The 470,295-nt window shown below is 59.9% G+C and overlaps 167 protein-coding genes and 7 non-coding genes across 174 annotated transcripts; 103 read left to right on the forward strand and 71 right to left on the reverse strand.

Moving 5' to 3' along the window:
• Positions 1-191: 191 nt before the first annotated feature.
• On the forward strand, positions 192-737 carry EHS24_003971 (uncharacterized protein; the record flags this gene model as incomplete). Its single annotated transcript, XM_028619604.1, has 1 exon — positions 192-737. One exon carries the CDS (start codon positions 192-194, stop codon positions 735-737), a length of 546 nt encoding a protein of 181 aa, XP_028478576.1.
• Positions 738-886: 149 nt separating this feature from the next.
• Positions 887-2,218, reverse strand: EHS24_003972 (uncharacterized protein; the record flags this gene model as incomplete). Its single annotated transcript, XM_028619605.1, has 3 exons — positions 887-1,871; positions 1,950-2,045; positions 2,097-2,218. 3 exons carry the CDS (start codon positions 2,216-2,218, stop codon positions 887-889), a joined length of 1,203 nt encoding a protein of 400 aa, XP_028478577.1.
• A 341-nt stretch (positions 2,219-2,559) lies between these two features.
• Positions 2,560-3,429, forward strand: EHS24_003973 (uncharacterized protein; the record flags this gene model as incomplete). Its single annotated transcript, XM_028619606.1, has 7 exons — positions 2,560-2,601; positions 2,727-2,756; positions 2,836-2,883; positions 2,930-3,007; positions 3,052-3,096; positions 3,138-3,260; positions 3,301-3,429. The coding sequence occupies 7 exons, from the start codon at positions 2,560-2,562 to the stop codon at positions 3,427-3,429; spliced, it is 495 nt and encodes a 164-aa protein (XP_028478578.1).
• A 151-nt stretch (positions 3,430-3,580) lies between these two features.
• EHS24_003974 (uncharacterized protein) lies at positions 3,581-4,454 on the reverse strand (the record flags this gene model as incomplete). Its single annotated transcript, XM_028619607.1, has 4 exons — positions 3,581-3,757; positions 3,832-4,113; positions 4,168-4,276; positions 4,330-4,454. 4 exons carry the CDS (start codon positions 4,452-4,454, stop codon positions 3,581-3,583), a joined length of 693 nt encoding a protein of 230 aa, XP_028478579.1.
• Positions 4,455-4,675: 221 nt separating this feature from the next.
• LSM4 (RNA processing protein) lies at positions 4,676-5,873 on the forward strand (the record flags this gene model as incomplete). The annotated part of the gene is made up of 5 exons (XM_028619608.1): positions 4,676-4,678; positions 4,729-4,770; positions 5,006-5,155; positions 5,573-5,699; positions 5,752-5,873. 5 exons carry the CDS (start codon positions 4,676-4,678, stop codon positions 5,871-5,873), a joined length of 444 nt encoding a protein of 147 aa, XP_028478580.1.
• Positions 5,874-9,666: 3,793 nt separating this feature from the next.
• EHS24_003976 (uncharacterized protein) lies at positions 9,667-11,234 on the forward strand (the record flags this gene model as incomplete). The annotated part of the gene is made up of 6 exons (XM_028619609.1): positions 9,667-9,815; positions 9,891-10,038; positions 10,102-10,272; positions 10,444-10,719; positions 10,792-10,940; positions 10,994-11,234. 6 exons carry the CDS (start codon positions 9,667-9,669, stop codon positions 11,232-11,234), a joined length of 1,134 nt encoding a protein of 377 aa, XP_028478581.1.
• Positions 11,235-12,641: 1,407 nt separating this feature from the next.
• EHS24_003977 (uncharacterized protein) lies at positions 12,642-13,845 on the forward strand (the record flags this gene model as incomplete). Its single annotated transcript, XM_028619610.1, has 5 exons — positions 12,642-12,823; positions 13,069-13,154; positions 13,249-13,473; positions 13,558-13,619; positions 13,675-13,845. 5 exons carry the CDS (start codon positions 12,642-12,644, stop codon positions 13,843-13,845), a joined length of 726 nt encoding a protein of 241 aa, XP_028478582.1.
• A 711-nt stretch (positions 13,846-14,556) lies between these two features.
• EHS24_003978 (uncharacterized protein) lies at positions 14,557-14,994 on the forward strand (the record flags this gene model as incomplete). Its single annotated transcript, XM_028619611.1, has 4 exons — positions 14,557-14,598; positions 14,636-14,644; positions 14,695-14,769; positions 14,839-14,994. The coding sequence occupies 4 exons, from the start codon at positions 14,557-14,559 to the stop codon at positions 14,992-14,994; spliced, it is 282 nt and encodes a 93-aa protein (XP_028478583.1).
• A 223-nt stretch (positions 14,995-15,217) lies between these two features.
• On the reverse strand, positions 15,218-19,298 carry SIN3 (Transcriptional regulatory protein sin3; the record flags this gene model as incomplete). Its single annotated transcript, XM_028619612.1, has 5 exons — positions 15,218-17,929; positions 17,986-18,210; positions 18,267-18,945; positions 19,005-19,075; positions 19,185-19,298. 5 exons carry the CDS (start codon positions 19,296-19,298, stop codon positions 15,218-15,220), a joined length of 3,801 nt encoding a protein of 1,266 aa, XP_028478584.1.
• A 732-nt stretch (positions 19,299-20,030) lies between these two features.
• EHS24_003980 (uncharacterized protein) lies at positions 20,031-21,742 on the reverse strand (the record flags this gene model as incomplete). Its single annotated transcript, XM_028619613.1, has 10 exons — positions 20,031-20,352; positions 20,398-20,496; positions 20,538-20,675; positions 20,714-20,806; positions 20,845-20,965; positions 21,008-21,172; positions 21,210-21,274; positions 21,314-21,375; positions 21,417-21,510; positions 21,561-21,742. The coding sequence occupies 10 exons, from the start codon at positions 21,740-21,742 to the stop codon at positions 20,031-20,033; spliced, it is 1,341 nt and encodes a 446-aa protein (XP_028478585.1).
• A 339-nt stretch (positions 21,743-22,081) lies between these two features.
• Positions 22,082-23,514, forward strand: REX4 (3'-5' exonuclease; the record flags this gene model as incomplete). Its single annotated transcript, XM_028619614.1, has 7 exons — positions 22,082-22,090; positions 22,159-22,197; positions 22,247-22,365; positions 22,418-22,576; positions 22,628-22,910; positions 22,954-23,103; positions 23,149-23,514. 7 exons carry the CDS (start codon positions 22,082-22,084, stop codon positions 23,512-23,514), a joined length of 1,125 nt encoding a protein of 374 aa, XP_028478586.1.
• A 404-nt stretch (positions 23,515-23,918) lies between these two features.
• Positions 23,919-25,918, forward strand: EHS24_003982 (uncharacterized protein; the record flags this gene model as incomplete). Its single annotated transcript, XM_028619615.1, has 7 exons — positions 23,919-24,255; positions 24,291-24,537; positions 24,577-24,698; positions 24,737-24,877; positions 24,918-25,435; positions 25,475-25,585; positions 25,631-25,918. 7 exons carry the CDS (start codon positions 23,919-23,921, stop codon positions 25,916-25,918), a joined length of 1,764 nt encoding a protein of 587 aa, XP_028478587.1.
• A 918-nt stretch (positions 25,919-26,836) lies between these two features.
• On the forward strand, positions 26,837-28,044 carry ADH7 (NADP-dependent alcohol dehydrogenase; the record flags this gene model as incomplete). The annotated part of the gene is made up of 2 exons (XM_028619616.1): positions 26,837-27,185; positions 27,320-28,044. 2 exons carry the CDS (start codon positions 26,837-26,839, stop codon positions 28,042-28,044), a joined length of 1,074 nt encoding a protein of 357 aa, XP_028478588.1.
• Positions 28,045-28,456: 412 nt separating this feature from the next.
• EHS24_003984 (uncharacterized protein) lies at positions 28,457-29,584 on the forward strand (the record flags this gene model as incomplete). The annotated part of the gene is made up of 3 exons (XM_028619617.1): positions 28,457-28,480; positions 28,572-28,784; positions 28,856-29,584. 3 exons carry the CDS (start codon positions 28,457-28,459, stop codon positions 29,582-29,584), a joined length of 966 nt encoding a protein of 321 aa, XP_028478589.1.
• A 748-nt stretch (positions 29,585-30,332) lies between these two features.
• EHS24_003985 (uncharacterized protein) lies at positions 30,333-37,163 on the reverse strand (the record flags this gene model as incomplete). The annotated part of the gene is made up of 2 exons (XM_028619618.1): positions 30,333-36,839; positions 36,930-37,163. The coding sequence occupies 2 exons, from the start codon at positions 37,161-37,163 to the stop codon at positions 30,333-30,335; spliced, it is 6,741 nt and encodes a 2,246-aa protein (XP_028478590.1).
• Positions 37,164-37,791: 628 nt separating this feature from the next.
• GRX4 (monothiol glutaredoxin grx4) lies at positions 37,792-38,987 on the reverse strand (the record flags this gene model as incomplete). The annotated part of the gene is made up of 3 exons (XM_028619619.1): positions 37,792-38,256; positions 38,685-38,759; positions 38,811-38,987. The coding sequence occupies 3 exons, from the start codon at positions 38,985-38,987 to the stop codon at positions 37,792-37,794; spliced, it is 717 nt and encodes a 238-aa protein (XP_028478591.1).
• Positions 38,988-39,452: 465 nt separating this feature from the next.
• EHS24_003987 (uncharacterized protein) lies at positions 39,453-40,301 on the forward strand (the record flags this gene model as incomplete). Its single annotated transcript, XM_028619620.1, has 6 exons — positions 39,453-39,480; positions 39,567-39,578; positions 39,683-39,724; positions 39,794-39,930; positions 40,072-40,166; positions 40,208-40,301. The coding sequence occupies 6 exons, from the start codon at positions 39,453-39,455 to the stop codon at positions 40,299-40,301; spliced, it is 408 nt and encodes a 135-aa protein (XP_028478592.1).
• Positions 40,302-41,496: 1,195 nt separating this feature from the next.
• Positions 41,497-44,109, forward strand: EHS24_003988 (uncharacterized protein; the record flags this gene model as incomplete). The annotated part of the gene is made up of 1 exon (XM_028619621.1): positions 41,497-44,109. One exon carries the CDS (start codon positions 41,497-41,499, stop codon positions 44,107-44,109), a length of 2,613 nt encoding a protein of 870 aa, XP_028478593.1.
• Positions 44,110-44,361: 252 nt separating this feature from the next.
• EHS24_003989 (uncharacterized protein) lies at positions 44,362-51,357 on the reverse strand (the record flags this gene model as incomplete). Its single annotated transcript, XM_028619622.1, has 4 exons — positions 44,362-49,871; positions 49,926-50,640; positions 50,692-51,038; positions 51,297-51,357. The coding sequence occupies 4 exons, from the start codon at positions 51,355-51,357 to the stop codon at positions 44,362-44,364; spliced, it is 6,633 nt and encodes a 2,210-aa protein (XP_028478594.1).
• A 936-nt stretch (positions 51,358-52,293) lies between these two features.
• EHS24_003990 (uncharacterized protein) lies at positions 52,294-53,318 on the forward strand (the record flags this gene model as incomplete). Its single annotated transcript, XM_028619623.1, has 4 exons — positions 52,294-52,664; positions 52,750-52,875; positions 52,948-53,236; positions 53,298-53,318. 4 exons carry the CDS (start codon positions 52,294-52,296, stop codon positions 53,316-53,318), a joined length of 807 nt encoding a protein of 268 aa, XP_028478595.1.
• Positions 53,319-53,732: 414 nt separating this feature from the next.
• EHS24_003991 (uncharacterized protein) lies at positions 53,733-54,684 on the reverse strand (the record flags this gene model as incomplete). Its single annotated transcript, XM_028619624.1, has 6 exons — positions 53,733-53,803; positions 53,846-53,988; positions 54,028-54,163; positions 54,201-54,293; positions 54,352-54,403; positions 54,448-54,684. 6 exons carry the CDS (start codon positions 54,682-54,684, stop codon positions 53,733-53,735), a joined length of 732 nt encoding a protein of 243 aa, XP_028478596.1.
• Positions 54,685-55,168: 484 nt separating this feature from the next.
• Positions 55,169-55,969, forward strand: EHS24_003992 (uncharacterized protein; the record flags this gene model as incomplete). Its single annotated transcript, XM_028619625.1, has 1 exon — positions 55,169-55,969. One exon carries the CDS (start codon positions 55,169-55,171, stop codon positions 55,967-55,969), a length of 801 nt encoding a protein of 266 aa, XP_028478597.1.
• A 483-nt stretch (positions 55,970-56,452) lies between these two features.
• Positions 56,453-58,290, reverse strand: EHS24_003993 (uncharacterized protein; the record flags this gene model as incomplete). The annotated part of the gene is made up of 4 exons (XM_028619626.1): positions 56,453-57,076; positions 57,130-57,707; positions 57,751-58,039; positions 58,120-58,290. The coding sequence occupies 4 exons, from the start codon at positions 58,288-58,290 to the stop codon at positions 56,453-56,455; spliced, it is 1,662 nt and encodes a 553-aa protein (XP_028478598.1).
• A 906-nt stretch (positions 58,291-59,196) lies between these two features.
• Positions 59,197-60,484, forward strand: EHS24_003994 (uncharacterized protein; the record flags this gene model as incomplete). Its single annotated transcript, XM_028619627.1, has 2 exons — positions 59,197-59,395; positions 59,442-60,484. The coding sequence occupies 2 exons, from the start codon at positions 59,197-59,199 to the stop codon at positions 60,482-60,484; spliced, it is 1,242 nt and encodes a 413-aa protein (XP_028478599.1).
• A 644-nt stretch (positions 60,485-61,128) lies between these two features.
• EHS24_003995 (uncharacterized protein) lies at positions 61,129-62,578 on the forward strand (the record flags this gene model as incomplete). Its single annotated transcript, XM_028619628.1, has 5 exons — positions 61,129-61,326; positions 61,483-61,986; positions 62,039-62,157; positions 62,194-62,281; positions 62,462-62,578. The coding sequence occupies 5 exons, from the start codon at positions 61,129-61,131 to the stop codon at positions 62,576-62,578; spliced, it is 1,026 nt and encodes a 341-aa protein (XP_028478600.1).
• Positions 62,579-64,057: 1,479 nt separating this feature from the next.
• EHS24_003996 (uncharacterized protein) lies at positions 64,058-65,681 on the forward strand (the record flags this gene model as incomplete). The annotated part of the gene is made up of 9 exons (XM_028619629.1): positions 64,058-64,367; positions 64,546-64,614; positions 64,653-64,723; positions 64,950-65,036; positions 65,114-65,150; positions 65,211-65,289; positions 65,337-65,406; positions 65,461-65,545; positions 65,596-65,681. The coding sequence occupies 9 exons, from the start codon at positions 64,058-64,060 to the stop codon at positions 65,679-65,681; spliced, it is 894 nt and encodes a 297-aa protein (XP_028478601.1).
• A 1,320-nt stretch (positions 65,682-67,001) lies between these two features.
• On the forward strand, positions 67,002-68,564 carry SUP45 (eRF1; the record flags this gene model as incomplete). The annotated part of the gene is made up of 5 exons (XM_028619630.1): positions 67,002-67,019; positions 67,069-67,086; positions 67,136-67,220; positions 67,274-67,352; positions 67,445-68,564. The coding sequence occupies 5 exons, from the start codon at positions 67,002-67,004 to the stop codon at positions 68,562-68,564; spliced, it is 1,320 nt and encodes a 439-aa protein (XP_028478602.1).
• Positions 68,565-68,964: 400 nt separating this feature from the next.
• EHS24_003998 (uncharacterized protein) lies at positions 68,965-69,925 on the reverse strand (the record flags this gene model as incomplete). The annotated part of the gene is made up of 5 exons (XM_028619631.1): positions 68,965-69,124; positions 69,295-69,382; positions 69,452-69,523; positions 69,635-69,751; positions 69,814-69,925. 5 exons carry the CDS (start codon positions 69,923-69,925, stop codon positions 68,965-68,967), a joined length of 549 nt encoding a protein of 182 aa, XP_028478603.1.
• Positions 69,926-70,439: 514 nt separating this feature from the next.
• On the forward strand, positions 70,440-76,541 carry TSC2 (Tuberous sclerosis 2-like protein; the record flags this gene model as incomplete). Its single annotated transcript, XM_028619632.1, has 4 exons — positions 70,440-72,376; positions 72,426-76,331; positions 76,389-76,451; positions 76,508-76,541. The coding sequence occupies 4 exons, from the start codon at positions 70,440-70,442 to the stop codon at positions 76,539-76,541; spliced, it is 5,940 nt and encodes a 1,979-aa protein (XP_028478604.1).
• Positions 76,542-77,225: 684 nt separating this feature from the next.
• CDC23 (Anaphase-promoting complex subunit 23) lies at positions 77,226-79,289 on the reverse strand (the record flags this gene model as incomplete). Its single annotated transcript, XM_028619633.1, has 7 exons — positions 77,226-77,652; positions 77,694-77,967; positions 78,004-78,183; positions 78,226-78,409; positions 78,451-78,717; positions 78,764-79,139; positions 79,189-79,289. The coding sequence occupies 7 exons, from the start codon at positions 79,287-79,289 to the stop codon at positions 77,226-77,228; spliced, it is 1,809 nt and encodes a 602-aa protein (XP_028478605.1).
• Positions 79,290-79,625: 336 nt separating this feature from the next.
• On the forward strand, positions 79,626-82,022 carry PRP4 (U4/U6 small nuclear ribonucleoprotein prp4; the record flags this gene model as incomplete). The annotated part of the gene is made up of 4 exons (XM_028619634.1): positions 79,626-79,969; positions 80,012-80,406; positions 80,443-81,525; positions 81,571-82,022. 4 exons carry the CDS (start codon positions 79,626-79,628, stop codon positions 82,020-82,022), a joined length of 2,274 nt encoding a protein of 757 aa, XP_028478606.1.
• Positions 82,023-82,341: 319 nt separating this feature from the next.
• On the reverse strand, positions 82,342-83,543 carry EHS24_004002 (uncharacterized protein; the record flags this gene model as incomplete). Its single annotated transcript, XM_028619635.1, has 4 exons — positions 82,342-82,475; positions 82,538-82,583; positions 82,782-82,885; positions 82,991-83,543. The coding sequence occupies 4 exons, from the start codon at positions 83,541-83,543 to the stop codon at positions 82,342-82,344; spliced, it is 837 nt and encodes a 278-aa protein (XP_028478607.1).
• A 302-nt stretch (positions 83,544-83,845) lies between these two features.
• Positions 83,846-84,359, forward strand: EHS24_004003 (uncharacterized protein; the record flags this gene model as incomplete). The annotated part of the gene is made up of 2 exons (XM_028619636.1): positions 83,846-84,091; positions 84,264-84,359. The coding sequence occupies 2 exons, from the start codon at positions 83,846-83,848 to the stop codon at positions 84,357-84,359; spliced, it is 342 nt and encodes a 113-aa protein (XP_028478608.1).
• A 212-nt stretch (positions 84,360-84,571) lies between these two features.
• Positions 84,572-85,665, reverse strand: EHS24_004004 (uncharacterized protein; the record flags this gene model as incomplete). Its single annotated transcript, XM_028619637.1, has 8 exons — positions 84,572-84,595; positions 84,637-84,887; positions 84,948-85,181; positions 85,225-85,235; positions 85,273-85,364; positions 85,404-85,450; positions 85,543-85,581; positions 85,623-85,665. The coding sequence occupies 8 exons, from the start codon at positions 85,663-85,665 to the stop codon at positions 84,572-84,574; spliced, it is 741 nt and encodes a 246-aa protein (XP_028478609.1).
• Positions 85,666-86,036: 371 nt separating this feature from the next.
• Positions 86,037-87,381, forward strand: TRM10 (tRNA (guanine(9)-N(1))-methyltransferase; the record flags this gene model as incomplete). The annotated part of the gene is made up of 4 exons (XM_028619638.1): positions 86,037-86,171; positions 86,213-86,932; positions 86,985-87,080; positions 87,127-87,381. 4 exons carry the CDS (start codon positions 86,037-86,039, stop codon positions 87,379-87,381), a joined length of 1,206 nt encoding a protein of 401 aa, XP_028478610.1.
• Positions 87,382-87,579: 198 nt separating this feature from the next.
• On the reverse strand, positions 87,580-88,222 carry EHS24_004006 (uncharacterized protein; the record flags this gene model as incomplete). The annotated part of the gene is made up of 3 exons (XM_028619639.1): positions 87,580-87,763; positions 87,893-87,983; positions 88,135-88,222. The coding sequence occupies 3 exons, from the start codon at positions 88,220-88,222 to the stop codon at positions 87,580-87,582; spliced, it is 363 nt and encodes a 120-aa protein (XP_028478611.1).
• Positions 88,223-88,478: 256 nt separating this feature from the next.
• EHS24_004007 (uncharacterized protein) lies at positions 88,479-90,309 on the forward strand (the record flags this gene model as incomplete). The annotated part of the gene is made up of 3 exons (XM_028619640.1): positions 88,479-89,216; positions 89,300-89,986; positions 90,043-90,309. The coding sequence occupies 3 exons, from the start codon at positions 88,479-88,481 to the stop codon at positions 90,307-90,309; spliced, it is 1,692 nt and encodes a 563-aa protein (XP_028478612.1).
• Positions 90,310-90,472: 163 nt separating this feature from the next.
• Positions 90,473-93,598, reverse strand: EHS24_004008 (uncharacterized protein; the record flags this gene model as incomplete). The annotated part of the gene is made up of 10 exons (XM_028619641.1): positions 90,473-91,180; positions 91,217-91,632; positions 91,671-91,806; positions 91,848-91,984; positions 92,023-92,082; positions 92,121-92,501; positions 92,542-92,751; positions 92,792-92,924; positions 92,965-93,258; positions 93,296-93,598. 10 exons carry the CDS (start codon positions 93,596-93,598, stop codon positions 90,473-90,475), a joined length of 2,778 nt encoding a protein of 925 aa, XP_028478613.1.
• A 384-nt stretch (positions 93,599-93,982) lies between these two features.
• UTP13 (U3 small nucleolar RNA-associated protein 13) lies at positions 93,983-96,873 on the forward strand (the record flags this gene model as incomplete). Its single annotated transcript, XM_028619642.1, has 4 exons — positions 93,983-94,020; positions 94,063-94,213; positions 94,257-95,116; positions 95,166-96,873. 4 exons carry the CDS (start codon positions 93,983-93,985, stop codon positions 96,871-96,873), a joined length of 2,757 nt encoding a protein of 918 aa, XP_028478614.1.
• A 644-nt stretch (positions 96,874-97,517) lies between these two features.
• Positions 97,518-100,143, reverse strand: EHS24_004010 (uncharacterized protein; the record flags this gene model as incomplete). The annotated part of the gene is made up of 3 exons (XM_028619643.1): positions 97,518-98,083; positions 98,123-99,910; positions 99,963-100,143. The coding sequence occupies 3 exons, from the start codon at positions 100,141-100,143 to the stop codon at positions 97,518-97,520; spliced, it is 2,535 nt and encodes an 844-aa protein (XP_028478615.1).
• A 1,268-nt stretch (positions 100,144-101,411) lies between these two features.
• EHS24_004011 (uncharacterized protein) lies at positions 101,412-106,577 on the forward strand (the record flags this gene model as incomplete). Its single annotated transcript, XM_028619644.1, has 4 exons — positions 101,412-102,308; positions 102,381-103,829; positions 103,896-105,817; positions 105,866-106,577. 4 exons carry the CDS (start codon positions 101,412-101,414, stop codon positions 106,575-106,577), a joined length of 4,980 nt encoding a protein of 1,659 aa, XP_028478616.1.
• A 1,382-nt stretch (positions 106,578-107,959) lies between these two features.
• Positions 107,960-108,919, reverse strand: EHS24_004012 (uncharacterized protein; the record flags this gene model as incomplete). Its single annotated transcript, XM_028619645.1, has 2 exons — positions 107,960-108,118; positions 108,662-108,919. The coding sequence occupies 2 exons, from the start codon at positions 108,917-108,919 to the stop codon at positions 107,960-107,962; spliced, it is 417 nt and encodes a 138-aa protein (XP_028478617.1).
• A 444-nt stretch (positions 108,920-109,363) lies between these two features.
• On the reverse strand, positions 109,364-111,349 carry ERG10 (erg10, acetyl-CoA C-acetyltransferase; the record flags this gene model as incomplete). Its single annotated transcript, XM_028619646.1, has 3 exons — positions 109,364-110,312; positions 110,880-111,103; positions 111,287-111,349. 3 exons carry the CDS (start codon positions 111,347-111,349, stop codon positions 109,364-109,366), a joined length of 1,236 nt encoding a protein of 411 aa, XP_028478618.1.
• An 819-nt stretch (positions 111,350-112,168) lies between these two features.
• On the reverse strand, positions 112,169-113,840 carry EHS24_004014 (uncharacterized protein; the record flags this gene model as incomplete). Its single annotated transcript, XM_028619647.1, has 7 exons — positions 112,169-112,249; positions 112,498-112,676; positions 112,715-112,790; positions 112,840-113,020; positions 113,127-113,290; positions 113,337-113,488; positions 113,774-113,840. 7 exons carry the CDS (start codon positions 113,838-113,840, stop codon positions 112,169-112,171), a joined length of 900 nt encoding a protein of 299 aa, XP_028478619.1.
• Positions 113,841-114,480: 640 nt separating this feature from the next.
• On the forward strand, positions 114,481-115,629 carry ATP17 (ATP synthase f chain, mitochondrial precursor; the record flags this gene model as incomplete). Its single annotated transcript, XM_028619648.1, has 5 exons — positions 114,481-114,552; positions 114,646-114,779; positions 115,238-115,272; positions 115,425-115,451; positions 115,595-115,629. 5 exons carry the CDS (start codon positions 114,481-114,483, stop codon positions 115,627-115,629), a joined length of 303 nt encoding a protein of 100 aa, XP_028478620.1.
• Positions 115,630-115,933: 304 nt separating this feature from the next.
• On the reverse strand, positions 115,934-117,816 carry EHS24_004016 (uncharacterized protein; the record flags this gene model as incomplete). The annotated part of the gene is made up of 6 exons (XM_028619649.1): positions 115,934-115,940; positions 116,603-116,676; positions 116,716-116,966; positions 117,005-117,179; positions 117,219-117,472; positions 117,735-117,816. The coding sequence occupies 6 exons, from the start codon at positions 117,814-117,816 to the stop codon at positions 115,934-115,936; spliced, it is 843 nt and encodes a 280-aa protein (XP_028478621.1).
• A 67-nt stretch (positions 117,817-117,883) lies between these two features.
• EHS24_004017 (uncharacterized protein) lies at positions 117,884-120,024 on the reverse strand (the record flags this gene model as incomplete). Its single annotated transcript, XM_028619650.1, has 2 exons — positions 117,884-118,935; positions 118,974-120,024. 2 exons carry the CDS (start codon positions 120,022-120,024, stop codon positions 117,884-117,886), a joined length of 2,103 nt encoding a protein of 700 aa, XP_028478622.1.
• Positions 120,025-120,552: 528 nt separating this feature from the next.
• Positions 120,553-122,609, reverse strand: EHS24_004018 (uncharacterized protein; the record flags this gene model as incomplete). Its single annotated transcript, XM_028619651.1, has 4 exons — positions 120,553-120,560; positions 120,609-120,778; positions 120,822-121,738; positions 121,779-122,609. 4 exons carry the CDS (start codon positions 122,607-122,609, stop codon positions 120,553-120,555), a joined length of 1,926 nt encoding a protein of 641 aa, XP_028478623.1.
• A 625-nt stretch (positions 122,610-123,234) lies between these two features.
• On the forward strand, positions 123,235-125,981 carry EHS24_004019 (uncharacterized protein; the record flags this gene model as incomplete). The annotated part of the gene is made up of 11 exons (XM_028619652.1): positions 123,235-123,280; positions 123,348-123,412; positions 123,466-123,478; positions 123,669-123,699; positions 124,174-124,381; positions 124,426-124,790; positions 124,832-125,207; positions 125,252-125,290; positions 125,329-125,422; positions 125,553-125,676; positions 125,939-125,981. The coding sequence occupies 11 exons, from the start codon at positions 123,235-123,237 to the stop codon at positions 125,979-125,981; spliced, it is 1,404 nt and encodes a 467-aa protein (XP_028478624.1).
• Positions 125,982-126,758: 777 nt separating this feature from the next.
• On the forward strand, positions 126,759-128,594 carry EHS24_004020 (uncharacterized protein; the record flags this gene model as incomplete). Its single annotated transcript, XM_028619653.1, has 1 exon — positions 126,759-128,594. One exon carries the CDS (start codon positions 126,759-126,761, stop codon positions 128,592-128,594), a length of 1,836 nt encoding a protein of 611 aa, XP_028478625.1.
• Positions 128,595-130,594: 2,000 nt separating this feature from the next.
• On the reverse strand, positions 130,595-131,754 carry EHS24_004021 (uncharacterized protein; the record flags this gene model as incomplete). Its single annotated transcript, XM_028619654.1, has 5 exons — positions 130,595-130,603; positions 130,655-131,042; positions 131,116-131,278; positions 131,567-131,657; positions 131,728-131,754. 5 exons carry the CDS (start codon positions 131,752-131,754, stop codon positions 130,595-130,597), a joined length of 678 nt encoding a protein of 225 aa, XP_028478626.1.
• A 312-nt stretch (positions 131,755-132,066) lies between these two features.
• On the forward strand, positions 132,067-134,365 carry EHS24_004022 (uncharacterized protein; the record flags this gene model as incomplete). The annotated part of the gene is made up of 6 exons (XM_028619655.1): positions 132,067-132,194; positions 132,332-132,408; positions 132,449-132,549; positions 132,607-132,684; positions 132,737-133,507; positions 133,547-134,365. The coding sequence occupies 6 exons, from the start codon at positions 132,067-132,069 to the stop codon at positions 134,363-134,365; spliced, it is 1,974 nt and encodes a 657-aa protein (XP_028478627.1).
• A 647-nt stretch (positions 134,366-135,012) lies between these two features.
• On the forward strand, positions 135,013-137,353 carry EHS24_004023 (uncharacterized protein; the record flags this gene model as incomplete). Its single annotated transcript, XM_028619656.1, has 3 exons — positions 135,013-135,467; positions 135,505-135,648; positions 135,700-137,353. The coding sequence occupies 3 exons, from the start codon at positions 135,013-135,015 to the stop codon at positions 137,351-137,353; spliced, it is 2,253 nt and encodes a 750-aa protein (XP_028478628.1).
• Positions 137,354-137,829: 476 nt separating this feature from the next.
• EHS24_004024 (uncharacterized protein) lies at positions 137,830-138,384 on the reverse strand (the record flags this gene model as incomplete). The annotated part of the gene is made up of 1 exon (XM_028619657.1): positions 137,830-138,384. One exon carries the CDS (start codon positions 138,382-138,384, stop codon positions 137,830-137,832), a length of 555 nt encoding a protein of 184 aa, XP_028478629.1.
• A 650-nt stretch (positions 138,385-139,034) lies between these two features.
• Positions 139,035-139,829, forward strand: EHS24_004025 (uncharacterized protein; the record flags this gene model as incomplete). Its single annotated transcript, XM_028619658.1, has 4 exons — positions 139,035-139,115; positions 139,256-139,320; positions 139,462-139,578; positions 139,628-139,829. The coding sequence occupies 4 exons, from the start codon at positions 139,035-139,037 to the stop codon at positions 139,827-139,829; spliced, it is 465 nt and encodes a 154-aa protein (XP_028478630.1).
• A 233-nt stretch (positions 139,830-140,062) lies between these two features.
• Positions 140,063-141,925, reverse strand: EHS24_004026 (uncharacterized protein; the record flags this gene model as incomplete). Its single annotated transcript, XM_028619659.1, has 9 exons — positions 140,063-140,372; positions 140,421-140,494; positions 140,539-140,715; positions 140,771-140,924; positions 140,986-141,005; positions 141,237-141,344; positions 141,387-141,721; positions 141,781-141,870; positions 141,910-141,925. The coding sequence occupies 9 exons, from the start codon at positions 141,923-141,925 to the stop codon at positions 140,063-140,065; spliced, it is 1,284 nt and encodes a 427-aa protein (XP_028478631.1).
• Positions 141,926-142,197: 272 nt separating this feature from the next.
• On the forward strand, positions 142,198-144,136 carry EHS24_004027 (uncharacterized protein; the record flags this gene model as incomplete). Its single annotated transcript, XM_028619660.1, has 6 exons — positions 142,198-142,479; positions 142,536-142,959; positions 143,130-143,333; positions 143,398-143,666; positions 143,757-143,924; positions 143,945-144,136. 6 exons carry the CDS (start codon positions 142,198-142,200, stop codon positions 144,134-144,136), a joined length of 1,539 nt encoding a protein of 512 aa, XP_028478632.1.
• Positions 144,137-144,601: 465 nt separating this feature from the next.
• Positions 144,602-146,045, reverse strand: EHS24_004028 (uncharacterized protein; the record flags this gene model as incomplete). Its single annotated transcript, XM_028619661.1, has 5 exons — positions 144,602-144,814; positions 145,132-145,272; positions 145,416-145,472; positions 145,672-145,781; positions 145,997-146,045. The coding sequence occupies 5 exons, from the start codon at positions 146,043-146,045 to the stop codon at positions 144,602-144,604; spliced, it is 570 nt and encodes a 189-aa protein (XP_028478633.1).
• A 462-nt stretch (positions 146,046-146,507) lies between these two features.
• Positions 146,508-147,840, forward strand: EHS24_004029 (uncharacterized protein; the record flags this gene model as incomplete). Its single annotated transcript, XM_028619662.1, has 3 exons — positions 146,508-146,694; positions 147,358-147,557; positions 147,748-147,840. The coding sequence occupies 3 exons, from the start codon at positions 146,508-146,510 to the stop codon at positions 147,838-147,840; spliced, it is 480 nt and encodes a 159-aa protein (XP_028478634.1).
• Positions 147,841-148,361: 521 nt separating this feature from the next.
• EHS24_004030 (uncharacterized protein) lies at positions 148,362-149,581 on the reverse strand (the record flags this gene model as incomplete). The annotated part of the gene is made up of 7 exons (XM_028619663.1): positions 148,362-148,499; positions 148,541-148,741; positions 148,786-149,009; positions 149,048-149,094; positions 149,142-149,220; positions 149,342-149,485; positions 149,569-149,581. The coding sequence occupies 7 exons, from the start codon at positions 149,579-149,581 to the stop codon at positions 148,362-148,364; spliced, it is 846 nt and encodes a 281-aa protein (XP_028478635.1).
• A 1,046-nt stretch (positions 149,582-150,627) lies between these two features.
• EHS24_004031 (uncharacterized protein) lies at positions 150,628-154,842 on the forward strand (the record flags this gene model as incomplete). The annotated part of the gene is made up of 4 exons (XM_028619664.1): positions 150,628-150,813; positions 150,894-154,336; positions 154,385-154,615; positions 154,674-154,842. 4 exons carry the CDS (start codon positions 150,628-150,630, stop codon positions 154,840-154,842), a joined length of 4,029 nt encoding a protein of 1,342 aa, XP_028478636.1.
• Positions 154,843-155,359: 517 nt separating this feature from the next.
• On the reverse strand, positions 155,360-155,911 carry EHS24_004032 (uncharacterized protein; the record flags this gene model as incomplete). Its single annotated transcript, XM_028619665.1, has 1 exon — positions 155,360-155,911. The coding sequence occupies one exon, from the start codon at positions 155,909-155,911 to the stop codon at positions 155,360-155,362; it is 552 nt and encodes a 183-aa protein (XP_028478637.1).
• Positions 155,912-160,173: 4,262 nt separating this feature from the next.
• EHS24_004033 (uncharacterized protein) lies at positions 160,174-161,834 on the forward strand (the record flags this gene model as incomplete). Its single annotated transcript, XM_028619666.1, has 3 exons — positions 160,174-160,787; positions 160,845-161,723; positions 161,777-161,834. The coding sequence occupies 3 exons, from the start codon at positions 160,174-160,176 to the stop codon at positions 161,832-161,834; spliced, it is 1,551 nt and encodes a 516-aa protein (XP_028478638.1).
• Positions 161,835-163,872: 2,038 nt separating this feature from the next.
• Positions 163,873-165,426, forward strand: EHS24_004034 (uncharacterized protein; the record flags this gene model as incomplete). The annotated part of the gene is made up of 1 exon (XM_028619667.1): positions 163,873-165,426. The coding sequence occupies one exon, from the start codon at positions 163,873-163,875 to the stop codon at positions 165,424-165,426; it is 1,554 nt and encodes a 517-aa protein (XP_028478639.1).
• Positions 165,427-166,353: 927 nt separating this feature from the next.
• On the forward strand, positions 166,354-168,405 carry EHS24_004035 (uncharacterized protein; the record flags this gene model as incomplete). The annotated part of the gene is made up of 4 exons (XM_028619668.1): positions 166,354-166,425; positions 166,500-166,593; positions 166,653-167,992; positions 168,031-168,405. 4 exons carry the CDS (start codon positions 166,354-166,356, stop codon positions 168,403-168,405), a joined length of 1,881 nt encoding a protein of 626 aa, XP_028478640.1.
• A 1,166-nt stretch (positions 168,406-169,571) lies between these two features.
• On the forward strand, positions 169,572-172,649 carry EHS24_004036 (uncharacterized protein; the record flags this gene model as incomplete). Its single annotated transcript, XM_028619669.1, has 3 exons — positions 169,572-169,597; positions 169,640-170,514; positions 170,566-172,649. 3 exons carry the CDS (start codon positions 169,572-169,574, stop codon positions 172,647-172,649), a joined length of 2,985 nt encoding a protein of 994 aa, XP_028478641.1.
• A 471-nt stretch (positions 172,650-173,120) lies between these two features.
• On the reverse strand, positions 173,121-174,255 carry EHS24_004037 (uncharacterized protein; the record flags this gene model as incomplete). The annotated part of the gene is made up of 3 exons (XM_028619670.1): positions 173,121-173,623; positions 173,673-173,924; positions 173,973-174,255. 3 exons carry the CDS (start codon positions 174,253-174,255, stop codon positions 173,121-173,123), a joined length of 1,038 nt encoding a protein of 345 aa, XP_028478642.1.
• Positions 174,256-177,263: 3,008 nt separating this feature from the next.
• On the forward strand, positions 177,264-177,973 carry EHS24_004038 (uncharacterized protein; the record flags this gene model as incomplete). Its single annotated transcript, XM_028619671.1, has 3 exons — positions 177,264-177,603; positions 177,653-177,695; positions 177,772-177,973. The coding sequence occupies 3 exons, from the start codon at positions 177,264-177,266 to the stop codon at positions 177,971-177,973; spliced, it is 585 nt and encodes a 194-aa protein (XP_028478643.1).
• Positions 177,974-178,251: 278 nt separating this feature from the next.
• On the reverse strand, positions 178,252-180,348 carry EHS24_004039 (uncharacterized protein; the record flags this gene model as incomplete). The annotated part of the gene is made up of 5 exons (XM_028619672.1): positions 178,252-178,420; positions 178,530-178,951; positions 179,014-179,457; positions 179,505-180,093; positions 180,146-180,348. 5 exons carry the CDS (start codon positions 180,346-180,348, stop codon positions 178,252-178,254), a joined length of 1,827 nt encoding a protein of 608 aa, XP_028478644.1.
• Positions 180,349-182,591: 2,243 nt separating this feature from the next.
• EHS24_004040 lies at positions 182,592-182,676 on the forward strand. Its single transcript has one exon. It is a non-coding gene; the product is annotated as a tRNA-Arg (tRNA).
• A 961-nt stretch (positions 182,677-183,637) lies between these two features.
• Positions 183,638-184,166, reverse strand: EHS24_004041 (uncharacterized protein; the record flags this gene model as incomplete). Its single annotated transcript, XM_028619673.1, has 2 exons — positions 183,638-183,739; positions 183,798-184,166. 2 exons carry the CDS (start codon positions 184,164-184,166, stop codon positions 183,638-183,640), a joined length of 471 nt encoding a protein of 156 aa, XP_028478645.1.
• A 439-nt stretch (positions 184,167-184,605) lies between these two features.
• On the forward strand, positions 184,606-186,259 carry EHS24_004042 (uncharacterized protein; the record flags this gene model as incomplete). The annotated part of the gene is made up of 3 exons (XM_028619674.1): positions 184,606-185,130; positions 185,183-185,323; positions 185,381-186,259. The coding sequence occupies 3 exons, from the start codon at positions 184,606-184,608 to the stop codon at positions 186,257-186,259; spliced, it is 1,545 nt and encodes a 514-aa protein (XP_028478646.1).
• A 208-nt stretch (positions 186,260-186,467) lies between these two features.
• On the reverse strand, positions 186,468-187,335 carry EHS24_004043 (uncharacterized protein; the record flags this gene model as incomplete). The annotated part of the gene is made up of 4 exons (XM_028619675.1): positions 186,468-186,645; positions 186,714-186,815; positions 186,891-187,140; positions 187,233-187,335. 4 exons carry the CDS (start codon positions 187,333-187,335, stop codon positions 186,468-186,470), a joined length of 633 nt encoding a protein of 210 aa, XP_028478647.1.
• Positions 187,336-187,694: 359 nt separating this feature from the next.
• Positions 187,695-189,671, reverse strand: EHS24_004044 (uncharacterized protein; the record flags this gene model as incomplete). The annotated part of the gene is made up of 3 exons (XM_028619676.1): positions 187,695-188,903; positions 189,004-189,154; positions 189,412-189,671. The coding sequence occupies 3 exons, from the start codon at positions 189,669-189,671 to the stop codon at positions 187,695-187,697; spliced, it is 1,620 nt and encodes a 539-aa protein (XP_028478648.1).
• Positions 189,672-190,948: 1,277 nt separating this feature from the next.
• FRS1 (phenylalanine--tRNA ligase subunit beta) lies at positions 190,949-193,114 on the reverse strand (the record flags this gene model as incomplete). The annotated part of the gene is made up of 6 exons (XM_028619677.1): positions 190,949-192,317; positions 192,361-192,663; positions 192,717-192,799; positions 192,851-192,906; positions 192,954-193,008; positions 193,112-193,114. 6 exons carry the CDS (start codon positions 193,112-193,114, stop codon positions 190,949-190,951), a joined length of 1,869 nt encoding a protein of 622 aa, XP_028478649.1.
• Positions 193,115-193,437: 323 nt separating this feature from the next.
• On the reverse strand, positions 193,438-194,894 carry EHS24_004046 (uncharacterized protein; the record flags this gene model as incomplete). Its single annotated transcript, XM_028619678.1, has 5 exons — positions 193,438-193,934; positions 193,976-194,213; positions 194,257-194,566; positions 194,626-194,648; positions 194,754-194,894. The coding sequence occupies 5 exons, from the start codon at positions 194,892-194,894 to the stop codon at positions 193,438-193,440; spliced, it is 1,209 nt and encodes a 402-aa protein (XP_028478650.1).
• Positions 194,895-197,260: 2,366 nt separating this feature from the next.
• Positions 197,261-197,521, forward strand: EHS24_004047 (uncharacterized protein; the record flags this gene model as incomplete). The annotated part of the gene is made up of 2 exons (XM_028619679.1): positions 197,261-197,373; positions 197,425-197,521. The coding sequence occupies 2 exons, from the start codon at positions 197,261-197,263 to the stop codon at positions 197,519-197,521; spliced, it is 210 nt and encodes a 69-aa protein (XP_028478651.1).
• Positions 197,522-198,728: 1,207 nt separating this feature from the next.
• EHS24_004048 (uncharacterized protein) lies at positions 198,729-200,946 on the forward strand (the record flags this gene model as incomplete). The annotated part of the gene is made up of 4 exons (XM_028619680.1): positions 198,729-199,865; positions 199,917-200,003; positions 200,042-200,643; positions 200,694-200,946. The coding sequence occupies 4 exons, from the start codon at positions 198,729-198,731 to the stop codon at positions 200,944-200,946; spliced, it is 2,079 nt and encodes a 692-aa protein (XP_028478652.1).
• Positions 200,947-200,975: 29 nt separating this feature from the next.
• Positions 200,976-202,543, forward strand: EHS24_004049 (uncharacterized protein; the record flags this gene model as incomplete). The annotated part of the gene is made up of 3 exons (XM_028619681.1): positions 200,976-201,389; positions 201,436-201,586; positions 201,627-202,543. 3 exons carry the CDS (start codon positions 200,976-200,978, stop codon positions 202,541-202,543), a joined length of 1,482 nt encoding a protein of 493 aa, XP_028478653.1.
• A 557-nt stretch (positions 202,544-203,100) lies between these two features.
• SEN2 (tRNA splicing endonuclease subunit sen2) lies at positions 203,101-204,733 on the reverse strand (the record flags this gene model as incomplete). Its single annotated transcript, XM_028619682.1, has 4 exons — positions 203,101-203,184; positions 203,249-203,390; positions 203,443-204,292; positions 204,343-204,733. 4 exons carry the CDS (start codon positions 204,731-204,733, stop codon positions 203,101-203,103), a joined length of 1,467 nt encoding a protein of 488 aa, XP_028478654.1.
• A 1,193-nt stretch (positions 204,734-205,926) lies between these two features.
• On the forward strand, positions 205,927-206,010 carry EHS24_004051. The gene has a single exon. It is a non-coding gene; the product is annotated as a tRNA-Asn (tRNA).
• Positions 206,011-206,863: 853 nt separating this feature from the next.
• Positions 206,864-206,974, forward strand: EHS24_004052. The gene has a single exon. It is a non-coding gene; the product is annotated as a tRNA-Leu (tRNA).
• A 660-nt stretch (positions 206,975-207,634) lies between these two features.
• Positions 207,635-207,733, forward strand: EHS24_004053. The gene has a single exon. It is a non-coding gene; the product is annotated as a tRNA-Leu (tRNA).
• Positions 207,734-208,906: 1,173 nt separating this feature from the next.
• EHS24_004054 (uncharacterized protein) lies at positions 208,907-209,240 on the forward strand (the record flags this gene model as incomplete). Its single annotated transcript, XM_028619683.1, has 2 exons — positions 208,907-209,102; positions 209,155-209,240. 2 exons carry the CDS (start codon positions 208,907-208,909, stop codon positions 209,238-209,240), a joined length of 282 nt encoding a protein of 93 aa, XP_028478655.1.
• A 636-nt stretch (positions 209,241-209,876) lies between these two features.
• EHS24_004055 (uncharacterized protein) lies at positions 209,877-210,333 on the forward strand (the record flags this gene model as incomplete). Its single annotated transcript, XM_028619684.1, has 3 exons — positions 209,877-210,066; positions 210,123-210,239; positions 210,287-210,333. 3 exons carry the CDS (start codon positions 209,877-209,879, stop codon positions 210,331-210,333), a joined length of 354 nt encoding a protein of 117 aa, XP_028478656.1.
• A 442-nt stretch (positions 210,334-210,775) lies between these two features.
• EHS24_004056 (uncharacterized protein) lies at positions 210,776-213,680 on the reverse strand (the record flags this gene model as incomplete). Its single annotated transcript, XM_028619685.1, has 5 exons — positions 210,776-211,338; positions 211,384-211,647; positions 211,695-212,789; positions 212,832-213,246; positions 213,309-213,680. The coding sequence occupies 5 exons, from the start codon at positions 213,678-213,680 to the stop codon at positions 210,776-210,778; spliced, it is 2,709 nt and encodes a 902-aa protein (XP_028478657.1).
• A 4,821-nt stretch (positions 213,681-218,501) lies between these two features.
• Positions 218,502-219,654, reverse strand: VMA10 (H(+)-transporting V1 sector ATPase subunit G; the record flags this gene model as incomplete). The annotated part of the gene is made up of 4 exons (XM_028619686.1): positions 218,502-218,666; positions 219,020-219,120; positions 219,510-219,588; positions 219,652-219,654. 4 exons carry the CDS (start codon positions 219,652-219,654, stop codon positions 218,502-218,504), a joined length of 348 nt encoding a protein of 115 aa, XP_028478658.1.
• Positions 219,655-219,900: 246 nt separating this feature from the next.
• Positions 219,901-223,426, forward strand: EHS24_004058 (uncharacterized protein; the record flags this gene model as incomplete). Its single annotated transcript, XM_028619687.1, has 7 exons — positions 219,901-220,216; positions 220,255-220,369; positions 220,408-220,911; positions 220,956-221,421; positions 221,460-222,734; positions 222,774-222,939; positions 222,978-223,426. 7 exons carry the CDS (start codon positions 219,901-219,903, stop codon positions 223,424-223,426), a joined length of 3,291 nt encoding a protein of 1,096 aa, XP_028478659.1.
• Positions 223,427-223,748: 322 nt separating this feature from the next.
• On the reverse strand, positions 223,749-224,906 carry EHS24_004059 (uncharacterized protein; the record flags this gene model as incomplete). The annotated part of the gene is made up of 2 exons (XM_028619688.1): positions 223,749-224,498; positions 224,547-224,906. 2 exons carry the CDS (start codon positions 224,904-224,906, stop codon positions 223,749-223,751), a joined length of 1,110 nt encoding a protein of 369 aa, XP_028478660.1.
• A 1,100-nt stretch (positions 224,907-226,006) lies between these two features.
• On the forward strand, positions 226,007-227,891 carry EHS24_004060 (uncharacterized protein; the record flags this gene model as incomplete). Its single annotated transcript, XM_028619689.1, has 4 exons — positions 226,007-226,398; positions 226,492-226,625; positions 226,751-226,949; positions 227,750-227,891. The coding sequence occupies 4 exons, from the start codon at positions 226,007-226,009 to the stop codon at positions 227,889-227,891; spliced, it is 867 nt and encodes a 288-aa protein (XP_028478661.1).
• A 2,245-nt stretch (positions 227,892-230,136) lies between these two features.
• Positions 230,137-232,792, forward strand: EHS24_004061 (uncharacterized protein; the record flags this gene model as incomplete). Its single annotated transcript, XM_028619690.1, has 4 exons — positions 230,137-230,160; positions 230,321-230,565; positions 230,765-232,292; positions 232,373-232,792. The coding sequence occupies 4 exons, from the start codon at positions 230,137-230,139 to the stop codon at positions 232,790-232,792; spliced, it is 2,217 nt and encodes a 738-aa protein (XP_028478662.1).
• Positions 232,793-236,948: 4,156 nt separating this feature from the next.
• On the forward strand, positions 236,949-238,333 carry EHS24_004062 (uncharacterized protein; the record flags this gene model as incomplete). The annotated part of the gene is made up of 3 exons (XM_028619691.1): positions 236,949-237,556; positions 237,809-237,839; positions 237,890-238,333. 3 exons carry the CDS (start codon positions 236,949-236,951, stop codon positions 238,331-238,333), a joined length of 1,083 nt encoding a protein of 360 aa, XP_028478663.1.
• Positions 238,334-239,413: 1,080 nt separating this feature from the next.
• EHS24_004063 (uncharacterized protein) lies at positions 239,414-239,764 on the forward strand (the record flags this gene model as incomplete). The annotated part of the gene is made up of 3 exons (XM_028619692.1): positions 239,414-239,496; positions 239,556-239,622; positions 239,681-239,764. 3 exons carry the CDS (start codon positions 239,414-239,416, stop codon positions 239,762-239,764), a joined length of 234 nt encoding a protein of 77 aa, XP_028478664.1.
• A 930-nt stretch (positions 239,765-240,694) lies between these two features.
• EHS24_004064 lies at positions 240,695-240,794 on the reverse strand. Its single transcript has one exon. It is a non-coding gene; the product is annotated as a tRNA-Lys (tRNA).
• A 3,859-nt stretch (positions 240,795-244,653) lies between these two features.
• EHS24_004065 (uncharacterized protein) lies at positions 244,654-247,042 on the forward strand (the record flags this gene model as incomplete). Its single annotated transcript, XM_028619693.1, has 6 exons — positions 244,654-244,767; positions 244,834-244,874; positions 245,143-245,184; positions 245,313-245,401; positions 245,469-246,567; positions 246,751-247,042. 6 exons carry the CDS (start codon positions 244,654-244,656, stop codon positions 247,040-247,042), a joined length of 1,677 nt encoding a protein of 558 aa, XP_028478665.1.
• A 1,498-nt stretch (positions 247,043-248,540) lies between these two features.
• On the forward strand, positions 248,541-248,903 carry EHS24_004066 (uncharacterized protein; the record flags this gene model as incomplete). Its single annotated transcript, XM_028619694.1, has 1 exon — positions 248,541-248,903. One exon carries the CDS (start codon positions 248,541-248,543, stop codon positions 248,901-248,903), a length of 363 nt encoding a protein of 120 aa, XP_028478666.1.
• Positions 248,904-248,990: 87 nt separating this feature from the next.
• EHS24_004067 (uncharacterized protein) lies at positions 248,991-249,802 on the forward strand (the record flags this gene model as incomplete). Its single annotated transcript, XM_028619695.1, has 2 exons — positions 248,991-249,537; positions 249,789-249,802. 2 exons carry the CDS (start codon positions 248,991-248,993, stop codon positions 249,800-249,802), a joined length of 561 nt encoding a protein of 186 aa, XP_028478667.1.
• Positions 249,803-251,092: 1,290 nt separating this feature from the next.
• On the reverse strand, positions 251,093-253,783 carry EHS24_004068 (uncharacterized protein; the record flags this gene model as incomplete). The annotated part of the gene is made up of 6 exons (XM_028619696.1): positions 251,093-251,311; positions 251,349-251,742; positions 251,781-251,963; positions 252,001-252,924; positions 252,964-253,076; positions 253,400-253,783. The coding sequence occupies 6 exons, from the start codon at positions 253,781-253,783 to the stop codon at positions 251,093-251,095; spliced, it is 2,217 nt and encodes a 738-aa protein (XP_028478668.1).
• A 1,021-nt stretch (positions 253,784-254,804) lies between these two features.
• On the forward strand, positions 254,805-255,413 carry EHS24_004069 (uncharacterized protein; the record flags this gene model as incomplete). The annotated part of the gene is made up of 3 exons (XM_028619697.1): positions 254,805-255,002; positions 255,066-255,260; positions 255,303-255,413. 3 exons carry the CDS (start codon positions 254,805-254,807, stop codon positions 255,411-255,413), a joined length of 504 nt encoding a protein of 167 aa, XP_028478669.1.
• A 1,207-nt stretch (positions 255,414-256,620) lies between these two features.
• EHS24_004070 (uncharacterized protein) lies at positions 256,621-258,381 on the forward strand (the record flags this gene model as incomplete). Its single annotated transcript, XM_028619698.1, has 2 exons — positions 256,621-257,986; positions 258,038-258,381. 2 exons carry the CDS (start codon positions 256,621-256,623, stop codon positions 258,379-258,381), a joined length of 1,710 nt encoding a protein of 569 aa, XP_028478670.1.
• Positions 258,382-258,546: 165 nt separating this feature from the next.
• EHS24_004071 (uncharacterized protein) lies at positions 258,547-260,006 on the reverse strand (the record flags this gene model as incomplete). Its single annotated transcript, XM_028619699.1, has 4 exons — positions 258,547-259,332; positions 259,372-259,539; positions 259,579-259,739; positions 259,793-260,006. 4 exons carry the CDS (start codon positions 260,004-260,006, stop codon positions 258,547-258,549), a joined length of 1,329 nt encoding a protein of 442 aa, XP_028478671.1.
• Positions 260,007-260,760: 754 nt separating this feature from the next.
• On the forward strand, positions 260,761-262,321 carry EHS24_004072 (uncharacterized protein; the record flags this gene model as incomplete). Its single annotated transcript, XM_028619700.1, has 2 exons — positions 260,761-261,039; positions 261,098-262,321. The coding sequence occupies 2 exons, from the start codon at positions 260,761-260,763 to the stop codon at positions 262,319-262,321; spliced, it is 1,503 nt and encodes a 500-aa protein (XP_028478672.1).
• Positions 262,322-262,532: 211 nt separating this feature from the next.
• Positions 262,533-263,750, reverse strand: EHS24_004073 (uncharacterized protein; the record flags this gene model as incomplete). The annotated part of the gene is made up of 8 exons (XM_028619701.1): positions 262,533-262,717; positions 262,763-263,181; positions 263,222-263,325; positions 263,377-263,462; positions 263,525-263,539; positions 263,596-263,622; positions 263,679-263,694; positions 263,748-263,750. The coding sequence occupies 8 exons, from the start codon at positions 263,748-263,750 to the stop codon at positions 262,533-262,535; spliced, it is 855 nt and encodes a 284-aa protein (XP_028478673.1).
• Positions 263,751-264,144: 394 nt separating this feature from the next.
• Positions 264,145-267,302, forward strand: EHS24_004074 (uncharacterized protein; the record flags this gene model as incomplete). Its single annotated transcript, XM_028619702.1, has 17 exons — positions 264,145-264,456; positions 264,496-264,767; positions 264,806-264,948; positions 264,986-265,392; positions 265,447-265,628; positions 265,675-265,760; positions 265,799-265,835; positions 265,874-265,950; positions 265,989-266,059; positions 266,099-266,112; positions 266,149-266,191; positions 266,233-266,249; positions 266,289-266,350; positions 266,396-266,521; positions 266,575-266,828; positions 266,877-266,923; positions 267,059-267,302. The coding sequence occupies 17 exons, from the start codon at positions 264,145-264,147 to the stop codon at positions 267,300-267,302; spliced, it is 2,394 nt and encodes a 797-aa protein (XP_028478674.1).
• A 1,371-nt stretch (positions 267,303-268,673) lies between these two features.
• Positions 268,674-272,115, forward strand: EHS24_004075 (uncharacterized protein; the record flags this gene model as incomplete). The annotated part of the gene is made up of 3 exons (XM_028619703.1): positions 268,674-268,726; positions 268,873-269,453; positions 269,510-272,115. 3 exons carry the CDS (start codon positions 268,674-268,676, stop codon positions 272,113-272,115), a joined length of 3,240 nt encoding a protein of 1,079 aa, XP_028478675.1.
• Positions 272,116-279,080: 6,965 nt separating this feature from the next.
• Positions 279,081-281,449, forward strand: EHS24_004076 (uncharacterized protein; the record flags this gene model as incomplete). The annotated part of the gene is made up of 4 exons (XM_028619704.1): positions 279,081-279,227; positions 279,278-279,399; positions 279,464-281,346; positions 281,400-281,449. The coding sequence occupies 4 exons, from the start codon at positions 279,081-279,083 to the stop codon at positions 281,447-281,449; spliced, it is 2,202 nt and encodes a 733-aa protein (XP_028478676.1).
• Positions 281,450-281,925: 476 nt separating this feature from the next.
• CKS1 (Cyclin-dependent kinases regulatory subunit (Cell division control protein cks1)) lies at positions 281,926-283,613 on the forward strand (the record flags this gene model as incomplete). The annotated part of the gene is made up of 7 exons (XM_028619705.1): positions 281,926-281,981; positions 282,267-282,286; positions 282,755-282,824; positions 282,952-283,058; positions 283,111-283,128; positions 283,186-283,205; positions 283,602-283,613. 7 exons carry the CDS (start codon positions 281,926-281,928, stop codon positions 283,611-283,613), a joined length of 303 nt encoding a protein of 100 aa, XP_028478677.1.
• A 658-nt stretch (positions 283,614-284,271) lies between these two features.
• On the reverse strand, positions 284,272-284,767 carry RPP2B (60S acidic ribosomal protein P2; the record flags this gene model as incomplete). The annotated part of the gene is made up of 2 exons (XM_028619706.1): positions 284,272-284,448; positions 284,609-284,767. The coding sequence occupies 2 exons, from the start codon at positions 284,765-284,767 to the stop codon at positions 284,272-284,274; spliced, it is 336 nt and encodes a 111-aa protein (XP_028478678.1).
• Positions 284,768-286,297: 1,530 nt separating this feature from the next.
• On the forward strand, positions 286,298-287,179 carry EHS24_004079 (uncharacterized protein; the record flags this gene model as incomplete). Its single annotated transcript, XM_028619707.1, has 2 exons — positions 286,298-286,687; positions 286,838-287,179. 2 exons carry the CDS (start codon positions 286,298-286,300, stop codon positions 287,177-287,179), a joined length of 732 nt encoding a protein of 243 aa, XP_028478679.1.
• Positions 287,180-287,431: 252 nt separating this feature from the next.
• On the forward strand, positions 287,432-288,639 carry MRPS5 (28S ribosomal protein S5, mitochondrial; the record flags this gene model as incomplete). Its single annotated transcript, XM_028619708.1, has 3 exons — positions 287,432-287,865; positions 288,035-288,401; positions 288,505-288,639. The coding sequence occupies 3 exons, from the start codon at positions 287,432-287,434 to the stop codon at positions 288,637-288,639; spliced, it is 936 nt and encodes a 311-aa protein (XP_028478680.1).
• Positions 288,640-288,980: 341 nt separating this feature from the next.
• On the reverse strand, positions 288,981-290,506 carry UBC6 (Ubiquitin-conjugating enzyme E2 6; the record flags this gene model as incomplete). Its single annotated transcript, XM_028619709.1, has 12 exons — positions 288,981-289,310; positions 289,362-289,436; positions 289,472-289,565; positions 289,608-289,658; positions 289,706-289,720; positions 289,770-289,781; positions 289,829-289,913; positions 290,052-290,121; positions 290,178-290,191; positions 290,236-290,308; positions 290,359-290,367; positions 290,480-290,506. The coding sequence occupies 12 exons, from the start codon at positions 290,504-290,506 to the stop codon at positions 288,981-288,983; spliced, it is 855 nt and encodes a 284-aa protein (XP_028478681.1).
• A 4,769-nt stretch (positions 290,507-295,275) lies between these two features.
• Positions 295,276-297,871, forward strand: EHS24_004082 (uncharacterized protein; the record flags this gene model as incomplete). The annotated part of the gene is made up of 3 exons (XM_028619710.1): positions 295,276-295,309; positions 295,509-296,059; positions 296,102-297,871. The coding sequence occupies 3 exons, from the start codon at positions 295,276-295,278 to the stop codon at positions 297,869-297,871; spliced, it is 2,355 nt and encodes a 784-aa protein (XP_028478682.1).
• A 600-nt stretch (positions 297,872-298,471) lies between these two features.
• GPI17 (GPI transamidase component) lies at positions 298,472-300,773 on the reverse strand (the record flags this gene model as incomplete). The annotated part of the gene is made up of 6 exons (XM_028619711.1): positions 298,472-298,813; positions 298,944-299,620; positions 299,679-299,858; positions 299,902-300,066; positions 300,159-300,423; positions 300,495-300,773. 6 exons carry the CDS (start codon positions 300,771-300,773, stop codon positions 298,472-298,474), a joined length of 1,908 nt encoding a protein of 635 aa, XP_028478683.1.
• Positions 300,774-303,385: 2,612 nt separating this feature from the next.
• Positions 303,386-306,484, forward strand: EHS24_004084 (uncharacterized protein; the record flags this gene model as incomplete). Its single annotated transcript, XM_028619712.1, has 3 exons — positions 303,386-304,612; positions 304,797-306,320; positions 306,407-306,484. The coding sequence occupies 3 exons, from the start codon at positions 303,386-303,388 to the stop codon at positions 306,482-306,484; spliced, it is 2,829 nt and encodes a 942-aa protein (XP_028478684.1).
• A 385-nt stretch (positions 306,485-306,869) lies between these two features.
• On the reverse strand, positions 306,870-312,494 carry EHS24_004085 (uncharacterized protein; the record flags this gene model as incomplete). The annotated part of the gene is made up of 4 exons (XM_028619713.1): positions 306,870-307,259; positions 307,306-311,767; positions 311,810-312,394; positions 312,442-312,494. The coding sequence occupies 4 exons, from the start codon at positions 312,492-312,494 to the stop codon at positions 306,870-306,872; spliced, it is 5,490 nt and encodes a 1,829-aa protein (XP_028478685.1).
• Positions 312,495-313,083: 589 nt separating this feature from the next.
• On the forward strand, positions 313,084-314,244 carry HEM15 (ferrochelatase hem15; the record flags this gene model as incomplete). Its single annotated transcript, XM_028619714.1, has 3 exons — positions 313,084-313,101; positions 313,157-313,731; positions 313,770-314,244. 3 exons carry the CDS (start codon positions 313,084-313,086, stop codon positions 314,242-314,244), a joined length of 1,068 nt encoding a protein of 355 aa, XP_028478686.1.
• A 55-nt stretch (positions 314,245-314,299) lies between these two features.
• EHS24_004087 (uncharacterized protein) lies at positions 314,300-315,711 on the reverse strand (the record flags this gene model as incomplete). The annotated part of the gene is made up of 5 exons (XM_028619715.1): positions 314,300-314,813; positions 314,854-315,178; positions 315,219-315,435; positions 315,476-315,554; positions 315,614-315,711. 5 exons carry the CDS (start codon positions 315,709-315,711, stop codon positions 314,300-314,302), a joined length of 1,233 nt encoding a protein of 410 aa, XP_028478687.1.
• Positions 315,712-315,842: 131 nt separating this feature from the next.
• EHS24_004088 (uncharacterized protein) lies at positions 315,843-317,380 on the forward strand (the record flags this gene model as incomplete). The annotated part of the gene is made up of 4 exons (XM_028619716.1): positions 315,843-316,140; positions 316,183-316,291; positions 316,329-316,886; positions 316,948-317,380. The coding sequence occupies 4 exons, from the start codon at positions 315,843-315,845 to the stop codon at positions 317,378-317,380; spliced, it is 1,398 nt and encodes a 465-aa protein (XP_028478688.1).
• A 410-nt stretch (positions 317,381-317,790) lies between these two features.
• ACC1 (acetyl-coenzyme-A carboxylase) lies at positions 317,791-324,987 on the reverse strand (the record flags this gene model as incomplete). Its single annotated transcript, XM_028619717.1, has 5 exons — positions 317,791-324,067; positions 324,213-324,396; positions 324,470-324,551; positions 324,611-324,693; positions 324,906-324,987. The coding sequence occupies 5 exons, from the start codon at positions 324,985-324,987 to the stop codon at positions 317,791-317,793; spliced, it is 6,708 nt and encodes a 2,235-aa protein (XP_028478689.1).
• Positions 324,988-326,010: 1,023 nt separating this feature from the next.
• On the reverse strand, positions 326,011-327,341 carry EHS24_004090 (uncharacterized protein; the record flags this gene model as incomplete). The annotated part of the gene is made up of 4 exons (XM_028619718.1): positions 326,011-326,579; positions 326,675-326,832; positions 326,873-327,025; positions 327,199-327,341. The coding sequence occupies 4 exons, from the start codon at positions 327,339-327,341 to the stop codon at positions 326,011-326,013; spliced, it is 1,023 nt and encodes a 340-aa protein (XP_028478690.1).
• Positions 327,342-327,802: 461 nt separating this feature from the next.
• On the forward strand, positions 327,803-328,752 carry SFT2 (protein transport protein sft2; the record flags this gene model as incomplete). The annotated part of the gene is made up of 6 exons (XM_028619719.1): positions 327,803-328,015; positions 328,146-328,156; positions 328,198-328,271; positions 328,340-328,432; positions 328,474-328,604; positions 328,642-328,752. 6 exons carry the CDS (start codon positions 327,803-327,805, stop codon positions 328,750-328,752), a joined length of 633 nt encoding a protein of 210 aa, XP_028478691.1.
• Positions 328,753-329,089: 337 nt separating this feature from the next.
• On the forward strand, positions 329,090-330,248 carry EHS24_004092 (uncharacterized protein; the record flags this gene model as incomplete). The annotated part of the gene is made up of 7 exons (XM_028619720.1): positions 329,090-329,139; positions 329,176-329,340; positions 329,379-329,533; positions 329,571-329,771; positions 329,809-329,912; positions 329,961-330,183; positions 330,220-330,248. 7 exons carry the CDS (start codon positions 329,090-329,092, stop codon positions 330,246-330,248), a joined length of 927 nt encoding a protein of 308 aa, XP_028478692.1.
• A 427-nt stretch (positions 330,249-330,675) lies between these two features.
• EHS24_004093 (uncharacterized protein) lies at positions 330,676-333,036 on the forward strand (the record flags this gene model as incomplete). Its single annotated transcript, XM_028619721.1, has 6 exons — positions 330,676-330,703; positions 330,750-330,963; positions 331,031-331,082; positions 331,183-331,378; positions 331,423-331,662; positions 331,700-333,036. The coding sequence occupies 6 exons, from the start codon at positions 330,676-330,678 to the stop codon at positions 333,034-333,036; spliced, it is 2,067 nt and encodes a 688-aa protein (XP_028478693.1).
• Positions 333,037-334,193: 1,157 nt separating this feature from the next.
• Positions 334,194-335,213, reverse strand: EHS24_004094 (uncharacterized protein; the record flags this gene model as incomplete). Its single annotated transcript, XM_028619722.1, has 2 exons — positions 334,194-334,682; positions 334,830-335,213. The coding sequence occupies 2 exons, from the start codon at positions 335,211-335,213 to the stop codon at positions 334,194-334,196; spliced, it is 873 nt and encodes a 290-aa protein (XP_028478694.1).
• A 313-nt stretch (positions 335,214-335,526) lies between these two features.
• On the forward strand, positions 335,527-336,911 carry EHS24_004095 (uncharacterized protein; the record flags this gene model as incomplete). The annotated part of the gene is made up of 7 exons (XM_028619723.1): positions 335,527-335,532; positions 335,582-335,616; positions 335,688-335,708; positions 335,775-335,884; positions 335,959-336,175; positions 336,231-336,796; positions 336,841-336,911. The coding sequence occupies 7 exons, from the start codon at positions 335,527-335,529 to the stop codon at positions 336,909-336,911; spliced, it is 1,026 nt and encodes a 341-aa protein (XP_028478695.1).
• A 221-nt stretch (positions 336,912-337,132) lies between these two features.
• Positions 337,133-337,921, reverse strand: EHS24_004096 (uncharacterized protein; the record flags this gene model as incomplete). Its single annotated transcript, XM_028619724.1, has 3 exons — positions 337,133-337,254; positions 337,314-337,514; positions 337,570-337,921. 3 exons carry the CDS (start codon positions 337,919-337,921, stop codon positions 337,133-337,135), a joined length of 675 nt encoding a protein of 224 aa, XP_028478696.1.
• A 231-nt stretch (positions 337,922-338,152) lies between these two features.
• EHS24_004097 (uncharacterized protein) lies at positions 338,153-339,241 on the forward strand (the record flags this gene model as incomplete). Its single annotated transcript, XM_028619725.1, has 2 exons — positions 338,153-338,635; positions 338,693-339,241. 2 exons carry the CDS (start codon positions 338,153-338,155, stop codon positions 339,239-339,241), a joined length of 1,032 nt encoding a protein of 343 aa, XP_028478697.1.
• Positions 339,242-339,859: 618 nt separating this feature from the next.
• On the reverse strand, positions 339,860-340,737 carry EHS24_004098 (uncharacterized protein; the record flags this gene model as incomplete). Its single annotated transcript, XM_028619726.1, has 3 exons — positions 339,860-340,042; positions 340,388-340,511; positions 340,724-340,737. 3 exons carry the CDS (start codon positions 340,735-340,737, stop codon positions 339,860-339,862), a joined length of 321 nt encoding a protein of 106 aa, XP_028478698.1.
• Positions 340,738-342,651: 1,914 nt separating this feature from the next.
• CDA2 (chitin deacetylase) lies at positions 342,652-344,342 on the forward strand (the record flags this gene model as incomplete). The annotated part of the gene is made up of 2 exons (XM_028619727.1): positions 342,652-342,869; positions 343,121-344,342. The coding sequence occupies 2 exons, from the start codon at positions 342,652-342,654 to the stop codon at positions 344,340-344,342; spliced, it is 1,440 nt and encodes a 479-aa protein (XP_028478699.1).
• A 1,380-nt stretch (positions 344,343-345,722) lies between these two features.
• EHS24_004100 (uncharacterized protein) lies at positions 345,723-348,407 on the reverse strand (the record flags this gene model as incomplete). Its single annotated transcript, XM_028619728.1, has 3 exons — positions 345,723-347,905; positions 348,128-348,258; positions 348,388-348,407. The coding sequence occupies 3 exons, from the start codon at positions 348,405-348,407 to the stop codon at positions 345,723-345,725; spliced, it is 2,334 nt and encodes a 777-aa protein (XP_028478700.1).
• Positions 348,408-351,967: 3,560 nt separating this feature from the next.
• On the forward strand, positions 351,968-354,074 carry EHS24_004101 (uncharacterized protein; the record flags this gene model as incomplete). The annotated part of the gene is made up of 7 exons (XM_028619729.1): positions 351,968-352,120; positions 352,162-352,218; positions 352,315-352,350; positions 352,403-352,415; positions 352,525-352,754; positions 352,813-352,905; positions 352,953-354,074. 7 exons carry the CDS (start codon positions 351,968-351,970, stop codon positions 354,072-354,074), a joined length of 1,704 nt encoding a protein of 567 aa, XP_028478701.1.
• Positions 354,075-355,064: 990 nt separating this feature from the next.
• Positions 355,065-356,318, reverse strand: MOB2 (Maintenance of ploidy protein mob2; the record flags this gene model as incomplete). The annotated part of the gene is made up of 5 exons (XM_028619730.1): positions 355,065-355,336; positions 355,429-355,556; positions 355,682-355,775; positions 355,915-356,150; positions 356,293-356,318. The coding sequence occupies 5 exons, from the start codon at positions 356,316-356,318 to the stop codon at positions 355,065-355,067; spliced, it is 756 nt and encodes a 251-aa protein (XP_028478702.1).
• A 340-nt stretch (positions 356,319-356,658) lies between these two features.
• Positions 356,659-357,338, forward strand: EHS24_004103 (uncharacterized protein; the record flags this gene model as incomplete). The annotated part of the gene is made up of 4 exons (XM_028619731.1): positions 356,659-356,694; positions 356,738-356,773; positions 356,945-357,013; positions 357,063-357,338. The coding sequence occupies 4 exons, from the start codon at positions 356,659-356,661 to the stop codon at positions 357,336-357,338; spliced, it is 417 nt and encodes a 138-aa protein (XP_028478703.1).
• Positions 357,339-357,646: 308 nt separating this feature from the next.
• Positions 357,647-358,000, reverse strand: EHS24_004104 (uncharacterized protein; the record flags this gene model as incomplete). Its single annotated transcript, XM_028619732.1, has 1 exon — positions 357,647-358,000. The coding sequence occupies one exon, from the start codon at positions 357,998-358,000 to the stop codon at positions 357,647-357,649; it is 354 nt and encodes a 117-aa protein (XP_028478704.1).
• A 246-nt stretch (positions 358,001-358,246) lies between these two features.
• EHS24_004105 (uncharacterized protein) lies at positions 358,247-359,506 on the reverse strand (the record flags this gene model as incomplete). The annotated part of the gene is made up of 5 exons (XM_028619733.1): positions 358,247-358,993; positions 359,038-359,186; positions 359,225-359,288; positions 359,336-359,397; positions 359,437-359,506. The coding sequence occupies 5 exons, from the start codon at positions 359,504-359,506 to the stop codon at positions 358,247-358,249; spliced, it is 1,092 nt and encodes a 363-aa protein (XP_028478705.1).
• A 304-nt stretch (positions 359,507-359,810) lies between these two features.
• TEL1 (Serine/threonine-protein kinase tel1) lies at positions 359,811-369,293 on the forward strand (the record flags this gene model as incomplete). Its single annotated transcript, XM_028619734.1, has 10 exons — positions 359,811-360,045; positions 360,093-361,045; positions 361,085-361,159; positions 361,198-362,568; positions 362,612-365,974; positions 366,014-366,645; positions 366,685-368,146; positions 368,193-368,398; positions 368,478-368,996; positions 369,065-369,293. The coding sequence occupies 10 exons, from the start codon at positions 359,811-359,813 to the stop codon at positions 369,291-369,293; spliced, it is 9,045 nt and encodes a 3,014-aa protein (XP_028478706.1).
• Positions 369,294-369,991: 698 nt separating this feature from the next.
• On the reverse strand, positions 369,992-378,320 carry IRA2 (Ras GTPase activating protein ira2; the record flags this gene model as incomplete). Its single annotated transcript, XM_028619735.1, has 4 exons — positions 369,992-374,731; positions 374,794-377,742; positions 377,813-377,959; positions 378,120-378,320. The coding sequence occupies 4 exons, from the start codon at positions 378,318-378,320 to the stop codon at positions 369,992-369,994; spliced, it is 8,037 nt and encodes a 2,678-aa protein (XP_028478707.1).
• Positions 378,321-379,869: 1,549 nt separating this feature from the next.
• On the forward strand, positions 379,870-381,348 carry EHS24_004108 (uncharacterized protein; the record flags this gene model as incomplete). The annotated part of the gene is made up of 3 exons (XM_028619736.1): positions 379,870-380,311; positions 380,410-381,045; positions 381,101-381,348. 3 exons carry the CDS (start codon positions 379,870-379,872, stop codon positions 381,346-381,348), a joined length of 1,326 nt encoding a protein of 441 aa, XP_028478708.1.
• Positions 381,349-382,381: 1,033 nt separating this feature from the next.
• On the forward strand, positions 382,382-383,225 carry EHS24_004109 (uncharacterized protein; the record flags this gene model as incomplete). Its single annotated transcript, XM_028619737.1, has 3 exons — positions 382,382-382,408; positions 382,457-382,522; positions 382,623-383,225. The coding sequence occupies 3 exons, from the start codon at positions 382,382-382,384 to the stop codon at positions 383,223-383,225; spliced, it is 696 nt and encodes a 231-aa protein (XP_028478709.1).
• Positions 383,226-383,385: 160 nt separating this feature from the next.
• Positions 383,386-384,613, forward strand: EHS24_004110 (uncharacterized protein; the record flags this gene model as incomplete). Its single annotated transcript, XM_028619738.1, has 3 exons — positions 383,386-383,565; positions 383,620-383,869; positions 383,916-384,613. The coding sequence occupies 3 exons, from the start codon at positions 383,386-383,388 to the stop codon at positions 384,611-384,613; spliced, it is 1,128 nt and encodes a 375-aa protein (XP_028478710.1).
• Positions 384,614-384,715: 102 nt separating this feature from the next.
• On the reverse strand, positions 384,716-385,989 carry TVP38_2 (Tlg2-vesicle protein; the record flags this gene model as incomplete). The annotated part of the gene is made up of 7 exons (XM_028619739.1): positions 384,716-385,052; positions 385,094-385,137; positions 385,174-385,326; positions 385,381-385,520; positions 385,583-385,725; positions 385,800-385,810; positions 385,912-385,989. The coding sequence occupies 7 exons, from the start codon at positions 385,987-385,989 to the stop codon at positions 384,716-384,718; spliced, it is 906 nt and encodes a 301-aa protein (XP_028478711.1).
• Positions 385,990-386,634: 645 nt separating this feature from the next.
• Positions 386,635-390,096, forward strand: RAT1 (5'-3' exoribonuclease 2; the record flags this gene model as incomplete). The annotated part of the gene is made up of 3 exons (XM_028619740.1): positions 386,635-386,637; positions 386,691-386,859; positions 386,915-390,096. 3 exons carry the CDS (start codon positions 386,635-386,637, stop codon positions 390,094-390,096), a joined length of 3,354 nt encoding a protein of 1,117 aa, XP_028478712.1.
• Positions 390,097-390,436: 340 nt separating this feature from the next.
• EHS24_004113 (uncharacterized protein) lies at positions 390,437-391,983 on the forward strand (the record flags this gene model as incomplete). Its single annotated transcript, XM_028619741.1, has 5 exons — positions 390,437-390,536; positions 390,610-390,761; positions 390,842-391,098; positions 391,238-391,416; positions 391,517-391,983. The coding sequence occupies 5 exons, from the start codon at positions 390,437-390,439 to the stop codon at positions 391,981-391,983; spliced, it is 1,155 nt and encodes a 384-aa protein (XP_028478713.1).
• Positions 391,984-392,156: 173 nt separating this feature from the next.
• EHS24_004114 (uncharacterized protein) lies at positions 392,157-392,714 on the reverse strand (the record flags this gene model as incomplete). The annotated part of the gene is made up of 4 exons (XM_028619742.1): positions 392,157-392,318; positions 392,409-392,498; positions 392,586-392,616; positions 392,668-392,714. The coding sequence occupies 4 exons, from the start codon at positions 392,712-392,714 to the stop codon at positions 392,157-392,159; spliced, it is 330 nt and encodes a 109-aa protein (XP_028478714.1).
• Positions 392,715-393,026: 312 nt separating this feature from the next.
• PRE2 (Proteasome subunit beta type-5) lies at positions 393,027-394,466 on the forward strand (the record flags this gene model as incomplete). Its single annotated transcript, XM_028619743.1, has 8 exons — positions 393,027-393,170; positions 393,338-393,491; positions 393,584-393,668; positions 393,714-393,840; positions 393,893-393,922; positions 393,966-394,067; positions 394,115-394,253; positions 394,357-394,466. 8 exons carry the CDS (start codon positions 393,027-393,029, stop codon positions 394,464-394,466), a joined length of 891 nt encoding a protein of 296 aa, XP_028478715.1.
• Positions 394,467-394,672: 206 nt separating this feature from the next.
• EHS24_004116 (uncharacterized protein) lies at positions 394,673-395,900 on the forward strand (the record flags this gene model as incomplete). The annotated part of the gene is made up of 4 exons (XM_028619744.1): positions 394,673-394,706; positions 394,753-395,046; positions 395,091-395,238; positions 395,288-395,900. The coding sequence occupies 4 exons, from the start codon at positions 394,673-394,675 to the stop codon at positions 395,898-395,900; spliced, it is 1,089 nt and encodes a 362-aa protein (XP_028478716.1).
• A 2,898-nt stretch (positions 395,901-398,798) lies between these two features.
• Positions 398,799-399,413, forward strand: EHS24_004117 (uncharacterized protein; the record flags this gene model as incomplete). The annotated part of the gene is made up of 2 exons (XM_028619745.1): positions 398,799-398,828; positions 398,976-399,413. 2 exons carry the CDS (start codon positions 398,799-398,801, stop codon positions 399,411-399,413), a joined length of 468 nt encoding a protein of 155 aa, XP_028478717.1.
• Positions 399,414-401,622: 2,209 nt separating this feature from the next.
• VRG4 (GDP-mannose transporter into the lumen of the Golgi) lies at positions 401,623-403,988 on the reverse strand (the record flags this gene model as incomplete). The annotated part of the gene is made up of 6 exons (XM_028619746.1): positions 401,623-402,246; positions 402,456-402,555; positions 402,859-402,884; positions 402,943-403,031; positions 403,349-403,457; positions 403,710-403,988. 6 exons carry the CDS (start codon positions 403,986-403,988, stop codon positions 401,623-401,625), a joined length of 1,227 nt encoding a protein of 408 aa, XP_028478718.1.
• An 805-nt stretch (positions 403,989-404,793) lies between these two features.
• Positions 404,794-407,242, reverse strand: EHS24_004119 (uncharacterized protein; the record flags this gene model as incomplete). Its single annotated transcript, XM_028619747.1, has 6 exons — positions 404,794-405,145; positions 405,322-405,444; positions 405,504-406,351; positions 406,391-406,473; positions 406,509-406,666; positions 406,797-407,242. 6 exons carry the CDS (start codon positions 407,240-407,242, stop codon positions 404,794-404,796), a joined length of 2,010 nt encoding a protein of 669 aa, XP_028478719.1.
• Positions 407,243-407,792: 550 nt separating this feature from the next.
• EHS24_004120 (uncharacterized protein) lies at positions 407,793-408,772 on the forward strand (the record flags this gene model as incomplete). The annotated part of the gene is made up of 3 exons (XM_028619748.1): positions 407,793-407,889; positions 407,953-408,475; positions 408,733-408,772. The coding sequence occupies 3 exons, from the start codon at positions 407,793-407,795 to the stop codon at positions 408,770-408,772; spliced, it is 660 nt and encodes a 219-aa protein (XP_028478720.1).
• Positions 408,773-408,889: 117 nt separating this feature from the next.
• EHS24_004121 (uncharacterized protein) lies at positions 408,890-409,237 on the reverse strand (the record flags this gene model as incomplete). The annotated part of the gene is made up of 1 exon (XM_028619749.1): positions 408,890-409,237. One exon carries the CDS (start codon positions 409,235-409,237, stop codon positions 408,890-408,892), a length of 348 nt encoding a protein of 115 aa, XP_028478721.1.
• An 811-nt stretch (positions 409,238-410,048) lies between these two features.
• EHS24_004122 (uncharacterized protein) lies at positions 410,049-412,270 on the forward strand (the record flags this gene model as incomplete). The annotated part of the gene is made up of 6 exons (XM_028619750.1): positions 410,049-410,265; positions 410,439-410,744; positions 410,787-410,809; positions 410,860-411,647; positions 411,691-412,091; positions 412,239-412,270. 6 exons carry the CDS (start codon positions 410,049-410,051, stop codon positions 412,268-412,270), a joined length of 1,767 nt encoding a protein of 588 aa, XP_028478722.1.
• A 1,949-nt stretch (positions 412,271-414,219) lies between these two features.
• Positions 414,220-416,040, reverse strand: EHS24_004123 (uncharacterized protein; the record flags this gene model as incomplete). The annotated part of the gene is made up of 2 exons (XM_028619751.1): positions 414,220-415,139; positions 415,251-416,040. 2 exons carry the CDS (start codon positions 416,038-416,040, stop codon positions 414,220-414,222), a joined length of 1,710 nt encoding a protein of 569 aa, XP_028478723.1.
• A 1,270-nt stretch (positions 416,041-417,310) lies between these two features.
• On the reverse strand, positions 417,311-418,192 carry EHS24_004124 (uncharacterized protein; the record flags this gene model as incomplete). The annotated part of the gene is made up of 1 exon (XM_028619752.1): positions 417,311-418,192. The coding sequence occupies one exon, from the start codon at positions 418,190-418,192 to the stop codon at positions 417,311-417,313; it is 882 nt and encodes a 293-aa protein (XP_028478724.1).
• Positions 418,193-425,214: 7,022 nt separating this feature from the next.
• RAD10 (ssDNA endonuclease and repair protein rad10) lies at positions 425,215-426,740 on the reverse strand (the record flags this gene model as incomplete). The annotated part of the gene is made up of 7 exons (XM_028619753.1): positions 425,215-425,448; positions 425,506-425,754; positions 425,799-425,970; positions 426,043-426,119; positions 426,170-426,269; positions 426,311-426,414; positions 426,468-426,740. 7 exons carry the CDS (start codon positions 426,738-426,740, stop codon positions 425,215-425,217), a joined length of 1,209 nt encoding a protein of 402 aa, XP_028478725.1.
• Positions 426,741-427,047: 307 nt separating this feature from the next.
• EHS24_004126 (uncharacterized protein) lies at positions 427,048-428,377 on the forward strand (the record flags this gene model as incomplete). Its single annotated transcript, XM_028619754.1, has 6 exons — positions 427,048-427,144; positions 427,187-427,359; positions 427,402-427,540; positions 427,578-427,814; positions 427,852-428,100; positions 428,139-428,377. The coding sequence occupies 6 exons, from the start codon at positions 427,048-427,050 to the stop codon at positions 428,375-428,377; spliced, it is 1,134 nt and encodes a 377-aa protein (XP_028478726.1).
• A 241-nt stretch (positions 428,378-428,618) lies between these two features.
• On the forward strand, positions 428,619-428,689 carry EHS24_004127. Its single transcript has one exon. It is a non-coding gene; the product is annotated as a tRNA-Gly (tRNA).
• A 236-nt stretch (positions 428,690-428,925) lies between these two features.
• On the forward strand, positions 428,926-429,334 carry EHS24_004128 (uncharacterized protein; the record flags this gene model as incomplete). Its single annotated transcript, XM_028619755.1, has 2 exons — positions 428,926-429,195; positions 429,236-429,334. The coding sequence occupies 2 exons, from the start codon at positions 428,926-428,928 to the stop codon at positions 429,332-429,334; spliced, it is 369 nt and encodes a 122-aa protein (XP_028478727.1).
• A 330-nt stretch (positions 429,335-429,664) lies between these two features.
• On the forward strand, positions 429,665-430,019 carry EHS24_004129 (uncharacterized protein; the record flags this gene model as incomplete). The annotated part of the gene is made up of 2 exons (XM_028619756.1): positions 429,665-429,871; positions 429,915-430,019. 2 exons carry the CDS (start codon positions 429,665-429,667, stop codon positions 430,017-430,019), a joined length of 312 nt encoding a protein of 103 aa, XP_028478728.1.
• Positions 430,020-430,272: 253 nt separating this feature from the next.
• Positions 430,273-430,728, forward strand: EHS24_004130 (uncharacterized protein; the record flags this gene model as incomplete). The annotated part of the gene is made up of 2 exons (XM_028619757.1): positions 430,273-430,572; positions 430,615-430,728. The coding sequence occupies 2 exons, from the start codon at positions 430,273-430,275 to the stop codon at positions 430,726-430,728; spliced, it is 414 nt and encodes a 137-aa protein (XP_028478729.1).
• An 85-nt stretch (positions 430,729-430,813) lies between these two features.
• On the reverse strand, positions 430,814-431,311 carry EHS24_004131 (uncharacterized protein; the record flags this gene model as incomplete). The annotated part of the gene is made up of 1 exon (XM_028619758.1): positions 430,814-431,311. One exon carries the CDS (start codon positions 431,309-431,311, stop codon positions 430,814-430,816), a length of 498 nt encoding a protein of 165 aa, XP_028478730.1.
• A 1,087-nt stretch (positions 431,312-432,398) lies between these two features.
• EHS24_004132 (uncharacterized protein) lies at positions 432,399-434,789 on the forward strand (the record flags this gene model as incomplete). Its single annotated transcript, XM_028619759.1, has 1 exon — positions 432,399-434,789. The coding sequence occupies one exon, from the start codon at positions 432,399-432,401 to the stop codon at positions 434,787-434,789; it is 2,391 nt and encodes a 796-aa protein (XP_028478731.1).
• Positions 434,790-435,153: 364 nt separating this feature from the next.
• Positions 435,154-435,620, forward strand: EHS24_004133 (uncharacterized protein; the record flags this gene model as incomplete). The annotated part of the gene is made up of 2 exons (XM_028619760.1): positions 435,154-435,480; positions 435,537-435,620. The coding sequence occupies 2 exons, from the start codon at positions 435,154-435,156 to the stop codon at positions 435,618-435,620; spliced, it is 411 nt and encodes a 136-aa protein (XP_028478732.1).
• A 1,099-nt stretch (positions 435,621-436,719) lies between these two features.
• Positions 436,720-437,312, forward strand: EHS24_004134 (uncharacterized protein; the record flags this gene model as incomplete). The annotated part of the gene is made up of 2 exons (XM_028619761.1): positions 436,720-437,163; positions 437,217-437,312. 2 exons carry the CDS (start codon positions 436,720-436,722, stop codon positions 437,310-437,312), a joined length of 540 nt encoding a protein of 179 aa, XP_028478733.1.
• A 552-nt stretch (positions 437,313-437,864) lies between these two features.
• On the forward strand, positions 437,865-437,945 carry EHS24_004135. The gene has a single exon. It is a non-coding gene; the product is annotated as a tRNA-Ser (tRNA).
• A 1,198-nt stretch (positions 437,946-439,143) lies between these two features.
• Positions 439,144-440,208, reverse strand: EHS24_004136 (uncharacterized protein; the record flags this gene model as incomplete). The annotated part of the gene is made up of 2 exons (XM_028619762.1): positions 439,144-439,987; positions 440,030-440,208. 2 exons carry the CDS (start codon positions 440,206-440,208, stop codon positions 439,144-439,146), a joined length of 1,023 nt encoding a protein of 340 aa, XP_028478734.1.
• A 2,342-nt stretch (positions 440,209-442,550) lies between these two features.
• EHS24_004137 (uncharacterized protein) lies at positions 442,551-443,381 on the forward strand (the record flags this gene model as incomplete). The annotated part of the gene is made up of 1 exon (XM_028619763.1): positions 442,551-443,381. The coding sequence occupies one exon, from the start codon at positions 442,551-442,553 to the stop codon at positions 443,379-443,381; it is 831 nt and encodes a 276-aa protein (XP_028478735.1).
• Positions 443,382-444,197: 816 nt separating this feature from the next.
• On the forward strand, positions 444,198-445,081 carry EHS24_004138 (uncharacterized protein; the record flags this gene model as incomplete). The annotated part of the gene is made up of 2 exons (XM_028619764.1): positions 444,198-444,896; positions 444,989-445,081. 2 exons carry the CDS (start codon positions 444,198-444,200, stop codon positions 445,079-445,081), a joined length of 792 nt encoding a protein of 263 aa, XP_028478736.1.
• Positions 445,082-445,382: 301 nt separating this feature from the next.
• Positions 445,383-446,734, reverse strand: EHS24_004139 (uncharacterized protein; the record flags this gene model as incomplete). The annotated part of the gene is made up of 3 exons (XM_028619765.1): positions 445,383-446,446; positions 446,499-446,630; positions 446,701-446,734. The coding sequence occupies 3 exons, from the start codon at positions 446,732-446,734 to the stop codon at positions 445,383-445,385; spliced, it is 1,230 nt and encodes a 409-aa protein (XP_028478737.1).
• A 5,635-nt stretch (positions 446,735-452,369) lies between these two features.
• On the forward strand, positions 452,370-456,869 carry EHS24_004140 (uncharacterized protein; the record flags this gene model as incomplete). The annotated part of the gene is made up of 1 exon (XM_028619766.1): positions 452,370-456,869. One exon carries the CDS (start codon positions 452,370-452,372, stop codon positions 456,867-456,869), a length of 4,500 nt encoding a protein of 1,499 aa, XP_028478738.1.
• Positions 456,870-457,999: 1,130 nt separating this feature from the next.
• EHS24_004141 (uncharacterized protein) lies at positions 458,000-461,275 on the reverse strand (the record flags this gene model as incomplete). The annotated part of the gene is made up of 4 exons (XM_028619767.1): positions 458,000-459,554; positions 459,604-460,407; positions 460,446-460,719; positions 460,765-461,275. 4 exons carry the CDS (start codon positions 461,273-461,275, stop codon positions 458,000-458,002), a joined length of 3,144 nt encoding a protein of 1,047 aa, XP_028478739.1.
• A 592-nt stretch (positions 461,276-461,867) lies between these two features.
• On the forward strand, positions 461,868-463,462 carry EHS24_004142 (uncharacterized protein; the record flags this gene model as incomplete). The annotated part of the gene is made up of 4 exons (XM_028619768.1): positions 461,868-462,063; positions 462,147-462,586; positions 462,730-462,877; positions 462,933-463,462. 4 exons carry the CDS (start codon positions 461,868-461,870, stop codon positions 463,460-463,462), a joined length of 1,314 nt encoding a protein of 437 aa, XP_028478740.1.
• Positions 463,463-464,125: 663 nt separating this feature from the next.
• Positions 464,126-465,038, reverse strand: EHS24_004143 (uncharacterized protein; the record flags this gene model as incomplete). The annotated part of the gene is made up of 3 exons (XM_028619769.1): positions 464,126-464,614; positions 464,661-464,766; positions 464,806-465,038. The coding sequence occupies 3 exons, from the start codon at positions 465,036-465,038 to the stop codon at positions 464,126-464,128; spliced, it is 828 nt and encodes a 275-aa protein (XP_028478741.1).
• A 567-nt stretch (positions 465,039-465,605) lies between these two features.
• MGM1 (dynamin-like GTPase mgm1) lies at positions 465,606-468,955 on the forward strand (the record flags this gene model as incomplete). Its single annotated transcript, XM_028619770.1, has 5 exons — positions 465,606-465,687; positions 465,737-468,007; positions 468,067-468,266; positions 468,353-468,481; positions 468,851-468,955. 5 exons carry the CDS (start codon positions 465,606-465,608, stop codon positions 468,953-468,955), a joined length of 2,787 nt encoding a protein of 928 aa, XP_028478742.1.
• Between the last annotated feature and the right edge of the window lie 1,340 nt (positions 468,956-470,295).

Here is a 470,295-nt window from a genome sequence, read left to right on the forward strand (position 1 = left end):
CCGAGACTCGCGTGGATCCCTCTCGCCGCGCCGCCGTTCGCCTGAACCCCGGCCAAACGCCCTTCCACCACCGCCCTCCCACTGCGCGCCGCGCCGCCATCGGCACCGCGCGCTGAACGCGGTATCCGACCGGTCCGCGCGCATATGGCCCCAACGCCATCTCCAGTGTGGCCAGCACCAGCGCCGCCGGCATGAGCCAGAGCCCCGCCGCCCCGCTCGCCGTGCCTGCCCTCTACGGCGGTGCGCCGATGCCCGGCGGCGAGCCTCCACGCATGGGGTGGGCCGACCGCCGCCGCATCACCACCTCTCCCTCGGCATCGACCGCCAGCCTCCCCGCCACAGGCGCCGTGGGCACACCCTCGTCCGCATCGCCCGCGACCAACCCGTACGCGTCTCCGATCCACTCGGTCGCCACACCATTGCACGTGCCCAACCCGCCCGCAGCCCCCGAGCCGCTCGACCCCGAGACCGCCGCGCGGCTCCGCGAAGCGCGCATCCTCGCCGAGGCCCCGCCCCCAAAAGTCCCCTTCACGGGCGCGTGGGAGGCCGAGCTGGCGGCCAACCAGGCGCGTCTCGGCCCCCTCCAGCACGCGACGGCGCGCGCCCAGGCCGCCATGCGTGTCGCGGCGGCTGTCCTGGCCGATGCAGAGGCCGAGCACGCCGCCGCGAGCGAGCGCCGGCGTATCACAGAGGCACAGCTCGCGGCCAGCTCGATGGACGGGATTATCGGTGTGTGAGGGCAGGCCAGAGAGAGAGAGTGTGTGTAGCGAAACGCGTCTGTACAAGTATGTGATGATTGTGGTACAACATGCATTTGTGAAATGAGGTTCTCCTGTCGAGTTGGTTTTCTTTTTGCTGTTGGTGTGCTGGTCTACTGTCTACTCTACTACTGCTGGGAGGCGGAGATGGCCTCAAAGTACGCCTCGTACTCCTCCTCTGTCATGACGCCCTCGTCCGCGTCCGTCACCTCTGCCAACGCCTTGGCCACACCGGCGACCATGACCATGACGGCCGGGACGGGCGTGTCCTCTGCAGTCTGGACAGGGGTGGGCGTCGCCGCGGCGCCACCATCGCCCATGTCGGCCTCCTCGAGCTCTTCCTCGTCGTCGTCGTCCATGTTGGCATAGTGCGCCGCGAGCGCGTCGTCCTCGTCCTGGCCCTCCTTGGCGCCTGCGACGCGCCCGCCGGCCGCGAGGAGCTTGGCCTTGTCCGCCGCGTCCTTGTTGCCCAGCGCCGTCGTGTCGCCCGTAATAGTCGAGTGCGTGTACCATACCGGCAGGGCGTTCTGGGCGCGCTGCTCCTCTGCGAGCTTTTCGCGCGCCGCCGTGTCGTCCTCGGCGCCCATGACGACGTCAAACTTGCGTCCGTCAGCCGACGCCGCCGCGGCGTCGGGGATGGCCTCGGTGGTGACGTTTTGCGCAATCCACGCGACAATGTTGATGGTGGGCAGGCGCGCACCCTCGATGGATTTCAGCGCGTCTCGGATCGGCGCAGTCGCGACGTTGAACCGCTGCATACGGTCCTGCCCGCCCGTGTCGTCGCCGTGCAGCGCTGGGTCGTCCTCGACCAGCTCGGTCGAGCACACCTCGCACAAGAACGCGTTGCTCGACGGGTCAAACGTGTGCGCAATCTCCAACGGGTCGTACTGCCGCTGGCAGTTGGGGCAGAGGTAGCCGCGCTTGCCAACCTCGTTCTTGATCTTGTCGTCGATCGCACGGCGCATCATCGCAATGCGGTATTTCACCACATCGGCAAACTCGCGGTAGTCGAGGAACCAGTAGATGACGTCGCGCGTCTTGTTGGCCTGTGGGCCGGCAGCGCCGCCGCGCGGCTGCCACGCGGTGCCGGTGCCCTTTTCCTTGTTGACATAGCTGCAGCAGAGTAAGCATGGGGGGTGGTTGAGAGGTAGTAGCTGCGACGTGGTTGACAGTCACGCAGCTGCGACTCACCGCTTGACGAGACGGTGCACATGCAGCATACCGAGGTACTTGCGCACGTCGTTTGGTCCCACATTCAGAATCTCGCCCAGCCGCTTCTCTGTGATGCTAAAGGGCTGTCAGCTTGAGTCCCCAGCAGGTCAGGCATCCAAAACTGACACATTGTGGATCACGAGGACGCGCAGGAGGATGATGTACGGCGAGTCGTAGAACGAGTAGGCGACCTTGTAGACGAGTTCCTGGCAGCGGCGGGCCACTTCGTCTCGTGTGAGCTCGGCCATGGTCGGGCAAGGAAGGGGACGGGGGTTGTGGTGCACGAAGAGAGTTGGAGGTTGTCAACTGAAAGTCGCTGGTGCGATCTGTGATCTCCTCGTTGATCAAGAGGGAGGGAGACGGCCGGCGGAACTAAATCGAGGTCGGCCACGTGAAATGGATCCGGGGACCCCGGGGATTTCTCCACACCCGGCCTCGTGCGGGGTATTATTTCCAGGCGAGTACGTCGGATCGGCCATGTTCCATCGCTGCGAGGTGGGCCCGGTGTGTGTCGTCGTCTGGTCTGGGTCATTTTGCTCTCTCTCTCTCTCTCTCTCTCTTTACCACCGTTTAGACCACCACATAGACAATGTCCGAGTACTCCATCAAGCCCGCCACCGAGGCCGACGTCGTACGTTAGCCGGTCTCTGGCCGTGGCACCTCGCATCCGGTCTGGTAAACATTGCCTTTGGCTGAATACCAGACCAAAGCCGTGCAATGACCCTCCATACACGTCCACTGACGACCTCCTCCCAGCCTGACATGCTCAAGCTCGTCCACGAGCTTGTGAGTAGACACTACCCACCGCGCACGCCATGCCGCGTGCTGTGAAGCCTCTGATATTGCAGCAGCACTGACCCCCCAGGCCATCTACGAGAAGGAGCCCGACGCGGTCATCGCTACCACCGAGACTGTGGGTTGCGCCGCCTCTTTCGACGCTAACCTGCCAGATGACCAAGTCCATGTTCGGCGAGAACAAGTACGCCGAGGCGTTTGTCGCGCGTACACCCGCCGGCGAGGCCGTTGGCATGGCCCTTGTAAGCTCGGCTTCATCGTTTCGTTCATGAGCTTACCCCAACAGTACTTCTTCACCTACTCGACCTGGCTCGGCGCCCCGGGCCTCTACGTGGGTCAGGTACCTCACGAAGCAAGACTAACCCTCTCCAGCTCGAGGACCTGTACGTCACGCCCGACCACCGCGGCAGCGGTCTCGGCAAGCGCCTGTTCGGCTACCTCGGCCAGGTGGCCAAGGACCGCGGCTGCATGCGTGTCGAGTGGCGTGTGCTCAAGGTGAGCTGCAGAGGCTTCAATACAACTGACACGATTACAGTGGAACACCCCCTCGATCGACTTTTACGAGAAGCGCCTCGGCTCGGTCCCACAGAGCGAGTGGGAGGGCGAGCGTATCGAGGGTGTCGAGGGCATTGAGCGTCTCATTGCCCTCAAGAACGCCCAGTAGGGTCCATACTCTTGTACCCCTGCACACAGCCAAAAGCTCTACTGAGAAAGAGAGAGCAGAATAAATGTATACAACACGTCTTCTACAATGCTAGAAAGAAAGAGGGAGGGGGAAGAAAACAAAGTACACGCGGCGACCGGTTACTGTCTGTCTATCGGATGGTGGTGTATCCCGAGCTCTGCTTCTCCTTTACGCCATCGACGGGCTTGTCCGCTGCATTCTGGGCAGGCACCTGGCCGAGCTTGGACATGTCCATGCTCAGCTGCTTGGCGTCGCCCTTGAAGCCGACGAAGAAGACCTTGGACCGGGCACTTGTCTCGGCGTCGCTCTGGAGAAGAGAAGCAGAGCGGTCAGCTAACGCTCGCGACCTAGAGGAGTGTTTAGCTGCGCTTCTGCACTCACAAACAACAGCGTGACGCTAAACACGCTCGCCATCTTTTGTACCTTGAGCCCCCACTCGTCCACCTCGCGCCTACCGCCGATGTCGCGCCGCTGCACGGCCGGCGCACTGACGTCAATGTCCATGACGGGGTTCATGGCGTCGACGTCGGTGAAGTCTGGCGGGTTGGGGAGGTTGACAAACACCCTCAGGCGTCCAGGACGGTGCGGGTGGGACGGGGACGGGAGGTACAGGAGCAGCGTGCGGAGGCGTACCGACGTGATGAAGGGGATGTGCAGGATGAGCTGCGGGGAACGTCAGCTGTGAAAGTCGGAAGCGTTAGACCCAGCGCAGCTGACCTCGTCGTCGACGCCGCTCTCGATGAATGTGTCCTCGTCCAGCCGCTCGTCCCAGACCTTGATCACTTTCGGCCCGCTCTCGGCCTCGACGAGGTTGACGCCCACGACACTGCCGCATTGTCAGTCACAGGTGGCGTTGGTCAGCAGTGTGTTTGGACGTACTTGTCCCGGTCTATCCAGCCCCAGAGGTTGGCGTTGCTGCCCTCGCCGGCCGACACGCGCTCGAGGACTTCTGTAGTGACGTTGTTATTGAGGTCGTCTACTGTGAGGTCGTCTGCGCAGCTCATGGTAGATGTAGTGGTTTACAACAACAATCCGACATGGAAACGCGCGTTCTGGCCGTTCCGTCATCGTCGAGGGTTGTTATCAAAGTCGCCGGCAGTATATTAACACGTCATTTATTTCCCCCTCCCGGCGACCAACGCCATGTTCGACCATCCAAGTCAATACATCCCAATACATCCCTCATCCCTTATCCTCCTCTAGACAGCGACAGAGCACACGTCAAATGGTGGGTGGTGCTGTAATGTACCTTGGGAATCAGCACTGACGTCCCTCCAGCTTCCGCTCGCGCTCCTTTCGGCTGCCCAGGGCAAGCCCATGGTATGTTGTTCACGCTTCTTGCGTCAATGTTCGTCCAACTGACCTCGTGCTTTCTTATCCCCTGTGTCCCATCGACGCTGTACGCTTCTGCAACTGTCCTCAACCACCTATACCGTAATCGATGCGCAACCGTCACGATGTTCGCCCCTCTCGCTCGCTCCCACGGTCATCTCCATCCCCCGCGTCACTTGTATCAACAATCAACAAACCCCTCACGCGCTCATCCTCAATCCAGCTCGTCGAGCTCAAGAACGGCGTCACGTTCAACGGCCACCTCGTCGACTGCGACAACTTTATGAACGTCACCCTGCGAGAGGTGTATCAGACCAGTGCGGACGGCGAGCGGTTCTGGAAGATGAAGGAGATGTTCATCAAGGGTAACGTGGTGAGTTTGGGCGCATGTGTCTTGGGCTTGTGGTTTTGTGCGGGCAGGAGAGGGGAGAAGTTACGGCGGGATCGTTTTGTGGTTGAGCAGCGCTGCCAGCCTCTCCTCCTCCAGCGGCCGGCCGACTGCCAAACGACTTGCCGTGGCGTGCGTGCGCTCGAGGGGCGCGAGCTGCGGCAATCGCTTTCCACTTGCAGCTCGTCCCGTCTCCTTGCCTACGCGCACAGCCGAGCTTCCCTCTGTAACGTCTACCACCCATTACAGCTGGTCATCCACGTAAATCCAGCTGTCCGGGTCACGAGACTGGAAGCGCGGCAACGATCCAGCTGTGCCGTCCACAGTCCATTCCCGTCTACATCCTTTGACCTCCCCTCGTCGCCCCTCACTCCGTTCCATTCCCCCGCTGACACCCTTCAGATCAAGTACTTCCGCATAGCCGACGCAATCCTCGACCAGGCCGCCGAGGAGCAGGAGAAGAACCGCGCGCTCGGCAGGCAGCGTGGCGGCGGTCGCGGTGGCCGCGGCGGCGGCATGCCCGGTCGTGGTGAGCTACCATCCCGTGACCTAACACTGGGACCCAGCTGACAACCACACAGGAGGACGTGGCGGCCCACCCCGTGGTGGCCAGGCGGGCCGAGGTCGCGGCGGACCCGGCATGCGGGGCGCGCGCGGAGGTGCAGGTGCCGGCGGCCCAGGCGCCGGTCCCAGGCAAGCCTGAGCGACAGCGACGAGCTAGCCCGAGAGGTGGGCGCCGACAGCAGGCGCCCCGAGACCGATACGCACAGAGAGACCAGAGATATATATGCATATGTGGCAGTAGGAGGGAGACGTCAGGGCTAACAACGTCGATGATGCTGACGATGACAATGACGGGGAGAACTGACCCGCGGCGGTGGAGTATGGGGACATCTGTCACTCGCCCAGACGTCATAAGGGCTACACATGATCGACATGCGCCCACCGACTTGTCCGACGCCGCAACCCCGACGTCCCGACGCCGAGTCCGAAGCTGGCGCCGAACCCGACGTCGAGATGGCCATGCCGAAGCCGATGAAGCGGCGCCGCGCTGCGCTGTGTCGCCCAGATCGATGGCGAGTGTGTGTTGGGACGCAAACGAGGACACGACCGGGAGGCGGTGTGGACTGCACACAGGCTGGGCGATGGGACCGCAGTGGTCGAGTGCATATTGACCCCCGGCTGTCCGCCGGCTGTCTTGTCGACGCCTCTCGGTGGGGTCCGTACTCGACGCCGGCGAGCGCAGCAGCCACCTATCCAGCAAACGTCACCTGCGCGCGCCTACCGATGGGATGGTATGTGCGCAGCACCCACCCCCAGTGCCAAGAACACCTAGCTCATTCCAGGCCACCAGCCTGCCTATTTGTTCGTGTTGTCATTTCAAAAACAGAGGGACGTTTTGGCAGATCTCGTGGCGGTTCACCAGGCCACGGCCTCATCCTGAGCGGATTGACGACCACCGCCGGATCTCAGGAACGGCCACAACCACACACACACACACATCCACACACGCAGTGTCTCACAATTTCCGGCTCGCTCGACCACTACTCACAACCCATTCCTCTGCAACAAGCACATACCAGCACACACGAGGGGGTTGTACACGCTGGCATGGTGTGAAATGGGCCGGGCAGACAAGACATAGGTCTTGGTCCCGCATCCGCAGCACGGTGGTGGCGCCGACCACCCCGACACCACCCCCACCATCCCCACCACCCCCCCCCCCCACTCCGAGAGACATTGCCGTGGGCCACCTGAAATGCAGGAGCAGCAGTGCTGTGACGCGGACGACTGTGCGCCTGGGCGTTTGGTATGTGCGGGCTGGCAGGGGTGGCGCGGTACGCGGACGCAGGCGGCGGTGGCACGTTTGGGTGGTGGGGCGTTGGGCGGGCCGGAGGGGTATGGGGTTGGGGTATGGGGAATGGAGATGTCAGAATGGACATGGGGATGGGGATTGGCATGACGACGTGCGCACACACGAGTCGAAACGGCGCGGCGCGGGCCGCCTCATTGATCACTACTCGATTGGACACGGTGGGTAGAAGACAAAGATGACAGAATGGGACGGGACGGGGGACGAGGAGACAATGGGTGGTGCTCCGCCTCTTGTGACGGTTACGATGGTGCCTCTTGAGCAGACAATAAGGTGGTCCTGGTCTGCACGGCTATACAGAGCCCACACCTGTCCACTGCAAACCGTGTTGATTACAACATTCCATCTTCTGACGGTATTCCAGTACGGCAAGAAACCGTTGACTGGCTGGTTGGACGATTCCGGGCGCCAAAGTAAGCGGGTTGTGGGAATCCCAGGCCCACGGCCCTGCGGTGCACGCCGCCGCCGCCGCCGCCGCCACGCGCCATTTAATCAGCTTGTGCTCGATCTCGCTGTACACATGTTGAGAGGAGTGCCGAATGGCCAATGGCCAGTGGCCAATGGGTGCGGTCGGTGGTGGACAATGCTGCACTGCTGCCACGCACGCGAGCATGCCAATCGACACGCCAGCACCGGCGCTCTCTGGGTGTTCCACGTTCCTCGACGTTCCTATCCTCGACTGGCCACAACCGGGGACTGCTGGCCGCTGGATCCTGGACCTGAGCATGTTGGACCTGAGCGACCCGGAAACGCAAGACCCCTGTGCTGGCTGCTGGCTGCTGGCCTGCTGGCCTGCTGGCCTGCTGATGGCGACGAGAAATGGGCCGAGACTGGGGCCAGTACCGGCGCTTTTGCGTGGGAGGGTGACTCTGTTGACTTTTTTGCCTCCTTCTGCTGACCCTTGTTCCCCATCCTTCTTTTTTGGGCTAGGTGGATTAGATCTGGTTTGCAGGAGTACAGATGGAAGCATTTGGCGAGAGTAGGGCGGGAGACAATACGCTGTCAGGTTGCAGGTGGGGTCAGGGCGGGGACACGGTGGGAGATCGAGGGGGTGGCCTGGTGAGTGGTGGTGGTGGCGTCTGCTCGCCGCCACTTTCTCTCTGGGTGTCTCGCTCGTCCTCCTGCCCACACCCGAGTACCGGGTGTGTTCCACGCCGGTCACCAATTCAATCATTTTCTGCCTCCTCCCTTCCCGGCATGCTCGGATGTTCGGATACGAATAGACTTTCGGGTAGACAGTGTTGCGCAGCGTTGTGGTTTGTTGCTGGGAGTGGCCTCCCGCTGTTGTCCCCAGGTGTCCGGGAACGATCGGCGCCACAATCCTCGTCTTTCCTGTGTCTCTCGATCTGAGAGATGGGCGTGCACTATTCTCTCGAGGGGGAGGATGCTGGCCCTGCTCTATGCTGCACTACCGTGCACTATGCTGCACCATGGTGGTCTCCATTGCCAAGCCAGTGCGCACAGGCCCCGCCGTTGTCCAACCCCCTCGTTGTTCGCAGCATACCTGGCGCCGTGCGGATCGACCAGACGCGCCCGCAGTCGACAGAAAAAAAGAGAGAAAGAAAAAAAAAGCCATCCACTGGTTGTTTTTCCCTGTACACAAGGGATGCCCCACCTTATATGGCTGTATGGCTGTTCCGGCCCCCCCCAAGAGTACCGCGACACTCGTGTACATACCACAAGAGTCCCTTCTGTGGGTGCCATTCAATGTAAACGCCAAAGGGCATCCGTGGGGGCAATCCGACAGCGGGATCTCTCACATCTTGCCTCTCGCAGATGGGCAGCACACGCCGGTATCCGGGCATGAGACGTCGTTTTCCTTTGGAATCCTTGGCCGGCGAGTGATACGCGAGTGGTGTCTCAACTCGCCATATGTATCCCACAGCTTTTGAATGAGCAGTCTCTCGTCTCTCTTGTCTCTCTCTTTCATCACATAAGACGCATCCCCGACTCTCGCCCTCGACGTCCGTGAACAACAACAACAGCCCAGCCCCCTCTTACCCGGAAGCTCCAACCTTTTACGCCACTGCCGGGCCGTCCGTTGGTGTCTCTCGAGATCCCTCCTGCCCACACGCACACACCCTCGCGCCACCACACCCACCAGCACCACCACACCTTCTGGCACGTCCTCGTCCTCTTGGCACAAGCGCCCACGACGAGATCCCGACAGAACAGTCTCACCAGCCCGAAGCCACACTCCCGCCCAGCGCCCAGCAGTCGTGTGTGTCTAGCTAGACACGACAGGAAGAACAGGAAGAAACGACTTGGAGCCAAAAAGTCGGCGCACCACTAAACGCCACCCACCGACACCCAGGTCCCACCGGCCGCGCCTTGCAGTCACCATCAGAGCGTCTCTTGTCTCTCTCTTGTCTCTCTCTTTCTCTGTGCTTCCTCGTCGTCGCTCGAGCACAAAAGCCACCACCACCACACACATACTCGTGCGCGTGTCTGTTCCTGTGCACAACCCCCAGGAACCCCCGCAGCGCTCGTTGCTTCCTCTTCAAAAACAGCCACACGTCTCTCTCCACACGACCACACTTCCCCACCCCCCCCGTCGCCGCCATCAACAAATCGACACACCATGTCGTCCTCTCTCCAAAGCCAACACCTGCCCCAGCACAACATGTCCATCCCGCTCCACCGTGATGGCCGCATGGTCACGCTCAACGCTCGCCTGTGTACGCCCGCCGGCACCGAGAACCCCACCGCCATCGACCCGGCGTACCCGACCATCCTGTTCTGCCACCCCATCTGGCTCGACAGCTTCTTCTTGTGAGTCGACGCAAGGGGGTGGAAGTGATGGGAAGGAGAGAGTGAGGAACGGCTTTGCTGATGGCAAACACCCAGCTACCCGCAGATGGAGGACCCGCTGTTCGCAGACCACTACAACCTCGTCGCCTTTGACATGCGCGGGCACGGCCTGACCACCGTCGACGGCAGCCCGGACGACCAGTACGACGCGTGGACTGCCGCCCAGGACCTCGCCGCTGGCCTGGTGAGTACATCCGGGAAAACACATGTTCATCCACATGAGCCTCTCGGCTGACCACTTGCATAGGAATTCCTGGGCGTCACAAGGACACACGTCTTGGGAACGGCGTTTGGCGCGTCGGTCGCTGCCCGCCTCGCCAGTCTCCACCCGGCGCTCGTCGAGACGCTCATCCTCATTTCACTGCCGCCACCCCAGGACAGCCCCGAGATGGCTGCCGGGTATGCCGAGTGCCAGGAGGTGAGTTGGGGAGAGTGTCCAGTGCAGACGTCATACTGTGCATGTGGAGCGTGGAGCTGCTGGGGACACGGACGATTGCACGGCGCTGTGTGGTGGTGCCCACGCCCGTCGATCAGTCTCAGGACGAGTTGGCCGCACAGAAAGGTTTTGTACTGACACACACACCACCAGGCGCTCATCGCTGCGACCAAGACGGGCGATGTCGACTGCCTCGACGCGATCACGACCGCCACGTTCCAGTACGACGCCAGCACCCCGCTGTCCCAGGCCGTCCGCGAGATCCGCGACGAGTACATGACCCTCGCGCGCCAGCGCTTCCCGCCCAACGGCACCGAGGCAGCGACGGTCGAGCAGGCAGCGTACTACATCTGGAACCCGGTCACCACCCGCGAGGCCCTCGGCGCACAAGAGATGGGGCGTATCACCAGCCCCACACTCATTCTCCAGGTGAGCCCCAGCGCACGCCCGCGAGGGCGATGGGACAGTGTATTTTCGTGTGTCGCTGACGCTTCTCTGCAGGGGTGTGGACAGGAGAACGACCACGCCGACGACGCCATCCACTTTGCGGCCGTGTTCAACGGCGCACACCACGACACGGCCAGTGTCCGCGCGTCGCTCCGCCTCATTGCCGACGGCGGCCACTACATGACGCTGACGAGTCCCAACGTGTAGGTAGTCGTAACACAATGCGTCGCGTACCTATACTGACCAATCCCTCCAGTGTCAACCCGCTCATTGCAAAGTACATTGGGACGCCGTCCAGCGCCGCCTTGCCACCGCTGCCGGCCGACGGGTCGCGTATCGTCGGCCCGGCCATTGCCCGGCGGCCGAGCACCCCGCGTGAAGTCCTCTTTGACATTCCCCCCATCCCGCGCGTCATCCCGGGCATGCGTACAGTGGGCGACGAGCTCGACCGGCTGCGCGTGGACGTCGTGGTGGCCACAGAGGTGTCGGCGACATGAACGACTGGCTGTTCCGGAATGTCCGACCGGATGAGTGTGCCACTTTGCACGGCATGTCCGACGAAAAACGCTATCTTGGTCTTGTAAACCGGCCTTGCGCACCGCTCCCATCGCCGCCGCCCCCCGTCACGTCTGGCCCAGGCCTCTTGAGGTGGACGAGGCGGTACAGGGTGGCGCGGGTTTTTCCCATTCTAGCACCACCCTAGGTGCCCATTTTTGACCCAACATCTTCCCGCCACTTCCAATCATAACAACAACAACAACAATAAACCTGGCACCTCTCATTTACGCATTACATTGCGTCATCGCATACACTGCGACCTCCTTGCATCGCATCCTTCCGTTTTCTTTTGTATATTGTTCCCCCCCATATCCAAGTATATATGCAGGTTGTAAATAACGCACCAGGGAGCGGCCCGTGTGCACCGTGGACCGTGGACTGCGGCCCGGTTCTGTAGTGGTGTTCAAGCGGTGCGGGGCTGGTGGCTGCGGGCTGCGGGCTGCTGGCTGGCATATGGCGGCCGCCAAGACCTTGACCACGGGGGCGAGCCGAGCCGCGTGTACCCGGCAGCCTGACCCCCCCCCCGGGATGAGCTGGCGCTGGGTGCATTTGCTGCGACGACGATGAGCAGATGGATGATGGCAGAGAGCGTGCACAGAGATAGGGCAGGCTGCGTTTGGCGGGCCGTGATATGCGTGACGCGTGGGGGGCGCGGCCTGCTGCGGCAGGAGAGCGGCGGCGGACGGCCATATCAGTCAGCCCGGGCGCGCGTGCAGAGCGAGGGAGATAGTCGCGAGTCGAGTGGGATCCCGCGCTTTTGACAACGAACACTTGTTCTTCTCGCTCTCTCCCCATCGCAGCGCTGGCCGCTTTTCTCCTCGTCGTCGGCTGCTCACTCACTGCTCCTCCCTCCCGCTCCCCCTCACTCCCCCACCATGCCTCTCGGCCCCCTCAAGATCGGCAGCCACCGGCGCACAAAGTCGCACGTCGATTCGCCGTCGACAATGTCCCCGGTCATTGTCGTCAACGATACCGCCGCCCACCAGCCCACGTCCATTCTCAAGACATCGTCCCACTCCAACAGCACCACGCCCACAGGGCACTCGCAGCAGGCGCCGTCGGTCATGAGCGACATGACGGGGTCGACGAGCTCGGCGTCGGGCTTCTTCCGCCCGTCGCGCGCGCTGTCGGCGACGTTTTCGCGCAGCGACACGGTCGACTCGCGCTGGTCCATTGGCGACGACGACTCGACGCGCTCGCCACTCAGCACACCCGCGACATCCCAGTCGTCGCTCGGCGCACACTGCCCCCTGCCCGAGTCGGACGGGACGGGCACCAAGTTTCCCTTTTTCGTCCTCACGCTGTCGTCCACCTCGACACTCCAGTTTATCGCCCTGCCGACGGCGATGCGCGCGGGCATCACGGCCGCCGTCACCCGCGCGTGGAAGAAGGGCATCAAGTCGTCGGGCGGCGTCGAGTACGCGCCCGAACTCATGTCCTGGCACCAGCGCAAAGGGTGCGACGGTGGCGTCTGGGAACTGGTCCTCAAGGATTCGTGTTGGAACCCAAAGTCAGAGGACAAGGTCTCGTGAGTCATCGCCGCCCGAATGACGAGAGAGTTTGCGGAACAACTGGGGTTGCCGTGGAACCGGCCCCACGCGGTGGACAATGGCCAGTGCTACCCGCAACGCGCTACCTGTCGCCGCTGCAGGTGTTCGGCACCGGCAAAGCTTGGCTCGCCGACGGCCTGAGACGCCTGCCCAGCGACGCGGACGCTTGGCCACACACGTCCACCCTTGCGCCCCGGGACATGCCGCTGACACACACTCACAGCTCCAAGCGTATCATCCTCAACATTATGACTGAAGTGGCACACCACGGCTACAGTCTCGAGTCCTCCTACCGCGCAAGTGCAAAGGGTGAGTGACCGCTGCTGGGCTACAGTCTACGCATGTGCAGACCTATCCCCCCACCCAGCCTCCACCTTTGTTCCCCGCTGACCCGTCCGTCTAGATTCCGGCAAGGACACCCTTATTTTCAGCAAGGGCACGCCAGACCCACAGGCCGTGTTCTTCTCGGTGTGCTTTTATTCCAGCGACAGGATCTGGATCATTGACGCGAGCGCCGACGTCGGCCAGGCGCTCGAGGAGGGCATCAAGGCGACCTGGGTCGACGGTGTCCGAGACGCGCGCGTGCGCGAGCGACACTGTCGCGAACTCCGTCTGCGCGGTAACCCATGTACGTCACCAGTCACCGCACGCCCGCTAAGGCTGCGGTGTTGGTTTGTGCCACCCGAAATACAAGACTGACAGTGCAAAACAGGGACGTCTCATTCCGCGCAAGCCCTTATCTCCAGCCGTGTCATCAACGTCGTTATCATGAAGGTACGCAAAGACACCGCACCCGCAACCCGCATCCGCCCGCTGACAGACCCCCCAGCTCGTCCGTATGGCCGGCTACGACTATGTCGGCTCGGTCCAAGTGGCCGACAACGACGAGTCGGCGATTCCCATGTTGATCTTCCGCCTCAACCCGGACAAGGAGTTCAACTCGCACCACATCGAGCCCATCAGCGAGGCCGCGGCAAAGTCGATGACGATCGGTCGTTGATGGCGGGGTGCTCGCCGTGCCCGTGGGCTAGAGTTCTGTGGGACGCTGGAAGTTCTGTAATATACACACCTTACTATATGCTCGGATGACATACCATTGTTGTTTCAAGGATGCTCCGGGGGCACAGTCTGGTCCGCGACGACGACCACGTCGTTACAGGTGTCTTGCGTCCTCGCACCGGTGGCTCTTGAGACGGTACATATGTACAGCTACACGCATTTTCCCCAGAAGCACTAGTGGGAGAAATAGGTTGCCAAGTGAGATTTCAAACACCTCGTATCGATCGTATCTCGCACCGACTTTACCTATGTACTGTACCTCGTCTCGTCGCGCTCCGTCCGTCCACTGTGGCGTTTCTCGTCGCCCAATTGATCACACTCGGGAAATGGCAATGGACACGCCATACGCCTCATGAAACACGCTGCTGCCATGCGTGACATGCCTGGACTGCTTGGGTGGGGGCAGCGGGGCAGTGGGGCAGTGATCAGTGAGGCATCTCGGCGTGCGTGTGCACGAGCATGGTCAAGTGAATCAAGTGAATCTAGTGGTCAAGTGATCAAGTGGGTCTAGTGGCTGCGTGCTCCCAGCTCGCGACGACGACGACGACGACGACGTGACGGGTGTGTATGTGTGTGTGTGTGCTCTGCTCTTAATCCCAACTAACTGCTCACGTCGACGAACCCAACCACACCACCACGACCACCACCAGCCATGTCCCAGCCCAGCACGCAGGCAACGTCTGAACTCTTCCAAGTACGTCCCACCTCCCCAGTGTCGCTGCTCACGACAGATGAAGCAGGTACGCCCCCCCCCCCCCTCCCACACACTCCCTCGTCACTCACTGTCCAGAGCGTGATCGACCTCGCGGTCGAGATCCGGCAGTATCACCTGCGCGCCGAGTCGCCGCCCACCGAACTTGTCGAGGTACGTCCGTCCCCACGGGCCCACGGGCCCGCGGGCAGCCGAGTGTCCCACCCGCTGACATTCACGAAGCGCGCCGAATCGCGGTTGCTGGAGATCCATCTCCTCGCGCAGCGGCTCGAGGGGCAGCGCGAGAGTGTATCAAGTGTATCAAGTGTATGGACGGGAGCGGCGGGAGGCTGGCGTGTGCTCGCGCCCACACCAACTCGTCAGACTCACACAATGTAATATAGCCAACCTGCCAGCCAGCCAGCCAGCCAGCCAGCAGTGCCGCCACCAGGATTCAGATACCAGATAACAGGATGCCATTGCCAACTACAGAAAGCTAGCTCGTTCAAGACGATGGGGGGAGAGAGGGGGGTATGGAGCGCCCGAGGCGACATTAATACAACAACTACGTGCGGGGGAGGAGGAGGGAGGAGCAAGAAGGAGGGTGTGTGCCCCGCCCCGTCTATTCGGTCGCCTCGACGGCAACGGCAGGTGCCTCGGCAGGGGCAGCGGCAGCAGCAGCGTCGACGGCGGCGGCGGCGGCGGCGGGCTCCTCGGCCTCGTCCTCCTGCTCGACCTCGGCCTTGCTGACCCACTCGTCGAGGCGCTTGGCGGCGGCCTCGATGAAGCGCTTCTCCTGCGCGTCCTGCGCGGCCAGCTCGGTCGCGGGCCTCCTCCGGTGGAAAAAGTCCTCGGTGCCCGGGGTGTAGAATAGCCGGTAGTTGCCCAGCGCGACGCGGAACTGGAGGCCGCTGTTGGTCTGGAACGCGCCCTCGCTAATGTCCTCGGACATGTCGCCCAGTGTCCTGTTGAGCAGGGGCTGCTCGACGCGGTGCGGCAGGCCTTCGGTCGCGTGCGTCAAGACGTAGCTGTCAATGTACTGGCGCCAGCTCTGCTCGGCAGTCTCGGCGTCGTCGACGGTCAGGTCCTCGCGAGCAAGCAGCTGCACAGCGGCCATTTCCGAACGAGGAATGTACTCGATGCGGTAGAGGTTCTCGTCGGGGCCGAGGACGTTTTCAGCGTTCATGCGGTAGGCAATCTGCTGGCGAGTGGTCGTGCGCTCCGAGATGCGGTCACGGTGCAGCAGGCTCAAGAGCTCCTGGCTCTTCATGTCGCCAAGGATGGTCTGGGCCTGCTTGACAATGGCGCCAATCACACGGTCAACGGTGAACATGGTGTACGCCTTGTTGCCAAACATGAGACGCAGAGTCTCCTCGTAGGTGGGGGCGTCAATGTCGTTGTCGAACAGGCGCTCGGCAAGGGCGAGCAGGTGGTCATAGTAGTGACGGCTGGGGTTTTCGCCATTCTCCACGCCAAAGTTTTGCGTCGCGGGCTCGGCAAGCCCAAGCTTGATGGCGACCGGGTTGATGGGCTGCTTCTTCTGCTCCGAAAGCCTCAACGCGACAGTCTTGCACAAAAGGAGACGCGAGTAGAGGATCTGAACAAGACGGATAAACACGTAAAAGTGGTTGTTAGCAAAGAAGTTGCCCGTGCGGGTAGGCTTGGGCCTGGGCTCGGCGTCGGCGTCCGAAGCAGAGTCACGCTCCTTGTCCAAGGTGTCGATCTGGACCCAGGTCTGCTCCGAAGCCTCGGCGCCGACCTTGTCCTTTTCGACAGCCTCGGCAACAGCCTCGGGGTCGGCAGGCGGAGGGATGGGGGTCTCGCCGCGGTCGGTACCGTCAACAGAATCGGCAGCGTCATCCATGCCCGGGGTGCCAGTGCCCTCGCGCTTGTTGCGGCCCTCCTTTTCGCCGGCGGCCTTGAGAAGCTGCTTGCGCAGCGAAGGCTGCGAGGCCTTCTTCTTCTTGGCGGTAGACGACTCGTCCTCGTCGGCCATGCTGGCGTCACCGTCAGAGTCGACACCGTTCGACTCGTCCTCGCTGCCGTGCTCGGCGTCTCCAAAGTCGGCGTCAAACTCATCCTTGTCGTACATGAAGAAGGTGGGGATAAAGTCGCGGATCTGCATCTCGATGCGCTCCTTGTCCGTGGCGTTGACGTTGGGGACACGGTCAAGGTAACCAAAGATGAGCTTGAGGGCGTCCTTGAGGACCTCAATGTCCTTGAACTCGAACGTGAACTGGTGGCGGGCACGGGGCGAAGCACGCGGGTGCAGAAGAGCGTTGCGCTGGTTGGTCTGCTCACGGCGGCGAGCCTCAATCTCGGCAATAAGACTCTTGGCAGCAAGAGTCTTCTTGTCGGCAGACTTGAACACGACACCCTGGTGGTCCAGAGCCTTGTAAAAGTTCTTGGCATCCTGCTCGCGCCAGACACGGTTCCACTCGCGCTGGGCCTTCTTCCACTCCTCGTCCTTGGCCTTCAGGCGCTCGAGAACAATGGGCAGGGCGACAACGGGGTTCTCGTGGAGGGCACGGATAATGTCGGGACCAAGCTCCTTGCCGTACACCTTTTTGATGATACGCTGGTAGATCGAGCGGCTGTGACCGCCGAGACCGGCCTTGAGGTTGAAGTGTGCGCGCTCCTCGGGGTCCATGGTCTGGATCTTGTTGTTGAGGGGCTCGAGGAGGGCAATGGTACGGAGGTTGGCCTCGATGTGGAAGTCGTACTCGTGGCGCTCTTCCTCCGACTTGTGGAGGGCCTCCTCGTAGGCGTTCTTGCGGTGGGCAAGGAAGGGCGCGGCATCCTCGGCGGCCCAGGTGGGGTGCGAGACCCACTCGTCGTTGAGCACCTCCCAGCACATGGCGTCGCGACCAGTGCAGTTGAGGTTGATCTCGGTCGAGGGGAGCTTGCGGTAGCTGGGGCCGTAGGCCTTGACACGCGGGTTCGAAAGCTCGGGCCTGACACGCTCCAGCATGGGCGTGTTCTCGGACATTGTGTTGTCAATGTTGATCATGCCACCAAAGCCAAAGCCGCTCTGGGCCTGCGTAGCGTGGCCTATGTGGCCGAGGTCGTCGGCGCCGACCATGCGCTTAAAGGTCTGCCAGACCTCGCCCGAGTCGCCAATAAACTGCGAGGCACGGTCAAGGAGAACCTTGGCGTCAATAATGTCCTGGGTGAACAGGTTGATGAGCTTGAGGAACTCGTGGTAGGTGACCTTGTCGTCGATATACTTCTTGACCTTGTCAAAGAACGCAACCTCCTCGGGCGACGCAAGGGTCTGGGGCGCAGATGTCGAGACGACGGGCTCGTCCTCGACGGGGCTGTCCGCCTTCTTCTTCTGTGGACACCTGTCAGCTTTCCTGTCCGCACACACACACAGAAGAGTCCACTCACCCTTGCGGCGGCCGTCTTCTCAGCGGGACGGCTGCGCTTCTTGGGCGGCGCATCCTTGGCATCCTTGCGCTTCTGGCCAGCGACTGGAGGAGCAGGCTGGGTTCCACCGGCAGCCGCCTGGACAAACGAGCCAAAGCCGAAACCACCGCTCTCGGGCAGGAACTGCTTAAACTCAGCAAGGAGGTCCGGGGCGTGCTTGAAGAGGTCGATGACCTGCTCATAAACCTGAGGGTTTGGGTGTCAGCATGCTACGTTAAAACCAGAGGCTCTAGCCAACTCACCTCCTCAATCTTCTGGTCGCGCTGGTACGTCTGGAGGATCTCCAGGAAGTTCTTGTACGTCTCAGGCTCCGAGTTGAAGCGGTTCTTGATCTTGTTCACAAACGAAATGGCGTGGTTGAACTCGAGGATGGGCGCGCGGCCACCCGAGTTGGCAGCAGGAGCCGACGACTGGGTCTGGTTGTGGAGACCAGACGCGAGGAACTGGGCGGCGCCGGGGGTGGATGGGCCCGAGGCAGGCAACGGGTGCTGGGGGGGCATGCTGACGGGAGGGGGAGCGGCCGCTGTGCGCGACGGAGGCTGGGCAGCCGGGGGTTGGGTCGGGGCGCGCTGGCTGGGGTAGGCAGTCGAGTGCTGCGAGGCCGGGGCAGCGGGGGGCTGCTGGTAGGGCGAGTTTGCGGCCGGAGGTTCAGCGGCAGCGGCGGCGGCAGCTGCTGATGCAGCGGCAGCAGCCTCACGCTGCTCGCGGTCGCGCTGGTCCATGGCCGCTGCCAGGCCGCCGGGAACCTGGCTCACAGTACCGGTGGGAGTCGTGACGGTGATCAGGCCACCGACGTCACCCTCGTTGCCGTAGCACTCGATGCGGTATCCGGGAGGAAGGAAGGTGTTGAAGCCTTGGATGAGCGACGGGTGGCCGCGGAAGAGGGTCGACACGCGGTCAATGACGCCCGGAGTGTCAATCCTGCGAAACAGTCAGTGTGGGCCCCCCCTCTCGAGTCATCAACACAGCAGTGTACATACACCTGGCCCTTGAACTCCTTCATGACATCGAGGAAGCGGTTGTACACCTCTGGCTGGTCGGCGAATTGAATCTACGGGCAAGTCAGCATCGGCAGTCGCCGCGGGTAGCCGGGTGGGGGAACACCACCACCACCACCACCATCGAGGGCGGTGGATGGGTGCCGTGACCCATCTACTCACCTTGACCTGGTCGAGGTAGCTCAACGCGTCGCGCACGTTGAGTGGCCTGTAACCAGCCTGGTCACGGTTGGTCCATGACCCGCCTGGTTGGCCCGATTGCGGGGGGTTGGACATGGCTGGCTGCCCCAGAGGGAAGGGGTTGCGGGGGTGATGGAGGGAAGACGCGCTCGTTGAGCTTCAAAAGGCAAGGCAGGGGAGCTTGTAAAATGTGGTGAACGGGTGCTCTGGATGGCAGGGAGCAAGGGAGGGGGGGATGTGTAGCTTGTTGGGTAGGATGGATGGTGGATGAAGTGGGGGTGGAGACTGGTGGGTGTGGTGGAGAGAAGGACCCAACGGTGCTGTTCCCCCCCTCTCTCCCTCCATTCCCCCGGGCTGACGCTCAAATCGCGCAACACCGTGGGAAGGCTGGTCACGTGATGGCGATAAAATGGGAGAAAATCAACCACCCTAGAGAAAAATCCTTTTGCGGCCCTCCCCCCACGCCCCGCGCGCACAGATTAGGGGACACACAACGGCCGTGCATTAGGGGGAGGACAGTTGGGACGGTGACGAGCATGGTGGCACACACAGCACAGCGACGTGTGCAGTACCATTCTCAGCTGCCTGCACTGCTCAGCAGCCGGCAAAGCAGGTCATGCAGTGGAAGGTGGAGGTCGTCCATTGCTTTTTCCACCGCCACCTCGCCAAACTCCGACGGCGTCCGACGTTCGCCGGCTAGTTCGCGGGGTCGAGATAACGCGTGTGTTTTGTGGCGCTTACGTCATGGATCAGATCACGGTTGTTGACAGAATGGGGACCAAGATGGTGCAAAAAAATGTATGACTCTACTGAAAACAAAACAAAAGTCTACGCCTCTTCAGTGGCCTCGATGGTGAACGGAAGGCCACGGCCAACGTCGCGGCGCTTCGAGTAGATGGTCATGTTGGGGCCCTGCTTCTTCTTAAGCTTGGCAGCCACCTCCTCGGCGCCGTGCAGGACGCGGAGAATGTTGCCGCCAGCAAGGCCGCCAATCTCATGCTTGGTCCAACCGCGGCGGATGAGCTCGGCAAAGAGGTAAGGGTACTTGGACACATCCTCAAGGCCCTTGGGAGTCTGGTGGGTGAGTTCCAACACTCTGAAGCGCGCACCTACCTTCTCGATGCCGTCAAAGTCGGAACCAATACCGACGCTGCAATGGGTAAGATATCGTCCACAAGCAGACTGGAGCACCCACTATTGGCGGCCCATGTAGTTGCCCATGTACTCGATCTCGTCAGCAATGTACTTGACGTCGACCTCATCGGGGTTGCTGGAACCGAAGCGGGGGTAGAAGCTGGTGGGTCAGAATATGTGTGTCACTTGTGGAGACCCTACTTGACCATGACGACGCCGTCAATCTGGTGGTTGCGGGTACCAATGCGGTCGAGAATCTCGTCGGGAACGTTGCGCGAGATGCTGTTAAAGTGGCGAGGGACCGAGTGAGAGAACATGACAGGAGCCTTGGAGTGCTTGCTGATGGGTTAGCGAAGGTGTATACATTATTCACTCACATTGCCTGAAGAGCAGTGCTGTCCGAAACGTGGCTCAGGTCGATGAGCATACCGAGACGGTTCATCTCCTTGATGAGCTCCTTGCCAAGAGGCCTGGCCATTAGCTTTATGACTCTTGGTTTAGACCTCACGAGAGACCATGCCACGTCGCGTTGGGCGCGTGCTCAAAGCCGCCCGAGTCGGCAAACGCGTTGTTGCAGCTGTGGGTGAGGGTAGCATATCTCACACCCAGGTTGTAGTATTGGCGGAGCACTGGGGATGTCAGCTGCTTGCACTTCAGGTGAGCTGACTCACCGCCAAGAGAGTTGCCGAGTTGGTGGGCGCCCTCAATGCCCATAAAGCTGGCGACCTTGCCCGCGCGCATCGCAGCCTCGGCCTCGGCAGCAGTGCGGACAAAGGTGAAGGTGTCACTGTACTTGTCCATCAGGTTAAGGGCCACATCGATCTGCTCGAGCGTGTCTGCCGGGTTAGACGGTATAAACAACATAACACCCACCGCGGACATGGTGGCTAGGGTTGAGGAAGTCGGGGCCGTCGATATCGGCATGGCAATCCGTGTAGCTTTGGTGTCAGAGATTACGGTCAACCCGTGGCACTTACACAGACCAGAAGAAGCCACCGAGGTGGCCCTCCTTGATGCGGGGAATGTCAAGGTGACCGGGCTAATGTCAGCTGGGATGCTGTGAATCACGAGGCCACCCACAATCGCCTTGCGGAGGTCAAACTTGTTGATGTCGTTGCCATACAGCTCGCGCACGTAGATTGGGAGGTCGATATGGCCGTCGATTACCGGTGTGCTACGTCATGAGCCATGGCTCGCGCGCGTGGGGGCGGTGTCAGTGCTCACCTCTTGAGGTAGTAGTTGGCGAGCGCCAGAGGATCCTTTGGCCGTTTCTCGCCAAAGATGAGGACAAACACGGTGGCCGCGATGAGGACCAAGGGGACAATGATGGTGATGACACGGCGTTTCCGGGGTGTGGGAGCTGCGCCACCTGCTGTGGGAGGAGGGAGGAGTGGCTGGCTAGACATGCTGGCAGCCTCCTGTATGTGTGTGTGGCCGGGGAGTGTGTGAAGGCAACAACGACGGAGGGGAGGTCGGCACTGATACACGATGGAAGGACGACGACGACGAGAGATAGAGAGAATGACTCGGACATGGCCGCCCCGTGCAGCGCGTGGGTGGGTGAGACACAGATGGCGTGTGCGCGCACAGGGCCGTTGGTGGGCCCGTGCCTGGGGACCCATCGACACGGAGATGCATCTCCGTAAAATCCGCCCTGGGTGAGGTGGATTTTATGAGCGCAAAGGATTTGTTGTTGCCGCGCCGGCTTCTGTCTTCTGCATCATCCTCATCGTCTTCGCGTCACAATGGGCAAAGTAAGTCCACACAGCAGTCATTACAGAGCGAGGTGGGTATTGGGAAGGGTGCTGACATTAAACAACAGGCGTCTACACCGGGCAGCAACTGGGAGCAGCTCAAGAAGGTACGTCAACACCATCTGCATATGAAGCTTCCTGCTCACACCCTTGCAGAAGCTCCCCGCTTCCGAGCCCAAGAGCAAGACCCAGTACCACCCCGCACACTCCAAGAAGAGCAAATACCGTTCTTCTGGCATTGCATCCTTCTCGAAAGAGCTGGTAGCGGAACCAAGGTGAGCTCGCTCAGTTCAATGCTTCTCCACGACCAGAGCTGACAAGCCCCAGCACGCCCAGCACCGAGGCCGGCCCCTCTCGCCCCGTGAAGGAGTCGTTTACCCAGGTCGAGGGTGTGGTCTTTCTCACCCCTCCGTCTGATAAGCCGCTCCTGACCGAGCTCCGCACCATGGTGTCTGGCCGCATGGTCTTGAACGAGGCCAAGAGGGCGTGAGTCGCAACGGTCCGGAGCCTGCGTGAGAACATGTCTGACGTCTCCAGCCCCGGCAACTATGTCGCTATCGATTGCGAAATGGTGGGAATGGGACACATGGGTTCCGAGTCGGCACTTGCGCGTGTGTCCCTCGTCAACTACCACGGCCACGTCCTCCTCGACACCTTTGTGCAGCCCCGTGAGAAGGTGACAGACTGGAGGACGTGGGTTTCCGGTGTCCGCGAATCGGATATCATTGATGCTCCCTCGTTTGAAGAGGTGCAGAAGCAAGTCGCCGCGCTTGTCAAGGAGCGTATCCTTATCGGCCATGCCGTGGAGAACGATATGAAGGTGGGTTTCAATCGCCTGACTGGGCAGAAGCTAACCCATTCAGGCGCTGCTCCTCAGCCACCCCAACCCCCTTCTCCGCGATACCCAAAAGTGCAAGCAGCTTCGCGAACGTGCCAAGACCAAGCGTCCTGGTCTCAAGAAGCTCACCGAGTCCGAGCTGGGTCTCAAGATTCAAGCGGGAGCGCATAGTTCGGTAAGTGCTGGGGCTCGTCACGTGCGTTTCAGCACTAACCTTCAGGTCACCGACGCTCGCGCAACGATGGCTCTTTACCGTCTTGTCAAGCCCGAGTGGGAAGCGTCCCTCCGCAGTGTCATGGAGACATACCGCGAGAAGGCCGGCCTGGCACCCATGGCCAAGGGTGGCAAGAGGAAGCGCCAGGAGGACGCCGAGGACGACGACGACGAGGACGCGGCCGAGAATGGGAAGAAGGGGAAGCGTCACCCCAAGGAGTTTCCCGGAGGAGGCCGCAAGGGAATCAGTAGTGGCCTCAGTGTGGTGGTCAAGAGGTTTGGCAAAAAGGTCGAGGACGACCAGCCAAAGCGCCGTGGACCGGCACCTGTGGCGGCGACTGGTGGCAGCTGGTGGGAGGAGGGGGCCAGCTAAGCGAGGGGTGGTGTAAGGTATCTGTTCATAACTGGGACTGTCGGCGCATCGCATGCATATGTACTACAATGTACCAAAGAGAGAGAGAGAGAGAGAGACTGGAGGGACCCAAACGTTGCGTCTCGATAGTCATTCGATCGCGATCGAGGATATCACGCCGCGTGCACAAAAGATCAACACGCGGGAGCAATCTTCGCGCCGCCACCCACCAACATGAACAGGTAGGTCACTTTGGAACATTGACCTTCTGTGCTTCCTCTCCACTACAACCACCTCCGGCAGCACTCTCGCATCTCCATCCTCCTCACACACCTGCCTCTTGCTGGTCGGAACAACCCCAGTCTCTTGTGTCGCATCCGCATTTGTAGTGCGGTGCGACCACCGCGAGCGCGTCGCGTCGTCTCATGGCCGTCCTCCCAGACGCGCCGGGGCCATCGCCGTCCAAGCGGAACCCGTTTGCACGACCTCACGCGACCGAGTCGACGTCATTCTCCAGGACCTCTCTGCTACCTACAAGAGTGTCTGTGAGGAGAATCCCCGTGAACTGTGACTCTCAGCCTGAAAGCTCTTCAACGGCAGCGAGCACCAGCGCCACCGCTACCGCTGCTGCTGCTGGCCCCTCGTCAACACCGTTGGCGAACCCCTTTGCGACACCCAGCGAACGCGCTCGTCCACGGAACGCATGGCGTCTGCTCTGGCGCGGCGGTCTGGAAGTTGGCCCAGACGGCTGGCGTCTTGATGGTGAGCTGCGACATGTACCAATGAGTTGACTCCAGGCATCACCTTCTTCGCCCAGCTCGCCTTCCCTGCTGGCGGTACGCCGAGCACCAACCCGTTCGCGCCTCCCACGCCGTCAGCAGCGTCCAAGATATCACCAGCTGCAAACACCGTGTCACTGCCGGGCATGGACACGGACCTGTGTCTTTCGTTCGAATCCATGCGTGGAAGAAAGTATTTCCAGGTCCGTGGGGTCGTCCCGCTCACCGACGAGGACATTGACACCGATGACAGTCCTGTCCAAATGTAAGTGGTAAGAGTAACGGGCCTCGCTGACCACGACAGGTCCATCACTTCGCCTCTCCTCTCTGCCTTCTTCACTGGCATTCTCTGTCGGGCTCCCAAACTCTCGCCACAGGGCAGGACAACCAGTGGCGTCGTCATTGGCCTCGGGGACGAGGGTATCGGTGAGTGTACTGTTTCTAATGCTCGGTGCTGACTGTAGACTCTAATGGCTCGTCTGTTATTGTCTATGGACAGAGGCAGACCAACGACTCGGCCGAGCCAACATTGCGTTTGTGTGTGGGTCGTCGGCGTATCATTGCACCGCCCAAGAAAGTTCGACCAGGAGAACCCCTGCCTCGAGGTGAGCTGCAGACGTACTTTCCACCACTGACAGCTCCCAGCCCCGGTCTACATTCCTGCCAAGCCTGTCCCTGGACGTGGCCTCTCCCGTGCTCCCTCTGCCGTCGAGATCTACGGCCGGGCGTCATCTATCGCTCCCGAGTCGCTCCCCGTGGCAGCCCTCACAGGCCGTACCGGTGGTCGCCACGGCGAGAAGCGTCCACGAAAGGACGCCGAGACCGTCGACGACGCAGATAAGCGTAGGAAAGCAGGCCGGATCGTGCCAGAGCGCCTACATGTGACAGCGAGAGGACGCGACTCTGGCCCAAGGTCGGCACCCCTGCAGAGGTCCGACGACGAGGACATCTTTGGCCGTCGATCGACGTCTCTGGCTCCCCGTGCGTCTTCTGTGGCACCACGAGCATCTTCGGTTGCATCTCGACACGGCTCGGTGCGAGCACCATCAGCTGCGCCATATGCCGATGCGGCTCATTCCGACGATGACGCGGGTGCCGCAGGCTCGTCGACGATGCGACCGAAACGTCCTCGTGTTCCTCAGCAGGTGCTGGACAACAAAGCTGTGAGTGGAGTATTGGTTGAACATCACTCATTAGATCAGACTATCCGCAAGCAGACCCACTTGCTCCTCGACGCACGAGGCTGTCCCCGCGAACATGAAATGTTCAAGGACGTGTTCGGCATGACCACCAAGGGCACTTACTTTGCTCTCGTAAGTCAGCTGGCCAGTTCTTGTAGGTTAAGCTGACATCTTCAGCGGGCTGTGATGGAGGCAGGGCCTGTAGACAAGACTGCCACCCAGGACATCATCGAGCGCCACCTCGACATGTACCTCCCTGCAGCCCGGTCTCACGAGAACTCGCCTGCCCATGTCCCGGATGAGCCGACCGACGTGGATGAGGCGCCGAATCCTAGACCCCAGCTGGAGGCTGCCATTGACCTCACGTCTGAAGCCAACCTGCACCTGATGCGCACTCCGCCGCCGAAGATACTCAAGGCCGAGCACATTCCAGCAGCTCACGGCTTTGAAAGCAGCCCCTCATGACCTCCCCACTGGCTCATACCGACACCAGGGATGCCTCAGACTCTTCACAACACCAAACCATGCCAACTGCTACATTCGCGTGTGGCGTCATTTGCACACTTTTCCCCTCATGCATTGTTATTCAGGCTATCAAGTGCAACGAGGAGCCGGGTGGGGGAGACTGGGCACCTCAGACACACGCAGCAGGGCAGTGGCCACGTTGCCGAGGTACCGCAGAAGGAGGGAAGCAGCAGAGGGTGCACATGTGACCGACGCGCATCTTCTACGCCGTGCACGAGGTGGCAGGACACCGTCGACGTCAGCAAGCAAAGCTAGTTCGATGGGTAACTGCAATACGCGCGACGTGTACGGCCCAGCGACACGGCTGGCAGCTGGCGGTAACCGCCGGCACACACGGGCTCCAGGGGTCCGGCCCGGCCTCCGCCGCGTGCAACCCCCTCATCCCCACGGTACATCCGTGTGCACACTGGCTGGGCAAAAGAGACTTAAGAGGAGGTATCGTGAGCGACCGTTCTCTGGCAAAACAGCTGCAGAAAGCTGCTGAACGTCCCCCCTGCCCTGTGTTGCTGCAGTGGTATTCAACCCACCCCCTGCAGGCCAGGCGACAGAAACTACCAACATCTGTTGGGCGGACTCGGGATGGCCGTTCCCGAGCCGAATGGTGGCTCGGTAGTTTAGCAGATTTCCCCGCGCATCAAAGTTACGGCACCGGCCCGTTCGGCCCGCAACGGCCAGGGAGAGACAGCGTTGCGGTCGATGCGTCCATGGTGGGGGGGGGGGGGCAGGCATGTGGCGACGGAGAGGGGGGTGGGGCTCGGTATAAAGCTCTCCCGCGGGTGCATGCCATGCCCCTTCCGCTCTCTTTTCTCTGCTCATCGCGCATCTGTGTCTCTCTCTCTATCTCCCTCTAAAACGAAAATGTCGCCCAACTTTGTCGCTCCCCCCAACGGCGTCGCCACTGGCTACGCCATCACCGACCCCAAGGACTACCTCAACTTCCAGAAGACCGAGTACAAGCTCGAGCCCCTCGAGGACGACCGCGTGACTGTCGCTGTTGAGTGCTGTGGTGTCTGCGGCTCGGACCACCACACCATCACCGGTGGCTGGGGTTCGTGGGAGACCAAGTTTGTCGTCACTGGCCACGAGGTCGTCGGCCGCGTGGTCGAGCTTGGCAAGAACGTCACCCAGTTCCAGATCGGCCAGCGTGTCGGTGTCGGTGCCCAGGTCGGCTCGTGCGGTACTTGCAAGTGGTGCAAGAACGACAACGGTGAGTGAACGGTTTGCACAAATGTCGTCCCAAGCACGCTGCCATGGGTACATCTCCATGGGGCTCGCCGGTCGACTTTGTGTCGCTGTGGAGCGCCTTTTTTCAATCCCATTTGCTGACGCTCCACCCTCCAGAGAACTACTGCCCCGAGCCCGTCCACGGCTACAACACCCTCTGGCCCGACAAGTCGGAGCACCAGGGCGGTTACTCGACCCACATCCGTGCCCAGGAGCTCTTCGTCTTCCCCCTCCCTGAGGAGATCCCCTCGGTCGAGGCTGCCTCGATGCTCTGCGGTGGCTTGACGACCTACTCGCCCCTTGTCCGCAACAACATTGGCCCCGGCTCCAAGGTCGGTGTTGTCGGCCTCGGTGGTCTCGGCCACTATGCCGTCCTCTTCGGTGTCGCCCTCGGCGCCGAGGTCACCGTCTTCTCGCGTTCCGACGCCAAGAAGGCCGACGCCCTCAAGATGGGTGCCACCCGCTTCGTCGCCACCACCCCCGGCTTTGAGAAGGACCTCTTCCGCGAGTTTGACCTCATCATCTGCGCCGCGTCCGGCACCAACCTCCCCATCGACGAGTACCTCACCACCCTCGACGTCGGCAAGAAGTTTGTCTTTGTCGGTCTCCCCGACGAGGGCCTCAAGGAGGTCAAGTCCCAGGCCCTCATCTGGGGTGTTGGCCTCTCGGGCTCGCACATTGGCTGCCGCACCGAGGCCCTCTCGATGCTCAAGCTCGCCGCCGAGAAGAAGATTAAGCCTTGGATCAACGTTATCCCCATGGCCCAGGCTGCCGACGCCATCAAGTCCATCGAGGACGGCAGCGTCCGCTACCGCACCATCTTGACGACCGACCTGCTTTAAGAAGCTGCAGATGGTCTAGAGCGGGCGATGTGTGGAAATGAGAGATGTTGGGGTGGACGAGGACAGGACTCGTCTCGGAGGTAAAACTCGGTGTAGCTAGCAGAAATGCACATATTAGATGATTACAAGTACTGTGGAAGTGTTGTGTTGTGTAGAGATGGGGCATCTGAGTACAGCAGAGTGGACAAGTGGACCGGACAAGACAGAGACGTGTGGGTGCCACTTGGGGCGTCGATCGCCACGAGGGCTCTGTGACGGAATCAAATTGCCACCCACCCGCCATAGATCAGCTGCCCACACCCCACTCACTCTCCCTCTCATTCCATTCCACTCATCTAAAGAGGTCCTACGGCACCTCTCGCGCCTGCAAAGCGCAACCCCTCAACCTCCTCGCCAGCAAAGATCTCGCACCATGTCGGAGCGTAAGGTCCTGAACGTAAGTCGCCCGTAAATCCTGTGGCAGTCCCGTCGCTGACATTGCTCTTTCTCCCTTCTTCTCCTCGTCTTTCTTTGCCACCCACAAACAGAAATACTTCCCGCCGGACTTTGACCCGTCCAAGCTCAAGCGCCGCAAGGGCGGTGTCAAGGAGACGCAGATGACTGTGCGTCTCATGGCACCGTTCTCGATGCGCTGCTCGCGGTGCGGCGAGTACATCTACAAGGGCAAGAAGTTCAACGCGCGTAAAGAGACGGCCGTCGGCCACGAGTACATGGGCATCAAGGTGTTCCGTTTCTACATTGTAAGTTGCGATGGCTGTCATTTATCGTAAACATAAAGCAGCGTTCCTGACACTTGCCCGCCCACGCGCAGAAATGCCCCGTGTGCTCGTCCGAGATCACGTTCAAGACCGACCCGAAGCAGGGCGACTTTACAGTGGAGCACGGCGCGACGCGCAACTTTGAAAACTGGAAGGAAAACGACCCGACAGGCAAGGCGGGCTACCTGCCCGGCGCTGAGGAGGACGAGGAGTTTGACGACGAGGGAAACGACAAGGCGTCACGGGACGCCATGGCCGACCTGGAGCGCACGCAGGAGCAGTCGCGGCGCGAAATGGAGGTCATGGACGAGCTCGCCGACCTGCGCCAGCGCAACGCCCGTCTCGAGACGACGCGCACCGCCGACGACCCCGAGGCGCTCCTTGCCGCGCTCCATGCCGAGAAGGAGAGTAAAGAGCAAGAAGAGAGGCGCAAGGCCGAAGAGGCAGAGGACGACCAGCTCGTGGCCAAATACTTTACAAAGCTTGCACCCCCCAAACCTCCCGTCGGCGCCAAGGTTGCCTCCGCGGCCGCCAACGACAACGACAACGGCGAAGACGACGCCGAGGCCTCGGCGCACGCAGAGTCATCGTCAGCGCCGGCACTCACGATCAAGCGCCGTGCCGCCGAGGGCGCTGGCGCACCCTCCGTCTCGTCCATTCTTGCCGCCAAGGGCAAGACGGCCGGCCCCGCCCCGACCCCGGCCGCTGCGACTCAGCAAGTGAAGCGTAAACGCGAGGGCATGCAGAAGCTGCTCGGCATCAAGAAGAAGACCAAGGCGTAGAGTAGATGTTCTTTGTGTATTAGTAGTGCGATGTGACAGGTATAACCAGTGCCGGATGCAGGTCAAGTTGGCAAGCTAAAGTCGTTGCCGTTGCTTTCGCTGCCCAGCTCAGTTCAGTGTTGGTTTCACTCCGCGCTCCGCTCCCAGTTGACAGATGTGGACGTGCCATGCATTGCAGTGACTAGTATACAAGGGCCTCGCTCACCACTCGCAGGCCCCGGCCGCGGGCTGCCGGGCGGGGGGAGAACGAAGGTGGTGACAGCGACCGCATGGGTCGCGGCTTGGCAGGCAGTTACAGACGCTGACGCCCCGCACATAGAAATAGTCATGTGGCGGGCGACGACAGCAGGGGGGGTATTCTCACGGCAGGCCCGATCTCTCTCTCTATATGCCGTGTAAGAACTCTTGCGCGACGGAGGTTGGTTTGGTGTCATGACTCTTGGCGAGTCGTGCTTCTTGGGGGGGTTGGGATTGCGAGGTGGGGGCAGCCGCTCCGCGACCTCTGGAAAACCAGTCGAAGTTGAGCCGTGGTGGGGGGGTGGGGGGAGGGTTTGGGGGGGATTCTACTGTCACAAACATGAGAAAAGAAATAGCCGGATGCTGCAAAGACCCAGAGACGGGGCGAGAAGCGGTATGTGGTGTAACAGGTTGAGCGCAGATGATGAGCCCGGGATGATTCGATGCTGGGGTGGGTTGTCAGTGGCGAGTTGAAAACGGCATGCAGTTGAGTCAACTCACCAGTTGCAGCCTAGTGCATCTGCGTGCCGAAGTTCTCGCGCGCGCGACGGAACATCATGAAGATCTCGTCGTCGGCCCGGACGAACGTCTGATCCCAGAAGCCGTACGCGGGGTTTTCGAGAAGCTCGACAAAGGTGACGATGAGGCCCCACGGGTGCGGGCGAGCGACAATGACGCGCTCGAGCAGAACGCGGGCGATACGCTCGGGAATCGACGAGTCGGATGTCACCTTGAACAGGTAGAGCATGAGCGACGCGAAGAAGAGGGTGTGTGCCGACGGGTAGCGGAGCTGGTCGGCGATGACCGAGAGCATGAGGTACTGGCCCTCGGCATCGAACGAGTAGGCGAGGCTGACCAGAAGGGGCACAGCGGGGTCCTTGGGGTCAAACTCGGCGACACCCGACGACATGTAGTGACGGTGGATGGCCGAGGTGCCGAGGTAGAAGACGGTAGCGTGGAGCAACGTGGTGTTCCACACGGTGGTCGACGTGCCGTCGGGGAGGACCTTTTGAACTGCGATGCGGTTCTTGAGCTCGTTGACAATGACGTTTCCATTGGGGCTGCCAGTGTGGACGTATTGGTCAATGGCTTGCTTGACGTTGCCCGAGCTGAGCGCGCTGACGTGGTCCTGGCGGACACGCGGGAACGACTGCATGTCCGGGATGAGCTCGTCGAGACGCTTGTACCAGTCGGGCAGCGGGGCGTCGGCGGCGGGGAACGCGGCAAGGACAATGTTGCGAAGCTGGACGCACTGGGCCGGGATGGCCGTCGAGAGTGTGTGGTAGTACTCGACAAGGAAGCCCGGGAAGTCGTGCATGAGCACGAGCAAGATGCGCAGCGTGGCGCGGTAGAGGCTGCGAGACGCAGGAGTCATCTCGGGCGCGCTGGTGCCGATGAACGGCGACACGAAGCGGAGAAGCCACATGACGCAGCGGTGGTAGTCGGCCCATCCTTCCTGGCGCGGGGCGCCGAGGAGCTTGGACATGAAGAGACGGTGCGAGACAATGGAGATCCAGCCAAACGCAAAGCGCGGGGCGTAGGTCGGCTGGACGATACCAAGGACGTTGGCAATGCTCTTGAGGCAGCCAATGGCAGTCTCGGGGAGGCTGGTCTCGATGGACGAGATCTCGGCGAGCATGCTGGTGAAGAAGCGCGACCACGGGCGCTGGTCAAAGGGCTCCTCGGTGTTGAGCTGCGCACGGACAAGGCTGTACGACATGATGGTGACAATCTTGTTAAAGTAGTAGACGGTGCGGGTCACGCTGCCGGGGCCGCTCTTGTCGCCATAGTTCTTGACAATAAGGATGATGAGCTTGGCAAGCGAGTCGGTACCGAACCACTGGCCAGACTCGGACTTGGTGTCGCACTCGACGGCAGACTTGATGGCAGTCGTGTAGAACGCGGTTGAGACATCCTCGCCGCCCAGAATGTTGTCGTTCTGGAGCCAAGTGATGTAGGGCACAAACGAGACCTCGGGCGAGTTGGGGTTCTCAGTGAAGAGGCGCACCCACTCGAAGAAGTAGTGCTGGAGACGCTCGTGGGTCTTGGGGTCGATGGGCGTCTGCTTGCCGTCGCGAGCGTCGCCACGCAGGTCCTCGAGGAGCTGGTCGGCATCGGTGGTCGACTGGCCCATCTCGTGGGCCTTGAGGAGCGCAGCGATACAGAGCGTAAACGCGTTGCGGTTGATGAACGCGTTGGTAGCGTCGAGCGAGCACTCGCGGATGAGGTGAGCGACAAAGTCGACGAGGTCGCTGGCAAAGCTGCGAGGGATCTGCTTGGCGAGCTGAGCGTCGAGCTCGGCAACACGGATAAAGCCGGCACGGATGAGGACCACCGTGACGTCAACGTTGTACTTGCGCGGGTCCTCGGCGTAGACGAGCCACGACTTGACCTCGCGGTCGACCTTGGGCGCGTGAGCGCAGAGCTGCTGGAGAAGCACGACGTAAATCTCGCGGCCGAGTGGCGAGTCGGTCTTGTAGAGCAGCTGGACAATCTTCTGCGCGATGGCCAGGGTGGTGGCCTCGCGCGACAGCGACGAGTGCGCGAGCACAATGATGGTGCGGCTGAGGGCACGAAGGTCGTGCTCGGGTTCGAGCTGCGAGATCGACTTGACAGTCGTGTGGGCGAGGAGCTTCTCAATCTCGCCGACAATCTCGTGGAACTTTTCGATCGTCATCTGGGGCGGCATCATCGACGGCTCGTCCGGGTAGCGCGGCGAGGGGCCACGCTTGACCTCGGGAGGCGCGAGAGTCTCGCCGGCAAGGCCGAGCTCGCGGTAACCGGCGGCAATGTAGCTGTCGTCGCCGCCGTTCTGCTGCGCGGCCTGCTGCTGCTGCTGTTGCTGCTGCTGCTGGATCGCACGTGCCGACTCGGCAAAGTCCTCGTAGACGCGGAGCTGCTGAGGAGTAAGACCACCCGAGCGGAGGCGAAGAGGGTCGGGCAGAGCAGTGTGCGAGATGGCGACACCAAACGACGCGCCGTCCCAGAAGGGAGCCTGGCTGCGCGAGTCGCGGTGGGCCTTGCGAGCAGCAAACTGCGGCTGGAGGTTGACGTCAATGTCGCGGATAGCCTTCTCCATGGCAGCCTTGCGGATAATGTCGCAAGCGACGTCAATGTTCTCGTTGACAACGCCAGCGATGACGGCGTCGGGGACGTTCTCCTCGGTGAAGCCGTTCTGCGACACGAGAGCGCGGATGTGGGCAATGAGGCTGCTGCGGAGGGGCTCCTTGCAGGTGACAAGGGCGAGGTTGCCAGCCAGGTTCTGGACCATGAGGTGGGCAGCCTTGCGCATCTTCATCGAGTCGCCCTCGGTGCCAAAGTCCTTCTGCACGAGGTCGCGCGACGAGATGCCCGCAATGGTGACCGAGCGCTCCACAACGGGCGAGACAATCTCGCGGATCGCACGCTCGATCGAGTGCAGGACAATACGCTTGAACGTCGGAGCCTGGAGGACCCCGAGGTCCGAGTTGAAGTGCAGGTACTCGGGAAGCTGGCGAATGAGGTCGTCGACGTTCTGGAGGAACTGCTCGTGCGCAGCCTGGGCAGCCTGCTCGCTCTGCATCGCCTGCATGCGCGAGAAGGGGTCGTCCAGGGGCGCCTCGGTGAAGCCACCCTGGCGGCTGCCGTTGGTGACATCGCCGGTGACGAGCTGGCGCTGGAGCTCGAGCTCGAGGCGGTTGGCTGAGTGCTCCTGGGGCTGGGGAGGCGGCGTGTGCGTGCGGATAATGTCCGAAGGCTCCACCGACTCGAGCTGGATCTCGAGCTTGCTGAAAAGCACCTCAATCTCAAACTTCATGTTGAGCTTCAGGTCACCAAAGTGGTAAAGCTCGACGAGCACGCGAATGACAGCGAGGAACCACGGGTTGGGGATGTGGAACACGGTCGATCCCTTGCACGCGACCATGAGGTTGGCAACGAAGGGGATGGCGACGATGAGGCGCTTGTTGTCGTAACCCTGGACAAGGACGTCCTTGACCGAGAGCTCACGGTGCTTGATAGGAAGGCCACGGGCGAGCGTGATACGACCCAGCCAGAGCGCAACAGTCTTGAGCGTGGTGCGGTCCGACGCAGACGTGAGGGTCGACTCGGCGTTGAGGAGGTCACGAGCCTTGCGGTACGTCTCCCACAGGACGTGACGCTCGAGGAGCGGCAGGTTGAGGAGGTCGAGGAGCTGCATGTAAAGCTCGTGACGGTTGGCCTCGAGACTGACGCGCACGTCGATAAAGTAGTGCGCAAACCAGCGCGAGTACTGGGGCTCGAAGAGCTTGAGCAGCTCTTGCGACTTGGCCTCGTAGTTGTTGGGCGCAATGTTGTTGATGATGAACATGATCGCGTCACGCAGCTTGGGCTCGGGCTCCTTGAACTCGTCGTCGCCCGACTCGATGAGAATCGGGAGCTTGAGAGCAGGGAAGGCAAGCTTGACGCCACCCTGCTGGTCGAGCTCCTCGCGCTCAGCAAGGGCGGCGTGGATCTCGTTGATGTAACCCGGGTGCGACTCGTGCAGAGCAGGGATCTCGAGCAGCGAGCGGCAGAGACCGGGGAAGTCGACAAGAGAGCCACGGAGGACGCTCAGGGCCGAGACACCAAACTGGTACGTGGGCTCGTGAGGGGGAGACTTGCAGGCGTCGAGGACGTAGCGAGTCGCAACGAACGCGGGCGTGTCCTTGACAAGACGTGCGTCAATGATGGCACCAAAGAGGATACCAGTCATTGCCAGCTCGCGAGGCGGGTACGTCTTGATAAACTTGTACTCGTCAAAGAGCGAGTGGAGAGCAGCCGCAAAGATGTCACGCTGACGACTGTCGTCCGAGACGGCGTACTGCTTGAAGTCGTCAACAACCTTGTCGAGAGTAAGGTCATTGTCCTCGCTGTACATGCGGCGGTACATCTCGTCGACCTCGGACGAGACGCTCTTGTTGTAGGCCGCAACGGCAAAGCCCTGCTCCTTGGTGTCGCGGGGACGAAGGTTGAGGAGACGCGGGTGGAGGATGAGAATGTCGGTGCGGAGGGTCTTGAAGCGCGCGATGTCCTCGCGGTCGAGGTCCTCGGCGTTGCGAATGACACGGATGAAGATGGAGTAGGCCTCGTCCGAGAGGGTGAACATGAGAGGCGGGACAGACTCGGGCTGGTGCTGGTTGTCCATCTCGAGCTGAACCTTGTGCTCGACAAAGTCAAAGACGGCCTGGAGGAAGTCTTGGCCGCTGACGGCAACACTGTCTGCCAGCCAGTTCTCGAGGTTGAAGAACTCCTTGCTCGACGCGAGCGAAGCCACGTCGAGGGCAAAGTGCAGGTTGTCGCTCTTGAGGAGCTTGTCGAGAATCTGGAGCTCGAGGGCAATCTCCACGACCTTGCCGAGGTTGTTCTCGTCCTCCGAGTAAAACTCGGTGAGGAGTTCCAGGAGACCCGTGGGGTTGAGCTCCCACATCTGCTGGAAGACGAGCGAGGGCGAGGCCAGAGCCGCGGGCGGGTTGGCGATGTAAATCTCCGTAATCTTCGAGTGCATGGCAGCAATGGGCACGGGGAAGGGCTTGGGGAGCTTTTCGAGAGCAATGAGGACCAACTCGGGGGCGAGGTTGGCGGCACGCTCCAGGAGCTCGGTGGCACGACGCCCAATGTCGACACGCTCCTCGCGATCAACAGCGTCATCGGCATCAGCGAGAGCGCATGCCTTGATGAGGACCTGAATCAGACCAAGACAGTTCCAGAGGCCCGCAGCCTGAACGTCCTTTGCCTGCTGGCGCACAGCCTTGCTGACCTGCGCCTCGGCAGGGAAGGGCTCCACGATGCGCGCAAACGCCTCGAGAGCAGGCGAGGTGGGGAGAGTGAAGATGGGCAGCGAGTCGGGCGCCAGGGTGGCAAGGTTGCGGAGAACGTAAAGCAGCGCCGACAGGTGGTCCCAGGTGGGCTCCTCGGGCGACGCAGGGAGAAGACCGGCGATCGAGGGGACGGGAGTCTGGGGAGGGACCAGGAGGAGCGCAGCGGCCAAGTTGAGCGCCGAGGGCTGCGCCAAGACCGAGTTGGCAGTGTCAAACGACTTGACAACGTCCACCCACGACACTTGAGGGGCGGCGGCGGCAATGCCGCTGATCACACCGCTAAAGTCGACGTTGCGACCCTCGTTGAGACCCCTGGCGAGGTAATGAAGCGTGTGCTCGGCCTCGTCCTGGATAGCAGCCTGGTCGGCATCCTCGAGCAACCAGGGGCTCCACCAGCGCCTAACAACGGCCTCGACCGTTCCCTCGTCTTGCGTGAGCGAGTCGCCGAGCTCGAACAAAATGTCCTCGAGGGGGATCGCACCCGGGCTCCGCGGAGCGCCGCCAGGCGACAGAGCCGACAGAGTCTGAAGGATGATGGCTGGCGAGGAAAACTTGATGGTGAGCGACTGGAGGAACAGGCCACGGTCTGCCGAGTTGAGCGGCGAGGGGTGAGGCGGGGTAGGGTTGGTTGGCGTCGGGGGGCGCGACGCGCTGCCGCCCTGCGTAGAACCGCGAGGGTAAATGGCCAAAATCAAAGTGCGCGCCTCCTGCATGGTCAAGTCGTCCTGGGGCTGGTCGGGAATGACAGTCGTCCAGAAGGGCATGCCCGTACGAAGAAGCTCCATGGCGGTCGGGAACGTGTCGTGCAGCGTCTGGACGACATGGTCGTGTGAGGGGTGGGTCGTCGGGAAGACGTGCGGGTTGGCGAGGGTGAGCGCCGCCAACGAGAAGAGGGTCGGGGGCACGAGGTTGAAGTAACGCAGCGAGGGAAGAGGGAGCGGCGTTCCTTGCGATGGCGAGAGCATTGTGAGGACAAAGTGAGGCGCAAGTGCGACATCGCGAGCTGCACGAGCGGCCTCGGTCGCCAGCAGCTTGAACGCGAGCGCGGCAGGCCCAGTGGTGGGGACTGGGGGAGGCGGGGCGGACATGTCGTCCTTGTACTGCTGCGTGTGCTGGACGAGCACCTGAATCACTGGCGATGCGACGACGGCGGTACGGCGCACAAAGTGGTGGTACATCTCGGGACCGTGAGTTGATGCAAGCTATGATGTTCTGTCAGTTACAAGCAAACGGCGCACGCAAACCAGGCGCCCATCACCGTCCCTCTGGCACATGGCAGTCAGAGTACGTACCGTCCTGATCTCTGCAGCCGACTTGTCAAACGACTCCTCGGTGAATGTCGTGAGGAGGAAGACGATCTGGGCACGCACGATGGCAGCGGTACCGGCAGCTGTAGCACCACCGCCTGTGGTGGCACCGCCGTTGCCGCTGCCTGCAGGCCCGCCGGCATTGTTGCTCGATCCGAAGCCGGGCGGAGGGCCGGTCCTGGCGACCCCGCCTCCCAGGCCGGGAGGAGGGTGTGACATGGACGGGGGGGAGATGGAGGTGGGGAGGGGGGGGAGAGAGGAAGGAGGAGGAAGGTGGGGGGGTTGACGGGGGATTAAGTACGATCCATCCCCTTGCGGCGGGGTCGAGGAAGGAAGGAAGAAGGGGTGGGTGGTTTCGCGAGGGTGAGAGCGGGAGGGGGAGGGTGTTGGTACAGGCGAGACTGTTGGGGGGGGAGGATTGCAGTGGTGGACTGCTTTGACTAGGGATGTGGATGATGATGAGCAGAGCCGGATGGAGAGACGGAGAGGGGGCTGCAGAGAACAGGCGAGCGAGCGAGAGCCAACGGCCAGGCCCAACAGCCAGGCAGCACGCTGGGGGGGGCTCTGCTGGCGCTCTGGGTGTGCGCTGTGGGTGGGCGCTGGGCGGGCGGTGGCTCTCCTGGCAGTCATTCCCGGCGTTATCCCATATTCCCAGTGTGGCGCTCCCGTGGGCTGGGCCAGGATGGCGGTCGTATTCACCAGGGCCATGCCCATCCCACGCATGGCGCCGTCTTGCATAGGAGGTGCTGCTCACTGACATGCACATGCTCTCCTCGGTGTTGAAACAGTACAATAAATATGCATGCGGAAACTGTAATCTCTCCTCGTGCTACACCTACTCCACCCTCTACTTGTCCTCTTCGAGGTACATCTCGTCCCACTCGCCGCTCTCAATCATCTCCTTCAGGATATCCAGTCCACCGACAAGCTCGCCGTTGAGGATAATCTGCGGGAACGTGGGCCAGTCGTTGACACGCTTCATGCCCTGGCGCACGTCGTCGTCGCTCAGAATGTCAAACCACGCAAACTCGACACCCTTCTCGCGGAGGAGGCCCACAGTCTGTCGAGAAAAGCCACACTTGGGCGCAGAGGGGTTGCCCTTCATGAACAGCACAACCTTGTGCTTGTTCATAATCTCGTGGCAGCGGGCAGTGATCTCCTCCTCAGTGCGGGGACGAGATGGCTCGGCAGAGGTCAGAGTCGAGGCGGCGACGTTGGACGAAGGTGCCGAGGTGGTGGCAGAGTGCTGGGAGAGGAGGGAGTTGAGGAGGGAAGCGTCCGCGCCAGAGTGACGGGCAAGGAGGCTGTGACCCTGTTTGTGGTGAACATTCCCAGCAGAGGAGGGTGCGAGTAGCGGCCAAGTGGTCGATCCAGAGGGTCCGGTTACGTGCGCAGATAAGGGGGATCCAGTTCAGGAGACGCAAGAGTACCAAGACATGGCGTGGAAGGGAGAGCAAGCGTCAGCAACGTGCTTCAAACAGGTAGGTTGGGAATGTGGCCAGACCAGTCACAGGCGCATCGTTGCCAGTTGGCCAAGGAGGTCCGCACAGACAGTGCCCTGCGCATTCGCCACCACCATTGGCGGTGGTCAAGCACAATCAGGCAAGCTAGTGCGGGTCCTTGCCAAAGTGAAGCCTAGGCCACAAGCATTCGTGACACGTCACAAGCTCTCCAATGTGTATCATCACTGTACACATGGTGTGTGCACGCATGGCGAACGGGGAGTCACCAGTTACTCACGCGAAGGACAATGAACGAGGGCACGGCCTCAATGTCAAACGACTCGGAGATGTCGGCCTGCTCCTCGGCCTCGACCTAAACAAGAGTCAGTATATATGATACGAGGGGGGTTGTGTGTGCGCTCACGTTAAGGAAGAGGACCTGGGGGTAGCGGGCAGCAGTCTCCTCGACGACCTTGTTGAAGGCAGCGCAAGGCTCAGCCCATGGTGCCCAGAAGTTGAGGAGGGAGACGCGGTTGAGGTCCTCGGAGAGGAGCGTCTTGAAGTGCTCGGGCGAGGTAACGTTGACGACGTTGGAAGCCATCTTGGAATGAATTAGGGGGGCCGGGGATGAAGAGACAAGTGCAGAACGTGAATGTTGTGTTTCCACCACTTCTGTTAAGCCCTCGCGCTGAGCAATATCTCTGACAAGAGGAACACAGATCACGCCACGGGCGGCCCATATGAGTGCTTAGGTAAGCAAGTTATGATTACGTAACAACACGTGACTGCCACAAGCCCGTCGTGTTAATTCCCGTTGGCCGCCTTCGTTGGTGTCAATGCTCGACGTCTGGTGTTATTGACATTCACAAGATCCATAATAGAGACGTCCACCACACGCATCAAGGCCCCTCGCGACCTCCACAACACGCCCACATTACCGAAAGCAGTACATACTGCAGTCTAGACCAACACTCGGCGTGAAAATCGGGACAACAACCCCTGCCCAGAAACGACCCCCGCCCTCACACACCTTTCCACCTCCACCTCTACTTGAGAGCTATCCACCATGGCCGACGTTGACATGGGATCTGACAGTGCGTATTACTATAGAGGGGATGGGTCGCTGTAGTTGTATACGACATCCTTCGCCAGGTCGGTGGACAGAGCTGACGAGCTACAGGGCGACTGGATGGTTCGTTTTGATCCAATGTTAGGTGGCGAGGCGACATGGTGCTGACACTTGGCCTTTCTAACCTCCATCTCCTACTCTGACTTGGGACTGCCGTGAACGTACAGCTGGATCTAACGGCAAGGACGGCAACTCGTGGGCCGCTCGCTGTAAGTGGGAGGACACAGGCCACCGACTTGTTTTTGTTTGTGCGCACGTCAGTGCTGACATTTGTTCAGCCGTCGAGGGATGGATCATTATCGTGACCGGCCTGAACGAGGAGGCTACCGAGGAGGACCTCCAGGACCAGTTTGGCGAGTTCGGCGAGGTGCGCAACCTCTCGATGGCTCTCAACCGTCGAACGGGTTATGTCATGGTAAGTGGAAGACATGGAGGTGGCGGGCAATCATCAAAATGCGTCTGCCATGTTGCGAGACAGAGGCCGGGTGCTGAATAGCCTCGTGCGCGCCGATGGCTGTCATGTACTGGCTGTGAGCTCAATCACTGACGTGTCTAGGGATACGCTCTCATCGAGTATGCGCTCAAGAGCGAGGCGGAGGAGGCCATCAAGGCCACCGACGGCACCGAGTTCCTGGAGAAGAAGATCCACACGTGAGTTTGACGTACACCGTGCAAGAACTGACAGATTCCAGCGACTTTGCGTTCGCCAAGGCGCCCGCGGGACGTCGTGGTGACGGTGGCAGGCGGGGTGGCCGCGACCGCTCTGTGTCGCCTAGCCGTCGTTGACGAGGAGAGGAGTTTTACCAATTACTGTGTAGAGAGACTATATGTGGCAGACGTTTTCGCAGCCGTGTGTGGGCTGGCTGTATGCACCAGGCATGATGAATGTACCAACGGACGCTGAGAGGGTGTGTGATGTGTAAGATGGGAGGCGGCCCGCTTTGACGGGGGGTTGCGACGCGCCTGGCGAAGGGGTGTGGCGGGCCGAGAACTGGGCTGCAGCAAGCAGCAGCGAGGGATTGGTGTCTAGGAACAGAGACGACGAGACCTATTCATTGCCTGCATTGCCTGCAGGAACACTGGCATGCAAAGAGATTACCAGAGAAGAGGGTGCTCGACGCGCACGCAGCAAGCAAAACGAGTAATGTCGCCAGCGTCTCCCCGCGTTTCACTCGCGCCGCAGGATCCCGCCCTTCCCGCAGACCATCGCTCCCTTAGTTGTTGGACCTGTTGGGATGGCAACCGGGCCGTCGACCACAAAGGGGGGTGGGTGGGTTCCTGTGGACGTTTGAGAGTCTGATGATGGGTGTCATGTTCGACACGTTGCATACTTGTCCATTGCATCATCCCATCCCATCCATCCATCAACTGTAGACCCGTCGTCACCCATCGCCCCATCCACAACACCAGAGCTGTGGGCAGGGCTCCCTCCTCCTCCCCCATTTCAAGCTTCGACGTCGGATTTATTCTGTGCTCCTGGTGGTGGTCCTGACATTCCCCACCCACCCCCTGGCGCGCGTGCTCGGCTCCTCTTGTCTCGTCGCACCTAGCGCCCGCACCAGCAGCCCCAAAAACGACCCACAAGACGACCAACCGAGTACGGCAGAGTATCGTAAAAGCCGACCACAAACATCCGTCTTGCACAAACCGACACACCTATAGCCAGCAAGCAGCGCGCGTTGCTGGATGCGTTCTTACCATCGCACCGCCCTCCTTCATCGCCTCTGATCCTCTGAACCCTTTGGCAGCGAACGATCGACACGGCGCCTTCTGCCTCTCTCTGTCTGTGCGCCGCCGCCGACCGCCCTCAAACCACCCCGCCCAAGTAAGGCCCCGCAACGAAACCGCACTCTAGAATTACAGAGTGCCATTTTGCCACCCGGCGCCGCGCGAGAAGCTGCTGTGTGAGTTGAGCGCACTAATCGCCCCGTCCCCCCTTTTACACACACACAATCGTGCTGATGATAATGCTCTCAGCACCATGTCCTCGTTCGCATACGACGAACACTCGGACAGCGAGGTCCCCACCGACACTGCGCCAACGTCCATCTCTGAAAAGCACAGCAGCAGCGACATGAGCACCGCCCTCGCCGACCTCCGGACAGAGCTCACGGCCGCAAACGAGGCACGCCAGGCATCAGAGACACGCGTAAACGTCCTCGAGACCGAACTGGCACGCTTCAAGGACCAACATGCCTTTGCCACCGCTTCGAAAGAGGCCATCCAGAACCAGCTCCGCGAGGAGACGGCACGCCGTGAGGCCGCAGAGGATAAAGTGGAGCTGTTGCGCGGCCAGGTCGAGTCGGCACGGCGGACGGTCATGCAGCTCCAGAAACAAGAACAGGAGCGCGCCGCTCGCCGCCAGAGCATTGGTCGCGACGAAGAAGATAAGCTCGCCGCCAAGCGACAGAGCCTGTATGGCGGTGCCAGTCGCAACCGCCCCGTCTCCACCCAGTCTGCAACCTCGGACTCTGCCGAAGCCCCTCCCCCTCCCCCACCAGTCCCAACCCCCAGCGGGCTCCGTGAACTCCGTTTAGGAAGTGGACAGGCGCGCCCCGCGTCAATGGCCCTCCGTATTGCGCCCGACGGCACCCTCAAGTCGCCCCGTGGCGACAAGACATTGAAGTCTCCACGCTCGCCGTCGCGCCCAAAGCAGCCCACGCTCGGAAGCGACTTGTTTGACCCAACAACGACTACTACCAGCGGCGGCGACTCTCCTACAGACTCATCACCGCGCTCGCCCAGTGGCGCACCGGCAAGCCTGCTGTTGCCCATCGCCTCGGGCTCGCGTTCGGGATCCCTCGATGCGACGGCCTCGAGCGCCACGGTAGAGGCGGCGGTGGCTGCTGCGTACGCTTCCTCGGCAGCAGACGCACAGGCCTCTAGGGATGAGGCGGATCAGTTGCGTGCGCAGCTCGAGCGTCTCACAGTCCAGTTGACCGAAAGCGAGGAGGCGCGCGACGCATCCGAGTCCATGGTGCGAGCACTACGCGAGTTTATCGCGTCGGATCCCGGTGACGCTGCCGGTGGACCTGGATCGGCGTCGATAAGTCTCCCGCCACTCCCAACTGAGGATCTCGACGATGATGATGAGGACGAGGAGCAAGAACCTGCACCAAAGCCAGCTCCAGCAGCCAGCAAGTGGGGTTTTAGTATGTGGAGTGGCAGCGGCGCGGCTGCAACTCCCAGCAACGTACCCGCGCCTGCACCGGCTCGCCGCCGCTCCTCGGCAGCTGCAGCTGCAGCTGACATTTACACGACCCCCTTGTCGCCCCGTATCGCCGTTACACCGCCCGACTCGCCGCCCCAGACCAGGCAGGCGGCGCAGCCAGCCGAGCCCCCCGCCCCCGCCCCGGTCCGCAGTGGCTTCATGTCAGGATGGACAAAGCAGGCTGCTGCGGCAGCTCCTCCCCCGACCACTGTCGTGCCCCTCGAGTCGTCTGCCGACCTCGACCCCGACCAGCCCATCGGTGGTGCAGCCAACGCCGGTCTCGGCCGCAGCCTCACCTCCTTCTTTGCCCGTCGCGCCCGCTCAAGCTCGCGCTCATCGACGTCTGCCCCGGCCCCCATCGCTGAGGTTGAGCCGATTTCCGAGCTTGCGTCCATGCCCGAGGAGTTTCCCGTCATCGCACCGGTGACGCCCATGGCTGCTGACAATGTGACCATGATGACTTCACCGGAGCAGCTCGCCGACACTGCCTACTCTGGCATCACAGACGACGCGTACGGCGGCATGACGGACGCGGCATACGACGGTCTCGAGGACACTGCCTATGGTGGTCTCCAGCTCGAGTCGGTGCCTGCTCGCAGGCAGCCGCAGCTTGTGGCCCGCGCCGTGGCTGAGACCCCCGTCATTGAGCTCGCCGACCCACCCAAGAAGGTCGAGCAGGTCGAAGCCAGCCCCAGGCCCTCGGTCGAGCAGCCCATCCGCCGGTACACGTTGAGCGACGGGCCGTCGCCCTCTTCGCACAGGGACGAGATGGTCGACGAGCCCATGGAGGTTGTGGCCGACGCCAAGGACCTCGCTCCCATCGTCACCTCGTCCCTCCGTGCGTCGCGGTCTTCGTCGCTGTCGGGATCGCCCGTCCCCGGCATCTCGCCCCGCTCGCCCGCCCGCTCCGCCACGACCCCCGTCACGCCCAACCACGTCGCTGGCGCGTCGCCAACCGTGACCGTCTCGCCGCCGGACGCGATCCCCTCCCCACGCTCGCTCGTCGCCGGCTCCCCCGTGTCCATCCACTCGCCCCACTCGCCCTACTCGCCCAACCCAGCCTCGCCCGCCAGCGTGCCCCTCCCGCGCTCCCCGCTCGTCCACCCGCGCTCCCCAGCCGCAAGCGACCGCGAGCAGCCCGGATCCCCCGAAACGGCCCACTCGGACGAGCCCGAGACGCCCCGCGACTCGCCCAGCCCAGCCCTCGCCCACGCCGAGACTGCCGGTGATGGCACCGCAGACGACAAGCCCGTCTACAAGCCCCACTCGCCCGCACCGCCCAAGCCGGCGCGCGCGCCGCAGCGTAACAACGCGTCGAGGCGCGGCCGCGGAGCAAGGAGCGGCGGAGGCGGCGGCGGCGGTGGTGGCCGCAACTATGTGTAGAAGACGAGAGAGAGGGAAGAAGATTGTCAGTGATATCAGTACGGTATCTGGTCTGCCAACATGCTTGCGCACAGTATAGTTTTTTAAAAACGTAGATTACATGCACTACACGTGCCACGAGACTTCGGGGTGGGGTGGGGTTGGGAGGGGTCTGTACAGGAATAGACTTATATACGGTGGTCGTTTGGGAACAGGCAGGGAAGAGAATAATTCTTTTTGTGGGTTTTTTGGCGGCTTTTTAACATGTTCAGTTTAGACCCAGAGAGTGTCCTCGTTGGCGGTCCAGACGATCCAGCGCATCTGCTTGGCGTCGGTCGCGTGCACGGGGGGCAGGGTCTGGTCCGTGTCCAGCGTGATGCGGCGGTTGACGAGGTTGGTGTCGACGAGGTACTGGAGGACGTCGCACGCCTCGAGGCGGTCAAAGATCGGGGACAGGCGCTGGCGGAGGGTGTGCTCGGACAGACCGGGGCGCTGGAGAATGTGGCCGAGCGCAGCCTTGATGGCACGGCGCCACTCGGCGGGGATCACGTCGCCCCAAATGTCGACCCAGCGGCGGGGCTGGCAGCGGTTGAGCACGCCGGGCTGGGGGGCGACGCGGCCGGGGGCGCGGGGCGACACGCCAACAGTCCACGAGGCCAAGTGCTTGCCCGAGACGAGGCGGGCATTGTCGTAGCCGGCCCAGAAGACACGGGGCGTGTCCTCGCGCGCAAGGGCCGCGAGCACGCCGTTGATAGTGTCGTGCGAAAGGCCAGTGATGCGCTGGATCTCACCGCGGAGGGCACCGTTGACGCCGGCGAGAACGACAGAGTCCAAGACACTGTCAATCTCGCGCTTCGTGACGGTAACGTTCATGGCGGGCCAGGCGGCAGGGCGAGGGAACTCGCTGGGCACAGGGACGGCGACCTTGGGCTTGACCGTCGCGGGGTAAGGAACCAGAGCAGCGTCAAACTCGTACTCGAACGAGTCGTCGTTGAGCGCGCGCGTGTTGTAAGTAAGGCGGTTGGTACGCAGGATGGTCATTTCGTTGACGTCAATGTTAAAATCGACCTTGTGGTTTGAGACGAGCGACATGAGCACGCCAATGTCACCAGAAGTTCCGATAATGGGCCACGTGGTACCGCGGTCGTCGTTGTCAAAGCGACGGAGCGCATTGTCGACCTCTTCGTCCATGTCGACCGGAAGGGGGCCCTCGCACGCAGTCAGCCACGAAGTCGTAAAGGCGTAGTGACGGCCAGGCGAACGGTTGTTGAGCTGCGGGTGCTTGAGCAGGATGCCCTCGTTGACAAGAGCCGCAATGTGGGGCTCGTACTCGGCCTTGGGGATGACGTTGAGCAACCTCTGGGCGTCGTTGATGCTGTACGTCTCGGACGGGGTAGCAACAACCATCTTGAGGAGCGCACGGATGGCACCCTGGCGACGCCACGCGACACCAGTCTCGGGGGGCGTGTACCTCTTGTCGCCGTCATCGACAATAGAGGCGAGCGAGACATTGTGCAGACGAGTGTCCTCGGCAACCGCACCACTCTCGACAAGCTGGTCAAAGCTCGTGTTGATGGGCTTCAAGTACTCCCACTGGTATGCAGCCACAATGTCGCTGGGGTGCGTCGGGAGATCGGGGACGTCCTTGGTGGCCACAGGCGCGGCAGCCACAGGGAGCCTGAGAAGGTTCTTGTTAATCTTGGCACGGAGGAAGTTGACGTGGGTCAAGAGGTCAAAGTCGGTGTGGCTGGCCGGGTTGGGGTCCGGGAGCTCGGGGTGACCGCGGTGCTGCACCCAGAGGTGGTAGAACGCCTCTTCCAGACGGCGGTAGTATGCCTCGCGACCGGGCTGCTCAAAGAGCTTCTTGAGCTTGGAACGGAGGACCTGGTCGCCAATGTTGGGGAACACTTGGGTCATGGCCAAGCGGCCGCGGTGGCTGGTGCCACGGCAACGAGCACGAATGACGGCTTCCGAATCGATAAACAGCTCCTCGTCTTCCTTGCTCCAGTGGTGGCGGTAACGGCGCAACTTGACGTTGGGGTTACGGGCCCTGACCTGCTTGGCGCGCTTGGGGGGGCGAGCGGTGACGGCGCGCGGCGCAATCTTGACGTGGCGAACAGGAGCGTAGCCAGACTTGAAGCGGAGGTACGACTCGACGATGGCCGTAAGCTCGCCATCGCTGGCAATCTCGCCGAGGCGCTTCATGGGACGGTTGTGCGTGATGTAGTCGAGAATCTCCTGAGTAACCTCGACGCCGGCACGAGTAGCCGCAGCACGAACGCGCTCGTCGTAGACATTGCGAGCGGCACGGATACGCGACGCGAGCTCGTCGCGGATCGCCTCTTTTTCCTTTTGGCGCTTTTCGCGCTCGCGGAGGCGCGTCGCAGCGTTCTTGTCGGCGACCATACGGGGAGCAGCAATGCTCTCTCCCTGGACGGAGCGCAGGCGGCGATCAAGGTAATAATCCACATACGACGGCTGGAGGGCATTGTCGTAGGCGACCTTTGCGACCTGCTCGGGAGTGGTGACCAGACGCGTACGAGTGGCCTTGTCGACACACGCTTCGAGGTTCGCACGCTGTTGGGGGACGAGACGGACCTCGTGACGCCAACGGTTGTTACCGCGGAGCGTCTTGGGGTGGTCAATACCCACGTCCAGCACACCGCTGACGTCGGGTGCATAAGGGAAGGGTGGGACGTCTTCCATGCGAGAGACGTGAGGCGCCTGAGTCTCGAGAGCGGATACCTTGATGGTGGCCCAAATGTTGTCCACCTCGGTCGGGTTGCTGGCTGGCATGAAGCCAAGGAGCGAGAGGGATGGGTCACTGATGTGGTAGACGGGGACAACATCGTGGAGCAAAAAGTACGAGCTGGCAGCAACGTCCGAGCTGCAGTCAAAGTGCGCGAGGTGGCCGTCGCCACTCGAAATGTCTGTACAGTGGATCTTGGCACTGGCCTCGTCCGAGGGCGAAAGAGGAACGATGAGCTGGAGGAACGACAGCATGGTGAGGAGCGTGCGAACCATGCTCTTGGCACCCGAGCTGCCGCGACCGGTCAAGGCGGCCTTTTCCGCAATCTCGCGAGGCATGTCGCGCAGACGGAGGTCGAGGTTACCCGGCGTCTGAAGCCAGTCGTACAGCTCCTGGTCAAAGCCGCGAACCTGCACAAAGGCAAAATAGAAGCGCACACGAATGTCCTCGAAGACAAACGGCAAAGCGAAGATGCGAGGCGTACGTGAAATGACCGACTTGGACTCTAGGTTAGCGTTAAATGCCTCGACAAGGGCGTGGTGGAGGATCTTGGTCCGGAGGCAGCGACCACTCTGGAAACCGTAAAGGTAGGCGACCATGTTGGGCTCGGCGAGGAAGACTTCACGCTGGGAAAGTCCACTGGGGCCGCCCTGCGGGGTAGACGGCGCGGGGCTCTGTCCGGGGGTACCAGACCCCATGCGCATGCTGCTGCGTGGACCGGTGCGGCGGTATGCCGAGTATTCGAGCGCAGACTTGGACCTAGCAGTAGGAACAGGCGAGGACGCCGGTCCGGCAGAGTTGGCGAGGCCACGGACGTAAGATTGAATCTCTCCTTCCTCCATACCGGAAATGTAGAGCACGAGGACCTTGACCCAGCGACCAGTGGTGGTAGGAATGGTGGCGGTGCGCTCCTTGAACCTGCCGTCGGCGATGAGCTTGTTCACCGTGCGCTTGAACACCTTGCGGTCCATGGCTGCACCAACTTGAGGCGCGTTGGGGTGGTCTGTACCAGCGTACTTGTGCGACCAGTCCTTTTGGGCAATGTAGAGCTTCTGGTCCGAGAGGATGCTGCCGCTGTCGAGTAGGCACTGGTAAATCTCGTTGGCACGACGCAGAACGGCAATGTCTACACGGACGACACGTTGGGCGCCGCCGCCACCACGGTCGTGGTGCGCAGGCTTGATGTCCTGGGTATCCTCGATGGACTTGAGGGGCGGCTCCGCCTCCTCATCGGTAGGCACCGTGGGAAGTTCTGCAGCAGGCGGCTCCTCGATGGTAGCCTCAACTGCCGAATCGACTGTGGGCTCGGGCGCGGTAACAGCGGCCTCGGGCGCGGCCTCTTCGGTGCTCTCGACCGCGGCGGCGACGGACTCGACAACCGGCTCTGGAGGCCCATCAATGAGCGACTCCACCTCCATCTCCATCACCTCCTCCTCGAGGTCCGCCTCGGGAACCGGCGTGGCGGCAGAATCAGCGTTGATGACTTCCTGGAAGCGTCGAGGACGCTTGGACGCTGGCACAGGCGTGCCCGCGTCGTCCTCCGCCGCAGGAGCAGAGAGAGGCGTAGTTGCTGTAACGGACTGATCGACTGCCGCCAGGAGAGTGGAGCGACGAGGACGCTTGGACTGGCGCGTCGGCGTCTCCTGCACCTGTGCGGCGGCTCGGCGGGTTGAGGTGCGGGATGCACGAGCGCTGGTGGGTGGTTCGGGGGCGGTGGCGGGAGTCTCCTCCGTGACGACATCTGGGGTCTCGCCGGCAACCACTGCAAGGGTGTCTGGAAGGATGGCAGAGGCGGTAACAGGCGTGTTCTCGGCATCGGTCGCAGCGGCAGGCTCGGAGTCGTCGGCCATCTTCCTGCGCTTGCGCGAGGGACCGGCGACGGGTGATGACGGAGCTGCCTCGGCCTCATCGTCGTCACCATCCGTCTCCTGTTGCTTCTTGCCCCTTCCGCGCTTGGCCTTGGGGGTGCTTGTAGTTTTACCTCCCTTGGCAACAGAGAAGCCGCGGTAGAACGCTGGGGGTTTGCCTTCGGCGATCTGCTCGTCCGTAAGAGTAGGAGCGGGGCCAACGCCAGAGTAACCAGCAGGTGCCGCCACGAGCTTGTCCGCCGTGCGGACATAGATAAGAACCGACGGAAGCTCGGGCGAGTTGAGCAGGTTGCCGACAATGGCGCGGTTGCGCGAACCGTCGTCGTTGACAATAAAAATGTACTTGCGAGGACGACCGCGTTCCTGGGCTTGGTTGTCGTACTTGGTCTTGGACTTGAGAGGCTGCTCTTCTTCCTCTCCCTCTTCCTCGACCTCGACCTCGATATCCTCGGTGTCGCCCTCGGCCGCTTCGCCTGCGGCGGCATCAGGGGCAGCCTCGGAAGCAGTAGCAGCAGCTGCTGCCTTCTTCTTTGTTGCCTTGGACTTGGGAGTGGCCTTGGGCTTAGGAGTGGCCTTGGGTTTGGGAGTGGCCTTGGGTTTGGGGGTGGCCTTGGGCGTGCGTGGAGTGGCTGTCTTGGCAGCAGCAGCAGCTGCGCCACCTCCGCGCGCGCGCCGGCCACCGCGAGGAGGAATAGCTTTCGGTGGGCGCCCAGTAGCCATCTTGCCGACGGGGACCATGGCTGCAGCAAGGATTCCTGCCCAGCGATAGTAGTTTTCAGGCGATTCTGCAAAGATGCGGAAAGACACGTCGGCAAAACGGCCTTGCGCGTCGTTGGGGGGGTGAGACTCAATGGGCTGGCCAAGCTGCTCCATGTACCTGAGGTACGCGTCGGCAGTAAACACACGCAGTCGGCGCATGCGCTGGTGGGACTCGATGACACAGCGGATGGCGTGGTGCTGAATGTGGGGAGGAAGGTATGCCAAGTCGTGGCGGTTGACAACGTGCTCAAGGGTACGCTTGAACATGCCCGAGAGACCCTTGCAGAGGTCAGCCAGCGTACGGCCCTTGACGGCCGATTCGGTAATCGAGTTGAGAATCTGCGCCTCGATGCTCTGGACCGACAATGCGCCTCCCGAGGACTGGAAAGGCTCCGCATAGTCATCAACTGTGTGTGTATGTCAGCACACAGAAACAAACGGAAGCGAGAGTAAATACGTACGGCTCATGGGAACCTCCTTGTCGTCTCCAGGTGCTGCCTGGTCATGCTCGACCTTGGGCTTGGGTACATAGTCGGGGTTATACTTTGTGAGACGAAGGCACGCGCGAGCTGATGTACCAATGTCGACATATTCGACAACGCCATCCTCAATCAGAGTTGTAATGTGGCGCTGCAGTTGACGGCGGTGGCGAACCTGCCAGGTGTTTTCAGGCCATCCAATGACCTGGAGGAGGTGGTGGTTACCAAGAAGATGGTTCTTGAGGTTGGGGTGGTGGAGAACACGGACCAAGCGGTCCTTGGGGATACGGCCTGCGACAAGCTCGAGCTCGGTGAATGGAGAGAAGTTGAAACCGAGCTCCTGGGCTCCACCGTGAGCCTTGGCTTCCTCTGAATCGACTTCACCGTCGGCTTGCGTCGCAGGGGCCGTGGGCTGAGTCGGAGGCATCGCGGTACCGGCATCTCGAGCGATGTACGCGCGGTAGTGAGGGTTTTGTTCGAGGAACCGACGGTAAACGAGCACACTGGTCGACGAGCCGTGCATCGAGGCGGGAATCTTGGCACAAAGTCCCAGCTGAACCAGTACCTTGATGTAGTGGAAGGCACTGTTCTGCGTCGTGTCCGTCATGGGGCCGAGTTCAAGGGCGGAGACACCCTTCTCGCGCGATCGCGCAGCGAGTTGGAGGTAGGTGAAGATGGTGGGGGTGATTTTGGCAATCTGTGTTTGATCGTCAGCTTCCTGGGTCCCCATTGCACCAGTATAACCCACTCTTTTGCGCGAGCCTGTGAGGCGATAGTAGATCTCATCCTCGGTGCAGCGCAGACGAAGACGGCCGGGGTACCGCGCGAGAAGTGCAGCAAGATCTGTCGTCGGGATGGCCGGGCCGCCGCCATCGTCGTCGCCGAGAACACGGAAGAGCTCGTCATCAAAGCCCGCAGTGCCGGCCATGGGAACATCCGACTTGATGGGGAGTAAACTGGGGAGTGCATCCGTCGCAATCTCCACCTGGAGACACTTGTGGCGGGCGAGAAGGGGCCACAGGTGCGCAAAGTAGGCATCATCGACGTTGGAGTCGAGTGTCTGGAGGTACGAACGGACCGCGGGAGGATCGGCGCCTGTGGGGGGGGGGTTCATCAGCTCTGAACTTTTCGTCGCCGCCACCGCCATCCATCGCCGCCAGCGACGCGCATCCACCTCAACGCGACCACGACTCCCTCCCGGGGACACTGAGGATGCCTCATCGAGGCCTTGGATGTCCTCCACCAGGGGATTGAGGGCGCTGAGTTCGATCCCCGCATCCACCGGATGGCGCGCAGACTTTTGCCCAGGAGACAGACGTTGCTTGGGAAGGGAGGGCCTAAAGGTGCACTTACCGAGGACGCCCTCTACGGAGACGTACTCGAGACACGCCTCGAGTAGCTCGTGAATCCTCATGGCTGTGGAGTCATGCAATTGCGGGGGTGTCGGGTGTCGGAAGGAGGGGGTTGGTGGTGCGAGGGTTGAAGAAGTTGGGACTAAATGTCACAACAGAGGGACGAGTGGGTGAGTTGGCGAGCGGAATCAAATATTGCCGTGTTCCCAATGCGTCCAACGGCTCAGCCGTGTACCGTGTGTATGGTGTGTGCCGCCGCTTACAGCGCATACGCATGCAGGTGTGGCCTGGGAATGCAGCCGTGGTGAGAAGACAAAGAGTGCTGTACAGTTTACAGCTCACGAGAGCTCTGCCAATGCCTCAACGACTACGTGCTGTCTGCCCTTTCTAACCAAGTGCACGAGTGTATACTGACGAATTGCTCAAAATACAAAAATACAATATCCATCGTTAGTAACCTGCCCTGGAGATTAGAAAACACATGTGCCAGCTATTATTGACCGGTTGTTGTTGACAAGACTTTGCCTGGGAGCGTCGCCAGATGTCCTGCCAGACTCTCCGTGCTGTGGCCGTCGGGGACGTTTGACGCATGCGGTAACGGCGAGCAGGCGGCCAGCCGGTGCTGCCGGCATGTGTTGAGAGCAATCGATATATGGTAAACCGCGTGTGGGTCTCGTCTAATGGCCCCTAATAGCTTCCCCTAATGGCCCCCGGGTGTTCCCTGGGTGTGTGTCTCTGCGGCGGGACGGAATATGCACGCGGCGACGCTGAGATTCAAAAGTGTACGCTTTGACCTCCTTTGTATCCCGTCGCCCATTTCGGGCATCCCGTAGTCTCACCCTCACTCTCTCTCTGTCTCTCACTCACTCTCTCTGGCGTCTCACTATCTTTCACTCTCTCGTCACTGTCAATGGCCTTGTAGCCGCTCGGCACCGACACCATCCCCATACACACACACACGACACACAACACACACCCCGCTATCCCTTTTCGCCGCCATGACCTCCCCTCCTTCATCGCATCCATTCCTGCGTCCCGCCGTCGCCGTCGCTTCAGCAGCGTCCGGCTCACTCGACGGCCAGCAACGCAGGGCATCGTACGGCTTCACTGGCGCCTACCAGTCAATGCTCACGCCCGTGACCGGCAGTGAAGACACCTCCTTCGCCAGACCCACGTCTCCAGCATCGGCCGCAGCAACATCATCACGCGGACCATCTCCCCGCCCCCCTTCCACCACCCGCACGCCCTTTGACACCACCATGAACGGCAGCGCCGAGCCGTTTGCAGACCCCTCCGAATCGCCTCGCAAGCTGTCGCGGTGGGAGGAAAAGGTCCAGGGTGACTTGGCAGGCTGGCGTGGGGGCGAAGGGTGAGTTTTGAATGCGCGCGCCTCATAGTGGGCGGCGGCGAGAGGCGAGCGGGGTGTGCTGACGGAGCAGGACCCCGCGTTCCAGCGTGCCCCAGGCGGGCGTTCCCAACGAGACATACTATGGCCAGCCTCCCACCGGTGTCGTCGGCCGTGATCTCCCAAAGGAGATTGTTCGCATCGAGCGCGACTGGTCGCTGGGAGACATTTGCCAGTGAGTCCATGCCCGGCGTCTGTGACGCGACGACACGCCACACAACCCCCCTAACGCCACCCCCAACTGCAGGTTCGCGACCGCCTTTCCTCTCGAACTCGAGTCCCGTCTGTCCCCCGCCAGCTTCCAGCTGTTCGTCGAGGCCATCAACGACCCATTGCGAGAGGCATACTCGACCAGTGGTGCGGTGATTGACAACATCATCGCCATCGTCACGTGGTGGACAAGCCTTATTTGGCGTACGAGCCACTTTGAGAAGGAGCTGCAGCGCGCCGAAGAGGTCATCCGCATGGCAAACGAGACAACGTTCAACCGCGTGGGTCTCAACATTCTGTCGCCTCGTGAAGTCGCATTGCAATACGTGAGTTTAAAAGCGGACCTGCCGTTCTGTGCCTGTGCCTCGCTGACCTTGCGTCCCACAGCTGGAGATTGAGTACTACTGAGCTGTACGACGGAGCTTGGAGACCGAGTACTGCGCTGCTGCACGAGCGCACACGATACACACAGACACCGTAGAGACCTTTACATGAGTATAATGTACCCCCTTTTGTTGTGATCTATCCAGATTCTCGGCCGCGTGGGGCACGGCAGGACGACGCTCACTGAGCACGATCTATGGAGCGCATTTGAGTTAGGCGTCGTGTTAAAACCCTTCATGAACCGCTTGGCCAAACCCTGTACTTGCAATGGCACACGACTGCAAAAGGGCTAGCCCAGCTCTAGGACCAGACCGAATCGGAGCGAGCCGAGGTCAGCACCATGGACCGGCGCGCAGCCTCAGCTTCCCGCGCGTGTCTCTTGCCCAGTACAACTTAAGTACAACTCAGCCGGCAGATGCATGTACCCAGCCCAGACGTCTACGCAAGGGTAAGACCAACAGCAACGCTCGCGACCAGCGCGTCAATGGCAAATCCCTTGTCGGCGTATTCTGAATGTCAGCTGGTTGGTTTCACTTTGACGCCCAGCTCACCTCGAAGCACTTGGGACAGCTGAGTGAGGGGCACGAGACGCTTGACAATATGCTCTCCCTCCTCGAGCTTGGGCACTGGCTCGGGCGCGTCAGGAGGAAGACGGATGTCGACCGTCACAAGGTTCATGTTGGCGCCGGTCATGCTGTTGGGTCAGCGCAGGCCTAGGAAAACGCTCACCCACCCTGGATCCTTGACCAAGACTGGTGACACGGAGCGAACAGTCACCCCTGCACCGGTGTATCCCGTCTCCTCGTGGAGCTCGCGGAGAGCGGTGGTGGCTGCGTCCTCGCCTTCGTCAATCAAGCCGGCGGGGAACTCTGCTGGGTCAGACACGGACGCACATCTTGTACCCACCAATGACTGTCGCGCCTGCGGGCGGGCGGTACTGCTCAATGAGGACGACCGACTTGCCCGCCGAGTGATGCACAAGAGCGAGAATGTGACAGCCTGCAAGTCAATACACTCTGCTCTTGATTCATTTGGGTCTTCAATCCACCAGACTCACTGTCGACGCCGCCCTTGGACCGCGTGCTGCGGTTCGCAACCTCCCAGAAACGCTGTGCATTAGCTCATGCGGAAAACGAGGCCGAGAGCTACCAACCTCCTTGCCTTCTTGGTCTCGCCACTTGATCCGTTCCAGACGCAGCCACTTGGCCGGGGTGGAGAACTGCTCCGTCTCGATGATCTGGGGCTTGTGCGACATGGCGCGGGACAGGATGACGGTCGGGCGAAGGGAAACGGGATGGGTGCGATGCTTGAGAGCTGGCGTTGAGAATCGGTGCAGTAGAGCCGTTGTGCGTGTGAGGAGTGGACGGCTGGCCAGATGTGGACAGCCCATGGGGTGGTGGGTGTTGAGAGGTCAACGACTGTGGGACGTCGCGTAGGTGAGCGTAATGGCACGACGTCATCGGCGGTTGTTCATTTGAAAACTGAATTAGTAATCGAATAGGAAACGCTTAGGGTTTGTATTGCGATTTGTAACCTTCTAATTTCGCGCACCACGTATATGACGCTAACCCCAAGATCGTCCCAGAGATCCCAGAGATCAAGCGTTGTAACTCACTTGTCCCTTCGTGCGACAGTAACTCACGGGTCACGGAAACGTTGACAGCTCATGGATCACGGATCACGGAAACGTGAGAGCAACACCCGACAGCAAACAGAGTGGCCACAAGCCACAGACACTCGGGAGGGGATGGCGGAACAACCCGGTGGACGGTGAGCGGGTTGAGAGCAACGTGACGTCAAGCGACACATAAGAATGCTTTGACTGACCCCCGCTGTCTCCATCGTGCCCATCACCTCTTCACTGCACTCTCACCATGACCTTAAAGCCCACAATCATCCTGGTCCCAGGCTGCTGGTACCCGACAGCGACCTACGACAAGCTCGTCGCGGCCCTTTCCACGCGCGGCCTCAAGTCCGTGCCCGTCGTCCTGCCCTCGTCCTCGACAGGCTCACGCGACGCCTCGTTCCTCGACGACATCACGGCGGTACGCACCGTGATCCTTGCCGAGACGACGGCCGGGCGAGATGTCGTCGTCGTCGCGCACTCGTACGGCGGCATGCCGGCGTACAGCGCTTCCAAGGGGCTGACAGTCGGCTCTCCGTCGCCGTTGACGGCCGCTGAGGGCGGCACCGGCAAGGTCATCGGCTTCGTGCTCCTCGCTTCAGGCTTCAACCTCCCGGGCATGTCGTTCCTGGATCCGTTCGGCGGTGTTCCCCCGCCCACATGGAAGGCCAACACGGAGACGGGGTTTGCCGAGCTCCTCGCCGACCCCGTCGACATGTTCTTCCACGACCTGCCTGTGGAGGAGGCCAAGGCGTGGACCGCGCAGCTGGGGAAGCAGAGTCTCCTCGCCCTCTCCAAGGGCGGCGAGCACTCGTACGCATCCTGGACCGAGGCGCCAAACTACTACGTCCTCACGGCCGAGGACCACGCGCTACCCCCGGCTCTCCAGCGTTTCGGCATCGACTTTGGAAAGCAAAAGGGGGTGGACGTGACCGTCCACGAGCTCCAGACAAGTCACTCGCCCCAGCTCAGCAAGCCGGACGAGACAGCGGCCATCATCGCCGAAGCCGCGGACGAGTTTGTGGTAAAGAAGGCCAAGCGGACAGAGTGAGCATGGTGAATTTATGATCCCCTATGTAAAGCAGAGGTCATCCCGAGCCCTCCAATTGCCCGATGCCATCTTCTGCAGTGGCCACCAGATGTAAGGAGGACTCACGCAGCCCATTCCCAGATAACGAGACATCAGAAGTGAAAGCATGTCAGTCTTGGGCTCCCGTTCGCCCATAGCACGTCTGTGGCCACATTACGACGAGTACGACGGTCTCTGCTTCAAAAAGCTCATGGGACATGTGTCTGCATAGCGGGCGACCGTACCTTCCTCGCGCGATCTTATTCGCGCATATTCCAAACACTAACACCCCTGGCTGACCCAACAAACTCTTGGCTACTAGCCAAGCATCGGCATGCGGACGAAAGGGTTACATTGACGCCGACGTTGGCCCCAACCCAGACCGTTTCGTTGTGCCACCATTGCCAGACAACGCACAGACAGACTGCCACAACGAAACTTTCGCCGTGTGGCCATGTTGCAGACCTACTGCTTCTCAGCACCCTCGTGGGCCCTGAGAATCTCCTCGTCCGCATCATCGGAGACGGTTGTCGAGCTAAACTTGCGAGCCGGGACGCGGCGCTCAAACAGGACGTCGAGCTCACGGTATGAGCGGCCGCGAGTCTCGGGCAGGCGGAAATAGACCCACACGGTGGCGATCAATGCGATACCGCCATAGAAAAAGCCAGCCTTGCCTGCCCAGCCCCAGGCCGTGTTGTTGATCATGTACGGATTGAGGATACCAAACACGAGTGCCGCAACATTGTACATTCCGCGCGAGAGGCCGATGGTCTTGTTTCGCACGCGGGTGGAGGACATTTCGCCAATGAGTGTGAACGCGAGTGGCCCGACGGTGGATTGGTAGAAGGCCATCCAAACGAACAGCATGGCCGCAATTCCCCAGAGAGCACCGGGGTGTTTATCGGAGACGCAGGCGAGGATACCGACAACGAGAAGGGCGGTGGTCATGCCGACCATTCCGGTGAGGAAGATTGACCGGCGGCCAAAGTATGAAATGAGGACCCATGACGCGCAGGTGCCACAAAAGCCCATGGCCATCATGCCAAGCACGAGCTTGAAGGCGTCCGAAGTACCCAGACCAGCTTGCACCTAGAGCAGAGAGTGAGTGGGTAACTAGGCACATTCGTCATAAGCCGACTTACAAAGAAATAAACTCCAGATATGCCAAGCGTAATTCCACTGAACACTTGGCAGCCATATGCCATCGTGGAGATTTCAGTGCGACGGAGGTCTGTGCCCTTGAAGCAAGAAGCGAAAGAGCCCCTGTTCTCGGCAAGCTCCCTTTCGAGGTTGTTGGTACGGACCATCATGGCGACGTTGTTGTGGATGTAAGTCGCGTCGGGCTGGCTTGCCAGGCGACGGACACTCTCCGCAGCTTCCTCAAGGCGGCCTCGACGGACGAGCCACCATGGTGACTCGGGTGAGAAGAAGATGCCAACAATAATGGGAACAGGCCACATAAACTGGATACACCAAGGGACGCGGTATCCGTTCGTCTCGTCCAGGTGCACGACTGCGTATCCGTTCAAAACGCCCTGGCAGATGAGCTGGCCAATGACCCAGGACAGGTTGACGTATGTCGTTAGGAAGCCACGGAGAGAGATCGGGAGCACCTCAGAGGCAAAGGCAGTGCTGAGTGTACTGAACACGCCCCAGGGGATAGAGCAGCATGCCTGCCCGACAATAAGTACAATGCGGTTGGGTGAAAATGTCACCATGGCTGATTAATTAGAAATTAATTATTTTTAACATTTGTCACTCACCAATAAATGCGTTGAGGACTGTGAGGTGGAATATGAGGGTCCAGCGGTAGCCCCACCTCTCGACTTGCCATGCCCCAAGAAGGACGCCCACAAGGGACCCGACAGAGGTCACGACAGTGAAGGCCATTTGCCAGTTGGCCGGAACGGACCAAATACCGCCGTCGTGGGCTGGGTAATAGTCGCCATACTTTTTCTGGAAAGCCGGGAGCGTGTAGAAGCTTCCCAGGAGCATGGTGCCGTATCCTTCCATGATAAGGGTGGAAGACGCAACAAAGGACCAAAAGACGGCCTGCAAAGTCAGTGATCAGCGACGGGTGTACGACATGATCTACAAAAGAAAAGGAAAAAAACTGATTTTTTTTTACATACCTTTTTATACATCTTGAATGATGCCCACACCCCGAGGTTGCGCTGGTACGCCTCGGCAGCGATGGCCTCGTCGTGGTCGGCCCATTGAGAGTTGGGGTCAGCGACAGCCTCCACATGAGAGTATTCCGGCTGCGCCTTGTCGTCTATGACTGTCTTGTGTAGGTCGCTCATGGAGTGCAATGTAGTCAGCCAAGGTTGTTGCGATCCGGGGATGAAGTTGGAGGCCGTCTGCAGTGGTTTATGTACCTTTCGAGACACAGACTAGCATGTTGACTGCATCCTACAGACTACAACTGCGGCCCTCAAACCAACACGGGTGAACTGTGTCGATCCCCGATGCCATTCCATCCGAACTGCCGCGGTGTATGGCACCCAACCATATGCGAAAATGGCAATGGGAATGTTCATGTGTGGCATGAGAGGAGAACGGAGATACCAAGGCGGCAATGGACACACTAGATGCATTAAAGACGGCAGTCCATGTAGTAGTTTAATTGACGTATGCGGTGTGCATGCCTTCTTCTCGCCATCTGTCATTCGCGTCGTGGGCAGCTGCCCTTCGGTGATGTTGGATCCGGTTTGCCTAGTGCAGACTCGTTGTGCCGGCGGGAGACTGTCTGAGCTATCATGCCCGCCCACGGGAGGACAGTCTTCTTCCGAGACGTGTTCGTTCGGCGACCGCAGTGCCACTTGCGTTAGGCTCGACTTGGCAAGTGGTAGATGGGCTCTCCGTCGCGCCGTCGCTCGGCCGCCGCACGTTTCTCGGACGAACCCGATGGCGTCATCCGATGATTATCCGGTAACCCACGTACAAGTTGCCGGTCGGTCAACCGGCGCCGGCCCTTCAACCGCCAGAGTGTGCCCCATGGGGGCGGGGAGATGGGTTGCCAGCCGGGGATTCCGTCGAGCAGCACGTTAGACCTTTGTCAGCCTTAAAGCCTTTGTCATCGTCGTGCTGTTGTGGCGTTCCACTATCGCCCACTAATGCTCATCGTGCAGAACGTATAAGGTCACCCCACAGAAAGAGCCATCCACACAGACCAGCATCGGTTTAGCCGCACCATCTTCACGTACAACATGACTATCACACCTGCACCAAAGCTCACGTCAGCGGGCAAGGCGGCTCTCGACACCCTCCTCGAGACCAAGGTCGCGGGGCGCACTGTCCCAGCCGTGACCTTTGGAGCCACCACGGCTGAGGGACCAATCTACTTTGCCCAGAGGGGCGAGCGCGTCTTTGGCGAACCCGAGAAGGGAGACATCGGGCCAGACACTCGTGAGCTCCTGTCCGCCCACATTGACCTGCTGAGCTCATACCGCAGTCCTGCAGCTGTATTCGACAACCAAGCTCGTGACCACCACGGCGGTTCTCCAGCTCGTCGACCGCGGCCTGGTCGCCCTGGACGACCCGGCCGTGGTGGAGAAGTATGCTCCCGAGCTGCTCAAGCTTGACATTCTCAAGGAGTACAACGACTCGGGGCCCGTGTGGGCCAAGCGCCAGAACCCCATTACGCTCAAGCACCTCCTCTCGCACTCGTCTGGACTCGCGTACTCGTTCACGTCGCCCAACGTCGCGCGGTGGACGGAGGAGACCGGTGCGCCTGGCCCGTGGGGCGGTACGATTGAGGGCTTCTGCGAGCCCCTCAACTTTGAGCCCGGGACGAGCTGGGTGTACGGTATCGGTATCGACTGGGCCGGAATCATCATCGAGCGCGTCACCGGCCAGACCCTTGCAGAATACTTCCAGGAGAACATCTTTGCGCCGCTGGGCATTGAGAACTTTACATTCTACCCTAGCGACCACGTCCGCTCGCACATCCAGCAGGTGGTCGGCCGCAACGAGGACGGCAGCCTCAAGCCCGTCCCCAGCATCCGTTCCCTGGACACCACCCCCGGCCAGCTCAGTGGCGGCGGTGGGTTGATTGGCACGGCCCGTGGTTACCTCCGTTTCCTGCAAGGTGTCCTTGCCAGCAAGACCGAGGGCAACGGCGGCCTCATCTCGCCGGCTTCGTTCAAGACGCTGTTCACGAACGCTCTCCCTCCCCGTGGGCCCGACAACACCTGCTACCAAGGTATTGGCACCATGACCAAGCGTCAGGACTACCACGACCCGGCACACGTTACCAACGGTACCGCCGAGGGTCTGGAGCACTCTGTTGGTCTCCTGCTCAACATTACCGACTCGGTCTACGGCCGCAAGGCCGGAAGCGGCTGTTGGGACGGCGCGGCCAAGACGCAGTACTGGGTGGACCCCACGACGGGCGTGGCTGGTATCTGTTTCTCGCAGATTCTTGCGCCGAACCCGGACCCTTTCATGAAGGTGTACAACGCATTCGAGCGTACTCTGTACGACAACCTGGAGTAGAGGGATAGCACAAGAAGAATAAGCGGCGGAGGGTTAGATAAGGGGTTGGTGTTCCTCACACGCGTCGTGAGGGCCTAGACTCGTGTAGACTTTCCCAAGGATGCAAAGAAGTAGTGGACCCACGTATCCGGAAGCACTGTTCACTCTGCAAACGTGGGAGCATGTGCAGGACAGGCCCAACCGTGCCCGAAAGTGCCTGCTGGGCCTGTTCGGTGTCCATCGAACAGGCGTGCGGAGGAATCGACCTATTCACCGGGTCGGTCTTTACGATCCATCTCGGACATGAGGAGGCAGCAAACCGTCCAACAATGGACCTTTGCTTTATGTAGGGCGTGTACCAGGGTGCATACGGCGTGTGGCCACAAGTACAGTTTACACGGCGCGGAGAGTTGGAACGAATGAGTGAGCTTCGCAGCAGCCATTGTTGTTTTTCCGAGCGGACCGTTGGCACTTTCGGGCCGTTGCCGATGCCGCAATATGGTCCGATGGGTTTGCCCATAACGTCCGCAGGCCGCTCCGACTGCCGGCCCCAGCCCAGACATGCCAGACAATAAGTCTAGACGGCGCTTCTTGCTCCACATCATCTTGGTCCCCCCTTCTGACATTCTACTCACTCACTTTCGCTCGTGATCCCCTCACAATCAATGGCTCTTCGCACTCTCTCCTCCGTCCCCGCACGCGCTGGCGGCGCCCTCCCGGCCGTCGCGACTGCCGCGTCGTCCAGCGCGCGCTCGGTGTCGTCGTCGGCACCTCGCCAGACCGAGGCCGAGCACGACCAGCACCGCGTCAGGGTCGCTCCCAACACGGCTGCCAGCAACGGGTCGCACAAGGTCGAGCACAAGGTGTGTACAGTGTGAGGCGAGAGCAGGTGTGGGGAATAGTCCGTGGTCGGAGGGCAGACGGGGCCCTTTTGTGGGGCTTTAGTCAACACCTCTCCGGCCTCTCCCCTAGCTTCCCCTGAGCGACCTACCGAACCGCAGCTGACGCTTGACCTGTAGACCGCTGCTGCCGGTGGACACTCGAAGCGCACGCTCCCCAGCTTTTCGATGGACGGCAAGGTGTGCGTGGTGACTGGTGCTGGCCGCGGCCTGGGCAACGAGATGGCACGCACTCTTGTCCAGTCTGGCGCCAACGAGCTCGTCGTTCTCGACCTCGTCGAGGAGCAGGCCGCCGCGGCTGCCAAGGAGATTGAGGAGTCGTTTGTGAGCCAGGGCCTGGCGCCGCCTGGCGAGATTACGGCTGTGGGCATTGGGTGCGATGTCGCCAACGAGGAGAGCGTCAAGGCCGCGTTCCAGCGCATCAAGGACCTGTTTGGCCGCGTCGACGCGCTCGTCACCGCTGCTGGCATCGTCCACAACTACACCGCCGAGGAGTACCCGACCGAGAAGATCCGCCAGCTCATGGACATCAACGTCATGGGCACGTGGTTCTGCGCACTCGAGGCGTCCAAGCTCATGCCCAATGGCGGTTCCATCATTCTCATCGGCAGCATGAGTGGCAGCGTGAGTCGAGTCTCCGGTGTGCGTCTGTGTGCAGTCCTGACGACCGTCCCAGATTGTCAACATCCCCCAGCCCCAGACCCCGTACAACTTCTCCAAGTCGGCAGTTCGCCACATGGGCCGCTCCCTTGCTGTTGAGTGGGCCAAGAGGGATATCCGTGTCAACGTCATCTCGTGAGCTAGATCGAGTGTGCGTTAGCTGACGTTCAGGCCTGGCTACATGTGCACTGCCCTCACCAAGGCTGTTCTCGCCACCAACCCTATTCTCGACAGTGCATGGCACAGCGCAATTCCTGTTGTGAGTACGAGTTGGAAAGGGAAAAGGGACAGCGTAGCGGCGACCTGCTGTCTGCTGTGTCTGGCCCGTATGGCAGCCATTGCCGTTGCAGGCGTTCACAACAGAGCCGGGCAGCTGCCCGGCCACCGCTGGCGTTCCTTGGCAATATCTGGCGGATGAACAAGATCACTGACTCGACAGGGCCGCATGGGAGACCCGGCCGACCTTGGGGGGGCTGTCGTCTACCTCGCTTCGGATGCCAGCAGGTACACCACCGGATCGGAGATCGTCATCGACGGCGGCTACACTGCCGTCTAGTTTTCTCAACAAGGATAACGATAAGGGCGGCGGCAAGGAGGCAGATACATTTGGCTGTGCTCTAGCGGACTGGGACGGCAAGGCGTTGTTAATTGGGCGCGCGCCCACGGGAATGAATGTCACAAAAATAAGCAACAAAAATGACTCGTTCGAGGCGTTGCTTTCTAGTTTCTGTCGCGGGCGGAGTCACCGTGCTTGCCATGTACTGCCAGTGCCGTGTACCGTGTGCTTGAGGGCGTCCGTTTCAGCAATCCGCAACGTTTTCTTTCGTTTCGCTTCATACATGAGAGGGGGGGGGGGACGGTCCGCTTCTGTCACACGTGTGGCCAATCGCTCATAGATCTGTCAGTTGCGTACCAATGGCTAATGTACCAATGTGGTCAGCCGCGACAGCAGCCGGCTACCGGGTTAGGAGTTTAGCGGCTGGGACTGCTGTCGACCATGTTTTCAGCTATGCGTTGTCGCTGTCTGTGTTGGCAGTGGAATGCCGTTGACATGCCGGCGGTCGGTTGGAGAACGCGTTGCCACACCCCTTCACGCACGTTTTCGGATTCGGGCAGAATGGAGTCACAAGAGGACGATGAATCTCAACGTTAGATGTACAACATCATGTCGACCTGTTCAATTTTTAGACAAGGGGGCGACGGGGTACGGCGACGCGTCCAACTTGTCACACAGCCAACACGGCCACTTGTGCCACACATTGGCCTCGACACCCCCTTGGTACACGCCCCAACTGTGCCCAGCTGTTTTGGCCAACGTCGGCCCCTCGTGGCCCGTGGGCGGGTCCAAGAGAACGGAAACAGCCCGGGGCACGCTTAGAGTATCGCGCAGGATTCCTCCTCTGTGCCAGACGGCAGGTGGGAGAGAGGGGCCGTCTTACTCGGGCGCGCGGGGGCGTGGGGTGACCATGTGGCCCCCTGGTGCGGAGGGCGGCTGTGCGCGGTGTGGTGCACATACGCAGGAAATCTGCCTGTTTCCCGACGACGCACAGTTATCCGATGTGACGGGTGCGCGTCTCTCTGTTCTGCAGCAAAGCTCAGGCAGAAATCTGAGACGACAAACAGTTTGGAGCGAGAGAGAGAGAGAGAGAGAGAGCACACTTGATGGACGGCGCTGGCGCCACTGTTGCGTGACCGCTCTCAGGCACCATCGCGGACGTTGCCGACCGGCCGTCTTCCGTTGCGGGTCAGTCGCTTTGGTGGTGTGGGGTGGGGTTTTCGATTAGTACGCGTGTTTAGCAACCATCTCTCTCTCGTCGTCGTCTTCGCGTTCTCTCCGTCTTGTCATCCACCATCCCATCTGTCCCTCATCCTTTTCTCGCCGCGCACACTACAGCCACGTGTCCACTCTTGCTACGCGACAGCGATCCCCATCGTCGCCTCGCCTAAACCACACCTTTGCCTCCTGTCCTCCTCCCTTCCATCTCCCCCCCCCCCCCCCCCCCCCCCCCCACCCCCCACCCCCATCTTGCCCGCCATGGCTCTCATCTCCGCCAAGCCCTTCCGCCTCGCCCTCCTCCAGCTTGCAGGCCTCAACGCCTCCAAGGCCAACAACATTGCCGTCGCGCGCAAGGCCGTCGCCGCCGCCGCCGCTTCGGTCCCCAAGCCCGACCTTATCGTCCTCCCCGAGGTCTGGAACTCGCCGTACGCGGTCACCGCCTTCCGCGAGTACTCGGAGCGCGTCCCCGCCGTGAAGGATGGCGCCGAGGTGGCTGGTACCACCGAAGGCGAGAGCATCACCGCGCTCCGCGAGATGGCGCGCGACGCCGGCGTGTGGCTGATTGGCGGTAAGTCATCATACCTACGCCTCGGCTAGTGGCTCCTCTTCTTTGGCTGCTTCGCGCGTTATGCTTGTGTGTATAGATGGGGTCACCATACTGCCAAGCAGCGCGTAGCTGTTGGAGGGCGCACGGCTTGTCCTTTTCTTCGACACCGTACACCAGCGCGACACTGACCCGTCTATAGGTTCTATTCCCGAGATCGAGGACGGCACCGAGAACATCTATAACACTTTGACTGCGTACAACCCAGAGGGTGAGGCCACCGAGTCTGGAAACGTACTGACGTCGCAGGCAAGATTGTTGCCAAGCACCGCAAGGTGCACCTGTTTGACATCGACATCCCAGGCCGCCAGACGTTCAAGGTGCGTGTCCTTTTGCCTTTGCTCAAGCAGTGGCGAATGCTCTGGCATGGTGTTTTCGGGATAAGTGCCATGCGAAGGGCATGTTTTGGCGCTCGGGGATATGCCGATAACACGACCTTCCTTTGTGCCAAAACGCTTCTGTGACATCTCTGCGCCCCGGATCACGGTGCCGGGTATCCAGGCCCTTTCCCTCTGTGCGTCGAGCCTGGCTGACCACTTCTCACAGGAGTCTGAGACTCTCTCGGCGGGCACCTGGCTCACCTCGTTCGAGGCGCCGTTCGGCAAGATTGGTGTTGGAATCTGCTACGATGTGGTGAGTGGTGAACAATGGCACCACCCTTCCTTTCGGTGGTGCGGGATGGGCCCGAACGACACGCTGATCCCCGAAAGCGGTTCCCCGAGATGGCCATGATCGCTGCGCGCCAAGGTAAGTGTCCATGCACCGCGCAAGGACAAGGGGCCTCCTAGTCTCCAGCTCACACGTCAGGTTGCGTGGCCATGATCTACCCGGCCGCGTTCAACACTACCACCGGCCCCATGCACTGGACTCTGCTCCAGCGCTCTCGGTGAGCTTGCCAGCTGTTCCTCCGTGGCCCCCAAGCTCACTTTCCAGCGCCAACGACAACCAAATCTACGTCGCAATGTGCTCGCCCGCTCGCCACCCCGGTGCCGCGTACCAGGCTGTAAGTTCCAGAACCCATGTGCGCTCGTGCCTCATCGCTGACATTGGGTCGCAGTACGGCCACTCGTCGGTCGTCAACCCACTGGGCGATGTCGTCGCCGAGGCAGACGAGACCGAGGCGATCGTCTACGCTGACATTGGTGGGTCCACTCTTGCGGTCACGGGCCTCTTGTGCTGACAAAACATTCAGACACCGACATGCTGGCGACCACCCGCCGCAACCTGCCAGTGACTATCCAGAGGAGGTTTGACGTGTACGACGACGTCTCCAAGTAGAGAGGAGGAGGGGAGACGCGGCGGGAGCTTTTCGTGCGCTGCCTATCTGAAATCGCGTCGTATCATACGCGACCTTTTTTTGTTGTTGCTGCTTTGATTGTCGTCTTCTTGCATGCACACATGTATGTGGATCAGAGAAGAGCCCCCAGGTGCAGAGCGACAGGATGATGCAGGAGAATGATACCACGATGGGTGGATGGGTTAGGACGCGCCGATCACACAGCCGCGGCTGATCGGCCACTTTTTTTCGAGACACGGTCAACACATCTTTCCAACCACTCTCAAGGTATTTGCATATGGAGGAGACCCAAAAGAGTGTTGGGGTTTGCCTAGGGGACTTGGGCTCAGCGCTGGCTTTTCAATGCACTGAACCTAGGACGTTCACGGAAGGTCACAGCAGAGGTGATTGCAAGCCACCTCCCGCGTGCCCAGTGCCCGTAACTTTTTGAGCACTGAGCCACGTATCCGTGAACCGAACCCTGGTTATAGAGCCCCGGTTATCGAGCCATGAATTAATGGATTTGAATTAATTTACGACACAGCTGCCTGTAACCACTCAGCCAGCACAACCGCTAATCGGCTGAGGTTAGTAGAAATTTTGATACCCGTAAAACACAAAAATCAACGTTTCCTTCAGAGCTACAGACTATGCCTGCTTCGAGAATTCGAGGACTCTGGTAAAGCCTTTATGTCTACAGATACTCTGAGAAGCCATACAAGCAACCTCCAGACCCCCAAAGGCCGTTGGCCGCTGCTCGGCCTGCTCATCGTTTCCTTACTCCAGTGTGGCGGGCACATTAGAAAAAAAAACGTAAATTGGGCTGTGCCTCCGGTACTGTGTCAATGTGTGGACATGTGGGTAACTGGTGTGCACATGCTGATGACATCCAGTGCAGTGCCGCTGTACCGCTGTCCCTCTACGACCGTAGCCTGAGGACATCAACCTGTTCATGCTGGATGTCCGTGGCATATGCTGGCAGAGACGGCATGGCCCCCCCCCCCCCCCCCCCCCCTCTCCTCCTGGCTGCTCGGGTCCTGTGCCACACGTGAAAACCCGCGTTTACTTCCGCTCATGGCCCACCCCTGGGTGTCTCCGCTGGCGGCGGGGGTGGACTTTTGAGTGTGCTCATTGCCACCAGCGAGACGACGAGCAGTTCGAGACAGCACACTTGCATAGACTCATCCCAACAGTCGACAACGACAACAACAACAGACTCCGCTCCCTATCGCCACAAAAAGCCGCAGAGACAGCGCGGCATACCCACCCCCGACTCGCATACGCTACATCAACAACACACCCCTTAGACTTACATATCCACCATGTCTTCAAACGACGAGGTGAGCTGCTTCTACGCAACGTCCCTCGCGACCTTAGCTGACACTCCAGACCGACCACGCCATCGAGGTACGCTTAACAATATGCCTGACACATGGGGCTTAGCTGACGATCACAGGTCTGGCGCTACCGCAAGCTCCTCAACATGCTTGCTGCCTCGCGCGGTGCCGGTACTTCGTGTATCACCCTTATTCTCCCTCCTCGTGAGTCGCGTGATGGCTGGGACACAATGGGTGCAGCGAGCTGACATGGCCAGGCTCGCAGATCTCGCAGGCGAGCTCTATGCTTACCACCGAGTACGGTACCGCCTCCAACATCAAGTCGCGTGTTAACAGGTGGGTGGCAACGAAAGGCCTCGCGCTCTCCGATGGCTCTCTTCGGCCGATGTCCCGAAAGAGGAGCCCTTTAGCTGACATTTGCGTTCCAGGTTATCGGTGCTCTCGGCCATCACCTCGACCCAGCAGAAGCTCAAGCTGTACTCGCGTGTGCCCGACAACGGTCTCTGTGTCTTTGTCGGCACTGTGCTGAACGAGGAGGGCAAGGAGAAGAAGCTGTCGTTTGCGCTTGAGCCCTTCAAGCCCATCAACACTTCGCTCTACATGTGCGACTCGCGTTTCCACGTCGAGGCCCTCGAGGAGCTGCTCGAGAACGACTCCAAGTGGGGTTTCATCATCATGGACGGTAACGGATCGCTGTTCGGTACGCTTTCCGGAAACGCGCGCGAGGTGCTGCACAAGTTCAGCGTCGACCTTCCCAAGAAGCACGGTCGTGGTGGTCAGTCCGCGCTGCGTTTCTCGCGTCTGCGTGACGAGGCTCGTCGTAACTATGTCCGCAAGGTCGCCGAGCTTGCTGTTCAGCACTTTATCACTGCCGACAAGGTCAACGTTGCCGGTCTCGTTCTTGCCGGTTCCGCCGAGCTCAAGACCGACCTCTCGGGTTCGGACCTGTTCGACGGCCGTCTGCTCGCCAAGGTCGTCAAGATTGTTGACGTCTCGTACGGTGGCGAGAACGGTTTCAACCAGGCCATTGAGCTTGCTGCCGACGCCCTCGCCAACGTCAAGTTCATCCAGGAGAAGAAGCTCATCCAGAAGTACTTTGACGAGATTGCCCTCGACACTGGCAAGTACTGCTTTGGTATTGTGGACACCCTCAAGGCGCTCGACATGGGTGCCGTCGAGACTCTGATTGTCTGGGAGGGTCTCGAGACCATCCGTCACACTCTCCGCAACGCCGCCGGTGACGAGGTTATCGTCTTCTCGCAGCCCGACGAGAAGGACCGTGAGAAGTTTATGGACAAGGCGACCGGCCTCGAGATGGAGGCCACCGCCGAGGCCAAGCCTCTCCTCGAGTGGTTTGCCGAGAAGTACAAGGACTTTGGAGCCACCCTCGAGTTCTGTACCAACAAGTCGCAGGAGGGCTCGCAGTTCGTCCGTGGCTTTGGTGGTATCGGTGGTCTCCTCCGTTACAAGGTCGCGTTCGAGGACCTCGGTGACCTCGAGGACGAGGACGACGAGTTCTACGGCTCGGACGAGGACAGCGACATCTAAACGACCACGCCGGCCGGCAGGCCGGTCGGTGCCGCGCGCGGTGCCAATTGCACACGCACGACGCGGGTGCGCCTTCTTGGAGCTTGAAGCCTTCAGTCTGCGTCTCCTCCCAAAACACAGAGTCGATAAAAAGGGAGACGCACGGCACGGCCGTTGTTCTAAAGGAGGCCCCTCACGCCGCGCGCCGATTGTGCGTAGGCAGGGCGGCGCGCCAACGGACACACCCAACCTTTTCCGCGCATGTTGTGCCACATTTCGTTATTTCAGAATGCATAGATACCTCTGTATGCTATCCCCCCCATCATCTACTTGCACTACGGACGCATGCCTAGGAGTAATAAGAGCCTGCAGCCTGGCCACGATGATGCCTGCCCGGAAATCATGCCGCTCAAGAGGCTGCTCAGTGACCATTGTTGTCTCGAGTGACCTGCTGGTACAGCGAGTTGCCGCCGCGCATTTCGTGCGCGCGTGTATACTCTATCAAGCTGGTCGGGAGGAGGGCTGCACCCCACTCGCGCAGATCAGTCGGCTGGCCACGGTCCTCAATCGCCTTGCGGAGTCTGGAAACGAGTCAGCTTTCAGCAGCGGCAGCAACCCAGACTAGTCCCATGGTGTACGACGTGCCAGAGGTTATGGTGAGATAACGCCGGCGTCTACGGCCTCAGATACAGATGGGTCGTACTCCGTTCCCCGCTGTCGTCTTCTTCTTCTTCGGGCAAGTATCACTCACTTTGACCTGACGCCGGCGTACAAGAGCAGACCGCACACTGTCAAGACGAAAAGGGTGACGATGGCCTGGTCACGAGGGGAATCGCGTTCTGGGGTGGTTGGGTCGCGATCAGCTGACGGGGTCCTATGATGCCGACGTGCTCCAACGACCAACTTACTGAAACAGCGGGCCTCGACATCACCCTCTGTGCCCGTTCCAACGTCCGTGTCCAGCTCGGGAACTTGTGCGCCTGCATGCCCGGGTGGTGGTGGTGGTTAGCGGGACGAGGCTCGCGACCATGATGGAGGAGTGTGTAGCGCGCCGCCTACGTCACGTCCACGACCGTCCTGTTCTCACGCACCTTTGCAGATAGCGAGCTTTTGGTCCAGGCAGAACTGGCGTGTACAGGAGAGACAAGGTTTTGAGGGGTCATCGGGCATGTAGAGGGGGATGCTGGACGAATTTGTGAAGCAGATGCCTGGGGGAGGAATTAGCATGTTGGGTGGCGCGTGGAATGGGGACGATGCCGGAGGGCCGTACATTTGCAGTAGGACAAGCTGTCGCTCCAGAATTTGGCCTGTGCCAGTGGCAAGAGGGCGACGAGGGCGAGGGCGATGAGCAGGAGGAGTCTTGGTGGAGATGGTGGACGCATGGTGTGTTGTTGGAAAAGAAGAGTTGGATGGACGCCGAATGAGACAGCATGCCAAGCGGGGGGTGGAACCAAGCGACGCCGCCGCTCGCTGGCCGGCCTGGCTGGGCTGCTTGGGCTGCCCGGCGGGTCGTCGTTTCGTCATGGTGCCCGTTTTGGCCACTCCATTCATCCTATCTCTCTCTCTCACTCCCTCTCACTCTCCCTGCCGCTTTCTCTTCTCGCTCAAAACACCCACATCGAGCTCGCCCTCCTCGCGCCTGCGCCGCCCTACATTCAAGTGCAGCAACGCTTCTGGGTACGTTGCTGCAGTGTATCCCCAATTCCATCGCCCTATCAGCCCCCCCATCACGCCCCGTCCTGTCAACTCTGCTAACCTTCTGCTCAGGTCCTCTCTGTCCGGGTTCCAATCCCCCCCTTTCTCCCTCTCGCTTCTCATTTCGTCTCTTCGTCTCTTCGATCTCTTCTCGACTCTTGCTATCTATCCTCACCCCGCGGCCGCAGATAGTTCGCACGTATGGCCGACCGCGAGCGTGCTGCCGGCCAGAGGTCCGACCTCACGTCCGCGAACAGCACCAACGGCACCCAGCCTACCTCGTCATTGTCCGCCGTCGGCGGTCTTGCCTTTCTTCCCAGCCTCTTCGGAAGGCGAGCATCGTCCAAAGCGGCCGCTACCGCACACCTCGATGGTCGCAAAGCGTCGGCAAGTAGCGCCGTCACGCGCGAGAGCTTCGATGAGACTCGTGTCGGAATCACATCGCCGCTTAGCGGCACGGTGATGCTGCCCTCCACCAGCAGCACCGGCTCAGCTCCCACACTCTCGACAACCACCACCACCACCACAGCCACAGGACAGTTTGACATTGCGTCGGCGCTGTCCCTTATGCAACAAGGAGGGACAAAATCCACGGCGGAGCTCGTCGAGATTGTCAAGGCGACGTCGGTACATCTCGCCAACGGACTGTTGGACAATTCAACGTCAGCCGGTAACGCTCCACCACTCTGCGACCTCGATCTCAAACCCGCCGACGTGCGCACGCTCTATGATCGTGCCATGAACTTTGCTGCCCCGTCCTCTGACTATTCCCTACGCACAGCCGCTATCCGTTTGCTGGCAGTGCTCCTTGGTCTTGCTCCACCTCGCGAATCGGTCCGCGACGACAACCCGGCCGACCTGCCGGCGAACGTCACACCACGGACCATCTACAAGCTCATCACGGCCCCCAGTGGCGGTACCTCTGGTGCGGCGTACACGAACCAGATGTATGTCGAGGTCGGTGCGCTTAAAGCCCTTACCCGCGATGGCGCGAGTGTTGAGGGAATGGACGGCATTGTTGGGTGGCTGCTCCGGTCGCTGGGCGAGCTCACACCGGACTGGCTCTCATGGGCGTCCCTCCACGGCGACGCTTCCGCGGGTGACCTCGACGGCCGTGAGACGCCGTTTGGTCCCATCAAGAGTGCCACACCAGCAGCAACCGCCGAGGCCATCATCGACCTCGTGTCCGCCATTGTTCACCACCGTACGGCCCTGTTTGGTCCAGCGGACCTGACCCACATTGTGCGTCCGATTGTCGAGTTTCTCTGGCAAGGGATCCTCGCATCGGCCACGCCGGCACCCACCCCTACCCCCTCGTCTGCGCACAGCACTATCGGACGGAGTGGTCCACACACTAACCCCAACTCGCCGGCGTCTGTGCGTCGTACAGACTCTACATCTGTGCGCCGTGCTACCAGTTTGACTGTGGGTCGTGTCGAGGCATTCCCTACCATGACAAAGAAGGACAAGGCGCCCTCAACGACCCCACACGACCCGGAACGTCAAGTCAAGTGGGGTCGTCCGTTCATGTCACTGTGTGCCCTCGTCCACATGTTGTTTGAGACGACTACCATCAACGACGACTTGTTTGACGAGGTCTTTGAGCTGTTGTGCTTTGCGTTTGGCCAGGACGACCACGATGCCATGATGGAGGTCGCGGACGGTACAGTTGGCGCATACGAGCTCATGCGTACCATGCTCGGTGCCAAGAGCGGCCGTCGAGGAGAGCTCGCGCTACGCAAGGCACTCGAGGGCAAGCTTGTTGTCACCAAGAACGCTGCCCGCAAGACGATCAGTGCCGAGCGCAAAGTCACCCGCGGAGCCGTCATTATTGCTCGTCTTTGCATCGAGGACCACGAGTTTGTCTCACACTCCGGCAGCCTGTCGTTTTCGTTCACCAGCCTCACACCATCGTTTGTGGCGGCCGAGTCAACATCGCGGTACCCCGGATCGGCTCGCGTTGCCGACTGGTCGAAATGGGCCCCCGTCGACTCTGAAATCCTCACACTCCTCGACGTCCACCTCAGCGCGCTGGAGGCTGGTACCGCTCCGGACAGCAGCACTGACGATGCGTGGACCGAGGGTGAAGCTGCATGCGAGATTCTCGACGGCCTGTATCCTCTTATCCAGTCCATGACGTAAGCCCAGCACCCACCCAAGTCTTTCATCTTTCTGACACTAAAACAGGCCCGATACCCCTCGTACCCTCCTGAAAAGCGACGACGAACCTCTCGCAGCAACATTCGGATCCATCTTGTTACGCATCCCCCGCGCGATTGGTCGTTTGCATTCTCGTCTGCACACGAGCAGCGCCTCATCTCCCACATCTGCGTCTGCCCCGGCCCCTTCATTCTACCATCCAAAATACATCGACTTGCTGCTCGAGCTCAGCGACCACGTCGACGAGGACATTGCCAATGCGGTGATCGACTATTATCAGCGCGAATGTCTCTGTCTGCCCTTTACGTCTGGATGGATCAAAAACATCTGGCGCCTGCTCGAGGCATTTGGGTCATCGTATGACTTGCCGGCGGCCCGAGTCCGCGTCTCGACTCTTCTCTACCAGGACGTCTACGCGTACGTTGACGACCTGCCCGAGCACCGCGCCCAGCTGGTGGACCAGGTCATTGTGCCCTACCTCCAAAAGTGGCTCCCACTGGAGACTGACGAGGCTGTCCTCACGGAGGCCCTCGATGTGCTTGTCAACGCGGCCGTTTCCGAGACCATCCTTCGTGACGAAGAGGGACGCCGTTCTCGTGCACAGCACTCTCTGGACGACCAGGAAGCCGAGGATGCCCTTATCGAGCCCAGTCAGGAGCTGGTGGCCGCAGCTTCCGGAGGCAGCTTCACTGCCATCCGCGAGCTCCTCACCAAGCTCGCGTACGAGGCCCCATGCAAGTCGAACTCGCCCACTCCCGCACCGTCGATGCCGACGTCGGCAGTGGCGTCGCCGGCCTCCCAGTCGCCTGCACTCCCCGAGGAGCGTGGTGGGCGTGAGCGCACGCGTGACCCGTCTGGTATCCGCGGTCTGATCCGCACCCTCTCTCCCAACCGTGAACCGTCGTCTGGTGCGGTCGGCATGACGCAGCTGCTCTCTCCTCCGGCCGAAGACTACTTCGGCCCGGGTCCTGCAGGTCCTCACCAGCACCTGCGTAACATGCAGCACACTGCGTGCAAGTCGCTGCACGGTGTCAAGTCGCTCATTGCCATCTTCACCCGTCTGGCCTTTTCAGCACCGCACCCGCTCGTCAACGGTCTGCGGCCGATGCGCACTCCCGCGTCGTCGCGCTGCATCACCATTTACCGGGACCTGCTCGCACTTCTCTACCCCTTGTCCGAGCCTGGCCAGCCGCAGCGCCTGCCATCCAAGTGCCCTCGCGCACGACTCTCCATTCTCCAGTGGGCGATGCGCCTGCGTGCCGACCGCAAGCACCGCGTTCTGTTCCGCGACGACATTAACCGCTTTGTCGAGCCGTTTGCCAAGATTCTCTTCCGCACGCGCAAGACTGAAGAAGAAGTTCGCGCCAGCATGGAGCAAGATGAGAACCGCCGCCGCGCACGCGAGACAGCCCGTCCTCCTGGAGGTATCGCTGCGTCGAGCGCGTCGCGCGACGACGAACGTGGGCGCTCGGCGCGTGTTGGCGAGTCGTCGACCCGCAGTCGCTCTCGTTCCAAGGCTGCCGGGCCGGTGATTCGGGCGTCCGCGATAGTAGAGACAGCCCAGTACAACCCCTTGTGGTGTGTGCCCGAGACGCTCTCGTTTGAGACACCGCCCGACAACCATCCCAGCGAGGGCCTGTTGACCTACGACCCCAACCACCCGTCGCTGCAGGGACGGGGCACGCCGTTTGTCGAGGGTGTTTGGCTCCCCGTGTCCGAGTATGTGCGCATGCTCAACGGCTTGTTGCGCTGGGAGCAGGACTGGGAGCTCATCTCATACGTCCTTGTCTTCCTCCCTCAGCAGCTCGGCAACAAGCACTTCTTCCACGGTATCCGTGCCACCCGCGAGGTCAAGGGTTTGCTGCGCATGTTGTGTGATGGTATCCTCGAGCCTGATAACCGCTGGGAACGCCGGTTCCAGGTCCCGCCGTTTATCAAGCGCACACACATCAACTCGGCCGCCTACCAGTCCATATCGATCCTCATCTCGTATCGATCTGTCTTTGACCGCGGCGAGTGCGAGCGTATCCTCCAGGCACTCGTGTTTGGTCTCGAGGGTAACGCCCTCTTGGCCAGGCCGTGTCTCCAGACTCTCACCGTCTGCATCTACGAGATGGAGACGTACGTCGCCAAGGTTATTGGCTCGATTCTCCAAAAGCTTCAACAGATCCTGTCCACGCCTGCTGTGGCCGTCCACATTCTCGAACTGCTCGTGGCGCTCGGTAACAGCAGCTTGTACCGCAACTTCACCGAGGACCAGTACCGTCTCGTCTTTGCGGTCGCCATTGGATATATTGCGGAACACAACGCGCGCACCGACCAGCCCATCGACTTTAGCGGCAACCGTGACCAGTTCACCCTCTCACAGCACGTGATCGGTCTGGCTTACCATGCCATCTACCTGTGGTTTATGGCGCTCAAGGTCATGCAGCGACCCCGTCATGTCGGCGAGCTTGTGCGCGGCCTGTTGCACGCCAAGAGCCAGCGTGGTGCCATTGACGAGCGTATGGAAGTATGCTTCGACTGGCTCGCGCGGTACACGTACGGAAACGCCGACCCCAAGCCCGCGACTTCGTTCCTCTCCGAAGTTGTCATGCGCGACGGTGCTGAAGAACAGCCTGCAAAGGCCATGTCGTGGCTCCTTGGCGGCGCCATTGTCACGGTTACTTCGCACCAGCGTTCTGGCTGGGCGACAATCGCTACCACGCGTGCCACCGGCTCCACCTCGGTGGTTTGCAAGCTCGAAAACGTCCCGCTCCTTGACCTGGGCGAGCCCAACGCCGACATGGCGTCCCTCCCTGCCACCCTCATGGCGAACCGCGAGCAGATCCGCGATGTCAACGAGACGCCTGCTCAGGAGGGAGACGAGGTGAAGGAGGTCGAGTCAAAGCGCTTCGAAGACCCAGACAAGGCAAAGGACCCGGCTGGTGCCATTGTGGCTGTTCCCTCGATCGCGGCGCCCGAAAAGGACACTTCCATCTCTGGCTACGTCTGGTCCGGTGCCGCACCGTCCCAGCGTCGCAAGGACGTTATCGTTGAGCCGTCATACATTGCTCTCCAGCTGCTGTCGTCGTACCCCAACGCCATTCCCGAGATCCCCCGCGGCCGCCTCATCCCCAAGGAGCCCAGGTTTGACCGTGCCCTGCGCGTTTTCGAGACCACGGCCGTCATCAACACGTTCAAGATTGCCGTGCTGTACGTGGCTCCGGGTCAAAAGACCGAAACCGAGATCTTGGGCAACCAAGGTGGCTCGCCATTGTACCTCGACTTCCTTGCCGGGCTGGGCCGTGTCATCCGTCTCAAGGGCCAGGTGGATGTGTTCACCGGCGGCCTCGACCGCGAGAGCGACACGGACGGTCTGTACGCGTACGCGTGGTGGGACGACTTGGCGCAGATGATCTTCCACGCGCCGACGCTCATGCCCAACCACCCCAACAACCCCGAGTACACCAACAAGAAGCGTCTGGTGGGCAACGACTATGTCAAGATTGTCTACAACGAATCTGGAAATGATTTCAAGTTTGACACGATCAAGACGGCGTTCAACTTTGTCAACATTATCATCTCGCCCTATGCCACCCGCGACGTCGCCGACGCGACGAGTCTGGTCCGCGCGGCCGACGCCGCCGACAACAAGCAGCCAGGCGGCGCGACGGGCTCGTGGGGCAACGTGGACGCCTGGGGCGGCGACTCCGAAGACTTCTTCAAAGTCACCCTCCAGCGCGCAGATGGTATCCCCGAGTTCTCGCCCATTGGCGAATACAAGCTCGTCTCGAAGCGCAACCTGCCCATCTTGGTCCGCCAGATTGCGCACTACGCCAACTCGATGGCCATGCGCTTCCAGCACACCAAGGGCGCGGCGGATGTGGCCTCGGCAGAGTTCATCACCATTTGGCGCGCGCGGTACCGTGCTCTCCAGCGGTTGCGCGACATGTGAGTTGGGCTTTGGAGTTTGGCTTTCCGTACGATTTTTGCTGACAGAGTGTGCAGGCTCCCAAAGCTCGATATCCCCGACCCGAACGACACACAGGCCACCGAGGAGACACTCAGAGAGTACGTATTGGCTCAGTTACGCCTAGCCCACACAGTAACTGACAATGCCTTTCCAGCTTTACGCGCACTTTCTCGCCACCGGAACAGTAGTCATAGGGAGATCGTTTGTATTACGACTAGCAGGAGCCAATGCATCAATGTGGGGAAGTACAGGAATGTAAATGTGTGGGGGAATGGGTGGTGGGCGAGCGGGAACGCATGGCGAAGGTCTGCCTTGGCGCCACGCCAAATGGCCGGTCTCGATCGTGCCAAGGCACTGGAATCGGCGAATCTTCCAGTCCTGCGCTCGGCTCGGTCGTGAACGTCGGCCTGGTCGGTCTAGTCGGTTCTGCATGTATTTTCCCTCGTGTCGCTCGTCGAAATGTGCGGAGCGAGCACAAGAAGCGACGCGCAGTTGCGTTGCGCGGTTAGGAGGCGTGATGCCAAGTGAATGGCGAGGAACGGAAGAAGATTACAGGGCGCCCGGATGCCATCGATTGTGCAAACGAAAGACGGATAGCGCCCCGTGCCGGCGGCCGTCGCACATGATTTTTCGAGAGGCTCGTCCTCGTTGGGCTGCGCGAGTGTGTCCAGCGGGTCGTGGGTTTGGCTTGGCATGCATATGCATGCACGCGTGCGTCGCTCCGCTCGGATACACCGGGTCGGTCGTGAGTGGCAGCGCCGTGCGTAGCGAGTAGCGAGCGGCGAGCAACTACCATCACGGCGTAGCGAGCAAGCATGCTGGACGACAACCTCACTCGCTACTCGGTACGCACACGATCGGCTCGCACGCATCTAGGCTCTCGCCTCGCGCATTCGCAACTCGCGAATGAGCTCCTCGGCCTTGTCGCGCTGCAGGGCGTTGCTCTGTGCAACCTTTTCGAGGTACGTTGCTGCCAAGGCCCAATCGCCACTGGCCGAGCCGGCGCGCATCTCCCACTCTGCAACGGCGATATAGCTTGCTGCGAGCTCCTCCACTTCCCTCCCATCCTTGGCGCCCAGAGCAAGAAGCTTGCGGTGGTACCCTGTTCCCTCAGCCGACGCACGGCCACGCGATGCGTCGAGCGTCGTGTGGAGGTTGGCCAGCTTGGTGAGGATCTGGGGAGTCTGCTGCCTGTCTGCACCGAGGAGAGCGCGCGTATGGGCTGCGATTGCGTCGGAGAGGCGACCGAGACCTTCGTACACGGTGGCGAGGGCGGTCCACATACGGCAGTCATAAGGTCTGGACGTGAGCTTGGTTCACCGCGACTGAATCGAGCTTACCTCAGAGAAGTCGCCTGGTTGTAGTACTCGATGGCGTACATGGGCATGTCGAGAATCTCATACGCCTGTCCGAGACCGTACCATGCGCGGTAGTCCTTGGCATTGATGTCAATGGCCTTGCGGTACGCCTCAATGGCCGCATGTGAATTCTTGAGCTCCACAAACTCGTGGCCCATGAGCGTCCATGCCGTGAGGTACTCGCGGTTGAACATGAGCGCGCGGCGGAAGTAGGTGATCGCCTTGGTGTGGTCTGCGCGCGATGAGTAGTAGTTGCCTGACGTCAGCTCACGTTGCAAGGAGGGAAGCTCACCTATCAGGCAGCACACTTCTGGCCTGTTACGGTCAATCTCGGCGTATTCGTGCGCAAGCTTGCCGAGCTTGGCGCGCTTGTCCATGACGTAGAGCATGTTGGAGTAAATGTCCACTTCTTCCATACGGAACGGGTCGGCAGCCTGCACTTCGTCAAACTCCTTTTCGGCAGTTTGAAAGTCTGCAAGTCAGTTGGCTGTCCCCGCAGCTCGTAACAACCTACCTCTCATGTGGTAATACACCAATGCCTTCTGGGCCTTGAGGTGCACGCTGTTGGGGAAGGTCTCCTGAAGCTCTGATATCATGGTCATGACCAGGTCTGTTGCCGTATGGAGATCGAGCATGACGGCAATGGCGAAGAAGGTAAGCATGGGTGAGGACGGGAGCTGCTCCTTGAGCTCGATGAACTGTCGAGTTAGCGCATACCTGTGAGCTTTTTGTAACTCACCTTGTCTGCCGAGTCGACGAGCTGGGCGAGTTGGCTCCAGCAGCTCCAGTTGTACGGCCTGTCCCGAATACTACGCACAAAGCATGCGATCGCTTCGTCGCGCTGCTCGAGACGCATGTGCACCATGCCCCGGAGGTACATGAGGTATGGCTCCGTGTCGTCTCCGATATCGGCGAGAATTGTCGAGAGCGCGGGGAACAGTGCCAGGCGTTCCTGCTTGGTGTCCAGGAAATGGTGCAGAGACTCTTGTGCTTTGCGGTCGGCACTCTGTTTCACCGTCAGCTTGATGGTCGATATTACCCAGCTCACTCACCAAGAACGCAGCATAGTACTTGAGAAACCGCGCCCGGGATCCCCTGGCGTTCTTGAGCGTGTGCACGACTCGGTCCAGCTCGTGAATGTCAAAGTAGCTCTTAGCGAGCTGAAACTCGTCTTCGTCCAGCACGTCGTCTTCTTCCTCCAGCTCGATCCCGTGCCGTGTGCGGGCGCGGCTTGGTCCCGCTTCGGCGTTGGTTGGAAACACCTCCATGTCAAAGCGGGGAGGGGAAGGCATAAACTCGGAAGCGGCAACAGAAGGACGGGGTGCTCGAGGGGGAGTGCTCAAGCCTACCTGGTGCTGGGGTGGGGAGAAGGGGAGGTATGGTGCTGTGCGGTGCTCCTTTGGGAGGGCCAGCAGGAGCTCGTTCGCCCTGGCTGTCAGCTTCCTTGGACGATGATCACGGGGGAGCTGATACGCACCATTTAGCTGCAACGAGCAGTCCACGGTCCTTGAGTTCGCGAATGGTGGACCTGAGGTCGTGTGCCATCTGGACCTTGGCCGCTGGGGACGGGGAAGGCATGGTTTGGTGGGTGTTGTTGTCGCTGTCAACCACTGTTGATTGATCTTTGTTATTGAGACGCGTCCTGGCAGGGTGGCATGACGCGCCGGCTACCGGAAATGCCACACCGACCGGAGATTGCGGCGATATGGCCGTGGTGCAGGCGGCGGGTGGAGGTCGCCGATCTCTCTTGGATTCATGACGCTCAGAAGGAAGACGAAGTCGCCACCAACAACACAAATCACACCTCTCTCTTGTCGTCCAAAACCACACCCACCCACGAAGCTCTGCCACTCCCAAGCGAGTGCATCACACCCGTAAACACCTTCCCGCAGGGCACATTAGTTTTCTCACACCATGGCCGCCCCGCCTACAGGTACAAAACGCACACACGAGCGTGACCACGAACGCCGCGACCGTCCACGCGACTGGCGCGACGCCTTCCTCGACGACGACCGTAGCGGAAGTGGACGTGACCGCGAGCGCGAGCGTGAGCGTGGAGGAAGCTACCGTGACTCGCGCGACCGCCGTTACGATGACCGCGACCGCGACCGCCGCGCGCACGATGACAGGCGCGCAGGAGGAGGTGGGAGCTATCGTGAGCGAGAGCGTGAGCGCGAGCGTGCGGGATTCCCGCAACGTCATGGTGACCGCGACCGTAGACACGATGATTCGCGCCGTGGAACCAAAGAGGAGGGCGAGTGAGTGGCGATCCACTGTTCCACACGTAGCTGACAGGACAGGATTGAGTCACCCCCGCGTGGTGCTAGTTCCAGGTTGAGTGAACGAGACGCCCCAGCCTCACCCAGACGTCGTGACGCCCCGCCATCACCCCGTAAGGGATTCCAGCCCGTCACTGTTCCCAGCAGCTCGAGCACTTCCAAATCCGCCGCACGCCCAGCGCCGCATGTCGCGTTCCAGCAGCCTGCACCTGCCGACCTGCCCGAGCCCGAGCCAGAAGAGGACGAGGAGGAAGATCTTGAGAAGAAGCTCGAGGAAAAGCGCAAGCGTCGTGCCGCCATCATGGCTCAGTTCCGCGCTGGAGAGGGTGCCAAGCCACCCCTCCCGTCATCTCCTATGGAGCCCCTTGGATCCGGTGCAGACAGCGTCACCAGCAACGGTGTGCACACAGAAACTGGTGAGTCCAGTTGGTTGCAAGTCAGGCTGACAGCAGGCACAAATTCTTTGCTCAAGACTCTTGGCACTAGGTCGATAACCGCTGCACTCACTCCTGTCGGCCACTCGCCGACTCTTGCGAGCACGCCTCTCGGTAAGGACTTCGACCTCGAGAAGCATGGCGAGACCGGCCCTTCGAGTGAGGGCCAGGCGGAACAAGATGTCTCAGCCGCCGACTATGACTCGACTGTCGACAATGATAAGCGTACGAAGAAGGAAAACGGCGAGACCAAGCCTGAACGTGCTGTTGCCGCCGCCGCCCCTGCGGACGATGAGTGGGAGGAAGTGGAGATTGAGGTGGAGGAGGAGGCCGACGACATGGACATGTTCGCCGCGTTTGGTGACGAAGAGCCTGTCAAGAAGATGCGCAAGGTCACGGTGCGCCGTCGCAAGGGCACCAACGGCGAGGTGGGCGAGATCATCGACAAGCCCAAGTCCAACGCCGCGGCCGTGCTCGACATTGTGGACAACGTCGACGACGTCGAGGGCTACTACCGCTTTACGCCTGGTGAGCTGCTCGACGACGGGCGCTACCAGATCACTGTTACCCTCGGCAAGGGCATGTTCTCCGCCGTCGTTAAGGCCACCGTTCTCAAGGCCGTTGGGCAGGAACGCCGACAGGACGTTGTGGGCAAAGAAGTTGCCATCAAGCTCATGCGTTCTCAAGAGAGCATGTACGTTGCTGGTCGCAAGGAGGCCCAAGTTCTCAAGCTCCTCAACGACGCCGATCCCGAGGACAAGAAGCACATTGTCCGCATGGAGCGCACGTTTGAGCACAAGGGCCATCTGGCCATTGTGACGGAGAGCATGAGCATGAACCTTCGTGACGTCATCAAGAGGTTTGGCAAGGACGTCGGCCTCAACATGCGTGCCGTTCGCGCGTACTCGCACCAAATGCTACTCGCCCTCTCGCTCATGCGCAAGTGCAACATCGTCCATGCCGATATCAAGCCTGACAACATTCTCGTGTCGGAGAACAAGGCTGTCCTCAAGGTTTGTGACCTGGGTACCGCCGCGGAGGTGTCCGAGGGCGATATTACGCCGTACCTTGTGTCGCGTTTCTACCGTGCACCAGAAATCAGTGAGTCAGCTTTGGGCTTCTTAGTGTATGAAAGCTGACGGGCAGTCCTCGGTCTGCCATACGACACTGCCATTGACATGTGGGCGATCGGCTGTACCCTCTTTGAGCTGTACACGGGCAAGATCCTTTTCCCCGGCCGGTCGAACAACCACATGCTCCTGCTCATGATGGAAGTCAAGGGCAAGATCCCCGTGCGCCTGATCAAGAAGGCGTCGCTCAAGGACCACTTTGACGAGAACAACAATTTCATTTCCATCGAGACGGACCGCATCACCGGCGCAGAGGTCGTCAAGACTACGGTCATTACCAAGGCCTCACGCGACCTGCGCTCGCGCCTCATGCCGCACTCGAGCGTCATGGCCAGGATGCACCAGGACGAGCTCAAGCAGCTGCAGCATTTCGTCGACTTGCTCGACAAGTGTCTCCAGCTGGATCCTGTGCGCCGCATTTCGCCCAGGGAGGCGCTGCTCCACCCCTTCGTCACTGGTACGCAGTAGCACAGAGATGGGAGCGAGGGAGACGGGAAGGGGAGAGTGAGAGAGAAAGAGAGGGAGAGAGGGAGAATACAAAGAGAAAATAGAAGATAGCACGAGCCCCACTGAAGCTCTTCGATTTTTGTACACACCACAGCATGAGATGGCATTTCGACATTAAATAGGGTGCGCATCTAGTACAACAACGTGACAGCAAGGTCGGAGCAAGGGGTGCAGGTCAAGAACTGATGGTGATGGTTGGGAAGTGCGAGATGACACAAGACCGATAAAACTAGACACTAAAGACCCAGGATGGACAAGAGAAGAAAAGGCAAGCAGTGTGCTAGTGTTTCAACACCCAGCGAGCGAGGACGGAATCGTCTCCGCCCACACCCATTTCCGGGTGGAGCATGACTGTACGCAGAAAGCGCTGCAACCGCGGTCGTCGTTCTTCCAGAAACTTGGGGTCAAACTTGGCTGCAACAGGTCCGTGTCAGCTGCTGGGTTGCCACGAAGCCCTGTAGCTGATGTCGGCTTACCCATGTGGTTCTTGCCTGGTAAGGGGGGTATTGTCTTCTTGAGATGCTGTGGGTGTCAGCTAGATCTACCGACAATGTTTAGCAGACTCGAGACATGTGTCTGTGGCGTTGTTGCCGCCAGCGACGCCGGATGATCGACATTCGCCGAACGCGTTACAGAAATCACAGGTCGTTTGGATTGATGAGACCCGTAAACCTGTGGTCTCTGTCCACGCGTGCGGTCTCCGCACACACCGATACGTACTGGGAAAGTCTTGTTGAGGTCATCTCGCAGCCGGACAAACTCTGTATACCGCCGCAAGATCGACACGGTCGTGCCGCTGCGTAACGAAATGTCAATGTCGTAAACTGTGGAGTAGTTAGCAAGGGGGGGTGCATTTAGATAGCAGACGTAGGTTGACAGCTATCTGCCCTCGACCCTCTGTGGAAGGCCGTTCACAGCTCGGTACTCACCGACATACGCGCCGAGCTTGGCGCCATCCGTCCAGCTCTTGCCGCCGACGACCTGCCAGCCCTTGACAGCCACCTCTTTCGCGAACGGGTCTCGTGCGTGCGCGTGCATGCCCACACTGAGCGTGACTTGATGCTGGGGAGCGGGGGCGCCGCGCGGCCACCACCGCGCAGACCCGGCTGCTGTCCCTGCCACTTCTTCGGCACTCGTGCTGGCGCGCGGTGATGCACCAGCCATGGCGCCGGCGCCGGTGCCGACGCCGGCTCCTGTCGCGGTCGCAACGCTGCTACCCGTCGCATGGTGCACGTCAGCCGCAGCGTGGTAGGCCTTTACCCGCTCTGCCTCGCGCGACTTGACCGACGCGATGCCGACGCACATCCTCGCAATGTCCTTGAGGCCGCGGCGGGGCGGCGGGGCTTCGTCCGAGGCATCGGTGTCTGAGAGGGACGGGGTTGGGGAGGGCGGGAGGCGTTCGAGCACGACCGAGGAGCTGAGCGAGGGTGGCAACGGGGGTTCGTTGGGAGAAGCGGGGCGTAGGTCTGGTGGCTCGCCCATGGTGGACAAGAGCGGGAGATGTGTTGTGGAGAGGAGAGAGAGCGAGATGGCCATCAGACAGACACATGAATCGCACTTGACCGACCAGCAGAGGCGCAACGGCCGTATGACGCATGCCGCAGCGCCGTACCTAATAATCCCATTAGAAAATGCAGAGGCCTACATTAGACCTCCACCGGCCCCCATTTCCTAATCGGGCTCTAATCTCGAGCTCTCGGCCCCTCCCTGCTTCCTCCGTCGTGCGTCGAAATATCCGACATCGCCCTTCTTGCAACCACCCTCTGTCCCAACAACACCCAACCATGGTCTTCGGTTTCGGCTCCTCGTCCTCGTCCTCATCTTCGTCCAAGCCCGCAGACGGCGCGCCCCCTACCCGCCAGGAGCGCCAGCGCTGCTGGACCACCCGCGACGCCTACTATGCCTGTCTCGACAAGCACGACATCATGTCGGCCGGCGAGGGCGACGGCGCCGGCGCCGCGCTGGGCGACAAGGAGGGCGTGTGTGCCGATTTCAGAAAGGCATACGAGTCGAGCTGTGGCAAGAGCTGGGTGAGTGCTTGCTTGTGGGAGAGGGGGTGCCGACGGCGGTGACGGTCTTCCTGCTAGACTGCTGTGGTAGCAGAGAGCAGGTACACAGCGTCCGACATCCTGGGCGCGGCAGACTGTGGCCTTCTATCACCCTGCCTCTCCACTCCCCCCTTGCACACGTACTGACAACCAGATCGACTACTTCAACAAGCGCCGTATCCTCGAGTTCCGCCAGGCCAAGACCCTCGCCGAGGCCGCCCGTCAGCGCGAGGAGGCTGCCAGGCGGTAGATGACCACCGACCACACACTGTATCCACACTACACCGGGGGGGCCTCAGCCATGTCCAGCAGCACCGCTGCGCTGCCGACAGTGTGTCTGCATCAAAAACGAAAAACATGTAACTCGTATGCACCCTTCCATATAATCTCATGAGCCCGGCGCCATGTTGGTTGCGCGCGGGATGCAGGCCGCGTCCGTCTGATCCAAACAGTGTTTGTTGCTCACTTGAGGAGAGACTCGATGACCTGGTTTTGGGTCAGCCCGCTGTGGAACGCAGTTTACCCACAGTGTTCTCGTTGATATTGGACACATTGTTACCGCGGTAGTTGAGCTGTTTGAGAGCTGCGATAACCTGGGCGCGAGGGAAGCCCATGTCGGTGAACTTGACGACGCTGTCCTCTGACAGACCGGCGAGCTCGGCGTCGGTAGCAGCGCGTCCGCCCTTGACCTTTGTAGGCGGGGCCTTGGCGTACGACTCGGCCCAGTGCTTCGCGGTAGCGTTGAAGCTCTCGCGCGAGGCCAGGAAGTGCTTGGCCACTGCGTAGGTGTGTGGTTAGTGAGGAACACGCAAAGTGGAGGTCCGTGGCGCGCACTCACCCTCGGCGTCCTGCGGGTCGTTGGGCTCTGGGCTGCAGAGCAGCGACTGCAGCGAGATGAGTGTCGACTTGAGTGTGAGGACCTGGATGTTAGGGCTGTGGACTTGGCGTGTGACATCGACAGCACGCACTGGTGACCACTTGTCCTTGAGAATGTCCAGACAGATCGCGCCCTGGGGGATCAGCTCGGCGCCTGGCAGGTCGTTACTTACACTTGCCGACGAGACGTTGGGGTCTGATGGTCAGTTGGCACCCTGTTTATGACCGGCAAAACTCACGGTACACCTTGCTGCTCAGTCAGCTCACGACTCTCGTTCAGCACTCACGTAATAAACTTCATCTTGACAGGCTCGAAAGGGTACGCATCTGGGATGACAATGTCCACCTCGTAGTATCCGCCTTCATAGGGGGTTTCGGCCTGGCGTCAGAGCTTGGCTCCATGAATCGGCAAGCTCACTGGTCCGGGGAACGAGCCGATGAGGTGGAAGGGGCTGTCATCAACCACTGGTGGTGATTAGCACGTCTTGTAGTGCACGTGAACGAGGCAGTTGGAGCAGTGATTGGTACACTGTCCAGCTGCCAGCGAAGATACTCACGCTCAATGGCAATCTGCGACTCCTTGTCCTGCTGGCACGCTGTTGTCAGCATTGGAAACTGTCGGAGGGCCGTAGCTCACCCTTGATCTCCTTCTGGACTCGTCGGAGACGGGCGGCAGACATGGTAGTGTGACTGGGGGAAGTGGAGGGGGGATGGATCGGGGAGGAGCGATGCCAGCGCTGAGAATGGCGGGCGAGAGTGGGTATCTGGGAGATAGGTGTAGCTGGAGGAGACGACCACGGCGGTGCTGTTGAGCGACGGACGAGCGACGACGACGAGGGGGTTGATGAACGATGTGACGGACGGAGATGGAATGGATTGGTGCCTTCCCTCGTCGCTCCCGTGCGCTCCGCCGCTTGGGTGGCAACCCGATGACCCGGCACAATCTATCGCATCGCCCGTGGGAAAGTAAACAGGCCAACGTCCTCAAAAGTCGAGATGACCACTTCCAATCGTCCAGGTTGCATCCACAACAAACCCCATATTCCCCACAATGGAAGCAGTCCAGAACCCACTCCTCGACACAACCCCAGAGACTCCCGTCGCTGGACCATCTACGGCCCCCACGGCCCCGGCTGAGGGTGCCGCCCCGCTCTCGAAGAACGCCCAAAAGCGCGCCGCCAAGAGGGTAAGCTGAATGGTACGGTTAGGACAGCTAACAACCTGCAGGCTCACTACGAATCCGTCAAGCTCGAGAAGCGTGCCGCAGAGAAGATTCGACGACGCGAGCGCCAGGCATACCTTACCGAAGGGTATGCAGCCGGCACACTGTCGACCGAGGACGCAGCCCTTGTCGACAGGCAGCGTGCTCTGAAGCGTGCGCGCAAGGCGAGCTCTAGGGGCAGCGACGCGGCGTTTGGCGGCGCAGTGGTCGTCGACTTGGGTTTTGACGAGCTCATGACCGACCAGGAGATTTCGAGCATGAACTCGCAGCTGGGTTACGTCTACAGCATTAACCGCACGAGCAAGGTGCCCTTTGGCGCTGTCCTCCACACCGGGTTTGGGCCGACCAAGAGCCCCCGCTTGTGGGAGAAGATGGCCAAGAGTACCTGGAACCGCTGGTCCAGGATGCACTTTTGGGAGGAGGACATTGATTTGCTCGCCAAGGTGATGAAGGAAGGCGCTGAGGCCAAGGTCGATGGCGCGGCTGAGGTCGATGGCGACGCTGGAGCCGCTGTCAAGGGACCTGTCGACCTCGGACCGACCGATACCAAGAACATCAACCCCGACGAGCTCATCCCGTTTCTTTCGGGACCCAACCTGCCACCCTCTATCCCCGCGACTCACAAGCTCGTGTACCTCTCGGCCGACGCCGATGAGGAGCTCACCACGCTCGCCGACGACGAGGTGTACATTATCGGCGGCATTGTCGACCGCAACCGCCACAAGGTGAGCTAGCCGATTAACAGTGTACAAGCTGACATTGCAGATGCTGTGCCAGAACAAAGCCGACCGTATGGGCATCCGTACTGCCCGCCTGCCAATTGGCACATATCTCGCCGACCTGCCGACCCGCAAGGTCCTGACCGTCAACCAGGTAGGTCTCAGCTGTCAAATGCAGCGTGTAGCTGACAATATCCCAGGTCTTTGAGATTTTGACACAGTACCTTGCGCTCAAGGACTGGGCGGCAGCGTTCGAGGCCGTCATCCCCCAGCGCAAGTACTTCTCGGGCAAGAGCGAAAAGTCCAAGGCCAACAAGGCCAAGGGTGCCGCCGGAGACGCCGAGGGTGACGGGGATGAGGACGAGGACGAGGACGAGGCAGAGGAGGACGATGAGGAGAGCGCAGCCAATGGCCAGATGGATGTGGACGACGAGGAGGCGGCAATGAACGCCTAGATGTACGGCTTAGCCCTACCATGCACTGTTTAGCAACCCCTTACACAATCGGGCTGTGTTCCCAGCTAATGTATGCAAATGCAGTCTACGGAGTGGTGATTAAACAGCGCGCACTCTCTACCCTATGCTAAAGACTCGCCACCAGTGGTCCACGAGTCAAACTCCTTTCTTCTCACCTCCTGATCCTTACTGGCCAAGCTAGGCAGCCCTCTTCCTGGCCTCAATCTCAGCCTGAAGGACAGACGCCTCGTCCTTCTTGCCCGCAAGCTTGAGGAGCTTCAGCCTGCGCTCAGCGATGAGCGCGTCGACGGCCTGGCGACCCTTCTCGGACCGGTTGGCAATGTACTCGAGCTTGAGCTCGTCGAGGCGTTCCTCGTTGACCCTGGAGTAAATGTGTCAGCTGAAGCACGAGAAGGATCGATTCAGCAGGCCAGTGCAATGGCAATGGACGGAGATGAGGCTGAGGGACAGATGGAAACCGCCTGCCCCCTGCCACCATTGACAGACTCACTCGAGCTTCAGGCAGTCGTTCAAGGCCTTGTACTGCGACGCGCAAGCAAAGGGGACAGTGAACGTACGGCCAGTGGCGCACTCGGCGAAGGCTGAAAGTCAGTACAGTGGTCATTATAAAGGTGGAGCTTTTCCGAAGGCTGCAACACCTTGTTCATGCTGCGCAAGTGCAAGTCGACGCCTGCTTCTCGGGAAGTCGAACTCGCTATAGCAGCCTGCGACCTCCACACTGTCTGCACTCACCGCGGACCTTCTCGTCGCACTTCTTGAGCGCCTCATTCTTGGCGGCGGTCTCAATTTCCTCCTCTTCGCGACGCGAGAGGGCTTCCATGTTGGGCTACGTCGGCGGTGTTGTTGTTGAGAGGACGAAGGAGAAGGGGAGATTTCGGAACATGGAGACACTCGTCGTCGGTCGCAGCCGGGCGGCGAGAGATTAAACCGGCACAATCTGATTCCGCGTCCTGGCGAGCACACACACTTATTTCTGAAGTTCTGCGAGATTATGACGACAACAACAACCACATCCACCAGTGTTCAACCCGACACCACAGCAGCAAGCAGGCAGCAGCTTCTGCAAAACACACGCCATGAACCCTCGCCAGAACCACAGTCTGCCCCCACGGCCTAATTTCGCTGCGGCGTCCGGCGGCGCCGGTCCCAGCCGTGCCGGTGGCAACCACCATAACAACACTGGCGGCGTGAACCATGGCGGCGGCGGCGGTGGTGGTGGTAGCGGCGGGTACCCGACCCAAGGGTTTAACACTACCAACAGCGGTGGGTATCCCTTTGGCACGCCTCTGCCTGGATACAACGGCAACGTGAGCGGCGGATACCCAAGCTATGGATATCAGTCGTATGGCTACGCGTACCCACAACAAGGGTATGGAGCTGGGGGGTACAACTACGCCGCTGCTGCTCCCCAGCACAACGCATACGCCTACGGCACAGTCCCCCAGAACCAGCAACAGCAACAGCAGCATGCAGCCCCTCCTCCACCTACCGTTCCAGCCAAACGTCGAGCACCACCCCCGTCGTCGTCCGCTATGCCATCCCACAAGCCATGGCGTAACTGCTCGCACCCCGGGTGCAAGTATACAGGTTCGGGCGAGGACGTTGAGATCCACGAAGGCGACCGACACCTAATTTTCCCCAACGGGAAGCCTGTCGAGCGCAGCGAAGAGGAAGAGCGATACTTGAAGTCGCTGAATGGTGTGGCGCCCACCATCCAGGGAACGGGGATCAAGCTAGAGACCGAGGAGGAGATTGCAAAGTGGATCGAGGAGAGGAAACGCAAGTGGCCGACGAAGAAGAGGGCCGAGGAGAAGGTGCGTATGGTTTTGCCCAACTGCGCTCTCGTCCCAGCTGGAAGAGGCTGTGTCCACGCACCGTTTCGAGAGCTGACTGTCAGGCCAACGAAGACGCGGCAGCCATCGCGCGCGGCGAGAACCCGCACAAGCGCCAACGACCACTGGACCCCGCCCGTGCCGCCGAGGAATGGGGCCGTGAGCCCGCCCCCATCGTCCAGCGCGGTACCGCCGACCGTGGTCGGGGCAGGGGCCGTGGACGCGGCCGTGGTGCTGCTCCAGGTCGTGGCGAGCGCGAGCCCGCGAGGGAGGACAAGGAGACCAACGGCCCCAAGCCTGCCACCGACGCCGCACCTCCCGCTGGGTCTGCACTGGTGTCCTACGCCTCGAGCCAGGCTAGCGACTCTGGCTCATCGTCCTCTTCCTCTGACTCGGATTCGTCCGACTCGGACTCGGACTCTGATGCCGACGAGCCCACCCCGGCCAAGGCCAAGCCCGCAGCCGCAGCCGCACCAGAGGCGCCAAAGGATACCCGCCCAATCTGCAAGTTCTTTGCGCGGACCGGCCGGTGCCGCCACGGCGCCAAGTGTCGGTTCGCACACACCAGACCCGACGCTGCCGGGCAGGAGGGCAGTGCCGTGGCTGCCGCTGGGGCCGGAGGCGAAGATGGCCCGCCCAACGACACGGCCAAGACCAAACCCGCGGCGACGGGCGCGCCGCGCGTTCCTCCACCGCGCCAACCGCCTGCCAAGCGCGTCAACCCGTTCGCAAGGCCCAGTATGCTGGGAGCAGTAAGTGGAAACGCTTGGTAGGCCGTCACAGACAAAAAGCTGACCTCCACTCTTAGCTCCTGGCCAACCCGATCGAGAACACGCTGTCCCAGCTCACCCAGACGATCCGCTTTCTCGTCGCCAACGACATGTTGCGCAATGTGGAGATGAAGCCTGGCGAGGCGGAGGAGCAGGAGAGGGAGAGGCAGAAGGTGGTGGTTGTGGAGCCGGTCGAGGAGGAGGCCAAGGAGGAGGCCGAGGATCAAGCCCCAAAGGAGTTTCCCAAGGTCGTCGAGGAAGAGACCAACCTCGACGCGGACGCAGCCCCGCCCGTCCAAACTTAACCCATTCATTTATTCATTCTAGCATTCCCACACGGTTTTTCTCATACACCATGCCATGCATCATGCCACGTATTCTGATTTCTGTTCTAGAAGCGTACATATCGTCACTGCGTTCACTCTCCTCCTCCCCGAAAGACAACAACGACCGCGGCGGTTTTCCCGCTCACTTGAGCGGGTCAAAGTCGCCCCAGTCAGCAGACGCAGCCTGTGCGGCTCCCCATGCAGGCTTGGGCGCGACGGAGGGCTGCATGAGGCCCGTGCCGGTGCCGCCCCAGCCTGGAGGCGGGCGCGGGGCTGCTGCCATGGCCGGCTGGAGCGGCGCGGCAGGCTGCACGGGCTGCAGCGGTGGCGGAGCCTGGTAGGCTGGTGCGGGGATGGCGGAAGGCGTGAACGATGCAAATGACCCGGGGTTCATGGGCGGTGACGCCATGCCTGTGGGCGAGCTGGGGGAACGCGATGGTTGGAGAGGGGCAAAGGACGCGAACGTCGGGGAGGTGGCCTTTGGCGCCTGGGAGGGGAGGTTGAGGCTGTAGTTGGGGCCGTTGGAGGGTGCAGCTGGTGCTGGTGCTGTGGCAGGTGTGGGGCGGTGGGAGGGCTGCAGTGAGGCGCCCGAGAAGGATGGTTGGAGAGGTGGGGACTGCATGGGCGACTGCATAGGTGACGGCTGCATTGCGCTCATCGAGCCAAATGATGCTTGCCGGCTGGACGGGGCAGGTGGTGAGGCCATGCCGAACGCGGACGAGTTGAACGACGAGGCCGGGACAGGCTTGGCGTGCAGCTTGCCAGAGGCGGGGCGGGGCGAAACCGTCGCCGAGCTTGGGTTAGAGGGCGACGGCGTGTTGCCGAGGCTCAGTCCAGGGAAGGTCGATGACTGGGGTTAGCTTCCAACGTCTGGTGAAAAGCTCACCAAAGACGTATCCATGTTGGCACTGCTATCAGCCCATCCCTCGTCCCATGGGTCGACGGCAGCGGCCGTAGGAGCCGCAGGTGCAGCAGAGGACTGGCCCTTGACAAGAGCCTCAAAGTCAACCTCGCCAGTGGTAGCCGCGTTAAAGTCAAAGGTCGATTCGGCGCCGTTGGCAAAACTGGACGTCTGCTCCTCCATCTTGCGAACCTCACGCAGATGCTGGCTGTGCTCCTTCTCGACACGCGCACCCAGCGACTTGATGGCGGCCATGAACCGGCCAAACTGGTCCGTGTTTAGCAAGGGGCCCATCGACATGACCCAGAGCTGCGGCAGGACAAGTGTGGCGATCGCCTCGAGACTGACTTTGGCGCCCATTGCCTCGTGCACGGCGAGAGTGGCCATCATGACAGCGGGTTCTGTCGTTAGCTGTGCTCTTAAGAGGGAGCTAGCTCACCCTTGGTTTTGATCTTGGCAAGAAGAGGAACCAGCTTGGTCGTCAGGGTGGTCGCATCAAGTGTCGAGACCATGGCATGGAAACACTCGAGCGTCTGCACCTTTACGGACAAGATGCGCGTGTGAGAGAAGAGGATCTGACGATTGTCAGAGGCTGCAGACGGTATCCCAAACCCACGGCCACTTTGACGAGCAGAATGTTCTGCACCGTCCCATAGTCCAGAATGTCGCAGAGATGGGGTACTGCCTTGAGGGCACGCTCCTGCACAGGGAGGTGCTCGCTTTCAAGCGAGTTGTAGATGAGCGGCATGACATCTGGTCGTTAGGATGTTTACGGTGTGGAAACGACGTACTCTCGCGGAACACTGCGGGCGTGGTCTTCTCCTCTAACAGGGTCAAATTGTCGAGGAGAGCTGGTGGGTCAGCACAAAGGTATCAACGGGCCACCCACTAAGCATGTTCTGGGGTGGGTCCTTGAGGGCAAACAGCGGCTGGAGCTTTGGCAGGACAATTGCAAAGTCCTCCTTGCTCAGCCCCTTTGAGATCTCGAACACGTTGGGAAGGAGGAAGGGCAACAGGTACGAGTCCTTCATCTCCTCGAGCAGACTGAGTAGGATCTTGCCCTTTTTGAGACGCTCGGAGAAATTGGGCAGGACACGAACAAGACCACGGAGAAACGTAGCCTTCTCTTCACGAGGCTTGGACGCGAACGTGGTGGGGTCGAGAAAGTTGAGGGTGGAGATGGCGAGGGACGAGAAGAATGGGTGGTTTGCGAGCGAGGCGAGAGAGATACGGCCGTTGGCGTTACGAGTCAATAGCCGTGGCAGAAGGTCTGGTAGTGTCAGAGCCTTGCTCGCAAGATCGCACCTCACCTTTCAGCTCGTTGCTGCAGCGCTCCCACTGCTGTCCACGCGCATACTCTCTCCTCATCAGAGGACCCTCGGCATTCTCGCGCAGACTCTGTGCAGAGCCCCGGTTGTTGAATGGCGCACGACCGCCCATGTGCACCGCGTAAAGAACACAGCCGAGCGAGTACAGGTCGTTGGCCGGACTGAGTTGTGAATCGAGAGCATATTCTGGTGCTGAGGGTTAGAGTGGCTGCGAAATCCACGATCAACCCACCCAGGTAGTCAAACTTCCACTGGACCTGTGGCGGAACACGAGTGTCGACCTCGGGGAACTGATACTTTGTAGGGCTGCCATCGGGCTGCGTCAATGGCGTGGTGAGGTTGAGGCCAGACAATTTCCAGTCGCCCTGCTGGGTCAGTACTGTTTAGTCGTCGAAGTCCACCCACCTTGGCGTTGACGAGAATTGCATCAGGCGACAGGTTGAGATGAACGCTCTTGGCCTGCTGATGAAGGAACGCGAGACCCTTGGAGATCTGCAGGGTGCCCTTTTGGATTTCGACCTCGTCGAGATCAATCTCGGTGCCGCCTGCCCGTGACTTGCCACTCTTGGCGGAAGCGAGGACGTTTGCGAGGCTCGACGTCACGTATTCCGTCACAAAGGTGAGCTCAGAGCGAGAGTCCTCGAGGGGCTCGACCATGTGCAGGATATCAGGGTGTCGGAGACGCGAGAGAGAGGTGGCCTAGACGTGAGCTTTCAATTGCCTGACTTCATCTCACCTCCTTTTTGAGCTGGTCGAGCGCCCACTCGCGTGCCGTGCCGTTACGGATGCCGTCGAGGACACGCTTCTCAAAGACCCACACCGAGACGTCCTTCCCCGTCGTCTTGTGTGTGGCCTGCATGACCTTCCACAGGCCGACGTTGAAGGGTTTGCCATGCGTTGGGGCTGGCGAGTTGCGACCAGAGTTGGGCAGGCCATGGATATTGACAGACGACGCCGAGGGCGATGGGCCATTAGAGTGGACGGTGTAGGCCGATAGGGTGGACGTTTTGCCGAACAGGTTAGATGCCACGGCGAGCATTGCTGTGCACAATGTCCCTTGGACTGTTGATACTGTTGTGAGGAGCTAGAGACAGATGAGAGGAGCAGCAGCAACAACAACAACACCATCTATGCACGTCGCACGGTGCGTGCGCGCCGCCGTCTGTGGGCGGCTCTCGGACACGACGGCGACCGCTACCCAGGTGGAGGTTGGCCCATTTCGTATTTTTTTATTTCCACCCCCGCGTTAAGAAAGTTGTTCAGAATCGCTCATCTCCACCACAAACCTTCAATCCACAACCACAGCCCAAACCACAAAAACAGATCCCACATCTCTCTCAGCTACAGCTCCCAGCAGAGAACAGCAAGAGAGCGTGACCTGATTCCTCCAAGCGTACTGGAGGCCCCAAAACAGCGGTCCATCATGAACGGCCAGTCGTCTAGGCGTGGGCTCAAGACGAGGTAAGCTCGTGGTTACCGGCTTGAGCTGACATCCGCTCCCAGCTACCGCGCCTCACCCACTTCGATCCGTCCGATCTACACTGGCGGTCCTGTGCTCCTCACCCGTGATGGCGAGTGGCTGATCACCACAATGGCCGAGGAGGTGCTCGTCACCGAGGTCCGCACCGGCCGCGGCGTTGCTCGTGTCAAGGGCGTGAGTTGCAACATTTCTCTCGGAGCGAGCTAACTCGTCTTAGGACACCACGGCCATCACTGCTCTTGCGCTGTCATACCACACCTCCCCTCCCACCCTCGTGACCTGCCACCAGTCCAACACGGTGCGGTACTACCCCCTTCCCGAGTCTGTGGCGACCACGCCCAAGCCACCTCTCCTCACCTACACCCGCGTCCTCGCTCGCGCGTCTGGTGCCCCGATCCTCCTCGCCGCCGTCTCGCCCGACTCGACTCTGCTCGCCACGGGATCGTCCGACGGTATCGTCAAGGTCTGGGACCTGGCCGGCGGATACGTGACCCACATGTTCCGCGGCCACGGCGGTCCCGTGTCGGCGCTGCACTTTTCGTTCCCCACCTCGACGGGCGAGGACCGCCAGCGCATGGAGCTGTGGACGGGCTCGACGGACGCAAAGGTCCGCGTGTTCGACCTGCGCGATGCTGGCGCCCGTGTCGTTGTCGGTGGTGGTGGTGGCGGCGGTGCCAAGCCCAAGGCCGTGCTCGAGGGCCATGTGAGCGTCGTCCGCGGCATTGCTGTCAGCGACGACGGACGCTGGGCGGTCACTGGTGGTCGTGACAAGGTTGTGCTGGTGTGGGACCTTGGTGCGCCTGACGATGGCAAGAAGAAGGGCAAGGGTGCGGCGCCCAAGATTGTCCAGACTATCCTTGCCAACGAGCAGGTCGAAGCGTGTGGCCTGTTGCCCGTCGACCAGGCTGTGGTGGGATCGAGCGAGGGCCGGTTGTTGTGTTACACTGCCGGCGACGCCGGTACCGTGCGTGTGTGGGACGTGCTCAAGGCCACCGAGGTGGCGACCATGAAGGGCGTGGAGGGCGTTGACGAGGCCGATGACGAGGACGACGAGCAGCGTGGCGTCATTAATGTCATGTGAGTTGAGGGTTGCTTTCCCTTGGGACTACCAACTGACAACACGCAGGTACGACTCGACAACAGCTTCGCTCGTGAGCGTGCACGCCGATCAGAACATCATCTTCAACTCGCTGTCTACCCTGTCGACAACACGGCAAGTGGTCGGTTTCAACGACGACATTGTCGACGCCGTCTTCCTTGCTGCCACGGGCGGCGAGACCCCAACCCACGTCGCATTGGCATCCAACTCGTCCCTCGTGCGCGTGTACAACACCTCGGCATTCGACGCTCGTCTCCTGTCGGGCCATCGCGACATGGTCCTGTGTCTCGACCGCTCGCCTGACGGTCGCTGGCTCGTCACCGGTTCCAAGGACCGGACGGCGCGCGTGTGGGCTCCCGGAGGTCCCAGTGGATGGCGCTGTGTGGCTATTTGCGAGGGTCACGCCGAGGCCGTGGGCGCCGTTGTCTTCTCCAAGAAGATGGAGTCTGGAGCGGGCCGTTTCCTCATCACTGCCTCGCAGGACAGGACGGTCAAGATGTGGGACCTGACGAACGTGGACGAGGACGCCGAGCAGCCCATCAAGGCCCGTTCGCTTGCCACCCTCCCCATTGCCGACAAGGACATCAACTCGCTCGACCTGGCGCCCAACGACCGTTTCCTCGTCTCGGGATCGCAGGACAAGCTTGTCAAGGTGTTTGAGGTCGACTTTGTGGCCGACAATGCCGTCCAGGGCGCGATCCGTCATGTGGGCACCTGCAAGGGCCACCGCCGCGGTGTGTGGGCCGTCAAGTTTAGCCGCAACGACCGTATTGTCGCTTCTGGTGCTGCTGACCGCACCATCAAGCTGTGGAGCCTGGACGATTTCAGCTGTCTCAAGACGTTTGAGGGCCACACCAACTCGGTCCTCCGTGTCGACTTTATGTCGCAGGGCAAGCAGCTTGTCTCGTCTGCCTCGGACGGCCTGGTCAAGCTCTGGAACATCAAGGACGAGGCGTGCGTCGCCACCTTGGACAACCACGAGGACAAGGTGTGGGCGCTCGCCGTCTCGCCCGACGAGGAGACGATCGTGTCTGCCGGCGCCGACTCGGTCGCGACGTTCTGGGAGGATTCGACTGCCGCCGAGCAGGCCGAGAAGAACGAGGCTCTTGTCGCTGCCGTCCAGTCCGAGCAGGACTTTGCCAACTTTGTCGCGGTCAAGGACTACCGCCGCGCCATCCAGCTCGCGCTCGCCATGTCCCAGCCGGGCCGCCTGCTGTTCCTCTTCCGCACCGTCATCTCCGAGGTCGTCGAGGACGCCGACGCGCACGAGACGGCCACCACGGCGTCGCTGTCGCCCGAGATCGACGAGGTCATCCGCACCCTGTCCCCGCTCGACCTGGTACGTTTGCTCAAGCACGTCCGCGACTGGAACGCCAACGCGCGCACCGCGCCCGTCGCCCAGTCGGTGCTGCACGCCGTCTTCCGCCTCCGCGCCCCCGAGGACATTATGGCCGCGTTCGAGTCGGCCGCCAAGCCCCCCGTGGCCGACGACGACGAGAGCGCCAACTCGGACGACGAGGAGGATGACGAAGCCGCTGCCCAGGCGCGTAAGCGCGCCGCCAAGGCTACCGCGCCTACCATCTCCATGCGCGAGCTCCTGGACGGCCTGATCCCCTACTCGGAACGTCACATGGCGCGCGTCGACCGTCTCGTCCAGGAGAGCTACATGCTCGACTACACCATTGCCGAGATGGACGGCGGCATGTTCGGTACCGAGGTCATGGACGTTGAGTAGACAGCACACATCGCATCACTGTTGGGGAGGAGACAGGAGAGAGGGGAGACAGGGGATTTTTCTTCGGACGGAGTTTGGACATACATCACATATGCATGCATAGCCTCGTATAGACCCTCCCTAAATGGACAAAGGACAACGACGGGCAGCGAGTACAGGACAGAACGTGTGTGTGTATGTGTGTGTGGCAGGGAGAGAGGGGAGGGAGTGTGTGGCGGTTCGTTGCGGGGAACGTGTATGAAGAAAAATGAATGCGGATGTATACAGATGACGGTATGACATGATGGGCTGGGTATGGCCTGGCTCTGACGTTGGGAGCAGATAGGGCCACCGCATGGTTTGTGAAGGATAGAGGTGGGAGCTGGGAGGGGCTCGCGAAGGGGAGGCCTTGGGGCTTGGTCGAGCAGATGAACATTCCAGGTTCCTGGGCAACCCATAACAGGAGGCACCCCTCACAAGGTCAACGGCTTTGTCGTCATAAAGACATGTCGGCATGGTTCGTCGGTGCGAGTGCGACGACGCACTGTCGCCCAGACCAATCAATGATCGCAGCCCGCAGTCGCGTCGTCGTCGCTTGCAGCCTCGTGCCCGAGCTCCAACGATCGGTCTGAACCGTTGCTGCAATGTGGCCATCGATGTCCTGATCACACTGCGTTCGGGTGTTGAGGGTGATACGGAGCGGTACGACGGACGGTTTCGAAGATACGGAACAGGCTCAGTACCATGTTGCCGCAGTAGAGGAGGAGTGTGACGAGTGCGATGGAAAAGCATCCGACCTGGCGGCGACACACGTCATGGATGACTTCCGAGTTCTTGACGCTGGCAGGCACCGTCGCCTCGGTCGCAAGGCTGACGGCCGTGGTCACGGCTGCGACGGCAGAGCCATTGTCTCCAGACGAATAATAGTCGACACCCGGGGTCCACCAGGGGGTCAGCGGGGTGCAATCGAGGGGCGTGTCGATGTAGTCGTTGATGGCCAGCGTCAAGGCACTAGACCACAGTGCCACAAACAACAAGTCGAGGCACACCCAGAGCATTTTGGAACGAAGACCCCACAGGCCGACCGGTCGGCCAAAGTACTCGCGAAAGATGGCGGTCATGACGTGGACAACCGTGAATGAGGCGTACGAGATGATAAGTGTCGTGGACGAGCCGAGCACTCCGCTGTACCCAATCGACTCGAGTTTGCGCCGAATGGTGATGGCAAGAGCTGGACGTCAGTTTCGTGGCAGCAAAACGCCTAACTCACCAAGCAGGACAACCACGGTCGCGAGGTTCCACAGACGAATGTAGATAGTCACACGAGCATCCAGGAGGAGCATGCGACGGAAGCGCTGGCGCCACGTCAGATCGTCATAGGCCGTGCGCGGCCGCTTTCGCCTAAAGCGGGACAGGAGGCCCCAGTTGCCCTTGCCCTTCTCGGACCGAGTCTGCTGAGGCGACAGACTCAACTCTTCGTCAATGTGGTCAAAGTGATCGAGACGGTCAAAGGGATTGGTGTTTGGGTCGGCGGCAGGCTGAACGGTTTCGTTGTGGCCCCAGTCGTGGGCACCGAGCTCTAGGCTCCTCCCGTACCCATGAGGTCCCGGGGTGGGTGGAATCTGGACTGTGGGTCGGTAACGGCCGGGCTTGCTCTTCTTGGTCCTCCGCTTTGCGTGTTGCTTGGAAGAACGCGCACTCGGCGTGTAGTATGGGGCCTCTGAGGATGATCGAGTCGGAGGTGGAGCGCTGGTCCGGTGGTGAGCTGACGGCCGGACAGGATGACGAGGAGTGGCAGCGCCAGTGTTCGTGCCGTCCGTGTCTGTGCTACCCGCTTGACCGGCATCGATGTCCCGTGATAAACGCGAATGCGCGGCAAGCCCGTCGTCGCTTTGAGTCGTTGGCAACGGAGGAACAAGCCCTGTTGGCAAACCGTTTGTGGGAGTCTCTCTGCTGTGACGAGCAAGGTCGTCATCAAACATGCCGCCATTTCTGAGCGCATCCTGCCATGAACCTGCGTGCGGCCACCCGTTGACAAAGTGCTGAGTGATTGGTGGGGGCAGACGGATACGCAAGTTTTGTGCGTTCATGCGTTTCTTGCCCGACGGCGTCCCCGTCGTGTCGGAAAGGTCGTGTGGTGGGTGGTGGCCTTCCTCGGGGACGCGACTCATGTAGTCCCACAAGTGCTTTTGCAGTGCCCTTTTACGAGGTGAAGCAGGCAACACTTCCGAGTCGGTCAGGTTGCCATCCATACTGCTGCGACGAATGGGCATGGACATGAGGTGACGCATCGTGGGCCGCCTGGGCGAAACGTCAGGAGCGTCAGACTTGTCGGCGGATGGTCGCCGGGTCTCGGGCGACGACATATGCGCGCCGGCTGGTGGCGGCGTGTCTGTTCCAGACAAACTGATTGGGATGTGACGAGGGGGTGAACCTGTGACTGGTGATATGGGCGCCGAGTTGGAACGCGCCATCTCTGGCGCAACCTCGCCGCCAACTTGAAAGGCTGGTGGGCCCGACTGCTCAGAGGAACGTCGTCCAAACGCGGACGGCGCGACACGAAATGGCCGCGGGTGGAACAAACGCGTGGTGGCGCTGCGTGCTGTTGGTGTGGAGACGCCGCTCGCAGGTCCACCACGCGAGGGCGATCCCCCCGACGAACGCTTCTTCTCTTTGTCGGTCCTGTCGATGCGACTCCGGCGCCGGCGCCAGTCTCTGTCTTTGGGTGGGCCCTCACGTCCAGAATCTGGTTCAGTGACTGCGCCGTCTGCGGGGTCGGCCGATATGGATCCGCGACGCCCTGCGCCAGCTGCACGGTCGCCCATGGCGCGCAGTCTTGTCATGCCTCGTTGCGTAAACGTCCACCATGGCGGCACATCGTCGTCGCTCTCGTCGGCAGACGACGAGGACGAGGCGCCTGACGATGACTCGTAGCGAATCTTTTTCCTTCGTGGTGGTCGAGGCCGATCCTGTTTTGTCGGGGCGGCCGGGCGGTGGGTGTCAAATGTCGGCTGTGTGTCAACCGGCGGGGGTGTTGGAGGTTCAAACACGGCCGAGGCTGCAGCATGTCAGAGGGATGCAAGAACAAGCGCAGAAGGAGGAGCACATACGAGGAACTGTGCGGACTTTACGCGTCGAGGTTGACGGAAAGGAAGACGCGACGGGGGATAAGGATGCCAAGGAAGCAGACGCGGCGCCAACTGAGGCTCGAGCTTTGCCTGGACGGGAGCGACTGCGCACCGTGTCGAGCTGGGTGCGGCTCGAGGACGCCTCGGCGTTGGCGCCGTGCATCGCGGGTTAGGTGGCGATGGCGACGACGAAGAAGAAGATGATGGTGGGATGAACAAAGAGTGGATTTGGACCAGAGGTCGCAGTTGTCTTAGGGGCGAAAGGGATGTTTATTGAGGGAAGGGCGACGTCATGTTTCTCGTTTCGGAACCAGAGGGCGGTGTGGTCGAGGTGGGTGGGAGATAGGAAACGAAACAGAAGAAAAAAAGGTTCTTGCTGGCCCAAGAGGCGACCAGTGTGTGTGTGAGAGAGAGAAGGGAGAGCGAGCGTGGAACGAGTGCAATATGAAAGAGATGGGTGGAAACGTGAAATGCCCGTGCATCTCTGGGCGGCGGCCGCGACTATGGCTGTCCCGGCGCGCGCGGGTCTCCCGTCGTTACGCGATGGCAACAACCAGGGAACAGAAGAGGGCTTTGGGCTGGTCGCCACCACTGCTGTGGGGGGACGACAGATGCACCCAGGTGCCGCACGTCTGGTGTGCAAATGCCATCCTTGTCTTGTGCTAGAGATCTAGAGATCTAGAGACCCCCTCACGGTATCACGGTAGAGCACACTCGTTACACTTGTATGGTGGCAACGATGGAACGATTTGCCGTGGCGCGTAAACCTATTTTGAATTGACGACGATGACGACCGATGATGACGGATTAGAGATTTAGTATTAAGCCGTTTGCCCATTAGACTATTTGCCGCCAATTTGTTTTTCCTAATGGGCTCTTGCTTTGGCCTTTGGCCGTTCTAGACCCGCCCACGGTGACGCACATGGAGGCATTTCTCGTCGTCGTCTGCAGTTAGCCGTCGGTCGTCTGTCACCCCCCAGGACGGGCCCTCGCCATCGCCGCCAGCGTCCACATCGCCGCCAAACGCTCTTTCACCCCTCGCTCATCCTCGGCACACCCCACATCACCACCCCATCCACTCTCCACACACACACCTCGACCCCCTCTCCTCCAACCCAGGGCCACCCCAAGCCCCCCACTGTGCTTTCCATCGCCGCCGACGGCGCTTCGCCTTGTCTCACAAAGCCGAGACACCCTCTCTCGCCGTCACTTTGTGCCCCCCGGTCCGTCCCACACACACTCCCTCTTTCGTCTCCCTTTCACTTGTCCATTTTCTTTCTCCGCAGCCTCTCTCGACTGCCCACATCGACACAGCCTGCATGCGGCGACCAAGGAGCGTGTCGGCGGCCACACACTTTGCGTGACTGAACAAGACCACACTCCACAAACCAACCCACCACCCCCCGCCTGGCTGTTAACGCACCCCCCAGCATGACGTCGAGGGACGGCGAGGAGGTGCGCGTGGACGATGTTACGGTCGGCCACAGCCACGAGGCCACACGCCCACCACGGCCAAGCCTCGACAGCCTCGTCGACGGTAGCATACCACAACCATCATCCACCGAGGCGTCCAGGGCCGGGTCGCATTCACCAGTCGACCGACGCCGCGGCAGCCAACACCGCAAGACCGTGTCATTGACCAGCCCACCCCCGCCGCCAATCGACTTCAACCCCCCACCAGACTTTACCTCTGACACACTCCTGCATGGCATCGAGACGCCGCTCCCACCCTCGTCGACCACGACCGCCGCCAACAGCACTCGCACAAGCCCGGCCGTCTCGAGCCCAACCGTCGTGGCCAGTGTCTTGGTGGACGAGGTGCCGGTAAACATGCCGCCGCCGCCAGTCACGCTGCTCGCGGGAGAGCAGCAGGCGTTGTCGCAACAGCGGCCTCACATCCGTGCCATCCAAAGGCTGTCGAGCGAGTCGGTCCACCGATCCACCCAGTCGTCGTCGACCCGCTCGACATCGAGCCAAGGCGGCCACGGAGGCAGTAGTCCGTCGGATGGGAGTGATGTCCTCGCCGCACGACGAGACGAGCTGGTCACCCAGCTGCTGTCCGGCGACAGTGCAGAGTCGAGTCAACGAACGTCGACGGCATCGTCTAGCCCCACAGCAGAGACGACTCTGGAGGTCCATGTGATCAACCCGACGCCCCCGACCACCACGGTGCCGCTGACGGCAGATGCCCTGCGCTTTGCGGCTGTCCAGACGGCCCAGACTGCTGGAGAGGGTCGGCCTCCTACGCCACACCGTCGGTCATTGTCCTCGTCCTCGAGTAGCAACAGGCCATCTGAAGACGCGGCAGCACATGCCTGGGACAGCGTGGTGGGTTCCTCGTTCCTGATCGCTGCGCAAGGACGCCTCGACGTCATCCGTTTACATGCTGACCACGCACAGTGGCCGGCCGCCAACGCTTCGCACCGTGTAAACTACCCGCCAGAGACAAGCAGCACTCGCTTTCCTAGCGCTCCCATGTCTCCCTATGTCACGCCGTCGTTCTCCCCAGCCGTCATCCAGGCGTCGGCGTCGGCTTCTCGCCGTCTATCGTCAAACTCCCCTCCCCCATTCGAGACACCCCTGACAGAACGCCCCGGATCAGTCGGAGGGCAATCCAGTTTGTCCTCGACGTCGGTGGCTCACCGAATGCTGCCCCAGGGGGGTGGTGGTGGAGGACAAAGGTATAACACACCTTTGGACGCACAGCTGCTCAACCCTCCCCGGTCTCCTCGTCCGACATTGGGTGCGCTCAACTCGGACGGTGCAGCGCTGCCGTCTTCTCCCGGCGGGTTGGGTCGGACACGAGCCATTTCAATTACCTCGTCGCCCGGTCCTAGTCGCGCCGTGCTCGGAGCGTCACCACCAATTACCTCCATCCTCACGCCAAGTGGCCGCCCCCGAGGAGAGCGCTCGGGTTCCTTTATCAACCAGTTCCCCGAGCTCGCGCCACCGTTCATCTCGCGTCGCGAACTCTCCATACGGTCACCACCACCAATAACGCGCCGGCTATCAGAAACCGCTGTTATTCGCAGACCTGATGTCCCGTCGCCCCTCCTGTCCACCCCACCCCTCCACCATGGCGAGCTGGAGCCGCCGCGCATCGACATGAGCGGTGTCGCCAACATTATTGCTCCAACACCAACACTGCGGCCCGATGGGCCCCGCCGCGCTCGGTCCGCTCAGGAGGTCCCCCATGGCGTCGCTTGCCGCGAGCTGGCCGCCCCCGCTCTTATTTCGCTTCCTGCCCCTCCTCCGTCCACCCTACCAACCGACGTGTCCCCAGCGGCCGACGGTGAATCTGATACGCCCCGGCGTCGCCAGTCGGATGACCGGCCGAACGACTCTCGCACCGGCTTTACAGACGAGCTCGTCTTTGAGATGGACGAGTACGCCATTGCGGACGACGAGGACGACGATGAGTCCGCCACCCCAACACGGCCCACCCCCAACCACGACATACCCTCACTATCCTACAACGCTCTGTTCCCTTCTGGCTCGCCGCCGCCGCCCACCTCGGTGTGGACGGAGGCTACGGTCATGCCAGGGGGTCTCGTTGACGAAGGCGACCTCCTACCGACCAATGTTGAAGTCCTCCACGACATGGATGTCACCTTTGACGACGAGGGGCTCAACACCTTGGAAAGGATATTCCTCCTCAGCAGGAGCGAGTATGCGTTCCACCGCGCCTACGTCGCGAGGGTTCTCGGCGACCTGTTGGGCGATGTCGACCCATGCGAGTCGGTCGAGTACGTCCTCCCACTCATCTCTGCATTCTCTCTCGACGAAGACGATACTGTCAAGGAGGCCTTCGCCGCGGACCTGCATCGTATATTGTGGTACTTTTTCACAGTGAGTCGCAGCAGCAGCGACATTTTGGAAAACCCAACAGGGAGGAGACCTGACGATCATTCTCAGACGTGCCTGCTCGTCGACAACACTGATGGCTCGGAACAACCGATGCCAGACGGCGAGGTATACGACACCCATACCACGGGTCCTAGCCCATTGCCCGAGACGGTCAACCAGTTGGAACACCACCACTCGGCTCCTATCGATCTCCCCACCACACAGCGCGTTCCCGACGGCCAGGTGTTTGGCAGCAGCCCAAGTCGAGACTCGATCAATTCGTCGTCCACACATTATGGCACCAGCTCATCGGCGACCCACGGCATGGACACGCCGTTGACCAGTGTCTCCATGTCTGGGACGTCAGGAGAAGAGGCCTTTCAACAGTTTGTGGAAGAAGAAGACGACGCTCAATTCGATGAGGACTGTGCCGACGAAGCCGACAAGGTTTGGAACGAACCGGGTGGCGCTGTGGAGCATGACGACACAGACTCGTCGCATGTTGTTGGCGCCCCCGTTCTGCATGTGGGCTTTTTCCGGCCACTGTTGGGTACGATGCTTCTCAGCCACAATCCGCAGGTGGCGAATCCCACGCGAGACGGCATCATTGCTCTCGTTGCTCGCTTGCGCTGCCACGGCCCGATTACCGTCGAGACATGGGGTTCCACAGCCGAGACCTGCCAGACCCGACAAACGTTCCTGTCTCAGACTGGCCCGCACGAACACGACCCACTGTCGTTTGACGATGACGCACGGTTGCTTGTCGAACAGGAGATTCTGTACGGAATCGTCCTGGGCATGGGCATGCTGTCGACGGATGTCGCCGACCACATCATGGACGGCACTGTCGAGATCCTCCGGGAAGACGGGCAGGAATACGACCTCCAGCTGCAGCTCGAGCAGGAGGCCACCCTCGGTCGCGCGCTGTCGCTGTCGCTCATCGGCAGCATGTCGGAATTCTACTCGCCGGAAGAAGTCGTGCACTATGGCTTTGTCGACGAGGTGATTCGTGGACTGGACGGCGACGTCTCGACGCGCGCCGAGGCGGCCTTGGCGATGGGTAATGTGGCCAAGGGCGCGACCCTCGACCAGCTCGACCGGTTGTTGGGTGTCTTTGACCAGTTTGCCAACGACCCCGACCCGCAGGTCCGCCAGTCGGTGTGCGTCGCCCTTCCCGCTCTGTGCAAGCGTATCCCCGACGAGAGGCACCGCCGCGACTTTGCCGTGAGCGTCATGACGGCGTTTGTGGCCGACGTCGAAGACGTGCGGTGTGCGGCCCTCGAGGTCCTCGGCGAGGTCATCTATACCTTTGTCAAGGACTCCCGCGGACCGCCCATGAAGCTGCTGGAAATCTACCTCAACGACAAGGATTCGACAGGCGCCGACTGCGACTGGGACATTCTCGCGAGCTTCAATTTCCCCGGTGTATGCCTCACGCTCGGCCCGGATAGGTGGGACGAGATCAGGAACCTGTTCCACCGTCTCGTCGACCGCGCAGGTGACCGCGTCCTCCGCACCATTGCCGCATTCCTGCACGAGCTGGCCAACATTCTGCGTCCAGAGCAAGTGGCCGAGGACGTGCTCCCCGTCTACCGCAGGTGTCTCGAAAGCACCGACATTGTGCGCGGACGCATCTTCGAGCACGTCGACGTGGTCATTGCACACCTCCCGCTCCCTGTCGCGTGGGAGTGTTTCTGCCAGCTGCAGGAAATGTGGGACAATGACACGCTCGGCGGGTGGCGCGCCCGCGAGCAGATTGCACTGCATATCCCCAGCTTCCTCGAGACGTTCCGCTCGCAGGACGAGGTCGTTGGTGTGGTGGACATGGCCAAAAAGGCCCTGCTCGACCGCTTCGCCGCCGTCCGCGACGCCGCGACGTATGGTGTCCCGCTCTCATACGAGATTCTCGGCCGCAGCCACTGCTCCCAGAGCAAGATGTGCGAGCTGCTCCTGGACCTCAGCCTCAGCTCGGCATACCGCCAGCGTCTGACGTGAGTTGCTCCATTGCTCCATTGATGACCACAACTGACACTCGCCAGATTTGTACGATGCCTCCGCGAGTTCATCCGCCCACCGCCCAACCGCGAAGCGTTTGAAAAGTTCTTTGTGCCCGCGCTCCCGCGACTCACGCAGGACATTGTCGACGTCCGCATCGGCCTCGCGCGCGCCATCGGCGACCTGTTCATCGTCGGCGCGTTCTACGGCGACCATGCCGTCCCCGTGCCTCTGGCGATCAAGAGCGTCGCGTCCATGCTCGCAGAGGACGACAGCCCCGAGGTCCGCGAGATCATCCTGCGCATCGGCGCCGACCGGTGGACCGAGCAGTTAGCCGCGTCCGCACTCGTCGAAGCGCACCGCAACTCGGACGAGCCCCAGCTGCTCGCCGACACCGTAAGCGAGGCCCTGGACCAGACGGGTCCGGGTAAAGTGGCCGAAGACAGCACGATGGGCATGCATGACCGCGCCGACATTCCGTCACCCGTCGCGACGGCCATCCCGCCCGAACTCCAGCACCTCCGTGGCGAAGACGACGAGGACGACGTCGACACGGTCGGGCTCGTTTCGGACCCGTTCGAGCTCAGTTTCGCGGCGGCAGCGAGCGCGCTGCATGGCGTGGATGGGGACGGGGATGGGGAGGCGGATGGGGAGGCGAATGGCGACGATGCGCGGTGGGCGGAGATCAAGAAGGGCGTGGAGGACGAGGCGCGCGGACGCGCCGAGGAGGCACGAGACGGGGTGCGGGAGGGATGAAGGAGGGAGGAGGGGAGGAGGGAGAAGGAGGGGAGAGAGAAGGGGAGAGAGAAGGGGAGAGGAGAGGAGAGGAGAGGAGAGGGTCGGTGCTGCTCTAGTATAAGAGCCGCGTGCCGGTCCGGGGGAGGGTCGACGAGGGTGTACTGGTGCGCGCGCATCCACACACACCTGGTGTCGGGCCACCTCCCTGGCTGTTTTGTTTTTTGCCGGCTTTGCGCACAAATGGCGTTAAACGCCCCCACCCAACTGTATCGTTTTTATAGCATAGACCATTGTGCGTAACTGCAGCTAGAGCCTTTATGCAGTTTGCATGAGAGCTGCTTCGTTCAAAGGGGACCGGAAGAGTTGGCCGGAGACATGCGCTCCCGATGAGGGAAGATGGGGCATAGTGGGGGAGGAATAGTGTTGTTGCAGATTGTTGGCCCGAAACCAAATGTCTGGCCGCAACCACGTCTCTGGTTGGACGATCTTGCACAATGCGGCAGTGGTCATGGGCTACAGGTTCTCCCCATTCCTGTAGCCCATGTGCACGCGCAAGACCAGCATCCCATATCAGTGTGGCAAGCAAAAATAAATGTGGCACGGCGTAAAATGTCACTTGTAAGTCCGACACTGGTCATTTGTCGCATCGACTTGAGGTCAACCTGTGTGCAACGGCCCCTCTCTGGGGACTGTTTACACTGCTGTACATATACCAAGAGGTGGACTTGCATAAAACAGTTCAGGAGGTACACGCCGTTGAGTACTGTGCGCTTTCAACAGCATAGCCAATTAATATTTACCAACCATTGTGGTAACGCTTTGCCCTTCAATCGGTGTTACTTCTTCATCTAAACACGCACCATATGTCTCACTAATTCCCACACCTGTATCAAAAGGCGATATTCATGGAGAAACGCGCCTGCGTCTTGCTGGCCGACAGGGGTGCCACATGGCTGAGTACACGTTGAGCCTTTTTTGTCACCCAGGAGTAAACCCGCGGCAAGCGACACTCGATGGCCCTTCTCTCATCTTCATGGCCACGTAAGTACTGGAATGACACTACCGTATCGAGGGGGTGTTATCCCCGTGTGGCAGACACTGTAGATGGAGCGTTATTGAGAGTAAAGGCTTCGTGGCCCACCATCCAACTCGGCGTCGGGTCTCCCCCACACCACACCGATCACGTCCGCCTCGACATTGCTCCGCCAACTCTCGCCACGCAGAATCAAACCGCACCCCACACGCCGCACCGTTCACACAGCAGCCTCTAATCCTATGCCATATGCCATACATTGATACGCCAGGACCACAACAATGAGTGTCGTCGTCGTCTCCCAGCCGCCGTGTCGCCCCCCGACCTCTCCGTGTGAATATCTAATCTCCGCGAACCGCGGCGCAGCTTAGAAGCCGCGCGCCTCGAGCCACTGCTTGATCTCAAAGACGGCGCGGCCCTTGACCTCGACGTGGCCGCTGGTCGGGCGGACGGTGACGGTGGGGGGAGGGGTGAGGGGGTCGATGTGGCCGTCGGCGAGGTACTGCTGGAGGTCGGTCTTGAGGGCCTGGGGATTGGGTCAGGTTCTGTCCAGACAAGCAACTTAAAGCTGAGAGAGGAGAGGGGATTGGGCATATCGGTGAGAGGGAGGAGAGAGGACGAGGCGACGAGGAGGGCAGAGGAGGAGGAGGATAGACGAGGAGGGCCGAGGACCAAGAGGGCCAGGGAGGCAAGCCGGCCGGACTGCAGAGCCAGCTAGCTTGCGACTAACACGGCAGCTGGCATGTACTGCGCGCAGACCGGGCATCCCTTGTCGTATGACTGCAAGCGGGGCAAGTCAAAGGCCTAGTCGGGTTTGCGAACCCCAGGTGGCTTCTAGGCCATGACGCGCGCGACCAGGACGACCGAAACAATGGGTGGTACCAGGTACCAACAAAGCAAACGCCTTGCTCGTCACCCCACTTCTCTCGTTTGCAGCTCCCACTCCAGCTACCGACAGCACTCCTCCTCTTTACGTTCTCCCCGTCTTACGTCCTCCTCCTCCTCCTTCCTCCTCCCTCCTCTTCCCCATACGCTTCACTCCAACAACACACCACCCAAGCCTACTCACACCGGCGCTTCCCCTAATCTTGCGGACAATGGTCTTGACCTGCGTACGTCCATTCTTAATGTCGGTGTACACGGGGAGCTCGCCCGAGCTTGTCCTCTCGACAGTGTACGGCAGCTTGGCCGCCTTGGCCGACACCTTGTCGAACGCGGCGACCTGGGCCGCCTGCACCTCGGCAGCGGTGGAGTTGGCGCGGCGGGCGAGGGGGAGGGCCGAGCGGCTGACGGCTGTGCGCGACGACGAGGCGAGGGCGGCGAACATTGTGTGGGGGGAGGATATGGGTCGGGGAATGGAGTTGCTTGGGTTTGTTGTACTGGTCGAACTTTTCGATGCTCGTCGTTGGTGGTCGAGAGAGAGCTTGGACGATCTTGTCCGATTTCGTCCACGTGGGTTTGATCCCGTTGGGCCAGTCAAGCAACCGGTGTCTCTGTCGATCAAGCCGTGCCCATATTTCCTGCTACACACACCGCTGTTACACAAGGCACACATCGCTGCTGCTATCTCTGCATACCATTATTACGGACCGCTACGGGCTACAGCTACACTCCTAGGGTGCAGACCGGTCAACCTTTGTTTCGAGCGTAAAGATAATCCGCGACTAGACACTAAACAGAGCGTGGCCACTCGTCAACAAGCCTGCTGGTGATGTGTGATGTCTATCTACAACTTGCTACGCTCGGCATCGGCTGGCGGCTGCGCCGCATCCTAGAGACGCTCAATGACGATGGCGGAAGCGGCACCACCACCGTTGCAGATGGCGGCGACACCCTTCTGTCCGGGCTTGAGGGCGTGGATGAGGGTGACGATGATACGGGTGCCCGAGCAGCCGATGGGGTGGCCGAGCGCGACGGCACCACCGCGGGTGTTGACGATCGAGCGGTCGAGGCCGAGGACCTTCTCGGCGGCGACGGCGACGACCGAGAATGCCTCGTTGAACTCCCAGAGGGCAATGTCCTCCTTGGCGACGCCGGCGGCGGCGAGGGCCTTGGGGACGGCAAGGGTAGGGGCGGTGGGGAAGTCGATGGGGGCAGCGGCGGCGTCGGCGTAGCCAAGGATCTTGGCGACGGGCTTGAGGCCGTCCTTGGTGACAACGTCACCCGAGGCAAGGACAACGGCGGCGGCACCGTCGTTGAGGGTCGAGGCGTTGGCGGCGGTGACCGAACCCGAGCCGTCACGGACAAAGACGGGCTTGATGCCACGGAACTTGTCCTTGAGGAGCTTGGTGTAGTCCTCGTCGCGCTCGACGACAGTGTCGCCCTTGCGGCCCTTGACGGTGACGGGGGTGATCTCCTCCTTGAAGAGGCCCTCGGCCCAGGCCTGCTCGGCACGCTCGTACGACGACAGGCAGTGGTCGTCCTGCTGCTCACGGGTGATGCCGAGCTGCTTGGCAGTGTGCTCGGCGCAGTTGCCCATGGGGAACTTGTTGTAGACGTCAAAGAGACCGTCAACAACGAGCGAGTCCTTGACCTCGTAGTGGCCAAAGCCGGGGAGCTTGCGCGAGGTAAGGAAGGGGGCGTTCGACATCGACTCCATACCACCGGCAACCATGACGTCGCGCTGGCCAAGCTGGATAGCCTGCGAGGCCATCATGACGGTCTTCATACCCGAAGCGCACACCTTGTTGATGGTGGTGGCATCGCACGACTCGGGGAGACTGCGAATGGTCAGCAAAAAAAGTCGTACGTCGTCGGGTCGGCGGATGGGTTCTGTGGGCCGGCCGGTAGACTCCGAGGAGGCCGATGCTGCCAGCACCGAGGTGCACATGGACTGGGAAAAGGAGAGGGGATAGTCGTCGCCAGCGTCACCAGTTGTGCGCAAAGTCCTGCTCGTCACCGAGGACGAGGAGACCCACAGTGGAGGCCCACAGAAAAGTCGTCGGCAGAAGCGGACAACAAACCTCCACGTCCCCGGGTGAACCAAACTCGGTTTTCCGCGGTCGCCCACCCCGAAGCAATGCAGATAGCTGCTCCAGTCGCCTGGGTTTTGCTGTCATGCACAGAGACAGATGGCGAAGGAGGACGCGTAGCAGAGCTCTGCGGAAGAAGCGGAACACCGGTTCCGTTACAGCTGCCTGAGGGGGCCGCGCAAAGAGTTGCGCGGACCTCTGCTGGCGCGTCGTTCCGTTCCGACGACGAATTGGCGCGCGACTTGTACACCCTCCCCTCGCACAGGCGATCGGCCACAGAACCCAGAGAACCCACAGCGCATGCAAAGAACTCACCCAGCACCAATGCCGACCTGGCGGGCGGGGCTTTGGCCCACACCGGCCTGGACGACGTTGCCCATGTAAAGCTCCTCGACGCGCTCAGCGGGGAGGCCCGACTTTGCGACGGCGCTCTTGACGGCGACGACACCGAGCTCGGGGGCGGTGAGCGAGGCGAGCACACCGTCCTTGGCGCCGATGGGCGTACGCGTAGCGCTGAGGATGTAGACGGGGTTGGAGGACTGTGATTGGTCAGCACGGTGTTGGCGAGAAACGGAACATGGGTCAAGGGCGAGCGAGAGCGAGTTTCCGGGGGCTAGGTCTCCGAAAGCCGATGTGGCTTGCGGAGTTGGGGGTCGCGTATGCACAAGGGTCACGAGAACGCTGCGTGGGGATGTGTGTATGGCAGGGGGGATGTAACTGACCATGGTGCGCGTCTGGCGGGCGATGTTGGAGATGGAACGGAGAGAGGTGCGGTTGATGAACATGATAATAAATCGAGGCGACGGGGCGGGCAGCGGTGTCAATATCGTACGAGGCAGATGCCGTGGGGGGATCGCGTCAGGGTCGGGGCTGGCGGCGGGGGATGGGGGGAGGGGGGGGGGATGGGTCGACGAGCGAGCGTACGATGGCTTGCGCGCGTGGCTTTGTTGATGAGTAAGGAGGAGGAGAGAGAGATGGGATGAGAAGAGATGCCAAAAGCGACTGGCCGTGTGGTCGACAGAATATAGGGGATGGGAGGATGCATACGCGCCCACTCACCGAGAGACGGAAGGTCCAAATGGCCCCCGGTCACTCGGCCGTCTCGCCTAATCTCCCACTGTCTGCGTTCCCACCCAGGCTCCGGCCGCTTGCATCAACCGGGCCACCGGAAGACGCTTGACCCGGTGCGAACAAAGCCGATCAAGTCAGAATTAACAGGTTGCTGCTGCTGCTGCTGCTGCTGCTACATACGCGAGAGAGCACAGGAGCACAGGAGCACAGGAGCATTCGTGGCCGCCCTGCATCAGGATCCAAGACAGTCAAGTCAGTCCAACACACTCTCTCGATCGAGTACAACTCTCAGCGGGGGCCGAGACCGTGGCAGCAACACATAGGCAGCAAGGCAAGGGTGTATTGTCTCTCATCACAACCGGCCTCCAGGCAGGCTTGTGGGTATGTGGTATACATGCGGATCGCGGTTGCCACAATAACTGCGGGCAACACAAGAGTAGAAAGAGATGGAGTAAGAGTAGGGAGTGTGTGTGTGTGTGTTGTAGAGATGGAAGGGGGGATGATGCTACGTCGACGCCGCCACCATGAGTGGCTTAGACGTACTTGCCGAAGAAGGGGATGAGCGACTGGGCAAGGGTGTACGAGAACACGAGCTTGGGGCCGACAACGAGGATCTGGGAAGACAGAGTCAGCACATGGCGTTGACATGATGGTGGCAGCAGTGCGTGTGGAGATGTAGCCCTCTGCAGTTTTCTCAAATGCGATGTGAGACGGCATGTGGCGCGGTATCGGCAATCGCGCTTTTGCGGGATCGCCACAATGGAAAAAAAAGATCAAACACGATACGGCAGTGTGTCACCTCTGACACAATGGAGCCGAACTTCTTTTGGCTACATCCACAAACTGCGCTTTTGGTACTCACCTTGGGAGTAAGACCCTTGAAGAACGAGGTGATACCCTCCTTGGCGACCATCTCGCGGATAATGGCAGCACCGCCGACGTTGGAGCCAAAGTTGGCGTTCTGGATACGGGTCTTGACGACGTCGAGGGGAGCGGCAACAGTGATCGAGGCGACGGCACCGGCAATCGAGGCAACGAAGTCTGGAGCGTAAGCGACGGTTTTCTATAGTAGAACTTACTCTGCGACCAGGTGGCCTGCGAGTAGTCGGAAAGGTGGAAGAGGTGCTCCTTGGTGAGAGCCGAGCCACCGAAGAGCTGCAACTGTCAGTTGTGTTCGCCTCGGGTAGAGAAAGCCTAAACTCACAGCGAACGAGCCGGGAGCGTTACGGGCCATGGTCCAGCCCCAGCCGCGGTAGAGCGAAGCGATACCCTCCTCGGTGATGAGCTTGACAATACCACGGCCCTTGAGAGCGTCGGGGTTGGTCTGCATCTTGATCTTGAGGACGTCAAGGGGGAGGAGGACAACCTCACCGATACCGGTGAGCCTGAACGTTAGTTCTGGGCTTTACGCAACGAGCAAGACGGCGCTGAGGACAATGGCCAAAGGCTGGGGTCCATGCCGTTGTCCTAGCGCGCCCTCGTGCCACTCACGAGCCGGCAGTGGCGTGCATCAGCATACCACCGGTCTTCTTGCCGAATGTGTCGCGGAACCAGCTACCAGAGTTGTTGTCGATAATGTCACGGAAGTACGGCTGGCCACCGAACTTGTAGACGCGCTGTGCAATCTTATAGCCCGCTGCGTATCCCAAGCCCGGCTTCAAGCTGTCAGAGCGTGTAGAAGAGTAACAATGGTAGACTTACGAAAAGAGAGATGAACTTCTTGAGGACAGGGGCGGTGGCAGCGTCCTTGAAGAGAACGGTGCTGAGGTTGCCCATGTTGACGTGGCCGCGGTTCGACATGAGACGCTTGGCGACAGTGTCAACGGGGTGGAAGACCATGAGCTCAGCGATACCTGATTGTCAGCTCCAGGTCACGCCAAAGGCAGCAAAGGAGGAGTCATTGCGATAGGCAAAGGAAGTGAAGGAAGTGACTTGTGCGATGAGACAGGTCTCCGACGCTGGTGCCGGGCCGTGCGCAAGCATTCTCAAGCATAATGCAAAGATGGAGAGCAGAAGCAGCAGGTGTAGATGTGTCCAACATGCTTTGCAGGTGTACACCGTCCTTTGCGGTTGAGGGAATCGCTTTTTGCTGCGGCCGGGCGTTTTGCTTTCCTTTGCCTTTTGATATGTGCACTCACCCGAAGTACCCGAGCCAAGGATACGGGCGGTGCCCGACTCCTTCTTGAAGTCGCCAGAGGGAGACATTTTTTTAGGTAGTAGTAGATGGGGGTGGAGAGAGGTTGAAAGAAGAGAGGGGGATGGGGGGGTATCGATGTCTACCCAAAGGCGGCGAGAGAGATGGAGGATGGCAACAAGCGATAACAAACCCGCATGTCCCCAATCAGGTCGTCCCCAGTGGGCCAACTTTTTCCCACCCAATACTAAACCGAGCCGCCGGCCCGTCCACGGAGTAATAGGTCCCTTTTGTAATGGATATTAGGAATGAACATTCTCCGCAACCGCCCGATATTTTCAGCCAGACTAATGAGTGGTAATCGCCAACACGCTGATCGTCCCCCCTTGGTCCATCCTGCCAGCACATGCATGCAGCCTCATGCACATGCTTCTCCAGACCTTGCATGTATCCGCAACTACTCTTTCCTATGCATAGTACCTATCCTTACCCCGCTGCATGCATCCCCGTATTCCCTCCTGCCGACCACCCCACCTGGGTGCCACCGACCGATTTGCCGTAAAACCCCGGGCGAGTGCCCCCGACGGGTCGCTGCCCAGTCCCCTGCAGCCCCCTCCGCCCCCCTCCGCTGGCGCTGGGCTGCTGCTACTCGTCGACGTTGGCTGAAGCAGTGACCACACCACCTCACCCCTCCTCCCCACTCCTCCTAAAATGTTCGCCACCGCCGCGCGCCGCTCGCTCTCGGGTCTCATCCCCCCCAAGATCGCCACCCCCGGCGCTCTCGTGCGTTTTCACCCCCGCGCGCGCCAGCCCACAACGGCGGCAGCAGCGGGTTGTTGAAGATGTTTCTTGTTTCTGACGCCGTCCCCCCCACAGTCGTCCGGCTCGACCTCGGCCCGTACCCAGTCGGTCGTCGACTTCTACTCCAAGCTCCCCAAGGGCCCCATCCCCGCCTCGGAGCAGGTCGGCGGTGTCCGCGGCAAGTTCTTCGAGGGCAAGAACGCCTCCGGGTTAGTGTTCTTGTTGCCAGGATCAAAGGTTGTTCGCGGGGTTCGAAAACGGCGTGGACAGAGGGGTTGTGTGCGATGGGGAGAAGAATGACAGCGACGTCCTGTCGCTGTGCGTTCTGGAGAGGCAGAGGCAGGTGGAGAGAGAGACCAAGAGAGTGGAGGAGCGCGTCATGGGCTGTCGGGACAGAGATTGGAGACACGATATCAGCGGAGCCAGTCTCGTCCGACACGTTCTCTACGACCTACAGCTCTCCCCCTCAATGCCATGGCGTGCTGGAGAACAGCGCAGAGGATCTACAGGCAGCCGACGCGCCGGCCCGTAGTGGCACCAGCCACTGCAATGTGCGGCCGACAAGGCACAACACCCAACCTCCTCCTCCTCCGCGAACATCCACGCCAACAACAACCTTCCCAACCTTCATCTCCTTCCTTCCGCCCATACGCTGACAACCTCGCAGCAAGCCCCTCCTTGCCACCATCTTCATCCTCTTCGGTGAGTTCACGCGCACGAGAGTGGCACTTGGGTTTGCGGATGGCCGGAGCGGAAGCAATTTGAGTGGCGGTGTGGCACTTCCACCTCCCACTCGATTCCTCCTCGTCATCTGCAACTCTTCTCCTCACCGACGACAAAGCTAACAGGTTAAGGCATCGGTTACACTATCGACTACCAGAGTGATTACGTAATCCCTCCAGGTTCACACGCTGGATGCTGGGGGGACTTGTCCGCGAGAGAACTACTGCTGACAACCGCCTCCTCTTCCCAACTCGAAAACGAACTTTGTTTTGATCTCTCTCCTCCTGGCGTGCTCTCACAGTGCACCTCAAGCACCACAAGAACGGCCACCACTAGAGGACTCCCGAGCTGGTCCATTCTTGAGGCTAGTGGCGAATGCATAAAGAATAAGCGTGATGCGCGTTGTGGACATTGCCACGGGATGGAGGACATGGCGATTTCGCGGATCCAAATTTATCCGTGTCTGGTTTCTTCTTACGTTCTACTACTGTTCTCGCCTGCTGCCGTCAACTTGGATAGATGATAACAATAGCCTTGGGCCAGCTGAAGGGAAAGGGAGTGTGCTGCCACACGCTCGCTGGCGAATGTTGGGACTGTGCATTGATCGCAAAGGCGCCACTACACAATCCATCCCCCAAGATCAACATCTAGAGCTTCTGGGGTCAGATACTGTTCTGCAGCGCAGGTACCTCCCCGTGCGTGAGCACCCTTGGGGAGAACAGTCTGGCTGAAAGCCAGAGTCGATACGCCGGGGAAGAGGCGTTAAGAGCACGCAACGAGGAAGGCACCCAGTCTGGGTTCTGTCCGTAGTGGGTGACGACGACGGGTGATCGCACATGCATGGCAACTGTCCCAAGTCTCGGCCTTTGCTTTCACCCCCACTGGATTTCAACCCCCACTGGATGTGACGGGAGGCTAGGGAGAAAGATTGGCGTCAGTGTTTGTGTGCACTGCCAACCAGTCGCTGCCATGTCGCTGCAAACCATATCGCTGTAAACCATATGCTCAGTGGTTGGACAAAATAAGGGATCCATGTCCCTGCGCGTTAATAGCAACTCATAGGCATAGTTAATCATGTTTAATGGCATTGGTAACCGCGGCATACCGCTCGTGTAAAGTATGTACGAGTGATGAGTTCTTTCGTTGGGTGGTATAAAGGCCATGCGGCGCCGGTTTGACATTTGCAGCGACCTCCAATCGAGGACCGAGACCGGGGAATCCCTGGGGTGGTGAGACGTTGGGGGGACTAAGCAATCTGGTCGTTCTCGTCATCGAGGAGGCTGGTGACGGCCGCGGCATGGGTCGACACCTCGGCGGCAGCGGCAGTACCGTTGGTGGTGGCAGCAGTGGGTGGATAGGGGGGACAACCCAGACAGGAACCTCCTGTTAAGTCAGCACACACAGATGAGTTTATTGACCCACGTCTGCGGCAAGCTCGAGCCGGGCAATGAGCTGTTTGAGGTCACCTGTAGAATCCACACCTCGCTCCTCGGCCATGACTCTCAGCTTGGTGACCACTTGCGATTCGCTGAGGGGCAGCGAGACGCCAAGGAGGGTGGCAAGCTGGGCGCGAGTGGGTGCCGCGCGGTGCTTGAAGCCTTGCTTCTTGGCTGCAGCGAGGAGTCCTGGTAGAGAGAAATCCACAATATTCAGTCCTGGAATAGTTGTCGATGCTACGTACGCGTCAACTTTATCCTGCCATTGAACTTACGGTACGACAAGCCCAAAGTACGGTTGTTGCGCCTCTCGACGCTGCCGTCGGTCTTCTGCACGAGCTTGGATGATGTGTCTCGGCCGTGTTGCGCGAGAGCCGAGAGGTCAAGCCCGTCCAGTTGGGTGTAGCGGGCCGGGCTGAGACGCCTGATGTGGGAATAGTTGAACGCCATCTGCGAACGTTTCAGCATTTTACACTGTGAGACACTCACGGTCTTCTGAGCAGCAGCCAACACTTGAGACGACGCCGCCGTGATGTGACCATTTACCCAAGAGAAGCCATCCCAGGCAAGGAGGGTGCGGGCAGTGACAAATATACCATGGAGCTGGACCCATCGTTGCTTACAGGCGTTTGCCTTGCGCGTAGGGATTGCAGTCCATAGGGCAGGTGATGCCCAGGCTTTGTCGAGCTTCTGGCCATGCTCGTCAAGGAAGGTCGAGACATGCGCGATAAGAGCCAGCTCTTCTGCCGTCGTCCAGTCCGTGGAGTTTAGACGGTTGGGTAGGGACTCCTTGCTTGTACATAGCTTGGCGCAGGGTTGGGAAGGAGTGGGAAGGAGCCGCCAAAAATAACTAAGAGCGGACTTATCCAGTCGCGATGCAGATAGCATGCGGCATTGAGGTGTACCGGGCTAAGCTGAGATGTCAGGTCTTGTTCGCACATGCCTTACTAACCTCCGCAGACGCAACTGCAGCAGCCCATTCGCTGTTTGTCGCCCCGACCTCACCAAGATCGGTCCATGCGAACGTGCTGCTCGCTCCGACGAGTGTGCGCAGATTCAGCAAGCCAGACTTGAGCTTCCCGAGCATGGCTTTGCATGCCGAGACAGTCTTCGTGAGACCCTGGACACGCTGCGTCTCCAGCGCCGCGATGATCTCATGCCACACGTCGTCGGTCCAGGCGGGTCCCGATCCCTTGGCCCTTGGCCTTGACAATCTTGACACCGTCATGCGACACCGTCATGCGACACAAGAACCGAGAGCAGCAGCTCGACATCCGACATTTCCCATTGACCTTGCTGGCGTCCGAGGTGGAGCTTGCTGATGAACCGGCGGCCACCGCACCATCATCGTTGTCCTCCTCGGTCTTGATCTTCCGCTTCTTGGCGGCGGGAACAGGAGTGGCCTCGAACGCCTCGCTATCGCCGTCGACTGAGCGAGCACGGCGCTTGCCCTTGGACTTGATGGGATCGTGGGCCTTGATACCCTTCTTCTCGGTCTCGCCAATGACGGCGCTCGTGCTAAGGTGGTGCTTAGTAGCGGCACCAGAGAGGGCCAAAGCAGTTTTGGCCCGTGACACATCGTGCGTTGGACTAGCGAAGAGAGCGTTGATCTTGTCGAACGTGGGTAGATACACCCAGCGAACAACAGCAAAGGGGCGCTTCTCGATTACTTGGCGAACACCTCCCCACGCCTCAGTGGTGCCGTCGACGCGGCAGGTCGCAGGGTTCCAGTTGATGCCCTCGAGCTGGATGACACGCGTGACGAGGTTGCGTTTTTTAACAAGGAACTTGAACACCTTTGCACAAACCTCAGGCGACTTGAACATGTCGGCACCGGGTGAGCGCGGGAGCGAGGCTGCAACGGCAGTGTAGTGGGCGGGTGTGAGTGCACCAATAGAGCTCATACCGTTCGCCAGGAGAGTGCCAATCCTGTCGAGGAGCGCGTCGACGTCGGCGGAGGTCCAGCCAGGAGCGAGATTGTGGTCGTGTTTGGCAGCAGCAGTGGCCACTGCAACCTCGCGCCGGTTGACGACGTCGAGGCCAAGCGAGAAGGTGGCGAGAATGGTGACGGCAGCGAGCTCGTTGGCGGTAAGCAGGCTCTGGTCAACGCCAGCGATGAAGCCGAAATAGTCAACAAAGGGCAGGGAAGAGGTGGCGCGAAGGCAAGCGGGGGACACGTTCTGGTTGGCCGCGGCCTCCCACAGCGCTGTCGACCCGACGGCGCGCTGGAGAATGGGGTCGAACCCAAACGCGTGATGTTGGAGGAGGCGGCGCACGCGGAGTAGTCACCGTGGAGCGTCTGCCACTTGAGCATGCACTGCTCGAGCGACTTTGGCTGGTCACCAACAGCGTTAACGGCCTTGACCACGGACGCCCATGCCCTCTCCGGGAACCGATACCTGTCTCCCCAGCGGGCGTTCTTCGCGAACGGTGCCAGCGTCTGCACCATCTCCTGGATCTCCTGCTCGATCCATCTCGCCTGGTCCTTGCGGCGCTGCTCGTGCGTCTTGCGGCGACCATCTTGGCCGCGGGTGTGTGTGGCGAAGTTGACCACTGTAAAAGTGGCAACGCTGGCCGAGGAGGAAGAACTGGAGACAACGGTCGCGGCGGGGAGGACGGGACGGAAGGAGGCAGGGCCGGTGCTTGCGAGCCTGTCGAGAGCGACACTCAGCTCAGCCGGAACAAGGAGGTCGGAGTCCACCATGCCCTTGACGGGGCCATTGTGGGAGGTGAAGAGCTGGAGCTTGTACCCCGGGACCGCGTTGAACTGGAGAAGAGACACGAACCGCTCGTCGGGGACGAAAGGGGGAAGGACGACTGGCTCGTCGAGGACACCTTGAGCGACGAGGACGTCGAGCACGCGTTGCGACGTCTGGTGGTGCTCGCCAATAAAGGGAATGAGGGCAGACAACGGGTACGAGAAGATTGCAAAGTTGGAACCGTGGCCCTCGGGGCGGACGTTGCAGGTGGCAGCGTTCCACTGGCAGAGGTCGGTCGGGAACGGGCTGGAGAAGCCAAAGTTCGCTGGCAAGCCGTGGCGGATGTGGGCCAGTGGGGACAGGAAGAGGGGGTGGGTCACGTCGGCGTCGAGCTCGTATGGCAGGTCAGTGTGGGGGTCGACCTCTCCAAAGACGGCAATGTTGATGACGATGATGGTGATGACGCAGATGGCGGACCCGTTGGGGTCATCCTCGTTGCCGTCGTCACACTCGTCCATCAATATGATGAGGATGCGGAGCGCCCATCGCAGCAGGTCCTCTGTCGCTGTAACCTCCTCGAAATATGCGGTTGGCATACCGTCCCCGTTACGCCGAAGCCGGCAGCCATCGACGATAAGTAATACTTGATAGCTTACCCTCCAACAGCGTCTTCCTCGTGGTCTGAATCATCCGTGACGAGCTCGGGGAGCCGCTGTCCTCGTCATCCTCTGGCTCGTCGTCAGAGACCCACTCGTTATCCTGGTTGTTGTGGTACGTGGTTTGTGGTTTGAAGAAGTGAAGTGAAGTAAAGTAAAGTAAGAAGAAAAAGAAGGAGTAAACACGCTGGTATGGGAATCGTGCCCCTTCCACGTCGATCCTCGACAATCCGCAGGTAAGCAATCGGACATTAGCCATTCCATTCACTGTCCCATACTTGCACTTCTTGGTAGCTGTGGAGCCACTTGGACCCTGTTAAGCCTGTCGTTCCAAGCGCAAAGGGTGCTCTACAGCCACCAAAAAAAGAAAGTATGGGACAGTGAATGGTCACTGTCCGGGTTACTTTTGTCATCAAAGGGGTACCTACAGTCGGTACTTACTGTACATCTTTGCAACAATGACATTATCTAACGTACTCGTTCGTGTGAACATTACTCTGCCTAGGCAGCAAATCCCAACATACGGCGGATTTCCACACCTTCGTAAACCACCCTCTCTTCATCAGTAGACGCTTGATCAAAGTCGATCAACCGGAACGTGTCTGGGTGTCGGAAGCGTACGTGGCGGACCTCGACGTCGCCGTGCGCCACGCCACGCGCATGTATTGTGTCAAACAGGCCGAGCACATGAGGGCTGCACATGTCAGCGAAGTCACGATGCGTGGCTGGAGACGTACCGGTCCAAGTCATGCACATCCTGCCATTCGTGCGCAATTGCGGAGCCCACATCCTCCATGACACTTAACCAAAGTGAATCCACGGCATCACCAGCCGCACCAGCACGACGGAACAGGCCAGCGTACGTGGGGACGACCTGGTGTAGATCCGCCAACGGGCCTCTATACATGGCGTCCTCGTTGGAAATACGCTCCAGAAGCTTGACAGGCGTAGTCTCGGGTGGGCAGTTGTACGACGGAATGCAGGCCTTGACAATAACGCTCATGTTGCCCGCGACCAGCGCAGGCTCGGTAGCGTGCAGGTCTGTTGGAAGATGTGGCCACGCGGTGGGGTCGAGTTCGACTCTGAAGCCCGCTCGGAGTGAATCAAATGTGCCATTGAGCGTCGCCGCAAACGTCGTCCACACGGAGCCGCTTCCTCGCAGCGCACCGAGTCGAAGGACTGGCTCGGTGTCAGGGTTGGAAGAAGGCAGTGACGCCGGATGAAACTGTCGGCAGAGTATAGCTGGGGCGGGGATGTGCGCTGTGATGGCAAACCAGGTGTCAAAGTCGACAGTTTGTTCTGTGATGGTGGGAACACCGTGGCGCGAGTGTTGCACCGGCAGTGGGGCTGGGGTACTACTCCGTGGAAGCGACTGCTGTCCCGAGACCGACTGAGAAACAGCTCCACTCGCGTCCTCAGAGCCGAATCGCAGGAATGTGATCGCCTTGTCTGCCCCGTCTGGGATTTCAGTGGCGATCGCGGTGGCAACGAGCGCGCCGGCGACGGTGAGAACAGGCAGGAAGCGGCCATCCTCCCGCTCAATGAGATCGCCCATGAGGAGTCGGTAGGGTGAAGCGAGGAAGAAAACGGCCATAGTGCTGGTGTTGTAAAGCAGCCCCCATCGACATTGGTAACGATGCAGCTGAACCCAGACCTATTTTGGTGTAAGCACGTTCACGAGTACCACGACTTACTTGAAGAGTGCCTTTGAGGGCATTGGGATGGAGCTGCGGGTGAGGAAGAACGGGAGTAGGAGACAGTGTTGTCGAACCAGGCGCGGCAGTGGCTGCAAACGAGAAGCCACTGTTCCCCAGTGCGGCTACACGCCTCAGTCCGGACAGTTGGGCGTTTGAGAGGACACCGTGCGTCATCCACTCGTTTACGGCCTTGGAGACGAGTTCATCCCTGTTGTTTCCTGTCACACACACCCAGTCTGTTACCCCCCGGTCCCCCTCTTGTCGTGCTCTCACCCAGCGGGGCGTAGAAGCCAGCACCTTGCCCGCGGCATACGTCGTGGTGTCAGCAAGGACGGCGTTGAGGGGCATGGCGAGGGTGGCAAGTGCCAGCGCCGACTGGTCATCCTCGTAGGCTAAAGGGGCCTTGTTGACTAGCTCAATGGACGACTCGGTGGTACGAAGGAACATGTCGAGGTTTGCCTGGCCCTCGCTTGTTGATGGCGGCGAGGACGCGATAGACTCCCGCAACGTCGTGGAAAGTGTGCTGGTGACCCCCTGGCTGAACTGCACCCGTATCTCGTGACCTTGAGGTATCAGGTCCGCCAGATCGATAGATTCAGTAGAATTTGGTCCATGGAAGAGAGGCAGACGGGTTGCTAGGAACTGGGGGCAGACATGCCTGTGTAGAGCGTCGCAAAGGGTTGTTGGCGTCGTGAGATATGGCGACCAGGACGGCTGAGCCCTGCGATCAAGTGCAGCTGTGAGCTCCACGATGGTCTCTTGTGATACGGCCGACGAATTGTTGAGTGCTTCCAGAACGGCTGCTCGCTGCTCGGGATGGATAGGCATGTTCGCATGTCGTTTTGGAGTGAGGACATATGCAAGAGGGGTTAAAGATCAAAATAACTCGGGCCGCCCTGCCCGAGTTCTAATGAGCGGCCGCTCTCTTGGTCAACACTGGCCGGTGTTTTAACGTGTTCGCCCTCCCGGATTCGAACTCTGACATTCCCAGGTGTGCAGAATCTGACAATCCAGGACCAACTTAGCCGGGAAGCTAACGAGGTTTCACTGACAGTAGAATTCCCGCAAGGGGATGTTCCTTCCGTTGACGGGACGGGCAATTCCGAACTGGCCGTCGGGTTCGGAATAGTCTAATTAGTTCTAATGTGCGAGATGAAGAGGATGCGGCAAACGCAGGACCGCAGCCGTACGCCGTACATTCGCGTTTTCCACCATGGGCAGGAGGCACATACGGTGGCCGGTGGCCACTGTACCACTGTGGGTGTGGGGGTCCGAGCTTTGCTTGGCGCGTCATTTGGCTTTCCCGCTTGACACCCGTAATAGAAAGGGACCATTGGGTTTGTGAAATGTCCGACATGCCCTTTGTGTCCATTTCTCATCTCTCTCGCAAGGCTATCTCTGTGTCTCTCACCGTCGCTCGTTTACCCATACCCTCGCTCTTGCTCAACCCGATATGGCACCCACACCTCCTGCCAAGCCCGTCGTCGCCCTCATCCTCGGTAAGTAGAAAAAAAAGTTTGGTCCAGCCGTGACCCGCTGGCGGGGCCCTTAGCTAACATCATTAAGGCGGCACGAACAACATTGCCCGTACGCTGGCAAAGTACCTCATCGAAGGCGAGCCAAAGGCGCAGGTAAGCTCCAAGACGAAAACTGATGGGCTTAGCTGATCGCTGACCATCACCAGTTTGTTCGTCTAGGTGCGTAGAGCTCCCCGAGCCTTTGTCCCCAGCCCAACACCGATGCCGCTCGCACTGTGTTCATCGCCGGCCACCTGCCCCGGCCAGGGAGCGCCGTCAGGAACTCCTCCACCGGCCACCTTGTCGTCCTCCACCTCTCCCCGCAACGTTGCATTCGGCCATCATGCAGAGCATGCACTGACGCACACAGCCGACCGGTTCAGCGTCAAGCCGGCCACGACGTGAGTTTCTCGGACTGGGAGAGAGCGGGTGTGAAGGACGGAGCGCATCGGAGCTCGCCGGCGCCCGGAGGCAACATGCACATGCCGCAGCCAGGCCACGATGTCACAGGAGGCGCGCACTGTCCTTTGGCCTGGCGCACCAGGCGGTCCTGGTAACTGCCAGTTATAACCGGGGCGACGGTCGATCACTTGGTCCGATGGCGGGTCGCCGAGGAGCGCCGCTGCTCCTTGGTTACCCTTGCGCGGCGCCGTTGTCGGCGGTGGGACACGACTGGCGACTGGGCTGGCCGCCCTCTCAGCCGCAATAGGCTGTGTGGCCCGGGTCTCGTGTTCTGCATCACTACCTGGCGACCGGGGTCAGCGGGGGCGCGGCGGCGGCGCGGCGGGTGTGCACAAACCCTGTGTTGGGACTTTCCGGCCTCGGCCTCGGAATGCGAATCCGCAGAGTGCAGATAAGGAGCTGACCACTTCTAGGTATATTGACGCAGCATTCCTCGCCCTCCTGGATGCTCCTGAAGCCGAAGCCAAGCTCGAGTACCGCCAGGTCAACCTTGCTGTTGTTGAGCGTCATGCGGATGTGTTCACTCCTCCTGCTCAGTGGGGCGGCGCCGAGACAGGATGGACGCGCTTTGACGTCGTGTTTGACCTGACAGGAGAGACGGGCTTTGACAAGCCTGAATTGGTGGGTTGACAACAAATCAAACCCCGCTCCTGACGCCCGCCCAGCTCCAAATCTCCAACACGTACCAGATGGCCCTTGCCCTCGCGACGTCGGCGTCCAAGCTGTCAGACGAGCGCAAGCCAACAGCCTACGTCCGCCTGCAGCAGCCCTACTACGAGATGAAGTCGCCGTCGTCCTCATCGTCATCGCAGGGCCACAGCGAATCGGACAAGCTGAAGCCTGACGGAGTCCGTGGTCGGTGGTGGCAGGAGACGCTCCGTGGCGTCGCCGCCGTGGAGGGTCTCAACTTTGGCATTGTGAGGTCGTCGGCGTGGTACGGTCCCGGAACATGGGATGCCGAGGTCGTCCCCCGTCTCGTCGCTGGTCACGTCTACCAGTATCTGGAGGAGGAGATGAAGTTCTTGTACAAGTGGGTTTACCTTGCCGGCCTCATCCCATCTAACCCTCCAGCTCGGACCTGAGGATCGACACTGTGCACACCGTCGACGTCGCCCAGGCGCTGTACCGCACCGCGCTGTGGCTCTCGCAGACCCCGCGCGCACAGGTGCTCAAGGAAGCTGGTGTCGAGCTCGCCTTCCCTTTTGCCCAACCAAGTAGCTCTGGCTTCCTCGGCCTCGGCAAGCGTGCCAGTTCGTCCCCCGATACATGGAAGACTGTCCAGACCGTGGTCCCTGAAAACACCAAGGTCGTTGCGCCAATGTTCAACATTCGCGACGATGGCGCCAGCACACAGGAAAGTCTGGCCAAGTGTGTGGCGGAGGTGTGGGGCATCAAGTTTGGGTTCATGAGCTCGACTGTCGTGTTGCTGGTGGAGAAGTTTGCAAAGGTGAGTAAAAGCGGATGGATGGCCGGGGAGCTGACAGCCCACAGACCGACTTTAATGAAATGGTCGAGGACGTGAACGAAAAGGTACGTGGTCTCGCTCCACTCTCCATCTGACAGCGCAGCACGTCGAGGCGTGGTCGCAGATGCTCGCAAAGTCCAACCCGCCCATCATCTCGACCCCCATCTCGCCCTTCCTCGATGCGCATGCTTTCCGCAGTGAGTACGACAGTTAATCTGGACGACCGCCAAGACCCAGGCTTTGGGTATGGCTGCGCGCCAACGTCATGCGGGGATAATGACTGCGGTTTTCTGGAATCGTTCTGGAATCGTATGCTGACAGGCCCAGAAATGGCCATTTGTCTTGACGACTCAAAGGCACGCAAGTTGCTGGGATTCAAGCCCACTAAAGCGCGTGTGACTGCCAACGAACTGCGGGTAATCGCCCAGGGATTCCAGAAGGATGAGATTTGGTGAGTCTTGAGCGTATCCTGTTAGGGTCCCTGGCCCAGTGTGTGGAATGTGAGCTGGGGGTGTGGATGTATGGAGAGGAGGTGAAGGTTTCTCAGCACGCCAAGGCATGCGAGTGCGGACAGAACGAGCGCGCATGCTTGGCGTTTGTCGTTTGTCTTTCCGTGCGTGAAGCCAAGCATATGAGAAACGAGCGCAGCTCGCAGTCGTGTGAAGTGGGCAAGGAGCGACACCACAGAAAAAACCGTGCTGACTCGGTCCTAGGCCTACTGTTGACTTGTGTATTTGGGCCGGTGCGAGGCCATAGGCGCCATAGAGAAGGGACACTAGAGAACCTAGACTGTGAGGGGGCATGAAAGGGGGGAGAGAGGGGATTTCTTTTCTTATTTTTGCATGCATCAGGCCATCAGGAGAGATGGCATTGAAGGACGTGTTTGGGGTTGGGCTTTCAAGGCCAGGGGCATTTCTGGATCTCTGGGTCTCTCTGGGACCAGTCGCAGCAAGCTAGCAAAGCCAGCACGCCTGATTGCTCCCTTCAAATGATCCAAACCCGCCAACGGCAAATGGCACTACTCTCTCTGTCGGGTACGCGGTGTTGCCGTCCGGGGCATGCAGAAAACAAGCTTTCTTCTCGGACCGCGTCTTCCGATCGGACGGCGCCGTGTCTCGTCGAGTGTGTCGGATAATGGGCCATATGCTGCTGCAGGCAGACGCGTGGGGCCGTGGCTGAGACTTGGGTTGTTCCTAGTAGACTTCTGTGCCTGAACCTTTCACTGTTGCGGGGCGGGGGGGGGGGACGTCCAAGCGCACACAACCCACCAAAAGAGAGCAATCACGGACGGTTTCATCCATCCTTCGATCCTTCCTCTTCACTCTCTCACCCACTCTCTCTCTCTCTCTCTCTCTCGTCATCGCCCTCCTCCTTCTCCCTCCCCTCTATCAGTCGACGTCGTCTCACACTCTCTTTACACCCCCCGTTTCTAGTCCTCGCCCTCCCTCGTTGTCCCCTCTCCTCCCGGTCTCTATCGCCCATTTAACCTTGTCACTCTCGCATGCTCTAACGCCCTTCCTACTGTCGTCCACCATGGCCACACACTACCCACGGTCCCCCATCGATGTTGTGATCGGCGACACCACCATCAACCTCTTTGGCAGCTCTACAACAACCACTTCGTCAGCGGTCGTCAGCTCGACGACAACGTCATCGACCACCACGCCCGCCGTCGCCGCTTCTTCGTCCTCGAGCGCCGCACCGGCCGACAAGTCGAGCTCGGCAGCGGTCAAGGTCTCTTCCACGCACGCCGTGTCGCCCGTCGTCGCTTCAGCAGCGGTGAACTCTGCCTCTGCGCAAGCCTCGACGTCGAACCCCGTGGCAGCCGTTTCGTCCAACCCACCACCCGCATCCTCGACCGATGCCCCTGTGGCGTCGACACCAACAAACGAGGCACCCTCAGCCACCGAGCCAACAGCTTCGGACGACCACGCGACCCAAGTCACCAACACGGTCTATGAAGCGTCCTCGTCCTCGTCGGCAGCGGCTGCATCGGCGCCGGCCCCCAGCTCGTCGGACCTCAGCACGCCTGGCATGGTCGGCATCATCATCGGCTGCGTGGTGGCACTCATGCTCCTCCTCTCTGCATGCTTCTTTATTGCCAAGATGCGCAAGCGCAGCGACCGCAAGGCCCTCGCAGATGACGCTCTTGACGGCATGGGTGGTGTAGAGTGGGGCCGGCGTGCTTCGCGCCGCCTGTCCCACACAGGGTATGCCTCCACGCACCACGATCACATTGATGATACCCTCGAGCCACTCGAGGCGTTTGCGACACCGCACGGGTACGACATTACGCGTCCAGAGGCACGCGACAGTGTCCAGATGCAGATGTATGGCGCTCACGTTCAACCTGGCCACCATGGTTCAGGCGCGCTCTTCGCACCACCTCACGCGCCGTTTGGTGGATACCGAGGTAACGACCGCTCGTCGGGATGGACCGACAATTCAGAGATGGATGCGTTTGCCGAACGCGGCTCGACGATTGCACGCACCGCCTCGACAGTGACGCGCGGCAACTCGGAGTACGACCTTGAGCGCGACCCGGGCATGGTCATGATGCAGGCGCCTGGACCTGCCTTCCACACACACACCAGCTCGCCGTCCAACGGTACGTTTGGTCGTTCATCACCCTACACTCCTCGTGCACCGGCACCCTACAACCCCTATGCGCCGGCAGCAGGCAGCGTCCTCTCCGTGGCATCGGGCAACTCGTATCCCTCAGCTATTGCCAACACGGCCATGGCACCGTCGCCACTCGCGACCCAGGCGTCGCGCGGCTCTGCTTACGACAACAACCGCGCTCAGTCTGTGTACGACTCGCGTGGATCCACCTATGACACGTACGAGGCGTACCATTCGGCGGCAGACAACAGTGGCCGTGGCCAGTCATACTACGAGACCGATGCGGCTGTAGCTGCAGGTGGTCGCATCCCGGCTCCTCGTCTCCTGGTCGACACCAAGCAGGCGATTTCTCAATACGAGGACTCGCCCTCGGGAGCAGGACCTTCTGCAGCTCGCCCGCCGACCGCCATGTCCGTCCACAGCGTGCATGGCGCCCGCGGCACCGGAGCCGCTACCCCGCCCACTCCCGTGGCCTCGTCGCCTGCCTCGACACTCAGTGGAGCCTCGGTCGTGCGCCCGCTCGTCTCGAACAGGCAGCAGAGCATGTACGTGATGGACAACGAGGAGCTGGCCGACTCGCCCATCCAGCAATCTGGAGCCAGCGGCCGTCCCGCGACCATTGTCATGCACGCCGACTCTGGCATGGCTTTCGAGGACGCCGAGCCGCACACCGACCAGGAGGGCAACCTCCACTTGCCACCAGCGTACGGCGACATTTACGGCCCGCCTGAACCTGAGCGCAGGTAGTTTCGGTGGGCATGTTCAGCCCAACTGCACGAGCCCCACAGCTCAGGCCGCTGGCGTCCTGGTCTCCGCTTGCGCTCCCATGTCGTTGTGTGTTTGAAGCTCCTTCCTGCATGCGCTGCGCGCTAGACGCTGTCCTTTCTTACACCTGAACGCCTAGGGGTGGCTGGCCGGCGCCGGCGCCACCGCACAAACCTCCCCTCCGCTCCCTTACAACCTCCCTGCTCCGCACCACCATACACGAACCCACCAAGCTCCACGCTCGACATGATTTAGCATGTACGCCTCCCCCCGACCGCATCCGACAACTTGGCGCAGTGCGCCAGCGCAGAGCGCACCACTCCCTGGGCCTTTGGACTACTATACGCACCACTTCACCCCTTTTTACCTTACTACTCCGGACAGCTACCTTGTCCTTATTGTTGCCTTACACTCCCCCACTCTCCCACACCGCTTCGTGGACCATGCGCCTGCGCAACCCCCACCTGTGAGAGCTCACGACCCGTCGACGACTCCCCAAACCACCACACACATAACTGAGCCACATTCATTACCACACGCACCTGTCTCCCTTGGCCTATTTTCAGCCGCTTCCCAACAACAACCCACCAACCTACAGCCTACCTTTTCAAGTTTCTTCTGTACGATGAAAGAGAGAATTGCGCCGCCGCCGCCCGATTTCGCGGGACTGGATCCCGCGCGTGCGTGTGTGTGTGTGCAAAAGAGGTGCAAGGCACTGTGCAGCCATACACGCGAATGCATTGCCGATGGCTCATGTAAAAAAAAAAAACAAAAACAAATGAGCTCATTCTGCCAGGTATTTACGGGGACTGATTACTAATTTGGATCGCTGGAACCCCACGCGTCGTGTGATCGAGCTGGTGCCAGAGAGGCACCCGTGCCATCCCCTCATCAATGTCATTTCGTCTGCACGACCGACGGCTCTCCGCAGGCGAGTGCGAGCTGCAAGGGGGGGGGGGGGGGGGGGGAGCATGCTCTCAGCTCTCGGACAGCGCTCAAACAGCTGGGGAGGGAGGAACAAGGGAAACCAAAAGCAACCGGGGGGGGGGGGGGGCTGAAGTATGAGGGGAAAAGGAGCTAAAAGATCAAACGGCGCGGTGTTTCCCGTCCTCACAAATGGCTTTTCGCAATTTGGCACACAACCCACGGCCCTGCACGCGTGTGGTCGTGTAAGCCCCATACGCAGTGGGTCCAGTGACACGGAGGATGTAACACATGGGGCGAGCTGTGGGGCTGCAGGGAGAGGGAGACGATCTTCTTTTTTGGACAACAGAAACGGCGTCCTGTATACGTCAGTGCGCAGTGCGGGCCGATCCACCACAATGTGTGCGTTTCGAGTGTGATCTGTGACGCACGAAGCACCGTGTGGGCCGTGGACCGTGGAGGTGTCTGGCGCTGTGGAGGCCCAGCACCAAGTGCGTCGTATGTCTAGTGTGTGTGAAGCGTGATGCCAACCGTGCGGCCCGGTTAGTGGCTGTGGGATGGGTCGTGTGGCTCGCTGGCATCCAGTGCTGTCGGGCCGTCGTTCCGCAAACTTCGCCAGCTCGCCGGATGGGGGTGGGGGTGTTGGGACGCAGTGAGAATCGATCGCCAACGCGTGACGGACCCTACGAAAACACACTATGCCGGCGATAATTCGAGTGCGGTTCACGTTGGTTGTTTCTCCCGAGGGCTGACAACGCACTATTGGAGTTTTCAGAGGTGAAAAGTGGAGGAATACTTGGTTAGCAGCATACAGCCTGGACGGCACGCCGAGATGACCGCAAGAGAGACCCGGCATGCTCTCGTCACGGCGATCAGCGCAACCACACACTCTCCACGTCCTGTGGTGGGCCACAAGCTGGGTTGCTGGTTCGCCGCTAAAGTTATGAAGCTGAAGCCCAGGAGGCCAGAGGAAACGCGCATCTGCCAAACCCCGACAACAGCGCCGACGACGACCTCAAAGCAGCAGAGGGGTATGCAATACATATGATAAAGAGAATCTACACCACCTGGAGACGTCAGCTTCGGCTGTGTACCATACTTGTTAAGCAGACACTCACCTTGGGCGCAAGAGACAGGATCTTGCTCCAGCGGCCGTTGGCGTCGGTACCGCCGACAGAGTCACGGAGCGCGGCCGAGACCACACCGCTGACACGGGTGCCCATCATCTCGCCCTTGTTGTTGAGCAGGACACAGGCGTTGTCGTCAAAGCTGGTGGGTGTTAGTGGGAGGGAGACTTGTAAAGGGGAGAGGGACGGTGAGGGAGCAGGAGGGTTCTGGCGGCGGGCATCCCATAGGGCGGACAGAGAAAAACAACGCAAGACAGTGTCTGCTGTGCTCATGTGTGCGACCGACACAGCAGTCTCTCTCCCGTCCTCAATCTCGACCGATAACGTTTCGTGCCAGACTTTGCCGTTGGCATAGGTCATGGGGCGGACATGTACTCCCCTTCCCAAAGACCAGCCCTCGCGTCTCCAGCCCTGCAGCGTGCACATCCCTCCCAAGGCCAATTCCAACTCACCGAACAACACGGCCATCGGCGCGCATAATGGGCTGCTTGGTGCGGACAATGACGGCACGACGGACGTCACCGCGGCGGACCTTCTGCACGTTGGATGCGCCACCGGGGTTGCTGGTCTGGGTAATGGGACGAGCGCGGTTGATAACGCAGACAATCTCGTCACCTGGAAGTGTTAGCAGACGGGACGAGAAACAGGGGTGCGGCGAGGGAAGGTCATGTCGGAGAACGAGATGGTGGGGTTGTACGAGGACGGTGGTTGCGTTGCCAAGCCTCCGCAAAACCTCCATGGTTACCCCAGCATGAATGTCCTGGCGTCCCAGAAACAAACGTGGAACAGCGCATCCCGTTACTCGCGCTGACGAGCCCACGGTTCTCAGGCATGGTCAAGTTGAGACCACCAACATCCCTCGGATCTACCCGGACTCTTTCGCTTCAACCCAACAACACTCACCAACAGTGCCGAAACCGGTCGACTTCTTCTTGCTCTTAACCTTGAGCACGTTAATGCACTCGGCAATGAGGGCGCCAGAGTTGTCAATGACCTGGGGGAATCAGACAGTCGTTCACACGAAAGACAAGGACTCGGGTTGGTCCTTGACGCGGGCGGCTCACGTTGAGACGTCCCTTGAGGCCGATCATGGCGACGGAATCGGGGGGGAGGAAAGGCGGAGGGGGAGGGGGATGGTCACGCTGGGGACCGTGTCGCTGTCGACGTCGTGTGTGTGGTGGTGCTCGCTGTCGGACGACGATGAGCTCGTTGAATCGTTGAATACCACAGCGTATGTCGAGGGCCGACTTTTCGCCGGTCCAGGCTTGCCATGTGGTTTAACGGAAGCATTTTGTTGATGCCCCGGTGCCTGTCTCCAGGTGGTCATGCCAACTCGCGTCCACTCGCAACACACCTTGCAACTCATTTCTCACCATCACTCACTATCCATTCCGCCATCGCTTATGCCTCCGCCGTTCAAGTCATCCCATCCGCTGTTGGTGTGGCCGCGCAGCGATGGCGATCCTTCAACATTTCCTAAGGAGGGTCCGGTCGGCAACCCAACTGGTTGGTGGGAGAAGCTGCCTCTTGAGTGAGTGATGACGACGGGGGCGTGTCTTGGTACCATAATACACCCTTCCCTCCCTCATCCAATGTAATCTACACATCCTTGCACCCAGTTTGCAAGATTGCGTCTACCGCTTGGCACGCAGCTGATCGTCATACTAGCCACGCGAAATACAAACTCTATCGCACCAAAATCGGCGCCTACCTAGCCAGCGAGGTCTACCAGCTTCCTGGCCATGGTGAGTGTCATTGCTTGGAAGGTGTGGCTGACACGAACAGTCTCCAAAGACGCCTTCATTGATATGCCCGAGAAATACGCGCTCTTCAGCTTTTACAAACCTCAAGAGGGACGTTCAGTACGCGAGGACACATACCTCTTTGTGAGTCCCAACACCATCAGCGGCGACTAACGGCAGGGCTCTGTCCACGTCCACAAGTTCCGCGCGACGCCAGAGTTTGAGGAGCATGCGAGGTGGTTGATGGACACTTCGCTGCCTCTCAATGACCACAGCCAGGTATGTGTCGTTGCGTCTTGGGGCGTACGCTGACGACCAGTGTGGGTGCAAGTGGAACCCAAAATCCGACATTGCCAAAGCCAAGCGTGCAGCTAGCGCTGCTAACAATGGTGGAGGTGCTGGCGGTGCTGGAGCCGCTGCTGGCCCCTTGAAGAAGCGTAGCACGAGTGTGGACCGTGAGCCTAAAAGGCCCCGCAACACCGAAATGGACGACTACGACGGTGTCGTCACTGAGCGCGCCATTGATATTCGCACCAAGCGCCGTTTCCGCAAGGGCGAGTTGGTCTTCTTCCGCATCAAGACCATCCCGGCTCCCTCTGGCACCAACCTACCTGACATTACACACTGGCCCGGTCTCGTTTCGTCTGTCACCTCAAAGTCCGACGTCGTCCGCAATGGTACCGACGCTGCGGCATCTGCCTCCGTGGCTTGGTCCATGGCGGGCGGTGCTGCGCCCCCGACGCTCCAAAAGGAAACGGTCAAGGTTTCCTACCGGCACGCTATCCGCGCGCTCGGCATGTTCTCGAACTCGTACGAGGTGACCGACGTCGACACTGCCGACATTCTTCCTTGGGCGGTTGGACCAGAGCTCCTGGGCGGACCCGAGGGCTGGGACAAGATCGGACAAGAGTCCGAGCGCACGCTTGTCGAGGGCGTCCAGCGCGAGGCCAAACTGGATGCTCCCAAGGTAGAGGACCTGTCGGGCCCCAAGCTTGAGGAGAGATGGAAGAGGAGGTGGGGTGAGCGGATCAAGTTCCCTGACATGCCCGCCAACTGGGAAGCGGCAGTGCTGCGCCTGGGTGTAGCGATTAGGACTGCCAAGGTAAGGCTCATTGGTTTGTGGGGTTACTGACGCCCCCAGAACATTGCCGGTTCGTGGTCGCAGACTGACAAGATTGAGGTTGTTCCACACAACTCGATCATGTCTGCCGAAGACGTCGAGGCAATTCAAAACCGGAAGAAGACGCTCTTCCAGGGCCTGTGGTTGCAGGGCGAGCGCATTTGGCTGGATGACATGGTGATCCTCCGCAAGCACCGCTCGTCTCTTCCTGTGGGCCCCCTCCTTGCACCCAGTCCTGGGTCCGAAAACCGCGCCGTCGTCCTGCACATTCGGTGCATCTGCCTCGAGATTTACCAAGACGAACAACCGGCGGCGCAAGTTGACGCGGACAACTGGCGCTGTCTTCTTTACGGCGACATTTACGAATTGTCGTCCACCCCGGTTGACGACCAGCCCGAGCTCCCCGAGAAGCCACCCGCAGGTCTCTACTTCCGCCGCCTCAACGACTCGGGTAGTGAAGTCACACTCGATGTGTTCGATGTCGTTGGCCGTACTTACCCCGACCTGTTGGACAAGGACGCGGGCTACTTCTGTCCTCCCACCACGACCGACCGCAAGGGCCGTGTCCCAGCTGGAGAGCGCGTGACGGGCCTTCTCGGTCTCCACCCAGGATCGGACGTCGAGGCCTACGCCACTGTTTGGAAGGGTAAAGATCGCCTGCTATCACTCCTCAAGCTGACTCCAGACGACCTGTATGTAATGGTCAGGGACGCCACCTCCATGGCCGAACAGCAAGTTCGCGAGCACTACGCCAGCTGCTTGCGTGTTGCTCTTGGATACCCTCTCCCATCTCCGACCTCGACCCAGAACCCGACGCAAAAGTCCAATGGCGGCACCTGATGTGCAGCAGCCGCGTGTGTAGTATGTAAAGGAGATTTGAGGCGTCGCGAAGGAGTAATAGTTGTGAGGACAAGGATGAATGGCCGTGTGGCTCAAACCAAACACAAGAGTACTCGTGACCTGTGCCCTGTAACCGTCCAGCATGGTCAGTTGGATTGAGTGCAGAGGGATAAAGACAAACAAATGCCAATTAATGCGCGCGATTATGCCACTAATGCGCAAAGGTGTAGGCGTTGGATGTCAATGCGTCTCGCCACCCGGGACGATTCAACACCACGTTTTCGTCCCTTCAACGGCATGGCCTCTTCGACCTAACAATGTACTCTGCAGAAATGCACAGTGCACCACCACAATCCAGTGCATAGGCCTCTCCGTACAGCCACCATTCCCTGTGTGCTGTATACATATGCTTTGGGCTATAGCCAGCACACAGACCAGGAGCCATGGGCCTGGCGTGGACATTGTTGGCTTGTGGACGGAAGCATACCCCACCGGCTATGACGCACGATTGACCGGCGTGCACCCACTCACCCCCGCTTTCACTTTCCCGCGTGTGTGGTTGAAGTGGACGTCTCATTCCATCTCGTGTCAATCAATTGCACATTTCATCCAACGCACACTGGCACGCCGAGCGACCTCGCGAACCAATGTCCACAACAAACCTCGCCCGCAAGGGCGGCGGAGTGGGCGCAGCGACAGTGGCAGCGTCGACGGCAGCGGCAAGACTCAAGGCCCGCGTCCAGCCGCGACTCCGCAGCGCGCTCGACACATACCTCTCGCATCGAAAGGGAGTGCAAAAGGCCTTGACTGTGGGGTTTGTGATATACTGCGTGTTTGGCGCAGTGTATAACATCTCGGGCAAGGGACCGAACAACAAGGATGACCTCAACAACACGGGACGAGGCAAGCGGGGTAAAGGCAAGCACGCCGGGAAACCCAGAGTGTCCGCGTCCGACCCAGTGTTCCACGCCCGCCTCAAGAAGCTTCTCCGCATCGTCATCCCGGGGATCCGGTCGCGCGAGGCCGCCATGCTGGCGGTGCACTCGTGTTTCCTGCTCGCGCGTACTGCCCTGTCGCTCTACGTCGCCGACCTCGACGGAAGGTAGGTTAGCAGGGCTGATGTGAACACTAACCGGCAGGATCGTGTCCTCGCTCGTCACTGCACAGCCGCGTCTGTTCCTCAAGAACCTTCTGCGCTGGTGTGCCATCGCCATCCCGGCGACGTACACAAACTCCATGCTTGGGTACCTCCAGAACGAGCTCAGCCTCGCTTACCGTACTCGGTCAGTTCTCGTAACTCGCATCGGACCCGCCTGAACTGACGCCTGTGACAGACTCTCCAAGCACGTCCTCACAGAGTACCTGGATACGGAAAACTCGAATGGCGAGGACGAAAAGCTCTACTACAAGCTGGCCAACCTCGACGACCGCATCAAGAATGCCGACCAGTACATGACGGTCGATATCCAGCAGTTCTGCAACAAGCTCGCTGAGATTTACTCCAACATTGCCAAGCCCGTGCTGGACGTCATCCTCTACAACTACCAACTGTCGCGCAACGTCGGTGCCGAGGGTCTGGTCGTTCTCACTTTCCTCGTGCAGTCGTCGGCGGTCATTTTGAAGGCCATGACCCCTCCGTTTGGCGAGTACGCCGCGCACGAGGCCAAGCTCGAGGGCGAGCTGCGTTTCACCCACTCTCGTCTGTTGGAAAACTCGGAGGAGGTTGCCTTCTACCACGGCGAGGAGTTTGAGAAGAATGTCATTGAGCGCGGGTACTTTGCGCTCATCAAACACGCCAACCGCGTCCTCCAGACCCGCGTCTGGCACGGCATGGCCGAGGAGGGTGTCATCAAGTGGGCGTGGGGAAGCTTTGGCCTTGTGGTCTGCGCCATTCCCGTCTTCCTCGGCGGCGCGCTCGGTCTCAGCACCGGCGACCTCGGCAGCCGTACCGAGGGCTTTGTCACGAACCGTCGCCTCCTCCTGTCCTCGAGCGACGCGTTCGGCCGCGTCATGTATTCGTACAAGGAGCTCGCAGAGCTGGCTGGCTACACGGCCCGTGTGTCTGACCTCTTGGACGCCATGGACGACGTCAAGGCCGGCAAGTACCAGAAGAAGCTGGTCAGCAGCGCCAGCACCGAGGAGAACGCCAAGATGCTCGCGACCCGTGGCCAGATTATCGAGTCGGACGAGATCCGCTTCGACCGCGTGCCCCTCATCTCGCCCAACGGCGACGTGCTTATCAAGTCGATGAGCTTCAACGTCGAGCCCGGAAAGCACCTCCTTGTCGTTGGCCCCAACGGTTGTGGCAAGTCGTCGCTCTTCCGTATCCTCGGCGGCCTGTGGCCCGTCTACGGCGGCATCGTGTACAAGCCCCGCGAGAAGGAGTTTACGTACATCCCCCAGCGCCCCTACCTCTGCACCGGCACGCTCCGCGACCAGATCATCTACCCGGACGCGCACGTCAACATGCTCGCCAAGGGCATCACCGACGACGACCTCACGGCCATGCTCAAGGTGGTCGACATGGACCACATTGTCGAGCGCGAGGGCGGGTGGGAGGCTGTGCGCGAGTGGCGCGACGCGCTCTCTGGCGGCGACAAGCAGCGTATCGCCATGGCCCGCCTCTTCTACCACAAGCCCAAGTACGCCATTCTTGACGAGTGCACGTCGGCCGTCACGCTCGACATTGAAAAGGTGTTTTACGAGTACGCGACCGAGCTGGGCATCACGCTCATGACCGTGTCCCACCGCCCGTCGCTGTGGAAGTACCACAGCATGGTGCTCCAGTACGACGGCCAGGGCGGATACATCTTCACTGAGCTCGACGCGGAGAAGCGCCTCGCCCTGCAGGAGGAGAAGCAGGACCTCGAGCACCGTCTCCTCGAAGTGCCCCGCCTCAAGGCGCGCCTCGAGGAGCTCAAGAACATCAAGGCTCACCGCGAGCGGTTCGGTGGCGCGCTCCAGGTCCCTGCAGCCCCCGCGGCGTAGCGGAGAAGGAAACACTGCCACCGCTCTCGCAGACCCGGGACTACGCGTCTGGCTGGCTGTTGTACACACGTAGACGTCGATAGTTGATACATTACGCATCGTTGTGAGACCCATGAGACCCATGAGACCCATGAGACACATGCCCTTGCCCCATCTGACGGTGGCCCGCGCAGCTACGTCCAACTATCTGTCTGTGTGCCTTCCGGTATCCACCCCCGGCTCCCGTCGCGTACACTGTCCACTTGATCTCAGCCATGTCTATCGTGCAAATGCACATCTGCCAGTCAGCTTTGTGCTGTGGAAGACGCTCAGCTGACGCGGTAACGAGCATTTTTGGCGATTATTTACCGCCCGCGACGACAGTACTCACCCCCAAATGTACGGTCCCATGCTATCATGTCATGCAAAATCTGTCTTCCTGCTGGGTCAGCTACATCCTTGAGCAATCAACCCACCCAACGCAAAATCGTCCCTCTCTAGGCGCTGACGGCGCTCTTGCGGATACGGATGGGGCCCTCCACCTTGTCGCCGACGGCAATGACCTTGCCCTTGTCGTCGCCGATCGCCTGCAGGACCACCACACGGCCCTCCTTGGCCTCGTCCCACACCACCGCGTTGGTGGCGGGAATCAGCACCGTCCAGTCCGGGTACGCCTCGGCGTCGGCGGCCGCGAGCGCGCGGGGCACGCGCGAGGGGCAGATGGTCGCGTCGTCGGCCAAGGGAGCGAGCAGCTCGGCGAGCGCGGCGCGCAGGGCGGCCGTGAGCTCGGGGTCGGCGGTGACGGCGGGCACGGGCGCGGCAGAAGCGGTACGCAGGGCGTGCACGCGACCCTTCTGGCGTGCGCGGCGGCGCGAGCCAGTGCCAGCAGCGCCGGCGCTGGCGACAAGCGCGGGCGCGGGCGACGCCGAGCGCGAGTGCGAGCGCTGCTGCTTCTTGCCGCTGGCCGGGGTGGCGGCGGCCGAGGCGGTGGCCTTGGTAGGCGTCGCGGGGACCTCTGAGGCGGCACGGCTTCCTGCGCGGGTGGTGACCATTGTGGAGTGATGTGGGGGGTGGGTGTTGTTGTTTGGTGTTGTTTGGATTAGACGAAATAGTTTTGCGGCCCAAAAATCAAAATCTCATGTGCGCACAGGGCAGCCACCACGCGCACATGCGGGGTCCCCGAGGTGGCAAAAAAGGGGGGAAATTGGGAAACAAACAGCTGGGCGTGGCGGACGTCATCGAATACGTCAGATAAATTGGGACATGGGAAGATGCATGCATGTCCGTGGTTTCAGCGCTGCACGCACGCTGTATGCAGGCGGGTGCAACAGGCTTTAGTATCTTTAACTACGGACTGCCGTGGGGGACTTTGGGTATCTGTCTTGACGCTCGTTTCCGCCGCCATGCTCTCCGGCGGCGGCGAACGCGGAACGGCGGACGGGAGTACGACCTGCACGACCAGCTTCACCGCACAGCGGTTTAGCTTTTTGCCTCCTTGAGCCGTTGTCGAGTGCGATATCCCTGGTCCTGGAGGGGAGAGCCGGAGAGCATTGCCTCGTTTGGGCACTCCGCCGGCGCCATTTCACTTTGCAGGCCAGGCAGCGTTGCACAACTGGCGTTTATCCGCGTCACACTCTGTCTACGTTCACATCGTATTTGTCCATTCATTCTTGCGCACTGCCATTGCATTGCACTACACACCATGCACACCGTCCTCCGCCTCGTTCTCGCGATCGCGTTCACGGTCCAGCTCGCCCTGGCCGCCAAGACAACATACGTCAAGGTGCGTACGAGGTGGATGGTGCTGGTGGATGGATGGATGGCTGCGGATCGTACGCCACGGGCCACGGGACCACACACGACACGAGTCCACAACACGCCGATCCACCCATCCACCACATTTGGACACGCTGACCATCGCAGGGAGGCGAGACCGTCGTCGCCAGCTTGACAGTCAACAAGGACGGCGCGACCAAGACGCTCATCCTGTAAGCTTCCCATGGCGCGTGGTTGTCGGCCCACACCGTGTGATCGCGACGGCGGGACGGCGGCAACGTACCATTATAGCAACCACCACGTCTTGGCAACTTGGCTCCATGGCTCCATGGCTCTGCTGACACTATCTCCAGGTCCACCCTTGCCGACGGCAGCGGCGGCGACGCTACCGCCGACGACCCCAACACGGTTCCACCCGTGTTCACGCGCACGCCCGTGACGGTGGTCACTGCTACATGGGCTTCCGGGACGTGAGTGCCGTGCGGTACACGAGTCACCACAAGCTGACATGCTCGGCAGTATCCAAGACGACTCTGCGTTCAACTCGCAGATGTCGGCAAACCATGCCTCGCAAGTGAGCGTCTATGGCGCGGCGACGACAGGCGTCGACAGCGGAGCCGCGGCCAACTCGGCCGCCAGGGGAAAGACCGGTTCGTCCTCTGGCGTCCTCCCCGTCCTCCTCGCCGCTGGCGGGATCGCGCTCGGCGCCTTCCTCATCTAGACTTTGATGCATTGTAACGGACTATGTCATGGCCATGTTGATACACACATTGTTGGAGATCCGGCGGGTGAGATAACAACAAGGTATAGGAGATAGGGCGGAAATCCACAGACGCGGGCGGGGTCACACCATTGAACCAGCGCCACCTGCGACTCAGCACGAGCTCGGTGCACGGGACCAGGCCAGGGCTAGACACACGGCGACGAGTAGCAAGACGGCTCCAAGGATGGTCCTTAGAGCAGACTGCTGTCGTCGACATTGCCTTCCCACCACCCACCACCGCCGTCCTCGTCGTCCGTGAGGTCCTCGCCTCCGCCCATGACGTAGCGGCCGCCAGGTCCGTCGCCGTTGCCCAACACCTGCTCGTGCTCGTCAATGGTAGGCGAGCTGGCGGCTGGGTCACGCGAGTCGTAACCAGTCGCGCGGAGGCCCGAGGCGAGTAATGGCGCTGTCGACGGGTCTACAGGCATGGAACGGCGGGCAAACGTCCATCCATTCGAATATGGGGGCACGACAAGAGGGAAGAGGAGCGTTGTCAATGGGCTGCGTCAAGTCAGCCTCGTTGTTTGTTTAATCATGGACATGACCCACTATCCGCCACGTCCGAGGTTGAAGAAGATCTCGAGGTTGCGGCGGCGTCCCATGTCGTACGGGTTGAGATAGATCTGATGGGTCTCAGCGCCAGCTCCCAGCAGCTCTTAATACATACCAGACCGTCTTCGCGGGCCTTCTTCTCAAGATAGTCGTTGTCGTGGGCCTCAATCGACGTCTCGCCACGCATAATCATGAAGACGTGCCATCCACCGAGGACCGGCACCGCGACGCCGATGGCGATACTGAGGATATACGCCAGTGTCCACCCGACAGGCGGCGTGAACGCGGCCCACTGTGCGATCTGTCAGCCGGGTGTGTCGCTCGCGGTTTGGGAGACGCCACCATACCGCAGTCCCATGTGGGTATGTGTGCGCGTACGTTCCTCCGCTCTCGTCAAAAAGGCTCACCTCGTCTCTGGAACCGCCAAAGAAATCAAGCGATTTCATAAAATGGCCCCAACCGAGCGCGACGACGATCCAGCAACCAAGGCCAAGCCATGCCCTGTGACGGGTGTCAGTTGATGTGAGCTGTGGTGGGGGACCCATTGCAGCTCGCGACTCACATAAAGAGGACAAAGTGGCGCTGGTTGTGCAAGCCGACGCACGCGTTGATCCCTGCGCTGTCAGCTCACGCCACGGGCCTCGATCGAACGCCGGCGCAAGGCCCATGTAAGCCATGTGCTCCACGCAGCAGGGGTTACATTGATACGTCGGTTACTCGGCATGGCTTCCACACGCAGTCAGCGCGTGGGGCCGCTCCGACCGAAATGTTCGCTGCGCAAGCGGAGGAAAGAGACCGTCGGCGACCACTTACAAGGGCAGTGGTGGTCCATAAGCAGCACGCAGCGCTTGCAGACCGAGCAGTGGTGGGTGCGCTGAGTTGTGTCAGCTTGGACGGGAGAGACGCAGCGGCGGCGGCTTGCTGTGTGCTGTGCAAAGAGCCGCGCCGGTTTCGGAAACATACCTCTGGCTTTGGTCCATCGCATTTGCGGCACCGCCTCACACGGTCTGGCATCTGTTGCTGCTGCTCGCCACCACCGACGACGGGGGATATGCCATTCATCATGGCGTTTCCGCCAGCAGCGGGTGAGCGATAGAACCCCCAACGCTCGGGAGCGACCAGCGAACGGGGGTTGTGTGAGATCCAGCGCGAGTCCTTCTCCGTGCGAATGACCGGGAAGCCGGGGGAGACGTGGGTGACGAGGTAGTACTGTCCGTACATGTTGAGCGGGACGAGAATGTAGAGAGGGAGCATGAGGACGGTTCCCAGCCACCCATAGTTGCGGGCAATGACATCGACTGAAGCAGAGGTCAGCACAGTTGACAGGCGGCAACGATGAGAGGAGGCGGGGACTTACAGAACGCGAACGCGACAAAGCCGGTGAGGGCCCAGGCGAGGACGATAAAGTATGGGCCAGCGGCGCCTGTGATAACGTCGGCTGCCTTCTCTACGCGGCGAAAGCAGCGGATCACGAGTGCCGACGCACCCCTTATGAGGGGCATGGTGGAATGGGGGAATGCAAGATGTGGGCGGGGTCGGGGGGTTGGTGGATGACTCCTAAATCAAGTCAATAAACCACCCGGCAAATGCATCCCATCCCCCCCCGCGCTCTGCCGCCGCCCGCCGCGATTAATGCAACCGAACCGTCGTGACACGCGGCCAACACACCATACACACCATACAGCAACCCGCCGCAGCCCAACTTTACTCCGTCCAACCCACCACCCAACTCCTCCACGTCACACACACAGCACCACCACCACCTCGTCCGTCGATGGCGAGCAACGACCACGAGCATGCAAACGGCGCCAGCGCAGAGGCAGGGCCCGGCCCCTCCTCGGTCGCAAGCAGCGGCATCCTGTCGCCCTTGTCGCCCCGCGCGAGCGCCGAACTCCCCACATCCCTTCCTCGGCTGTCGTCCTCGCCCGCAGGCCTCGAGGCCGAGCTCGAGCGCACGCGCGCCGAGAAGGACCACCTCAGCAACCAGTACCGCACGCTGCTGGGCAAGTTGACGGCCATGCGCAACTCGCTCGGTGAAAAGCTCAAGGAGGACGCCGTGGGTTGCAACCGTCCCCTCGGGGGGTTTATACAGTTCGCTGACGGGCAACGCAGGAGGAGCTCGATCGACGTGAGACCGTCATCACGACGCTGACGGCGGAGAACACGGCGCTGCAAGAGTCCATGGCGACACTGCGGAGCGAGCTCGAGAACGGCGGCGCCGAGAGCGCTGCGCTGTCGGCCCAGCTGCACCAACTGCGGAGCCAGAGCGACAGCTCGTCGTCCGACGTCCTCTCGCTGACGCGTGAGATGCGCGAGCTCCGCGGCGAGATGGAGCGTCTCCGTGCCGAGCGTGAGGAGTGGCAGGCCGAGGCGGAGCGCGAGCGCGAGCGCAGGGAGAGTATGGAGGAGGAGGTGCGCGCGACCGAGCGCCGCGAGCGCGAGGGCAAGGCGCACTGGGACAAGGCCGAGGACGAGCTCGAGGCCGAGCGTGAGCGCGCAGCAAACCTCCAAGAGGTTCTGAGCGAGTTCCAACAAGGTGCGTACAGACCGCCCCGAGGGAGTCATGGGATCTCTCTGTCAGCAATCGGCGCCGCGAGATGCCGCCGACAAGAGACACGTCTCGTCCACTGTCGGCGCCAATGCTGCGTACACCGGCCCGATTCTGCCCCGCAGCCCAAGCCGGTTTCCTCTCACTAACATCCACAGCCAAGGACTCGGAACTGCGACAGGCCACTGCCGAGCTGGAGGGCCAGCTCAAGATGGCGGTCGGACAGCTGAGCGAGTTCAAGCTGCGCGCGGCCAACGCCGAGAGTTCGCTGTCGTCGGTGTCGTCCGATGCTAGCAAGTGCAAGGCCCTGGAACGTGATCTGCGTGACAAGAACGCCATCATTGCAAAGCTGAGGCATGACGGTGAGCTCAACTTCTCAGTTTCGAGCTAACCATACAGCCGTTGTGACAAACGAGCACTTGACAGAGGCGCTGAGACGGCTGCGCAAGAACACGTCGGACAACAACGTCGACCGCCGCCTGGTGACCAACATTCTCCTCTCGTTCCTCACCACGTCGCGCGCCGACTCGAAGCGCTTCGAGATGCTCTCGCTCCTTTCGACCATTTTGAGCTGGGACGACGGCGAGCGCGAGCGTGCCGGTCTCCAGCGAGGCGCCAAGCGACCAGCTGCGCCAAGGCGGAAATCCTCCGGACGGCCCGAACGCACCGCCGACGAGGAGTCTGCAATGAACGAGGTGAGTACGGTGGTGCAGTGTGTGAACGGCCACTACGACAGGGACACCCACACATTGCCCCAGGAAACAACTGCTCACACCCCGTCCCAGTCCTTCTCCAACCTCTTTGTCGAGTTCCTCCTCAAGGAAGCGTCGCACGGCCAGCCGGACCCGCACCAGATCCTGCACGGCGAGCCCGCCAACGCGCGCTCCCCACCACCGTCGTCGTACCCTTCGAGCCTGACAATGTCCCCGCCGACGAGCGGCGCCGCCACGCCCGTGAGCGGGCACGGCCGCAGCCGCAAGCTGAGTTCCTCGTCCAACGCGTCTGGGGGTATGGGTTCGGGCTCGGCTACCCGGGCGCGTCGCCCACGCCCGGCGGCGGCGACGGCAGCACGGCCAGCCTGGACGGCATGGTGCGCGGGATCGGGATTGGCAGGAAGCAGAGCTTTGGCTTGCAGGAGGCGCTTGGCCGGCCACCGCAGCAGTAGGGGTGGTTGGTCATATAGGAGTGAGAGTAACGGTGGTGGGTAGCCTAGCAAAGAGGTAGTACAGCAGCAGCAGTGCACTAGTAGTCACAGGAGATGCATATTTCAGTCACTAGAGGCGGTGTGGCCGTTGAGGCGCCGACATTAGCGTCGACATTGGAGCCTAACGCAAGCATAGCCAGCGGGCCAGCGGGCCAGCGGGCTTGGTTCCGACTGCTTTTCCATATCTCGGCCACCCCGCTCGGTCCACCCTTCGGCCCGCCACATGCAATGTCTGGCTCATGTAGCTCATGTCTGGCTGGCTCCAGCACCTAAATTTCTCTCGGCGGGCAGCTAATATATGCATACGTCGTCACGCCCTCTACTGGCGGCACCCGCCGCCGATCGACCCCACACCGAATGCAACCAACGCTACAAAAAAGCAGCCAGACCAACAAGAGCAAGAAGCAAACAGCTACAGAACACTGTTTACTGCGACTTGCCACCGGCCTTCTCGGCGGCCTTGATGGAGGCAGCGTCGGTCTGGGGGCCCGAGGCGCCGCCGGTGAACTGCTCCATGAGACCGGGGGCAGTCTTGAAGGGGCGGGCGAGGGGGCCCTCGGCCTTCTGGCCCCAGATGTGGAGCTTGGCCTCGTTCGACTCGAGCACGCCCTTGAGGGTGGTGATGCCCTGCACGAAGAGCTGGGGAGGGGGGTTAGCAAAGAGTAAAAAAAAGGCGAGGACAGGTGCGCTGCACGCAATCTCTGGAGCGGTGGACCAGACCAGACCACAGCGGCCACAGCGGCCACCGAGCGGCGGCTAGCGGGGGAGTTGGCGGGGGAGTCGGGCGCCGGGCGCGGGGTGTGGGCACCGGCGAATGGGCCGACGCAGCCTGCCCCCCCTGTGCCCCGCCCACTTTCCACCCACGCCGAATCCGCCCCAGCTGCCAAGGACGGTCCGCGTGCACCTCGGCGTCGCGATGCACGCGTCCACCGCATACGCGTTTCTGTCGTACTCACAGGAGGGATGTAGCCCATGTACAGGTGGAGGAAGGCCATGAAGGCCATGCCGGTGAAGAGAGCCTTCATGGCCTTGCCGGTCTCGGCGAGGTCGTAGTCGCGGACAGTGGTGGTCACGAGCTCGTCCTTGGCGTCGGGGTTCTGTACAGGTGAGCAGGTGGTCCACGCGGGCCGGGCGTCCGAGGACAAGGTGAGCGGCGTGCACGCGAGCTGGTAGTTGCTTCCCCTATCGTTGCCCCAGCTCCTAGCACACCGCCGTCCTTGTCCCGCGCAGTTGTACTCACCATGGGCGACTTGGGCTGGACGTACTTGATGACGGTGAGGTCGTTCTTGGAACGGATCTGGTACTGTCAGCCATGGTGTTTTCCGCTAGCCCGAAAGCGATGAGAGGCGGTGACAACAACGATGTGGACTGTTGGATCGCGAGCGAGTGTGGGCTGTGCGCAAGAGGAGCGAAACGCGGGCAGCCCCGCTGCGTCCACACTCTCCACATCGTCATTGGACCCGCCTCTCCGGGCGGCGAAGGACGGCTGTACACACCTTCATCGTAACGTAGTAGTAGATGAGGAACGAGAGGGCCTGGGCACCAACGTAGCCGGCACGGAGGTACATGACGACCTGGGGGTCGTCGGTGGGGAGACGACGGGCGACTGGGACGGGGTCAGTGTGAGGTTCATGAGCATGGTGTTGCCCTGTGAACGTTTGGCGTGTGCGGTGGGCCCAACACGAGCTGGAGCAAAGTGCACACGACGACGACGCGTGGCCGCCGGGCGTGTTCTTGTTTCTCTCATTTGGGCTCCACTGTGCACAGCAGCTCTCGTTTTGGTTGCAGCGGGAGGGCGAATCCGACGACAGTTCTACGCACTCTGCATCGCGCCGAGCGAGACGGCGAGGTTGGTGATGGCGGGGTTCATGATTAATGAGTGTGGGTAAAGGGTGGTTGGTTGGGATGTGAGGATGGAGGATGGAAAGAGATGCAACGGGAGACGACCACCTGCTGCACTGCACTGCGCGGCGCCGTGGTTCTGGAAACGTCGGTCCACGTCGCAGATAGCCGCGCCAGGCCGTGCCCATGCGGGGAAATAAGCAGCCAGACGGTCACGCCACCTGCGACCACCCAAAAAAAGTGCCACACTCGACCCCCCATCGTTATCGCCGGCGGCCGGAGAGTGAGCCCGGCGCTGTCCCCCTCCTGGCAGCCTGCAGCTCTCACCGCCAGTGCCGGTCCTGCCCGCACCCCGGCGGACGAGGAGGCCACAGACACAGGGGGTGTGGTTTGCTGCTCTCGATGCCATCGTTGACCACTTCCTCGCTACCCTCCTCCTCCTCCTTTCTCCCCTCCCCCCTTCCCCTTCCCCTCCCACCCTCCTTCCAAAATGCGCCCCCAGCTCGTCGCCCGCACTGCCCGCGCCCTCGGCCGCCGCGCCAACTCGTCCAAGGCCATCGAGAACCCCCAGGTCAAGCAGGCCGTCGAGCAGGCCGACGCCGTCCTCAAGCAGGGCACCGCCGCCGTTAAGAAGGTCGTCGGCCCCATCGGCGACCGCGTTGGCAGCCTCCTTGGCTGTGAGTAGAGCAGCCAGAGCGCTGCAGAAGCTGCAGCCGCAGCCGCAGCTGGACACACACGCACAAATTGGCCTGCACACGATATTGGCCCGAACAGCCGAACACATGAGAGCGGAAACTAGGAGCCATCGCATGCGCGCACACTCGGGACGGCTGTGGGCGGGCTGCAGAGTCGACGGACACCAGTGCCATTGCCAGCCGCATGGCTGCGACGGCGCTGTTGGTCGTGCGGAAGACTCTGGAAACGGCTGCCACACACCCTCCCGATTGGCGATTCGGGGGCGGGGGGCACAAAGTCAAAGTCTCTGGACAACGACGGAATCGGGTGGGCTGGGCCGTGCCTGCCGTTCTCGGCAAAGCTGGCTCCCCCCAACCCCGTTGAACCAATGTCCCGCCTTTGTGACTCTGGCCGCAATGTGCGCGATATCGCCTGCCTGTGCGTTCTGCACCAGGCTAGCGAACGGCGTTGCTCGAGTGTTTTGAAGAAACGCTGGGCACTCTGAAATCAATCGTTCCTTCCGTGTGCGCGTGTTGTTTCGGTGTATCGGCGTCATTCTCGTGTGCGGGCCAAGTGCGGTCCAGCGCGGCAGCGGCAGCAGCAGCAGCAGCAGCAGCGCTCTTACCACCGCCAGAATACCATTTACTGACCACAACCCCTTACAGCGTACCGCCAGCCCCTCTCGTACAACTGGAACGTCTTCACCTCGCTGTGTCGCCAGGTCTACCAGGCCGAGAAGCTCGCTCCCCCTACCCACATTGCCCAGTGGGCCAACGCCTACGCCTCCATCTTCGCCAAGGCTTCGTCGGGCGCTTTCTGGCGCCAGGCTCTCTCGTCGGGCCAGTGGGCCACCATCGCCGTTGCCGTGAGTCGAGGGAAGAGAGAGCGAGGGTGTGGGGGGGATGGTGGGCGGATATGGGGGATTGCCGAGAGACGGCTCTTCCTGTGACCGGATTGCGAGCCGTCCACCTACGCCTCCTCTGTGTCTCCACAACAGCCCCCTCCCCGGCCTCTGCCAGCTTCGAAGGTGGCTTGTAAGCTGACCATACTCCCAGGGTGTCGAGGCCTACGGTATCTTCAAGATTGGTGAGATCCTCGGCCGTCGCAACCTCGTCGGCTACAAGATCAAGGACGAGCACCACCACTAGAGCGGAGTAGTTTAGTGGGCGTAAAACGACCGTCGGCGGACAGGAACATGTCGCCGGCGGGGCTGTAGCATGCACATTTGCACGGATGGCGAGAGAGGGGGGGGGGGGGGGGCAAGCTTCTGGAGCGGTGCCGACCTCCAGGTCCTGGGTCCTGGAATTGGCCAGTCGCTTTGGAGATCTACGGACAGACATCGGCAGCGGTCGGTCGCCTCGAAGCAGGAGATCAAGCCTGAGCCAAAGATTGCGGTCGCACGGGTCTGGTAGCGACCTCGCCAAGGCTCTGACGCTTCTGCTCACTTCAGATCCCTCCACTCAAGCTTCATTGGCAGCCATTTTTTGTTGTCCTGCTGCACACTGCGTCTCACATCTCCAGACCTTGCCTGCTACGCACACGCGACTGCTTTTTTGCGACCTGAACTACACACATGTACCAAAAACGCACTCCCCCATTATCAAGACTACACCAGCTCTTGTCGCCTGCCTGCTCCTGCCCCTGGCCCGAGACTCTGTGACGCACACAGTTACTCGCTCTCGCTCTCGCTCGCGGCGACGACCTTGCGCTTCGAGACGGGCTTACCCTTGCTAGCGGGCTTGTCCTTGGACGCAGGCTTGCCCTTGCTAGCAGGCTTGCCCTTGGACGCGGGCTTGCTGCGCTTGGACTGGGGGGTGTGAGCTAACGTGCAAAGCCACCTCAGCTCACCTTGGGCTCGTCGTCGTCCGACTCGGTGTCGTCGCGCTTGCTCTTCCTGCCGCCGGCCTTCTTCTTCTTGGGCTTCTCCTCCTCGCTCTCGCTGAACGACTCCTCGGGCTCGCTGTCGCTGAGCTCGGGCTCACTCTCGCTCAGGTCAGACTCCTCGTCCTCTTCCTCCGAGGACGGGGTCGCGGCCTTCTTCTTGCGGGGCTGGTGGTCAGCTAAAGTACCACCCGAGGGACTCCGCAGCTCACCTTGGGGGCGGCCTTCTTGGGAGTTGCCTTCTTGGGAGCAGCCTTCTTCTTGGGCTTCTCGTCCTCCTCGCTGTCGCTCGCCTCCTTCTTGGCTGCCGCCTTCTTGGGAGCAGCCTTCTTGGCGGGAGCCTTCTTCTTCTTGGGGCTGGCATCAGCGGCGTCGCCGTCCTCGGCCTCGGACTCGGCGGGCTTCTTGGCCGACTCGGGAATGTCGGCGGGGTCCACTGCTGGGTCAGCGACAGCAATGGCGACCTACACCCACCGTGGCCCTCCTGCCAGGCCTGGCGGATCTTGCCCTGGTTGGTCGCACTGCGCGTCAGACATTTGTTCTTCTCCTGGATTGTAAAGGCACATACTCGAGGTCCTCGAAGCCGTCGAGCTCGTCGGCCTCGTCAAACGACTCCTTCATGTTGGCGATGATCTTGGGCGTGGTGCCTGTCGGGGTCAGCACCTCCCATATTTTCGTGTGTGTCCCGCTACACACAGGTTGTGTTCGCACGGATCATGGTCGATCACGAGGCCACACACACGCCGCGGTACGCCGACAGCTACTCACATCCCCAGTGACGCCACTTGAAGGTGCCGTTACCGTTGAACTCGACCCAGGTGCCGACACGCAGCTCGCCCTTGAGGATTTTGGTCTTGTTGCAAGGCTTGGGGCCATTGCACTGTGAGCGGTTGGACGCGGCGAGCTCGAGGCCTGCGTTTCAGTCGAGTCAGCTGGGGACGGGGTTGAAAAGGAAACGCGGCGGTGACGCGTGTGGGACGCGTTGTGGGACGCACGGTATCCGGGCATTGTGTTGTGAGAGTGTGAATGGAGGTGGCAGATGTAAGAGAGAGAGAGAGAGGGAGAGAGAGGACACGAGCAAGAAACGGATATGAATGGGGGATGGATGGGAGAAAGGAAGGTGGGTTGTTATTGCCAAAGAGACAGAGAGGCGCGCGGATGACGGGGACGGTTGACGGGTTGACTGGGCGCACTTGGACAGCAACGGTGGAGGGGACAAAAGATCAGCCTCGCCACCGTCGGCACAAATGATTACGTAAATGAAGTATTTTGTAATGCCATTATAAACTACATTATGAGCATTAGAGCCTCTCTTCAGAATAGGGTTCAAAGGTAACTTTAAGGGTGATTTGAAACAGGGAATATGCCCGATTAGGACTCATTTTGGGTCTGTCGATCAATGACGTTTTCCCTTTGCTGTTGCACGCCTTGTCCTGAGAGCAGCGCGGCATGAGAGAGAGCGAGAGCCTGGCTGGGTGCAGCTGGGTGGTGGTTGCCAAACAACTCTGTGTAACTGTGTGCTCTGGGTGGGTGGGTGGAATATCGTCGTCGTGTGCCCAACTCCCCCCTCGTTCCTTCTTCCTCTCTTGTTTCTCGTCTTGTCATCACACACTCCTCCCTCCCACCACTACGGCCCCCTATATACGCACCACTGCACTGCGCCTCACGCGACTCGCTCTCACCATCTCGCGCTAAACGCGCGTATTCGCCACAGCGCCCACGTGCCTCCCCCCGCATAACCCAGCGGCCAGCGGCCTGAACCCCCCCCCCCGTCACGGCCCTCCCCGTTACAATCCCCCTGTCCAAGGCGTCCGCCTTTGTGTCCAGCCTTCATCGTTCGCTCGCTCGCATCTGTCAACTGTACACTCGCTGTCTCTTTGCACTCGCACGCGTTTGGCATTACTCCGCATCTTTCGGACACACACCACCACCACCAGCATACACCGACGCGCCGACACACACCGCCCGCTGCGCGCCCAAGCTCCCACAAGCTCCCCCACAACACCCCCCGACCACGATAACATCGGCGCTGCCCGACAACACCGCGCGTCGCGATGGCTGACCCCTCTCCGCACAGGCAGGGACTCGCCGCCGCCGCCAACACTGCGAGCCCGAACACGGCCGCGTCCCCTGCGTCCACTGTTCGCCCCGTCAGGCCACCCGTGTCGCCGCTCGGAATCGGGCCCATTTCACCGGCCCGGGTTGGCCTGGGACGACCCTCGGCGACAAACACCGACTTTGTGAGTTTGCCTGTTTATTTAGCAAGCGACCGGTGGCGACCCCACTCTACCCAACCCATCATTCTCTAACCATGTCGCAGAGGCTAGGTGGTACAAGCCCCACCACGCCGCTGTCACCGCCAGTAGGAACACCCACCGGCATCTTCGTGCCGGGGCACGGTCGCGCTGGGTCGATCTCGAGCATCGACGACTCGGAATACGACTATGAGTCACACGCCACTCCTCGCACCACCAGCTATTTCCCCCCTCAGCATGAACCGTCGCGTCGTGTCAGTGAGATGCGCGGGACCGGCACTCCACAGGGACCAATGTCCCCTCCGTCTCTGAACCCGGCCACCGCTGGGTCCGGCGGGCTTGGTCGCTCGGCGCGCCCACGGATGCAGCATCTCAAGGACGGTGAGCGCACGGCTCCCGTGTCCCGCTCGGCGTCGCGTGTGCGTCTCCCTGGGCCACACCAGCCTCAGCCAACAATCAAAGACAAGGACCTCGAGGACGATGAAGTCCAGGTCATCGACCGTGGAGAGGACCTCATCCGCCGTCGTATCAAGGAGCGCAAGCGAGCCAAGCGTGAGCGTGAGCGTCGGCTTGCTGCTGCCGAGTTTGCCGAGTCGGAGATGGATGAGCCCGGGGCTGTCACTACGGTGACGGCGGCCAACACCAGCGCACCCTCGTCTGCTGGCGCCGATGCGTTCACCATCCCGTTCCGTGCAGCAGCCTTGAGCCCCGTGCGGGCGCCACACGGACAACGTGCTGCGTCTCGCCAGAGGGCCGCAAGCTCGTCCCGCCGCTCGTCCAGCGGCTACACGCGGTCGGGCAGTGTCAGCGACATTGACCGTGCCGAGTCTTTCCTGTCTGTGCCGACCGAAGAGAACACGGACGACTTGGGTGACGAGGAGGTTCCCGAGGAGGAGGAAGACGCGGACATGTTGGTGCATTCGGACGACACCGATGAACAGCACGACGACGATGAGGATGAGGATGGCAGCAACGAAGACGACGAGGGTGTGACCGTCAAGGATCGCCAGGACGCCATCAACCTCGAGCACCCCTTCGGTCTGCCCATCTGGAAGCCTGCCCTGTACCGCAAGTCGCGTTCCGTTACGCGCAATGCCGAGTCTGCCCTCCACTCGATGCCCTCTGCCAGCGCCGAGCGTCACCTCCTTCCCGGCAACCTCCTCTGGACGCTGCTTTTCGGCTGGTGGCTCGCTCTGTCATGCTTCTTTGTCGCGTTGATCGTCAGCACTGCTGAGCTTGTGGCTGGTGGCCGTGGCGGCTATGGCAAGACCCTCCGTGGCCTGGCTTGGTACCTCGGATGGCCATTCGGCAAGTATGTGGAAGGTGAAGGTGCCCCCGACGAGCCCGAGAACGATTTGGTCACCGACGAGGAGAACGCCAACACCAACGGCGGGGCCAACTATGGTAGCATCCCGACCATTCCTCGTACGCTCACCGCTTCTACCTCGTCGTCCGGTACGGTCCGTGCCGTCGGTGTCCAGGGCCTCGTCGACCTGCCCGATGAGCCCACGACTCCCCACGGTCCTTCTGGGCTCCGTCGCCCTGTCGGTGTGTCGTTTGCCGAGGGCGTCAAGCCCGCGTCCCCGTCCCCGACCCCTTCACCGACGGGCGAGACCGCTCCGCTTCTCAAGAGCAGCAGCGCGCCGCCCATCGGTTTCCGCAAGCCCGTGAACAGCAGGGCCAAGTTTGTCGGTTCGCTCTTCTACTGGCCCGGCTTCCTCCTGATTGTTGCCCCGGTCATGAGCCTGGTCTGCATCGTCTGCTGGTTCCTCGTCATCACCATCCCCATGGCCAAGCTCACGTGGGAGCTCCTTGTGCTCCTGTACACCCGCCCTCTCGAGATCAACTTCCGTTCCGCGCCCGAAATCTCCATCGCGACCTCGCCCGAGTCGTCGCCCGAGCTCAGCAACGGCGGCAGTAGCGATGGTCTCAACACGTCTCCCAACGTCACCCTCAAGCGCCAGCGTCTCAAGGCCGGACAGGTGGCGCCGACCGCTGGCCCGACCTCGACGGTTTTGCTGTGCACATACCGCGCCATTGGCTGGCAGTACTACAAGTACACTGTCGGCGGTGTCAACATCATGTTCATCAACCTCCTCCCGTTGGTCTTCTTTACGATTCTCGACGGCATGCTCCTCCTGCCTGCTGTGGAGAGGGCGCACCACGAGGGACGCCGTGTGGCTCCGATTCTCGACGTGCTTGCGTCGCAGGCACTCATCTTTGTGCTGGGCCTGGCGTCCGTCATCCCCCTGTCGTACTTTATCGGCATGGCTGTCGCCTCGATCTCGGCCCAGTCGTCCATCGGCATGGGTGCCGTCATCAACGCGACCTTTGGTTCGATCATTGAAATTGTGCTTTACAGCATTGCGCTAACGCAGGGCAAGGGCCGTCTTGTTGAGGGTTCCATTGTCGGCTCGATTCTTGCCGGTGTGCTCCTCATGCCTGGCATGTCCATGTGCTCGGGCGCGCTCAAGCGCAAGGAGCAAAAGTTCAACGCTAAGAGTGCCGGTGTCACCTCGACCATGCTCATCATGGCCATCATTGGTACCCTGACTCCGACCATGTTCTACCAGACGTACGGCACATTCCAGATCCACTGCGACGGCTGCCCCGAGCCCGGCGAGGTGATCCACGACCCGAGCCAATCGTGGAAGTGCAACTCGTGCTACTACGAGTACCCAGACCCGATCACCGATCCGTTCTACCAGAACCAGGTCAAGACGCTCATGTACGCGTGTGCCGCCATTCTCCTGCTGTCGTACCTCATCGGTCTCTGGTTCTCGCTCCGCACCCACGCGTCGCAGATCTGGCAGAACCCGCAGCAGGTCATGGTCAAGGAGGAGCTCCCGGCTATCCCACGCACCCTTGCGCGCATCACCCCAGCCAACATTATGAACCCTATCCTCCCCGTCCACAACAACCGCCCGGCCTCGGTCCGCGCTCAGTCACCCCACCCTGGTGCGCGTACGCCTACCCACTCGCGTCCGACCTCGCCGTACACCCAGCGCAAGGCTCTGCCCCTGGAGAGCGACAACTCGCCGCATGCGTCGATCCACGCATCGCAGCAGCAGCAGCCCTACCCCTCCACGGGTTACACGCCGCTCCTTGATTCGTACAACCCCAAGCCTGGCAACTCGCTCGAGCCCCTGCCCCTGCCCGCGCCGCTCACGCACGAAGAGTTCCGCCGTGCCGTGCACACGCTCACGGCCGTCGGTGCTCTCCAGGCGCAGCCCCAAAAGGTTATCAAGCACGTCGAGGAGGAGGCCGATGGCCACGGCGGGCACGAGGCGCCGAGCTGGACGCGTGGCATGTCTGCTGCAGTCCTTCTGGGCTGCACGGTCCTGTACGCTGCCATTGCGGAGATTCTCGTGGACGTGGTCGACGTCGTCCTGAACGGCAGCGGCGTGGACGAAAAGTTCCTCGGTCTGACGCTGTTCGCGCTCGTCCCCAACACGACCGAGTTTATGAACGCCATGTCGTTTGCCATGAACGGTAACATTGCCCTGAGGTGAGTTCCGTGGTCAACCTTACGGTCGATGAACTGACATGTTTCCAGTATGGAGATTGGTTCCGCCTACGCGCTCCAGGTGTGCCTGCTGCAGATCCCGGCCATGGTCGCGTTCAGCGCGTTCTACGACCCCAGCCGCCTCGGCGACGCCGTGGACACGTTCACGCTCATCTTCCCGCGCTGGGACGTCATCGCCATCATCCTGTCCATCTTCCTCCTCACATACACGTACATTGAGGCGCGCAGCAACTACCACCGCGGCTCCATCCTTGTGCTTGCGTGAGTCGGAATGAGTGGGGGTAACGAGTGGCAGGCAGTCGCTAACGCAAACCTACAGCTACTGCGTCCTTGTCATGGGCTTCTACTACGCCCCGCCCAGGCAGGCGGACACGGAGTCGGGCGGCGTCGTCGTCGACGTCAAGATGGCCGCACAGGTCGCGTCGGACATGTCGTCCAGCATGTACCTCCAGCTCACCAAGATGTGGGCCGCGCCGTCCCAAGCGTAGGCTTAGGCGTAGAGGCGTAGACGTATCCCTGCCGAGTGGCCGAGGAGATGCGGGGACACAAGTGGCACAGTTTACTTAATATTGGCGCACAGACCTATCGCGCGCCGCGTGTGTCTCCTCTTACAGCGTCGCGTCGCCTCGCGTCTCACACCCGCGCTTCTTTGCATTTTTAAGGCATTTCCGGGCCATTTTTATCATACCCCCCGGGAAAGCGCATCACGACATGACGAACTCCCCCCCAAAGCTTTATTTTACATGCATTGATTGTACTTGCGTCGTTGGGTGTGCTCTGGGCCTCTGGCCGCTGGGGACAGGAGTGAGATAGGGGTGTGGGGGGTGGGCTACACGCCACAAGTTCCTCGGTGGCTGACATCTTTTCCTTTGCGGGACACTACACGGAGGTTTGCCTACGCCGTGGCCATGGTCATGGCCATGGCACCAGCTATGCAACTATGCCCCACTCGTGGCGATTATAACCGGATGCATATCTGCCTCGCATTAGATGTCATGTAGCCAGCTAGAAGAACATGGCCCCGCCGAGCGCGAGGAGCACACCAGCAAGGGGCGCGGTCAGCGCGCCCGGTGCGCCGCTGTTGGCTGTGACGGTCACCTCGGCGCCGCCCGCTGCCGTCGACGTCCAGGTATATACGCTGCCGGTGATGGGCGGCGGGGTGGTGGCCTGCGTAAACGACGTGGACGGCTTGACCACTATAGATGTGTAGAGGGACACGCCCGAGTCGTCGATGGTCTGCGCGGTCGTCCTTGCCGTGGTGAGCACGCCCGCCACGGGGGTGGTCGTCGAGCGGCTGGTCGTGACCACCACCACGGCGGGGTTGAGCGTCGTGCTGGTCCGCGTGGTGGTGGACGTGTCGGCCGCAGAGGTGACGGCGTCGAGCGTGTCCACGGCCGTGGTGGCCACGACGGGGGAGGGGGTCGTCGTCGTTCCCGTGCGCGTGGCCGCGATGCCCGTGTCGGCGGCCTGTGTGCCGGCCGTGACCTGGGCGTGTGCGCTCAGCGCCAGGACCACCGCGGCGAGGAGTGGTGCGGGGGACAATGAAAACAGCCGCATATGGGTAGGGGTATCGATGACGGAGAGGTGTGTGTGTATGTTGTGAGTGAGAGGTATGTGTGTTTGTGAGAGTAGAGTTGAGAGATCACACGCCAGCCGTTGCGGAATGGCGTGCAGGCAGCAGCTGTTTATCTGCATCAACCATGACGCAGGCTGGAGGCGCTCGTTGCGTGTGCCGGCGGGTCCCTTGGCGCGCTTGGCGGCCCGCCGGGACGGTGTGGTGCAGGCACAAGCATAGGGGGGTGGTGGGTGCGCCGTGCACAGCATGGGGTGAGCGTACGAGCGAGCGAGCGTACGAGCAAGCGTACGAGCATGCATGCTCCCGTTGTAGGCTGCCCGGTCATGACGGCGACCTGGTGGTGGGCACACCAATTCCTCGCGCAAGCGGTCGTGGGTTGGGTGTTCAATGTTCCGCTGGAAACGCCACATTTGGGGGGACCGACCGCCAGCCATCATGAATCAATTCTTGACTGTGCGTCAAAACGATAAAAATACGACACATGCGACCCATCTGCATTCAATCGACATGCATGAAGCGGCTGGTAGACCCTGCTTTACTGATGTGCTGCAACGGCGTGGACGTTATATACCCATATGTCTCGTCCAAGTGGCACTGCCAAAAGGATTCCCGGGACCGCTCCTTTCTGCCACTCGGATGACACTGGGAGGAGAGAATCTCGGCACCCGCAACCTATGCGCTAAGAATACCAACTCACATGTGGCTGCTGCGGTTGTGGCTCTTGACGAGGCAGTGGATACAGGTCTGGTCATCCCCCTCAATGTAATTCTACCACGCATGCAGTGCTTACGAGCCTTGTCGTGGTGTGGGCGCCCCAGCTACCAGCTGGACTGTTGTATCTATATCTCCCCTGAAACGAACTCACTGTCACTGCCGGCCACTCACCGATCACCCTGCAGACTTCATCCTCGTCCAAGCTAGCGTTTATGCGGCTCCTCTGGGTGTTGTTCACCGACGGCTGTCCGAAACGGCCGAAAACGGTCTTCCGAAACGGTCTCGCTGACGCAACAAACGTGAGCCACTGCCGAGGACGAGACGTCGGACGTGAGTAACAGCGGCAACGAGGGCGAGGCCGCAACCGTCAACTGTCGAGCGTGACCCAACAAGCCAAAGTGGTGGTGCTTTACACGAGACTCCACGCGACACTCCATGATGAAGATTCAGACTCGGTTTCACTCGATCAGCAAGGAATCAGCCAGCAGGCGCTCTGGCACGTCGATCAGTGAATCCCTGGTTGTACGATAATGTACCCGCCAATGGCCGTGTCAACGGCGTATATCGCTTTCCTGGAGCCGCTCTCTCATTGAAAGTCCGCCCAAGGCGACACTGCTTGCGCCGGTATTCGCTGGGATAGGAAGGAAACGGTGCCAGTAACGCATACCCGCTCACCCTCGCAGGCTGAGGTCGTCTACAGTACCAGCGACGGGGACACAGCACGCCAGAGAACGACGAGGCCAGTGAGACCCCAGATACCGTGCGGGTCGCCTGACCGCGCGCACTAGTTGATGGACCGTGTCTGACTAACATTGAATGCTTCGCAGGGCCTCGAGATGCCGCCTCGCAGCGTTCTGTCGGTCTCCCAACCACCTCATTCCCGTTGGTCGTCGTCCCCAGCTGACCGCAGTGAGGCTGGACCGTGGGTGAGGTACATACCGTTGAGTGAATGTTGATCCCCGGGGCGCCCTAGACTGGTGGCCTGTTGCTGGTCTCAATGAACTCTGAGGATGGGGATGGGACAAGGGGTGAACGTGCGACTGGAAGCTACATGAGTGGGTGAGTGGGTGAATGAGTGAGTGCATGAGCGAGCCATCGAATGTGTGAGTGTACAACAACCAGTCATAGCGATAACGGACCGGATGAACGGCAAGTGCACCGCCCCACGGCTTTGCTGATAATGATAGTGTGCACGACTGCGCGTCCGAATCTTCTCAGATTAAACTCACACCCCAACGTTTGTTTTTTGGTAGTGTGATTCGTCGCACCCCGCCAAGAAGGCGCCACAGACACCAAGGGACACGAAACGTGTCTCCTTCTGTGACACTCTGGCGTGTTGTATCTCAGCGAGGTTGGCGCGCTGCGCACGTTGATGCGCGACGGGCGATACTGCCTATGCACGACGAGTAAGCGTGTCCCCCCCCCCCGAAACCACGCTTCCAAGCAAATAAGGGATCACCCCCGAAATATCGTTATCGCTATCAGATCGGTATCGCTCGCTGCCAAGGCCGCGAGCTGCGAGGCTGCGAGGCTGCGAAGCTCGGCGGCGGGGCTGGGGACAGGAGCAACGTGCCACTATGTACGTTGGTTTCGCTTCTCGGCGGTGATGACCGGTGGCCTCCATGACAGACAAAACACCTGCCAAGGCTGGATCCCTGTAGCCGTGGCTATAGTGGCTTGGGAGACGCCGGGGAGACGACTCGAGAGACGGCCCGGAAAGGACGTTTCCCGCAGTCCGTCGTCTCTCATCCCATGTCCACCGCCGCGCGCACTGGACAGCTGGGCACACACACGCACACACGTTGGTACACCAGGTGCAGCGCGCAGCGCGCAGTGGCAGAAGACGCTTATGGGGCAACGGATGGCGCCACGTCCATGCGTGTACTGCACTGGGGGGGGCAACCCCCGCCCGCCACGACGTCGCCACAAGCGTCCCAAACGTGTGTTGTCGGCCCCCGCCAGCTGAGACAGTCCTTGTTGGTAGTATAGCCGGCTGCAGCCGGAACGCCGTGGAGTTGAAAAATGACGTTTAATGTCGGAGCCGAAAGCACCAAATGGTGCACTAGGTAGAAATCCTTTGTTCCTCCCTCCCCCTTTTTGTGCGGCGTCAGAGAGCCTGTTCCGCGTCACTGTTTGTGCGTATGCTTTCTCTCTCTCGTTTGCATTTTGTCGTGCTCGAGGGCAGGGGCCAGGCATTGAGCGCAGTCGAGCGAGAGCGCCAGGGAAACGACAGGTGATCGCGGGGACCCACAAGGCCACAGGCACACGCCGTGTCTCGACACCCCACCGCACAGTTCGTTTATTGCCTGTAAAGGGGGAGAGGGGGGGCAGGAAGGGAGCTTGTGCGGGGAGACGCGGAATGGGAGAGACATGGAGAGATGGAGAGATGGAGAGAATGGTAGGCCCGACGACGACGCGGGCAAAAGAGCAGAAAGCGAGTGGCCAGAGTGGGAAGCGAGCAGCATGGCAGGCGTACGAAACCCCCCACTCCTCCTCCCCCCTCCGGCCTCCTGTACGACTCTGCCAACACGGCGAGGCACACACCAGACGCTGCCCGCTTTCCAAACGCGCTTACGGGAGAGCAGGACACGACGCACAACGGCCACCATTCTGCTTGCTGCTGCGGTGCCAAGACTTGGTGGGATGTGAGAAAGGATTTGGCTTTCTTGCATCCCTGAGGGCCCAACCTCCCTTTTTTTTATTTCAACCGGCCAGTCGGCGCCGTGCTGGCGGCCGGTGGTGGTGTCGTTGCGATCGCCGGGCTTGGCATGGTCTTTTATGAGTCCAAAAGGTTCCAGGCCACAAGCCCCCCCACCCAGCGCTCAGTCATCGTGTCCACAGTGCCAGAGATAGCGGCGGGCAGGGAGAGAGAGAGGGAGGGCTTGCACAGCAAAAGTCCGCGACACATCCACCACACCATTATTTCATCTCTGATCTCTGCATATCTCTCTCTCTTCTGTACACACCCACTCGTAGAAAGAGCAGGTGAGACAATCAACAAAGCACACCCCATTGCCCAGCAACCCCCCCACCCGCGTCGTCAGACACCACAGCACACCACCACCAAACCTTACAGAGCAACCCCCGTGTCGTCACCAGACGCACCACCACCACCTGACCTCCCGCTTCCACCCACGTTTGCACCCGCGCGGCCCCCCACCCAAGCCATCCCATCCACTTCCATCCTCCCGCATCGCACATCCCACCGTACAATCGCTCCACCCCTTCAGAACACTCTCCATCCACACATTCTGACCCAAAAGTCGCAACAGCAGCGACCAACAACCATCTGGCCCTCTGGCACCCCCCACGCACCCCCCTATCGACCACCGCCCACCCTCGCCGTCGCCACCCAACCCCGCGCTAATCGGCCCCTTCCCTGCGCTCCCCGCCTCCACACCGCCCCGCCCCCGCGCAACACTCACTTCCACCACCACACACCAACCCATCTCTCCCACCCCCTCCCAAGCGCCGAGAGCGCTCGTTTAATACAATGGCATCGCCGCTATCCCATGCACCACGCCCGCTCATGCTCTCGCAGCCGCTGCCCGGCGGCATCTTGCTAAACGGCGATGGACCAGCCCCACTGGCTCCCCCGGGCCAATCTGGCGCGGGCCAGGGCCGCGAACGCGGCCGCCCTGCGGCTATCATCACTTCCCGGAGCAGTGCAACATCCCGTTCCCCCGCCGCTGCAATTGGCAGCACCGCCGACTCTCACGCGGCCGCGGCCGCTGCTGACGCCGCCTCTGTCGGCAACAACGGTAGCTCGTCGCCGCGCATCCGCTTCGCGCCCCTGCCCGACCCGGCGCTCATGAAGCCCCGCAGCCTGTCGACGGGCCGCAACGTCGGCCTGACGGCTGCCGAGGGCCCTAACGGGGAGCGCGAGTACAACGTCGAGCTCCACTACGGCGACCACGAGCACGCGCTCGACGACGGCGACGACTCGGATGAATACGACTACGACCCCAGCGGCCGCCGCCGCTCGTGGGTGCCCAGCATGGGCTCGGTGCACCTCGGCTCCATGGCCTCGGTGGGCTCGTGGATGGGCGGCAAGAAGCTCCTCGGCAAGCCTAAGGAGGGCTCGGGCGACGACTATGGCGCTCCGCTCAAGAAGAGCGTGTCGGCAGGCAGCATGTCTGGGACGTGAGTGACTTTGGGCTTATCAGGAAACCAACACGCACGTGCTGACACACGCCACAGGTCGCCATTCCGCCTCGCCGCTGACGGCGGCAAGAAGAGCCTGCTCTCCACGTCGCCCTCGTCGTCCGTGTTTGGCAGTCTGGGCAGCAACCGCCGTCCCAGCGCCAGCGTGCCCCAGCCCAACGCCCACCGCCGCGGCGGTTCCGGTGATGCCGGCGCCAGTGCCCTCGCCACCTCGGCGCCCAAGGTCCGTATGTTGAATGGACGCGTGTACGGTGCGCGCCGCGCGAGCGAGGCCGCCGCCGCCGAGGAGATGCGCCGCCGGCGACTCGAGCCCGAGTTTGTCGAGTGGGGCTCTGGACACGGTGCAGCCCCCGCAAGTGTGGGGTCTAGCTCTGTACCGAGGCGCAGCAACGACCCGGACGACGACGACGGAGGCGGCATGGCGTGGGTCCGCAGGCGTCGTGAGGAGCGCGAGCGCCGCGAGCGCGAGGAGAAGGAGGCCAAGGAGAAGGAGGACGAGGAGAAGGAGGACGCCGCCGAGGCGTCCGCCGACGTCGACGTCGGGCCCATGGGCGAGCGTCTCGAGCCCAGCACAGGTAGCGCGCCCGCAGCCGCCGTGTCGCCCTCGGACCGACCTGCGAGTCTCAGCAGCTCGGCGTCGTCGTCCCCCGCGCCCGCCAACGGCCCACTCACGCCGCACGAGGCGCCCGTCGACCTCGGCACCTTCCCGCCCGTCATCAGCATCACACCCCCCGTCAAGCGCCATGCCACGCCCGTTGGCGAGAACGCGCATGTCGTCCAGGCCATTGCGATCCCCGGATCGGAAAAGCGCATGGCCCGCCGCGCAGACTCGGAAGATGGCGAGGAGGAGGAAGAGGACGAGGACGACGGCGACTTTGACGATGACGACGAGGAAGAAGAGGAGATGGGCACCAGGTGAGCCAACCCATACCCCATAACACGCCGTTGTGGTCGCTGACGAAGAACAGCCGTTTGTGTTCCGAGGCCGCCGGTGTCGAGATTCTCTCGCGCCACAAGTCGCCGTAGGCCAGAAGCGAGCGAGAGGTGCTCTTAGAGCGCGACAAGGAATGACGGCGAGAATGGATCCACCACCACCACCACTACCAAGAAGCGGGCAGCGTATTACCTACCTACCTTACCTACGCGCCCACCCACGACACCCACCAATCACCACTATTTCGAAGACGTTTTTTCCTGAAGTTTATTGTAAAGACGGCCAGACCGAGCCCACCAAAGAAGAGTGAGAAACGTAAACCTTTGTATTTGAACCCCCGTTGTGCGTGTGTAGTGAGTAGTGTTGAGAGTTTAGTTTGACGGAAATGAATGCATGGGGTATCGCTCTTGCGTTCTTGGCTGGCTGGGGTTTGGTGCGGGCTGTGGGTGGGATCGGTGGCGAGCGAGCGAGCGAGGGAAGCGGGGGTGGGAAGAAGGTGGGAAGGAGGTGCGAGCGCGAGAAGCGAGAGAGAGAGGCCGCGGCCTTCCTATGACCTGTTAGCCGCTCGTCACGCACAGACGTGGTGCCGCTGTGCGCTGCGCTCTGCTGGGAAGTGAGCTCGCCGAGTGTCCATCAACACCGTCAACGCCGTGCGTATTTAGCTCTGTGTTCGTTCCCCACGCCCCAGCCCCTGATAAATGGCCAGGTGGCCAGGTCGGCGGGTGGCCGTCCACCGTGTGTCGTCGGGAGACGGGACGAGTCTGGGATAGTCAAGTGCATGTGAGTGATATCGTTTAATGGGGGAAGAACGACGCACATTCTGGATCCACCGTCTTATATACTGCACCCCCCGTCACTCGCTTGCCCACGCCCACGCCGGCCCCGGCGCGAGGATGGTTACTGACCGAGAAGCTGACGAGCGATGAGTGGACGACTGCGGGACTTGCCGGACGCCATTGATGGATATGCGCCTTTCAGGCGTCCAGACAGCCGAGCGAGCCGACGTGGGCGTGGTGGGTGTGGTGGGTGCTGTCATGTACCGGCCGTAACACGCAACGGCCTGCGGGATCGCGTGCTTTGATTTGAGGCCACACACATGCGTCTTGCAGATGGTGGTTGTGGATGTTGTGACACAGGAGCGCTGATGGTTATGGACGAGAAGACAGGAACTCGCAGCGAGATCAGATCGCCTTTTGGATGTGTGGGGTTCTTAAACCAGGCCCGCGTAAACGGCTTCTTGCAGCCACTGCACGCTCCGTCTAATTACCCACGCGGCGTCCTTGCGCTGTTCGGGACTCGCCTCGCCTGCGTAGATAGCCGGGGCCGGAGCATGCGATATGCTGGTGGTTATCCGTCGGGTGGAGAGTGTAGTGATCTGGTCAAGGGAAGGAAAGGAATCGACGGATGGAATGGACGCAGGGGAAGAAGGTAAGGTAGGAAGGAACGATGGAGGGCAAGTCACGAAAGCACCTTGCGTGGCACAACGTCTTTAAGCTAGACACTCTCTTCGCATGGCCCATGACCCATGAGTTTATGAGAGCGGCTCTTCAAAGCTCGGCGGTTGTTGCGTCGGCCGCCGATGCTGACCACAACAATACGCGTCAGCGAGACACAGTCCTTTGTCGGTGTTTCATTTGGCTGTGTGCCAGCCATGCCGAGATAATCAGGCTGATGAGGCTGCTGCGCGCATATTTCGAGGACAAGCTTCAATGCTCTTGAGGGACAAGGTTACGGTGCTGCTGGTCGGGGTGAGTTTGCTGGACACGCCTGCATTGTACCAGGGACACTGCTTGCTGGCGATTGGGGGGTTGGGGAGTTTGGAGGGTGGACGGCGGCACATATAGCACATCCGGTGACCTTCTTGCTGCCGAATGAGGCTGGGGCTCCCGCACAGATATCAGCAAGTACTGTACCACTCATTGTTCTCGATGTTATCGTTTGAGACAGTGTCGAGATCTCTCTTGGCGTTGTCTCTTCATCGACGACAACGGACATGGACGGCGAGTCCGCGCATTGATCGGCGCAACAACATGGTCCACTCACCCGCTGCGCCCTTCACTCATTCTTCCTTGCTTCCCACACCTCACATTCCCCTCATAACACAACCACATTCGCACCTCCACTCCCACCATGCCCCGCTGGGCGACAGCACCCATCTCCCCAGCGGCTAACACCCGCTCGACGCGCTCCTCCACCGTCATCATCAAGCCCGAGCCTGTCGAGACCAAGCCAGTCATCAAGCCCAAGCCCAAGGCTAAGGCTGACAAGACCATGCCGGCCAAAGCGGCGACAACGAAGACGACCAGCAAGTCTGCCAAGCTGAAGAAGACCCCTGTCAAGGCTGAGGCCGCGGCTCCCAAGCCGTCCAAGGCGAAAAAGGTGGCCGCAGCTAAAAAGGTCAAGCAGGAGCCTGCGCAGATCAAGCAGCAGCCCTCACCGTCGCCGTCGCTCAGCCCTGCCCCCGAGGTCGAGGAAGACAAGCCGGTTGTTTCGTCGCGCTCGGCCCCAAAGGCTCCCAAAGCGGACAAGGCTCCCAAGGCTCCAAAGAAGAAAGCTCCAAAGCCCAAGGTCAAGAAGGAGGCGTCGCCGTCGCCGTCGCTCAGCCCAGCTCCCGATGTCAACTCTCTCACCCAGGCAACGCTCCTCCAAGCCGAGGCCTTCCCTCACATCTTCGACGCCATCCTCGGGTCTGCATCTATCAAGACCCTCCTCGCTGTGCGCGCGGCGTCCCGCGGTTTCCGTGACGTTGTCGACTGCGTGCTCGCATCACATCTCGTCGTCAAGTTCAAGGACCGCAACGCTTCCCTCGTGCAGGTCACCCCACGCGCGTTTGATGGCAACTTCAAACCCTGCCCCACCGAGTGGGACACGCTCGAGCACTGGCTACACTACGCCAGCAAGGTCCGTGTCCTGGACCTGTGTGCTGACGTCGCGCCATACGTCAAGGCCGAGCACAAGGCGCTGTTCACCAAGCTCCAGGTGCTCCGTATCCGCGGCGAGCCTCACATGCTGGCCTACTACTCTGGCTTTACGGCACAGACGCTCGTGGTTTGCCAGGGCCCGTTCCACACCTTGATGCCGCCCCGCGCTCGTCAGACCCCGCTCCCCATCGGAACGACCAAGCTCGTCTTCAACCTGAAGCACCGCGCAAGCTACGGCAAGCCTTACATCGCGGTAGCGTTTGGGCAATACGAGCACCCGGAGTCTCTCAAGGAAATCGTCTTTTATGTCGACAAACTGCATCAGAAGAAACGCCCGCGCTATGACAACGGCCGCGGTCCCGAGGTGACCGAGGACGAGCATTACGACCTCGGGGGGCTGGTAAACGTCATCGTCCCCATGGCCTACTGCCAGGACGGCGACGACGAGGAACCAGAACAAGAGGACAAGGATGAGGACATGGACATGCCAGCGCGTCCACCCCGTACCGACACGGTCAACGAGAACCCCTGCAAGATCACGTTTGTCGACATTGCGCAGCACGTCAACCCCTCGGGCCAGTGGGTTGGCGACACGACCGTCCTCAACACCAGTGCCGAAGATGTGTTTGCCTCTCTGAAACAGATCGAGATGCTCAAGAAGATTGATGACCTCGAAAGTTTTGTCCGTTTCCTCCCCAAGGACGAGTACCGTGCCACCCTTTCGCCCGAGGAGTGGGACGACGAGACCAACTTTACGATTTAGTGGCGCCCGGCCACCAAAGGAGAAGGATGAGGATGGCGTTGACGCCCGGGATGTGCATGGGTTACAGTTGTGCATGGTTGAGTGTGGGTGTGCATAGTACAGTAGTAGCATTGTAAGTAGCGTTTTTGTGTCATGTATCATTCAGTCCCTGTGTCCCAGCAGACATGTCCGCGACCAGTGGCCTGTGGTGCAGTTCCTGTCGGCGTCACTTTTGGCTCTGGCCTAATACCCGGTGTCAGTCACAACGGCCGCTGTCCCCGAGGCCTGCACATGTGTTCGTCGGATACACACTAAACTGTATACACCCCGATGACGAACTCTGATGGCGACGGGGGCACGCCAAAATGTGTCACACACGAAACCACCGGCCTAACACCATCGACGTCAACGCACACCAAGGAACCAGAGATCCAGAGAGAGATTCCACTGCTGGAGATGAGCGGCAACGAGAAAGCTGTGCCATCCCGTCAGACTAAACCTGTCGCTCATGTCCCATCCGTCATGCATCCGTGACTGACCTCCCCCACATGCAACCCCTCGCGAGCGGCGGAACAGAGTCACTACTGGAGACGCGGACTGCGTGGGTGCTCTGCGGACAGACTTTTTCCACTCCACCGGTTTGTTGTTGATGGCAATGACGTCACCCGCCCCGATCCTCCCGAAGTGGCAAAAAGCGCCTGGAGCCCGAAATTTGCTCCCGTTTCGGGCTGCCTGCCCGTATGACGCTCTCGAGAGAGAGCGCTCCGTCGTCGTCGTTTACGCATACAATCCCTCGCCTCTTTGGCTCTTTGTCTCTCTCCAACAGGCCCCCCCCCCCACACCGTCTCTCTCGCCAACTCTTTTTCTTTTCACTCCAACCCTCTCGCCACACTCTTTACCACCCTTCATCTACATCTAACCCCTACCCCGCAGCGGGACGTCCCCACCATGTCCCACTTTGACACCCTCTCGCGCACGACCTCGAACCGCGGGTCCACCGTGTCGCGCTCCCAGTCTCTCGTGCGTAGGCAATGGTCGCATACGCGCGTCAAGGCCCCACACATGGGAGGAGATCACTGACGCTGCACTCACAGATCAAGAAGAACACGGCCCCTCATGAGCTCAAGCCCAGCGACATCCTCATCGAGCGCTTCACCGCCTGGAAGCAGATTGTCAAGATGTTGATCGGTGAGCGGGGGACAATACTCACTCGAGGGAGAATGCCGAAAGCTGACAGTTGCACACAGCATACTTTGAGGGCGTTGCCGACATTGAGGGCAACACGTCCAAGGAGCTCACCAAGCTCGCGGCCGTCATCCAGGTGCCCTTCCGTCCCGGAAACCAGTTCCTTGGCGAGGGCGGTATGCAGGATGTCTTCTACACCATCCGTGACAAGACCCGTGTGATTGCCGACTCGCACGCGTCGCTGGCCCGTACCATCGAGTCGTCGATTGTCCAGCACCTCCAGAAGCTCCGTACCGAGATCAAGGCGCACATCAAGAACGTCCAGAATGACACTGGCAAGCTCGCGGCGTCGGTCGCCCGCGAGCGTGAGCTCTCAACCAAGGCGATTGCCGACCTCGCTCGCGCTATCGGTGCCGTCAACCACACGCCGATGCAGGTCTCGTCCAAGGAGGACCCCTTCGCGGTCAACCTTTCTGTCCTCAAGCAGCTCCAGCGCCAGGTCCAGGAGGAGAATGCGCTCCAAAAGTCCATTGTCATCATGCAGCAGAACTCGGCCCACTTTGAGGAGGGTATCGTCCGCTCGATCCAGTCGGCGTGGGCGACCTTTGACGAGTGGCAGTCGCGCATGAGCGCGTCCGTCCAGGAGACCTGGCGTCAGCTCGGTGTCAACATGGGCCAGCTCATGCCCGACCGCGAGTGGATTGCCTTTGCTGCTCGCTCGGACCACCTCCTCGACCCCGAGACGCCTCTCCGCAACCCTGACGCCATCGACTATCCCGGCCGCAACGACCCCTCCGTCGTCCCCGTCCACGCCGGTCTCCTCGAGCGCAAGAAGCGCTTCACCAAGACCTACAAGGAGGGCTTCTATGTCCTCACGCCGGCTGGCTACCTCCACGAGTACACCTCGTCCGACCCCACCACTGCCACCCACCCCATCTGGTCCCTCTTCCTCCCGGCCTGCACCCTTGGTCCTCCTTCGTCCGCCTCTACTGCCAAGTCGCACAAGTTCCACATCGAGGTCCGCAAGGACGGCACGTCGGCGTTTGGCAAGACCCCCGGTGCCAAGCTGTTCAGCAGCACCGAGGCCTACACGTTCCGCGCCCGCTCGCACGAGGAGATGATGGAGGTCTGGAACGACCTGCGCATGCTTGTCGCCCGTTACCTCGTCGCCTCGGAGCAGATGGAGCGCGACGGCCCCATCGCCCAGGCCGTCCGCAGCGTCGGCTACCTGTCCGACGAGGAGGAGGAAGAGGACGAGGATGAGGAGGAGGGCTCGTCGATCGCCGAGGAGGAAGAGGAGGACGAGGAGCTCGACCACGACCAGCACCACGCCGTCGCCGAGGAGGTCCCGGCCTACTCACAGGGCAGCGCCCAGGTCGAGGTCGGCCCCAACGGCTATGCTGTGAGCAAACGGGTATGATGGTTTGTTGACCTCCCCAGCTCGAGAAGAAGGAACAGCCTGGATCGTCTGCCGGCCCGTCCGACCCCACCGAGGACACCGCGTCGGCCCCGTCTCGTCGTGCCGAGAAGGCGCCCGCTCGCGAGGAGCCTACAACTGGTGAGGCTCATTCCACTATCCCCTATTCCACCAATGCCGAAGCCGAAGCCGAGGCAGCCCCGGCACAGGCGGCGGAGATAACCGAGGCAGGCGCAGACGATGATGTCGAGGGCGTCGAGGGCGGCGCTCCAGAGGACGATGACGACCCGGCGGCCTATGCCGAGGCCGAAGCCGGCCCAGACCCGGACGAGGAACAGCACCAGTCCAGGGGCGTGCTCAGCATGCTCGGCCTCGGCGGCGGCAGCGGCACCAAGTGACGATGATCACGACCATGTTTCGCGTCGAGCTCGCAACTGGCTTCGCCCTCGCCTCGCCTCAGCTCTCGTCACGCCTTGCCGCTCGCACAGTCCCTATCGTTCGCATCTCCGTCCTATCCCAGTGCTATCCCCCTTCCCATCCCCCTTCCCATCCCCCTCCCCATCCCTAATATCCTTCCCGTTTGCTGACCCCTTAAGCCGACGACTAAACGCGCTTCCCCTCCACCCCGCGCCCCCCGCCCCCTCCTTCGCTTCTCCCTACCAAACCACTGTCTCGGCTTCTCTTGATTCCGCTCCCTCTCTCTCTCTCTCTCCCCTTTATTTTACCGCTGCGACCTTACACGATAGTAGTTTATAAGAGAAATCTAAATGCAAAAATGTGCTGTGAGTTGCTTCCAGTGTGTGGGAGCCGCCCCGGCGGCGGCTCGCGACGGGTTGACGAGGAAAAGGGTATGTACCGCTCCAATAGGTGCTCTGTGGAGGTGCGTCGGCTCCCCGCACTAACCATAGCGCACTCGTATTCGATGACCGAGTTTGGTCGGTCACATCCGCATCTCCCTTTTTCCCTCCCTCGCTCCCTCCTCCCTCCCTCAACTCTGTAAAATCCCGTCCTCATGTCAAAGCTCTCCGTCATCTTCCTATCTTCGTCCGTGGAGGCACAAGCAGACGCCGTTTGAGTGGGATTGTGCCTGTGTGGCGGCAGCCGTGGGGGAGGGGGGGGGGGGGGGGGGGGGGGGAAGCCCGATCCGCGAATTATTGCTGCATTTTTCGGGATTTTTTTTCGATTATTCACTCTCTGAATCGCCACGCCGCCTGTCCGTCCTGTCCGTGCTATCGCGTCTGTCCAAACCAGCAGATGATGCTTGGCGGTGTGCGTACTCTTCATGTCCTACTTTTCATACTGACAAGGGCACTTTACGAGCTGGGCTTGGAGAAAGGCGTGACAATGGCGTCCATGGGCCCGTGCAGTCGCCGTCAAGGTACCTGGGGTGGCGTCTGGCTTGCTTCTCAATGGCCAAAGAGGCGGCAGGAGCTGACCATATAAGTACTCCTGGAGGTGCGTTAAGGCCCGTCACGATTGTCCTCTTCACCTTCAAGGTAAACATCCTGCACACCATCTATCATGGGCTGACTTACGTAGTTAAGAGTTCACTCATTTGACAGCCATGCCGTACCTGGCGCCGCGGCCAAAGTACGTCATACGTTGCTGCTCAGAGTCTGACTGACCGTGCAGCGGTAAATCTACACTCCTATCCAAACCCCCTTTAGCTTCAGCTTCAGTTTCGATAGCCAGCACCAAGTCTCCTATCAGCACACCAACCAGTCACCACTCGTCGACCTCGTCTACTTCCGTCTCCTCCACTAGCCTTCAATCGCAACCACTCCAGGCGGCCACGAACGCCAAGCTGCCGCCCAGCGTGCCAACGGGAACTGGATCTCCCACTGTACCGTCTGAGACACTACCCGCTGTGGGATCTCAGAGCACTACCTCCGGGGGCGCATCCTCTCCAGGCGTGATGCCGGCTGCCGCCTCAACGACCTCGGCAGCGACTGGAGCAACTGGACTGCCTATCATTTCAGCCCCGTTGTCCCAGGCTGCCCACAGTCAGGCTGGTTCCACAGCATCCCTGCCCCCGAGATCAAGTAATGGGCCTCCTTCAGTCGCCCCTTCCCTGCCCACCGTACAGGGCCTGACCGATTCTGCGCGGTTTCGACCTCTCGATTTCCATTCAGCGTCCCCACAACGCCTTGCCCAATTGGGGATCACCAACATTTCCCCCTCCGGCACCGACGAGCTGACCATTCACAATTCGTACCTTGCCACTTGGGACGGGACAGAGCGGGATAGATATCCGGGAAAACGATACCCATTCCCGTTCGTCGTGACACCGGACGACGCAACGAAGGTGGCTGAGATGATTCACGACACTCGGCTTCACAGAAGAAGGCCTACTGTGATACATCCCCCCGTGACACCGGTCCCCGTGACACCTACCCACAAAACCAGGTCCAAAGCAGCGGTGTTGATGACCTCCATGGCGACGGCGACCACCACCGCTCTACGGGGGAGGAATAGGTCAACGTCAACATCAAGCCCTAGTACGAGAAGTAAGTCTAGGTCCTTTAGATGACAATCCGAAACTGACCAATTTCAATCAGAGGTAAGACTTACGGCCCAGTCCCAGTCAGCAGCTTCGGCCTGGGTTCGGAAGCAAAGTTGGAGTCGCCTGGTGGGTGTTTCTCCCCACGGAAACCTCATCGCGCGCGCCCCCACCCAGATCTTCAAGACTCGAGAATATCTTGCATTGGAACCGAACGAAAGCGAGTGGTGGCTTTTGCCGTTCTTGAGCAGATGGCCAAATAAGCGGAAGTCAGGATCTGTTCTCCTCCCCGTGGACAAACTGGAGCTCCCACGGGAAAAGGATATGGCCCCTTTAATCAGGGAGTCCGAGTCCTTTATACGCGACAATTACGACCCGGCTGTTGTTCTCACCTATCAACGCTCCTTTTATAAGCTGCTTCTACGCCACACAGCAACGGTTACTCTTGTCCTGCCAAGCAGAGGTCGACAACCACCTAGCTCAGTAACGAAACAAATCTTACAAGGATTCAGTCGGCAGCGCCACTCAATAAGTGGAGCGACAGCGGCATTATTGATCCACCACGTTTCAGGCCGATATTACGATGAATGCGTGTGCGACAGGTTCTTGGGAGTCGCTGGAGAGCTCGTCTGGCGCGAAATTCGAACGGCCCGCCTTGGGGGATATATTGAAGAACGTGTTCTGGGCAGGTATCTTAGGGGCGAAGTTACGAAAGCGGCGAAAGATGGCTACGAGCTCTGCCACAACAGTATTGGGCAATGCCATGACATTGCAGTGTCAATCCTTCACAGCTTCCATTCCGACTCGATCCACAAGGCTGGAATGGCACTCCAGTCAAAAGTCGATCATATGTGCAGTCTATTGGAATGGGGAAAGGGATTAACGCGGAGAAGGACTGCCGGCATTCGTCTCATTGCACTCCAACAGGCGCTTGCCTACGCCTCTCTGGTTGGCCTCCTCAAAGACATTCTGAAAGACAGTATCCAACACCATAACAACGCAGAGGCTGCCTTTGCTGCCTTGACAACAGCTGTGTCTGCCGGTGCTGGTGCCGCCTCCGCCATGGTCGGATCGGGGGCAGAGCGCCTGGTGGTGGCCTCAGTCGACGGTGCCGGCTCCGTATTACACTACAAGCTCAAGACAAAGCATGCCGCAGTGCAGGAGAGATATCGTCGACTTATTGTCGATGTTGTCGACAAATTCAACGTGGAGGTACTACTTCAGGCCGACTGCGGCAACATTAGATCTCTCGACATTAAATCCCCCCCCAGCGATCCCGATGGCTTGCAGTTAGGTTGCCCCGACAGATATTTGATTTCACGGCCAACCCCATACGACATCTCCATCTTTAAACAGACTGCCATCAACGCCTTTCTTGCAGCAACAAGACGGGAAGGAGTCAAGCTGTCCCAGGAATCAGGTCGCCCGGCTGTTACTTCGCCTTTCAACGACCCCCTTAGTCGTGTCACTTTAGGCGAACTCCTGGCGTACGGTGGACATTCTTTGGCTGCAAAACCAAACCGGCCACATTTCGCCGAACACATCCTTCAAACTGAATTGGATAAACATTTCCCTCCAGACCAGGTCGACGACTGGTATACTCTAATCAAATGCACTGCTCGCCACATCACTTGGCCGCACTGGATCGCGGGGAACCCGGATTTGCCGCCCCTGGTCCGTGACATGGTAGAGTCGATGAGTCCGGGTTGGAACAAGCAGATTTATCCCTTTCTCCTGGATGGGCACCGGGGGCACAATGTCGACTCCCTAGAAGCAACAGAAAACTGGTTTGAAGCCAAAACTGCCATGAACCGCCTGCGAGTCAAGATCCAGTCTGCCGAGAGGAGACTTCCCGAGGAGGTCGAGATCGTGGACAAGGTCCGATACTTTTTTTGCGATCCACCCAGGCTGGCGGAATATTGCGAAGCATCGTGCCTGGGGCATTATCGTAGCGCACATTTCGATTATATCACCTGGCGCACCGAAGAGGGAACTTGGGCCTGTGTGATGGATCAGCCGTACAATATCGTGTGTTCCGACTTCAACTGTGAAATCTGTCCTGATAAACGCCGACATCCCTGGTTCGCCGAAGACACTCCTGCGCTACAATACCATTATGTGGATAGACCCCCAGTGAAATAGAGCGTCCGCCGACGTGCATGGTCCTTCTAGTTGTCTATGTAAGCATTGACAGTGTTCCCCTTGGACATACTTGCACGCGTCCTTTTCTCTTAGATATATCCACCAATACAGCATGCATTCATCTGAAACTTGGTATAACAATCGGCGGTTATATAAGAGTAAAACGTACTCACCAAATAAGAGAGACATACCTTGGTAGTGGGTGACACCATCATGGCTTGATTCTAAACAAAAAAGGACGAGAATCGAAGCTGCACTCCCTCTTACTGCCCTTATGACGATGACTGATCAAATCTACATCACAGGTGAACAAAGTGTCATCAGTGATCATCAATCATTACTAGTAGTAACAGGTCACTTAATTCATTGTTGGCATTACTACGGAAACACTACGGGGTGTTGAAGAACGTGAAGAAGAAGTTGTAATGGTGTAGCAGAACCGAAGCCAGTCCGGTTTCAATGCTAAAGGTCCTAAAGACCAGGAAGGGCGACAGGAAGACCACTGGGGAGAGCGACAGGAAGGTCGGTGGGAACGACGTCGGTGGGGAGGACGTCGGTGGGGAGGACGTCGGTGGGAACGACGGAGGGAACGCCAAGGCTGGGGACACTGAGGCTGGGGACACTGAGGCTGGGGACACCGAGGCTGGGGACACCGAGGCTGGGGACACCGAGGCTGGGGACACCGAGGCTGGGGATACCGAGGCTGGGGAGGGCCACGCTGGGGACGGCGACGCTGGGGAGGGCAACGCTAGGAAGGACTCCACCGGTGAGGGAACCGAGAAGACCCTGAACAAGACCGAGGATGTCGTTGAGCAAGCCCGAAAGGTCGGGGGTGTCGCGGACGGAGAGAGACGAGGTGGTCGACGACACAGTGCTAGAAACGGTGCCTCCCAGAGCGCCAAGGAGGCCCTCGACGGTCTTGAGGAGGTCGTTCAACAGGCCGCCGAGGTCGGTCGTGTCACGCTTCGAGAGAGCTGAGGGATTAGCAGATGGTCGCCACTAGTGGTGAGCAGAGAGACTTACAGCTGAGGAGGCCCTCAATGGTGGTCAAGAGAGAGTTGAGCACGTCGCCAAGGCTACCGGAGGTGAGGCCACTGACAGCGGAAGTGACGTCGCTGGCTTCCGAGGTGACAGCGGAAGTGTCAACACGCTTGACGGTAAGGGGGGCAGCGACGCCCAGGTTTGCTCCAGTCAAGGTGTCGAGGAGGCCTTGGACGGTGGTGAGAAGCTGGTCGAGAAGACCGGAAACGCCAGAGAGGTCAATGTCACGCTTGACTGTGTATGGAGTCAGCTTGGTCTTCAAATAATAAGACCTGAACTCACGACCAGCGGTGCCCTCGACTTCGGCAATAAGCGAGCTGAGAGTAGTGGAAAGGGACTCGAGGCCACTGATGTCGACACTAACCGGGGCGAAGATGTCGAGATCGCGCTTGAGCTCGAGGTCAACATTGACCAGGAGCTGAATCTCAAGGATGTCGTTGCGGACGGTATCGAGAAGGGTGGTGAGGTCGTCCCTGCCAGAGACACCAGTGGCAACATGGGGGATGGGGGTGGCGAGGACGCTGCCCAGGAGCGCGAGAGAGCCAAAGAGGACGGAAACGCGCATAGTTGTAGTGGGTGTGGCGGGTAGTTGTAAACGGAGACTGGGGAACAGAAGCAGAGGACTAGGTAGGTGATGAAGGTGTGGTGTTTGCGAGGATGAGAGAGAGAGTGGGATGAAGAAAGAAGAAGAGGGGGAGGGCAGCGGCCTTTATAGACCCACAAACCGGGGGAGCTGTGGTGCTCATGTTGGCCGACTGGGGCCTTCGTCACCTCGCTGGTTCTCTGGAGAGCATTAACGCGAGCTCAATGTCTCCTCTTCATCCCCTGCTGCCCCACCATTCTACCTGCCAAGCAGCACTACGAGGTCACCCGGCTTCCTTAGTCACACGCCTCCCCCTTGCACTAGCACTCTGCTCGTCACCATCCATCACCCATTTGCACCACACCAAGTATGGCAGGACCATGTCAATTGCCACTAACTCGCCATTCATCGCCGTGAGATGCAGGCACGTGTATGGACTAGCTGTCAGGGGTCAGCGGAGTTGTCAGAGCCCATAAAGGAGACGACCCACCACCGAGATGTTACAGATGATCTTTTACTGTGGCACTGCAGCTGTCAGTGTGCACGTCTGGCACTCTGAGAGACACGACAAGCCATCTAAATGATGTCACACTATCCCTCTCCCAACCAAAATAGGCTAAAGGCATTGGGACATAGAGTTTGCCATTCAAGAGCAGTCCACTGCCCGCCGCTGAGAGTGGGCCCCTGAGTTTCAAATGATCTTAGGGCAGAGTGGCGTCGAGTTGAACAGGTCATGTTACGCGCTAGTGTGGAACAATCCTTGTCTAGGCGGCTTTTACAAATCCCTCATTGGGGGGGAGGAAAAGCGAGCAGTCACTTGTACTTTCAGTTTCGCGCCCGACTTTGGGGAAACACAATCCCATTGCAGTGTCTGTGTACCTGTGTCGCTCCTCAACGACATGTGCCGAGGGTGTATCCTGCCGCCCAAGGATCCAAAGACATGTGCAAGCACGTCTATTGCTGTTGGGTTTGTCTATTTTGCGAGGGATCCTGAAGGAGCACGGTCAGAGTGCCGTCTCAATCCAATACTGTCAAGGGAGGACAGCCATTAAAGGCGCGACAATAGCTGGGTTGGAATCAGATCCACAAGCCTTCCGACAGCCACAAACAGGTGCACATAAAGGGCTGGAGTAATTCGTCGGAATGGTGTGGTGTCAGGATATCAAAGAAATGGACGCTCGAAAGGAATATGCATTCGTCAGGCACCCGGGTCCGCCGCAGTCCACGCCCACCCGCAGCAGGCGACGATGGCGGGCGGCCACAGGGATATAGAGCGTGCTGCGCAGATGCATTACATTGAGCAGTCCGAAAGTGAGGAGGACTGGATTGAGGCTCCAAGGGGCCGAAGTACATGGCGCAAGCATAACAGGTACAGCCCATCATCACGCTACGGGATAGGGTTGGCAAACCTTGCACGACATGTCCACAACAAGGCTGACCATTCAGAGCATCAGAGCACTTCAGAGCACCAGTTGCTTGGGGAAGAACGTAAGACAAATTCAGCATATGACTGAGGCTAGCGCTCTAGTGGCTAGTGGTCTAGTGATCCGGGAAAACGATACGGAGGTGCGTGGAGGCGGAGAGGAACAGTCCTCGATGTGCAATGTTGGCACCGTAGCGGAGCGGCGACGGCACCTCGTCCGCGGAGCAAAACAGTAAATACAATGGCGCCATGGAACGACACAAGCCGGCATGCTGTCCACTGTCCGCGGATCCACGGCGGACCCGCCTTCGGAGTAGCTGGCTCTCGGATCTCCGGACTCGGTCGACGGGCCGCTCGGAGGGAACGACCTGCCCGTCTGGATGGCTCCCCCCGTCTGCCACACAAGGCCAGTGGCGCATGGCCATGGTGGGGGCCATGGGCGTCCTGCAGCATATGTACCTAGGCCCTATGTCTACCCCACGTTCTATGCAACTCCTTGCTGTCAACCTCCAAGAGTTTCGCGAAGATGTAATGACCTCAAGGTCCGCGATGAGCTGAGAGCTGAAAAGACTCGCTGTACTGCTGTAGAGTTGCCACTGACGACATCTACCAGGCACCGGAGCCATGCTGCTCGCCTAACTTCGGCCGCGGACTGGGTCCTCCTCAGTTGGTCAAGCTGCCCAGCAGCTCACTGATAACTGAATTTTGCCATTTACGACTGTATCCCTTAGCCGTCGATCGCCTCGACATGAATGCCATTGCAGCGGGGCTGGCATGTACATATACTTTGCATTACGGGCGGAGCCAGACGTTCCCGGACGCGGACTTACATCGGCGCCGCGCTGTCCTCACGGAGACGCTAGTCCGCTGTCCCAACGTTCTCGCGGACTAGTCCAATTCGGCGCCACTGGTAGCGACCTCGCGGTCTTAATTGGACGGTTGCCTTATGTGCTGTGCCATATGTACCTTGGTGGACCTCGTGTTCACCTCGCATCAAGCCTCCTGGTCAACCATGACGGTCCTGCCTTCCTAGACCTGCATTCTCGCCATATATGTGCACTGTTACGTTGAGGCGCCAGACACGTCGCCACTGATACACTGAACAGCCCTTCTCTTCCCCCAAAGCTGGGCTGAGGCCTTATGTACCTCAAGATATTCGCCCCACTCTCAAACAGAACAAATGGCCTTCGAGCCACAGTGTGCTAAATGTTCCACAGCAACAACCTGTGCGGCACTCTGACCCCTCCGAGGCGCTGTAAGCAAACGGCGACGCTTGGTATAATCCGCACACGTGCCATTTCCCTCTCCCTCATACCAGGGAACCATAGCTGGTACATACATATCATATCGACAGGGAACCACGGCCGACTCATTATCAGTTTTGCCCAGGAGACAATTCCCCGCTGATTCTTTGACACTGCCTCCTCTCCTGTGCTGAGACTGAGACCGTTGGGGTTTCACGCAATTCAAGCTCCGCCTGTATTTCCTGAATTCACGCACCCATCTTGCTCCCCGTATTTCTTCGTTCTTAGATTTATCTGTATTCTCACCATGTGACCAGCATGGGATGGTCTCCCCTTGTTTCTCTATCGTATCCGCAGCTGGAAGCAGCAGTCGTCATGGTACCCAGCACCTCACCTATTGTTTCTCTCAACTGAAATCATTCACCCCACCGCCAGTGTCGCCAGATATCTCTGCCACGCCATCCGCCTCCACCAATGCGGAGGGTCTCCTCGTCAAAGCAACTCTTGCCAAGTTGCTCCGCGACCAAAGCCATGCTCAGAACCACGCTGTCCACGCCTCACAGCCGTGGCGCAGCAAACAAAAGCCTGCCAATGCGCATCGCCAGAAGCGTAGAAATCTCGTGTGGCGTTCGTTGGGATGGGCTGTCATCTTCATGTGCTCATGTAAGTTGGCTGCACCTCAGGTACCCTCCGCCTCCTAACATCTACCCAGTCACACTTCTGGGTTTGAACTTCGCATCTGCCGTCAGTGACCAGTGAGTCGGCCCAACATGCCAACAGAGGGCATGCACCTGGGTTGCTCTCAGGAGGACCAGCTGAAGCCGTATGTAGCCACCCACCGGCCCTGCGCGCCTGGACCTACAACCTTTCGTTTATCATCCTTGGTGTCACATCAGCGTGCGGCTTTGGCTTGGTCACAACCACAATGCTGGAACTCGCGGTGCACTCGCAACCTGGGTGCCGTCGTGTCCGGAGTGCACTGGCTCGGAACTCGGCAGCAGGTGAGGCAGGCGTGGCCCAGGGTATGGTGTAATGTGGAAGAAGTGGCGTTACTCTCGGTCCCGAACTGCAACATCTCCAGACGACTACGGAACCAAACCATCCAGTGTACCAGTGTGGCAGCCTAACTAGCTTGTGCTCCATACGATCATCTATTTGCTGCCGCCGTTGTGCTATGCGTTGCAGAGTAAGATATGTCACCCTGTGCTATGTGTTGTAGAGCCATGATATGCATGACAATCCCATACCATAGGGCTAGCACCTAAACTGACAATAACACTAATTTACTCCAGGATATATCTCCGTCCGACTTTAGTACTTCTCCTCGTCCTTGAGGGCCTCGAGCTTCTTCTGTTCACCATCCTTGATGGCGTTCTTCTCCTCCTCAGACCAGGCAAAGTCGAAGTGGTCCAGGTGGCCCCAGTAGAGGGGGAACAGGGGAGCACATGCGGCGCTGGCAACGGCGAGGGCAACCCAGGTCCTGCGTTGTTAGTCCTAGAACACTCGGAGAATAAAACTGTGGCGAAACATGGGACGAAAAAACAAAGAATTTCCCCGATTTTCGCCACCATTTCCACTATTTTACTCACCAGGTAAGGTTAGGGTCCTCGATGACCTTGGAAAGCGCCATGGAGATGGCAGCACCAATAGCCGAGTTGAAGAGAGCCATCGAGTACACGAGACCCTTCATGCGAGGAGGCGAACGGGTGTAGGCCAGCTCGTACGAGGTAACGTTGACGAACAGCTCTCCGACCGCGGGGAGGAAGTAAGGGAGGACCTGCCACCAGAGGGAGACGGGGGAGACGTCGTCACAGGTGGAAGCAAACTCGAGACAAGGCGAGGTCTTGTAGATACGGTCCTGGAGGACGGCGGCGGACACACAGCCGAGCGAGGCGAGGATGAAACCAATGGACATGCGCATCATGGGCTTGATGGGGTGACCGATGCGCTCCATGAAGGGGTACAGGCCGTAGGTGATGATAGGACCGAAGATGATGATAGCAAGGGGGTTCTAGAGGAAAATGTCAACAAATGCGCACCAAAGTGGGACGCGGCCATGATCCTGCCACTTACGAAGTTGTTGAGGAGGTCGTTGGGGACACCGTTAAGGGTCATGGCGACCGACATGTCGTTGAGAGCGTTACCAATGCCACCGTCGGCAAGGATGAAGACGGGGATGATGAAGAAGACGGCGCATGCCGAGAAGGTCTGGCGAACCTCCTCCACGAACTGGGCGTCCCAAGCAGGGGCGGCCTCACCGCGAGCAAGGACCTGGTCGGGGTTGGCCTTGCCCCACCATGCGTCGTCACCACGGCCGAGCTTGCGCCAGCCACCGTTGGAGAGACAGATCTTGACGACGCGCATAGCATCGGGGACGACGGTGCCCTGAGGAGGAAGCTTGACGAGACGAGGCGAAGCCCACCAGAGGAGAGGCGGGAGAGCCATGTACATGATACCGGGGACGAGGAACGCAAGCCAGAAACCGACGAAACGAGCCGAGTACTGGGTAGCGAGTTGCTTCAAGATGTTAGTAAACGATACCCCAGCACCAGGGAGTGACTTACGCCAACAAGCGAACCGACGTTGATACACAGGTAGAAGATCAAGAGGTAACGCGAGATGGTGGCCTGGGGGTCCACAATGACCTTCTCGCCCTTCTTGGTGTACTTGATCATGGGAGTCTTGATCGGGCTCTGGTCACAGAGCATGGGACCAAGCGAGGGCTTGATGAAGCCGGCGGCGAAAGCGAGGATGATGATCGAAACGATGAAGGTACCCAGTGAGGCGTTGGGAACGGCAATGACCTGAGGGATGGCGGGGATGACGAGGATGACATGGGCAATGGCGCCGATAGCGGTACCAACGCAAATGGTCTTGAAACGACCCCACTTGTTGTCTGCCACGATACCACCCCAGATAGGAATGACATAGGCGAGGAAGGTGAACATCTTGGTCAGAGCAGAGGCCGGGACGGAACCAAGACCGAGAGCGCCGGCCGACTGGTTGAGGCCGAGGTCACCGGGAGCGACAGCACCGGCACCGTTACCGCCGACGGGGAGCTTGTTGTTGATAAAGTTGTTGAAGGGGCCCGAAGTACCGTAGTACGAGGCACGCTCTGTGAACTCGACGGCACACATGAGGATGGCCACGAGACTAGGTATGGAGTGAGCGGGTGCGCATCATGTGGCATGCGACTGTCACTCACGGCATGCCTGCGGGGATTTTGCGAAGAGTGTGCAGCTCCTCGGTAGTGGGTGCGTATTCGTCCTCATGGTCGGCCGAAGTGACCTCGACAGCGGGGCCCTCGGGGACCTTCTCGTCGTAATCGTACTTCTCCGACTTGGTCTTGTCCTGGTGAGGGACAGACACAACGTCCGCAACGTCGTATGCTGGGAGGGCGGAAGACATGATGGGTTGTGTGGGGGAAGCTGCTGCCACAGACCCAGCTGTATTATGTATCGTGCCCCCAGCGGAGCTTGGATCCAGCTATCTCTACCAATGAAAGCACCCTTAGTGGGCACTGGCACACCCGTCTACCATTCAGGTTATCCCTGTGCCCAACAACCGCAGCGTTCACGCTGCGGGCAACTGACCGGCCACTGGCTGCACGCCGCCCCATGTGGGGTACTAGCGGCAGTAGTTGGTGGCTCCGCCATGCCAAGCCACAGCCAAGTGGTCAAGATGAGGCTCAGATTGCGACAGGCATCGTGCACCTCGCGGTCCGTCACGGGGACACAAGGCACAACCTGCCTATCCTGCTCGTTGCTCTAGGAATAAGCTCAGAGCGCACGGTGGGCTGCGCATTCGGACGGCTCACGCGGGTGGGGGGTGGGGGGGACCAACTGGCTGGTGCCACTTTTGCCGATTGTCGCGCCGTCCCATCATTTGCGCTTGGCATGAGCCATGTTGGGACCAGACTGCGCCATTTCGGCACCTCCGGGTCGGGCAGCGATGGCAAATGTCCAGCAGGGTCCCAGCGATGGTATCAGACTGTGCCGGGACCACGATACCGTCTGGCAGATAAGTCGCTTAACGCCAGAAGCACCACCAGGGCGGGGACAGGATCCCAAATGATGGGCCCAGCCAGACTGCCACAGGGGGGTGCTTCAGGTTCCTTTCTCTTCATCCTGGGTCTGCGACTTCCAGTCAAAGCTCAGATCTAAGAGCAATGTTCCATATCGCCAAGGACTTGGCCCACATGTGCCAACGTGCTGCAACTTGATCGTCCAGGTGTGTCCTATGCCACAGCGCCCGCGGCGCTGCTCCCGGTCCACCAATGCCACCGATGCGTGAGGATCCAACGAGGATCCAACGGTGCCAAGGCTATCAGTGCTGGCATTCGGACCCGGGTGCTACCACAGTGTTGTGCGGCAAATAGTCCAGGCACACCGGTGCGCCAAGCCGTGTGCACCATGTGGGTCGTTTTTGGCCCGGGTGGTCCTATTTTCCTGGATTTTCCTGGATTTTCCTGGGGTCCATCGCATCCCGCGGCTCCGAAGCCTTGGCCTATCTAATCGCCATACACCGTCTCGTCTCCGCTGTGCATTGCGCAGGTGCAGTATGGCGTCACATGAGGACGAGAGTAGAGCAGAGTAGTGCCCGCGGTACATCCATTGCGGGTATTGCCACATCCATTCCCGCCTACCGGCCGAACTGCCGAGCTCCGGCAAGGTGCGGCGCGTCGCTATTTACTGCCCACCACTGGCCTCCACAACGACCCCGCGCAAACCGGCTTTGCCGCCCCCTGTCGAGGCACACACCGTCCGCTGGCCGCTGGACGTCCCCGGCCTCGTCGTGATTGTTCTGAACCTGGAGACTTGGATCTCGGCACAATGCGGAACTGTTCGTCACCCACATGTGTCATCGGCGTGATACGAACGCGAGATTGATACCAAAAGGTGCTATTTCACACTCTATCAACTGTATCCTTGATAGACGTCAATTCTACCTCAGGCGCCTATCGGACAGACAAGAATAGCTACGTCGCCCGCCGCGCGGATGTGCTTGTGTTTGACGAACGCTTTACGCACTGCGTTTGTCTGGCCCCCCACAGCTATTCGTTTTGGTGTCAGCTGTCCCCTGTCCATCTCGTATCTCGTTTATGTTCGCCATAGGGGGACTGGAGACCACGCATGTACGTAGATGCTGACCCTCCGTGCACCTCGTGGTGGCATTAGCTTGGCGAGACCCACGACGACGTGCCGCATGATCGCACTGAAACGGCCAAACATGGTGGAGCTGCCAAGGTGTGGCTTGATCTTGCCCGCGCCCCGTATCCGCCTCTCTTCGAGTGCGGCACCGAAACCCGAAATGGGTTCAGTGTCCAATGTTCTGGGCCACTACCAGCTGACGCTTTGGATTGGGTGTATGTTAGTCCGGCGTCTGCGTTGCAGATTGTTGACCTGATATAATGATCGGGAGGATCAACGCCTGGTCAGGTGTTTCTTTCCCTCCAGGAGAACGCGTTACCTGAGCAGGAGGGGCCATTGAAGAGCCAACCGACATCACTGCCTCGCTCATGGGTAGCCAGAGCACCCGGTTCACACTCCCCGCTGTACCGGCAGACACCGTTGGCCACAGTTCGTATGAAAATGCATCGACAAGTTGGAGGAGCGATCTCGGCGGAGGCAGCAGAAAGAACAACATCTTCCGGTCGCGTGGCCAAATGGTACGGCGTTTGACTACGATTCATCTTCGTGTATCAAGAGATCGCGGGTTCGATCCCCGTCGTGACCTTTTTGGAGCTCTTGAGGGCGTGGTAGAGATGCATGGAGGCCAGGAAAGGTTGAAGGAAGAGGAGAGGAGTTGGAAGGAAGGAATGGTGTGGCGTCCGATGACCATCGGCGATTTCCGTTGTGGAAGTTTTATGTTCCGTCGTCTGTTGCTGAGATTTTGCTCATGGAGTCGGCGTTCCGTAGTCTACAGCCTCTACAGTGGAGGTTGACAATGTGTAGAAGCCTTGGGACCGACATGTGAGCCGCCGCAACGCAACTTGCCATACCGGCTGCGGCGACACAGCCATCTGGCCGAAGATCACCGTCTGCGCCACCATACTGTCGGGTACAGAGAGTGTCACGAGCCTGTGGCGGTTCACCAGAACTTTGACGCATCATGTTTGCTCTAACGCGAAGACCTGGAAGGCTCAGCCGAGGCCAGTCGGTCCGGGAAGGCGCCGCACACGGTCCGCGTTGTGCCACTCATGGCTTAGAGCCCATACGCGCCACTTTGTCCACCCATCTGTGCTCGAGTGACTGCCCTGTCAGTTCTGCCTGCTGATCATACCAAGCGTCCGCTCTCTACAACCCAGATGGGCAGGCACTGGATACCCAGTCTAATGATCCTATGCTGAAGAACATGGGTTAGGACATTGACAGTCAGTGGGCGACAACAGCGCCCCATAGGGCCATGTAGTTGGACACATGTCGCCTCCTCTTCGTATGTTTACTCTCTGTGTGTTGTGGTCTGTCTAGGCCTCGGTCCAGCGCCCAAACCCCAGACAAGACCAGTTCCAGACCCAAACCCCACACTCCACCCCTGTCCCAGCTTCGTGAAGCATCACAGCCATCTGTCGCACGCGACCTGGTTTGTGGGCAGTCCAAGCCTACTCAGCGACGAGACATGTACAACATACATCCAGATACTCGATCGTGTCCACGGTAGTGCGAAAATCGACTCCTTATTGCGTACTCGATGCGTTCTAGCGGGTGGCGGCCTTGCCGACAGCCCAGATACCCTTGCCGACCATCTTGATGGCGCCGCCAGCGACCTTGGCTGCGCCGTGCCCGATACCGCCAAGCACCTGCGTAGTCAGTATCCTGTACCTAGCACAGCTGCCCTCTTGAGTCGAGTGCACTCACCTGGTCACGGCGGTTCGCATCGTTGACATTGTCCCAGCCTTGGCTAGCAGTGTTGGTCACGTTGTTCCACACCCCACCCTGGGCCGGCTGCTGGTCCTTGCCGTCCCCCTCGGCTACTTTGCGGTGGTAAGTTGGCGCGTCCTGTCCTTCCTTGCGCTTCGAGGGATCCACGTATTTGGTGGGGTTGACCGCGACTGGACGAGAAGGAGCGGGGTTCTGCTGGCGCCAAGAGGATGTCTGGGCTGGCTCGACGTCGTAAAACTGGGCATAGGACGAGGGGGGTGGTGGAGGCACGCCGCCGCCGCCGTGGCCCTTGCCCTTCTTGAGGTCCTTGAGGGATGAATAGGAGACTGGTTCTGGGTATGACATGCGGTGGGTTGTGGAGGAGTGAGGAGCGGTGGTGAGAGTGGACAACGTCGGTCGGGGAAAGAACCCCCCGCAACAGCGCCTCCACCCGGAGATCACGCCGAGCCACCCCCAGGCCGTAGCCAGGGAATAGCTTTGGGCGGCCACACCTTGCATCAGCCCACTCTTTGTGCTGCAATGAAACTGCAGCGACGTCCTTCTGATGCATAGCATCGCACATGGAAGGCATGACACTCTCAGCACCATCACCAGGCCTCGTTTCCATCAGTCTTGCTCTCGAACGACATTTCCGGCCCGGCTGCTAGGCACCACATTACCCCGCATCCCCACCGCCGCGGTCGTTTGGCCCCTCGTCTTCGCCGTCATAAGATCGCGGAGAAGTGTCCATCACGTTCTCTTGAACACATCACAACAATAACAATACATTTTAAAACATAGAACAATGTCCTCGACAGTCGACGGCGAGCGGGAAGATATTGCAGACATGGCAGACGAGCATGCCGTCGACGACGCGCTCCCTCACGACCCTGTCCCAGCCGCCAAGCAACCCGCTCCAGACGACGTGGTCTCCGACACGCCCACGCCGCCCGCCCCGGGTTCGGTGCCAGCATCAACCACGGTCGACGAGGACGAGCGAGAGGCCGCAGCACTGCACGAGCCGTTTGACGTGCCTTCAGCAGACGACGTGGTGAAGGACGAGCTCGTCGCTGCAGCACCGATCGCTGGGGAGGAGACAAAGACCGAGGAACGGGCCATGCCCGACGGCCTCGACCCCAGCCACGATCACGGCCCCGACTCAGTGCTGGCACCGACGCGCGACGACGAAGACACAGCACCCCTCCGCGAGATCGGTGTCGATACGCCGCCCCCAGATGACAGGCAGTGCCGTATTTGCCTTGGGGGACCCGACGAGGAAGCAGAGTATGGACGGCTCATCAGCCCATGTCTCTGTGCCGGCAGTATCCGAGTGAGTTCAGCTGGGGAGGACGCTCCAAGTGTGACTTAGCTGACGGCAACAGTATGTTCACAGTAGGTTGCAGCGACCACCCGCCATTCTGACGTACAGTGCAGTGCATCAACCAGTGGCGAGAAAGGGGCACCAATGCCGTAGGTTGAGGACTTCAAGGAAAGTTGCTAACTTGCACAGAAAGGCTTCCTCGGTTCGTTCCTCGGTAAACACCACCTCCCCCCACTGACCTCCTGCAGAGTGCCCGCAGTGCGGATACGCGTATCACATCCGCCGAACACTGGTCTACGGCCTCGCACGCTCGCGGCTCGCCATCGTCGCGTTGACGACGTTCCTCTTCATGACCATGACCCTCGTTGCGGGCCACTTCCTGCTAAAGTACCTGGTGGCCGCGGCCATCGAGGCCGACGATGCCGCCAGAGCAGCCGAAGCCGCCGCAAAGGCAGCAGGTCTCTCCGCTGCAGACCTGCAAACCGACACCACCGGCGGACACTTTGACGGCGACTTTTGGGAGTCGGAAGACGGCCACATGGTCATGTACGTCGGCGGCGCGACGCTGGTGTACGACGTGGTCATCGAGTCGATCGAGACGTTCCTCATCTTTGCGAGCGACGCGTACGACTATCTCCGCCACGACGCTGGCTGGGTATCGGTCCTGGCGCTTACTTTGGTTATCCGGTTCATCCTCGGTCTCGCGCTCCTCGGCTCGATCAGCTTCCTCACCTTGCTGGGCTCGCTGTCGCTGTTCGCGCCTCTGCAGCTCATCCACACTCTGCGCGGCACAGGCCTCTTTGACGGTATCCGCCGCCGCATGAGTGGCCGCAACGGCACCATCCTCGTCGTCACGTTTGTGCTTATCGGCATTTTCAACAGCATCGTGCAAGTCTACGACATCGTCCAGTCCCTCACGCTCAAGATGCTGCGGTATGTCGAGACGCAGATTGTCGAGGTCAACTCCCCCGAGGGTTTGCGCGCACGCCAAGAGCAACACGTCCCCGGGTGGTGGGGCCGGTGGTGGGCCGAGCGTCGTTGGAGGACGATGAGGGGATGGTACGAGGTGTGGCTCCGCGGATGGGTCAACGTCAAGGAGCGTGTGCGACAGTGGAGGGCCGGACCAGCTTTGGCTTGAGTATGTAGTTTGAGCAGCGTGGAGGGCTAGGCGTAGTCATGTCATTACGGATTTCTTACAGTCTACAAAAGTTTAGGCAAGGCAAGGGCTAGCACCCAGAACAACTCCCTCTCCTCCCGGCTCTACGGAGGAGCTGCAAATATTATCGTAGACTGTCGCGCGTCTTTAAAAAAGATTGGATGGTGTGAAATAGAAGAGATCCCAAAGGTTACTGGGTCTCGGCGAAGACGGCGTCGACGACACTCGTGGAAGTTGCAGGAGCCGCAGTGGCTGCACCGCCTGCGTACACTGTGATTCCCTTGCCGTCGTGCCAGCGGCCATGCTTGTCCCAGTGCCCGCCGTTACGCTTGCGGTTGGCCTCTGAAATACCGTCGCCGACAATCGCACTGCGGTATCGCGTCAGCCACCCATGTCCGTCCGCCTCCCATGTCCACCCGAGGTAGATCTCTCGTACCTCAAACGCAGACCCTTGAGCCTTGCGAGAGCCTCGAGCCTCAGTCTGGGCCAGCTTTCCCGACCGTTATCTCGGCTTGGCTTGGGGCCCTCGTCCAAGAGCCTTTCTGGCCCTCACACGTCGAGCCACGGGATCAAGCACACCATGAGGAGGATGACTCCGACGGGAATGACTAACCCTACAACCAAGTAGATCACGAATGCCCAGAACACGGCTCCAAAGAACCTGCGGCGCGCGCGCATGAGGGCAATGTCGTAAGGCGAGATGTAGACCAGGACACCGCCGCCCTCGGCCTGGGCCGGCGTCTGGGGCTGGTAGATCGGTTGATGCTCGCCGCCGCCGCCGCTGTGCTGGGCGTACTGTGCGTGCTGGTTCGGAGCGGGGACGTGTACCCGGCCAGCGGGGTAGATGACTTGGTCGTGGGAGTCTGGGGCGCGGGTGGTCAGCAGCGTTCTCCTTGACGACACGGACGGACACGAGTCGGGTTGGTATCAGTCGTGTGACTCCGAACACACTCACATGGAGGAGGAGCAGCGTCCGAGGGCCCTGCGGGGGTGGCCGCGACCTGTGCGTACGATGGGCCGCCCTTTGTGACCTTGGAGTCGTCGTTTGTGGTCACCATTTGTGTGTTGTGTTGTGGTGGGTTGTGAGAAAGGACGAAATGCACCACAAAGGACGCGCAATCCTTTGGTGCGTAGTTTGCGCACCGCATGGTGGTCTGGGTGGCGCTTTGGGTGGCGAATTTGGTTCCGTCTGTGCGACGTCATAGGCAATGTTTGGTGGCAACCGGGTCTCTTGGACGCCGGTACGCCGAGAACTGGAGGAGAGAGCCAGACGTGCAGACGTCAACAGTCAGGTGCATGCTGCAAGGGGGTGCCGGGAACAAGGATTACTGCTGTTCGCAATGAATGTCCATTAACGATGTATGTGCTCTATTGATCTATATTGATTGTTCTTCTTCTTTCCATTCACAATTTCTGCTCAAAGCTCCGGCTTGAACTTTGAGTACGAGCGAATGCGCGCACCCGTGTGGAAGAAGACCAGAGGGATAGGCGCCAGGACCAGAGCCAGAAAGGCCAGGAGCACCATGGACCAAGTCCCCTGCCAGCCGAGGTTGTGGACCATGCCGGTGGTGAAGAGCGGGAACGCGCCGCCAAACACCGAGCGCAGCAACGTGTTTGCCGCGATGGCGCTGTTGGCAAACGAGCGGTACATGTCGATGAGGTAGATGATACCACACTCGAAAATGAGGACCATGCCGCACATGCTGAACGAGAGGGCGATGATGGACGGCCATGGCGACGAGACGAGGGCGGGACCCGTAAAGGCGAACCAGAACAGGCCGATGGGGAGGAGACACGCGCCGAGGCCCATGGGGAAGAAGCGCTGCTCGGGGACAGCGTCTTCGCCACCGGAAGCCTCCACAACGCGCTCGTACCGCTTCATGTCGAGGATAATAAAGGCACCGCCAAAGAGGATCCCGACAAAGACGGCAAAGAAGGGCGCCACAGACACAAAAGGGCCCATGCCGCGGTACTCGCCGAAAATGATAGGCACAGCTCCCATGAGCATGTACAGCAGGGCGTAGACAAAGGACATGTAGACGGTGATGACGAGTAGCATGGGTTCGGTAAACAGCATGCGGACCGGGCGGAGGATGTAGCGGACCACAATGTCGCGCGGGCTGAGTGTGATGGTGTCGAGCTCGGCGTGCCACGCCCAGTTACCCGTCTCGCGACGGCGGTTGGCGGCCGCCTTTTTCAGAATGGCAGGCGCGTACGCCTCGTCCATGAACAGCGTGAGGAGGGTAGTGACGAGCACGCCAAACGCGACCATGAACCACTCGGGCCAGCGCCAGCCGTATGTGTCCGACATCGTGGCGAGTCCTGCGCCGATCAACGGGCCGAGCGCAGGCCCGCCGGCCGTGGCGACAGCGAAGAATGCCACGCCGGCCTGCACGTGGATGGCATCGTAGACGTCGTGGAACCATCCGCCGCCAATGGCGTAGGGTGCAGCACCGAACACGCCGCCCATGAAGCGGCCCAGCATGATGGTGGCCAAGTTGCCGGCGCCGGCGGTCTGGATCGAGAACATTGTGCCGAGGAAGATACCGAGCACGAGCGGCCATTTCCGCCCCAGCACCTCGGAGAGGGGACCGAAGACTTGGGGCCCAAAGGCAAACCCAAAGACCTGGAGGTATGAGTTAACCAGAAGTACAGGAGTGAGATATCAACCCAGCTGTTGAGACTATGCAAGGGAAACTACACAGCTGGGGGTGGGCGTTACTCACAAACATGCTGTTGGCCAACTCGGCCACGACGCTGCCGACATGGAACCGCTCGGCAATCTGGCTGCTGGTTCCGCTGAGCACGGCAGACCCAATGCCCGCCCACAGCGTCGCAAGGGTGATGAGCACCGTCTGGAGGACCTTCTTGGTCAGCCTGGTGCGTCAGCTTGGTTCACTGTCCCCATGGCCCATGGCGTCATGGCATGATTGGGGAAGGGGAGAGAGGTAGTGCGACCCTGGGCGGAAGAGTGTTGCGTCGGAAATGACCTCCGACGCGTTTTTGGACAATCGCGTTTTGTCGCGTCGCAGACATGCAGACAACGACAACAGCACAGCTGCGCATGCATGCGTGCATGCGTGCGTGCGTGCGTGCAATGGCCAGAAGCCAAGGTGCTAGGAGGTGCTACTCACGACCAGTTTTGCGGGTTGCGCGGGTCCGCCTCGCTGTCAAAGGTGACGACGAACGCGTCCGTCTTCTCGAGGATGGCGCCGACGAGCTCGATGGGCACCTCGCCGCGCACACGGCGTTCCTGTTCCGGCGACCGGATGCGCTTGAGCGTGGACGTGGGCGAGGAGGGCATTGTCGATGGCGCAGCGGTGGTCGTGGCGGAGTGGGGGAGGGAGTGGGGGTGGGGGTGGGGGTTGGCCTCGATGTCGTGAGGCAGCGTCATGGCGGGCAAGGAGCGTGGTGCGGTGATGAGAGACGAGTACGAGAGTGGGGAGTACCGATGCAAGCACGATAGTCTTATGTGTATCCTCTCGCCCTCGGCGACCGGCCACCCTCTCGCGAGCACACCCAGAAACGTCGTAGATTTTGCCCGCTCAACGCGCGCACCAGAGGTGGTGCGACACGAATCGCCGACCGAGATGATTACAACAACAGAGCCCCCATCTCCGCAGTCCTCCTTGCCGTTCTTGCTCTGTTGTTCCGCCCACGCACCGACCACCGACGCTCCCTATCTCCAGGCTCCAGGCCGTCATGTCCTTGACCAGCGCGGGAATGGCCTCCGGTGCCCTGGGCGAGCAGTCTTTTGCTGCCATAAGCCATACATGGGTGGCGAGGTGGACGAGGCCAGGTGCGGCGACTACGGGTAAGATCCCAATCCATACCTTTTCCATGTTTCCAGGGTCTTAGGATTTAGGACGGGCATGCGTGGAGATTGTGATGGGTTTGATTTTTTGTTGTTGTTTTAGGTTTGGCGAGAGACGGAATTGCGGCGAATCTGGGCTGCGTGAGTCGCCGCAGTCACACCCTTTTACCCAACCACCTGCACCTGGCTGCTGCTTTCTGCAAGTCCGACGCCGGAGACGGCGCGGTGTAGAGAGGTTTGGAAAAGTTGAGTGGATGGGATGATGGGACCGACGTCTTGGCACATGTGCATGGGGGTGACTAATCATTGACGTCAGTGGATCAGTGGGAGCAAGGTTGGTGCATGTCCGTGTGGGCAGGTTGTTCCCCAGCAACATCTGGTCAGTGGGATCAGTGGCTGGCGGGGCTTCAGGCCGAAGACTATTGATGGCTCATGGCTGAGCATGGCGGCAACGGCGCCGTTGTGGAGAGTACCCCTTCCGTTGGCATGCATGTATATTGTCCGAGTATGGCTGTGTTTTGCCTTCCGTTGCCCAAGAGGCCAAAGAAACACACTACGTGCGGCGAGCGGCGCTTTGCGGCACGTAGTGTGTTTTTCCCAGGTCCCGAATTTTCTTAGTAATATCATTAGTAATCTCATCAGTAATCTCATTAGTATTGTGCTCAGATTTGTTAATATTGGGTCCCGAACAACAAAACACTGCGTGCAAAGAGCGGCAATTCACCGCGAGTCAGTGGCCTCGGACACTCCTGTAAGTACCCCTTGCTCGCCACACTCAAGCTGTATCAGGATGCATACCACTCCTCAACCTCGCCCTCGCCCTCGACCTAACTGCGTGCCGCACCACCTCCGATTTATTACAACAGGGGCTCGACGTCAATCTCGAGCGCCGACGCAGGACGCGTGAGCTCAAAGTTGGCAAGCACCGTAGGGTGGAGGATACCCAGGGAGCCGAGCTTGATGTCGCGCGCGGCAGCGGCACCGGGGAGGGCACCCTTGAGGGCGCCGGCGACGGTCTCGAGGGCGGAGCCGGCGGCAGCGGCAGCCTTGGGCTTGGGGCGGTAGAAGACGGTGGCGGCGCGGCCGGGCATGAACGTGCTGTCGGTGGCCTCGGCAATGTAGTATCCGTGCTCCTTGTCCGACTCTGCGCGCTCGATGAAGGGGATGGCAAGGATCTGCATGATCCTGTCCAGGAGACCGTGGACGACCTCGAACCCGGCCTTGCGGTCGACGTAGACGGCGCCGAGGCGGCGGTGGTTGCACGACCTGCGCTCGGCCTCGGGGGCCTGGAGGGCAATGTCCGACACCTCAAAGACCTTGAGGGGGAGGGGGAGGGCCTTGTTCTCGCGAACGGTCTTGAGGAGACCGGGAAGCAGGGACGTGCGGACGACCTGGAACTCGATCGACTTGGGGTTGGCGAGCGCCACGGCTGTCTTGCCCGGGTCGGGGCGGTTGAGCCAGGCAAAGTTCTCGTCGTGCGAGCACAGGATGTAAGGGAGGGCCTCGACCCAGCCGGCCTGGGCACACTCCTTGCGGAGGACGTCACCGAGCTTGTTGACAGCGTAGGGCTTGGCGACAGTCGAGGTGGTGGGGAGCGAGGTGGGGAGGTTGTTGTAGCCAAAGGCAATGGCATAGTCCTCCATAATGTCACACTCGTGGAGAATGTCCGAGCGGGTGCAAGGAATGTCGACGTCGAGAACGTCGGGGTCCGAGGCCGAGGGGCGGGCAGCAAGCGACATCTTGGTCAGGAGCTTGCAAGTCTCCTCGCGGGACAGGTTGAGGCCGGTAGCCTCGTTGAGGTACTTGTGCGACGCGGTGGTCTTGCGAGGGGCAATGTTCGGGGTGAGAGCGGTGGTGCCGTCGGGGTAGTGGATGAGGACGGGTTCAATCTCAAAGGGAACGGCGCAGTACTCGGCAAACATGGTGGCCATGAGCATGACGACAATGTCGAGCTTGGTCTTGTCGGTGGCAGTGACGTCGACAAAGATGTTCTTGGTCTTGCCAGGGATGATCTTGGAGTGCTGCGAGTTGATAATAGGCGGCATCGAAAGCACCTTGTCGTTCTTGTCGTAGATGATGGGGTAGGCAGGGGCGTCACGGATGATGTGCAGGTACTTGTTAAGATGCCTGTCCTGCTCAAAGATGGTCATGAGCTCGGTCGCAGTGTGCTCAGTATCCCGGTTGAGGGGGGCAAACTTGATCTCGTCGGGGTTCTTGCACATGTACCTGTGATGGTGAGCTTTGAGTCTTCATGACAGTGATAGCTCACCTGAAGGGGCCCTCGATAGTGTCAAGGTCATGGGTACCGATAGCCACAAAGCGGCGCATGCGGCACAGGTTCTGGTGGAGCTTGTCCTGGAGGTCGATGAACGACTCGTACTCGAGCTGGCTCATGGGACGCGCGAGGCGGAGGACGGCGCTGGCGAACATGGGACGGAGGGGGGAAGTAGAGGCCTCAATGTACGCCTCCTGGAGGACAGCGGGCTGCGACAGAGTAAAAGTGGGGGGAGCCTCCTTCTCGAGGAAGACACGGAGCGAGCGGGCCAGACCCTCGACACAGAGGAGGTCGTAACTGGACACACCCGTCAGCAGGGAGCGCAATCGTGGATAGCCGCGTCGACGTACCGGTTGGCGGGGATCTCAATCTTGAGCTGAGGGGGAGGGGTAGGCTGGCCAGCCTTGATAGCGGCCTCGACATCCTCGGTGGTCTGTACCAGTCAGCACGTTGTACTCCCATGTGCGTCAGTCCGTGCACGTACGTCCTCGTCGAGCTCGATACCGAAGTCGAAGCACAGCTCGTCAAACTCTTGGGTGGCTGTGGGATTGTCAGCTCGGTTACTGGGGTATGACAGCTGTACTCACTGTACTCGCGCTCCAAACGGCGGTAGAGGTCCGCCTTGTCGACGGAGATGGTCGGCTGTTGGTGTCAATCAAGGCGTCCACGCAGATGGCATGGGTCATCATCGGTCTGTGTGTCTCGCCGACGCCATAGCTGCCGCAAGAGCGCACGGTCAACGTACCATAGTGTAATTTTACTTTTCTACTGTTAGTCTAATGGGGTAGAAGGCGTAGAGATGGTCCTTGTCTATAGGGAGACGGCGGCGAGACCCAAGATTGTGGTGGAGAGGTATAGGGTGTGGATGGGTGCTGTTGGCGGCCCGACATTTCAACGAGTCAACGAAAAGACCCACCACGTGGATTTGATCCCGCTAAAACACGTCCCAAGACGTCCCAGGTGGAGGACGACCAGCGGCCAGCGGCGTAGGGACGTAGGGATAGCGTGCTACAAACGTGTGATGGTCGGCTGGGTATTGCCATGCATGGTAACTTCTGTGGACACTACGCCTTAGAGCTCGTCATGGACATTCTCCTTCTCCTCCTCCGCTTCCTCCTCAAAGTCCTCGGCCACCTCGGGCTCTGGCGCGTCGACGGGGGTGCCGCTTTCCTGCTCGCCAGCCACCTCCTCGTGCTCGGCGTGAGGCGACTCGACAGGAATGTCGAGCTGGGGCTCGGCCTCATCCTCCTCCACAGGCTCGGGGGCAGGTGCGTCCACGGGGCTGGCAGCCTCCTCGTCCTCCTGCTCCTGCTCGGCGGCCTGCTTGGCAGCGAGCTTTTCCCGGCGGAGACGGTCACGGCGCTCAGACTCCTCCAGCTTGGCGCGGCGCTTGGCGTCTGCGTCGTCCGTTGCCTTGTCCGTCGCCGAGGCCCTGGCCTTTGACGCGTCGGAGGCGGCGGGCTCAGGCTCAGACGCGCCCTTGGGCTTGTCGGCCGACGAGGAAGGCAGAGGGGTGCCGCTAAGGTGTGCCTCGAGCCATTCGAGGATGGCGTTGAACTTGAGCGCACCTGGGATGTCAGATGGAGCCTCTCTACCCTATCTGACTTACCGTCATACTCCACCACCTCGGCCCTCGAGGCGCCTACGGGCCAGTACACGAGCCTAGCGGTGTCGCGCTTGTCAGCGGCATCGTAGACGCCCACGGTGGAGAGGACCTCGTGCTTGGGCGTGTCGCGGACGTAGCCGAGGAACATCTTGCCCGAGAGACGGTGTCCGAGAACCTTCCAGAGGAAGGGGATCGACGGTGCCGAGGGGTGTACGAGGAGGGCGTGCGGGAGCGCGGGCTTCTGCCAAACGTCAGCAACCAGTTACCAGTGCCGTGAAGCTCACCTCGTCGAGGAACTTGGTCACGACCGCATCTCCACCCTCGTCTGCGCGGTACTTCTTGACACGCTCCGGGATCAACGACTTGGCATACTCTACCATTGGGCCCCTGTTGCGCTGACCCTCGTATGGACGGGCCGCACCCTTCTTCCCCCGGGGAAAGGCCTTGATGGTGGGGTACCCCTTGACATCGTGCTCGGCGCAGAGGCGGCGGTTGGCCTCCTCGTTGCAGTTGACGGTGTAAAAGGGGATCAGAGGGGCGAGGGACTGGGCCGCGGAGGAGAACTCGGGTCCCAGGTTTTTGCAGTGGCCGCACCTGAGGAGGCAAGGTCAGTTGTTGATGCCGTTGTGGCCAGGTCAACTGTAATAGCTCACCAAGGTGCGACGAAAGCGACCATCTGTGTCAACGGTCAGCGTGTACACTTCATGGGAAATCAAGGCGCTGTCGAGAACGCTGTCTGCAGCGCCTCATCCGTCTGACAGAAAGACCATCTCCCACTTACCGACGCGTGCTCGACGGACATGACGCGGTTCCAAGACTTGCTGTCCAGTTCCTTGACTGGCTCGCGATACATGCCGGCGGCGAACAGCTGCGGCGCAGTAGCGAGGGCCGCCAGGGCCAAAGTCAATGCTGACCAGTGCATGGTTGTAGAACGTGTGTGTGGGTGTACCAAGAGAGCAAGACAAAGGAGGTATGTGAGCAACAAGGTGGGACCGGCGAGAGAGGGGTGATGCTGCGCTGGCGCAGGACGCGTGAGGTGGAGGGCCAGCGTGGAGGTAGACAAAAGAGATTACGTAAGGTGACCAAAGTGGATCGTTTTGCCGGGGATGTCTACTTTACAGCCGTAAGGTAACGGGCTAACGGGATAGACCACACATCGAGCAGCGAATACACAGCAGTGCATCAGCTGCAGCCTGACGTCGCCAGATGTCTCTCGGGGTGAGGACGTACACACCCAGACTGGTCATCAAGGGAGCACACGCGAGTCTCCCGATTCTTTCGGGAGCCTTTGGGAGCAGTGGAGCCTTGGAGTGGCGCGAGCGAGACCGGTGGGGTAGGGGTCCGAGCTGCAAGGGACACAAGGCATGGACAGACAGACTAGCAGCGACGATATAGAGAGACGTAGAGAAAGAGAGAGTGTGTGTGTTCGCAAGGTTCACGTCAGCCGGGCCAGGAGTAATCCAACAAGTGGCCAGTGGGCGAGAGCTCGCATTCGGAGAATCGTTATCGTCCCCCACCCGTTGTTCGCTATGGGTCCTTGTCATTGCGATCGACCACAGGCCACAGGCCACAGAGCAGAGAGCCAGAGTGCCAAGACGTGTGCGTCAGCGGCGGCTCTTGCTCTTCGTGCGCGCCTGTACGACGGCCGTGGCCGGGACGTGCCTAGCCGGTGGTGATCCGAGTCGGGAACACACTCCACCCATATGACCCACCCAGTCGGCGCTGACGAAGCGTTTGGGTAAATTTACACTTCCATTCCTCAGGCCTCGTCACAACACTGCATTAGGAATATTTTTATTACCCCCCCCGCAGACCAATGCAATTAGAGGAACGCCCAGCCTTACTCCTTTTGCCGGCTGTGGCTGGTGACTCCATCGTCTGACTCGATCGAGAGGGGGATGACCCGACCCAGACGCCGCCCACAGCCGGAGGGAGCAGCCAACAACCACAACCGAAGGCAAGAACGTCAGCGGCGGTGGCAACGACAATGTGTGGTGTGGCCAGGGGCAACAGGGGGGTGGGGGGTGGGGGGTGGTGTGTGTCGGGAAAGTGGCATCTGCACCGCAGCAACAGCAGTGGTGTGTTCTAGTAGGATCCAGTACGGCCGGATGGGATGAGATCTCGGTGACTTGCAAGGGAAACAGAGGGAGGGAGAGGAGCTGACAAAAGCTTTCACCTGTGCGCATTGCCCGCCTGGCTCTGACGGCTGACGGCGCCTTGTCACCCACGCACAACACCACCCCTGTTTAGGGAGAACGGGGGTGTGGGTTTTGTATTGGGACACAACGAGCGGGACTTAATTAGAAGCGAATGCCCCGCCTTATCACCCCTCCACAGCCCACCGCCCACGCCTTCCCCCCGTTGCTCTGTTCCCGGCCGGCCACTGTCTCTCCCTCGCCCTCGCAGTCCCCCCGCTCCCTCTCCGTGTCCTTCTCTACTTATCACCACATCGGCTCATCCTCATCTCCTCTTCTCTCTTCTTCTCTCACATCCACACCCTCCCACGTCTCTCACAGAGTAGCATCTACCAGCTCTCACACACACCACCACACCACACCACACACTCGCACCCCCTCCTTCAACAACAACCCTTGTTGCCCATCATGTAAGTCGCACGACCCCCACAGTCCCCCCCCCCTTCCACCCCGGTGGCAACCAATGCCACCCCCCCCCCCCCCCCCCCCCCCCTTCCGCACACCCACGTCGTCCTCTCCCACCCAGCAACCCAGCAACCCACCGTCCATCAGTGTGCACTGGGTAACCATCCCACCGCTCTCCTCGCACATGAGGCGCTCTGCTGGACTGCTTGGTTCGCTGCTGGTGGAAGCGACAGTTGCATCCCGCTGGTGTGGATGCGGGCTGTGCGCGGTTCCTGCTGCTGCCTGCCGCCGTCGTGCCCCCCCCCCCCCCCCCCCCGAATGGAGCTTGGCGCTGACACATGATCTCCTCTGCTCGCCGCACCGTCACACCGTCCTGTCACGTCCCTACCTCAACCTCCTCCTGCTTGCATACCCGCGTCTTGATGTGCACGCCATCTCCCGCATCCTCAACCCGCTTATTGCGACTTGCTTGCGCCATTTGCTACATCCCCCGCCCGTCTTGTCTCCCGACTCGATCCACTCACCCACTCTCCTACATCCACCGCCCGTCTCGATATCCCCGCGACCGTTCCCCCATCACAGGCCTGCCAAGAAGCGCTGCCAGTTCCGCGTCATCTACAACATCCCCGTCTCGCCCACCACCGATGCCGAGCCCGCTGCCGAGGGATCAGAACAGCCCAAGCCTGCCATGACCGCCAACCCCACCCAGTGCCCCTCTGCCGCCGTCAAGATCGTCGGCGACTGCCCCCACTGCAGCAAGGTGTTCTGCAGCGCCCACCGCACCCCGGAGGCACATAACTGGTGAGCTATTTGAGTCCCGCTAAGGTGTGCACTAGCTGACATGGATCCCAGCACTGGCATGCAAGCATGCCGCGACGCCGCGTTCCAGGCCAACAAGGAGCGTCTGGAGCGTGAGCGTACCGTCGCGCACAAGATCGCCCAGGCTTAGAAGCACACGCCTGCTGCCTCCCCCCTTGGCCTCAACCCCCGCCCGCGCGTGCGCGTGATCAAATACGCACAACACTCGTTCGGGGTCGCCTTCCTTTTACCTCTACACCGCAACCCAAGGCCGTGGGACAATTATTGCTATAGAGAGCCCGCCGAGGCGAACGGGCTCAATCCGACCGTTACTGCCATTCGCATCTCTTCATAATTGACTCCCCCACCACTCCTTCCTCCCCAACCCAACCCCATCCCCACCCCACACCCATCCCCAACCAATGTGTAGTTCTCGTTTGTACCATCTACTCTTTAATGTAGACCGTAGAATGAATCAAATCTGTGTCCTAGCCCCCCAATTTGCGACACTGTGAATCAAAGAGAGAGCAAAAAACGACGTCAGGCTGACCTGATGGGGTGACAAATGGGCGGGTTGTATTGATTGATTTGGATTGACTGAACTGCATGAGGATTGATGGTGGCGGCGGCGCTGGCCTCTGCGCGCCTCTGGCCGCTGGCCTCTGGCCTCTGGACTCTAGCGTCTTGTCGGCCCGGCCGTGTGATGAGACAGGTCTGGGCTGCCGAAGCAAGGGGCAGAGGAGGTTGTAGGGCCTGCTGCGGGCTGTGCTCGGGATTCAGGTGGCCCAGGCTGCTCGGGGCAAGCGACGAGATCCAAGCAGTGACGACAGTGTGCACGTCTGCGACAGTGGGACCCAGGTTGCAGGTTGGCGTATGCATTCCGACTGAGAGGTTGGGCAGCGGTAGGGGCTGTCGGCAGGCGACACGAATGCAGCTGCAGTGTGTGTCTGCATATGAACTGTCTCGGGGCGGCAGCCGCTTGGCAGCAGGGTGGCCAAGTATTACACTGGGGTGGGGAAAAGGATATGATGACGTCGCATCCCCGCCGCAACCTGCCACCCACCCCGCGCCGACAACGCGGCCACACCACTCTTGCCATGCACTCTACCCCACCACCGTTTTGGCACTTCTCGTTCTGACACATTTCTGCACGTCACTCGTCGTCGTCGTCCCATTGCTTCATACTCGTCGTCACCACCATCTCCGCCCCGTGCGCCCACCCGTCCTTGTTCCCCACTGTCGCTTACATCAAACAAGGGCCCCCCGGCTAGTCCATTACCTCGCCTCCTCCCGACTTTATCCACCGGCCACTGCATCTCCTTCCCTCCCCCGCGCTCCCAGCCAGCCTGGCATACACCATGGCCGACCAGGACCATTCCAACCTCCCTTACAAGCCGCGCCAGCGACGTGCTCGTCCAGACAGGCCGCTCCCGGCTCCTCCTCCCGAAGAGGACGCCTGGAGAACCACCACGGGCATTGAGAACAACTTTGATGGCGACTACATGTCGCCTCCGTCGCCGCCGCGCGCACCCGCTCAGCCGACTTACCAGCCTCCCCCTATCGAGAGCTTGAGCATTGCCGAGGACAAGGCTGGTGGTAACGGCGATGCACCTGAGAGCAGTCTCGCCGAGGCCATGGCCACGTCCCTCGGCGGCGGCGGCGGCGACAGTGCTGCCGCACCTGCTCCCCGTCCTCCTCGTCCCGCTGCAGCGCCGCGAGTACGCCCTCCTGTTCCCAAGACCAATGCCCAGTACAGCTCAGCCCACATCAACCCGTACCACACCACCCTGCCCAGCGGCGACCTCGTCCCGCCCACGATCCTCACGCCCCTGCGAGCCCATTACCTCAAGAAGAGCCTCGTCAACATGCAGATCGCGTACGAGATCAACATGATTACCGACCCGGTACTGGGAGCCAACGCATTGGGGCTGTTGGGACCGCCCTTTGTGCTTCCCGACGCTGCAAAGGAGCACGTCGCCGCGCGCGTCGGCAGCGAGGCGGTGCCCTCGGCGTCGGACATGGGCGACCTGCCGTTCCTGCGGTTCATGTTCCACCAGTTCCTCCTCCCCTTCCCCTTCCTCGCTGCTGCGCCGCCCAGCTTCTGGTCGGCCAAAGTACAGCCATTCCTGTCATCTTTCCTCGCTACGACAGGCATGGTGACGCACTCGACCCTGACGCCCGACGAGCAGGACGTGGCCGAATCACTCATGACTAAAGATGAGAGGAAAGAGGCCGAGGAACGCCGCAAGCTCTGGGTCAAGGTCGAGAAGCATCTTGGACTCATGATCGGCGTGGGCATCAAGCTCGACGGCGGCGAGGAAGTGGTCCGTATCTCGCAATCGGAGCTGCGCAGGATCGAAGCCACCCAGCAGACCCGGCACAAGAAGTGGGCAGACAAGCACCCACAGCTGGCAGAGGCGATCATGTTCGACGTCAACGTCGTCGGCGTCCGGGCCGTCGTGGAGAAGGGCCGTGTGCGAAGCAGGAGCCATGAGGTGGGTTCTGTCGAGATCAGTCAAATGACACCGCGCTGACGTTTTGCACAGGAGTTCATCATCCGTACGCAGCGGTCGGGCGTCCATGACGTCTTTGTCTCGAGGCGCTATGGCGATTTCCGTCGTCTCGCCGAGGAGGTGGGTATTTGTTTGTGGAATTCGTGCTTACCCCGCAGCTCCGCGCCCACTTTCCAGAGGCGCCGCTGCCCAACCCGCCGCCCAAGAACAAGACCGTCTCAACCGCGCCGCCTGCCACTGCACAGGGCTACAGCGCGTACAACCCGATGCGCATGATATACGGCTCGGGCGTCTCGCCATCCCCGTCGGGCGCCTCGACGCCAAAGGCCGGCGCACCGCCCACGCCGGGCCTCGACGAGCAGCCCGAGTCGCCCTTGTCCCCCGGCCCGCTCTCGCGCGAACGCAATCGCCTCACACTCCGCGCGTACCTCGGTGCCATCCTCGCCATCCCCGAAATCGCCAACTCGCCCATCATGCGTTCCTTCCTCCTCTCGCAGCCGACGACACTGACGCCGCCCGAGGCCGCCGACATTCAGCGCCGCCTCGAGGCCGACGCTGTCCGCGAGGAGGGCCGCAAGCGTTTCCGCGAGGAGGCCGAGCGGCGCGTCGAGGCCCTCCGCGAGGGTCTGTCACAGTTCAAGGGCGACGTGCTCACCAAAGAGGGCGGCCTCAAGGGTGTCTTTGAGGTCGTCAGGAGGGTCGAGAGGGTGGAGGACCTGCCGCCTGCCGAGCGCTCCGTGCTCGAGTGGGGTCGTATCTCGTGAGTTGGGCATTGGCTATACGTCACAACAACTGACACAATGTGTCCAGGCTCGCAGCTACCATCTTCCAGATCTACGTCGCGTCCGACACGGCGTCCGACTCGCTTGCGGGTCTCAAGCGTCTGCACGGCATCATGCCGTACTTTGTCCTCAAGGGTATCTTGAAGATCTCCAACCCCATGGCTATGATTCGAGGTGAGCTAGCCCATGGCATTGTCTCCCAAGCTGACATTCAGGCGTTCTGGACCTCTTCCTCGCGCGTCCGTTTGGCGGCCAGAGTCTTCTCCAGAGGTGGGTTCTGATTGTTTGCCGGAGAGTCTAACCCAGCAGAATGTTCTCCACGTCCCTCAACGAGGACGTCCGCTACCTGCAAGAGGACATCCAGGCTGTGCAGGACAAGATTGATGATCCCGTCTTGTGCCAAAAGATTGAGCAATACGTACAGGCCCCCTTTGAGATTCAAGAAATGTACCGCCGCGACGCCGTGACGGAGGGTCTCGACCTGCTCGTCGTCATCCTCCGCTCGCCCGACATGCCCATCCTCTCCCGCCCCCAGGTCCAGCGCGTGTACCGCGCCGCCCGCGCGTACCGCGAGTACAAGAAATGGCAGCAGGACCTGGAGGACTCGGACGACGACGAGGGCCCGGACAACGACGACGCGTGGTTGTTTGAGGACCTGAACATTCTCATGAAGCTCATGACGCGCAAGCGCGAGAAGGAGTCGATGCTTGCTCTTATCTTTGAAGTAGGTGCTATTACTTTTGAGGTTACTCGACTGACCTATCCCCCAGGGCGTCACTGCCGAGCTCCTCAAGGACATTATCACCATTTTCTACTCGCCTCTCGCGACTGTGTACAAGGCTGCCAGCATTGCCGACTCGCTTGGCGACTTGCAGTCGTTCATCAACGACATGATCCGCACCGTCGAGCAGGTCGAAGAGTGTAAGTTATCAGGGTCGCTGTGTTAACTGACATTACACAGTGTCCCAGGAAGACCCGCAGCGCACTGTCCAGACCTTCATCGACCTCGTCCAGCGCCACGAACAGGCCTTTTACTCGTTTGTCCACAACGTCCACTCCAAGGGCCAGGGTCTGTTCGACTCGCTCATGGGCTGGATCGAGCTGTTCCTCGGGTACGCGCGCGACGGCCTGCCGCAAAAGCTCGACCTCGAGATCCTCCTGCCGATGGACGGCCCGCAGCGCGCTGCCATCATGAAGGAAGTCGACGAGGTGGCGCAGTACCACTACAAGCTCAAGGTGCAGCACGAGGAGAAGGTACGCCGGCGGTTTGTGGCTGGCGGAGGCGCCGACGAACAGACGCTCGAGGAGGCCGCGCTCGTCGACAGCGTCATGCAGAGCCTGTCCATTGGAGACACGACTGTGGGCGCCGCGGGCGAGATTGCCGTCGAGGAGAGCGAGGAGGACGACGACAGCGAGGACGACTACGACCACGAATGGGACGACAGCATGTCCGAGTCGAGCTCGGTCCAGTCGGGCCAGGGCGCGTCGGGGTCGGGCTCGGGACCGTCATCAGGCCCCCGCGCCCACCGCCACGGCTCCATCGGCTCGTCCCCGCTCGTCCCAGAGAACCAGGCGCGTAAACCCGCCACATCCTCGGGCGCCCGCACGTCGCTGGACGCACACCGCAAGAACGCGCGGTCAGGCAGCACCTCGTCGCAGGACTCGGCGCTCCCGCCCCCGCCCCCGCCCAAGGACGGCGGCGGCAACGGGTCGTCGGCGTCAAAGCGCGCCGCAGACCAGCCGGGACGGACCCGCCGCAGGCGCAAGAGGCAGCAGGTCGTGCTCGTCCCGCCCGAGATCAAGGCCATCACCGAGCTCCGCCCGCTGTTTGTCGAGGTCGTCAAGGAGATGTTGGTCGTCAAGCCTCTGACGCCTTGAGCGTGGGTGCAGGGAGCCGTAGTGGTGAGGGGAGTAGGGAGGGAGGGAGAGGAGGGGGGGGGGGGGAGAGGAGGAAAAGTTAGATCCATCGGTATATCCAGAGTTAATGGCATGAAGGTATCGCTCTTTTGTCTGCGTTGGTGACCTGCTGCGCAAATGCATAAACTACATGGTAAAGATATGTACTGGTCGGGTAGGGCGAGAGGCAGGAGGGAGACGCGCCATGGCGATGCAGTGGCATGCGAACGCGGCCCGGAGAGTGGCCACGACCCACCCACCCCTCGCTACATCAGGTGCTCGCACCTAGTCACGACGACGGGCCGGGCCGAAACGCGTCAACGACACCTCGCGCACGCTGTAGTTGGACATGAGGGTGCGGAGGTCGTACTTGCGCGGGTCGAGGCCGCCGCCCTCGAGACGCGCCGAAGCGGGGAAGGACGCGATGGAGGGGATGGTGATGTAGCAGATGATGACGGTCTGAGCGAGTGTTAGCTGGGGAAGGAAGAGACGGGGATGGGGGCGGAGACGATCCAGCTGTCGTTTTGGCATACACCTGGCTAGCTGAAGGCGGTCATCTGGGGAGCCATCCAGCCGTTAAGGGTGCCTCTGCCCACCAATACGCATCGGATAGCGACTCCTGGCTGCATTGGCAGCGACGACAGCCAGAAGCCCTGGCCCCTGCTCACAACACCACCAACGACTCACCTTCATGACGAGCGAGTTGACACGCATGATCGTGTTCATCCATTTCCAGCTCATACGCTCGGCGTACCAGTCCGAGTTACCGTACGGGCTGACAGCCTGGTCCTCGGCATCCATGTACACGGGCACCATGAGGATCGAGAAGCTGGAATACGTCAGCAGCGGCTCAGCTTGGCCCAAGACCCAGAGCAACTCACGCAGAATGCGAGAACACGGGACCGCGGCGGTACAGCAGCCAGTCGACGCAGAACTTGATGCCGTCACGGACACACCAGCCGAGCGACCTGTAGTGGTGGTATGCCGCGTACGACACGAGCAGCGGGTCGTCGGGATACAGTGCACGGGGCGCTGGCGAGAGGGGACGAGGAGGGTCGATAGGCGTCAGGAACCGCGCAATGATGGCCGTGACGGGGACGATGGTGTCTGTCGCGGGGTCCTGGACCTTGAGCACGCCCAGGGTGCACAGGAAGAGCGCTTCCTGGAGGTTGAGCTGCAGGTGCTCCATGTGCGGGACGAGGGCGGCCGCCTCGTCCTCCGAGGCAGACTCCTCCTCGGGAGCCGGGGGAGGGGGCGGTGGGCGAGGAGTAGGCGCCGGAGTCGGGGCAGCAGCGGGAGTGGAGCCGTCCGCTGCCTGTGCCGCTGGGGGTGGTGGGCGACGACGGAACGGCTTCTTGCCACGGTTACGGTTCGCGTCTGGGCGTGTTGGGCGGACGAGGAAGGTTTGTGGGGTGAGGCTGGTCGGTGCCACGGTGGACGCGGCGTCGGTGGCGAGCGAGAGAGTGGAAGGCGCGGGCGATGCGGGGCGATCGACCACTTCGTTGTCGCCTTCTGCCTCGGCGTCGGCGTCACCCTCGCCCTCACCCTCGACCTCGACCTCGCCCTCGACGTCAACCTCTCCAGTAGGAGCAACGTATCCGTCTGGCAGCTGACCAGTGGTGAGCACCGCCTCGGCCTTCATCGCCGCCTCGAGCATGGCCGCCGCGCGATCAATCTTGAACTGCTTGCGCTCCTTGCGTCTCTGCTCGCGAATCTGCTCCGCCGCCAGAGCTGTCACGTCAGCTGCCTACTGAGGAGTTATCCAGCTGTCATGTACTCACCGCTGCCACCGCGCACGAGGTCGGCACGGCGCGAATGCCAGCTGGGCTCGGACCTGCTCAGCGTTCCCTTGCCGAAGAATCCGCGGTTGAACAGCGTCTCCATGTCCTCGCTTCCGGTGACCCAGACCGACTGGGACGCCGCGTCAAACACGCCCACAACAGGAGGAATGTACACCCGGCGAGTGAGGACATCGGGGAGGACCTTGTTGAGGACTGACGACTGGCTCGAAGACGCCGCGCCAGGTTGGAGCTTGTACAGCGCCGATTCGGGGAGGAGGAGCGGGAGCGGCGTGCCGTATTTCCTGTTCTGGGCCTCGCGCTTGGCGCGGGGGCCGCCCTTTCCCTGCAGACCGCCGATGTTGGGGGCCGGGACAGCGGTGGGGATCGACATTGTGGACGGTGGTTGGGGTGGTGTGGATGGGTGTTGAAGAAACGACCGTTGATCGAGTTGGGCGGCAAAAGTTGGGAAAGTGGAATTGGAGCCCCGCATCGACGGTTGTTCCGTGGCACCGTGGCGAAGATCCTCCAGCGACGCACCGCCCGTCTGTTCAAGGCGAGCAGATGCATGCATGCAGCCAGAGGTGCTACCACTGTTACTTATTGATATTGGGAGGCTTGGTAGAGCTTGGCGCAGGTGGGGGAGGCTCGAGAGCCCTCTCCATACATCTAGGACTGTCCTAGCTCGAGCCGCAAATGAGTTGCGGAGTAAAAACGTGGACCTCACGGTATACGCACCCCCTCACCGCAATGGAGACTGTGAGCTTTCCCAGTGTGGCTCTTTTCAGCGACCAGTTGCTGTACGGTGCCGCGCGAGGATTTTCAGTGCGCATTGTCAAACCAGGGCTCTCAATACTGGCTATCCGCGGCCATGTGGCTGACCTCTTACGTCCAAAGGCACCACTCAGAATCGAACAAGATACTGATGGCAGGGGGTATATGAACACGTTACAGCCTGCGACATCAAGTCGAAGGGGGTACTGATGTGATCCCCCTCCCTTCTGTACAAAAGACCACCCCTGGGGCCTCGTCCGTCAGCCCCCCGTCGAATGGCGCACACTGTACCCATGCCCTCCCACGCAGCTGATAACCAGCTCAACCCTCCTGCGAACCTGCCCGGCCACCGACGAGAATGCGAAGGAGACCCCGCGGGCCGTAATGAGAACAGTGAGTTGCACATGGAAAGCGCTTGTGCTCACAACTAAGAATCCTGCTACCCCATTCACCTGAAGTCGTACGAAGCGTGGGTGTGTACGTACTGCGGTGTACCGTTTGTACTGCTTCCAGGTAAAAGGAGGAACTGGCCCGAGAATGTGTTTGGTGTATGGATCATACTGTATGTGTAACAGTTGCATGAACATTCTTGACCAAAAGGCGGGCAGGTTGTCGTCGTCGGCGAGGGCCAGGACAAGGTGCCACAGAGTGGCAATGTCCTTGAACGTCTGCGAGGTTTCTGACCCGTGTACCGTTACTCATCACGCAGAGTTAGCCTTCAGCCCTTGTGCACATTATCAGCGGCACGAGGGGCTTTTTCTGTCTCTATTCCAACACGATCGACTTCACAACACAGATGTCGACAACATCGACTACCCTATGGCTCAGTTGGCTAGCGCGTGGAGCTGTTATCTTCAACACACTCCGAGGTCCACGGTTCGAGCCCGTGTGGGGTAGGATCTTCTCTTTTGGCCTCGTACGAGACCTCCCAGACATGCGATGCATGTCCGGACGAAGGAGGGAAGAAGTTGGATGTGTTGGGCACCTTCGGTGATTTTTGGTGTAGTTGTTGGGTGAGGTGGCTCCGCCACTCTTAAATTTGGAAATTTGGGCCAGACTTTACTCCTCCTGCTGGTGTTCTGTGTCGTGCAGCTGTCATGCTGGGTAAAGGTTTAGACAGTGTGCGGTGATCTCACAAGGTCTGCTCGCTGCTTCTGTGGCTGTATTTCGTCAGCTTCACCCAGAGACGGATAGGTCAGGCAGCGGACGGAGGCTTGGACGGAGCTTTTGGACGCGTCAACCTCGGAGGCACACGTCTCTGTGATACAAGCAACACTGTCCACACTGTCAAAGATGCTACCGTTGCTGACACCTCAACGAGGTCAGTGATCATGAAGAAGTCAGCGGTGGAGTTTGCTGTCGGAAGGAAAGCAGGGCAAAGGTGGACGGTGTCAGGGAATTGGGAGACTTACACTTGGGGTCTGAGATGGTGCTCGTGGGAACGCACAGGCTGCGTGCATGTCAGCTGCCAATGTCAGTGGAATAGGCCATGAATGTAAAGATGCGTTCCCAACTGCTCGCTCTGACTAGCACTGCAGTAATTGATACTGTGTCATGCCACAGGAAGCGAGCTCGCAACGACGGCCCCAAATCGTTCTCCCTGAGAGGGTTTCTTACCACAACTGTCTGCTCACCACTCTTTCTATGCAAGATAGCACAAAGTACGGGGCAAAACCACACCGGCAGACCTCCCCGTAAGGCTTCAACGCGCACAGATCGGCCCTCAGCATCAGAGAACTACAATGTACACGGCGAGATGGCCGAGCGGTCTAAGGCGCTGTGTTAAGGTGAAGCATCCCCACTCTTCCAAGAGTAGCTCATCCGCAGTCTTCGGACGTGGGTTCGAATCCCACTCTCGTCAGCAGGGGCTTCATTGCCTCCCAAACCAACCTTTTGGCCATGGGAAGAAGTAGAGGAAGTTGGGAAACATGGTCGAATGGTCGAAGCGATGAGGAGATGTGATGTGCCACATTCAACTTTTGATTCCGGGCTTCTATTTTGCTCTCTGGGGTTCACAGAGGCCTTATTGCCTCTACTGGATATTGTTTTGCCGTTGAGACGGCTGAGGGGAGTCGGAATGGTGCGAAAACATGGCAGGAATGGTCACGGAGGTGTGAGATGACATGTGCCACTTTCGATTTTGGTTCCGGGTCGAGGTTCCCCGTCGTGGCGGTCCGAGGCTACATTGACTTTCACCTGCAGAGACAGTGCGGCGATATGGATGGCTTCCGTATGCGTAGCCTTTGATCTCGCTGCAGTCACGATAAGCCGAGCGCACGACGGATCGCGGCGTCCAGCTGGCCTCGGCGAAATCTATCGGCGACGAAATCTTTCTATCAGGAGAGAGAGTGGCGTCTGTCGATGCCCTGAGAGGATCTTGATGCATGAGGACTATCTACAGCATTCCTGTGATCAATCCAATGCGATAGAGAAGCTCCTGACGCAGTACCGGCCGCGTCAGCACGTTGGAGAAGCTTGCGAACGTCGACAGGTGTTCGCCCACATTTCAAGTGAATGTGTCGGCAAGATGGCCGAGTGGTCTAAGGCGCTGTGTTCAGGTTTCTCCTCCTTTGGAATTCCTCGCAGTCTTCGGGCGTGGGTTCGAACCCCACTCTTGTCAGAAGAGGATTCAGTTCCTCCCAAAACTTTTTGGGTATGCATCAGACGGATGGAAGAGAGAGGGAGGTGTTCGGACGCATCGGACGCGTAGGCGGAGGATGTGTGGCGCATGTGGTTGGTTTATTTTTCCTATTTTCGGCCATTTAAGCCGATACCAAACACAGTTGCCGGCCGTGTGTCAGCATGGCAGTCGGACTGTGTCGTCGGAAACTCTATCATAAGCCCCCTCGCGAGAGCCATATTCCTCACGGTGGACCGTGCGTGCCGTGTTTATGGAATCCACGCAGGAGTGGATTCCATCTGATGGCCCAGAATGGACCTAGAACATGTCCCTGGCGTCATCATGGAACAGTACCCATTGTTTACAACACGTCCTCTTCCCTCCCATTTGTTCATTCCAGTTGCACTCCTTTCTTTCGTATCATCATCGAAACGCATGCTCAACATTCCTCATGAGCTCCACATCGCCCACCAGCACGAGTTCCGACCCCACCACTCCTCCGGCCTCCACTGCCACACAACAGACGACGCCGGCCACTACCATCTCTAACCCGGCCACACCACCCAAGACATCAGCCTTTACCCTCGTCCGTTCGGTCGCGACCACAGATGAGCGGGGTGACATCCTGCCAATCTGTATGGGCAGCCCCACCGGGGAAAACGCTGGGTGTAAGTGACATTGACCACTGCCGCGATAACGGTTCCCCACGCTGATGGTAAACAGACTGCTGTATGGTTGCTTTCGACCGGTACACTGGTGTAGAGTGGCATTGCACAGCCTGCGGGTTCAAGGGAATGTTTGGACAGCGTTACTGGAATTTTGGACCAGGTCCGTGGGAGCTGATGGGAGACACTTGGGTTGAGGTGGCACCCTCGCCTGGCAGGGGATCTTGTTCTTTCTAATCATATTCCTTCTTATGGATGTATACGCTATTAGTCATGGCAGTGGATAACCCCCAACAGTGGGATGCAGTTGGAGTAGACCTTAGGCCTCAAGTGCCACATTGACCGCTGTTGATGGCCAGCCATGATCTCACTTTGAAACGTTGATGCGCGTCAACACCGCGGAACATACCCCTTGCCTGGCAGAACAGACCTTTCCATCGGCATCCTTGATATCAGAAACGCCCACCCACTATCTCGCTTTCTCTCCCCTCAATCCCCCATCATCACAATGGAGCAGACGAAGATTACCAAGGTGATCCTTCCGGTAGCCACGCCGCCCACGGTGGCCGCCCCTGCCCGTCCTGCGACTGCCTCGTTCGGCGCTGGGCTCCTGCTGAAGTTCAGGAAGACGGATGCTCGCAAGGGCCAGCAGCTTACCGACAACGGCAGCAACACCCCCAAGAATACCCGCCAGAATCCCGCATGTGAGTATCTCCGCCCATGATCACCGCACGGAGGTGGCTGACAGGAGCCAAGACTGTTACAGCTGTCAAATGCGCAACTTTTACGTTCCAAACCTGCCGTTGCCGCCGCCTGGCGTGGAAGACAACAGGTGGGACTGAGCTTCATGTATTGCTCCAAATATGAACGGGACCACAGGATTTCTTAGGAGAGCCATGAGTCGGCGTTCAGCCTCTATATTATCGGTCAGTAGAAGAGGATTTCAATGCACAGAGCAATGCTGGAGCTCCGAGAGAAGAGCCTGTGGAATCAAATTTTGTCAGATTTTGAGTGCTGCTGGAATACTTTTTGTTTTGTTTTCCGGGGTTTTTCAACGTTTTCACGTTGAGGCTACAGCAAATGAACCGGCTCCGAGGCTGAACCATGGCCAACAGTAAAACCTATGCAAGAAGCATTCACGAGGGCTGGGACGAAACAGTGACGGTGAGAGTGAGCGAGGCAGTTCCCACGACTCCACGACATTGCCTCGAGGCAGTACGAGTCTTGATGGGGGAAGACAAGAAGCCATCACTCGCTTCGCACACGCGCTCAAGTGATGACACAGTGACTGCCATCATGAACCGATCACTTATCCGCAACCCGGGCCCTGCCATCCCTACTTTACTCATGTGCGCGAACTCTATATCTAGTGGCAACCTCTTCCCCCATTCGCGTACTGCACACACCCACCCTACCGCCCACACTCTCGCCTGTCCAAGCCCCGCCACACAGCCTGTCACATTCAACGTACACACCAAATGAGGACTTCCCCCACCCTCCGTCCCAGCCGCTCGACCGCCAGCGACATTGCCCTCCTGGGCAACCTCTCCCTCAGCACACACACAATGGAGCGCCTCGGCCTGGGGACGGCACACAAGGTGGCTCCGACGCGTGTCTGCACGGGGCGCGACGACGAAAGTGGCAAGAACCGCGACAGCAAGTATCCTCGTGTCAGCCGCGCGGAGTGAATGAAGATAAGAAAACGAGCTGACAGGCGTGCCCAGAGCACTGCGTGCCGATCATGATGGAGTGGTCGACCTGGTACTGCTTCTACTGCCTCAAGTGCGGTACGGGTACGGGCAAGGGCACGGGCAAGGTGAATGGCTGGGACAACTTCCGAGGTATGTAGGTCATCGATCTGTCTGGTCAGGAGTAACTGACGCCCCAGCAACCAGCTTCACGACTCAGGAACTCGCCGAGGACTTGTTCTTCTAAGGCGTGAGAGGGAGAGCAGCCTGGGGCAGGCGAGCATTGGTACGTGGTCTGGATATCTGTGGCAGCAGTTCCACACGAGCCGGAATACGAGATGCTGGTGCGAGGACCCAAGTTTTATTAGTTGAGAAAGTGATACATGCAAGCGACGTGTACGAGATACTGTGCATGACAATAGACGACGAGAACCCCCAGGCCCTTTTGACCGTGGGGGCGTTTCACTCGACATACCGAGCTGTGAGGGAGATAGTGTGTACACACACGAGGGTGATGGCGCAAAGAGCACCGATAACAACGATCGAGTCAAGACCTTTTGATGGGAAGCAAGACGTGGGTGCGGGGTGCAGGAGATAATGTCCTCGACGATAAGGTGTGAGCTGGCGTGTCGAGTCGACACGATTAGGGGTGTTGTGTTTGTGGGGAAATGTCTGTGGGGGGAGAAGTCCTAGGCGGCGATAGCGGACGGGGTGCCTGACTGCTCGCTCTCGCGGCGGTGCTCCTCAGCTGCAGAGACGAGTGCGTCGATGCCGAGAAGTGGTGGGCCAGAGACGGAGGTGGACCAGCGCTCGCGCTTGGCTCCGGCCGGGGCCGCAAGGGGGCGGGGCTCGTGCGTGCTCTCACGACTCATACGCTCCCTGTCCTCGGCGTGCTCACGCTCGCGCTCACGCTCACGCTCACGTTCACGTTCGCGGTGAAGTTCGCGTTCGCGTTCACGCTCGCGCTCGCGCTGAGCCTCGCGGTCGTAGTCGCGGTCAACAAGAGGTCCGGAGGGGCGGAAGCCGAGAGGAGGAGGCAGAGTGATGCCACCTTCTGGGCGGACCTCGGGGCCAGAACCGGCGCTGCCGATCGAGCCCATGTGGCGGTGGCCACGAGGAGGAGGGGGTGACGGCGAGTGGTACTGTCCCGAGCCTGCGCGGGGACGGAGGGGAGGCAGAACCGGGTACCTCGCGTTGGTAGGGTACGAGCTCTCGGAGGGCGTGGCAACGTGGTGGGACGCAGCCGACGACGCTGAAGAGTCAGGCGCCTGATGGGGCGACGACGGGGGATACGAACCAATGGCAGGCTCAAAGAATGAGCGACGCTTGGCCGACGTAGGGGCCGCAAGAGGGCCGGGGTGGCGGCTTGAGTCGTTGCCGATGATCTCGAGGTTGGGGAAGATGCCGTTTTGGAGCGTCTCGCGACGGTCCCAGCCCCACTCGCGGAAGACATCCGCCCACCAGACGCTGAGGCGCTCCTCAAGGGCGGCCTGGTTTGCTGAAGGGGATGTCGCGCAGACGTGCTCCGTCCAGCAGGTGATGATCATGATGGGGAAGAACACTGGAGAGTTAGCGCGGAGCGTTTTAGTCGTATGCGTCAAAACTCACTGAGAGGACCCTCGCGACCGCGTTCGCCGAGCGAGTCGATGACGACGCTGAGGTTGTCGACTGCCTGACCCTGGCGCTGGACGGCAAACGGCACGCCGGTGTGCTTGGACTGGAGGTAGAACATGCCACACTCAGCCACTGCGTGCATGTACGCAAAGGACCAGCCGGCAAAAGCGACCTCGGGCACGGGCGAGCTAATCTTGGCCATGCTAAGCGCCAGGTTGACCTCGTCGAAACGGAGGTGACGCGGGAGGTCAAGTGCCCAGGCCTTGAGGGCCTGCTCGTGGTGGCTTGCCGGGAGGTGACGGATCTCGATCGAGCCATGACCACCATTGTTGGCAATGGCCATAATGTTGGAGAAGATGCAGAGAATGCGCATAATGTGGCCGAGCTCGCCCACCTGACCCTCCTCAGAGTGCCAGTTGCCAGTACCGACCGTGAGGCAGTCGCGGCGTCCAGGCTCGCGGCCTCCGGCAGCCATACCACCCCAGCGAGCCCAGTGCATTTCGGGACCAGGGAGAGGCACGTTCGCAATGTCATGGTCCTGGACGTGGCGGCGACGGCCGCTCGCTGCCGAGCAAATGTCGCCGACAACGCACAGCCAGAAGGTGCGGTTGCGAACCTCTGCAAGCGTGAAGTACTCGGGGGTGGTGAGGTTGAGGCGTGGCGACGGAGGAGGAATGGCACCCTGGCTGTTGGGACTCAACACGGAGATGGCAAAGTCGAGGTAGTAGAGACCCAGACGGGGCTGGCGAACCGAATTATAAAAGACGGACAACAGGAGCGCGGACTGTGCGCACTCTGTCTCGTCCCAAGTGCCTTGGTCAAGCTGTCTCTCCTCTTCGGTCCAATGTCTGCGCATCTCGATAATGCGCTCCAAGTTGGCACGGCAGCGCTCGGCAAAGACCTGACCCCTGAGATGTCCCGGAACGGTCGCGGGGTACGCAGAGACAAAGGCCTGGTTATCGCACAGGCGGGCACCAATCGTGTACATGGCGTCCAAAAGCATGGGCGACGTGCGGCCGAGGTAGTAGCGATGATAGAAGGTGGCGGGGTGGAACATTGCAGCGTACGGAGGTGTGCGCTTGAGACAAACTAGACGTCAGCTAACGTGTCCATGTCGGATATATAACTCACTGTCAATGAGCTCTGCGGCCAGCGCATAGTCGCGCTCAACGACCTCGATGGGACCAAACGAGCGACCCTCGCCACGCCAAGCGGCAGGCGGGACATCGCCGCTGGCAGCTGCTGCAACAGCAGGAGCAGCACCCGCAACACGTTCACCCTCTCGGTAGTCACGGCGCCATTCCTCTCCGGCGGGGTGGACCGAAGCGCCACCCGGACCGCCGCTCAGACGTCGTTCCGGCGCGCCAGCCTGCAAAAGAGTTTTGCCCTCATCATTGCTGGGGCGTTTACCCATTGGCGTGGCAGACGAGTCGCGCGTGCGCGGAGGTGGAATTTGCTCTCCTTGCGCGTTGAGGTAGATGCAAGGACGAGCAGAAAACTCGCAGTTGGAGCAGGGCGCGAAACCGTCACATCGGCGCTTGTTTTTCTGCACAGCGCGTCAGTAAAAAAAAAAACACAATCATCAGTGGAGAAAAAATATATACTGACGTGACATGCGCTGCAGGCCTTTGCGAGACGTTTACGTTTGCGTCCCTTGGTGGTGAGCTCCTCCTTGTCGAGCTCGGGTTTGGGACGGGGAGGCTGAAGAGCATGGCTGTCGCCCGACGACCCGCCGCCAAACATGGACTGAGAGTACGAAATTGCACCACCGGCCCGGGCCAGAGGCGCAGGTCGAACTGGCTGATGGGGTGGGCCAGAGAGCGCACCGGGCATCTTGGCGTCCGACTTTCCGTGCCCGTCCATGCCCTTTGGTGTCCGGGAGCGCGGCTGAAGTGGTTGGGGGTTGAGTTTGGATGGTGCGCCGCCCTGCTCATGTTGACTTGAGCGGGGTGGCAGCGAAGCAGATTCTTCGACAACCATGGTCACGAGCGGGTTGTCGGGTGTGATGGAATGGGCAAAGGTGGTTTGGAGGGGGGGAAGAAAGCGACAGTGCGGATGGATCGGGCCGGTGATCCGCGCGGTGGAGAGAGGTGACGGTGTGTGGTGATGGTGTGTGGACGACGAGTCAATCAATCAATCACACACGCTTTACGGCCGTGGCTTGTTGTGGATAGGGGGCCGAAGGGTTAATGGGTGGGGGGAATGGATGCTTGGACAGAGAAAGCAGTGTCGAGACGGCGAGACTCAATTCTTGCCGCCCAGGAAACGGGAGTGTTGCGGCTGTGGATGTGGGGGAGTTTGCGGCAGCGAGCGGCAGCGGGCGGCAGAGCGTGAACACGCGGGTCCGAGCTCCCGGTTGAACAGGCGGTCAAACAAGCGTGCAAAGCGTTTTGAGCGCGGGGGCAAGCCGTTTTTTGTTCGCTATATGCGGGTACGGTCGCGGCTTTCGGGCTATGTGGCCGACAGCGGGGGGGTGGGGAGGGGGAATGCGGGGGGAGGGAGGGAGGGAGGGGGGAGGGATGAGACCAGGAGTGACACATATAGAGTGGCAACCCGGCACAACGCGAGCACGAGCCAGTCAAAGACAGGTGGTGGCGCAAATGTACAACCAAGGGAGAAGCGAGGCCAGCGAGAGAGGGACCGGCGGCGTCCAGCGGTCAGCGGCGGAGGCGGCGGCGCCAGTACACGCCGGTGAGACAACAGTCCAGGGATCACCAGGTCAGGCCAAACCAAAGAGGTCGACCGCGCACGCGCACACACACAAAGTGGTAAGGACACGAAGGCACGCAGACGGGTCGCAAATATTGTGTGTCGGGTGCGACACGGGGTGGGCGGGGCCGGAGCAAACAGAAGGGAACAACAGAATCGTCGTGAGGCAGTGGGTTAGGAAAGAGAGAGAGAGAGAGAGAGAGAGAGAGAGAGAGAGAGAGAGAGAGAGAGAGAGAGAGAGAGAGAGAGAGAGAATTTAAAGGAGAGAGCGAGTGTCAGCGCCTCGCAGATTCGAGAACGCGGTATTGGCCGCTGTAGAAGAACGCACCTAATGGGATAATGGGCCCAGAAGGAGAGTCGCGTGACGAAAGCGATGACAATTCGCGACGAGAGGGCTGTTGGGTGGCACCGGGGTGATGCGTCGAGTGTGCACGAGTTGATGGACGAGAACTGGCAGAGAGGGGGTGGCGAGACGTGATCAAGAACAAAGGGTAAGTGGACAATAGCAATGTTGGTCTGTTGTTCAATTCCATGCATGACCACGCTGGGTACGGCTACGAGCCCACCTGGTACTCTGGTTCCAGCTCGCTCTTGGGCTGTGTCCTGGTGACTCGTTTCCCGCGCGCCGAACCGCCGCGCCGCCGTCCTGTTGCCCTCCTCTCCCCTCTCCTCCCTCCTCCCCTTGGCCTAATTTGCGAACTGCCGCCGGCGCAACCCAGCAGTTGTCCCGAAGCCTCTCGCTCACTTGCGGGGCAACCAATGGGCTAGGTCTTCTGCTCGTGTGCTTGCCGCAGCGGGTGTGCGCGACGTCCGTTAAACGCGTTAAAAGCCGCCGTCGCGTTGTGGGGTCACCCCACAGACAGCACAGGGCGTGCGTCGTCGAGAGAATCTGCTGTACGGCGAAACACAGTTTTCCAGCCCCGCTTGAGGCAGAGCCATGCATGCAAACCACAGCTTGAAGCGTAGGGACATGTTTAGCAGCTCCAATACCTCGCTTGCTTCGGTGATGTGTCCGGCTCCACAAAACGGCGACGCAGATGCAAGGCATCGAGAACTTGGTCCGCGGGAAGAAAATAGCGACGGGCAACAGGGCTGACGAGAGCAACAGCGGTCATAAGGCCAAGGTGTCAGACCCGTCAGGCCCAGAACCACACCCCCAGGCCCATAAATTGCGCGACCCGGCGGCCCACCGCCGCCGGCTCTCGTCCACAGGTACGGCCCCGAACGCGGTGTCGCGTGGGTGGGCCTTTGTGGTGCGTTTACGTCTGTCCGTTGCCGCTTTGCGGCCGATTGGTAAAGCCAAGGCAAAGGAACCCAAGCGGTAGTCCGGGCAATCTATTTGAACAAGATTTCGTTTCATTAACGTGCGGATTATGCTATGGATCGGCGGCATGACAACGGTACAGTCTTTGTGCTGAAGGCAGAATTGGCTGCCATTAACTGTGGTCCTCGCCATACGGGGCCACGGTATGTGCTGCAAGTGGTAAGCGTGAGCGTGCTTTTGTGGCCTCGTGATGGGATCTGGTGTCAGTCGTTTTCCCCCCCACAGCCCACAACCCACAAGGTCCCCTCTGGCCTCTTGGCACCCACCATTGTCATTTGCTCGTTCACATGTGTTGGACCGGATAAGTCCGAGGTAGCCGGCACACGGCTGCAACTGCCGCATCCTGCCGCTCAAGCCGGCGGCGAACTCGCAACAGCCGAGCGACAGCTAAGGGTCCACAAGCGCCTCGCCGAGACGACGGCGTCTACCGGGATCTGGAGAGATTCATATTGGACAGTGGCGGTTGGCTCCACCCCACACACACCACACGTCCTCGGATCCAAGACGTTCTCTCTGTACCCCTCTGTGCTGTGCTCACAGCCCGCAGCTGGCAGGGCGGGCGGCATTTACTGTACAAAACCCCCCCTGTCAGGAAGCACGTCCAAAGAGGAAGCACACACCAGAAGAACCACACTCTTTCTAGAGGTGGGTGTGGTGTGCGCCGGCGGCCGTGGGGCCGTATGCCGGCGGGAGGTCACACCCCCGTGTACCCGTGTGTGGGGTCGGCGGCAACCGGTCGAAAACGCGCGCGGGGCTCTCACCGGCCGGTGCGAGAGCAAACGTTAATCGGCCATGGAGCAGCAATTTTAGCGAACCACAGTGCAAAATTCAAATCCCACCAGGCCAACAAACAAGCGAGACAGGTCTCGAGAGACAGACGGGAGCAAGAGCGGGTCTTGCAGGTCCAGCTCGCGCGGGAACCGAACGGGCATGCACATGACCTGACCTACAGGAAGCACAATTCCTCCGACGGCCTGGTCCACTTCTTATGCGCGTGTGGCGCATGAGTGAGGCCGTCTTCGGGGGACGACACTTTGCGTGATGCCACAAGTGGCATCGACAAACGGTCAGCAGATCAATCCTCTCGCGTCTCGGCCTCTCGGATGAATGAGGCGCTGTGACATGTCGCAATGCCGCCGTCTCATTTCTGTGTCCGAGAGGGGGCAGAGGCCCCTGCGCAAAGGGTGCAACGCTCAACGCTGCCACAAACCAACGCCATTCATCGGAACACGCTCGGTCCATTCCTCCCCACTCACCTCCCCAAACCCACAGGCCACACGTGTATCCGGCGGCTGGCGGCCCCGTAACCCCCGCGGAGCCGCAGCCGTCGCTTGATGTATTCTGTAAACAGGTGTGTCCCAGGCCAGGAGCTTGCCACAGGAGCTAGGAGCTATGCCAAAGTGGGGGCTGACGGCGTTGGAAGGAAGGGTTCAAGGGACTCTGGCTATGTAGATCTCATCCCTCCGTCGTCCGCGACGGAAACAGCGTTCAGCACACCTCGCGCCGGCCCCTGCCGAACAGCGGTCAATGCAAAGTGGGCTAGATACGGCTCTCGTCGAGCTCCTCCCGACGACCAATCGGCAACCAGCACCGGCCAACACCCCCAAAGACACCGCCGGTCGCCGGTCGCCGTGCCGACTGCGGCGGGTCTGGCACGTTGGTGGCGCTTTCCTTGGTCCTTTCCGAGATTCTCGACGGAGGTTATGACAGACGGTCGCGGCGCGGCGGGGCGGCATCACACCAGATGTCGTACAAATGGCGCGCGAACCTCGCCCATGTGTCACTGCCACTGCCACTCAAGAACCGGGGGGATCGGACACTCTAGTGGCTACACCACGCCACTGTGTGCTTGTGCTGGGGAGCTAATGAGGTACTAACTGTGTACTTGTATTCAGAGCCGTGGGTGCCCGCATTAGCGTGTAAAAGGGAGCCTGTACTCCCCGAGACAGACGCGGGCTATCAGTTGAGAGATATCCGTGGTCGGCTGTTATTGTTGACAGCTTTATGACCTTGCACACGAGGCTCGATATGACGACGGTTCATTGGTCGCTTACACTGGGACTCTTGAACTAGCAGCATGCCTTGTGTGGCAGTCAACAGAACCAATGGGCCACTACGGTGGAGGTCAACACCCCAATTGCATGTCAGAATGTACCTCGCCATGTTCCAGCGGGGCTCCCCCTCTCTTTCCTTCCCTTCTTTCTTCTTTCCTTCGATGCCTACCCTTGCCTCCCATCTATACGGCTAGGTACTAGCCCACGCACAGGTTGATTTGCATTGAGCGAGCTCACGCTGCGTCAAATCGTAGTGTGGCGGTATCTGCCTCCAACCTCCGACCGTGCGGCACGTAATACCTACAGACATAGCTGGCAACCCAGCAAAGCTGAAGGGTGTGGCCCTTGCACTGACGTTAGCGAAGCATCAGCCTCCCCTTCGCCCAAGGAGACAACAGTCGACGACGTCACGTCTGCTCCATACATATGTTGGGTGTCGTTTCAGTCCCTTGTCAGTGATCGGGGAGGGAACGTCCACAACATACCCAAAAGCTCAGTTCCACTGGGCCATGTTCTCGTCTATTGTGCATCCTACAATTCAATACGTCTCGTTCTACATGTAAAAAAAGAAACCACCAAGAGCAAAAGTACCTCATTTAAGAGTCGTTCCTCCCATGGTAGCCGACACTGCAGTCTGTGAACGCGACTGCAGCGTCTCTCCTTCCGTTATGCCTATAAGTCTCGCTCTCAGGCCTTTAGCGTGAGCGCGACGCCCTATGCCTCAATCTTCTGGAGGTTGGGGTGGAGCTTGGGCTCGACGGAGAGGACACGGCCGACAATCTTCTTGGTAGCTGCGTCACCGTTCTTCTTGATGTCCGAGTCGAGGGTGGCGAGCTGGTCCTTGGTGGTGGTGTCGATGGTGGACTGCGACGACGAGGTCTGGTTCGTGTGCTGTGGAAGGGAAGGGTTGCAGGAGTGGAGAGGTGGTGGTCATTGGTCGTTGTTGACGAAGAGCGCACATCAAGTCATTAAGAAGAGGCAGACAAAGGGAAAGACAAGTGGAAATGACGCAATTGTGAGTCGAGATCAACCAGCGATGATAGACGAGGGGATGCCATAAGAGTTTCGGGATGATGAGAAGGGAAGCGTCAGCACTGTGAACTCCAGATGTGGATCGTCCGAGCTGCTAACGCATGACGGCCGCATACCGTCATGGACACATGCCCGTGAAGGAACAACAGCATTCTCTTATCACGTGTGTTCTTCACGTGCACTTGAGCAATGTGACTTACCTCAGACTCAAACTTCTTGAACTCGGCATCCTTCGCAGCCTTGTACTCCTCAATCTCCTTGGCAGCCTCGGAACGAGCGTCCTTGAGCTTCTGGATGCGGTCTGGACGGCACGTCAGCTACATTGCTGCCCGGGGCATCGCGGGATGTGTGGTGGCTGTGAAGTGGACGGGCGCGGCCAGCAGGCTCAAGCAGCATATCTTTGGAAGCTGCATTTCTCGATGTTGGGTATCGCAGCTTCCATATCCTTTGAGAGCTCGCTGGCGGGCTCCATTCCGTGGAAATCTGCGGTGGAGGAGGGGGAGCACAACTCGGGATCGGGTGGCTGGCACACAATCCTTGGATCACGAAATCAACGTCCCCCCGATGCTGATTCGTGCTCCCTATACTCGCGCACATCATTCCGAGTGAATGAAACGGCAACCCAGTGACCATAACGTTGGACCCAACCACCATAGACGCAGGGGTGAGGCTGGGGGCAAGGCAACTCACACTGGCGAGCCTTGGCGACGACCTTGGCAGCCTCCTTCTCGGCCTCGAGAAGCGTCTGAATTCCCTGAGAGTTGGCCGCCTGTGGAGATGTCAGCGCTTGTCATGACGCGTTGCTTGCAAGACAAGTGTGAGCAGTACATACCATAATGAATTAGTGGGTGTTGGGAGTGATAACGATGGATTGGCGTCGCGATGACATCGTTGCAACACGGGAGCCAGGCGGTGACGGTGACACGAGAGGCCCGTTGATAAGCACGTCCGGAAGAATGACACGTTTATATCTCCCACATTCGATTGACGTCGACTGAACCAAGGTCCACTCTTGTGCTCACCTTTGAATCCTTTGTTTTGCCTCTCTATTATCCACTCTTCGCTCAATCCAGTCGGCACAATGTCTCTCTACGCCGACGAGGATGTGGAGCTCTACGGGTCGGCACCCGGAGCAGGCGCGGTCGTCGCCCCGACCGACCCCTTGCAGGCTCTGACGGCCGCACTGTCCACCCCAGCCGAGACGCCAGAACAGGCCGACGCGCTCCTCGCTGCCGGTACGCGTTTCGAGGAACACGCAGACAAGCTGCCCGACCTCCTCACCAAGCTGCTTCCCATGGTTGTAGACGGTGGCGACAGTTTGTTGCGCGCGTGGACGCTCGACATGCTCGCGCTCACTGTTGGCCGATCGTCTCTGCAGACTCATCTGAAGCTTGAAGGTATGTTACAGCGCACTGATGGCACAGCTAACGTTAAGTGGCTCAGACATCTCTCGAGTCGCTCAACCGTCTGCTGCAGACTGGCTCGATCTCGACCATTCGTGCAACGATCCCAATCTTCAGCACCATCTACCCTATGGTCTTCCGCCAACTGTAGGTTGTTGGCACACATCATAACTGACATACCTTAGTGCTCTGGGTGGCTCGTCTGCTGCTTCTCTCTTCAATGTCTTTGAGTCGTCCAAGGCCCGTATTCTCTCGCTCGTTCTCGACCCGAACTCCCATCCCCAGGACGTCGGCATCAAGGCGGCAGCCTGGAAGTTTGCCCAAAGAGTTCTCATTGTGGGAACACGCCCTCTTGGCAGTGACCCTCGACTGCAGGCACGCTCCTCGGACGTGAGCGTCGCGCTTATCCAGCCCGGGTCGCTCCTGAACGCTGTCAAGGTCGAGGAAGAGGCCAAACTCATGCGCACCCAGCTCGTGACGCACATGTACACTTCCGACGATCCCGCTGTCCTTCACCCCATCATCAACTGTTTCCCCCTGGTCTTGAAGCACCGCCCAACGCTCGCATCGCTCATCATCGGGTCTATCTCGGCATGGGTTCCCTCTGCTATGGAGGCCGCCCATAGGCCGTCCATGCAGGTCCGCGCGGTGGAGAAGACTCTCCGTGCTGTCATGGCCCATATCGCAAGGTGAGTTGTTGGGATCTCGTTTTACGCTGGCGCTAACTCCTCAGACATCATGGTGTTGGCTACTCTGCACAGCTTCAAGACGCTCTTTCGCGCCAGAAGCAGCGTATGGAGCAGGCGTGGGCCGACGATGCCGAGAACCGCCGTGCGCGCCGCGCCAACATTGCGGCAGGCAAACACCTCCTTGACGATGCTGAATCGAGCGCCGGTGCTGCCAAGCGCCAGCGACTCGAAGTGAAGCCTGGTTCAGGAGACGGGCGCGGAGGAGTCATGGTCGATGTCTCGCAGTTTGCCCTCGAGCCAGTCATTGACGCTGTCATTGCTGGATTATCAGCTGTCTCGGACGACCTGCTGGCACGCGCGTTTGAGAATGCCCGCCAGGCGATCCAGAACAATGCCCCCGATGCGGTGCATGTTCTCACTCCTTCCCTCTTCAAGGAGGATGTCAAGGCTGAGGAGGACGAGGTGCTCAACCCTTTGGACATGGACTTGGATGACGAGGAGGACCTTTTGGTGGGTGAAACCCTCGCGAAGTGAGCTGACCCATCCAGATGGAGCCTGTTGAGCCCGAGCTCGACGAGCCCGTCATGATTGTCGACTTTCGTCTCCCCCCGCCACAACCGATCCCTGACGACGAAAAGGCTGGCCTGGTGGACTTTGCTGTTCGGCGTATATGGGACAATGGCTCCGAGCTCTCGCACCTTGCCGACCTCAAGATCTCGGACGGGCCTCGCACGGCCGTGCAGCCCAAGGAGATGTGGATGCTCCTCCTCGCGCGCATCTCCTCCCGCGGTGGCGAGGACAAGCGTCGGATCATTGGCGAGTTTGTTGCCAAGGACTTTGGCCAGCGGTCCAAGTTTGCCACTGTCTGGCTCAACGAAGAGTGGCTCGCCAGGCGTCGCGGCGAGGAGAACCAGTATGAGGAGGGTGTCATGGCCATTCTGCGGGCGTACATCCCCACTCTGGATTCCAAGGACTCGTCGCTGTCCAAGTTCCTCGTCGGCCTCCCCGAGATTCCCGAGTCGGTCATTGCCGCCCTTGAGCCACTCTGCGAGGACTCGGAACGCATGATTGTTGGCTTCCTCTCGCTCCGTGAGCTGGCAGAGGCACGTCCACCTATCCGCAAGCGTGCTGTCCACACTCTACTCGAGTTCTGCACCCATCCTGAGCGCAAGGTCCGCGTCATGGCTATCACCACTGTGCGTCGTTGGGTTCCCAACACGGCCATGTCCCAGGACGTGATCGACTATGCTCTTGGCGTGCTCGAGCGCCTCACTGTCCCGCCCAAACCCAAGGCCGCCGAGGACGAGCAGGGTGAGGAGGGCGAGGAAGGTGCTGAGGCCAAGGACGAGGTCAAGGATGGCGAGGAGGAGGCTGTGGAGCCCGTCAAGGTCAAGGTCGAGGAAGCCGCGGCCATGGAGGTCGAGACCGGCGAGGAGCAGAAGGAGCACGTCATGTCCAAGTACCTCTCGGACGTTGACCCCTCCACTGTGTCGCAACACGTCGAGCTCGCCTTTGCGCTCTCGCGTCGCGACCAGGAACTGCTCGACAAGATCTTTGCCCTGTACCCCAAGCTCCCGGCGCCCATCCAGGACACGGTCGAGGAGATGCTCACACCCCTCGTCCGCTCGCTCGGCCCGACCAAGAAGCTGCTCGACATTCTCAAAAACTTCCCCGTTGGCGCCGACAAGCTCGCTCTCCGCGTCATCACGACGCTGTCAGCCGAGGGCTCGAGTCCCGTGCTCGTTGGTGTTATTCGCAGTCTCATGGCCGAGCGCGAGCTCGACCCGCGCTTCATCATCCCCGTTATTGGAGAGCTTGACAAGGTTAGTTGACGAGCGTCCGCAGCAGAACTGACTCTACAGGGCGAGATCGAGAGCCAGATTCCGGGCATTGTCTCACTGCTCACCAAGCCGGACGCGCGCGACGTTGTCCGTACCGCGTTCGCGTCAGCGCTCCAGAAGATGACCCCTGCCGACCTCCTGGTGTGCTTGCACTCGGAGAAGGCGGGCCTCAAGCCGACTGTCGATGGTGAGTTGAACGAAAAAGGATTGCAGTTGAATGTGCAGCCATTGGTATCTGCTTCTCCATGACCACCGTGTTCCGCTCCGACGTTCTCGCCAATGCGATGCAGCGCATCGTCGACCAGCCGTCGCCTTTACCTGTGTGCTTTGTACGCACGGTCATCCAGGCAGTCACGACGTACAAGTCGCTGGTGCCCTTTGTCGCCAACAATGTCATCCCCAAACTCGTCGCCAAGCGCGTGTGGGACATGCCGCAGCTCTGGGAGGGTTTCGTGCGCCTCGTCCGTGTCCTTGGCCAAGCAAGCTTCAATGCCTTGCTCCAGATGCCCGTCGAGCGGATCCGCGAGGTGGTCGAGAAACAGCCGACGCTCAAGGCCCCGCTCAAGACGTTCCTCGCCAACAAGCCTACTGCTCGTCAGCAGCTCGCGCAGATCTTTGCCGACGACAGTGCCAGTGCGGGTGGATCGCCGGCGTCCGTGGTTGCGTCTGCGTAGTGGGGAAGGATGTGGCGAGGGGGGGAGATAACGTATAGCATCATTCAGGTTAGGGTTTGGGTAGCGCACGCACATTTGGTAGCAAACAAAAAACAACATTTCCGCAGAAATGCATGTTGTAGCACTCTCCAGAGCGAACATGGTCAGCATGGCGCAGCGTCGTTCGTTGTGCAGAACTGAGAAGAGAGGCGTTATACAGGCAAAAAGTCATAAAATTACAAAACATTTCCCTTGGCTATGTCCACCGTAGCACCGTGACACCCATCGATCCATACCTTACAATGCTACACAGTCGTCTACTAACCGTCCTCAGCCACTCATCCTACGCGCCAGCCTTGGCCGCCTGGGCTGACTGACCCGCATACACGTCCCCACCACCCACAAACGGCTCGAACCCCTTCTTGGTAAAGATGCCAGGCAGCTGGCCCGTCCCACGCTTCATCCACCACTCCTGGGCGGTCATCTCGGGCTCGTTCGACTCGGACACGGGCTGGTCGTCGATGATCCCGCCCGTGAGCCGGCGGAGCACCACGTCGTCCTCTGGTCGGCAAAAGTAGACGAGCGACGAGCGCGGCAGCGCGTCCTGCGGCGGGGGCGGCGGCACCACGCGGTGGATGTTGGACCGGAGCAGGCCCGCCGTAAACGTCACCATGGCGTCGCCGAGGTTGACAATGGGCGAGCCGGGCACGGGCTTGACGTACACCCACTGGTGGGTATCGGGCGTGCGGATCTGCAGCCCGCCGAGCCAGTTGAACAGGAGGGTCAGGCTGCCGAAATCGGTGTGTTCGCCGCGCCGTGCGGTCCCTTCGTCAAACGGCTGCACGGGGGACCGCGTGAAGCGGACGTGGTCGCCCGAGCGCGACTCGAGCTTGTGCAAGTCGAGCAGCGTGTTGGGTGGTAGGCCCAGAAGCGTGGTGAGGTGCATGAAGAGGAGGTCCATCACCGCGTGGCAGTGCCGCATGTACGACGCGAGGAGGGCCTGCGCCTCGAGGATCATGGGCGGGCACGCGAGCCGCGGGGTGAGTCCCAGGACGTCGTCTTTGCGAATCTGGAAGTCAGAACAGAGACGGGGCTGGCAGGGCACTGGTCACTGAGCGCCGCAGTCAAAGAACGAACTCACATTGTAGTTCTGGTTCCTAATCTTGTCTCCATTCTCATCCTTCTCCTCAATCTCGCCAAACCGGTACGCAAAGAAATCGTGCAGGTGCGGCCGGCCGTATCTATCCTTTTCGGCATTGGGCAGGCTCCAGAAACGTTCTTGCAGTTGATTCAATTGTTCAGCCTCGGCCACAATCGCTTCGCCCAGCTCCGAGCCCAGCATGTCGAGATAGAAGAACCCCAGGCCGCGGGCGGCGTCCCACAGTGCTTCGAGAGCCGAGGGGTCGCCGGCTTCGAGGGCCCCGAGGCGGACGGAGACTAGTGGTGCAGACGGGACGGGAGGGAACGGTGGGAGCGAGGCGTGGAGCGTCTGTGGTGCCATCGTGAGTTGCGTGTGGGTAAGTGAGAGGTGGGGTGGGCATGGTAGAGGTGTGAGGTGCGTATCTTATAGTGTAGCGTCACATGATGTTCACGTAGACTTGCTACAGCGTGGTGTGGGAAGTAAGCCGAAATCCGAAGGCACCTTGTCGGTGATCGCCGATGGCATGAATGAGCAACTATATCCTGGGGGTTCGATATGGTGTGTCCAACTGAGGTTGCTGTCGGTACGCTAGAGCTCCCCTCAAGTGTGCACCAGTTAGTTGCTGGGATACGATCCGACGCGTTGATCCTTCTGTCAGATTTATTGGCCTTTTCAGCCTATTTTTCGGTTCCTCCAGCCGCTCACCGTGTGTACGGGTGTGGCCGTCACCATTCCGTTTTCTGCTGGTGCCCTCATCTCACGACACACATGTGCCCGAGTTCCTAACACGGCTACATGTCGTCTGTACATTGACCGTCGTCTTTGGACTCGATGCGTCGCCATGGCGTCGTCGGGTGTGTGCTCACATTCGTCTATTTCTGCCGGACTGTGCCGGTCCGTGTCCCCAGCGGCCAGCGGCCATGTCCATGGCGTACCTGGGCACTGCACTCTTCACAGGATATACTCTGTAGCCATGTCACCTTGCCTTCAGCTGGCATATTCTGTGGATCACAGCCATAAGCGCCAACTCTCTCCGCCACTGACACCGCTATCAAAAACTATGACGTGTCATACCACCCCTTACTCCAGGAGCTTTGACCTCATTAGCGCGGCCCCTTAGCCTGCCCGAGACAAACAAAGATCGGTGACTCCCCTGTCCGTCTCCTTTCATTTCAGATCGGCTCTGCCCTTTTTCAATCTCTTGTCCATCAACATCTCGCTCACATCACGACTCTGGGATCGCATATAGCGTTGCATCAGCGCCACTGTGACCTTCGTCGAGCCACACCACCCATCACTCCGCTCACTTTGAGTGTCTCTGCATAAGAGATCACCGACTTCGGGACACCTCCTAAACGTCAACGTGCGCGCGCGCGATCGACGATCGATCGACAGGACAGCTCTGTTCCAAATAACGCGAGACAACAACACCGACCGTTGATTTTCATCACCTCGCCACGATGGGTTGGGGCCAGATCATCCTCCAGCTGCTGCAGATCTTCTGCGGCGGCAGCCAGAACCAGCCACAGAACTCGGCGCAGAACCAGCAGGGCCAGCAGCAGCAACACCAGCAGCAGCAACAGCAGCAGGGCGGCGCTTGGAACCAAGGTCAACAGCAGCAGCAGGGCGGCGCATGGCAGCAACAAGGCGGCCAGCAGCAGGGCGGGCACTCGTACCCGCCCGGATCGCAGGGATGGAACAACAACCAGCAGCAGCAGCAGCAGACCCACCAGCAGAACCAGAACCAGAACCAGCAGCAGGGCGGGTTCAACTCGGACATGGCGAATGCGAGCGACGCGCAGTACACCAACTGGAGGAACCAGGCGCGCAAGGAGGGCGACCTTGCTCACCAGTACGTCGCCTACTCTTGCGGGGTACCCGGGGTGGAATTGACACTGTGCACCCCTGCGTCGAGCAACGAGCTCCTGATGACTGACGTGCACAGATGCTTTGCCGACTCGCAGACGGCGTACAAGTCGGGCGACGGTGCGCGTGCGCACACCCTCTCGGTCGAGGGCAAGCAGCACCAGGCCAAGCAGGACCAGATTGACGACAAGGCTGCCGACTGGATCTTTGCGCGTGAGTCGAGCACAGGGGTCAGCTGGCTGGTCGTCATGATCGGTGTCAGCCAGCTCCGACCTGGGAGGACGCCGACTGGCGTCCCCCCCCCCTCTCTCTACGCACCCACTGACACCCTCCCGCAGAGAACAACAAGACCCAGCCGCACGGCACCATCGACCTGCACGGCCTGTATGTCCGCGAGGCGATTGAGCGCGTCGAGTCGTCCATCTCCGAGGGCCAGCGTTCGGGCCTGCAGGAGCTCCGCGTCATCACCGGCAAGGGTATCCACTCGACCAACCACCAGGCCAAGATCAAGCCTGCGGTCGAGGACTTGATGAAGAAGTGAGTCGGGTTGGGTTGGGTTGGGTTGGGTTCTCTGGTTCTCTGGTTCTCTGATGGGTGGGGTTTGGGCTTGGGCCCCGGGTTTCCGGCAAGGAGATCTTGAAAGGCCGTCGTTGGATCGTTGGCTGGCTTCTTTGCGAGTCTCAGTTCCAGATCCACCCGTCCCGGTGCTTGACTCCGCGTCGCTGCCGACCACGAGACCGCGAGGATGGTCCGCATGGCCCGGTGGCATTCTTCTCCTGGCCGCGTCTACCCCGCAGTATCTCGCCGGGGTACCGAGGACGAGGAACCGACCTCCAGGCGGTTGCTTTGCAGCAGCGCGTTTCAAAGTCAAGGAGTCAAGGAGTTGTCTGAGCGCACCCCCCGTCCGTGACACTTGGCGACTTTGCTGCTTCCTGGCCCCGCCACGCACGCACCGTCGTGCGTGGTAGTGCACAAAAGCACGCGAAACGGGCTAGCCCATCACCCGCCACGCGCGTCGATGGGGGTGGCGTGGCGTACCTGGCGTTTGTCGATGAAGCGCAAACGCCACGGAATGCCAGCCACGTCCAGAAAACGCACTGCTCTGGGTGTCTGGGGTGACCGAGAACTGGGACTGCCACTGCGACTGCGACTGCGACTGCGACTGCCAGAGGTGGCAGTTGCCGAGTGGGGCACGCCGGCGCCATGGGGGTGGCGGCGCGGTGGGCGGGGGGTTTGATCACGAGGACTGCACAGTTGGCCTACCACCCTCCCTCCCCACAAACTTTTTCTTTCTTTCTTGCACGCCGCTGGGTGACAACTGCTAACACGGTCTTCAGGTACAACCTCTCTGCCGAGCTGGACCCGCGCAATGCCGGTGTGCTCGTTGTCGACCTGCAGGGCCGTGGTGCCGGTCGCTCGCGCGACGCCGGCGGCCTCGTCGACCAGATGGGCGGCGACAAGGACTGTGTCATCATGTAGACGCGGACACGGAGATCACGGCCGTACCACATCCCTATTCATCACAACTACCCTCCCCCCCAGCGCCCCAGCACTCTACTTTTATTAGATTTCTAATGAACCCGATTCACGCCTTTTTTTGCCATTTTTTTTTGTTTGCTCTCCCTCTGCGCTGTCCGCGCACACAGGTACACGGAGGCGCGCGCGTCATTGATGAAGAAAGCGCGCAATTTGTGGCGAACTCAGCGATCACCCGACACGTTCTGGAAGCCCCGCGCCGCGCGCCGCTGTGGCGTTTGCTTTTGTTCCAGACATCCGGCTGTGGGGCAGTGCGGGGGGGGGGGGGGGGGGAGAGGGGAAAGTGTCACTCAGTCACTGCCACTGGGAATGCAGGGGATGGTCGTGACCATCATATGCAACTGGTGTGGCATCTGGCTCTCACGACTGAACGGTGTGTGTGTGTGCCTACCAACGAGGACCGGCGCGGCCGACGGGTGGCGAGGGGGTGGGAGAGTGGCGAGGTGGGTGTGGGTTCGGCACGTCGGCGCGGTTGCCGACACTGTTCCCTATATGGCCTCTCCCTCACCCGCATTTAGCCTGTGCACGCGTGCGGGGGTGGGAAGGGGGGTGGGGTGGTGCTGCGGCGGCAGTGTGTGTGCCGCCGATGCGATACGTTCTGCCAATGAACGCATCCGCGTTGGCCGCTGGCCGCGTTGGCCGCATGGCCCGATAGGAGAAGAAGGCGACGGGGGGGGGGGGTGGCGAGAAGGCCACAAGGCGTAATTAGAGGGCCAGAGACGGACCTCCGCGAACCCATCGTCGGGCAATCTCGGAGCTCGGAGTCTGTTCGTGAGTGTGTGGGTGTGTGTTTCTCGTTTATTTTCCTGACACCCAAGAACCCCCTGCCGCGCGCGCCTGCAGGCAAAGACGGTCCCCCCCACCCCTGAGAAGCGGCGGCAGCTGGGCTTCTTGGCCTCTGCCTCTGACGCACGCCGTCACCGGACCATCATCGGAGAGATGGTATGTCACAGGCTGCAGCTGCAGCAGCCAGTCCACCGCGCGCGCGCGCTCTTGTGGCGTTTGGACCTTTTTGCATGGACACCTGTGTGTACCTGTGTCTCCATCGATCCATCGATCCCTTTGCCATTGCCGATCCCTGAAAAACTTGGAGAAGTGCGCGGGCGTGGCAAATGGGCTCTGGGCGGTTAGAGCAGTCGTATAGCGAGATATGTCTTGGTTGGGGGCACACGTGTACAAGACGAGTATACAAGAGGACAAGAGACGACGTGGATGCACAGTGTACAGTGGTACAGTGGGACATTGGCAAACCATGGCGCAGAGGCAAGGGGTGGCGATTAGGAAACGTCTTATTTTGTGTGTGTATTCTGACTGTGGCCTGACTGGGTCGGGTTTCTATTAGTCCACTACACGCCGGGGGGATTTGTTAATTTGGAGCGGCCGGCGGCTGTGGACGGTGATATACGGTAACGCACACAGCCAAGCGGCAATCTCACATCCGCTTGGGTGTAACTGGCGCCGGCCGTGGCGGGAGCAGAAGAGAACACTCTTGGGTGGACGACCCTCTTTGGGTGGCCTGCTGCACACCTGACTCTTGGAGACGGGTCTCTGTCGCCGCCGGGGGGAGAGACGGGGGAAAGGGAGAAGGGAGAAGGGAGGGCTCAAAGAGGGACTGACTGCTGTTCCTCCTGCCCCCCTGTGCTCCTCTCGGGTCTCCGTGTCTCCAGCCAACACCCAGCCAGCCCAGCCAGCACTGCACCCACAGCCAGGCAGCAGCCAGAGCCCCAGCCCCCCCGCCCACAGCCCTCTCTGCCGCCCGCCCGCCCCGGCATCACCCATCCACCATCTCCATATTATTCACCCCCCCTATTACACACCCACCCACACACCCAAACCACCACCAACCGCCCCCCCCCCCCTCTGCGTCGTCCATCATCCGCCACCACTCATCTCTCGCATCGCGTCCTCACCAACACACACACCCCCTCGCCACATCCTCCCCTTCTCTCTAGCATCTACTTCCCACGCATCGCCCTCGCCCCGGCAGCTCACATAACCCACCGCAACACTCCACCCCCTCTCCACACAACCTTGCCCCGCCCCGCCCATTTACGCTTACTACGCCGCGGCCCCAACCGTCTCGCCGTCTTTCCATCCACTCCCAAGACTCGCGCGCTATAGTTGATTGCCCCCCGCCGACGCTTTTGTTCCCTCTTCAGTCTACTCTTCACAAGAACCAAGAGGCAACATGGCGCAGGTCATCCCCTCAATCGTAAGTCACACCACACCACCCACGACGGCAGTCAAGGCGGGGTACCCCGGGCGCCGCCGACTCCGCTTGGAGCCCGGGACGGCCTCGTCCAGCCATCCCCCCACCACACCACCACTGCAACACCCCGCGGCCACACCACATGCTCACACCACTCCTCTAGACCTCACTACCGGTGGATTCGGGTGCTGCACCGTCAGTGGAAGACATCCAAGACCGCCTCCCATCCATCTGCGTCGACTACCTCTCGCACAACTGGACAGAGGAGGATGTTTGGGCGTCCTGGCGCAACATGACCCGGCACAAGCACGAGATTGCCAACGGTGTCCGTCTGGAGAATGCGTCGTGGCGTACATGGAACAAGCAGCGCAACAAGCTCCGTACCATCAGCCCCGAGACTCTCAACTGGTGAGTAAGCCCAGTGCTCCTGCTTGGTGTTGTGTTGGGCCCGTCGTGTTGTATGGCGTCAGATCTGGAGCCGCCTGCCTGCCCAGGAAAACGTGCGCCGCGCGGACAATTGCCGCCACCACACTCCGCTGCCCATCCGCTCATCCCCGAACCGCTGTCACCGTTGATGCGTTTGCTGACATGTGTGTGATCTTTCCAGGCTCAAGGACTCGGATGTCACCTGGTTGTATGGTCCCTTGCACACTGCCAAAGTCGAACCCGTCCGCCCACTCAGGATCTCTACTGCACAGGAGCGCTTGGGCATTGATGGTGTGCCCTCGTCGGGCAAGCCCGGCATCCTCAAGCACCGGACACTTACAGAGCTTCTCGCCATGCCCGGTCAGTCGTCGCCGGTTCTCGAGGCCGAAAGGCCAGAGGACGGCGACGATGTGATTCTTGCCGATGTCTCGACTCGTGCTCAGATCCCGCACACCAAGTCGGACACACACCTCGCACGCTCCAACTCGATGCCCGTTCGCAGGCGGTCGCCCTCGGCGTCGCTTCGCAGGAATGCCAACCAGTCCCAGGAGCGCTCGCCCGACAGCGTCAACACCATCAGCAACAAGCGTCACATTAGCTTTAACACGTTTGTCGAGCAGGTCATTGCCCTCGACGAGCCCGTCATCCACCGCACATCGGAAGACTCGGACTCGTCGGACGATGTCCTCGAGATGCGTCTGTCCCGCTACTCGAGCCACGGCAGCCACAACAGCCGCACGTCATCCATGATGTCCCGCACCTCGAGCTCGTCGACCATTGCAAAGATCCCTCCTGGCATGCTCAAGACTGCGGGCAACTACGCCAACAACCCCACGTTGCCCAAGCTGGTGTATATGCCCATGGGCGAGTATCGTACCCCACCGATCGAGCAGCCTCCTGCCGTCACATCGCCATTCCAGCTGGCGTCCCCCGTCACTGTCAACTCGGCTGGACGGCGGTGGAGCGCAGTGTCACAGGACGACGACTTCAACAATGGCTTCGACTACTTTGGCGGACCCGACCTCACGGGTGCCAGCCCCGTCGCGGTTCCCAGCCCACAGACTTCTACGTTTGCCCGCGCGCCCGCGGTCAACCCACCTCCTGCCCAGCCGAAGTGGCGCCAGGCCCAGACCGGCGACGTGTCTACCGGTGTCGGCGTCGGCAACAGCCCCTCGAGCAGCTCGTCCTCTTCGTCCCTCAACGCAGTCGTCTCGCCCCAGCCCGGCCGCAGTATTCTCAAGGTTCGCGCCGCCAACAACAACCCCGCACCAGAGCCAGTGTCGCCTCCTGCCGTCTTCAACTACAACCCCTCGGTTGCAACCGGTATCGGAGGCATGTTTGGCGGCTATGAGGGCGCAGCGCAGGCCGGCTTGGCCATCGGCTCGCCCCCTACCGACGACCGGGAGGAGCGCGGCCGCTCCTCGAGCAGCTCGGAGGAGCGTGGTCGTTCGACGTCGCGCGGCTACGGCTCGTCGCAGGTCTTCCGTTCGGCGTCGCGCAACTCGTCGTCTAGCTCGGTGGGCTCGGTCTCGCGCTCGCCCGTCGACACTGGCGTGACCGTCGTCAAGGCGCGCGTCCAGAGCCAGCCTCAGCTCGACAAGGTCCAGGAGGGTACTCCTTGGGCACCAGCTCCCACCGGCGGCGAGCCCATGGACGTAGACTACTCGCCCGAGCGCTCGTTGACGCCCACCCCACACTCGTCCCCTCAGGTGAGTACCTCTGACTGGGAAATGACCCCCCACCCCCTTTTTTTTACAATGCGTGATTCATCTGACTAACGCAGAACTAGATCGTGTTTCGGCCGCTGAAAGACACGTCTCCCGCCTCCTTACCCCACACCTCTAGCCGCCACGCTCTCATCAAGTCGGTCGCTGGCGCACCTCAACAACAACAACAACAACCCCCTGTGACTGCGTCCCCTACCGACCTCGCTTCGGCAGTGGCCCAGGGCCAATTCGTAGCCCCGTCCGCCACAGCCGTCGCGCCAGCAGACGTCGATGCCGACGGCGACGTCACCCCCGCCGAGTCTTCAGAATCGCCTCAGCCGGCAGACGACGAAGACGGCTCGACGCTCATCGGCCGCGCGACCAACATTGCCAACACCGCCAAGGACCTCCTTGGTGCACTGTGGTATGGCGCGCAGGACGATGCAGCACGTCCCCGCCAGCCGACACCGCGGCGTCACCAGCGCGGCGCGTCGCTTGGTTAGGAGAGGAGAGCCCAACGAGCAGAAGAGAAGGAAGGAAAGAAGGAAGCCAGCAGCCACCACACCACCCCAAAGCCTCACCCACACATCCCAACGCCCCCGACCGTGCAGTGCATGTCGTAGTCAACATCCCATCAATCAATCAACACACCAACAACCCCCTCAACTTCTTGCACTCCCCCACATCCACCCCTAATGCGAAAGAGTCGTCAAGTCGTCGTCCCCCCGTCCCATTTTACACACACACACATACTCTCATCATCTCTCTCTCTCTCTCTCCTCCCCCTCTGTAACCTCAGCCCCCCGCCTTATCCTCACCAAGCGCGCACAACCACGCCCTCAGCAACAAAGTGTAATTAAAAACTCCCACCACCATCCCCAACCTGTTATCCCCCCTTTTTTTCACCAAGCCTCCTTTTTTGCATCCACAACACATCAACATGGTCCGGACCTCGGCGGGAACGCGAACGCGACGGCAGCCGCCCCGACAGACACTTCTGGGACAGTTTTTGAATATGACAACAGTGTCAACACGTCACCGTCCGACCGTCCGTCCCGCTGCGGCCCCGCACCGTGTCCTCGAGCGTTTCAGCAGCAAGCAGAGATCCAGAATCCCCAAGTTTTCCCCCCTTTTTTATTTTTCTCTCTCTCTCTCGTTCTCGTTTCCTTCACCCTCATCATCCAAGGAATGCATGTACGTTATCCAGCGCCGAGCAACGAGCACGGATCAGAGAGCAGGTGCAGTGTGGGTGGTTGGGGCGGGGTTGGGGCGATGGAGGCGCGCGGGAGGGTGGAATGTGGCGATAATAGTCGCGTCAGTGCCTCGGAAGCGGCACGTCCGTGGCTGTGGCTGGTGTGCTGGACGGTGTGCGAGGTACGCCAGTTGATCGCTGAGACGGGGCCGGTGGATGAACGGACGCTGTAGACTACGAGTGCATACACTAGCGACCAACTGGACAGACACTACTGCACATACAGTACTACGGAAAGGACGACTGGAAGACTTGACTGAACACGCCCACGAGACACAGTGTCGTGTCCCAGGCCTCCAGGGCGGGTGGACATGTGGCGCAACACATGTCCATTGTCCATGCCCCAAGCCCATGTCCATGTCCATGTCCTTGCTTGCTCGCTGCGCAAGGGGTGGACTCAAGGACGGCATTTGTGTACGGTGCAGTACACGTCGTCGCGTTGGCAATCTTCCTTGGTTGCAGCCACCTGGGCACCTGGCCGGCCAGGTGGTGTGCCGGAATGGAAGGATGGGCATCCGATATCGGCGCCCCCATTGACCTTTGCTGCTTGCTGGAACGAGTGCGTTCATCGTTCCTAGGGCCTGGGACAGAGTCACTGATCACTGCAGTTGCTACGTCCTATGTCCTGCGTCCACATCCTCGCCCTGCCCGGGTGTGCACGTCCACAGCCAAGGCTGAGTGAGATCTGGGCAGATTGAGCGAACCACGTCTGGCCTAGAAGCTGACAGTGTGCCCCGATTGGGGCACCTGTCGTCTGTAGTGGATGGTGTTTCCGGCTGTTGACGTCAATGGGTGTCACCAGCCCAGATGGCCAGATGGGATGAGGAACAGACGGACACGGTAGTTTGCGATTGGTATGCGATCACAAGTGGACAAGTGGACAGGTGGACAGGTGGACATGTGAGTGTCCATGACGACTTGTCCTTGCGAAGCCTGTGGGCCGTGTGTGGCTTCGACTTGCAACTCGCGGTCCAGGCCAGTCTCCAGTATCCTGTGGAAGCCATCGCCTTGGCACCATTTTCTCTCGTTTTCCAATTCCCAGCAGATTGGGACACACAGTCTGGGTACATAATCACCTCTTTCAGTGACGTTTGTCGACTTCTCTGGCGTGGCGCGCTCGCTCCGCATGTCCTTGACATTCTTGTGCGGACAGAACCACCTACTTTCCAACACAACTGACGCTGGACTTGCCCCACTTGGCAGACTGCTTGCCGGTTGACAGTAGCCGAGAGTCCATCCACTGGCCACTGGTACACTGGACGAGAGGCGATCCTTCACCAGCACGAGGCAGTGAGCATGGCGGCGGGGGGACAGCGTGACACCGCTTGGGGTGACTGTGGCCGAAGCACTGCTCCGTTTGGAGCCCATGAGCCTCTTCCTGCAGTACTGCAGTCTGGGCTTTTGCAACCTTCCATGTTTCGTTTCCCTTCCAACGGCTCCACACCTCCCTTTCCGAACTCTGATGGTGGGTGGCGTTTCCTTTGTCGGTGGTGCACACCGGTACACCGGGGAGACCGGCACGTCTGTACCGGAAAGAAAAGAGACGACACACCCCAGGCCCACAAAGAACACGCACTGCAAAGGCTATGCACGCAGGGGTTGGAGAACAGTCCCGGACTGTCGGGTGTCGGGGGAGAGGTCTGTGCGTGAGAGAGAGAGAGAGAGAGACGAGAGGAGAGGAGAACGGCGGCGTCGGCCCCGCCATGATCCTCCCGATCCGCAGTCACGCAGCCACACACGTCCACTTGCGCACTTGCCATGGTGCGAACGAACGGCTGTGGATACCTTCCCTTCTGCACTGTGAAGAGATACACACATGCAACTGTTCCGCCGCGAAGAGAGCACCTCAGGTGTCGGGGGTGCCGCCTTATTCGATTGCGACTGGCTGCGACATGCGCTTGGCACACAAGGACATGCAAAGTTGCGCCCCGGCAGAAGGGCCTTTGTTGCTTCTCTTCTCTGCATGTCACTCACAATCCTGCGCCGACAGTGAGTGTACACGAGAGTGGAGCACGTCTGCTTTGGGATATCCTCTGCACGCTTGTCAACATCTGTGTCATGAGTACTGTATGCTGGTCAAATAAGCTACCTGGGTCCACACCAGTTGTGGTCGAATTTCGCCTCCCTTTTCACGGAATTTGTCGGGAGAACGAAACCAGCCACTCCACCCGTTGTGGGCCTGTGGCATGTGGCCTGTGGGCCTCCAGAGCCTGCGCCCGCACTGCATGCTTTGTGCGCCCTCTACGCTGGGTGACGCAGACACACAATGGGCACTGACTGCACTGTTCGCGCTCGCTCCAGCTCCATTGATCCATTGCCTCTTTCTTGCTGCTGCGGCTCGTTGACGACCGATGAGGACGACGACCACCGACGATGGGTCGATGGCAATGAAGCCCCTGCCGATGAGCGGGATGCGCACTGCCTTTTACCTCGAACGTCTTCCTTTTTCCTCTTGTACCCTAGCTTCTGCTAGTATCCAAAGGCCCAAGGCCAACGGCCTCGTGTACTCGTGTGGTCACATGCTGTTTGTTTCGACTGCTTGTTCTGCGCCCTCATTCTCCGGCCCCACCCACCCCACACACATTGTCCGGCTTCCCCGGTGTACCGGTGTGCAACAGACAGGTCCTTGTCCTTTGTCAGAGACATCAGAAGAAGCTCAGAGCTCAGAGACCAGAGACGGGGGGCAGCTAACCCCAGTGAGGATCCCTCCTGGGCCCAGCAGCTACTCCTTTTGAGGCCACCCCTTGGCCCCCCTCGTTAGCAAACACGTTTTCATCCGCACGAGGACAATCAACCACGCCGTGTCACGCCCCACCGAACAAGGCGAGTAGATCGTTCCCCCACTCGACCGTAGCGCAGCAGCATTCGCCGTGTTGACATGGGTGCTCCTCCACAGAGCGTCACGAAAGACGCCCCCTCTTCTTATCACAAAGGTGTTGCCGACTCCGTTGCCGTGGCTGGAGACGGGTGGTGACGGTGGTGCTTCCTTTCTGCCTTCCTCGCGCTTCTTGTATCCTTGTCCCGTCCGCTCGTGGGAACCAAAGACCACAACAACCCTCCCCCACCTGCACACCTGCTTCCTTCCTTGAACGCCCTTTGCCTTTGTTCCTACTCTCGTGTCCCCCCGCTCGACGGACTTGGGTCTTTTGGATATCTTGTCGCTGGTGCCCCATACTCGGTTCAACTATCTTCCCTTCCTCCCTTCCTCCAACTCTCTTCCTCAAACAACTCTATCATCCTCAAAACCCACCTCGCAGCGTGAGTCATCCATCCACCCTCCATCCTGCCCTTCCTCTCGGATCTCGTTCCCGACACCTTCTTCAACCTGCTTATAGACGCATGCTGACTCCTTCTGCAGCGCACCGCCCAGTGGCAACTTGTTCCATCTACCCCAACAACAACAAACTATGACAGCCGTCCCCCTCGTCCAGCCTCTTGACCTCACGCGCTTTTCCCTCCCTTACGAGCTCTCTGCCAACTCAACCGAGCGCGGCACCACCGTCTCCCAAACCTACGGTCGCCCCGTGTCTGAACGTGCAGCTGCCTCGCCAACGTCCAGCGACTCGTTGGTCTCGCTCCCATCCTCGGCGTCGGCTCACCAGACGACGTTCCCTTCTTCCATCTACCCTCCCCCTCCACCTTCGACGGCCAGCACGTTCTCCCCGAACCTGCAGGTGATCACTCCTCCCGACAGTAACGTTCTCAAGACGGCCAGCGCGCGCGGCAGCAACTCGCCCTCCTCGTGGTTTGACAGTGCGCACAAGCCCTCGTCACTCCCAGCCTCCAACAACGGCAGCTTCCCCGTCCGCGAGTTTTCTTTCCCCCAGTTTCCTTACACACCCTTCTCTTCCTCTTACTCTTCATACCGCACCCCATCTTTCCAAGAGGACATCCAGCCCCCAGCCTACCAGTACCCGTACTACCCTTCATACCCAACAAGCATGCCCCCTACCGCACAGCAGCAGGCAGACGCCCGCCACGCGCGCGAGCTCGCCAAGGCCCGTCGCCATGTCTGGTGAGTCACCATTCCTCCTCGCCCACCCTTTCTGTGTTCTCTACTGACATGCAACCTCGCCAACCCTGTCTGCGACAAGCGCTTCAACCGCCCTTCGTCGCTCAACACCCACATGTCGGTCCACACCGGTGCTAAGCGTGAGTTCTGTTGAGAGACCAATGGCACAACACGCTGCGCCCCAAATGACGACGCGTACTCACACACCAACACAGCTTACCAGTGCACTCGCGACGGCTGTGGCCGCCGTTTCAGCGTCTCCTCCAACCTTCGCCGCCACGAACGCGTAGGTTTCTCAGCTGCCCCGTTTTCTTGGGCTGTAGCTGACCTGTACAGACCCACGAGCAGCGTGCCCGCCCCAAGCAGACGATCTCGTCAACCACCTCGGCCACGTCGTCTGCCACTTCGTCGGCCACTCCTCGCAGCGCCAATGTCGTCCAGTACGCTCCCCCCACGGGCATGTACCCTCCCTCTGGCAACTACCCCTATGCCTACAGCAGCACCCCCCACCCTTCGGGCCACGGCACTCACGGCACCCAGCCTCCCCAGTACAACTATGGCATGCCGCCGTCGGCGGGCGGTGGCGGCAACTCGAACCGCACCAACTACCACGTTGTTCGCCGCAGCATGGCCAGCGCCGAGCACAACCAGTCTGGTACGCCTCAGAGCCCCTCACCTCCTTCCCCCATCTACTCTCCCTCCCCTTCCCCCTCCCAGCCCTTTTGGCGCCCCATCCTTATGCCGCAGCCCACCAAGCCCCACACCGCCAGGTTTGGGTGAAGGAGGACAACTGAGTGTCGTCGCCCTCGTGCCTGCCCGTCACCGCGCCGCGACGACTTTTATCATCAAGGTTGTGAAAAGCAAGTTTTCCGTCTCCCATTACTCGTTCCCCCTCCACTCGGCCACTCGCCTGCCATGCCACCACCGTCTTGTACCAATCATCCTTTCTTGTATCTAGAAGAAGAACAAGTCAAAATGCTCCCTCCCTCCACCATCGAACCCCGACACCCAGCGACAGTGGCACCAACGCCACCGAAAAACCCATGCGTAATGAACCCCCCACCTCCATCCCCCCCACCCCCACTTGTAGAATCAGAACTCTTGACGTCTTGAGAGATCTAAGAGGAAACGAGCTAGTTAGGTTCTGTATATCCATTATGCGAGAGGCGACAGTCATGACCCACCACGAGCAGCACGAGCAGCGAGCAGCGAGCGTTTCAGGCCAACCTGCTCCAATCCTCCCGCCGCGGCAACCGCCGCCTCGCGGCGGTTTTGCAGCTTGCGCACATCGCACGTCGCCCACCTCGTGTTGTTGACTTGCTTCTTCCGCACGGTCCCCCACACGACGCGCGACGCGTCACGTCGTTCTCCCCTCGCTCTGCCCTCGCTCTGCCCTCGCTCACGACCCATGATGTCACTGGCCCACTGGGCGAGTTGGCCGAGTTGAAACGGCCGCTCCACAGATCAGTGCGCGCCTTGTGTCGAGCGGCGAAGGGGGACTCGGTGGTGGGTGTGTGTGGGCGCATGCGGGCCATGCCGCTGGCGATGCCCTGCCGTGCCGGGAGTTGTGTGGATTGTACCGCCGCACCGCTGCGTGACGGTGTTCGGACCGCCGGATGCGTTGCGCGGGCTCTTGCATCGCATCTGTGCTCTGAGCTTTGAGGTGCGCGCGCAACGTGCGTGTGGAGTCTGTGTTCGATCAGGAGAGGGGCAGAGATGGGTGCATGGGCGAGACGGTGTGGCACCAGGCGGCGGACGCCGCCGATTTCATCCGCCACACACTCATCTTCCTCCATCCATACCCACCACCTCCCACTCCGTCCGACATCGCTGCACCTGCACCCCTTACCGCTCACCAAGATGCCCGACATCGACCCTCTCCATATCACGACTGGTGGCACGAATCTTAACGACGAGCAAAAGGCCGCATTTCTCCTCAAGCTGTGATTAACACCCTTCTCAGTAGCATTGCCGTCGCCAGCGCGAATGCCGACACGTCCAGCCCGCTTGCCACCCCAGCAGAATGGCACACCCGTGTCGACAAGGACATTGAACACTACTACTATGCTGTATGTCGTGGCCACTGTTGTCGTCCGCTCGATCTTGTACTCACACAACACCTCGTAGGCTGCCGGCGTGCTTGCCTCTTCGCCCTTCGTTCCACCCCCGCTCGACACGATACAGCCGTTCATCGTCCATGCCATGGAATAGACATGCAAAGTCTACGTCCCAGGCGACCCGGACGGCGCGTTCGACGTCGCATCTGCACCACCTACAGCGCCGGTGGCCATCCCAATCCAAGAGTTTGGGGTGTACACGCCAGAGCATGCTGGATACCACCTGTCCCGCTTGGTCGTCGACCCAGAGGGCAATTGCACATACTGGGACGTTGTGCAGCCGGCTAGCCGCGACGGCGTCATCCAGGATCTAGTAGTCAAAGAGGAGCGCCGGGCCCCGCGTGATCCCAAGCAGGCAGACCAGTAGTAGCCCACTGGCCACTGTACCACTGTCGACGCACCGCCGCTCCCGACAAGCCTAAACCGTTTCGCCGGCTAGCATCGTCAGCAATCGTCAGCAACCATGCGCTCCCATCCACCAGTCCAGTGCCGTCGCCCGGATTGCGCTCCGCTGACACCAGCCCAATGGCTCTTGTTCGTATGTCCGTTGTGTTGTTTCACTGTTGTCATGTACAGTATTATTCTTGTTCCTCGACCTCTGGCCTCTGGACAACTTGGGAGGCACTGACCTACCTCGAGACTGACGCCAAGGAAACGACGACGACGAAGTCAGCTCAGCGTTGACTGAGTGCGGTTACAGTGAATCTTCCCTGTCGCGCAGGAGATTAATGGCTTCTACCGCCGTGCCGCGGCGTGATGGTGTTCAGACCCCGCCGAGCAGCTCTTCCGTCTGTGCTTTTGAGTGTGCTTTTGAGGTGCGTGCGCGTGTTCTGTGTTCGATCAGGAGAGAACCTGTGTGGCGCCAACGCACCGTCGCTTTTATCCGCCACAAGCCTACTCACCCTTTCCCCATTCACGCGCACGGGCACTCACCACCACCCATTTCGTCTAGCATCAGTGCAACCTGCCATCAAGACCAAAAGGGGCCAAAAGAGACGCTCCAGGGAGTACCTGTGACGTTCTAAGCCTAGTATGGGGCTCGAACCCATGACATTTTGATATCCTAACAAGACCCGGAGGGGTGGGGTAAGAGTCAAACTATCTACCGACTGATATAACCAGGCGTTGCACGATATATCCGTGCGTGTTTGTGGGTGTATCGCATAGTGATGTTCATGGTAAGTGGTGGTCATTTCTGGGGGAAGGCGGTTTGTGGTGTTGAACGCGTGCAAGGGATGAGCCAGGCTGCAAGACCGTGATATCACATGTCCGTGGGCCGCATGCCCGATTCCGGCTCCCCCATAGGTGCCTTTTGTCGTTGAGCAACTCTCGCGACTATTAGTTGTATTAATCCTCTTGCACGTCCCCCGCCCACAGTTCCCCGCTCACAGTTGGCGAAGCCCGTGTGACCGTGAGCTGTAGGAGGCCATGTGGTTTGAATGGTCGGTGTGAAGGAGGATGGGTGGATGACGATAATGTTGGATGACGTGGGATGACATGGACGAGGGATGATGCTGGCGGCAACGCCCGTCTCCCCAAACGGAGGTCACGTCCAGAAACATGACGTTATTTTACCTACTCCAGCACCACTTCAGCGTGTAGGGGGATGGAGAATTCAGCCAGCTCCATGGTCAATTACACTTGGCTAGGGATTCCGGCGACTTCTGCAAGCACCAGTTCACCTCGTTGCTACCACATCCGTGTCATCTCACCCACCCCTTCAAACACACCCGGCACCTACATGTACCAATACGAAGCGAGACCCGCGATCCGCACGGAAGAACACACTGAGCACTGGCGATTGTCTTCTTTGTTCGGTACGCACATCAAACGATGGGGGTCTTGGATCCTGCCGACGCCGTTGGCAGCACACCTTAGGTACTCAGGCCTCTCACTCGCGCCGCTCGTGGGCCGAGTACTCTAATGACCTCATTTGCCGACCCATCGACCCATCCTTCAGTAGCCAACGGCATCGCCAGCACGCGGAGGAGCGTGCGTCCATTGGAGGTGCGCATAGTTATGTGACTCACCGCCCCAGAGCATCTCCAAGCTGTCGGCACGTCGACAGTGACTACATAGTCACGACTCGTCCATCATCAGAAGATACACCATTGACTCACCGTGCAGTGCTATCCAGTCCGGTCGTAATTGACGAGAATCACAAGCGTCACGCTCTGTACAATACCAACCCTCAAGTGGCCAAGTTGCAAGTGGCCAAGTGGCCTTGTGGCGCCAAGACCAACTGCGGAAACTGGATTTTCGGCGGGTTTTCGGCGACCGTCAAGACGCACCACCAAAGCCATTCTGCACAGGGTGGTGCGTAGATATCGTAGAGACACATGTACAGATCTGTGCCTGTATATCACTTCCTACTCGCTCCTCTTGTGGCTCTGAATACACTGGGGAATATGGGCTACCGTCGCCGCAGAAACAAGGTTGCAGCGTCGGGCCGTTTTCGCCGCGACATGTCTCCAGTCCCTTGGACCTGCCACAGAGCGGCCCCATCCGCCTTGCTGATATCCCCCGTTGGTCTAAGGCCAACCTCACGACAACGGGCCGTAGTTGGATACGCAGACAGAGCGGAGGGGCCAGGCGTCTCTGCGCGGAGTATTGGGCGGAGGAAATGGGACAAAGTGTGGGCCCGACACTGCCGGGGGGAATACCGTGTACAGAGTCGTAAACTCACCTACCTACAGTTAACTCACCTGCAGTACCACCGTGCTACCCCCGGGTCCGCCGGTCGGTGGAAACACCTTTGATTAAACGATAATCTTTGAGGTCAGCGTGCCGAACGGGGTATTGGGGGAGGAAAGGCGCACTATCAGGTCAGACCGCAGTCGACCGAGGTCATCTGGGCTCTGGTGGGCAACGACAAACCTCCGTGATGGCGGAGTTCTCCTTCCAGGCTTCGTCCAGGCTCCTTCCAGACCTTGCACATGGCGAAATGCGCCGTTGGGCCGTTGTAGAACGAATGTTCGTAGATCTTTCACGCGTAGCCAGCGTTTTTTGTGTGAGAATAACGAAAATGATGAGTACGGGGGGGGAAGAAGAGAATGGACGTGGTCTGCTCTGCAACCCCCTTCACGCATTTCCAGAACTCATATGCCATCGTCTGCATTGTCGGTCGGGGGGCTGCCGACGTGTCCCCAACAGAATGCTATTCTTACGAATATCATCAACGTCTCCCTTGCAACTGTGCATGCCCGTTAGCATGAGCCACATGCAGTTGACAGCAACAGATGCGATGCGGTTGACAGCAACAGAGGTGGCGCTTTTCCCAGTAACGGAGACCGCCTCGATCGCCTGACGCCTGGTGATGCGGTGACCCTGCGCGGGGCATGTTGGCGGAACCAGGAAAAATGTCGGACGGCAGAGCGCAGCCATCCAACTTCAACTGCTGCCTTGGTGTTGTTTTCGACACTGACACTGCATCCTCACCGCATAGAAGGGCGCCAGTTGGGAATACATGCATGTTGGCATTGCAAACATGTCGCACACATGTCGCAAACATACTGGTGCGCGCACGGAAAGCTTGGGGATGTTAGCTGCACAAGGCGACTCGTCACAGTGGATGACCCATGGATTCGTCAAGTGCCACCGTGCAGCAAAACATTTGAAAGCACTGGTCACATCTGTCACGACCAAGCAGAAGATGAAGACGCCCCCGAGCCACCGATCTACCGAATCTGCGGCATGTGGCCCATGTGAGGCTTTGAGCCTTCAAGCCTGTAGGCCAGAACGCTCCGGCATTGTTCCCGACTGCCGTCGCCACAATGGCGGCGGGATTCGACACGCGACGTTGCGACTTGGCGGCCGGCGGAGGGTAACAGGTTTCCAGCGCTCGGCAGAGTCTCGCCGTATCAATACCAGCAAACCCAAACCTTGGGGTTACGGCATTTGGATAGCAGAAACGGGCCGATACTTGTCCCCGAAGCGACTCCGTGAACACCAATGCACAAACGTTGGATTCTAGCGTGGCTAGCGTGTGCCCACTGCTGCGCCTTATTCTCGCTGGGGAGTCGGCGACTCGGTCAAAACATAACGTGGGACAATTGCAGGCGTGGCTTGCTTGTGGGCCTCTTGATCTCGGCTTCTCACCGCCGCCACCGCATTGACAGTCGCGCACATGCATTCCCTACACACGCCTCCAAGTATCGGACGGGTAACAGAGCCGTACCCGCTTTTGGTCTTTCAAATGGAGCATTGACGGGCTGTTCCTGCTGCGCCGGGGAAAGTGAACCGTCTCAGCGCGAGATGGCATGTCTCTCCCGGTGGATATGCAAACGGAGGAGTTGTCTCAGGCCGCGACGTGCCGGTCATTGCCGAACGCAAAAAACGCTGTGCTTGTGCTTGATTGGTGAACACGTGAGACGCGGCCGGTCTGTGCAGCTGCACACGGGGGGGGCAGCGCATGGGTATATGGGTATTGGATCTCTGCCGCTGGCTCGCTCGAGTGCCAAGAGCTCCGCACAGCAAGGCCGCTTTGCAACCCTTTGTCCCAGTGGGCCGGGAGGTGGCTCTCCCTGTTGATTCCCCCTGACATCTCACCGCTATCTCCCCGAGCGACACCAAACTCTGCGAATGAAGGCACAACAGCCCACGCCGCAGCGCAAACGGCTGTTCGGCGTTGAGGGACCCCAGTGCGGAGCCTCGCGGGGGAAATGGCGTGAAGGGTCTTGCGGGGCACAGAACGCACGCGCTCGGCACCACCGCCGTTGGTCGGGACCTTGCACGCCTCCTCCCCGGGCCCTGGTACAGTGTGTTACTCGGTGGGGGGGCGGCGTAAAGGAAAAGCGAGAATCATACAAGAAGAGCGTGGAGGGTTGAGCAAGAAGAGATCCCCACATCAACTCAACTCGCGAGCTCATCCACTCCCCAACGCTCAAAGAGCGCTCAAACACACCTCAGCTCATCGACTCAAGAGCCACCGCTCCCCCTCCACCCTTTCTCCACCTTCCTCGGCGCCCAGTACACTCGACAACCATGGGTATCGCCAACGCTGCCGCCTTGGGGCCCAGCACCGACCTCCAGGCCCTCATGGCCGGTCGCGACAACCGCTGGTACAAGGGCAACCGCCTCAAGCTCACCATGATTCTGGTACGTCAGCCACTAGAGCCTCATATGTGCCTTCCATGTGTTCCCCCCTGGCTAACTCTCTCGCAGCTGCTTGTCCTCATCACTAGTGCCACCAACGGTTATGACGGGTAAGTTGATTCCAGCGTTGGTCGGAACGGGAAGATCTGCACGAGTCTCGTGTGTGAACAGAAAAAGAAAAACACTGGCACACTTTGTCTCACATGTGGGGCCGAGTGCCGGGGCCATTCCGAACGTTCGGAAACAGATTGATCCGCGTGGTCCCGTGGCGCCGCGTCACGTGTTTGCCACTGGGCCATACCTCGTCATCAGTGTGGCACATTCCCGGCGCCGCCGTCGTAACCATTCCTGGTGACATGCACATGCTGACGTTCCCAGTTCCATGATGAACGGTCTTCAGTCGCTCGACACTTGGAGGAGGTGAGTACTGCATGCCTCATGGCAATGGTACTTTGAGGTCGAGGATTTCCAAGATCAACCTCGAAGGACCAGCCCGGCTAAATGAATCTTCTACTGCTCTCCACAACAGTACTGACACCTACATTCAGCTTCTTCGGTCACCCCGAGAACAACGCATCTCTCTTGGGCATCCTCAACGCGATCCAAAATATTGGCTCTATTTGTGGTCTTCCCTTCGGTACGTGAAGCGTGGTCGCCTGTGGAAGAGGGACCAACCTGCCGAACGAGTTGGACTGACATTTCAGCTCCCTACGTGTCGGACATTATGGGTCGTCGCTTTGCCATCTTCCTCGGCTGTATCATCATGCTGGTCGGCACTGCGCTCCAGACTGCCGCCATGAACATTGGTATGTTCATCGCCGCCCGTTGCCTCATCGGTTTCGGTCTCTCGTTCGCCGGTATCGCTGCGCCCGTCCTCATCACTGAGCTCGCCTACCCGACCCACCGTGCTCCTCTCACCTCGCTCTACAACTCGTCGTGGTACCTTGGCGCTATCATCGCCGCCTGGACCACCTTTGGCACTTTCCGCATGCACAGCAACTGGGGATGGCGCATCCCTTCGCTCCTCCAGGGTCTCCCTTCGATCCTCCAGGTTCTCTTCATCTGGTTCATCCCCGAGTCGCCTCGTTGGCTCATCTCCAAGGGCAAGGAGGACCAGGCCATCGCCATCATCGCCAAGTACCACTGTGACGGAAACACCGAGGACCCTCTCGTCGCCTTTGAGATCGACGAGATCAGGGAGGGGATCAACCAGGACAAGGACCAGTCCGGCTGGAAGGACCTGTTCTCTGGCATCGGCAACTGGCGTCGTCTCCGCATCATCGTCGCCATTGCCTTCTTCTCGCAGTGGTCGGGCAACGGTTTGGTCAGCTACTACCTCACTCTCATCCTCACGGGTATTGGCATTACGTCGACCAACATCCAGACTCTCATCAACGGTATCCTCCAGCTCTGGAACTACTTCTGGGCCATTGTCGGTGCTCTCACCGTTGACCGTGTCGGTCGTCGCCCCCTCTTCCTCATGTCAACCGCCGGTATGTGCGTGTCGTTCGTCTGCTGGACGATCTGCTCCGCTATCTACTCCCAGTCGGGCACCATCTTCGACCCCGAGTGCATCGCCGACGGTGGTACCCGCTGGACTTGCGTTGCCCTTGACGCCAACAAGGCTTCCGGTAACGCCGTTCTTGCCTTCATCTTCCTGTACTACGCCTTCTACGACATCGCCATGAGCCCCCTGCTCGTCTCCTACACGGTCGAAATCCTTCCCTTCCGCATTCGCTCCAAGGGTCTCATGTTCATGCAGCTCTGCGTCTCCGCATCGCTCGTGTTCAACCAGTATGCCAAGTGAGTACTTGACGTGTCCGGTCATTTCGGTGAATTTGAACGCGGGATCAATCCGCGAATTGGACGCCGGTCTCGAAGGTGGCAGAACCACCTTCGTACATCGGCGTTACTCAAATCACCATGTCTCCTCTTCCTGACCTCAAAAACATCTTCTACTTGCTTGTGCTGACACGTGTTACCTAGCCCTATCGCATTGGATGCCTTGCACTGGAAGTACTACATTGTCTTCTGTGTTTTCCTGGCCTTCGAGTTCGTATACTGCTACTTCTTCGTCCTCGAGACCCGCGGTCCCAACGGTGCTCTCCCTCTCGAGGAGATTGCCGAGCTCTTCGACGGTCCCGGTTACTACGGCTTCCAGAAGCGCCCTGCTCACGAGGGTCACGTTTCGGACCTCGAGCACTCGGGCAACTACAACCACAACGACATCAAGACCGGCAGCGACGACCACGTCGAGCGCGTCGCGAGCCTTCACTAGTTTGTGTGCCATTTTTCCCGGTGGTTGCGTAATGGGTATTGCGGAGGAGAACAGGGGAGGTATAGTAGTGTGTAAAGGGTTTCTCTGATGTTATTTTATGACGCACAGTCACAATTGTGGTTGCAGGACATGGCCTCTCTGTGACAACGGCTGGCGGGAGCAAACTCACCTGCCAAGGGCTGTGGCGAACACGCACCTTGGGTTGAGATCACCGGTCAGTGCCCAGGCCTTCCTTACGCAGTCTGACGACGGCCACTGACACGCACCTGCCTTCTCCAGTATCTGCCGAAATAACACACAAGCGTCGCGGACGCTGCTTAGCACTTGCGAAAGCGGGGAGTGTCGGTAGCCACTGACACTGATTGCCCTTCGTTGCCCAGCGTCGTGTTAGGTGGGAGTCGGCCGGCAGGTTGACTCCCTAGCCGCCACATGCGTCTCACACCTTGTCCCACGTTGGTTTGTGGTTTTTCAGACTGCCGCATTCAGACTGAAATCTCACCAGTCTTCATCTCATTCCTCACCAGTGTTCACATCTACCCTCTTCTTCGATGCCTGCACCACCTGACGGCCTATGGCTGTCACAGACACAGGTTCCTGCTGGGTTGTGAGCGGATTCCCCTCGCGTGTCCTAGCGCCCTAAATGCGCTAAACGCCCTGGCGCGCTCGTCCGCTCGGTCCACAGGCCACGGGTTGCCAGCACACGCGTACACGGCATCAAAAGCGCCCTCATTCTAGTATTTACGTTGTTATTTCCGTTGTTTGTTGCCACACTTTGCATCTTTCTTCATTCCGACACCACGCGTGAGTCGTTTCTACATATCATGCTCACAGTAAGTACTTACCCAGGTACCTGTACTCCTCCTTCAAGCTTCCCTGTGCCCTTACTCGTGGAGTGTCAACGTCATCTTGCCGAACCTACTGTACCTTGCGATATGTTTCCTTGTTCGATCGACGGCGCCACCTTTACGACTCCTCAAGCCTTGACCAAACATCGCAACAGACTTCACCTTCTGTCCGATGTCATCTGCCGTCATGACGGCTGCTTGTTCGGAAGCGACAATCCTTGGTCTCACGCAGCTCATGAAAACCTGGCGCATGTCACCTGCAAGAAGCGAGGCTGTGGCGAGTGCACCTCCAAGAAGGCGATGTTTCAGCACACACATGACACGCTAGTGGACTGTGACGACACCACCTGCTTCGTGCTCTATGTGGAGACAGCCAAGGACGCCAGATATCTCCACAACAAGATGGAGCACAAGGCCTGCCGCTACACCGGATGCGTGGTTATTCTGCCTGGGGCGACAATCATTATGCTCTCGCTTCGCTGGAAGAAGTTGACGAATACCGCCGTGTGCCCGTCAACACCATTCTACCGGCTCGCTTGCAGACGGCAACGGTTTGGATGTGCTCCGCGACATCAAGGCACTCCTTTGAGGCGCGCCCAAACCGTCGATCTACAGACACCACCGAAGAAGACTGGGAGAATGTGGGCAAAAAGATGAAGCTCCACCGGGAAGCGGGCCGCCAACTGGCGACACAGATCACAATCTCCGGCATCCTGTCTCCTTGGGCCCAGGACACCCTCGCCCCATTCCCATCTTTTGTGACTGCCACCTTTGGCGAGGCCACGCTCAACACGTTCTTCTCGTTGCCGACCAACGGCCCGTTTGAGAACGACGAGCAAACGTTCTTCCTCCTCGGAGCGATCGATCAGTACGATGCCATCACCGAGGCCATGCGTACCTTTATCGGGATGGACGTCACGCTCATGCGAACCATCGCCCATCGCCCATCGCCCCGACAGCAACTGCCTGATTCAGCGTCTGCTGTCGAGACGGTTTGGTCACCTCAACCCAACTAGCCGACCCCCCCCCCCCCCCCCCCCTCCTCCTCCCCCCCCCCCCCCCCCCCCACCAAGGCATTTCCCCCTCCGTCCTCCGTCCTCCCGATGGCTCCTGAGCCCTTACCATTCATCAAGGACGACAAGTCGGCAATGTACGCGTGGTCGGCATTGGCTCGCTACCTCTGTCTCACCCGGCAGCAGGTATACTGGATATTTAACTCCCCTGTCTTCGACCGCGACGACTTCCGTGCCCTTGGTGGCTACCGAACCGTCCTGAAAGTAACCCAGCTGTTCAAGGCCGCGGTGACGCGCGACAGTAACGCCGAGTTGCGCGTCTTTTCGATGGACGATTTGGATGCTCGGGAGATGTGCCAGCCAGAGCAAACGACATGGTCGGGCGACTACCCCATCGCAACCCATCTACAGCTCGTTCGACTTGACAACCTGTCCGCGGTCAACGCGCAGGACACGATCGAGTACAAGCAGGTCCTAGACATCGGCCGACAACCGCAAGAGACCTGGGACTTAACTGCTGCTTCGATGTATTTCAAGACGAAGCGCAAGGCAAGCAAATTTGCTCTTTCGATGTTCAAGAACATCTACGCTGAGACTCACGACACCACTGGCACTGGGGTCGCCCCCGAGTTCTACCGTTTTTATGCTGCGTTGAGAAATCTGGCGAGACTACGCCTCCTGGACGGCAATCCACCTGTAAGCGGTGGATGCGAGAAGTTGTCGTCCTCAAAGCTGTATATGCTGTCTTTACTGCTTTGACACAATGCACATAAACGCTCGCTGCCTCAAAGCGCAGGTGACACTCCAACGTGGTTACTTTGGTCTGGCTTGATGGCGGCCCCTCCGTTACCCTCCGTGCTGACCCATTATCATGACCGAGCTCCTCAGACTTGACCTCGTAGTCGTATCATTTCACTTTGGCCCAGTGTGACTATTCTCAGCAAAGCCACCGCTGCCACAGTTGCACAGGCTCGTCCCCAACGACACACTCGGGCCTTCAATTCCGATTCCGAACTCATGCCTCGAAAGGCGCTCGCGCCTCAGCGCCTCCGCTTATAAACAGCCCTCCTCACCCAACATGCCCAACACACCCAACGCCACATGACGCGTCCCACCCCACTTTCACCGCCACTGTCACATGCCCTCGTCCATACCTGGACCCCGTGCCACCGTCTACATCTTAGACAGAGCGCACACGTGCTGCCACGAGCGGAGAGGCCGGTCGCACCCTCCGCATTCTCCGCAGTGGCACGGCCATCCTGCGGCACGTTGAAGCGGGGGATATCCCCCGACAACGCGCCGAATTCCGCCGGGAGCGGGGGTGAATGTTGACACGGCTCCGCTGGGATCGCACCCCGCGCGCGCTGGGCGGCAGAGGGGAAGGAGGAGAAGCAGCAGAAGAGCATGGAGGGGCACCGCGGCACCATACGGCCCGGGCGGGTACCTCGGTTCAGTGGAAACACACTGCGGCCGGTGCGGAGATGTCTGTTTGTTGGCGGGCGAGGACTCGGGCCCGACTGGCGGTTGCGTTCGTTCGCCGCGTCGCAACGACGGAGATGATGCGGACGACAGAGGATGTGGGGATTAGGAGGGTTCAGTGGAGCCTAGCTGTTACGACATGCCCACTCTGCCGCCAGTATCTGCGCCCAAAAAAAAATTGAAAAAATGAAGCCAGTGAGAGGAGGACGGTTGTGTCAACAGGTCATGGCACCGAGAAACCCAGGCTACATCCCCTCCGCGCGCCCTCCGCCTCGAGGATAGAGCTGGCGCAGTCTTGGCGCTCGCTTTCCACCTCAATCCTCCCGATCCATCGATCAACAACGCCACACCTACCCGAGAGGCTTGGGACTGACTGTGGGGAAAGCGCGTGGCCTAGGTGGCCTGGGAAACAACACGTGGCTGAGTTGAAAGATGTGGCCTAAAACGTACAGTTGTGGTTCATTATGTGGTTGGTCCTACTACAGTACAACACAAAGCTCGAAGCACGCAAAGCCCCACTGTCACTCATCCTGTGCCGGGGTTTGCCGGCTCGGATGGTGGTGCAGGTACAGATTGTGGTGGTGAATTTGCTCTCGAGTCCAAGACAGCGCCGGGTGGTGGTGGTGGCATCTGCACAAACGTTATGGCTGAGAACATATCGCACCTGGAAGAGAGACGTTAGAATGTTGCAAAGAAAGCACAGTGACAGTAACTCACCAATCGCGGACGAGGTCCGTGTCGGTACCGGGTGTAGAAGCCTGACCACACAGAGCGCAAGCAATGTGGAAGACCTTGCCGCGTACCGACTCGCCGTTTGAGGCAACGTCCTCCACAGGAATGCTCATAAGGAGGTTGTGGATCTCTCGGGCGATGGCCTCGCGTTCCCTGGTGAGCTGCTCATCGTCGATGTTGAGAACTCCGCGGAGATCATACTGGCGGGTCAGCCGTATCGTCGCATAAGTTACCCACCAATGAAAATTTGACGATAGCGACCGTGATCAAGATGTTTGCTCGTTGCGTTGCAAACACCTGTCGGTTGGCCTCTTGGGCCACTGTTGTTGGGTCCTGGATCGCGGCCGGGAGGTCGCGCAGAATTCCGTGCACCCTCTCTTCCGCCGCAACAGTCCACTCTGCAGTAATGGTTTGTAATTCGGACAGAATGCAGCGGTGGTGGAAGAAGGACTCGGAGAGGACGCGGAACAGTTTGGACACGGCGACAAACCCAGCAAGCAGAGAGGTCCGTGACGGGGGTTGCGGGAAGAAGCCTTGTGACGTGATAAAGTCGTCGTCGATCGCTTCGGGATATGAGCAGACACCCTGAAAGTCGTTCACAAGCATGGGGTTGCCCGGAATAGCGCGAGTTCTGGGGTTAGCAAGGCAACACGTATGCCGGAGACTCACTTGTCGCTGGCGTAGAGCTGCCAAAACACTCGTCGCCGCAGCTGCACCTCGACAGCGTCGAGACCGAGCGCTTGTGTCTTTGCATCGCTGTGGAGGCCGAGCGTGAACGCAAGCTGGACTGCCTGGCCGAGACGCGCGGCTGCGGTATGGGCCAGTCCGATGGATAAGAGGTAGAAGTTGTCACTGGTGGGTCAGCATAGCTTAACACAGTGACACCCACAAGATGATGATGCAGATCTGCGTCAGCGTCACCTGACCGTGGTAGGTGTGCTGGAGCAGCTGGCTCATGCGATGGCATCTACGCTGCAAGCGCTTCAGCCCCTCGACATCAAACTGCTCCGTCGTGAGGCGTGATGTCGGCATTTGCGAGATGGTAAACGCGACTATGCTGAGTAGCAGTGCGCGGAAGTCGGTGTCACGCAGGTCTAACCTCGTGGCGAGGTTCTCTGCGAACGTAGGGCGGTGCACGAGCGGGAGGATAGGGTACAGGTACTGGAGGTAAAGTGAAATGTAGTGCGAAATGTTCGCCCAAGAGGTAACGTCCTCGAGTTGAGGCTCGCGCCTGTGAGATGGGAGGAGGTTGGCAAGTGTTCCGGGGCCACTTGAGCCTGAGGCAATCATGGTCTCTGGTGATTCGAGGGAAAGAAGTTGCGCTTGTTCGGAAGGGAACTGAGTCGAGCCGTGGGCACCCATGTTGTCAAAACCAAAATCAAGTCCCGTGCCAAAAATGGAAGCTCCGCCGTCCAGCATAGAAATCGAGTCCAGCCAGCTGAGCCCGCCATTGTCGTGGTTTGAGCGTAACGCTCCAGGTGTGAGTGCAAACGATGAAAACGGGCTGCGGGGCGTGCTCGTATGGTGCATGGTCGAGTTGGTGGGGTGTGACTCGAACGCCTCGCCGGGGCCGTCCACGGATGGCGTGTGCAAAGCCACTGATGGTATGGGAGCAGAGGAGAGTGGAGCGGCGAAGCGTGAGGGAACAGGAGGTCGTGACTGAGACGACTGGGAGTGCGGCTGCGAATGCGAGTTGCCGTCGCCGTACGGAGCGTACGATTTGCGCATCGGTGCAGGGCGGATGGGACCACTCGAAGTCGCGTGCTGCTCTTGTCCAGGCTGTCCTTGGGCGTTCTTGATGGCCAAAGCAAACCTGCAGCGCCGTCAGTCTGCGTTCATCCTGTAAACTCACGAGTTCTTCCTCCCTGGCTTCTTCTTGACGTAATCGTAGGTGCAATCAATGACCAGGTTGCGGCAGCCTATGCAAGCGCTGTTGGGATCCTTTTCGTCTTCCACGCACTTGATCTGGGGAGTGTGTTAGCGTATGTCGCATGGTGGCGTGGGGCCCGTCGATGACATTGGGGGACGCGGGGCAAGCAACTGGGGCTCGCGGGGTGGGACGGCTACTGGTGAGGGTACGGGTGACCCATGCAGGCCTTGGAGTCGAGTGTTGAACTAACCTTGCGCTTACGACAGTTGTCACACGTTCTGTATAGCGTCAGACTGGGTTCAGAAGGGTGCGAGATGGGTGGGTTGGAGGTGCACGATTCCATCACAAGACAGCGGTGGTCGACGGTAGATGGGCGGCAATTGGATCTTCCGGAGCAGCAAATGAACGAGAAACGCACCGAGACTTGGGGGGCATCTTGGGCGCCGAGGAGGATGACGCGGGATCCACCCCGGTCTCCGAACCTGCTGGTGGTGTAGGCGACGTCGTAGTGGGCGAAGAGCTGCTGTTTGGCAGCCCAAAAGACAGTAATGATGGTATGAAGGTCTAACGGGATAGATTCGGCAGGTTGAAGATGCTCGGTGCAAAGAGTGGGTGGTGGGTCCGGTGGCCGGTGGCTTGCGTTCCCATATGGGTGCGCGGCCTGTCCGGCGGCAATTCGGCTGTTGCCGTCCGTACTCTCGATGTGGTCTTCTTTCGTCACGTCCAGGTTTCCTGTCGATCGACCACTCAGCTCTTTTGTGCTGGTGGTGCTACCCAGTACCTTCTTGGGAGACACATACATTGTTCTGTAAGACATGCACTGCGTATCTACGTCAACCCCACCCCCATGTCTGTGCCTCCTCCACACTGCAGCGCCTTGTGACCCCCCGTACTGTCTCGCGGCGTCTCGGCGCACGGTTCTCAGATCTCTCTCTGCAGACATCGAGGATGGGGCACCGGCGCCCCAGGCGCTAAACGCTGGTGATTTTCTTGCACCCAGTTGCTCAGGAGAGCGAGCCAGTAAGGCCCTTGGGCGGTGTACGACCTGAGACACGACATGCGCAGTTCTCGGTCCGCTCCTGGTTGCTCTGCACACTCAGGACAACTTTCTAATGTCTCGGAAAGGTCAAAAAGACATCGTCCTACACCGAAGGGGACTCGAACCCCTATCCTAAGTACTGGTATAGCTCGTGTTGAGCTCCATCTTTCAATGGGAAACTTAGATAATAACCCTTATACGATCGGTGTCACAGAGACAGCAGATCGTCACCATGCTTCCTTTTAAACTCTTGCACGTTTCCGTCGACTCGACGCATTTCCTCTTGCGTTTGCATAGCTTGGCTAGAGCGTACGAGGCGAGCGAACATCAGCCTGATGTGCGAAAGATTGTCTCGATGTAACCACTGCCACACTGCCACCACACTGTCCAAACATACAACCGACGACCCATTGATGCACACTGATCGGCGGCCCTGATCGCCGTCTTTGCCCCGCCTTTGTTCTCGCGGGCATAATATCGACGTGTAGCCCCTCAGATGATGATGACACTGCACTTCGGGCCAGTCCTATATGCATAGGAGACACCAGCAGGGTGGTGTTCGATACTATGTTCACGATAACGAGTGGTTGGACGTACACTACAACGGTCCCCGGGACCAATTTGGTATACCAGGCGTGCCAAGAAGGTCGTCAGGAAGCGATCGATCATACCCGTGACGTCGGTGTTGCCGTGTGTCGTGAGACTTGGCAGTTGTTTTTCTTCTTCTTCTTCTTCTCTCTCTCTCACTCTCTCTCTCTCACACACACACTTACTCTACACCACTATGGGTTCCATCCACGACCGCTTCAAGGACGACCGCGACTCCAAGGTCTCTGCCCGCGAGTTCTTCCACGCCCTGGGCCATTCCACCAAGGCGTCGGGTATGGGCCGCCGCGTCTACGAGCAGGCCGACAAGGGAACATACAACCAGGAGTACAAAGAACAGGGGACGTTTGTCGGCCAGCTGGGCGAGCGTCGCCAGGTGAGTTGAGCCTATCGCTCCGGCCAGTTGCAACCCTGTGAACATGGCTAACGGGTTTTAAAGTACGAGGCGCGTCCCGCTCCACCCACACTCCCCTCTATCAACTCGCCGAGTGACGTGTTGAACGCCCTCGGCCCTAACCAGCAAACCGACGCCAACTACGCTGCTGCCGTGCTCGAGTCTTTTGTTCGCAGCCAGCTCGAGACAGGCCGCAGTGAGGCCGAGGTCTCTGTTGACCTGAACGAGCTTGAGAAGAGGGTGAGCGATCAACGCCGGCTGTGACTAACAGTGCAGCTCCAGCAGTACTCCTCTGTCTCCGGACCGCAGTCGGACGTGTTTACCTACATACGCCAGACGTTTAGGCTTGAGGCGCCGCCTGCGTACGGAAATGCCCCGCCTACGTATCATTAAAGAACGGGACCACCAACGAACAGCACAGTTGGGAGCTTTGCAGACATTCACGATCGATAGTTGACATACATGTAAACATTTTGAACCGCACAAGCCGAACCGGATAGGCCGCTTCTCGCTAACCACTGGCCACTGGTACGATCTTTGGGGAGGTTTGAATGGGTGAGCGAGCGGGGACAGTGAAAACACCGTCAAATGTTTGATGGATAACATGCTGTAATCTCCTTGGATGATGTCGGCCCGATCTCGTGGGGAGTGCGGCACAGTTGCGTGCACCCCCGAATCAAGGAGACAGAAATACACAGAACGAGCATTGCGCAGCGCAAGGGTGGGTCATGCGGTCATGTGGCTTGCATGGCTCGCCAGCTCCACTGCTGTGTCAACTGTTTGGGAGGCCCAGCAGGCCACGAGGCCGTGGTGAAAGCCACCGGGCCACCGACCCTCTCCATCCAAGCGAAGCAAGCGAAGGTGATGTTGATATGGTCGGTCAACGACCTCTAGATCAAAGGCCTTCCCATGCCCCTTTCCTCGTCACTGCCAGGAATGACTAAACTCACCCCTTCTATGCAGTGACCTTCTGATGTCATAACCTGGCCGCAACCGTGTTTCTCAGGTCGTTGATGAATCCAACAATGTGTTGGACACACTGGTGGGCGACGGCGAACGCCGCCGGCCTCTTGCGACAGGTCTAGTTTCAAACGCGGGCACTGCCGGCCGTGTCTGTCGTTCTTTAGCCGGTGCTCTTGCAAAGTGGTGGTCACTGGTGAGGTTCACACAGAGGTACATAGGACCGATGCGCAAGTAGCTTTTTTGTTGTATGCAAAGGTCGAGAACGACTGGGGCAGTTGTGAACGACGGTTTGCAGTGTGTATCTGTGTGCACAGGCCAGGCGTGCATCACTCGGCACGATCGGCACTGGCAGTGCGGGGCCGCGCAGTCGGGTTGAGCTGTTTTCGTCATTGCGGCGGCTGCGACTGGGTGGCCTGGGTGGCCTGGGTGGCCTGGGTGGACGCCGGCGTTGAGAGACCGTGCCCGTAGGCCATCTCGTGCATCTCACACGGTCCCTACATCGCTTCCCTCCTCTCGTCCTCGTTTTACCAAAGCCGGGTCAGCCACGCGTCGTCGCCACGTCTCTCTCTTCTCATCACGTATAAAGTAGAGCAGCGGGTTGACACATCCAACTTCTTCCCACTCCCACCAGGTCACCATGCCCGTTTACTCTCTGCCCGTTATCGGGTCTCTCTACGAGGCCCACCCGACAATCGCAGCTATTCTCGTCAGCATCCCTGTCCTCGTCGCCCTCGTCATCCTCTACCTCTACCCTTATAGCGAGTACACGCTCTCGTTCCGCAACCTGCCTGGTCCCAAGCCAGCGAGCTTCTTCTGGGGAAACATCAAGCAGCTTATGGCCGCGCGGCCGGGATTGCTGCACGCAGAATGGGTTGCGCAGTATGGATCGACGATGAGGTACAGGCTCCTTCTTGGAAACAACCGCCTGTTCAGTTCCGACCCCGTCTTCCTCGGCTACGTCCTTCAGCACGCCGACGACTTCCCCAAGCCAGAGCGTACCAGCAAGGCCCTGGCAAGGATGCTGGGCAACGGCCTTCTGTCAGCCGAGGACGTTGTTCACCGCCGCCAGCGCAAGATCATCAACCCAGCCTTCAGCCCTCAGGCCATTCGCGACGTCACTCCGATCTTTTGGGACAAGGCATACGAGCTCAAGGGCAAGCTCATGGGCTTTGTCGAGCGCGACGAGAACCTCATCAGCGAGATGCCGTCGCCCACGCCACCCGCCGCAGGAGACGAGGACAAGGGCGGCCGCAAGATTGACGTGATGAAGTACCTTGGCCAAATGGCGCTCGACATTATCGGTCTCGCTGGGTTCGGCTACGATTTCCAGGCCTTGAGCCACACCCACAACGAGCTTGCCGACAACTTTTCGGCAATGTTCTCGGCCAGCACGAGGATTACCCCTCTTGCGATTCTCCAAAACTTCCTCCCATTCTTCTCGTTTATCCCGTCCAAGAACAAGTCCATCATTAAGAAGAGCCACGCGGCTACCATGCGTGTGGCCCAGGACCTCGTCGAGCGCAAGAAGCGCGCCATTGCCGCCGAGTACACTGGTGCGCTCGAGAAGGGGTCCGACATTGGCAAGGACCTGCTCTCCATCCTCATCAAGGCCAACATGGCTCCCGACCTTCGTCCCGACCAGAAGATGACCGACGCCGAAGTCATGGCCCAAATCACGACTTTCATTCTTGCTGGTAACGAGACTTCGTCGACCGCCCTTACCTGGATCCTGTATCGCCTCGGCCTGAACCCCGATGTCCAGAAGCGTCTCCGCGAAGAGGTCCAGAGCGTCAGCAGCGACACTCCCTCGACAGAGGAGCTCAACGCCCTCACATACCTCGACAAGGTTGTCCACGAGTCGCTTCGCCTGGACGGTCCCGTCCCGGGCACCATGCGCAAGGCCAAGGTCGACGCCGTGATCCCCCTCGGTACTCCTGTTGTCGGTCGCGACGGCACGCTCGTGGACAGTGTTCCTGTGAAGAAGGGTATGGAGATTTTCATTCGTGAGTGCAGCTTCTAAATACGTGGCCAGGACCGAAGCTGACTGTCCCCAGCCATCACAAACGTCAACAAGTCCAAGGACATCTGGGGCGACGACGCCGAGGCGTTCAACCCGGACCGGTTTGACCGCAACGGCCTGCCCGCGCGTCATGTCCCCGGCACTTGGGGCAACCTCCTGTCGTTCCTCGGCGGTGCGCGTAACTGTATCGGTTACCGCTTCGCCCTTGTCGAGATCAAGATTACCCTCTTTGTCCTCATCCGCGCGTTCTCCTTTGAGGAGCTCGCAAGCAAGCCCGACGTCGAGCCAAAGTCGTCCATTGTCATGCGCCCGCGTATCGTTGGCGAAGAGGCAGCTGGTCTCCAGATGCCCCTCCTCGTTCGCGCACTGGACGAGTGAACAAGGTCAGAAGCGGAAGTGTACGTATCAACGATATATATTGTGTAGATCGCGCCATGAGAGCGTAATGAGTACATACGAGTAGAGATGGACTGTTTCGATATTGCCTTTCCAGTGTCTGCAAATGGCACCTCTCTTCACAGGTGGGCCGCATCATCGCGCGCCTCAGCCATCTTCCGGCCCGATCTTTCGTTCCCCAACAAACCTCGCGAAGAACGTCTGGTTGACAAAGTAGTCCTTGGCCATCCGCCGCAGGATCCATTGGGGAGCAGCCACGTCTCCAATCCAAGGGAACGAGTAGACACCCGCACCCAGATCGGTGCCCTCATGTGGTTGCCCAAGGCAGATGACGGCGCCACTCATCCGGGTCGGGCTGTACTGGCCCATCTCTTTACCGGACGTGAGGTGCGCAACGAGGAGCTTTCCCAGCGCCGTAGCTTCCATGTTGGCGGTGGACGCCGCCTTGCGTCCCGGTGTAGCGGCCACATCGCCGATTGAGTAGTACTCGCCAGCCAAAGGCGACTCGGTGGACGAAGGTACGACGCGGAGCGTGTGGTCGACGATAATGTATCCTGCGTCGGATACCGCTCCCGAGTCGGCCGAGGCGACAAACGACGAGTTTGGTATATTGCCAGTTGAGATTAGGACGTAGTCTGCCTCGATGGTACGGCCTGAGCTCAACGTGACTGTCTTGAGCTGTCCGAGGGAGCTGTGAGTCCCGTCCCACTCGGTGTCCTGAACTGGTCCTGAGGGGAACACGAGTCGTTCCCCGAGGGCGAGGTCGACGCCGCGGCGAGTGAGTTGTTCCTCAAGGGACGAGGAGAGGCGCTCTGGAATGGGGGAATAGCTGAATCCCCAGGTTTTGTTTGTCGACTGGCTGGCAGTTTGGAGGAGCCGAGTGCGCGAGTGGACGAGGGTGACCTTCTTGTCCGGGTAGTGGGCACTTAGTTCCTGGTTGGGTGAGCAATGTTCCTACCGCAGACTACCCACACCAGCAATCTCAACACCAGATCCGCCTCCGCCGACCACAATGACGCTCTTGGCGGCCGCGAGTTCTTCTTGTGTGTGTCGCAGGATGACACGGTAGTCCTCCAGGCTTGTGCCTGCAAGTTGTCGCAGGGGATGAGGTTGGGTGGCGCCTGTGGCGATAATGCATTTCTGCCGTCAGCATTGGATCCTTGAACAGTGGCCACCCACGTCAAAGGGCAGCTCGGTGCTGCCTTCAAACTCTGTATCAAGCGTTACACTCGTGCGGCTCAGCTCGCGCACGGCGACAGGAGCGAGCACCCGGTGTCGCGAGTTGGCAGGGAACACCGTTTCTTGCGTGATTGGAGCTGTGAGGTTTCGCGACTCGGTGCCTGCGTCTTAGCAGGTGAAAGCGAAAGACGACGGACAGGCCGCAGCTGCTCACCTGGAACAACGATGGCGCGGACCATTGCTGGGGCATGGAGTGCGAAGGCACTCCTGTCTATCAAGATGACGCGGTATGTCGCTGGAACGCGCGTGGCGAGATAGTTGGCGAGGGCATGGCCAGCGAACGAGGCTGGCGTCAGCTTGTTTCGGGAGACTAGCAGCTTACCTCCAACGATGACAACGTTCTTGTGGTCAGCTGCTTCGACTGTCATCCTGGGTAGCGCAAGTAGGTGAGTGGGAAGTTGAAAGAGTTGGGGAGGGCAGACGTGGTACGTCGCTAAGCGCCCTCTTTAATATCAGATTAGATCGTCGGCCGAGACGAGTTAGTGCGGTTCGTGCCTTGCCTTTGTCGGCGACATCGGCGGAGACGAGTTGTCGGTCTGCAGGTGAGAGCTGTGGCAAAGTGCACTCGTCGCTCGCGTCTTGGAGACTGACGTTACGTGGGAACTACCGCCCGACAAGACCGGTTTCACGTAAGCCGACAGCGCCGAACCGCTCAGCTGTGTGGCCACTCGAGGCTCTGCAGTTACGCGGGTGTTACCAGTCCACATGAGCATCACCTCCACCCACGCGTCGAACAGTGCTACTGCGATGCATCAGTGACATGCGAAGAGTGAGCGATGAGAGATTGAGAACTCATACATACAACCCATGATCCTTTCTACAAACGTTGAAACAGCCCAGTTGCTGCAGCTGCAGCAGGATGACGCTGACGCTGGATGACTGGACTGTTTGGGTGGGGCGCAGCCATCAGTGTGCCACACCACTTTTGTCACACACACCCGCTGTTCCGTCCTTCCTCGTCTTCACTCAACCACTCCATCATCCATCACCCAACATTCCATCGGCCATCGACAGGACGATACCCCTCGTGCACTCTTCTCGGCCACGCCACCACCGGCCGCCATCCACCACCCCCTCCCACAGCAGTACCGCTGTGACCCCTCTGCCACTGCGCCCTTGACAATGGAAGTGGACTCCTTCATTCCGACTTCGCCTTCCCCCGTGGGACCGGCCAGTTCCCCATCCGCGGCCAGCGAGCTCCGCAATGAGCTCGCCAGCGCTGTCTGGTCGATTCCACACCTTCGCGAGACGTTCTTCTCGTACCTCTCCGTCCCACAGGCTGTCAAGTTTATGACCTTGTCGCGCGAGACGTTTCAGACGGCCGCTGAGAAGATCCACGGTAACCTCAACTTCAATGCCTACATGCAGCGCAGCTTCCACACTGTGGCTTTCATTCCCGAAGTAAGTAGCTCAACGGACCCGCCCGGTAGCCTCTGGACCCCTGCTGACTCTGGCCAAGGAGCGCCGCCACTTCTACATGAACTGTGTCAAGACAATCGACTTTACAGGTTCTCTCCCGTCCTGTCATTTCTTCCCCGGAGGCTTCCCCACACTTCTCAACACCTGGCCTCTCCTCCGGACCATCAAGTGTGGCGTACTCTCAGCCAACCGTCGTGAGATCCCTACCGACGACGGCAAGGTCATCCAGACGTGCACCGTAACCAAGACGATTGACCTGCTCCTCGGGCGCTGGAGGGGAAGCTACGAGCACCACCTTCCCGAGCAGTGGGACGTCACCATCCAGTACGAGACAACACTCCTCTGCGGAACCGAGATTTGGAACAAGCTCCAGATGAACAGCATCCCTCGTGCCCTCAAGTTACCCATTTCCAACCTCGAGTGGAACCTCAGCGACAACCAAACGTACGGCAACGAAGGCCTGCAGAAGCTTGTTGAATTGCGCGCCAATAAAGAGTTGGCCCCCATCGAGAACATCCACCTTCGCAACGCGTCCATGTACTGGCGTGCATTCAACGATCTCCCCAGCATCATTGGCGCCACCACCAAGAACCTCTCATGCGTTGTTGCCCTCGTCCACGAGCTCACGGACAGCCATGAGGACACTCACGGCGGCGATACCGATGCTGATGAGAGTGACGATGGATCCGAGGGCGGCGAGGATTGGCTGCAGAAGTATGGCCTCGGCGACACAACCAGCCTCGCCAACATTTTTGTCGATTTCGACTGGGCAGCTTTCCCTGTACTGGAGACTTTCCACATGAGGGTCGAGGTCTATGTCCAGGACCTGTCCAGCGTCAAGCGCCTCTGCCACCGCGTCGGCACGACCAACCTCGATCTCCCTCCACCTGTCTATCTCGGCCGCTGCCTCAACCTCGAATTCATGAGCATCTTCGTCGAGCTCAACTTCAAGACGGGCAGCCACAATTGCGAATGGACATACGAGACTTGGCCCGTGGACTGCTTCCCCGATCCCGAGTTCTTTGCCAAGCAGCTCCTCGCTGTTGGCGGTCTTGGTTGCGAGTACACCATCCACTTTGGAGCGCTCGACGACGACGGCGATGACGCACTTGAACAAGCTGGCATGGTTTACCGTTACCTCGTGTACAAGGCCATCACCAAGTTCAAGCTCGGCAAGGTCGGTTGGCGCAAGGGCGGAGGCGTCCCTGCTCCCAAGGTCGCGGCGGACACGTCTGCTGGCAAGAAGCGCAAGTCGAGGGCCTGAGCAAGTCGGCCAAGAAAGAAGCCCGTCACGCACTCGCATTCATTATCGAAAAGAACGTCATCAGGAGCTGTTAATAGACGTTTAGTAGTAGACTCCCCATGAGCATCCGGTGGTGGTGGTAGTATGCAGGCATGTGAATAGTCGTTGCTCGATACACTCACCAGCGCACCACTGTCGTCTGAAATGCCATATACATTTGTAAACTGCTCTACTACGTGCTCACTGCAATGTTACCGCCCGAACCGCCACCACCGGTACCCTCTCCGACGCCGACAGTCTCCTCCTTGGTGCCACCAAGCTCAAGCTGCTGGAGCAGCTCGTCAAGCTCGGCGGGACGGTAGATCTTGGCCAGGGGCTGCTTGGTGTCGGCGTGAAGGGTCATGGTAGCAAACTCGACTGTGTGGGAGTTAGTTTCCAGCCGAGACGGCAATGTGAACTCACGCTTCTCGCTGCTGAGCTTGGTCGAGTCCATGGTCTTGCTCATCGTCTTGAGACACAGGCTCTTGGCCTCCTCGAGGGTGATGTCGTCCTTGTAGTCCTGCTTGAGGAGGGAAGCCGCGCTCGAGTGGTTGGCTCCAATACACGTCGCCTTCCATCCCGAGTAGTTGCCCGATGGGTCAGACTGGTACAGCTGGAAACCGTGGAGGGGGTCCCAACCGACATAGATGAGGGAAACACCGAACGGACGCAGACCACCGTACTGCGTGTAACCCTGCTTCATGTCGCACAGGCGCTGGACGAGCATCTCGACGGGGATGTCCTCGTCGTACGAGTAGAGATGGCGCTGGGCCGAGTTACGGGCAAAGTTGACAAGCGAGTTGGCGTCAGAGGTGATGCCGGCAAGACCGGTGAGAATGTTGCTGCACATGGGTCAGCACAAACGGACGACTGCACACCCACTTGTTGAGGAGGAAGATCTTCTCGCCACCGCCGGCCATCCAGGCCTCAGAGCCCTCGCCACCGACGGTGGTGAGCGAGAGGTCGAGCAGCTTGCCGGTCACCTTCTGTGCGGGTGTCAGTTGTTGTCCGTCGTTAGAGCGACTATCGCAACTGACCTTCTCAGCAGCAATGGCGATACCCTCCTTGGACAGAACGGCGAGAACGGTACCGGCGTGCGAGATGGCCTCCATAGCGTACTCGACTGTGCAACGTTAGTGTCTTGTATGGGGCTTTGGAGCCTGGGAGCTCGCGAGAGGTACACACCCTGGAACAACCGTCCTGCGTCACCGTTAGCTCTGTGATCAACAACGCAGCAGTCGACAGCAAGTACTCACCTTCTGGCGAGAAGATGGTCGTCCTGCCTGTAAACCAATGTCAGCTCAGCCCGTCCGGGAACTTGCTACCGAGTTTGACGTACTGTCGTATCTGCGCGCCTGGGACAAAGTCAGCTTCATGGACTCAGAACGCCAGCTTGCTGTCCACTCACCATGTTGAATCAATCACCGAGACTCGGTAATAAAGCGGAAGGAAAGAAGGGAAATGCGAGGATACAGTAAACCCTCCTCGTTTATCCTTGAAGGTGATGAGAAATGGAGGTGGTGGTGGTTGGTGGTGGTGGTGACGAAACGGTGATGTCTAGCAGCACTGACGCTGAGGACGATGATGAGGCGGACGCGCGTCCAGTTACCAACGGAATTAATGATGTGTACTATCTACCAGCTGCTGAGGTAATACCACGTGGTAAGTGTGATAAGCGGTGGCGCACATCACCTCCACCGCGCGCGACCGCAACCGCAGGGGTGAGTAGTCTCATATGCTGGCGACGTGCTGTCCAACCACTGCAACAACATCGACGTGGCCTTCACCAAGCCAGTCCACATCCCATGCCCGTTCGCCTCGAGGACGCAGAGGAGTACGAGCTTCCCGCTTTGCGGCGTGGTAGCGGCAGCAACCGCAATAGCCACGATGGCGACTTTGGCGACCACGTCCTTGACAGTGACGGCGAGGATGACGAGCGGCAACTGCGGGCTGCGGGCGAAGCAGACAATGAACAAGCCCGTCTCCTCGCTGCTGAGGGAAAGGTGTCCGGGGAGCTGGATGAGGATGACGACGAGTATGTCCGGCGGGTTCGCTCGCCCGAAGACGAGGACGAGATGATCGGCAAAGGTGGCAAGGTGGAAGCTCTCATTGCTCGTGTGAGTTGGGACAGGTGGACTTGTCAACTGACCAACCAGTCGGTCCCGTCAACAGACGACCCGAGCCTTCCATCACTGACCTTTCGCGTCATTGTGTTGGGCTCGTTCTTCTGTGTCATTGGCGCAGCCGCGTCGATGATGTTCTATTTCAAGTCGAACGCGCCGAGCTTTAGCTCGTACTTTATCATTCTCGCGACGTACCCCTTGGGACACCTCATGGCCAACGAAAAGTTCATTCGTCGGGGGAGGCGGGTCCTGGGTGTCAATCTGAACCCGGGACCGTTCAGCGTCAAAGAGGCAATCCTTGTTAGGTAGGTACGGCCTCTGCGACTTGGCTGACCTGGTCCAGTGTCCTGGCCTCTTCCGGTGCCATGTCTGCCTACGCTGCGGACATTCTCGCCATTCTAGACCTCTACTACAAGGCGCCCCTGGCGACGTTCCCGTCCATCCTCCTCCTCCTCACGACTCAGTGCATTGGGTTTGGCCTTGCTGGTGAGTTAAGAGACGAAAGGAACACAACTCACCCCAGGCATGCTATACAACCTCCTTGTCGCCCGGCCGTCCATGTACTGGCCGTCAACCCTTGTCACCGTCCAACTCTTCACCACCTTATACGAGTCAAGCGCCACGACCTCCACGGCAGCAGGGAGACAGCTCACCACGCGCCGGTTCCAGGTCTTCTCCGTCATCTTCCTAGCGACCTTCATCTACCAGTTCTTCCCCTTTCTCCTCTTCCCCACACTCACCTCGGTATCGGTGTTGTGTCTCGTCAACAACAATAGCTGGTGGATGCGCACTCTTGGAGGGGCTTATGAGGGTCTGGGTATCCTCGACTTCAGCTTTGACTGGAGCAGTATCGGAAGTACGGGACCGCTGTACACGCCATACTGGGCATTGGGAAACTACTTTGGCGGTTTGATCGGTATGATTTGGGTGGTGAGTTGAGTTCTTACCCTTTCCTTTGCCTTCAACAGATCAGCTAACATTCAGATTGTGCCGATCATCCTCGCGTTCAACTTTTGGAACGCGCGTGACTTTCCCTCCCCGACCTCGCCCGGTCTGTTCAACGCCACTTACGACCGATTTGACGTCACGGCGGTGCTCAACCCAGATCTGTCGCTCAACGAGGAGGCATGGGACAGTGCAAAGCCACTCCTTCTGACACCATACTTGTGGGTTCCGTGATCTCTGATTTCTTGACGTGACTGACCCATGCAGTGCACTCACGTACGGGTTTGCATTTGCCGCTCTGTCGAGTATCCTCGTGCACGTGTGGTTGTGGCACCGACAGGAGATCAAGGAAGGTGGGTTAATGCCATTTGCGCCAACACTGACCCAGCAGCACTTTGGAGCAAGGCACAGCTGAACGACACTCACAAGTGGGTTCACCAACTCTGCCGCTTGCTGACCCATGCAGCAAGCTCATGCGCACGTACCGTGCTGTCCCGCAGTGGTGGTACATTGCGCTGCTCGTTGTCAACTTTGCCGCAGCCGGTATGCTTGGTTCAACCTACCGAAAGCTTACACTCCAGTCTTCATGGTATTGACCGCCCCGCTGCAGATGCCTGTCTGGGCACTGACGTTGTCACTGGCAATTGCAGCTGTAAGCCAGCTCGTGCGTTTCTCAGACTAACAAATTTAGGTGTTCTTGATTCCGTGAGGTTACTGGGACCTTCTGATCTAACCTCGCAGTATTGGCGTCGTCGCAGCCGTCAGTAACACACAGATTGGGCTGGTGAGTGCTTCCTTTGCACGAGACTGGTGCTGACTGGACAGAATGTCATGACGGAATTGTGAGCTTGTCCTTTCTCCACTCAAGCTGACATTGCAAGTGTTGCGGGATTCTTGATGCCCGGCAAACCCATCGGAAACGTCACGTTCAAGTGCTTTGGCTGTGAGTCAAGGAGAAGCATGTACAAAGTCCGCCTCTAAACTTCAGACATGGCAATGTCACAGGCGCTGCAGCTTGTCGCCGACCTCAAGCTGGGATGGTACACGTCCATTCCGCCTCGTGAAATGTTCGCTGCTCAAATCATCGGCACGGTGCTGGGCGCACTTACAAACTGTGAGTCATCATCACAGCGGCACCGGGTAGTCGAGTCGCTGACCTCCGCCAAGACATCACTCTGCAATCTGTGCTGTCGTCCAAACGACAGTATCTGGACGGTACGATGACCGACCCAACTGGGCAGTGGACTGGCCGCCGGCCGCAGATCTTCTACTCTGCCAGCATCATCTGGGGTGCCGTCTCTCCGCGACGCTTCTTTGCGGGCAAGTATGCCGTGCTGTATCTCGGCTTCCCGCTCGGTGCAGTTGTTCCTATTATACTGTGGTTTGCGCACAAGCGGTGGCCGAACAAGAAGCTCCACAAGGTAGGCACCCATCCGCGCATGAGGCTACATTGTTGCTGATGACGCCAGGTCAACTTCTCCATCATCTGTGCTGGTGCCATTCTTATTCCCGAATAGTCAGTTGACCACCTTTGTGCCGCCAAGGGGATGCCCAGTCTCCGCCGGCCCGAGCCAAGCCCCCCCCAAGCCGAGCCTAAGACATGTCTGCTGTGAACCGTGCGAACTAGAGAGCTGACACCTAATCCCTCCAGTCCTACCAACATCATTCTCACAGGAGCTGCAACTGCAGTGTTCGTCAATGGGTGGTTTGCGAAACGGTACCCCACCATCCACGGCCAATTCATCTACGTGGTGAGCTCGGCCCTGGATGCCGGCACCTCCATCACGGCGCTGGCGATATATTTCCTGTTTGGCGGCGTCATCTTTACCTGGAATGGACCCAACTGGTGGGGCAACTCGCAGATAGACAGCGAGCACTGCAAGCCAGGCAGCTAGAGCGTCCGCCATGTGGGGGGATAGATGAAGAGAGAGCGAGAGAGAGATGCCCGTTATAGAAGCGAGATGTTTTGTTCATTTGTGCCACCCAAACGTGGTCCGTTTGATAGCATGAGGCACCGTCAATTGAATGGTGCTACAACAGGGGGTGTGTGGGCAGCGTAGAGCGAGAGAGAGATCAGAGAGAGCATGGCAGGAATTTACGTGCGCCACCCCAGTACCCCACAGGTAAACGACGTCCTTTTACCAGACCCTCTTTCCCATATTTCCCTGGCCACACCCCCCGCCCGCGCACGTCCCCGGAGGTATATAGGCAACGGCGCGGGCTTTTGACCGAGCAAGTGAGAGTGCAAGAGTGTTGCAGGGGCAGACACAGGTCAACAAGGTGAAAATGAATGCCAGTGATGGGGGGCGTTTTTTTTTTTACATTTGACGCAAGTGATGGGAGGGGGGACGATGTACAACGATGCAGAGAGATGCAGCTGCAAGAGAAGCATTCAGTGTGCTGGAGAGAGAGGAGGGAGAGAGAGCATTTTGTGTGCGGCAGTGGCGGCGGCGGGCGTGTGTGCGGAGACGAGTGTGCAGAATGGACGACACGGCTGTTGTGTGTGATCTTTGTGATTGTGGTTCCGCCGCCGCGGCGCCGGGCACCCTGGGTTGGGGGGGCGTGTGTCCCCCGCAGCTGCACAGAAACGCACTTTCACCACGAGCGTTCGGGACGAGAACGCGAGAAGACACTCACTCGCTAGCCCCGCTTCTCCATCCAACAAGTCCAGCATCTCCCCTCCTCCCGCTCCGCTCCCCCCCCTTCCCTACTCCCCCCCTCGGCGTGACCTGACGAACCGCGGCGCCGCCGACGACGACAACGGCGACAACGACGGCCGCAGCGTGCCCCCTGTTCTTTCCACCGGCACACGCGTTGGCTGGGACGACGGACGTATTTCCTTCACCGCCCTCCCTCTCCCTCTCCCCTGCCGCACGACCACCCACCCACCACACGACAGCCGCAACGTCGTCGCCCCCCCTTCTCCCCTCCCCTTCGCCGCACACTCTCCCATCCCTTCCATTAGACCTCTCTCCACTTTGACCCCCCATCACCACGACTAGCACTCACTCCGTTCGCTATCCAACGCGCTCAAGCGGCGGTAGACCCACCCACCCAGCTGGCCCTGCACTCGCCGCGGGTCTCAACTTGCCCAAACCCGCTCGCTGCGCACCGAGAGTTCAACCACCCGGCGCAGACACTTTATCCCAAAGCAAGACACGACTCGACCCGGGGGGCGCTTGAACCGAGCAATCACCAACATTTCAAGCTGCCCAGCAGCCAAGGCCAGTCCTCTGTCGGGGACACCGCTTTGACGACCCGGCACCATGTCTGCTGCCATCTCCTCGGAGGAGATTGAGAGGGAGGTCCGCACGCTCAAGTATGTGGCTTGGCCCTCGCCTACCGCGCGCGCGAACGCCGCCCATTCGCGTGCAGCGTGTTGAAGCGAGAGACCTTCCGGGGGGGGGGGGGGGGGGGAGAACACCTCCCGGGGCTGTTTAGAGTGGAATGCTGACGGACACGCAGGAACCTGCGGCGGCGGTCTGGCTCTGCGGCAGGTCCCGGCGACCTCGCTCTCGACCCCGATCTCCCACCAGCAGACGCGTTCTCGTCACCTGCAACCTCGTACTCGTCCAACGACGACGTGACGCTGTCTGTGCCCACGGGCGGCGGCGACGGCCTGTTCTGGGTGCCCGCCCATCTGCATCCCGAACTGGCACCGGGCGAGTTTCGTGCCTTTCTCAAGCAGCACACTTCGGGTGACCCAACCTCTGTGGATCCCAACGAGAGCGGCGAGGCCGCGCTTGGTCGTAGTCCATCATGGCTGGCACGTAGCAGTTCGCTCTCGGGTGGACTGGGACGGAAAAAGTCCATGCTGTCGCGCCAGTACAACCCGCGGGCTGGCGACCTGGTAGAGAACGAGATGCCCCCCGTCCTCGCGCGACGAGGCTCAAGCGTCTACGGAAGGCGCAACGCCGAGCAAGAACCCACACTTCAAGACCTCCAAACGCTCGAGGAGCTCGTCGAGGGTTCCGGCATTGGCGATGACCCCGAGCAAATGGGCGCGCTTCTGCGCCGCACACTGAGTATGAACGTGTCTGCAGGTCGTGAGTTGCCCACAGTTCCAGCGTGCCTGCCAGCGGTGCTGACCTCGTCTCTGCAGAACTCGACGATTCGCTCCCACCTGGTGAGGAACTCAACGCCCCACTTGTCGTGCCCCGTCCCGGCTCCATCATACGCCGCACAGCCCGGACAAAGATTCGCAAAGGGCCACCCGGAGAGGGAGGACGGTTCACGTCGATGCGCAGCCGTCATGGTCCGCGAATCGATTCCACTTCTGCCGAGGGACGGCCCAGTGTCGATGAGTCCCGTCGCAGTGACGAGACGACGAGCGAGGGCCGCAGCTCAGACTCGCCGCACACCAGTGGTGAATCACACGAGGAAAAGGGCAGGCAGCTCGTAGACCCAGGCGTCATTTCAGACGACTCGACCGACGAGGCATTAATCTTTGACGCGTACGCGCGCGACCGCACATCAACCACGTCGACTACGAGTTCCGTATCGTCCTATGGTGGCCGAAGCAGGTCGCCCTCCCCCGAGGATGAGACTCTGCACAACGAACGCGCCCAACCGATCTTGCCGCCTATCCACACACCCAAACCTACCGATGGAGCGTGGTTTGGCGAGGAGGACGACCTCACGCCGACTCAAGAGTCGCCCATGAGTGCGGCGCTCCACGCCATGACGCTTCTGCCATCGTCCGGGTCATCAGATGACATCTTCTCGGCATCCCAACCACAGCAACAGACAACATCCCCTTCAGTCTCTCCGTCGCGACAGCCCGCGGGCTACCCCACCCAGGCGCCTCCTGTGGCCCCGCCAAAGTCTCCCAAGGATCAGTATCTTCCTCCTGGTATGGCCCCGCCACACCAGGCCTCTGCTGGTACTGCTGCTGGTGCTGCGCAGCCCAGCATGGCAGACAACATGTCGGCCCAGCCGCAGCGTAATGGCCAGACGGTCCCGCCATCGTTGGTCATTGAGCGACCGCCTCTGTCGCGCATCGACTCGGCCGCATCGAGTGCCTCCTCCAACATGTCCATCAAGGAGAAGGAGAAGGCTAAGAAGGGCGGACTGTTCTCGAAGAAGGACAAGAAGGACAAGGAGAAGGAGAAGAGCAAGAAGGAAAAGGACGGCTTCCTTGGCTCGCTGTTTGGCGGCAAGAAGAAGCAAGAAGAGCCCACGTCTGTCTCCAACTTTGCCACGGCCGGCCCAGCCGCCGCGGCTGCTCTTTTGGGCACGTCCAAGTCGGCCAAGTCGCTCCAGCACTCGGGCACCTCGTCGCCAACGAGCCCTGGGTTCTCCAACTTTGCTCGCTACCCCATCCACGTCGAGCGTGCCGTCTACCGCCTGAGTCACATCAAGCTTGCCAACGCTCGCCGCCCGCTCATTGAGCAGGTGCTCATCTCCAACCTGATGTTCTGGTACCTGGGTGTCATTGGACGCACCGCCGGCCCCAGCGAGGACAAGAAGAAGGGAACGACCAACGGTTTGGACCAGGACCGCAGCGAGGCGCAAAAGCAGCCCCCGCCAAAGGGAACTCCTGCCAAGCCTGCCGACTCGGGATCTGCTGGTGTCAAGCAGCCTGACCCACCTATGCAGTCGCGCAAGGGCGGTCTCAGCAAGCCCGAACGTGGACGCGGAGGTGGCTCGGCTCACCCCGAACAAGGTTACCGCGCTCCCCAATACGGCATGCAGAATGCCCAGGTGGACAAGGAGATGCGCTCCCCTACTCGAGAGTCCAAACCTGTGCAGCAGCACCCACCTCATTCCCCTACTTCCCCTCCTCCCCAACAGCAGCATTCTCCGCACGCACAACAGCAGCAGTACCAGCAACAGGCTGCCCAGCCACAGCCCCGCACATCCTCCATCACATCGCCCGCACGCACGCGATCTCCACCCGTCACCCCGCCGCAACGCACCGAATACCCTCCTGGCATTGCTCCACCACGCGCTCCTCCCCAGTCCTCGTTTGGTTCCCCTGGTTCACAGGCTCGCCCTCTGCCTCCTCCCATTGACACCCACAACGTTCGCGACAATTCCCGTCAACGGCACTCCACCAACGGCCACCCTCTGCCCAGCGGTGCGGCGCCACACCCCCACCACTCGACGTCGCCTCCTCCGGGCATGCAGCGTCCTCAGCCGCAGCAGGGCTACCCACAGATGCAGAACGGTGCGCCTCGTCAAGATCCGCAGCGTCAATACCCCCAGCACTCGAGTGGCGGCCGCTCCCCCCAGGCTGGACCTCAGCCTGGCCAGATCTTCCAGTACCCGGGGCAGTTCTCCCAACAGCAGCAGCGTGGGGGTGCGGCCCAGCCGGGCCAGGTCTTCAATGCCCAACCAGGCCAGATCTTCCATCACCCCCAGTTCCAGCAACAGCAGCAACAGCAGCGTGCTCAGCCGCCGCAAGCCAACTGGGAGTCACCTCAGCGTCTGCCTCCTCAGCAGCAGCACCCCGGTCCGGCGCTTGCCCAAGGCCCGCCCCGCCGTACGAGCTCCAACTCGTCCTCGAGTCACGACGCGTACGCCCGCACAGGCGCATACCCGTCGCAAGGTGCCGGCGGTGGTGGACCGACGTCGCCGACCCACCAGAGCTTTTACAGCGCGGGCCGTCCGCCATCCATGCAGCCCGGCCAGCCGTACTCGTACTCGCCTAACGGACAGGCAAGGCCACAGGCAGTCTCGCCGGTGCAGTACCCGCACCACCGTTAATCGCAGCGGCAATGGCGCTCAGAGGCGACACTTAATGGCATAATGGCATAATGGCATAACGGCATAACGGCTTAATGGCTCATGGATTCTTCACGCACGGCTTAATGGAACTGGATCGTTTGCACGATGGACGATGGACAGACTTTCACCCCCTGGCACTTCCTGATTCTGGCCCTCCTCGCTCCCCCACTTTACTCCTCCCGATGGACAGTTGACATAGCACAACCTCCCCCTCCCCAACCCGCCATTCCGTTTCCGTGTCATTTGGCAAATCCCATCCCCCCCCCCCCCCCCCCCCCTTCCTCTTTTCCTTCTGCTTTCTTTCATGGGTGTTTCTGGAGGCTTTAGACTCTTGTACTAGAGAGTGAGAGCGTAGAAGTGTCAGTGTGGGCGAAGAAGGAGGGCAAAGGAGAGATCGTTAGGTTAGGTCGCGAGGCAGAGTAGGCTTCACTGTATTACATCCTGCACGACCCATATGCAGTATCTGTTCACGTTCACGTTCTCCCTGCTATAAAAGCGTTGCGACTTGGTGCGATGGGTTCGCTGCTAAAGATATTGTCGGCATCCAGTGCACAATAGTGCACAATAGCAGCCCCGCGCACAGTATAGCCCTGCCCCCCTTGCCAAGACCAGGGGTACCCGTTTGCTGAATGACGCGCCACTTGTGTCCTCGATCGTCGATTCGCCACTCCCCGATTCCCTGTTGCGCTGTGCGCGCCAAGCAAGGAGCCAACAACCATATTTGGCACTAGTACCAGGCTGCAGCTTGCCGACCCCTCTGGTTCCCAACACCCCCCCCGATGCTTTTGCGGTGTGACGCGCTCGCACTGGTTGACAAGTCGTTCCTTTATACCAGGAACGTATGGCGATGCATCAACCTACCTTTCCGGCGGGATGTAACTCCTGCAGGCATTCAGCGAGGGATAAGAAGCAGCGCAGACTTCAAACCCTCGTCTTCTGAATCCATACTCTCTTGTTCTCATCCATCCTCTTTCCACCCTCTCACACTACTCGTTCAAAGAACCCACTTGTCTCGACACAACAGCGCGACGCGCACACGCGTATATTCCACCTGCTTTGTTGACACAAACAGAAATGCCAAAGTGAGTAGGCACCGCCGATCCCGCTTCCGCACCTTTTGGCAGAGCTCGCGCTGACGGCACCAGCATAGAATACCTCCCCGTAAGCCACCTCGGCCTATACATCCAGCTTCACGCGTCCACTACTAACGTATGCTGCAGACCGCGCCGATGGACGCCACCCAGTCCACCGTCGTCCAGAACAGTGCGGTCGTTACCGATGGCGGCGCCAGCGTCGAGCCCAAAGCACCGCGTCCCCAGCAGGACGACAGCGGCTGCTGTTCGAGCTGCGACGGATGCTGCGACTGCGATGGTTGTTCCGACTGCATCGAATGGTGCCTCACGTGTCTCTGTCTCCCGCGCTATATCGGATAGCCTTTGGTCCTCTTTTTAAGATCTCCGAAGGAAGGCGAAAGAGGAGACACGTGAGCCATGTTGGGCACCGTGCAGCTTGGAACCTCATCACGACACACGCGTAGTTTGTTTACCAGCCTGTAATATAGTTATAGAGGCCACTTGCACACTTGTATCCTATCCATTCATCCCATACGACCTGTTCCGCAGCTCCGCAGCCTCAATGCCGGGGGGAGCGACCCAGCATGAAACCGACGCCACGCAGCCACGGGCCAACGGAGACGAATACGCGACGCGGCGACAAGGCTGGTGATGTATGCAGCATGCAGCAAGCACCCTTGATCATCGACGGCGGTCGCCAGACAAGCGCCTTGGGCTGCATATCGAAGTCGTGCTGCAACTTTGCTACCCGGGGGACGCGGGGGTCGCCTGTGGCCTTTGAGCAAGCACGAGTGCACAGGGAGTGGCAAACTGGAACGAGGCGGTGTCACGCGTATAGGAGAGCGCGGAGCATTGACCGCGCGCACAGATCGCAGTGATCGCAGTATTAAGGTGGTTTCCACCAAAAATACATGGTTTCCCCTTGCATAGTGTGTTTCGTGCAGCGGGACATAACGCACTGTGGACAAGTCTCCACCAAAATGTCCGGTATCCAGCCTTCATAGTGTGTTTCGTTCAGTGACACATAACGCACTGTAGCGGCGTCTCGACGGAAAAAGATGTGGTTTCCACCGACGTAGTGTGTTTCTTTTCCGTGCAACGTAGTTGCAAGGTCCCGTGTCATCTCTCATGGATCATTGAAGCTCTTGTATTTTTACGATCGGGCAAATAATGACCGCATCGATGCGATGCACCGGGACGGGTTCCACATGCCTGCGCGGATAGCCGGGTCATAGTGGATAGCGACAGCAGCAGACAACAGACGATCAGACAACACAGTTACAGCCGACTAATCTAGCGGTTGCTTCCGCTTTTTGGGCGCGACGGGGAGTGAGATGCCCCAGGCCAGTGATCACCGATACAGCGTACAGCAATGACTTTGAACTGCTGTTTCTGGATTACTCGATGGAACAGCGCCCAATACAATCTATGAACGGCGGGGATGGACGGCGGCGATTCCTTGCCTGGACTCTCCCGCTTGTCGCGTTCTCCGGTTGTTGGCTTGCGCAATCGTCGCCGTCCTGCCCTCCTCCATCTCGGTGGTTCTGAGCTTCACTTGGTGTCCTCGCAACTAGGAGTGGATGATATGCAGACTACAGAGTCATTCCGTGACACATGCAGCTCTACCTGCAGCCAATGTCCTTTTACTCCTTTTACTCGATAACAGCACTGCACGCGGATTCTCGTTTGCCGACCCCGCATCGATATTACCTTTAATTAGCGGGCAGAGACAAGCATGGCGTTGTTGACACATTTGGCGGCTGGTTTGGGCCCATGTGATGTTTCTTGAGTCGCCGGTCCACAGTTGCGATTGGAACTGTGCAGCGAGAACACGCATCCGACATTGCCAAGTTGCCGTGGTCTGGTCCACCACGGCCGGCCCATCGGTGACTGAGGGTGAACAACGGTGATTGTAGCGATGCGTGGTAACGTGATTGCCTCAAGGTATGAATCAGCATTTGATGTCCAATGGAACGACTGGGAAGGTGGCCGGTGGGGCGAGTGGCAGATGCCGAGGCGAACATTTGTAGGCGGCGAGTGGCTGCCATTTTCTCATTCACAGACTGTGCCACACTGGTAGCAGGGACGCTCTGTCCGCTTTCAATGGTGTCAGCTGTCCCCCGATCTCAAAGCCCCACAGTCGAAATCCAAGAGCCCAGAACCGCATAGCACCAAACCCCGTCGAACCCGACGATGTATGTGAGGCATGGAGATGCATTGTTGGACATTATCTGCTTATATTCGGAGACACTCCCAAAACTCGGGGTCCGCTGTTCGGTGAATGACCATGGACGCGTCGTCATCTACCTCCAAACGCCGGTGTATTTTGAAGTCATCTTTGCCAACCCAACGACTGCCGGCTCGGGGTCTGCCATGGACCCAGCGATACGGTAACACAGTCTAACCGTAGCCCTGGGGTAGTGTTTCGTAAGGGTTGATGGGGAGACGCATCTGGTAGCTGTTGGAGCGGGAAAGGAAAAAGCATAACAATACGCGACACTCGGTCACTCCACAGGGTCCCATGATGTCGTCTTCGCCGTTGTGATAGCACAGAGTGTTCATTGCCAAGAGGGGGTTGCCGGTGATGACAAAGGAGAAGGCCAGCACTGTAATCAACGCACTACCGCTTGTCTCCCGTGATGCTTTTCGAATCGCTTTTTCTTTTGTTGGTCTTGATCGACGTCAAAGCGCCAGCCATCCCAGGAACATGTACCACGGAGCGACGAGCGCCTCGCGCGCACGATATCCTCAGCACGACGGGCTAGCAGCTAGCAAGTGTCTCAATTTCCAGAACGCACCATCTGGTTTCCTCGTGCCACGTCCATCCACGCGTCCCCACTGGGGCTGTATGGCGTGCAGCGTTTCAGCCGCGCAGGCATGTCATCGGCCAAAGCCGCGTTGCGTGCTCCGTGATCCGTGATATCCTCGCGATTTCCATGATGGCTGGGGATGGCTTTCAGTGCGCAGCCTGCTCGCGCAGGCCACAGAGGTACAGAGGTACAGAGGAGCGATTTGCGGTCGACTAGTCGATCCAGCCTCTTTCCTGTCGTTATCCTCGCTAGTCTCATGCTCGAGCGCCACTCCAACGCCCAGTTGACCGCCCACCGGCGTCACCCGGCGTCTGCCACGGGGTGGGTGTAATCGGGATCCCAATCGAGTCAGACTACGACTACGGCCCTAATGAGAGCCAGTATGCATTGGTTTCCGAGCGAGTCGCCGTATCATTGCCAACGAGTGCAAACGTGCTCGATTCGTTTGATGGCGACTACTTGACCACGAAGACTGTGTAACGCGTGTCTCGGGGTACTCCTCCTGCTCCTGAGCGTGTCGCAGTCGCCCGGGTCGATTTCCGTCCACAGCAGGCAGGGCCAAGTCTAAAACGACCTGCATGACCGCTCGATCACGTCGTAGGCGTGTTATCCAGGTTTTGGCAGGCTACAGGCTATAGCGTACGTGTGGGCCAGATCGGCGACAATCTGAAGCGGAGGGAGGATCATGGCAGAAAAAAAAGTTGGCGCGGATGGACACTCTCTGCGATCTCTGCATTTGTGACAAATAATTAATAATGCCTATAGGAATGAATGATGTCTGCACATTCTCCGGTTCCCTACCGATAAACAAAGAAGCGGTACGGTAGACACCCAAGTCCCAGTTGGCACCAGTAGAGTCTCTTGCCTCGAAGGAGCACAAGAGCGCAATACAAGTGGGGTAACTGGGCGCAAGAGTAGTTGCCCTCTGGAGAGGGAGCGCAAAGTGGCTTTAGGCGACTTCAGTTGACCCCCGCGCGTATGAGTTTCAGCACGGGGATCTTGAGTGACGCCGGGGGTGTGAAAGGGGAGGGGGAGAGGAAGAGTGGAAGGAGACTGCGTCGCTCGGTGCCGGACTAGTCGGTGGGCTTGGCTGCTGCGGCGGGCCCACAAGAAGACGGAGAAGAAAAGAAAAATCCCAATACGACGACTTGCTTCTTCGGCCTGGAAATCATGGTTGCATTGTGTAAAAGCTACATACCTGCATACAGCTCTGCCTGCCATTTTGCCCTGCCTCGATTGCCGACCAAAAAAAAACCATTGCGAACAAGGGGAAGGGATGTGAGCACCAAATGAGACCCGGCCTTGGAGTGAAATAAACCCAAGGCCGGTCAATTTATAGCGCTGCTCTCTTTACAGAGATTGGTCTTGACCCATTCAGGAAGCCGGGCATACACTGCACGAATGCTAGTATGGCGGCGCAGATGGGGTCGTGTGTCGTGTTTTGGACAGTGTGGGAGGGAGGGGGGGGGGGAGATAGGAGGGGAGCAGGGGAGAGCAGGAGAGGGGGTGGGAGGGGGGGGAGGGGGCACGAGCGCGCGATGGTAGTGGTGGGGGGGCACGAGGCAGAGGGCAGGCAGGAGAGCTGGGGCGTCAATGGGCAGGTGGGGAGGCGTCCAAGTAGTGAGAGAAGACGCAACGTTGACGTGCTAGGTCGATCGGGAGAAGAGATTGTGGGTGAAAGGAGAAGCAACTCCAAAGTCACATTTTGAACCGTTTCCGAGACCTCGCGTCCAGAAAAAGTCGCTCGCGCCGATCCCTCGCACCAAAAGTACCGCAACTGGGATAAATGCAAAATAAATTGGGTGCGGAAAAATATTAATAGAAGGCGAGCTGTGTTTCTTTTTTCGGAGATGCGCGACGGTGGCAGACAGGGAAGGGATATGTTGAGCTTGAGAGCATTTGACGTTTCGGCAACTTGCCGCCAATGCCTCGGCTTCATCGTGTGAGGCTCATGGTTGGACGAGAGGACGCCACGGTCGTCATGTCATGTATGCTGGTGTGATGGAGGCATGTTTGTGTGGGCACCCGGGGACGCCCGACAGCGCGACGGGGTTGATTGTGGATACCTGGGTGGTATCGATTAGGAAGGACGGTTGCGCCATCATTACGCCATTCTGGGCCACGCTTCCAGATTTTGAGTGGCAATTGGGTGTATGGGGGGGGTGTTTGCAGGTGGGCCCGGAACAGCGGAGACATGCACCGACGAGCCCCTGAGCCCTGGCGCCCTGGTGAGTGGTGTGCGCGTGCTTGTGCGCAGGCGAATGCAGAACTGCAGCAGCCAGCAGCACAGAGCCAGCACGCAACCAACGCAACGACCACCAGCCCATTAGCCCGAATGGACGAGCTTGGCGGCCGGTAACAAATGCACACTCCTATGCACTCTGGTGGTAATCGTGTGGAGTGTGTGACACCGGCAGGTGCCGCGTTGTCGCTGCGCGGGCCAAGAGGGGAAACGGACGCAGAGACGCAGGCCCAGCAGCACGTAATTGGGAGCAGATTCGACAGGCATTATTGCGTCTGGCGTGATCGTCGCCACTGCTGCACAGATGCATACATACATACATGCAAAGCACAATCTGCTTGTTCAGACTTCTCACCCACCTTCCCCCCACCTCTCCCCGTCACATCATTCCATACCCCATAGTCTGGAATAACAAGTGGACGCCACGGCGCCGGCACAAACGATCCCCAGCCCACACATCGACGCACCTGTGTGCCTAGAGTTGAAAGGCGTCCGTCGTGACACCCACACCCACCCGGTCCTCACTCGCTCGGCTCGCTCTCTCTCTCTCTCTCTTGCTCATCCCACATCCCACCTTTGGTGCAACGCCGCTCTCCTTTTGTTACACCACCATTCCCCTCTCGCCACTTTTTTGCCTTCATCCTTCCCACTCCCTCTCCCCTACCATTTCTTGCATAGTCACTGCATAAGCATACCCCACACAGCGCCTTTTTCCATTCGCACCCCCCGTCTTCGTCGCCACTCGCGCGCACACCCACCCACCTCCCTCCCTCCCACCTCCTTTCCTTCCCTCCCCCCGCCGCCCACTCCCACCCAGCCATGTCCCTCCTTGACAATGAGAACGGCACAGACCCGTTCGAGGGGCACGATGCCGCCATTGATTCGGCCGCCGCCAAAGACGGTCGCAAGCTGTGTGTCCGTCACAAGCAGATGGCAAACCAGAACGTCAACGCAAAGCTCCAAAAGGTGTGTAACCTGCAGCAGCAGTGGCGACATCAAATGCTGATGGATAACAGTCCCTCGACTCTCTCCCTGTGCCCGAGCGTGCTGCCATCACCAACCTCTGGAGTACCTTCTCTGCCGCCCCGCACCACAAGCGCAAGCTCATTCTTGAGGGAATTTTGACAATGTGCTGCTTGTAAGTTTCTTGCAACCTTATCAGAAGCTCCATGTCCTTTTTTTCGGGCTGACCATGCCTCTAGTTCTCAGCTGTCACACCTTTCAGACTCGCTGAACCGCATCATCCGCATTGACCCCTTCTCGCTCCTCCCGCGCGAAGTGTCACTTCGCATTCTCGGCTACCTGGATGCCATGTCACTCGGCCGCGCCGCCCAGGTGTCGAGGACATGGAAGTCGCTCGCCGACGACGACCTTCTCTGGCGCCGCATGTGCGGCCAGCACATTGACCGCAAGTGCGAAAAGTGTGGCTGGGGTCTGCCATTACTGGAACGCCGCCGCCTCAAGGTCGAGCTCAAGGACCGCAGCCCCGCGGCAGCTCTTGGCGTCGGCCACCACGACTCGCACCATGACCACGACCACCACCACCATCACCACGATGGCGGCATCCAGCAGTTGATGACTCGCTCCGAGATGCTTGCCGGCAAGGGCAACGACTATCTTGCCATCACATGTGACACGCCAGTCGGAATCGTGCCCAACCCACCCTCTACCAAGAAGCGTTCCGCGCCATCCTCACCATCAATCAATGGCTGGCCTAGGGAGAAGAAGGCCAGGATCGCACTCAGCGATTCCGAAGCCGACGAGCCCGACATGTCCGCTGCCACCGGCAACGGCAGCCTGACTCGCGAAGTGCGCCTCACCCGCCCGTGGAAGTCGGTCTACTGCGAGCGCCTCGTTGTCGAGCGCAACTGGCGCAAGGGCCGTTGCCAGACCAAGACACTCAAGGGTCACACCGACGGTGTCATGTGTCTCCAGTACCACACGGCTCTTAGCAACCCTTCGTACCCCGTCCTCATCACTGGGTCCTACGACCGCACTGTTCGCATCTGGAACCTCGACAGCGGCGAGCTCGTCCAGACCCTCCGTGGCCACGCTCGCGCGGTTCGTGCCCTCCAGTTTGACCAGATGCTCCTCTTTACGGGTTCCATGGACGGCACCGTCCGCATGTGGAACTGGCGCAAGGGCGAGTGTCTCCGTGTCCTTGAAGGCCACTCGGACGGCGTCATCTGCCTCAACTACAACGGCTACCTCCTCGCATCCGGCAGCGCCGACACCAGCATTCTTGTCCGCAACTTCCGCACTGGCGGCAAGTTCTTCCTCCGTGGCCACGACGAGTGCGTCAACCAGGTCGTCCTCTGGGACGGCAAGTCGTCCCCCGGTGACCTCGACCCCACCGCCATGCCCACGTTTAGGTCGAGCCGCGCCCGCAACCCCGGCTCGCCTGGTCTCGACAGCCCCGGTGATGACATTGACGTTGGCACCATGCTCTTCTCTGCCTCGGATGACACCACCATCAAACTCTGGGACCTCACCACCCAAGAGTGCATCCGCACCTTCTCTGGCCACAAGGGCCAGATCCAGGGCCTCCGCGTCCTCATGGTCAACCAGCCGGACGAGGATGACAAGGAACGTGACAACAGCAACCGCCAACTCTCGCCTGCCCCCACCGCATCATTTGCTCCCGCATCGCAGCACCAGCTCCTCACCCTACCTGGTGAGGCCAACTCGCCTGGCAGCATTGGTGACATCCCCCGCACTGCCCGCTGTGAGGAGATTGTCCCGCGTGTCTACGTTCACTCGGAGGACGACAGCGACCGCGACCGCCGCAACAGGGAAAAATCGGGTGACCGTGACGTGAAGCGCGCTGTCCTCGTCAGCGGCTCACTTGACGGCACTGTCAGGCTCTGGGACGTCGACACTGGCCGCGAGACCAACACTCTCTTTGGCCACATTGAGGGTGTCTGGGCCGTCGACATGGACGCTTTGCGTCTCGCCTCGGGCTCGCACGACCGCACAATCAAGGTGTGGGACCGCGAGTCTGGCAACTGTGTGCAGACCCTCGTCGGCCACCGCGGCGCGGTCACGAGCCTGCAGCTGTCGGACGACATGATTGTTTCTGGATCTGGTGAGTTGTGGCGTCTATTTGACTGTGAATTGCATTTTGCTGACGCGACGCAGACGATGGTGACATTATGGTCTGGAGCTTTGCCCCTGTTACGTCTACGTAAACAAACACAGAGGGACTTACATCGCGTCTTCCCCACCACACATATACCTAAAAATCGCCTCCTCTGGCACGACATCGTACGCCCTTTTACCCCATACACACGTTCTACCAACGACCACCTCGTCCTGTTTCTTGGGCCCAGCCAGCCAATTAATACCCACACATACAATCCCCCACTTCGTTGTACACACTTATCTTTATCTGTATATACTTTCCAACACCAAGCATAGTGTACCGACCGTGGAGAGAGAGAGGGAGAGGGAGAGAGAGAAGCCTGTCGAATGCATTGAAACGTGAAGCAGAGACAACTGGTTGCCTGCAGTGTTGGGTTGGGGAGGCGCGACGCAAAGTCCGGGCGGAAGCAAAATCCGCTGACGAGAACCGACGCGTCCGCCAGGCCCTTCATTCAGAGCCCAAGGCCAGGCCATCTGTTGCTTGTCTCGTCGCCACCGTCTCATACCTCACCATCCAACAACAATGCCATCTCACCGCCAGGCCCCGCAGGGTCAGACTCTTGAGGAACTCGCAGAGCGGTACGTACGCAGTCGACGCACCCGGACCTCCCCCCACCATCGCGTGCGGACGAGTCTTTGATTTGAGGGCCGTTGTGGTCGACCCACCCCTGCCTGCTCGTCTCGCGACTCGGACGCGTGGGAGCGCGTCAAACAAAGCAGAGGCTTGTTGTCGTGGTCTGCACATGCTGTCCACACCGCGATCTGCTCCCATGTCTCATCCATCTCGGGGGTCCACCACACGTCCTCGCACGCCCTCCCCCTCTCTCTCGCCTTTTGTGTTTCCCATTTACTGACGCGCAACAGCATCATCTACTCGGAGCGATGTAAGTTTCCATCAAACCCAGGCGACGATAGGCTGTTCTGCCGCCGTGTCCGTCCGCAAGCGCGCGGGCCGCTAGCTCGTTTCCTCGTCCCGTGCCATCTGCGTCGGGTTGGCGTCCAGCACGGAGGGCCGGAGGGCCGGGACCGCAGGTGGTCGTCTCGCCGGACCGAGCGTCCGCGCGCCGCGACCACGCGAGATGGAGCTGGTGGGGTGGTGGTTGGCTCGACTGCTGGGAATCAACAGTGTGCCTCGCGTGTGGGACGTCTGCACTTGGCGAGGACAGCAGAACCTGCTTGTCCAAGTGTTATTGAGCCAGCCCTCAGGCGGAGGAGGAGTTAGACCACACTGCAGGCCGTGGCCAAGATAATCAACTGCACAGCGCTGACATGAACCTTCTTTCCGTGTCCCTCTCTCACCGTCGTGATACGCGCGCATCAAATCAAATCTCATTCGGATACTTGATCTACAGACTCGGACGACAACTTCGAGTACCGCCATGTGATCCTGCCCAAGAACATGCTCAAGCTCATTCCCCGAAAGTGAGTGGAAGGCAGCTAGTCAATGCTTCGACCTCCAGCTGACGTTCGTCCCACCTCCCCCCCGCCTTGCCTTGATCGTTCTACTCGCTGCTCGACCCTCTCACCGCGCTCTGTACCTCCCCTCCAGCTACTTCTCGACCGACGAGTCGGGACTGTTGCGTATTTTGGAAGAGCACGAATGGCGCGGTATCGGCATCACACAGAGCCTGGGCTGGCAGCACTTTGAGGTCCACGGTGAGTTGTTAGGTGACCTCGATTGCGTGAGTCATGACTGACAGGAATACAGCGCCTGAGCCCCACATCTGTACGTGAAAGGAAACTGCTGACTACGCGCAAAGAGCACAGTAGCTGACTCTGACAGTGCTCTTCAGGCGACCACTGGTGAGTACAGCCTAGATCTGTTAGCCCTTTCTTCAGGCCTATCGTCTGCTCGCATGCTCTGAACGGGCATTCTCAAGCCGTGTCGGGAACGGCGTTGTTTGGCCGCGTGGGACGTGGGACAAAGCCATCAGGTCATCAAGCCGCCGTGGTTGGGCAGTTAATCGCCTGTAATAGGCAAAGACCTTGCGAGTCAATCCTTGCCGCCGCGCGCGGCAGACGCGGCAGACATACGCCCATTTCGGACGCAGACTCGGGAGCGAGCGGCAGCCCACCACGCACATGGGCTGTGCGAAGTGCACGCCGTACCGTGCCGTGGTGCTTCCGTCCCGCCCTACCCTCTCTCTCCCTGCGCTCGCACTGTTTTCGCTGTAACAAACCATGCTGATACCTCTCCAGCCCAGCAAGTAGACGAGCGACAGGCGCCACGAGAATCGGCAGAGCCGAACCCGTTAGCCTGGCTGGCCTTGGCCTGTAACATTTCCTTCCTGCGTTCCTCTCTCTCTGTCTCTCTGTCTCTCTCGCTCTCTCTCTCGCCTCTTGCCTCTCGCCTCTCGCCTCTCTCGCTCTCTCTCTCTGCTCTCTAGCCCTCACGCTTTCGCTTTCCCTTATCCTATCTCACCTCGCACCCCACCACCATCCTGCATCCGCTCCGCTCCGTCACGGTGCGCTCCCTCGCCGCGCACCCGCCCCCAGTCCGTTAGCATGGCGTGTGCGGCCGTTGGTATTCTCTATGTCATGGCGTCACACCAGAACAGAAACCAGAAGACAGAAAGCAAAGGGCGATTAGAAAACACAAGGCAGCAGAACCTCGACCCGCTGGGTTCATATCTAGATGTCGAACAATGTAACTAGTAAACGGGAGTGCGAATGAGTGCGAGCGAGGGCAGCAAAAATTGCCCAAATCTCAGTCAGTGACGGCACCCAAGCTGCAACCATGGATCCCGAGCAGCAGCAGCAAAAAATAGTGGGAAGAAGGCTCATCAGATGCATCACACCCTCCGCATGCGGCGGGTAGGGCTCCTCCGAGTGGGGGTCGCAAAGAGGTTTGGGATCTTTGGCGAATAGCTTAGTCGAAGAGACCGAAGCCCATGTCGTCGTCGGACTCCTCCTTGGCCTCCTCCTTCTTCTCCTCAGCGGGGGCGGCGTCACCGCCGGCGGCGGCAGCGGCACCACCGGCAGCGGCAGCGGGGGCGGCACCGCCCGAGGGGACGGAGGCGAGCTTCGACGAGCCCTCAGCGATGAGCTGGAGATTGTCAGTGTGCGTTCCAACGTGTAAAGTTTCACGAGGTTGCGAGCGGCACCGCGTAGGATACGAGCAATTTCGGCTGAACACGGTACTCGGAAATGAAGCCGTCGTGCGGATCTACTGGGCTGCTCGCAAAAACCTCCACTCAAAAACTCACCTCGTTGACGTCCTTGCCCTCAAGCTCGGAGATGAGCTTGTCAAGCTGGGCGGCGTCGGCCTCAATGCCAACGACCTCAAGGAGAGCCTTGACGTCGGCGGCCGAGGGGGCGGCGTTGCCACCCTGCTGGAGGAGGAGGTAAGCGGCGAGGTGCTTCATCTGGAGTAAAGTGGTCAGCTGAAATTCTTCGATACCGTTTTGGGCCGCTCGTCGTCGCCCACGCCGTGTCCGTCGCTAGTCGTTCCCAAAGATCCCCCGTTCCCGTCCCAGTCTCCTTCCCTCGTCACCCCTGCTCCCCCTCAAGATCTTCTTCGACGACTTTCGACACGACACGGCTGGCACGAACGACTGCTGGCGCGCGTTCGCTGCTCACTTTGTTTGTTGTGGCGACGTAAACCGATTTAAGCTGGGTCCAGCAGGAATACGCTCAGGCCTGGATGGGGTCAGTGACTGTGGTTGCCTTGGCTGGTGTCGAGCTCGCTACTGACCTGGATGGTTTGGTGGTAGGAAGAGAGTGCAGGCCAAGATTGGAAGGACATCTGCGTGAGCGCGTCGGCGGTAATTTGAAATGCCTCCGCTGCCCTTCGGCGTTAACGCACCGCGTGCCTAGAATGGCGGTTAGGTGCGCGGAGTTGCATTTGTGGTTGAATCCGCTCGCCCCTCCACGGTAGGCACGCCCGATATTGTTATTGACATCATGAGCAATGTAGTGGAGGAGGTCCACCACATCGTGACTCCAGACACAACGCCATGGTGGGCGAGCACGCCGTCGAAGCGTCCCCAGAGCCAAGGCTGCGACGTCGACAGCCACAGCATGCACCACCGCCTCCTACTGTCAAACAGGCGATAACGACCCCAAGACGAAAGCCACTGGCCGACGTGATGAACATCGCCACCCACCATCCTCCACGAGGCGTTGGCCAAGCCCCAGCGTCACTGCCGTCTACACCATGGCCACGCCCGCTGCAAGAACTGCCTCCTACAGCCTCTACAATTCGACATTTGCGAGTGGCTTTTGAAGATACACCGCCTCGTCTGCGAGGTTTGGAAGAAGGTTGGAGACACGCGCGCCGACGATTGGCAACGATAACAGCCACTGGGTCAGGCAAGCAAGTTGTTTTCGATTTTGATCCACCCACCGATCACCACGTCCATGCACCGGTCAAACTGCAGCTACCGACTAGGGACGCCACAGAAGAAGCTTGGAGCGATGGCGGCGCGGGCAGCCCTGGTGCCGAGAAGCGATACGGCTTGCCCGGTGGCGTTGGTGTGGAGTCGCGTAGAGCTGACGGTGACGATACACCGCCGCCACCAATACAACTTCTGCGCAGGACCTCGAGTTATAAAGCTGTTCACAAGAAATCTGCGACTCACCAGGGCACACATGCCTCTCCCTCTGGTGTTCAGAATACCAACTCTGCCTTACCACCCACCATGTCGACTGCTACGAAAACCTCACATCCGCAAACCACCACCACCACCACCACGGAGCCGGCGACAGCGGTGACCCCGTCAACATCGCGTTCCTCTCGCCGCCCAGCCTTGCCTCCCACTCCACCCAGCTCGCCACGCGGACCGATGGTAAATGCCTCAACCTCAGCCACTGCCGCAACTAGCGTTGCATCGACATATCAATTGTCCAACGCGGCAGCCTCGACGCAGCCCACAACCACCGAGGCAGCCTCGAGCATGCCTGCATCATCGACCGCCTACTCGCCCAACCAGTTGCCAAACCTTGCCTCTGGTCCTAAAACTGGAGCACACTCACCACCAGCCCTTGCCTCCCGCGCATCCCGTAAAATCCTCCCCGGTTGTCTCCCTGCCACTGGATCCATCCGCCTCTCGAAACGGAACGAGGACAGCATCGCGATCCACGACCCACCCGACCAAGTGGGCATCACGCTCGCACTCGACGGCCTGGTGGTGCGCATATTACGCACAGGTGACCACGCCGTCATTGCCGGCGCCGAGGTCTCGGTGCTCCGCCTCAAAGACGCCGACAAGTGGTCCCACGCCGACCATGAGCTCTGGCGACGCATGGCTGCGGACGTGGCCGAGTACAAGCGGATGACACGAAGGGTGAGTTTCCAATGTTTCGCCCTCAGCTGACAACAGATGACGGTGTACACTTCTCTCGGCGACGTTACGCTCACGTGCTCGGATCCGCCCGACATTGTGCTCTCCTGCACACTCCCCGCCGGCCCACACCACGACTACCACGACCCCAAGGGAAAGGTGAACGTCACCAAGGCGCGGGTGCGGTACTCGTTCTCGATCAACGAGATGGTGCTCGACACGGCCAGCAGGCGCGCGAGTGGAGAGTTGCACAAGACAAAACGTCTCGTACCGCTTCGGCATCGTCATATCGCTCCTGATAGGCAGTCCCCGTATAAGGCAAAAGAAAAGGAAAAGGCAAAGGACAAGGACGCAGTAGAGGCCGCCGCCGCCGCGCTTGGGGTTGTAGTGGGGCCAGACTGGAGTGTGGCCGAGCGCGAGGCCGTGCGTCGCTTGTGGGCTACCCGGGTGCAGTGGGGCCAGTATGTCATTGCCGCGAATGAGGACAAGTTGTAGTTGTAGTATTGTTGTACGAAGTTGTAGCCGCAAAGTGTCTTGGATGTAACCTCCAGTACACACCTGGACACCATGTGCCACATCCCTCCCGGACCCTACGGTGGAACGGAGAAACCCGGCAATAAGCTTCAACGGCCGCCTTCCAGGCCCCGGGTCTCTCCTGGCTGGTGCTGAGATTTCGAGCTCGACGACTGAGACGAGAGTGCTTGCTTGCTAGCTAGACCACCACCACTCCTCCACCACCCGCCAGCAATGTCCCTCGCGCGGCCACTCCTGCGCTCGGGCGTGTCGCGCACCGTCGGCACGGTCGCCGCCTCGCGCGCGTCCAGCAGCAAGGCGCCTGCCCAGCAGAACGCGTCTTCGTCGGCGTCGCCTGCCGCTCCCGTCCCCGAAGGCCAGGCGAGCCTCTTCCACACCATCCTCCCCTCGGTCGATGTCCCGCGCTCGTCCAAGTTCCCCAACCCCTTCCCCGACATGCCCACGCACTCGCTCTTCAACGTGGGCCGCACCATCTTCAAGCCCCTCCCCTTGGCCGACCGTCCCAAGCTCATGGGCGCCAACCACCGTGACGAGATGCAGCAGCGCATCGCGGACGTGACGGGCCGCTCGACCCGAGATGTCTCCAAGCTCATGCGTTTCCCCGTCATCAAGGGACGTGTGGTCAACATGACCAAGAAGGGAAAGATGTGAGCACAGGTCGGGAGAGAGAGTGCCGTGGCCAAAGGAACGGACAAGGACGACGAGAACCGCTTTTTGCCACAAACGCCCAATGTCAACCTCCTGACCATGGCCATGGCACCTCACCTCCACACGCCCTCCTCTCCTCCCAAAGACACCTCCAGCTGACACCCGCAGGGCCTCGCAGTACGTCCTTATGGTTGCCGGTGACCCCGAGAAGGGTCTCGTCGGCGTCGGCCGCGGTCGCCACGAGCTGGCCCCCGTCGCCGGTGACACTGCGTTCCGCCGCGCCGTCCTCGCCATGGACTATGTGGCCAAGTTTGAGAACCGTACGCTGTTCGGCCACGGGGCCGACCTCAAGGCCAAGTTTGGCGCCACGACCGTCATCATGCGTGCGCGCCCGCCCGGATTCGGCCTCCAGGTGCCCCACGTCCTCCACCGTCTGCTCTCGGCGTGCGGTATCCGCGATGCGTCGGCGACGATCGAGGGAAGCCGTCACCCCGGTAACGTCCTTGCTGCGGGTCTGCAGATCCTCCACGGTGGCGTGAGTACATGGGACTGGAGCGACAGCTGGGCCTGTCGTTGGCGAGCCATAGCTGTCCCCCTTTGCTTTACATTATCGTACAGTAGCTGACATGTTTACCCAGTTCGGTCCCGCCGGCTTTGGCTCGGGTACCGGTAAGCCCGGTCGCAAGCAGGACAAGGGCGCTGGTATGCGCACTATCCGCGACATTGAGCTCGAGCGCGGTCGCTACGGTGTCGACCTCGGCAAGAGGTTGTAGAGGGCTTGGCACTTTGAGTAGCTAGCAGCTATAGCATTAGAGGCACAAAGCCGTTACCCCGCGTGTCAGTAGTATCCCCCCCCCCCATTTCCCCATGTCCCATGCACATCTACACCATTGATCAGGGAGGGCAACATAGGGCAGCAGAAGCAAGTGTGACAAGGTCCTCTTCGGTCCACGAGCTGCTGCAGCCAAGCCTCTGCCACACACGTCGGCCACAGTGAGGTCTACACAATGCATAGAATGGGCGTGAACGGCCAACACAACTGGTACAAACACGAATTATGGGTCCAGATAGGGGAAGCAAGCAAGAACAGTTGTCAAAGGGTGTAACTCCTGTCTTATTCCTTGCCCGTCGACAGGCGACCGAGGACAGCGAGAACAACTATAGCGACAAGCCAGCGCCACGAGGGCATCCAGCGGCTACCGTGTTGTCTCTGTTGCCTCGCTAGGGGCTGCTGCTTCGTGTCTGCTAGAGTTGTGGCGACACCAGAGGCTGATGTGGGATTGTTGTTGTTGTTGTTGTTGACGGGAGAAAGAGGGTTCGGGGCGGGGGATTGTGTTCGCGTGGACGCGGCAGTGGTTGCCGGTGTCGATTGTGCCGACGACAGCGGCGTGTCATTGTCGCTGTTGCCGGGCACACTAGACTCAGACCCGGTTACGCCTGAAGGCTCAACGCAAACGTGTCAGCAGGCGGGCGAGGAAGCATATCGTCAACATACCGAATCGGCGCCGGGCTGCTTGCCCATGTCTGGCAGGTCGGTCATCTGTGAAGTCGCGTATGTGGGGAAGATTTCCTGATGGGTTAGCGGTGATGGAATGAGTCACCCACCCTAAACTTCTTGTTGTTCAGGTTGAACGCATGCGACGTGGTAGCGAGCTGGCGCTTCTGAACGTCGGTGGTCTTGACGGCACCGGCGGTGATCCTGTATGTTAGAGCTATTCCGAATGCCTGTGGTGTAGCTCACTCGTCGCTCAGCATAAAGGAGAGGAGGCCAGTAAGGATCGTGGCGACCGACCTAAGTCATCAGCTTTGCCGTCGCACTGTCAACAGAGCACAACGTACCAGGCTGCGTTCCAACTGTTGCAGTGGGTCAGTGTAGGGTCCACGGGTCCCAAAGCAGACCTACGTGCTCGGGTGGCTGTGAGGTCAGCTTTGCGTCGTCCCCAGATACTCCAGCTGACGTACTAAGAAGTCATGCTCATGCAGATCTTGACACCGCACTCGAAACGTCCCGAGGGAGTGAACATCTTGACATCAGGTGGCTTGAACGCTGGGTCGGTTAGCACTGGTAACGTCTTTGCAGTCCGGCTTCGGCCTTGGTGGGCAACTTGGCGAGGTTACGCCCCACACTGCCTTGCTCCTCCTCGTCCCTTCTCCTCCTCGTCCTCTCCATTTCTCGGACACGTACGGTAGTCGCTCGGGAACCAGATAAGACCGTGGTACTCGCCGCCGGCATAAGGCGTGTCGGGAGGACCGCGCTGGAGACGGCGTCAGTGCAGCTCTGCAGTACTTGCATCAAGCTGTGTCCCCTCACAATGATAAAGTGCCCTGTCGTTGTCAGTTGTGTCACTCAACAGGAAGAGATAACCCACAGTCAAGAATGTTCTTCTCCTCGGGCACGGCCCAGATGAATGGGGGTGGGCTCTTCTGCATCGCGAGGTACTCCTGTAGCACCAGTTAGCTGTGCCCTGCTGTGTTAATTGTGGTTTGGCTACCTTTTGGAGCTGCAGGTTGTCAGCGGACATGTCCCAAAAGTCAGTGTAACAAGGCTCCCCCCTCGTTGCCCCACACTCCGGCGGGGCGCACGCGGGCTCCTTGCCACCTATATGTACGTACCCGCTTCTGCGCGACCTTGGACGCCATCGTGCACTACCTGTACTGTGTACTACAGTGGCGGGGAGGTGCGTCGAGTAAGGACGGTGAGGGACAGAGAGAGGGAGGGTGTTAACGCCTGTGGAGGCGACAGAAAGAATGTTGGAGGAGGAGGGAAGGAGCGACACGACAATGTGTGATCGGGGCGGAGGGCGACGGCGGCGACGACGGTCACGGCGGGTGGCCGACGGCGAGTGGGGGGTGTGGGGGGGGATGCGCCCGCCTGCAGTGGGCGGAGTGATAAGGGACACCCATACACCTGGTTTTGTAAATTACACGTCATGGATCTTGGAGACCCCACACCCTTGTGTTTCAGTTCGGTCGCTGGCTGCGTTGCGTGGCACACCCATCATCATGCATCATGCTGTGCCTCGATATGCAACGCGTCGTTGGGATCTGGACGCGGCGGTGGATGACGTAGAATGGGACGTCTTGTCTGTGTTTTGATGGCATATAAATCGAGGTGCGCTTGTTCACGCATGCGCTGTTGAGTCGACATGGTTGGCACCGTGTTGTATTTATCGTCTTTGTTTTGGGGGAGGATACTTATTTTAGTAGGAGTCCTCGTGTCTCTCATGCCACTGAGCTAGACGCATAAAGGCGTAATCAAGTTTCCGTCACCTTTAACAATCCCAATTTCTAGTTTTGTGATGACAAACGGAATTGGAGGTTGTGTTTGTCACACGAATAATGTCACGATCAGGTTACATTTTATTCAATCGCCATTCTGTGCAGCAGGCTCCTCTCCTCGTCTGTCGAGAGAAGGTACCGGAGCAACACTTCGATGTCATCCACTCGTATTAAGCGAGTCAAGGCATTCTATGACGGCGTAGCTGGAGTAGGGCAGGTCACAGGAGTTGCTTCGTTCAGTCCATATAAGCCTCGTCATAATTTCTTGGCTACCTTCGAGCTCAGGTGGAGAATATTCATGCCGATGGGAGCGAGGCGGATGGGCATACCTCGTCGCGAAGTCCCACTGTGTCCAACAGTGATACAATTTCCCAGCGTCTTCGGTCGTCCTTGCCAGCTCCCACTCCGCCCCAACAATCAATACACAAGTCAATTGACATTCCTGCTCAGCGCCTGAAGTATTGACGGCAACCGCACATGCCTGCAAAAACAGTTGGACCGCTAGCCTGCCACACACAACCCACGCTCGTCCAGAACATGCCACTCCCACTGAGCCTACGCCATTATCCAGCTTCCACTTCACATGCCCACGTGCCCTTATACACTGCCGGTACCGTGAAACGGGAAACAGTCGACATGGGAACAAGGGACGCAGGGAGGGTAGACCAAGCGCGATCCGTGCCCACCCACTCACCCGTAACCCATCATCTTTCAGCCGTCCCTCGAGAGCTTTGTCCCTCCCCTGCCATCACATACGCTCGGACTATACCTCGTATTTCCTTCCCAACCCCTTCATCCGTACATGTCAGAGGACCACAGGCCCAGAAACCCTGCACAAGTGCGGCGATACGGAAGCTTTGTGGCAGGGGAATGGATTCTGACGGCCGCGCAAGCGTGCCAGCACTGCCAGCGTCACTGCAAGCGTCACACGTTTCGACTCTTGTGGCACATGTACAGCCCCCGATAACGACAGAGTTGTGGCACAACGACGGACGCGTCTACAGTCGTCGTCGTCGCCACGGACGGGCTCGAGTCTCGTTTGTCGGCACCAAATATGCACCTATCGCGAGCTCAGACGAGCTAGCACGTTATCGTGACAACTACCCTCGCTATCTCTGGCGGATATGGTGATTAAGCTACAATGTAGCGGGGTGGGGCACCGCCCAATTCATTCAATATTGCACACCTGGCCACAACCCGGCCTTTCGGGACCAGGAACGCGTCCTTCCGGAACACCACCACATGATAGCCCCCCCCGGGCTCCATTAATTGAGTGTCGGCGTACCTGTATCCCCCCACCATGTCCTGTCTCCTGTCGTGCCCTATGCAACGCCGTCTCGCTGAAAACTACTGTCTTCAAACCAGTGTCGTCGTCCACGCAGGGGCATAGAGCGATCAGGAGCGGCCGTTGACGGCGGCGGCCAAGAGATTTCCGTCGCCGCCGCCGCCGATCGCCGCCGCTGGCAAGAGACAAGGGAACGCGGCGCCACCGACGCACGACAGGGCCACGTCTCGCCCACTGGTAACCGCTGCTGGGGACACTACAGTACTACAGACTCTGGGGACCGGGATTCTGGATGGGTCCGAGGTCCGACGGTGACCCCCACGAGAGATGCTGTACACCTGCGCACCTATGCTGCGGCGTATGAAGGGGGCAAGGGCAGCACCAGCACGTCATGGGGACGTCTCGTGGGGTGGAAAGTGGATTATGAGTCGGGCACGCGACCAGTGCAGCCCTGCTCCTCCTAGCGTTGGAGCGATGTCGGCCGCGCAGGACGTGTCCGGTATCGGACGGACTTGGAACGGCGACAACGGCGTTCTATTGGCGCATTAAACAAAAACAACACCAATGGACACCACCACGACCACCAAAGGGTGGAAGATGTCGATATCCAGCCCAGGCCCGCGCCAGGCGCCTCCCGGAACGCTACGCAAACGCTAACTTGGTCTCGCGTGTAACGCGCCATACATTGCGCAATCTCAACCAAGACGTGCAGAACCGCATCCATAGGAACAGCTTCTATAGCGACGAACAGACTGCGGCTATGATACGATGTTCCATAGCCAGCACAGGAAATAGAAAACCCAGGCCGGATTGCCGCCACTTACCGTTCCATGCTAGGAATGGGACGGACCGAGGAACAAGGTTCCTCTTCGATTAGGTCCTCGCGTGTCGGTGGCATGCGCCGATGACGCTGGCGGAACATGGGCAAGGAAGGTTACGGCGGGGGTAGCCCAATATTGGAATAGCCACAGCATGGCATTGGCTGCGAGCAGAGGGACCGCTTGGTCCGCTTGACGGGGACACGAGAGCATTACGATGTGGGGACGACGGTCCAACGGCCGCACGCGACCCCGTACCCCGTGTGCCCGCTACCCATGTGCCAAACCAAAATAATCTGAAATCTGAAATCTGAAATCATCTGAAATCTCCAGCTGCAGGGCAATTAGGGCATTGAATGCAAAATATTTACAGGGCGGTTTCGGTTGTGGTATGGTTTGTATTGCCACAAGCCTATAGGAGCGCCTAGATGGGGTCGTGTGCAGGCTGTGCAGGCTCGTTCGCTCGCTTGGCCTTGTCCCTTGACCTTGCATTTGTATTACCGGGGGGATGCCATGAAGGCAAATGTGACAGCATCATAGCGATGGAGCCACAATACGGCCCTGTCGCGCTTTTTGCCCTTGGGGCCACACCCCTATGACCCACCTGCACACCTGGTTTTGTCCTACAAACGACAGGCCCTGCAGTAGCGCTCTTCTTTGCTGGGGCCGGGTTGCCGGCGCTGGGTGCGCACCGAGGTCCGACGTGGTCGGGATCGCGAGATTTCAAGGATGTGTCAAGGGCAGCCAAGGGGAGAGGCAAGGACCCCGACGCCGCCATGCGCCGTCCGCCGGGCCCACGTTCGGTCCCGGTCCTGGCCGCCAGTGGTGGGCGCCGCTTCGTACGTCCGTCATGGGGTCCGTCATCTGACGAGGACAAGGGCTGTTGGGTGGCAAAAAATATGTGTGTACTGGCAGCGTGAGTACTGCCGAGACATAGAAAGGTTTTGGCGCTTGTTTTGGCGGATCCGAAGCGGGTGTGAGAAGGTGGGCTGCGTGCTATGTTTGGGTGTCGTGTGAGCTTGACGAGTTGGACAAGGAATGGCGGAGCCGAGTGGGAACAGAGAGATGCATGGCAGATATAGCTGGGTGGCGACTGGTGTACTGGTGTGTGTCCTTGTGTGCAGGTGCACAGCGCTACGCTTTGAACGAGCGGGCCGCATAGCATACGCTGTGCGCTGTGACAGAGGAAGCCACACTTATGAAAATTGTAATGCGTGCCAGGGAAGTGTTGCCAGTTCCTTGTCAGGGAATGCCCATGTCCCGGCGGCTTTGCCTGGCCCTTGGCCTCTAAAGCTGGCCTCCTCTGCTGGCCTCCCCGCCAAAAGCAGCAAATTTAAAGGGGGGGGGGACGAGAAGATGCTAAATGGCGATTTTCAAAAAAAAAAAAAACTTGGCCTGTACGGCGTGTGTGCGTGCGTGTGAGAGAGAGAAGGGGTGCGTGCACACGACACACACCATATGCAGCCACGGCAGCCAGGCTGCGGGCCGCCCGCCCACAGGGATTTGAGAGAAACACACTACAGGGACCTGGATGGCAGTTCTTCAACCCGTTGTTCGCATTTCCACCCTCACACACCCCCATCACCCCCTTTCCATACCCTTTGCTATTACCACTCTCGCTGCTACATACATACACACTACAACCCCGTTCGCCTACTTGAGATCTCCCCTCATCCATCCCCTCCTCTCGCAACCACTTGCTTGCTGGGACACAGCCTGCTTCTTACACCAAAGAGCGAGCACACCAGGGCACTCTAGACATTCTCTAGTTTGCCTCCCACACCCACACCCACCTTACCAACAACCCCCCTTCAACCCCCCCGCACCCGTCGATGTGTGCCAGTCCGTACATCAACACCACCACCACCTCTCCTTCACACGAACGCCCCACCAGCAACCACCCTCTTGCCACCAGGCTCGACCACCCAAAGCCATACCTCTATCTGTTCCTTTCCCAAAACCACTACCTGATAGCCAACAACCACCCAGGCTCGTGCCCCAACACGAGCCCTTGAATGTCCATCACGATGAACTCCAACGCGGGGAGGAAGGCCAAGCGAGGTGAGTTTACAACATTGCACCGAGAGAACCGGTCTACGACGGCGATGTGAACCAAGAGGTGCACAATGCGCACACACCACGGCACGGACACGTCGCGTGTCGGGCTATTCTCACTCCAGGACGGACCTGGGCGTCTTTGCGAATTAATTCTCTCCTCTTCCTTTTGGCACACCGTAGAGCTCACACGACCATTCAACAGGCCCTACCTCCCCAACCGCTTCTATCCACTCCCCCCCTTCCGCCACCTCTCCCCTCCCCAAGATCAAGCTCAACATTCGCAACAACTCCCAGACCGGCCACTCGCGTGCATTCGCGGCCGCGGCGTCGTCGTCGCGCGGCCGCTCGACGGCAGTCCAGCGCCGAGTCTACTCGGACGAGGACAGCTCCTCGGACCTCACACCTGCCGACGACGACGACGATGACGACGATGATGATGACGACGATGACAACGTCTTCTCTCGGATCGCCAGCCGCAAGGGCAAGAAGCGCGAGTCTCTCCCGCACATCCATACCCACGCCTCGCCGCTTGCAGCAAAGGACAAGGGCAAGGGCAAGGCCGCAACCCCCCAAACAAACAAATCTTCAGCCGACATGAATGACGGCCTCCACCAACCTTCCTCCACCCCACGCCCGACTGCCGTCGGCCCCAACGGCCGCGACAGGAAGCGTGTCATCAAGCTCGGCGAGGTCGCGCGCAGGCGTGCCCGCGACGACAAGTTTGGCTTTGGTGGTGACCGCTTCAGCGGCGTCGTGAGTAGTCTTATGGAAACGCCTCCTGACGCCTCGTTCCAGACCCCCACAAAATCACACATTACCAACCCCGCATTCGACTCGGACTCGACTTCGTCGTACGGCGACGACGAATCGGAGCGCGAGAGCGTCTCTCTCGACGGCGACGAAACCGAGGATGAGATGGGCGGCCTGCCTGAGGCGTTCGCCGGCCAGGAGATCGAGGACCTCGCCTACGGCGGCGGTCAACTGGACTCTGGGGTCGAGGACGAGGCCGAGCAGGAATGGTGGCAGGAGGAGGAAGACGACGAGGACTTTATTGCCAACCTCACTGGATCCGACCTTGAGAACATGCAGTCCCAGTCGTCGGTCCACGCTTCCGACTCTGACGACCCCATGACCGACTCGGACTCGGACGCGGACCGTGGCCGCCACGCCCTCGACGAGTTTGGCTTCCCCGCCTCCAACTTTGCCACCTACGAGCAGGAGCCCGAGGCGGACCAACCCCTCATCCTCATGGAGAACTGGGACGGCCAGTTCGTGCTCGTGCAGCCCAGGAACGAGCGTTCGCGCTCGCGCCGCCGCAACGGTGGCTCGGGCTCACAGGGCGCCGGCTCTGTGGGCGAGAGCACCTCGCTGTCGGCTGGCGAGCAGCAGCTCGTCATTGACGCCGACGCCAACTACGACACGGCTAGCGACAGCGACTGGTCCGGTGGCGACAACGACGACGGAGGCGACACGACCGACTCGATGGCCGAGGAGGACATGCCCATGCTCGACAGCCCTGCCATGGACGAAATTATCGGCCAGCAGCTCGCTCCGGGCATGACCCTCGCTGCTCTGGCCGCGTCCAACCTCGCTGCGTCCAACTTGGTCGCCGCTGCTGCCAACAGCATTGTTCTCGAGATTGACCCCTTGAATCCCGCCATTGTCGTCACCGACATGACCGCCGAGACTCCCGCCCTGTCTACCTCGAGCTCAATCTCCGCTACAACCCCTGTCACCGCCACTGCCCCTATCCTCAACATTCCTACCATTCCTTCTACCCCGCTTGCCGCGCCCATCATGGGCACGTTTGTCGTCTCGGACGAGCCATGTGCCCACGCGGTCATTGACGGCTCCAAGACTGCCACAAAGTCGCCCTTTACCCGTAGGAGGCGGACCAACTCGGCCGACGCGGCCTCGGTTACCTCGACATCCAAGCGTCGCTCCAGCCGCTCCGCCGACCCCTTTTCGCCCGTGGTGAAGAAGACAAAGTACTCGTCCATCCCGGGCCACCCGCGCTACATTGCCGCGCGTCGTGCCGCCCAGGCCCTTGTGGACCTCGACCGCGAGAACACCCCGTCCGAGGAGGACGACACGGCCTTTTCGCTCGAGGACATGCTGGACGCCTCGATGCTGCGCATGAACGAGCTCGAGGAGCCCGAGGCCCCCGAGGAGCCTGGAACCAGCGACCTCCGCCACCTGTTCAGGTTTGACAAGGTCCCCGTGTCCATGTACATGCGCCGCAACTTCAACGCTGGCGGCGGCGGCGGCAACAAGTTCCGCTCGTCGGCTGCTCTCGACTCGTCTCCGGGTGGCAACGTGTGGCACAACTATTCGTCCCCGCCACCACGCACCCCCGGTCTCGGTGTGGGCCGGACCAACATTACGGACACTTTGGCCGACACGCTCGCTGGCCCCGCGAGCCGCATGCTCATTTCGCCCTTGCTCCAGCCCATGTCCGGCTGCGACGACTACGACACGACGTCCCATGGCGTCGTGGCCATGAGCCGCAAGGACCGCCGCAAGCAGCGCAAGCGCACAAACGACATTCACCCGCTGGAGATCTAAGATAAAGAGTCATATCGACCTAGATCGACGATAGAGGATAAATGATCCCACGAACGCATGAAGAAGAAGAAGAAGGACGACGACGACGAGGACGACATGACGCCGAAGTAAAGAAAGAAGGAAGAAAGAAAGAAGCAAAATCGAAAGAAGCCCACCCTAAATCCCAAAAACCCGCATTGAACCCACATCCACAACAATCAACCTGCCTTCCCCCAATAAAACGCATCACACAATCGCCTATCAAACGAAAGACTCTTTAAAAGGACCGCGAAGAAAGGGCGGTCACGCCTCTCCACCCTCTACACCCTCTACACCCTCCCCAACCCCCGTCCCTCCCCACCACAAACCAACTGTTTCCAACCAACACCTACCTACCCGTACCCCCCGCGCCCCCGCCTGCCTGCCTCCCCATCATTGTGTGTGTGCTCGCTTGTTTGTCCCTCTGGAGTTCTGGAATTTTATATAACCTGTGTCATAGACTTCTTCATCCGTCAGTCCGTCGCACGGAGATGCATCGTGGTCTGAAGTCCCAAACGTCATGTCCATTACGTCTGTGTTTGTCGTTGCGTTGCATGTCACTGTGTGTAGTAGTATCATTCTCTACCTCCGCGTCGCCGCACGCGTCTGCACGCCCGTACTCGTCGCCGTGCTCTCGCTCTCCGCCACCACACCCTTGGGGTTACCCTCCCCCTGGTCCTTTTCCTTTTTGGCCTTTCTCCTCCGCCCCTTCAACCGCTTCACTTCGCGCAGCAGGCTCACCACAATGCTCACGCCCACGGGCGCAAACAGCGGGGTGTACACTGCAAACTTGTGCTGGTCGGGAAAGTACAGCTGGCCCATCATGCCCGGGTCGAAGAAGGCCTCGTTGGCGAGCAAGAGGGCGTCCCGCGCCAGGAGGAAGGACGGGGGAAGCGGGGACCGCGCGCGCGCGGCGGCTGGGAGCTGGTGGGTCATGTCAGCTGCTGGATTCCGCACACACCTATGAGCCGCAAGCGTATGGATATGGGATGGGCACCCAGCTGTGATTGTTGCTTTCTTAGAGCTGTGTGCCCCGTCCGGCTCCCGTACTCACACCTTCGAGACGGCGCACCGCGCCGAGAATCTTGTCCCGGACGTCCTCGCCCAGCTGCATCTCCTTGATCTTGTCCACGAGCCGCACAATTCCAGCGAGGGTCTTGCGCGCCTCGGCGGCCGTCTCCGCCAGCCGCGTGCGCAGAACCGTGTCCATTTCCCACACGGACAGCGGGTCCGCCACGCCTCGTGCCACCAGCGCCGCACGCCCCGGTGCCGGGTCTGGGTGGAGCTGGGATGGGCGCGCCGCGATGGCGAGGAGCGAGCGGAGGTGCGCTGCAAACTGAGCAAACGGCGCGTCTAGCGCTGCGAGCGCCAGCGTGTAGGCCGTCTTGTCGTCGTGGCCTTGGCCTTGTTCTGTGGGCGGGTTGAGGATGACTACCGAGCCGAACTGCGGGATAAGGAAGCTGCTCGCACGCGACTCGCTGTCGCCCAGCTTCAACGGCCGGTGCAGCTGCGAGGGGACAAAGAGCAGGAAGCGCAGCACAGGGTTGTTTGACGACATGCTGTCCAGGCTCCACCGCTCAGAGACGAACACGTTCATGCCATCGTCGTCAATCACCCACGAGCCGTTGACGTGGTCTGGATCGATGGTGAGTGGCGCATGGTACAGGACCTGGGACTCGATGGAGAAGTTGAAGAGGGGCGAGAGGGGCGAGAGCTGCGGAAGGAAGTGGTCTGTGAGGTTGGTCAGAACAGAGGCATACGTGCAGGCCTGCCTTGACGTCTTACTCACCACGAATGGCACCTTCCACATCCCACCCATCGACATAGCTCCCCACCATCGCGTCCTCGTTGAGCAACACAAAGCTCAGCGTAATGTTGGGCGAGTACGCCAGAGCGCGCGTAGGAATACCAGGAAGGTGCGGCGGGAAGAGGAAGTGGATACCGTTGATGAGGGCAATCTTGTAGTGCTCTGAACATTCGTCAGCTCAAGGTTTGTCAACTTCTGAGCTCACGCTTCAAGTTGCGGTCGCCGATGAGGTCGGGGTGGACGGGCACCACCAGCATCCCGCGCGTCACTTTACCGTCCTCGCTGTCTCCCACGGCAATGTAGGGCTCGAGGGGAAACTTGTTGGTTGCCGTGTCCGTGACGAGAATATGAGCACGGAGCGGTGCACGAGCTGTGCGCAGTGTCAGTGGTTGCATTGCTGCTGTCGGTGTTGCACACAGGGCCGAGTCATTGCCCGCCTTCCTTCCTCAACGAGACACTCACGAGCGTCAACCTCCATGTCCCACCTCCTCTCTCCCCGGTCTTCAGGCGCGTCCCGCCTCACCAATCCATCCACGCCGTCGGTCACGAGCTTGATCACATTCTGCACCTTGGCGTTGTGCGGGAACTGCGCCTTGCCTGGCGGTGGCACAGGGAACGCGGCCTCGTCTACTGTGAACCAGATCTGCGTGCGGAGAGGTGGGTCCTGCGCCGTCAGTGCTATGGCCACTTGCATACGAGGGCCCGCGTCGGCGGTCGCGGTGACGACCTAGTCGGAACAGTCGAGCTTGATTGCGCCTCGCCCACGACCGCGAGCCCAAACCCAAGACAGGGACTCACCCTCTGGCTCTCCAACGCGACAATACGCTCATTGGGTAGCGGCAACCGCACAATACTCGTCGTGTACCACCAGTACGGTGCGGCGAGCAGGAAGAAGAGCGGGAAACACACCACCACCAACAACCGCCATTTGGCAGGCTGGTTGGCTTGCTCGAGCACGCGCGCGGCGTCCACGTCCTTCCTCCGAGTTAGCTTGATTTCTGGAGATGTGCCAGGTTGTGGTGGCTCGTGTGTTGGTGGGTCGCCGAGTCCGCGCATTGCTGGGTTGGCGACGGACATTGTGGTGAGAGTGAGTGGTCATCGAGTGAGTCATGACGAAAGACGTGTAAACACTCTCAGGTCCGGGTAATCTAGGTACTGTATTGCTCCCGTTAGTTTGAAATAGATTAGCTATTTACATTAGAGCTTGTGAAGCCGGAATAGAAAAACGACGTTTCCCAGTTGACCCGGACGACATTGGTCAACAGCACTTTTGTATGCTTCACTGCAGGAATACTGTCTGGGACAGGAAGGAGGACGACAGCAGGTGGAAGAGATGAACAAAGTTCCCTTTATCAAAGGCGCAGTGACGCCCACCAGATGCTGCCTTTTGCTGAAATGGAGTTGCACTACAGGTGCCCACATGCAAACACACGTTCTCCTTCTGCCACACACCTGTCAGTAGAATGGCATTTGCACCGGCCGTAGAACAGGTCAAAGGGCATGTCCTACAACAACAAGTCTTCAACGGTCTGCTGCGTGGCGGACAGATCCAAGGCCTCGGCAGATCACTTTTGGAGACCCGATGATCGTCCATCGCCACTTCCCGGCCCCACAACTGGCCCACGGACATGGATCAAGAGGGGCAGAAGCTGTGGAGAAGGCAACAGATGCAACGCGTCCAATGGGCCATGCCGTGTAGGTCGTGTACCGTGTGTGGCCAGAACTGTAGGCCTTGTGGGAGACGCGTGAGTGGAGGCCCCTCTTTTTATCTTCTGACGCGGAAAGCGTTTCGTCTTTGAGGGCAGGCAAAGGGTCAGACATACATACGCGTCAGCGGCGAACACATGGGCAGTTGGCATCTGGGTCCCCCCACTTGTGCAAGGGGGGATGGCGATCCCGAGCTGTACATAGGCTGTAGGCTGTAGCCAGCTGTAGGGCAGGACTGTCGCGTGGTCGAGACTGATTTCATATCTCCGCGAGTGGTTTCGTCAAGATCCGTAGCATTTTCCCCAAGATCCCAGATCCTCAAGCTTTATCCCTCCTGTGCCTCTCCCACTCACCCGCGGGCGCCAGACTCCTGTCCCCCACCCACAGCTTCCAGCAGGCCGCTGTGCCGTTACGTGCGCGTGTTGGGAACGCGTGCGTTCCTCAGCCACACTCCCAAACTGACATGCGGCACGCCACGCATTGCAGACAAAACGGTGACATGGCTTTTGTGAAGCTCTGGCTGAAAAGTCCGGTACAGCAGTCACGCGATGTACGCATGTACGCATGTTGCCCCTGGAGCCTGGAGCCTGGAGGCATCTGGTGTGTCTGGTGTATGATACGAGACGCGTCTTGCTGCTGCCCATATGGGTGGCGTCGACGAGTGGCGGCAAGCCCAACAGCGCGCATGAGTGTCAACTGCAACCAGCCTGACCGGAATGCAGCCGATGGTGTGTACAGTCTGCCTAGTCGACGAAAGGACACAAGCAGATAGCGTTTACATATGTGTCTCCTCGGCTGCCCGTTGCATGTCTATTGCAGTGTCCGAATCGTTCTGACATGGTTGTCACGAGGTGCTCAATGGTTGAACCGTTATTGACAGGGCCTACTAGCCGTGCTGATGACGCGCGTGAGGTTGCTTAACAAGAGACCGACGCTTGCAGATCACACCACAGCCAACATCAGCCACTCCTGCAGTGAGACTCTTGACATGTCCGGGGCAAGCATGGACCTGCCAAGCTTGGCTGGGTGTTACAATGGCAGCACTGTTACCGTTCACAGTTACAGTTCCCAACTGTCGCGTCGCTGGCCGCTGGGTGCGTCCCAGTGCATACTCCAGACTTTGAGGTGGTATTTTCAGGCCTTGAGCAGGCAGATTGAGGCGGACGTGCTCTCCCCCGGCCTCTCTCATGTGCACATTACCGCGCGACTGCGTTTCCTTTTACTGTGGATAGCACGCGTCTTTGTTGTGGCCCATCGGATGAGACCAAAGGCTGGGACACTTGCCCTGGTTTGAGGATGGTCTCTCAGCGGACCAGCGGCACACGGCGGGGTTCCTCCCCTCCCCTGTCGCTTCTGGTCGCTTGCATTTGGTTTTGACTAGTGGTTGCCATGCACAGAGACAGGGGTTGCGGCGGTTGCGGGACGCCAGAGAGGGGAAACAAGCTTGGCCAGAGCAGGTTTTAAAGTGTGGATGGCACTTGTTGCGCGGCACCCGGGTCAGGGCGTGTGGGTGCGTGGGTGGGTTTCGAGGCAGCGCGCGTGTGGCTAATGAGGCAATCTGCAATATCTGGGGGGTCCTCTGGTCCTCTGGGGGTGGCCTCTCTCGTCATCTTGCGGTACGTACCGCCGCGGAGACTGATCTTCTCTTCGCTGACAGTGTGCCATCCTCGGTCGTTATGCACCTCTGTCGGCAAGGTTGGTTCTGGTACCTCCTGCCGTTGTGCAAGGCATGCGCTCGCTGTATCTGGACGCTCGTTGAATGTTCGTTTCGTGTCATATCCATCTCACTCACATCCAACAAGACAGTCGCGGGCCAGCACACTCTCCCTCAACCACCTCCTCTCCCCTCCCCTCCCCGCTCCACCACTGGCAGCACCAATTGCCGCTCACCGATCCTTGGTGTGATGCCCATGCTGCCCTTTTCGCGCCTTCAGCTGGGCGGCGGGTCCGGCTCGCCGTCCAAGCCAACGCGTGATGCGAGCATGTATACCACATCGTCGCAGCGCGCCACAGTCGGCAGCTTTGCACGCTCACCGAGCCCATCTATCACCACCCCGGACCGCGGCCACAGCCGCAACACGTCAACGGACGAAAACGGATCGCCCCGACTTTTGGGCAGCTGGCGACGACGCGATGGCCCATCGAGCTCCAATGCGTCACCTAATCCGCAGCGAGGTTTCGCGTCAGAGGCTGAACGTGCCGTATCGCCATCTGGCCACCTGCCAGTGGCCGCTCGTTGGCAAGGGCAGTCGTCTACCGACGACCTCAGTCCCAACGACGCCGCCGACAGCTGGAGCACGGAGCCTGGCGTTGCCCCCAACACCTTCATGGGGCAACTCTTGACGAGCAGCCACGAGTACGGGCAGCGTGAGGCCCCAAGGGGCCCAGCTGATGCATATGACCGTCTCGTTGGCAGACGTCCAGCCACTCCTCCAGACAATGACTACTACTATGGCAACCAAAACCGTCAAGATTCACCGACTTTTGCTCAAAGAGGCTCCTATGGTCCGCGTTCAAGGCCCAGCCGCGCCAGCCGCTCGGTTCCAGAGCTCGTTATCGACCGGGAGAGCTCGTTGACCCCGACACCCGAGGACGTCGACGGCGGCGACTACGGCAGTGGCCTTTCATCACCAACAACGCTCAGTATCCCGCGATATGACGCTCGCGGTTACCCAATCCGGTATGCCACGCCCGACGTCAATTCAGCATCGCCTCAGTCGTCCAACACATCCATGGTGCCGCGCTCCCCCCCACGTGGTGGCCCCACTCGCCCAGACTCGGGTGGTTCATACGGTTCAGATCAAAATCTAGACTCGTATTCCTCCTCCTCGCTTGGGGGCTACCCGCCCCTTGCTCCCCCAAAGGACACACACGTTGGTGGTAGTGGCTCCGAGTCTCTGCGCTCCTCCACCGTGGTGGCAAGTCCCACGAAACCCAAATCAGCAAATTCGCATCGTGCCTCGCAGCAGAGCTTGGATACGACAACGTCACACTCCCACAATGTGCATGGTATGACGAGTGTGTACGGACCAGGTGGCCGTGCCGAGCCCCGTGCAGCGGAAAGCATGTACAGCGAGGAGCGTTTCTCATACCACACATATGAGACCGCAGACCGCTCTTCTGGTTCTTTCGCCCATGACGCACCCCGTGTTGGATACGCAGACTTCAGCATCGACTCTAAAAACGGCCGTCGACAGCTTGTAAGCATGGTGAGTACAAGGACGACTTTGGAGGTGTCAGTGACAAAGTGTGGAGTGGGAGAGACTTTTACTGGGAGCAACATGTCGTCATCGACGGAGAGATCCCAGTAATATACCTTTTGCATGCCGATCCGCCGCCACCGCTGCTGCCGCGGCTCCCATCCATCATGCCGCAGCCGCTAACATGCAACAGCTCGCCGACCCCACCTCGTGGGCAGACTTGGGACCCGAGGACGACGATGACTTCCACGACCCCCAGGTGCACACCAAGCAGACGGGTGTGGCGCGCTCGCTGTTCACCGTGCGCGGCGCCACCAACCTCGGCTGTGTGATCCTCCTGGTGACAGTTCTTGTCGTCCTCTTTGCCGGCTACCCCATCATCACAAACTATATGGGCCCTCACTGGACCAACCTTGGCGGCTACAACCTCGGCGGCGTCAACGCCTCGGGACAGTACCCGGACGTAGGCGTGTTCCAGCTGGTTGACCGCGACACCCCGCCCGAGGCATATCACTGGACATCGATCCAGACGGGCGAGCAGTGGGACCTGGTCTTTTCCGACGAGTTCAACACCGCCGGCAGATCGTTTTACGACGGCGATGACCCGTACTGGATGGCCGAGGACCTGCACTACTGGTCAACCAACAACCTCGAGTGGTACGACCCTCAGCAGATCACCACTCGCGATGGCCACCTCGTCATCACCCTCAACAACCAGACGTCCCATGGCCGCAACTACACCGGAGGGATGATGTCCACATGGAACCGATTCTGTTTCACGGGCGGCTACATTGAAGCGTCCATCTCGCTGCCCGGCACCAGCAACATTTACGGCCTCTGGCCCGCTGTATGGACGATGGGCAACCTCGGCCGTGCGGGTTACGGCGGTACGCTCGAGGGCATGTGGCCGTACTCGTATGACGAGTGCGATGTGGGCACCTTGCCCAACCAGACTCTGAATGGCAAGCCCGAGGTGGCACTCACAGAGGGCGACTGGGCGTACGACTATGCGCTGTCGTACCTTCCCGGCCAACGTTTATCGCGGTGCACCTGTCCAGGGGACACCAACCATCCCGGCCCAGCCCTCTCCGACGGGACACTTATCGGCCGCGCCGCGCCGGAAATCGACGTCATCGAGGCCCAAGTCGACCCAGACGAGCTCTTTGGCGAAGCGTCCCAGTCAGCGCAGTGGGCCCCCTTCAACCCATGGTACCGCTGGATCAACAACTCGGATACGTACACCATCTTCAACAAGAGCGCGACCGTTTTGAACAAGTACCAAGGCAGTTCATGGCAGCAGGCCACATCGGCACTCACCCAGACGCCTCAGGGGTGCTACACCGCCAACGACTCGTGCTTCGCCCCCTATGGGTTCGAATATCTGCCCGGCGCCGACGGGTACATCCACTGGATGTCCAACAAGAAGCGCAGCTGGACGCTCCATGCGGGCGCCATGGCCCCCAACGCAGACTCCGAGGTCGGCCAGCGCATCATCGCCGCCGAGCCAATGTACATCATTGTCAACCTCGGCATGTCTGAGAACTTTGGCGCCATTGATTTCGGCGGCTTGCGCGACCTGTGGCCCGTCGAAATGTGGATCGACTACATTCGCGTGTACCAAGACCCCAACAATCGCAACATAGGCTGCGACCCGCCCGACTTCCCAACAGCCCAGTACATCGACTACCTGGGCCAAGCGTACTGGGACCCCAACATTGTAAGTGGCACCGAGAGACCGTATGAAACAAATGACGCACGGTTTAAATGACTTTTTATGGGCGGTGGCTGACACACATTTCTTAGACAACTTTTGACCAAGCCATGGAAGCCAATCCAAACGTCTCAAAGCCCCGCAACCGACTCGTGGACACTTGCTCATAGTACAGAGCGTACAGATACGGCCCTCCTTCTCCTCGCCGCAATACACAGACGCGCCTATCACTTAACACTTCTTGTTCCCGTGTGAATCCGTACCTACAGACATTGAACCGGTCCCTTGTTGATGATCCATCCCTAAAAGCAGTTCCATCCACCTCCCTTCCTCCCACACTCCCACACTCCCACACTCCCTTTTGTATCACCTAGTCCGTAAGGGTGTTCCTTTTCACGGTTTATACGCATCTGACGCATGTATCTATGCATGGATTGGTTTGCCAGTAAAGGGCGTAAATAAAAAAAGTATGGAATGCAGGTGGTACATGCACGGCCTCCGTTCCGTCTCGCCCTTCTTCTCCTTCTCTCTCTCTCTCTCTTCACATCTGCCTCCCTACTCGGCAAAGTTGCTCACGGCCACACCGCGGAGGACCTCGAGCAGCTGGCTCCACGAGCTATCGGACAGCATGCCGCGCAGGTCAGCCTCGAGCTCACGGCCCACGGACGCGGCGCGGTTGGCGGGTGTGCCGAGGGACACAGAGGCGCGGCGCTTGGAGCCAGCGTCCACGTCCATGGCGTCGCCGTCGGCCGGCGTGTCGGCATGAGGGTTCAACTCGCGCCGGGCCAGCAGCTGGGTGAGGGACAGGAGAGCGGTGGCCTCGATCGCTTGCGAGACGGCACCGCGCTTGTCGGCGGTCAACTTGACGCTCATGGCGCTGAGGAGGAGGTACAGGTCGTTGACGACGCCCACGGGATCGGTGGATGCTGTGAGGGTGTGTTCATCCTGCATTGGTCAGTAAACGATACAAACCCATGTAACAGGTACGCACGTTGTATGGCAGCAGGTACTCGGGCTGCGGCTCGAGGTCACTGCTGAGCAGCTCCCACGCGTGCGTGAACGACACAAGCGTGGCCAGCGTTGTGCGCGTGATGCTAATCAACGTCTCTGTGCGTTTCGCAATCGTTGGCAACTTGACAGCGTCGACCAGGTTGACGTCCTCCTTTTGTGCTTCGACAGTCTCGAGCTCCTTTTCCAGTGCCGTCTGCTCCTCCTCGGTGGCGGGAACGATGAGCCCACAGAAGCGGTGAGGGTGGGAGAGCGTGTAGCGAGTAGCGGCGAGCAGTGACAGTGCAGGAAGAGCAAAATCCTCAAACAGGCCAGGCACGCCGCCGGGAACGCCTGCAATCGCAGTGGCCAGGCCATAGAAGACGTCGACGACAAGCTCGCACTCGTCCAGTGCTGGGCACGAGATGGGGGTTTCGCCGTTCCATGCAAGCGCGTGCAGAAGCTGCGGCGTGACAACGCGCACAAAGGGGACGACATCTGAGCGTGCAAACGACGCAGTGTTTGGCAGCGTCGCAAGCAGTGCCTTGACAACGAGCAGCATTCCGCACCACGCACGGTGAAGCGAGTCATCGTTGTCGCTGGCGTCGATACGTGCACCCTCTGCGGCGACTGCGACGACATTGTTCGAGTAAGCCGGGAGCACACCCGACACCGCAAGCTTCTCGGCCGAGTAGCTGTTGCTCGCGATGGCCAGATGGAGGAGGAGGATCGTGTGGAAATGGGCCGGGAGGGTGTTGTTGACCGGACGCGTGCGAACAATGACCTCGAGCGAACGAGGGATGAGGTTGACCTGCTGGAGCTTGTCAAGCCAGACAGACGTCGAGGTCGAGACACGGCTCATCTCACAGAGCAGCGCCACAACGAGCGCCAGGTCCTCCTCGGCTGAAGCCGATGTACCGTGCTGAATCGCGTCGAGGACAATGTCAGCCGCCTCGAGGGCAAAGCTGGCAGCACTCTCAAAGAGCATCTCGCGCACGTCGTCCTCGGCCTTGCCGGTCTTGGCCTGCGACAGAAGGAGGAGCATGCGGAGTACAGGGCGGTGGATAGGAGGCAACTCGAGGTGGCGAAGGGAGAGGATGGGCGAGAAGAGTGTGCTCTCCACAATCTTGCGCATGTTGTTGGCGAGCTCCTTGATCGCCTCCGTATCGGCGACCTCAATCTCGGGGTCGAGGGCAGTCTCGAGCAGCGTAGCAAGGATGCCCAGGCGCTCGGTCTGGATGGCAAGCATGACGTCACCACCGCGATCCTCAGTGGCCAGGAGCGAGGCCACCGCACCGGCCGCACGGAGGGCAGACTTGGTAGCCATGCCATCACCGACAGTCCAGGTCGAGGCCACCTCGGCGAATAGGCGCCAAGCCTTGGTGAGGGTAATGTCGGCATCGAGTTGCGACCAGTTCAGGTTGAGGATGGCGATCGAGCGAGTGACAGCAGCCTGGCGCTCGGGGTCGTTGAAGATGATGGGAACGCCGTCATACAAGTACTGGACACCATAGTCGCGCTCATTGGGGAGGCAGATGGTTCGCATGCAAGCCATCTGGACGCCATTGGACTTGAGCGTCTCGTCCTCGGCGGCATGCAACTCGGGATCACACGAGGAGTGGGCAGCTCCGACCGCGACGTCCTGCAGAGTGCTGCCATTGCGGAAGAGCGACAGTGCTAGACTCTGCGCCTTGGTCTCGGGTCCATCCGCCTCGATCACGTGCGCAAGCTCGGCAGCGAGGAGGGCAGTACCATTGGCCTTGGCCTGGACAGTGTACGAGTAGTCCTGCACGTCGGTTGCAATGTTCTCCGAAAGGCTAGAGGGGAGGGGCACATTCTTGGCGGAAATGTCGTACACTGCAGTCCAAAAGTCGTTATCGCTGCGAAGAGCAGCAACACCACGCGAGGCACTGGGGCTGTTGAGGACAGCCTGGCAGTAGCCAAGCACTGCAGCAAGGGCACGAGGCTCTTCGCAAATGAGCGTCTTCCACTGAGCCACTTCCTCCGTGGCCATCTGGAGACCCCCTGTGACCTTGCCGTCCTTGGGCACGCCGACACAGAAGGCAGCACATCCCGGCTGGGTCGTGACGATGATGTTGAGGAGGGCCCAGGCGTCAGGCTTGATGTCATTGTAGCCGGCGTTGAGAGCAAGGTTGGCGAGGTTGAGACACGTCTCATCGGCCTTGCGCAACATTCCTGCGAGCGAGGGACGAGCCGCGTCCAGTGCCGATGTCTCGAGGTACACCTTGATGAGTCGAATGACAAGACGGAGTGAAGCGGCACGAAGAGTGGGCTCAAACACACGGTCAAAGAGGGTGTCGACAAGTTGCACCTTGTCGCCGTTGTTGAGCACAATGGTGGAGCCAAAGACGCTGTACGGCAAGGCAGTGGTGGCCACCTTGAGGGACGGGGCAATGCGGACGAGGGTGGCAAGGTACGAGGCAGACTGGTCAAACGTGTTGACAACAATCTCGGCGTCGGTCCAGCGGCGCGAACCAATGAGCTTGCCAGCGAGCGGGAGCGCCTGCGTGAACACATCGACGATGGGCTTGTATGTGAGGGGCGAAGCGCCCGTGATGAAGACCTCGATGAGGTAGGCAGCCGCAGGCGACGGCGACTTTGCATCCTCGCCGAGAGGGTGGCGGAGCACAATGTCAAAGATGTTGAGCAACAGTCCGCCAATCTCGTAGCGCTTTGACACATCACGATAACGCCAGCCAGAGAACTGGGACCAGACTTCGGTGAAGATGAGCTTCATGGCAGTACGGACCACGTGAGCGTCACCCGCGTTGGCGGATGCGATCGAGCGGACGAGACGGAGGAGAGCCACAGTCAGGCCGTGCTCGCCACTGCGTGCGTCGCTCTGGATAAGGGAGGCGACAGAACCCTGGCGGCGCGAGTGAGAGTCGAATACGCCAGACGCGCGGAATGCGGTCCAGATCTCGGGGGTTCCAGTGAGGAGAAGAGACTGGAGAATATCGATTGCGTGCTTGGCAGCTACAGGGTCGGCACGGTCGCTGGCAACGGAGAGCGCCAACTCGAGAAGCGAGTGACCGGGGAAGCGGTCTCCAGGGGATGGAATCTCAGTCACCAAGCGAGTGGCAACGTCAGGCGAACGGAGCACACAGCGGATAAGCTTGAGACCAGCCGAGAGAATCTGGGCAAGGTCACCCTGGACACCGAGGTCGACCAGGCTGAGACGGCGAACACCCTGGTTGGTCGACTTGCCCGGAGTGAAGCCCGCGGCACCGCGCAGAATTTCAATGAGGAGGGGCCATGCGGGCTGACGGAACCGCCACGACACAATGGTCAGGTCGTCGTCCTCGTCGGACAAGACCGTACCACGCGTTCTCCTGGGAATGACAACACCGCCGGGAAGCTCAAAGTCGACAGCAGCCTCGACAGTGGGCTTTCCGTGCTCATCACGGCCGGCCGCCATGAATGACCCTGGAGGAGCGACAAATGTCACGAATGGCAGGTCGGTAAAGTAGTCGAACACGTCGGGGACAGCATTGTCGACCAGAGACATGTCGAGCTCGTCGTCTGAGCTCACGCCGGTCAGCGCTGAGAGGATACGGGGTAAGGAGGTCGGCTCGCGGGGGAAGTGGCTGTAGTCGAGGATTGCACGGCGATCATCGTAGACGAAGTCGACCCTCCAGTAGTTGTTGGACAGCGACTGCGATGCTTCGGAAGCTCCGCCACCAAATAGCAATTCCCAGGAGCGGTACAGACCTGTGCGGTCGACCACATTGTCAATGAAGATGAGCTCGGACAGGCCGATGAGGAGGTCCTTCAGGGGGCTCCTTCTCAACGCTGCCATGTCGACGGCGAGGTCACCAGACAGGGCATCCTTGGACGCCTCAAACAATGGGCCCTCGAGGACAACCTCAAGCCAAGGGAAGAGCCCAGAAGAAAGACGGAGCGCACGGCTAGCAGCACCGAGATAGACGACGGGCTCATCGGCGTCCATGTTGGTAGTGTCGAGAGTGAACGAGTCGCCGGACGGAGGCTGAAGGTTGGCAGGGAGCGAGCGAAGTGCAATGGCCCACGCGAGGCAGAGAATGGGCATAGGCCAGGCGGGGAAAACCATGTCGTGGGCCTCAGGTCCGTCGAGGTCCTCGCTTTGCTCCATGATAAACTGATGCACGGCGTGTATCCTGTCGCGCGAGTGGAGGAGGGTAGCGCCAAACTTGTCGCCTTGGTCACCCTCGGGCGACACAATCTGGGCAAGACACAGCGCCTCCACTGCAATTACGAGGACGAGATCACGAATACGCGACTGCACGCGCTGGCACTCGTTGTCGTTCTCCCAGATCTCGCGGTTGGCCTGAGCGGTTCCAAACGTGGACAAGACCGCACCCTTGACCAGTCCCTCCGAAACGGCAGCAGGGCGAGTAGTGAACTGGTAGAGAATAAGGAAGAGGAGATCGAGAAGGGTTTCCTGCTGGCGAAGCTGGAGAGTAGACCTCGGTCTGTTAGTAAGGTATTCATGCTTCTCTGAAGCTTACCAGTAGAGCGCGCGAGCGGCGTTGGACGAAGAGACGTTCTTCTGGGCGAGACCACTGAAGGCGCGGAACAGGTTCTCGATGAAGGTTGCCTGGTCACCAAGAATCTCGGGACGCAGCTCGGCGGCGACGTCTTCCCACCCTGTGGGTTGCGACGCCGGGACGAAGAGCGCCATCACGATCTGGGGGACTGCAAGAAGCTCCTCCTCGTACCACAGCAGCAAGCGTTCGAGGAGCGCGTCCTCGACGCTCTGGCCCTCGGCCGGCTCGGGGTCCTCAATCGAGTGCGAAGCGTACGACTTCCACATGACGAACGCGTCCAGCTCGCTCAGGCCCGTCTCGGTCGCGAGCTTCTTGGCGATCGAACGGCTCACGTCGTCAACATCAAACTTGGCATCGGTGCCAGGCAGCGCGGTGGTGTCCTTGTCGAGGGAAGCAGCCTTGCCAGCGCTGGAACCCGTCTTGAATGGCTCCCAAGGCTTTGTCAAACGCTCCACGTTGTACTTGAGCAGGAGCCGGACCTTGGACCGCGACAGGACCTGGCCCGCCGCTGGCCGCAGGACAGTGTTCCTCAGTGTTGTGAATGGGCTGAGCGTTAGCTTAACCAGATAACAATCAACGAAGGGCCAGCTCACAGGAGATAGTCATCTGCGTCCAAGGTGCCAGCCTTTGGCTGAGGCTGGACCATTGCGAGAGAGCGTGGAGTGGGTAACTGGGTGAGGGAAGGTGTGGATTGTTGTGGCCACTGCCTCTCCATCAACCTCACCATCCAACTTCAGAGATCAGCAGCAGCAGCCAGGGCGGGGCGGGCGGAGGCGATTATCTTTTTGTATTTATTTTACATTTACTCCCAAATGGTCACGTGATCAAGACGACCGAGCGTCCACGGCCCCACCGGCAGGGACGGCGCGCGTCATCCGTTCGGCCAGAGCGATGGTGGGCCGCTTGGCGGCTTGGTGTAAGAGATGGAAACAGCCCGTCTGTCGAGTAAAATATTGGCTATTTGCGCAGCTCTTGTCCATCTCCACCTTTCAACCATGGTCGCCCTCATGCAGCCAGCACGCACCGCATCGCGCGCAATCGCCTCGTCGTCGCGTACGCAGCGCGTCCGCACCCTCGCAAGCGTCCGCGATGCGCCAGTGCAGGCCGCCAAGCCGTGAGTCGTTTGGTGCCTCGGACATGACATGAACCTGGTACTAACGCGTAACAGCCCCACAGGTGAACGCGTTCTGTGGCGATAAATCAACTGACCTTTACCAGCTGTCGTCATGATGAACATGGGCGGCCCGTCGACTGTGAGTCTTTGCAGCCCAGTGCAATTGGTTTGAGAATGACGCTCACAAACTCTAGCTTCCCGAGGTTGGCGACTTCTTGTCACGTCTGTTTCACGACAACGACTTGATTCAGCTGCCCATGCAGCCGATTCTCGCACCCATCATTGCCAAGCGCCGTACACCAAAGATTGAAGAGCAGTACAAGGAGATTGGTGGAGGTTCGCCCATTCTCCGCTGGACAAAACAGCAGGGCGAGGAGATGTGTGCACTGCTCGACGAGCTCAACCCCGAGAGCGCGCCGCACAAGCCATACGTCGCGTTCCGTTACGCCCAGCCGCTCACCGAGACGGCCCTTGAGGAGATGCGTGCCGACGGTGTTACCCGCGCGGTGGCGTTTACACAGTACCCCCAGTACTCTTGCAGCACGACTGGCTCGTCATTGAACGAGCTGCTCAAGGTCGGCAAGAAGACTGGCTGGGGTGTCAACGGCGAGGTCGAGTGGTCGTTCATTGACCGTTGGGCTGGCAACGTCGGTCTTGCGACGGCCTTTGCCGAGAACATTCGCAAGGCTCTCGAGCAGTACCCTCCCGAGCGCCGCGACGACGTCGTCCTCATGTTCTCGGCCCACTCGCTGCCCATTGAAATCGTCAAGTGAGTAACATTCTGGTGGCAGGCAACTGACCCGACAGCCGCGGTGACACGTACACCACCGAGGTTGCGGCCACTGTGCAGAAGGTGATGGAGGAGCTCAACTTCTCCAACCCGTACCGCCTCACGTGGCAGTCCAAGGTCGGCCCCAAGACCTGGCAGGGCCCTCAGACCGCCCGGTCCATCGAGGGCCTGGCCAAGCTTGGCAAGAAGGATATCTGCCTCGTCCCCATCGCATTCACCAGCGACCACATTGAGACCCTCTTCGAGCTTGACATTGAGGTCAAGGAGGACGCCGACAAGCTCGGCGTCACGCTCACCCGTGCCGAGTCGCTCAACGCCTCGCCCATCTTCATCCGTGCCCTGGCCGACATTGCCAGCAAGCACCTGTCCGACTACAGCGCTGGCAAGATCGGCCCTGCCAGCAAGCAGGTCGCCCTCCGTTGCCAGCAGTGCACCAACCCAAAATGCGAGCGCACCAAGAACTGGATCGCCAACGGTGGCAAGCTGGAATAGATTGTACACATGGTCACATAGCATTTACCTCTCCTCTCAAAGTGCATGCAAAATATCACAACAGTGTGAGACTAGGGCGCGCCGGCTCCTGGGTCTCGTGTGGCTCCTCTAGTTCCTCGTCCAGCTTCTGGGCCTCGCGGAGCACCTCCCGTTCGAGGCTGAGCCACTCCTGCCTGTCGACCTGTTTCATTGCTGTACGGTAGAATGCCATTTTCTTGGCAGTGGCGCCCGCCTTTGGCGCTGAAAACAGAGAATGCACGTCCGCGAGGACGAGAGCGACAAGCGGTGGATCCGTCGTGATAGGTGGGTGCAGCATGCCGGCGGCAATCTGCAACAGCCTAACCAGCGCAGCTGCGGGAGGCTGCTCACCGTCGCGGCCAACCCGTTCCCAAACAGCTCCCCAGGCCGCACGCGCGCTCTCGTAACGTACAGTTGAGCGAGCCTCGAGGAAGGGAAGAAGAGACTGTAGTTCGTCCTTGACTTCGACTGTGCCAACTCGTTGTTCCGCTAGGTATTCTTCGGAAAGAGAGGGGAGGCGGAAGGAAAGGAGAGTGCTCGTGTACGCCAAGCTGATTGTCAGTTGTGCACCTACAGTGGCGGACAACTCACCATAGCGCCAGGAGGTTGTACCCCAGCTTAATCCCCACACCGGGCGGTGGGTTGATGGAATCCGTTGCCGCCGTATCAATGTCTGCCGGCGGCGACGCATACGCCTCGGCCTCGTCGTCCAGCTCGCCCGCTTCCCACCAGGGCAGAACGGAAGGTAAAGGCGGTTCGTCATTGTCGTCGCCGCCCTCCTCGCCTTCACCAGCTGCGAGCGCCGACTCCAGAAGCTCCTTTGCAGACTCTGACTCCGGGTTCTTGATCGCAGCCAGAAAAGCATCACGGTGCGCCTGCGGCAGAAGACGAAGCAGTGCGTTCGAGTCAATGTCCTCTGGTGGGTTAGCCGGGCGCACGTCCTGTTAAACCCTCACCAAGGTCGACACCGTCCAGAGCAGCTGCGAGGTCGTCGTCGTCATCAGAGTCTTCTTCCAGCGCGGCCATGACGTCGTCTCCCTCGGCGGCGGCATCCTCAAAGCGCCTCAGCATATCCATCATACGCCTCTTCTCCTCCAGCTCGGCCTTGGGGTCTGCCGCAATCTGGTCCACGACTGTCGAGCGGTAGAATGGCTCTGAGCATTGCGTGTGGGACTACTACAGTCAGATATCTCGCTAGATTCATTTGACTGACCTGGTCACGAAAACATGCCAACGAGCAGTACGGGACGTTGCATCGCGGGCAGGTGTAGTGGCTGTCCTTGGATCGACAACTGTACGCGCGTAAGCCACTGCCCTTTATTCTCTCGCACCACCGACAACGATCACGTACATTCCGCACACTTTGACCGGGGCATCGGCACCCTTCTTGGGCTTTGGGACGTCGAACGGTAGACGAATCTGCTTTGGTTTTGGTTGACGGATGGACATTGCTGGGTGGCGAGAGTGTGGGGGCAATGTCAAGAACCGTGTGGAGGCGGATGGAATTTTGGGTCAACAAATCGTCATCGATCGTTTCTTTCCTGCGTTGTCCCACTTCTCCACCACCACCTTCTTTCAACATGCCCGCTGCGCCGCCTCTCGCGTTCGCGACGCTCGCAGAGCCCCTCCCCTCCAAGCCGTACATTGTCGGCATCACGCCCACGTCGCTGTCCAACCACCTGGTCCTGCAGCACGCGGCCCCCGAGCTCACTCTGGCCGACAACCAGACTCTCAAGGCCGTCGACCAACTCAAGGGCGTCCACACCCAGCCCATTACCGGCGTCGTTTGTGAGGCTGGCAGCATCTGGTCGTCTTCCAAGGATGCTACTATTGTGCGCTGGGACGAGCGTTCTCGCCGCCCAGCTACGACCGTTAAGGGTGAGCTTTAAGGTCCTTGGCGCCGCAAGCTAACGTCGGCAGCGTTCGTCCGTAAGGCCCTCCCGGTCACAGCCCTCGCCGTGAGCGACTCGGACCACCTCGTGATCGGTGGTACCGAACTCGTCAGCTCTGAAGCTCACATTCTCTTTTGGTGGGTGTTCACGTCTTAGGGATGCTAACCCACAAAGGGACACGCGCAACCCGAACCAGCCGGCTTACAAGCACGCCTCGACGCACGCCGACGACATTACCCACCTCTCCCTCCTCCCGCCCACGCAGTCATGGCAGGCCTCTGCTCCAGGCCACAAGCTTCCCTCCCGCCTCCTCCTCTCGGCATCGACCGACGGCTGCGTCGCGCTCTCGGACCTCCGCGAGACGGACGAGGACGAGGCCCTCCAGTGCGCTGAGAACTGGAACCAGTCCGTCGCGGCCGCAGGCGCGTACGAGCACAAGGGGCGTATGGGCATTTGGGCCCGCAGCGACATGGACAACATGGCCATGTGGGGTGTGGGCATTAGCGACGACTCGGAGGGTGAGCTCGAGTTTAACAACCTCCAAGAGGTCCAGTCGGCCCAGTTCAAGTTTAAGGACTTCAACACCCCGCAGGAGGGGCCCAGCGTTGTCAACCCCGTCGGAACGGAGAAGCCATACCCTGCCCAGCTCAAGACAGAGTACCTCATCGACGTGTGCCCCTCGCTCGGTGTCGGCAAGTCGTTTGCCCCCATGGTCGGCGTGGGCACCAACGAGTGAGTCTTGCGTTGAATTCCTACAATGGCTTGTCTCACCACCCCACTAACTCTACCACAGCGGCAACATTGTCCTCCAGCACTCGGCCGGTGCGGGCGAGTACGCGCCCTCGGCATTCTTCGTGTCTGGGCCCGGCGCTCGCGGCCACAAGGACGTCGTGCGGTGCATGTATCACGCGCAGCGCGACGAGGCCCTGTACACCGGCAGCGAGGACGGTGTGCTTGCCGGCTGGTCCCTGTCTTCCCTGCCGCGTTTGGTTGTTGGTGACCCGGCCATTGACGATGATGGAGGCGATGGCCGTGAGGATATCGACAGCGACAATTCCGACGACGAGGAGAGCGAGATTGAGACGGAGGAGAGCGACAGGAGCGACAACGACGAGGACGACATGGACGTCGACGAGGGACCCCGCTCGGGACCTGTCCTTGGCGGTGGCCGTGCAAAGGAGGAGAGGAAGGACAAGCGTAAGGGCAAGCGCCATGCGCCGTACTAGATAGGAGATGCAGTGTATCTAGAGCTAGAGGGCCGGACAGTTGCCGGAGGCTGCCACTGTGAGCATGAGGCAGATGACACGTTTGCCGCCGCCACTGCCACTGACCACGAGTTTTGCTGCTGCTCATTGCTCGCTTCCGTTCAAGCCAATGCATACCCTTTTTTGGGTTAAGCACGCTATATATATATTCTCTATGGACGCACGATGCAACTTTGGGGGAGGGGGAGGGGGAAGGGGAGGTATGGACACAGCGGCGGCACGCGCATTCTTCTTCGTTCGCACCGCCTAATTCCTACAGAAACACTTTTACGCCAAGCCGTTTCGAAAAAGAAAGCAAAAGGGAGAGAGGGTGGGTGGGGTAGGACCAGCGCACAATATAATCCGTTCAAGGCGGGGTGGGGCGGAGTGGTTTACTGCTGGAGCTGGGCAAGGAGGACGGAGCGGTCCTGGGGCGAGAGCGACTCGAGGATACGCTGGAAGCCCTCCATGACACCACGCTGGTTGGTCGAGGCCCAGGCGACGACATTGTCCGAGCAGTACGCGTCGCGGACCTGCTGGACAAAGTCCTCGACGGCGTCGCCCGACTTCTCGAGGAAGGCAGCGACCTCGGCGTCGTCGGTGAGCTCGGTGGGGACAAGCTGCTCGAACATCTCCTTGCGCTCGGGGTAGGTGAGGTTGGGGTTGGCGGCCGAGAGCTTCTTCATGATGCGAACCTCGGACAGCTTGCGGCGCAGCGACCAGTAGATGGTACGACGCGAGTTGACCCAGTCGACGGGCTTGCAGTCGGCCTTGGCGGCCATGCGGCCCGAGCGGTCGTGGAGGTCGGCAAACTCGACGGCGACCTGGTGGAACGAGGGGCCGAGGTGCTTCTCGCGCGCCTCGAGGGCGACGGTAGCCTCCTTCTTCTGCTCGGCGGTGGCCTTGGGGTCGTCGACGGCAGCCTTGAGGCGGGCGTACTCGGGGTCGAGACGGGCCATGGTGGCCTGGATCCTGGGCTTGCGGTACTTGACCTCGACAATACCCTCGGGCTCGAGGACACCACCGCGCGACTCGTTGTCGACCATCATCGACATGTACTCGGGGTTGATCGAGGGGTCGAGCACGACCCAGGCACCACCACGGAGTTCACCGTTGGGGACAAGGTAGACAATGATGGGCTGCTTGTAGCTGCTGAGGCCGTCGACAATCTTGGCACCCTCCTTGAGGATGGCCTGGAGCATGTCCGACATACCACCCGAGAAGCCACGGAAGTTGGCAAACAGGATGAGAGGGAGACCCTCACGGTTGGCGTCCTCAATGGCAGTGGCAGTCTTGCGCGAGCTGTCAGGGAACCAGACAGTACCGGCGAGAGCGACCTTGGACTCGGTCGAGTTCTCGTTGGCAGGGTCGGCGGGGTCGACACGCTCAATGGTGCGGGTCTCGGCAGCAATGACAGCAACGGGGATACCGTTGAGGCGACCACGACCAGTGACAATGGTCTGCGCCCAACCGCCCATGGTCTCGAACCACGAGCCACGGTCAAGAACACCGTTCTGGAAGGTCTCGACACCGTCGACCTCCTCGACGCAACCAGCGATAAAGTTGCGGGGGTCGTAAGGGCCCTTGGTGGGCTTCCAGTCGACGTTGCGGTCCCAAGAGTCGCCAGTGGGGAGGATGGGGATGGCAGAGCCCTTCTTGGCGGGGATGTAGGTCAGGTAGTTGATGATCTGCAGGGCACCGTCGAGGTCCGAACCGGCGGTCAAGTGCGAGATACCGTTCTTGTACATGATCTGGGGACCACCAAGCTGGATGTTCGAGGTGTAGACCTCCTTGCCGAGAACCTTGTTAATGGCCTGGGCACCAGTGAGGATGATGGGCTGGCTCTCGACCTGGACGACACGCTGGCCGAGACGGACGAGGTAGGCACCAATACCGACCGAACGGGCGGTGACCATAGAGATGGTGAAGATGTCGTCGTAGGCGCGCGAAGTCTCACCGGCAATGAGACCCGAACCCTTGAGACACTCGACACCGAGGCCGTCCTTGAGACCGATGATGGCGGTAATCTTGTGGCGGCGCTCGCCGTCAACCTCAATCTCGTCGGTGATGACAGAGCCCTCGCCCATGGCGTTGAGCTTGTCAAGGCTGGCAGGGGTGAGGTAGAGGTAGTCGAAGCCCTTCTCGGGCTTGCCGACCTCGCGCCAGGCAACGTCAAAGAGAGCCATGACCTCGTCGGCGAGACCGATACGGGCACCCGAGTTGGCCGACAAGTAGACACGGGGGAGACCGTGCTTGCGAGCGTACTGGGTAGCCTTGTAGAAGTACTCGTCCTCGGCGGGGCCGAACGAACCAATCTGGTAGGTGATGTCGTTGGAGATGACAACAATGCGACGGCCCTTGGGGTACTCGGGGGTCTTCATGGTGTAGACCCACGCGACCATACCGCAGGTGTTGAGTCCCGGGGGACGGGCAACCTCGACAAGCTCACCGTGCTCGTCAACAACGAGCTCAGCGGCCGAGAGGAGGTCCGAGGGGACCTTGACGTTGGGGAGGGCCTGCTGGACCTGGTGCCAAACCTTGTCGACGGCCTGACGGAAGAGGTCGGGGAAGTCGTAGACGTAGGTGGTGCCGATGACGTGAGCCTGGTAACGACGGGGCTGGAGCGACTCCTTGGTCGAGTAGGGGAAGTTGACGGGCTGGAGGTGGAACTGGCCCTGGTCGCCGATCGACTTGAGGATCATGTTGCCCTTCTCGTTGGCGACCTCCTGGTACGCCTCGTACTTGACGACGAAGCCCGAAACGTTCTCGATGAACGCACGGATGGGGAGGATGTTGCCCTCGTCGTCCTCGATGACAACGCGGATCTCAGCCTGGGTGACACGGAGGCGCCAGAGACGCTTGCCGTGGCGCTCAATGAAGCCAGCAAGGGCCTCCTGGACGTCCTCGAAAGTGACGTTGAGCGAGTAGACGCAGTTGACCGAGATGTGGTTGCAGTCGGCCTGGCGGTACTCGGACATGGAGATCTCAAGGGTGTCGAGAATGTCACCGACGAGGCGGTCAGTCTCCGAGATGAGGTACTCGGTCTGCTTCATCTGGCCGACGAAGCGGCCAGGGCGGAGAAGAGCGCGGACGAAGAAACGAACGTCCGAAGTGTTCTCACGGCCAACAGCGTGGTAGACGTGGATCTGGCGGTTGCCCGAGCGCAAGGGGGAGATCTTGAAGTTGGACAGGCGGCTGAGCTCGAGCTGGTAGGCGAAGGCGGGCTCAATGTTGCGGATAGCCTGCTCCTCGCGCCACGAGCCGTCGGCGCTCTCGCGGAGAGTGACGTACGAAGGGTACGAGTCGGGGCGGCAGATGAGGAACGAAATACGACGGATACCAACACCGACGACCTGCTCCTTGTACTTGTTGGTGAGCTCGGTGAAGGCGAGGTTGAGGTCCTGGTCGGTCATGTCCTGGTCCTCCTTGCCGAAGAGGCGGAGGGCGACGTTGAGGACGTGAGGGTGACGGGCGCTGTGGCCGTACTTCTCGACAAACTCGTCGTGGTCAAAGACGGGGTAACGCGACAGGAGGCCGGGGAAGCCAGCCTTGAGGGGCTCGAGCGACGAGTACGAGGTCATGAGACCGAAGCGGAGGGGCTCCTGCTTGACGTGAACAATGTAGTTCAGGTCGCTGACTGAGGCAATGCGAGTAATGTCGCGCGACGAGTCGACACGGGGGGTCGAGGCGTCGTGGCCGGGGCCACCCATCTTGAAGCGCCAGGTGACAATGTTGGCCTCGCTGTTGGGGCCGACGGGCTCGTAGTCGAGGGCAAGGACGTTGTAGACGCGGTAAGCACGGCGAATGTAGACCTCAAGGGCGGCAAGGACGACCCAAGGGTCGGGGTGCTCGAAGAAGGTCGAGAGAACGTCGAAGACGGTGTAGCGCGAGTCGGTAACCTCCTTGAGGAGGTCGCTCGAGGGCAGGCGGTGGCCGCTGCCCGAGTCACCGTAGTACGAGGTGGTGACCGAAGCCTTGAGGATCTTCTCAAGCTGGCCGTAACGCTCCTCGTAGGTGGGGAGCGAGCCCACAATGAGGACCTCCTTGGCCTTGAGGGCGACCTTGGAAGTGGGGCGGCCCTCGAGCTCGGCCATGCGACCAAGGGCCTTGTGAACGCCAGACTCGGTGGTCATGGACGACTTGGGCGACTCGGCCTTGACGAGGTCAAGGACGGCAAAGATGAGCTTGGCCTTGGACGCGGCCTTGCTGTGCGAGAGCACGAGCTTGACAACGGCGTCGAGGTCCTTGTTGTCCTCACGGAGCTTGAGCACGATCTCCTCCTGAGTGTGGGTCGTGTCGGTGAAGGGCTCCTCAATCTCGGAGAAGTAGTTGAGGAGGTCGGCGTAAATCTGCCACTCGTGGACCTTGAGGCCGTAGGTGAAGGCGTCGATGAGGACCTCGAGGGGAGCAATGGCGTTGGTAACGGCCTGGCGCTCCTTGTAGTCGACGTGCTCCTCGATAAAGTTCGAAATGACACGCTTGAGCTTGGTCGAGGGGAACTCGAGCTGCGAGGTGCGGCAGGTGTCAATGATGCTACGGACCTCATCCTCGAGCTTCTGGGGGATACGGCCCGAAAGCGTGGAGAGGACGTCCTGGGCGTTGGCGTAAGGGAGGTCGGCGTCGCGGAGCTGGGAGGTGACCAGGCGGAGCGAGGGGAGGACCTGAGCGCTGTTGTCGTAACCAGCGAGGTTGTCGTAGAGAATCTCGAGGTGCTCGCGGAGGAGCTGGTGAGGCTTGGTGCCGTAGCGGCCGTTCTTGAGCTCAAAGGTGGGGAGGAGGCCCTCGAAGGGCTTGGCAAACTTGACCTTGGTGGGGTCGTCGAGGGTGAGGATACCGAGGAGCTCACCCTGGGCGAGCTGCTGGCCGGGCTGCTTCATGAACTGGACGATACCAGACTCGGTGGCAGTGACGGGCATGATCATCTTCATGACCTCAATCTCGGCGTAGGCGTCGCCAGAGTCGACGTGCTCGCCCGACTCGATGAGGTAGCGGACAAGCTTACCGGGCGAGGGGGAGCGGAGCTGAGTGGGGTCACGCTCGTCCTCGATCATGCAGGTCTTGGAGTCGACTGAGAGGACCATGGCGCCAACCTCCTCGCGGTAGTAGACAGTGTGCGAGGCACCCTCAAGCGAGATGAGGAGACCACCGTCCGAGAGGGGACGGACACCGACGTAGATACGGCCACCGTTCAAGAAGAGAGTGAACTGGAGGGGAGCCGACTTGGCCATGGCGAACGAGTAGCGAACACCGTCGTAGATGAACTCGGTCTTGAAGAAGGTCTGAAGGACATCCTTGGAAGGGATCTGACCGCGGTCAAGGATCGACTTGTACTTGGTGACACAGGCCTCGTAGGCGACCTGGGCCTTGACAACGGCACCGCAGACAACAGCGATGGTGGTGTCGGGGCGCTCCGAGGTCATGCCCTCGGCGATAAGGCCGTCGAGCCACTGGGTGGTGAGAGTGTTGTCCTCAAACTCGGGCTTCTCGAGCAGCTTGATGAGGTACTCGACGGTGGTGCGGAATTCACCACGAATCGAGAGTTCCTTGAGAGCGACGACCATCGACTTGCGGGCCTCGCTACGCTCCATGCCGTAGGCGAAGATGTGGCCGAACTGAGAGTCGGCGAACTCGTGGAGACCACCGGCAGCAGAGACCGAGAAGTAACCCCAGACGTTCGAGTTGGAGCGGAAGTTGAGCTCAGTAAGAGCACCGGACGAGGGCTTGAAGCCGGCGTCGGGGTTCTCACCGGTGATACGGCACGCAATAACGTGACCCTTGGGCTTGGGCTTGCGCTGGGTGTGCGCAGACTCGGGCTTGGTGCCGTCAAAGTCAATCTCGGTGACGCCGTGGGGGTCCATGCCGTAGAGGGTACGGATGTCGCGGATGCGGTGGAGGGGGATACCCATGGCAACCTGGAGCTGGATGGCGGGAATGTTGCATCCCGAAACCATCTCAGTCGTGGGGTGCTCGACCTGGAGACGGGGGTTGAGCTCGAGGAAGTAGAACTTGTTGTCCTCGTGCGAGAACAGGTACTCGACGGTACCAGCCGACACGTAGCCGACGAGCTTGGCGAGACGGACGGCCGCCTTCTCCATCTCCTCGAACGTGTCGGGCTTGGCGATGGTGACGGGGGCCTCCTCAATGATCTTCTGGTGGCGACGCTGGACCGAGCAGTCACGGCCAAAGAGGGAAATGGCGTTACCGTACTGGTCGGCCATGAGCTGAACCTCGAGGTGGCGGGCAGCCGAGGCGAGCTTCATAACAAAGATAGGCGAGCCAGGCACCTCGGAGGCGACGGCCTGGAACGAAACCTTGAACTTCTCGGGGTCTTCGACCTTGCGAATACCCTTACCACCACCACCCTCAGAGGCCTTGATCATGACGGGGTAGCCAATGGTCTCGGCGCGGGCGAGACCCTCCTCCCACGAGTTGACGCAGGCCTCCTGGTAGGCCACGTCGGGGACAGTAACGAAACCCTGGGGAGAGAGCTCGGTCTCGGCGATGCCGGTACCGGACCACGGCATGCAGGGGACGTCGGCCGACTGAGCGACAATGGTCGACGAAATCTTGTCACCAAGCGAACGCATGGCGGAACCGGGGGGACCGATGAAGATGATATTGGACTTGGCGAGGAGCTCGGGGAGACGGGGGTTCTCCGACGCGTGACCCCTGGGGTGGATCGTCAGCAAAAGCAAAAAATAGGGGAAAAAAGACTGAGAAATTCGTGCACAGAGTCACCGGTAACCATGCGCAGAGCAGAGCCAAGCACAAAGTACCGGCAGTACCGGCGTCGCAGGATTAAACCAAGACTCACCAACCAGCCCAGACGGCGTGGACGCCAGCGCGCTCGGCAACGTCAACAATGAGGTCGACGTTGGCGTAGTTGTTGTTGTTGCTTCCGCCGGGAACCTCGACGTAGCGGTCGGCCATACGAATGTACTCGGCGTTGATACGCAGGTCATCGGGGGTGGCCATGGCAGTGAACTCGATCATGCGGTCTTTTGGGACGTCAGCAGCGTCCTAGCAAGTGTTTTGCCCGCGTCCTGCGGTGAGGGGGGAGAAGAAGCTTACCAGAGCCAAAGGTCTCGTAAGACCACTTGCGGACGGAACGAATTTCCTTGACGGCACCGATACCATTGTTGGCAATAAGGACCTGAACCGTGAGAAACAGGACCGCCAACGAGAGATCTAGCTACAACAGCTGTTACGCACCTTGGTCACAACACTGTGACCGCCCTGGGACTTGACAAAGTCGGTTACCCGACCGGAGGGAGCGACGCCAATCGGGTTGGAGCCTGGTGGAGGTGGAGTGTGGGGCCGCCGACAGCGACGAGCGAGCGGAAAAATGACGATTCAGACAAGGTTAAACGCGATGGGAATGTAAAGGAGAAGCAGGAGGGGTAGGTGGTCAGCTTTCATGGTTCTCGTGGACGTTTGTCGTCGCCGTTGACATGGACCGTTCGCATCATCCCCAAAATTGGGGATATGTGGGCCAGGGGTTACTCACCGATGAACTGCGCGACACGACTGTGGTCGTACTGTCCGGCGCCGCCGTTGGCGGGAGCGCCGCTAGTGGCAACAGAGGCCATGGTTGCTAGATTGCTACTTGATAGATAGATTGGCCCAGATAGGTCTTTGGGTCAACGGGTGGTTTGGAGACCTCTGGTCCGGGGCTATACACGCTCGGTGTGGTGCGGGGTGCGATGAGGCGCCGCGAGAGGCCGAAAGTTGAAAGGTGGAGGGGGGGAGAGAGAGAGAGAGAATGGAGGGGAGCAAGGCGAAAGGTCAGGTGGTGACGGCTCCTACTCCTATCCTTGACTTGGTGTAGTGAAGAGATAGTTGACAGGTGAGGTGGGGAGAAAGGAGAACGGGTTGCAACGGCCACAGGTGTAAGTATCAGGTGCGCGCGCGCACCGGCGGCGGAGGGGATGTGATGACCGCCGCAAGGAAACCCCATCAACCGGGAAATGCTCCCGCGGCCCGCCCCGCCCACGCAGTGTCTGGGTGGAAGAATACCACGTTAATTCGCCTGCAACCGCCGCCGGTGTGGGAGCGCGCGCTCGTCCAAACCCTCCACCCCCACCAGAAACAGCGACGGCGGCCAGAACTCCCCAACGCTGGGCCAAGTCGGCACACGCTCTCGCCCTTGGAGCCTGCGGGCCCTGGCTAGTCCCCCCCCCCTCCCCCTCGTCTCTCTCTCTCCCTCTCGCTCGTTCCAGGAACCCCCTCCACATGGACAACGGGCCAACCCCACCGTGAATGAAAAGAGACCCATCGCCATCCTGTCAAAACGAAAGGGCGAAAGGGCGGGCCCACTGGCCACTGCGACCAAAGCTGTTGCTCGGCTCTATCGGGACCCATCGGATCTACTCTGACCCACGGTGTAATCGCAGTGAACGTCATCATAGAGCCGCCGACGGTTGGGGGAAATGTATACATTCTCATATCTGGACAACAAAAATGGGGAAGAGGAACAGACCGGTTCAGTAGGCCGGTAATCACGAGGCGAACCTCGCCAAAAATCGGGACCTCATCAAGAGGCCGAAAAAACAAGGGGATGGTGTGTGTGCGTGTGTGCATGGTGGTGGTTGCGCCCAATCTCAAGCAACACTTCAGTCACCACGGCCACGACGGCCACGACCAGTCTGAGAGCCTTGGATGCGAGCCCAGTCGCTGTCGCGCTCCAGCAAGCTGGCCTCCTCCATGCGCTTCATATCGTTGAGAGCCTTGCCGAGGACCCAGCCAGATTGAGCACCGGCGCCACGTTTCCCACCCGTCGTCGCTGGGGCAGGGGCTTGCCCGCTCGCGATAGCCAGAGCAGCACTTGTGCCTGGGGCAGCACCCACATCGAGGTCCTTTTCAGCCGCCTTGCCTCGTGGTCCGCGCTTGCCAGTGGTGACACTGTAGCCCTGGGCAATGTTGAGGCGCTTGATCTCGAGCGACGACGTGTCGTGGTGCATAATGTCGTCCGTGCTGATGATGGCCAAGGCCGGCGCAAGCATCGAGTGGAGAAGCAGGTCGTTGGACTTTGCGGCGTCGTTGGGGCTAGACAGGCCAGATTCGGGCTGACTGCGGAGATTGAGGTTGGGGGTCGCACTCCTGCTCGACGAGCGGGGCTCGACGCGCGCACGGAACGGCATACGGCGTGGACGGGGCCGGGCCTGCGCCTCAAGGAGCGACTCTGCAGTGGTCGTCAGTTTCCATTGTACAAGGGAGGGTACGAGTGTGCAGCCGAGTGATGCCAGTCGGTGTCCGCATTTAAGGAAAGGTACTCACCAGTCACAATGTCACCACCTTCCTTCTCCTCGCGCAGTTTACGACGACGCTCCTCAACCAGGCTCAGCAGACGCTGGCGCAGCTGGTCGCGGGACTCCCAGTACATGCCTTCAATGTACTCGCGTTCACTCTCATACATCTTCGTTGCCTGGCTGACCCTGACGCGTCAGTGCGGTGGTGGAGGGACCGGTCACTCACTTGTAGTTGTAGTGGGTCTCGGCGGCCTGCAAGAAAGCATCACGCTCGACAGTCTTGGGGTAGAGGCGGAGGAGGTAGTGTGATGATGTAGGGGGTTGCGTGTTGACCAGCTTGTTCTCGTTGTGGTACTCCTTGTACTGCTGGGAGAATTTCCTGCACCCCGTCAGTCGTCATTTCAAGCAACCACTGTCATGTACGAGGTGTACGAGCTGTGCTAGCTCTGGCAGCTCCCACGACGCATACAGTGGCCTGTACGAGTATATTGGTGGCAAGGAGAAGGTGTGGGTTGATGGATGCAGGAAGACAAGTGCTCCTATTGTACTCACTCGTCACGGTTTGCCCAGCTCCCACTGTGGAGGAGCTCAATCTTGTTGACAGTCTCGCGACGCTTGCGGTCCCTCTTGGACTCTGCGTGTGCCGGGGGCAGGATGGTGGGGGGCTGCGATGGCCCTGGTGGGTACTTGGACATTGTGATATAGAGTGTTGTGACTTGTTGTAGGAGGGAGGTGTGGGTGGGTTGATCAACAGGAGACGAGAGGGTGGTTGTGCCGGGTTGGCCCACAACTGGCGCTGCTTGCGCAGGGCGCTCTCCGGCGGCGGCGGCAGGCGGCGGGTAACGAGGGCACACAAGATCAGATGTGTGGAGAACGCCATGATAACACGAAATCACACGTCACTGTTTCCCACGGTGGGTTTCGTTTTGCTTCTGCTGGTGGCGACCACCACATGACGCCCACACGGCGTGAGCCGCGCGCCCTGGGTGTGTTGCTGCGCCGCGCGCGCGCATGCGACCGAGACACTGCACACACACACACACACACACACACACGCACTCGTTGACCACCGCTTCTCCAACTCTTTGCTTCGCGCAATCCACAACTATCCACGTCGACAGATCTCCTCTCTTTCGATCTTTGACACTACTCGACCATGTCGTCAAACACAGCACAGTCATTCCATGCCCAGCTGTCCAGCTTTCGATGGGCAAACTCGGTGCAGGATGACTCGGGCCCCGCAGCAGCAGCAGCTCCGTCCGCCGGCGCATCCAACCCGTTCAACCGTGCGTGGACCAGCGTCAGCGGCTACATTCCCCTTCGTGGTGAGGGAGCAAGCAGGGAGGAGGAGGCGTACTTTGCCCTTTCGGTGAGTGGTGCTGCGACCAACATGTGTGTGTGGCCCCGAGTTGGCTGCCGACGCCGTCGTATGGTTGTGTGCCTTGACCTCCTTTGTTGACATGACATCTCCTTTCTCTGAATCGTTTCTGCTACTACAGCGTTGGGAGCGGTGAGTCTCAGATTGTCGGGCAGCAGCGCTGACAGCTTCAGCTTCCTGGGGTTCATTGCATGCGTCGTGGGCGGTATGGCATGCTTTGGCATTGCCTTCCTCTTCCTGCCGATCCGTCAGTATATCATCCACCTTCCCTCGACCTCGACCTCGACCTCTAGGCTCATCGTGCTAACCCGTCAGTGGCATTGAAGCCAAGGAAATTTGCCCTGGCGTTCACTCTGGGCTCTTGTCTCTTCATGTTGGGCTTTGCGATCCTCCACGGTCCCATGAACCGTAAGCTAGCATCCGCGTCGTCATCAGCTCACGCATCACAGACCTCAAGCACATCATCTCGGCTGAGCGTCTTCCCTTCTCGGCGGCGTACTTTGGCTCCCTGGGCCTGACTCTGGTCTTTGCCATCTACCTTCGCTCCACCATCGGAACGCTGGTCGCGGCCATCGTCCAGGTGGGTGCCATACACTCTTTGTATGCTAACCCAACAGGTCGTTGCCCTCCTCACATATCTTGCCGCCTACTTCCCCGGAGGCACCACCTCTCTTAGGTTTGGCGGTCAGATGGCGCTGCGTGGAGCGTCAAGCCTCCTCCCCATCTAAGTGGCGTAGGAAGGGTGACAGAAGACGACTGAAGACGCCTTCCAGGCTTCCACCAGCGTAGAGAGCACGGTTGCAGAGGGGCATGCTGATGGCCCCTGCATACATTAATATTGCAGACCGTAGTCCCGCTCACTAGTGCGTGGCATGTACTCGATAGATAGATATGAGAACGTGCAGCAGCATGTGAGAGGTCAGTCTCCTATATGGGGGCACGGGCACATACACATCGGACTGAAATGCTTCCGTTCGATGTGGAGGAACTCCATGTTGATCCCTCTCCAACTCGGCATCACCTTGCTTGTCTTCCCCCACTCGTCCACCGCCCTCCAACACCACCATGGGCGACGGGCCCGATATTCTCTCGGTCCCGTCAAGACTGGTACAAACGTAGGTCTGCAACGTCTGTCAACTCTGACCTCGCAGCATCGACGGGCACGAGGCCGCCGTGAACGTTGTCCGCTACAACCATGGGTCTCGATACGTTCTCTCGGGTTCGACGGACAGGACCATCCGGCTGTGGAACCCGGCCATTGGAAAAGAGATCAAGGTGTATAGGGGACACGCACACGAAGTGTTGGCACTCGACATGTGAGCTTTACAAGTCACGCCTGGACGCTAACGTTCAGCGCCCACGACAACGCCAAGTTTGCCAGCTGCGGTGGCGACAAGATTGTGTTTGTGTGGGACGTGGCCAGCGGCGTGGCTCTGAGGAAGCTCCAGGGCCACTTTGGAAAGCTCCATGCTGTTGCATTCAACAATGACGGCGGTCTACTCGCGAGCGGTGAGATTCTCGTTTGCACGAAGTGCTAATCTCTCAGCCGGGTTTGACGCCAAGATCATGCTCTGGGACATGCGTGCACAGGCCCGCGATCCACTGCAGACCATCAAGGGCGCGACCTCGTCCATTACCAGTCTGACCATCCCGCCAGAATCGGTTGAGATCATCGCCGGAAGCCAGGATGGGCATGTTAGGACATACGACATGCGAATGGGCAAAATGGTCGAAGATTGTGTCGGAGGTGGGTTTGCATCGGTATGAGTGTACTGACCTCGCAGCTCCTGTCGCTGCTGTTGTTCCCTCCCCCTCGTCGCCAAGGGACACGATGCTCGTGTCTTCCTTGGATGGTAAACTCCGCCTGTTTGACAGGTCAAATGGCCAGGTAGGTTACATCGCCCTCATTGTGTGCTAACCTGTACAGGTCCTGCAGACCTTCTCCGGCCACAGAGTATCAGAGTCTGGCCCCCGGTCTCGACCGGCCTTCAATCGTGGTGAAGGTGCCGTGATTGCCGGTGATGAAGACGGACGTCTCTGGAGCTGGAATGTGCTTGACGGCAAGCCGCTGTCGGCCGACCCTCCAGCACCACATAGACGCGCGATCACGGGCGTCATTACCAACCCGAACGGCAGGGAAATGGTGACATGTAGTCTTGGTGAGTGTGGACCACTATGACTAGAGCTGATGACAGACGGCACCATCAAAGTGTGGGCCAAGTGATGCCAATGACGTGCCAAAAACGAGTTCAACCGCCGCCAAAGAGGTAGCGAGCCCCACTGTATGCATAGTGACACTCCATTGTTCAGATCACCGAACGCAAACACGCCGCACAGTCCGCACCCAGCTCCATCACCACTCATGTCCCCTGACCCACATCAAAACAACAAACCCCATCACTCACTCTCTTCGGTTACCTGACTCCCTCTTTCCGTCTCTTACATACTGTCGTGGACCGCTCACTCACACGGCTCTGCGAGCTCGACTTTGGCTAGAAAAGACCAACTCAGAAAGCAACTCTTTGATTCGTATCCATTCGAACTACTGCCACTCCAGACGTCAGCACCACGCGTTTCTGCAGTCGACGCCATCCACATCCATAAACCAATCCCAAACCAACCCCAGACAACTATCCCCCAACAGCAGTAACATGACGGCCGTTTTCACCGCTTACGAAGGTAACAGCTATGGAGCTAAAGTTATGCTATGCAGCTGACACATCAGTTCTGAGCTTTGTCTCCCTCGCCCTTCTTCTCTTTGCTGCCCCGGCCATTGTCCTTCCCTCCAAGGTCACCAAGGTCCCGTCCGGTATCTACTCGTCTACCACTGTCTCTCTCGTTCTTGTCGCCATTGCCAAGTCGTCCCTCGCCATTATTGAGACTTTTATCAATAAACGTCATGGCGCTCAAGGCACCCTTTGTGACGTTGACGCGGCACTGTAAGTACCAGATTGGCGCAATCTTGGCCACTGGCATTTGCCATTATCAGGCTGACGGACTCCACAGCATGGTATTTTGCACTACCGCTGTTGTCGCGCATATTCCTCTCGTAGCTCTGGTGAGTGCCACTACCAACAACAACCAAAAACCATCAGAACACAGAAGAACATTCCTCATCACCAGCGTCATCAAGGCCATCAGCTGACACTTCTTCACAGAACATTTACCGGCAGACGACGCTGGCAATCAAGCCGTGGTCGTTTTTGGTGTCTGTGGTCCTGCTCATCGTCGTATATGCACTCGGTGTTGCCCCGCTCATCGCGGTACTCGCCGCCTGGAACTCGGCCAACGTGTCCTACCTGGGCGTATGGTGGGGTACCTTTTGCCAGCCGACTATGAAGTGGTGGACTCCACGTGAGTACAGTTGTCTGCCTGTTACATTGTCGACTGACATGTAGTCCGTCTTTCCACCCTTTTCGTGCCCCTTGGTATCTCGTGGATGCTGTGCGTCCCTGCCATCATCAATGTGACCTGCCACGCCCACCGCCTGTCGGCCAAGCAGGTCTCCCTTTCCCTCCACCACCTTCGTCGCAAGGTGTTCACCATGGCCATCTCTACCCTTCTGGTCGCCGTGTTCCTGATCATTGAAGCTGTCTCGGGCGGCTCGTCGGGATACTGGGCCGGTCACGCTGTTGAAGGTGAGTTGGACGTTTACGGGCCATAAACTGACATCAGGCGCCACGGGTATATTTGTCTTTCTTTACACCCTCGACTGGGCCATGTTGCGCATGTGGGCCCGCTGGCTTGGCATCCGCACTCGACCCGACGAATCATTCACCATGATCAACAGCCGCGACCACCTCCCCCTCGACCCGGAGCCGCCGGCCTCCATCATGCACTACACGGCACCTGCGACCCCCTCGATCCAGAACGCCGAGTCTGACGCCGGCACCATCCACATCATGTCTCGTGAAGAACACCGCGCCTACGTCCTCAAGATCCGTCCGCGCGACGCCGAGTCTACCATTGGTCGAAGCGTATATGCACCCTCCATGGCGCCGACGGGGCCTGCCCCTCCTTCCCCCCGCGACGACGAGGTGGAGGAGGCGGTCAAGACTCGGCTCCGGGACTTTCGCTTCGCTCGCCCCGCGGTCACTGTTCTTCCTGATGCTGGTGTGGTGCCGGTCTCTACGCGCGGCCCTGCTCCGGGAGTCCGGTTCCCGGGTTCTGACGATGACGCGGAAGATGTGCTCGACAGCATTCGCCCTTGCGCTACTTCCATCTACCCGACCATTACGCGCCATGCGCAGAGCGCCACTTCCTCGTCGGCCCCCTCATCTCCAGCTCCTTCCGCCCTCTCGCTCGACTCGGAGTCCGACGAGTCCGACCTTGATGGGGGTTCGGTGACGAGCGTCAGCACGACCCACACTTTCGAGGCCAAGGTCGATGCGCATGTCATGCCCACCGCTATTACCAACATTGGCAACACTGAAGACGGCATCGAGACTCTGGACAGCAGCGATGACGAAGACGACCTCGATGACCATGACGTCGTGGAAATCCAGACGCCCGTCGCCGCCCGCCTCACCTCTCCGGAGGACCAGGAGGCCGCTTGTGCAGCTACATTCGCCACCACCACCATTTCAGACGGCGAACACCCTTTCCTGAACCCCATCACCATCCCGCTCTCGCCCGAAGCCATCGAGCAGATGGCGGCCAAGCTCCGCCCCGAGGTCCGCCAGAAGTGGCAGGACAACGGACACTGCTTCTTCGTCGTCCCGACGTTGACGCAGATTGCCGACGCCGAGCGTATTCTCTACTCGCAGCGGGACGCCAAGGTGCCTTACCTGTACGACTCTTCCCGCGAGAGGCGGAGTGCCGTGGACGCGATGAACTCTACGCACGCGTTCACGGAGCGGTACGAGCCCGAGTACACGGTCTTGTTCTCTGCCGACTGGCTCAAGTATCCCCGCGACCAGCCGATGGGGCTTCCGCTCCAGGACTACGAGACGGAGCTGAATCCTGTTAGACAGGAGGAGTGGGAGGGAGAGACTGCGGTGTTTCCCTGTTAAACGGCGGGGAAGTAACGTACTCTGTCGCCGCTCAAAAGTAGTTATCAGTGTTTTATTTAATATTTTCCCGATAATAATATGAATGACAATGCCTCAACTTGAACTGGCCTGCCCCGCCCGTGAGGGACTGCCCAACAGGTAAATTATGTTACACGTTGTGTATAAATGCAAATGCCTTGTCACCGTAACCCGAGAGACCTGGTTGCTTCAGTGATGTAAATGCAAGGTATGAAGCGTATCGTCGGAGTCGTCCAAAGTTCGATTTTGTTGGCAGCGTTGACCTCCAACCTCGCTCTCGAGACCCTCCTCATCCATCAGGTGTTTGACATGCCCTCCAAGCTGACTCGTTTTCATTGTTCATGTCTGTTTCTCGGCCGAAACCTACACCACATAGTGCAGAGTCGACATGTATTGTCAATATCCTGAATAAATAAATATTCTAATAACAAAAGAAGCCCAGTCAGTCATCGTACGGCACTGGCGAGCGTGGTAGCTGTCATGCTGGGGTAGTCTGGTGAGGACCGCCTGGTTATGCACGACAAACTGTGGTGCTAACAGGAGGAGGTCGGATGCCATACTTACTACGACATCTACTGTGACGGACCGTCAGATTTCCACCCTCGTCTCACTACACAGTGGCGTTGTCCGGGCAGACGTGCCAAGCGCGAGGTCGACCCATCGCCACCACCTCGAAGCGTGTAGCCTTGGGCGGGATGTGCGGCAGCTGAGCGCCATGCAACTGACCGTCATTGATACCTAGGTCTCCTGCCGCTCTCTCAAGCCGTCCCTCATGTGTATAGAGCAATCGATGGGAGTGTTCGAACTGTGCATGCCATTTTGGCCGAGCACCATGGGGTAACAACACGCTCAGATGCTCCCTGCCACAAACTCTGACTGCCAGGAGCTAAATTGATGCATCACAACCCACGTCGGTGGCAAGTCGTTCGGTCCAAGCGATATGGACACGAAGCAAAGACATGTGCCAAGCGCAGGTGAAGGTTACGCGTGGACCGGTGTCTCGTCTACTGTAGAGCACCGCCGTGAGAAAAAGGAGGCAACCTGCGTGATTGAGTCTCGGTTACGTTGAGAACATGAAGCTAGGGAGTGCCTGGGGAGAAGAAGTCGAGAGCAGGCAGGTGTACAGTAGCGTGGATCAGTCAGCAGAACCAAACACGAGTAGCAAGGGTGTTTCCGATGTGGCCAAAAGGCCAATGCATGTCCTGTCTATTTCTGTTTGGGTCAGCAGACAACTCGGTATCGCAATCACCCACCATCATACGCATGTACGCCAAGAGCAGCGCGCCGGAACCGGTTGCCACACCGACGAGGTACTGGAGGATCGAGAACTTTGCCTGCTCGATCTGGGTACGCAGACCGGCAATCTCCGACTCGATACGGGTATCCACCTCTTTGATCTTGAGCTCCTGCTGCGCCGACTCGTCGCGAATGCGCCCCTTTTCCAGGTTCAAGTCGAGACGCACACCGGCCTGTGTGCGTGTGATTTCCTCTCGGAGGCGTTGCTTGAGCTTCTCCACGTCGGCCATGAGACGGTCATTCTCGGCCTTCATGAGCGTCAAGTCGTTCTTCTCGTGTAGCTGGAGCTCGGATTTGAGCTGCGCAAAGTCGACGTTCTGGGTGTAGCGTTGCTGCAGGCGTCAGGACAATGTTCACTCGAAGAAGAACCTGGCGCTGGGCCTAGTGACGAATTGGTAGTGCCGCAGGTGCGTCTGGGTGAACCGGCACCTGCCCCTTGACCAGGGAAACACCACACCCCTCTCTCACGTCAAACGCACCTTCTCCTGCTCGGCCTTGCTGACCAGGCCACCCTCCATACTCCGGATACTCTCATCGACCGCGTCCGCCAAGACGGTCATGACGCCTTCGGCCTGTTCGCGCGTCATGCCGTGCTGCTGGAGCCGCTCGACAAAGAGCTGCGTGTCAAAGTGGCTGGCAGACATGGGACTGGTGGTGTGCAGGGATCGTGCGCGGTGCTGGCGCTGGTGCCGGGCAGCGGCGGCGAATGCCATGGGAGCATAGCGAGTAGGTCCAGGCGTGCGGAGAGCTGTGTCGTCAGTAATTGATGGGTAAGGGAGTCTGATGGTAAGAATGTACACACCGCAAGCGAGTGCAGCACCTGCACGGGATGTTGTAGGCTGTGAGAGAATGCTGCTGAGCATGGTGTATGTGTATATGTCAATAGAGAAGTGAGTAGAGATGTGAGCGTCACAACATGGACACCGTGATGCCCCTGCCGATGCGCAGACGCGTCTACAGGCCCACAGCCCTCCGTTACGAGCGCGGCTATACCGTGATATCGCGGCTCGGCAGATTGATCCCGTCTGGTGGCAAATGCCAGGCTCGTCAACAGGCTGGCACGCCTTTGCTTACGTACACACGCCTTCCGTTGAAATTTCCGCAACCCGTTCAAGTCCACCTTGCAAGTGACGACCGGTTCTGCACAACACAACCACCCTCAACCCCTAAAACACGATGCAGGTGGGCACAACACTTAACAGGCGAAAGGATACCATGCTGACAGAGCCAGTCCGACGAGATCATTTGGTCGGTCATCAACCAGCAGTGAGTACCCGAGAGCTGTTGAGCTCGTGGAGATGGCGAACGTCGTTGGAATGACGCTAACAACCTCAAAGGTTCTGCTCGTACAAGGTCAAGTGAGCCCACACCCCGCCCAAACCGAGACACCAGAGGACACTGTATAGCTGACGCCCCGTGTCTAGGACCGTTACGCAGAACTTCTGTCGTAATGAGTACAACTTGACGGGTTTCTGCTCGCGCCAGAGCTGCCCGCTCGCCAACTCGCGCTATGCGACGGTTCGCGAGAAGGAGGGTGAGTGCGAGACCAAGGCAGTTGCTACCTGCCAGCTGTGCCTCTGCCAAAGAGAGCCGTCGCTGACAGCGCAGGTGTCATCTACCTCTACGTCAAGACCATTGAGCGTGCGCACTCTCCCGCCAACCTGTGGGAGCGCATCAAGCTGTCGAGCAACTACACCAAGGCGCTGGAGCAGATTGACAAGGAGCTCATCTACTGGCCCAACTTTATTACGCACAAGTGCAAGCAGCGTCTCACCAAGATTACGCAGTACCTCATCAAGATGCGCAGGTTGAGCCTGACCCAGCAGTGAGTACAGCAGGAGGTGTACCTCAAACGGGCGTGTTCTAACTGGTTCCTCTAGGCCCAAGATGGTCGGTATCAAGAAGAAGCTGGAGCGCCGTGAAGCCACTCGCGAGCGCAAGGCCCTCGCTGCCGCCAAGCTCGAAAAGTCGATCGAGAAGGAGCTGCTCGAGCGTCTGCGGTCCAAGGCGTACGGCGATGCCCCGATGAACGTCAACGAGGACGTGTGGAAGCAGGTGCTCGAGATGGACAAGGGCAAGGGCAGGCTCGAGGAGGACATGGAGGACGACGAGTCCCTCCTCGACGAGGAGGAGTGGGAGGGAGGCGAGCGCGAGTTTGTCGAGGACTCGGACGACGGCAGCGAGATTGGCGACCTGGAAGACTACTCTGGATCCGAGTTTGACGAGTTTGACTCGGACGGAGACGATGGCCAGGACTTCCCCTCGGACTTGGACGTCTCGGACGAGGAGGAGGGAGACGAGGAGGACGACGACGAGGAAGAGGCCGGCAGCGACGCCGAGGGAAGCGACGAGGACAAGCCCGCGCCCAAGCCCTCGAAGAAGCCCTCGGCTGCCGCTGGCTCGAAGCGCAAGGCCGTCAAGGACCCCAAGCGTGGTGCCAAGAAGCGTAAGTTGGCAACATCCCACGAGTTACTTTGTGCTAACGTTCAGGCCCCCACGTCAACGTCGAGTACGAGATGGAGACCGAGCCCCTCTCGCGCGAGATGGTCAACAACTGGTAGACAGCAGCTTTCCTTTTTCTTCCCTCTCCTCCTGTATACCCCTCACTGTTACCCCTCGCTGCGTCCGGGCGGCGGCCGCAGCCTTACCGCATATCTCTATTCTCTCGGGAGTACCCCTGCATGCATACAACATGGTTGTCGAGCAACACCGTCCAAAGTAGCAGAATGTAGCGGGCTGCCTCGACAATGTCTCTCTCTCCGACTTGACCCTCCTGCACCATCTAGTCGTCGTCCGACTCGTCCGAGTCCAGATCGAGCTGGAACACTGCACCAGGGTCGAAGCGCCGTCCGCTGTCCTCCTGCACGACCTGCACTTGGTCCGCCTTGTCGTCTGCGGGTTTCTCTGAAAGGCAGTTGTCAGCTTTGGCCCAAGACCGCCCACAGCTGTTGGTATCTCCTCACCTTCTCCAATCACGCCCACATCTCCCACACCGCTCATGCTTCCCTCGAGCTGGAAGAGCAGTCCTTGACGCATGTTCATCTCGTTGGGCCATGGTGTCGCCTGCGCCTTGTCCACGGGGGCGAGGAGGGACGAGACGGGCGCCGACGTCGAGCGCGCCAGCGCGTGCGCGTGCGCGAGGAGGACGGGGACGTCGACGGGGTCTGCGGTGCGTTAGCTAGTGTGGCAACATGGATGGTCTAGCTCTCTGCAACTCACCCCTTTCGCTCTTGTCAATGCCCTCTGCAACCTTCTTGCCCTCGTCCACCATACCTTCCAACTCGATCCTGCCGCCTTCCAGCTCCTTTATCAAGCTGCGTACCCTGCCCTCGAGAGCTGACACCTCGGCCTGTTTGGCGAGTAGCTGGCCCCATTTGCGTTGGTGTTCCTCTGCCTCTTTGGCCAGCGCGTCGAGCTGCGACGCGGACTGGACGAGCGAGGCGTGCAGCGCAGGAACGTCGGCGGCACCCGAGGGCAGGGCGGTGAAGAGCTCGTTCAGCAGGGTCTGCTGGGTCGTGAGCGCCAGGAGGAGGGAGGTGCGCATCGGCGGGTCTGTGAGGGGCTGGGCCATGGTGCGTGGAGAAGTTGTAGGTGTAGGTGTAAGATGAAGAAGGATGAGAGAACGAGGACAACATCACGAAGAGTCGATCCAGTTCTGGAACAGACATGCCCCCCAGGCACCGGCGGTCAGCGAGCACGGAGGCTGATTTCTCACCCACCCTGTGCTCCCATTTCTCAGATTTGTTGGTCCACACAGACGTCACTTCTCTCATCCACAACGTCCCACCAGATACCCCCCACCATGTCACTCTCGGTCGGTACACTCAACCTCAAGTTTATGCAGCGGGCTGCGGCCCAAAAGGCCGTCGCATCCGGCACCGCAGCGCCGGCAGTGGTCGAGCTGCCCAAGGGCGTCGACAAGGCCGAGGAAGAAGCCAAGTGGGTGCTTCCCGCGCGTTCAAGACCGGCCACCTCCAAGACAGCCGCTTCTGCCACGACCAAGCCCAGCTCCAGCACTGCCAGCGAGGCCGGGCCATCGCGTCCGAAGGTCCAGTTTGTGGCCTCGTACATGCCCTTTGTGGAGGACCCCGTCGGTGCGGCGTCTGGGTCCGCTGTCTCGGGCGGCGGGCGCCGTGCGTTTGGCGGATGGGGCGACAAGCCCGCCGCGGCCGACGACGACGACGAGGATATGAGCGGTGCCGAGGACAAGGCCCACAGCGACGACGAGGTGGACGCGCAGACCATCAGGCGGAAGAACAAGGGCAAGGCGAGGGACGACGGCAAGGTGAGTCCAGCTCGCAGTGGTCAACTTGTCTAGAGCTGGAACTGACGGGCTACACAGCGCGCCCAGCCGATCCCAGAACACATCCTCCAGCGCACCGCCTCGCGCATGTCGCGTATCGCCACACCCGAGCCCGAGGACTTGCCCGAGACGACGTTTCGCAAGCCGGCCGGGTTCGACGATGCGGCGCCCAAGAGGAGCAACAGCAGGAAGGGCGGCAGCAACAAGTCCCACTCGAGCTCACCGGCGCCCGGCGCACCGCCCAAGCAGTCGCTGTCCGTGGCCGACCGGATGCGCGCGACCATCACGAGCATGAAGAACGTCGCGGTCGGGAACGGCAGCAGCAGCAGCAAGGGCAAGAAGCGCGCGGCCGGCGACGAGGACGGTGACGGGTCGTCCCCGCCCGCGCCGGCAAGTGGCGAGAGCGCCGACGGTGCCGCCAAGCGGGCCAAGGTGGACAAGAAGAAGGCCGTCGCGGCGCCTGTCAAGGACAAGGCCGAGAAGAAGTCGGGCGGGCCCAAGCTGTCTGCCATTGACGAGCGGGCCAAGGCGCTCAAGGCCGCTGACAAGGCGGCCAAGAAGGCGGCCAAGACGAAGGGCAAGCAGTAGTGGTAACGCGCGAGAGGGGAGATCTGCATGTGCATAGAGACTGCATTCTGGGTGTGCGCATAGAGACTGCATTCTGGGTAATATGTACGGCTTCGTAATGTAAGCATTTCGCATGGTACTACTGCTGTCAGCGTTGGATGTAGGTGCTGGTGTGGTGACACTGCCGGTGTGGGTGGCCTTGCCACTAACGCTAATCTTCACGGCTGGGTACGAAACTCTGCGTGCCTGTCTCAAGCACGCTGCACAATCTCGAACCCTCCAAGCGACACCCTCACCGCCGCCGCCATCTACATCCATGCACATCTGCTGCTCGTCTGACGCTCCTCTGCAGTGCTCCGAAGATAAGTGGTGGGCAAGATCCTTCTATCATCATCTCTTGTTTGTTCCGTTTTTTTACACCAGCCCCAGTCCGTCTCTCTCTCTCTCTCTCAACTCCTGTAAAAGTCTTGTATCTGCGAGAACCCTGATACATTACTCGTATAAGGCCCTGGGGCTGCGCTATGCAAGGCCTGTCTCTATGATACCAGAGCTAACGGGTAGCACAGAGAACAGTGATGGGAGGGGGGGAGGGGGGAAAGCATACCAAAAGACACCATACAGGTGGTTTTTTGGAGACGCTTAGATGGTCGAGGGGAAGAGCATGATGCGGCACGAAGCACCGAACACCTTGGCGGGGAGGTTGGTGGCGAACTTGCCCTTGACGACACCCGAGTTGCCGTGGGGGCGCGAGATGCGGCCCCAGATGACGCGGACACGCGAGCCGTTGATCTCACGCTTGGCCTTGTAGACGTAGGCGATGCGCTGGGAGGGTCAGTATTTTTGTGTCTGGTAGAGGAAATTGGGCTTCCGCGAGGGGAAGGGGGATGGGATGGGATGAAGAGGTTGGGGTGCACGGTAGCTGAACGCCATCGTTCCAACATCCTAGGTCCCAGAGCTGTAGACGTGACGCTAGAGGAGACTTCAAGACGACTGGGTGCCCGGACGGAAGATTGAAGATCTGCAAGAAACCACAAATTCAATGTGTTCCTTGGATAAGTCTCCTGTCCATCCCCCAACGCTCGGTCTCCAGCTCGGGCATCCGCTCTCCTCCTCCAATGGACCCCCCTCTCCTCCTCGCTTCTGGCCCAATTTCGTTCTCGGACCCACCTTGCCAAGGTACGAGCGGGCGGTCTCCTTCGAGTCGACACCCTCAATAGCGACGAGCGACTGGTTGGGGCGCGAGTTGCGCTTTCCGCGCTTGTGACCGAGGATGCGGCCCTTGGTGTAGAGACTGTAGAGGAGGAAATCGCGAGGTTGTGACCAAGAGTTTCGACAGTTTCGACAGATTGGAAGTTGGGGAGAGTTTGGCGGCAGGAGGGTTACAGGGAGGAGAACGCCAGATGGAGCGTGCGGATCGACATCGAGAGCAGACGGAGCGCGAGAAACGGGAACGGCGAGGTCAGCGGATTGTCCACGGGGTCATGCTCGCTGCTGGCGACGTACCGAGTGGAACCCATTGTCTGCTTTTTCGTGTTGAGGGATGGAGAAAGGCAGTGGAGAGTGTAGTAGCCAGATAGCACCGGCCGGCAGCGACCCACCGCACAGAGCACAGACGGGGCCAGGCAAGGGCCGACCCACAGCCAGGAATTTCGTCGACGGCAATATCGCCGGACATTTACAAGTGTGGCACAATGGCTTTGGGAAACGGAGATGCCAATGAGTGTCCGTCGTTGTTTATGCCCCCCGTTTAAACGATGGCGTGAGAGACCGATTCAGCCGATCAGCCGGATGTACACGCCGGACAGAGAGAGCTGTTTCGTCCCACCTGGCCCACCTAATACCGGGCCACGCTGCAAAGCTGCAATGCTGCACGCTGGCCGCTGGCCATCTCGCACGCAATAGGTCGTCGTTTGTGGATCTCTGACAGTCATGGCTCACGTCTGAGACAAGGCAAGACAAGTCATAGCACACACCACCGCCACTGCCAAGGTGTGTGCCATGTCGGGCCAGTCGGGCCAAGCCTGACAAACAACGGCCTTAGCCCGCCACATGGAGATTCAACAGCTCTCATCCCTACCCGTGGCATTTACTATCTCTAATCGACACACTCCGTATTCAATAGCAATGTTGGACAGCGGTACAGTGAGGATTAGGGATGACACAGCGCGCCAAGAGATATCCTCTGGCCTCTGGCTGTGCATATCGCGGACACAGATGCACAAATCCCACGAGAACTAAATCCTATTGTGACGCTGGCCCGCCTGGCAGTTGACAAACGAGATCTTGCGCCGACACTTGCCTACCCGTCGCTTCCGTGCCACGACTTGTCCCCCCTGTGCGCATGCAAAGAAGCCCCGCCAGAGCCAGAAACGGCATGTCTGCATGTCTGTCTGCTCACCAAACGAGTCTGCATTCCTCCGCCCAACCCAACCCACACAGTTCCCCGTCCATTCTGACGTGCCCATTGCCATGAGCGGAAGTATGGAGCTACCTAAACCGCTGGCCGCTGGCCCTCGTCGTCTGTCACGGATCACGGAGCCATTACGGGCCGTACAATCGGGGGGTGAGAGCCTTGCCGCCCCAACTGGAGGCGTTCCTCGGCACTCTTGGGCGGGCAGGGGTGTTGAAAGCGACGCTGAGATCCTTGGGTGTGCCATCTGCTTGGCGCCGTTGCAACGTGCACAGGCCACCAACTGCCACTGTGTGGGTGGTGTCACTATGGGTCCAGGCGGGGGACGCCGCCTTTGGCGCACGGTTGTCTCCGCAGAGAGATGCCACCCAAAGCACCAGTTGGGGTCCAGTTGTGCTTGAGCTGTTGCACCAACAAAGTGGTGTCTCAACGGACATTGTGTATGCATACGGAGACAGAGAGAGCGTGTGGTACTGTGGGTATCCTGTGCACGAAAACGTGACGACGAGGGAGGGAAAGGCCGGGGAGAGGGTAGGGCTTTTGGGTGGCAATACAGGGAAAGGGCTGTTGCCAAGACTCTCACTTTCCCTTGTGTCTTCCTCCACGCGCGCGTCGTTGTGTGTCCGCCGTGGTGGGCCACCCACTCCACCCCATGCCACCCACCCATACGACTCTCCTCTCCCCTCTCTGGCCCTCTGGGTGGATCCGTGGGTCAGAGCGGCCTGTGCTGCCGGGCCCGTTCATCCCAACTCTGGTCGTCGTCCTCTTCATCCTCTCTCATCCCCTTCTCACTCGTCCGTTCTTCTTTTCTACTGACCGCTGCGTCTTCAAGCAAACCCCCCCTCCCGGCTTGCTCCTTTCTGTCTGTCCCCCGACCCCACCCACCCACCCCTCTCCGTCAACCGACAAGGCATATCGAACCATCTCGAGCCATCTCTTTGCTCCTCGTCAGCTAGGATCACCCCCCAACCCCACCCACACACTCTTTAGTCTCTACCCACCTCCCACAAACAGCGCCGCCATGGCCGCCCTCACCTCTTCCCTCATCCTCGCCGCCCTCCTCACCGGCGTCAACGCCCAGGAGTCGGCCGCCAGTGTTGCCAGCACCGTTGCTGCCGCAGGAACAACCGCCGCTGCTGTCACAACGACGGCCGCTGCCGCCGCCGCCACGCTGTCGCTGTCGATCAACTCGAACCTCCCCCAGACCGCTCCCACTGGTCCCAGCGGCTTTGTCATCCCGTGAGATTTCCATCTGCAGAATGGGTGGTTGTTCGTCGTCCAAGGCCAGCCGTCAACACAACCCAAAACACGCTCCACGACTACAGTTTTCGTAGTGTGCCTTGTTGGTGCCAAGAAACCATCGGGGGTGCTGTTGTTGTGTGGTGGGGTGTCTGTCTCAATGGTCCGGCGACGGACAATTGCACAGCATGGCTTGGCCGAACACGCTGCTCCTGCCTGTGTGGTGAACCCTTTTCGCTGACACTACGTAGCTCGCTGTCGGCCATTGTCTCTAATGCGGTCTCTGACTCGACGATTGGTCTGGACACGACCTACTCGGCCGGTGCTCAGCCCACGGGTGTGTCGCGTGCTCCCGCAATCCCTACCGCCATCTCGTCGGCAAACTACCCGGCCCTCGATGTGACCCCCAGCGTCAACTCGACCGAGGTCCAGGCGTGGATCAAGGCGATCGACTGGAGCGCCGTGCCCACCTACTCGCAGACCACGGGCGAGTGTGCGGGATCCCCGTCTGCCCAGACCGACGGCCGCTGTTGGTGGACTTGCGGCGGCTGCACTCGCGAGACCGACATCAGCGAGTGCCCCGACAAGCTCACTTGGGGTCTCTCGTACGACGACGGACCTTCGCCCTACACCCCTCTCCTCCTCGACTACCTGAACGAAAAGGACCTTACTGCCACCTTCTTTGTTGTTGGCTCGCGTGTCGTCTCGCGCCCCGAAATGATCATCTCCGAGTACATGGCCGGCCACCAGATCTCGATCCACACCTGGGCTCACCCTGCTCTTACCACTCTTACCAACGAGCAGATTGTTGCCGAGCTCGGCTGGACCAAGAAGGCCATCTACGACGTCATTGGTGTGACCCCCAACACCTTCCGTCCCCCTTACGGTGACATTGACGACCGTGTCCGTGCCATTGCCGCTCAGATGGGTCTGACCCCTATCATGTGGACCAGGTCCTCGGGCACCACCTTTGACACCACCGACTGGAACATTCCCGGTGGCCTCGCTACCGGCGAGTCGGCCCTGTCCAAGTTTGAGACCATCCTCGAGACGTACGTCCCCAAGCTCGACACTGGCTTCATCGTCCTCGAGCACGACCTGTACCAGCAGACCGTCGACCTCGCCGTCGGCTACTTCCTGCCCCTCGCCGAGTCGCGCGGCTACAAGATGGAGTCGATCATCGACTGTCTCGGCCTCCCCCAGGCCGAGGCCTACATTGAGACCTCGTCCAACACCACCACCACCCTCATCACCTCGGACCCCGCCGGCTCGACCTTCTTCCAGCCCGTCGTCGGCACCCAGACCGGTGAGGCCGTCGTCGCCTCGACCGGCACCCTCGCCGGCTCGGGCGGCTCTGCCGGAGCCTCGGCCACGGCGTCGACCACCGCCGGCACCAAGAGCTCGGGTATCGCCCGCAGCGTCTCGGTCGCCGCCCTCGTCGGCGCCGTTCTCGGTGCCATTGCTCTTGCCTAAACTCCTAGAGCTTTAAACCCACAACCCCAACACACAAGCTAGGAACCTTCCCTCATTCACACACCCTCACATATCTATCTCTCTCCCTCTCTCTTTTCCTCCCTCTATTCATGATTTCGCTATGGACACTTTACATGACATCGGAGCCATGGGCGCACACGACTTAGACGTCTACATACACAGCTCTGTGCGCTGGAACCATCTCTTCGTCCATTCTTCCTCTGCCACTCGCCCCTATCCTATAAACACACGGGGGGCAACATCATCATCCCCTCGGATCCTAGCTAGTGTTTGCTCAATGCGATGCAAACCCTCCTTACACTCATCCAGTTGGGTCTGGCAGGACACAAAGTGCTGCCACTTATCTCAACTGCCGCAGCCGCCGCAGGCCGCAGGCCCAGGTCCCACAGAGATCAATCGGAGAGCAGATCCATCCGCAGCAGCGCAGTTGCGACAGACCGGCGTTTATCCTGTGCCAAGTCTCAATGTGTGGTATCCTGCAGGTGTTGGGGTATGGGGGTGGAAACGCCGGTGTGAAAGTGAGCGTATTATTTCACGGTTTCCGCGTTCCACGTTGCACGACGACTCCGCGGCTTGGCGGTTGGCGATGAGGCGAGATGAGGCGGACACGCGCTCGGGCCAGGTGTTGCTGCACGCTGGCAGCTGGCTCCCGGGGGGGGGGGGGGGGGGTAGTACCAGTACGCGCGCTCTCATGGATCTCTGTCTTGGGACGTCGGCATGTGCTGTACTTGCACCTAGGCTGGGCACTGCGGATCGCCAGCCTGCAGCCTGATTGGAGTGAAGTGCGCCTGCGCTCCAGCCACGCTCCTGCCACACGCTCTTGGTACGGGTGGCACGGTGGCACAGTGGCACAGGGGCATCCTTGGCATGTCAAAGCAAACGTCTTGGCTGCGGTTGTTACCCTCTCTCTAGATCTCTCTCCCTTTACTCTCCCCAATCGCGGCCAATTGAGCGTTGGGCAGTTGATTTTGATTTTCGGTCGCTTGGGCTTGGCTGTAGACGGGGGGGTCTGTGAACGCGCCGCCCCCCTCTCCCGCCTCTTCCCGGTCGCGGCAGCGCGAGACAAGACCGCGTCGCGTCGCGCAACTCGGAAAATGTCTCACTCCAGCTCGCGCGCTCGCTTTCGGTCACTCTATCCACTTCATCGTCGTCTAATGTAACTATCTTGCAAAGATTAATGGCTCTTTTGCCTCGGGTCTTACAGAACCGGGCCTACCCGGTCTTCCTTGGCCACACTTCGCCACTATGCTCGTGTGGCGCCAAGGAAACTCCCTAACACTTTCGTCGTTTCTTTCCCTCCTTTCATTTTAGGCTTCCGGGCTCCTCCTTTGTCTTGCGCACAGACACACTACACTCCTTTTAGAGAAGCTTGACGCCCGACGCGCTGGCCTTGCCGTCGGCGGCGACCTTGACGACGCCGGCCCAGTTGGGGCCCGTGCCCGTGGGGACCTTGACCTCGACGTCGGTCTCGAGCTGGTACGTGCGCAGCTCGAGGCCGACGGTGGCGTACTCGTAGTCGGGGACCGAGACGTCCTCGGGACCCACGAGGAGGGCCGTGTTGGGGCGGACAAAGACCGGGATGAGGTCGAGCGGGTAGTCGGTCTTGGTGACGTACTTGGGGCCCTCGATGACCTCGCCGGTCCAGTAGCAGGTCCACTTGCCGGCGGGGATGTAGAAGGACGCCTTGGAGCCGTGGAAGACGGGCGCGACAAGCAGCGAGTCGCCGAACATGTACTGGCGGTCGAGGTGGGCCGAGGTGGGGTCCTCGGGGAACTCGAGGATCATGGCGCGCATGAGCGGCAGACCCTCCTCGTGGGCCTTGACCGACTGGCCGTAGATGTAGGGCATGAGACGGAGCTTCTCGCGCACCATCTTGGCAGTGACGGTGACGGCCTCCTCGCCATAGTTCCACGGGACACGGTACGAGTTGGAGCCGTGCAGACGCGAGTGCGACGAGAAGAGGCCAAACGCGACCCAACGGCAGAAGAGGGCCGGGTCGGGGAGACCCTCAAAGCCTCCAATGTCGTGCGACCAGAAGGCAAAGCCGGACGCCGCGAGCGACAGACCGCCGCGCAGGGTCTCGGCCATGGCCTCGTAGGTCGACTCGCAGTCACCGCCCCAGTGGACGGGGAAGCGCTGGCCACCGGCAGTGGCCGAGCGCGCGAAGAGGGCGGCCTCGTGCTTGCCGTAAAAGTTCTGCACAGTCTCAAAGACACACTTGTTGTAGAGGTGGGCGTAAAAGTTGTGGGCCTTGTAAGGGTCCGAGCCGTCGTGGTACTGGACGTCGACAAAGGGGATACGCTCTCCAAAGTCGGTCTTGACAGTGTCGACACCCATCTTGAGGAGCTTGGTAACGAGACCAGCGTACCACTTCCAGGCGGCGGGGTTGGTAAAGTCAACCACGGCCATGCCAGGCTGCCACTCGTCCCACTGCCAGACGTCGCCGTTGGTGCGCTTGATAAAGTAGCCGTTCTCAACACCCTCCTTGAAGATGGACGCGCGCTGGGCAATGTAGGGGTTGATCCAGACGCAGACCTTGACGCCGTACTCCTTCTTGACGTCGGCGAGGTACTTGGCCGGGTCGGGGAAGCACTCGGGGTCAAAGTCAAACGAGCACCAGTCGTAGCGCTTCATCCAGAAGCAGTCGAGGTGCAGGACGCGGACGGGGCACTTGCGCTCCTTCATCTGCTTGAGGAAGCCCGACACAGTGTTCTGGTCGTACGAGGTGGTGAACGAGGTGGACAGGTACAGGCCGTACGTCCAGGCCGGGGGGAGGGCAGGCTGGCCCGTGAGGCGGACGTAGTTGGCAAGAGCGGCCTTCATCGAGCCACCACCAATGATAAAGTACTCGAGGCGCTCGCCCTTCACCGAGACACCAATCTTGGAGCACTTCTCGCGGCCAACCTCAAACTCGACCTCCTCGGTGTGGTTGACAAACATACCGTAGCCCTTGGACGACAGGTAGAAGGGAACGTTCTTGTACGTCTGCTCGGACGAGGTACCACCGTCCTGGTTCCAGATACCGACAACCTGGCCGTTCTTGACGAAGGGGCCAAAGCGCTCACCAAGACCGTAGATGGTCTCGCCGACAGACAAGGTGACCTCGCTCAGCATGTAGCGGACAAGGGCCTGCTGGCGGGTGACATCGTGGGCGGTGTGGTCGCGACGAACCATGGTCTCGGCCAGAGTGGCCATGCAGCTCGACTGGCTCTGCGAGCCGAGGGTAAGGTGCCAGGGGACATCGGCGACACCCTGGCCCTTGGGGTGGGAAGCACACAGGAACTCGTCGGTTCCAGAGGTCGCGTCACTGAAGGTAAGGCCGTACGAGTAGGCCGCAGTGTTGACGTCGACGCTCAGCGAGCCAGAGGTGAAACCGAGGTGGTCGGCCTTGTCCTTTGAGACCGAGGTCTTGGGGGCAGCAGGAGCACCGTCGGGGTAGAGCTCGTAGTGGGGGCCACGCTCGCGGATACCAATGTGGTGGTCAATGCGGACCTTGAGGACATCGTTGGCAGGCGACGAGATGTTGACAGTCAGCAGGGGGCCTGCAAGTCAGCGTTTGTTGCACGAGACAGTGCGAGAAAGGAGGTGCGAGAAGGGACATGAGCTGAGTTGCAAAGTCCATCCCAGCGGAGCAACTCCCACGGTCAAGCTACAGCAAGCACTTCCCGCCGTTGGAACTGCGCCTCTGCCCACTTCGCCAGCCGCCCGCTTCGCTCGCGACCGACGTTCGCAGCTGCCCACCCTCCTTTCGCACGTCTACTCACTGTTAAGGGTGTCACCACGGGTGGCGACGTGACGGGGAGCGACGATGAACTCGAGGCCCTGCTCGTTGGCCTGGAGCACCTCGACAACCTCGACACCGCCGATAAAGTTGACACCCGTAGGGCGGCGCCAGCTGGGTAACGTCAGCGCCAAATTCTTGCCTACAGCTCAGAGTTGGGGCTCTCAGCCCAGCGCCGAGCACTCCACGGGGAGCGCGCTCGCTGGATCTGACCGCCCCCGAGCCTCGAGGTATTGTACTAACAGTCCGTCGGTGAACTTCATGACGAAGAAGAAACGCTAAGTTTGGAGAGGAGAGGTAGGGGGAGAATGAGATTTCTCGAAAGTTGCCGAGTGGGAACGTTTGAAGCTTGCCGTTCCGACTTGTGCTTGCAACTGACTGTTCTGAAGCAGATGAGAGCGATGGAGAGATGAAAGTTGCGACTATAACGCTGTTCGCTATCCTGGACGTGCTGGTGCATGCGCCGCTCCATGGCTCGAGAGACGGCCCACTCGTGACCAGTGTGGACGGGGTCCGCGGGGGCCCTTGGACGCACCTTTAGGACACCGGCCATACACCGGTACACCGGTCGAAATGGACCGATCGCCGTCCTTTGCCGGGGACCATTCGGCGCTTTGCAGTGGCAGATTGGCTGCAACCACCGCCCAAACAGCCTGTTCGCATGCATCAACCCCCCGAAACGACGCCGAGAATGCGACATGATAATGCATGCGCACACTCCAAAGTCCGCGGCGCGATGTCCACGCACCGAGCTCGCACGCTGCAGAGAACATGTCGAAGAAAAATCGAGGCCTGGCCGCCACTGTTCGTTTTGGACGGCACCGGTGTTGCAGCGGAGGGCGACGTAAGACCGGTCCTTTTGCCCCCCCCACTATTGCATCCATTGGGGGCTGCGAAACACCGGCCACCGGGCCAGCGGCCAGCGTGGGCAACGCACGCGCCCCGGCCAGCGGCCAGGCCGTGCGGACGTCGCGGTTGCAGGACGGGGCGCGGGGCATCTTCGCAACAAGCGCGCCCCCCGTCGCCGGATATCGCGGGCCCCGTTTCCAAATCGCTCCTGCTGAACCCGAAGCCGGATCAAGGCGAACAGGTGGGCCAACCAACGGATACAGGTTGGAAGGCCACGCAGCCAAAAGTGGCATGGTCACAGTTGCTGTAGTGTGGCAATGAGTGTAGCCAGCGGCCCACCAAGCTGGGCAAGTACAATGAAGAGGGACTAGAGGGCGGGATCCCGTGGAGAGTTGCAAGTGGGCGCGCGATGACAGCGCCTTCCCCCTTCCTTGGTGTTGAACATCCCAGTGACCAGCCGAGCTACAACTGTCACAACTGTTATGCGTCCCGGCGGCATGTCCACTCCCGAACAATCTCGAGCACCCAGGTACGCACTCTCTCGCAGCAAGGGTGTGCGTCCACCTTGAAGATGGCATGTTCGGTGCTTTCCGCCAATCTCGCTCGCCCTGTCAGGACTGACGACAAAGCTAGTCCACTATCTCAGGCACCCACCGTGGTTTTAAGGTACTTTGTTAGGGAGTGTGTGGCATGATGCTCACTCAACTCCGGTTTCTCGTATGGTCCCTCGTAGGGCGGCGTTGTAGCGTCACGTGCGCGTGCTGGCTGTACACTGAGTTTGCTGTCGCCAACAGGAACGTCCTGTCCATGCTGCTACTGTAAACGCGCTGCTTCTTGTATCAAGTGGGGGCTAGGTTTCTACAATGGCTACTCATCGGATGACTGCGGTCGGGGAAAAGACTAGTTCAAGTACCATGTCAACATCGGCGGGCACGCCCCCAGGCTCAAGAGGCACAGCGTTGGCGTTGGTTTGGAATCAGATACGAATTATCAGAGATGAACGATAAGAGATGAAAGCCCTTGGGACACTGGTGTTGTGTTCGACCATGACTAGGTCCGAGTTCACGAGGCCGCAGCCGACTCCCCTCCCCTTCAGCCAACCGTCTCTTGGCGTCCTGCACTTGGCACATGTCGTAAACAGTAACAAGTTAGGGCGATAACTACATGGTGAAAATGGTCCGGGAAGGCTTTCTTTTTTTCTTAAAAATAAATAAATCATAAAGAAAGGCATCTAGACAGTATATTGCAGTTGAGGGCAGATGGCACGCCTCGTGCAGTAGCCTCTTCGCAGCCATGGCCCCTCCGACCTGCACACGGAAACGTTAGCATGGGGCTCTGAGTCTAGCACCTGGCTGTGCAAGCACCGCGACCCACAAATAATATAGCTATGTACCGCTCGTTGCCTTTCCAGTTAAACAACTGTTTATTACCGTCACACCTTTTAAGCCCATCGCTGGTGTTCAAATCAAGCTCTGCAGCTTGACGGAGTAAAGAACAAATTCAGAAGTCATACATGTGTCCAATTGGTGTTGATGGGGACACAGAGAGCAATCGCAGCCGCCAATCATTGTCCAAAGACGAAGGAATGTATTCCAACATTCAACGTTAAGGGGTTCACCCAGACGTGCACAAACTCCTTGCATGCAAGTCGGCAATATTATGGACGCTGCGAGGAGACAGCCAAAGGGTTCGCAAGTCTTCTTGGTACATGACATGTTGTCAGAGGTGCATGCAGGGAACAACGGACGAGAGTCGGTGGAGCCTATAATGAGAAACATAATTTCATTAGAGTCTGTGTAGAACAACTAATACCTCCTGTGAAATTAAGTTTTAGTTTCATATGCTTGTAAAATTTGTATAGGGGTTGTGTCGCCAGTCCTAATTGTCGGGCTATTCCTGCAGAAACGGGCCGCAATCGACACCAGTTCCGCCCAACTGACGGCGCTTGGGCCCGAGATACAGAGGGATACCGGTTCTCCGGCGGATCTTCGCTCCAAACGGCGCCCCCCGTCGCCAGCCGCCGCCAGATATCGCGGGCCCCGCTCCTACCTCAACCGCACGGTACAGCGCGGCAGTGCTACCAGGTGGTGCTTCTGCATTGTTCCTTCCCAGGGCAACATGCTCCGCTTCCGTCCCCTCGTGGCCCCCGTGTCGAGCCTCGTATGCCTCACGAGGCGGACTCGGCGTTGGGCACCTCAGCTGACATGCCGGTCATGACCGGCCCCCAGAGGCACGCGGGGACCCGACCCCAGCGCCACTTCCCAATAGAGATTATTCGGCTCGCTTTTTTCGTCAAACCCATCCTTCGTCCACCCGCACTGGCTTACCGCAACACCAACGCGGCGCTCGACAAGACCGGTCCATACCACAAGCCCTCGCAGCCTACAGTGCGAAGAGGCTACGAGTCGGTAAGATCTCGCTGCTATGGCGGCTGGCTGACTTCAGCCGCAGGGAGTCACAACTTCCATACACAGGTACACAGAAGTCCAAAATCCGCAAAGCCGAGAGACGAACAACTGCCGGTTTTGCTCGTTTCAAGGAGGCGCTGATCTTGATTGTTCGTTGACATCGGATATCCGCCGCGATTGCGGCGAAAAGGCCACACACCACACCACCCGCCTCCGAGCACGGCACGGAGTCGAGCACACGCGGGCAGGCCCGCGCCGGCGAGCCCGCGAGGATACCCGCCGTAGTCGCATGTTGGTTTAAGGTGCTGCGCCTCCGGGTCTCATCAGGCTGTATAAGAAGAAGCGGGGTCTGCGGAGGACCATTGTTGCCCCACTACCTATCGCTATCGACCAAGTGGCCCCCATCGACGACCACTCTTGTCCAGCAAAGTCCGCCATCGGCACTCCGACGCCGACGCCACCTCCCCTCCACCCCCGCGTGATCCCCGCAGCCTCAGCTTGAGCGCGCAGTCTCAGCCGACTCGGTCCTTGCCGCTTTTTCACTTACCTCCACCTCTCTCGCCACCATGTCTGCCGACTATGCGGTTGAGAAGAACGTCGTTGTCGATGACAGCGGCGTCAACGAGCGCATGGACAAGGCCGTCCTTCGCGAGGCCGCTGCCGCCGACGAGGCCGAGCACAAGATGACCATTGCCCAGGGCTGGAAGTCGCACAGGAAGGTAAATAGACTCTTGGCGAGGCCTTTGAACTGACGGAACAGGCCATCCTCTGGTCCATGGCGCTTTCGGCTGCCCTCATCATGGAAGGTTACGATGTCGTGAGTAGCTCAAAACCGCAATGCAGCCAGCACAGCGGTTATGGGATCGACACGTGCATCCCGGCAACCACAAGTGTACCGTTCTAACAATCCCAGGTCGTCATCGGTTCCTTCTACGGTCACCCTGCCTTCGTGAGTGATGCCAAGCCATAACATCAGAATTCCATAAACTGACGCCTCCCAGCTTAAGCGTTTCGGTGAGTCGAAAGACAAGATGGCGTGTGTATGGCTGCTTGTATCTCGGTATTTTCCGACAAGTGGTCGCACTGCATTCCAGCGACCGTGCTGTCACTAACTGTTTTACAGGCAAGGTGGACCCCACCAACGTGAACGGTTACTCCATCCCTTCCGAGTGGCAGTCGGCTCTTTCGAACGGTTCTTCGGCCGGTGGTATCATTGGTCTCATGATTAACGGTTGGGCTGCCGACCGCTACGGTCCCCGCATTGTCATGATGGTCGCCACTGTCGCCCTTACCGCCTTCATCTTCCTCTTTGTCTTTGCCAACTCGCTCGGAATGCTCGTCGCTGCCGAAGTCGTGAGTGGTCAACGGCGGCGCTCGCCATGGGGAACGGCTCCGTTACTGACCCATACAGTGCTGTGGTCTGCCATGGGGTGTCTTCCAGACCTTGACAACTGCCTACGCCTCGGAGGTGTGCCCTATTCAGCTCCGTGGCTACCTGACTGCCGTAAGTTGTCTCTTAAACGTTGACGAGAAACACCGCTGACTCTTCAGTACGTCAACGCCTGCTGGGGTATCGGTATCCTTCTCTCGTCCGGTGTGGTCAAGGCCAGTCTCACGATCGAGTCCCAGTGGTCGTGGCGCATGCCTTTCCTCATCCAATGGGTGTGGGTCATCCCTCTTTTCATCATCGTCTACTTTTCGCCCCAGTCCCCCTGGTGGCTCGTTCGCCACGAGCGCCTGGACGAGGCCCAGGCCGCCCTTCGTCGCCTCACCAACCCCGAGGTTGTTTCCGAGGACGACCTCAGGAACACTGTTGCTATGATGGTCCACACCAACGAGATTGAGCGCGCCATCGAGGAGGGTACCACCTACATCGAGTGCTTCAAGGGTCTCGACCGCCGCCGTACTGAGATTTCGATGATGGTCTTCGCCATGCAGCTCCTCTCGGGTCAGAACCTTATCGGCCAGGGTGTTCAGTTCCTCCAGAAGGCCGGTATCTCCACCAACCTCTCGTTCTCGCTCAACATGATTCTCAACTCCATGTTCATCATCGGTACCATGGCTTCGTGGGTCCTCATCACCTGGATCGGTCGTCGCACCCTGTACTTCTACGGCATGGGTCTCATGTCGGTCGTGCTCTTCGTCATTGGCGGTCTCGGATGGACCTCGGACCACTCCACCTTTGAGGAGGACGGCACGACCTACATCTTCAAGGACGGCAAGTTCATCAGCACCACCTACGCCATTGGTTCGCTCCTCATCATGCTCAACTTTGTGTACAACGCCACCCTCGGCCCCATCTGCTACACGCTCATCGGCGAGATCTCGTCCACTCGTCTGCGCCAGAAGTCGATCGCCCTCTCGCGTATTGCCTACCAGGTCATGAACATTGTCTGTGGTATCATTGTGCCCCGCATGCTCAACGACTGGAACTGGGGTCCCAAGTCGGGTATCTTCTGGGGTGTTTCGGCTGGTCTCTGCACTGCCTACATCTGGCTCCGTCTGCCCGAGACCCGCGGCCGCTCTTACGGTGAGCTCGACCTGCTGTTCGAGCACAAGGTCCCTGCCTGGAAGTTCGCCAAGACCAAGGTCAACCAGTTCGCGGCCGAGACCGACCACAAGGTCGAGAGCTCGCACCACGACCACGTCGACGAGAAGACCGAGCAGATCTAGGTGCTGCTTGCGTAGGGCTGAGAAAAGGGAAGAAAGTGTTTAGTGTGTGTGTATACGGGGCTATCGCCAGGGGATGAGCAAGGGTTCAATATGATTTAATGAATGTGTGATGTCCTGCACCGACCATGGTTCTGGACCTCTTCTCCGGATCTCTGGGCACAGTAAAAACATGAAACTTAGTGCTGGAGCAGGGATGGCCTTGAATTGTGTCTACCTTTTTATGAACTGTACCAAGCCATGGGAATGAGTAACAGTCGCTTTAATCAACTTGTCGCAGGACAGTTAATTTTCTAAAACCATAACAAATGTCCATGCACAGGTTTCTGCTGCTTACCCAAGTGTGAGGGTGTTCCGCGTGAAACTGAATCAAGGCCAAGCTCATGGAGTGTGGTGCATGTGGCGCTGCTTTGTGTTGGCGTTGCAGGGAGGCACTCTATCCCGAGGATCGGCAAGTCACCACTGCAAGGTCAACTCAGCGACACGCTCATCAACCAGTACGGTTCTGAACTGGCACCGCGGCGAAGGGCACAAGTCACAGTGGACACGTTGCCAATTGGAATGCCACGATCGCACCTTTGGTGATTTGCTACTGACATCGGTCAGCCTGCAGTCATGTAGATGTTCCGCGCTCCCACCCTCGGGTCAGTGTTCCTATGCACCAACTTGGTACTGCCACCTGCCAGCTGGGCCCCAGATACGTTGTCAAAAGCGAATTGCGTTCGTCTACTACCTGTAATGCTATATTCGACATGTGTACAACATGTGTCGTCGTCGGTCGGTCGCGGCGCTTAGCGCCGCGTTCCATCGTCCCTTCCTTCACACAAGTGTGCGGTTAAAGCGAGAGGCTCGCTCCACACACAGCATGTGCGCCTCGGCCCGTGTCTCCACCAGTTCCCTCCTGCTTCTCCGGCAACCAACTCTGCTGGTACCCTGTACCACAGCGACCCCCACTCGCCGCGCTCACACCGCCCTTGCTCTTCCAGAGGGCATTTACACCTCCAGAATACCCATCTCCCTCCACCTCTCAGCGAGCTCGGCAACGCCCTGACCCATACCCTGTGGGGTCATGAGGTCCTTCATAACCAGGAGGTCAAACTCCTTGCCGAACGCCAGGAAGTGGGCGAACAGCGAGTTGAAGTGTGCCTCGACCGAGAGGTGGACCACCTGCTCAAAGTGGGCGTGGTAGAGGTGCGCAAACACGCGGAAAAGGTGCTTGTAAATGTGTTTCGCAGTGTATGCGAATGAGGTAGGGAAGTCGCGACCTGGGACGTGTTAGTGGCCGTTGTATCAAGTGAGAGGGAGCAGCTGGTTCTCCGCAAAATGAGAGACCAGATTCTCCTCGTAGGACACTCACCCGACTTTGTGGGGAAGACATTCTCATCCTCGAGCAACTTCTGGAGCCAGCTCATGACAAAGTCGATGTACGTAGGTGCCGGCAGCGATACAAGACGCTGGTTCTGGTCTGGCCAAAGAAAGTTGAGCCTGGACAGTTAGCGCTCAATACGTATTATGCAGTCACGGGCCGGCCGACAGTCAAGAGTGAAACAGACGCCACTTCCGTGCCCGTCTCATCACTCAAGATGCCACTCCGCCTCAGCCCCACTCACGAAGGCCCTGCCGACATGGTCGGGCAATGCTGAATAGTACAGAACTCGGTGAGGGCAGAGTAAAAGTGGTTCAAGTTGTGGTAAAAGTCGAACACTGGAATCGTCAGCATCGATCATTGCGAGGGACCATATAGGTCCCGAGTCGAAGGTACGCGCACGGCCCGACGATGGGCCCCAGGTGCTATTCTCTCGCCCTTTCCACGCAGCACCGGTGACAGATGAAGTATACTCACGGTTGATAGCGACCCACTCGTTGACGTCGACGTACTTTGGAGGCGCGACGATGGTCTTGAAGCTGCCCTTCACGAGAGCTGCCTTGACGAACGGCTGGCAGAGGAAGAGCGGCTTGGGTCCTGGGCTACCGGGAGACTGAGCGAGCTCGGCGCCGGGCGAGACGAGGGGGGCATCGTACGCGCCAGTCTGTCCCAGCTGTGTGGGGATGGGGGAGCGCTTGGGCGCACGCAGGCGGCTGGAAGCAAGTTAGCACTGTGTGCACGACGGGAGCTGCGGGGAGGTGAGGCAGACAGGTGGACGCGACTGCACAGAGAGCTGGCACAGGGAAACCAGCAGCTCCCTAATAGCCATTGAGGCGACGAGAGAAAGTAACGTACCCGATGGAGTTGAGGAAGCCGGACATGGAGTGCTGGTTGATGTCTTGGAGAGAGGGAAGAGCAGCAGCAAGAGTCGAGACGGGTCGCTTGGTCCCAAAGTGTGCCAGATTATGGAACACACCCCCTAACGTCGACGAGGCGCGTGCAGGCACGCGCCGTCCACGCGATCGCAACAATGACGTGTGAAAAAACGAGAGTTGATGGCTTCTTGTCACCATCTATTACCGCTCCAGCAGTGTCGACGGTCTCATTGCCAGAGAGCACGGTCAAGTGCCATGGCGAGCAAGTTGTCTGTCTCGTGACCATCCTCGACACCCCTCTCTTCACTCCCAACAAAGGCGTCCCGTCCGTACGGGATCCGCCGACATGGTCTACCTCAAGACCTGGACACAGTTCGAGAGCGTGGGTTTACGAAAACACCGAGTTTCAGCACTGACCTGTACAGGAAACTATCAACTTGTATAACCAGTCACCACGGAAAGTGAGCACACGAGAGGGTGGCAAACAAGGACTTTGGGTTCCAGCAACATGGTTGTGGTGTAAATGTCCACGTTTAGCGACTACGACTATGTCGTTCGTCAACCAGAGCTGCTGGGTCTTGCCTGCCCTTTCTCCACGCGCCGTACCTCCCCCCTCTTTACTGACCCAACAGACGCGCTATGTGGTCAAGTTCGTCCCCAAGACGGGTGAGCTGGTGCTCAAGGTGACGGACAGCACGACAGTGAGCATCTCATCTCTACGTCTTACGTGTCCCGCTGACCGTCTCCCAGTGTTTGAAGTACAAGACATTCAGCGCCATCATCCTCAACCGCTTCGAAGCCCTCAACCTCCGCCTTCTCTCGACCATGGGCAACGTGCGCCGCCGGCCCGTCCTTACCGGTTCCCCCACTGGCGGAAGCAGCGCGGCGACTCCTGCAGCTGTCGAGGGTGATGACCCGATGCTCGGCGTCGGCAAGAGCAGCACTCCAGCGAGCCCCAAGCCTCAGGCTAATACCCCTCAGGCCGCTGGCAAGGCTGGAGGAAAGAAGAAGAAGGGCAAGAAGTAGGCATGCATATATTGTAGGGTTCGCTGGCATGCAGTATATGAGCTGCAGCTGCGGTGTGTGTGTGTGTGTGTGTGTGTGTGTGTGTGTGTGTGTGTGTGCAGTGGTTATACCGTTAGACGACGGCTACATGTTACACGGCCGGCGGCAGCGACCTGTCAGTCGTGCTGGAGCTGTCATGAGGGATGGTCCTGTTGCTCCCTGAGCACGGCCTCTTTTGCGCTATTGTATTGATGTATCTTAATGCGTCTGCAGTGTCAGCCGTGCAATCCTGTGACTTGATCCACAGCTGCCCACATTGTAGCGTCTCACTACTTGTCTCCGGGGATGGGGCGTGCCATGGTCGCGTACTCGTCCACCGCGGCTTTGACTTGCTCGGCAGAAGCACGAATTGCCTCGACCCGCTTGCCATCATAGTCCTCGCCTGTAGCCCCAATCTGCGCGGGCTCAAGCTCGAAAGCGTGTGTCTTCATCTCGGACACATACGCGCGAGAAAGAGACACGCTCGCCTCAACGTTGGTCTTGGCCGGGTCCAAGGCGCGGAGCTGGTCGGCAGCGGACGGCGACGCCGGGGGAGGCTGGGATGTAGGGTCGATGAGCTTCTGAAGGACCGAAGAGGGCAGTGACGAGAGCGCATCGAGGTCTGATTGCAGTGCCGAAGCCATCGTGTCAGTGTGGGTCGTGGTGGGTCGTGGACGGAACAAGCGAAGGTGGACTGGGCGATGGTGAAAGTGAGGTCATTACGGAGGCAGATTAAACCAAGTCAACACTTCCAAAATCAAGATCGCCCTGTTGCCATTCCAATCAACGACACCCGTGGAATGTGGCCTAGCAACCGCAACAGGATGGATTCAGAGCTCATAGTTGGTCGTTACATAAAAGGTTCACAACAAGGTCTACTTCTCCACATGTCACGCAGGCGTGCCGTCGGTCTCATCAATCACATTCTCAGGCGGGACGTCGTCTCCGACGGCGGCCCGAAAGTCGACCACTGACGGATCGAGGGGTGGCCGGCTCTCCTCCTCTGCCTCAGGGTGCTCTGCACGCTCCTTGGCAGCAGCCTCCTCTTGCTCGGCGCCAGCCTCAAGCTCCTCCACAGTGAGACTGTGACGGTGCTGCGCGCCAAGGATGGGAGACTTCTCCTCGTGAGCAGGAGTATGGTCAGGCACCTCCTCTGCTGCCGCCGCCTCTTCGGCGATGCCGAGCATCTCGCGCAACGCCTTGTTCTCGTCCTCGAGACGCTGAATCTCCATCTCACGCTCCATGGCCCAGTCACTTTGACCTTCAGTGCCATAGTATCCTCCCGAGCTGCCAGGAATGAAGCCTGGAAACTGGTTCCGGCGGGTTGGTCCGCGGTGAACGCCACGCTGGCTTGTATCCGGCCGTGTTGGTGAAGACGGCGAGTGAGGTGATGAGCTGGCGGGCGAGGACGAGTGGACTTGATCATCGACGATTTGCAACTGCGCGAGTGCGTCGCTGTCGGAGTCTTCTCCATTGAGAGAACGCATCGCGGAACGGAGGAGAGTCGATAACCTGGTGAGTAGGAGGGAGAGGGAGGTGTCGTCGTGCAGTTGGGCCGAAGAATGGGCTGTCTGGAGAGACTGGAGAAGCTGGCTGTAGTACGAGTGCAGCGCGAGATCGTGTTGTTGAGATGCGTGCTAGGAGGTCAGAGAAAGAGAAGAAATGAAGACAATCTACTCACGGCTACACCGCGGAACTTGCCCATCACCGTCTCCAATGTTTGCTCGTACTCCTTGAGGAGAGCATTCAACTGCTTGTTCTCATGCTGGAGGCCCTGGTTCTCGAGGACAAGGTGCGATGCAAAGGACTCAAGCTCAGTTTGGAACACCTCTGTTGCGTTAGCGCGGGGATCGTCCTCACAAACTCACCATCCGAGATATCGAGGTTGAATCGCCGTAAAGGGAATCCGGCACCGACGTGAACAGACTGCCCCTTCACCAGTGTCAGCAAGGCTCGTAATGGATATGATGTGAACCCACTTTGACGTTGTCTGTACGGGCCTTGAGCTGGGTCACGAGAGCACGGTTGTTGGCCAGTTGCTCTAGGTCAAGTCAGCTTTGATCGGGATAGGCAAACTTACCTGACAACTCGTTGACCAGGCCCCAAACTTTCATGAGCTCCTCGTCGTAGTCTATCATCTGGTGGGACATGGTTGGTGGATGATGGTCACTACGGGGGGGTCAATCATATGGTCATGGCATGCCGAGTCTCAACCTGACGCGACCCGAGCGGAACCAAATTGTTGCCGCCCAGCCCTGTGACGCGTAGTTGAGTGGACTGTTGACAACATGAACATTCAGAACATTCCTTTCCTCCTCACCACAACTCGCATATCGTACCTACTCGCCAGTTTGCCAACCCTCTTGCCAAGCGAAAGACTACACAACCTCGACTGCTACACACTACTATCAGACCTGTCGGACGAGTAACTTGCCCGTACCGAGCTGAGGCACCATGAACTCGGCGGTGCCCGGCCTGGCAAGGGCGCTCAAGCGCTACGACTCCGACAAGGTCCGCGAACGTGCGGACGGCGCTACAGAGCTTCGCGAGATATTCAGCAACCGCGAGAACATCGACATATTTCACACCGAGGCTGAATCCAATGGCGGCTCGCCCTGGGTCCTCTTCTTCCAGGTCCTCTTCCAGGTCGTCGTTCTGGAGAAGCAAGCCGCCACCAAAACCTCAACAGGTACGTCGACCGTTTCCGGTGGACTGTGGACTGTGCTAACTGAGCAGCTGAGCGGCGACTCTCCGACGCAGCCTCCCTGGTTCGTTTTATGGCGGAGCGCACCGTCCACCTCCTGAGCAAAAGGGCCTTTGTCGCCCTATTCACCCACCTGATCACCCTTTTCGCCCACAATGGCCGCCCATTCGAGCCAGTGGCAGTAGACTATGCCAAGGCGCTCCGTACTCTCCTCTCTTTCAAGCCCCACCTCGAGCACCTGGACCGTACAAGCTGGGGCAAGATCATGGGTGTGTGCTGGGGAGTGGCCCTCGGCGATCGTGTCTCGATCGACGACGAGTGGCCAGACGAGGATCACGTTAGCTTCACCGAGCAAGGCGGCCCAACGAGCCAACCTACCTCTAAGACCAACACCACCTTGCGCTCAGTCGCCAATGAGATCATTGCTCTTATCCCCATCCTTCTCTCGAGTTCAAACGCACCCCTCGTTCCGCGTGCTCAACCCTTGCACCAGCAAGATCCAGTCGATCTCGCTCTGGGCTACTATATCCTCCTCAAGGTCCACCGCTACCTGGCACACCAGCCTTTCAATTCTGTTATCCCTCTTGACATCCTGCGGTCTCTCAACCTCGTGCTCACCGAGCTCGAGCTCAACTGCAAGGACCACTTCACCGCGGCTTCCCTCAAGATCTTTCCGCAGCTCGTCGCCATCTGGACAGCAAAGGGCAAGAACGATCTGAGGGTCCGGGAGCATGTCCTCATTGCGATGCGCATGATGCTCCCATATATCACCCACTCGTCTGTCAGCGAACAAGCGGACCAGGAGGTGACAGGAGACTCCACCAGAGACTCCATGATCAAGATTATCGACGCTGTCGGCAAGGACGCCGCTGGTCCAAAAGGCGTCATTCGCCCTGTCGAGCTGGAAACGCTGCGTTTCACCTCCGGGCCATGCAAGCGATCGAACGACGAGGACGCTCCTCCGTTTGAGTTGACCGCCGTGGCAGTGAGTTGAGAAGCGGTTTCACCCACTGACTTCCTTCAGGCCGGTTTTGGATTCGACGCGTCCCAGGCCCTCAACTGGGTAGCCATCAGCCTGTATGCGGATTGTTGCTTCCTGGTGAGTTGGTACGCAAAGGTCCTAAATCTAACTCTCAGACGAGCGACACCAAAGCATCCCCTTCTTCCTCGACAGTTGCCAATCACCCCCAAGTCCAAAAGAGGCAACGCACTGAGACCTCGCTCCAAAAGGTCATGGCACTGACGACTACGGGCCCGATTCAAACACGCTTGCTCGCGCTTCAGGTACTCGTTTTCGTTATCGACAAGTACTGGGCCAAGATTCGCGACGACAACAAACAATCGATTCTTCACAAGCTTGTCGAGCTCCTCGACGATGACGACGCTGCCATTCAGTCTTGGAGCTTTGTGGGCATATCGTGTCTCGCCGTCCTGGACAATGCCCCTACTGAACAGACATCGTGGGAGCGCGCGTGGACCTACGCCATTCGCAAGACAACTGTAACCCCAGTCTCGCGTGCGGCGTGTCACACTGTACATGCGATCCGTATCGCCAATAAGGTCGACCACGCTCGATGCGTCCGTGACGTGCACACCCTTCTCACGAATATTAACATTCAAGGACCGGCAACTGTGTCCGAGTCATCGTGCGCGCTCCTCATCGACTGCTTGGCTTTGGTTCGCGCCGACGCCGGACTCTACGATGCCCAATTGGAAGTCAAGGTCATGGGATGGTTTGACAAGACCTTTGCTCTCGAAGGTGCTGGTCGCACGGGTCCTCGCATGGGGTCGGGCACCCCCGCAAACCACCTGGCTTTGCTTTGTTCCATTGTGGCATTCCCCCAGACTCCCATCGCCGACGCCTCGGTTTTGGAGAACCTTCCCGACTGTCCTGTCGTCGACCGTATCCTCCACGAAGCGAAGACCATGGGCCTGCGAGGTTTCATCCTGAACGGCACAATCCCACCCGCTGTGGAGAGTTCAGACACGCCTTTGTCGTCGCAATCCAAGTCACCAAACGGCATCGAGTCGCTGGGCGTCCTGGATCAGGGGCCTCGCAGGCTTTCCAACATCTTGAACTCGGAGATCGCCCAAGCGGCAAGGGAATGGATGGAGGTCGGCCGTGTTACTCCGGAAAGACTCCGCAAGACTATTGACCTGGTCGTCCTCGTGTTCGCCTTCCAAGCAGTCTTGCAAGCGAACGGGATCAGTCCCGACACTGAACATGGTCTTGTGCCCGCAGCTGAACTGCTGGAGAAGGCCATCATCCCCCGCCTGCGCAACTTGTCCGACAATGCGCCTGCCCAGCTCTTGGTGTGGCGCGGTTTCATGCCATTGTACTATACCGCCTCGCCACAATCCAACACTTGGCCACTGCTTTTGCGGCCAGATGCCGCCTCTGGTATCCGTCGAGACTACCTTCCCGAGCGGCAGTACGCGACTCACGAGCCCGAGGAAGATGCGTCATCCAACAACAGCGTCTTGGCGATCATTTGGAGGACGCCACAAGTAAGTTGACCTGTTCTCTTCTGCGCTAACTGTGCAGCTGAAGGGGGTGTTGGATAAACTGCTCGACGCCAGCAAGGGTGCGCTCAAGGGTGTGCTCAGTAATTCACGTGGATACGAGAGTGACGCTGCCATCACCGTGGATGACGACGACTTTGGCCCCATCGTCAGCACGGATATGGACAACATGTCACAGTCCTTGGAGGCGCAGCAGGCCCAACAGTCTACAACGTTGCTGCTCAAGACCTTTGTCGACATTCGACTCTGCGGGCCCCGTCTGAAGACTCTTGATTATCGACCAACAAAGGACGTCGATCTTGTTAACAAGTTTGTCGCCAGCGAAGGCGAACTACTTCACCAACTCGGTTTTGTCATCTGCGACGCCATTCATGAAGGTAGCTTCCGCTTGACTTTCGAGATCGTTGACTGTATCCTGGCGGAGCTAAAGGATCGCCTCATGTCCTACGCCTACCAGCGTAGTCCGGAAGTGACGCGTCTAGTCATCACGTTTCTCGCTCGCTCGGTGCACATTTGGCTTGCCCCCAACAGTGGCCTCTCCGAAACGGCAATGTCCATGGTCAAGCTGATGGTCTGGTATGCTGAGCACGACCGCCTGATGGCGTGGCAAGCACGACTTCAGCTGCTTCTTCTCATCGACCAGTACGTCGACTATGACCCAAGCTTTGACCTGTGGTTCCAGGTTACCGATTCCGAGCAAGTCGACCTTATGATGGACGGCACCCATGACGACCGCGGACCGATGGACTTTGTCCTCAAGTCAACGAACGATTCCGACATTCGCGTCCGATTCCGCGCTGCGTCGTCTGCCGCAAGCATCCACTACCTTTCCCACCTGTCAGGCAACGTCAAGGACGGTGCCTACTATGATGTCTTGACGGCGCAGAGCAACGTGGCGCCATCATGGGACCGCTGTCTGACGGACCTCCTCTGGAAGCTCAACACATGTTTGGCCAGTGCCCATCTTCGCACCGCAGCCCTGTATCACCTGTACGAGGTCGCCACTCACCAAGCGCACTTCACCTCCCATCTCGAGCATGGTCTTCAGGCAGTTGCTTTGCGCCTTGGTTTCGACTCGATCAGGCCAATGTATGTCGCACACGCAAACATGGTTGTCACCGCCCAGATCAACAACCGTCAAGACCCTATGGGCATCCCGCCAGCCCTGTACGGATGTTCCCGTCTCCAGGAGTTTGCCGAAATCTGCCTTGAAGTCGTTGGCCCCAAGCTCCTCGTGGACAATCGTATGAAGTTCTTCAATTCACTGTGTAAGACGGCCAACGTTCAGAAGGATCAGGCTTTGAGGCGTTACTTTCCCACCGCCGCGGCATACGCCGTTCCACTCGGCCTGTCAGCACTCACCGGCAACCCATCCGATGAGGCAATCACCCAACAGGCGCAGGCTGCCCTCAACGAGCTTCCTCTACCGACCGATTCCGCCAAAGTTACCAGTACCACGATGGTTACTTCGAACATTGCGTCTATTGTGGCCCATCTGATGAGCCTGGTAGACTTTGATGCCTCAAACGAAATGGTCGTGTTGGCCCTCAACTCAGTCCACCCGACTGCCGGTCATACGTTTGGCAGTCTGATGGCCGAGCACGTCGCGCCGCTTGATCCACCACCTGTGCTTGAGCCTCATGTGCCCCTGGACGCTGTGCTGCGCGCCAATATCTTCTTCCGCCCCAACCTGGGCGAGAATGAGCCGTCAATGGTGTTTGACGCACTCATTCACTTGTTCAACGCCATCAACCAGGCATACCTCGTCAACGAACAACTGCGGTATCTTCGCTCGGTCGGTTTGCTTGCCGCCCTGTATCCGGAGCAATTCACCAACCGCCTCATTCTCCAGCAGTTCCTTCACAACGTGATTGAACTGCTGGCCCAAGACGACATTGGCAGTGTGGCACAGTCCATGCTCGAGTGGGGCTTCGAGCAGCTTTTGGCAGCGGAGGCCGCGCCTGTCAAGGGGACCACGCCTGTCAACAAGACCACGCCTGTCATCAAGACCACGCCTGTCGAAGAGACCACGCCAGTCGAGGAGACTGCACCTGTCGAGGAGACCGCGCCTGTCGTCCTCACAAACTTGCTGATCAGCCTGGGCAACATTTACCCCAAATTGCAGCACAGCGAGATGCTCAAGCCAGTTGCGATCCGCCTCAATATGTGGATCAAGGCCATTGCAGAGACGAAGGGGTGGAAGGACACGCCGATCCAAGCTGCACTCAAGGTGGCCCTTATCTTCTGGCCCAAACAGTGGACGGCTCACTTCCGTGACAAATCGGACCCCACTTGCACCGACATTGCCACGATGGCCGAGGACCCAAGAATGCAAGACCCGATGACTCTATGCCGCTACCTCGTGGATGCGTTCAAAGACAGTGGCGGGGACAGCAAGGATCTGTTCCTTTCGTCCACGTTTTGGTTTATCAAGAAGGCCCTTACTGCGTCAAACTGGAATCACGATGGGGCCGTGGCGTTCCTCGACCTCCTGTATATGGCCAGTGGCAACGTTCACGCTCCATCCATGGACACTATCGATCGGCTCACGGGGCAAGACCAATGGTCCGACTTGGTCAAGCAATTTAGGCAATGCCCTGATGTTGCAATTCGTATTGCCATTCTCAGCAAAGTGGCCGAGCAGACGACTTCGGATGACTATCGTCAGCGCACTACGGCGTTTGAGGTACTCCGCAAGACCAAGCCCCTCGTCTCGAAGCTTTTGGGGAGCTCGGAGCCATCGGAGAGCTCGGAGGAACCGGGGAGTACAACCGTCATGCCGCAGCACCTCTGTGACCTGATATCGCTGCTCGCCCCCACGACCTCCGTTGACACGACCCATAAACCCATTATCAAGGCTCTGCTTGACAAGTCGGCCGGTTGGGTGTCCAAGTCGAGCTCACCCCGCGTCTGGGCCAACGACCTCGCCCTGCTCCTCAGTGCTTTGGCGGCACAGGAAGATCTCATCTACGCCTGTCTTAGGCCGCTCCTCTTGTCCCAGAGCCATGCTGCGATCGAATTCTTGCCTCTCCTCGTTCAAGCTGTCCTGACCTGCGGAGCCCAAAAGTGCCCAGATGCCAAGGCCCACAGGCAGTACTCTGCGACCCTCTCGACCCACTTCTCCGAGGTTCTGCAGTACCCAAGTGCGGCCACTGAGGCGCTCGAGACGATCATCATGATCAACCAACACCTGCGAAACTCGGTTCCGTCCTACGTTGTCGGCCCATTGGCGCGCAACCACTGGCTGAGCATTGATCCGCTTTTGCTGAGTGCCGCTGCAGGCAAGTGTGGCGCGTTCGCAAGTTCACTCCTTTACCTGGAAATGGCCAAGGATCGTGACGATCCAAGGGGACGTCCAGACCTGGAGTTGTCTGACCATCGCATCCAAAAGGTGAGTTTGCTTTTCTTTGCCTGAACACTAACCCAGTAGATCATGTACGACATCTACAGCAACGTCGAGGACCCCGATGCTTTCTACGCCATTCAGAACAGCGACGTCATGGACTCGTTGTTGCGTCAGTTGAACCACGAAGGCCAACCGATCAACGCACTGGGGTACAACCTTGCAGGATACGAGGCGACCCCTTCGGACAGACGTCGCCAACAACGTTTTGCCTTGGCTCACAACCTGCACGACCTGGGAGCCAACAAACTCGCATATGACCTCATGAAGAAGTCCAGGGGCGACACAGAGGCCGACAAGGACTCTGAAGCCTTGACACTCGAGTTGGCATGGCGTTTGTCAGACTGGGACGTCCCGCTGTCTCGTGACCAAGAAGCCACACCGAATGGACGGTTCTACGCGGCTCTTCGTGCCGTCCACCGCGAGCGGGACCGTGAAGTGGCTCTCAGCGTAATTGATTCCACGATCAAGGACGAGATGATCCACCTGCAGCAGATTGGCGTGGAACGCATGACTGAGATCAAGCAGACTGCGGCCAGCCTTGTGTGCCTCCGCGACGTGGCGCTCTGGAACTCGGATCCACTGCAGAGGGCAGTCAACGAGGGCGACTTTGACGGTGGACTCCTCAAGAGCTTTGTGGCGCTGGACACTTCCTTCAAGTGAGATCCAATTCCTGTCATCCCCAGCTAACCTTTCAGCTTTGGCAATGCTGAACGCTTGTCCGCTACTCGCCTGTCTCTCATCCGATCGGCCCGGGCGAGAGAGAGCAAGAACTTATTGGGCGACTTGACCTCCGTTCAGTCTGAGGGTCTTGCCAGCCTCGAGGTTTCCAGCCAGCTGCACTTGAGCAAGTTGGCACGCAAAAAGGGCAACCTTCAGGCTGCCGTGAATGCCATTACAGCGATCGGCCAGCTGGATAACAAGTTCTCTCAATTACCCGAGGTGCAAGACGAGTTTTGTCAAATTCTTTACGATCAAGGTCAACACGCCCTCGCCATTCGACACGTCGAGAACCTCAAGAGTGCGCTTGATCCCAGGAGGGATGTTCGTCGCATGGCAGTGCTTCTCGGCCGCTCGGCACACTGGAACGCTCAGGCCAAACTCAAGTCCGCGGATGAAATTTGCCGCACGTTCGACACTGCCACTGATCTTGCTGCCAAGTCAAACGTTTCTCTGCGAGAGCAAGGACAGTTGGCATACAACTGCGCTGTCTTTTTTGACCAGCAGCTTGCGCTCCTGGCCGCTTCTCCTGAACTGGAGCGCCTCAGGTCGCTCGTCGCTCGTAAAAAGGCGGCGTCCCGGCAACTTGAGACGAGTCGCCCCCAGTCACCCCACAGCAGCCCTAGTCACAGGGTGGATCACGATCTCGAAGAAGAACGTGCTGCCAAACGCAGGATCGAGGAGAAAATGTCGACTCATCTCTGCCGGGCTCTTGAGTCGTACGCAGTGGCACTGGCGATCTGCGACGACCACGACGACTCGGTCATTCGGCTGTGTTCGCTGTGGCTCGAGCACGACACCGATGCGAAGGCCAGTGCGCGTTTGACAGTTGCGCTGAAAGGCGTATCATCGCACAAGTTTATCGTCCTGGGCCCCCAGCTCGCTGCCAGGTTGTACTCTGGCAAGCCTTTGACCAAGTTCAACTCGCTGCTCAACGCAACGGTTCTTCGTCTCGCACGGGAGCACCCTTACCACATCCTGTACCAAGTCATCACTCTGGCGACCGGTGTTCCCAAGCCAACTCCGGCATCTCGATCCAAGGCCGCAGGATCCATCGATGGACGTGGTGCCGCTGCAGCGGAAATCATGCAGCGCTTGCTGAACGATGAAGGTCGCCCAGTGGCTGCTGGCGCTGCCAAGCACATGACCACCTTTGCCAAGGCGTCTGTGGCATGGTGCAACTACGGTACCCAGAGCAAGGAATCTGACAACCGTGTGATTGGAAAGCTGTTGCCCATGCCTAAGGAGTGTTCCCTCCGCACACTTGTCAACCTCAACATTCCGATTGCAACGGTTATTCCTCCCATCGACTTGACCCTCGTGTACGCCAATGTGCCCACTCTCCGCCAGTATGTGCACATGTACAAGCTTGCCAGCGGTATCCACCGTCCTTCTATCATGACGGTGGTGGACTCCCTTGGACAGAAACATGTTCAACTGGTAAGAGATCACTCTGCATCAACGAGCGCTGACAATTCAGTTCAAGGGCGACGACGAAGTTCGCCAAGACGCCGTCATGGAACAGGTGTTCGAAATGTCCAATCGCCTTCTACAGCGTGATGGCAAGGCGAGTGTACGCAACCTCAAGTTCCGCACCTACGCTGTAATCCCGCTCGCGAACAAGACTGGCATCATCGAGTTTGTCGGCGGCACGTCTGCCATCGGTGAATGGCTCAAGCCCGCTCACCTAAGGTAAGTGTCAAGAGATGTCAGGCCAGACGCAACACCATCGGTTCCCACTTTGACAACCATGAGCTGACACGATACCCAGATACCGCAAGAAGGACGACATGTTGGCTGATCAAATACGCCGTCAACTCCAGCAGCTCCAGGCACACGACCACATGGACGAAGCGATCGTCGAAACCTACAAGCAGTGCATGTCCCATTTCCACCCTGTCATGCGCCACTTCTTCACCGAGAAGCACCTGGAGCCTCTGGCGTGGTTTACGATGAGGCTCAAGTATGCGCGCAGTGTCGCAGTGACGTCCATTGTCGGGCACATGGTCGGCCTCGGCGACCGGCACTGTTCGAACATCCTCATCGACAACAACACCGGCGAGCTTGTGCACATCGACTTTGGCATTGCGTTTGACGAGGGCGCCAGGCTCCGTATTCCCGAGCGTGTTCCCTTCCGCCTCACCAACGACATTGTCGATGGTCTGGGAATGCACGGCGTCGAGGGCACCTTCAAAGAATGTGCCGGACATACCCTGCGCGTGCTTCGCGAGTCTTCCGAGCTCATCCTCACCATCCTCGAGGTGTTCAAGCATGACCCGCTCTATGCCTGGTGAGTACCTCCATGACAGTCCGGACCCAGAAAACCGGAACCGGGACCCTTGCTGATACCTACGTCAGGGCGGCGGACCCGGAGAAACTCATGCGTGCTGGTGGTGGTGGTGGTGGTCTCATTGACCTGTCAACTGTCGTGTCGAGCCAAGACAAGGCCGACAAGGTCTTGACAACCGTCCGCGCCAAACTCTCAAATGCCACGGCTGTTCCGCAAACGGTGAACCAGCTCGTGCAGCAGGCACGCGACACGCGCAACCTTGCCGCCATCTTTGTTGGCTGGCAATCGTGGATGTGAGCGAGTGACGGAGAGGGGACAGGGAAAGAGGGAAGAGAGTGCATGAGTGAGAAAAGCTGGATTGTATATAGGTACCTTGTTTTTTTAGTCGTATTGTAGATAGACGGCATAGCATTGCATGAGTCGTATGTGAGTTTTATGTGTGTGTGTTATATCCCTGCCACAACGCTTCTGCTACTCAACAAGCTGTGTATTCGAGAGCACGCGATGCATGTAAGGAAGGAATATCCAGACTCAAGATATCAGAGACGAGGGAAAAAGGGCAGCGGGAGAAATGGGTAACTTTGCAATAGATAAAAGGGTTGGGAGACGAGGAAGGGGTTGTTGGTGGTGGGGGGTAAAAAGAGGAAAAAAAAAAGGCGTTACGGATATGGGGCGCGTTGGGGGTCATTCCACCGAGAACGCGGCGGCAGCGTGTTCGTGGCGCGTCGGGGTACACCCTGCGTCCAGCGCAAAACCGGGTGACCACGGACGTGCTGCGAGCCAGCTGAACGGCGGTGGCGGTGGTGGTGTGTGGTGGGGTGGGAGCCTCGGAGGCGGGAGAGGGGGATGGGAGAGAAGGGTAGCGCATTATAAAGCGGTGATGTCCTTGGGGGTATGTTATTTGGTGACGATGACCGGGGTGGTGGTGGCGTGCGTGAGGGGTACCGAATTGTTTCGGCCCAGCGGCCCGGGGGGTATGTTGGGTAGATTGTGTTTTAGAGAGTGAGCGACTCGATGAGCGCCGCGACCCATTTGGCCATGCTGGACAGTCTCTCCATCTTGACACCGGCAAACGACATGTCCGTGAGGCCCTTCATGCCAAGGTCTTCGAGGACCTGCTCGCGCGCGCCCGGGTTGGGCGAGTTGGGTGACGAGGCCGTGTTCGAAAACGTCTTTTTGTGCAGCGAGGCAGAGTCGGCGGCCGCAGCCGAGAGACCCGACGAGGTGGTGCCGGCCGAGGGGAAGATGTAGCTCTGGTCGGCCATTGCGCGCTCGAAGATCTGCGTGACGGCCGAGAGAATGGCGGTGGACGCCGTGGTGGTGAGGACGGCGGTCATGCGCGGAATGAGGTGGTCGTACGCCATGGCCACGACCTCGGGCGTCTCCTGGCTCGCCTCGGCGAGGAGGCGGTACAACACGAGCTTTTCCGTGTCGGTGCTCGCCTGGCCAAGGATGGTGACCACGAGGGTGATGAGCAGCAAGGCAGTCGAGTTGTCGGGAATGTTCAAGAGCTGGAACACGGACAGAGTCGACAGGTCTGCGAGCGCCTCGTCGGCGACATCGACACCGGCAGCGGTGAACAGGGCCTTGAGCTCGGTGGTGCTGCTGGACGCAATGGGGAGGAGCGAGGTGAAGAAGGCCACGCTCCAGGGGGGGATGAGCGGTTCCTCCTCGTTGACGTCGCGTCCGCGCTGTACTGCCGACAAGCGGAGCAGCTCGGTGAGGGCCGAAATGGTGAGCTTGCGCGTGTTGGGGTGGCGCACTCCCTTGTAGACAATAGCCACGAGCGCGAACGTCGGGTCCGTCTCAAAGTTGATGCCACAGATACCGTCGAGCTTGCGGGCGTTGTCGCCCACCGCCTTGCGCGCAGTCAGGAGACCCTCGGTGAGACCGTGGGCGTTGAAGTAGCCAGTGTGCTCGAGGTGGCGGACCGTGGTGATGAGCAGCTCGAGCGCCGGGGCGAACAGGGGAATGTACGCGAGCTGGAGGACGGCGACGGCGAGCCAGAACAGCGTCGGTGCGTAGCGGCTCTCGGGAAGCAAGCCGGGGATGACACGCGCGAGACAGCGGAGCATGCTGACAATGAGGACCGTGTCCGACTCTTGGAAGTGCAGGAGCGTGTTGCTGAGCGAGATGAGGATCTGGTACACCAGGTCGTCGTCCATCTCGTCGGATGCCAGGTAGCCGAGAGCCGTGAACGCCTGCGGCTGGGTGGCCGGGTTGGACTGGAAGCAAGTGGCGGCCACAAGACCCATCCAGCGGGCACGCCACTGGTTGGCGCAGTCGGTGGAGACGGCGCCGGCACTGAGCACGTCGCCGAGGAACTTGATCACGAGCTCGAGCGAGTCGAGGTGCGCGATACCGTTCTGGTCCCAGTGCGGGAGGCCCGAGAGCTCAAGACTGCCCTGGCTCTGCACGAGGCCAAACGCGGCAATCATCTCCTGCTGCTGCACGCGGTGGAGCAGGTGCTGGAGCGTCGTTGTGTCCATGTCGCCGGCAGACACGGTCGCGAGCGACTGGAGAATGTTGACCACGAGGCCGTACACGGTCTGGCGCATGAGAACGGGTCCGATGCCGACCAGCAGGGAGATTGCGTGGAACAGTTCCGCGAGGAAGAGCTGGTTGTCAATCTGGCTGGGAGGGTTGAACGCGAGCGCGAGGTTGATGCGCGTGAGAGTGCAGATCTCGTTCCAGGCCAGGCTGTCGACCAAGTTGGACGTGGGCTTGACGTACGTCTGGCCAATGGTCTTGCGCAGGCGCGAGACCACCTTGCCCTTGACGGCCGTCGTGCTGAGCGACACGAGAATGTCAGAGACAACCTCAGCCTTTTCAGAGCCCGGACCAGCATTGACGGCCGTGCTGAGGAGCTCGGCAACGACAAGGTCGACGAGGGCCTCGTGGGTGGTGCCAATGACGCTCCACACGTGCTCCTGGATGGCGAGGTGCAGGCGGCGCTTCTCCGACACGGTCAGACCGATCAGGCTGCGGATAATCTCGGTGACCTGCTTGACAGCCTCGACGCCGTCGTCGCGCGTGGGCTTGGCAAACAGTTCGAGGTTGGTGAGCCAGGGGGCGACATAGTACAGACAGGCAGTCTTCTGGGGCGTGTCGGCCTTTGCAAAGCCAATGGTCCACTCTTTGAGGAACTCGAGGGTGAGGTTGGGCGCCGACGAGGCCAACTGCTTGCTGAGCTTGAGGACAAACGACAGCGAGTTGCCCGGGATAAGCAGGCCCGTGGACACCTTCATGACCTGGCTCGACAGGTCATACTTGAAGAACTGACAGAGCTCGTTCACGAGGTTGTATGCGCCCAAACGGAGGATCTCGTCGTTGCTTGACAGGTTGAGGAAGGCGACGTTGAGGAGTGTTCCGGGCACGTCGCTGGGTCGGAGGGCGCGGTCTTCGGACGGCGTGTCCCTCAGGCGACCACGGGCAGAGCGGATAATCTGCGCCATCTCGTTGCGCTTGCGCGAGATGAACGTCACCGACTGGTTCTGCGAGTGCTTGACAATCAAGTGGTCGGCAGCAAGGCCAGTGCCCATGACGACATCGTCGACGTCCTTGAGACGGATCACGTCGATAATGTACGCCTTGAGCGACGACGTGAGGTCCTGCTTGCGCCACGACGCAACCTGAAGGCAGTCGTCGCCGAGCTTGACCACGACGGGCACCTGCATCTCGTGGTCGGCGAGGCAGAGGAGGTTGGTAAACACGTGGTCGGCCTCGTACGCCAGCGCCATCGTGTGCTCGGGGAGAGCGAGCGAGGTGAAGGGAATAAACTCGGCAAGCTCGGCGGGGCTGCTGGCCGCAACGACATTCTTGCCAACGGCAGGACTGACGGCAAGCAGGTCGTTGATGATACGACGCAGACGCGTGCGGGCGTACGAGTTGGGGTTGTACAGGGCAAGCGTGTTGACGCAGGGGAGGATGCCAGGCGGGCACATCTGGATCGAGCGGCGGAGCCACGGCGACGGCATCTCGGTCTGAGCCGAAAAGTCGGTCACGTCAATGACGAGGTCGAAAAAGTCGGTGACCTTGTCCAGCACCGAGAAGACGTGGTAGGCGAGCAGGTCATAGTCGACGAGGGCGACGCGCGCGACGATAAAGTAGAAGATGCGGCGCCCGTTCTGGCTTGCGGGGCCTTCGTAAAAGGCGCTGGCGACGCTCTCAGTGTTGCGGCCGGCGTTGTGGCGCATAAAGTCGTCGTAGACCTGCGAGCGGGCGCTGGTGCTCAGGCGCGTCATGTCGGCAGGCGGACCCGTCTCGCCCATGAGGGCGCGGATCGAGGTGAGCGCGCTCTTGCCATCGAGGTCGAGACGGATAGACCGCGTCGACGACGACGACCTGCTGCGGAACGATGGCGGGAGGGCCTCGAGGGACGCCTCGAGACGGTTGGTGTGCTTGAACACGAACCGCTGGATGATCGAGTTGAAGCCTTCGCCATCGAGCGAACGCTCTCCTTCCTCCTGAAACGTCTTGGTGGCCTGCGCAACCTCCCAGCTACGTGGGCGGACCGCCACATCGGAAAGGAACTTGGTCACCTGGCGGATGTTTTCGGACAAGAACGGGTTCAGGACCTTCATGTGGGCCTCCTTGTTACCAAACAGCACATTGTTGGCGAGGTTTTGGATAATCTTGGTGACGAGCAAGAGCGCACGACGAGTGTCGCGCGTGTCCGGGTTGACATCCAGGTCGATGCCTTCGGGGGCGACAATGGCGGGACAGAAGAAACGCAAAAAGACAAACGATCCCACGGCCGAGTGACGCGAGTCCGGGAACCGCTCCTCAACAACCTCCCAGATGTGGTGGCACAGCGCGCGGAAGAGGATGGGCACGCGCGGAGTAGACGAGTAGATGAGGTCGAGGAGCGCCTGCGTCATGATCCGCAAGTGCTCAGTGTTGCGCTCAATGTCCTCGCCGGGCGAGATCTTGCTGGGGTCCAGCTCAAACGAGCACTCTGGCGGCTTCTCGGCCAGGTTGTGGATGAGCGGCTGGAGGGTCGCGCGCACATAGTTGTAGCCATACGTCTTGGCGAAGAGGGTCAGGAGACGCGTGGTGATCGAGTTGGCGCGGAACAGCTCCGACTCGTGGTTGGTCTGCTGGACTTCGCGCTCGATGAGAATCTTCATAATGTTGAGCAAGTTGCCCTTGGCCTCAAAGGTGCGGAAGAGGAGGAGCGAGACCTCGTCCAGCTCGTTGGAGGGGCATGCCTCGCACACGGCCATGGCGAGGGCGAGGTTCGGGGCGGTGAGGGCCTCGAGGTAGAGCTTGGGAGCCGCCGAGCTGCCCTTGGCCGCCAGACCGCCAAAGCGCGCGCCTTGCTGGAGGACGTTGGTGAGCAGCTGCATAAAGGCAGTGCGGATGGTCGAGTCCTCGTGGTAGCCGAGGGCCAGGCAGTGCTTGAGACCGACGTCAATGTTGGCCGACAGCAAGTTGGACAGCGTAAGGATGGCCAGAGCCGGGTAGCTGTCGGTCGTGTTGACGCGCATGCTCATGCCCGACACGGACGCGACCTGCGACGACTCGGTCTCCACAGCTGTGGAGCGTTCCAAGACGCGCACCAGCATGGTGTAGTACCTGTAGAACAGGCGCGATTTGCCCACACCCGTCGCGTCCTCGGACTCGTCTCCGGGCTGACGGATCACAAGGCCGTCGGTAATGGGAATCATGGCGCGCAGGCACGCCAGGTTGAGGTCACGCTGGACCTTGTCATGTCCGCTCGAGTGGTACTCGTCCTTTATCGCAATGTTAGCCACCAACCCCCAAATAAAGCATACAACCCCCCAAAAAAACTCACCCTAAAGTTCTCAATGGACCACTCGCATGTCCACTCCAGCAGCGCGTTGCGCAGCTTGCTAGCGTTGCCGAGGACGACAAACTCGGGCTTGCCCAGGACGGCCTCCATGAGCTGGCAGAACTTGATCTTGATGCGGACGTTGGCGTCTTCCCTGTTCAGACGGTGGGTGTACTGAGCAATGAGGTACAGCAGCTCGCCCATGTCGACCTGGACACCGCCGGCGTTCTCGCCCGGGTTGACGCGGTCGACCCAGAGACGCAGGACGGAGATTGCCTGCTCGACAAACGTGGTGAACGCCTCCGAGGCCGCGACGCCGCCGGGGGTGATGGAGTGGCCGAGAAGCTTGGTCATCTGGACGACGAGAACGCGGCACAGAGACAGGGGAAGCTCAGATCCGAGCGCGTCCTTGATGGACTCGCGGACGTGGATGGACGGGCTGACGAGGAAATCCACACACTGGCGGAGGAAGCTCTCGACGGCGGCGTGCTGGTCCGTCGACTCTTCGTACGCGCGGGGGAGCACGCCCTTGCCGACAATCTCAACCATGGTGGTTGGGAGGGACACGTCGTTCAAACACACGTTGGACGTGGCACACAGGAACGCGATGAGGTTTTGCCACTCCTTGGACTCGTCCTCGGTAAGGCCCTCAATGTCAGCCGCAAGGTTGCGACGACGGAAGTCGCGGTCGCCGCTCGAGTCGTCCGTGTCGGCCGTGACAATCTTGTTTGTGAGAGTCTTGACGCGGGCGGCGAGGCCGAGCCAAACGGTCGAAAGGAGAGTCGAGGGGCGAGCGTGCTTCTTCATGACGCGGCGGATGGCACGCTGCTGCTGGTGACGTCCGCTCGACGATGGGAGCGAACCGAGCTCGGACAGCATGGCGCTGTGGCTCGTGATCTCGTCCATGTCCGCGGTCGTCTTGCTGATAGCCGAGCGGACCAGAAGCATGAGCTTGGAGAGGGACACGAGAGCAGGAGTGCCGAGGTTGGTCTGCTCTACATCGGGGCCCGTCAAGGCGGTGACGGTGGCCAACTTGGCAATAAGGACGGCGGGGCGCGCGTTGGGCGCCTTGGTCATGAGCTCGGGGAGCGCAGTGGTCGCTCGCAGCACCGATTGGACGCTGTCGCGGAACGCGCCGGCGATGAGTGCAATGTCGTCAACATCGCCAAGCTGGAAATCAAACAAGAGCTGGCGCGACGAGTCGATGAGCATCTGCCAAACAGCAACTGCCGAGGTTGCTGCCAGTTGAGCGCGAGCTGGGTCCACCTTGGCAGTGTCAACCAGACTGTCCAGCACCACAAGGTTGGTCTTGGCTGCCTGCGCGCGAACAGACATGGGGCATGTGGCCGCGGTGAGCGACGACACGACAAGGAACAGCTGGCTCAGGTGGTCGGATGGGTCGCTGAGGCTCTCAAACGCAAAGTTGGGGTCGACGGCGAGCATGTTGAGAATCTCCCAGACGAGGTCGGTCTGCGCGGTGGGCACGTCGAGGCTGCTGCGCGCTCGACGCGATGAGGCGCCACTAATCACACCGGGCGCCTGGACCTTGAGAATACTGCGCACGGACGGGGCCACGTCTGCGCGCAGGCTGCTAGCTGGGGCGTGCCACGGCAGCCTTTGGCCCTCGGTGACGATGGTCGTCAAGGCCCGCACAGCGATAATCTTGTTAGTCTCGTTGTTGTCGTTCCAGAGTTTGGGGAAGATGAGCGACGACGTGCCAGTCGGGTTGGAGCGGTACAGGGCAACGAGGCCGTCGACCAGAACGTTGATGTCCGTCACTTCGGACGCCATGGTCGAATAGAACAGTGCATTCCTGAGATCGCTCTGCATCTCGGGAACGAGGCTGCGAATGCCCGAGCTGTCGAGACGCGGGCTGCAGCTCATGGCGGCGCGCACGAGGTCGACGTAGCACACGACACATGCCTCGTATGACCTCGACGCGCTCAGGCCCTTGCGCAGGCTGTCCATAAAGGCGAGCTTTTTGCCAAAGCTTTGGCTCGACCGTGCCGATTCTCCCAGTGCGATACGCTTCATCGTGTCTGGCGACAGGACAAGGAGCATGACCATGAGGGGGTAAAACACCTTGGCACGCTTGTTGTTGGTCGACGAGTCTGACATGGAGTAGAGCACGTCAAACAGGCCGTCTGGGTTGGCGTCAAACTTGCGGTTGCCCTCGATGAGCGACTGGAATTCGGCCGGGTACAGGTCAATCCAGTTCCAGATAGACTTGCGCAGAGCGGTTGCGAGCGCGGTCTGTGCGGGTCGCTTGACGTGCATAAAGGGTGACGAGATCTCTTGCAGCGCCTGGGCTAACCTTGACGAGTCGACGTTGGCCCACTCGAGCAGTCGGAGCTCGTACAGCTCTGGGTTTTCTTCCAACGTGGTGGTGAGATGGGCGACGCGCGCCTTGATACGCGACAAGACGAGCGGCCAGTTGGCGGCTGTGAGAAAGAAGACGATACGCGCCGTGTACTTTGTCATCTGGACGACGGCCGTCGCGGTTGTCGACGCCGCAGGTGCCAGGAGCTTGGAGTGCTCGGACACGACGATCTCGGACGACGAGGTTGATGGGTACGAGTGCTGCTGGATAAACTTGGCGCCCAGCGAGAACGATGTGGTAGAGGCCTGTTTCCAGTTGCCTAGGTTGGTTGAGCTAGACGACTTGAGACCGTCCCTGCCGGCGATGGGGGTGACAATGCCGCTCGCCATGTTGCTCTCTTGCGAGACCATGCGAATGTAAATGACCAGCACACTGAGGAGCTGGCGGGCGAGGTGGTCCTCGAGGGGTGGCGGGTCGGGCCAACATCCGGGCAGGTCTGAGGATGATGGGGACGCGGCAGACGAGTTGAGACGCCATGACACGGACAAGCACTGCAACAGCAAGTGGATGAGGTAGAGCTGCGAGTGGATAGTATCCAGTGGTGCATCGACGAGCGCAGCGTTGCCAATGTACTGCGGGTGGGTAAGTGAGCTTTGTTTCACAGCTGGACGGGAGGCGAGCTGACAACAGCGGCACACATACCTTTGAAAGAGTCTCAAGGGCACTTGCCAGCGCATGGACAACGAGCGGGAGGCGGATGCGTGCAATCGACAGCAAGCTGTCGACAGTGGTCTTGACGCCTTCATCAATCTCCATCATGGCCAGCTTGATGCCCGAGTTACATGGCAGCTGGGGAGAGGGGTTGGCGCGTCAGCATGGGGCAAGGGGTTTGCTCTCGGAATGAACGCGTCGTCGATGCCTCAAAAGTCGGCTCCGTGCGTTGTTCGGAGGGGGCGCCGAGGGGACACCTGTGACGGGGGGGAGGGGGGCAGCGGCCAGCGGGACTCACCTTGTTGACCAGACGGGAGACTATGGCGGACACGACCTTTTGCTCGCCCAGGAGAGACTCTTGGCGAGCCTGTGCCGAGGTGTAGGTTGGGGTGGGACCATCGTGCAGCATTGGATTGTCGGTGTGCTGGATGTCAAAGGAGCGGATACGGTTTGTTGGCGAGTTGAATGTGTGATGTCCCGAGGTCCTGCGCAGCGGCATCCTTGCAGTGATGAGGTCGCCGGATGCAGTGGATGTGGACCTCGCGTGATTCAGAGCATCCAGCGCCGAGACGAGGTTGGAGGCGGGGAGAGCCGGTGGGGGAGAGGGGAGGGAGAGGGCGTGTGGGTTGGAGAGTGGAGGGCAGTGGTCGTGCTGTGGGCCCAGGCCGGTGTGTATGTGGGTGTGGGTAATGTGGAAGTGAGAGTGTAGCGAGGGAAGGGGGAGAGGTGGATGAGAGGAGGCGATGGGGACGAGGGGACGAGGGGTTGGTGGTGTGAGATGGATGTGGATGTGTGGATGTGAGTGAGGACGACGACGACGAGTGAGCAGAGCACGAGCAGCGGCGAGCAGCCAGAGCAGCCAGAGACAGCGCGCACCCACAGAGCGCACGGTCCCGCTACGCGCGCGGTCGCCCCTCTCCCCCCCCGGTTGCGCGGTGGCACACCCGCCCACGCGCACGCGCGCGCGCGTGTGGCCCATGCCCCCCCCCCCGGGGTGTGGGTTTCCCATATTCCCCCCTCGTCTCCCTGTGCATTCCTCGTCGCTGTCTCTCTTCGTCTCTCTTCTCTCTCTCTCGATCCCGGATTACGGCCCGCGCAGCCTACGAAACACTACACCACTGCTGCGCTCTCGCTTGTAGCTTGTTAGGAACAACAAAGGCTCACCCGCGCATGCCATCAAGCATAATGCATGCAACGTGTACAGACACACGAGTACAGACAACATCCCCCCCCCCCCCCCCCCCCCCCCCACGCGCTACAGGCAAATGGCCAAATGGCGTGTCCATAGGGGAGGGGGGGAAGGGTCCATGTCCTCGTCTGCACTTTTGCACACGCTAGAGCAAGAGACCTGGGAGCTGGCCGTTTTTTGGCCCATGGCCCATGGCCTACGCAACACAGAGGGACTGTCCAAAACGCGCGACCAAAGCTTTCAGGAGAGTGCACAGGAGGGTCTCCGAGGGTCCCAGGAGAGAGTGTGCAGGAGAGTGGATGTAGTGGTGAGGGGTGGCACTCTCTGGCGGCCAGCGTATGCCCCCCTTTCCCCAGCCCCACACGGTGGTGTGCACGCGCCTCTTGTACTGTCTCTCCCTCTCCCTGTGTTGTCGTTGAAAGAAGAGAGAGAGAGACCTCGGGGGGTCCAGGACATGCAGGACAAGGTGGCCCCCGGATACACCGGATGGCGCTTTTTGTGCCAGACGCCATCTCCCGTCGCTCGGCTCTGTCGATCCAAACCCATACCGGCCACTGTGCCCGACACTGCCCCTGCCTTTTGCCGTTTCTATCGCGACTCTTCGGGTGCGCATCTGGTCCTGCTTAACGACGTGACGATCGTCGACAATGGCGTGGAGTCGAGATACCCAGCAGGAGCAGAACTGTGCATTAGTGAGTTGCACACCTTGGGAAGCTCGCCACTGACTGTAGCGTTCAACGCGCAGCCTGCCGACAAGCTCCACGCAGGCCGGTGCTACACCCCAGGTTGCAACAAGATCCACGCGTGCTCGCTGTGTGTGCACGCCCACCCCGCGGCCTCGTGCAACAAGCACTGGTACATGGAGGCATATCAGCCTCTGCTAGCATCGTCGCAATCGGCATTCAACTCTCTCCTACTCACAGGAATTTCTTCATCTACCTCAACCCACCTGTTCGCCGTCCCCCACGCAGGCCCTTCGGATAACTTTGCAGGCAAATTCGTGCTTGAATGGGTCAAGACGCCGCGTCGCAGCATCCCTATCGGCAACATCAAGGACTCCTTGCCGTCATTGATTAGCGGCTTCGACCCCTCACCCACGAGCGCTCGTGTGCGAGTGGGTTCAACCACTTTTGCGGAACCAGCTGTACCTGTTCAAGTCCGCCCACCACCTTGCCCCACAGAAACCATCTTCAGCGGTCCTGAGGCATTACGTACCACTCGAATTGAGGCCGCATTCAATGAAGGCCGGCAGCGCACGCTCAACCTGCCGCCATGCTTTCCAACTCTTCCAGGATACCGCGGTGCGTTCACCCTCAATGACTTCCTGGAACGCATGGGCGCGGGAGAGGGGTACAATCGTGTAGCGGCGATTGTCAGAGGGCCCACAACAACCTACCAGCGGCGGCTCGTCAGCACCCCAAGGCTTGGCGCTCAGCTTCATTTGACACCGAGTTCAAAGAGATATTTAGAACATGGGCGACGACACACCATCCAGATGTCGCCAACGACATCATGGGCCGCTTCCAGCCTGCAGACGGCAATCCCGACGAGGCTCTGGTACTGCTCATTATGCACTGGCCGCCAGAATCAGACACCACGGTTGCCTTGTCTGAACAACGGCAAGGATCGCAAACTTTCATCCGTGCGGGGTTTAACCTCGGGCTGCTTATCTCCTATTACAACTTTTTGGCGGTCCACCTCCCCACGCAGAGCCAGCTAAAGGACTATGACAACGTTCCCGAGCTCACACGGAAACGCCTGAATCGCGGTACGAGTGACATCAAAAGGGCGCACGCCAAGCACATTATTGAGCGGTGCAAAAGATCCGGCCTTTACCAGATGACCATCGTTTTCGGCGCAACCTGCCGTGACATGCTGGCCGAGGCGCTCAAAATGGCCGAGGCTGACAACGAGCTGGTGGTCGAGGAGATCAACATCTGTTACAGGGCACTGCTGCCCATCGAGATGGGACTACCCTGCGAGGAGACAACAGCAGCGGCGTTCTGCCATACACACGACAACGCTCCTTCCGCGGGTTTTTGTGCCCAAAGGTTTCCAAACGCCGGCTCAGGACGTCAGCACATCAACAGCGACAAGATTCGCACCATCTCTGCCGAAATCAGCAACCATCGCGAGCGTATGCATTGCCAACATACCCTTGGACGCTCAGCTGCGCGCGAGTGCCGTCTTCTACGACAAGAGTCATGGCAAGACAGTTCCATACCACGAACTTTCCGCCAGTTTGGTCGACCGCTTTACCAAAATCGCATCAAAGATCGAACAAGACGCGCTGGAGGCTATGGGCACGCTTTCACAAGAATTCGCGGATACATTATAGCTAGACAGAACGCACGACATTGCTCACAGACCCTGCCCCGCGGGCGTCAGGTGGGTGCGACAAGTGCGGGGGCCGCATCTCAAGTGGTTAGGGTCTCATATTCACGAGTAGACGTGATGGCTCGATCAGCGTGAATAGACTCGAAACAGATGGTGTTGTGACGAGCCTGTGGTAGTTGATGTATCCAGAGTGTGCTTATATGATGCATAAAGCCCACACCTCGATACCACATGCACACTTGCTGTGTGCTCTTGCCTGCAACGTCACTCATACCCCATTCAGCGCGGCGTCACCTTTATCACTGGCGAAGCAAATAGGGGTGCACAAGTTACGTGTGCCGGCGGTTCTTGCGCTCGACGGCCGGGTTGGACACAAAATCGTCGTCCTATGGGTTGTCCGGGGGCGACGCCTCGTCATCATGGCGACAGAAGTGGTGGTGGTAAAAGTCACGCAGGTGAGGCGGCATATCCGATACGAGAACCAAGTCAATTGGGTCGGGCGAACTGCCCATGGCCGCCGAAGGTGCTGGAGCGCCCGCGGGAGGAGGCGTAGGTGCAGATATAGAGGACGACGGGCTGGGCACGATCGACGGTGGTGATGCCGAGGGGGGGAGGACGGACGTGCGACGGCCACCCCCAACGCGCCAACGCTCGGCTTGTGAGGGGACGACGCTGCGGGACGGGAGCGTTGAACACCGAGGCAGTGGTCGTATAGACGGCTATGCGGACGCCTTATGTGTTCTCGGCATCTGGGAGCATCAGGTCCTCAAAGTCACACAGAACCAGGATCTTCCGGTTTCCAAAAGGTTGTTGGCATTCCTTTGACGTGCAGTTATAGCTCCACAATGGCGCCTGCCAACTGTCTGTGGCGGCGTTGCTGCTGCTGTATCCATACATTGGTGCCACCCCTTCCCCCGCATGCCGATCCGGGGGTCGCGTCAGCCAGCTACCTTCGCTCGCTGCCTTCCCCATGCGACACCTTCTTCCTCGCCATCCGTATCTTCCTTTTGCTCACCTCCCGAACTCCATCCACGATGTCTGGAACCTCACGCAGTCGTCCAGTGAGTCGGCATTTGCGCCGCTAGTGGCGCCACGCTGACTTTGTTCAGAACGGTCGGCGCAAGTCCATGCAGTCGATGTGGGACCCCTGGGCGGTACCGCCAATCGTTGGTTCTGTTGCGCTGCAACGGCGGAGGAGATGGCAATCAATGAAGGACCCACCCAGTCAACCCGGTCGACGCAATCACGTTCCGGTGCTTTGGACAAGACACTCAGAGGCACTTCATCGCCAGCACGCACGACGGCCGTTTTCGGGCTTGCGCCGCACCAAAGCACTTCCGCCGTCCTCGTGTTAATGCGGCGACTGGTTACTCGACGTCATCGTCGGCGAGCCATGCCCCCTCTTCAGCGCCCGCTGCCCGCTCCTCGGCACCCCCTGGCCCCTCTGCTCAGCTCCCTTGCGTATCCTCGGCGCTTCGTGTGCCTACCCAATCGACCGCCCAGGTCATTGACCATCGCCTGCCACAGACAGAACGCACGGCGCCTGCTGCGACAAGTTCAGCGCTTCGCAGGTCGGCGGCGCCTCCTAACACCAATTCTCCTCCTGTCACCATGGCAGTGGCCCCATGTGTGCCTCAGCTTAGCCGTGGTGGCACCAGCATGCCTCGTTCATCGACGGCCGTCGGTTCGGCGCAACGTCCAATGTCCTCCTCGCGCGCGGTGCCAGTCGTCAAACCCATTGTGCCCCAGCCCGAGCGTTGGCGTCTCTGCGGCGCTGCAAGCACTTCACCCCTGCGTTCATTGGTCTCTGATTCTTCTACGGCTTCATCCAGGCCACTCGTGGACGCCGTCTCGAGGTCTTTCCCTCGGCCTCTATAGGCCTCGGAAAGGGGACGTCACGCCCCCCCCGGCACACCGTGGGAAAGCTACCCAGCTGGAACCCAGCGTCATACCGCCATCATGCCAACTTTAGGCCCCGGCTATTGACATCTCTCACTGTCACTCACACTCTCCTTCCATCCCCTCCCCCCCTGCAACCATGGTCTACATGGACCAGACAGACGCCTTTAGGTCCCTCGTAGCAGAGGGTTCAAAGTCAGCCTCCTCGTCGCCCGCATCGTCACGTCCCGGAAGCCGCGCCGCTTCTCGCACACGACAGCGCGACGAGCAGCAGAACAAGGCAAAGGACGATGGCTTCCTCACAGAGGCATACCAGATTGTACGTGTTTCACAGCTACCGACTCCTCCACTGTTCACAGCTGACAACCCACAGCATGGCCACCTTGCCGACCTCGGTCGCATGCTCAAGACAATACGCAAACCCTACCTCTCCACGACCGAGCCTCCACCATTGTCCCGCCGCTCACGCACCGCCGCCGCTGCTGGAGACGATGACGAGCTCAAGCGGTTCGAGGGAACAAAGTATCTCTCCGAGAGGGAACGAGACGAGATTGACGTGCGCGCCAAAATGATCTTGCGGCGATGCAAGGAGCGCGTGGGACTCCTCGAGGACGCCGAGAAGAGTAGGTTACAAGAGTGTCAGGTCTGTCAACCTACTGACGTTACCAGTCCGTAAAGCAACCGTGCAGCCGCCAACCCCGGCCATCTTCAACTTTCTCCCCTCGCTCGCGCCGGCGCCCGTCGACTCGTCTGGACCGCTGCTCACCGCCCACCGCGCGAGCATTGTCTGGACGCTCACCAACATGCTGGCCAAGCTGAGCCAGACCCAGACGGACATGCAAGAAGAGCGCGCCAAGCGCCGCGCAGAGCGCAGCCGCACCCTCGGCGGTGGCGCAGCGCGCGAAGCTGCAGCCATGCAGGTGACGGCGGACCGTGGCGCACGCTCCGGGGCCGGGTCCGGTGTGCCCACACCCATCATGGCAGTGCCGGCCGCCGCGCTCTCGATCATGCCCGAGGACGAGCCGCCCATCGACCAGCAACTGTCTGCCGAGCAGCTGCAGCAGTTTGAGTCGGAGAACAATGCCCTCCTGGAACACATGGAGAGCCAGCTCAGCTCAGTCCTGGCAGCTGAGAAGAGCCTGTTAGAGATTTCGTCGCTCCAGACCGAACTGGTGCGCCACCTGGTTCAGCAGACCGAGATCACAGACAAGCTGTACGACGAGGCCGTGGGCAGTGTCGCCGAGATGGGCAAGGCAAACACACAGCTCAAGCAGGCAAAGGAGCGCAGCGGCGAGGCGAGGCTGTACCTCCTCGTCTTCCTCATCGGCGCCAGCATGGCCCTCCTCTTCCTCGACTGGTATGCCTAAGCCGCTAGAAATGAGACGCGGCGGCTTTTTATAGTGTTGTACACATATGACATCTATACACGGGGCGCTAGCACTGTTTTCTATTGGGGGTTTGTGTGCGGTTTACACTGCGCTGTCGTTGCGGTGGCTGGGCGGGACGAGCTCCTCGACCTCGTCCTCATCGCCGCTCTCGCCGCTGTAGTCGCCAAGGAGTGCAGTCTCCTCGAGCGCAGCGGCCGCAAGCTCGCCTTCCTCGACGTTGCCCATACGGCGCATCTGCCGCAGCGTGAGGCGGTAAATGAGCACACCGGTGACGACCGAGAACACGAGCGACGCCGCAATGGAGATGAGGTTGAGCCAGAACTTGAGCGGGTCGGCCTTGTCGCCCTCGGGGTTGTCAGCCATGGCGCCGAGGCGCGCGCCAATGAAGATTGGGATGAACAGGCGCGGAAGATAGAGTCTGGGAGAGAGCGTTAGTATGAGCGTGGCCGCCTAACATACGTGTTGGCGAGCATGTAGTGCCAGAACTCGATGCTGTCAATCGACTGTATTGTCAGCTGAAGCAGGAGATCCTAGCTCACGGCGAAAAGGCCATTACCAATAGCCCAGGGGAGCGGGCACCATCGGATCATGGCGACGAGGGGCCATCCCTTGTCGTGCACGACGTGCCCAAACGCCTCCCACTGCTTGCTCTTGCTGTGACCAAACTTCTTCATCCACTCGAGGAAGAACATCTGGACAGAGGGTCAGCTAACCAGATCGCGACGTGATGCGCAGCTAACACTGACCCGGACAGAGTAGAATGCAATGGCGCTGCCTGTGAGGGCGGCCACGCTTCCCAGGAGGAACCCCTTCCATACACCCCACGCAAAGCCGACCATGGAGAGCGTGGCCGAGAAGCCGAACATGGGCGGGTGAGACGAGACGACTGTGTTGTCAGCTCCACAGCGACTTCCTGCAGCTCATCTTCTCTCGCAGACAAACACCCACTAGCACAAGCAAACACGACGACGACGCCCTTCCACCCCATCTCTCTCAACCCCAGCGCCATGTCGTTGAAGAACTGGGCTATCCGCTTGGGTGTGATGATGAGCACCACCGCGAGTCCCACGAAATGCAGAATCAGAACAATCCTGTAGCACCCATATGTCAGCGTGCGGTTCCCCCGGGTTGGCTTTGAAGCATCGCAGTGGTGGCGAGCACGCACCAAAAGGTGACCTAGGGGTGGGTGTCAGTCAACATCGAACGCAACAACGGCACCATGGCACCACCGCCCGCGTCACCGTCTGCCCCCCCGCCCCACGCGGCGTACTGCTCACCTTGCTGGTCTTGTTCATCTTCCTGTACGGCTTGAGCATCCTGTGTCCCATGGCCTGGATCTGTCCCGAGACGGTCATGGTCGTGCTGCGGGGTGTATGGTGAGGGTGTGGAGGAGACATTGCTGCTGTATACTCTCGGCGACGTGGCTACCGCAATGTGGGGGTTTGTTGCAGCAGCAACAATAATCTCGGCCGATTGAGACACGCTCCCACACCCCGACACGGATCCACGGATCGTCGTCACAGCCACCGCGCGTGTCTCGTCGCGGGGGCCCTCGCAGCTTACGTCAGCGGCAATTTGGGGATTAGGAGGATCTGTGGCAAATCGAATTAGCGGAATCTTTTTTTTAGGCCTCTGATTTCTGAATTCCGCGCCTTCCGTTCCCTCTCGGTCACTTTGCCCAGTTACAACCCCCTCAGGACCAAAGGGCCTACCATAACGAAGGTCTTCCGTTCAATCACCCACACTTGACAACAATCCATCATCCATTCGTCCACCGCTTCGTCGACAGTCACACACCGGCCATCGACAACTGGTGTATCGTGCGGATTCCGAAAAGGACCCCAGAGAGGCCAGCAGAAGCGCGCCAAGCTCACCAGCTTACAAGCAAGCAAAGCAAAGCGAGCGAGCAACAAAGCTCTCACAGTTCGCCACCAGACCAGACCCTGCGTCGCCCCTTGTCCATCTGCTGAGAAACACACACGGTGCGACTGTAAACAACCATGGTGCGTCGCCACACGGACTGCCGAGACATGTAGCTGACTCTTTTCTCTTTTAGGGTGTCCCCGCCCTCTTCCGCTGGCTGTCCAAGAAGTATCCCAAGATCGTCTTGGGCATGCGTGAGGATGTTCCGACCAAGGTTCGCCAGGAGGATGGCCAGATTGTCGAGGTCCCCGTCCAGTTTGCGTCTGCGAACCCCAACGGGTTTGAGATTGACAACCTGTATCGTGAGTAGAGCAGAGCCTGTCACGTCCCACTCTCTGGTTGCTAACAGACACGCAGTCGATATGAACGGTATTGTACACCCATGTACCCATCCCGAGGGACGTCCAGCTCCCGAGACCGAGGAGGAGATGATGGTCGAGGTGTTCCGCTACACTGAGCGTGTCGTCAACATGGCGCGCCCGCGCAAGGTTCTCATCATGGCCATTGACGGTGTCGCGCCGCGTGCCAAGATGAACCAGCAGCGCTCGCGTCGTTTCCGCGCCGCGCAGGAGGCTGCCGAGAAGGAGCAGGAGCGCCTCGAGTCTATCCGCCTGTTTGAGGCCATGGGCCACCCCGTCTCTGAGGAGACCAAGAACAAGAAGTCTTGGGACTCGAATGCCATTACGCCTGGTACCCCTTTTATGGACCTTCTGTCCGCATCCCTCAAGTACTGGGTGGCCGAAAAGCTCAACAACGACCCCGGATGGAAGGACCTCAAGGTCATCATTTCCGACGCGTCCGTCCCCGGAGAGGGAGAGCACAAGATTGTCGACTGGATCCGTCGTCAGCGTACCTTCCCCGACTGGGACCCCAACACCAAGCATGCCATCTACGGTCTCGATGCAGACCTGATCATGCTCGCGCTCGCCACCCACGAGCCCAACTTTTATGTCTTGCGTGAAGACGTCTTCTTCCAGGGCTCCAAGGGCCCCCAGGCCTGCCGCAACTGTGGTGGTCTTGGCCACTTGAGTGCCAACTGCCGCAAAGACAAGCAGATCAAGGACCCCAACGTCGTGGAAGAGGCCAAGCCCGTCGACCCCAAGCCGTTCCTTTGGCTCGACGTGGCGTGTCTTCGCGAGTACCTCTTTGTCGAGCTCAACGTCCCAGCACCTTTCCCCTACGATGCCGAGCTGGCCATTGACGACTGGATCTTTTTGATATTCTTTGTCGGTAACGATTTCTTGCCCCACTTGCCCTCGCTTGAGATTCGCGAAGGTGCCATCGACGTGCTCCTCAAGATTTGGCGCGACGAGCTCGCCCACATGGGCGGATACCTGACCAACAACGGCAAGGTCAACCTCGGGCGCGCACAGCACATTCTCGACGGCATTGCGTCGCGTGAGGACAGCATCTTCCAGCAGCGCAAGCAGGACGAGAAGCGCCAGGAGGCCAACCAGAAGCGCCGCCGTATCGAGGAGCACCGCAGGCAGGACCGCGAGGCGGGCATTGTCGACGACTTTGGTGCCGCTGGAGACGGTGGACCGGGGACGATGAACTTGAACGGCACCGACTACGTCCAGGTGTCGGCCCCGTCGACGCGTGGCAACTTGCCCCCCAAGGTGGAGAACGCGCCTGCTCCCCGCCCCGGCAAGAAGCTGTCGTACGCCGAGCAGGCCGCGTCCCTCAAGGCGGGCCTGGCTGCCATGAGTGGTAGCAACGCCGACGTTGTCAACAACCGCAAAGCCATCCGCATGGCCAACGTCACTGCCGCCCAAAAGCTCAAGGCCGAGTTGGAGGGTGATGGCGACAAGCCCGAAGGCGACGAGGCCGAGGCCAAGAAGCCCGGCGAGGCCATTGAGGAGGAGGACGCCGAGGAGGACGCCGACGGCGAAGGCGACGACGAGGAGGCTGCCCAAGGCGACGTGTCCATGACCGAGAGCGAAGCCAAGCGCGGCCAGAAGCGCAAGGCCGACGACGATGAGGACGATGACGACGCAGAGGGTGGGGATGACGACGAATCACCCGCCAACCCTGGCGACGCTACTGTCCCCAAGAAGAAGCTCAAGGTCAACCCGGACGGCACGGTGGACTATGAGGACACTGTCAGGTTGTTTGAGCCTGGCTACAGGGAGCGCTACTACCGCCAAAAGTTTGGTGTCGAGCTCCCCGACGACGACTTTATGGCCAAGATCACCTACCACTACATGGAGGGTCTCTGCTGGGTTCTCGAGTACTACTACCAGGGCGTCCCCGCTTGGGACTGGTACTACCCTTACCACCACGCTCCCTTTGCGCAAGACTTCAAGGACGTCGGCAAGCTCAACATCCAGTTCAAGTCTGGTATCCCCTTTACGCCCTTTGGCCAGCTTCTCGGTGTCTTCCCCGCCGCTTCGCGTATCCACCTTCCCGAGCCTCTGCAAAAGCTCATGACCGATGAGGACTCGCCAATCATCGATTTCTACCCCGAGGACTTTGACATTGACATGGACGGCAAGAAGATGGCGTGGCAAGGTGTTGCGCTGCTTCCGTTTATCGACCAGAAGCGTCTTCTCGACGCGCTCAAGAGCAAGGTCGAGCTGCTCACCGCCGACGAGAAGCGCCGTAACAAGTGGGGCGACAGTGTCATGTACATCTCGGGAGAGAACCAGCTGTTTGACATGTTTGCCAACGACCTGTACGGCATCAAGCCCGTCGTCGAGCTCCCCATCGACACCAAGCTCTCGCACGGTGTCTCGGGCAAGGTTCGCGCCGACCCCAAGTGTGTGCCGCACTCGACCCTCGAGAGCCCCCTCGTCAGCATCGCCGAGTGCCCCGACCTCGAGACCAACTCGTCCCTGTCGGTCCGTTACTTCTTCCCCCAACAGCTACACCGTCACCGCTCCCAAATTCTGAACGGCTTCCGCCCCGCCAGGCCCCGCCTCAACGAAGCAGACAAGGACCGCATCCGCCGTGGCGACTTTGACACCGGCTTTGGCGGCGGGCGTGGACGTGGGCGTGGGCGTGGAAACTATGGTGGTGGGCCAGGCCGCGGCGGTTCGGACCGTGACCGCCCTCCGCGCGGCAACGCCTACTCTGGCTCGCACGCCCAGCCCTCTGCCCCACCTCGTAACGCCTACGGCGGCCCCCCTCCGGGCTACGGAGCCGGCGCATACGGCGGCGGTGGCTACCAAAGCGGCGGCGGTGGTGGTGGTGGCGGCTACGCGCCCCAGCAGACCGCTTACGGCGGTTCGCAGCCCGCTGCAGCTTACGGCGGTGGCGGCTACGGCGCGCGCGGAGGATACGGCGGCGGAGGCTACTCGCAGCCCCCGCGCAACCCATACGGCGCCCCGCCTCCTCCCAGCTACGGCCGCCCCCCAGCTAGCGGGTACGGCGGGGGAGCGTATGGTGGAGCTGGACCGAGTGGATATGGCGGCGGTGCGTACGGCGGCGGCGCGTATGGAGGCGCCGGCGGCGCGCCTGGAGGAAGGGGAGGATACGGCGGCAACCATAACAACAACAACAACTATGGTGGCGGCGGCCGCGGCCGTGGTCGCTACTAGAGATCACATTCAAAAGTCACGTAGCACAATGTAGTACAAAGCATGAAGCCATTTGTCATCCTGAGCGAGATCGTGGAGCAGCTATCGGCCACCTACACCCACAGGGAACAGAGGGTATTCTGGCCACCGCTCATTACGCGTGCCCCCCAGTTGCTGTTTTCAACACAGTCTTGTAACACTTTTTAAAATGCGATTTCATTTCGTTTCTAATCAACCACCGACGTCATTAAATCACGTGACCCAGCCAGAAATCTTGATGTGCAGTCTGGGTGTCTGGGTGGCCATCCTCCTTGCAAGGTTACTCGACAACAACCACTCCAACACACCCACACAATCTAAAATGGCGCGCTCCAAGAAGACCTCCAGGGCACGCAAGGTCTCCAAGGCCGACGGCACCGCCGCTGGCAGCGCCGGCGCGACGGACGTTGCTGGTATCGTCGGTACGTTGCACCGCTCTCCCCGCTCTCCAGGCGTGGACAACCTCTCCCGAACACCTCAGCTGACAGCCGCCAGACAAGGCGCACGTCCTGCTTGCGCAGTCCAACTTTGAGCTTGCGATCAAGTTCCTCGAGCGCGCGCTCGAGCTCGAGCCCACCAACCTCGAGGCAAGGGAGCTCGCGGGCGTCGCCGAGCTCGAAGGCGGCGACGCCGAGCGTGGCCGTGCGGTAAGTGTCCTTCCCAGTCCCTGGACCTGGCCATGTCCTCCCCCCGCCCCCATCTTATGTTGCCTGGACTGACGGCTCAGCACCTCCTTCACCTCTTCCCCCCACACGCGGCCGAGGCGCCCACCCTCCCGGCGCCATACCTCTACCTCGCGCAGGTCGCGCAGGACCCGCAGGAGGCGTTGGGTTACTACAGCACCGCGACCGCCATGGTTGAGAACACTCTCGGCGGCAAGGGCAAGAGCCGCGCGGTGGCAGATGCCGCCGAGGTCGAGGAGCTGACGCGCATGGCCGTGACGGCCATCGTTGCCATGGTGGAAATCTGGATGTCGGACCTGTGGTGAGTGACGACTGGCGTGTGGTCGATATATCGTTTCGACAGCTAGCGTTTGAACGGCTAGACGAGAGGCCGAGAGCCCGCCGACAAGCCCACCGGCCTTGTCGCAACACGCAGGGGATATGGACGCTGACAGACCCAGCTTTGAGGAGGCCGCGTCTGCCAACTGTGACGCGCTCATTGCCCGTGCGCTCGCCATCGCCCCCACCGACCCCGAGGCGCTCATGGCCTTGGCCTCGATCCGTATGAGCCAGTCCAAGTTTGACGAGGCCAAGGACGTCGTTATGCGCGTGTACGCCGAGCTCGAGGGACGGGATCCATGTGAGTGTGGCAGGAGCTCGGCTTAGAGACGCCCTGTCCGAAGTCCTTGAGCCGGCAGTCTTTGCGCACAGCCACCAGGCATCCACTGACACCTCCCCAGTTGACCCCCTCCTCCCTGGTCTCCCCGTCCGCCTGCAGTTTTCGCGTCTTCTCCTGGAGCACAACCTGCAGATGGAGGCGCTCGACGTCCTCTCCACCGTGCGCGAGGAGGACAGTCTCGAGGTGGAGGGTGCATACCTCGAGGGCTGGGCATGGCACCTCCGTGCCGAGGCGCTCGTCGCCGACCCGACCTTGTTGGACAAGGAGAAGGCCGAGCGCGGACCCCCCGCCGAGGGCGAGGATGAGGACGACGACGCACCGCTGTCGGCGGACGAGTGCTTCTCCGAGTCGCTGAGGTGTCTCCTCGAGTGCGCAAAGCTCTTTGGCGAACAGGACTACCCTGACCAAGGCATCGGCGCGCACCTCCAGGAACTGCTCAATGGCCTGCAAGCGCGTGGCGTGCAGCCCGCTGTTGCCGAGGAGGCCGCCGCCGGCGAGGGCGAGGACGAGGACGTCGAGATGGCTTAATGAGGGCCACAGAGTCATAGATGCGGGGGATGAGGGATGGGCTTTAGTTACGAGAAATGCCTAGGATATGCCATTGCTAGATAGTGTACAACAATATCCGCTGCAGACGTGCGGGTGCTGCAGGTGTAGGTAGGTAGGTGGGAAATGAGAGCGGTGGTCCGGGTCGGGTCAGGCTAGCTGCCTTCGCCGAGCTCCTTCTTAAGGGCCGCCTTCTCAGCACGCGCATGGGCACGCGCGACCTCGTTGCTCCACCAGTCTCGCATGTCGTCGCTGACGTGTATACGCAACACGGACGGCGACTCCAGCATGTCAAGAGTTCGTGAGAACTTGCGCAGCTGCAGTGTCAGCTGAAAGGCTACTTGGACGATATAGCTGGGACGACCCGTTGAAGACAGGTGGCCATGGACATGGCGCAGACGACCTACCTGGTGCTCAATGGCAGTATAGTCGCGGGCTGTGAGAGGCGGGTGGTGGAAGTTGTACCTCAAGTGCACGAGGAACTCGTTACGGACGTCCTGGGCAGGTGTCAGCTGGGTGACCGTTTACTAATGTCGGCGACTCGGGTCGTCGGAAGGAGGCGGAGAGTGGTGGGACCGACTTACCCTCGGCTTGGACATGGCGTTGCGCACGCCTCTGTTGTGTGGTCAGTTTAGCTACTCACAAGAGGTTCAGCTGTATACCTACTGCCTGTACAGGCGGAAGACTTCCTTCTGGAGACCTGACCGCGCCATGGTTTTGTGTAATTGAACGAACAAGATAAGTTACATGACAAGTTGCCCCCAGTTGTCACCAGTCTCTGCCGGATCATCCGAAAGGCACCGATGGGACGCGCACGTGACTCTCGCGTGGTATTGGCATCTTCCCCGATTTGATCCCGTTGTATGCACCCAGCAAGTGACGCCGCGCGTTCTTGACGCAGACATCAGCGTCAGCGACGAGCACCGAGCAAGGGAGCATCATCGACAACACGTCCTCTTGCAACTCGACTGCATAACACACTCTCTCTCTCTCCCCTCGCCCCCCTCCCCTCCCCCCACCACACCATGGACACACTTGTTGCCCAGCTCGCTCCCTCGCGCCGCGGCGACGAGGGCTCCTCGTCGACGGCCGAGTGGGCCAACAACGGCTACGGTAACCTCGATGCCAGCGGCGCCGTTGCTGGCATGGACGTCCCCGGCGTTCCCGACGTGAGTATTACCCAGGTGTGGTAAACTGCTCTGTGCGCTGTGGTGCTATCTACTGGGCAAGGTCGTACAATTTGTGACGGAGACACCGACCCATGCAGACATGACCACCGACTCACATCAACCATGACCTAACCACCACACATTGCAGCTGTGCTGACCATGCCCAGCCCCTCGCGTTCCTTTCGATGCACACCGACTCGATGAGTACCAACCCTCAGGCAAAGATCAAGCTTGCCCACGGTACCACCACGCTCGCGTTCCGCTTCAAGGGCGGTATCATTGTCGCGGTCGACTCGCGTGCCACTGCCGGCAGCTACATTGGTGCGTAGAAGTCATGGAGTGTTGTAGTGAAGGGAGATACACTGCAACTCGACAGTCCAATTTACACACGGCATGGTCACTAACGTCATCAGCGTCTGGAACCGTCAAGAAGGTCATCGAGATCAACCCCTACCTCCTCGGCACAATGGCCGGTGGTGCCGCAGACTGCCAGTACTGGTGGGTTTCCGTCCATTCTGAAAGCGGGCCCAGCTAACCCAGCAGGGAGACCTACCTCGGCATGCAGTGCCGCCTGCACGAGCTCCGCAACAAGGAGCGTATCTCGGTTGCTGCCGCATCCAAGATCCTCTCCAACCTCGTGTACCAGTACAAGGGCATGGGTTTGAGCATGGTAAGTGTTTTGAAGGCAGAGTGCCCCCCGTCCATCTACTGACAATACCTAGGGTACCATGATCTGTGGTTGGGACAAGACTGTAAGCTGCAATCATCTCGAGCACCAGCTAACTAACTCTCCAGGGACCCGCCCTCTTCTACGTCGACTCGGATGGCCAGCGTCTCAAGGGCGACCTCTTCTCTGTCGGCTCGGGTAGCACGTTCGCGTACGGTGTTCTGGACCAGGTGAGCTGCCGGTTGTCCCTTATGAAGCTCTGCTAACAGTGTGCCAGGGCTACAAGTGGGACCTCTCAGACGAGGAGGCGCAGGAGCTCGGTCGCCGCTCGATCGTGGCTGCCGGTCACCGTGATGCCTACTCGGGTAACACCGTCAACCTGTTCCACGTGCGCGAGAACGGTTGGGAGTTCATTAGTGAGTACACACTAGGCTCATTGCAGCGGTGGGGACATCATCCTCTCCCGGTAGTGGCTGTGGGAGACGTGCAGGTCGTGCGCAGAGCTGACATGGACTGCAGAGAACTACGACCTGTCCGAGCTGTGGTACGAGTACGAGGAGAAGAAGAAGGCAGACTTGGCTGCGGCTTCGGCCGCGGCGGCTGGCGGTGTTCCCATCGATGTGGAGTAGATAGCGGTCTAGTGTGTATGCATAGCTGGAAGACAAGGACATTAGAATGTCTGGAAGCAGGAGTGGAATCGGAGGCGGAAGCAAATATCCGAGCCGCCGCCCAAGGATCATTGTGATCTTGACGACACTCGACATCATCAACCATCCAACTCACTCCTCGCGTCGAAGCAGAGCAACTACACCGGCTGCACCTACATTTCTCCATCATGTCGGCCGCCGCGACAGCCCCATTTACAGCGGGTAAGCCGACGAGCCTACAAACCAAACAGCCAACTGACACGCTCAGACCAGCTCAATCGGTACCGTCTCACGCATCCGGACAAGGAGCTGCGCTGGGTCATCCGTCGCCTGAACCGCCTGCCCTACATTGACACTGTTGAGGCCATCACCGCTGTCGCTGCCGATGGCCAGGCGCCCGATGCCGCCGCCCTCGCGAGCGCGGCCGCCGACCGCGCGGCCGAGACAGAGCTGGCGCGCCTCGATCTCGACAAGTGGCGTCTGGGCGTGGACCGCACGCTGGCCAGTGTGCGCAATTTCCAGCGTCAGAGAGAGTCGTATTTGCGTAAAGTGGGCGAGGCCGGTGGGTATCTCATGCGTTGAGAATGGTGGGCTGACCGGGAACAGAGGCGCGTACCGAGGTATTGAAGCAGACGCTGGTGGATGAGAAGGCGCTGCTTGCCGCTCGCCTGCAGGAGCGTGATCATCGTGTCAAGTGTGACGAGGTGGCCAAGAAGATTGTGGCGAGGGGCAAGACGCGCCGCGAGTTGGAAGAGTAAGTTGATAGGTCTCCGTAAGAGAACCTTAACTGACGCTGCTTTCAGACAAATAGACTCGCTCAAGCGCGCAATCACCGACCACCGCACGTCCTACGACGAGATGGTCTCCATTGCCAACGCGCGTTCCGAGGCCTTTGCCCGTATCACTGCATTGGTGGACGAGTGTCGTGCACTGAAGCTGCCTGCCGCGAGCGGCGCGGAAGCCGAGCCCGTCGAGGAGGCCGCGCCCGTAGCCTCTGCCTCCTCATCAGCGGTCGCGACCCGCCTGTCAGCCGCTACTCTCCCTTTCCAGCCCTCGGCTCCGGGCGGGTCCTCATCTATCCAGGCCAGCACCAACGCGTCTCTGCGCGCCCCTTCCCAGTCGGCCCCCAACTCGCGCTCGGGCACTCCGGCACCAGGCCAAGGCCACCACCTGCCGTCCCGTCCGCAACGGACAGCGAGCGCCGCAGGCAACATGAGTGTTGGAGGACGGTACGGCCGTGGCATCGCTGGCTCAACTGGGCTTCCATCGCGCCCGAGTGCGCTGAGGAATGTGCGTGGCGGTAGTGGGCTCGAGGACGGCGAGGTGGGGGAGTCGGAGGATGGAGAGGTGAAGGAGGGCAGTGGCAAGAGGAAGGCGGGCGAGGTTGAGGGAAGGAGTACGCGGGCTAGGATGTAGAAGCAGCAGTGTTTAGATATTTCTACGATGTGTGTTGAGTGCGATGTCTGCAGGCTGGACATTCGGCCACAGTGGTTCGCAATTTACACCAGCTACGGCACCGCCTGGAGAGATATGCGTCTGCCCTTTGCGTGGTCAGACAAGGCGTGCGGGGTGACACAGAGGGCTGAAAGCCAGCCGTACAGCACAGGTCGTGACAGCAGCTACTACATGTCAGTCCCTCGTCCTAGTGGCACTGCCGTTGTTGGTGATATCAGACATGTGGCTGCTAACCAGCTGCAATATGCAGCTGCAGGCCTGCAGGACAAATACATTTATCAAAAATAATTCCGGGGAGCGTCGTAATTACAAGTTGTAATTATCTCTCAATAATAATTCAATATCGATAAATTGTCGGTGGTGAACGCTCATGTTGAACGCGGAAGCATTTGTAAGAAAAGAGAGCCTCGGATGTCGATGCTAGCACTGCTGCAGACAGTACCAGCGAGGTAACGAGGGTATGAGGTATAGAGTGAAAGAGAAACGGAGATGCATGGTATACTAGCGGTAGATGGTCTTTATATGGATAGCGCTTGGGGGACTGCTGACATCATTCGGCGGAAGCAATCTGGTTACGTGTTTCTAACAGCATTATCTGCAACGAACTGCCTTACCAGACTTGATAGCGCGCCTTAGCGTTATTAGGAAAAGTAAGGTAGAGAAGGTAGCTTACGAGGGTTCGAATCTCCGGCAGCATGGTAACACCGAAAGGACATGTAATAGTGCAAACCGCTCCACTGGTTGAAAGCGGTATGGCGAGAAATGTGTGATTTGAACTGGTTGTACTCTGTACACTGAAATTCGAAATCCTCATCGTTAGAAAATCAGAAAAAGACAGGTTAGTGGATGTTGGATACCGGGCGGCACCCCTCACCGGTCCCGGCTGGGGCTCAAGGCCCATGGATGTGGGACTCCCAGTTTCGGCGCCACCGAGGCAGCGGCACGCAACGGCCCAACAAGAAGCTCAACTACAAAAAAAGGAAGCAGGGGATGAGAAAACATAAAAACACAAAAAAAGGAAGCAGGCGGAAGGGCGGATAAGAAAACATAAAAAAAAACACACACACCAAAAAAATGTCTACCAAAATAATCCTGGACACTGGGGCACTGACAATGCCCAACCGCAGGTATATTTTTGCGCCGCGACGACAAACCTTCTCATGACGCTGCACGCGGCGACCAGCGGATACGTGTATGCATGAACATCATTCATTACATAGAGTGCGGTGATGTACCGTCTCGACCAGCTGTCTGATGTAAGCCGGTGCTGTTTTTATGTCCTCGACTGTTGGACACAGCGCTGCCCGTCTCTACGCGCAGCCTGTGGGCGCGCTGCGCGTGTGCTGCATTCCAGGCGTGCACGAGTCAGTGGAGCGAGGAGGACGACTCTCGCCTCTTCGCTTCCCTGGGGTCACGTTCCGAGACCCCACTCTCTTTGGCTAACGTGCCAGTAAACTATCAGATATGTTTCAGAAGAGGATGGGGATGGGGATGCATACACGTCTGCAAAGGTACTTAATCGCACACATACGGTGACGGGCACTGCAGAGAAGCACTGAGGCGGCACAATCCAAGCAGCAGAAACAGGACCACCCTCTGCGATCTGCGCGCTCTACGACACGCGACACATGGGTGGCGCAATAGTTTACGTAATCCTATTTGCTTGGAGCCCGTGAACGCTCTTGTGGAACTGCGCCGCTGCGCATTTAACGATACTGCGGTGTCTGACTGGTTTGCGCGCCTTTGGGTTAGCGTTTGCCGGAAGGACATTTGTGGAGAAGGTAGCTTACGAGGGTTCGAATCTCTGAGCAGCATGGCTGTCACGTGGCAGTAAGCCATCTGCACCATGTGAGTCACGCCCCACTGGTTGGGGCCCACGGGCAATATCAGCGGTTCGGATTAGAATGTGGTACGACTGTGCGCGACTGTTCCACTCTGACACTCAATTCCTCTTCGTTAAAAATTATAAAAACGGGTTTGACTAGGGAAGATGGCGTGCACGCATCCGAGCCTGGGCTTGACTTCGGTCTCTGACCTCGGTCCCCCGCCGGTAAAAATAGGGGCGTGTTACAGATTCTATACCAGCGAATTACTAAAAAAAGGGATGGGGGGCCGAGGGGGGATAAGAAAACACAAAAAAAAAGTAAAACATAATGAAACTACAAAAACAAATACAAATACAGTCCTAAACAAAAAAACGGCAGTAATACAGCCAAACAAACTTCGGACATCTTTTTGCGCCGGACGACCATCCTGTTGTCACAGTGAATTGGTGCCAGTACGCGGCACGCGGCGACCAGCGGAAACAGGCTCGTATGCTCAAATGTACATACAGAACAGTAAAGTACAGTGTCGAACCACTGACTGTACGGCGTACGGTGCTGTGTATGTTCACGACTGCTAGCCTTGGCTTCCGCGCGAGGGGGTATCTTTCAGAATGTACGTATTGGGAGCTCTGTCGTATACGGAAGTGAAGCAATGTAGGCAGGCCGGGCCTTGACTCCTTGCAGCTCTCACGGTAAGTGCGCGGTAAAGCGCCAGAGAGGCCACAGGCCGCAGGACTTTTGCGCCGCCAGCGAGAGCCTGGTAGGAATATAAATGCTGTGTCATTAGTGTTCAACCTCCGTTATCACTAAATTGCTCCCGCCCAAACTTGCGAAACTCATCCCACCCACACGCCCCCGCCAGAGCCACAGCGTCGCCCGCCGTGCCCGCCGCGCAGGCTGGCCATAACCCCGGCATGCTCGCATCCGTTCGTCGTTTCTCCATCCCCCACGCCCAAATCGTCGGCACTTCAAGCACACGCACCTCGACCAGCTCACTAAAACCGTTCCTCGACCACCCCCAAGGACCGCCATTATGATCATCACCAAGCAGGACCGCCGCCTCGTGCGTACCCATTCTGAAGATTGCTGCGCCTAGGCGACCGGGGCAGGACAAGTTGGATCTCAAAAGCTCCTGTCCCGCCGTCGTCGGCGTCGTTTTTCGACAGCATGAACGAGACTTTTGTGTGCTTCTGCTGACCCGCTCTCCTAGATCTACGAGCAGCTCTTCAAGGAGGGTGTCCTCGTCGCCCCCAAGGACTTCAACCGTCCCTCGCACCCCGACCTCACCACCGTCCCCAACCTCCAGGTTATCAAGGCCATGCAGTCGCTCACCTCGAAGGGCTACGTCAAGACCCAGTTCTCGTGGCAGTGGTACTACTACACCCTCACCGACGAGGGTCTTGCCTACCTCCGCGAGTGGCTCCACCTCCCGGCCGAGATCGTCCCCATCACCCACACCAAGCCCGCCCGCCCCGCCGGTCGCCCCGCTGGTTACGGTGCTGGCCGTGAGGGCGGTGCCTACCGCCCCCGCGGTGACCGTGAGGGCTACCGCCGCCGCGAGGGCGGTGACGACAAGGAGGGTGCCAGCGCCGAGTACCGCCCCCGCTTCGGCGGTGTCGGCCGCGGTGCCGCCGCTCCTTCGTCGTAAGCTGCTCCCTGCTTGCGTCCCCCAACTCTTCCCTGCTGGGATGACAGGTGCCCAGGCGTCGTAGTTGCGCTGTAGGTTGGCTATAGCATGATGCTACGTCTGGTGCTTGATTTTACAACCCTTTTGGCGCATTGCATGGTTATTGACGCACACTTTTGATTATTGACCGAGCAAATGTGAGCCATGTGGCTCGGCACCGTATATCCAGGCCAGCGGCCAGGGCCAGCGTCACTCCGCCGTGTCTTTGACATTGTGCACGTCCCAAGGCGACTGCTTTGCCTGTGGTACAAAGTGTAACAAGTGTACTTTCATTTGCAGCAGCGGCAGCGGCGGCAGCATTCACAGTGGTACCGCTTGGCGTGTCTCAACCTTACCGTGTCCGGAAAGCCTCAAACGAGCGCAAAACACTGGCTTGGTAGGCCGCGAGTGGGCATCGGGCAGACAAACTCTTGCGCGGCCTCGCCGTGAGTGGTGCATTTCTGTCCGAAGCCGAGAACCGCGTTCCACTGTCGCCCAATGTCTACCAAGGCGGAAGCCAGAGACGTGCAGTGCCTCTGTGCGTGCAACCACTGGCAACATGCGGAAGGAGTTTCTTGGAACGCCGACATGGGCCACCAGTGCTTGCGCCGAGCTGGACCAGAGAACAGAGACGAGGTCAGAGAGAGCACCTGCTCACCGGTTCTCCTAAGGCTATGCGTGCGAGTACCGCTAGGCCTAGCTGGGCTATGCCGCATCTCGCGTGACCAGTGACCTGTGGCCAGTGGCACGGCTTATGTACGGCGCGGCACACGTGCAGCATCGTTCTGCCACGGAGGGCACAGTCGCGGCAGCCTGGTGGTGCGCTCTCGCAGGCTCCAGTGGTGGGCCGCGACCTACGTGCCTTGCGTCCTTGACGTCCAGGCCAGCAAGCCGCAGGCGCACGCCAACACCGGCGCCGTGTGCAGGCGGCGCGACATGCATGCCCTCATCCACTTCCTGGGAGGAGGGACCACTGCATCCCTCGGTCAATCCCAGGCTGGCTCGATTCCTGTCGAACGCGACTGGCTCGATTCGTATCGATTCCTGCACGGGCCGGACGCGGATGGGGGACGGGGGACGACCTAGCGAGGAGCACAGATAGGGGTCGCGCGTCGCGTCCTCGAGTCTGGAGTCCTTGAGTCCTCGAGTCCTCGAGTGCTTGCGGCCGGGACGTGGCGTTTCCAGCAAGCGCGCGCGTCACCCTACGGTGTATCCCTTCCTTCCCTTCCTTCTTTCCTGTGCTTCTTCGCTGCCCGTGTTCTACGTTCTGGCCGCGTCTGCCAATCACAGCACACCCCTTCTTCCTGGCAGGTTGAAAAAAGAAACACAGTACATTAGGTTTGGCAACAATGGACGACACGGGCGCACCGGGTGGGGGGTGGGGGGGAGGTGAATTGACGAACAAGGAAAGGCACGGGGGGAGGACACAATTGGGAAAGGAAATGAGCATGGAAGCGAGGTAGGAAGGAACGAGTGTTCGCTTGCCGCTGGCTGGCTGTGAAATGTCACCTCTCCCCCTCAACAAGCAGCTACCACCAAGCTACACCAGTGCTCTTGGTGTCGCTTGATGCGAGGGGGAAGAGGCACGTTGATGACGAGGACTGTGCGTAGGTTGGAACGGTCGTCACCCCAGCATACCGCGCCGCGCGCCACGGCCGTCGAGATTCCAGTCAGCTAGTAGCGTCCCTACGCTTTCTCCACCCTGAGATCGTTTGACCAACGCTACGCCGAAACGTCAGTGCCTCGTCTCGCCCTCGTCCGTCCCGGTCAGTCGCGCTCGCTCGCTTGCGTGAGGCAGCAGCAGCAGCAGCAGCAGCAGCAGTGTAGCAATGCCTGCATGGGAAAAGTCCGAGCCACAAAATCTATGCGGTGGCAGGTCACACCGCGCGGCCGGAAGTGGGATGACGCGTTCACCTGGAAGGACGGAGTCCCCCCCGTCCCTCCCTCCGCCGTTAGGGGGGTGGTCGTGTCGGCCTGGGTGTGTCGTGGGATCGTACGTGTAGTGTTGTACACACGTGGGTGTGGAGTAGGGGTTGGGGTATAGGTCGGGGTAGGACAGGAGGGGGAGGGGGAGGGGGTGTCGGGTCGGGGAGAGGTTGGGTTGGATAGGATAAGGAAGGTGTGTGTGGACAAGCACAGAGCTGGATGTATTGCTCAATCGATGCTTGGCTCGTGGCCCGTTTTTGGCTGTTTAAGGGCCACCGCCAGCGGCGAGACGGGCCTTCTGGGCCGCCTCGACCTTTGCCTGGTTGGTCTTGGCAATGGCGTAGACGATACCGGCGATACCACCGACGCTGATGGCCAGCACACCGCCGGGGGTGACGGGGTCGGAGAAGAAGAGCATGCCCGATGCGGCGACGGGGAGCTTGTTGAGCGCGCCGACCATCGAGTAGGTGGTCGAGCCGCAGACACGGACGCACCAGGCGGTCGAGTACGAGATGAACACGGCGGCGGCGCCAGAGAAAGCAATGGCCGAGAGGAGGACGGTGCGGTTCTCGGGAGGGAAGTTGGCACGGAGCGACGCGCCGCCCCAGTTCTCGAACAGGAGCGAGAAGACGACGAGGACGGGGATCGAGAGGAGGTTGTTGTAGAACATCGAGTCCCAGTCCTTGAAGCCGGTGACCTTGATGCGCTTGCGCATGAAGAGGACGTAGGCGGCCGAGCACAGGCAGTTGAGGAACATCCAGAAGTAGCCGACGTTGATGCCGGCAAGGGTGTGCGCGGCAACGGCAATCTCACGGCCAGTGGTCTGGTCCATGGTACCGGTCCAGACGGCGGAAATGTCCGACCAAGCCGAGATGACGGACGAGCCGACCTAAGGAGGGTGTCAACGATGCCGATAACAGAAGAGAGGGAGAAGTGGCAGCCACTCGAGGGTTGGGGCTTGCGTGAGCCAGCCAGCGTAAGCCGCCACCGCCGGCTTGGGGGTTATCGACGCCTGGACGCCTAGGGCGTCGTCGGATTCCAGACCGAGTAACGCTCCGCGCTCCTAATGACAACCGACGAAAAAAAAGAGACACTCACCATGAGGGAGAAGGCGGCAAGAGTGAGACCAGTCACAGAGCCGTTGAACATGAACACCTCGCCGTAGGCGATGATGATGATGGTCAGGTTCTTGAAGATGCTGCGGAGGGGTTAGCTAACGCACAAGGGCGACGAGAATGACAAGGAAGAGGGGTGGGGTGGGGCAGCTGAGGAATCTGGAGATTCACAGGCAGACCAAAGGCGGCGGCCACAGACGAGCGCGTGGCGTCGCGGTGACCAACGCCACGTCTGCCGTCTCGCTGCCGTCCCGAGGAGACGAGAACGGCCACACGCCAGCACGCCCAGCACCGCTCGGTCGCGAGCAACGGGTCCGCCATCGCGAGCACCTTGCGCGACGCGATTCCCCACCACGCCAAAAGAGTCCGAGCGCAACAACACGTACGTGTAGACGGAGACATTGAGGAATTGCTGAGCGAAGTTAGCGAGGGACACGACGCGACTGGGGGCGGGAATGTGCGCGACTTACCAGGGACTTGGAACCAGTGTAGATGACGGCGACGAGGAGACACGAGATGGGCCACCAGGCGCGCGCATCCTTCATGTCAAGCTCACGGACTGGGGGCGGCGTGTCAGCGCCATGCACATGGTCCGGCAAGCGAGAGTGTCGCGCTGCGCGCCAAAGCGGGAAAAACAGGACACGGTGGCTTTGGGCTGCGGCGCGCTGCTGCGCTGGCCGGCGGCAACTGGTGCTCGTTTTGACGGAAAATCGCGACCAGGTCGCAGGGGGGAGGCGCGTCGCACCCCGTTGCAGCGCACGCTCACGCTGGCAACGGGCGACGGACGCATGCAGCACATTGGTCCTTGCTAGCGCGCTGGTGCGGAGTGCGGCGCCAAGCGTTTCCCAGGCTGCTTGCGGACAGGCTACTACTCACAGGTAATGAATCCGGCGCGCTTGACGCTCCAGACGGCCAGGACACAGACCGCCGACTGGATGGCGAGCAGGAGGAAGGTCATGGTGAAGTTCTCGCCCGAGACGACATACTGCAGCGCGTTAGCTCTGTGCTGGAAGGGGGGTTGGACGGTCGGTTGGTTGGTTGGTACTCTAGCGCGCGGGCAACCAGTGTCACACGTAGTCGACCAGCGTGGAAGTGGCCACGACGACGACTGCGCGACGCACGAATCGCCCGGCTGTGGTGCCAATAATATCCCGAAGGGTCTCTGCCCATCTCCACCAAAACGCGCGCCCGTCCTGCGCACACGCGGCCGCCGCGTCTCGCTTTCCAGTAATCTCACCTTGTTCACGACGGTCATCATCATGGACGCGGCGCAGTAGTTGATGATGGGGAGGACCTGGTCGCGGGATGAAGGAGTGTGCGCGACCTGGCTGTCGGCGCGGGAAGGCGAAGGGGGGCGGGGCGCGCCGCCGAGGTTGGCCATGAGGAGGGCCTGCTTGTCCTCGTCGCCGCGGCGCTCTGCCGAGTTTGCGTAGATGGACGACGACGACGCCGAGCGGTTCAGCGGCGGCGAGCCCGAACGCGAGAGCGAAGGGGTGGGGACGAAGGGCTTGGACATTGTTGTCCAGGTGTTTGTCGGCGACGAGGAGGAGGTTGCCGGGGAGGAGGCGGGGGAAGAGGAGATGGGAGGATGAGGAAAAGATGAAGAGGCCGAGGACGTCGATGAGGAGGGAGGAGGAGGAGGCGGCGGCGGCGGGGGGGCCATTGGGTGGGGAGGGGAGGGGATGAGGGGGGGGGTTGGTCGATGAGCGAGAGGATGTGGAAGGGGGGAGGGACACGGCGGGTGGAAGGCAAGGGAACGGCCAAGGGAAGGCAGCAGCGTATGGTGTGGGTCTCGCAGCGCCGGCGGCGGGCGGTGGGGCAGCGGGAGCAAAAATATGGGCTGCACTGTAATTTTCCTGCCAGCCAAATCCCTCTCACCCCCCCTTCGTGTCACCTACGGGACAGCTTTTTTCTGCGCGAGGTCCCCCCTTGCACTGTGCACTGTGTCCTGAATGGCCCGGACGCTGGCTGATGGCTGCTGCGCTGCTGCTCAGCTGCTCAGCTGCTCACTCTATCAGGCCACAAGAACGCCACCACAGGCAGAGCAGGATAGTGCCTTGCACCCCCCTCTCAGACGCGTCCGTCACGCAAAACACACTAGGAATAGCCACACTCAAATCTCTGCTGCTCTTCACATGCAGTATAGCATTTAACACTGTCTGGCCGCCGACGCTGTGGACACGGTCTATCATCCCTATCCCTCACACATGGAAAATCTCTCTGGGATCTGTCTCACTACTCCTCCTTCCCGGACCACACGAAACACCTGCCCCCCCCTCCCTCATGCTTAATCTTTTGCAATCTCCGTTCCCTTCCAGTCCCTACTTTTCTGGCCCGGCCCCTGCGGCGCCACTCCCGCTCCCCAGCGCAGCAGTGTTCGGTACGTGGCCATGGGCGCCGGTGACAGGCGCACTGCTGGTGGCAGGCGCCGCTGCTGGCGGTGGTGGTGGTGGAGCTGCTGGTGCTGGTGCTGGTGCTGGTGCTGGTGCTGCAGTTGTAACCGGCGACGGGCCCGGTGGGGTGGGCGTGGCGATCGCCGCTGCTGTTCCATTGACCGAAGTCGCCGGAGGGGCACCCGGAACTGCCGGTGAATTGGAAGCCGCAGGCCTAGCCTGCACATTCAACAGACGCGCCAGGTTTTGGAGCTGCTGTTGGTTACACGCGCCGAGATCGCTGGAGGGAGAGAGGAATGGTCAGCGTTTGAATATACGCCTTCAGTTTCAGGGATAAGAGACGAGAGCTATACGACTCCCCCGGCTGACGATCTCCATTCCTATTCACTCAGGCCGCAGGTAGCAACTAGAGCATAACCCTCCGCCAATAGTCCCCAGTACGGCATGTTTACTCACAGTGACAGGACGACATTCTTCTTATCGTCGCTCGTGCGCACCACTTTGGCCGGGGCCTTGGGCCCGTTAGGGTCCGCAGGGATGATGATCAGACCAGTCGCGACGAATTGTGGAATGAGAGTCCTGGTGTATCCATCAGCAGAGTGTAGTGTTTATTACGTCGGAAGAGGCTCTCCACTCACATGGGAACAGTGATGATGACGGGCTGCTGGGCCGGTTTACCAGTAGGCGTCAGTCCCGGTGTGGCCGGAGCGGCCGGAGCGGCAGCTGGGGACGGGAAGGCAGATGGGGTGAGCGGCGAAGTGGACGGCCCCGCACCAGTCGTGTGAGTGAGGACGGTCTCGCGCAGGCCGCCGCGTCCACTGCCACGCGGCCGGCCACGGGGTCGGCCCCGTGGAGGTGTTGCGGCCGGAGCAGCGGGAACAGCGGTCGGGGTGGCGGGCGCAGACGGCAAGGCCGCAGCGGCCATGGGCGTCGCTGGCACACCGGCACTGGCGACGGGCATGACCATACCAGCTGTTGGCATAGGTGGCACACCGACGGGCGCGGCACCTGGCGTCCCTGGTGCGACGGCGCCGACACCAATGGGCATAGCAGATGGTGGACGTGGCACCGCCGCGGGAACAACGACAGGTGGGGGACGGGGGACGGGCGGCGCAGCAGCAGCAGCGGCAGCGGCGGCAGCTTGGGCAGCGGCGGCCGCTTGGGCTGCCTGTGCGGCCTGCGCGGCCTGCGCGGCTTGCGCGGCCTGAGCAGCCTGTGCAGCCTGCGCAACCTGTTGTGCCCGACGACGCGCTTCTTCCTCGCGACGACGTGCCTCCTCATCCCGACGGCGTGCTTCCTCTTCGAGACGGAGCCTCTCCTTCTCCTTGGCCTGCTGGGCCTCGCGGATCTTGCGCGCCTCACCCTCGATGGCCTCGTACTTGGACCGCGTCGCGCGCAGGTTTTGCTGCACGGCCTGGAGCTCCTCTCGTATTTGCACTGTGGACTTTTGAATCATGTCGATGAGGGAGGGCAGGTCGGACGGGTGCTGCGGGGGGTCAGCATGCGCGGCATTCGCAAACCTCACATGTCCTTCACGGCGGCGGGCTTTGGCAAAGCGTTCACGGATGTTGACGAGGTCGTACACCAGCTCGCCTGCTTCCTTCATACCTGCTGGGTTAGCAACGAAGAGGCGTGAAACCCACCACTCTCGGGCGACTCGTCGAGCTTGTCGAGTTCCGAATCGGGCACCTGCCAGACATGGTAGGGGAGGAGACGATCAACCGCGTCTTCTACGCTCGTGAAGCGAGACACTTGCGGGTATTGTGTATCGTAATGATCCAATTCGAGGGCAAAGTGGAGTCTGTAGGCGGGGTTGGTTCCATAGTGTCGCCAGCAGCAAAGGGACCAAACACAAACAGGGCGAGGGCGGCGGGAAAGCAGTGGTCAGTGCTCCTGCTCTACCATCCAGATGGGCAACTCGTGGGACTCACGCCTCGGCACGCGACTCGACCTCTGCAAGCTCGTACGCGCTGTATCCAGCGGCCATGAGGTTGCGTTTCCGCTTTGACGGCCCTGCCACTGCGGGCAGTGCGGTAGGGTCTGGGGCGTCTGGTGTTGCCGCCGGCTCGGCGTTGACGGCGGGACTGGGGCTGGCTGGCACAGCAGCGGCGGCCATGGCTGGTGAAGGTCCATTAGCAGCAGCTGCTGGCGAGTGGGACGGGGCAGGCGCGACCTCGGGAGTCGGGACAGGCAGCCCAGAGAGCCCAGAGGGCTGGGCCGGAAGTGCCAGCTGGGCGGACGATGGTGTTGTGTGTTGAGTTGAGGGGAATGGTGGGATGGCGAGGGCCGGGCTGGCGGCGGCTGGCGAGGCTGTGTTTGTCGCTGGGAGTGCTGTGACTGTAGTCGCTGGCGTTACCTGCGTCCCCGCATCAGACATGTCAGCGGCGGACGTCCTCCACTCGCGTTCTCGTGTTGGCGCGTGGTGGGAGCAATGCGAGAAGTGAGTGAAGGCCGTCAGTCTTGGGCGGTTGGGAGAAAAGGAGAGAAAGGGGGAAATATAATCGCGGGGATAGTCTGGGCGTCAGTGTGGTGGCCTTGGTGGTGGTGGGTTTTTCGAGTTCCGCAAGCAGGCATGTGTGTAGAGATCGTAGAGAGCGAGAGACATGGAGGAGAGAACGAAATAGCAGCCAGCTCCCGACCAAGGACGAGTAGAGACACCCGACGGCCGTCAAGGTCGCTCGCTCGACACGCGATAGCGAGTCACGCGCAAGTGGCCACCCATATGGGGGCAAGAACAATGGCTCGCAGCGGCGGCAACCAGAGCCCAATTTCAGCATGGCAAGGTCCTTTTTTGCTCCCTCTAATAGACTAATGTTACCAATTAGGGATCTATTTCAAATCAAGTGCAGCCCCGGTCCACACCACCCGCTCACTCGAGATTTCGGTTTTCCCTTGCCAGTGTGCACTCCCGATCCACCTCATTAGCCATGTTCGCCGCTCTCCGCGCCTCGACGTCGCGCGCCGGCGTCCGCGCCTTCTCGGTCTCGACCCGTGCCGCTGCCAAGCAGCCGCTCAAGAGCTCTTGTGCGTAACTCTTTGCTCCCACAACCAGTACGAACACAGCGGGCGCTGACACACACCCAACAGCTGAGACTCCTCAACCCGTCGACCTTTTGACCAAGATTGGCCGCGGTGCCGAGAAGAAGCTCGGCGAGAAGGCTGCTACCTGGAACGACCTGACAAAGCTCTACAAGACCGGCAGCTCGGCGCTCGAGGACGCTGGTCTGGGGCCCAAGGAGAGGAAGTGGGTGTCATTCGCGCGTGCGATGGTCGAGTCGTCTGCCGTCCTTGAGGGACGGCTGGCTCCGACGTTTTGCGGTGGCGAGAAACAGGGGAGCAGGTGTGAAGCGGCAGCGAGGCATGTGCAGAACATTGCTGGTGGAGCGTCACGATATCTTCACCAGCAAGAACGGGCTCGCGCGACACCTCTGCGCAAGCTGTGCCTCTCCGTTGTCACTTCGCGCGACCTCGCTTGTCCGACGCCAGACTATTGCAGCGAACGCCGTGCTGACAGACACAGGTACATCATGTGGGCGTTCTCGCGCTACTCGACCGGCGACGCGCCAAGCTCGTTCATCGAGCCTCCCAGGCCTGCCAAGAAGATCCGTGGGTGAGTTCTAGAGGACCCATGAAGCGGCATGGAAGCACACGAGCTGACCACGTAACACTCTTCTCTCCGTGTCCTGCTCGCTCTCTTTCTGTGACGTTTCAACCGGACGTTGACAACTGGCGACTGGCGGTCTTCTCTTTGACCTCCCCTCGCGTTATCGCCTTCCTCTCGACCTTCCCTGCTGCCTTCCCTCCTTTCCCTCCTTCCTTCCCGGCCTTCTCTTCTCTGTGCTCTCTTGATCTTGATAATATACATAGATGGGGCCCACGTGTCCAGAACGGCAAGCGTGTCAAGTAATGTAGATTCTTTTGTGCCCGGAACATCGCCCGTCAAGGCATTACTGTGAAGCATCTTCTCTGCCGAGGTCAGCGCACACCTGCCTGTGCGACCTACTCTCTCGCTCTCTCTCGCTCTCTACACTGCCCGGTCAGCAGTTGCGGCCCCGGTCGTCGTCGCAGTCGCCGCGGCCGCGGCGCTCGCAGCCTTGACCTGGCCCAGCACCACAGACTCGTCCACGACTTCTGCCGCCGCCAGCTCGCGGCGCACGGCCTCGAGCTCGTCCTGCTCCGCCACTGCCGCCGCGGCAGCGACAGCCTCGCGCTCGACCTGCGCCGAGTTGTACTTCCACACAATGAGGTCGCGGAGCGTGTGGCCCGGTCCGGGGGCCGTGCGCGGGTTGGTCTCGTGCAGGTAGTATGCGAGGAAGCCGGTGAAGACGCCCAGGAGGGGGTCGACGGTGCGTGAGATGAGGTATTTTGGCATCGCGTGGGATGGAAAGAGGGTGGTGAGTGGTTGGTGGGAGAGGGAAATCCTTCGGCGCAGTGAGCGGGATGGGGGCAAGGGGGTGGGCGGCTAGCTAGTCGAGGCGGATACAGCACCAGGCGGTACTCGAGCTCAACGAAGCCGGTCTGTTGACGTCCGTCGAGGAGGATCGGCGGCCGAGGAGGTAGTGCGGCGACGGGGACGGGGGGGATGCGTCGCCGAGCAAAGATGCGCTTCCGAGGTGTGCCGAGGGCGTTTTCAGAGCTGTATAGGGTATGTAGAGCGGGGTCGTCACGGGATGCTCGGGGGGCCGTGTATGCTGACGCAAGATGCGATTACGAGGTGGACGGAGATGTAGAGGTGTGTGAGAGAGCAGCAAGCAGCGAGCGGCGAGCCTTGGGCGGGCGCGGGCCGGAGGTTATGGCCCAGCCAGGGCGAGGGTCCGCGACGCTACAATCCGACCATCCGGCGGCGAGCGTCCGTCGCCACTGGATGTGGGCTCCGCAATGACGTCCACACCATAGCAACAGGACCCGCCTTCGCATTCGCATCTCTTGTCACGTCTCCCTATCATCCACGTAGTTGATTCAAACGCACAGCAACGACCAACGTCTGCTGACCCGTGCACGCTATGGGTTCCCCTCGGACGCGGTACGTATATACACCGCCCCACACAATCCCAATCTCTCGTCACGTCCACTCTCCAAGTCACCCGCACGTTGTTGGTCGCTGACCATTTCGCCTCTGCAGCTCTGCGTCGCCCCCTTCGCCCCGTCCGTCACACACAGCACCAAATTACCCTTCACCAAACATGGTGACGACCACAGTCACTGCCCACAGCAAGGGCGAGGCGGTCGCTATCTCGACGCCCAACGGGACGGTCCGTATCACGCCGTACGTGTCGTCGGGCGGTTCCGACGGGCTCAAGACTGTCCTCCGCTTCGCTCCCCGCTACTCGAGCTTTGACCGCGAGAACACAAAGAGCCAGAACGACCAGTTCCGCGGCTTCTTTACGCTCTTCTGGATCGGTACGTCGAGCGCGTCTCTTTGCATGACACAAAAAGTTGTTGCTCCACCGCTCCCGCTGACACAATTGCTCCTCCGCTACCTTGTCCCGATGTCATATCTCGGTTTCTCCGACACTGCCCCGCGTCCCGCGCGCGCTGATTTCCACGACGTACCAACATTCTCTCGACCACAGGCCTCGCCATTACGTTCATGCGCACGTCGCTCGACTCGTGGGACACGAACCGCACGCTCCTGTCGCTCAACTTTGGCCGCCTCATCACGCGCGATGCGGTCATGCTCGCGGTCGCCGACCTGATCATGGTCTCGGCCATGCTCCTCAGCGTCCCGTTCGTCAAGTGCCTCCAGAGGGGCTACTTCAACTACTACTACACCGGTGTCATGCTCCAGGTCTTCTTCGAGAGCTGCTTCGTCTGCGCGGCTGTGGCGTGGGGTGTGGCGAGGGACTGGTACTGGGTGCAGGCGGGATTCATGGTTCTCCGTAAGTCGCTAAACTCAGAGAGACCTTGCTGACGGGACCAAGACTCTCTGTCGTGTATCATGAAGGTGGGAGCTTTCGGCACCTGAATAATCCACAGCCCACAGCTGACCTCCAGGTCCACTCGTACATTGCGCACAATGGCATGCTCGCGACGGTGTACAGCCGCCTCCAGGTGGAGAAACGCACCCTTGCCGACTACATCGCGAGGCATGGCGGCCACGAGGCGGCACTGGAGAGGGCCGCCAAGCATCAAGCTGAGCTTGAGGCCATCGAAGCGTCGGCTCCTGAAGTGAGCACTCCTGCCACGCCGCAAATTGTCGTCACGAACGAGAATGAAAACGGTAACGGCAACACCAACGGTAACGGCAATGTCGACAACACCAGACTTCTCAGACAGGCGCTCGAGTCGGGGGCCGCTCTTCGCCGCCGCAAGCGCTCGTCGCTGCCTGCCAAGAACAACCTTCCCCTGCCCACGGAGGGCCTGCCCCGCGGTACTTCGCTGGAGCCGTCGCACTCTACCTCGCCGCATACACCGCGCGACCCCAACCCACTTGCGTGGAGCCCGGACCGGCAGATTGCGCTGCTCGCGCGCAACATTGATGAAATGGAGGACGAGCTTCGCTCCAACGGCAAGAAGGGACTCGTGTGGCCCGAGAACCTGACATACAGGAACTTTGTCGAGTTCCAGTTCTTCCCGACCCTCGTCTACGAGCTCGAGTACCCGCGTACGACGACGATCCGCCCGCTGTACATCCTCGAGAAGACGCTGGCCACGTTTGGAACCTTCTCCCTCATCTACACCCTCACGGAGCACTATATCATGCCTCACTCGCCCCAGCCCACCGACTCCATCCTCCACACCTTCCTGAACCTTGCACTTCCCATGATGATCAACTTTCTTCTGTGGGTGGTCCTGCCTTGATAATGTTCTAACCCACCACCGCAGAATCTTCTACATCATCTTCGAGTGCATCTGCCCCGCGTTCGCCGAGCTGTCGTGCTTTGCCGACCGCGAACTGTACGGCGACTGGTGGAACTCTACCAGTTGGGACGAGTTCTCGCGCAAGTGGAACAAGCCCGTCCACGTCTTCCTCCTGCGCCACGTCTACTCGTCGTCGCGCAACGCGTGGAACTTTTCCAAATGGCAAGCGGCCTTCTTCACCTTCTTCCTCTCGGCACTGGCGCACGAGCTCGTCATGGCCGTCGTGTCCAAAAAGATCAGGCCATACCTGTTCCTCATGCAGATCTCGCAGATACCCCTTATCGCCATCGGCCGTCTGCCAATCGTGCGCCGGAACAGGACGCTGGGCAACATTGTGTTCTGGCTCGGCCTCATGATTGGTTTCCGTGAGTGCAAACGTGTGCAGCGTGTGGTGTTGGTTACAATCCGTGCCAAGCCAAGACTTGGAGAAACGCCAGTCACACGACCGTGCTCGTCTTCTCGTCTCCCCCCAGATCTGTGGCTGCATGGCTGACCACACTTGCCCCCTTCAGCCCTCCTCGAGATTTGTTATCTTGTATATTAGCGGCCAGCCTGCTGGGCCCCATAAAGGACCCACCTTATCCGGTACCGCTCGCCGCGCAGCGGTCCAAGCCGACGTCCGCTTCACCACCAGGTCCTCGGCCACATGTATCTGTAATCCTCCCTCTACAATAGAATTCACCGTGTGTCTAGCGCACAGCTAAACGCGTTTCTGATTGATCCCACACTCACACTCACAACTCACACTCACAACCCACACTCCGACGCGCGGGAAGGCGCCCTGGCACCACATACTGCTGCTGCTGGTCGTGGGGGTGACAGCGCGTCATTGGATATAGGAGGAGACGACAGCCCGCCGTGTCCATGGCGTTTGCTTGGGGGAGGAGGAGGGACACATTCCACACTATGTGTGGTGTGGTGTTGCCGACGACGTCGGCTATCCCGCCTTCCCCCCCCCCCCCCCCCCCTCCCCGGCCCCGCCCCTTTGTGGGTTTCGGTGACAGCGTGGTACCATACCACTCGACCTTGGCCACTGGCCACTGGCCCACCAGCTGATGGGATCTGGGAACCGGGGAGGAACCGCCTCGTTTCAGTGGATCAAAGTGGGGGCGGCGAGAGTGGGAGAGTGCGGAGAGTGCGAGAGTGCGAGAGTGAAGTGAGAGAAGTAAATGGGTTGTGGCGCGCTAGCTGCCGCTCGGCACGTCCGCATGCCGGCGGTGATCTGTGGCCGACCGTCGTGGGCCGTCAATCGTGCAATCGTCCTTCGCCCTCGTCACCTGCCCCCTGCTTGTGCTTGTGCTTGTGCTTGTGCATGTGCTTGTGCTTGTGCTTGTGCTTGTGCTTCCCCTCCGGGTGTCTCTGATGCATAAGACGGTGGCAGCGGCGGCGGCGATGGCGGCGGTAGAGGCGTTTGCTCTGCGGTGCGTGGGTGAGATCTGGTGGGGATCTGGAGTGAAACGGCATGGCGCTGGGCATGTGGCATGTGGCGCGGGCTTCGCGGGCTTGGCTGTCGGTCGGTCGGTCGGCCGTGTCGACTTTCGGGCCCGCCACCTCTCTCCCACGCTCGACGCTCGCTGTAACCGACTGTGGTGCACAGAGCACAGAACACAGTAAAACATGGATGGAGGATGAGGCACCGGGGGGGCGGGGCATCACTATCGTATACCCGTATACCCCACCGCCTGGCGCGCGACGCTCGCTGCGCTGTGGATTCTTGCTGCTGTTTGCTGCTGCGGTTGTTGTTATTGCGAGATCTGGACGGGAATTGAGTCATATTGAGCCAGCCAGCCACGGTTCGCGGGACCTGGCCTGAGCGAGGTACTGCATATCGGACTGACTGTGGAGGGACATTGATATCCCGCGGTACGCACCTGGGTGTGTCGCGGTACGGGGTACGGGGTACGGGGTAACGAGAGGGTACATCGGCCATCGCGTCCGCTGCAGTGTACAGTGTTACGTACGGCGGTGTGGGGTAGTCTCGGCGGTCTCGGTCGCTCGCCAGATGACCTTGTTGCTGACGGATGAGTGGAACCGCACACCTCGCGACAGTTGCCTTTTCATGCCTCATGCCTCATCGCCCCACAGGCCCATTGCGCCACTTGTAGCAAATTTATGTAAACACATGGGTTGCATTACCAAATTCACAACTATAGTTTTACAAGGAGGGCTCGCTTTCGGACGGCTATGGCTTTTTCGAAGAGAAGAGACGAGAGAGAAAAGAGATGCTTGCTTGCTTGCTTTGGTCGAAGATGGAAGATGGAAGAATGCGGTTCACTGTCCAGCGGTGGGTCATGGGATGAAGAGCAAGGAAACCTGATGCGAGATAGGATGGGAGGGGTTGTATGTACAGCCGGCTCAGGAAGGACGAGGGAAGTGGTGGTCACAGAGCGCCACAGAGCCGGAGGGAGTAGAGAGGAGGAGGGGAGAGAAGAAGGGGCATATGTTCCCAGGACCCAGACTGGACGAGGTTGAGGTTAGCTCGACCACCACCGCTCAGTCGTCGTGCGGGGAGCCGCTGCGCGAGGTGGAGGAAGGCGAGCCCGAGACGGGGTACTCGGCGACGGGGAGACGGTACTCGTGCTGTTCGGGGGAGGTGTGGCTGTCGTCGTCGGTGCTGAGCGTGTTGGTGCGTGGGCGGGGGTCAAACGCGGCACCAGACGAGACGCCCATGCCAGCAGGTGCGACGGCACCACCACCACCACCGCCGCCGCTGCCGCCATTACGCCACATGTAGTCGTGCGATTGCTGAGCGTAGTGAGGGTAGTGCTGGGCCGGGTGCTGGGACTGGGCGTGGAGCGGCTGGTGCTGGGCGTGGGGCGAGACCTGGGGCGAGTGGCTGTGCTGGCTCATCGAGTGCTGGCTGGGCGAGTGCTGCGAGTACGACGACGGCCACGCGCCACTCTGGTACTGCTGGTTGGCATAGTTTGCGTACTGCTGGGCGTGGTGGGCCTGGATAAACTGAGCATGGGCCGCACCGCCGTAGTGCTGCTGGGCATGCTGGGAGGGCACCGAGACGGGCTGGATCGCGCCCTGGAGGTGGGGAGGGGGCTCGAGAAGGTATGGGTGGATGGAGCGCTCGGGGTCCCAGGGCTTGCCGCTCGACGGTCCGGCGCCGTGGTTCCAGACGGGAGAGTCGTGCTCGTCCTTGACGCGGCCCGTGGCGAGCTCCTTGTTCTTGGAACGGGTCGAGTTGGGACTGCCGCCGTTGGTGGTGGTACCCTTGGTCTTGCCGCTGGCTGTCGGGGGACGGTAGTTGCCACCGCGGAACCAGTCCTGGCACCCGTCACGGATGGCCCACTTGCGAGCACCGCCAGACTGGTCACCGAATGGCCGGGGCAGCTTGACAAAGGCCTTGCACATGGACGTCTGGTGGCGAACACCATTGTAGATTTTGGACGGGTTCTGGCGGAAGTCTGTGCGTGTGTCAGCGTTTTGTTGTTGTTAATGAAAGGTGGGTGGCGCGGCCACCGCTTGTTTTGTGTGGCATGGCGCATTCTCCAACACGAAACCAAAGATGTACTCACATGCGTGCTTTGACTTGATGCTCTCTGAGATCTCAGACACATACAGGTGGTGAGGAGGAGCCGAGGTGAGGAGGGCCTCGCCGATAAGGGCGGCATACGACAGAGCCGGCTTTGTGGCTGGGACCTCGCCCGGTTTGAGGATGGGCTCTGGAGGCTTGGTGTGCTGGAGCTGCATGTGGGGCACGCGGTAGCCGTACGGGACGTCTGAATCAGAGGTGTGGTATAAGTGGGCGTTGTCGACGGGCGGTGAGTGGGTGATGTACTGGGACTGACGGTACGCGGACGTGTTGGCGGCTGGGACCAGGTGCGAGGTGGCAACTGCAGTGGTGGTGGGATAGGGGGCAAAGTCGTCGGTGTAGGACGACGAGTACGGGTAGGCCGGACCCTGGTTGTTGTTGTTGGTGGCCGTCACGGCGCCGTTTGAGTAGGTTGGGTACGAGGAAGGAGGGATTCCCTGGTGCTGCTGCTGCTGTTGTTGCTGTTGCTGCTGCGCCTGCTGGGAGTGCGCCTGCTGAATTGCCTGGAGGGGAGACAGCGCGGCGGTGGCAAAAGGTTGCGAGGGGTTGAGAAGGGGGCCCGTAGCGAGGGCCGAGGTGGGGAGGGAGTGCTGCTGCTGCTGCTGCTTGGCGAACGTGGTGGTGGTGGTTGTTGTAGACGTGGTGGCCTGCGGGGCTACGGAGGTGGCGAGGTGGTTGGTTTGGTGGCTCGCGAGGTGGTCTGGTGCGGTGAGGGGGCGTGTGTGGTGATCAAGAAAGGGAGACGAGTTGTTGGTGAGCGGCGTGTCAGACATGGACGTGCCCGAGTGCCGACGGTGGATGATGGATGAGGTCGTGCTCAGAGGATCCAGTAAAGAGGACGGCTGCGTGTGGTTGTGCAGTGTGTTGATGTGGACACGAGCAAAGGGGTTTGATAAATGTGTGACAGCAGCAGTCGTCGTCGTCGTTGGCGGGGTCACGGCTGCTGTTGTACCATTCGACGTGGGGGCGCCGGCGCGAAGTCTGCTGGGAAGCACACTGGGGGGGGGATGTGGGATCAGCACCGAGTCACCATTCTTCGTGAAGAGGGGGTTCCCACAAGATCTACCCCGCACACGCACGCACACACAATGCAAACGACCTCGTGCTCGTCCTCGTCCTCATCTGTTCACACCCGATGGACATGACGCCCCTCTGTGCGCATCGCCGCTGATCCTCTCCACACGGCCCACTTGCCGCTCATCACCCATCACACACCATTTGCCGGGGACAAGGGTGGGGGGGGGACCTTTTTCCCCGACATGTGGGATTTTTGTTGCCCTCCCAAACGCGCCCTTGTGCGTGAGAAGCACAGGCATGTGTGTGACGCTCCCGGGTTTCTCCCTCTCTCTCCCATCAGCGAGCACGCGCGTGATGCAAAGGTGATGGGATGATGCGATGATGCGACTCGGGAAATGACACCGCCTAGCACACACGGATTTGCCACACTCGCATGCTCGTAGCCGGCGCGCACACGTATGCAGAGAGCCACACAGACACACACGGACACGGACACACACTCCACAATGGGCAGTGTCATTGCAAACACCCCTCCTTCTCCCTTTTATTCCCACAGACAACGAATGCACGCTCGACATCACCGACGCGGGCGCACAGCGATAATGGGTGGCGAGCACGGATTCCATCGCCCACCCGCAGCAGCCGCCCGCGCATATCACATGTGTCTGCGCGCAGACGACAAGATCGGACGACGGGGGATCGATCGATCGGCGGCCAGGCGGGGGGACAAGAGAGTGTGGTGTGCGCGTCCAGCGCCACAAAGTGTGTCTCACGCCCCACATCCCCCAGCACCGTCTTCTCTTCTTGCGATCACCGAAACCCCAATGGGATCTGGCTCTGGCTCTGGCTCTGGCTCTCGGGTGGGTGTGCTGCGAGAGAGAGAAGACACCGAAGCGACAAAAAGGCGTGCCGGCGTTGCCCCGGAGAGACAAAACACGAACAATCACAGAGACCACGGGCTAAGACAAGAGGAACCCCCAAACACACGCGAAACGAATAACCAGCAAATAAAAGGAAAACCGGTACTCACGCAAAGCATCCATCGCGCGGGAGCGACGTGGAAGTGGCAGTCGGCGTCGGCTGCATGGCCTCTGAAAAGCTCTGGTATGCATTGTCCTTGATCGCAAAGACATTTAGGAAGACGGGTTTGGGGTCGTCGTCGTGCTCTTGCAGGGGCACATGGGCGCTGATGGGCGTGGCGAGCTCGGGCGAGTCGAGGGGCGCCGGCGAGCTTGTCGACAGTTCTGAGGGCACGGGAACGGGCACGGGGAGAGGCAGCGGCAGCGGCAGGGGCAGGGCGGCAGCGCCTAGTGCCGCCGCGTGCATGGCATCGACGCGGTAGCGTGGCGAGCACAGCGAGATGCTGTGCGCTCGAGGTGTCGCCGGGTCAAACGCGCGGCCGGGAGCAGTGGTGCGAACGTCCCCAAAGCTGTCAAATGGGTATGTGGGTCGACGGGCGGCGAACGCGGAGCCGGGCGTAGGGCACAGTGGCTCTGCCTCGTCTATGCCCAGGTCAAGCTTCAGCTCCATGTTCTCGCGCTTGATGTGGACAGCGGCCGTTCGTGGCGCGCACGCAGTCGAGGCGATGGTCGACGACGCGTCTGGATCGGAACTGCAGCTGCTGAAGGAGAATAGGCCGACGGCGTTGCCGACCACACCTCGCTTGGCGTCTGCCCCAAACAGGTCCTGGTCCTTGAGGTCCAGTCGTAACAGGTTATGCACGCAGTCGCTGTCGTCGTCCTGGGACCCCGCGTAGGCGGTGCCTTCTGGCGAAGACCAGTAGCCATCGTGCGGTGATGCGTCCATGGCCTCGACCAAGCTGACGGCACCGAGCCCGAGACCCAGGGCCGTGTCGGATGCTGACGGCGGCGCCAGAGGCCAAACTGGATGTGATACTGATGACGGCATGGCCGCAGATGTGTATGTGTAGGTGTGTGTAGGTGGTGAATGTATGTAGATGTGTATGAGAGTCGCAGGGCAAATGTGCTGGCCCTCCTTTACTCAATGACGGGGAAAGCGAGTTGGGCTTGATCGTTTGCAAGCCAAAGTCTCTGCGGGGTGCCGATGCCACTCTGTTTCCATGACTCGGCTCGCAGGAGTGACGTCGTGCAACCAGTGTTGTCCCGTGTACTTGATAGCAGTGGGGAAAGAGAGGTGCTCAATTGGGCTGGAATATGCAACGAAAAGGTGCTTGCTTGTACACGGGTTGGAGAAAAACGCGGCCGGAAAGTTGAGCCCCAGTCAAAGGTCGGGGCCTCGAGAGAGAGAGAGATCTAACGTGAGATCCCCCCGCGTGCCGGGTGCCGGCTCCTGTTCGCCGAGAAAACACTCGTTTGTGAGCTCACAAAGTCGAGGTGTAGCGAGAGACTCGAGAGTGGCCAAAACGTATACTGGGCCGTGCTCTCAAGGCGGGAGGTGACTGTGAACCGCGATGCCCAAAAGTCGACGGTTGCAGTGATGGACGTGGGGTGCGGCGGTGTGGTGATGTGATGTTTGCCCAGGGAGTGGGGCAAGGGGCAACGAGCAATGGTGGTCCCTAAGATCTCATGTCGCTTTGGTCTTATGGTCCTCCCCATCGTGCAAGGAACAACGCAACGCAACGCACCCGCATTTCCTATCCAACCCGTATACTGAGGTGTCCTGCCGCCAAAGGGCCACGCTCGCCTGCAGCAGCAGCAGCAGCAGCAGCAGCTGTCCACGCTCTCCGGCGCGAGGTATGCAACTTGCTCTCTTCTCTCTCTCTGTCTCTCACACACGCATTGCGAGGCGAGACCCGGGGTCGCGGTGGGGGCCGGTGAGAGGGCGACAACGCAATGGCAGTCGACAGCCTGGCAGAGGAGGAACGACTGCCGGGTTGCCGCAGGTCGCGCGCGAGGGTGGGCCGGCCGCTCGCCGTCTATCCAACAATACGCCACATGATGGCTTGGAGGCTGCCCTCTTTGACAAAGGGGATCTGGTCACTCCTTTACACCCCCGCCATGTCCCAGAGGCGGCAGTTCCTTGGCATGGACATCCCATCATCGGGCATCATACATACCTCTTTCGGTGGCAGCAATCGGTGCACGACATGCACCACGAACATTACTTGCCGCCAACCAAACAGCCTCTCAAGGGCCAAGGGGCGGCGTGACCGTGCATTCTGGTGGCTGTCCCGGGGGGCAAGCCCACCAACCCCATTTCTCTCTTGTCATCCCTTGGTCCGTGGGTACGCGTCGGTGGTTATCAGCAACAAGACTCCTCTCTCTCCACTCCTATATCCTATACTCCGCCGGCGCACTCGGATGCAAACGACACCCACCGGGAAGAATAAAGCATATGCTGCATGCACACCGACGCGGCTGAGACTGGCAGACCCGAGAGAACGCTACGGCAGCCGCCACCCATTGCCACTGGGGGACCTTGGCCCTGCCGCCAGAGCCCAGCACGGAGACGTCCCGGCATGCTCAGCAGGGGGCCTGTCTCGACGCATCGCAGGAATACAAATGATTGACAGAAATTACAAAGAGACAGAAATTACAAAGAAGGGCTCCATGACGAAAAATGCAAAACACACCGTGCTGCGCAAATCCCACGGTGACCCAGATCCCTAGGAGCGCTGGGTGAGGAATGGAGGCCCAGGGTGGTCGTCTCTCTGTGGCTCTCTCTGCCCAACGAACGCACAGAGAGGGGATCTCTGACTGGGCACCTTTTTCTTCTCGTACATTCCTCAGCAGTCATTCACCCATCTCACCGGCTGTCCCAGCTCTCGCTCAGGGTGGAGATCTGAGGGATCTGCTGTTTGAACGAAAGCCAGCCAACACAGGCGAAGGTAGGGAACTAGAAGGAGCGCACGTACAGGAACGACAAGCTAGATCTATGATGGCAAAGCACAGTGGCGGCAGAGTAGGCGCGTCGTTTGTCAGTAGGCAACGTCCGCACCTAACCCCCTCCTTTGCACGTGCAGAAGGGTCGCGTCCATCGCCATCAATGCACTCCGCCATGTAGCGGCCGCATGCCTGCGGCCTCCGGTCCTGCGGTCTTGGGTTGCGGCTTGGGCGGAATCACCATCCACTACAACAACAAAAACAACAAAACCCACATGGCGACATTCGATCACCCAGTCGCAGAACCAACGTGGGTGATACACAGTCCGGTTAGTCGGGCGAGTCGGGGTCCGGGCAGCTCGTGCACGCATCATGTCCATGGCATAAGCGAGCGAGAACAGACTAACTAGTACAGCGCACCAGTGAGGGGGAGGCAACACGCTAAGGGGCCCACATACCGAGTCGTCGCATTGATCTCATCCCCTATCGCACCGCACTCCATACTGAGAGAAGGCTGTCCAGCCAATCATCAAGTGGTCGTACCTGGGGTGTTAAATAGCATACTGGAGGCGCCGAGCCTACAGCACTGGTGACATCGGTATGCAGCAATTGTATCTCGAACGTCTGACACGACTGTGCCATACATGTTGTACTTTGCATTCCTGTCTGTTACTCGGGATACGCTCGCCCAGTCTACGCCACATCTGTACGCTGAAACGTGCCTAGCGTGTAAGCCTGTGGCCCAATGGCTGATTTCCAACCACCCCACGAGGTGGTAGCTCAAAGGACCTAGTAGCCAGGTGGCGAACCCAGCCGTTCTTCTCATGGCTTCCCGAGTGGCCGCCAGAGATCCATAGAGGAGACTGGCGACGTTCGGCGTCGAGGGCCATGGTGGGCCCTTCCTGCCTATCTTCAGTGCTATAGGTGGCGATAGCGCCAGGCTCGCCTACACCTGCCTAAACAATAGAGACACGATGGAATGCGGGTGGAACTGTTTCAACTGGCCGCGCGGAACAATTGCGGGCAATGATATAATACTGGCCCACGCTCAATCGTCATCCCGCTGGTGTGCGCCTTTGCAGTTCTACTACCCTTTGCACAACTATGCACAGGACGTCACAACCGTGTACAGCACCAGCGCCACCGATCGTATATTACTCCTATACATGACTCCATCTTTACGACAAGACGGTAAGAATAAAAAGCGACGCGAACGCACAATGCACCAGCGGCCACCACCGTTGGACCTGACTTTGTGCGCACCACCCACCAATCCCACACTCTCCACCACCACCACCACCACCACCACCACTGCCACCACTGCTACCACCACCACCGCCGCCCATGGCGTCTTGCTGGTTCCCTGGAACTACCCCCCATCCATAGGTACCAGCGAGTATCGATGTCTTTTGGAGTCCCATCGTGGGGCACCTATACACCGTTCGGGTGCTATTGTGATTGAGTGACAGGATCTGCTTCCGTGGGTTGCAGGCACAGTGGCTACGCCACATGCCGCTGGCCGCTGGATGGGTGTGGTATATGGAGATGCCCCCGGGAGGTCCTCGTTCCTCTGTTCCTTGCATTGCTTGCTCTCCTCTATTGCAAGAAGCGCGCTCTCCAAACTCGGTCCACTCTACCTAACCCGAGGGTGCATATCATCCCTCTGGGCTGTCTGGGCCCTCTAGGGTGGTCTCCGGCTCCTGATGCCACTCTTTGTTCATCAGAGCAGCGTCCTGCCGTTTTGCCGGCTGCGTCTTGCCAGCTGTTGTCAGCTGTATTGTTGCTCACTCACTCTTGCTGTTTTCCTGTCGGAAGCAACGCGAGCCATCAGCGTGCACCGCCGCCTGTACCTGGGCGACCAAGCTGGCTCGCGGTGGGTCGCGTTGCTCCTTGATGATAGCCCGGGTGTCTCATCTCCACGCTCTCCTTTAGCGTTAGGTCAGTGGCAGCTGTCGTGCGACCACCCCGGAATGACCACTTGATATCCCTTGCTTCCATACACACGTTCGTGGTACTACTCCCCCCCCCCCCCCCCCCCCCCTTGCGCAGCATTCCCTATTGAAACCCCTAATGACGCGAGCGGTGACGTGTCGCAACGGGCCGGCAAACCCGGAAAGAAAACACCAGCACAAACAACAGGGAACATGGCCGGTGCACATCTTATTGAAGCACTGTGCCACCCGAGCTCACCTGTGCCACTTGCAGCTCTCCTCGTGTGAGAGGGTCGAAGGGAGACGGGTCGAGTGCAGCCAGGAGACAATGAGATCTGGCCGTCACCGCTCCAGTGCAGGTGACTTGTTCTGCAGCGAAGGGAACATTCGCAGGTTCATCCTAAGATCCTGAGATCTCCTGCCCGTGCTCGATGGTCGGTCGCTCACGCGCATCAAACCTCCCTGCCTAGCCCTGGCCCCTCCTTGGATCTTGTACCACGGCGTTTCCCGCAGACGGCAGGCGCGCCTAAGAGCCTCAGAGTCTCCCCCCCCCCGGTCGTCTGCCAAGTGCGGAGGCGGAACACGTGTGGAGCCCAGCACGCCTATGGCTCGACGCCATGCGCCACACGGCCCGCGCTGTTTCACTCCGGCACACGACAGCTGACCCGAGAGCGGACAAGTGGAAGACTGGGCACATAGAGAGGGAGAGATAGGGAGGTCCGGCCGCACCGGCACTACTAGTGCATTCCGGCAAACTCGACAGAACCAACCAGAACAAGATTTCCGCCTGCTGGCCTGCTGGCCTAGCCATTTGATTTGTATTTCACAGGGAAACGGATGTTTGTGTCGACGAAACAATTGTTATTGTACTGTAGTCGTAGTCCTCTCGCCAAGCGTGGCCCGTACCGTGCCTTCATTACTGCCACTGCCACTGCAAAAGCAAGACATCATGCCATGACAACTTCACATTGTTTTGGTCGGTATTCCGGACGAGGTACCGCCCGTGGCAGCCTGCAACAGTGGCAGAGTCACCCTGTAACACATGTGTCTGTCGCTGAATCACCGTTTTGCCGGCCGTGTCCTTTGTCTTGCCGTTATCGCCGTCCCACACCACACACACGGAAACACCTTGAATGAGCGGAATAACTGAACAAACCAAAAGAGTAACAACGGTGTCACCACCACCATTCCTCCCTGTCCGCGTTTTACTATTGCTCATACAGGCGCCGCCGTTGATGCTCGTGTACCTCTTGGCGTAGTCTCTCTCTGCCAACACCACGTCCCAAGTCCCACGCACAGTCTCAATGCGCTCGCAGCGCGGGGGCCTGGCCCTCGACCACGTTTTTTTTTGGCATAGCTCGTGGCTTCCACAGAGTTGAACACGTTAAACATCATTCACACACCACTCTCTTACTCTCTCTTGCTGGCTCTACCTTTTTTTTCCGTCTTCCCTGCACAAAGGTCGAGCCATCCAGGCCCATGTTGTGCATTCGACGATTATAACCCGTCCAGGGGAGAGGAGAGGCACAGTCATAGGAGAGAGACTCAAAGAGCCGAAAGGGAGCTGGAACCGCGGAGCCTCCCTCAGTTTGGAGGCGAGGGGACAGGCGACAGCGACAAAGACAGGCGGGACACGCCGGATTCCGGTACAGTGCGCCGCCCGCCGCCGCCGCCGTCGGTAGCTGTCCTGATGGACCCGGTAAGCTCTCTGGGCCTTTGTCTCAAAACCGAGAGTCTTGTTTCTCGTGTTTACCAGTCACACCACAGCCGGCAGCAAAGGCAGCGTCGTGACATGCATACCGGATGCAACCTAAAAGTACTGTGTCGACGGCGCGAGGAACCCGTGGCGAGACGGGACCGTGTCGCTGTATTTGACGCCGGTGATTACAGCCGGGTCGTATGGAGTCGGGCTCTTATCACTACACTACTAACTACATACTGCGGCGTGTCGCGGGGTCAAAACCTGACTACACTATCCAAAAGCGTGTTGCGGTCGCGGTCGTAAGAACCGTGCGCTCCTACAAGTCGACTGGAACCTTCCCCACTCGGCGGACCGTATCTGTCACGTGCCCGCTTTCGTCTCTTGTTCGTTCGGCATGCAAAAACAGCAGATGCGTGTCTACGCTTCGTCCCATCATGTCCCCATGGCGCGGGGCTGACGCCACCAACGACCGACCTTCCCAAATGGCGACGGCCCCACATGGTGCCATGTGGAGTGTGCTCGAGCCCGCCAACCCCCTCTAGTTGCCGACAAGGTGCCGATGTGCGTTCGGCGGTACGTCGCCGAATGTCCCACACACTGCCAGAGCCAGAGCCATGAGACGGACGCGCAGCAGAGCCGGGGCACAGGTGCTTCTGAGACACTTGGCAAAGGCGTGAGGCGTGGGGTAGGCTTGGGCTTGCGGGGCCCGTCCTGCTGCTGGCTTTTGTTTGGGTTTTGATTTTTTGTTTGGTTTTCGTTTGCGGCCTGCTCCCACACCGACAGGATCGGCGGGCCGAGCGTTCCCACAGTGAACGCATGTTCCAGAACGGGCGCGGGAACTCGGACAGTGACAGGAGCGGGGCGTGAACTCGGAGAGATGGAGAGATGGAAAGACGGAGAGATGGAGAGATGGAGTGTGGCGGTGTCGGTGCACGCAGTGGGGACTGCGCCGCACGGAGTCGACCGGCCTGGTTATTCCGCATCGCGCTGTTGATGGGTCCTCCGCTCCCGCCCAAGGTAGAGGGGCAGAAGAGCCTGTACAGTAAGACCAGCGTCAATACCCTGCACAGCAATAATACCATAGAACCAGAAGCTCGGCGATGTATCCACTTTTTATAGACCACTCGTGTCGTTTCCCTTCTTTCACTTCTTTCATAGTCTCCACATGGGCTCAACCTTTCGATACAGACAAGATGGACCAAACAGAATTGGGCTCCCTCCCTCCCCTTAGGCAACAGTTCCACTGCCGTGGTTGGTCAGTAGTGTCAGTAATATGCTCAGCGAGGCCACTGAGATTTGTTCGCAGTCGCGACAAACCGGGGCCATCCATGGACGATAAGAGCTGTGGCCCCATTGGCGTCAGTAGCAACGTCAGTAGCAGCGTCAGTGGGGTTCGCGAACATCGCCGCGAACCGGGGCGACGGCTGGGCGGAAACCCATCGGGGTGGCGGATGGTGAATCACAATAACATACTGTACACTCCTTACCCAATCGTTACACGCGAGCCTTCTTCGCAACTGGTTGTTCAATGTCATCGTCGTCGTCTTCATCATCATCAAGTGGGTCGTGCCAAACAGCGTCTGGTGGCGGAGTCCTTTCAGCGCTAGGAGATCGAGACGGCAGACGTCTGTCGTCCGGGCGTTTGGGTGTGGGTGGTGTCGACGGTTGGCGTCTAAACGGTGGCGAGTCTTCGTTGTCGTTGCTAGTTTTCTCCCCAAGCTCGAGACTCTGCGGCGGTGTCAGCGTTCTCTGATACAATATCACGGGGCTCGTTGGTATACTTACGGCACCGATTGACTTTGCAGGCTCGCCGCTCATTGTTGTCTCCGGCCCGTCACGCTCGCCGTCGTCCTTGGGAGTAGTCGTCGCGGCCGTTCCCTTTTGCTTGGAAGAAGCGACCGTCGGCGGTTTTGGACCGGCGCCAGCAATGAATGGCTCATTGAATGCACGATACAGCGACAGTGTTTTGGTCGCACCAATACCCTTGACATTGTTGAGGGCCTGGTTTGGCTGTTTGACCATGCTTGCGAACGACTGCAAACGGTAAGCGACGCTCGGCCTCACATAAAATAACTCACGCCAAAGGTAGCTGAGAGGGTCTCCGCATTGGCCTTGTTGACCTTGCGGCCACTGGTAAGAACATGCTCCAGCTGCTCTTGGTACGTCTGGCGGACCCTCTCCTTGAGTGAGTCGGCAGACTTGTGCTCATACGCCTTGAGAGTGGTCAGGTATTGTGCTGCCTCTTCGTTGCTGTTCCCCCACGTCAGTGAGGTCTGTTCACAGGACTGGGGAGAATGAACCAGGCACTCGGTAGCAACTCACGAGAAGGCGACGAGAATTGTCAACTCATTGATAATTGCGAGCTTGGAAAGCTCCCTCAGCGGTTGCTGATGCTCGTTCTGTGGAGGTGTAAGGAAGCCGGCGCAAAGGAGGTCTGCAAGCGACGTACAATATCGCAGAGAATCAGAAGAATGCGAAGCTTGTACACATTCTGAATCTTTTCAATTCTGGTGTGGATGTATTCTGGGTGCAACCGATGGTATTTCAGGCTGGACGTCAGTTAGTTAGCTGTCACGGTTAAACAACCGACCTCAGAAACAGCACTCCGTTGTGTGCTCCGACCTGGTAATCCGCCTTGATGTCTCCAATCTCCAGTCCAACATTACGTATCAGTGGCAGGATGGGGTTGCGGCGCTGGAACGTAAGCACGCAAGCGACAGACCGGCCACAGCGGTCAACAAACCCACTTGAAGGACACTGTGCACGATGGCATTCTTGCTCGCAGCAGGCCGGTTTACGGGTTTTGATGGTCCTGATGGAGGCGCAGGGGCTGATGGCCCACCGCCTGGAGCAGCTGCGACGGTCGAACTAGACTCGCCGGTCTTTGGAGGGAGACGCTGCCCACCGCCAGCGTTGCGGTTGGAGGACAAGGACGGGGCGTGGGTCGACCTGGGGAGCGACGAGGCTGGCTGGAATCCTGGTGCCGTTGACAAAGGGCGTTGCTGGGGTGTATCCGACATGTCGTGCCGAGTATGCTGACCCTCGTCGTGGTTGTGAGTTGAGAAGTGGAATGCAGGTGGTGCAGCATGACCCGGTTGAGTGGACTGGTCATTGTTTACCCCGTGGGGACTATTTGATCCCGTCAAAGGTGGTGGCGACGGAAGCAATTCTGGTCGTCTGATGATTTCGTGTAAACAAACGGCATCTCGCGACTGTCTTTCCGTCTTTATCATTGACTACCTCACCCTACGTTACGTCCATCTGCGACTACACGTCCCTTATACCGACTGTCTACGTACCAATACAAACACACCCCTTATTCTCGTCATGCCGCCCGCAAAGACGACAAAGCGGGGAAAGGAAAACGTCGCGCCGAAAGCCAAGAAGGTTGTCGAGGAGGACCCGCTGGCCGATGGGTTTGATGGTGTGTACACGTCCGGCCTTGTCAGGTGTTGACGTGTGACAGAGATGGATACCCAGGCTGTCCTCGAACCGGTCAAGCCCAAGGGGAGGGTCGGCAGGCCCCCAAAGCAACCGAAGCGGCAAGCGACGGAGGAACCGGAGGTTGAGGCCGATGAACCACCACGAGCATCATCATCATCAAAGGCGGATGAGGACTTGCAGAAGCGCCTTGCAGCTGTGAGTTACTCTCACGCACTTGTTTACGTCTGACGTGTCCAGATGACGGCTGAGCGCGACCGTGCGATTCGGGAACGTGACACGTTTGCGAAGCAGTTTGAGGACCTATCGCGCCTGCGTTCAACCGAAGCCGAAACCTTGTTGACCAAGTTCAAGGAGCAGGCTGCGGCTGTTGCCAAGGGTAGGTGCATATTGGAGGCTATACACTGACCTGCTAGCCCAGGCGGATGTTATTGAGAACCAGTCTGCGTTGAACGAGAAGTGGGCGGCCAAAGTCACCGAGCTCGAAAAAGCCCTTTCGGCATCGCGGGTCGCGACTGAAACTGCCGAGGAGCGCGCAGCTGCCGCGGCAGCGCCCCCCGCTCTCGAAGGCAAGCTGGACGGCAAGACCTCGACCGAGTTGCGAGGCGAGGTGCTCAAGCTCCGCACCACGCTAAAGGAGAAGGAGGAGCAGCGTAAGTTTTATCCGAGTCGACTCTTGCTGAAACCCAGTCACGACACTGCAGACCGACTATGAGGCCGAGGTTGCGCACTCGCGCAAGTTGCAAGATGCACGCCCAAGCATCGCCGCTGCCTCCGCTCCCCCAGCTGCGGTCAACGAGGAGCAAGACAAGAATGAAAACTCCCTGGCCATCTACGAGGACATTACCGGTCTCGGCATTCTGAGCGTCCGTATCAAGCGTGGCGGCTCGTCGGGCAAGGAGGTCAGCTACAACTGTCACCAGCTTGTGGATGGAAGAGGTAGGTGTCCCCATCGACAGCATGACCTAACTCTACAGGTTTTGGGTTCAAGTTGCGGTCATTCAACGAGGCCGACCGCGCGACCAAGACGTGGAACAAGATGCTCGAATTCACTCCCGACAGCCTTCAACACGAGAAGGACAAGGCGTTTGTCACCCGCCTTGGGCCGTTTGCCCAAGGGTTCACCATTCCCCGCGAACAGATTCAGGGGGCTTGGGATCAGCTCCGTGCCCGCATGTCCAAGGACGGCGTCTTTGACGAGCCGCGCGAGCAGTAGAGGGATATATAAACTTGGGATCTTTGATAATGCAGCCCGCTTCTCCGTCTCAGGGGTTTTGGTCTGTTCACATACCGCAGTCCTGAAAACAGGGATGGCTTTTGGAAAGGAGAAGTTGCAACGCCTGTGATCCATGCTTCAAGGCCAAGTCAGCAACTTGGGGGGTTGAAGTCTAGTCGTCGAGTACTGCATGTTGATTCTGTGGCCAGGAGTTTGTACCAGAAAATCACTGAACATCACAACACCGTTGGTGAAACGGTATCATGCGTCGTTGCCATCGACGCGGCAGGGGTTCGACTCCCTTACGGTGTATATCTTTTGCCTCCTGAGGCAGCTGTGACCTTTTGAGGTGTTGTTGGAACGAGGAAGACGATGTCGGATGAATGTCGTCGATGTAGATGGCGGGAATTACAAAATCGGCTAATGAATGTGGCGGTTTGACGCTAATAAAATTGCTTCCGCTAACGATTCGATTACACTGCGCTCCGGCCATATATTCGTCGCCTGTGTTGTCTTCTGTCTTCTGTTCACACAACTCTCACAGCACCATGAAGCGCGAGCCGTCTATTGAGTCACAGGGCAACCCTCCATCGTCTCCATCCCACTCGTCCCCGGCTTCCGGCTCGTATGTGCCTTCGCCGGCTGCCAAGTCGCCACCGAAGAAACGTGCCAAAGTCAAGACCGAGACCAAGCCGAACGTTGCCACTTCCTCCCGCAGGGCGAGGGATACCTGGACCACCGACAAGTGCGCGGAGCTCATTGAGCTGGTGATCACCGAGGGTCTGAAGAAGGGTGACGTCGATGGAATCGCCGCTACGGTGCGTTGGGTTCCGCAGCGGATGTCAACTCACAGCCCAGCTCGGCGTCACTCGCAAGCAAGTCACCGACCAGCTGTGCCCTAACCGCTCCAACCTTCGTGCGACCACTATCAGGGCTGTTCGTGCTGCTAAGCGGTAGGAAGGCAATGAAGGGATCAAGAGCTGTAGCTAGGACTGGATAGTGGTCGCCCGCCGGTGGGAAGGCAATGAAGGGATCAAAAGCTGTAGCTAGGACTGGATAGTGGCCGCCCGCCGGTGGAAATGCTTGATGCAGGATGATGTGACGCAGTGGCCAGTGGCAAATAAAGGGCACAATCTCGCCTCAGCGTTTCGGGAAATGGCCCATTCTCGCCCCATCCAAAGCGGGTGTGCATGCCCATAATATGGCATGTACGTGCCCGAAACGTGCCCAGCGTTCTTCCCAGACACTCACTCACTCTTTTCTTCTCTTCCCATCACCAAACCAACTATGGTGAAGCGCGACCCCGACTCTGCCTCGGCGTCAGCCTCGGACAGCGAGCACAAACCATCTGCCAAGAAGCGCGCTACCCCAAAGTCAAAGGGCACCGACACCAAGAAGACGAGCACCTGGACGACTGACAAGCGCGCTGCCCTGCTCGAGTTCGTCATTGCCGAGGGCGCCAAGAGTGCCAACCTCGACAAGATTGCCTCGGACGTAGGTTTCAAACCACCATAGCGGGTTGCTGACATGACTTCAGCTCGGCGTCACCAAGTCGCAGGTCGTCGACCAGCTCAAGCCCAACCGCTCCAACCTCCGCCGCCAGGCTGTGGAGGCCATCAAGTCGTCTTCGGGCAAGGCCTAGGGGAGGGCTGTAGTTGTGGCTCGCGTGCGTTGTAGAGCCGTCAATGCATCAACCTTCCTTTGTTGCGCTGTTGCTTCTGGACGTGACGTGTGCGGAGGGACAGCGACAGGAATGCTGATGCCATTCGCCCGGGCACCGCACACAGTGTGCTTGAGGCGAGGGTGGGATCTGGGATCCGGTGCCAGCGTCAGTGTCAGTGTTGCCATCAGTGCAGTCGTGGACGACTGGACGTTCAATTTACCCATCACCCATCATGGATGCGAGCCACAAGCCCGCCGCACACCGCGCCGACACTGGAGCGTCCTTCAACTCCACGGTGACCGTCAACCCGCCCTCGACCTCGTCAGACAGCTCGAGCGACACAAAGACCGCTACTCGCTCGCGTAAACGTGCCGTTGAGCACAAGCCTTCCACAAGCAAGACTCGCCGTCACGCCCAGACACCTTCAGCGCAGGGCCCCGGTGACTGGACGGCGCAGAAGCGCGAGCAGTTCTTTGACCGCATCATCGAAGTTGGATACAAGAACGCCGACCTGTCGGCTTTGGCCACCGAGGTGAGTCCTCCTTGAACCCTGCTCCGCGACTGACCCAAGCAGCTTGGCCTCAACAAGCTCCAGCTCAAGAATCAGCTCCAGTCGGGACGCAAGGGCAACTTCCGGGACCGCGCTGTGCGGCACATCAAAGGCGAGGACAAGAAGGTTGAAAGCTGAGGAGCCGCTGCCGTAGCGACCGGGTTGGCTGATGTAATACATGCGCCCCATCCTCGTCTGCGTTACTCACTACAAATTGTTACAACTATGCGGTAGGCTCGCCGGCAGAGGCTGGACGAGAGTACCCCAGACCGAGTTCGGGATACTGCAGCGGCACGCTGGGAAGCAGTGTACGCAGCTGAGAGAGGTCGAGAGTGAACGAAGGACCCATCCACGCTGCACGCTCTGTGTGATCCAGGATCTCCTGGCGCGTGAGGGGGTGGATGAGGACGGAGAGCTTGCCGCGGTGGGTGGCAAAGTACGAGTATGTGCGCGAGAAGCGCTCGCGGGGACACCACACCTCGTAGCTACCGATCGGGTGGGGTCCGCGAGGAACGTCGTTGTAGGTCGCCAGTGGGACGGCGTGGAAGTAGCCCTCGGCGGTGAGGCGCAAGATGTCGTCACGGAGCGAGAGCGCCGCGGCCCGGCTCTCCGCGTTGGACTGGAAGAAGTAGACGTGAAAGTGGAACTCTTTCACTTCGCCGTGGCCGTCGAGGTCATCGAGTTGGTCGACGTCGTTGTCCATCTTCTCGTACGTGCGCATTGGAGTGTGAGGTGGGTGAACCCAAGTGCGCTGTAGTTTCCTCGTTGTGCGCGTCACGACCACGATGAGCACCGCGTGCTGCCCGGTCGGAGCATCTGGCGTGATATCGGGCAATCATAGCTTGGGATTAGGTAATCCCATAATCTCTTCGGACATGACCGGCTGCGAGTCTTCGTCGACGACGAGACCGATTTGAAAGACGAGCGAGTTTGGAAGACGAGCGAGGTAACTATCATGTCTTCTGAAGCTATCTCCATCTCTCTTGAGCAACAACGAACGCGCAAGCCGTTTCTGTAAAGCCCAAGGCACCTGTCGAACCCGGTATCGGCGACTAAGCGCAAGAGATGCCGCCAAGAGCGCAGCACAGATCGCACAGACCTACTTCCGGCCAGCCCGCAACATCCCTCCCGAACACTGTCGATTGCGCTGGATGTCTCGCTCGACATGTTTCACGCTAAAACAAGAGCCGCAGAGTTGTTCCAACGGGGCCCGACAGCGAGCAGCCAAAGCTGAGAGTGCCTTAGTTTTGAGTTCTGTTCTGACCGAGAACCTGCCGAACAGTCTCACCGAAGGAACCGAACGTCGACGCGTCATGACCATCCGACAACGCGTCCTCTGGAACCTACACAACGCCTCTCAACCTAAACGGCGCTACTTCCCCCCACACATCTCCATGAGAGGACCAGTGGTCTCCATCTGTTCCTCCGCAGGGGCCCGCAGGGCGGTCCGCACCGGGGTCCGGTGCCTCTCCACACCAAGGCTCGCCAGTGGTCAAAGTGGACCGACCGCTGCGGCAGTTCGTTTCAACATGGCAGTTGTGGCTTTCCAGAGCGGGCCCCGCGAAACGCGTGAACGCGTCCAAGAGTTGCTTGTGGTCTGGGGGCTCATAGTGACTGGAGAGTTAAAGAGGACGCGAGACCTCGGTACGGAGCGAACCCCATTCCAAGGCAGACACTGCAGTTGCCACAACCCTGGTCACACTCTTTCACATAACCACACTCCTTTTACCTGACCACATTCCTTACTTCAAACTGTATGTTGAGCATACCCTTGCCCGCAGCTGCTAACGCTTCAGTCTCTTGACACCATGTTTCGACTGCCAGTGCTGGCCTTGACGGCCTTAGCCTGTAGCCTGGGTGCGATCGCGAGCTCGTCGCTTTCAGTCGAGTACCACCCAGTCACTATATCCGGCGGCGGCTTCATCACTGGCTTTTTGGCCCACCCCACCCAAAAGGACTTGATCTATGCGCGCACCGACATTGGTGGCACGTACCGCTGGAACGCCAAAGCGTGGACCTGGGAGCCGATCACCGATTTTGTCCTCAACAATCCGCTGTCGGGCAACGGCACCAACCTGCTGGGCACCGAGTCGATCGCGCTTGACCCTACCGACCCGAAGCGTCTGTACCTCGCCCAAGGAATGTACGCAGTCTGGGACCCCTGGGCTGCTTTCTTTGCCAGCGACGACCAGGGCAAGACGTTCAAGCAATACCGTTCGCCCGTGCCAATGGGTGCCAATGATATGGGCCGCAACGGTGGTGAGCGTCTTGTGGTCAACCCTCACTCCCCGAACGAGCTCTGGTTTGGTTCCCGTACCGAAGGTCTGTGGCGCAGCGTCGACCGCGCTGCTACGTGGTCCAACATCACTAGTTTCCCGGATGCGTACGGAAATGGCATCGGTCTCATTTCTGTCATCTTCGACCCCAACAACAATGGCACTGCCTATGTTGGCGCCTGTGTTCCTGGTGGCCTCTATGTCACCCACGACGGGGGTGTCTCGTGGGCCCAGATTGATGGCCAGCCGACAACCTGGTCAGACTGGACCAACAGCATTGTCTCTGGCACCGGCACCGCTACGCAGAGCACTGGTCCTCAGCCGATCAAAGTGGCGCTGAACAACAACAAGCTTTACATCACGTACGCCGACGCTCCTGGACCTTGGGGTGTTCTGTACGGCGAGGTCCACTCCTACGACGTGTCTAGCAAGACCTGGGCCGACATCACCCCTTCGCGTAAGGGCGCCAACACCACTCCTGCGCCGTCTGGTAGCACAACTACGGTTCCCGGTGGTTGGAACGGAATCACGTTTGGCAACAATGGCACGGTAGTCGTTTCGACTCTGGACGCCAACGCTGCCGACTCGGTCTACCTCTCGCGCGACGGTGGCAACTCGTGGAAGGACCTTGGCCAGCTTGCTACTCCCACGGGTGCTGGCGGTACCTCGCACACTCTATGGCAGACGAGGATGCGCGACCGCACTCTTGTCCCTTGGCTGTCGTTTGCCGACCCGGGCAAGGGTATTCTGGGCTTTGGCTGGTGGATTGCCGCTGTCCTCATCGACCCGTTCAACCAAGACCGTCTCCTGTACGGCACTGGCGCGACCATTTGGGCCACAGACACCCTCTCTCGCGCCGACGCCGACCAGTCACCTAGCTGGTACATCAACTCTGAGGGTATGGAGGAGGCAGCCGTCTGGGTGCTCAAGTCCCCGCCTAGTGGTCCGGCCAACCTCTTCAGTGGCATGTACGACCTCGGTGGATTCCGCCACGACGACCTCACTGTTCCGCAGCCAATGTACAACTGGCCGACCTACAGCAGCACCGACGGCCTTGATTTTGCTGGCAAGGTGCCCAACGTCCTTGCCCGCGTCGGCCGCAACGACAACTGGGCTACCGACTCGGTGTACGGGTGCGCATGGGGCGCCGTGACCACCGACGCGGGTGACCACTGGAACCTGTTCCCCACTTGCCCGCCAGTCGTCAACTCGACTGCAGTGCCCGGCAATGGCGGCACTGTTGCTGTGGGAGCTGACGGCAAGACGTTTGTCTGGTCGCCTTACGACTACAACAATGTCCTTGGCACTGGACCGTATGCCTCGTCCGACGGCGGCAAGACGTGGACCGTCCCGACGGGCCTCACTTTCCAGACCACGGGCCTTGCGGCTGACCGTGTCAAGGCCAACGTCTTCTACGCCTATGCCCAGGGCAACTTTTACGTCTCGGTCGACGGTGGCCTCACCTACTCTCAGACCGGCTCCGGCCTTCCTACGGGCTGGACCTGGTCCGGTACCCCGATTGCAAGCTATCTTCGCGCTGGCGAGCTTTGGGTGTCGGTTACGGGTGTGGGCATCTACCACAGTACCGACTTTGGAGCGACGTTCACGGCTCTTCCCAACTCGGCCTCCAGTCTCCAACCCAGTGTGTTTGGCATTGGCGCTCCAAAGACAGCGTCTGGGGCTGAGACACTCTTCTTCTGGGGTATCCCCGCTGCCTCCAAGCCCGAGGGACTGTACATGTCCACGGACAATGGCGCTTCGTGGCTTCGTGTCAACGACGATCAGCACCAGTACGGTGGCCCCGTCTCCCTCTCTGGCGACCCGCGTGTGTTTGGTCGTGTCTACTTTGGAATGAACGGCCGTGGTATCATGTATGCCCAGGTGACCAACGTTCCCAAGAACAAGCACCGTCGTCGTCACTGAGCTCGATGTACGGGGGCGCAAGTATCCCGCGGGGCGTAACAAGAGGAAAGTTGCCATTTGCCATAGCTTGGATGAAGAAGTTGCTTGAAGCGTGTCCCTGCTGCAACACTGCTACAGATCTAACCAGCATAGGCTGAGCATTTCGTCACGAAAAACCTTGATGTCACCTGTCTCCGCCTCGTTCACACGGGCACCAGAAGCACCAACTGTGTACATGTGTGCTGCATCGCATGTCAGGCTGATCTAAGAAGGGCTACCTGCGTGAATGCGGATGTGTGATGTGTGACGCCCAGATGACGAGACCGGATTTTGTTTGATTTTTGACCATTTCGCCACCTGCCATTCTCACTACACACCTCCCACCATGAAACGTCCAGCCGCCGAAAGCAGCCTCAAACCGGCCATCAAGGAGTCCAAGACTAAGCGTTCTCGTACAGCAGGACACCCCACCCAGGTCTCGGTCAAGCTCGAGGCAGAAAGCGAGGGCGAGCCCGAGCTCACCAATAACGACGACGACGACGAGAGCTCCGAAAGCAAGCCGCAAGTCAAGGCCAAGCGCAAGCAGCCTACCCCGCGCGCCAAGCCACCTCCACCTACCGGTGAATGGACCGCCGCAAAGCGCGAGATCTTCATGGACCGCGTTATCGAGGCTGGATACAAGTCGCTCGACCTCGCTGCGCTGGCTGAAGAGGTATGTGGTTCCTGGCGAGTGCGCGCTCATGTCATCAGCTCGGAATGAACAGGCAGCAGCTCGCCAACCAACTTGCCCACGGCCGCAAGGGAAGTTTCCGCGACAAGGCTGTCAAGCTTATCAAGGGAGAGGAGAAGTAGTGCTTCGGATGTGAAGAGTCTTTGGGGAATGTGAAGTCCGTCGACCAGCCCACTATTGATTCCAGCGTGACCCAGGACGTAGACGAGCTTGCTACTGGGAAAGGACGCCACCCGCCTGCTTCTGTACTTAAGAGTGCCCATACCTCGGCACAAGAGAGTGTGGGGGGTCTGGGGTCCGCATGTGCCGCAAAGTCGCGGAGCTCTCGTCATTGTTGGTCTTCAAGCCACACCATTTGACCGAGGCATTCTCGCCGAGGTTGTTTCAGTTGGCCGCCAGGTGTCTCCGTTTCAGAGGTTCCAAGTGCCCGTTTGTTTGGAACCGCAGCACTGAGCCTGTCCGGAAATACACTTTAAGCCTCGCAATCAAAATGACGTGAGCAGGAGCTACAAGCGGTGGGAGAACCAGTCTCAGAACCCTCGAATGCTCCATCCGCGAGGCATTTTGAACGCCAGAGCGTTGGACCGCATTGTTCAGGCGTCGTGCACAGTCCGTGGTCCATTCGGACGGGGTGTCAGAACCCGACAGACATGATCATAGTCCCAAGGTGATTCACGAAACGCCGCGTTGATGGGGCCAGAGGTCACCACGAACGACAGGAGGAAGGGGAAAAGGACGGTTCTGGACTTGGACGACTGTGCTTTGGGGTCCTTCCGGCAAGGACAAGGGACCAACCAAGACGCAAGGTCGACTTTATTGCCTCATTGAACACCGATATGGTACCAGAAGTGGGGAAGCGCTGATGCATTCCAGAATTCCAGTCTGGTCGGAAGTTTGTGGACCAAACCAAGACCAAGCCGAGACCGTCCCTGCAAGGCCTCCATGCAACCCCTGTCCGATGCCTTGTGCTGCGGTCATGGTTTCACAATGGTCCTCTGTCACGTCGCCGCTGGAGCGGCGACTGGGGCTCTCGCGATCCCATCGGGGTACCGGGGTGGTGGCTTTGCGACGTTCAGCGGCAGGTACAACGGGGGCATGAGGGGCTGGTGGCGCTGGCCTGTGGCGGACAATCGTCAGCCGACGTTTTGCATAAATCCAGCAACCTCCTTTTGCTTCTTGGCCTTTCTTGTCCGTCCATCCGTCCGTCCACTCCAAGTCGTCATGCAGCACACGAAGCGCAAGGCTGAGACCGACCTCGGTCCCGAGAATGATATTCAACCCACCAAACCCACCAATGGTCTCAGCTTTAACCCGCATCAGCTTCATTTGCCACCGATCCTGCCCACCAGTCCGTCGAGTCTCTCGCCGTTCCTGTCGGAACCGCGGTCGGTCATCCCTACTCCTACAACTCCAATGACTCTGGCGTCTCCAACGACTCTGGCGTCTCCAACGATTCCGGCCCCTGTCCTGATTCCGTCGCCCAATGCGCCGTCGGCTACGCTGCCCGTTCAAGGTGGGATGACCGTGTATCCCCAGGCCAACAATGCTCCGCTTTTCGGGCCCCACACCAAAGGTCTCATTACGCAAGGCAAGGCCGAATACATGATGCAGCGGATTTTTGAAGTTGGGTACCAGCACATTGATAAGCGTGCCATGGCCAAGGAGGTGAGTGGAGTTTGTCATGTTGGAGGTCTGCTGACAGCAAGATCCACCTCGAGACCAAGCAGGTGTACAACCTCCTCGGACCCAACCGCACCGGCAACCTTCGCGACAAGGCCATTCGGGCCGCCAGGGAGGGATGGAAGGACGAGTAGAAAGCCAACGTCGCCGCTCCGGCGGCGACTGTGCGGCTAAGTGGGACTCTTTGCTTTTGATATAGCATTCGAAGTAGAACGTCGTAGAGTGGCGAGTTGTATTCGCGCGTGCACATGTTAGCGTCGTGGAGCATGTCCCGAAGCCACTACTCTGGGCTGGGTCGTCGCTGGTATGGTTGCGGAACTCGCGCGGCCGAGGTGGAGCACAGGGGAGCAGTAGTGTCAGCGGCGCCCAAGTGGCCTGTCACGAGGCGAACACCTGCGACCTGATAGGTTCAACGTGGTGCCGTGGTGCCACGCTCAACCCAAACGTTTCCCGCCAGTAGTCGCCGAAATAATTCGCGTTCCGGGGGCAAACGGGATCGCCAAAAGCGAGACATTCACCCACACAGATCGGCACATTCATGCACATCGGAGCATTGTGGCCATTTCCTCCTCTTTCAAAATTCCGCTCTCTTCCACAAAACCGACCATTGTTCGTCAACCGATGCATGCATCGACAAGATCTCTGCACCGTCTGGTAGCCATGCATCAGGAGAAGAAGACATCAGGGGCAATATGGCGGAGTGGTTAACGCGATTGACTAGAAATCAATTTCCTTTGGGAGCATCTGTTCGAATCAGGTTATTGTCGAGTGGGTACAGCCGTTACTCGGATGAGTATCTCTTTTGGCTCGGAGGCGGAAGGAGGGTATGTGGCGGTGGGCCCGGGGGATCTGTCTTGTGGACCAAAGGTCGGTAGAGGTCGGTGCCCAGGACGGTAGGAGCACTGGTACAAAGCACTAGGGTCCGTGGGGCATGGGAGATGAGATTCTGGTTCCCACACGCTGTTTCCAGCACTTCCCCGCAGTCCAAACTTGAGGGGATGACCCTGCGCCTGATCCACTTTGCATCTCTGTGCTGTAGTTGGCGGGATCTGTCCTTCAAGAGGATGACGTGCAGGTGGCTTCAAGTCGCAGGACAGCATTTCTCAAGCTGGCAACTGGCCGGGCTTGGGCATGCACAGTCTGAGGCTGTGGGGCGGAAACGGACGGACAAGAGTACATTGACGAGGCATATGCCAGAGATCTATGAAACTAATAAATTGGCCATGGGTGTGCCCCTGCGGTACGAGGCGTCGAGCGAGGCAGGTGGACAAGGCTCGAGAACATGCCGGGTCAAGCCACTTGGGGCTGGAGGCACGAGCTCGAGCTCTGCTTCCTCTTGGCTGCGCACCACTGCTTCCGGGAACCACCGTAGTCGTGCCATTTAGATAGATTGAAGAGGCTTGGTCAAGCTTTGAAGACAGACGATTCTGTGACAAACGTGTGCTGCGGGGGATAAGCTTAAAGAACTGGTTTTGGGGCTGACATTGGGCCATTTTGTGACATTTTCGGCAATATTCCCTTGCAACACCGTCCAAATGCATTGTTCTTGCCCGGACAAGAACGACGCATGGCCCAGAAAAACACGTCTGGGTGGATAGAAAATGAGACACTCGGGGGCGACTGCCGCACTGGAGGATGGCGCATAAACAACAAACGGCCATCGCAGATCGCCGAATAAGAGCCGAAACCGGCGTGGTCACGTCGCCACTGGCCACTGGATCACTGGAGAGCCGACTCGAGGTTTACGTGCCACGCTGCTCCAGCCACCGCGAGTGCCTTCTTTCCATAGTGTTACATTTAGATTGGGACGTTTCACAGTCGTGTGGGGGTGTCCAGCGCCCATCACGCTAACGAAATATTGCGATTTATTGAGAAAATATATACAAAAAGGGCCTGCCTCAAGCATGGAGGACGACGTGGTTTAAACGTCGCCGCTGGAGCGACGACTTGAGCTGCGTGGAGGGCTTAACCCTTCTTCGAGTTGGCTACGCGGTTTGGAGTGGGTGAGTCGGGGGCGGGGTTGGCATTTGGGTGGGCGACGAGCTCCTCAGCCGAGGACCCCGGGTGATCGTCATCACTCAGCATGACGAAGCCTTGCTTGCCCTTGACGCTTCCCGAGTCGCTTTCAGAGGTGACGTCCGACAGGGCGCGTTTGTGTGTCTCGTAAGAGACGCCGTAGGACGGGGTGACGGGACGGGCAGAGGTGGCCGGGTACGTGACCTTGCTTGCGGAACTCGCACTAGCGCTGCGCTGAGGTGCAGTGGCACCAGCAAGGCTGGGTCCAGGGGCCGTGGGGCTGGGCACGATGTGCTTGATGGAACCGGTGGGCGGGCGGTAGTTGATCGAGGGGAGGTGTGGTCCTTCGTCCGACGACGTGTCGGTGGTCGACTTGGACGACTTGGCAGACTTGGTGGGGCTGCTCTCGTTGGTGTCGGTTCCAATGATAGCTTCCTCCTTTGCCTGGACCTTGGCGGCCTGAGCCTTGGCAGCGCGACGGCGGCGGCAGAACCAGAAGAGGAAGAAGAGGCCGACGAGGGCAAGGACACCACCGCCAACTCCGGCACCGATACCGGCCTTGACAGCGACGGGCATGCCAGTGGAGGGTGGGTCAGGGACGACGCAAGACGAATCGGTGCTGTTTTGAACCTCGAGTGCTCCCGACCAGTTCATCATGCCCCAGGCGTCGACAATCTTCAGGCCAATGTTGCTGCCATACTTGAAGTCGACTGTCCAAGTCATCGAGGTACCGTTGACTGCGTCAAAGTCGCGCAGAGGCTTGGCCTTTGCCTTTCCGGCGGGAATGACGGTGCTGAACGAGTTAGAAGCTGCCATTAACGAAGAGGAGACTTACATGTGGTATGGAGCCACTCCTCCCGTCCAACTGAGGTTCGCAGTCTTGCATTGGATAAAGACGGGGGGCGTGTTGACAACGAGTGTGTCTGGGGTGGTGGTGGTGTTGTCTTGCGCCAGGACTGGGTGGAGGTTGAGCAGAAAGCCCACAAAGGTGACAAGCCAGAGTGTTGGGACCATGGTTGTTGTGTGGCGTCAAAAAGCGCTGGGTTGGGTCAAGTTGGACAAGTGGGCAAAGGGAGATGGGCATGGGAGAGAAAGGGTTCTGAAGAACGGGTTTGTTTGCTTGCTATATACATGGGCAACAGGACTTTGTGGAGAGGCCGTGAGAGTACGTTGTGGATGTACAGAGTGTGTCCTCCCCCCAGCAGACAGGCACCACCGCTCTTCCGTTGGTTCTGGGGGACCCACGATTTGTTTGTTTGTGTTTGTGTCAGGTACCAAAACTAAAGCCGGCTTGGCATTTAACCCGAGGCTCGCCATCCCTGTCAGCGAAAAACGCGCGACTGAATGCAGTTGCGACTTGAATTCGTGCCCCATTGGACATTGCGTGCGCGTGACCTCTGGGCCCCCCGTTGCGCCAGCGATCCAGCGATAGCTGGAAAGACCGCGAAAAGAGATGTTGTGACGTCGAAATGTGACGTCGAAAAGAGTTTGCCAGTGTTTGGCTGTATCTCAGCGGTTGTGATGTGATCGATGTGAAGAGGAAAGCCAACTTCACACGCGCGGACAATGGCTTGTTGTTTGTGTGCGTCTTTTCGCACAGTGCGTGAGAGTTGCTTGTGCTTGTGTGTGCCAAGGGGTGCTGCACTGCACGTCATTTGTGCCAGTCAAAGGGCAAGGTCAAGCTGTAAAGTGGTCGACCACTCACAGAGCTGCGAACGACGTACCCAAGTGGAGTGCGAATGAAACATCTCCGCCGGCCCCTTCGCTCTAGGTCCCACGCCGAAAAGGTAAACACTGCGGATGTAAGGTTGCCTGGAGTCAGAAGAAACACGGCACAGAAGCGCGCTTCATGTTTTTCCATCGGGACGGGATCCAGAGGACTGTCACCAGCTTGCACTCTCGTACGCCATGCGGTTGGCGCGAGGTGAGCTGGCCAGCAAAAACGCGGCACGCAGCGTGGGTCCACGGATCAATGGACGTGACACGCCACGTTGCTGTCATTCAGGCACTGTCTGTGGACGACTCTTTGCCGTACGTACCGGCGGACAGTCCATCCAGTGGTTCTTGTATGTACGTGTATGTACGTGTACGCGCGCAGGGCGGTGTGGGACAGTGTACGACCCCAGAAAGCCGTGAGATGCAGTGTAAAGTGCAGTGCAACACGTCCCATAGGCTGCCTCCGCCTCGAGGCTCCTTGATAAACCACGTTTCGGGTTAACGTATTCCTTGATGGCCACGAGCTTTCAAATATGACGGCCGGGGCCTGTGTGGCTCGCTTGGCGAGTGTAAATGGGTTCATGATGGGGGCGTCACCACCCTCGACAGCCACAAGTTGGCAAACTCTAGGTTCGCCGTCTGCCGAATTAACATTGGGGTGCTCATGAAAGCGCGGCGCTCGGTAAGCATTGAGGTCAACATGACCTCATTCAACACAAGAGCCGTTCACATTCGAGACTCTTGTCGACAGCCACACCTTGCAGTGACTCTGTGGCTGGCACTGGTCTTTAGGGTGACATTATTGGCTGCTGCCGAGGTCCATGTGGGCCGGCTGGCTTGACGGTAGCCGGAGACTGTGTAAGCACTTGGGCAATGAGGCGTGGGGGTACATGAACACATGTACAACGACGATATCCACGAGCAGTGCCAAGCGGACGCCCCCCTCGATAATTTCGATAATCAGAGCAGTGCCCATCAGTACGTCGGTGGTGGTGATAGACAGGTCACGTGATTCTCATGCACACCAGCCCCCCCGTAACGACACATTGGGGTTCTGACCCGTTGCTCCTCATGCCTCGTCTCACTGGTTGTTGGGGACTATCGGTCAATGGAAACGGTATCGACGGAGCCACGTTTAACGAGTGTCGGGTCGCTGGAACAAGGTGCATCTTGCCACCGTTTCACGAGCTGAAGAGGGTAATGGCCGCCACGCTACTACCGGGATCGTGAGAGACACCGTACGGTGCACCGGCCAAATACTTCTTCGGGATCCCACATTAATATAACAGACATGGTGGCACTGATCGCACTGACGAGAGGCCTGCATATTGCATGCATGCCCCTTCCGTGATCCGTCCATCGCACTTGTTTTGACCAGAGATCCGGATATAGGATCGCGCGTCGGAGGTTCCCAGCCCAATGACGCACGAGGCGGCTGAGATTGACCAGATCCTGGTTCTGTCACAGCTTTCGCCATTGCACCATTGTCCACTGCCCCCACTCACTCCATGACAACAACGACAGTCCTCGATCGAGCAGCAGGAGCAATCCTGGGTTGCGCAGCGGGCGATGCCCTTGGAGCGCGGTACGAGTTTCTGCCCCCAGTGCCCGACGACGAACCGATTCGTTTTGCCAGAAGCATGACTTGGGATCTTGGCGAGTGGACCGACGACACGGCCATGGCAATTCCAATCCTCGACGAGCTCGCTGCGGGCAACGACGTGCGCACACCCGAGTCACAGGGCCGCATCGTGCGCCGGTGGGTCGAGTGGCATGAAGGCGCCAAGGACGTCGGCATCCAGACCCGTGCCGTCCTCTCGCGTGTCAAGGGCCAGGCTGCTCAACGATACGGCGACATCTACAAGACTCCCGACGCCGAGCTGGCCAAGATCTCCCGCGACGCCGCTGCCTTGGTTCATCACAGCCGTGGCCACTCGGGCGGCAACGGCAGCCTGATGCGTACGTCGCCCATTGCCATCGGCTACCTCAACGACACGCAAGCGCTCGTCGAGGCCGCACGGGCCGTGAGCGAGCTCACCCACCTGGAAGAGGACGCCGGCGACGGGTGTGTCATCTGGTGCCTCGCGATACGCCACGCAGTGGTGACAGGTCAACTCGACGTGCGTATCGGCCTTACGGCTCTCGACCCGGAGCGTAGAGCACTTTGGGCTGGCCGCATCGACCACGCCGAGACGGTGCGTCCAAGCGAGATTGAGAACAACGGCTGGGTCGTCGCGGCGCTCCAAGCTTCGGTTTCAGCCATCAAGCGTGGTCAAGGTCTGCAAGATACACTCGAGGAGGCAGTGCGCGCCGGATACGACACGGACACAGTCGCTGCCATCACTGGACAGCTGTCCGGCGCCCAGTGGGGAGCCTCTGCCGTCCCTGCAGAGTGGGCACGCGCACTGCACGGCTGGCCGGGCGTCACTGGCAAGTATTTGGTGGACAAGGCCGAAAAACTTGTGCCATGATTGTGCAACACGGAATCGAGAAGACGGCAGAATCGAACGAAACACAGGAGCACAACAGAACCGAAACGCCGGACGATTCACGACCGTCGACCGTCCAGCGTCCGTCGAGCTAGTGGGTGGAGCGGCCGCGCAGGTACGCGGGCTATGTGTAGGTACCGCCGTACCGGACCTATCGCTGACCCGCGGAGTGTATGTGAGCTTTGGCGAAGTGGACGCAGAGGCAAGACGCCCGCCGATGCCGGGCAGCTGCCGAGATCGTCGCATGGAATGCATGTGAGCTGGAGAGTCATCGTTCTCACCCACTCTACTGGGACTGAAACGCTACTGATCTGTGTCTGACACGCGAGCCCACAGCCTGTCTCAGTCTGAAGCAGACGCTGTTATCATACTCACGTCACCAAGGACGTCCGGTGTGAAGGGTCCAGTTCAGACCGCCACCACGTTCGCTCATCACTGATAACGGCCAGACCTACTTCCTCCTCAACACTAACATTAACCGGGCATGGAGGAGTTTGCGCGCCCACCTCAGACCTCCTGCACCCCCCCCCCCCCCCCCCCCCCCCCCCCCCCTCCACAAACTGCCCACTTATTCCTCACCAGCCGCGCTAAAACGCCAGAAACCGACGTCTGGTAACATAAAAGTCGGACGTCTGGTGGGCGGGTTGCGGATCGGGGCGCCATGTTGCCGTGCAGGGCGCGCTTCGCCCACCTCCTCACCTAGCCTCCGTTCTTCCCATCTATAAACCCCGACTCGGGGGCTCGCCTCTCGCTCTCATCCTCACGTCTCTCTCTCCCCTCGTCGACGCCAATTCAACCATGTCGGAGCCACCACCACAGCAGCCCCAGATCATGGTCGACGACCAAGGCCGGCTGGCCTTTGTCCTCATGCCACCGTCCAACATGGGCAGCAGCGGCCCGTTGGCGACACGCCCACACGCAACCACAGCCGCCAGTATTCCACCGTTCCCTCCCGTCATGAACGCTTTCCCATCGGCGCAACTCGCCGCTGTCAACCTCGACGCAGACGACGGCGATGCCCCCGACCAGCACCAGCACTACCTCCCGCCAGACCTGCACGACGAGCTCAACCAGCTGATCGACGCGCAAGGCGACCCCAACCCCGACGCACAGCGCGTCCCCCTCCGCGTCCGCGTGCCGGACATGGACGGCGAGGTGCTCGAGTTCAAGCCCGAGGCCCTGGTCTTGCCGTACGACATGCCCGCTGTGCAGCGCCGCCCCAGTGGCAAGCGCAAGACCGACATTCCCATCCCCGGCGTGGGCATGGGAGTGGCGAGTGGCAGTGGCAGCGGCAGTGGGCCCATCGCCGCCGACAGCCCCGGCAAGCGCCGTCGGTCCGACGACTCAAACACTTCGACAGGGACGACCGGGTCCGGTGGCTCGTCGTCCGCCGTGGCGGCGACCTCGGGATGGACCGTGGACAAGAAAAAAGCCATTCTCGAAAAAGTGTTCCAGGACGGCCTCAAGAACTTTCAGTGGGACGTGGTCGCCGCCGAGGTTAGTGACGCGAGTCGTGTGTGTCTGGGAGGGAGGGTTGTGGCACGGATGATTTGATTTTGGATAATGTCGTGCTGATCACTGTTTCCCAGTACGGCCTGACGCGCAACCAGCTGCGCAACGCCCTCCAGGCCGGTCACAGGGGCAACCTGCGCGACAAGGCGATTCGTTCTGCCGAGACGTAGCGCTGCGCGGGCGTGCAAGGCGGAGACGGGAGTGTGAGGTGGCTATGTAGAGGTGGAATGTGAGCAGCGTTTGGGCTTTCGCAGTACGGTACAGTACGTGTGTGTGTTCTGTGTTGCCCGCGGCACAGCCGGGGCCGACAGTTGCCCGCCCGCTGCGCCTTGTCTTGTTACACCGGTCTGGGAATGTCTGTCTGGTGGACGGTGTTGTCCATAATGTACCGAGAACGTGGCCATGCATAGGAAATAGGGGGGCGAAAAGATAATATAGAACTCGTAAATGATAACCGCCTACACCTCGTCTCTAAGCCGCAGTAGACACCTTGGTAGCGCCAGTGAAGCGGGCGTCAAACTGGCGCGCGAAAAAGTCCTTGCTCTTCATGCCCAAGATGAAGCCAGGAGCGCTGACCGTGCCAAAGATGGGCATGGGGAGCTGGCCGGCACCGCCCTTGTCGCCGAGGGTGACGATGCACGCGCCGGTCATCGACGCGGGGGTGTACGCCTTGGGGCTCTTGCCCTTGATCTCAGCGGCGACAATGTTGCCGAGGGCGGGGCCCTCCGCCGAGGCCGAGACGGACGTGCGCCAGCTGGGCAGGGCGGCAACGTCGCCGAGGGCATAGTACTCGCCAGCGAGGGGCGAGGCGGACGAGCCGGGGACGACGCGGAAGAGCGAGTCGACGATCACGTAGCCATTGGCAGAGACGGCGGCGGGGTCGGCGGCCTTGACAATGGCCGAGTTGGGCACGTTGCCGACCGAGACGAGGACGTAGTCGGCCTCGACGGTCTCGCCCGACTTGAGCGGGATCGACTGGCGCGAGCCGAGGGGGCCGGACTGGCCGGGCTGGAGGATGGCACGGTCGTTGAGGTAGACCTTGACACCGCGGACACCGAGCTGCTTCTGGAGGTTGGCGCTGACCTTGGCGCCAGTGGTGGGGAAGGTGGTAAAGCCAGCAGGCGCGGCAGTCGCGTCCGGGTGAAGCAGGCCGCTCTCGCTGTGGACGATTGTGACCTGCTTCTTGGGGTAGAGGGCGTTGATCTCGCCACCAGTCTCCACACCGACGGTGCCGCCACCAACAATGAGGATGCTCTCAGCGGCCTTGATGTCGTTCTGCATGTTGCGGAGGAAGGTCTTGTACTCGTCGAGGCTCGAGCCGGCAGCGGGACGGAAGGGAGCACCTTGCTGGGCACCAGTGGCAATGATGCACTTCTCAAAGGCAAGCTCGGTGCTGCCCTCAAAGGCCTCGGAGAGGACAACCGAGTTGGTGCGAAGCTCCACGACGCTGTTGGGACACAGAACGCGGTGGCGCGAGCCAGTGGGGAAGACGTTTTCCTGTGTGAGGCGGCTAGTGAGGTTCTTGGACTCCCAGCCTGGTGTGAGGTCAGCTCATATTCATTCACCAAAGCGCGTCTCAAGACTCACCGGGCACGATGCAGGAGCGAACAACAGTGGGGAGGTGAACGATAAACTCGTTACGCTCAACAAGGATGACACGGTAGCCGGCAGGCAGCTGGGGAGCGATCGTGTTGACAAAGGTGTGGCCTGCCACGGAGGCTAGAGATTCAAGTAAGCCCTGATCCACGAGACGTTTTCCGACCGCTGTAGACACCAGCGAGAGACTCACCACCGATGACGACAATGTTCTTCTGGCTGGCCATTGTAGGAGAGAGAGTGCTTGGATGGAGTTGGGAGCGGGGAGGTGTTGAGTTAGTGAGCCATGCCAAGAGATGCCAGCGGGCTGTTATATACCAGTCGGTAATCAGCTCTCGCTCCATATCCCGCCATCACGATCCAACAACATGGCCATCTTGCAAAGCTGGCGTCCACCGAGTTTCCGTTGGAAACTCGGACGCGCCCTGAGTCGACCGACGGCCATCCCGCCGAGTTTTGGGCGATTTCTCAGCCTGCAGCGACGAGCGGGAGCAAAATTATCGCCAGTGTACCCCAGATCCCCAGATCCGTAGTCCCCACTTTCCGCCGGACTCTTTCGACGGGTGGAGTCATCGTCATCTGTGCGCGGTCTGTCGTCGCTCAGCCCGTCAGCGTGTTTAAACAGACAGCGACCTGCTGTACCACACGCATTGCCAACGCTCGATCCCATAGCCAAGTGAGACAGAGACACGACTGCCAGACGCGAGGTCCTGTTACCGATTTCGTCAGCGAAACCGTCCTCTCCGAGCCCGAGGCAACATGGCGCGTCTTCCGTTCCATCTTGTAAACGTCTTCACGTCAGCACCCCATGCCCGGGTCGCAGGCCAGTGTTGTCGTTCTGCCAGCGGGGGACGCACGGTCCACGGACGTGGCGTACAAAGGTGGCTGGGTTTGGCGATTTCAGCTTCCGGCCATCGTCTTCCTCGTCCCCATCGACGCCAGCGTCAAAGTACCCACGTACCAGATTAGATGGTACACTGCGCAAGGGGTCGTAGAAAGTGGACTCTAGTGGCAACTCTGACACGGGTCTAGGCGCTGCCGCTGTGTGGCCACGGGACGCTGGCTGCGAGCTTGGTCGTGTTCAACCCCAGCGCCATGCGCGTCGCGTTCCAACACCCCGTGCGGGGGTCGCTGTCGGCCACGCTGGAGGTACAAGGCGCGACAGTCGGGTTCAGCCTGCCTTCCCATATCGCCTGCGAAGGTCAGTGCGGCTGCTACCGCCGAGCTGGTGGGGCCGGTCAGCGCTGCGACAGGGTTGGGGGAAGAACATATCGTCGAGCTCGCGACGTACGAGTTAGCGCCGTCGTCCAGGTTCGCCCCGAGGTCCACCTCAAGGCCCTACAGGTTCCGCCAAGGCCGTCATAGGGGTCAGAGGACGTGGATGTTGACGTGCAGGGAAAGACAACGCCGTGGCCATCATCACCCAGATGGTGGGCCTCGCTGGGGACGGCGCGGTCAAGGTCCAGCAGCGTATGTTTCTTTCCTCGATGGGTCTGGATGAGGACACGGCGGTGAGTGGCGTGGATGGGCGTGCATGTGAGGTAGAATGTGCAGTGGGAAGATGCAAGAAACATGGTGAGCATTGTGAGACTGTGATACATATACATATGCGTGGATGTCGGAACCGAAACCGGGGGCGAGGAGGGCGATCCGCATGAGGAAGGCGCTGATCGCGTTTTCTGGATCGGCTGCACGAAATGCTGACAAGATTCTACCTTGCTAGCGGAGGTACGTCCAGCACGGCCGCTCTCCTCCCCGGGCAAGACGTCAGTACTGCAACACTCGACTGCGGCCAGCTCAGGCCATGCGGCCGCTGCGTGCGATGTCAGTACCGCGACGGCCGGGCGTGACTCGTGGGTCAAGCGTGGCGAACCGGATCTGGTGAGCTGGCGGTGTTTGTCGAGGCGTTTGATTAGAAGGCATAAAGTATCCTTGGAAGAAAGTGCAAGTCGCGCCACATGTTGTCTCATCTGCGCTGTCAAGTTGAGATAATGTGGAGGTGCAGGCTGTATAGTGAAGTGTGGAGTCTGTTGAGAGAGGTAACATTTGCTCAATATCCGACGGAAGTCGGTGTGCCTGCCAGTTCATGACCAGCTGCCCACGCAAATTCCTTGTGCTTTGAACCTTCTGGACGTTACCAATGTTTAAGGGTGTCTGCCGGCAACTGATACAGTTTGACATTGGTAACCCCAAGGTCCTCGGATCTGCTCACCTGCATCCCTGTCTTTATGGTTGCGAACGATAACTGGTTAAAGATTGACTGCGCCGATGACCCAAGTTGAGTGGCCACGCCTTCCTCGCCATGACTCTCACCGCCAAGGACAAAACTCACTGTGTCTGCTACCCGGCTTCCGTTAGCTGCAGACGCTCCCAGTAGGGACCCTCACTGGCAGGTCCTGTCGTCCGACAACACTGTGGCGTGGCGACCATCACACGGGGTTGTGTAAGTCCTTTCCTCTCAATTAGACGCTGGCGTCTGCTCTGCTTCCACCCAGCTGGGGGCCGCGCGCGTAATGGCAGTGTCCACAACTTGGATTGAACTCAATCCGCAGTTCGCACAGCAGATGAACCCTCCTCGTTTGCTTGGAGAGAACATACGACGCCGAGGTGGATTGGACGTAACCCAAACCAAGAATCCAAACTTGGTTGGGCGGTGGTTACCATCCGCAGGCGTGTAGGCTTGGACCAAGTTGTCGGGCCAGGTTCCGCAGGCCGCAGGTGAGGAGTGTTTCTTGCTCGCGCTTGTTTTTCTGCTGCGACATGCAACACAGGGACGATACAGGTTGGGTGGCGCATGGCCAGGACTCAGAATGCAGGCATGGTCTGGTAACCTAGCTAAATTCCTCGCCTCCTCCCTGCTGTTGTTCGGGTCCAAGTGTCATGACCTCTCCTGATCTTGCGCCAACACCGGAGACTGGTATCCTCATGCTGCCTGGGAATCTGCCCCTAAGAGGACCACGACAGGACGAACCTGTCCGCTAGCGCGTCGAAACTCGTTTCCTGGCCTCAATGTGCCCTCCTGTGCGCGTCAAATGGCAACCGCTCCGTCTTTTCCATTGCAGTGTGCTTACTTGCTGGCACAATAGCAGCCGAGTCGATCACATTATGACGATTGGGGTAGACATGTGACGGCGGGAACTACATCTGTTAATCTGTCGTCGACTTCACATGCCGGTTGCCACATTCTGACACTGGTGACGGCAGGGGTCTCTGTGAGGGAGAGAGGGGTCTGGCGAGGATCTTGGCTGCAGCCGAGCGAACGGGCATGACCGCCAAACCCAGTGCAGGGGAGACGAGAGCATGTTCCCTTTGAGCGAGGTACACAAAGGTCCCATGCAGGAAGGTCCCATGAAGGTACGCCGGATGGGACCTCGGGAGAACATCAGCTGACCTGCGCGGATGCTGTGCGAAAGTGACTGCCAGCGGCGCTCACCATCCCTAGGCAAGTTTGTATGAGTACATATAATCGCTTGAGCGTATCATGGAGCCTTCCAGTGTTCCGCTCCACGGCTTGCAAGAAGGAGGTTTCGCGACAGGAGGGCGATTATTGAAACTGATTTTTACTTGCTTTGTTTTTTTTTTTCCTCCTCCGTGTTTCCAGCAGTTAACCCGGTTGAATTATTGCGGTCTCGGATGGCGTATTTCCCTTTCCTTTCAGCGTGCGGTCTGGACTTCATGATGGTCTCTGCCCTGTGCAGGTAGCGATCCGCCGCGACGCCGCTTTTTCTTTCCCATGGGACGTTTGACGTCCCGTCCCAGGTGGGAAAAGAACGCCCATACCCCAACAGGTTGGCCATGTGTATACTCTCGGCTCTTGCATGCTCTTGGACGGGGGGGCCTGTTGGAGGCCTGGAGGGCCATTCAATGTGACCCTGGCTGCAATGTCTCAACCGCGCAAGGGCAGCGCAATGCCGCATTCCGGGAGCACAGAGCAGCAGCGCAAGCAAAATGTGGTTCCCTGTGCTATGGGCCATGTACGACGCTCGTCGCGGGCAGGAGAGGCGCTATTGTGACCGACAGTGGACGGGGCTGCTGCCTGATGATGTGATCTCGGTGGATCGGTGTGTGATCGCTGAACACCTGCAGAAGAGCGCTCTGGTGGATCTGTGGCCTGGACGAGCTGCCGCGATGCCGTTTCGAGCGTCTTAATCTGGGCGAGAGGGCCACTCTCATAACCCAATCGTGTCTGGACCGGGGCCTGGCACAGCTGGCATTACACAGCTGAACTCTGATATCTGATCTCTGAAGCGTCTTAACGGTCTTGGCAAGTAGAATCCTTGTGACCTGAGTATCCAAAGTAGTGGCTCTCGTCAGTAGAGTCGCATCGGTGTCAGTGCGGCCGCGCGCATCTGCTTTGCCTTTTTCTATCGTCCGTGTCCCCCCTCAGGCACATACCTCGCTGCACGCTCTCTGCAGCTCTGCTCCGTGCACTGTGGATACAAATGTCGCTCCCTTGATCTACTGGCCATCATTGGAGCCCAGGGTGGTGTATGAGGGGGGGGGGGGGGGGGGTTGGTTGGCGGAGGTCTGTCAGTTGCCTCTCTCAACCTACCCGCCAGACGGGAAGAGGCAGCAAAGCGGGTTGGGCCTGTATGCACTGGACCTGGGTCCTGGTCTTGCACACGCTCGCAGCAGTGGTGCAGCAGCAGTGTGCAGCTTGCTGGCCAACTGGATCAACGGTTCAACCACGGCCTGCAGCTGCCTCGGCAGCCCCGAAGGCCCAGACGAAGGAAGCAGACACACGATCGCTTTCGACATCGCCGTCTTTGTTCCCTCCCACAATTCCACCGTGCTCCTTTCCTTGTCTCACAACATCGTTTGCCTCTTAACACCTGTGTGCTGACACGTGTCGCCCAACAGCACCGGTGGAACGCCAAGGTCCAGGTCAGTCTTGTATAACGACTCGGATGTTGTCTCACCACTTGACGCAAACAGGGTTCCCGTCTCAACCCAACCCGCAAACCCACGCGAGCAGCCCCGTTCCTCCCGCCCCGCTGCTCCAGTTCGGTGCCGTCCCATGCTCCCAATCTTGTTGTTGTCCACCACATCTGCTATCCCAGTCCGTAACTCCAACACCACCACCACCACCACCACCACCACCACACACGCGGAGGCCGGCCGCCAATGTCTCCGGTCAACGATGTAGTGCCCGACGCTTCGGCGTCGGTCTCTGCCCCCGCAGGAGGTCGCCTGAAGGGCTTGTTCTCGCGCAAGTCGCAGCCAACAAGCCCAACAGATGCGCACTGCACACCGGTGCCCCCCTCACCCCCACCCCTTGCAACCTTTTCTCCCGACTATGACGACGACGACGACGGCGATGTCGACGTCGACGACTACGATGTCGCCGACACGCAGGGCTCGAGTTGGCAGGCCTCGGGAAATAGTGCGCGCTCAAAGTTGAGATCGCTGTTTGCCGAGGGGACAAGACCTGCATCGCAGGCTGTTCGCGCGCTGGGTCATGGATTCCCGAGCAGCAGTTCGTTGCGCGAAAGTGCAAGACGAGCAGCAACGCAGCAGCAGCAGCCTTCCGCGGCGGGGCCGGCGCCTTTGACGCCATCGATGCCGGCCGACTTGAAGGGCTGCGGCGGCGGCGTGATCGACCCCGTCTCGCTCCCTTCCCCTGCGGTCCCGACCTTCCCTCCGCCCACCACCACCACCACCACCACCACCACAAAATCCGGCGCCTCCTCATCCTGCATTCAACTCGTTCCACCCCCACCACCGCCATTTCCTCCCCCTCCCCCCGCATCCCGGTCACAACGAAACCTCGGCCAGTCGCTACTCAAGGGCAGTCGCTCGACACCTGCACTAGTCCCAAGAAAGGACAAGGATGCCCTTCGCGCAACCCCGGCACGCTTAGCCATGGACGACACAGAGACGCGTAAGAAGGGGCGTTCCTCCTTTGCCCGGCTGTTCACAAAGAAACGCAACGTGTCTGCGCCAGCAGTGCCCCTCACCCCAACAGCAGCGAGCAATGCAGCTATCAATCTCGACTCTCCTGGACGGGCCTCGCCCACCACTCCGCGGGGCTTGGCGATCATCGCGCCCAACGGCGGCCTGTACCCACTCGACCAGTCCAACCCCTCGTCCCCCACTCCTCGTGCAATGTCGCGCACATCCTCTCTCGGCGCAATCCGTCCTCTATCGCGACCGACATCCTCGTCTGCGCTGCGTGCAGAGTCGTCCCGGGCCATGCCAAACCTGGTCTACTCTGCCGCGCACAGACCACCCATGGGGGCTGGATCAACACCGTCCCTCTCGCCGTTGTCGCAGTCTGGCACCACCGGCATGAGCTTGTCCTCCCCCAACCTTCAGTCCCCCTCCTTATCCCAAACATCCCTCATCCTCCCCGACCCATCGTCGCGTATCCAGCTCTTGTCCAAGGACCATTACCACCTGCGATTCGCCAGCACCTATGTGATCAACCTTATCGCGCCGGCCCTCAAAACGGCCAACTTTTCAAAATCAGCCAGGAACATGGAAGTCAAGCGCATCACCGAGGACCGCCTCGCACTCCTCATGCGTATGGAACGGACATGGGGCAGCAGCTGGACCGACGCCGCTACAGAGCTGTTGAGCGGCGCGCAGTCGGGCGCGTCCACTGAAGTCCAGGAAGCCAAGCTACGCGCGTGCAACATCACAGCCACGGCCAAGGCACGTGAGCGAAAGGTGTTTGTGTCGGCCATGCGCGATGGCATCTTGTTTTGCTTCCTATTCAACCGCCTGTTCCCGTCCCAACCCGCCGCCATTCAACGCGTCAAAGTCCCCAAGGATGACACGCGTATTTCGGCCAACATTGACCGCTTCCTCGCCGCGTGTCGCGAGCAAGGCGTACCGGAGAGCGAACTGTTTACGTTGGCCAATCTAGACGAGAACTCGCCTTCGGGCCTCGCGTACGTCTCGCGCACAATTCTCATCCTGGCCGAGATGGCAAGCCCATCCGTGATCGCACGTGCCAATGCCATCTCGTCCGCGAGGAGCATTGGCCTGAAGCCTTCACCGTCGTCCGAGCGCCTGCCCTCTGCCGCCACCTCCAAACCTCCTCCTGCGCGATCCAACTTGTCGTCCGAGTCGTCCCCGAGGTCGACGTTCATCACACCCCCTGTTGCATCTCGCAGTATCTACGAGCGGCCGCTTCGCAGCAGTTCGAGCGACCTCTTGGCCCGCCTGCAACGCGAATCTGGTGGCTCTAGCAACGCAAGCACGACGGGAACTGCAACGAGTGTTGCCAGTGTCGCCACTTCCAGTGTTCCATCCACCTCTCCTCTGTCATCCCGCGTTCCATCAATCGGGCCAATCTCGACCAAGATGGCCAGCTCTGCGTCGGGTGTGGCATCTCCCACTGCCATGACCCCCATCGACTCGTCCAACAAGACACACGCCGTCTCCCGATTGTCTGCATCCGTCACTGCCACACCCCCGCTGTCGCCAGTGTCCACTTCGGCGGCGGCAGCGGCTACCCCGACGACCCCGGTGCGCTCCAGCAGCTCGACGCATGGTACCCCGCCCACGGCCCGCCCTATGACGCGCACCTTGTCGAGCAGCAAGGCTCAAGTCTCGTTCAAGCCCGACACTGGGTTGTCTCAGCCGTCCGTTCACGACTGGAGTAGCAGCGTTTCGTCGGCCCAGTCGACCAACCACCTCTCGCCACTGCATGAGCGGGAACGCACGCCCAGCTTGGTCTCGACAAATTCGCAGGCTGGGTCGTCGTACTCGCGCTCAATCCGCGGCTCGGTGCCCACAATTCTCGACGAGGATAACCGCCCAATTCACGCGGAAGTCGACTTTGACCCCATGGAGAGTGGTACGAGCTCGTCCCTCAGTCACCCCCGCCGAATGAGCGAGCAGACCCTCCAAGAGGCGCGTCGGAAGATCATTGGTACCCTCCTCACCTCGACAGAGGACCTCACGCTGCAGCCGACGCCGCCGGCGACCAACCGTGGCTCATCGCTAGAGGAAGCTCGTGGCTTTGCTCTGTCGCAGTCGTTGGCCGCGCTAGAGGGGTCGCTGCCCTCGCTTGCCAAGCCACGCTCCGACTCGCCACGTCTCCGTCCTGTATCACGCGGCAAACTTTCACAGAGCATCGAGTTGCCTCAGGACAAACGGCTAAGTGAAGAGACCGGTTCCGTCACCCCGGCCTCTACACGACCAACCAGCGAGCTGCCACCGCGTCCCCGTATCCGTCGCCTGTCAGCCAACGGCAAAATGTACGTTCCCAAGCGCACCAACTCGCCCGCGTCGCCGAACCTCTCTCTGCACGGAATGTCGATGATCACCCCTGGCATTCCGCCCCTCGACCCTTCTTCGTTCAGTCGCCCTTCAACAAAGGAGGAACGCCGTCGGTCCGAAGATTACGCGCACCCTGGCGTGACCTCGTCCAATGCTCACCGGATCATGAACATGCGCAACCATTCGATGATCAACCTGCCTGCTACAAGCCGCAGGACATCGACCCTGAGCCAAGGGTCGCGCGACAGCATGGTCTACCCCAGCCTCCAGGTCCTCAACTTTGCAGAAGCTGGAAAGCCCCACGTGCGATACCAGCTGGGCAACTGTATCGGGCGCGGCCAGTTTGGCAGTGTGTACCGTTCGCTCAACCTGAGCACGGGCCAGATGGTTGCGATCAAGCGTATCCGTCTGTCGGGCATGAAGGAAGCCGAGGTCCGGGACGTCATGCGCGAGGTCGATCTTCTGCAGCGGCTGTCGCATCCGGGGATCGTCAAGTACCAGGGCATGTCGCGCGACGAGGCGTTCCTCAACATAGTGCTCGAGTTTGTCGAGAACGGTTCGTTGGGCCAGACGCTCCGCGCCTTTGGCCGGTTCAACGAGCGCCTTGTTGCCTCGTACGTGGCCAAGATCCTCGAGGGTCTCTGCTACCTGCACTCGGAGGGCGTCGTGCACTGCGACCTCAAGGCAGCCAACATCCTGTCCACCAAGAACGGCAACATCAAGCTGTCGGACTTTGGCGTGTCGCTCAACATGCGCGCGGTGGAGAATTTTGCCGAGCGGGCAAGCATGGGTCGCGCAGACGCGGCCAAGGCAAACGAGATTGCCGGCACACCCAACTGGATGGCTCCCGAGATCATCAAGCTGGCTGGTGCGTCGCCAAAGTCGGACATTTGGTCGCTTGGCTGCACCATTGTCGAGCTCCTCACGGGCAAGCCGCCATACTCGGATGTGGGCAACAGCATGACTGTGCTGTTCCGCATTGTCGAGGACCCTTTACCTCCCCTGCCCGACACCTCGCCGGCACTCCAAGACTTCCTCAGGCTCTGCTTCATCAAGGATCCCGCTGGCCGTCCATCTGCGGCGCTGCTGTTCGACCACGAGTGGGTGCGTGCTGGCCACGGCGACATTATCACTCGCCCACAAGACAGCTTGCCGTTCATCCGTCGCGTCAGCCAAGAGCCAAACCACCGTACCGCCGACAGTCGACGCGTCTTCTCGTCGAGCGCAGCTCTCAGTGCTGGCACCCCGGGCAGTCTGTCCATGAAGGCACGCGTTGCCAGTGCGTCGCTAATCGACCTCCACGCACCCCGCGCCGAGGTCGACCTTAATGACACGCACAACCGCGCCCAAATGTCCATGGTCTCGCTGCACTCCAACTACCACCAGTCCAGGGAGCAGCTCAACTCGACGGCGGCCAAGGCCCATGCCCTTGTCAAGACGACGTTTGCAAAGTCGATCACGTGCCACGTCTGTCTCGAGGGCGTCAAGAAGGCGGCCTACCTGTGCCAGAACTGCGGTATCATTACACATTCCAAGTGCGCCGACCGCGCCAATGCACGCTGCGACGTCCGCGGACAGCTGGCACTGCTCGCGAGCCAACAGGACTGGACGGTGTCGAACAGCTCGTCCCGTGCCACGTCTCCACAGACCGAGCAACCCAACCCGTTGACCTCGCTCTCTGGGCGCCTCTTCGGCCGTAACCGCTCCAAGGCGTCGCTCCTCGCTGCCCCGTCATCCACATCGCTCGTCGAACCCCCCTGTACGCGCGGCCGGCGGGCCTCGTCCGGCGCGGCATCCTTCAACTCGCGCCCCTTTGAGACCTCGACGTCGACGGGCGGCTCCGCCTCCGCCACCATCTCGGGCGCGGACACGGTCGGCTCCCTCCGCTCGCGCCACTCGGAGACGAGCGAGGACGGCGGAAGTCTGCCTCACGACCGCCCGCTTATCCGTATCGACGAGGACGGGCCGGCCGGGAACAATAACCCGTACAGGCGCTCGCCCGTGATCAAGGTCATGGAGCCGCCCATCGAGGGCGGCGCACCTCGCCGGCGCGCGAGTATGCGCCTCCTCCCACAGCGTAAAGGCAAGAAGAACGAGCCCGAGGAGCAGAAGAGCGACTGCATCATCGGGTGAGACCAGGACGTTTTCTTTTTTTCCTTTTTTCCTCTTTTTCTGTTTCCCAGATTCTCCACCATCTTGCTTTTCTTGAACTATCCCCCATCCCACCCACAGCAACTATCCCAAACCCCACCCCATCGTATCGACACGGGAATCCCCACCCCTCCCGCCACCGGGCCAAGCAGAATACACGCCATTTTTGATTGCCGGGTGCGGCCCACGGCGAACGGACATTGTATCCCAACTGTTGTTTTCATTAGCTGTAGCATCCCATTTCTTATAGTGGGCCAACGACGCCGGGGCCATTGCCAATTGCCACATGCAAGGACCTTGCGAGCGAGACGAGGGCAAACGGTGTGCCGCCAGGAGCCACAGGCCACGAGTGGGAACAGGACAGCACAGTGGTGCCGGGTGTGGTGTGGCCTTGTGCCACGGTGCCGCGGTCGCTGACCATGGTTGATTCCATCGTTGCATAGCGACGACACCCTCGGCCCACGCTACACCGCCCCAACCATCCTCTGCGTGGCGCGGTTCCGGTCCATTGCAGATACAGATACGCGTCCAGATACAGATATAGGCGTCTTGGCAGGTCCAAAGTGGCCAGTGGCAGAGGTCGCATGACGGACGTGGACCGGATTGCCTTTCATCCTTCCATCCTTCTGACGTACATACGTGCGAGCTGCCGAGCGGGCGTTTCATGTCAACCTGACAACTTTGACATGGCCGGCCTGCACCAGGGGCAGATATCTCGTTAATCTCAGTGCCCATCGCTTTGGGCGGACACGTACGGCCCATCAGCAGTGTGGTCGTGACATGACATGAGCGTGCATATACATTCGGGGTATCTTATGCAGGGTATGGAACGTATGGAGGAATGGCGTCGTGCGCCCACAACGTGACGTGTCTGGGAGAGGAGAGAGAAAAAGAGGGAGAGAAGAGGGTGCTGGCCGGTTCGGTTCCGGCAAAGCCATGACGGGAGGCGACTCAATCGAACAAAGGGAGGTGTGGGTGGAAGAAGGGGAAGGGAGAGGCGGTGGAGGCCGCAATGAACGGACCGTCACACCACAGCATACACAGGCCGATGGGCGACGAGAGGTTGTGGCGAGGACATAAGGCCAGACACGTTATACCGTTGGCTCCATGCACTACGCGCGGGGACCACCGAGCGCCAGTTTGATCTTGACTGGAGCAGGAGCCGATTCGGTCGGGGTCGCTGGCGGTGCGTCCATCGCGCCGTACACGCCATAGGGGGTAGGTGCAGAGACGGGCGTTGTCGTAGGCGACGGCGCCACGTTGCCTTGGAACTTTGGACAGTTGCGGTTGGCCTTTGTGTGGCCGTACGCGCCACACGCTCCGCACTTGCGCTTGCCCTCGCCCTCGGCGACCTCTGGCAGCTCGCCCTTGCCGGCATACTTTTTGCGCTGCTGGCGACGCTGCTGGTTCTTCTTGAGACGGATGACTTCCTGGCGCAGCGCCTGGATCTTGAGCTCGTCCTCCTCGATGTCGCCCGAGGGCTTGAGGTGGTCGAGCTCCTCGGTGAACTGGGCGAGCTTGCGCTCCTCGACGCGGCGCAGGTAGCTCTGGATGACGGCCGGGTCGCGCACAATCTCGACGGTGGGCTTGCCGCGGACCGTACGGTTGATACGCAGCACCTTGGCGGCACCACGGTCGTTACCGGTGAACTGCGACTCGCCGTCGTACGAGAACGCAGAGGGCGACTGAGGTGCGTCCATGGGGCTGTCAAAGCCGCCGGGAGTGGCGGCCAGGCTGCCGGCGCGAGAAAAGTGGCCTCGTGACTCTGGCTTGCCGCCAAAGCGAGCCGCAAGGCCAGCAGGGTTGTTGGCAGTCGCCGGCACCTCGTCGTCGGCAGTGAGGGATGGTGCATTGGCGTTGGACAGCGCGCGGGACTGCAGGTCCCACACCTTGCGCTTCTCCTCCTCGTAGATGCGGTTCTGCTCGGCGTTGCTGATCTTGACGGGGCCGCCGCCAGCCTTGGCCTCGGCTTCGAGTCGTCGTCCTTCCTCGGTCTCTCCCTTGCGCAGAAAGTAGTTTTTCATGTTGGTCTTGAGGAAGCTGAAACCCTCGCCACGACCAGTCGGGTCACCGTCACCGTGAACCAGGAGCCACGCCTTTTGCGCCTCGGCCTTTTTGTAGTTGAGAGTCGTTGCCCAGACGGCGAGCTGCTGTTCAATGTCCAAGCCCTCGCCACCTTCGCCCAACTCGTCGTCGGCATTCCCCTCGGCCGTCTTGGTGTAACCGGCGTCGCGGAGGTGCTGCGCTCCGACCTGCATTGCCTCGTACAAGCAGACCATTTCGGGAGTGACGAGCGCTTCGACCTCGCCACGCTCCGTGGGGAAATCGTAGGTGGGGTTGAGCTTCCAGTAGCCAGAGTGGAAGCCGGCATCTTTGTCGTACTCGAGGAACTCGTTGCCCTTGATCTTTAGACGCTGGCGCATTTGCAGCTCGGTCTGGTCAGGGAAGTACTTGATGAGACGGGACAGCTTGACTCGCTGCTTGGCGGGGTCGAGGTTCTTCTTGATCAAGATCCACGCGACAATCATCAACCTCAGCTTGGCCGTGTTGGTGTTTTTGCGTGCGTGCGGTCCCGGCACCTCGGACTCATTGGGCAGGGTCTGGCCCACAGTGAACACGTCCTTAATTTCGCGGATGTGGTATGAGGTGTGTCCATTGATCGTTTGCCTGAGGGGGTCAGACTTGAGTCTTGCTTGACGAGTGGCATTTAACTCACCTGATTACCAAAAAGTCTGTTGGTTCGGACTGGTGTTTGAAGATCGGAGCACGCAGAAGGTGGTTGTGGATCACCTGGGTCACCTTGCCTGGGTCCACGTAACCAAGGAGGAACGGCTCAGCGTCGCCGACGTTGAGGATGGACGGCTGGCCAAGCTCGAGCTTGGGCACAGTCTCGTCCTTGTCGTCCTTTTTGCGATAATAGTTGACAATCGTTGTACCCATGCCAAAGTTGGACATCATGGGCGGGTACTCTTCTGAAAACTCCAAGAGGACAAATGGGCCCTTTTCAGTGAGACTGAGGTCCTTGGTGGTCTTGAACTTTTCGGCAGGGTCGGCCACCATCTGCTTTGCCTTCTTCGAGCTGGACGGGTTTCCCTTGAGCTTGCTGAACGACAGCCACACGCCGCTGGGGAACTGGAGGGGAGGGCGGTGCCATGCGCGTGCCTCGTTCTTTGACAGCGTGGTCTTGTAGAACGGCATCTGGAGCACTTTGGCAGGGAGAGAGTGGAAGACCTCGATGGCGCCAAACGTTTGACGGATGCGGTATCGTGACGCGCGAGTGTGCTCGTACAGGTGGTCGTTGGACATGTTGAACAGGTCGAGCTTGTTGGTCGCTATTGGCGCGTCTTCCTTCTTCTCCTCACCGCGCAACGCGACGGTGTCCTCCGTCTCCTCGTGCTCCTCGATCAAGTCGGTTGACACGCGTCGTGCGTCCCAGATCACCTCGTCGAGCCATTCTGCAGACTCGAGGTGTTCGTTGCGCAGTTGTAACGCATTGTGGCCCATGGGTGGGGCTTCCTCACTGTCGCTGATCAGCTCACGACTGCACCATCCACTTACATTGAACACAACACAATGTCACTCTCCCAATCCGCAAGATCCAGCATCTTGCTGCTCTCAGCGCTAGCGTCAAAGCGCACGCTTTTTGGTGGTTTCGTCATCTCCACCCGTCGTCGTTCCCGGGAGTCTTTGATCCATTCTGGGTCGAAGAACTCGCCGATGGGGTTCAGGTAGTTTGGTTGTCGAGGGTCAATCGCGGGGAGGGGAGGGAGGTTGGGCAACAGGAATGAGAGGGTAGGGGATGGCGCCTTGGCAATGTCCACTGCAATGGCAACTGATTGGGTCAGCATATTGACGACAACGAAGGAAGAACACCCACATTCCTCGTGAGGCAGTCCAGAGAGCAGTCGTCGCTTCTTGCCAAGCAACGTCGCGTTCAAGCTCAAGAGGTCGCCTGGCGTCTCGTAAAAGATCTCGCTCATCTTGAGCATTGTTCCAGGCGCATAGTCGGGCCATGCACGCTTGATGAGGTCCTTTTCGCCTTCCTCGCGCTGTCGACGCTTCTTCTTGGCTTCGGCAGACGGTCCAGCGGCCGTGCCAGCAAGCTCGGCCGCGGCGCGACGTGCCCAGCGTTCTTCCTCTGCCTTGATGGCGGCCTGTTCGCGGATGCGTGCAGCCTTGTCGTCTGCCGACTCGTCTGGGAGCGATGCCTCGCTGACGTCGTCCATAAACTTGCCCTCGTCCGTGTCGACGGCGGCGGCCATGTCACGCGCTCCGGCTCCCTCTGTCCTTTCGAGGAATGCATTGAGGGAAGCGCTGTCGACACCGACCTCTGCGAGGACGGCACCGAGGCCGAAAGCGGAGCCAAGGGCGTCGTCGTTGTCGTCCATGACGGGCAGGAGGGGGGTGGTTGTTGTTGGTGGTCTCCGGGAGGTGAAGGTGGGGTTGGTGTCCGGGGTAGACGAGGCGGGCGGCGAACAATCAGGACTCGAGGTCATATATACTTCCGCACGTTAAATGGGGGTTCCGGATAAAACTGGTGCCACGCTAAGCCTGGCGGTGGCCTCGTGTTTGTGTACAGGCTCTGACGGTGTCGGGCGAAGACGACGACGACGACGACGACGACGAGCGAGATGGTGTGGGTTTCATGCACTGCTGATTTCACTACATCCACATTACGTCGCTCACCTGTACATACCGAACATAATCATCTCTATTTAAACCCTCGCATACCACGCCCGATCTCCCGGGGCTTGTTTGGAAGACAACGGAACGATACCGAATCCCCCCAAGACCGAGAGACATAGCGACCGTCTCAGACTCGTCCCGACACACACCACGCACAAAGGCTCTCCTCTCGCTTAGTGGCAAAGGTGCCAAACAAGCCAAGCCACCCCAACCCCCCACCCCCCCCATACCCCCATCTCAGGCTCCACCTATTGTGTTGCCACCTCACACTTGCTCATGATTCAGCTTTCCGAAATGGTCGGCGGCGAGCTACCCGACGACGACATTGCGCTCATCGCCACGCCGCTCCAACTACCTAATGGCGTTGTTATCCCGAACCGCCTGGTAAAGGCGTCCATGGAGGAAGGTATCACCGGCGGGCTGCCTGGAAAGCGACACCGCAGGCTGTACCGCCGCTGGGGCAAGGGCGGCTGGGGCGGAGTCATGACGGGTGAGTGCTGTTCTCAACTGTCCTCGTTTGCCACTGTCCGAGGCTGCTTTGGGTCATGTCATGTTGACGCGCAACGCGCCCAGGAAACGTCGCCGTCGACTCGTCACAGCCAGCAACACCGCACGATCTGCGGGTATACGACTCGCCACACACCACGCCGCTGTATTGCGAGCTGCACGACGCGCTACTCGCCGACGCACCCGAGCCACGACCGTTAACGCTCGTCCAGCTCTCGCATGCTGGAATGCAGAGCAGCGCAACGTTTGGCCTGGCGCGTGCACCCTGGGTACCGGCACTGGCGCCCGTCAGCGATCGCCCAAGTCTGGGACGGGGCCCATTTGCGTGGTTCCTCGAACGCGCGTTCTGGCCGACCAAGAGCCGAGCGGTGGTCGACCGCGCAGAGTGGCTCGACATTGCCGGCAAGTTTGTCGATGCAGCGCAGACAATGGAGGAAGCTGGCTGGGGCGGTGTGCAAGTGCACTCGGCTCACGGTTACCTTCTTGCCGAATACCTCTCTCCATTGGTAGGTGCTGAGCCATTGGCGGTCTGCTAACGTAGCAGACAAACCCCCACCCGCGTCCACTGCCGGGCGTCCCCCACTACATTCCTCTGCGCCTCCATCTCCTCTGGCTAATCTTGACGGGGATCCACGCGACGACAGAAAAGCAGTTTGTCAAGTCTGTCAAGATCAACTGCTCTGATTTCGTCCAAGGCGGTCTTGACGAGGAGCAGGCTGCCGAGGTCATCCGCGAGGTCGTCTCGTGGAAGCTCGTCGACATTCTCGAGGTGTCGGGCGGCACATACTCCAACCCTGGTGCGTACACTCCTCCCTACCGCAACAATGCTGACATTGCCTCGTCTTTTTTCAGCATTTACTGACCCCCCACCCGCCAACGCCCGCGAGTCCCTGTTCTCGTACTTTACCCAAGCACTCATCCCCACCCTCCCGCCCGTACCCCACGGCCCGGCCATCATGCTCACGGGCGGGCTGCACGACCGCGCGCTCATCGCGTCGTGTATCCGCAGCCGGGCATGCGACCTCGTGGGCATTGCGCGCGCGGCCGCGCTCGTCCCTGACCTGCCGCACCGCGTCCTCCTCAACCAGGACCTGGACGCCAGCAAGGCCCGCGTAAACGTCGCGGCCATCCCGCACGGCGACCTGGTCAAGTGCGTGCTCGGCGGCGGCGGCATGTCGGGGCTGAGTCCCGGCCGCATCAAGCTCGTGGGCGCCAGCGTGTCGACGTTTTGGTTCGAGTGGCAGATGGCCGCCATAGGTCGCGGAGAGGACCCCGACCCGGCCCTCGACTGGATCAGCGGCATCTTCCACAACTGGCTCTGGTACGACCTGTGCTCTGGCGGCCCGGTCGGGTGGTATAAGCGCTGGATGGGGGAGTGGTGAGGAGGTGGGGAGTGCATGTGGGACGGAGGAGGCGTTGTCAATATCAGTCACAGTTATTCTCGCATGGCATGCATATCACGTTTTACTTTCAGCGGCGGCTGTTGATCAACGCTACTGCAGAGCTTTTGAGCCATGTCTGGCGTACGTGGCGGTTTAGAGGTTGGGCGAAGTGGGAGGCATCGCAAAAGCGGCATAGCGATGGAACGAGGGCGGCAGATATGGCGAGGATGAACAACGCGATGCATCGAGGCGGTTGGCTCGTCGCATACCGACAAGGACAATGTCCTGGTTTGCAGGTAGCCTGCCCATCAAGGAGCCAACATTGCCTGCGACAGTCAGCTTCATGACATAAGCGTCGAATTTGAGCTGTACACACCGAGGGAACGCGCAAAAGCGGCCCGTAACACCGAACAACTCGTGCTCGTCGGTGGTCTCGGAGAGACAGTGCCCATGCCAGCGAGTGACGAGGCCTTGGAACGGTACGTCGAGGTGAAATCCGGCGGCGTGATGGAGCAAAGTGCACACGTCTACTGTCGCAGACATCCAGCCTGAAGCCTCCGCCGCCACACCCACAGCAACCACCAACGCCGTCATGGGACAGTGCCAGCCTCAGACACGAGGTCAAGCACACGGTACCCACGCCGCGCACGACTGTCCACCCGCCTAGCGCTTTCCACGACGCTTGGGCTTGATCTCCTCCTCCTCGAACACGGGGTCCGGCCCCGCAAGCTCGAGCTGCACAATCTCCTCCCACTCGTGTGCAATGTTCCACCGCTCGCCTGCGCGGCCGAGATCGCGCCACCGCTCGAGGGCGATGCGGGACGTCTCAAACGGCGTAGATGGGGAGAGGAGGATGCCGGCCAGGGCGGTCAGTTCTGCCAGCTGTGCAGCGTGGGCGGAGAGGATGGGCGGGAGCGAGTCGACTGCATTTGTCAGTGACGAGAGGAGAGGGAGATAGGCAGAGCAGTTGTTGATCCAAAGCATGAAGGAAGTCCAAACAACTGGGGTGAACCACTCACCAAAGTTCTCCAGAGTCCACGACAGCCACAGCGGTTCCGAGAGGACAAAGTCCCATGTCTGGGTCTTGCAGGCGTCAAAGAAGACCTTTTCCGCCTGTTCAATGAGGGCAGCGAGCTTGGAGAGAAGGCGTTCCTGGGGGTCAGATGACTTGGCATGCACGCCACATCTGAAAACTCACAAGCTTGGTGAGCGTTGCCTGGAGGTTTGTCCTGGCCATGACCATCTCCTCGATGTGTGGCACGATGGACGGCCGCTCGGGTCCCTCTGGAAGGAGAAGAATGTTGCTGTCATGTTAGAGCTCCGTCATCGTTAATTCAGCTCACTCCATCTCTGTGCCCTCGTCGATACACCCCTTGCCGGCGCGCATGCCGTCGTGGAGAATGATCTCGTCCCATGTGTTGATGACATTGCGCACTTCGCCAATGACGAGCTTGAGCATGCGGTGGTGGGTCGTCTCCAGCGGCTTGAGAGGGGAGGCCGGGGCAGGAGACGGCGAGGGGGATGGGGAAGAGCGCGAGCGCTGTGGTGTCGATAGCGAAGCTAGACGGGACGACATTGTGGATATATGGTCAAAGGTGATGTCAAGATGGTTGGGCCAGACATGTCGAGATTTCCAGCATCCGTTCAGCAGCGGCAAGTGTCGCGCCGGTCACGTGATCCACTTCTGCTGCCATCCGCCCTCGTCCCTACTTCTCCCTGGTTGCGCCGCCGCCGCCTCGCCACCCGGCAGCCGCATAATCGTGCGGCATTGTGCGCTCATTCTTCACATCTCACATCTCCACAGTCCCGTCATCCTCCCCCCAAACACCACTGCTGCAGGCTGCAGCCATAGACACTCGCGGCTCTAGACATAGCCTGCGCGACGAGGCTATTGTCCGCCCTCACTTCACTTGAAACCCACAAAACAGGTGCCAACAACACACCACCAACTTCGTCCCCTCTTCCTCCATCTTCCCCCGTCGCCGCCATGCTCCGTCGTGTGCCAGCTCTCCGCCCGCGCGTCGGCGTCTCGCCTCGCGCCGTGCTTCCGTTTGCGGCGCGGCAGATGGTGCCGCTCCGCGTCACGGTGCCCAGCCGCGCACTGCATGCTCGTGCCATCTCGTTTGGCACCCTCCCGCGCATGATGGCCCGAGCGTTCCGAGTCCCCCTGTACGGCGCGGCGGTTGGAGCCGGCGGCGTGGGTTACGCAAACTACAAGTTTGAAGGTGGGTGCACCGGTCCCAATTGATACCCATGCTAAGCTGTATTTCACAGGTGTGCGGACTGCCACGCAAGACATGCTGTCACAAGTGACGGACACGCTGGGCTCGGCGTACGACACCACGTCGTCGGCACTGTCGAGCGCATTCGACACCACATCCAACACGCTGGGTGCGATCGGTTCGACCGTGTCTGGCGGTGTCACGGGAGCAGCAAACGAGGCCCAGAGCCGAGCCGACGCTTTCCGGCAGGGGACAAAGGAGTGGTGGGAAGCGTTCACCACCCAGTTTGTCCGCGAGGAGGTGAAGGCGGACGAGGACAAGGGTGGACGCAGCAGCGAGGCTGAGAGCTCGGAGCGGACAAGAGAAGAGCGTAATGACCGCGGTCGCCCCAACGAGGAGCCAGAGGGTCCGTCGGGCGAGGAGGCTACTGTGCTCGGCCTGAGCGCGGCTGCTGTTGTAGCCAAGGACAGCGACGAGGACAAGGCCGCGGCCGACCCCTTTAGCGGTGGCGTTGGCCAGGAGCACCAGCTCTTGCAGCTCACTCGCAAGCTCATTGAGATTCGCACTGTGCTTCTCAGTGTTGACCAGAGCGATGCGCTCAAGCTGCCGTCCATTGTCGTCATTGGCTCGCAGAGCTCGGGCAAGAGTTCTGTTCTCGAGGCGATTGTCGGACAAGAGTTCCTCCCCAAGGGCGACAACATGGTCACTCGCCGTCCCATCGAGCTCACCCTTATCCACACTCCCGTGAAGAAGGGCAGCAACCAGCCCTCCGAGTACGGTGTCTTCCCCGACATGCCCCACCTCGGCAAGGTCACCAACTTTTCCACTGTCCAGAAGACTCTGACCGACCTGAACCTCTCGGTGCCCGCCGAGGTGTGTGTGTCTGACCAACCGATCCAGCTCCACATTCACTCCCCGCACGTGCCCGACCTCACCCTCATCGACCTGCCTGGCTACGTGCAAATCTCGTCCCTGGACCAGCCCGAGACGCTCAAGGAGAGCATCTCCAACCTGTGCGACAAGTACATTCGCGAGCCCAACATTATCCTCGCCGTCTGTGCTGCCGATGTCGACCTTGCCAACTCGCCTGCTCTGCGTGCGAGTCGCCGCGTCGACCCTCTGGGCACGCGCACCATTGGTGTCGTGACCAAGATGGACCTCGTCAGCCCGCAGGCCGGTGCGCAGATCATCCGTGGCGACAAGTACCCGCTGCACCTGGGCTATGTCGGTGTGGTGTGCAAGGCGCCCAAGAGTGGCGGCATGTTCAAGTCGCTGCGCAGTGGCGGTGACGACCGCGTGACGACCGCTGTGCTCAAGCGCGAGGAAGAGTTCTTTGGCGGCGAGAACGGCCGGTACTTTAACCAGCGCGGACGCGACGGCGACAAGCTCATGACCGGTACCGACACTCTGCGCCGGCGGCTCATGGACGTGCTGGAGACGAGCATGGCCGGCAGCCTGCACGGCATCACTAACGCTGTGCAGCTCGAGCTCGAGGAGGCCAGCTACCAGTTCAAGGTGCAGTACAACGACCGTCGCACCACGCCCGAAGCGTACGTTGCCGAGACGCTCGACGCGCTCAAGGCCCGGTTCAAAGAGTACACGTCGCAGTTTACCAAGCCTGCCGTGCGGGCCAAGCTCACGAGCATGCTCGACGACAAGATGATGGACATTCTCGAGCAGCTGTACTGGAACGACGAGCTGCGCGCCGGCGAGCTCTCCAAGCTGGCTGACGACCGCAAGATTCCCTCTGGCGAAGACCTCGACCCGTACTGGCGGTACAAGCTCGACACTGCGTCGTCGCTGCTCACAAAGTCGGGTGTGGGGCGCGACTCGACGGGCCTGGTAGCCGACGGCCTGCGCGGCCTCATCGACTCGATCGCGACGGGCGAGCCATTCACGTTCCACTCGTCCGTCTCGGAACGCATCGTCGACTTTTCGCACGCCATCCTGCGCGAGCGCGTCGGCCTCACGGCCGACCAAGTGGAGAACTGCATCAAGCCGTACAAGTACGAAGTGGAGATGGACGGGCGCGAGTGGGAGCTGGGCCGCGAGCGCGCCGACCAAAAGTTTACCGACGAGATTGTCATGTGCGACTCGAAGCTGGCCGAGATCCGCGGCCGCGTGGGCGGCAGCCGCCGCCTCAACGGCCTGATCAAGCATGTGGCCGAGCTGGAAAAATTCCAGCAGGAGAGGCGGCGGCGCGCGGCGGCCGCGCTACAGACGAGCGACGGCAGCGGCAGCGATGACAAGGACGCGGCGGTCAACGACGCCGACGCGCCCGTCCTCGACGCGTACAAGTATTCCCCTGCCCAGGTCATCGATGGTGCGTTGCGTTGTGGAAAAAAATACAAGAGACGTCCTCCGCTAACACCACCTCTACAGGCCACAACGCACTCCTCCTGACCAACCGGTTAGGCCTGCTCAAGCTGCGCCAGCAGGCGATCCGGTCTCGCCGGTGCCGTTCTGGGCCAGACCAGGCCGCTTTCTGCCCCGAGACGTTCCTCGCTGTCGTTGCCGAAAAGCTCGCATACACCAGCACGATGTTTATCAACATTGAACTCCTGGAGCAGTTCTTCTACCAGGTGGGTGGAATTGGAATTCGGGGGGGGGGGGGGGGCTTTGAGCGCTTGGTTTGCTGACGCGACACCTTGTTCTTTCTCTTCTGCAGTTCCCGCGTGAGATTGACTCGCGTATCCTGTACGACCTGGACCGCGACGAGATCAAGAAGTTTGCGCTGGAGAACCCGCGCGTCCGGACGCACCTGGAGCTCCAGGACCGCAAGGACAAGCTCGAGCAGGTGAGTGGAGACGATATACTGTTTGGAGCAAAGCAAAGCAAAACGCTTTGGGTCGGGCCCCGCTCGGCAAGGGGGGGCCTGGTTGCGGGGTTCCGCTGGAGCCAGCCTCGTGCGGCTGGCAGCTGGCAGGAGGCGCGGCACGGTGTCGCCTGTCCGCCTGTCCGGTGCACGGCGCTGTACATCCTGTGCGACGCGGCTGGTATCTGATACACGACACACGCGGTCTTGGGGATATCCGCCAAGCTCGCGTGGCGACACCCGCTGTCTGGTTTACCGCTTTACCGCTTTCGCTCCCGACCTGGCTTGTGGTGTTGCTCGACCTTTGCTGTATTTTTTTTTGCTGCACTCGTGCTGACCAGGCACTCCCAGGTGTTACGCTCGCTCCAGTCGCTGGTCAACCTCCAGGCCGACTCGCCGCGGCACGGCGCAGATGGCCGGAAGCGCGATGGCGGCCTCTTCTCCAAGTTCATGTAGGGAGAGGGAGAGGGGGCCGGGGGGGAAGGACGACGAGGAAGAGAAGGTTGCTTTAAAGCACACATCACATAGGTTTAGTATTTGCCGGTTTCTGCGTGGTGTAGAAAGAGTGCCACGCCGCTGCCACTTGATGTATTTCATACTGCTCAAGAGACATGGCACAGGGGTACAGCGGTACAGCGGCAACGCTGCAACCTGGTGCCAGTGATCCAGTGACCGCTAGACGCGTCGCAGCGCTTTCGTGAGTGATATGCCGGCAGACGCACAGGGTATCAGGGGACAACCGCATCGCCGTCCGGATGCATTCTCACTGCTCTCGTTTGACAGAGTGCTGCTTTGGCCCCAGAGCCCACGTAACACCTGGCCTTGATGATGTCTTGTGCCATGGTCCTTTACACGACGACGACGACACACTTCTGAGCTCGCTGAGCGAGCTGGCCAAGCGTCAGTGTGTGAGGTGTGGGTGAGAGAAGACTGCGGTTGGAGGGTGTCGCCCCGTGCGATATGCATTCTCCCATGCTGTGTCGTTTACATAAATGGACGTGATGGGGGCAGTGAACCGAGGTTCGATTCTGGCACGCGGCCGGGGGGAGGGGCTATGAAAAGCTGTAAACCTTGCTCGCGCGATCACTCGTCTTTTGTCTGTGATGTCTGCTCGGTGAAAGTGGTGTCTTGGCTGATGTGATGGCCCACCTCACCCCCTCCCCCAGGCATCCACAATGAACACACACACACACACACATCCCCGCTGCACGAAAAAAAAAAAAAAAAGCTCTACTAAAAATCCCCCCCCCCCCCCGGAGTGCCACGCCGCCACCTGTATTTTGTGATTGCTGTGGTGAGACAACATGCCGCACGCGCGCAGGGTCACACAGGACACGCAGGACGCGCAGGACGCGCACAGGACAAGACGGGAAGAGCGGCCGCGGCTGTTTGAGGGCCACAAGCTGGCCTTAAGCTGGGGCCGGGGTGTGTGGGGGGTTGTGTTTCACACCACGGGAGCGGCGCGCGCGTGTCGCTGGCTGAATGCATCATCCTGTGCATCGCGTCTATGGCGGATGGATGGGACACACACCAAAACGACACACACCATGCATGATGCATATGCATCATGCATTCTTGCAGACTGCGCACGCACGCACCTCCTCCACCGACTGTAGGATTTATGCTCAGCAGCCGTGACATGACCACGTCTCTCTATCTCTCTCTCTCTCGCGGCGGCCGCGCATAGGCAAAGGCAAGGCTGTGAGCCAGGACCCAACCCGCCAGGACCCAGCGAAATCAAAAAGGACGCTGCTGGTGCCGAGAGATCGAGGGAGAGATGGGATGTCACGCGACGC

This window comes from Apiotrichum porosum (genome assembly GCF_003942205.1).
Source record: "Apiotrichum porosum strain DSM 27194 chromosome Unknown scaffold_2, whole genome shotgun sequence".
In the NCBI taxonomy this organism is placed as follows: domain Eukaryota; kingdom Fungi; phylum Basidiomycota; class Tremellomycetes; order Trichosporonales; family Trichosporonaceae; genus Apiotrichum; species Apiotrichum porosum.